Below are 519,572 nucleotides of genomic sequence, written 5' to 3' on the forward strand. Positions count from 1 at the left end.
TGCGCCAGTGACTCACTCGGAGAGTCACGGTCTGAGCTGGGTTGAATGCACTGAGTCGTTCTTTCATCCCTATGCGCATGCGTCGCTTCTTGTCTCTGATTGAATTACCTTATCTTGTCGTTCATTCGTCGGCTAAACACAGCTGAGAGGCCCTTGTCTCCCTCATTGCCATAGGCCATCTGGCCCGACACACCTTTGGATGCGTCATCTTACGTGTCTATATTAGGATCTCTTTTATTCCGCGCCGCCATTAGCCCCGTGTACCCCTGAGGACGCTACTTAGTAGCGAAACATGTCGGGGGGGGGGGCTGTTAGTATTTTAAACACTGCCGCTGACCGGACTTACTGTTGCCTATTAGTTATTTAAACAATCTTAACTGGATAGGGAAGATACATTCCTACGTTATATACTATATATGCCTGTTCAATCAGGTAACACATCTGTGTGTCCGATCTCGGCTGGTGATAATTTCTCACCCTAAAATCTCACCCTATCCTACACCATCCCTCCCTATCCTACACCATGTCACCCTATCCTACACCATGCCACCCTATCCTACACCATGCCACACTATCCTACCCAATCCCACCCTATCCTACACCATGCCACCCTATCCTACCCCATCCCACCCTATCCTACACTCTGCCACCCTATTCTACACCATGCCACCCTATCCTACCCCATCCCACCCTATCCTACACTCTGCCACCCTATTCTACACCATGCCACCCTATCCTACCCCATCCCACCCTATCCTACACTCTGCCACCCTATTCTACACCATGCCACCCTATCCTACCCCATCCCACCCTATCCTACACTCTGCCACCCTATTCTACACCATGCCACCCTAACCTACTCCATCCCACCCTATCCTACCCAATCTCACCCTATCCTACACCATCCCTCCCTATCCTACACCATGTCACCCTATCCTACCCTATCCCACCCTATCCTACACCATGCCACCCTATCCTACCCCATCCCACCCTATCCTACACTCTGCCACCCTATTCTACACCATGCCACCCTATCCTACCCCATCCCACCCTATCCTACACTCTGCCACCCTATTCTAGACCATGCCACCCTATCCTACCCCATCCCACCCTATCCTACACTCTGCCACCCTATTCTACACCATGCCACCCTAACCTACTCCATCCCACCCTAACCTACTCCATCCCACCCTATCCTACCCCATCCCACCCTATCCTAGCCAATCTCACCCTATCCTACACCATCCCTCCCTATCCTACACCATGTCACCCTATCCTACACCATGCCACCCTATCCTACACCATGCCACCCTATCCTGCCCCATCCCACCCTATCCTACACCATGCCACCCTATCCTACCCCATCCCACCCTATCCTACACTTTGCCACCCTATTCTACACCATGCCACCCTATCCTACCTCATCCCACCCTATCCTACACTCTGCCACCCTATCCTACACCATGCCACCCTATCCTACCCCATCCCACTCTATCCTACACTCTGCCACCCTATTCTTCACCATGCCACCCTATCCTACCCCATCCCACCCTATCCTACACTCTGCCACCATATCCTACACCATGCCACCCTATCCTACCCCATCCCACCCTATCCTACACTCTGCCACCCTATTCTACACCATGCCACCCTAACCTACTCCATCCCACCCTATCCTACCCCATCCCACACTATCCTACCCAATCTCACCCTATCCTACACCATCCCTCCCTATCCTACACCATGTCACCCTATCCTATACCATGCCACCCTATCCTACACCATGCCACCCTATCCTACCCCATCCCACCCTATCCTACACCATGCCACCCTATCCTACCCCATCCCACCCTATCCTAGCCAATCTCACCCTATCCTACACCATCCCTCCCTATCCTACACCATGTCACCCTATCCTACACCATGCCACCCTATCCTACACCATGCCACCCTATCCTGCCCCATCCCACCCTATCCTACACCATGCCACCCTATCCTACCCCATCCCACCCTATCCTACACTCTGCCACCCTATTCTTCACCATGCCACCCTATCCTACCCCATCCCACCCTATCCTACACTCTGCCACCATATCCTACACCATGCCACCCTATCCTACCCCATCCCACCCTATCCTACACTCTGCCACCCTATTCTACACCATGCCACCCTAACCTACTCCATCCCACCCTATCCTACCCCATCCCACACTATCCTACCCAATCTCACCCTATCCTACACCATCCCTCCCTATCCTACACCATGTCACCCTATCCTACACCATGCCACCCTATCCTACACCATGCCACCCTATCCTACCCCATCCCACCCTATCCTACACCATGCCACCCTATCCTACCCCATCCCACCCTATCCTACACTCTGCCACCCTATTCTACACCATGCCACCCTATCCTACCCCATCCCACCCTATCCTACACTCTGCCACCCTATCCTACCCCATCCCACCCTATCCTACCCCATCCTGTGCACCTTTATGTGAAAACATTAGCATACAAATCCAAAACACCACTTGCAATAAGACAATGATTCTGTCTTCTAGTACTAGTTCTATTCCCACGCAGTTCTTCCTTCATATACTGAGTACGTTGAGGCTACCTGCACACGTTGTGTATTTTGCAGCAGGAAAATACGCAGCAAAACTGCAGGAAACTGCAAGAAATTCGCAGGAAAAAAACGCACCTTTTTTTTATGCGTTTTTCGGTGCGGTTTTTACGTTTTGCTGCGTTTTCATGCTGCGGGCTTTGCTGTGTATTTCTCCAGAACTAGGGAGATAGCATTCGCAAGCGGAATTGTGGGATAGGAATATCATTATCTATGCTGGTACTGTATTACGCTGCGGCAAAACCGCACGTAATACGCATCGTATGTATTGACCCTCAAACTTCTCTGTCACTGCGGGTTTTACCGATGTCGGACGCGTGTCAATACATTTTCTCAAACAAAATCAGGGGAAGGAACATTGTTATGGAGGCATCTGTAGCTTTTTTATGGCGGCATTCACTGACTCACAAAGGGCCGGCCTTAGGGGTCTGCGACCTGTTCGGTCACATAGGGTGCATCAACTGCCCCTGCTGAAGGGGGCGCCACAGATGGTAGGGAACCCAAGACTTGCAACTACCATCACTGTTCATGTGAATTGTATATCAGTATTATTTATACATAGTGTAGCGGTATTAATAGATGACCTCATGGATGGGGCTGTGATTTGGTCATTGTATGGCAGCACTTGGGCACTGCATGGTGGTATTTACTCTGCATTGTGTGGCCCTGCTGCGTAGTCGCTGTATAGTACATTATTTTTGCAGTGTATGGTAGTGGCGGGGGAACTGTAAAACATTGTTATTTAGGCAACTGTATGGTACTGTTATTTGGGCATATATGACTGTTTTTTTTTGTACTTGGCATAACATTACACCATACAGGGAGGGTGCCAACAGATGGTACAGCACAGGGCACCATCAAACCTAAGGCTGGCCGTGCTGGCATGTTATGGGGGCACTCTTTAGTTGGTACTCTTCATGGGACACTATCTGGCTGGCACTATTCATGGGGGCACTCTCTAGCTGGCACTATTCATGGCGCACTCTTTGCCTGGCACTATTCATTGGAGCGCTCTCTTTCTGGCAATATTCATGGGACACTCTCTGTCTGACACTATTCATGTGGCACTCTCTAGCTGGTACTAATTATGGGACACTTTCTAGCTAGCATTATTCATGGGGGCACTCTGGCAGTGGCACTAGGAGCATTCTCTAGCTGGCACTATTCATGGGGGCACTCTGGCAGTGGCACTAGGAGCATTGTCTAGCTGGCACTATTCATGGGGGCACTCTAGCTGGCACTATTCATGGGGGCACTCTAGCTGGCACTATTCATGGGGCCACTCTAGCTGGCACTATTCATGGGGCATTCTCTATCTGGCACTATTCATAGGGCACTCTCTAACTGGCACAATTCATGGGGCACTCTCTATCTGGCACTATTCATGGCTCACTCTTTGCCTGGCACTATTCATAGGGCACTCTCTAGCTGGCACAATTCATAGGGCACTCTTTATCTGGCACTATTCATGATGCACTCTTTGCCTGGCACTATTCATGGGGCCATCTCTAGCTTGTACTATTCATGGGGGCTCTCTATCTGGCACTATTCATGTGGGCGCGCTCTAGCTGGTACTAATTATGGGGCACTTTCTAGCTGGCATTATTCATGGGGGCACTCTGGCAGTGGCACTAGGAGCATTCTCTAGCTGGCACTATTCATGGGGGCATTCTCTATCTGCCACTATTCATAGGGCACTCTCTAACTGGCACAATTCATGGGGCACTCTCTATCTGGCACTATTCATGGCTCACTCTTTGCCTGGCACTATTCATAGGGCACTCTCTAGCTGGCACAATTCATGGGGCACTCTTTATCTGGCACTATTCATGGTGCACTCTTTGCCTGGCACTATTCATGGGGCCATCTCTAGCTTGTACTATTCATGGGGGCTCTCTATCAGGCACTATTCATGTGGGCGCGCTCTAGCTGGTACTAATTATGGGGCACTTTCTAGCTGGCATTATTCATGGGGGCACTCTGGCAGTGGCACTAGGAGCATTGTCTAGCTGGCACTAATCATGGGGGCACTCTAGCTGGCACTATTCATGGGGGCACTCTCTGGCAGTGGCACTAGGAGAATTCTCTAGCTGGCACTATACATGGGGCACTAGGAGCATTCTCTAGCTTGTACTATTCATGGGGGCACTCTGGCAGTGGCACTAGGAGCATTCTCTAGCTGGCACTATTCATGGGGGCACTAGAAGCATTCTCTAGCTGGCACTATTCATGGGGGCACTAGGAGCATTCTCTAGCTGGCACTATTCATGGGGGCACTAGGAGCATTCTCTAGCTGGCACTATTCATGGGGGCACTAGGAGCATTCTCTAGCTTGTAGTATTCATGGGGGCACTAGGAGCATTCTCTAGCTGGCACTATTCATGGGGGCACTAGGAGCATTCTCTAGCTTGTACTATTCATGGGGGAACTAGGAGCATTCTCTAGCTTGTACTATTCATGGGGTCACTCTGGCAGTGGCACTAGGAGCATTCTCTAGCTGGCACTATTCATGGGGGCACTAGGAGCATTCTCTAGCTGGCACTATTCATGGGGGCACTAGGAGCATTCTCTAGCTTGTAGTATTCATGGGGGCACTAGGAGCATTCTCTAGCTGGCACTATTCATGGGGGCACTAGGAGCATTCTCTAGCTTGTACTATTCATGGGGGCACTAGGAGCATTCTCTAGCTGGCACTATTCATGGGGGCACTAGGAGCATTCTCTAGCTTGTACTATTCATGGGGGCACTAGGAGCATTCTCTAGCTGGCACTATTCATGGGGGCACTAGGAGCATTCTCTAGCTTGTAGTATTCATGGGGGCACTAGGAGCATTCTCTAGCTGGCACTATTCATGGGGGCACTAGGAGCATTCTCTAGCTTGTACTATTCATGGGGGCACTAGGAGCATTCTCTAGCTGGCACTATTCATGGGGGCACTAGGAGCATTCTCTAGCTTGTACTATTCATGGGGGCACTAGGAGCATTCTCTAGTTGGCACTATTCATGGGGGCACTAGGAGCATTCTCTAGCTGGCACTATTCATGGGGGCACTAGGAGCATTCTCTAGCTGGCACTATTCATGGGGGCACTAGGAGCATTCTCTAGCTGGCACTATTCATGGGGGCACTAGGAGCATTCTCTAGCTTGTACTATTCATGGGGGCACTAGGAGCATTCTCTAGCTGGCACTATTCATGGGGGCACTAGGAGCATTCTCTAGCTGGCACTATTTATGGGGGCACTAGGAGCATTCTCTAGCTGGCACTATTCATGGGGGCACTAGGAGCATTCTCTAGCTGGCACTATTCATGGGGGCACTAGGAGCATTCTCTAGCTTGTAGTATTCATGGGGGCACTAGGAGCATTCTCTAGCTGGCACTATTCATGGGGGCACTAGGAGCATTCTCTAGCTGGCACTATTCATGGGGGCACTAGGAGCATTCTCTAGCTGGCACTATTCATGGGGGCACTAGGAGCATTCTCTAGCTTGTACTATTCATGGGGGCACTAGGAGCATTCTCTAGCTTGTACTATTAATGGGGGCACTAGGAGCATTCTCTAGCTTGTACTATTAATGGGGGCACTAGGAGCATTCTCTAGCTTGTACTATTCATGGGGGCACTAGGAGCATTCTCTAGCTGGCACTATTTATGGGGGCACTAGGAGCATTCTCTAGCTTGTACTATTCATGGGGGCACTAGGAGCATTCTCTAGCTTGTACTATTCATGGGGGCACTAGGAGCATTCTCTAGCTGGCACTATTCATGGGGGCACTAGGAGCATTCTCTAGCTTTTACTATTAATGGGGGCACTAGGAGCATTCTCTAGCTTGTACTATTCATGGGGGCACTAGGAGCATTCTCTAGCTTGTACTATTCATGGGGGCACTCTGGCAGTGGCACTAGGAGCATTCTCTAGCTGGCACTATTCATGGGGGCACTCTGGCAGTGGCACTAGGAGCATTCTCTAGCTGGCACTATTCATGGGGGCACTCTCTGACTGGCAGTGGCACTAGGAGCATTCTCTAGCTGGCACTATTCATGGGGGCACTCTGGCAGTGGCACTAGGAGCATTCTCTAGCTGGCACTATTCATGGGGGCACTCTGGCAGTGGCACTAGGAGCATTCTCTAGCTGGCACTATTCATGGGGGCACTCTGGCAGTGGCACTAGGAGCATTCTCTAGCTGGCACTATTGATGGGGGCACTCTCTCACTGGCAGTGGCACTAGGAGCATTCTCTGGCTGGCACTGCTTATGAGGGGTCTCTTGCTGTCAATATGTACCTGTCTTTATATACTTGTCTTATGTGCAAACGATTTTCCATAGTTAGTGCCCCTCTAAATTCTTCCTGAAAGTAATTATTACAAGTTGTCCATCATTTACATACTGAGCCCGGCACACTCATGCACCTAGAGAAATGACACTACAATATACAGTAAAATGACAACATGTCAGTAAATCTCTGTGATTATAATGACGGCTATAGCAGGAGACGGCAATCCAACACGCATGCGCAGTCCTACACACCCCCCTGCGCGTCCCCGCTCCGTACACAGGGGCAGTGTCTACTCGGGTGCGCGCGGATGACGTCACTCTTAGCAACAGCCGGGAACACCCTGCGCGTCCTAGAGACATCCCTGAGGAATCCGGGTCCCGGGAGACGGTGAGAGGGTGAGAGTCCTGCACGGGGAGAAGGGGAGCAGATAGGAGACTTGTCCGGAGACTGAATATAACACAGGAAAGTCTTATATGTTACTATGGAGCATCCCTTTAAATTGAGTGCCGCACTGAAGTCCATGTAGCCGCTCCTGCTGCGCCTCAATACAATGTGATTGCCCTCAACGATGTCATGTGACAGCGCCAAATGTTCCGACTGGAAGACGATTTTTGCGATGTTTTTCCCGTAGACAATGCAGGTTTCTTTTTTTTTTTTTTAACCATTTTTATACACATCCTTTTTGCTATTTTAGAATTTGTATTCTTAACTCTTCTTAACTTTTATGGTTCGCCAATAAAGGTATCATACCTTCTATAGTTTTGTCTTTTTTGAGACAAAGGTATTTAAACCTTGTATATTCCTAAAGTTTGAAAATAATAGTAAAAAAAACAAGCTTTTTTTTACTTTTCAGCTATTTTTTTTTTGGTAATAACGTAGATTTAGCCTAAAATAGACCTTTTATTTGTGATCGTCATTGTCTAGCGGAAATATTAATATATTACGTGTCTATATTAGGGTAATTGGGTCCGGGCTAGCGTTACAACAATGATTGGCGGGGGGGGGGAACGTTTTTTTGGAGGGTGGGTATTTTATGTGTATTTATTATTAATTTTTTTTTGCACTTTATATCTTTTTGTTCTTTCTTTTACACCATGTTTTTCCACTGTAACTGGGGCTGCACAGCAGGAAAATCAGCCCTCTCATAGTGACGATAGCAAGCAGTCTGCCACTAACGGCACCCGGCGATCATGTGACCAGTCACATGATCACCGGGACCAATAGAGACAGCGGCGTTCATTGAGCGCTGTGTAAAAGAGATCGGAGAAGACAGAAGCTGCTTCTATCCTCTCCTCAGGGTCCCCGGCAGTCAGTGAGACCCGAATGTCAAGTTAAAGTTACTTGTCACTCTGTATTTAATGGGTTAAAAGTCAAAATAAAGACGTCTGTATCTGTCTCTCTTTGTCTAAATCTTCTATCTATCTATCTATCTATCTATCTATCTATCTATCTATCTATCTATCTATCTATCTATCTCATATCTATCTATCTATCTATCTATCTATCTATCTATCTATCTATCTATCTATCTATCTATCTATCTCATATCTATCTATCTATCTATCTATCTATCTATCTATCTATCTATCTATCTATCTATCTATCTATCTATCTATCTATCTATCTATCTCCTATCTATCTATCTATCTATCTATCTATCTATCATCTCTTCATGTATTTGAGGGTGTATTTTGTTTCACTGATTTTTCTCTTTTTCTCTTATTTCTTTTAGGTCTTGAAAATGTTGGATTTTCTGCAGGATACTGGAAGAAGTGGATTTCCGACACTCCCGAAACTCTCAGAGGACGGTAAATACATTATTAGGGAAAATAATATTATAAGGAAATCTCCACCGTCAGGGCACTTTATATAACAGAGAATTGCATGAATAACAATCCCCTAATGTTCTATTATTACTGGAATTGTGTCCTAGCCCAAGGATCTGTCAGCATTATATTCTGTTCTATTATATTATATATTATGTTCTATTATATTATGTTATATTATATTATTTTCTATTGTTCTATTATTACTGGAATTGTGTCCTATCCAAATGGATCTGTCAGCATTATGTTATATTCTATTATGTTCTATTATATTATATTATATATTATGTTCTATTATATTATATATTATGTTCTATTATATTATATATTATGTTCTGTTATGTTATATTATATTATTTTCTATTGTTCTATTATGTTCTATTATTACTGGAATTGTGTCCTATCCAAATGGATCTGTCAGCATTATGTTATATTCTATTATGTTCTATTATATTATATTATGTTCTCATATCTGTGCACTGCGGAGAAGCTGTGGGGGCAGGGAATAGCATTATATGAGATCATTTCTATGTTTGCAGTGTCTTGATTTTCCATGTAAAGTGTTTCCATAAGGAGTTTCTTTTTTCTTGCAGCGCCGGGACACTGGGCAGGTAATTCTCTACTACAATAGTTACCTGTGTAGTTACCAGTGTGTGTTGTGTACAAGTCTGCAGATCCCGCCAAATGTTCAGCTGTGTAAGCGGCGAGCGGCGTGCGGCCCGGAACGGATTTACAGAACCAAAGAGACTTATTTATACAGGGATTAAGCCCTAGCCCAGAACTAGACAGCTACATGCGCCGCTGCGCAACTTTCTCACATAACAGTCATGGAAATATTCCCTTTTGAAGAAGTCGTCTCATGAAGTCACACCCTTATTAAAAAGGAGCCGGCTGATTGCTGAGGGTCCGGCTTCTCTGCTCTCCCGCGGATGTGATCACAGTGGGAAGCTCCACAGGAGGTTTCTGTCCTCCCTGAGCTCGCCTTAGGACACCTGCGTTACGGCTTGACAGGTGCGCCGCCCCAATGCAATACATGGATGTGGCGAGCCCGCCAGGTCGGGAGCAGCTCTCCGTTCTGGGACATGGAGAATGGTTCCGAGCAGGGGATCCCCCACTAAGATAGCCCCCCAGCTGATATTACTGTGGAAAGTTTAGTCTGGTCACACATTTCTCTTTCAGCGGGGGCTTTAGTTGTATTACATGGGACCCAATCAAATGAATGAGCGACCGTGTAATATGTGGCCGAGACAAGTCCCCCGGTGTGCGGCCGATCTTACTAAGAGGACCGGTCATTTCTCATTACATCTATTAGATTTAGGACGAGGGCAGCAAATTATCCTCTGGGTGAAGGAAAGCCCAGCTACCACTCTACTTTCCGGCTAATACAGGGTGGTCTCGAGAGGGCCTATTGACAGGGGGTTTCTCCATAAGATGACCGGGTAATCATTGTATAGTAAAAAGTTCTGTAACTTTTCTCCACATTTGCTTCCAGAAATTCTATCTGCTGACACGCCACCAACACTCCGGGCAAAACTGATACAATTTTTTGAATCCCTTTGTCATGCTCCGCCCCCTCAGGCCCTGCACCAGGCATAATTATTAGTTTTGCCTGGAGTGTTCCTTTAAAACTTTGACCAGTGCCTCTTCCAGATCTTACATATGACCCCCCGGTCTCTCGCCCCTTTCCTGTGTCTTCTGATCATTCGCGATGTCCTTCTATACACTTACAGAGCTGTCGACTCGTTCCACTGGAGAATTGTTCCGCAGTATTGTGTTACCTGGTAATAAATCCGCCGCGTACCTGTAAAGGACTGAATAGAGGGAAATGTAATAGCCGCTAATTAAGTCCATTAGTCCACGAGCTCTCGGGCTGGTTCGTACTGTTCTTGGACTCGTGGAATCCGATGATAACAGTATTCCCTCTCCGCCAGCGCTCAATAGTAAAACACATTCCCCGAAGAAAGACATTTTTTCCCTTGCTCCCTTATAACTACATAACTAGGAAGATTTGCTTTTCTGGACTCTAGGAAAGCTGGATGACAACCCTTGTGGCACCCAGCTTTCCCAGGACCAGATATAAATAAAGGAACTGCTGACGTGTTAACTTGTCCGGGGAGGATGACGCAAAGAAGACAGGTGTTAGGCCTTATTCACACGGTGCTCAAATAAAACGACGTGTAAACATGTAAAAAATGCTATTGTGAAGCGCGTTTTTAAATACAGGTGTTTTTGACGCGTTTTCATTGTGTTTTTTTATGCGTTTTGTACTCTCTTTTAGGAATCCTATTGACTATGGGAATTAGGAGAGTATTCAGCACGTTTTATGTGCCAAAGATTTGCCCTGACGCTTCTTTTTTTAAGTGACGCGGTTTTTAAATACGCTCGCATAAAAAGAACTCGTCGAATGCACTAACTATGCGCTGGCCCATTGAAGTCAATGGGAAACTTAAATCATGCGTTATTGATGCGTTTTGCAACCATGTGAACAGGGCCTAGGTGATTTATATTTTGGCCCTGTTCACACGGGGGAATTTGCAGGCAGAAAAAAATCTCCCTCAAAATCCCTTCAGAAATTTTGAGGCAGATTTGGACCTGGCTGCACTCTCATGCCATGTTTTTCACCCGTGCAAAAAACGAACCAAAAAACTCTTTTTCTGCCTCCCATTGATTTCAATGGAAGGTCAGAGACGGTACAGCACCAAGAAAGAACATGTCGCTATTTTCCCACGAGAGTTTAAACGCTGCTTTAGAAAAGAACGCCTCCGTCTCCCATTGAAATCGATGGGTGGCAGTTTAGACCAGTTTCCGCGTCAAAGTCAGCGCCAATAAACTCTGTGTGAACTGGACCTTAGACATACTGATAATAACACAGGACCGTGGCATAAGAAAATTGTGTTTAATGTAGAGCGCTGTAATACAAACTCCTTCTTAAGGGGTAAATAAACTTTCAGAAAACTTCTGACATGTCATAGTGACGTGTCAGAAGTTTTGATCGGTGGGGGTCCGAGCACTGAGACCCCACCAATCGCTAAAACGAAGCGGCAGAAGCGCTCGCATAGACTTTCTATAGAGTTCGTACACATCGGCTTTCCGAGAATAACAGATCAGAAACAAAGAGGCTCAGCGCTTCTGCCGCTTCCTTTTAGCGATTGGTGGGGTCTCAGTTCTCGGGCCCCCACAGATCAGAATTTCTGACACGTCACTATGATATGTCAGAAGTTTTCTGAAAGTTTAGTTCCCCTTTAATAAATAGTATCTATGAACACAGGCGTTCCTTGAAGCCCCTGGCACCAATGCAAAATCTGTAACAGGGTCCCCACCTACGACGTGCCATTTCTAATACTGGTGTCTTCTTATCTGGCAGAGGGACCTTTGGGCCCGGGTTTGACTGCTACCTCTGCACCCCTTATAGCTACACCCCTGTATGAACATGTTACAATGTGTTTCTTGCAGATGTTGGTGCCATATGGGCTGCCGTCTCTGAATTTGTTGAGCACCAAATGTCTCTGCAGAAGGTAATGTGCCATTTAATATTATATTATTATTATTATTGTACGTCTTTATGGCGTTTCGGGTTCTTATATTCCCCATAGAAATACACAGATGTCTTTATATCTGATTCTCTTGTGGTATTTCATTTCTGCACAAAAACAGATGACAAAATCAGCAATGAGCCTTTGCTTTCAGTATACTCTCAGTGGTCGGGCATCATGTATTAATGGTATACCGTAGACCACTGTTGTGTACATACATTACATTACTTATCCTGTACTGATGCTGAGTTACATCCTGTATTATACTCTAGAGCTACACTCACTATTCTGCTGGTGGAGTCTCTGTGTACATACATTACTTATCCTGTACTGGTTCTGAGTTATATCCTGTATTATACTCCAGAGCTGCACTCACTATTCTGCTGGTGGAGTCTCTGTGTACATACATTACTTATCCTGTACTGGTTCTGAGTTATATCCTGTATTATACTCCAGAGCTGCACTCACTATTCTGCTGGTGGAGTTTCTGTGTACATACATTACTTATCCTGTACTGGTTCTGAGTTATATCCTGTATTATACTCCAGAGCTGCACTCACTATTCTGCTGGTGGAGTCTCTGTGTACATACATTACTTATCCTGTACTGGTTCTGAGTTATATCCTGTATTATACTCCAGAGCTGCACTCAGTATTCTGCTGGTGGAGTCACTGTGTACATACATTACATTACTGATCCTGTACTGATCCTGAGTTACATCCTGTATTATATTCCAGAGCTGCACTCACTATTCTGCTGGTGGAGTCACTGTGTACATACATAACATTACTTATCCTGTACTGATCCTGAGTTACATCCTGTATTATACTCCAGAGCTGCACTCACTATTCTGCTGGTGGAGTCACTGTGTACATACATTACATTACTGAACCTGTACTGATCCTGAGTTATATCCTGTATTATACTCCAGAGCTGCACTCACTATTCTGCTGGTGGAGTCACTGTGTACATACATTACATTACTTACCCTGCACTGATCCTGAGTTACATCCTGTATTATACTCCAGAGCTGCACTCACTATTCTGCTGGTGGAGTCACTGTGTACATACATAACATTACTTATCCTGTACTGATCCTGAGTTACATCCTGTATTATACTCCAGAGCTGCACTCACTATTCTGCTGGTGGAGTCACTGTGTACATACATTACATTACTGAACCTGTACTGATCCTGAGTTATATCCTGTATTATACTCCAGAGCTGCACTCACTATTCTGCTGGTGGAGTCACTGTGTACATACATTACATTACTTACCCTGCACTGATCCTGAGTTACATCCTGTATTATACTCCAGAGCTGCACTCACTATTCTGCTGGTGGAGTCACTGTGTACATACATTATATTACTGATCCTGAGTTACATCCTGTATTATACTCCAGAGCTGCACTCACTATTCTGCTGGTGGAGTCACTGTGTACATACATTACATTGCTTATCCTGTACTGATCCTGAGTTACATCCTGTATTATATTCCAGAGCTGCACTCACTATTCTGCTGGTGGAGTCACTGTGTACATACATAACATTACTTATCCTGTACTGATCCTGAGTTACATCCTGTATTATACTCCAGAGCTGCACTCACTATTCTGCTGGTGGAGTCACTGTGTACATACATTACATTACTGAACCTGTACTGATCCTGAGTTATATCCTGTATTATACTCCAGAGCTGCACTCACTATTCTGCTGGTGGAGTCACTGTGTACATACATTACATTACTTACCCTGCACTGATCCTGAGTTACATCCTGTATTATACTCCAGAGCTGCACTCACTATTCTGCTGGTGGAGTCACTGTGTACATACATTATATTACTGATCCTGAGTTACATCCTGTATTATACTCCAGAGCTGCACTCACTATTCTGCTGGTGGAGTCACTGTGTACATACATTACAATACTTACCCTGCACTGATCCTGAGTTATATCCTGTATTATACTCCAGAGCTGCACTCACTATTCTGCTGGTGGAGTCACTGTGTACATACATTACATTACTGATCCTGAGTTACATCCTGTATTATACTCCAGAGCTGCACTCACTATTCTGCTGGTGGAGTCACTGTGTACATACATTACAATACTTACCCTGCACTGATCCTGAGTTATATCCTGTATTATACTCCAGAGCTGCACTCACTATTCTGCTGGTGGAGTCACTGTGTACATACATTACATTACTTACCCTGCACTGATCCTGAGTTATATCCTGTATTATACTCCAGAGCTGCACTCACTATTCTGCTGGTGGAGTCACTGTGTACATACATTACATTACTTACCCTGCACTGATCCTGAGTTATAGCCTGTATTATACTCCAGAGCTGCACTCACTATTCTGCTGGTGGAGTCACTGTGTACATACATTACATTACTTACCCTGCACTGATCCTGAGTTATATCCTGTATTATACTCCAGAGCTGCACTCACTATTCTGCTGGTGGAGTCACTGTGTACATACATTACATTACTTATCCTGTACTGATGCTGAGTTATATCCTGTATTATACTCCAGAGCTGCACTCAGTATTCTGCTGGTGGAGTCACTGTGTACATACATTACATTACTGATCCTGTACTGATCCTGAGTTACATCCTGTATTATATTCCAGAGCTGCACTCACTATTCTGCTGGTGGAGTCACTGTGTACATACATAACATTACTTATCCTGTACTGATCCTGAGTTACATCCTGTATTATACTCAAGAGCTGCACTCACTATTCTGCTGGTGGAGTCACTGTGTACATACATTACATTACTGAACCTGTACTGATCCTGAGTTATATCCTGTATTATACTCCAGAGCTGCACTCACTATTCTGCTGGTGGAGTCACTGTGTACATACATTACATTACTTACCCTGCACTGATCCTGAGTTACATCCTGTATTATACTCCAGAGCTGCACTCACTATTCTGCTGGTGGAGTCACTGTGTACATACATTATATTACTTATCCTATACTGATCCTGAGTTACATCCTGTATTATACTCCAGAGCTGCACTCACTATTCTGCTGGTGGAGTCACTGTGTACATACATTACAATACTTACCCTGCACTGATCCTGAGTTATATCCTGTATTATACTCCAGAGCTGCACTCACTATTCTGCTGGTGGAGTCACTGTGTACATATATTACATTACTTATCCTGTACTGATCCTGAGTTACATCCTGTATTATACTTCAGAGCTGCACTCACTATTCTGCTGGTGGAGTCACTGTGTACATACATTACATTACTTATCCTGTACTGATCCTGAGTTACATCCTGTATTATACCCCAGAGCTGCACTCACTATTCTGCTGGTGGAGTCACTGTGTACATATATTTTTTATCCTGTACTGTTCCTTAGTTACATCCTGTATTATACTTCAGAGCTGTACTCACTATTCTGCTGGTAGAGTCGCTGTGTACATACTTTACATTACTTAAGGTCCTGTTCACATCAGCGTTGTCTTTCCGTTGAGGCGATCCGTTGGAGGTTTCCGTCGCGGGAACCCCTCAATGGAAAGGCAAGCGTAAACCTTATCTTCCGTTTGCATCTCCATTGATCTCAATGGTGACGGAAACTTTGCTAATGGTTTCCGTTTGTCACCGTTGTGACAGGGTTCCGTTGTTTTTGACGGAATCAATAGCGCAGTCGATTGATCCTGAGTTACAGCCTGTAATATACTGTATATATTGTTAGCCCACCAGGGTTTCTGCGATTTTCTTCACTACCCTAGACCACCTGGGAGGCTTGGATTAACCCCTGCGCTACAGTAGACCATCAGAGCTGCTGGCATCAACCAGTTCAGTAATCTAGGCCACCAGAGATGCTGACTTACATAACCTTTTCACTAACGTAGACCACCAATAATGGGAGACGTTCCAGTTAGGTCAAATTTATAGGTGTGCTCTTCACTGCTAATGGGAGGCCAAACCTTTTTTTTTTTTTGGAAAGCCCAGAAATGTTTAAGGGACCTTGCATAGAAATGTTAGCAGATTCCATTGTCTTTGTCTACCACACCACCTCCAGCACCCATTCTCTGGAGAAAATATAAGGAGCATTAGTTCTCCGGCAGCTGCTCCCCATTCCTCCTCCTAAACGTATCGCCCAAGATAAACCTAGTTATGCTGTGATCACAGGACATGCTGCTGCGGGGATCCTCATAAATCAGCTGTTACCTATGGAAGAATCAGTGAACAGATGTTTAATTACCCTGCAGCACCACTACAGGGGACATGAAGCATTACACTGGTAACATTAAAATCAATTGGCTGTCCATACAATGCACGTACACTCCCGGTCCTCCAGAGACACTCTTTGAAACTGCTTTCTGCTCTTAATAATAGAGGAGGGTCCTAAATGAGGAATCCCTTATAGTAACCCAGAATTCCCTAATAGGGTGTCACGTAACCTTCTGTCTCTGCTGTCAGCAGATAGAAAGAAGAAAACAGCAGTTTTGTGACCCAGTTGGTGTCTCCGGTTGTGAATGTCCAGCTCTGTTTCATTCAGAGGGACAGGAAAAGAGATTGCAGTGTGATAAAAAGGGGCTCTCCACTTAAAGGGAACGTCTCATGTATGTCATTTTAGGTCTGTAGAAGAGAAATAATGTGTTGTTTTTTATGTTGTAGCTGTTTTTTGTTTTTTTTAACTTCCCTGGGGCAGCCATATTCGAGACACAAACTTGCTTCCTGTATTATCTGCATAGACAGTACAGTAATGTATGTGCTTTATGGCAGTTGAAATGAATGAGAATCAATTGACAGAGAAATGTCCATAGGAAGTGATGGAGTATAGCTCCTCCCCTAGAGAGTGGCAGGAGAGCTGCATACAGAGCTTTATGTGTGTATAGTGTTACTGTCCTGCCTTATCTAGGCATCCAGCAGTACAATAGAGCGGTCATTAAATCCTCCATCCTCTAATGATAATGAGATGACTCGGCACATGGTCTCTCAGTCTACACAGCAAAGCTGACAAGTGATTTCTAGAAAGCTGGAAGTGTCAGCCTATAGTGAGCCATAGAGCTCTGGTAACGCAGCAATTACATACCTGTAACATTAGTAGACCATAAACCAAAGTAAGATGCAGCTGTACTATATGTGCTTACAATTCTTCTATCCTTCTGGTGTGTTTTAGGGAGTACAGATTCCAGGACTGGGAACATTTTCTCTGTCAAGACAGAAATTAGATGTCGGCAACAACAAGTTCATCATCATACAACGTCCAGTCTTCCTTCTGTCAGAAAAACTTGCTCAAGTTCATGGGTTGAAGTTCAACAAAGTATTTACGACAGGTAATAACTTTAAGGAAATTATGTTCTAGTAATATTAAAGCCTATGGTCGCACATACATATATCTTTAATCTCTGTAGCCTACAGAATTGTGAATGCAGCTCTGAAGTATAATACAGGCTGTAATTTAGAAATAGTCTCACGTTACTACAAATTGCTATTTATCTGTGTACCTATCTTGGATTGTTTCCTGGCCATGTCTCTGCCTAATGTAACCACCTATTGCCGTTAATCTGTGTACCGAACCCGTACTGTTACTTGATTACTTTTACTATTTGCACTCTCCTGCCTGATAGTTTCAGCTGTTGGACTGCTACAGTCCTTGACAAATGTATTTACAAAGTGCCTTAACTTTTTATGTAGATGAATTATATATGTAAACTGTTAAACAGGGTTCAAAAGTGAACAAGCCCTTTAATATTCCACATGCCGTTAGCCGCTGTAATATTAATGGTAATATTGCTGTCAAGGCCGTACAGGCAGACCATGTAGCTGCTATGAGGCCCTAGGAGAGAGGGTGGTCCCATCCCTTTTGCTATTAGGTTGCAAGAACCCATTATTTTCTGTACGCCACTAATTGCTATAACCCCCAAAACTGAACTAAAACTACCAGCGAATGTCTAATCATTTGCTTTCATAAACGCCTGTTTAGTTATCAAAATGTTCCTATTAGTGTGATTTTGTTTCAAGAGTTTGCATTTTTTTTATTTTTTGCATTTGAATGCAATATTGCAGGGAATACACAAGCTGTGTCTCTCCTGCCTTTCACAAAGTATACATTTTATTATATATAGGGAAGATACATTTCTGAAACTCTCCTACACCCCCTGTGTCTCCTCGGTTTGTGTATGGATGCCGCATCAGTGAACTTAGTGCTTCACCGGATCTCGAATGGAATTTCAGTATCCTGAACAATTATAAGGCACAGGCTGCCAACCGGTCATAGATGGATAATGTGGTGACGTAATGTAGATACATTATGAGGCATTTTTTACCAGCTTCATATTTTTCAGAAATGTCTGCCCCCCCCCCCCCCCCACAGACTAGCTTCACCGTAAAAACCAGAGCCTTCACTATACATGTTTTAGCCCCACCTTAAAGTGAACTTCCACCTTTTAACATCAGGTCCCACATTTTTATTTTATTTTTAAATATATTTTTATAGTACCCGGTGCTATACGATTCAGAGCCACAAATTCCCTGTGCAGCCAGAAAGTTAAATGATAAAACTCAGTCTTCCTACAGCCACCACTAGGGGGAGCTCACTGCATACTGTTATTGCATACAAACCTTATCACACCATGTTTTTTAAGTCCAGCATAATTTTATAATATATCTTTATAGTGGTTGGAGCTCTATTTTTCTGATACAGAACTCCAAATTCCCCATGTAGACATAAAGTTAACCCCTTAATGACGCAGCCTAGATTGGGCCTTAAAGAGACTCTGTCACCACATTATACGTGGCCTATCTTGTACATGATGTGATCAGCGCTGTAATGTAGATTACAGCAGTATTTTTTATTTAGAAAAACGATCATTTTTGACGGAGTTATGACCTATTTTAGCTTTATGCTAATGAGTTTCTCAATGGACAACTGGGCGTGTTTTACTTTTTGACCAAGTGGGCGTTGTGGAGAGAAGTGTATGATGCTGACCAATCAGTGACCAATCAGCGTCATACACTTCTCCCCATTCATTTACACTGCAGATAGTGATCTTATTACATCACTATGTGCAGCCACATAAACACACAGTAACGTTACTGAAGTGTCCTGACAGTGAATATACATTACCTCCTGCCAGGACGTGATGTGTATTCAGAATCCTGACACTTCTGTAGCGTCTGTGTGATATTTACAGTAAGGCAAGCTCGTTTTAAATGACAGGTTACATTGTAATCTCTGGATTTTTTTGCTGTAAATATCACACAGACGCTACAGAAATGTCAGGATTCTGAATAGACATCACGTCCCGGCTGGAGGTAATGTATATTCACTGTCAGGACACTTCAGTAACGTTACTGTGTGTTTATGTGGCAGCACATAGTGATGTAATAAGATCACTATATACTGTGTAAATGAATGGAGAGCAGTGTATGACGCTGATAGGTCACCTTAAGAATTGTAGTCTGCACACCTTGATTGTGTTTCAAAAATTATATTTATTTGTTCCTCAGGATAAATGCCAGAGGCTATATGTGCAACGTCAACGTTTCGGTCGTAAGACCTTCGTTGGGCACTGAGCCGTACTGGGGACTTGATCGATCTGTATCTATAATGCGTAGTAGCGCTGCTATGAATTGTATTCGGCGGCTTACCGCTCTTCATGGGCGCCCATGAATAGCGGTAAGCCGCCGAATACAACTCAGTGCCCGACGAAGGTGTTACGACCGAAACGTTGCCGTTGCACATATAGCCTCTGGCATTTATCCTGAGAAACAAATAAATATAATTTTTGAAACACAATCAAGGTGTGCAGACTACAATTCTTAACCTACATCCGGGTTGGGACCTTATCTCGAGCACCCAAAGATACTGGTGCTATCTGAACACAACCATAACTGATTGGTCAGCACTTCTCTCCACAATGCCCACTTGGTCAAAAAGTAAAACACGCCAAGTTGGGCATTAAGAAACTCATTAGCATAAAGCTAATATAGGTCATAACTCCGTCAAAAATGATCGTTTTTCGAAATAAAAAACACTGTATTCTACATTACATCGCCGATCACATCATGTACAATATAGGGCACTTATAATGTGGCGACAGAGCCTCTTTTTCAAATCTGACATATTTCACTTTATGTGGGAATAAAGGAGAAAAAGCCCCCCAACATTTGTAAAGCAATTTCTCCCGATTACGGCAATTCCCCATATGTGGTCATAAACTGCTGGTTGGACAAACAGCAGGCTCCATGTAGACTTTGCTGGATTGGTTTCAGAGCTTCTGAGGTACCAGTACAGGGGAAACCCCCCAAAAGTGACCCTATTTTGGAAACTAGACCCCTTGAGGAATTCATTGTAGTTTTCATGGGGTGCATGCGACTTTTTGATCAGTTTTTATTCTATTTTTAGGTGGCGTGGTGACTAAAAAACAGCAATTCTACTATTGTTTTTTATTCTATTTTTTTACGGCGTCCACCGTGCGCCATAAATGACATTCACTTTATTCTGCGGGGCGATACGATTACGGCGATACCAGATGTTTATATTTTTTTTTATGTCTTATGGCGTTTGCACAATAAAATACGTTTTGTAAACAATCATTTACTTTTTGTATTACCTTATTCTAAGCGCCAGAACGTTTTATTTTTCCATCAGGAAAGTCGTGCGAGGACTTATTTTTTGCGTAACGAACTGTAGTTTCCATCAATACCATTTTTCGGTTCAGGCGACTTTTTGATTTTTTTATTCTATCTTTTGAGAGGTGTGATTCTGGTACGGTTTATTATTATTTTCTTTTACGGCGTTCACCGCGCGGGATAGATAACAAAATAATTTTGTAGTTCAGGCCGTTACGGACGCGGCGATACCAATTATGTATAGTTAATTTGTTTATTTATCTATTTTTATTAATAATAAAGGACTGATCAGGGAAAAGGGGGGATTTTTACTTTTATTACTTTTAAAACTTTTATTTTCTTATTTTTACACAACTTTTTTTTGCTTTTTTACACTTTTTAACTTTGTCCCACTAGGGGACTTGAGGGCAGGAGGCCCTGATCGCTATTCTAATACACTGCACTACATGCATAGTGCAGTGTATTAGAACTGTCATCTACTCACTGACAGCAAGCATAGTGGGTCCTGACTTTATGAGGACCCACTAGGCTTACATAGATGGTATAGCCGGATGCCATTATTAGGCGTCCGGTTGCCATAGCCACGATCACCGGCCGCTATCATGTAGCGGACCGACTATGGTGGTTTAACCCCTAAGAAGCCGCGATTGCTATTGAACGCGGCTTCTAAAGGGTTAATCAGCGGGGACACCGCTATCCGTCCCCGTTGCAGGAGCTGCGGCAACTGCTGTACGAGACAGCAGCTGTCACAGCTCCTGTATGTGTCGGGAGGATGGCCGAAATGGCTGTTCCTCCCGTGACGTACTATTCCGTCATGGAGTGCGAATGCTGTGGTTACCATGACGTAATAGTATGTCACTGAGTGCGAAGGGGTTAAATCATAAAATTCTGACTACCTGCAATCACCACTAGGGGAAGCTTAGTGCATATAGTATTCAGTAAGCTCCCCCTAGTGGTGACTGTAGGATGACACAATTTTTTTTTGGCTGTGCAGGGGATTTGGAGATCTGTATACACAGTGTTCCAAATTATTATGCACATCGGATTTAAGTGTCATAAACATTGAATTATTAGTTTTCAATTAAACTCATGGACGGTATTGTGTCTTAGGGCTCTTTGGATCATTGTAATCAATCTCAGACACCTGTGATAATTAGTTTGCCAGGTGTGCCCAATCAAAGGAAAACTACTTAAGAAGGACGTTCCACATTATTAAGCAGACCACAGGTTTCAAGCAATATGGGAAAGAAAAAGGATCTGCTGCCGAAAAGCGTGAAATAGTGCAATGCCTTGGACAAGGTATGAAAACATTGGATATTTCAAGAAAACTTAGGCGTGATCATTGTACTGTGAAAAGATTTGTGGCTGATTCAGAGCACAGACTGGTTCGTTCAGATAAAGGCATAATGTGGAAGGTTTCTGCCAGACAAATTAATGGGATTAGGAGAGCAGCTGCTAAAATGCCATTGCAAAGCAGCAAACAGGTATTTGAAGCCGCTGGTGCCTCTGGTGTCCCGCGAACTTCAAGGTGTAGGATCCTCCAGAGGTTTGCAAGTGTGCATGAAGCTATTATTCGGCCACCCCTAAACAATGCTCACAAGCAGAAACGGTTGCAGTGGGCTCAGAAATACATGAAGACTAATATTCAAACCGTGTTGTTAACTGATGAGTGCCGTGCAACCCTGGGGGATGGTCCAGATGGATGGAGTAGTGGATGGTTGGTGAATGGCCACCACGTCCCAACAAGGCTGCGACGTCAGCAAGGAGGTGGCAGAGTCATGTTTTGGGCTGGAATCATGGGGAGAGAGCTGGTAGGCCCCTTTAGAGTCCCTGACGGTGTGAAAATGACCACTGCAAAGTACGTAGAGTTTATGACTGACCACTTTCTTCCGTGGCACAAAAAGAAGAACCGTGCCTACCGTAGCAAAATTATCTTCATGCATGACAATGCACCATCTCATGCTGCAAAGAATACCTCTGTGTCATTGGCTGCTATGGGCATAAAAGGAGAGAAACTCATGGTGTGGCCCCCATGTTCCCCTGACCTCAACCCTATTGAGAACCTTTGGAGCATCCTCAAGCAAAATATCTGAGGGTGGGAGGCAGTTCACATCAAAACAGAAGCTCTGGGAGGCTATTCTGACATCCTGCTAAGATATTCAAGCAGAAACTGTCCAAATACTCACAAATTCAATGGATGCAAGAATTGTGAAGGTGATATCAGAGAAGGGGTCCTATGTTAACATGTAACTTGGCCTGTTAAGTTTTTTTGATTGAAAGAGCTTTTGATTTCTGTAAATATGACCTCCTGATGCTGCAAATTCAACAAATTACCATTTTACTTCTCTTTACAACCTTTAAAATGTTTTGATCTCTGTTGTGCATAATAATGTGAAGCATTTTGAGTTTTTTACTTCTAAAAAAAAATCTGTTATCATTAGGAAATTTGTTCAATAAAATTTGCATTATACTCCAACGGTTGATGGCTTGTATAATAATTTGGAACGCAGTGTATGAAAAACAAAGCTCCGACTGCGATAAAGATATATAAAAAAATCATTGGCACAGAATTTTGGACCTATTTAGATTAAAAACTATTTAGATTAAAAAGACAAATAGTGTTCAAGGTAGGTTATTTACTGATGCAGATCTGTAGTGTTTCAAGTGACCCAAATCACTCGATGATGATTGTATGTGATCTACGTATTTGTTTTATTTTTGTAAGTGCCTTCTTATTCTTGAACCCCATATAAAAACTCTCTCAAAATGTACTACCCCTTCCTCTGATTTCAGGTGACATCCCGATCGTCCCTCTAAATGTCATCGCCCTGTCATTTGCGTGCCCCTATAACAGAGACACCATCGAAGCCTGTGTCAGGGAGACCCTCAGCGCTTTCTCCCGATCAATCACTACTAAACAATATGTTGAGTTCACCTTCAAAGCCATCGGATCTCTGATCATCAGGGACCTGAAAGTCAAGATGAAGTTTTATAAGGAGTTTGTGAATAGTATGGACGGATCAGGAACTCTAGTAAGATCCCTCTGTAATGTAAGTAAACAGCGTTCTATGTGAAACTGAACATAAATTTAAAAGATAACAGGTTGACTCTTTGCAAACCACCACTAGGGGGAGCTTACTGCATACTGTGTTATTATTGATTTCAATGTATAATCTGTATGGAATGAGCTCCCTCTAGTGGTGACTGCAGACACCTAGAATATTGTCATTTATGTCTATACAGGGGTTTTATGAAATCTTTTTCACACTATTTGGCTGAAACTGCAAAGTCTTCATGGTATACTGTAGTTTTGTTGCATTGACTTTAGTATGAAAAGTCTCAACATTAAAATTCCATATAATCACCCAACAGCATTAAAGGGGTTATGTGGGGATCGCAAAGTATTAGCAGGATTTGTTACTTACTACAGTATGTGAGTACACTGCTGATATACATTTCGCTGATTGAGATTTTTATGTGACCAACCCCATTGTAATCTATGTACTCTGCTGTACTACTGCTACTGCTTATACATAGAGTACACCGGGGCCGGTCACATGATGAAGAGTCGTATCGTCATCAAAGAAGAATGTGCAACTAGACTTAAAGAGGCTGTCACCACATTATAAGTGGCCTATCTTGTACATGATGTGATCGGTGCTGTAATGTAGATTACAGCAGTGTTTTTTTTATTTAGAAAAACTATCATATTTGACGGAGTTATGACCTATATTAGCTTTATGCTAATGCATTTCTCAATGGACAAGTGGGCGTGTTTTACTATATGGCCAAGTGGGCGTTGTGGAGAGAAGTGTCTGACGCTGACCAATCAGTGACCAATCAGCGTCATACACGTCTCTCCATTCATTTACACAGAACATAGCGATATAGCTATATCACTATGTGCAGCCACATACACACACTATAATATTACTGCAGTGTCCTGACAGTGAATATACATTACCTCCAGCCAGGACGTGATGTGTATTCAGAATCCTGTCACTTCTCTGTGATTTACAGCACAGCAGGCGTAGTCTCGCGAGATTACGCTGTAAACTGTCATTCACAGCGAGATCTCACTGTGCTGTGCTGTAAATCACAGAAAATTGCAGAGAAGTGACAGGATTCTGAATACACATCATGTCCTGGCTGGAGATAATGTCTATTCATTGTCAGGACACTGCAGTAATGTTATAGTGTGTTTATGTGGCTGCACATAGCGATATAGCTATATCGCTAGTGCTGTGTAAATGAATGGGGAGAAGTGTATGACGCTGATTGGTCACTGATTGGTCAGCGTCATACACTTCTCTCCACAACGCCCACTTGGCCATATAGTAAAAACACGCCCAGTTGTCCATTTAGAAACTCATTAGCATAAAGCTAAAATAGGTCATAACTCCGTCAAAAATGATAGTTTTTCTAAATAAAAAAAACACTGCTGTCATCTACATTACAGCGCCGATCACATCATGTACAATATAGGCCACTTATAATGTGGTGACAGAGTCTCTTTAAGGTCCCCCGGCAGCGCCATAATGATACATCAAAATCTCAGAATCAGCGCGACGGGGGACCGGAATGTATATTAGTGAGTGTACTCACATACTGCAGGGACTACACTGATAATAGTTTTTGGTCCGCACATAACCCCTTTAAAATTGCATGTAAACAACGCTCAAGTTTAAATGGGATAAAAAAGTTTCTTCCACTCTACTGTTATTTTCCAAAAACAGAACCACTCTGGTCGATGGGTTATGCCTGGAATTGCAACTCAGTTAATTGGGCCGAGCTGCAATACAACACTCAGCCCATGAACAAGAGTGGCGCTGTTTCTTTCCTTTTTTTTTTTCTCTTAGAAATCCTTTAATCCAAAAATTTCTTTTTTACATTATGAAAAGATAAAACATTCACCGGTATCGAATTAATAAAACATAATAGAGGAGGAAAAATAAATAATTAAACCAAAGGAAGGGAAAAAAGGAAAGTGGCACGATTTCATAAAAAAAAAAAAGAAAAAAAGCAGACTCCTTTGTTTGAGTTTAGACAATCTTTTGAAAAGGGATTACCACCCAAAACACAATTGTCCCTATATATATATAGTAATTCAGAAGTTAGAGCAGCAGTGACAACAGAAAGTGCAGCCATATTGGTTGTCGTCTTTTATACTGAAATTATTTTTAAAGGGAACTTGTGATATTCAAAATGAAGGCATCATGTTATAGAGCAGGAGGAGCTGAGAAGATTGATATATAGTTTTGTGGGAAAATATTTGGTATAACTTGGATTTTATTCATTCAATCCCCTGCTGTTTCTATGCTTAAGAGTCCAGTGGGCGGTCCTTAATGTCCTTACTGATATACAGTAGCTGTCATTCATTCACTAGGACTGCCCACTGGACTCCCAAAACCAGAATGAGCAGAGATTCAAATGCATATATTACAAGATATACTGAATCTTTTCCCACAAAACTATATATGAATCTGCTCAGCTCCTCGTGCTCTATAACATGCTGCAGTTTGGTCTACGTGACAGGTTCCCCTTTAGTTTTTATCTGTATAGGATGTGCCCGACTTCTCCTTGTCAACCCAAGTCCCTCAACCCGAGTCCTGCAGCTGTGATGCCTGCCTGTCACTTTCTTACAATGCCTATTGGGTCAAAGAGTCTTTCCTTATGCAGGAAGTCAACAAAGAAGAACAGACAACCAAGGAAGACCCTTCTCCAATCTCAATCTTAGGAAACCAAACAAAATTTCAGGGAATATGGGAGTATGTGTAGGGGATCACAAGGTTTGCTAGTCCTTGAGTTATTCTGTATCGATGAGAACCCCTGAATGTCGTAATGTTCTTCTTTATTAGAGGCCGGGGACAGCGGATTCTGTTATGTCCTCAGGAGAAGACCCTCCTCTGCGTCCTCGATCATGCAGTGCGCTACTATTCCCTAGGTAATTAAGAAAAACTGGAGGCGATATCTTCTAAGAAAATATTATTATTAGGTCTGGTCAAGTCTATTTCGACTCCTACTGTCCATATGAACAATGTGTCTACAGAACATCTCATCTTCTGTTTAGGTCTTCAGGCTTCTTCTTGGTACGTTGATGATGTCTCTGGTCACATCCATTCATCTTGTTGCTGGTTATTTTCTTCCTCTTTTCACTTCAACTCTTTCAAGTGTTATTGTCTTTTCTGATCTGAATGTGTCCAGAAGATCAGATAAAACTTAATTCTGCTCTTCATGCTTTAAGGATCCAACTATTTACCTTCTCAAAAGTCTTCGTCGACACTCTTCAACTCTTCTCAGCGTAACTATCTTCTCCAATGAGCTGGATCTTCTCATGATATGTCCATCAGTCTTGTCTTGTGTTGAACATTTGGCTTGAATTGCTCAAGGAACCACTTGTTTTTCTTGTTCTTCGGGGTTTCCTTAAAGGCGTCAATACTTTTCCTTTGCCACTTTCCCGTATTTTATGATTTGTTTGGTTGGTATTAAATTATTTAGTATTTAAAAGATACATTGAAAGGGTTGTCTCATCAAGAAGATCAGCGGTCATCACAGGTCCAGCTTCAGAAACCCCTGGTGATAACATCTGATTGCCAAGGGGAAACTGCGGGTGGCCATAACCAGGCCACTGCATGGGAAATGTAGTGGTATTACATGCTGGCCATTTAAAGGGAATGTGTCATGTATTTAATTTAATTTTGAGTTTCATTAATTAGATGTAAGTATTTAGACTACTTTTTTTTAAAGTTATGTCTGTTTTTATTTTATTTAAAAAGCATTCCCTGGGGCGGCCATATTGGATACATATACTCTCTTCCTGTATCTGTATAGACAGTTCAGCAGGTTGTGTGGGCTTTATGGCAGCTGCAATGAATAGGAATCAATTTACAGAAAAATTACATAAAATAATACAGTCTCCAGGAAGTGATGGAGTACAGCCCCTTCCCCAGAAACCATAAAGTCGCAGGGAAGCGGCCTACACAGCATTAATTGTGTGTATTATGTTACCATCTTGCCTTATCTATGTCTTCAGCAGTACAATAGAGCTGTCATTATATCCCCCGCCCTCAAATGATAATAAAATTACTCTGCTGATTCTATCCCAGTCTATACAGCAAAGGTGACAAGTGAGCTACAGAAGACAGGAAATGTCAGCCTATTCTGTGAAAACTGGAATATTTGAAGATAATTTTTTATGTGGCTAGTCAAAAATATTACCAAAAATAAAAACGAAATAAAAATTATTATAAATACCGGATTTAAATAGTATGTCATTCTCTGATGATACATTCCCTTTAACTGTATGGGTGTAATACATGAACATGTTGGGTCTGGCCGAGAGAATCTCTTTGTTATGCTGTGTTCACATCTGCGTTCCGAGTACTGCTGTTCCGCCATCAGAGCAGAACAAGAATACTCGAAGAGCCAGATCCGTCGCTTGGCGAAAACCAACGGCACTTGACGGAACCCCATTTCCTTTAATGGGTTCCGTCTGGTTTCCGTAATTTCGCCAGATAAAATAGCGCTGCGTGCTGCTTTATTTTGTCCAGCAAAAGTCCATAGCGGCTCATAGAGGGAGGTCCTGAGCAGTTGTCTTAAAGAGGCAACTCCTTTAAGACAATTATTTTTTTTTTCTCTTCAAGCCTTAGACGTGATGACAGGTTATTAGTTACAGCCTCGTTCTTCATCTCTCTTTACCTGATGCATTAGAATTGACATTAAAGGGACAGACAAATCAGCAGCGATGGAGACAATTCCAGAGGAAAATGGAGCGGCGGAGGGGCAAAAGTTTAACCAACAACCACACAGGGAAGAAGATCATGACGACGAGGAGCCGGTTCCTAGCAGAAGAGGTACAGTAAGAGACGAGTAAAAATAATCCGTTTGTCGTAATCAAATATCAGCATCGGACGAGACATTATCAAGTATCCGCCTCCGATATCATCATGTGTAATCAAACATGTTTATGATCTCAAGAATAATGAGTTATTATTAAGCCCCCTTAATACTGGCATAATGGCACCTGTCCCTAAAGGAGTCAATATGGAAATGACAAATCCATTTTATAATGGATCCTGATAGATCCCATTGACTCCTAATGGGTCCAGCAGATTCCGTTTTGCTCTGGCCGTTAAATAGTAATGCAGCCTTGACAGAAAAAAACAAGCAAAGTGTGAAGGGAACCTTAGGGACATGTTACGTTGGATGGGGGGTAAGCGGTCAGTGTTATGTGAGGTTTGAGATGCCAAGACGAAAAATAAACATTCAGATCTGATTCCAGGTTCTGCACTGCCAACCACCGTTTTTTTTTTCCTTCCGAACACGCAGTGCCGCTATTTTGTTAATCAGACTAGGGAAACCACAGGTCTCCAGACTCCGCAGCTGAGTATAGCACAACCATTGTGATGTAGTCATATATACATTTTTGTATAGAAATCTATTCATAAATCATATTTCAGAGCCAAAGTTTTTGGATTTTTGACGGTTTTGTTTACAGAGATATTGGCATTTTTCTGTTCAGTCGTGAAGCTGCAGCCGTATTAACTCTCAGAAGCTGACAACAAACACAAAGTGCAAAGTTGCTGAGATCAAAGGCAGCAACCAATATGGCCGCACTTCCTGTTCTCACTTTTGGGAAAAATTTCCTTCTCCGCCTATTTGATTTTAATGCCCTCCCTTCTGCATATGTGTCTGTGATATGTATGGACCTCATTGTGCTAAGTAATATTTATCTTATTTACAGACGACTCCGCAACTAAACGTTTGCTGAACAGACAATACATTGTACCTGCCAGAGTTACCGGCATCAGCCTGAGCGAAGACCTGGAGAAAGTCCCAAAACCAAAAACTGCACCAGAAAGGTGAGAGAAATAAGAGGGAGTGGAAGATAAAGCTTTATAACATTCTTGTACATAGGGGGCAGTATTATAATAGTTATATTCTTGTATATAGGGGGCAGTATTATAGTAGTTATATTCTTGTATATAGGGGGCAGTATTATAGTAGTTATATTCTTGTATACAGGGGCAGTATTATAGTAGTTATATTCTTGTATATAGGGGCAGTATTATAATAGTTATATTCTTGTACATGGGGGGCAGCATTATAGTAGTTATATTCTTGTATATAGGGGCAGTATTATCGTAGTTATATTCTTGTATATAGGAGCAGTATTATAGTAGTTGTATTCTTGTATATAGTGGGCAGTATTATAGTATTTATATTCTTGTACATAGGGAGCAGTATTATAGTAGTTATATTCTTGTATATAGGGGGCAGTATTATAGCAGTTATATTCTTGTACATAGGGGGCAGTATTATAGTAGTTATATTCTTATATTGGAGCAGTATTATAGTAGTTATATTCTTGTATATAGACGGCAGTATTATAGTAGTTATATTCTTATATTGGAGCAGTATTATAGTAGTTATATTCTTGTATATAGACGGCAGTATTATAGTAGTTATATTCTTGTATATAGGGGCAGTATTATAGTAGTTATATTCTTGTATATAGGAGCAGTGTTATAGTAGTTATATTCTTGTATATAGGAGCAGTATTATAGTAGTTATATTCTTGTATATAGGAGCAGTATTATAGTAGTTATATTCTTGTATATAGGGGGCAGTATTATAGTAGTTATATTCTTGTATACAGGGGCAGTATTATAGTAGTTATATTCTTGTATATAGGGGCAGTATTATAATAGTTATATTCTTGTATATGGGGGGCAGCATTATAGTAGTTATATTCTTGTATATAGGGGCAGTATTATCGTAGTTATATTCTTGTATATAGGAGCAGTATTATAGTAGTTGTATTCTTGTATATAGTGGGCAGTATTATAGTATTTATATTCTTGTACATAGGGAGCAGTATTATAGTAGTTCTATTCTTGTATATAGGGGGCAGTATTATAGCAGTTATATTCTTGTACATAGGGGGCAGTATTATAGTAGTTATATTCTTATATTGGAGCAGTATTATAGTAGTTATATTCTTGTATATAGACGGCAGTATTATAGTAGTTATATTCTTATATTGGAGCAGTATTATAGTAGTTATATTCTTGTATATAGACGGCAGTATTATAGTAGTTATATTCTTGTATATAGGGGCAGTATTATAGTAGTTATACTCTTGTATATAGGGGCAGTATTATAGTAGTTATATTCTTGTATATAGGAGCAGTGTTATAGTAGTTATATTCTTGTATATAGGAGCAGTATTATAGTAGTTATATTCTTGTATATAGGAGCAGTATTATAGTAGTTATATTCTTGTATATAGGAGCAGTATTATAGTAGTTATATTCTTGTATATAGGGAGCAGTATTATGGTAGTTATATTCTTGTATATAGGGGCAGTATTATAGTAGTTATATTCTTGTATATAGGAGCAGTATTATAGTAGTTATATTCTTGTATATAGGGGGCAGTATTATAATAGTTGTATTCTTGTATATAGGAGCAGTATTATAGTAGTTATATTCTTGTATATAGGAGCAGTATTATAGTAGTTATATTCTTGTATATAGAAGCAGTATTATAGTAGTTATATTCTTGTACATAGGGGCAGTATTATAGAAGTTACATTCTTGTATATAGGGGCAGTATTATAGTAGTTATATTCTTGTATATAGTAGTATTATAGTAGTTATATTCTTGTATATAGGAGTTAGTATTATAGTAGTTATATTCTTGTATATAGTAGTATTATAGTAGTTATATTCTTGTATATAGGAGACAGTATTATAGTAGTTATATTCTTCTACATAGGGGGCAGTATTATAGTAGTCATATTCTTGTATATAGGGGCAGTATTATAGTAGTTATATTCTTGTATATAGGAGGCAGTATTATAGTAGTTATATTCTTATACATAGGAGCAGTATTATAGTAGTCATATTCTTGTATATAGGGGCAGTATTATAGTAGTTATATTCTTGTATATAGGAGGCAGTATTATAGTAGTTATATTCTTATACATAGGAGCAGTATTATAGTAGTTATATTCTTGTATATAGGGGGCAGTATTATAGTAGTTATATTCTTGTATATAGGGGGCAGTATTATAGTAGTTATATTCTTGTCCATAGGAGAGGATAGACGTGTGCTTGTGAGCTCCCTGTTAGGACTATGCATGGCTTCTGACCCAGGTGGAGGGGAGGGGTCCTGGGCTGATGATCCTGGGAAAGCCCAGAGTCTGGAGTTTGACCAGCAGCATGGAGATGGTGGAGGTGATGATCTGGAAATGGTGGCTAGTGAGTCAACTGAATCTCATGATGTTGGTGAATTGTGCACAAAAATGACAAAGAAAAATATCTTTAAAATGGAAATGCAAGTTCGCAAATTGAGAACTGAAATTAACCAAGAGACTGATCCAAAGGCAAAGCTGATGAAATCTGAGTGTCTGGATGTTTGCACACGTGAGCTGGTGATATTGAAGGAGAGATTGCAGAAAGAATCATGCACAGTACCCAAAATAAAGAACTGGGCAATTGAGAACAAAAGGGAGACCAGAGCCCAAACTGTGAAGAGAAAAAATATCATTGCAAAAAAAGACACTGACTATAAGACTGTGTATAATATTGTGGAGCAGGGAAACCCTGGAAGATATGAGTGTGCAGTGGCTGGAGGTTCACAACTCCCATCATGTGTGGGGTCTGTGCAATCAGTCAACAAAAATGCTGCTGCTAAAGCTGCAGAGAAATGTGTGCGCCAGCTGACGAGGGGTTAACTGCAGTAGACTCTATGTGCAGTACTGATGAAGTGAATGCGAGTGGCACTCCTGGGAGTGAGCAAGAAAGTGCCTCATGTCCGGATATTATAAGTGAGACCTCGCTCAGCGCGGTGATTGACAGTCTGATATCTGATGAACCAGCGGCACAGGCTGAGGCGGACATTACAGACCCTGTTCTGGAGGTTCAGCCGTCCGCAGTGTCAGTGAATGGAGTTCAGGTTACACAGCGATCAGGAGCAGACACAGGAGGATCTGCAGTACAATCAGCTGAGGAGAGGTCCAGTCCTGACCCACCTGCTGACAGATCTCAGTACAGGAGACTGTTCTCCAGCGTCACAAGACCGACTAACCCCACACCTCAGAGGAGGAACGCGGTCAGAATCAGGTACTCGGGACCAGAGGAAAACCTCCCCTCCAGACTCTACATTGGGAAAGTTTTGTTGAAGGAGTTTATGAAGTTTAAAGCTTCTGAGGTGTTCGCTCTGATCCACGTTCCCTCCAGCAGGAATTATGACATCAGTTTCAAGCTGCAATATAGTCTAGACTTGTTCTGGAGTATTTATAACGATACAAAGGAGCATGCGATGTGGGAGCATCTACATGTCATCCAGCTGACTAAACCCCAGGTAGTCACTGCCACCGTCCTGTTCCAGTCTGAGGTGGTGGCTCTGGCAGATTTGCAGCACTGGTTGAGCAGATATTGTGAGGTGAAGAGACTGCCAACAAAGATCTATGATGAGGAGGAGATCTGGAATGGAGGATATTCTGTCAAGATCCAGCTGGTTCAGGAGAATGGAGTGACCAGACATCTTCCGCACTCCTACCTGGGCTCGGAGAGAGGCGTATGTTACTACCCTGGTCAACCGCGACTGTGCAATAGATGTGGGGGCAGACACCTGGCATTCAAATGTTCCCGTATTAAGTGCTCACTATGTGGTCAGTTTGGCCATGTGAAGGACGATTGTACAGGACCTGTCATCTGTAACCTGTGCTTAGGACCTGGACATACATTCCGGGAGTGTCCGCATGCAGAACATAATAAGGAGGAAACCTTTAAAGGAGGCATGGAGGAAGACCAGGAGGATGTCTCCATAGGTGTAGATACAACCCCAGAACCTGGAAGCCCCAGCGAGGATGTGAGCCAAAGTATCAGAGATCGTGCTCCAGAGACGAATGTCCCATCTGTGGATGCTGCACGAGTGTCACCAGCCACTGAAAATAGAGGTCATGCTAAAAGCGAAATATCCAGTCGCTCTGTCACCAAAACATCTGCCCAATACCAGTAAGGGACCAGCTGATCCAGTCACAGCGAACAGTAAAAAACCAGCTGATCTAGTCGCAGCGACCAGAAAAAAACCAGCTGATCCAGCCGCAGCGGCCAGTAAAGAACCAGCTGATCCAGCCGCAGCGACCAGTAAAGAACCAGCTGATCCAGCCGCAGTGACCAGTAAAGAACCAGCTGATCCAGCCGCAGCGACCAGTAAAGAACCAGCTGATCCAGCCGCAGCGACCAGTATCGATGAGGAGGGATTTCAGACGGTTAAAAGGAGAAGTAAAACAGATAATTCTTCTAGGAAAAAAATCACTGCTGCAAAGAAATCACCGGAGTCTCCAGTGCTGGCGATAACTGGGGGACGTTACTGTGCGCTGGGGGAAGATGACCAGGAAGAAGAAGCAGAGATGGAGCAAGTCTCCTCACACAACCCAGATGACGAACCTCAGGATGAAGACGCTGACCCCCCAATGTCCACCAAAAGATGGGGTGTTACAGGACATAGCAGTGGAAGAAGGAAAAAAAGTAGGAATGACATGTAACCCGGATGAGGCTGAAAATCACCTCCATCAATGTGAACAGTGTGAAGAATAGGAGCAGGCGGCAGGCGATATTCCAGCGTCTGTCTGATGACAAATCTGATATCATCTTTATACAAGAGACTTATCTACAGAGTAATGTCCCTGCTGTGTCCCTGCAGTCACCACATCTATTGGGACAGTGAAACTCGCAGCTGCTGTATGGAGACTTCTAGCCCGAACTCCGTTTATATCATAGAGGTTCACTATATGTCATAAATGTGGTGACCGTGTACCATCTGTGGTGTGCGCGATGCTGCCCGGTCACCAATAAAGAAGAACTCTCCTGTAATATTGTCTAGAATAATATCATGGAAAATAGTTGAAACAATCTATACTGGAGCAATATTCATATATTATGGTTTGTTTAATGATTGTGATATTATTAAGAGACATACGTTTATTTTCTTTATCTGTTATGAGTGTATTGCAAAGGTATTGTAATATTTAGTTGCAAGTTTTCAAATAAAAAAGATAATTATAGGAGCAGTATTATAGTAGTTATATTCTTGTATATAGGGAGCAGTATTATAGTAGTTATATTCTTGTATATAGGGGGCAGTATTATAGTAGTTATATTCTTGTATATAGGGGCAGTATTATAGCAGTTATATTCGTGTACATAGGAGGCAGTATTATAGTAGTTATATTCTTGTATATCGGGGGCAGTATTATAGTAGTTATATTCTTGTATATAGGGGGAAGTATTATAGTAGTTATATTCTTGTATATAGGAGCAGTATTATAGTAGTTATATTCTTGTATATAGGGGCAGTATTATAGTAGTTATATTCTTGTATGTAGGGGCAGTATTATAGTAGTTATATTCTTGTATATAGAAGCAGTATTATAGAAGTTACATTCTTGTATATAGGGGCAGTATTATAGTAGTTATATTCTTGTATATAGTAGTATTATAGTAGTTATATTCTTGTATATAGGAGGCAGTATTATAGTAGTTATATTCTTGTATATAGGGGGCAGTATTATAGTAGTTATATTCTTGTTTATAGTAGTATTATAGTAGTTATATTCTTGTATATAGGAGGCAGTATTATAGTAGTTATATTCTTGTATACAGGGGGCAGTATTATAGTAGTTATATTCTTGTATATTGGAGCAGTATTATAGTAGTTATATTCTTGTATATAGGGAGCAGTATTATAGTGGTTATATTCTTGTATATAGGGGGCTGTATTATAGCGGTTATATTCTTGTATATTGGAGCAGTATTATAGTAGTTATATTCTTGTATATAGGAGAAGTATTATAGCAGTTATATTCTTGTATATAGGAGCAGTATTATAGTAGTTATATTCTTGTATATAGGGGGAAGTATTATATTAGTTATATTCTTGTATATAGGGAGCAGTATTATAGTAGTTATTTTCTTGTATATAGAAGGCAGTATTATAGTAGTTATATTCTTGTATATAGAATGCAGTATTATAGTAGTTATATTCTTGTATATAGAGGGTAGTATTACAGTAGTTATATTCTTGTACATAGGGGCAGTATTATAGTAGTTATATTCTTGTATATAGGGGCAGTATTACAGTAGTTATATGCTTGTATATAGGGAGCAGTATTATAATAGTTATATTCTTGTATATAGGGGCAGTATCACAGTAGTTATATTATTGTATATAGGGCAGTATTATAGTAGTTATATTCTTATACATAGGGGGCATTATTATAGTAGTTATATTCTTGTATATAGGGGGCAGTATTATAGTAGTTATATTCTTGTACATAGGGGGCAGTATTATAGTAGTTATATTCTTGTACATAGGGGGCAGTATTATAGTAGTTATATTCTTGTATATAGGAGCAGTATTATAGTAGTTATATTCTTGTATATAGGGAGCAGTATTATAGCAGTTATATTCTTGTACATAGGGGGCAGTATTATAGTAGTTATATTCTTGTATATAGGAGCAGTATTATAGTAGTTATATTCTTGTATATAGGGAGCAGTATTATAGCGGTTATATTCTTGCATATAGGGGGCAGTATTATAGCGGTTATATTCTTGTATATTGGAGCAGTATTATAGTAGTTATATTCTTGTATATAGGAGAAGTATTATAGTAGTTATATTCTTGTATATAGGAGAAGTATTATAGTAGTTATATTCTTGTATATAGGAGCAGTATTATAGTAGTTATATACTTGTACTTAGGGGGCAGTATTATAGTAGTTATATTCTTGTATATAGGGGGCAGTATTATAGTAGTGATATTCTTGTTTATAGGAGCAGTATTATAGTAGTTATATTCTTGTATATAGGGGCAGTATTATAGTAGTTATATTCTTGTATATAGGGGGCAGTATTATAGTAGTTATATTCTTATACATAGGGGCAGTACTATAGTAGTTATATTCTTGTACATAGGGGCAGTATTATAGTAGTTACATTCTTGTATATAGGAGCAGTATTATAGTAGTTATATTCTTGTACATAGGGGCAGTACTATAGTAGTTATATTCTTGTATATAGGAGCAGTATTATAGTAGTTATATTCTTGTATATAGGGGCAGTATTATAGTAGTTATATTCTTGTATGTAGGGGCAGTATTATAGTAGTTATATTCTTGTATATAGAAGCAGTATTATAGAAGTTACATTCTTGTATATAGGGGCAGTATTATAGTAGTTATATTCTTGTATATAGTAGCATTATAGTAGTTATATTCTTGTATATAGGAGGCAGTATTATAGTAGTTATATTCTTGTATATAGGGGGCAGTATTATAGTAGTTATATTCTTGTTTTAAGTAGTATTATAGTAGTTATATTCTTGTATATAGGAGGCAGTATTATAGTAGTTATATTCTTGTATACAGGGGGCAGTATTATAGTAGTTATATTCTTGTATATAGGAGCAGTATTATAGTAGTTATATTCTTGTATATAGGGAGCAGTATTATAGTGGTTATATTCTTGTATATAGGGGGCTGTATTATAGCGGTTATATTCTTGTATATTGGAGCAGTATTATAGTAGTTATATTCTTGTATATAGGAGAAGTATTATAGTAGTTATATTCTTGTATATAGGGGGAAGTATTATATTAGTTATATTCTTGTATATAGGGAGCAGTATTATAGTAGTTATTTTCTTGTATATAGAAGGCAGTATTATAGTAGTTATATTCTTGTATATAGAATGCAGTATTATAGTAGTTATATTCTTGTATATAGAGGGTAGTATTACAGTAGTTATATTCTTGTACATAGGGGCAGTATTATAGTAGTTATATTCTTGTATATAGGGGCAGTATTAAAGTAGTTATATGCTTGTATATAGGGAGCAGTATTATAATAGTTATATTCTTGTATATAGGGGCAGTATCACAGTAGTTATATTATTGTATATAGGGCAGTATTATAGTAGTTATATTCTTATACATAGGGGACATTATTATAGTAGTTATATTCTTGTACATAGGGGCAGTATTATAGTAGTTATATTCTTGTATATAGGGGCAGTATTACAGTAGTTATATGCTTGTATATAGGGAGCAGTATTATAATAGTTATATTCTTGTATATAGGGGCAGTATCACAGTAGTTATATTATTGTATATAGGGCAGTATTATAGTAGTTATATTCTTATACATAGGGGACATTATTATAGTAGTTATATTCTTGTATATAGGGGGCAGTATTATAGTAGTTATATTCTTGTACATAGGGGGCAGTATTATAGTAGTTATATTCTTGTACATAGGGGGCAGTATTATAGTAGTTATATTCTTGTATATAGGAGCAGTATTATAGTAGTTATATTCTTGTATATAGGGAGCAGTATTATAGCAGTTATATTCTTGTACATAGGGGGCAGTATTATAGTAGTTATATTCTTGTATATAGGAGCAGTATTATAGTAGTTATATTCTTGTATATAGGGAGCAGTATTATAGCGGTTATATTCTTGTATATAGGGAGCAGTATTATAGCGGTTATATTCTTGTATATAGGGGGCAGTATTATAGTAGTTATATTCTTGTACATAGGGGGCAGTATTATAGTAGTTTTATTCTTGTATATAGGAGGTAGTATTATAGTAGTTATATTCTTGTACATAGGGGCAGTACTATAGTAGTTATATTCTTGTACATAGGGGCAGTATTATAGTAGTTATATTCTTGTACATAGGGGGCAGTATTATAGTAGTTATATTCTTGTATATAGAGGCAGTATTATAGTAGTGATATTCTTGTATATAGTGGGCAGTATTATAGTAGTTATATTCTTGTATATAGGGGCAGTATTATAGTAGTTATATTCTTGTACATAGGGGCAGTATTATAGTAGTTACATTCTTGCATATAGGTAGCAGTATTATAGTAGTTATATTCTTGTACATAGGGGCAGTACTATAGTAGTTATATTCTTGTATATAAGAGCAGTATTATAGTAGTTATATTCTTGTAAATAGGATCAGTATTATGGTAGTTATATTCTTGTACATAGGGGCAGTACTATAGAGGTTATATTCTTGTATATAGGGGCAGTATTATAGTAGTTATATTCTTGTATATAGGAGCAGTATTATAGTAGTTATATTCTTGTATATAGGAGGCAGTATTATAGTAGTTATATTCTTGTATATAGGATCAGTATTATGGTAGTTATATAGGGGGCAGTATTATAGTAGTTATATTCTTGTACATAGGGGCAGTATTATAGTAGTTATATTCTTGTACATAGGGGCAGTATTATAGTAGTTATATTCTTGTACATAGGGGCAGTATTATAGTAGTTATATTCTTGTATATAGGGGCAGTATTATAGTAGTTATATTCTTGTATATAGGAGGTAGTATTATAGTAGTTATATTCTTGTACATGGGGGCAGTACTATAGTAGTTATATTCTTGTACATAGGGGCAGTATTATAGTAGTTATATTCTTGTACATAGGAGCAGTATTATAGTAGTTATATTCTTGTATATAGGGGGCAGTATTATAGTAGTTATATTCTTGTATATAAGGGCAGTATTATAGTAGTTATATTCTTGTATATAGGAGGCAGTATTATAGTAGTTATGTTCTTGTACATAGGGGCAGTATTATAGTAGTTATATTCTTGTTCATAGGAGGAAGTATTATAGTAGTTATATTATTGTATATAGGGGCAGTATTATAGTAGTGTTATTCTTGTATATAGGGGCAGTATTATAGTAGTTATATTCTTGTATATACGAGCAGTATTATAGTAGTTATATTCTTGTATATAGGAGGTAGTATTATAGTTGTTATATTCTTGTATATAGGAGCAGTATTATAGTAGTTATATTCTTGTACATAGGGGCAGTATTATAGTAGTTATATTCTTGTATATAGGGGGCTGTATTATAGTAGTTATATTCTTGTATATAGGAGCAGTATTATAGTGGTTATATTCTTGTACATAGGGGCAGTATTATAGTTGTTATATTCTTGTATATAGGGGGCAGTATTATAGTAGTTATATTCTTATACATAGGGGCAGTACTATAGTAGTTATATTCTTGTACATAGGGGCAGTATTATAGTAGTTATATTCTTGTTCATAGGAGGAAGTATTATAGTAGTTATATTATTGTATATAGGGGCAGTATTATAGTAGTTATATTCTTGTATATAGGATCAGTATTATAGTAGTTATATGCTTGTACATAGGGGGCAGTATTATAGTAGTTATATTCTTGTATATAGGAGCAGTATTATAGTAGTTATATTCTTGTATATAGGAGGTAGTATTATAGTTGTTATATTCTTGTATATAGGAGCAGTATTATAGTAGTTATATTCTTGTACATAGGGGCAGTATTATAGTAGTTATATTCTTGTATATAGGGGGCTGTATTATAGTAGTTATATTCTTGTATATAGGGGCAGTATTATAGTAGTTATATTCTTGTATATAGGATGCAGTATTATAGTAGTTATATTCTTGTATATAGGGGCAGTATTGTAGTAGTTATATTCTTGTATATAGGGGGCTGTATTATAGTAGTTTTATATTCTTGTATATAGGGGCAGTATTATAGTAGTTATATTCTTGTATATAGGATGCAGTATTATAGTAGTTATATTCTTGTACATAGGGTGCAGTATTATAGTAGTTATATTCTTGTACATAGGGGCAGTATTATAGTAGTTATATTCTTGTATATAGGGGGCTGTATTATAGTAGTTATATTCCTGTATATAGGAGCAGTATTATAGTAGTTATATTCTTGTATATAGGAGCAGTATTATAGTAGTTATATTCTTGTATATAGGAGGCAGTATTATAGTAGTTATATTCTTGTATATAGGTGCAGTATTATAGTAGTTATATTTTTGTATATAGGGGCAGTATTATAGTAGTTATATTCTTGTATATAGGAGCAGTATTATAGTAGTTATATTCTTGTATATAGGAGCAGTATTATAGTAGTTATATTCTTGTATATAGGAGCAGTATTATAGTAGTTATATTCTTTTATATAGGAGACAGTATTATAGTAGTTATATTCTTGTATATAGGAGCAGTATTATAGTAGTTCTATTCTTGTATATAGGGGCAGTATTATAGTAGTTATATTCTTGTATATAGGAGCAGTATTATAGTAGTTATATTCTTGTATATAGGGGCAGTATTATAGTAGTTATATTCTTGTATATAGGGCCAGTATTATAGTAGTTATATTCTTGTATATAAGGGGCAGTATTATAGTAGTTATATTCTTGTATATAGGGGTATTATTATAGTATTTATACTCTTGTACATAGGGGCAGTATTATAGTAGTTATATTCTTGTATATAGGGGGCTGTATTATAGTAGTTATATTCCTGTATATAGGAGCAGTATTATAGTAGATATATTCTTGTACATAGGAGTCAGTATTATAGTAGTTATATTCTTGTATATAGGGGCAGTATTATAGTAGTTATATTCTTGTATATAGGGGGCAGTATTATAGTAGTTATATTCTTGTATATAGGGGGCAGTATTATAGTAGTTATATTCTTGTATATAGGGGCAGTATTATAGTAGTTATATTCTTGTATATAGGGGTATTATTATAGTATTTATACTCTTGTACATAGGGAGATTATAGTATTCGGTGCTAGTGTAACCTTAAATTGTCAGGCCAATGGCTGCATGAGCTTTAAATCCAGATGTTTACAGTAGATGGCACAGAGGCTGGAGGGCATGGGCTCTTTGTGCTGGGTGCCAGGGGAGTCACCAACAAGACATTCTGCCTTGACCAGAGTATTTAGATACAGGGCTATATCAGCAAACTAAATATTTTCCCCGGGTGAAGGAAAGCTTTGCTGTGACTCGTCTCTCTATATACACCATGGTCTCCACACTATCTGTACTAGATCCTGGCACATGTTAAGAGCAGGTTCTTGTCCTCATTCTTGTGAGATTCATAAACAATTCATTGCGTTGACAAAATGTTCCCTTAATGGTTATAAATGTTTTAGAAGACGACGTGAGTTTTATTCAAAAGTTTCAGCTGTCAGCGAGCTGTTGATAGGTGTATATAGAGACGGCAGCGGGGAGGGGGGGACTGGGGTGGCGGAGGTTTACGGGTCAGTGGTGGACTTCTCTTTACCTTGTGAAATGGACACCGAGTTGCGGTTGGATGCGCAATATCCTCAATAGACTCGTTACGTACAACTGCTTATAATAATGGCCTATTTCTTTGCATAAGATCATTCAGATCTCGATCACCTATATAGTTACCACCACTGTTACCACCGGTTATTTCATTTTAAGGGGCTGTTCACATGAAGTTTTCGTTTAGCGCCTATGTCGGGAAAGCTCCTGACCTACATGCTAAAGTGTCCATAAGGCTTTATTATCCTTTTGGTTTCGGTCTAGCTGGTATACATTAGCATGCCACCATTTTTTTTATGGAATAGCATTTTAGATACGCTATTCCATCCGGCAGAGCCCAGTAAAACAACATATACATTAAATGAATATGTTTTTTAACATGGTAGCTTACGGGTGATGTCTTCCACTGTATGGCATCCGTTAAACTGATACGTCATGAGGTTTTTAATAGCTTTTCATGACATATCTGCTAAATGGATGCTATTATAGCCTTTGGGTGACGGATGTGTTAAATTAATTCCTAACAGTGATATCTTTTTAACAGATACATCAGAAAAAGGGGTCAGGAGAGTTCTTGACCTATCCGTTAAACAGATACCATTATAGTCTATGGGTGACGGATGCCACTGTTAGGCATAGCCTCTGTTTAACGTATACATTAGTAGCTTTTCTAGGCATATACGTCATGTGAACAGCCCCTAAGATGTCATTTTGTATTAAAATTAAAGGGAAATAGAACAGTGCCCCTAGTGGTAAAACTTTAGTTTTTTTTTTTAAAGGATTTGAGAGGATGTACAGGTCCTTACCTAGCTAGCCTAAGTGTTCCTACAAAATCTTTGATGCTGCCAATGCAAATTCTGCTTGCAAGAGTCCCAGGCATGGGGCGGTCCCACTCTATTAGTCAATTTTGTAGCCAATGTGATGTGATTGGCTAAAACTTACCCTAGGACTGGGAGGTTGCATCTGGCGTCATGGGTGTAGCCACCCTTCCCTGTTCTCTCCACGCAGGCCCCTATGTGAGTTATTTTCTGTGACTACTACAGTTAGGTCTGTTAGGAGGCAAGATTGTGGTCACTCAGACAGGAAGTGATGTCACTTGATTGACAGGTGCAGATTATTTGGAACAGAAGGGGGCATCACACAGGACTGAATACATGGCAAGATGTATCGATTACTTGACTCATGTTGTTTGGTCACTAAATTTACTATTCAGATTCGGATCATCAACTTTTATGAATATTCCAAGAGCGGACACGGAAGTCAATGTGCTACAAATAAGAAGATCCCCTGCGTGTCAGGACCACTGTCGGGCAGGACAGGTACGGTACATGGATGCTAATATAATAATGTAAAGGCTTTTATAGCAAATCACTAAATTGGTCCGATGTGAAAACCATTTGTTGCTATCTTGCTTCTATGTTGAGATATACACGTTTAAAGTTACAGGCCCAAAGCCTGAGGCTGCACTACTGAGAGATTCTGATGACAACATGTTCCCTTCTGATTTCTTTCAGGTTCATTGTCGTCATGAAGACCTTGTTGGCTCTAAATCACCATCTACATCAATATCTACATCCTAACTGGCTGGAATAGTGTAATGTGTGTGAATATTTGAGGGCTTCCATAAGTTTGGTGATTCGGACTCACGCGTATATAAACCACACATAACTACCACGATTCAAGCCAATTAGGATGTAGATATTGATGTTCATAGTGATTTGGAGCCACACCAGGTCTTCATGATAACACTGAACCTGACAGAAGTCAGAAGAGGACATGTCTTCAGAATCTCTCAGTAGTGCAGCCTCAGGTCATGGGCCTGTATCTTCAAATGATCGGATCTTAGCATAGAAGTAAGATATTCAATATATACACACACTATATGATGAATAGTGTGTGGACGCCTGATCATCACACCTATGTGAGCGTGTTTATTTCTGTTACTTATACAGCAACATATAACCAACATATTCCGCAGCGCTGTACAGAAGTTGTTATCACAGATTATCCCCATTGGGGCTCACAATCTAAATTCCCTATCTGGATAGTGTGGGAGGAAAGCAAGACAAACTCCATGCAGATTTCGGCCTTGGTCGTATTCCTAGAATCCTAACGCTGCAAAGTGACAGTGCTGACCACCGAGCCACCATGCTGCCCACGTGTCGGACGTCCCACCACAAAGCCATGGGCATTAATACGGAGTTGGGCCCACTTTTCCAGCTGTAACAGCCTCCACTTTTCTGTGAAGTCTGTCCATAAGATTTCGGAGTGTCTTGGGGGAATTTGTGCCCATTATGTTGCCCTCCGTGGTCATGGGTGTCATTTCCATACAGGGAAGCTCTAATGGTGAGAGGAAAGGTATCTAATTAAGTCAGTGTTTCGGAGAAAGTCGGATAACAACCAATATGGCCACCATTTCCTAGACCAATTGATGGTTAATCTGCTCGTTATGCAGTGTTATAACCTGGTACTGGTGGCCACGTGCGGCCGAAAAGCACGCCCATGTGCGGTGACCGGGTTTTGAAATAGATAGCTGAGTGCAGCATGTAATGGGGAGGGCTGCACAAACCCTGGGGCACTTTTAATTTTTTCCCTACCCTCCTCCATTATTTAGATATCGGTGCCGTTATATTTGGCACCCGATATTTAAATAACCCTCTGAAATGTCAATGGGGCGTGTAATTGCAAAGGGGCGTGTAACATGGCTGTGACACTGTCCAATCAGATATGGACAGTGCCACAGCAAGAGCTGGAGAGCGGAGAGTGTGTGCGTGCGCACACTCCCCCTCACTCTTCAGCTGTGTGATCTTTCGGGAGTCTTTATTCTTTCGTGATAAGACAGTTGCTAACTGTATACATCAATGTGCCTGATACTTGATGCTTGTAATATTACATCTCACCAGCAGATGGTGCCATTTCTTCATATGAAAAAGCTGTGCATCAGTTTTTTTTCAATTTCTCACTATTTTCAAGATCTCTGTTTGCCGTCAGTGAAAGGAAATATTCCTGCTTAGGTCTCATACACTTGGTCGTAATAAAGCACTTTACTGTACCTCTGCATGCTTCTGATTTCTTTCGTGGCATGCTCCTTCACATGCCTTATTATGTAGGTATTCTCCCCTAGAAGATTTGATGTAGTACAGAGCCGTACGACCTGTAAGAGAAGAGCAGCGATACCTCAGCATAAATTAACATTATGCGGCTTCAAACACCAACACCACGCTGCAGGTCAATTTATGAAAGTTTTTTTTTTTTTGGCACATTTTTTCCGCTGTGTGTGGATGAGATTTGTTCAAATCTCACCCACTCGGCTGTCACTATTACGCTGCGGATTTTCCACAATGAAGTCCGTTCCTACCCTCAAAGAGGACCTGTCACTAGGTCATATAAGTTGAACTGGTTATGTGACCTGAATAGCGCCGTCGCTCTGGTTTCAGTGCTGTTTTTCTTTTTTCCATTCCCCCCCTCCCCCCGCTCTTTATTCCAGGGAGATGTCCCACTGTTGTTGGCTCCCTATATGCTAATTTGCTGTAGTTAGCCAACAGGGCTTGAACTACCCTCAGCGCTGATTGGTCAGCATCAGGGGCAGGGAAGCTAGCTCCACCCCGTTGGCTAACTACAGCAAATTAGTATATAGGGAGCTGGCACAACAGTGTCCAGTTCTACTCCTATGACCTAGTGACAGACCCTCTTCATGGTCATAAGGACTGAGACTGCACAATATGTAGTCCCAGGCTCTACCTTATGTTGTGACCTTGGGCTCTTGTCGTTGTGACTTTGTGTCTGTTTGGGAAATTGCTTTTGTGCGTTGGATTATCCCGCAGAGATTCCAGAGTGGATTCTGTCAAGGGAGTCTATAATTGGATGAAATGAATGTAATGTGTTAAGTGGCGAGGAGTGGATGACAGCGAGGGCCCGCGTGTGCGACTTCTTATCCAGAGATAAAGAAAACTGTAGAAGGGTAAGTTCACATTGGGCGGGTACGCGGTGTAAAGGTACACAGCGTAGCCTCCCTGGTGGCCACAGTGAATTTCTGGCGAAAAACCGCACCAGATTGTGGTGCAGTTTTTCGCCCTGAATGTTCACTGTGAAAAACGTCAGCATTAGCCGGCGTAATCGCTGCGATTCCGCCGCAAAACTTGACTATTTCTTGCGGGTTTTAGATCACCATTGAATTCAATAGGGAAAACCTGCAACAAATTACCGGCGATTCCTCCACCACAATTGACATGCTGCGGCTTAAAAAAACAACGTACCGCAGGTCAATTTTTGTGCTGAATCTCCGTACATCACGTACTCAGCATGTGGATGAGATTTCTTGAAATCTCATCCGCTCCTCTGCTACTGTATTATGCTGCAGATTTTCTGCAAGGAAATACGTTGTGGAAAATCCGCAGTATTTACGCCACGTGTGGACTATCTCGAACACTATATGGTATCAAGGACCGTAGACTTAGCGTTGAATCTGCCTGTCATGGGTGCGGTGCAATATCGTCCTCATAAATTATCAATGCAGGCCAAATGCAGCGATCCATAATATGCAGAGGAAAACATAGGATTTTTAAATGGGGCCTGCGATGGCAAAATGCCCCCCACCCTATTATATTCACTTTCTACATGTATCACATCAAAGGCTTTTACACAGGGTGGTATAGGGGTTAGTGATCGTATGTTATATCCCTGGTGGTCTGGAGTGGTTTAGAGGTTAATAACTCTGCTGGTCTCAGGTGATGAAGGGGTTAACAGTAATATACGTTTTACTCTTGGTGGTTATGAGTTAAAACCGAATATCTAATATTTCTGGTGGTCCAGGGTGCTGAAGGGTTAAACGATAATATCTGTGGTCATCTATGGGGGTAATGGGTTAATGCCTGATATCCCTGGAGGTTTAGGGGTCAATGTCTAATATCCCTGGTGGTCCAGGGTGGAACAGAGTGTGGCACCTGATATTCCTATGTTTAGGATGGTGTCATCTGCGGTGGTCCAGGGCAGTAATGGGATAAAGTTTAAATATAGTTTGATTTAATCTAAAAAAAATCCCACATTTTCTACTGATTACATTTCACAATAGATATTTATAGGGGTCGGAGCCATTTTCTGCTGATACGAAGCTCCAAATCCTCTGCTTCACTTCACACAGCCATAGACTTACATGTTAAAATTCTTTCTGCCAATCAATGGCCACTTAATTGTCACCATCTCTCCCTTTTCCTACAAAGCATATTATATTCACCATGGGCACCATATAGCATTCCCAATGCCCACACCCTCTGTATCTCTCTGTAGGAATTGTGCTACCTGTGCCTACAACGTGCCCAGAAAAACATCCCAGTGTACTTTACAGAGGAGAGGAAGCTGAAGGAGAAGGAAGAGCAGCGGGTACTACAGCAGTACCAGCACATGAAGGACCTGGAGGCCATACTCAAGTGCCAGGTATTTACTGTACCCACAGGTGCCCAGCCACAAGGAAGACCATCATCCAGGAAAAATTATTACCCTAAAGGGTTATTCCACCTGGACAACCGATAGAGGGTGACTTCTTACAGTAGGTGACTTCTTACAGTGGGTGACTTCTTACAGTGGGTGACTTCTTACAGAGGGTGACTTCTTACAGTGGGTGACTTCTTATAGAGGGTGACTTCTTACAGCGGGTATCTTCTTCCAGTGGGTGACTTCTTACAGTGGGTGATTTCTTACAGCGGGTGACTTCTTACAGCGGGTGACTTCTTACAGCGGGTGACTTATAGAGGGTGACTTCTTACAGCGGGTGACTTCTTATAGTGGGTGACTTCTTACAGTGGGTGACGTCTTACAGAGGGTGACATCTTACAGTGGGTGACATCTTACAGAGGGTGACGTCTTACAGAAGGTGACGTCTTACAGAGGGTGACGTCTTACAGAGGGTGACTTCTTACAGCGGGTGACTTCTTATAGAGGGTGACATCTTACAGTAGGTGACATCTTACAGAGGGTGACGTCTTACAGAGGGTGACGTCTTATAGAGGGTGACGTCTTATAGAGGGTGACTTCTTACAGCGGGTGACTTCTTACAGAGGGTGACTTCTTACAGTGGGTGACTTCTTATAGAGGGTGACTTCTTACAGCGGGTATCTTCTTACAGTGGGTGACTTCTTACAGTGGGTGACTTCTTACAGCGGGTGACTTCTTACAGTGGGTGACTTCTTACAGTGGGTGACTTCTTACAGAGGGTGACTTCTTACAGCGGGTGACTTCTTATAGAGGGTGACTTCTTATAGAGGGTATCTTCTTACAGTGGGTGACTTCTTACAGCGGGTGACTTCTTACAGCGGGTGACTTCTTACAGCGGGTGACTTCTTACAGCGGGTGACTTCTTACAGCGGGTGACTTCTTACAGCGGGTGACTTATAGAGGGTGACTTCTTACAGCGGGTGACTTCTTATAGTGGGTGACTTCTTACAGTGGGTGACGTCTTACAGAGGGTGACATCTTACAGTGGGTGACTTCTTACAGTGGGTGACTTCTTACAGAGGGTGACTTCTTACAGTGGGTGACTTCTTACAGTGGGTGACTTCTTACAGTGGGTGACTTCTTATAGAGGGTGACTTCTTACAGCGGGTATCTTCTTACAGTGGGTGACTTCTTACAGTGGGTGACTTCTTACAGCGGGTGACTTCTTACAGCGGGTATCTTCTTACAGTGGGTGACTTCTTATAGTGGGTGACTTCTTACAGTGGGTGACTTCTTACAGTGGGTGACTTCTTATAGAGGGTGACTTCTTATAGAGGGTGACTTCTTACAGAGGGTGACTTCTTACAGCGGGTGACTTCTTACAGCGGGTGACTTCTTATAGTGGGTGACGTCTTACAGTGGGTGACGTCTTACAGAGGGTGACGTCTTACAGAGGGTGACGTCTTACAGAGGGTGACGTCTTACAGAGGGTGACTTCTTACAGCGGGTGACTTCTTATAGAGGGTGACATCTTACAGTAGGTGACATCTTACAGAGGGTGACTTCTTACAGAGGGTGACTTCTTACAGAGGGTGACGTCTTATAGAGGGTGACTTCTTACAGCGGGTGACTTCTTATAGAGGGTGACTTCTTACAGCGGGTGACTTCTTACAGCGGGTGACTTCTTACAGCGGGTGACGTCTTACAGTGGGTGACGTCTTACAGAGGGTGACGTCTTACAGAGGGTGACGTCTTACAGAGGGTGACGTCTTACAGAGGGTGACGTCTTACAGAGGGTGACGTCTTACAGAGGGTGACATCTTACAGAGGGTGACTTCTTACAGAGGGTGACTTCTTACAGAGGGTGACTTCTTACAGCGGGTGACTTCTTATAGAGGGTGACTTCTTATAGTGGGTGAGTTCTTATATAGGGTGACTTCTTATAGAGGGTGACTTCTTATAGAGGGTGACTTCTTATAGTGGGTGACTTCTTACAGTGGGTGACTTCTTATAGGAGGGTGACTTCTTATAGTGGGTGACCTCTTATAGAGGGTGACTTCTTATAGGTGGGTGACTTCTTATAGGTGGGTGACTTCTTATAGGTGGGTGACTTCTTACAGCGGGTGACTTCTTACAGCTGGTGACTTCTTACAGAGGGTGACTTCTTACAGAGGGTGACTTCTTACAGTGGGTGACTTCTTATAGAGGGTGACTTCTTATAGAGGGTGACTTCTTACAGAGGGGAGACTTCTTACAGTGGGTGAGTTCTTACATTGGGTGAGTTCTTATAGAGGGTGACTTCTTACAGAGGGGAGACTTCTTACAGTGGGTGACATCTTACAGTGGGTGACATCTTACAGTGGGTGACTTCTTGTAGTGGGTGACTTCTTATAGGAGGGTGACTTCTTACAGCGGGTGACTTCTTACAGGAGGGTGACTTCTTATAGTGGGTGACTTCTTACAGCGGGTGACTTCTTATAGAGGGTGACTTCTTACAGTGGGTGACTTCTTACAGAGGGGTGACCTCTTACAGTGGGTGACATCTTACAGTGGGTGACTTCTTATAGAGGGTGACTTCTTATAGTGGGTGACTTCTTATAGGAGGGTGACTTCTTACAGAGGGGAGACTTCTTACAGTGGGTGACTTCTTATAGAGGGTGACTTCTTATAGGTGGGTGACTTCTTATAGGTGGGTGACTTCCTATAGTGGGTGACTTCTTATAGTGGGTGACTTCTTATAGTGGGTGACTTCTTATAGTGGGTGACTTCTTACAGTGGGTGACTTATAGTGGGTGACTTCTTACAGTGGGTGACTTATAGAGGGTGACTTCTTACAGCGGGTGACTTCTTATAGAGGGTGACTTACAGTGGGTGACTTCTTATAGAGGGTGACTTCTTACAGCGGGTGACTTCTTACAGCGGGTGACTTCTTACAGTGGGTGACTTCTTACAGTGGGTGACTTCTTACAGTGGGTGACTTCTTACAGTGGGTGACTTTTTATAGGAGGGTGACTTCTCATAGGAGGGTGACTTCTTACAGTGGGTGACTTCTTACAGTGGGTGACTTCTTATAGAGGGTGACTTCTTACAGTGGGTGACTTCTTACAGTGGGTGACTTCTTACAGTGGGTGACTTCTTACAGTGAGTGACTTCTTACAGCGGGTGACTTCTTACAGCGGGTGACTTCTTATAGAGGGTGACTTCTTACAGTGGGTGACTTCTTAGAGTGGGTGACTTCTTACAGTGGGTGACTTCTTATATAGGGTGACTTCTTATATAGGGTGACTTCTTACAGAGGGGAGACTTCTTACAGTGGGTGAGTTCTTATATAGGGTGAGTTCTTATATAGGGTGACTTCTTACAGAGGGGAGACTTCTTACAGTGGGTGAGTTCTTATATAGGGTGAGTTCTTATAGAGGGTGACTTCTTATAGAGGGTGACTTCTTATAGTGGGTGACTTCTTATAGTGGGTGACTTCTTACAGTGGGTGACTTCTTATAGTGGGTGACCTCTTATAGAGGGTGACTTCTTATAGGTGGGTGACTTCTTATAGGTGGGTGACTTCTTATAGGTGGGTGACTTCTTATAGGTGGGTGACTTCTTATAGGTGGGTGACTTCTTACAGCGGGTGACTTCTTACAGAGGGTGACTTACAGTGGGTGACTTCTTACAGTGGGTGACTTCTTATAGAGGGTGACTTCTTATAGAGGGTGACTTCTTACAGAGGGGAGACTTCTTACAGTGGGTGAGTTCTTACATTGGGTGACTTCTTACAGAGGGGAGACTTCTTACAGTGGGTGACATCTTACAGTGGGTGACATCTTACAGTGGGTGACATCTTACAGTGGGTGACTTCTTATAGTGGGTGACTTCTTATAGGAGGGTGACTTCTTACAGCGGGTGACTTCTTACAGGAGGGTGACATCTTATAGTGGGTGACTTACAGTGGGTGACTTATTATAGTGGGTGACTTCTTATAGTGGGTGACTTCTTATAGGTGGGTGACTTCTTATAGGTGGGTGACTTCTTACAGCGGGTGACTTCTTACAGAGGGTGACTTCTTACAGAGGGTGACTTCTTACAGAGGGTGACTTCTTACAGCGGGTGACTTCTTATAGGTGGGTGACTTCTTACAGCGGGTGACTTCTTATAGGTGGGTGACTTCTTACAGATGGTGAGTTCTTACATTGGGTGAGTTCTTACATTGGGTGAGTTCTTATAGAGGGTGACTTCTTACAGAGGGGAGACTTCTTACAGTGGGTGACATCTTACAGTGGGTGACATCTTACAGTGGGTGACTTCTTACAGTGGGTGACTTCTTATAGGAGGGTGACTTCTTACAGCGGGTGACTTCTTACAGGAGGGTGACTTCTTATAGTGGGTGACTTCTTACAGTGGGTGACTTATTACAGTGGGTGACTTATTATAGTGGGTGACTTCTTACAGTGGGTGACTTCTTACAGTGGGTGACTTCTTATAGTGGGTGACTTCTTATAGGTGGGTGACTTCTTACAGCGGGTGACTTCTTACAGAGGGTGACTTCTTACAGCGGGTGACTTCTTACAGCGGGTGACTTCTTACAGCGGGTGACTTCTTATAGTGGATGACTTCTTATAGTGGGTGACTTCTTATAGTGGGTGACTTCTTACAGTGGGTGACTTCTTATAGTGGGTGACTTATAGTGGGTGACTTATAGTGGGTGACTTCTTACAGTGGGTGACTTATAGAGGGTGACTTCTTACAGCGGGTGACTTCTTATAGAGGGTGACTTACAGTGGGTGACTTCTTATAGAGGGTGACTTCTTACAGCGGGTGACTTCTTACAGCGGGTGACTTCTTACAGCGGGTGACTTCTTACAGTGGGTGACTTTTTATAGGAGGGTGACTTCTCATAGGAGGGTGACTTCTTACAGTGGGTGACTTCTTACAGTGGGTGACTTCTTATAGGTGGGTGACTTCTTATAGGTGGGTGACTTCTTATAGGTGGGTGACTTCTTATAGGTGGGTGACTTCTTACAGCGGGTGACTTCTTACAGAGGGTGACTTCTTATAGTGGGTGACTTCTTACAGTGGGTGACTTCTTACAGTGGGTGACTTCTTATAGTGGGTGACCTCTTATAGAGGGTGACTTCTTATAGGTGGGTGACTTCTTATAGGTCGGTGACTTCTTATAGGTGGGTGACTTCTTACAGCGGGTGACTTCTTACAGAGGGTGACTTCTTATAGAGGGTGACTTCTTATAGAGGGTGACTTCTTATAGAGGGTGACTTCTTACAGAGGGGAGACTTCTTACATTGGGTGAGTTCTTACATTGGGTGAGTTCTTACATTGGGTGAGTTCTTACATTGGGTGAGTTCTTATAGAGGGTGACTTCTTACAGAGGGGAGACTTCTTACAGTGGGTGACTTCTTACAGAGGGGAGACTTCTTACAGAGGGGAGACTTCTTACAGTGGGTGACATCTTACAGTGGGTGACTTCTTACAGTGAGTGACTTCTTACAGTGGGTGACTTATAGAGGGTGACTTCTTACAGAGGGTGACTTCTTATAGGAGGGTGACATCTTAGAGTGGGTGACTTCTTACAGAGGTGTGACTTCTTACAGAGGGTGACTTCTTACAGAGGGTGACTTCTTACAGAGGGTGACTTCTTACAGAGGGTGACTTCTTACAGAGGGTGACTTCTTACAGAGGGGAGAGTTCTTATAGTGGGTGACTTCTTATAGGAGGGTGACTTCTTACAGTGGGTGAGTTCTTATAGAGGGTGACTTCTTATAGAGGGTGACTTCTTATAGAGGGTGACTTCTTACAGTGGGTGACATCTTACAGTGGGTGACTTCTTATAGAGGGTGACTTCTTATAGAGGGTGACTTCTTACAGTGGGTGACTTTTTATAGGAGGGTGACTTCTTACAGAGGGGAGACTTCTTACAGTGGGTGACTTCTTATAGAGGGTGACTTCTTATAGGTGGGTGACTACTTATAGGTGGGTGACTTCTTACAGTGGGTGACTTCTTAAAGGTGGGTGACTTCTTACAGCGGGTGGCGTCTTACAGAGGGTGACGTCTTATAGAGGGTGATGTCTTATAGAGGGTGACGTGTTTTAGAGGGTGACTTACAGTGGGTGAGTTCTTATAGAGGGTGACTTCTTATAGTGGGTGACTTCTTACAGTGGGTGACGTCTTACAGAGGGTGACTTCTTACAGTGGGTGACATCTTACAGAGGGTGACGTCTTACAGAGGGTGACATCTTACAGAGGGTGACTTCTTATTGCGGGTGACTTCTTACAGCGGGTGACTTCTTACAGCGGGTGACTTATAGAGGGTGACTTCTTACAGCGGGTGACTTCTTATAGTGGGTGACTTCTTACAGTGGGTGACGTCTTACAGAGGGTGACATCTTACAGTGGGTGACATCTTACAGAGGGTGACGTCTTACAGAGGGTGACGTCTTACAGAGGGTGACGTCTTACAGCGGGTGACATCTTACAGCGGGTGACTTCTTACAGCGGGTGACTTCTTACAGTGGGTGACTTCTTATAGTGGGTGACTTCTTATAGAGGGTGACTTCTTACAGAGGGGAGACTTCTTACAGTGGGTGACTTCTTACAGTGGGTGACTTCTTACAGTGGGTGACTTCTTATAGAGGGTGACTTCTTATAGTGGGTGACTTCTTACAGTGGGTGACTTCTTACAGTGGGTGACTTCTTATAGAGGGTGACTTCTTATAGTGGGTGACTTCTTACAGTGGGTGACTTCTTATAGTGGGTGACTTCTTATAGTGGGTGACTTCTTATAGAGGGTGACTTCTTACAGAGGGGAGACTTCTTACAGTGGGTGACTTCTTACAGTGGGTGACTTCTTACAGTGGGTGACTTCTTACAGTGGGTGACTTCTTACAGTGGGTGACTTCTTATAGAGGGTGACTTCTTACAGTGGGTGAGTTCTTATATAGGGTGACTTCTTATAGAGGGTGACTTCTTATAGAGGGTGACTTCTTATAGAGGGTGACTTCTTATAGAGGGTGACTTCTTATATTGGGTGACTTCTTATATTGGGTGACTTCTTACAGTGGGTGACCTCTTATAGAGGGTGACTTCTTATAGGTGGGTGACTTCTTATAGGTGGGTGACTTCTTATAGGTGGGTGACTTCTTATAGGTGGGTGACTTCTTATAGGTGGGTGACTTCTTATAGAGGGTGACTTCTTATAGAGGGTGACTTCTTACAGAGGGGAGACTTCTTACAGTGGGTGACATCTTACAGTGGGTGACTTCTTATAGAGGGTGACTTCTTATAGAGGGTGACTTCTTATAGAGGGTGACTTCTTATAGAGGGTGACTTCTTATAGAGGGTGACTTCTTATAGAGGGTGACTTCTTACAGAGGGGAGACTTCTTACAGTGGGTGAGTTCTTACATTGGGTGAGTTCTTATAGAGGGTGACTTCTTACAGAGGGGAGACTTCTTACAGTGGGTGACATCTTACAGTGGGTGACTTCTTATAGTGGGTGACTTCTTATAGGAGGGTGACTTCTTACAGGAGGGTGACTTCTTATAGTGGGTGACTTCTTACAGTGGGTGACTTCTTACAGTGGGTGACTTCTTACAGCGGGTGACTTCTTATAGAGGGTGACTTCTTATAGTGGGTGACTTCTTATAGTGGGTGACTTCTTATAGTGGGTGACTTCTTATAGTGGGTGACTTCTTATAGTGGGTGACTTCTTACAGTGGGTGACTTATAGTGGGTGACTTCTTACAGTGGGTGACTTATAGAGGGTGACTTCTTACAGAGGGTGACTTCTTATAGGAGGGTGACATCTTACAGCGGGTGAATTCTTACAGCGGGTGAATTCTTACAGCGGGTGAATTCTTATAGAGGGTGACTTCTTACAGCGGGTGACTTCTTATAGAGGGTGACTTCTTATAGAGGGTGACTTCTTACAGCGGGTGACTTCTTACAGCGGGTGACTTCTTACAGTGGGTGACTTCTTACAGTGGGTGACTTTTTATAGGAGGGTGACTTCTCATAGGAGGGTGACTTCTTACAGTGGGTGACTTCTTATAGGTGGGTGACTTCTTACAGTGGGTGACTTCTTACAGTGGGTAACTTCTTACAGTGAGTGACTTCTTACAGCGGGTGACTTCTTACAGTGGGTGACTTCTTATAGAGGGTGACTTCTTATAGAGGGTGACTTGTTACAGTGGGTGACTTCTTATAGGAGGGTGACTTCTTATAGTGGGTGACCTCTTATAGAGGGTGACTTCTTATAGGTGGGTGACTTCTTATAGGTGGGTGACTTCTTATAGGTGGGTGACTTCTTATAGGTGGGTGACTTCTTATAGGTGGGTGACTTCTTACAGCGGGTGACTTCTTACAGAGGGTGACTTCTTACAGTGGGTGACTTCTTACAGTGGGTGACTTCTTACAGTGGGTGACTTCTTACAGTGGGTGACTTCTTATAGAGGGTGACTTCTTACAGTGGGTGAGTTCTTATAGAGGGTGAGTTCTTATAGAGGGTGACTTCTTATAGTGGGTGACTTCTTACAGCGGGTGACTTCTTACAGAGGGTGACATCTTACAGTGGGTGACATCTTACAGTGGGTGACTTCTTATAGGAGGGTGACTTCTTACAGCGGGTGACTTCTTACAGGAGGGTGACTTCTTATAGTGGGTGACTTCTTACAGTGGGTGACTTCTTACAGTGGGTGACTTATTATAGTGGGTGACTTCTTACAGTGGGTGACTTCTTATAGGAGGGTGACTTCTTATAGTGGGTGACCTCTTATAGAGGGTGACTTCTTATAGGTGGGTGACTTCTTATAGGTGGGTGACTTCTTATAGGTGGGTGACTTCTTACAGCGGGTGACTTCTTACAGCGGGTGAATTCTTACAGAGGGTGACTTCTTACAGAGGGTGACTTCTTATAGTGGGTGACTTCTTATAGGTGGGTGACTTCTTACAGTGGGTGACTTCTTACAGTGGGTGACTTCTTACAGTGGGTGACTTCTTACAGTGGGTGACTTCTTATAGGTGGGTGACTTCTTATAGGTGGGTGACTTCTTACAGCGGGTGACTTCTTACAGCGGGTGACTTCTTACAGAGGGTGACTTCTTACAGAGGGTGACTTCTTACAGTGGGTGACTTCTTACAGTGGGTGACTTCTTACAGTGGGTGACTTCTTATAGAGGGTGACTTCTTACAGAGGGGAGACTTCTTACAGTGGGTGAGTTCTTACATTGGGTGAGTTCTTACATTGGGTGAGTTCTTATAGAGGGTGACTTCTTACAGAGGGGAGACTTCTTACAGTGGGTGACATCTTACAGTGGGTGACATCTTACAGTGGGTGACTTCTTATAGTGGGTGACTTCTTACAGGAGGGTGACTTCTTACAGTGGGTGACTTCTTACAGTGGGTGACTTCTTATAGTGGGTGACTTCTTATAGGTGGGTGACTTCTTACAGCGGGTGACTTCTTACAGAGGGTGACTTCTTACAGCGGGTGACTTCTTACAGCGGGTGACTTCTTATAGAGGGTGACTTCTTATAGAGGGTGACTTCTTATAGAGGGTGACTTCCTATAGTGGGTGACTTCCTATAGTGGGTGACTTCCTATAGTGGGTGACTTCTTATAGTGGGTGACTTCTTACAGTGGGTGACTTATAGAGGGTGACTTCTTACAGATGGTGACTTCTTATAGGAGGGTGACATCTTACAGCGGGTGAATTCTTACAGCGGGTGACTTCTTATAGTGGGTGACTTCTTATAGTGGGTGACTTCTTACAGCGGGTGATTTCTTATAGTGGGTGACTTCTTACAGTGGGTGACTTCTTATAGTGGGTGACTTCTTACAGCGGGTGATTTCTTACAGCGGGTGATTTCTTACAGCGGGTGACTTCTTATAGAGGGTGACTTCTTACAGCGGGTGACTTCTTACAGTGGGTGACGGTGGGTGACTTCTTATAGTGGGTGACTTCTTACAGTGGGTGACTTCTTACAGTGGGTGACTTCTTACAGCGGGTGACTTCTTACAGTGGGTGACTTCTTATAGTGGGTGACTTCTTATAGTGGCTGACTTCTTATAGAGGGTGACTTCTTATAGGTGGGTGAGTTCTTACAGCGGGTGACTTCTTACAGCGGGTGACTTCTTATAGAGGGTGACTTCCTATAGTGGGTGACTTCTTATAGTGGGTATCAAGCAGACAAAAAATGGACAGAGGCCGCACTTCCAAAAAGAGCAAGAGCTATTTATTCACCCATGCGTGAATAAATAGCTCTTGCTCTTTTTGGAAGTGCTGCCTCTGTCCATTTTTTGTCTGCTTGATATCCAGGACCGCGGACCAGGTCTATTTGAGGCGTGCACCCACTTGCAGTCCAGTGCTGTGGAATCTTTTCGTTTTGTGTTTTTTCTTATAGTGGGTGACTTCTTATAGTGGGTGACTTCTTATAGTGGGTGACTTCTTATAGTGGGTGACTTCTTACAGTGGGTGACTTATAGAGGGTGACTTCTTACAGTGGGTGACTTCTTATAGAGGGTGACTTCTTACAGTGGGTGACTTCTTATAGGAGGGTGACTTCTTACAGTGGGTGACTTCTTACAGTGGGTGACTTCTTATAGGTGGGTGACCTTACAGCGGGTGACTTCTTACAGCGGGTGACCTCTTACAGCGGGTGACTTCTTACAGTGGGTGACTTCTTACAGTGGGTGACTTCTTATAGGAGGGTGTCTTCTTACAGAGGGTGTCTTCTTACAGAGGGTGACTTCTTACAGTGGGTGACTTCTTACAGCGGGTGATTTGTTATAGCGGGTGACTTCTTACAGTGGGTGACTTCTGACAGTGGGTGACTTCTTACAGTGGGTGACTTATTACAGTGGGTGACTTATTATAGTGGGTGACTTATTACAGTGGGTGACTTATTACAGTGGGTGACTTCTTACAGTGGGTGACTTCTTACAGTGGGTGACTTCTTACAGTGGGTGACTTCTTACAGCGGGTGATTTCTTACAGCGGGTGATTTCTTACAGCGGGTGACTTCTTATAGAGGGTGACTTCTTACAGCGGGTGACTTCTTACATCGGATGACTTCTTACAGTGGGTGACTTCCTATAGTGGGTGACTTCTTACAGCGGGTGACTTCTTACAGCCGGTGACTTCTTACAGTCGGTGACTTCTTATAGTGGGTGACTTCTTATAGAGGGTGACTTCTTACAGCGGGTGACTTCTTACATCGGATGACTTCTTACAGTGGGTGACTTCCTATAGTGGGTGACTTCTTACAGCGGGTGACTTCTTACAGTCGGTGACTTCTTACAGTGGGTGACTTCTTATAGAGGGTGACTTCTTACAGTGGGTGACTTCTTACAGTGGGTGACTTCTTACAGTGGGTGACTTCTTATAGAGGGTGACTTCTTATAGAGGGTGACTTCTTACAGCGGGTGACTTCTTACAGCGGGTGACTTCTTACAGTGGGTGACTTCTTATAGGAGGGTGACTTCTTACAGTGGGTGACTTCTTACAATGAGTGACTTCTTACAGTGGGTGACTTCTTATAGTGGGTGACTTCTTATAGATGGTGACTTCTTATAGGTGGGTGACTTCTTATAGGTGGGTGACTTCTTACAGCGGGTGACTTCTTACAGCGGGTGACTTCTTATAGTGGGTGACTTCTTACAGTGGGTGACTTCTTACAGTGGGTGACTTCTTATAGGAGGGTGTCTTCTTACAGTGGGTGACTTCTTACAGTGGGTGACTTCTTACAGAGGGGAGACTTCTTACAGTGGGTGAGTTCTTATATAGGGTGACTTCTTATAGAGGGTGACTTCTTATAGAGGGTGACTTCTTATAGAGGGTGACTTCTTATAGAGGGTGACTTCTTATAGTGGGTGACTTGTTACAGTGGGTGACTTCTTATAGGAGGGTGACTTCTTATAGTGGGTGACCTCTTATAGAGGGTGACTTCTTACAGAGGGTGACTTCTTACAGCGGGTGACTTCTTATAGAGGGTGACTTCCTATAGTGGGTGACTTCTTATAGTGGGTGACTTCTTATAGTGGGTGACTTCTTACAGTGGGTGACTTATAGTGGGTGACTTCTTACAGTGGGTGACTTATAGAGGGTGACTTCTTACAGAGGGTGACTTCTTACAGAGGGTGACTTCTTACAGCGGGTGACTTCTTACAGCGGGTGACTTCTTACAGTGGGTGACTTCTTACAGCGGGTGACTTCTTACAGTGGGTGACTTCTTATAGAATGTGACTTCTTATAGCGGGTGACTTCTTACAGTGGGTGACTTCTTACAGTGGGTGACTTCTTATAGGTGGGTGACTTCTTATAGGTGGGTGACTTCTTATAGGTGGGTGACTTCTTACAGCGGGTGACTTCTTACAGAGGGTGACTTCTTACAGAGGGTGACTTCTTACAGTGGGTGACTTCTTACAGTGGGTGACTTCTTACAGTGGGTGACTTCTTATAGAGGGTGACTTCTTACAGAGGGGAGACTTCTTACAGTGGGTGAGTTCTTACATTGGGTGAGTTCTTACATTGGGTGAGTTCTTACATTGGGTGAGTTCTTATAGAGGGTGACTTCTTACAGAGGGGAGACTTCTTACAGTGGGTGACATCTTACAGTGGGTGACATCTTACAGTGGGTGACATCTTACAGTGGGTGACTTCTTATAGTGGGTGACTTCTTACAGGAGGGTGACTTCTTACAGTGGGTGACTTATTACAGTGGGTGACTTCTTATAGGTGGGTGACTTCTTATAGGTGGGTGACTTCTTACAGCGGGTGACTTCTTACAGCGGGTGAATTCTTACAGAGGGTGACTTCTTACAGAGGGTGACTTCTTATAGTGGGTGACTTCTTATAGGTGGGTGACTTCTTACAGTGGGTGACTTCTTACAGTGGGTGACTTCTTACAGTGGGTGACTTCTTACAGTGGGTGACTTATAGGTGGGTGACTTCTTATAGGTGGGTGACTTCTTACAGCGGGTGACTTCTTACAGCGGGTGACTTCTTACAGAGGGTGACTTCTTACAGAGGGTGACTTCTTACAGTGGGTGACTTCTTACAGTGGGTGACTTCTTACAGTGGGTGACTTCTTATAGAGGGTGACTTCTTACAGAGGGGAGACTTCTTACAGTGGGTGAGTTCTTACATTGGGTGAGTTCTTACATTGGGTGAGTTCTTATAGAGGGTGACTTCTTACAGAGGGGAGACTTCTTACAGTGGGTGACATCTTACAGTGGGTGACATCTTACAGTGGGTGACTTCTTATAGTGGGTGACTTCTTACAGGAGGGTGACTTCTTACAGTGGGTGACTTCTTACAGTGGGTGACTTCTTATAGTGGGTGACTTCTTATAGGTGGGTGACTTCTTACAGCGGGTGACTTCTTACAGAGGGTGACTTCTTACAGCGGGTGACTTCTTACAGCGGGTGACTTCTTATAGAGGGTGACTTCTTATAGAGGGTGACTTCCTATAGTGGGTGACTTCCTATAGTGGGTGACTTCTTATAGTGGGTGACTTCTTACAGTGGGTGACTTATAGAGGGTGACTTCTTACAGATGGTGACTTCTTATAGGAGGGTGACATCTTACAGCGGGTGAATTCTTACAGCGGGTGACTTCTTATAGTGGGTGACTTCTTATAGTGGGTGACTTCTTACAGCGGGTGATTTCTTATAGTGGGTGACTTCTTACAGTGGGTGACTTCTTATAGTGGGTGACTTCTTACAGCGGGTGATTTCTTACAGCGGGTGATTTCTTACAGCGGGTGACTTCTTATAGAGGGTGACTTCTTACAGCGGGTGACTTCTTACAGTGGGTGACGGTGGGTGACTTCTTATAGTGGGTGACTTCTTACAGTGGGTGACTTCTTACAGCGGGTGACTTCTTACAGCGGGTGACTTCTTACAGTGGGTGACTTCTTATAGTGGGTGACTTCTTATAGTGGCTGACTTCTTATAGAGGGTGACTTCTTATAGGTGGGTGAGTTCTTACAGCGGGTGACTTCTTACAGCGGGTGACTTCTTATAGAGGGTGACTTCCTATAGTGGGTGACTTCTTATAGTGGGTATCAAGCAGACAAAAAATGGACAGAGGCCGCACTTCCAAAAAGAGCAAGAGCTATTTATTCACCCATGCGTGAATAAATAGCTCTTGCTCTTTTTGGAAGTGCTGCCTCTGTCCATTTTTTGTCTGCTTGATATCCAGGACCGCGGACCAGGTCTATTTGAGGCGTGCACCCACTTGCAGTCCAGTGCTGTGGAATCTTTTCGTTTTGTGTTTTTTCTTATAGTGGGTGACTTCTTATAGTGGGTGACTTCTTATAGTGGGTGACTTCTTATAGTGGGTGACTTCTTACAGTGGGTGACTTATAGAGGGTGACTTCTTACAGTGGGTGACTTCTTATAGAGGGTGACTTCTTACAGTGGGTGACTTCTTATAGGAGGGTGACTTCTTACAGTGGGTGACTTCTTACAGTGGGTGACTTCTTATAGGTGGGTGACCTTACAGCGGGTGACTTCTTACAGCGGGTGACCTCTTACAGCGGGTGACTTCTTACAGTGGGTGACTTCTTACAGTGGGTGACTTCTTATAGGAGGGTGTCTTCTTACAGAGGGTGTCTTCTTACAGAGGGTGACTTCTTACAGTGGGTGACTTCTTACAGCGGGTGATTTGTTATAGCGGGTGACTTCTTACAGTGGGTGACTTCTGACAGTGGGTGACTTCTTACAGTGGGTGACTTATTACAGTGGGTGACTTATTATAGTGGGTGACTTATTACAGTGGGTGACTTATTACAGTGGGTGACTTCTTACAGTGGGTGACTTCTTACAGTGGGTGACTTCTTACAGTGGGTGACTTCTTACAGCGGGTGATTTCTTACAGCGGGTGATTTCTTACAGCGGGTGACTTCTTATAGAGGGTGACTTCTTACAGCGGGTGACTTCTTACATCGGATGACTTCTTACAGTGGGTGACTTCCTATAGTGGGTGACTTCTTACAGCGGGTGACTTCTTACAGTCGGTGACTTCTTACAGTCGGTGACTTCTTATAGTGGGTGACTTCTTATAGAGGGTGACTTCTTACAGCGGGTGACTTCTTACATCGGATGACTTCTTACAGTGGGTGACTTCCTATAGTGGGTGACTTCTTACAGCGGGTGACTTCTTACAGTCGGTGACTTCTTACAGTGGGTGACTTCTTATAGAGGGTGACTTCTTACAGTGGGTGACTTCTTACAGTGGGTGACTTCTTACAGTGGGTGACTTCTTATAGAGGGTGACTTCTTATAGAGGGTGACTTCTTACAGCGGGTGACTTCTTACAGCGGGTGACTTCTTACAGTGGGTGACTTCTTATAGGAGGGTGACTTCTTACAGTGGGTGACTTCTTACAATGAGTGACTTCTTACAGTGGGTGACTTCTTATAGTGGGTGACTTCTTATAGATGGTGACTTCTTATAGGTGGGTGACTTCTTATAGGTGGGTGACTTCTTACAGCGGGTGACTTCTTACAGCGGGTGACTTCTTATAGTGGGTGACTTCTTACAGTGGGTGACTTCTTACAGTGGGTGACTTCTTATAGGAGGGTGTCTTCTTACAGTGGGTGACTTCTTACAGTGGGTGACTTCTTACAGAGGGGAGACTTCTTACAGTGGGTGAGTTCTTATATAGGGTGACTTCTTATAGAGGGTGACTTCTTATAGAGGGTGACTTCTTATAGAGGGTGACTTCTTATAGAGGGTGACTTCTTATAGTGGGTGACTTGTTACAGTGGGTGACTTCTTATAGGAGGGTGACTTCTTATAGTGGGTGACCTCTTATAGAGGGTGACTTCTTACAGAGGGTGACTTCTTACAGCGGGTGACTTCTTATAGAGGGTGACTTCCTATAGTGGGTGACTTCTTATAGTGGGTGACTTCTTATAGTGGGTGACTTCTTACAGTGGGTGACTTATAGTGGGTGACTTCTTACAGTGGGTGACTTATAGAGGGTGACTTCTTACAGAGGGTGACTTCTTACAGAGGGTGACTTCTTACAGCGGGTGACTTCTTACAGCGGGTGACTTCTTACAGTGGGTGACTTCTTACAGCGGGTGACTTCTTACAGTGGGTGACTTCTTATAGAATGTGACTTCTTATAGCGGGTGACTTCTTACAGTGGGTGACTTCTTACAGTGGGTGACTTCTTATAGGTGGGTGACTTCTTATAGGTGGGTGACTTCTTATAGGTGGGTGACTTCTTACAGCGGGTGACTTCTTACAGAGGGTGACTTCTTACAGAGGGTGACTTCTTACAGTGGGTGACTTCTTACAGTGGGTGACTTCTTACAGTGGGTGACTTCTTACAGTGGGTGACTTCTTATAGAGGGTGACTTCTTACAGAGGGGAGACTTCTTACAGTGGGTGAGTTCTTACATTGGGTGAGTTCTTACATTGGGTGAGTTCTTACATTGGGTGAGTTCTTATAGAGGGTGACTTCTTACAGAGGGGAGACTTCTTACAGTGGGTGACATCTTACAGTGGGTGACATCTTACAGTGGGTGACATCTTACAGTGGGTGACTTCTTATAGTGGGTGACTTCTTACAGGAGGGTGACTTCTTACAGTGGGTGACTTATTACAGTGGGTGACTTCTTATAGTGGGTGACTTCTTATAGGTGGGTGACTTCTTATAGGTGGGTGACTTCTTACAGCGGGTGACTTCTTACAGAGGGTGACTTCTTACAGCGGGTGACTTCTTACAGTGGGTGACTTCTTATAGTGGGTGACTTCTTATAGTGGGTGACTTCTTACAGTGGGTGACTTATAGAGGGTGACTTCTTACAGATGGTGACTTCTTATAGGAGGGTGACATCTTACAGCGGGTGAATTCTTACAGCGGGTGACTTCTTACAGTGGGTGACTTCTTATAGTGGGTGACTTCTTACAGCGGGTGATTTCTTATAGTGGGTGACTTCTTACAGTGGGTGACTTCTTATAGTGGGTGACTTCTTACAGCGGGTGATTTCTTACAGCGGGTGATTTCTTACAGCGGGTGACTTCTTATAGAGGGTGACTTCTTACAGCGGGTGACTTCTTACAGTGGGTGACGGTGGGTGACTTCTTATAGTGGGTGACTTCTTACAGTGGGTGACTTCTTACAGTGGGTGACTTCTTACAGCGGGTGACTTCTTACAGCGGGTGACTTCTTACAGTGGGTGACTTCTTATAGAGGGTGACTTCTTATAGGTGGGTGAGTTCTTACAGCGGGTGACTTCTTATAGAGGGTGACTTCCTATAGTGGGTGACTTCTTATAGTGGGTATCAAGCAGACAAAAAATGGACAGAGGCAGCACTTCCAAAAAGAGCAAGAGCTATTTATTCACCCATGCGTGAATAAATAGCTCTTGCTCTTTTTGGAAGTGCTGCCTCTGTCCATTTTTTGTCTGCTTGATATCCAGGACCGCGGACCAGGTCTATTTGAGGCGTGCACCCACTTGCAGTCCAGTGCTGTGGAATCTTTTCGTTTTGTGTTTTTTCTTATAGTGGGTGACTTCTTATAGTGGGTGACTTCTTATAGTGGGTGACTTCTTATAGTGGGTGACTTCTTACAGTGGGTGACTTATAGAGGGTGACTTCTTACAGTGGGTGACTTCTTATAGAGGGTGACTTCTTACAGTGGGTGACTTCTTATAGGAGGGTGACTTCTTACAGTGGGTGACGTCTTACAGTGGGTGACTTCTTATAGTTGGTGACTTCTTATAGGTGGGTGACCTTACAGCGGGTGACTTCTTACAGCGGGTGACCTCTTACAGTGGGTGACTTCTTACAGTGGGTGACTTCTTATAGGAGGGTGTCTTCTTACAGAGGGTGACTTCTTACAGTGGGTGACTTCTTACAGCGGGTGATTTGTTATAGCGGGTGACTTCTTACAGTGGGTGACTTCTTACAGTGGGTGACTTATTACAGTGGGTGACTTATTACAGTGGGTGACTTATTACAGTGGGTGACTTATTACAGTGGGTGACTTCTTACAGTGGGTGACTTCTTACAGCGGGTGATTTCTTACAGCGGGTGATTTCTTACAGCGGGTGACTTCTTACAGCGGGTGACTTCTTACAGCGGGTGACTTCTTACAGCGGGTGACTTCCTATAGTGGGTGACTTCTTACAGCGGGTGACTTCTTACAGTCGGTGACTTCTTACAGTCGGTGACTTCTTATAGTGGGTGACTTCTTATAGAGGGTGACTTCTTACAGTGGGTGACTTCTTATAGTGGGTGACTTCTTACAGTGGGTGACTTCTTACATCGGATGACTTCTTACAGTGGGTGACTTCCTATAGTGGGTGACTTCTTACAGCGGGTGACTTCTTACAGTCGGTGACTTCTTACAGTCGGTGACTTCTTATAGAGGGTGACTTCTTACAGTGGGTGACTTCTTACAGTGGGTGACTTCTTATAGGTGGGTGACTTCTTATAGGTGGGTGACTTCTTATAGGTGGGTGACTTCTTATAGGTGGGTGACTTCTTACAGCGGGTGACTTCTTATAGTGGGTGACTTCTTACAGTGGGTGACTTCTTACAGTGGGTGACTTCTTATAGGAGGGTGTCTTCTTACAGTGGGTGACTTCTTACAGTGGGTGACTTCTTACAGTGGGTGACTTCTTACAGTGGGTGACTTCTTACAGTGGGTGACTTCTTATAGTGGGTGACTTCTTACAGAGGGTGACTTCTTACAGTGGGTGACTTCTTACAGCGGGTGACTTATTACAGTGGGTGACTTCTTACAGTGGGTGACTTCTTACAGCGGGTGACTTCTTACAGTGGGTGACTTCTTACAGTGGGTGACTTCTTACAGTGGGTGACTTCTTATAGTGGGTGACTTCTTACAGTGGGTGACTTATTACAGTGGGTGACTTATTACAGTGGGTGACTTCTTACAGTGGGTGACTTCTTACAGCGGGTGATTTCTTACAGCGGGTGATTTCTTACAGCGGGTGACTTCTTACAGTGGGTGACTTCTTACAGTGGGTGACTTCTTATAGGAGGGTGTCTTCTTACAGTGGGTGACTTCTTACAGTGGGTGACTTCTTACAGTGGGTGACTTCCTATAGTGGGTGACTTCTTACAGCGGGTGACTTCTTACAGCGGGTGACTTCTTACAGTCGGTGACTTCTTACAGTCGGTGACTTCTTATAGAGGGTGACTTCTTACAGTGGGTGACTTCTTACAGTGGGTGACTTCTTACAGCGGGTGACTTCTTACAGCGGGTGACTTCTTATAGTGGGTGACTTCTTACAGTGGGTGACTTCTTACAGTGGGTGACTTCTTATAGGAGGGTGTCTTCTTACAGTGGGTGACTTCTTACAGTGGGTGACTTCTTACAGTGGGTGACTTCCTATAGTGGGTGACTTCTTACAGCGGGTGACTTCTTACAGTGGGTGACTTCTTATAGAGGGTGACTTCTTACAGTGGGTGACTTCTTACAGTGGGTGACTTCTTATAGGTGGGTGACTTCTTATAGGTGGGTGACTTCTTATAGTGGGTGACTTCTTACAGTGGGTGACTTATTACAGTGGGTGACTTATTACAGTGGGTGACTTCTTACAGTGGGTGACTTCTTACAGCGGGTGATTTCTTACAGCGGGTGATTTCTTACAGCGGGTGACTTCTTACAGTGGGTGACTTCTTACAGTGGGTGACTTCTTATAGGAGGGTGTCTTCTTACAGTGGGTGACTTCTTACAGTGGGTGACTTCTTACAGTGGGTGACTTCCTATAGTGGGTGACTTCTTACAGCGGGTGACTTCTTACAGCGGGTGACTTCTTACAGTCGGTGACTTCTTACAGTCGGTGACTTCTTATAGAGGGTGACTTCTTACAGTGGGTGACTTCTTACAGTGGGTGACTTCTTACAGCGGGTGACTTCTTACAGCGGGTGACTTCTTATAGTGGGTGACTTCTTACAGTGGGTGACTTCTTACAGTGGGTGACTTCTTATAGGAGGGTGTCTTCTTACAGTGGGTGACTTCTTACAGTGGGTGACTTCTTACAGTGGGTGACTTCCTATAGTGGGTGACTTCTTACAGCGGGTGACTTCTTACAGTGGGTGACTTCTTATAGAGGGTGACTTCTTACAGTGGGTGACTTCTTACAGTGGGTGACTTCTTATAGGTGGGTGACTTCTTATAGGTGGGTGACTTCTTATAGGTGGGTGACTTCTTACAGCGGGTGACTTCTTACAGCGGGTGACTTCTTACAGCGGGTGACTTCTTATAGTGGGTGACTTCTTACAGTGGGTGACTTCTTACAGTGGGTGACTTCTTATAGGAGGGTGACTTCTTACAGTGGGTGACTTCTTACAGTGGGTGACTTCTTACAGTGGGTGACTTCTTACAGTGGGTGACTTCTTATAGGAGGGTGTCTTCTTACAGTGGGTGTCTTCTTACAGTGGGTGACTTCTTACAGTGGGTGACTTCTTACAGTGGGTGACTTCTTACAGTGGGTGACTTCTTATAGTGGGTGACTTCTTACAGTGGGTGACTTCTTACAGTGGGTGACTTCTTATAGAGGGTGACTTCTTATAGAGGGTGACTTCTTACAGAGGGTGACTTCTTACAGCGGGTGACTTCTTATAGTGGGTGACTTCTTACAGTGGGTGACTTCTTATAGTGGGTGACTTCTTATAGAGGGTGACTTCTTACAGCGGGTGATTTGTTATAGCGGGTGACTTCTTACAGTGGGTGACTTCTTACAGTGGGTGACTTCTTACAGTGGGTGACTTCTTACAGTGGGTGACTTATTACAGTGGGTGACTTATTACAGTGGGTGACTTATTACAGTGGGTGACTTCTTACAGTGGGTGACTTCTTACAGCGGGTGACTTCTTACAGCGGGTGATTTCTTACAGCGGGTGATTTCTTACAGCGGGTGACTTCTTACAGCGGGTGACTTCTTACAGCGGGTGACTTCTTACAGCGGGTGACTTCTTACAGCGGGTGACTTCTTACAGCGGGTGACTTCTTACAGCGGGTGACTTCTTACAGCGGGTGACTTCTTACAGCGGGTGACTTCTTACATCGGATGACTTCTTACAGTGGGTGACTTCCTATAGTGGGTGACTTCTTACAGCGGGTGACTTCTTACAGTCGGTGACTTCTTACAGTCGGTGACTTCTTATAGTGGGTGACTTCTTATAGAGGGTGACTTCTTACAGTGGGTGACTTCTTATAGTGGGTGACTTCTTACAGTGGGTGACTTCTTACAGTCGGTGACTTCTTACAGTCGGTGACTTCTTACAGTCGGTGACTTCTTATAGAGGGTGACTTCTTACAGTGGGTGACTTCTTACAGTGGGTGACTTCTTATAGTGGGTGACTTCTTATAGGTGGGTGACTTCTTATAGGTGGGTGACTTCTTATAGGTGGGTGACTTCTTACAGCGGGTGACTTCTTACAGCGGGTGACTTCTTATAGTGGGTGACTTCTTACAGTGGGTGACTTCTTACAGTGGGTGACTTCTTATAGGAGGGTGTCTTCTTACAGTGGGTGACTTCTTACAGTGGGTGACTTCTTACAGTGGGTGACTTCTTACAGTGGGTGACTTCTTATAGTGGGTGACTTCTTACAGTGGGTGACTTCTTACAGTGGGTGACTTCTTATAGAGGGTGACTTCTTATAGAGGGTGACTTCTTACAGAGGGTGACTTCTTACAGCGGGTGACTTCTTATAGTGGGTGACTTCTTACAGTGGGTGACTTCTTATAGTGGGTGACTTCTTATAGAGGGTGACTTCTTACAGCGGGTGACTTCTTACAGTGGGTGACTTCCTATAGTGGGTGACTTCTTACAGTGGGTGACTTCTTACAGTGGGTGACTTCTTACAGTGGGTGACTTCTTATAGAGGGTGACTTCTTACAGTGGGTGACTTCTTACAGTGGGTGACTTCTTATAGAGGGTGACTTCTTACACAGGGGAGACTTTTTACAGCGGGTGACTTCTTACAGCGGGTGACTTCTTACAGCGGGTGACTTCTTACAGCGGGTGACTTCTTACAGTGGGTGACTTCTTACAGTGGGTGACTTATAGAGGGTGACTTCTTACAGTGGGTGACTTCTTATAGCGGGTGACTTCTTATAGAGGGTGACTTCTTACAGCGGGTGACTTCTTACAGTGGGTGACTTCTTACAGTGGGTGACTTCTTACAGCGGGTGACTTCTTACAGCGGGTGACTTCTTACAGCGGGTGACTTCTTACAGCGGGTGACTTCTTACAGTGGGTGACTTCTTATAGCGGGTGACTTCTTACTGTCGGTGACTTCTTACAGTGGGTGACTTCTTACAGTGGGTGACATCTTACAGTGGGTGACTTCTTATAGAGGGTGACTTCTTACAGTGGGTGACTTCTTATAGGAGGGTAACTTCTTACAGTGGGTGACTTCTTATAGGAGGGTGACTTTGGAGTTGAGTAATACTACATTTCCATTGTGCGTATTATTTAGATTCCTTAGGGCCAGGATCACACACACACACACGCAGTTTTGATGCAGTTATTGGTGCAAGTTTTTTGTTTGTTTTTAGCCAAACACAGGAGAAAGTATCATCAGTCTTTTCTTTTATACCTTTCCTTTCCTTTTGGATCCACTTCTGGTGTTGGTTTAAAAAAAACTGAGCTAAGATCTTGACCAAAAATGCATCAAAGTTATGTGTGATCCTGGACTATTGCTTGGGTTCTTAAGTAGTAGCCACGTTGTGTTTCAATCTACATAACAGATGGTACACCTACCCCCTTATACCCTGATAACAGCTCCCAATATGAAATCGACAAGCTGTAACTCAGGATCAGTACAGGATAAGTAATGTAATGTATGTACACTGTGACTCCACCAGCAGAATAGTGAGTGCAGCTCTGGAGTATAATACAGGATGTAACTCAGGATCAGTATAAGAGAAGTAATATAATGTATGTACACAGTGACTGCCCGAGCAGAATAATGAGTGCAGCTCTGCAGTATAATACAGGCTGTAAGTCAGGATCAGTACAGGATAAGTAATGTAATGTATGTACACAGTGACTCCACCAGCAGAATAGTGAGTGCAGCTCTGAAGTATAATACAGGATGTAACTCAGGATCAGTACAGGATAAGAAATATAATGTATGTACACAGTGACTCCACCAGCAGAATAGTGAGTGCAGCTCTGGAGTATAATACAGGATGAAACTCAGGATCAGTATAAGAGAAGTAATGTATGTACACAGTGATTCAGCTTAATCCTATATGTAAACTGAAATGGGGCTATAAGTGGACATACGATTGATTGCTAGAATTCTTTTCAGAATTTCTACCATGCTGCTACGGTCTAAATACGAAGGTTTGTGTTATTCTTCTACTTTAATTTGTCCATAGTTGCAAGCTCAGGTGAATCGAGAAGAGAAAGAGAAAGGCGCAGCATACAACAGGGGCGTAGCTGAGGCCATCAGGAACGGGCGGAACGCTAGAAGCACTGAGTTCTATGTAAGAGCTATAATAATAATAATTGAAGATTATAAAGCCTGTGTCTGGGCCGGCACCTGTTGCTGTGGACTTTACTACAGGTCCTGTGTAGCATGGAGCCGGACCTGAACAGGTGTATGAATCAGTCATGTGATTTTTTTTTTTTAAAGTAGAGAAAAAAAATTCTTAAAAAGCTACGTCCACCTTCACAACACAATTTCTTTTATTGTTTTAATGCATCTGAAATAACAAAAATGAACTAGATAGTCCCCATTAAAAATCTCCTACCATTTTGTGTATACAGCTCCTATGCAGACCTATGTGTCTCCATAGTTCCAGACTACAACAAACCCCTTTGTAGTCAGTCTGATATTTCAGTCATACCTCCATCCATCTGTTCCCTACTTTACACCGCGTTCCAAATTATTATGCAAATGTTATTTTTTGCTGATTTTCCTAAATAGTCGATGCAAATGACAGTCTGTATAATCTTCAAGCCATCAACCGTTGGACTATAATGCGAATTTTATTGAACAAATCTCCTAATGAGAACAGATTTTTTTTTTTTAGAAGTAAAAAACTCAAAATGCTTCACATTATTATGCACAACAGAGATCAAAACATTTTAAAGGTTGTAAAGAGAAGTAAAATGGTAATTTGTTGAATTTGCAGCATCAGGAGGTCATATTTACAGAAATCAAAAGCTCTTTCAATCAAAAAAAACTTAGCAGGCCAAGTTACATGTTAACATAGGACCCCTTCTTTGATATCACCTTCACAATTCTTGCATCCATTGAATTTGTGAGTATTTGGACAGTTTCTGCTTGAATATCTTTGCAGGATGTCAGAATAGCCTCCCAGAGCTTCTGTTTTGATGTGAACTGCCTCCCACCCTCATAGATATTTTGCTTGAGGATGCTCCAAAGGTTCTCAATAGGGTTGAGGTCAGGGGAACATGGGGGCCACACCATGAGATTCTCTCCTTTTATGCCCATAGCAGCCAATGACACAGAGGTATTCTTTGCAGCATGAGATGGTGCATTGTCATGCATGGAGATAATTTTGCTACGGAAGGCACGGTTCTTCTTTTTGTACCACGGAATAAAGTGGTCAGTCATAAACTCTACGTACTTTGCAGAGGTCATTTTCACACAGTCAGGGACCCTAAAGGGGCCTACCAGCTCTCTCCCCATGATTACAGTCCAAAACATGACTCCGCCACCTCCTTGCTGACGTCGCAGCCTTGTTGGGATATGGTGGCCATTCACCAACCATCCACTACTCCATCCATCTGGACCATCCAGGGTTGCACGGCACTCATCAGTAAACAACACGGTTTGAAAATTAGTCTTCATGTATTTCTGAGCCCACTGCAACCGTTTCTGCTTGTGAGCATTGTTTAGGGGTGGCCGAATAATAGCTTTATGCACACTTGCAAACCTCTGGAGGATCCTACACCTTGAGGTTCGCGGGACTCCAGAGGCACCAGCGGCTTCAAATACCCGTTTGCTGCTTTGCAATGGCATTTTAGCAGCTGCTCTCCTAATCCTATTAATTTGTCTGGCAGAAACCTTCCTCATTATGCCTTTATCTGAACTAACCCGTCTGTGCTCTGAATCAGCCACAAATCTTTTCACAGTACGATGATCACGCTTAAGTTTTCTTGAAATATCCAATGTTTTCATACCTTGTCCAAGGCATTGCACTATTTCACACTTTTCGGCAGCAGAGAGATCCTTTTTCTTTCCCATATTGCTTGAAACCTGTGGCCTGCTTAATAATGTGGAACGTCCTTCTTAAGTAGTTTTCCTTTGATTGGGCACACCTGGCAAACTAATTATCACAGGTGTCTGAGATTGATTACAATGATCCAAAGAGCCCTAAGACACAATACCATCCATGAGTTTCATTGAAAAACTAATAATGAAATGTTTATGACACTTAAATCCAATGTGCATAATAATTTGGAACATGGTGTATAATAACATACATTTGGTAGGTTAGCAAAAAGTATGGCACCAATGGATGGCAATATGTCTGCCGGATCAGTCTACGCAGGGTTTGTTTGTAGTCTGTAACCATGGAAACACATAGGAGATTTTGAATACACATTCTTTGCAAAGTTGATAATTTTTTTTATTTTAGATGCATTGGAAAAATAAATGGAAGAATGTGTAAGTAGCGTTTAATAATACACATTTCCTTTGTGTCTTGCAGAGATCCTACATTTTCCAGAAAAGGCCGCTGACCCCTCCAGCTTTACTAAAACAAGAGCAGTATTACCAGTCGCTGACTAGGCAGATGGCAGACAGGAGAGGCAAAGTAGTGAAGGAGAAGCAGGACCAGGACTTACTGGCCAGGCTCGAACAAGTTCAGCTTGCTGAGGAGTAATGTCCATTTTGTACTTTCTACATCTTATTGACGTACAATGTAGCAGAGCTGCTTCTTCTGTACTCTGTGTCAACCCTCCGATAATCCAATAGATGTGACGCAAATCTAAAAAAATGGCATACATCACCCCGTGACATCACAGCACATGGGGGCAGATTTATTAAGACTGTCTAAGATTTACACAGCGTAACGTAGAAGCGGCGCAAAATCGATCAGAGTGACGCGTACTGTGTGATAAATTTGGCGCATCTTTCTAGACACTTATCTTTTGTTATTCCACCTCTTGGTTAGCTTAGTTTACGCCAAGATTATAGCGCACTTTAGTGCATTTAAAGCCACACCCCCTTTTATAGACTTTTTTTTTTTTTTTTAAACGCCAACGTCTGTTCTTTTTTTCCGTATTTTCTTCATAAATAGGTCTAAAACATGATGCAACATTGTGAGCCTGAAATGCGCCACATTTTGTCTAGGCGTATAAGGGCTAGGTACAATCACATTACTAAGACTACCCCATTGTGCCAAATGACTAACTCTGCTCTGCTGCTCCTATATATAGCATATATGAGTTACCACATTATTTCTCTCCTTCTGCGCCTCATCTCCTGCAGATTCATCCAGACCTGAAACGATCCAGATTCCTGCTGTGAGATATTTATCACCGACTCCTTCTAGAAATCACAAGTAGTCTTATAGTTACGGCAACTTCTTTTTATGCCTTTCTAAAATTATACAATGGACTGAAAAAACATTTTAAAGTGTAGGCCCAACATCATTTTACAGCTTAAAGCGCACCTGTCGTTACAATGTTTCTGCATAAATCAGTAGAACATGTGAATACCTCAAACTCTATCATATGTTACTAGGGCAAACTTGCATTTTCCTCATCTTCCATCCTCCTTTAGTTCCGTTTTCCTGCATGGTCTGTGTAAGGGCTCGTTCACACGTAACAGAATTGCTGCATATTTTCCGTCCGGAATTGCGGAATACAGTAGCGGCAAAGTGGGTGAGATATAACAAATTTTATCCACACGCTGCGTAAAAATTTTCGACCAGAAATTCACCTGCGGTGCATATTTTTCGTATTGTCATATTCCTGCTGTGGAAAGTGACTGAATTGCTGCGTTTTTCAGAGGAGATGTCACCGTCTACCAGCATTGAGAAAAACGCCGCAAAATCCGCATCATTTTCTGCAGTAAAAAACGCATGAAATGGTGCGGTTTTTACCGCAGTGAAATTTCCGCTAGTTTCTGTGGAATTGCTGCAGAGATTTTCTGCAGCAATTCCGTTAGATGTGGACAAGCCCTAAATGTTCCTCAGTTTCAAAAATCATCTGGTGTAACACAGTAAATATAAGACAGGGAGGAGGGGAGAGGAGGCCAATGCAGCTGCAGTTTCTCACTGCAGCCCAGGGAGACATCTTATTCGCACACCGGACAGCTCTGACATCACGCCGCCCCACCCAGGAAAGGTGGAGAGAAAATATGCAACTCAGAAAAAAAATAAAATCTTGTACTTACCTAGAATTCTGTGCTTCTTCATCCAGGCCGGCCTTCCGGGATGACGTTTCATCCCATGTGACCGCTGCAGCCAATCCCAGGATGCAGCAGCAGCCACATGGGATGAAACGTCATCCCAGGGGGCTGGCCTGCAGAGGGAGCGTCGCCATGGCTACGTAAGTATGGCATTTTTTTTTTCTTATGCGCAGATTTCCGCAGCGGACATTCCGGCAGAAAAATTTGGTGCAGTTTTTCGTCTGGAATTTTTACGCAGCGTAATTCGCCCTGTGTGAACATAGCATTAAGATGATCAAACATGATAGACAGAACATCAAGACTTTAGAGAAACCTGTCATGGCGCTACTCAAATCCACCACTAGATGGTAGTATAGTTTGCTCCGGGGATTCACATCCTCGGAGGGGGGCTAGGAAACAGGGACTGGGCAATTGCTTGGTTTGCCACTCCCTAAAACCATCCCTGAGTGCTTCAGAGCACTTATAACAAGCCCTGCATCTGTTTCTATTCACTGACAGCAGACAGAGATCTTGAGAATTATGAGGAAGTGGAAAATATAATAGAAAGTTGCAGAACATGCCCATGGTCAGTGACCTAGGACCAGTCATTCATATTAATATATGTTTTACCTTCTAGGTTGGCTGCTCAGAGGACTAAATATTTAAGAGAGAAAACTGCACAGATTCTGACCTACAAAAATGCCCTGGACACCCAGGTACGCCTGTAACTGAATATGGTTGGGCTTGCACCCCCATTGATGACCTCGGTCAGGGGACAGGGAGTGACCTGAGTACAGTTCTGTCTCACTTTCAATCCTTCCTGCTGTTACCTTAAAGGCTGCTTATTTTCAGAAACAGCGCCACTCTTGTCTATAGGCTATATTTGGTATTACAGCTCGGCCTCATTCACTTGAATTAAAGAGGCTCTGTCACCAGATTTTGCAGCCCCTATCTGCTATTGCAGCAGATAGGCGCTGCAATGTAGATTACAGTAACGTTTTTATTTTTAAAAAACGAGCCTTTTTGGCCAAGTTATGACCATTTTCGTATTTATGCAAATGAGGCTTGCAAAAGTCCAACTGGGCGTGTTGAAAAGTAAAAGTACAACTGGGCGTGTTGAAAAGTAAAAGTCCAACTGGGCGTGTATTATGTGCGTACATCGGGGCGTTTTTACTACTTTTACTAGCTGGGCGTTGTGTATAGAAGTGTCATCCACTTCTCTTCAGAACGCCCAGCTTCTGGCACTGCACAGACACAGCCGTGTTCTCCAGAGATCACACTGTGACGTCACTCACAGGTCCTGCATCGTGTCGGCACCAGAGGCTACAGTTGATTCTGCAGCAGCATCAGCATTTGTAGGTAAGTAGCTACATCGACTTACCTGCAAACGCCGATGCTGCTGCAGAATCATCTGTAGCCTCTGGTGCTGACACGATGCAGGACCTGTGAGTGACGTCACAGTGTGATCTCTGGAGAACACGGCTGTGTCTGCACTGCCAGAAGCTGGGCGTTGTGAAGAGAAGTGGATGATACTTCTATACACAACGCCCAGCTAGTAAAAGTAGTAAACACGCCCCGATGTACGCACATAATACACGCCCAGTTGGACTTTTACTTTTCAACACGCCCAGTTGTACTTTTGCAAGCCTCATTTGCATAAATACGAAAATGGTCATAACTTGGCCAAAAAGGCTCGTTTTTTAAAAATAAAAACGTTACTCTTCTCTACATTGCAGCGCCTATCTGCTGCAATAGCAGATAGGGGCTGCAAAATCTGGTGACAGAGCCTCTTTAAGCTGAGCTGCAATATCACAAGCAGCCCCTGGACAATTGTCGCACTGTTCCTGGAAGAAAGCAGCCAAGCTTTTCTAATCCCATACAACCCCTTTAATCCCGTTCTGTAATGGGACGTAATAGTAAGTCCAGGTGATTGTGCGATCTTGGGCTCCCGCTGTAATGGGTAAGGCAAGAGAATAATGATCCTGCTGTTTAACCCCTTAGATGTCACGGTTAATAGCGACTGCGACATCTGAGGCGTTTGGAATAAAGCTAGACGGTTACTCCCGGGATATGCCATAAATGTCTGATCGATGCGGGGCCTAGCTGTAAGACTCGCACCGATCTCCAGAATGGGGCTGCCAGGCGACTACAGGCGCAGAACGAATGGAGAATGTGCGGCTCCCTCCATTCTGTTCTATGGGAGTTACGGAAACAACTTGGCACGCTTGCTCTGCTATTTTCCTAACTCTGATAGGAATAAACCTTTAACATATTATTCACACAAAAAAAACTAAATGGTGCCAATAAAACTACAACTCAACCCACAAAAGAACAACCCCCCCATACAGCTATATCTCCGGCAGCCCCATAGAAAGTGAATGGAGCAGAGGCCGAGCATGCGCAGTACCGCTCCATTCATTTGGGGTTCAGAGGGACGGCCAGGTAAGCCCGTTCTCAGGATCGGCAGGGGACCCAGCAGTCGAACCCCCAACGATCAGATATTTATCACCTATCATGCGTGTCAATTTTTCTTGTGAAAACGCTGCAGAATTTCCACACGTAAAATCCAGTCGGAAATTCTGGAATTTGTAAGCATTTTACGCCTCGAATTACGCCTGAAAAAACGCCCCTAATACGCCTACAAACATCTGCCCATTGCTTTCAATGGGAATTACGATCTTCTGTTCTCACGAGCCTTTATTTTACGCGTCGCTGTCAAAATACGGCGCGTAAAATGACGGCTCGTCAAAAGAAGTGCAGGACACTTCTTGCGACATTTTTGGAGGCGTTTTTCATTGACTCCATTGAAATACAGCTCCAAACACGGCCAAAAAAAAGCAGCGAAAAACGCGAGGAGTTAAAAAAAACGTCTGACAATCAGGAGCTGTTTTCGCCTGAAAACAGCTCCGTATTTTTAGACGTTTCTGGTCACTGCGTGTGAACATACCCTAAAAGTGTGAGGGGGAGGAGTGGAGCACGGGTATCAATTATGTTGCGTGATCAGAAGCTTCTCACCGTTTTTGGTCGTGCAGCGTGAAGTTCTTGCTGGCGATACTTTGTTTTAGACCATAAATAATAAGCTGTATATAATACGTTGCGCCACTTGTCTTCATTCACTATTGATGCAGGTGAAAATAAAGCCCGGGTTTGCTCTCCCACCTGCATCGGAGGACTCGGAACCAGTATTTGGCCGCAACGATATGACCAATGAGAAACTGGTGGAGAAGAGGGGTCGGGCCCAGGAGGTGTACAAGCATCAGCTGCAAGCCGCAGCGGAACGTAAACGCCTGACTATACTAAATGACCTTGTGCAGCAGAGGAAGGAAGCGGATATGTTACAGCGATCAAAAGAGCTGTACGTTACATGGGCAGGGAGGGGTTAACATCGTCTGCAGTAAATGACATCAATAATATGTGCATAAATTATATTTATAAAAGCACTAAGCAAGAATTATAGAATGATTTATCTGCCCCAATTGTAAGCTGCTTAGAATACGGATGGGAGTAGGGTTCATCTATGGTAGTAAGGTATGAATCACTGATCTGTGTCTAAATCATTTCCACGGAACATACAGGGAGGCAGTACTATCTGTACCTATATTACGTACAGGAAAAGATATGGAGGCAGTAGTATCTGTACCTACAATACGTACGGGAAAAGATATGGAGGCAGCACTATCTGTACCTATAACACGTACAGGAAAAGATATGGAGGCAGTACTATCTCTACCTATAACACGTACAGGAAAAGATATGGAGGCAGTACTATCTCTACCTATAACACGTACAGGAAAAGATATGGAGGCAGTAGTATCTGTACCTACAATACGTACGGGAAAAGATATGGAGGCAGTAGTATCTGTACCTACAATACGTACGGGAAAAGATATGGAGGCAGTACTATCTGTTTGTGTTTATATCATTTACAAATGGAACCAATACTCTATTTTCCCCACATCATTTACAAAAAAGAGTCAGTCAGAAAGAAAGTATGGTCTGTACCTACATTATATACGGGGAGGTAATACTATCTGTACCTACATCATTTACAGGGAGAGACATGGAGGCAGTACTATCTGTACCTACATCATTTACAGGGAGAGACATGGAGGCAGTACTATCTATACTTACATCATTTACAGGGAGAGAGACAAGGAGGCAGTACTATCTGTACTTACATCATTTACAGGGAGAGAGACGGGGAGACCGTACTATCTGTACCTACATTATCTACAGGAAAGCAGTACTATCTACATTATGTACAGGTAGAGATATGGAGGCAGTACTATCTGTTTATGCTTTATTTACAGGAAGAGACAATAAAACAGTCCTATTTGTGTTTACATTATTTACAAACAGGGAACCAATACTATCTTTGCCTACACCATTTACAAGAAGAGACAGTATGACTTGTGCCTACATCATAAACATGGAGGAACAGGAAGGGACTAATAATATCTGTACATCCATTATATACAGGAAGGTAGTAATATATGTGGCTACAATATTTGCCAGGAGAAACAGGGAGGCAGTACTATCTGCGCCTACATCATTTACAGGAAGAGACAACGAGGCAGTACTATCTATACCTACATTATTTACGGGCAGAAACATGGAGGCAGTACTATCTGTACATATATCATTTGCAGGGAGAGACAGAAAGGCAGTACTATCTATACCTATATTGCTTACATGGCGATACAGGGAGGAAGTACTATCTGTACCTACATCATTTACAGGGAGAGACGATAAGGCAGTATGATTTGTTGTACTTACATCATTTAGAGACAAGGTGGCAGTACTATATGCGCCTACATCCTATACAGAGAGAGACAGGGAGGCAGTACTATCTGTACCTACATAATTTACAGGGAGGCAGTACTATCTGTACCTATATCTTTGACCGGGAAGATACAGGAAGGCAGTACTGTCTATACATACATCATTTACAGGGAGAGACAAGGAGGCAGTACGATCTGTGCCTACATCTTTTACAGGGAGAGATAGGAAGGCAGTAATATATGTGCCAAGAACATTGTGTAGGCAAAAGTATTTAATGATTCCCTGAACACGTTTACTCTGAAAGCGAAGCACGGAGATGGTGGTCACCGTACTGTCACATGAGCTCCGGCTCGCAACGATTTTAAATGCATATGAAAAATAAAAAGTTAATACTGCAGAGAAGGCGACACTAACCAGGTACATGTGGCGGATACATCTGTAGATTATATTGTAGAAGAACTATTTTGTCTGAGCGTTTCTTTAAATGGAGAATTCTATCTTTTTCTTACACATTTGTTGCAGGTCGTCGTCCGACAGAGCGGCGCAGTATGAGAAGATTCACAAATTACAAAAGGTGTTAGAGGAAGACTGGACAAGGAGCTCAGAAATAAAGAGACAGAAGGAGCACAAAGAGGAACGGTACATCGGGTGAGTCTGGTCACAGCCCCCGGACCCACGGTTCAGCACTCATTTTCTAAACGGCACTGGAACATTGAAGCGGAGCTCTGATTGTTTAGTAGGGGCAATATAGACCCCTTTATATCTGAGGCCATCTTAATATATGCGGCCAATTACAAGGGCTCTGGAATAATATTAATAGGGAAAATCCTCAACAAATCCTCGCTCTTTCCGCAGCAGAAATTGACCTTCTACAGCATGTGGATGAGATTTGTTTACATTTTTTAACTTTACTGCTACTGTAATCCGGACGCAAAATCTGCAGCAATTCCAGCTCCATGTGAACGTACCCTTATGAGCAGACGACTTTAGATTTAGTTGCCAATAACATTTTTGATGTTAGATAACCTATCATTAGGGGCGTAGCTATTGGACGGTGCACAGGTAGCACCCTCTACCCCAACCTGGGGCCTGCAGGAGTCCAATAATCCCTCTTCCACATAAGGGTATGTTCACACAGAGTTTTTTGCAGGCAGAAAATTCTGGCTGGAAAAATCTGCTCCGATTTTTTTTTTTTAAGTGGTTTTGCACCACACGCGTTTTTTTAGCTCTCTCTTCAACAGAAAGATAGAATAACCGCGAGCCTTTTTTGCCCAAAAATGTGTCAAAAAAACGCAGCAAAAAAACGTGTTTATTTCCGTCTCCCATTGATTTCAATGGGGTTTTTGAGGCCGAAAATGCTTTTTCCTACGAGCGTTTTTTTTTGCTCGCAGTAAAAAAAATGCCTCAACCTCCTATTGAAATTAATGGTAGTCAATTAAAAAAAAAATTTCGGCCGGTTTTTGCCACGGTTTCCGCAGCAAAAAAAACTCAGTGTGAACAGGGCCTTAGAAGACACCAGTATGGTAGGTGGGGGTCCTGTTCCACATTTTGCACTGGGGCCCAGGAGCTTCATGTTTCTCCTCCGCCTCTCATTGTCTCATTGCTGTGACTTGTTCTTTCTTTCCGTCCAGGGCTGGGAGCGAGCTCCTTCTAGATCAGTTTGAGAAATACCGCCGCTGCTTTCAGTGCAAGCGACGCACGTCGAACTGCGGAGAGACCAATGTGTGGTGTGAGTCCAGATATATCCCCGGATCCCGGCTCATGGTTTGAGATCATCTTCCTCTCTGGGCTCTCCCTTGAATCGTGATGGCGCCTTCTGCAGTAATAGTTGTTATTTACAATGATGAACGTCTAATATAACATACCAATTATAGCTAATTATAAAACTTGAAAAAACCCGTCCTACCTCTGTCTCTGCTCTGGTTGTACCAAAATAAATACAATTATTGGCTCTGGAGCGGCGGCCATGCCATTGCGGTTCTGAAGGCGGATTGGATTTTACATAATTTACATAATTTTTCCTCTAAATGGACCAATTCGCAGCCTGTGTCTCCTGAATGATTAGAATAAAGGATCGCTGATTACGCGCAGCGTTTGCATTCTGTGTCCGCTTCCTCATTACCACAGGATTAACCGGTTTTAATTCCACTTTTGTGTCGTGTTAACAGAAGTTTATTGAACTGAATTAGCGAATATTCTCTTAAAGGGTAACTAAACGTTCAACAAACTTCTGACTTGTCATAGTGACATGACAGAAGTTTTGATTGGTGGGGGTCCGAGCGCGGAGACCCCCACCAATCGCTAGAACAAAGCAGCAGAAGTGCTCGTGTGAGCGCTCAGCCGCTTAATTTCTGTTCGCCTTTTTCCGGAAATCAATGTAGCGGTGTACAGACTCAATAGGAAGTCTATGACCTGTATTCCGCCATATCGGCTTTCCGGAAAAAGCCGAACAGAAACGAAGCGTCTCCGTGCTCACACGAGCACTTCTGCTGCTTTGTTTTAGTGATTGGTGGGGGGTCTCAGTGCTCAGACCCCCCTGATCAAAACTTCTGACGTCACTATGACATGTCAGAAGTTTGTTGAACGTTTAGTTATCCTTTTTTTTAAAAATCAAACCAAATTTATTGATACGAACACAGAAATGAAATAACATAGTAACATTCACATTACAATTTTCCAACATCGTATACAATAGTGACAGCATATCAGGAAATCCCCAACTTCCCCCCTTTCCCCCCTCCCCGCACAGCCCCCCGCTATATCTCCGCCCTTTGTTTCTAGTACCATTCCTGGTCAGAGCACATTTCTCTTATCCAATTTCCCCACCACCCCTTTTTTGCTCCAGACTCTATCACCTCCAGTTCCTCAGACGACTCTCGTTCCTTAGGGCAGATACACACGAACGTTGCGTTTTTGCGCGCGCAAACAACGCTGCGTTTTGCGCGCGCAAAAACCATTTGACAGCTGTGTGTGTCATGCGTGTCTGATGCGCGGCTGCGTGATTTTAGCGCAGCCGGCATCATAGAGATGAGGCTTGTCGACGCCCGTCACTGTCCAAGGTGCTGAAAGAGCTAACTCTTTCAGCACCCTCGACAGTGAATGCCGAACACAATATCGAAAAACCTGTTGAAAAAAAAGAAAAAGTTCGTACTTACCAAGAACTTCCCGGCCGTTGCCTTGGTGACGCGTCCTTGGTGACGCGCCTCTCTTGACATCGGGCCCCACCTCCCTGGATGACGCGCCAGTCCATGTGACCGCTGCAGCCTGTGCTTGGCCTGTGATTGGCTGCAGCTGTCACTTGGACTTAATTGTCATCCCGGGAGGTCAGACTGGAGGAAGAAGCCGGGAGTTATCGGTAAGTCAGAACTTCGTTTTTTTTTCTACAGGTTCATGTTTATTGGGATCGGAAGTCACTGTCCAGGGTGCTGAAACAGTTTAACTCTTTCAGCACCATGGACAGTGACTATCTCCTGACATCGCATACCGATAATTTTTTTGCCGGGTTCGGCCAAAACGAGTTCGGCCGAACCCGGTGAAGTTCGGTTCGCTTGTCCGGCTTCGCTCATCGCAAAGACACTCCGTTTGGATGTTCGGAAACAGAAAAGCACGTGGTGCTTTTCTGTTTACATTCATCCTTTTGACAGCTGGTGCAATGTTTCAGTCGGTTCGCACGGAAGTGCTTCCGTGCAACCTGCGTGGTTTTCATGCACCCATCGACTTCAATGGGTGCGTGATGCGCGAAATACGCAGAGTTGTTGAACCTGTTGCGCTTTTTGCGCAGCAGACAAACGCTGCACAAAAAGCACGGACTGTCTGTACTGCCCCATAGACTTGTATTGGTCCATGCGTGCCGCGTGAAAACCACGCGGCCCGCACGGACCGAATACACGCTCGTGTGAATCCCCCCTTAGTCTGCTCAGTTCAGGTGACAGCACCTCGGGACAGGCCAACCATCTGCTCCATTGTTTCTCAATTTTTTTTTCCGTGCCCCTTTTAGAAAATATCTTATGCTCCATCAGGATATTATAGTTCAACATTCCTACAATTTCCCTCATCCCTGGTGGCTCCTCATCCAGCCAGTGTTTAGCAATGCATTTCCTCGTTTGATATAATATCTTGGCAATTGCCAGGCTTGCCATTCTGTCACTCTCCAATTCTCCCACCGCTCCCAACAACATAACTTTAGGGTCTGCCACCAATTCCCGACCATACACCTGCTTTATCAGATCCCATATTTCCCCCCATAGGGTCCTCAGAGCCTCACATGACCAAAACATATGCAGAATGTCCGCCTTCTCTTCCGTGCACCTAGGAAATTTAGCATCCGCTCTAATACCCATCTGTTTTAATACCCACGGGGTGCGATACACTCTATGTATCAGGAAGAGTTGTGATCTCCTCTGCGCCAGACTGAGCGATAAGTGACATGTGGATGCTAATATCTCCTCCCACTCCTCCTCAGTCAATGGACCAACATCCCGTTCCCATTTTGCTTTTACCAGCACCATCGGGTTTCCCAGGTGTTTGGACAGCAAGCTCCTGTACGCCATTGAGATCAGGCCTTTGGTCGTGTCAGCCCTTCCCACATACTCCAGGACCCCAAGAGCACAGACCGTCAGGTCCACCACATGCGCCTGCGCCTGTAGGGCATGACGGATCTGCAAATATTGATAAAACATATTGTGCTCTAGTGGAAATAGGTCTTTCAACTGCTGAAATGATCTCAACCGTTTAGTTATCCTTTAAAGTGAACCTGGCACGAGAATATTTTTAGCGAAGAAGTGGGCACTAAGGGTATCATAAAACCCATCAGTCTGCCAGTGCAGAAAACCAGCACTACATCATGTCACTACACAGAAACTTTGATGGTAATCGATACTTGTTTAGTACTGGCTATATACCTCCGTTTTATTAGTACAGTCTAGATTCTTCTCAGCATGGATTCAACAATGTGTCGGAAACATTTCTTCAAGAGGTTTTACGAGTTAAAGGGGTTGTCTGAGATTTAATGACTTTGTGTTAAGGCTTGTAATTTATAAATGTAAACACATTTGTAATATACTTTTTCCAAAGTGGCCCCGTTTCCTGATCCTGCCGTGGGGAACTTGACGGGTGACGTCACTCTCTCTGCTCCGGCTCTGCCGCTTTGTTGATCTTGAATTATTTTCCGGGTATACGACACTTGTGACGTGGTATATATCGGCTTGTTCTGTTGTAACGCGCATGCGCGGCCCCTGCTGTTATCTCGAGAACAGCGGGGACAGCGAGAACAGCGGGGACAGCGAGAACAGCAGTGACAGCGCATGCACGTTACGGGCTGTGAAGCAGAACAGCCCATACACAAGAGACGTGTCTTATACCCTGAAAATAATTCAAGATCAACAAAGCGGCCAGTGCCAGTGCAGGGAGTGACGTCACCCGTCAAGTACCCGACGGCAGGATCTGGAAACAGGGCCACTTTGGAAAATGAAAGTATATTACAAATGTATTTACATTTATAAATAACAAGCATTAACACAAAGTCATTGAATCCCGGACAACACCTTTAAGTTTAAAAAAACATGTCCGCTTTCTTCCAGAAACAGCGCCACCCTTGTCCATAGGCTGTGTCTGGTATTGCAGCTCAGTGGATTGGGCTGAACTGTGCTTACTAGGAGTCTCCCGTTTAACCACACCTGAAATCTAGGCAATGCTCTGTGAGCCGAACACAGCAGTAGCACACATCTCTGACTCCGTGCCGAGAGCTCCTACCTACACTGACACATTGTCACAAAGTACAACTGTACAAACTGGACAAAACGTGAGACAAATATCATAATCTCAATGTAAATGCTTCACGGACAGCACATGTCCCCCCCACACACACATTACGCCACTATCACTAGCCTTTACCATTTACTAAAAGCAGAATGGATCCATTGGGTTTACTCCAAATCCTAGTCCTACCATCTGCTTGGTGGTGCAATCTTCAGCTGGTAATTTTTGGTCAGCCTGTGCTTTGACACTCCAGATTCCTGTTCTCAGCTGACATGAGTAGAACTGCGGTCTTCTGCTGCTGGAGGCCATACAATCTGAACATTTAAAATGTTTGAAATTGCTAAAAATTTCGGGTCTTTAAAACCCGATACCAAACTTGACTGAAAAACTAGTTTGGCAGAGGTTTGGCTTTTGGGGCTGTGGACAACGTGTCCCAGGCGGGAAACTTTTTGATTTTGCTCTGGAGCTGTCCCACCTCGGTATTAGCCCCTGAATGTAGTTTCTAAACAGCTCTAGTTATACTTGTTTTTTACACAGTGCCCCTGCAGGAAAAAGAGAGCATGGCAGTATTTTCAGTCTCTAACAAAGGGTACTACCTAGTTTCATTTAAAAGAGGATTTCCCCAGGAAGTGCAGCCATATTACTGCCAAGCTGATGATGCACTGTCATTCTGTCAGCCGGTTATGTCAGAAATTAATAGCCAGTGTTAGGCTGTGTTCACACAGAGTTTTTTGCAGGAGGAAAATTCCTCCTGCAAAAACTGCTCCAGACGTTTTTTGCACAGTAGTTTGACAAAATCTCGTCAAAACACTCGTCGAGGCGTTTTTTTTCCCGTTTCTGACTGATTGAAATGGGGTTTTGGAGGCGGAAACCGCCTCAAGATGGGTCATGTTGCTTCTTTTTACCACGACGCGGTTTTTCCGCTCGCGGTAAAAAAAAATATCCGCCTCCCATTGAAATCAATGGGAGGCATTTTCGGGCGTTTTTTGACGAGTTTTGCGGAGTTGTTTCCTCGCCAAAAAACTCTGTGTGAACAGGGCCTTAGGGTATGTTCACACACAAAATAAAAAACGTCTGAAAATACGGAGGTGTTTTCAAGGGAAAACGGCACCCGATTTTCAGAAGTTTTTTTAAGTGGCATTTTTTTACGGCCGTTTTTGTATAGAGTCTATGAAAAAACGCTCCAAAAACGGCCGAAGAAGTGACATGCACTTCTCTTTCGCGGCCGTTTTTTTACGCAGCCGTTTTGAAAAACGGCCACGTAAAAAACACCCTGTCGGAACAGAACAACGCTTTTCCCATTGAAATCAATTGCCAGATGTTTGGAGGCGTTCTGCTTCCGAGTTTTCGGCCGCTTACGGGCAGAAAATAAGCAGTGTGAACATACCCTTACTGTTACTAAGGCTCTGTTCACATCTACGATGTGGCTTCTGATTATATCAGAAGCCTCGACGCAGTGCCAGATCCGTTGTCACACAATTGACATCATCAGGGCTCCGTTGTGGTGTCAAGTCATTTCGACAGCAAGAATAGTGTTGCTTGCATCACTATTCCTCCCGTTAAATCTGATGCCGTTTGCAATGGAAGCTCCAATGCAAATGTGAACAGAGACAGATGTGTGTGTGTGTGTGTGTGTGTGTGTGTGTGTGTGTGTGTGTCAGTGTCAGTGTCATTCAGGGCAGAAGCCCTGGATTTTTGATTTAGTGCCCCGGATCCACAATCGGCTGTCACGTTCAATTGTATCTGCTTCCTCAGATACAATTGAATACTATGTTGGAGTAGAGAGCTTTCAGCTCCCTGCTCCACCATTCATTGGGCCTGCACCCTATAAAACACTGCGACAGGATCCCTGCACAGGCCATGACATGACTGCATCGCGCCGGCCTACGCCAGGATCCTGTCTCGACAACTCATAGGCTGCTGGTCTAGCCCGGCTGTGGAACTCCATTCGTCGTGTGAACGGAACTAGGCGAGTACATGTTTTTTTTTTTTATTTGTTTGTGGGGCACTGTGGCACTATCTACAGGGGGGTTTGGCACTTTCTACAGAGGGCACTGTGTGGTAGTATCTATAGCAAGCCCACACCCACGTTGTCACTAAGCCATGCCCCTTCCAATCACTCCGAAATAACAGGTAACCTGCCCCCGCAGTTCCTGCCTAATTCTATTGTTACCTAGAGGGTCCCATCGGCAATGTACCCACCACTGAACAGACTTACCAATATATAGATTATTTTTACATTTTGGGTATAAATCCTTTTTAAAGGAGGCACTCACACAGCTGTATTTTCGTAGTGGATCCCTTAGGAAGCAGGAAAACAGGAATTTTATAGTTTTCCTTCTTCCCTTTGTTGTGCAAGAAATATATATGGACTGAAAATACAGCTGTGTGAATACACCCTTAGGCCTCATTCACCCGGCTGCATTAGGAATAATAGACCCCTAATGGGGCTATTCACACGACCGATTTTTTGACGGCCGAGAAAACCGGCTGTCAAAAAATAGGACATGCTCTATTTTCGGCCGGGTGCCCGGCCGCCCGGCTCCCATAGAAGTCTATGGGGCCGGGTAATACACGGCCATCACCGGGATGTGTCCCGAGTGATGGCCGGGTTTTCCGTGGCTTGCGCTCTGTCTCCTCCTCCTCACAGCGCAGAGTGCATGTGAGGAGGAGGAGTTGATGCCATTCTGACGAATGGCTACGCTGTACACTGTGTAGCAGGGCCGGGGTGTACAGCAGGTGGAAGGGAGCGCTGCGCTGGCTCCCTTCCCCTGCTTGTTTTAAAAGCGCCCTGGCCCGGCGACACCTTCGATGGCGCCGCTAGCAGCTGCTGCTGCGACTGCTACTACTGTAACGACGCCACTATAGCAGGGCGGGGAGGTATCTCCCCACTCTGCTATGTGCTAGCCGCACTTTAGCTCCTTGAAGGAGCGGAATCCCCGTGTTTTCGGGGATTCCGCTCCTGGACAGAGCGCTTGATGTCTCTGTCCATATCTGGGCAGTGACATCAGGGGAAACTCCTGAAGTGGAATCCCCGAACACATGGGGATTCCCCTTCAGGAGTTGCCGCTGATGTCACTGTCCAGATCTGCCCGGCCCGGAACGGATGCAAAACTTTATGCAAACCGGCCGGGCAAAATGGCCAATTTTACCGGCCGGCACTCGGGCTCGGGCGGGACCCGGTCGTGTGAATCCCGCCTTACTAATCGTGCCTCTGTTAAGCCCCTCCCCTCTGTTAGTTTAAAGGGTACTTAAGAGGACCTGTCACTAGTTTGGTAATGGCCAATCTCCTAGATAATCTAATAGGCGCGGTCACACTAATAATGCTAGTAAAAATTGTGTCCCAAAATGTTTATTGTTTTAGAAGTTATGAGCCTTTTTCTAAATATGCAAATGAGGCTATACTAGACAAGTGAGAGGTAACAGCAGCGATTCCCCAGAGGTGGAGCCTCCTCACAGCCTCTGACGCTGTCCTATCAGCATGAAGCTGCTTCACCCAGTGTGAGAGACTGAGGCTGGAGGGAAGGGGATCAGCTATATCTCCAGCTGTGGACCACCTCGGACAGCAGTTCTGGTGGCATATGGAAGATGAGATTCTAATCTTTAATATGGCACCAGATGGATCGCAGTTCTAGCTGTGACACAACCGTAGATATCGCCAGTTGAAAACACAGTTGGGAATGAAAGCTGTATACTATATGATCACGCTGTGTTGCTGGGCAGGGAAGAGGAGAACTGTATGATACTGACGGGACAGCGTCATACAGAACACATTACACCGCCATAGTGAAAAGAAAGTCACCTTCTATTTGGCAAGTGTAGCCAAATTCACATATTTAGAAAAAGGCACATAACTTTGCAAAAATAAAATAAATGACACTAGTTATCAGCATCGTAGCGCCTATTAGATTAGTTAGGAAATAGGGCTTTAATAAGCTCCTGACAGATCCTCTTTAATGGAAGGTGACCTGATAGCAGACAACACCATATGGGACATCCTAAAAGAGCCCCTCCACTCATCCGCCGCCTTTATCTCTATATGTTTAGATTTGCAGAAGAACAAAGTAGACTAAGGCTCAAAAGACCCCTGGGCATCATCCATTTGTGCGTCACATAGGACCCCTGTATATGTGTCCCATAAAACCATAATGCCTGAAGCATTAATCTGTAATAACAGATAGGCAAACGATAAGCGGAAAGTAATTTTTAGCATGAATTTCGAGTTTATATTAAAGCATTACACAGGAACGAGCTGCTGTAAAACACTACAAAGCGTCATCTAAAAGAAGCAGGTTTATTTTAAAAGGAGTTACAAGTATAAAAGTTTCCTGGTGGTCCGAGTATAATAGAAACATTCGGTCACATAGGAAGTCAGTGCATATACAGAGGAACCACCACAAGGGCGAAGAATCCGGACATTGGTTTAAGGAACGGATGAAGCCTAAGACTGGGGTTACACGCTACGCCAAGACCCGGTTATGAGCACAACTTTTTTTTTTTTACACCAATAGCCTATATAATTTACGGACGGCTTCCATCTTTCGCCAGTCAAGAATGTAATTTTTTGCGTACAGTCGAATGAGGACAACAGGGACACCCATTAATTTCAATGGTGAGGTGGTCACACATGTGTGGTCAGCTCTCCGTGAATATCCCAATTTGTTATCAATATCAGCAGGGTCTTAGTTACCGGACCCCACCGATGTGACATATGGTCCGAAAAACCCCTTTTGTCAGTCAACAAGTCCCCCCGACACCAATACACGAGGGAAAATTTTACAAACTGGAAAAGACTCGGCCTCTGATCCACAGTACAGAAAACGGTAAGTGATAAAATATCAGGTAAAAGTTGACCACAGACTTTTAGGCGACTTTCTGCTGGCAATTTAATGACTATGTTGCCTGACTAACAGTCCCCCAATGACGGTCATCAGGGACAACACCGATACCACAGGATGGGGCTTTGTTCGTCTCGGCCTTTGTTTGCCCTTTGTTTCTATACATGAGGCCTAGTCTTTTACCTTACACATATGTTTGTCCTTTGATTATATAATGGCCAAACTTACTGTACATTTGATATACATGTGGGCAAAATATTGTTGCAGACATCCATTTCAGTGGTTTTAAACTCTTTCTGGGTTCTTGACCCCCATGGACATATTATGAGCCATGTTAGCAATGTGTCTGCACAGCATGGGAGCGGCCATTTTGTTGGTGCAACGATGTACAAAAGAATGCAATAAATGCAATAAATTTGTAAAGTCATGAAGCACTGCGTTGGCAGCCATTTTCATCAGTCATTTGGAGTGTAACTTTCACTGTGAACTGGCAACAGATTATAGCGCCTTTTGCTTCACTATTTCCCGAAGAACACAGATTGAGGATGATGAAAGGACCCTAGACACCATAGAGGCTGCCCATGCAGTTACTTAAAGGCCAATGAGAAGGGGGATTTGTTTAGGTTAGCCTTGTCCCCATTTTGTGAACTTCCAGGGCCTGGGAGGTGGTGGTGGTGGTGGTAATGGTGGGGGGGAGGGGTACAACCAGCTTTGGACTGTCCTGCCCCAGGATGATGGGTGTGATGGTATGAACCAGTATTACCCATTTGGATTTTTTCCATCTATAAATTTGATGGCTCTGCAATCTAACCGTGCATTCAATATTTCTTTATGGGGAATATGAATAGAAATGGGGTGGCAATATTTAGGACAACTACGGTTTTCAAAGGGCATGTTCCCTACTGTATTGATGGCATATTGATAAGATGGGTCATCTATGTCTGATTAGTTGGGGTGCGACCACTGGGACCCCCCCTGATGCCTTGAATGAATGGGCTAAGACACTCGCTATGGCGGAGCAACCACTTTGGCTTATTTTCAAAACCGCGCCACTCATGTTCCATCATTATACGCTTTTGCAATACAGACCCATTCACTTGATTGGGATTATATTGCAATTTTCAACACTGTGCCAAGTTGTGAGTGGCGCTTTTTAATAGGCAGCATTAGGGGTTCCAGCAGTCAGTAATCAATAAACCATCATGGATAATATGAGGAACTGTAACTGAAGGAGAACTTAATTACTGGGGTATGACCAGCTGTGACTCCGGGGCTTCGTCTCGGTCCAAGGGTAGCAACCTTGGTCGGGTGAGGATATAGGGATCTTTACCCATGTCTTATGCAAATAGCTCCATCTGGGACAGGCTTGTAAGATGTCAATCATGAACTTCGGTGTCCCGATGCGCTAAAAATGTCCGACACCTTTCAATACGTCCATTTGCATACAACATGGGTAATGGTCCAGAGGTCCGAATCTCTAGATGAGAGCTGCTACCCATTAAGCCATGGCAGGATATATTAATTCATAAATGTGCTATCCACCATGACGGATTCTCGTTAAACCCACTGATCAGGTGATGACTTGTATTACAATCATTGATGGTTCCCCCATGCTGTATGGATTATGGGAAGCTTTAAAATGAGTTTGTTTCTTTGTTTCCTCTTGGATCGTTAAACAGTGCAACATGAAATGACCGTGGCAGGGTGCAGGCTACACGTCTTGCGTCTGCATTGCTTCTTCCGGCCAATGGTAATTGTCAATGGTGAAAGAGTCGTAGTCAGGACTGTAGACCAGGGACTTTACAAACGCCTCCTTGTCCTTGGGTTCTGGATACCAGGAAGCCAAATTATTCTTGTAAGCATAGTCGACAATCTAAGGAAGCGATAATAAGAACGATTCGTTATGAAGTACATGAGTATTATAGACTGCGGAGAACAATTATAGGAAGAATACATTGTGTATGGAGCCGAGGAAAACGACTCTGCAAATGTGTGCTGGAAGCGTCAGCCTCCAAATTACAGGAACATTGCGTTGTGTGGTTAATGTTCTCATCATTATACAAAATTATAGAATATGAGGCCGGCTCAACCAATGCAATCTCAGTCATAGCTGTATTTTAGGGCTCGGAGTTTTGGGTTTTATCTATTCTGTTTATTCATTAAAGGGGATTTACTATCATATCATTTATAACCCATGTGAAGGCCTCATGCACACGACCGTAATTATTATTCGCAATTACCTATCCGTAATTGCGGATTAAATACTGAACCATTCATTTCTATTGGCCACGGACACCATCCCGTATATTTACAGGTGTATGTCTGAGCTGTAGAAATGACCCGTGGAAAATAGAACATGTCCTATTTTTTCCATTTACGAACCGTGCGCCTATTTTTTTAATGTGAGGTCCGGGTGACAGTCCGTGGCCCGCCCATGGCCTGTCCGTGCAGTATTTATAGTCAATAAATACTGCATGGTTGTGTGAATAAGGCCTAAAGAACACAGGAAATAATATTTATGTGTGATGTACACTATTTCTACATTTTGCCCGGTATACGTACTATAAAATCGAGATATACCCCATACCTTACTCTTGTCTATTTTCTGTTGTTAGTAGTGATGTCCTCCTGTAGTTCACTTTTATTAAGGACGAGCACGCACAGTGTATATCTCAGTTTGTGATTCTCCCTTTGCTGTGTCTATGTAGAACAGTCAAATCCTGGATGTGCGGTGCTCTCGTCCTGGTATAAGCACTGTCTACAGCTAAGCTCCCGCAGCGCACCTCAGCGAAACATAGTTTTGGAAGGACAATGAGCGGTCATATGGCACCACAGAAAAGATCGCCCGTTATGAATGAGTAGTCGGAAACAACAGCAGAACCGCAGCGCCAGGGAGAGGGAGGTCAAGAAAATTGCTTTGTAACACACCGATGATGCGGTACGTCTATTTCGGGAAAGGGGAACACCGTGTAGGACTTTTTAGAAAATTTAATGCAGTGGTAAAACATCTTCAAGGGCCATTACATTTTTGCAGATCTATTGGAAGAGGGTAACATAGTTGACATGTTTCACATTGTGTTAAACTGGGGCAACATGGAGACTCTTTGCGTCGTGACTTTCCAATAAACATATTTTATTTAAGGTAGTGACATTTTAATACTTTTTTTTACTATTCGCAAAAAAAATAAATCTTAATGTAGTGAAGTTTTCACACTGGCCAGTAGATCATACCCAATTGGCTGATACGCCCTGTTTTCTGCAGGTCACTTGTTAGCTTTGCTGTATAGACTGGGAAAGAATAAGCAGTCATCTCAATATCATTAGAGGGCATGGGATTTAATGACAGCTCTATTGTATGGCTGGAGGCCTAGATAAGGTAGGATAGAAACACTATATACACAGATAAGGATCTGTATGCAGCTTCTCTGCCACTGCCTAGTCTCTAGGGGAGGGTCACCTATTAGTCAGATATTTTCTGACTTATTTCTGTATGAATTGACTCCCATTTCTTGCAGCTGCCACTAAGCGCACACACCCTGCTGCACTGTCTATATCGACAATGCAGAAAGGAATTGTACATGCAACTCAAAGTATTCCTGTGGACTGCAGCTGTAGCTGGATAGTTAAAATAGAAAAGTCAGGTTACAAAAAGTTTACATGTTGCCGATAGCCATAAAGAGAGTGTTATGTCCAGCCTTTTAACTACATGTCATTTTTATGTCCAACTTTTTGTGCTGATTTTTTATTTTTATTAAATCTGTATTGATCTGGTTGAGGTACTTTGATACAGAGCTCCAAATCCCAGGCATAGACAGAGTTAAATGATGTAATTCTGACTGCTGGCAGTCACCACTAGAGGGGGCTTATAAGCATACTGTGTTTTTATTATTGAGTTCAATGTATAAACAGTATGCAGTAAGCTCCAAAGGTCCCCCTAGTGGTGGCTTCAGGCAGACAGAATTTTATCATGTTTCTCAATGTCTATGTAAGGGATTTGGATCTCTGTTTTAGAAAAGGACATTTGCTATTCAGGAAGCTAGGAAAGCCCGGTCAGAGTTGCAATGGTGATCATATTGGTTATAACCCAGCTTTCCCAAAATAGAGATATAAATAAGAAGCAGCTTAAAGGGTAATTAGCTTTCAAAAACTTCTGGCATGTCATAGTGACATGTTAGAAGTTTTGGTCGGTGGGGGCCCGAGCACTGAGACCCTCACCAATCACTAAAACAAAGCGGCAGGAGCACTCGGGTGAGCGCTAAACAGCTTAGTTTCTGATCGGCTTTTCTCGAAACACTGAGCAATGAGTGTACGGGCTCAATCGAAGGTCTATTAGCCCGTACACCAACTGCTCTGCTTTCCGAGAAGAGGTGATCAGAAACAAATTGGTTCAGTTCTCACCCACCTTCTGCCGCTTCGTTTTAGTGATCGGTGGGGTCTCAGTGCTCAGATGCCCACCAATCAAAACTTCTGACATGTCACTATGACATCTCAGAAGTTTTTTGAATAGTTAACCTTTAATAGAGTATGAAAGAAGATGACTTAAGGACTTAAGTCAAAATCAAATGACTGAAGAACCATGGTAGGTAGGACTGGAGACACTTACCTTGATGGCAATTTTGAGGGAAACTTCCCTTATGGTACTTAGTGGTGGATACAACCTGCCCTCTGCTAGATTTTCTGCAGTCACATCTTCTGCAATAGCCTAAGAGGAGACAAGATTAACACTGGATTCAAATAAGATAAAAGAACATGTTGGAGGGACATATGTTCATCAGACTCTATGTTCATGTGTTAATAAGTTAAGCTGTGCTGGGTAGTGACGTCATCCATAATAAGATCTATCAACAACAGCTTGTTGACGGTTTCCAGGTAGCTACACCATAAAAATTAACTGGAAAAATAATTTTTTAAGAATTTTACACAGTAAGTAGATTTTTGCTGGCCAGCTATATAGCCAATGTTAATATTAGGTGGAACTTTACTTTAAATCAAGGCTAGAAATACGAACCTCTGCTGTGGTTAGGAAGATATCCTCAGAGATGTGTCGGACGCCACATGCGATGACCCCCAGAGCTATGCCGGGAAAGACATAAGCGTTATTTCCCTGACCTGGGTAAAAGGTCTGACCATTGGGAAGCGTCACCTTAGAGAATGGACTTCCACTGGCAAAAATGCCACGACCCTGGAGCATGGAAGACAAATGTTATGAAAATGATAATCCAGGGTAATATTTTATTAAAGAGCAACTCCACCCCAGAACCTTGTTAAAGAGGAATTCTACGGGATATGCTATAAATGTCTGGTAGATGCAAGTCCTAGCGCGGACACCTGAACCTATATCCAGAACGGGGGTCCCCCAACCCGCTCAAGTGAGCCACCACCGCTCCAATGATTCCCCGTCTGGATGAGGTGGCTGGTAGCAGCCTCACCAGACAGAGTGGGGGTCGGGTGACACTTTTTTGGGTATACAGTAAGTGCGGGTCACTTACTGTATTTAGACATTTATCGCATATGTCGTGGATATTGCATAAATGTCTTAGATGTCTTTAATCCTTTAACGTTCACCCTGACAAATTTGACCTACAATAGTTTGAAAGGGCAAATGTGAGTGTGGGATTGATGAATATCTCTTATAGACATATAGCGAATCTGCCCAAGATTGAGGGGTTTCCACGTGTGCCACAATGTTTGCAAACAAAGTGGAAAATGGGATAGGGACACCAGGCTATGAGGGTGGTGGTGTCAGTCAGCTCCCGGAAGGGGCCTTATTTTTATCTTTGCTTTGAGGCCCCTCGTCCTGTATGTACGTCGTTGCCAAAATGCTAATTATTCCTTGGGTGTTTATAAGTTGGTAGGTTCCATAAGTTCGAATAAGTGTAAGACTTGCTGCAAAATATTTCATGGTTGTTAGTGATTTCCGAGATGCAGAATTATTTATGTATTTTAATTGAGACCATTGATTCCAGCGCTGTACAGAGCTAGAGCCATTGGAAGATGTGGCCACTAAGTCACGTGAACTTGAACACTGGCTGGATCGGGGGAAAATCTTGCCATACCTCTGTCAGCTGGTAGCACTGCTCTGCCGTACACTCTGCCTTGCTGGTTGGATTACTTAGTGCAAATATAATTGGTCGTTCATTGAAAGCAGCCATGTTTTTCAATATCTTTTCTGTAAACGCACCTCCGATGGCAGCAACACCTGTTAAAAACAACCAAACATTTCACCACCAATGACTGCATATTAAAGGGGTTTTCCCATCTTGGACATGTATGGCATATCCACATATGGCACTTATCTCTAGAGCAGGGCCCCCTGACCCCTCGTCATACCTTCTCTTGCTCTCCGGCCAATGGCTGACAAGGTGGTCTGGAGTACGCAAACAGCCAAGCTCGCTGAGCTATGCTGTTTCCGTAACTCCCATAGAAGTTAATGAGGGTTATGGAAACAGCGAGTTGCTACGCTGTCTCTGTAACTCCCGTTCACTTCTATAGAAGAAACAGAATCAGCAAGCTCAACTGTTTCCGTACTTCCGACCACCTCGTCAGTCAGTTGTCGGAGAGCAAGAGAAGGTAGAACGTGGATCAAGAAGCCCCATTCCAGAGATAGGTGCTGGTCCCAGAGGTGGGACCCGCATCTATCGAACCTTTATGGCATATTCTGTGGATAAACCATAAATGTCCAAGATGAGAAAACCCCTTTAATTGTTCATCATCATTTGGCTTATGAATGCAATTACAACAGAAACATTTGTCCTTCTGTGATAAAGCCTGGACAACCCTGATTTTTTTTCTATAATGTGTCTGTACTAAATGATCCCCTACTTTATAAAGAATTTGTCAAGTTTTTAATGAACATGGATTAAAGCTTACTTTAATATATAGATAATCAAACATGGTGGAAGACATTAAACTCTAGTTTAGTAAATTTAAACAAGTGTGCTTGAAGTTATAGCCCGAATGTCTACAGCTAGTCTACTATGTCCTCATGACAACACTTCCTCAGTTCCCGACTGAACTCTATATACATTATCCGGTATTATGAGGATCCAAAAATCACTATCCACATCAATGTTTACCCATATAAACAAACCAGGTCAGATTGGCCCACCAGAGGATCTTCCGGTGCACCCAGGCTCTGAGACAATAACGGGCCACAAAGCTTCAACATCATTTGGAGGTGACTTTGGAGCCAATCACTAGTCATTAGGTTCTATTTCTTATGGGTTGATTCACAAATAACCTATTAGACCTTATCAATGATATGTCCTGCATAATAAGGATAAACCAACAAAACATGGGCAGGAAGTGTTGTGTTGCATTAGTAGAGGAGCTGTAGACATCGGACCAATAACCACAAACACTTATGTAACATGGGGCAAATGCTTCACATGGGGCGCGTGTGGTGGTGTGAACCGGATTCTATGTGGGCTCCATTGCGATGTTAGCTATGTGGCCCTCTTTTTTTTTATGTATGTCCCTAACGAATTCAATATGCTTTGTTTTTCTACTGACCGCCATTTTCAGTAAAGCGTAAATACATGGTAATTTGCAACCCACCTATAATGGCTGTAGGCTTTAATATCTCCACAGCTTCTTCTAAAGTCTTGACTGGAGGGTGATCCTGAGCAAACATCTCTTTTTCATGATTCAGATTTCCCCGTCCCTTTAACAAAATGGAAAAATGATTTAAAAAAAGTTTGGAGGCTATGACAACAGGACAGACGCTAAGCTTAGTGTAGATGGAGAGGACATAGGAGTTGTAGAAGCTATTGTCTACAGAAATCAATTATCAAAGTAATTCTGGAAGGGAGACAATGTCTAGCCAACTTCTCCCAACTCCTGTGTAAACCACCCAAATATTCACGCTGCTGTGTTGGGGGGGGGGGGGGGGGGCTGGTGGCCATCTTCCCCTATCTTAAGCTAATGGCACTTGTTGGCGGACTTGTTGCCAGATATCCATCCAAACTTGTTCTGATTCTGATGGGGAACTACAACCAGGCTTTCACTTTAGACTGCCACGTGGTAAAGCAAAGATGATTTTGGAAGGTATGGGTTCTCCTTGCGGGGATCCAGCTGGTAAGAAGTCTTATAGGCAAAAGCGCTCCTCAAGAAGGAAGAACACTGTCATTTTAGTGCCACCTATAGGTGACTACCATGTAAGAGAACCTGGAAACATGACCCATGTTAATAGCCAAACCAGTGACACTCATCTGTAGATAGCACTCATTTATCAGATGATGAAGAAAAGATCAACACGTGTAATGACGAGTCCGAGGATGAGGTTTATAGGGACTACAACATTTTCGGTGTTTCTTTATGGATGTAAAAGTTGGACAATAAAGAAGTGAGCAAGAAAAGTATTGACGTCTTTAAATATTGGTGAATACTTTTTGGCAGGAAAATAACTAGATCCTTTGACTAATCCCCTTGGAAACCTAATGACTATACCGAGGAACCATTAGACTGGGTTCACACGACCTATTTTCAGGCGTAAACGAGGCGTATTATGCCTCGTTTTACGCTTGAAAATAGGGCTACAATACGTCGGCAAACATCTGCCCATTCATTTGAATGGGTTTGCCGACGTATTGTGCAGACCTGTAATTTACGCGTCGTCGTTTGACAGCTGTCAAACGACGACGCGTAAATGGACTGCCTCGGCAAAGAAGTGCAGGGCAATTCTTTGCCACGTAATTTGAGCTGTTCTTCATTGAACTCAATGAAGCACAGCTCAAGATTTACGAGCGTCTCAGACGGCTCGTAAAATGTGAGGAGGAGCATTTACGTGTGAAACGAGGCAGCTGTTAACAGTCTGTCTTTTCACACGTAAATGCCTCTCATCGTGTGAACATACCCTTAGAGAAGAAAATAATGCTTGGAAAAGTTGAAAGGAGAAGAAAGAAAAGGATGAGCATCAAGAAGATGGATGGAGACAATCTTGAGAAATCATGAACAGAAGACAGGACTACCTGGAGTCCAAATCCATTCAATAGCTGAATATAGTAATAAAAAAGGAAGCGGTTTCAGTGGGACATTTGTCACCTGGAAGAGCGGTTTTTCCCATGGAGTGGGACAGGAATCCCCTTCATAATGGAAAGATGTGCGGCTATAGCTCATAAAAGACAACCCCTGTCCATATTTCCTATTTGGGCATATGGACATCATAGAGGAAGGGGGCCCCGCTCACGATCTCTTCTAGGAGCCAGAGCGAGGAGCAACTAAATAAGAGCAACTCCCACTCTCGCGGACCCTGTCCACCCATGTATTAAATCATCAGCTATTTACTTGAATGGCCGGCATGTAATACTAAATTGTCTTAGTAGTTGCCGCTGCAGGGGAAGTGTATGGCCGGCCCGGAGAATCCCACGATGATCTTCCCAGGAGCAGATGAGTCCCAGGAGCTGGCAATCTGCAGAGAAGGGGTTGTCATCTGAATCTTAACCAGAGCGGAGTTTAGAGGGCTTCATGCCGGTTTGTTAAAATGAAACTCTGGGAGAATTTCTCTGGGTCATGCAACATACCAGGGCTGCTAATTCTCCAAATGCAAGTTTCCAAGAAGCTTGGTAAATTATAGGTCCGTAACTCCACAGAAAAAAAAAAATGTCTGCATGTTATTTGACTTTAAAGGAGAAGTTATTACGCTCCCTTCTCATTTATCACTTCCTGCTATGCAGATATTGGCTGAAGCTGCACCTCTCAGACATCCTGCTTTGCATGCTGCACATAATACTGCTAATACGGAGAGCTCTCTGCTGCATTTTAGATGCTTCCTCCTGTATTTGAACCAGAAATCAGAGAGAATTAGCTTAAAGGAGCACAGATCAGTATTATGTGGAGAGTGAATGCGGCGGGTGGCAAAGCAGGAAGCCTGTGAGGTGAGGCTTCAATATCAGCTGCAGAGCAGGAAGTGAAGTGAGAGAAGCTATATCTCATTGACTAGAATATAGAGTAACCACACTTGCTCGGCCACCGTTCGTTGGATCGATAGGGATCTCAGTGGTCAGACTTCCATTAATCAGACATTAACATAACATACAATAGAAACGTAGTGATGGAAAATCCCCAAAGATCACATTCAGTGTGGATTTTAGGGCAGGCTGCTGATAAGACAAGCTGCGGATTTCAACCTTTGCATTGCAATCGTGAAGGAATCGCTCCAAATTTGCAGCAAAACGAATAGCAAAAAATTCTGCTACATCTGAACATAATCTAAATCCGTAAAATTGCTCTAGGTTGCAGGAGGACCTTAGTTTATAGTGCAGGACTATGTTTCCCATGTTTTCCAATCCGAGAAGGCACAGGCATTGGGAGCTACATACACAAAACTGCCAAGTATAGAGAATGGAGTGGCGAATGGAAGGAGAAATGAGCAGCAGGAAAAGTTTTTTTTATATTCATATAAACGTTGGGTGGCCGGGTGACCATAGAAAGTTCTCTGTATGATGCAAAATGGGTGACAATGGTTGAAACTTCCTAGAGAAAGAGCAGCTGTCGAGTACAAACTGCTGCTCTTACAGGTGAAATTCTATGTAGACTAAGAGAAGAGAAACAATTATGAGCACAAAGGAGTTTTATTATTTGGGTGGAGAGGCACTTTATAGGGATGTTCTCTCTAGACTGCTAACAGACTGTATAGTTTGATTCTGAAATCATTTTGCAATCCATCTGTCCCCCTAAAATAGCAAATATATCTTAGTACGAAGTAAAGGAAGGTGGAAGGGAATATGACTGCGGGATCAGACTACACAGGCTTTGTTTGCAGTCTGTTACCATAGAGACACATAGGACTGTATAGGAGCCTAATACTTAGTTTTTCATATTTATGACCTATCCTAAGGATGGGTCATCAGTATATGATTGGTGGGGGTCCGACACCTGCACCGATCAGCTGTTCCGGCTGCCTCCGTGCGCCGGAATCTATGCAGTGGCTGGTGCCGGAAGCAGATGGCTCCACCCATAGTATAGCAGCCTCTCTGCTCCAAGTTAATAGGAGCATGGTTGCAGTAAACCAGCACGGCTGCTATATAGTGGTCAGACCCAACTGCTTCCAGCACCGGAGCCGCCACCTATCATATACTGATGACCTATACTGTAGATGGGTCATCAGTATAAAAACAAAACAAAAAAACAGCCCACAACCTGGACAACCCCTTTAATAAAAAAAAAAGTACGAGATTTTTAATTAAGACTATTTGCAAAGTTGCTTTTATTTTCCCCTTTTAGATGCATTGGAGAGAAAAAAATGGTTGCGAAGGTGGAGAAGCCCTTTAAGGAAATGTTAGCAATGAGCCTCATAACTTCATGTAGTTGTTTTACCGTTTCTCTGGTGTAAGGCAATAGGATTAACTAGAGAGCAGGGCGCAGAGAACATGACCACAGATGGTTTCTCGTTTTCTTTTTGGTCTCAGAATTTTTGTACCGAACAACATTTACAACTTTAGAGAGTTTGTGGCCATCTGCAGTGTACAATTAGCGGCGCTAATGCCATTACGGCCCAGTGGCGAACTCAGCACGGATTATTTTATAGGAATTATTCACAGCACACAAAATTATAAAACCGCATTGTCCCAGACTATACTCTGGAAGGGAAATCTAAATATGTTTTTCTTTATTTCCTGGCAGAAAAGTTCATCTGTGAGGGCTGTCAAACAACCACTTCAGAAATGAGCAATTATCCTGAACCTCTAGCCGGGTCCCATGCCAAGCTGGGCAGTAAAATAAAACCGGGATTAGCGGAGCACTTGCCCATAGCAACCAATCAGATTTCAGCTCTCATTTTCCTTGCTATGGGCAACTACTCCACTAATCCCTTTTGGATTTTACTGCCCAGCTTGGCATGGTACCGGGCTGGAAATTAAGGGTAAGGACAATCATAGCGGCACTGACCTGGTCGCACCATGTTTGGCGGGGCTATCAAATAGCCTGTTAATACGAATATATAATTACCAAACTTCGGAAGCAACTCTAACTTCAGATTTACTAATATATGGACACATTTTTCATTTTGGGTGAAAGTGCCATAAAAACCCGAGAAGAACCTCAAAGGCTGTTCAATGCACGTTCTAACCAATGACACACTTCCTTCTATTCGGCCGACTCATATTAGTCATATAGATTAAATAGTTACGGATTTTGATTAGTCATTATTGGCTGGATCGTTAATAAAATTGTTAAGTCTATGCCCAGTTTTATCCTTTACAGGTTCCGTATGTTTAACCCTTTCAATCAGAGACCTAAATCTGTATTAGTGTCACTGTTAGGGCATGACCACACATGGCGGAATTCCTCCGCAACTGTCCGCATCAATGCCGCACCTAATCCGGGTTGCGGATTACGGCTGCGGATCTGCACAAAATGTGCAGAAAATTGATGCGGACTAGCTGCTGCGGACTGCGGGAAAAGTGCTTCCCTTCTCCCTATCAGTGCAGGATAGAGAGAAGGGACAGCACTTTCCCTAGTGAAAGTAAAAGAAATTCATACTTACCGCCCGTTGTCTTGGTGACGCGTCCCTCCTTCGGCATCCAGCCCGACCTCCCTGGATGACGCGCCAGTCCATGTGACCGCTGCAGCCTGTGCTTGGCCTGTGATTGGCTGCAGCCGTCACTTACACTGAAACGTCATCCTGGGAGGCCGGACTGGAGACAGAAACAGGGAGTTCTCGGTAAGTACGAACTTCTTTTTTTTTTACAGATACATGTATATTGGGATCGGTAGTCACTGTCCCGGGTGCAGAAACAGTTACTGCCGATCGCTTAACTCTTTCAGCACCCTGGACAGTGACTATTTACTGACGTCTCCTAGCAACGCTCCCGTCATTACGGGAGCCCCATTGACTTCCTCAGTCTGGCTGTAGACCTAGAAATACATAGGTCCAGCCAGAATGAAGAAATGTCAAGTTAAAAAAGCAAGACGCATCCGCAGCACACATAACATGTGCATGACAGCTGCGGACTTCATTGCGGAACTTAGAATCTCCATTGAAGTCAATGGAGAAATTCCGCCATGAGTTCGCAACCAGTCCGCCACTGCTCCGCAACAGACAGAGCATGCTGCGGACACCACATTCCGCTCCGCAGCCTATGCTCCGCAGCGGAATTGTACGCATCGTGTAAACGAACACTGCTAAATTAAAGTGAAAGTCAATGGAGAAACGGCTCCGCTGCGGATTAACGCTGCGGAGTGTCCGCAGCGGAATTTAAGTGAAAATCCGCCATGTGTGAACCCGCCCTTAGTCGTTGTGCTGAGAGCATCTACTTGGAAGGTTAAGTCTACACTAGATTACAATTTACCTTACGTCACACAGCTGGATGCTCGGCTGAACAAGCAATGTCCCTTGGCAAAGAGACATAAACTATTAAAACCGCTTGGTAATCTGTCTTTGAATCGAAGTCTTTTCAAGGCCAGGGTCCAATGGGGATTTTATGTACCAAAAATATATATCTAACTTCTTTCGGTAGATCAAAGTGCAAAATCGTGAACTAGCGCCCCCCAATCTATACAATGTTTGATTTTTTGCCACTCAAAATGAAGTTGTATGTTTACAGGCAAATTCATGCGGCAGCAATATGTCCACATAATAACGTGATCTCAAATGGTCATCTGTCGCAGTAACAATGTGTGATATCTGCAGCACGTAAAATAGTTATATTCTTGTACATAGGGGGCAGTATTATAGTAGTTATATTCTTGTATATAGGGGGCAGTATTATAGTAGTTATATTCTTGTATATAGGGGCAGTATTATATTAGTTATATTCTTGTATATAGGGGCAGTATTATAGTAGTTATATTCTTGTATATAGGGGGCAGTATTATAGTAGTTATATTCTTGTATATAGGAGGCAGTATTATAGTAGTTATATTCTTGTATATAGAGGGCAGTATTATAGTAGTTATATTCTTGTATATAGGGGGCATTTTATAGTAGTTATATTCTTGTATATAGGGAGCAGTATTATAGTAGTTATATTCTTGTATATAGGGGGCAGTATTATAGTAGTTATATTCTTGTATATAGGAGCAGTATTATAGTAGTTATATTCTTGTATATAGGAGGCAGTATTATAGTAGTTATATTCTTGTACATAGGGGGGCAGTATTATAGTATTTATATTCTTGTATATAGGGGGCATTTTATAGTAGTTATATTCTTGTATATAGGGAGCAGTATTATAGTAGTTATATTCTTGTATATAGAGAGCAGTATTATAGTAGTTATATTCTTGTATATAGAGAGCAGTATTATAGTAGTTATATTCTTGTATATAGGGGCAGTATTATATTAGTTATATTCTTGTATATAGGGGCAGTATTATAGTAGTTATATTCTTGTATATAGGAGCAGTATTAGGGCGGGTTCACACATAGCGGAATTTCACTTAAATTCCGCTGCGGACACTCCGCAGCGTTAATCCGCAGCGGAGCCGTTTCTCCATTGACTTTCACTTTAATTTAGCAGTGTTCGTTTACACGATGCGTACAATTCCGCTGCGGAGCATAGGCTGCGGAGCGGAATTTGGTGTCCGCAGCATGCTCTGTCTGTTGCGGAGCAGTGGCGGACTCATGGCGGAATTTCTCCATTGACTTCAATGGAGATTCTAATTTCCGCAATGAAGTCCGCAGCTGTCATGCACATGTTATGTGTGCTGCGGATGCGTCTTGCTTTTTTAACATGACATTTCTTCATTCTGGCTGGACCTATGTATTTCTAGGTCTACAGCCAGACTGAGGAAGTCAATGGGGCTCCCGTAATGACGGGAGCGTTGCTAGGAGACGTCTGTAAATAGTCACTGTCCAGGGTGCTGAAAGAGTTACGCGATCGGCAGTAACTGTTTCTGCACCCGGGACAGTGACTACCGATCTCAATATACATGTATCTGTAAAAAAATATATAAGTTCATACTTACCGAGAACTCCCTGCGTCTGTCTCCAGTCCAGCCTCCCAGGATGACGATTCAGTGTAAGTGACGGCTGCAGCCAATCACAGGCCAAGCACAGGCTGCAGCGGTCACATGGACTGGCGCGTCATCCAGGGAGGTCGGGCTGGATGCCGAAAGAGGGACGCGTCACCAAGACAACGGCCGGTAAGTATGAAAGTCGTTTACTTTCACTAGGGAAAGTGCTGTCCCTTCTCTCTATCCTGCACTGATAGGGAGAAGGGAAGCACTTTTCCCGCAGTCCGCAGCAGCTAGTCCGCATCAATTTACTGCACATTTTGTGCAGATCCGCAGCAGAATCTGCAACGCAGATTCTGTGCGGCATGGATGCGGACAGTTGCGGAGGAATTCCGCCATGTGTGGTCATGCCCTTATAGTAGTTATATTCTTGTATATAGGGGGCAGTATTATAGTAGTTATATTCTTGTATATAGGAGCAGTATTATAGTAGTTATATTCTTGTATATAGGGGGCAGTATTATAGTGGTTATATTCTTGTATATAGGGGCAGTATTATAGTAGTTATATTCTTGTATATAGGGGCAGTATTATAGTAGTTATATTTTTGTATATAGGGGCAGTATTATAGTAGTTATATTCTTGTATATAGGGAGCAGTATTATAGTAGTTATATTCTTGTATATAGGGGGCAGTATTATAGTAGTTATATCCTTGTACATAGGGGCAGTATGATAGTAGTTATATTCTTGTACATAGGGGGCAGTATTATAGTAGTTATATTCATGTACATAGGAGCAGTATTATAGTAGTTATATTCTTGTACATAGGGGGCAGTATTATAGTATTTATATTCTTGTATATAGGGGGCATTTTATAGTAGTTATATTCTTGTATATAGGGGGCAGTATTATAGAATTTATATTCTTGTATATAGGGGGCATTTTATAGTAGTTATATTCTTGTATATAGGGAGCAGTATTATAGTAGTTATATTCTTGTATATAGGGGGCAGTATTATAGTAGTTATATTCTTGTATATAGGAGCAGTATTATAGTAGTTATATTCTTGTATATAGGGGGCAGTATTATAGTATTTATATTCTTGTATATAGGGGGCATTTTATAGTAGTTATATTCTTGTATATAGGGAGCAGTATTATAGTAGTTATATTCTTGTATATAGGGGGCAGTATTATAGTAGTTATATTCTTGTATATAGGAGCAGTAATATAGTAGTTATATTCTTGTATATAGGGGCAGTATTATAGTAGTTATATTTTTGTATATAGGGGCAGTATTATAGTAGTTATATTCTTGTATATAGGGAGCAGTATTATAGTAGTTATATTCTTGTATATAGCAGCATTATTATAGTAGTTATATTCTTGTATATAGGAGCAGTATTATAGTAGTTATATTCTTGTATATAGGGGGCAGTATTATAGTAGTTATATTCATGTACATAGGAGCAGTATTATAGTAGTTATATTCTTGTATATAGGGGGCATTTTATAGTAGTTATAGTCTTGTATATAGGGAGCAGTATTATAGTAGTTATATTCTTGTATATAGGGGGCAGTATTATAGTAGTTATATTCTTGTATATAGGAGCAGTATTATAGTAGTTATATTCTTGTATATAGGGGGCAGTATTATAGTATTTATATTCTTGTATATAGGAGCAGTATTATAGTAGTTATATTCTTGTATATAGGGGGCAGTATTATAGTATTTATATTCTTGTATATAGGGGGCATTTTATAGTAGTTATATTCTTGTATATAGGGGGCAGTATTATAGTAGTTATATTCTTGTATATAGGAGCAGTATTATAGTAGTTATATTCTTGTATATAGGGGGCAGTATTATAGTGGTTATATTCTTGTATATAGGGGCAGTATTATAGTAGTTATATTCTTGTATATAGGGGCAGTATTATAGTAGTTATATTTTTGTATATAGGGGCAGTATTATAGTAGTTATGTTCTTGTATATAGGGAGCAGTATTATAGTAGTTATATTCTTGTATATAGGGGGCAGTATTATAGTAGTTATATCCTTGTACATAGGGGGCAGTATGATAGTAGTTATAGTCTTGTACATAGGGGGCAGTATTATAGTCGTTATATTCTTGTATATAGGGACAGTATTATAGTAGTTATATTCTTGTATATAGCAGCAGTATTATAGTAGTTATATTCTTGTATATAGGAGCAGTATTATAGTAGTTATATTCTTGTACATAGGGGGCAGTATTATAGTAGTTATATTCATGTACATAGGAGCAGTATTATAGTAGTTATATTCTTGTACATAGGGGGCAGTATTATAGTATTTATATTCTTGTACATAGGGGGCAGTATTATAGTATTTATATTCTTGTATATAGGGGGCATTTTATAGTAGTTATATTCTTGTATATAGGGGGCAGTATTATAGAATTTATATTCTTGTATATAGGGGGCATTTTATAGTAGTTATATTCTTGTATATAGGGAGCAGTATTATAGTAGTTATATTCTTGTATATAGGGGCAGTATTATAGTAGTTATATTCTTGTATATAGGAGCAGTATTATAGTAGTTATATTCTTGTATATAGGGGGCAGTATTATAGTATTTATATTCTTGTATATAGGGGGCATTTTATAGTAGTTATATTCTTGTATATAGGAGCAGTATTATAGTAGTTATATTCTTGTATATAGGGGCAGTATTATAGTAGTTATATTTTTGTATATAGGGGCAGTATTATAGTAGTTATATTCTTGTATATAGGGAGCAGTATTATAGTAGTTATATTCTTGTATATAGGGGCAGTATAATAGTAGTTATATTCTTGTATATAGGAGCAGTATTATAGTAGTTATAATCTAGTATATAGGGACAGTATTATAGTAGTTATATTCTTGTATATAGGGGGCAGTATTATAGTAGTTATATTCTTGTATATAGGGGCAGTATTATAGTAGTTATATTCTTGTATATAGGGGCAGTATTATAGTAGTTATATTCTTGTATATAGGGGTAGTATTATAGTAGTTATATTCTTGTATAAAGGGGGCAGTATTATAGTAGTTATATTCTTGTATATAGGGGCAGTATTATAGTAGTTATATTCTTGTATATAGGAGGCAGTATTATAGTAGTTATATTCTTGTATATAGGGGCAGTATTATAGTAGTTATATTCTTGTATATAGGGGACAGTATTATAGTAGTTATATTCTTGTATATAGAGGCAGTATTAGGGCGGGTTCACACGTGGCGGAATTTCACTGAAATTCCGCTGCGGGCACTCCGCAGCGTTAATCCGCAGCGGTGCCGTTTGTCCATTGACTTACACTTTAATTTAGCAGTGTTCGTTTAGACTAGGCGTAAAATTCCGCTGCGGAGCATAGGCTGCGGAGCGGAATTTGGTGTCCGCAGCATGCTCTGTCTGTTGCGGAGCAGTGGCGGACTGGTTGCGGACTCATGGCGGAATTTCTCCATTGACTTCAATGGAGAGTCAAAATTCCGCAATGAAGTCCGCAGATCTTATGTGTGCTGCGGAGCGTATTGTTTTTACTACCATGACATTTCTTCATTCTGGCTGGACCTATGTATTTCTAGGTCTACAGCCAGACTGAGGAAGTCAATGGGGCTCCCGTAATGACGGGAGCGTTGCTAGGAGACGTCTGTAAATAGTCACTGTCCAGGGTGCTGAAAGAGTTACGCGATCGGCAGTAACTGTTTCTGCACCCGGGACAGTGACTAGCGATCTCAATATACATGTATCTGTAAAAAAAAATATAAGTTCATACTTACCGAGAACTCCCTGCGTCTGTCTCCAGTCCGGCCTCCCAGGATGACGTTTCAGTCTAAGTGACGGCTGCAGCCAATCACAGGCCAAGCACAGGCTGCAGCGGTCACATGGACTGCCGCGTCATCCAGGGAGGTCGGGCTGGATGCCGAAAGAGGGACGCGTCACCAAGACAACGGGCGGTAAGTATGAATTTCTTTGACTTTCACTAGGGAAAGTGCTGTCCCTTCTCTCTATCCTGCACTGAATAGGGAGAAGGGAAGCACTTTTCCTGCAGTCCGCAGCGGCCAGTCCGCATCAATTTTCTGCACATTTTGTGCAGATCCGCAGCAGAATCTGCAACGCAGATTCTGTGCGGCATTGATGCGGACAGTTGCGGAGGAAATCCGCCACGTGTGGTCATGCCCTTATAGTAGTTCTATTATTGTACATAGGGGGAAGTATTATAGTAGTTATATTCTTGTATATAGGGGACAGTATTATTGTAGTTATATTCTTGTATATAGGGGGCAGTATTATAGTAGTTATATTCTTGTATATAGAGGCAGTATTATAGTAGTTATATTCTTGTACATAGGGAGCAGTCATATAGTAGTTATATTCTTGTATATAGGGGCAATATTATAGTAGTTATATTCTTGTATATAGGGGGCTGTATTATAGTAGTTATATTCTTGTATATAGGGGAAGTATTATAGTAGTTATATTCTTGTGATGTTGTTGTAAAGATATTCAGTATTTTGTAGGTTAACAACTGAATTAGCTTAAACTTTTTTCACCCAGAATAGCACTCGGAGCAATTGACCATTACCCTCCTTCACATTGGCAGGACATAAAAAAAAACGTTAATAAGGAGGAGGCCCTGTCATGTTTGATACTAATACGGGAAAGACATAACACAAAAGAAAAATGAATTTAGTAAACCTATTGTTGTAAAATATTTTTACCAAAGATGTAATGGATATTTACTCTACTTGGTATGTTAATATCAATAGTGACTGGAGTAATTTTAAATCCTTGAATAATTTTATTCAAGGATTTACAGTAATTGTTTTATTTACGGTGCCAGCAGATCGTTTTTTACAATTATGGTGCAATGTGTGATTGTGGTTCGAATACTATGTCTTGATGGGTATAGGCAGGCACATGGTTTGCTGAGTCTAATCGTCTATATACCCGAACTGTGAAATATCAGGATGTTTCTCCTTAATAAATGTTGCCAGTCCAAGTAGAGTTGTGTGAATGTATCCACTTACCTTTACTATAAGTCCCTTTGAATCGACCATCCAGATCTTTTTGATCGCATCTTCTCTAGAAATACCTTCTTTCTCCATAGCCATGATAATGAGAAGTGCTATTCCCATGGCAGCCTGAGGAATAAAGACCATGATAATATGTACACACACAATACATAAAAACATCTTCAATATGTGTATGGATATGATGTAAATAAATGAACAAGTTCCCAGTCCCGGTTTCGGTGGGACCAACTGATGATCTCGTGTATTATGGTGCCCCCCGACTGTCCCTCTTATTGGGGTAAAGAGTGCTCAGGCATGTTGGATTTTAACAAAACAGCATTCACCTAACAGCTATCTAAAGTATCTCCAACTTTAGCCACAGTGATTGTGGGCAGAAATGGAAAACAATGTATACTACAAAGTTCGAGAACTACACACACATTTATATGAGCCATTTACAACCCCATTTAAAGGGGTTGTCCAGTTTTATATAAATAAACATAAATGCTTTTTCCGGGACTGTAGAATTGATCGCCGATCCTCGGGATAGGCCATCCATATCGGATTGGTGGGGTTCCGACTCCCGGCACCCCAGCCAATCAGCATGTAGGGGCCATGGCATCCCCTTTTTTGTTTACCCAGGCCTAGCATCATATTTTTGGTTGTGGCTGTGTATGGTACTACAGTTCACAGCAGCTCAGTACCAGTCAAGTGACGGACAGCCACAACCAAATGTAAGGCGCTGTGAATGAGTAAATAATGAAGCTGATTGGAAGGTGCTGGGAGTCAGACGCCCAACTACAGATATTACAGTCACTGCAGACCCCAATAATTACTATATAAATAATTAGTTCCAAACTTTCTAATATTCTTTTGCTGCCTGTGAATGTAAATAAGAGTTGTCTCATTCATTGACAGCAATTTAATATTTTGAAAACTTTGAGGAATTTAGACCCAAAGTTTTGAAAATGTTAGAACTTTTAATTTTTACAGTGATTAAGCAATAAAACCAGAAAACCCCAAACACCTTTAGAAAATATTTTTTTCGTATTAAATAGATTTTGGAAACAGACAATTATTGCTGCTACAATTAATTGGTTCACATGGGGTAATTCAATACCAAAAGCAAAATCACAGAGGGGTTGAATGACATTGTAAGATGTTCTCTACAGATTGGTTGTGACAACTTGGCAGTAAATGATGTGATAACATGACGGTATTATATAATGATGTGTCTGCTCCATGTTTACTTTCTTATCTGGGCTCCATGCTTGAATAATTAAATTCATATTACAGTATGGTGACAAATCTTTATATGCTGCTGTGCTCATTTCTTAATATACTGTATATATAGGAGTCAGATCTCAGTTTTTCTGATACGGAGCTCCAAATCCTCTGCACAAACATAAATGCATAATAAAATTCTGTCTACCTACAGCCACCACTAGAGAGAGCTAACTCCATACTATTCAATGTTTATACAGTATGCAGTTAGCTCTTAGGCCCTGTTCACACAGAGTTTTTTTTGCAGGCAGATTTTAACTTGCCTGCACGCTTTGCCACGTTTTTTGTGGTGTTTTTCGGCCGTGGCCATTGAGCACTACGAGTAGAAACCGCAGCGAATGTCACTCTCTCTGCCTCCCATTGACATGTCAATGGGGGGTCAGAGACGGAAACATCTGAAGAAAGGGCATGACGCTTCTTTTTCCCGCGAGTGTTTTTTTCCGCTCCCGAGAAAAACGCCTCAGCCTCCCATTGAAATCAATCGGAAGAGATTTCGGCAGTTTTTTGGCACGCTTCCCGCTAAAAACCCGTAACAAAAACCTCTGTGTGAACTAGGCCTCAAGCTCCCTCTAGTGGTTACAGCAGAGAGAAAGAATTATATGTTTTGAAGAGTTATTCACCTGAGACATATATGGCAAATCCACGGCATGTGCCATTAATATGTGATAGTTTCAGGTCCTGCTTCTGGGACCCGCACCTATCTGGTGAGTGGGTCCCCGATTACCTGGTGAGATGGCCACCGCATCCAGGCGGAGAATGAATAAAAAGGTGGCAGCACATGTGTGCAGATCTCCCTTTATTCACTTCTATGGGAGTTACAGAAACAGCCGAACGCGGTTGGGTGGCCAGCTCTCAATTCATTCTCCACCTGGATGTGGCCCTTATAGTCTCCTCACCAGACTGGACGAGATATTGTTAGGTCCAGAATTATTTGGACAGTGACACAATCTTCATGATTTGGGCTCTGCTGCCACCACATTGGATTTGAAATGAAACAACTGAGATGCAATTGAAGTTTAGACTTTTAGGTTTAATTCAAGGGGTTGAACAAAAATATCCTGTGAAACGTTTAGGAATTGCAACCACTTTTCTACACAGCCGCCTCATTTCAGGGGCTCAAAAGTAATTGGACAAATTAAGATTACCATAAATATATTGTTTTTTTTTAATACTTTGTAGAGAACCCTTTGCTGGCAATGACGGCCTGAAGTCTGGAACCCATGGACATCACCACACGCTGGGTTTCCTCCTTTGTGATGATTTGCCCGGCCTTTACTGCAGCGTCTTCAGTTGTTGCTTGTTTGTGGATATTTCTGCCATAAGTTTTGTCTTAAGCAAGTGAAATGCAGCTCGATCGGGTTGAGATCTGGTGACTTGGCCATTGCAGAATATTCCACTTCTTTGCCTTATAAACTCCTGTATTGCTTTCGCAGTATGTTTTGGGTCATTGTCCATCTGTCCTGTGAAGTGACGGCCAATCAACCTTGCTGCATTTGGGTGAATCTGAGCAGAAAGTAAATCCCTGAACACTTCAGAATTCATCCGACTGCTTCTGTCTTCAGTCACATCAATAAACACTAGTGACCCAGTGCCAGGTAGCCATGCATGCCCATGCCACCAAACTGCCTCCACCATGCAGGGGTGTAGCTGGGGGGGCAGGCGGGGCTCATACTTAGAGGGGGGTGCCAGCACCAACCCCTCCTGCACTATAATTGTACCTGCGTCTATAGGACACAGGTACATTTAGAAGCAATGAACGGCCGGGTACGTTCCGTGCCCGGCCATTCAGCGCCTTTCTACGAGTGAAGCGGCGCGATACTTTGCGCCGCTTGCGTCATTGAAAGGTGCTGATTGACAGGTAAAGTCATTCCCAGTTCAACCCCAGGAGACCTGCGCAAAAGAGAGCAGGTCTCCATTGCTGCCGGACGGCGTGGGAACAGGATTAAGGTGAGTTTGAATCGTTTGTTATATTATCGTAATAAAAAAGTGTGGCATTATCTACGGGGGGTGGCTTTATCTACAGGGGGGGGCTTAATCTACGGGTGGGGGATTTTTCTATGGAGGGGGCTCTATCTACAGGGGGGCTATATACAGGGGTGGGCTATATGTGTAGCACTATATACAGGGGTGGGCTATATCTACAGGGGGGCTATATACAGGGATGGGCTATCTGTGGAGCACTTTATACAGGGGTGGGCTATATCTACAGGGGTCTATATGTGGAGCACTATATACAGGGGTGTGCTATATCTACAGGGGGGCTATATACAGGGTTGGGCTATATGTGGATCACTATAGGGGGAGCTATATGTGGCACACTATATACAGGGGTGGGCTATATGGGGGGCACTATCTACAGGGGGCGCTATGGGGGGCACTATATACAGGGGGCTCTATGGCAGCCACTATCTATAGGGGGCACGGTGTGTGTGGGACACAGTGTATGGTGCTATTATAATTAGAGGTGCAGTGTATGGCGCTATTATATTTAGGGGCGTAGTGTGAGGTATAATGAGAACTTTATCTTTGTTTATAGGAGTAGAAATGTTGGAAAAGTGAGAAGCTGAAGACATCTGAGAGGCAAACTGCAGAAATGCGCTGTGACCGGGACAAGTCATCATAGAGGTCTGGACCGGATGGAGAAAAGTAACTAGAATGATACGTCACCGGTGAGTCACTTAATGTAAATGTTTATTCTGCCTCTAATCAGTGTATAATCTGCAGCGAGGTGATGGGTGGTAGGATTATGATATGATTTATTTTTGGGGAAACAGCATCTCCCAGCATATCCTTACCATTGTTCAGGCCATGCTGGGAGCCGGAAACAATTTAGTGCAAACCTATACGGCAGGGGTTGCACTAAATTGAGCTGTATTTGTGCTGGTGCTGTATATATGTACTGAGCTTGGTTCTGGTGCTGTATATATATATATATATATATATATATATATCAGACATAGAATGGCGACAGCACACTGCGACACTAATGCCACCTAAACCACTAAATATAAATAAATATGCACTAAAGCTAAATCTACTTACAAATAGGGAGGTTCTTAGTGCACATTTTGATCAAAAAGTGTTAGCCCACCTGCCACGACAAGGCGACCTCTGTAAGGTGGGAACCTACGCTGCACATACACCCAGAACTGGGACTAAGCCTACATATATACCTGGGGATGGTAGGATCCAGCATGAATCAGCAGAACTGATTAAAATCACCCAGGGCAGAATGGGAGGAGTGCAAGAACAACAAGTGGAGGCAGTCTCTAACCCCACATATATGGATCCCATAAACACAACAAAAATTTGAACAGCACATTCCAACTAAATGATACAAAATGTATGCAGGTGCAAGAACACCTGTGACTGCAGATATACAGCAGACATAGAATGGCGACAGCACACTGCGACACTAATGCCACCTATGTGCAGCGTAGGTTCCCACCTTACAGAGGTCCCTTAAAGGGCCAGCGCGCACAATTAGGAAATCATCATCATCAACTGCCACGATTTCCCTGTCTATAAGAAGGCCCCTGGCCTTCTAATCCTTGCCTGAGCGTTGTTAGTCTTTCCCAGTCTGTCCCGCAAATGGTCCCTTAGTGTCTCCCGTTCCAGCTGTTACCCGTGACGGGACCCAGCCGGACGGAGCGGAAGTGAGCGCTGGCATCTCCTAGGAGGGAGACGGAGGCCAGCGCTCACAGATCCATGGCCGCGGGCGTCGGGAGGTGAGTAAACCCGACGGCCCGCGGCCATGGGCGCTACAGTATCCCCCCTCTTACGCCCCCTCTTCTTGGGGCCACAGTGAGAGAGGAACTTTTTAATAAGAGACGGGGCGCTGAGGTTCTCTTCTGGCTCCCAGGACCTCTCCTCAGGACCAAACCCTCTCCAGTCCACCAAATAGAAAGTCCTTCCTCCTACCCTCTTGCGGTCCAGGATCTCCTTTACTTCGAATACATCAGAAGGGCCGCTGGGAGCAACTGTGGAACTAGAGGTCTTGCTGTAGAGGTTCAGGACCACTGGTTTCAGGAGGGACACATGGAAGGAGTTAGGGATTCTGAGGGTAGGAGGCAGCCGCAGCTTATAGGAAACAGGGTTAATTTGTTGCAGGATCTCGAAAGGACCAAGGAACCTGGGAGCAAACTTGTATGAAGGCACCCTCAAGCGAATGTTCCGAGAGGACAGCCAGACTTTAGTCCCAGGAAGATACTGAGGCGGCTCTCTTCTCTTGGTATCTGCCTTACGCTTCATGCGATCTACCGCCAGCAAAATAGAGGACCGGGTCTGTTGCCAGATTTGCAGGAAGTCCCCATATGCAGAGTCAGCAGCGGGTACCTGAGATGAAGTAGACACTGGAAGAGGAACTCTGAGATGTTGACTGTACACGATGTGAAACGGAGTGGAGGTGGTGGACTCACTCGTGTGGTTATTATATGAAAACTCGGCCCATGGAAGAAGCTGTACCCAGTTATCGTGCTGTGAAGAGATGAAGTGGCGGAGATAATTTTCCATGATCTGGTTGATCCTCTCAACTTGCCCATTGGACTGGGGGTGATAGGCAGAGGAAAAGTCCAAACTCACATCCAGGAGTTTACAGAGGGCTCTCCAGAACTTGGAGGTAAACTGAACCCCCCGATAGGACACAATGTGAAGAGGCAAGCCATGCAAGCGGAAGATGTGCTGAATGAAGAAACTTGCCAGTCGAGGAGCAGAGGGTAGGCCGGTCAGCGGGATAAAATGTGCCATCTTAGAGAACCGGTCCACCACCACCCAGATGGTGTTGCATCCTGCTGAGAGAGGAAGGTCCGTGACGAAGTCCATAGCGATGTGCTGCCAGGGGGCACTGGGTACAGGCAGAGGTTGAAGCAGGCTGGCAGGCTTGCTGTGAGTCACTTTGTTAGAGGCACACACCGTGCAAGCAGAGACAAAGTCCAGAACATCCTAAGGTAGCGTGGGCCACCGGAAGTGACGAGCGATCAGGTCTTGGGTTTTACGAACACCGGCGTGCCCAGCTAGTTTAGAACTGTGTCCCCAGCGGAGAATTCTTTTTCTGTCTGCCAACCGAACAAAAGTTCTCCCCGGAGGGATATTTCTAAGCTGCAGAGGATTGGCGGTGACAATGCAGGATGGGTCTATGATCGTCTGAAGGGACTCCACCGTGTCTTCCGTTTCAAATGATCTGGACAGGGAATCGGCCCTCACGTTCTTGTCAGCGGGACGATAGTGGAGCAGAAATTGGAAACGGGTGAAGAACAGAGACCACCTGGCTTGATGAGGATTCAGTCTTTGAGCGGACTGAAGGTAAGTGAGATTCTTGTGGTCGGTGAAGATCAGGATGGGGTGAGCAGCGCCCTCCAGAAGATGTCTCCACTCCTCCAGAGCCAATTTGATAGCCAGTAGCTCCCGATCTCCAATGGAATAATTGCGCTCAGCAGAGGAAAACAGTCTTGAGTAGTAGCCACATACTACTGCCTTTCCTTTGGAGCTCCTCTGGAACAGAAGTGCGCCTGCACCAACAGAGGAAGCGTCCACTTCCAGTGAGAACTGCTGAGATACGTCAGGGTGATGGAGGATCGAAGCTGAAGTGAAGGCTTTCTTGAGGCTAATGAATGCGGACTCTGCCTCTGGAGTCCATACCTTGGCGTTCATGCCCTTCTTGGTAAGGGTAGAGATGGGGGCCGTCAGAGAAGAGTTCGGAATAAACTGGCGGTAGAAATTGGTGAAACCCAGGAACCACTGTATGGCTCTTAGGCCTTGAGGACGTGGCCATTCCAGGACAGACTTTAACTTCTCAGGGTCCATCTTAAGGCCTTGATCCGAGATGACATAGCCCAGGAAGGGCAAAGACCTCTTTTCAAAGGTGCATTTCTCTAACTTGGCATACAAGCGATTCTCTCTTAGTCGCAGAAGAACTTGACGAACATGCCTCCGATGGGTCATCAGATCTGGGGAGAAAATTAGAATATCATCGAGATAAACTACAACACACGTATAGAGGAGATCTCGGAAGAGGTCATTAACGAACTCCTGAAATACTGCGGGAGCGTTACACAGTCCGAAGGGCATCATTAGGTATTCGTAGTGCCCATCGCGGGTGTTAAATGCTGTCTTCCATTCGTCACCCCGGCGAATCCGGATTAGATTATAGGCCCCCCGCAGATCTAGCTTGGAAAAATTTTTGGCTCCTCGTATGCGATCAAACAGCTCGGAAATGAGTGACAACGGGTATTTGTTCTTGACCGTGATCTGATTGAGACCACGGTAGTTAATGCAGGGTCGGAGAGATCCATCTCTCTTTTTAACGAAGAAGAATCCTGCCCCGGCCGGGGAGGAAGATTTTTGAATAAAACCCCTCTCCAAGTTCTCCTTGATATAGGCTGACATCGATTAAGTCTCTGGCAAGGAGAGAGGATATACTCGTACACGGGGAAGAGAAGCATTGGGAACCGATGTGGAGGCAACGTCTCAGCCTCTCATTTGCAGAAGACATCCGCAAAACTGGCATACTGAGAAGGTAGATCGGAGAGTGACTGAGGCAGAGGGGGCACAACAGGACGGACTTGTGACAGGCAATGGCTATGGCATCTGGAACCCCATTGAAGAACTTCTCCAGAACTCCAGTCGAGTGTCGGGGCGTGTAGACGGAGCCATGGCAGACCCAGCAGGATAGGATTGATAGCCTTGGGTAGTACCAGGAAGGAGATCTGTTCTGAGTGAAGAGCTCCGACCCGTAATGTCAACAGCTCAGTGATGAGCATGATTGGATCAGGCAACGGTAGACAATTCACAGAGGCAACTGCCAGGGGTCTCTCCAGAAGGACTGTGGGTAGTTGAAACCGATCCACTAGATCTTGAAGGATAAAATTAGCAGCCGCTCCAGAGTCAAGATAGGCGGAGGAAGGATGTGATGCCTGTCCGGTGACGATGGCCACAGGTATCGATAATTTGGAAGAGGTTTTAACGTTTGGAGATGTTCCACCTAGAGTTGCCTCTCCGACCAACCCTAGGTACTGGAGTTTCCCGGTTTCTGTGGGCATTGGCGCACAAAATGACCCTTGAGGCCGCAATACATACAAAGTCCAGAGTAGCGTCTGCGCTGCTTCTCCTGTTCAGATAACCAGACTCTGTCTACCTGCATGGGTTCTTCAGGTAGCGCACTAGGAGTGGGCAATAGTGGTCTCTGGGCAGAGGATGCTGGTCTGTGGGCCCGGCTCTCCTGACGAACCTCTTGAGAGCGCTCCCGGATTCTCATATCAACCCGGGTGGCTAACAGGATGAGGGCATCCAAGGTAGAAGGAAGGTCGCGGGCTGCCAGTTCGTCCTTGATGTGAGAGGACAGTCCCTGCCAGAAGGTCGCCACCAGTGCCTCATTGTTCCATGCCAGCTCAGCTGCTAGGGTACGGAAGGAGATCGCATACTCCCCTACTGTGGAGCCGTCTTGCTTGAGGGTCAGCAGAGTGGCTGCGGCAGAGGATGTTCGACCCGGCTCCTCGAACACGGCACGAAAGGACTGCAGGAACAAGGCTAGGTCCGAGGATACAGGTCCTTGTTGCTCCAAGATTGGGTTCGCCCATGCGAGGGCCTTGCCAGCGAGGAGGGAGATAATGAACGCTACTTTGGCCTTCTCGGAGGGGAAGAGATGAGGCCGTAGCCTAAAATGCACCGTGCATTGATTGAGAAATCCTCTGCATGCTCTGGGGTCACCGTCGTAGCGAGGAGGAAGAGGCAGAGGAACTGAAGATCCGGAACAAACAGGGGGAGCAACAGGCAGTGGCACGGCAACAGCTTCAGGAGGAAGAACCGGGGGTGGAACTGTGAGTAGATCCAGGCGGACCAGAATAGAATTCACCGCCTCAAGGAGTTGATCCTGACGTGTGCGTAGGTCATGCATCTCTGTCTGAATCTTCTGTACTGGGGTCTTGGGCTGGCCAGCGGGTTCCATGGCCTGAGCGTACTGTCACGGACACTTGGTTTGTGGACCCACTAGGCCGCTCCGCCGTAGCGGGGAGGCAGCTGACCAGGTCGCAGTCTATGCGAAAGTAAAATGGCAGACAGTAATGCTTGGGTACCTGAAATAGTCCGGGCGGTGGCTGTGGCTTCAGCACGGTTGTAGGCAGGTGCGGCAAGTGGCGCCAGACGTGGCGGGCAGTATCCGATGAGCGGTAGACACTTGACGTGGCAGATGACACTTGACGTGGCAGATGGCACTTGACGTGGCAGAAGACACTTGACGTGGCAGAAGACACTTGACGTGGCAGAAGACACTTGACGTGGCAGATGGCACTTGAACGCGGGTAGGCACAGGAACAATACAGAATACAGGAACGGTAACAGGGCACGGGTAACAGCTGGAACGGGAGACACTAAGGGACCATTTGCGAGACAGACTGGGAAAGACTAACAACGCTCAGGCAAGGATTAGAAGGCCAGGGGCCTTCTTATAGACCAGGAAATCGTGGCAGTTGATGATGATGATTTCCTAATTGCGCGCGCTGGCCCTTTAAGGCCGGGCGCGAGCGTGCGCACGCACCCTACGGGACCCAGCCGGACGGAGCGGAAGTGAGCGCTGGCATCTCCTAGGAGGTAGACGGAGGCCAGCGCTCACAGATCCATGGCCGCGGGCGTCGGGAGGTGAGTAAACCCGATGGCCCGCGGCCATGGGCGCTATACAAGCCTTCTTCATACTTTTTTCCTCCCATCATTCTGGTACATGTTGATCTTAGTTTCATGCTGTTTCGGAACTGGGTGGCTTCTTTACATGTTGTTTGGCAAAGTCTAATCTGGCCTTTCTATTTTTGAGGCGGATTAATAGTTTGCACCTTGTGGTGAACCCTCTGTATTTGCTCTCATGAAGTCTTCTCTATGGTAGACTTAGATACTGATCCACCTACTTCGAGGAGAGTGTTCTTCACTTAGGTAGATGTGAAGGGGTTTTTCTTTACTATGGAAAGGATTCTGCGATCATCCACCACTGTTTTTCTTCCATAGACGTCCAGGACTTTTGGAGTTCACAAGATCACCAGTGCGCTCTTTTATTTCAAGAATGTACCAAACTGTTGATTGGCCACTCCTAACATTTGTGCTATCTCTCTGATGGGTTTCTTCATTTCTTTCAGCCTAGCGATGGTCTGTTCCACTTGCATTGAGAGCTCCCTTGACCTTATGTTGTGGGTTCACAGCAACAGCTTCCAAATGCAAATGCCACACCTGGAATCAACTCCAGACCATTTACCTGCTTAATTGATGAAGGATTAACGAGGGAAAAGCCCATTAAATAGCTTTTGAGATAATTGTCCAATTACCTTTGGTCCCTTGAAAAAGAGTCAGCTACATATTAAAGAGCTGTAATTCCTAAACACTTCCTCAAATTAGGATGTGAATACCCTCAAATTAAAGCGGAGAGTCTGCACTTTAAGCCCATATTGATTATATAACTGTATATTCAATATGTTTTGGTAAACAGCTAAAATGCCAAAATTTGTGTCACCATCCAAATAATTCTGGACCTAACTAGGTGCGGGCTCCTGAGATGGGACCCGAATCTATGAGACTTGTATGCCATATTCAGTGGATATGCTATAAATGTCTGAGATGGGAATACCCATTTAAATTTATATATATGCAGAGGATTTGGAGCGCTGTATCGGTGTTGACCGGTATAAAGGAATTGATCAGCACAGAATTATGTATCTAAAAATAAGATGGTGTTAAAAGATTGAAATTCACTTTAAAAGAGTTGGTGAGCTTTGTACAATTTATTTTTGTTAGAAGGGTCTCCAAAAGATAAGCTGATCACAGCGTATCCTGCTGCTCCGACCTCCAGTGATCAGCTGTAAGCAGGCAGGTGTTCAATTTACCTGCAGCGCCACCACAGGGGAAATGAAGCATTACACAGTGCCAACTGAAATCCACAGGCGGTCATGTTGTGATAGCTCCTCCAGAGCAAGATTTATGGTCACTCTACACTCTGGCCAATAGGATGAGGGTCATGGGGGACCCTCCCTATTAACTAATTAACAGAATTCTACACCAAACAACCCCTTTACATTTTTTTTCATCCAAGGATCAAAGTCAGCTGTAACACTGTGTGAGAAACGTATCATACCTCTTAAAGTTTGAGAAGAAGAACATCATAGAAACTATGGAAAATCCCACTGCATGGATATTTAAGTATTTAGAGGGGTTTTACAGGACTATTCATTTATGGCCTACCCTATTCTTGAGTGTGGCTGAGCTGCAGTATTTATGGTGTGTCTGCAACAACATTGAAGGGGCCACGTCGCTAGGTTTTGCTGATCACACATTGGTAGATAATAATATGGATAGGCCATCAATGGATATTCCTGTAAAACCCATTTAATCCTTAAAATTATTCAATTTTTAAAAATGTTTTCATCATTTACGTCTCTGTTCACATTGAGGGAAATAACTACATTCTGGTGTCTTTGACAGCAAAAATAGTGTAGGCTGCACATGAACCCATCAGAAACTGGCGGACCCCAATAAAAGTCAATGGGATCGTTCAGGGTTTATTGGGGTCCATTTGAAAAGGGATCTGTCATACCAGTCATAGCTCCGTTAAGAACGTAAGCGAGGCCAATAGTGTGAAAAAATACTAAATGGACATAAAACGTTGAGTATCTTTACAAATACTTTGCTTTACTGTGTTATTTTTTTTATAGCTTTTTCTTGTTGTTTTCTCCACTTATATACGTAACTGCTTTCAAAATTCTGCCGGTTGCCCTTGGAAACAGGCTGCAGTCTAGCTCCACTTCGCTGTCAGGCACGTGACCTCACAGCTAAGCTCTGTGTAACGGTCATCTGTGGTCCCACAATGCACTGCTCAGGGGTAACAGGAAACCAGCCCCAATCTCTGTTTCGCCAGGTGCGGCGGCCGCTGGCCTGTTGCGTAGAAGTTATGGAAACAACCAAGTAGCGCTTGATCGGCTGTTTCCATAACATCCATTGAATAGAATAGAGCGCCCTCTCTCCACTTAACCACTCCTGGAATCCGCGGCCACTGCCTCAGGCGAAAATCGAGGAGGAGCTGGGACCCGCATCAATCAGACATTAATGGAATATCCTGTGGATATAACATAAACATCTAAGCTGGGAATACCCCATTAAGATGTAAATGGAGAAATGAAATCAGAACAACATAGGTAAAGCTACATTTTTGAAAAAGTTACTCAAACTTTTATGTCGATTTTAAACATTGGTAAATATTTGCACACAGGATTTTTGCTGTAATATAAAGAAAATATCAGTTTCGCTTTAAGTAAATAGAAATGTTGTGGTGTATAAAATCCAGACGGTTCATAACAATATCAAGAAAATTTATTTTGGGACCTAGAAATCTCCTAATAAGACCAGAAAGCCTCCGTCTGACTCACGTCTCGCTGCAGAGGGAAGATATTTTTACATTCAGACCATTTTAGGCTCAATGAAAACTGTAAAAGAATTTTGGAACCTGGTTGATTGGTCTGATCTATTACTAAGTGTTTAGACAGAGGTCACGGCTGGGAAAAGTTTACCAAGATACTAAGCCCAAAATAATGCGGGACAGGGCCCGTATTTAGGTGGAACACTCGTTCAGAAACATCTAATTTTGCTAGTGGCCAGCCAGAATTTCCAGAAAGGAAAATGTAGTATTACATGGTGGCTATACTAATAAATGGCTGTCCGTGTAATACATAGATGGCCTGAGTGTGCCAGACCGGAAACTGCTCTTTTGGACTTGCTTTCAATTCTGGTCCCGAGCAGGGGGACCTCCCTCTATGATGTCCATATGCCGTCATAACAGTACATACAGTCCAACTCTCCATTCACAATCCTACGGACTTGAACAGAGGTATAGACCAGACACTTCACTAGTTGACATGGAAGACGGGGTGAAATATTAGAGAGGCAGGCTTACTAATCCTTGTAGCCCTGAAGCAACTGATGTTTTAGGGAGGACCCTAAATGGTTGAGGCCTCAGGGCTATTGCCCCTTTTACCGTCTCTATAATCGACTATGACAATTTCTTTCTTGCAGTGTTTTTTCTTACTCCGAGCATAGCTTCAACCAGAAAGGCAACCAAATGTTTCCCATATGGAAATCCATAGTGATCGGTGAGGTGCCCATTCCTGAGACCTTCTCTCTTGTCCAAATTCAAGAGGATCCTAGTACTCTCTAAAGCTCCAGTGGTGGTCGTCTTTCTGAGCTTGTGTAATGGACACAAACTGATCGTCTGAACGTACACTTCTGGCAATCAGCGCAGCTTTTTGATAAAGGCCCTGTTTGCTTTTGGGACTTTTAAAGAGCTGGCTAGACAAAAGTGTCCTGGACCTCCTGAGGACTTTAGAAACGATTTCAATTAGGATAGCAGTAAGGGTATGTTCACACAGAAACTCAAAAACATCTGAAAATACGGAGCTGTTTTCAAGGGAAAACAGCAACTGATTTTTAGAAGTTTTTTAAAGAGGCTCTGTCACCAGATTTTGCAACCCCGATCTGCTATTGCAGCAGATCGGCGCTGCAATGTAGATAAGAGTAACTTTTTATTTTTAAAACGAGCATTTTTGGCCAAGTTATGACCATTTTTATATTTATGCAAATGAGGCTTTCTAAAGTACAACTGGGCGTGTTTAAAGTAAAAGTACAACTGGGCGTGTATTGTGTGCGTACATCTGGGCGTTTTTACTTCTTTTACTAGCTGGGCGTTGTGAATAGAAGTGTATGATGCTGACGAATCAGCATCATCCACTTCTCTTTGTTACCACCCAGCTTCTGGCAGTGCACAGACACAGCGTGTTCTCGAGAGATCACGCTGTGACGTCACTCACAGGTCCTGCATCTTGTCGGACGAGCGAGGACACATCGGCACCAGAGGCTACATTTGATTCTGCAGCAGCATCGGCGTTTGCAGGTAAGTCGATGTAGCTACTTACCTGCAAACGCTGATGCTGCTGCAGAATCAACTGTAGCCTCTGGTGCCGATGTGTCCTCGCTCGTCTGACACGATGCAGGACCTGGGGCAGGAGGTGACGTCACAGCGTGATCTCTCGAGAACACGCTGTGTGTCTGCACTGCCAGAAGCTGGGTGGTAACGAAGAGAAGTGGATGATACTGATTCGTCAGCATCATACACTTCTATTCACAACGCCCAGCTAGTAAAAGTAAAAACGCCCAGATGTACGCACATAATACACGCCCAGTTGTACTTTAGAAAGCCTAATTTACATAAATATAAAAATGGTCATAACTTGGCCAAAAATGCTCGTTTTTAAAAAAAAAACAAAAAACGTTACTCTTATCTACATTGCAGCGCAGATCTGCTGCAATAGGAGATAGGGGCTGCAAAATCTGGTGACAGAGCCTCTTTAAGCCACTTGCATTTTTTGCAGTGTTTCATAGAGTCTATGAAAAACAGCTCCAAAAACGTCCCAAGAAGTAACATGCACTTCTTTTTCGCGGCCGTTTTTCTTAACAGCCACGTAAAAAAACGGACCAACGGAACGCCGTTTTTCCCATTGAAATCAATGGGCAGATGTTTGGAGGTGTTCTGCTTCCGATTTTTCGGCTGTTTTTCGGGCGTCTACGGCCCGAAAAACGGCTGAAAATAGGCCGTGTGAACATACCCTAAGGATATCAGGACCAAGACCCTCAATAGAAATGATCATCCTCATAGAAAATGTATTTCCATACTGTGATACGTATTCATAATTATTTTTTATTACACTTGGATAAATCATAGAGCGGTCATTGTCTGTGGGAATCTCTAGCTGCCAAACCCCATTGTAGCCAACATAGCCCCTACCCCAGTAGCTCCGCTACTATAATGTGTGGCTGAACCGGTGATCCCTGTGCTAAAACAAAATGGATGGATTGGTTCATCTTGGTTGTCGCTTTGCATGGTTGTACTGCTCTTACCTCGCCAGCTCCTTGAAAGACAAATTTATGGTTGGACAGCTTGGTATTTGTGATCCTGAGCGCAGCCAAAAGACCAGCCACGGCCACCGACGCCGTCCCTGGAACACAACACAGGGGACAAGATATCACTGGAATGTCATAAGTAATACCCTCCAAAATACATATATATATATATATATAGATATATATATATATATATATATATATATATATATATATATATATACCCTCTAAACATCCTGATCTCAGACCTATATTCTTCAGACTATGCAGAGAGCAAAGATGGATAATAAACTCTAAATAGGCAATCGTTTAATAATGAGGCCTTCATCCAAATCAATTATCTAATTAGATACTGGAAAATGACAAGGCAAGAAATGAGAATATTCTTTACATCTAGATTTTCATATAACCAATGATTTACTTATTTGGTGCGATCTTTAGTTATTTCATGACCTATGCTAATTCACTTAGGCATTAAAAATTTTGCTGGCTTCCTGTTAGCTCTCAGGCTGCATAACCGAATATCTCACTGTTGCCCCCTGCTGGGTCAGTGTATGTAAAGCAAATGCTCTGTTTGGGTGCTTTGCTGGGGCTGGGTGCTTTGTAGAGGTAAAACTGAACAGAAATTAGTAGCCTCATTAAGAAAATAAACAAAAAATATTCCTGGAATATATAAGACATGATGTCGCTTAGGATCACTGGAAGTAGAAAAGAAGCAGTCGCTGGAAGTGGAAGGTAAAATTAATAAAGTAAAATACAAGAAAATATCTGAGGAAAACCTGCTGCAGTCCGCAAGAGAACTAAACCGAACTTGGTGACGGGCGGCAAGCTGGGCAATTGCCAAAGACACCTACTTCCTAGCTAGACCCCGAACACAGGACCCCAAAAGCAACCTGAAGGTGGAGTGGGAAAAACAATCTGTAAAGCGATTGAAATGTCAAGTCTTCATAGACACAGGGGCAATGAGGAGGTGGTAGGTATGTGTGAGGGTTCAGGGAAAAAAAACAGTAGAAGTGAGGAGGAATGGTGGGCTCGGTATCTCTGTTCTCTAGATTGGTGGGGGTCATATCCTGTGGATAGGTGATAATTGTAGAATTGTTATTATTTCAAATGACATAATAACATGAAACAGAGACCTGCACCAGATGATGTCGTAATCATACAACCACTGGGTGGAGATCAGAAAATGCAGAGGCCTCAGCAACTCCACTAAGATTATTACCATATTATGTGACATTAACGTAAAAGGAATTTACACCTCGTGATTACAGCTGCTCTGGATCTAGAAGAACTAGAATGTCATTCTTAGATTTTAACTTTCTAATAAAGAAACCATTATAAAGAACTGTCCGGACGCCCATCGTGTCATAAAGGGTGACGTAAACTGGTTACAAAAAGGGAAAAACACAGTCATAGAGGACACTGAGGGGGATGGTATAAATCAAATGGCAACTCAAAAGAGGAGAGTTATTTATTAGCATTATTATTTACAAAGGATACTTGTCTATAAGAGGCAGTAATATAGTAGTTATATTTTTATACATAGGGGGCAGTATTATAGTAGTTATATTCTTGTATATAGAGAGCAGTATTATAGTAGTTATATTTTTATACATAGGGGGCAGTATTATAGTAGTTATATTCTTGGTCATTGGGGGCAGTATTATAGTAGTTATATTCTTGTATATAGGAGCAGTATTATAGTAGTTATATTCTTGTATATAGGAGCAGTATTATAGTAGTTATATTCTTGTATATAGGAGGCAGTATTATAGTAGTTATATTCTTGTATATAGGAAACAGTATTATAGTAGTTATATTCTTGTATATAGGAGCAGTATTATAGTAGTTATATTCTTGTATATAGGAGGCAGTATTATAGTAGTTATATTCTTGTATATAGGAGGCAGTATTATAGTAGTTATATTCTTGTATATAGGAGGCAGTATTAGGGCGGGTTCACACATGGCGGAATTTCACTTAAATTCCGCTGCGGACACTCCGCAGCGTTAATCCGCAGCGGAGCCGTTTCTCCATTGACTTTCACTTTAATTTAGCAGTGTTCGTTTACACGATGCGTACAATTCCGCTGCGGAGCATAGGCTGCGGAGCGGAATTTGGTGTCCGCAGCATGCTCTGTCTGTTGCGGAGCAGTGGCGGACTGGTTGCGGACTCATGGCGGAATTTCTCCATTGACTTCAATGGAGAGTCAAAATTCCGCAATGAAGTCCGCAGATCTTATGTGTGCTGCGGAGCGTATTGTTTTTACTACCATGACATTTCTTCATTCTGGCTGGACCTATGTATTTCTAGGTCTACAGCCAGACTGAGGAAGTCAATGGGGCTCCCGTAATGACGGGAGCGTTGCTAGGAGACGTCTGTAAATAGTCACTGTCCAGGGTGCTGAAAGAGTTACGCGATCGGCAGTAACTGTTTCTGCACCCGGGACAGTGACTACCGATCTCAATATACATGTATCTGTAAAAAACAATATAAGTTCATACTTACCGAGAACTCCCTGCGTCTGTCTCCAGTCCGGCCTCCCAGGATGACGTTTCAGTGTAAGTGACGGCTGCAGCCAATCACAGGCCAAGCACAGGCTGCAGCGGTCACATGGACTGGAGCGTCATCCAGGGAGGTCGGGCCGGATGCCGAAAGAGGGACGCGTCACCAAGACAACGGGCGGTAAGTATGAATTTCTTTGACTTTCACTAGGGAAAGTGCTGTCCCTTCTCTCTATCCTGCACTGAATAGGGAGAAGAGAAGCACTTTTCCTGCAGTCCGCAGCGGCCAGTCCGCATCAATTTTCTGCACATTTTGTGCAGATCCGCTGCAGAATCTGCAACGCAGATTCTGTGCGGCATTGATGCGGACAGTTGCGGAGGAATTCCGCCATGTGTGGTCATGCCCTTATAGTAGTTATATTCTTGTACATTGGGGCAGTATTATAGTAGTCATATTCTTGTACATAGGGGGCAGTATTATAGTAGTTATATTCTTGTATATAGGGGGCAGTATTATAGTAGTTATATTCTTGTACATAGGAGCAGTATTATAGTAGTTATATTCTTGTATATAGGGGCAGTATTATAGTATTTATATTCTTGTATATAGGAGCAGTATTATAGTAGTTATATTCTTGTATATAGGGGGCAGTATTATAGTAGTTATATTCTTGTACATAGGGAGCAGTATTATAGTAGTTATATTTTTATACATAGGGGGCAGTATTATAGTAGTTATATTCTTGGTCATTGGGGGCAGTATTATAGTAGTTATATTCTTGTATATAGGAGCAGTATTATAGTAGTTATATTCTTGTATATAGGAGGCAGTATTATAGTAGTTATATTCTTGTATATAGGGAGCAGTATTATAGTAGTTATATTCTTGTATATAGGAGCAGTATTATAGTAGTTATATTCTTGTATATAGGAGGCAGTATTATAGTAGTTATATTCTTGTATATAGGAGGCAGTATTATAGTAGTTATATTCTTGTATATAGGAGGCAGTATTATAGTAGTTATATTCTTGTACATTGGGGCAGTATTATAGTAGTCATATTCTTGTACATAGGGGGCACTATTATAGTAGTTATATTCTTGTATATAGGGGGCAGTATTATAGTAGTTATATTCTTGTACATAGGAGCAGTATTATAGTAGTTATATTCTTGTATATAGGGGCAGTATTATAGTATTTATATTCTTGTATATAGGAGCAGTATTATAGTAGTTATATTCTTGTATATAGGGGGCACTATTATAGTAGTTATATTCTTGTATATAGGAGCAGTATTATAGTAGTTATATTCTTGTACATAGGAGGCAGTATTATAGTAGTTATATTCTTGTATATAGGGGCAGTATTATAGCAGTTATATTCTTGTATATAACGGGCAGTATTATAGTAGTTATATTCTTGTATATAGGGGGCAGTATTATAGTAGTTATATTCTTGTATATAGGGGCAGTATTATAGTAGTTATATTCTTGTATATAGGAGCAGTATTATAGTAGTTATATTCTTGTATATAGGGGGCAGTATTATAGTAGTTATATTCTTGTATATAGGGACAGTATTATAGTAGATATATTCTTGTATATAGGGACAGTATTATAGTAGTTATATTCTTGTATATAGGGGCAGTATTATAGTAGTTATATTCTTGTATATAGGGAGCAGTATTATAGTAGTTATATTCTTGTATATAGGGGCAGTATTATAGTAGTTATATTCTTGTATATAGGGGGCAGTATTATAGTAGTTATATTCTTGTATATAGGAGCAGTATTATAGTAGTTATATTCTTGTATATAGGAGGCAGTATTATAGTAGTTATATTCTTGTATATAGGAGGCAGTATTATAGTAGTTATATTCTTGTATATAGGAGGCAGTATTAGGGCGGGTTCACACATGGCGGAATTTCACTTAAATTCCGCTGCGGACACTCCGCAGCGTTAATCCGCAGCGGAGCCGTTTCTCCATTGACTTTCACTTTAATTTAGCAGTGTTCGTTTACACGATGCGTACAATTCCGCTGCGGAGCATAGGCTGCGGAGCGGAATTTGGTGTCCGCAGCATGCTCTGTCTGTTGCGGAGCAGTGGCGGACTGGTTGCGGACTCATGGCGGAATTTCTCCATTGACTTCAATGGAGAGTCAAAATTCCGCAATGAAGTCCGCAGATCTTATGTGTGCTGCGGAGCGTATTGTTTTTACTACCATGACATTTCTTCATTCTGGCTGGACCTATGTATTTCTAGGTCTACAGCCAGACTGAGGAAGTCAATGGGGCTCCCGTAATGACGGGAGCGTTGCTAGGAGACGTCTGTAAATAGTCACTGTCCAGGGTGCTGAAAGAGTTACGCGATCGGCAGTAACTGTTTCTGCACCCGGGACAGTGACTACCGATCTCAATATACATGTATCTGTAAAAAACAATATAAGTTCATACTTACCGAGAACTCCCTGCGTCTGTCTCCAGTCCGGCCTCCCAGGATGACGTTTCAGTGTAAGTGACGGCTGCAGCCAATCACAGGCCAAGCACAGGCTGCAGCAGTCACATGGACTGGAGCGTCATCCAGGGAGGTCGGGCCGGATGCCGAAAGAGGGACGCGTCACCAAGACAACGGGCGGTAAGTATGAATTTCTTTGACTTTCACTAGGGAAAGTGCTGTCCCTTCTCTCTATCCTGCACTGAATAGGGAGAAGAGAAGCACTTTTCCTGCAGTCCGCAGCGGCCAGTCCGCATCAATTTTCTGCACATTTTGTGCAGATCCGCTGCAGAATCTGCAACGCAGATTCTGTGCGGCATTGATGCGGACAGTTGCGGAGGAATTCCGCCATGTGTGGTCATGCCCTTATAGTAGTTATATTCTTGTACATTGGGGCAGTATTATAGTAGTCATATTCTTGTACATAGGGGGCAGTATTATAGTAGTTATATTCTTGTATATAGGGGGCAGTATTATAGTAGTTATATTCTTGTACATAGGAGCAGTATTATAGTAGTTATATTCTTGTATATAGGGGCAGTATTATAGTATTTATATTCTTGTATATAGGAGCAGTATTATAGTAGTTATATTCTTGTATATAGGGGGCAGTATTATAGTAGTTATATTCTTGTACATAGGGAGCAGTATTATAGTAGTTATATTTTTATACATAGGGGGCAGTATTATAGTAGTTATATTCTTGGTCATTGGGGGCAGTATTATAGTAGTTATATTCTTGTATATAGGAGCAGTATTATAGTAGTTATATTCTTGTATATAGGAGGCAGTATTATAGTAGTTATATTCTTGTATATAGGGAGCAGTATTATAGTAGTTATATTCTTGTATATAGGAGCAGTATTATAGTAGTTATATTCTTGTATATAGGAGGCAGTATTATAGTAGTTATATTCTTGTATATAGGAGGCAGTATTATAGTAGTTATATTCTTGTATATAGGAGGCAGTATTATAGTAGTTATATTCTTGTACATTGGGGCAGTATTATAGTAGTCATATTCTTGTACATAGGGGGCACTATTATAGTAGTTATATTCTTGTATATAGGGGGCAGTATTATAGTAGTTATATTCTTGTACATAGGAGCAGTATTATAGTAGTTATATTCTTGTATATAGGGGCAGTATTATAGTATTTATATTCTTGTATATAGGAGCAGTATTATAGTAGTTATATTCTTGTATATAGGGGGCACTATTATAGTAGTTATATTCTTGTATATAGGAGCAGTATTATAGTAGTTATATTCTTGTACATAGGAGGCAGTATTATAGTAGTTATATTCTTGTATATAGGGGCAGTATTATAGCAGTTATATTCTTGTATATAACGGGCAGTATTATAGTAGTTATATTCTTGTATATAGGGGGCAGTATTATAGTAGTTATATTCTTGTATATAGGGGCAGTATTATAGTAGTTATATTCTTGTATATAGGAGCAGTATTATAGTAGTTATATTCTTGTATATAGGGGGCAGTATTATAGTAGTTATATTCTTGTATATAGGGACAGTATTATAGTAGATATATTCTTGTATATAGGGACAGTATTATAGTAGTTATATTCTTGTATATAGGGGCAGTATTATAGTAGTTATATTCTTGTATATAGGGAGCAGTATTATAGTAGTTATATTCTTGTATATAGGGGCAGTATTATAGTAGTTATATTCTTGTATATAGGGGGCAGTATTATAGTAGTTATATTCTTGTATATAGGAGCAGTATTATAGTAGTTATATTCTTGTATATAGGAGGCAGTATTATAGTAGTTATATTCTTGTATATAGGAGGCAGTATTATAGTAGTTATATTCTTGTATATAGGAGGCAGTATTAGGGCGGGTTCACACATGGCGGAATTTCACTTAAATTCCGCTGCGGACACTCCGCAGCGTTAATCCGCAGCGGAGCCGTTTCTCCATTGACTTTCACTTTAATTTAGCAGTGTTCGTTTACACGATGCGTACAATTCCGCTGCGGAGCATAGGCTGCGGAGCGGAATTTGGTGTCCGCAGCATGCTCTGTCTGTTGCGGAGCAGTGGCGGACTGGTTGCGGACTCATGGCGGAATTTCTCCATTGACTTCAATGGAGAGTCAAAATTCCGCAATGAAGTCCGCAGATCTTATGTGTGCTGCGGAGCGTATTGTTTTTACTACCATGACATTTCTTCATTCTGGCTGGACCTATGTATTTCTAGGTCTACAGCCAGACTGAGGAAGTCAATGGGGCTCCCGTAATGACGGGAGCGTTGCTAGGAGACGTCTGTAAATAGTCACTGTCCAGGGTGCTGAAAGAGTTACGCGATCGGCAGTAACTGTTTCTGCACCCGGGACAGTGACTACCGATCTCAATATACATGTATCTGTAAAAAAACATATAAGTTCATACTTACCGAGAACTCCCTGCGTCTGTCTCCAGTCCGGCCTCCCAGGATGACGTTTCAGTGTAAGTGACGGCTGCAGCCAATCACAGGCCAAGCACAGGCTGCAGCGGTCACATGGACTGGAGCGTCATCCAGGGAGGTCGGGCCGGATGCCGAAAGAGGGACGCGTCACCAAGACAACGGGCGGTAAGTATGAATTTCTTTGACTTTCACTAGGGAAAGTGCTGTCCCTTCTCTCTATCCTGCACTGAATAGGGAGAAGAGAAGCACTTTTCCTGCAGTCCGCAGCGGCCAGTCCGCATCAATTTTCTGCACATTTTGTGCAGATCCGCTGCAGAATCTGCAACGCAGATTCTGTGCGGCATTGATGCGGACAGTTGCGGAGGAATTCCGCCATGTGTGGTCATGCCCTTATAGTAGTTATATTCTTGTACATTGGGGCAGTATTATAGTAGTCATATTCTTGTACATAGGGGGCAGTATTATAGTAGTTATATTCTTGTATATAGGGGGCAGTATTATAGTAGTTATATTCTTGTATATAGGGAGCAGTATTATAGTAGTTATATTCTTGTATATAGGAGCAGTATTATAGTAGTTATATTCTTGTATATAGGAGGCAGTATTATAGTAGTTATATTCTTGTATATAGGAGGCAGTATTATAGTAGTTATATTCTTGTATATAGGAGGCAGTATTATAGTAGTTATATTCTTGTACATTGGGGCAGTATTATAGTAGTCATATTCTTGTACATAGGGGGCACTATTATAGTAGTTATATTCTTGTATATAGGGGGCAGTATTATAGTAGTTATATTCTTGTACATAGGAGCAGTATTATAGTAGTTATATTCTTGTATATAGGGGCAGTATTATAGTATTTATATTCTTGTATATAGGAGCAGTATTATAGTAGTTATATTCTTGTATATAGGGGGCACTATTATAGTAGTTATATTCTTGTATATAGGAGCAGTATTATAGTAGTTATATTCTTGTACATAGGAGGCAGTATTATAGTAGTTATATTCTTGTATATAGGGGCAGTATTATAGCAGTTATATTCTTGTATATAACGGGCAGTATTATAGTAGTTATATTCTTGTATATAGGGGGCAGTATTATAGTAGTTATATTCTTGTATATAGGGGCAGTATTATAGTAGTTATATTCTTGTATATAGGAGCAGTATTATAGTAGTTATATTCTTGTATATAGGGGGCAGTATTATAGTAGTTATATTCTTGTATATAGGGACAGTATTATAGTAGATATATTCTTGTATATAGGGACAGTATTATAGTAGTTATATTCTTGTATATAGGGGCAGTATTATAGTAGTTATATTCTTGTATATAGGGAGCAGTATTATAGTAGTTATATTCTTGTATATAGGGGCAGTATTATAGTAGTTATATTCTTGTATATAGGGGGCAGTATTATAGTAGTTATATTCTTGTATATAGGAGCAGTATTATAGTAGTTATATTCTTGTATATAGGAGGCAGTATTATAGTAGTTATATTCTTGTATATAGGAGGCAGTATTATAGTAGTTATATTCTTGTATATAGGAGGCAGTATTAGGGCGGGTTCACACATGGCGGAATTTCACTTAAATTCCGCTGCGGACACTCCGCAGCGTTAATCCGCAGCGGAGCCGTTTCTCCATTGACTTTCACTTTAATTTAGCAGTGTTCGTTTACACGATGCGTACAATTCCGCTGCGGAGCATAGGCTGCGGAGCGGAATTTGGTGTCCGCAGCATGCTCTGTCTGTTGCGGAGCAGTGGCGGACTGGTTGCGGACTCATGGCGGAATTTCTCCATTGACTTCAATGGAGAGTCAAAATTCCGCAATGAAGTCCGCAGATCTTATGTGTGCTGCGGAGCGTATTGTTTTTACTACCATGACATTTCTTCATTCTGGCTGGACCTATGTATTTCTAGGTCTACAGCCAGACTGAGGAAGTCAATGGGGCTCCCGTAATGACGGGAGCGTTGCTAGGAGACGTCTGTAAATAGTCACTGTCCAGGGTGCTGAAAGAGTTACGCGATCGGCAGTAACTGTTTCTGCACCCGGGACAGTGACTACCGATCTCAATATACATGTATCTGTAAAAAACAATATAAGTTCATACTTACCGAGAACTCCCTGCGTCTGTCTCCAGTCCGGCCTCCCAGGATGACGTTTCAGTGTAAGTGACGGCTGCAGCCAATCACAGGCCAAGCACAGGCTGCAGCGGTCACATGGACTGGAGCGTCATCCAGGGAGGTCGGGCCGGATGCCGAAAGAGGGACGCGTCACCAAGACAACGGGCGGTAAGTATGAATTTCTTTGACTTTCACTAGGGAAAGTGCTGTCCCTTCTCTCTATCCTGCACTGAATAGGGAGAAGAGAAGCACTTTTCCTGCAGTCCGCAGCGGCCAGTCCGCATCAATTTTCTGCACATTTTGTGCAGATCCGCTGCAGAATCTGCAACGCAGATTCTGTGCGGCATTGATGCGGACAGTTGCGGAGGAATTCCGCCATGTGTGGTCATGCCCTTATAGTAGTTATATTCTTGTACATTGGGGCAGTATTATAGTAGTCATATTCTTGTACATAGGGGGCAGTATTATAGTAGTTATATTCTTGTATATAGGGGGCAGTATTATAGTAGTTATATTCTTGTACATAGGAGCAGTATTATAGTAGTTATATTCTTGTATATAGGGGCAGTATTATAGTATTTATATTCTTGTATATAGGAGCAGTATTATAGTAGTTATATTCTTGTATATAGGGGGCAGTATTATAGTAGTTATATTCTTGTACATAGGGAGCAGTATTATAGTAGTTATATTTTTATACATAGGGGGCAGTATTATAGTAGTTATATTCTTGGTCATTGGGGGCAGTATTATAGTAGTTATATTCTTGTATATAGGAGCAGTATTATAGTAGTTATATTCTTGTATATAGGAGGCAGTATTATAGTAGTTATATTCTTGTATATAGGGAGCAGTATTATAGTAGTTATATTCTTGTATATAGGAGCAGTATTATAGTAGTTATATTCTTGTATATAGGAGGCAGTATTATAGTAGTTATATTCTTGTATATAGGAGGCAGTATTATAGTAGTTATATTCTTGTATATAGGAGGCAGTATTATAGTAGTTATATTCTTGTACATTGGGGCAGTATTATAGTAGTCATATTCTTGTACATAGGGGGCACTATTATAGTAGTTATATTCTTGTATATAGGGGGCAGTATTATAGTAGTTATATTCTTGTACATAGGAGCAGTATTATAGTAGTTATATTCTTGTATATAGGGGCAGTATTATAGTATTTATATTCTTGTATATAGGAGCAGTATTATAGTAGTTATATTCTTGTATATAGGGGGCACTATTATAGTAGTTATATTCTTGTATATAGGAGCAGTATTATAGTAGTTATATTCTTGTACATAGGAGGCAGTATTATAGTAGTTATATTCTTGTATATAGGGGCAGTATTATAGCAGTTATATTCTTGTATATAACGGGCAGTATTATAGTAGTTATATTCTTGTATATAGGGGGCAGTATTATAGTAGTTATATTCTTGTATATAGGGGCAGTATTATAGTAGTTATATTCTTGTATATAGGAGCAGTATTATAGTAGTTATATTCTTGTATATAGGGGGCAGTATTATAGTAGTTATATTCTTGTATATAGGGACAGTATTATAGTAGATATATTCTTGTATATAGGGACAGTATTATAGTAGTTATATTCTTGTATATAGGGGCAGTATTATAGTAGTTATATTCTTGTATATAGGGAGCAGTATTATAGTAGTTATATTCTTGTATATAGGGGCAGTATTATAGTAGTTATATTCTTGTATATAGGGGGCAGTATTATAGTAGTTATATTCTTGTATATAGGAGCAGTATTATAGTAGTTATATTCTTGTATATAGGAGGCAGTATTATAGTAGTTATATTCTTGTATATAGGAGGCAGTATTATAGTAGTTATATTCTTGTATATAGGAGGCAGTATTAGGGCGGGTTCACACATGGCGGAATTTCACTTAAATTCCGCTGCGGACACTCCGCAGCGTTAATCCGCAGCGGAGCCGTTTCTCCATTGACTTTCACTTTAATTTAGCAGTGTTCGTTTACACGATGCGTACAATTCCGCTGCGGAGCATAGGCTGCGGAGCGGAATTTGGTGTCCGCAGCATGCTCTGTCTGTTGCGGAGCAGTGGCGGACTGGTTGCGGACTCATGGCGGAATTTCTCCATTGACTTCAATGGAGAGTCAAAATTCCGCAATGAAGTCCGCAGATCTTATGTGTGCTGCGGAGCGTATTGTTTTTACTACCATGACATTTCTTCATTCTGGCTGGACCTATGTATTTCTAGGTCTACAGCCAGACTGAGGAAGTCAATGGGGCTCCCGTAATGACGGGAGCGTTGCTAGGAGACGTCTGTAAATAGTCACTGTCCAGGGTGCTGAAAGAGTTACGCGATCGGCAGTAACTGTTTCTGCACCCGGGACAGTGACTACCGATCTCAATATACATGTATCTGTAAAAAAACATATAAGTTCATACTTACCGAGAACTCCCTGCGTCTGTCTCCAGTCCGGCCTCCCAGGATGACGTTTCAGTGTAAGTGACGGCTGCAGCCAATCACAGGCCAAGCACAGGCTGCAGCGGTCACATGGACTGGAGCGTCATCCAGGGAGGTCGGGCCGGATGCCGAAAGAGGGACGCGTCACCAAGACAACGGGCGGTAAGTATGAATTTCTTTGACTTTCACTAGGGAAAGTGCTGTCCCTTCTCTCTATCCTGCACTGAATAGGGAGAAGAGAAGCACTTTTCCTGCAGTCCGCAGCGGCCAGTCCGCATCAATTTTCTGCACATTTTGTGCAGATCCGCTGCAGAATCTGCAACGCAGATTCTGTGCGGCATTGATGCGGACAGTTGCGGAGGAATTCCGCCATGTGTGGTCATGCCCTTATAGTAGTTATATTCTTGTACATTGGGGCAGTATTATAGTAGTCATATTCTTGTACATAGGGGGCAGTATTATAGTAGTTATATTCTTGTATATAGGGGGCAGTATTATAGTAGTTATATTCTTGTACATAGGAGCAGTATTATAGTAGTTATATTCTTGTATATAGGGGCAGTATTATAGTATTTATATTCTTGTATATAGGAGCAGTATTATAGTAGTTATATTCTTGTATATAGGGGGCAGTATTATAGTAGTTATATTCTTGTACATAGGGAGCAGTATTATAGTAGTTATATTTTTATACATAGGGGGCAGTATTATAGTAGTTATATTCTTGGTCATTGGGGGCAGTATTATAGTAGTTATATTCTTGTCCATAGGAGAGGATAGACGTGTGCTTGTGAGCTCCCTGTTAGGACTATGCATGGCTTCTGACCCAGGTGGAGGGGAGGGGTCCTGGGCTGATGATCCTGGGAAAGCCCAGAGTCTGGAGTTTGACCTGCAGCATGGAGATGGTGGAGGTGATGATCTGGAAATGGTGGCTGGTGAGTCAACTGAATCTCATGATGTTGGTGAATTGTGCACAAAAATGACAAAGAAAAATATCTTTAAAATGGAAATGCAAGTTCGCAAATTGAGAACTGAAATTAACCAAGAGACTGATCCAAAGGCAAAGCTGATGAAATGTGAGTGTCTGGATGTTTGCACACGTGAGCTGGTTATATTGAAGGAGAAATTGCAGAAAGAATCATGCACAGTACCCAAAATAAAGAACTGGGCAATTGAGAACAAAAGGGAGACTAGAGCCCAAACTGTGAAGAGAAAAAATATCATTGCAAAAAAAGACACTGACTATAAGACTGTGTATAATATTGTGGAGCAGGGAAACCCTGGAAGATATGAGTGTGCGGTGGCTGGAGGATCACATCTCTCATCATGTGTGGGGTCTGTGCAATCAGCCAACACAAATGCTGCTAAAGCTGCAGAGAAATGTGTGCCAGCTGACGAGGGGTTAACTGCAGTAGACTCTATGTGCAGTACTGATGAAGTGAATGCGAGTGGCACTCCTGGGAGTGAGCAAGAAAGTGCCTCATGTCCTGATATTATAAGTGAGACCTCGCTCAGCGCGGTGATTGACAGTCTGATATCGGATGAACCAGTGGCACAGGCTGAGGCGGACATTGCAGACCCTGTTCTGGAGGTTCAGCCGTCCGCAGTGTCAGTGAATGGAGTGCAGGTTACACAGCGATCAGGAGCAGACACAGGAGGATCTGCAGTACAATCAGCTGAGGAGAGGTCCAGTCCTGACCCACCTGCTGACAGACCTCAGTACAGGAGACTGTTCTCCAGCGTCACAAGACCGACTAACCCCACACCTCAGAGGAGGAACGCGGTCAGAATCAGGTACTCAGGACCAGAGGAAAACCTCCCCTCCAGACTCTACATTGGGAAAGTTTTGTTGAAAGAGTTTATGAAGTTTAAAGCTTCTGAGGTGTTCGCTCTGATCCACGTTCCCTCCAGCAGGAATTATGACATCAGTTTCAAGCTGCAATATAGTCTAGACTTATTCTGGAGTATTTATAACGATACAAAGGAGCACGCGATGTGGGAGCATCTACATGTCATCCAGCTGACTAAACCCCAGGTAGTCACCGCCACCGTCCTGTTCCAGTCTGAGGTGGTGGCCCTGGCAGATTTGCAGCACTGGTTGAGCAGATATTGTGAGGTGAAGAGACTGCCAACAAAGATCTATGATGAGGAGGAGATCTGGAATGGAGGATATTCTGTCAAGATCCAGCTGGTTCAGGAGAATGGAGTGACCAGACATCTGCCGCACTCCTTCTACCTGGGCTCGGAGAGAGGCGTATGTTACTACCCTGGTCAACCGCGACTGTGCCATAGATGTGGGGGCAGACACCTGGCATTCAACTGTTCCCGTATTAAGTGCTCACTATGTGGTCAGTTTGGGCATGTGAAGGATGATTGTACAGGACCTGTCATCTGTAACCTGTGCTTAGGACCTGGACATACATTCCGGGAGTGTCCGCATGCAGAACATAATAAGGAGGAGACCTTTAAAGAAGCCATGGAGGAAGAGCAGGAGGATGTCTCCATATGTGTAGATATGACCCCAGAACCTGGAAGTCCCAGCGAGGATGTGAGCCAAAGTACCAGAGATCGTGCTCCAGAGACGAATGTCCCATCTGTGGATGCTGCACAAGTGTCACCAGCCACTGAAAATAGAGGTCATGCTAAAAGTAAAATATCCAGTCACTCTGTCACCAAAACATCTAAACATCTGCCCAACACCAGTAAGGAACCAGCTGATCCAGCCGCAGCGACCAGTAAAAAACCAGCGGGGCCAGCCGCAGCGACCAGTAAGAAACCAGCTGATCCAGCCGCAGCGACTAGTAAAAAACCAGCTGATCCAGCCGCAGCGACCAGTATCGATGAGGAGGGATTTCAGACGGTTAAAAGGAGAAGTAAAATAGATGATTCTTCTAGGAAAAAAATCACTGCTGCAAAGAAATCACCGGAGTCTCCAGTGCTGGCGATAACTGGGGGACGTTACTGTGCGCTGGGAGAAGATGACCAGGAAGAAGAAGCAGAGATGGAGCAAGTCTCCTCACACATCCCAGATGACGAACCTCAGGATGAAGATGCTGACCCCCCAATGTCCACCAAAAGATGGGGTGTTACAGGACATAGCAGTGGAAGAAGAAAAAAAAGTAGGAAAGACATGTAACCAGGATGATGCTGAAAATCACCTCCATCAATGTGAACAGTGTGAAGAATAGGAGCAGGCGGCGGGCGATATTCCAGCGTCTGTCTGACGACAAAACCAATGTCCTCTTTATACAAGAGACTTATCTACAGAGTAATGTCCCTGCTGTGTCCCTGTCCCTGCAGTCACCACATCTATTGGGACAGTGAAAATCTCAGTTGCTGTATAGAGACTTCTAGCCCGAACTCCGTTTATATCATAGAGGTTCACTATATGCCAAAAATGTGGTGACCGTGTCCCATCTGTGGTGTGCGCGATGCTGCCCGGTCACCAATAAAGAAGAACTCTCCTGTAATACGGTCTAGAATAATATCATGAAAAATAGTTGAAACAATCTATACTGGCGCAATATTCATATATTATGGTTTGTTTAATGATTGTGATGTTATTGAGAGACATACGTTTAGTTTCTTTATCTGTTATGAGTGTATTGCAAAGGTATTGTAATAATTTGTTGCAAGTTTTCAAATAAAAAAGATAATTATAGTAGTTATATTCTTGTATATAGGAGCAGTATTATAGTAGTTATATTCTTGTATATAGGAGGCAGTATTATAGTAGTTATATTCTTGTATATAGGGAGCAGTATTATAGTAGTTATATTCTTGTATATAGGAGCAGTATTATAGTAGTTATATTCTTGTATATAGGAGGCAGTATTATAGTAGTTATATTCTTGTATATAGGAGGCAGTATTATAGTAGTTATATTCTTGTATATAGGAGGCAGTATTATAGTAGTTATATTCTTGTACATTGGGGCAGTATTATAGTAGTCATATTCTTGTACATAGGGGGCACTATTATAGTAGTTATATTCTTGTATATAGGGGGCAGTATTATAGTAGTTATATTCTTGTACATAGGAGCAGTATTATAGTAGTTATATTCTTGTATATAGGGGCAGTATTATAGTATTTATATTCTTGTATATAGGAGCAGTATTATAGTAGTTATATTCTTGTATATAGGGGGCACTATTATAGTAGTTATATTCTTGTATATAGGAGCAGTATTATAGTAGTTATATTCTTGTACATAGGAGGCAGTATTATAGTAGTTATATTCTTGTATATAGGGGCAGTATTATAGCAGTTATATTCTTGTATATAACGGGCAGTATTATAGTAGTTATATTCTTGTATATAGGGGGCAGTATTATAGTAGTTATATTCTTGTATATAGGGGCAGTATTATAGTAGTTATATTCTTGTATATAGGAGCAGTATTATAGTAGTTATATTCTTGTATATAGGGGGCAGTATTATAGTAGTTATATTCTTGTATATAGGGACAGTATTATAGTAGATATATTCTTGTATATAGGGACAGTATTATAGTAGTTATATTCTTGTATATAGGGGCAGTATTATAGTAGTTATATTCTTGTATATAGGGAGCAGTATTATAGTAGTTATATTCTTGTATATAGGGGCAGTATTATAGTAGTTATATTCTTGTATATAGGAGCAGTATTATAGTAGTTATATTCTTGTACATAGGGGGCAGTATTATAGTAGTTATATTCTTGTATATAGGGGCAGTATTATAGTAGTTATATTCTTGTACATAGGAGGCAGTATTATAGTAGTTATATTCTTGTACATAGGGGCAGTATTATAGTAGTTATATTCTTGTATATAAGAGCAGTATTATAGTAGTTATATTCTTGTATATAGGAGCAGTATTATAGTAGTTATATTCTTGTATATAGGGGGCAGTATTATAGTAGTTATATTCTTGTATATAGGAGCAGTATTATAGTAGTTATATTCTTGTATATAGGAGGCAGTATTATAGCAGTTATAGTCTTGTATATAACGGGCAGTATTATAGTAGTTATATTCTTGTACGGTACATAGGGGGCAGTATTATAGCAGTTATATTCTTGTATATAATGGGCAGTATTATAGTAGTTATATTCTTGTATATAGAGGCAGTATTATAGTACTTATATTCTTGTACATAGGAGGCAGTATTATAGCAGTTATATTCTTAGATATAACGGGCAGTATTATAGTAGTTAAGGCAAAGCCACACGTGGCGGAATTGCTCTTGGATTCCGCTGCGGACACTCCGCAGCGTTAATCCGCAGCGGAGCTGTTTCTCCATTGACTTCCACTTCTATTTAGTAGGGTTCGTTTAGGCGAGGCTGAAAATTCCGCTGCGGAGCATAGGCTGCGGTGCGGAATTTGGTGTCCGCAGCATGCAATGGATGTTGCGGAGTTGTGGCGGACTGGTTGCTGACTCATGGCGGAATTTCTCCATTGACTTCAATGGAGATTCTAATTTCCGCAATGAAGTCCGCAGCTGTCATGCACATGTTATGTGTGCTGCGGATGCGTCTTGCTTTTTTGACATGACATTTCTTCATTCTGGCTGGACCTATGTATTTCTAGGTCTACAGCCAGACTGAGGAAGTCAATGGGGCTCCCGTAATTACGGGAGCGTTGCTAGGAGACGTCAGTAAATAGTCACTGTCCAGGGTGCTGAAAGAGTTAGGGCGGGTTCACACGTGGCGGAATTTCACTTAAATTCCGCTGCGGACACTCCGCAGCGTTAATCCGCAGCGGTGCCGTTTGTCCATTGACTTACACTTTAATTTAGCAGTGTTCATTTAGACGAGGCGTAAAATTCCGCTGCGGAGCAAAGGCTGCGGAGCGGAATTTGGTGTCCGCAGCATGCTCTGTCTGTTGCGGAGCAGTGGCGGACTCATGGCGGAATTTCTCCATTGACTTCAATGGAGAGTCAAAATTCCGCAATGAAGTCCGCAGATCTTATGTGTGCTGCGGAGCGTATTGGTTTTACTACCATGACATTTCTTCATTCTGGCTGGACCTATGTATTTCTAGGTCTACAGCCAGACTGAAGAAGTCAATGGGGCTCCCGTAATGACGGGAGCGTTGCTAGGAGACGTCTGTAAATAGTCACTGTCCAGGGTGCTGAAAGAGTTAAGCGATCGGCAGTAACTGTTTCTGCACCCGGGACAGTGACTACCGATCTCAATATACATGTATCTGTAAAAAAACATATAAGTTCATACTTACCGAGAACTCCCTGTTTCTGTCTCCAGTCCGGCCTCCCAGGATGACGTTTCAGTGTAAGTGACGGCTGCAGCCAATCACAGGCTAATAACAGGCTGCAGCGGTCACATGGACTGCCGCGTCATCCAGGGAGGTCGGCCTGGATGCCGAAAGAGGGACGCGTCACCAAGACAACGGCCGGTAAGTATGAAAATCGTTTACTTTCACTAGGGAAAGTGCTGTCCCTTCTCTCTATCCTGCACTGATAGGGAGAAGGGAAGCACTTTTACCGCAGTCCGCAGCAGCTAGTCTGCATCAATGTACTGCACATTTTGTGCAGATCCGCAGCAGAATCTGCAACGCAGATTCTGTGCGGCATTGATGCGGACAGTTGCGGAGGAAATCCGCCACGTGTGGTCATGCCCTAAAGCGATCGGTAGTAACTGTTTCTGCATCCTGGACAGTGACTACCGATCCCAATATACAGCAACCTGTAAAAAAAATAGAAGTTCATACTTACCGAGAACTCCCTGCTTCTGTCTCCAGTCCGGCTTCCCAGGATGACGTTTCACTCTAAGTGACGGCTGCAGCCAATCACAGGCTGCAGCGGTCACATGGACTGCCGCATCATCCAGGGAGGTCGGGCTGGATGCCGAAAGAGGGACGCGTCACCAAGACAACGGCCGGTAAGTATGAAATTCGTTTACTTTCACTAGGGAAAGTGCTGTCCCTTCTCTCTATCCTGCACTGATAGAGAGAAGGGAAGCACTTTTACCACAGTCCGCAGCAGCTAGTCCGCATCAATTTACTGCACATTTTGGGCAGATCCGCCGCAGAATCTGCAACGCAGATTCTGTGCGGCATTGATGCGGACAGTTGTGGAGGAAATCCGCCACGTGTGGGCATGCCCTTATATTCTTGTACGGTACATAGGGGGCAGTATTATAGCAGTTATATTCTTGTATATAATGGGCAGTATTATAGTAGTTATATTCTTGTATATAATGGGCAGTATTATAGCGGTTATATTGTATATAGGGGGCAGTATTATAGTAGTTATATTCTTATATATAAGGGGCAGTATTATAGTAGTTATATTCTTGTATATAGGGGGCAGTATTATAGTAGTTATATTCTTGTATATAGAGGCAGTATTATAGTAGTTATATTCTTGTATAAAGGAGCAGTATTATAGTAGTTATATTCTTGTATATAGGGAGCAGTATTATAGTAGTTATATTCTTGTATATAGGGAGCAGTATTATAGTAGTTATATTGTATATAGGAGCAGTATTATAGTAGTTATATTCTTGTATATAGGGGCAGTATTATAGTAGTTATATTCTTGTATGTAGGAGGCAGTATTATAGTAGTTATATTGTATATAGGAGCAGTATTATAGTAGTTATATACTTGTATATAGGGAGCAGTATTATTGTAGTTATATTTTTGTATATAACGGGCAGTATTATAGTAGTTATATTCTTGTATATAGGGGCAGTATTATAGTAGTGATATTCTTGTATATAGGAGCAGTATTATAGTAGTTATATTCTTGTATATAGGTGCAGTATTATAGTAGTTATATTCTTGTATATAGGGGGCAGTATTATAGTAGTTATATTCTTGTATATAGGGGGCAGTATTATAGCAGTTATATTCTTGTATATAGGAGCAGTATTATAGTAGTTATATTCTTGTATATAACGGGCAGTATTATAGTAGTTATATTCTTGTATATAGGGGCAGTATTATAGTAGTTATATTCGTGTATATAGGGGCAGTATTATAGTAGTTACATTCTTGTATATAGGGAGCAGTATTATAGTAGTTATATTCTTGTATATAGGAGCAGTATTATAGTAGTTATATTCTTGTATATAACGGGCAGTATTATAGTAGTTATATTCTTGTATATAGGAGCAGTATTATAGCAGTTATATTCTTGTATATAGGTGCAGTATTATAGTAGTGATATTCTTGTATATAGGAGCAGTATTATAGTAGTTATATTCTTGTATATAGGTGCAGTATTATAGTAGTTATATTCTTGTATATAGGGGGCAGTATTATAGTAGTTATATTCTTGTATATAGGGGGCAGTATTATAGCAGTTATATTCTTGTATATAGGAGCAGTATTATAGTAGTTATATTTTTGTATATAACGGGCAGTATTATAGTAGTTATATTCTTGTATATAGGGGCAGTATTATAGCAGTTATATTCTTGTATATAGGGGCAGTATTATAGTAGTTACATTCTTGTATATAGGGAGCAGTATTATAGTAGTTATATTCTTGTATATAGGAGCAGTATTATAGTAGTTATATTCTTGTATATAACGGGCAGTATTATAGTAGTTATATTCTTGTATATAGGAGCAGTATTATAGCAGTTATATTCTTGTATATAGGAGCAGTATTATAGTAGTTATATTTTTGTATATAACGGGCAGTATTATAGTAGTTATATTCTTGTATATAGGGGCAGTATTATAGTAGTTATATTCTTGTATATAGGGGGCAGTATTATAGTAGATATATTCTTGTATATAGGAGCAGTGTTATAGTAGTTATATTCTTGTATATAGGGGCAGTATTATAGTAGTTATATTCTTGTAGATAGGAGACAGTATTATAGTAGTTATATTCTTGTATATAGGAGGCAGTATTATAGTAGTTATATTCTTGTATATAGGTAGCAGTATTAGGGCGGGTTCACACATGGCGGAATTTCACTTAAATTCCGCTGCGGACACTCCGCAGCGTTAATCCGCAGCGGAGCCGTTTCTCCATTGACTTTCACTTTAATTTAGCAGTGTTCGTTTACACGATGCGTACAATTCCGCTGCGGAGCATAGGCTGCGGAGCGGAATTTGGTGTCCGCAGCATGCTCTGTCTGTTGCGGAGCAGTGGCGGACTCATGGCGGAATTTCTCCATTGACTTCAATGGAGATTCAAAGTTCCGCAATGAAGTCCGCAGCTGTCATGCACATGTCATGTGTGCTGCGGATGCGTCTTGCTTTTTTAACTTGACATTTCTTCATTCTGGCTGGACCTATGTATTTCTAGGTCTACAGCCAGACTGAGGAAGTCAATGGGGCTCCCGTAATGACGGGAGCGTTGCTAGGAGACGTCAGTAAATAGTCACTGTCCAGGGTGCTGAAAGAGTTAAGCGATCGGCAGTAACTGTTTCTGCACCCGGGACAGTGACTACCGATCTCAATATACATGTATCTGTAAAAAAATATATAAGTTCATACTTACCGAGAACTCCCTGGGTCTGTCTCCAGTCCGGCCTCCCAGGATGACGATTCAGTGTAAGTGACGGCTGCAGCCAATCACAGGCCAAGCACAGGCTGCAGCGGTCACATGGACTGGCGCGTCATCCAGGGAGGTCGGGCTGGATGCCGAAAGAGGGACGCGTCACCAAGACAACGGCCGGTAAGTATGAAAGTCGTTTACTTTCACTAGGGAAAGTGCTGTCCCTTCTCTCTATCCTGCACTGATAGGGAGAAGGGAAGCACTTTTCCCGCAGTCCGCAGCAGCTAGTCCGCATCAATGTACTGCACATTTTGTGCAGATCCGCAGCAGAATCTGCAACGCAGATTCTGTGCGGCATGGATGCGGACAGTTGCGGAGGAATTCCGCCATGTGTGGTCATGCCCTTATAGTAGTTATATTCTTGTATATAGGGGCAGTATTATAGTAGTTATATTCTTGTATATAACGGGCAGTATTATAGTAGTTATATTCTTGTATATAGGAGCAGTATTATAGTAGTTATATTCTTGTATATAGGGGCAGTATTATAGTAGATATATTCTTGTATATAGAGGGCAGTATTATAGTAGTTATATTCTTGTACATAGTGGCAGTATTATAGCAGTTATATTCTTGTATATAGAGGGCAGTATTATAGTAGTTATATTCTTGTACATAGTGGCAGTATTATAGTAGTTATATTCTTGTACAGTACATAGGAGGCAGCATTAGTAAAGGAGCATGCTAGTTTTAGAAAAGAAAGCTAAATCATTGTATACTGAAAGGTTATGCAACATTTTAATATACTTTGTGTTTTATTTCCAGGTCGGTTTTCAAGGTTTATGCTAGCTGTATGTGAATGGAAATATTCTTGTTTAAATCTAGGAGGTTAAAAAGTTGTACTGACATTACAGCGGAGAGGTTTTTTTATTTTACAATGTAGCCGTGTTGGTCAGTAGTACCCATTTATGGCTTACCATAGAAGCGTTAAATAATGAGCATGTGCACTGGCTACAATACAATATCCACCATGACCATATCGTAGACATATCCTTATGCCAAAGCACCGCTAAAATGAACACTGAAATATTTATCGGCCATTGTTTGCATTTTCATGGTTTCTGGTTTCTCCACGTTTAAGGTCTCTCCTTCCTTTTTAAGTTGAATGTGGGTCCTGACGATCACTCTGTTTAATGCAAATCACAAGGCACAAAAGGGTGGAGACCCCTGGTTGTAGGTAGATATAGGAGTCTAGACTGTTTAGTTCACCAAGGATTATCTAGACTGGAAATAGTTGTAACAAACCCTCAGCTGTGAGAAGTATTAGGTCTGACTCTGTAGGGGGCTTTCAGTTGACTCTTTAGGCTGGGTTCACACGTGGCGGAATTTCACTTGAATTCCGCTGTGGACACTCCGCAGCGTTAATCCGCAGCGGAGCTGTTTCTCCATTGACTTCCACTTCTATTTAGAAGTGTTCGTTTAGACGATGCGTAAAATTCCGCTGCGGAGCATAGGCTGCAGTGCGGAATTTGGTGTCCGCAGCATGCAAGGGATGTTGCGGAGTTGTGGCGGACTGGTTGCGGACTCATGGCGGAATTTCTCCATTGACTTCAATGGAGATTCTAAGTTCCGCAATGAAGTCCGCAGCTGTCATGCACATGTTATGTGTGCTGCGGATGCGTCTTGCTTTTTTGACATGACATTTCTTCATTCTGGCTGGACCTATGTATTTCTAGGTCTACAGCCAGACTGAGGAAGTCAATGGGGCTCCCGTAATGACGGGAGCGTTGCTAGGAGACGTCTGTAAATAGTCACTGTCCAGGGTGCTGAAAGAGTTAAGCGATCGGCAGTAACTGCTTCTGCACCCTGGACAGTGACTACCGATCCCAATATACAGCAACCAGTAAAAAAATAGAAGTTCATACTTACCGAGAACTCCCTGCTTCTGTCTCCAGTCTGGCTTCCCAGGATGACGTTTCAGTCTAAGTGACGGCTGCAGCCAATCACAGGCTGCAGCGGTCACATGGACTGCTGCGTCATCCAGGGAGGTAGGGCTGGATGCCGAAAGAGGGACGCGTCACCAAGACAACGGCCGGTAAGTATGACATTTGTTTACTTTCACTAGGGAAAGTGCTGTCCCTTCTCTCTATCCTGCACTGATAGAGAGAAGGGAAGCACTTTTCCCGCAGTCCGCAGCAGCTAGTCCGCATTAATTTACTGCACATTTTGGGCAGATCCGCCGCAGAATCTGCAACGTAGATTCTGTGCGGCATTGATGCGGACAGTTGCGGAGGAAATCCGCCACGTGTGGCCATGCCCTTAGGGGTTTTCAGTTGTGGATGTAAATAAGAATGTTTTGTATTCACAGACAGCAAGCATATACCTTGAAAATGATGAAGAACTGAAACAAAAGTATTTTAGAAAGTTGCAGAACTTTTTACAAGATCTACATATAATTGGAAAATTCCTTTAAGACAATTTAGCGTCTTAACGTTATCAGTCACACTTATGCATATCTGAAGTCTGGAAAAAAATACATACATCATGTACTTAGTTCGATTTTTATGGAGGATATATATGTATTGCAGAGTCTTATCTAATACCAGGAATAATCAGTAAGCCATCATTACAATAAGTAGGGCAGGAACATCAGTTCAGAAGACGACCACTAGGTGTCAGTATTGACGTGCTTGATATCAGTGCTGTGTTGTGTGATAGGTGAACAGTTGCCACTTACATTCAATGAAGATTTATTTCATCTTTTATATACTCTTTTTTTTTACCTTCCCCATCAAATCCCAATGATATTTCAGTTAAAGGAACACTAACCCTAAAGATTATTTGATCGTTTACCAATATAGAGCTATTGCTCACTGTTATCAGCCATTTACAGCTGATTATAGTATTCTTCAATGGGAAGACTGACAGGACATCCAAAAAATTGTCAGCTCTTATGAGCAGTACTTTGTCTCATCTAGTGCCAAGAGCCTCCAATAATATTTACATACATAGGTGTACATTTCATTATCAAATAAGTCCAAAACTCTGTGCGGATAATTTTCTTTATATATTATTTTTAGTGGCTGGAGATCTGTACTTCTGATACAGATTTCCAGATCTCCTGCATAAACATAGAGTTAAATGATAAAATACTTGCTGCCTGCAGCCACCATTAGAGGGAGCTTGGGAGCTTACTGAATGGGGGCTTTATAAATCTGTGAGCTCCCCCTAGTGGTGGTTACAGGTAGCCTGAATTTTATCATTTCCTTTTATGTGTGACTTTCACACAACTCACATCAGTCCCACAGCTGGATATGTTGTCTAGCCGTGGCCTCAGCACGATCAGTCTAATTGTGAAATGACGATGACTATATTTTCCTTTGTATATCCGTTTCCTGATCACCAACTGCACTGGCTGGAAACGGAATAAAATAATGGAAACAATAAGTCTTCAGAAAATGACAAAACAAGTCTTCACAGAGCTGGCTGCACAGGAGGAATTTTGATACGATCCATTGGAAAACAATACGATAACTCAGTATATTATGTGTTGTATCCTCAGGAGAGCGCGTTCTATTAGTCATACACCTCTCCTCAAATAACCGCAGCTCAATAATGAACCGCGGCAAAGAACTGAGTCACGGCCATTAACAGCCGGGTCACTGCCATAAGCAAAACTTTCTAAAGACCATTGAGTAAGTAAAAGGGAGAGAAACTGCGAATTTAGCTGCTCGGTCAATAGAAAAGAAGTGTCACAAAAGGGGTAGCATTAAAATTCACTGTAGTAATGTACACAGCAACGTCAAAGGTATCCAAGAGCAATTCTTCAATTCTCCTACCAATTCACATCCATGTTCTAGTTATATTCTTGTATATAGTGGGCAGCATTATAGTAGTTATATTCTTGTATATAGGAGCAGTATTATAGTAGTTATATTCTTGTATATAGGGGGCAGTATTATAGTAGCTATATTCTTGTATATAGGGGCAGTGTTATAGTAGTTATATTCTTATATATAGGGGCAGTATTATAGTAGATATATTCTTGTATATAGGAGGCAGTATTATAGTAGTTATATTCTTGTATATATAGCAGTATTATAGTAGTTATATTCTTGTATATAGGAGCAGTATTATAGTAGTTATATTCTTGTATATAGGGGGCAGTATTATAGTAGTTATATTCTTGTATATAGGAGCAGTATTATAGTAGTTATATTCTTGTATATAGGGGCAGTATTATAGTAGTTATATTCTTGTATATAGAAGCAGTATTATAGTAGTTATATTCTTGTATAAAGGGGCAGTATTATAGTAGTTATATTCTTGTGTATAGGAGGCAGTATTATAGTAGTTATATTCTTGTACATAGGAGGCAGTATTATAGTAGTTATATTCTTGTATATAGGAGCAGTATTATAGTAGTTATATTCTTGTATATAGGAGAATTATTATAGTAGTTATATTCTTGTATATAGGAGAATTATTATAGTAGTTATATTCTTGTATATAGAGGCAGTATTTATAGTAGTTGTATTCTTGTATATAGGGGCAGTATTATAGTAGTTATATTCTTGTACATAGGGGGCAGTATTCTAGTTGTTATATTCTTGTATATAGAGGCAGTATTATAGTAGTTATATTCTTGTATATAGGAGCAGTATTATAGTAGTTATATTCCTGTATATAGGAGCAGTATTATAGTAGTTATATTCTTGTATATAGGGGCAGTATTATAGTAGTTATATTCTTGTATATAGGGGCTGTATTATAGTAGTTATATTCTTGTATATAGGGGGCAGTATTATAGTAGTTATATTCTTGTATATAGGGGGCAGTATTAGGGCGGGTTCACACATAGCGGAATTTCACTTAAATTCCGCTGCGGACACTCCGCAGCGTTAATCCGCAGCGGAGCCGTTTCTCCATTGACTTTCACTTTAATTTAGCAGTGTTCGTTTACACGATGCGTACAATTCCGCTGCGGAGCATAGGCTGCGGAGCGGAATTTGGTGTCCGCAGCATGCTCTGTCTGTTGCGGAGCAGTGGCGGACTGGTTGCGGACTCATGGCGGAATTTCTCCATTGACTTCAATGGAGAGTCAAAATTCCGCAATGAAGTCCGCAGATCTTATGTGTGCTGCGGAGCGTATTGTTTTTACTACCATGACATTTCTTCATTCTGGCTGGACCTATGTATTTCTAGGTCTACAGCCAGACTGAGGAAGTCAATGGGGCTCCCGTAATGACGGGAGCGTTGCTAGGAGACGTCTGTAAATAGTCACTGTCCAGGGTGCTGAAAGAGTTACGCGATCGGCAGTAACTGTTTCTGCACCCGGGACAGTGACTACCGATCTCAATATACATGTATCTGTAAAAAAAAATATAAGTTCATACTTACCGAGAACTCCCTGCGTCTGTCTCCAGTCCGGCCTCCCAGGATGACGTTTCAGTGTAAGTGACGGCTGCAGCCAATCACAGGCCAAGCACAGGCTGCAGCGGTCACATGGACTGGAGCGTCATCCAGGGAGGTCGGGCCGGATGCCGAAAGAGGGACGCGTCACCAAGACAACGGGCGGTAAGTATGAATTTCTTTGACTTTCACTAGGGAAAGTGCTGTCCCTTCTCTCTATCCTGCACTGAATAGGGAGAAGAGAAGCACTTTTCCTGCAGTCCGCAGCGGCCAGTCCGCATCAATTTTCTGCACATTTTGTGCAGATCCGCTGCAGAATCTGCAACGCAGATTCTGTGCGGCATTGATGCGGACAGTTGCGGAGGAATTCCGCCATGTGTGGTCATGCCCTTATAGTACTTATATTCTTGTACATTAAGGGCAGTATTATAGTAGATATATTTTTGCATATACAATAGGGGGAAGTATTATAGTAATTATATTCTTGTATATATGGGGCAGTATTATAGTAGTTATATTCTTGTATATAGGGGGCAGTATTATAGTAGTTATATTCTTGTACATTAAGGGCACTATTATTGTAGATATATTTTTGCATATACAGTAGGGGGAAGTATTATAGTAATTATATTCTTGTATATAGGGGGCAGTATTATAGTAGTTATATTCTTGTACATAGGGGGAAGTATTATAGTAGTTATATTCTTGTATATAGGAGCAGTATTATAGTAGTTATATTCTTGTATATAGGGGCAGTATTATAGTAGTTATATTCTTGTATATAGGGGGCAGTATTATAGTAGTTATATTCTTGTACATAGGGGGCAGTATTATAGTAGTTTATATTCTTGTATATAGGAGAAGTATTATAGTAGTTATATTCTTGTATATAGGGGGCAGTATTCTAGTAGTTATATTCTTGTACATAGGGGCAGTATTATAGTAGTTATATTCTTGTACATAGGGGTCAGTATTATAGTAGTTATATTCTTGTATATAGGGGGCAGTATTATAGTAGTTATATTCTTGTATATAGGGGCAGTATTATAGTAGTTATATTCTTGTACATAGGAGGCAGTATTATAGTAGTTATATTCTTGTGTATAGGAGGCAGTATTATAGCAGATATATTCTTGTATATAGGAGCAGTATTATAGTAGTTATATTCTTGTATATAGGGGCAGTATTAAAGTAGTTATATTCTTGTATATAGGGGCTGTATTATAGTAGTTATATTCTTGTATATAGGGGGCAGTATTCTAGTTGTTCTATTCTTGTATATAGAGGCAGTATTATAGTAGTTATATTCTTGTATATAGGAGCAGTATTATAGTAGTTATATTCCTGTATATAGGAGCAGTATTATAGTAGTTATATTCTTGTATATAGGGGCAGTATTAAAGTAGTTATATTCTTGTATATAGGGGCTGTATTATAGTAGTTATATTCTTGTATATTGGGGGCAGTATTATAGTAGTTATATTCTTGTATATAGGGGCAGTATTATAGTAGTTATATTCTTGTATATAGGGGGCAGTATTATAGTAGTTATATTCTTGTATATAGGGGCAGTATTATAGTAGTTATATTCTTGTATATAGGAGCAGTATTATAGTAGTTATATTCTTCTACATAGGGGGCAGTATTCTAGTTGTTATATTCTTGTATATAGAGGCAGTATTATAGTAGTTATATTCCTGTATATAGGAGCAGTATTATAGTAGTTATATTCTTATATATAGGGGCAGTATTAAAGTAGTTATATTCTTGTATATAGGGGGCAGTATTATAGTAGTTATATTCTTGTATATAGGGGGCAGTATTATAGTAGTTATATTCTTGTATATAGGGGGCAGTATTATAGTACTTATATTCTTGTACATTAAGGGCAGTATTATAGTAGATATATTTTTGCATATACAATAGGGGGAAGTATTATAGTAATTATATTCTTGTATATATGGGGCAGTATTATAGTAGTTATATTCTTGTATATAGGGGGCAGTATTATAGTAGTTATATTCTTGTACATTAAGGGCACTATTATTGTAGATATATTTTTGCATATACAATAGGGGGCAGTATTATAGTAGTTATATTCTTGTATATAGGGGGCAGTATTATAGTACTTATATTCTTGTACATTAAGGGCAGTATTATAGTAGATATATTTTTGCATATACAATAGGGGGCAGTATTATAGTAGTTATATTCTTGTATATAGGGGGAAGTATTATAGTAATTATATTCTTGTATATAGGGGGCAGTATTATAGTAGTTATATTCTTGTACATAGGGGGAAGTATTATAGTAGTTATATTCTTGTATATAGGAGCAGTATTATAGTAGTTATATTCTTGTATATAGGGGCAGTATTATAGTAGTTATATTCTTGTATATAGGGGGCAGTATTATAGTAGTTATATTCTTGTACATAGGGGGCAGTATTATAGTAGTTTATATTCTTGTATATAGGAGCAGTATTATAGTAGTTATATTCTTGTATATAGGGGGCAGTATTCTAGTAGTTATATTCCTGTATATAGGAGCAGTATTATAGTAGTTATATTCTTGTATATAGGGGCAGTATTAAAGTAGTTATATTCTTGTATATAGGGGCTGTATTATAGTAGTTATATTCTTGTATATAGGGGGCAGTATTATAGTAGTTATATTCTTGTATATAGGGAACAGTATTATAGTAGTTATATTCTTGTATATAAGGGGCAGTATTATAGTACTTATATTCTTGTATATTAAGGGCAGTATTATAGTAGATATATTTTTGCATATACAGTAGGGGGAAGTATTATAGTAATTATATTCTTGTATATAGGGGGCAGTATTATAGTAGTTATATTCTTGTACATAGGGGGCAGTATTATAGTAGTTATATTCTTGTACATAGGGGGCAGTATTATAGTAGTTATATTCTTGTACATAGGGGCAGTATTATAGTAGTTATATTCTTGTACATAGGGGTCAGTATTATAGTAGTTATATTCTTGTATATAGGGGGCAGTATTATAGTAGTTATATTCTTGTATATAGGGGCAGTATTATAGTAGTTATATTCTTGTACATAGGAGGCAGTATTATAGTAGTTATATTCTTGTGTATAGGAGGCAGTATTATAGCAGATATATTCTTGTATATAGGAGCAGTATTATAGTAGTTATATTCTTGTACATAGGGGGCAGTATTCTAGTTGTTCTATTCTTGTATATAGAGGCAGTATTATAGTAGTTATATTCTTCTATAGAGGAGCAGTATTATAGTAGTTATATTCCTGTATATAGGAGTATTATAGTAGTTATATTCTTGTATATAGGGGCAGTATTAAAGTAGTTATATTCTTGTATATAGGGGCTGTATTATAGTAGTTATATTCTTGTATATTGGGGGCAGTATTATAGTAGTTATATTCTTGTATATAGGGGCAGTATTATAGTAGTTATATTCTTGTATATAGGGGGCAGTATTATAGTAGTTATATTCTTGTATATAGGAGCAGTATTATAGTAGTTATATTCTTGTATATAGGGGCAGTATTAAAGTAGTTATATTCTTGTATATAGGGGCTGTATTATAGTAGTTATATTCTTGTATATAGGGGCTGTATTATAGTAGTTATATTCTTGTATATTGGGGGCAGTATTATAGTAGTTATATTCTTGTATATAGGGGCAGTATTATAGTAGTTATATTCTTGTATATAGGGGGCAGTATTATAGTAGTTATATTCCTGTATATAGGAGCAGTATTATAGTAGTTATATTCTTGTATATAGGGGCAGTATTAAAGTAGTTATATTCTTGTATATAGGGGCTGTATTATAGTAGTTATATTCTTGTATATAGGGGGCAGTATTATAGTAGTTATATTCTTGTATATAGGGGGCAGTATTATAGTACTTATATTCTTGTACATTAAGGGCACTATTATTGTAGATATATTTTTGCATATACAATAGGGGGAAGTATTATAGTAATTATATTCTTGTATATATGGGGCAGTATTATAGTAGTTATATTCTTGTATATAGGGGGCAGTATTATAGTAGTTATATTCTTGTACATTAAGGGCACTATTATTGTAGATATATTTTTGCATATACAGTAGGGGGAAGTATTATAGTAATTATATTCTTGTATATAGGGGGCAGTATTATAGTAGTTATATTCTTGTACATAGGGGGAAGTATTATAGTAGTTATATTCTTGTATATAGGAGCAGTATTATAGTAGTTATATTCTTGTATATAGGGGCAGTATTATAGTAGTTATATTCTTGTATATAGGGGGCAGTATTATAGTAGTTATATTCTTGTACATAGGGGGCAGTATTATAGTAGTTTATATTCTTGTATATAGGAGCAGTATTATAGTAGTTATATTCTTGTATATAGGGGGCAGTATTCTAGTAGTTATATTCCTGTATATAGGAGCAGTATTATAGTAGTTATATTCTTGTATATAGGGGCAGTATTAAAGTAGTTATATTCTTGTATATAGGGGCTGTATTATAGTAGTTATATTCTTGTATATAGGGGGCAGTATTATAGTAGTTATATTCTTGTATATAGGGAACAGTATTATAGTAGTTATATTCTTGTATATAAGGGGCAGTATTATAGTACTTATATTCTTGTATATTAAGGGCAGTATTATAGTAGATATATTTTTGCATATACAGTAGGGGGAAGTATTATAGTAATTATATTCTTGTATATAGGGGGCAGTATTATAGTAGTTATATTCTTGTACATAGGGGGCAGTATTATAGTAGTTATATTCTTGTACATAGGGGGCAGTATTATAGTAGTTATATTCTTGTACATAGGGGCAGTATTATAGTAGTTATATTCTTGTACATAGGGGTCAGTATTATAGTAGTTATATTCTTGTATATAGGGGGCAGTATTATAGTAGTTATATTCTTGTCCATAGGAGAGGATAGACGTGTGCTTGTGAGCTCCCTGTTAGGACTATGCATGGCTTCTGACCCAGGTGGAGGGGAGGGGTCCTGGGCTGATGATCCTGGGAAAGCCCAGAGTCTGGAGTTTGGCCTGCAGCATGGAGATGGTGGAGGTGATGATCTGGAAATGGTGGCTGGTGAGTCAACTGAATCTCATGATGTTGGTGAATTGTGCACAAAAATGACAAAGAAAAATATCTTTAAAATGGAAATGCAAGTTCGCAAATTGAGAACTGAAATTAACCAAGAGACTGATCCAAAGGCAAAGCTGATGAAATGTGAGTGTCTGGATGTTTGCACACGTGAGCTGGTGATATTGAAGGAGAGATTGCAGAAAGAATCATGCACAGTACCCAAAATAAAGAACCGGGCAATTGAGAACAAAAGGGAGACCAGAGCCCAAACTGTGAAGAGAAAAAATATCATTGCAAAAAAAGACACTGACTATAAGACTGTGTATAATATTGTGGAGCAGGGAAACCCTGGAAGATATGAGTGTGCAGTGGCTGGAGGATCACATCTCTCATCATGTGTGGGGTCTGTGCAATCAGCCAACACAAATGCTGCTAAAGCTGCAGAGAAATGTGTGCCAGCTGACGAGGGGTTAACTGCAGTAGGCTCTATGTGCAGTACTGATGAAGTAAATGCGAGTGGCACTCCTGGGAGTGAGCAAGAAAGTGCCTCATGTCCTGATATTATAAGTGAGACCTCGCTCAGCGCGGTGATTGACAGTCTGATATCTGATGAACCAGCGGCACAGGTTGAGGCGGACATTGCAGACCCTGTTCTGGAGGTTCAGCCGTCCGCAGTGTCAGTGAATGGAGTGCAGGTTACACAGCGATCAGGAGCAGACACAGGAGGATCTGCAGTACAATCAGCTGAGAGGTCCAGTCCTGACCCACCTGCTGACAGACCTCAGTACAGGAGACTGTTCTCCAGCGTCACAAGACCGACTAACCCCACACCTCAGAGGAGGAACGCGGTCAGAATCAGGTACTCAGGACCAGAGGAAAACCTCCCCTCCAGACTCTACATTGGGAAAGTTTTGTTGAAGGAGTTTATGAAGTTTAAAGCTTCTGAGGTGTTCGCTCTGATCCACGTTCCCTCCAGCAGGAATTATGACATCAGTTTCAAGCTGCAATATAGTCTAGACTTATTCTGGAGTATTTATAACGATACAAAGGAGCACGCGATGTGGGAGCATCTACATGTCATCCAGCTGACTAAACCCCAGGTAGTCACCGCCACCGTCCTGTTCCAGTCTGAGGTGGTGGCTCTGGCAGATTTGCAGCACTGGTTGAGCAGATATTGTGAGGTGAAGAGACTGCCAACAAAGATCTATGATGAGGAGGAGATCTGGAATGGAGGATATTCTGTCAAGGTCCAGCTGGTTCAGGAGAATGGAGTGACCAGACATCTGCCGCACTCCTTCTACCTGGGCTCGGAGAGAGGCGTATGTTACTACCCTGGTCAACCGCGACTGTGCCATAGATGTGGGGGCAGACACCTGGCATTCAACTGTTCCCGTATTAAGTGCTCACTATGTGGTCAGTTTGGGCATGTGAAGGATGATTGTACAGGACCTGTCATCTGTAACCTGTGCTTAGGACCTGGACATACATTCCGGGAGTGTCCGCATGCAGAACATAATAAGGAGGAGACCTTTAAAGAAGCCATGGAGGAAGAGCAGGAGGATGTCTCCATATGTGTAGATATGACCCCAGAACCTGGAAGTCCCAGCGAGGATGTGAGCCAAAGTACCAGAGATCGTGCTCCAGAGACGAATGTCCCATCTGTGGATGCTGCACAAGTGTCACCAGCCACTGAAAATAGAGGTCATGCTAAAAGTAAAATATCCAGTCACTCTGTCACCAAAACATCTAAACATCTGCCCAACACCAGTAAGGAACCAGCTGATCCAGCCGCAACGACCAGTAAAAAACCAGCGGGGCCAGCCGCAGCGACCAGTAAGAAACCAGCTGATCCAGCCGCAGCGACCAGTAAAAAACCAGCTGATCCAGCCGCAGCGACCAGTATCGATGAGGAGGGATTTCAGACGGTTAAAAGGAGAAGTAAAATAGATGATTCTTCTAGGAAAAAAATCACTGCTGCAAAGAAATCACCGGAGTCTCCAGTGCTGGCGATAACTGGGGGACGTTACTGTGCGCTGGGAGAAGATGACCAGGAAGAAGAAGCAGAGATGGAGCAAGTCTCCTCACACATCCCAGATGACGAACCTCAGGATGAAGATGCTGACCCCCCAATGTCCACCAAAAGATGGGGTGTTACAGGACATAGCAGTGGAAGAAGAAAAAAAAGTAGGAAAGACATGTAACCAGGATGATGCTGAAAATCACCTCCATCAATGTGAACAGTGTGAAGAATAGGAGCAGGCGGCGGGCGATATTCCAGCGTCTGTCTGACGACAAAACCAATGTCCTCTTTATACAAGAGACTTCTCTACAGAGTAATGTCCCTGCTGTGTCCCTGTCCCTGCAGTCACCACATCTATTGGGACAGTGAAACTCTCAGTTGCTGTATAGAGACTTCTAGCCCGAACTCCGTTTATATCATAGAGGTTCACTATATGCCAAAAATGTGGTGACCGTGTCCCATCTGTGGTGTGCGCGATGCTGCCCGGTCACCAATAAAGAAGAACTCTCCTGTAATACTGTCTAGAATAATATCATGAAAAATAGTTGAAACAATCTATACTGGCGCAATATTCATATATTATGGTTTGTTTAATGATTGTGATGTTATTAAGAGACACGTTTATTTTCTTTATCTGTTATGAGTGTATTGCAAAGGTATTGTAATATTTTGTTGCAAGTTTTCAAATAAAAAAGATAATTATAGTAGTTATATTCTTGTATATAGGGGCAGTATTATAGTAGTTATATTCTTGTACATAGGAGGCAGTATTATAGTAGTTATATTCTTGTGTATAGGAGGCAGTATTATAGCAGATATATTCTTGTATATAGGAGCAGTATTATAGTAGTTATATTCTTGTACATAGGGGGCAGTATTCTAGTTGTTCTATTCTTGTATATAGAGGCAGCATTATAGTAGTTATATTCTTGTATATAGGACCAGTATTATAGTAGTTATATTCCTGTATATAGGAGTATTATAGTAGTTATATTCTTGTATATAGGGGCAGTATTAAAGTAGTTATATTCTTGTATATAGGGGCTGTATTATAGTAGTTATATTCTTGTATATTGGGGGCAGTATTATAGTAGTTATATTCTTGTATATAGGGGCAGTATTATAGTAGTTATATTCTTGTATATAGGGGGCAGTATTATAGTAGTTATATTCTTGTATATAGGGGCAGTATTATAGTAGTTATATTCTTGTATATAGGAGCAGTATTATAGTAGTTATATTCTTGTACATAGGGGGCAGTATTCTAGTTGTTATATTCTTGTATATAGAGGCAGTATTATAGTAGTTATATTCTTGTATATAGGAGCAGTATTATAGTAGTTATATTCCTGTATATAGGAGCAGTATTATAGTAGTTATATTCTTGTATATAGGGGCAGTATTAAAGTAGTTATATTCTTGTATATAGGGGCTGTATTATAGTAGTTATATTCTTGTATATAGGGGGCAGTATTATAGTAGTTATATTCTTGTATATAGGGAGCAGTATTATAGTAGTTATATTCTTGTATATAGGGGGCAGTATTATAGTACTTATATTCTTGTACATTAAGGGCAGTATTATAGTAGATATATTTTTGCATATACAGTAGGGGGAAGTATTATAGTAATTATATTCTTGTATATAGGGGGCAGTATTATAGTAGTTATATTATTGTACATAGGGGGCAGTATTATAGTAGTTATATTCTTGTACATAGGGGGCAGTATTATAGTAGTTATATTCTTGTACATAGGGGCAGTATTATAGTAGTTATATTCTTGTACATAGGGGTCAGTATTATAGTAGTTATATTCTTGTATATAGGGGGCAGTATTATAGTAGTTATATTCTTGTATATAGGGGCAGTATTATAGAAGTTATATTGTTGTACATAGGGGGCAGTATTATAGTAGTTATATTCTTGTACATAGGGGGCAGTATTATAGTAGTTATATTCTTGTACATAGGGGGCAGTATTATAGTAGTTATATTCTTGTACATAGGGGCAGTATTATAGTAGTTATATTCTTGTACATAGGGGTCAGTATTATAGTAGTTATATTCTTGTATATAGGGGGCAGTATTATAGTAGTTATATTCTTGTATATAGGAGCAGTATTATAGTAGTTATATTCTTGTATATAGGGGCAGTATTATAGAAGTTATATTGTTGTACATAGGGGGCAGTATTATAGTAGTTATATTCTTGTACATAGGGGGCAGTATTATATTAGTTATATTCTTGTATATAGGGGCAGTATTCTAGTAGTTATATTCTTGTACATAGGGGGCAGTAGTATAGTAGTTATATTCTTGTATATAGGAGCAGTATTATAGTAGTTATATTCTTGTATATAGGATCAGTATTATAGTAGTTATATTCTTGTATATAGGGGGCAGTATTATAGTAGTTATATTCTTGAATATAGGGGCAGTATTATAGTAGTTATATTCTTGCATATAGGGGCAGTATTATAGTAGTTATATTCTTGTATATAGGAGCAGTATTATAGTAGTTATAGTCTTGTATACAGGGGGCAGTGTTATAGTAGTTATATTCTTGTATATAGGAGGCAGTATTATAGTAGTTATATTCTTGTATATAGAGGCGGTATTATAGTAGTTATATTCTTGTACATAGGGGCAGTATTATAGTAGTTATATTCTTGTACATAGGGGCAGTATTATAGTAGTTATAGTCTTGTACATAGGAGCAGTATTATAGTAGTTATATTCTTGTATATAGGGACAGTATTATAGTAGTTATATTCTTGTATATAGGGGCAGTATTATAGTAGTTATATTCTTGTATATAGGGACAGTATTATAGTAATTATATTCTTGTACATAGGAGCAGTATTATAGTAGTTATATTCTTATATATAGGGGGCAGTATTATAGTAGTTGTATTCTTGTACATAGGAGGTAGTATTATAGTAGTTATATTCTTGTATATAGGGGTAGTATTATAGTAGTTATATTCTTGTATATAGACGGCAGTATTATAGTAGTTATATTCTTGTATATAGACGGCAGTATTATAGTAGTTATATTCTTGTATATAGGAGCAGTATTATAGTAGTTATATTCTTGTATATAGGGACAGTATTATAGTAGTTATATTCTTGTATATAGGAGCAGTATTATAGTAGTTATATTCTTGTATATAGTGGCTGTATTATAGTAGTTATATTCTTGTATATAGACGGCAGTATTATAGTAGTTATATTCTTGTATATAGACGGCAGTATTATAGTAGTTATATTCTTGTATATAGGAGCAGTATTATAGTAGTTATATTCTTGTATATAGGGACAGTATTATAGTAGTTATATTCTTGTATATAGGAGCAGTATTATAGTAGTTATATTCTTGTATATAGTGGCTGTATTATAGTAGTTATATTCTTGTATATAGAGGGCAGTATTATAGTAGTTATATTCTTGTATATAGGGGGCAGTATTATAGTAGTTCTATTCTTGTATATAGGGGACAGTATTATAGTAGTTATATTCTTGTACATAGGGGGCAGTATTATAGTAGCTATATTCTTGTATATAGGGGCAGTATTATAGTAGTTATATTCTTGTATATAGGAGCAGTATTATAGTAGTTATATTCTTGTACATAGGGGGCAGTATTATAGTAGTTATATTCTTGTATATAGGGGGCAGTATTATAGTAGTTATATTCTTGTATTTAGGGACAGTATTATAGTAATTATATTCTTGCTTACTGCTCTTGGAATGCGGCGATGCAAAAACAAGTAATTTTTCTAAACGGGTTCTTATTGTGCAAACCTAGTAAAAACACGTATACATATTTAGCATCGCCGCATTCGTACTGACCCATAGAATAAAGGTAACATGTTATTTACACCGTATCGTGAACCGTGCAAATTTAAAACACGAAAAACAATGCTGAAATTGCTGCTTTTTTTCTATTTCCCTCCCCAAAAAAAGTTAATACGTGTTAATCAATATACTATATGCACCCAAAAATGGGGCAATTGAAAAAATACAACTCGTCCAGAAAATTAAGGGCGGGTTCACACATAGCGGAATTGCACTTAAATTCCGCTGCGGACACTCCGCAGCGTTAATCCGCAGCGGAGCCGTTTCTCCATTGACTTTCACTTTAATTTAGCAGTGTTCGTTTACACGATGCGTACAATTCCGCTGCGGAGCATAGGCTGCGGAGCGGAATTTGGTGTCCGCAGCATGCTCTGTCTGTTGCGGAGCAGTGGCGGACTGGTTGCGGACTCATGGCGGAATTTCTCCATTGACTTCAATGGAGAGTCAAAATTCCGCAATGAAGTCCGCAGATCTTATGTGTGCTGCGGAGCGTATTGTTTTTACTACCATGACATTTCTTCATTCTGGCTGGACCTATGTATTTCTAGGTCTACAGCCAGACTGAGGAAGTCAATGGGGCTCCCGTAATGACGGGAGCGTTGCTAGGAGACGTCTGTAAATAGTCACTGTCCAGGGTGCTGAAAGAGTTACGCGATCGGCAGTAACTGTTTCTGCACCCGGGACAGTGACTACCGATCTCAATATACATGTATCTGTAAAAAAACATATAAGTTCATACTTACCGAGAACTCCCTGCGTCTGTCTCCAGTCCGGCCTCCCAGGATGACGTTTCATGCTAAGTGACGGCTGCAGCCAATCACAGGCCAAGCACAGGCTGCAGCGGTCACATGGACTGGAGCGTCATCCAGGGAGGTCGGGCTGGATGCCGAAAGAGGGACGCGTCACCAAGACAACGGGCGGTAAGTATGAATTTCTTTGACTTTCACTAGGGAAAGTGCTGTCCCTTCTCTCTATCCTGCACTGAATAGGGAGAAGGGAAGCACTTTCCTGCAGTCCGCAGCGGCCAGTCCGCATCAATTTTCTGCACATTTTGTGCAGATCCGCTGCAGAATCTGCAACGCAGATTCTGTGCGGCATTGATGCGGACAGTTGCGGAGGAATTCCGCCATGTGTGGTCATGCCCTAACAAGTCTCATACTGCTATGTTTATGGAAAAATAAAAAAAGTATAAGACGGTGAAAAAACAAAAAATAGCGCTTGGTCATTAATGCCCAAAAAGGCCGGGTCATTAAGGGGTTAAGTAATGATTAGTGCATCCTTGATGTATTTATGAATAGTCACAGAATCTGTGGAATATCATGAAGCCATCCTTATGGATATACTGCTTACAAGTGGATCGAAGTCTGCAATGCAGATTTTAAAAATAACACTTTGAGCGATAGACATAGAAACCCTAATGATTCTGGTCATACCGAGGAACACAGATTATAATTATTGTTGGGAAAATTATTTATGAATGAAATTTGATCGTTTTAAAGTGACCTTTTCCCCTCTGATGTTATTACATCGAGCCTATCCATGTACACGCCTGGCCTATTAACATGCCTCTTCAGCAGGGGTCCTCCGTTCTCCCATTTTCCCATAGAAAAAGATTGCTACCACCCGCCTTGAGATATTTACACAGAGAGGTCTGCTTAACTTTCAGATACAGAACTCACTCTTTAAAGTGTCACAATTACTAAAATATTCTATTAGTAACAACTAAAGATTTCTCTAGAGCGGAATGTAATGGATACAGAAGACAGACACGATTTCGGGACAGCTATCGAAAGTAGGAAAAATGTTTTTGTGCAAAAAGGTTCCTCCTCAGGAAACTACTGAAAAAGTTATTGTGAATACAAGAAGGTAAAAGGGCGGCTGCTGGTTAGATGGTGAAAATTGGTCAGAATGGGGACTGGTGGCATATTCACAATTGGGTCCTGTTATAGAAAGGAAACTTGACGACGCTCGGTGCAGAGGATTCATTGCACCTTTTTTCAGGTCAAAGGGTGAAGGTGGTGGTGAAGAGGGGGAAAGCCCAGAGAGGCTAATCTGCACCCAGAGAGGCTAATATATGCACACAAAGAGGCTAATAAAGGCCCGAAATAATTGGATTCCTCATAAAATAACAATTCTAAAGAATCTTTTCTTAGAATTCTATGTTATGTTGTTCCTCTGTTATTCCTCCTAGAAATGTATTAATAAATTGACAACTGGAGGTGATCAGTTTAGGGTGTGTCCCTACACAGACTGACACTGTCCAATCAGTGCTGACAGAGTGAGACTGTAGGGACACGCCCCTTTGACAGGTAAAATGGAAACACCCAGTTGTCAATTTATTATTACATTTTTAAGAGGAATAACAGAGGAATGGCAGATTACAGATTCTAAGAAACTGTTTAAGAATTTTTATTTGATAGGGATCACAATTATTTACTAAAGCATACATGACAGGAGAGGTGACAGGTTCTCTAAGTTTTATTATTATTGGTGGTACGCTTCTGGGACTGTTTGGGAAGAGACTGGAGAGAACTGGGTGGTGGAAGCCCATTTGGCCTCCCCTTTAATCTGATCCTGTTGGTGCATTTTATCTTCTATGAACAAAATGGGTTTATACAGAGCACAGAAAATTCATATTTTCATCCCAATGGACTACATCCTAATTATATTACTTTCTGTTTACAAGCCCTTAGTCAGATATTCGCAATATTTGGCTCAAATATATGATAATAGTCCATGGTAATTTGGTCACATCTGGCCCCTGAAGCAGGGTCAGATTGTCACAACTGGAGGGTTCGCCACGGGCCCGGATGGCCTGGGCAACTGGAGCTCGCACACCTGATTGGTGCCCGAACCTATGGAAAGTCATAGTTTATTGATGGGTACTATATGGTACACCATAATGGGATAATGGGGAGGCATCAATAGAAGGTACTGCACAGGATACCATCCAACCTAGGGCTGTGAATTGAGAACCTAAGAAACAATGTGTTAAGTTCCTTACCACATGGGCCCTGAAAACGAGTTCCGATGGACGAGAAAGCTCGGCGATCACGGCTCGTTTGCTCCTTTCACAAGGAGCTTTGATCGGTAATGTATGGGTGCGAACGTTCGTCCCCATATATTTCCATCATGTTGGCAGCACATCTCTCTGCTTACAGAGGGAGATGTGCTGCCAACTAGGCACCATTTTATTGGTCGCATAAACGAGCCGATCAGTCGATGACATCAGCTGATCCCCGCCCTGTATAATTAGCATTCATACGTATAAACGCTCATTTGCGCGATCAATGGCCCGTGTAAAAGGGGCTTCACAGCTCACCACGCGAGATTCAGAATGTGCGTTTAATTTGATTTTCCATCACAATGCCGGAAGACATTGCGTGGAAGATTCATCTAATTCCTCAGATAATTAGTCCCAGCTTTGTTTCCTTATTGTGTGATCGTAGATCCTGTTATAATTATAATTACCCATTCCGGATTTTGGTTTTTTGCTCCAGCTGAGTCAACATTAAGATCCTTTGACATGGTATTAATATGCAGATGCAACAGTTCTGTCGGCGGTTGACAGCATAATATTCTCCTAGGTCATCCCTGTGAATTTGTTTGCATGCAGCGTGTTTGTAAGAACATCAGTTAATAGTGAATATGATGTGGGATTCATTAAAGAGGCTCTGTCACCAGATTTTGCAACCCCTATCTGCTATTGCAGCAGATCGGCGCTGCAATGTAGATTACAGTAACGTTTTTATTTTTAAAAAACGAGCATTTTTGGCCAAGTTATGACCATTTTCGGATTTATGCAAATGAGGCTTGCAAAAGTACAACTGGGCGTGTTTAAAAGTAAAAGTACAACTGGGCGTGTATTATGTGCGTACATCGGGGCGTGTTTACTACTTTTACTAGCTGGGCGTTGTGTATAGAAGTATCATCCACTTCTCTTCAGAACGCCCAGCTTCTGGCAGTGCAGACACAGCCGTGTTCTCGAGAGATCACGCTGTGACGTCACTCACAGGTCCTGCATCGTGTCAGACGAGCGAAGACACCGGCACCAGAGGCTACAGATGATTCTGCAGCAGCATCGGCGTTTGCAGGTAAGTCGATGTAGCTACTTACCTGCAAATGCTGATGCTGCTGCAGAATCAACTGTAGCCTCTGGTGCCGACACGATGCAGGACCTGTGAGTGACGTCACAGATCTGCACTGCCAGAAGCTGGGCGTTGTGAAGAGAAGTGGATGATACTTCTCATCAGAACGCCCAGCTAGTAAAAGTAGTAAACGCGCCCCGATGTACGCACATAATACACGCCCAGTTGTACTTTTACTTTTCAACACGCCCAGTTGTACTTTTGCAAGCCTCATTTGCATAAATACGAAAATGGTCATAACTTGGCCAAAAATGCTCGTTTTTAAAAAATAAAAACGTTACTGTAATCTACATTGCAGCGCCGATCACATGCAATAGCAGATAGGGGTTGCAAAATCTGGTGACAGAGCCTCTTTAACAACATAAATCATTTAGTGGCACCGTACAATTAAATTACATAGGGCTGGTGTTCCCTGCCAAACTGGAAAAGGAAATACAGAAAAGGTCATTGCAGGTGACTAATATAGACAAGATTTGTGTCCCTGTAGGGGGCAGCAGAGAGTAGCAGAAATTATTATCTTTACTATCCCGTTATCATGATTATAATTACTTGTAACATACACAGATTTTATGGAAAGGAGACCCATAATGAACAATAACAACCCCTTTAGAAAAAAAATAAAAATCCTCAAATGGCGTTCTCTTGTATAGAAAACCCATTTTTAAATACTCTATGAGGAAACTATGAGCTTAAATTTGGATCCCCCATTCAGGAACCTCATCTATTAGCCAGCCAGAGTGGAAAGCGGTTACAAAAAACGTTTCTCACTCTGGAGGACCCGGAAGAGCATTGTGTAATGCTTAATTTCCCCTGTGGTGGCGCTGCAGGGGAATTGAATACTTGCTGCTGCACATAAGAGCTGATTGAGGGGGATCTCAGCAGTGGGAGTAACTTTTTAATGAGAAAAATAAAAAACAAACAAAATTATTAAATCCCATACTAAATATAAGATTAAAAAAATATATTTACTGTACATTCAAAATACATGGGCTGTGGTAGCTTGTTCCAGTTCCCAAATTTTTTAACCTGTGGTAGGCGTAACCCAGGAGTACACACCAGGTCTCTAAGAGATATTTAAACTGTCCTCATTCTGTCTCACCACAGAAAACCACTTCAACATGAGAGAACTCACAGCAATCAGCCGATCACTGAAGGTCTGGGTCCAGAGACCCATGACAAAAATCAGATTTTTCCCGGTGAAGACATGGCCGACTGCTATTTCCCCTGGAGAGGTGCTGTAGGGGAAATGTAGTATTACATAGTGGGCCATTTGGATGCAAATGCCATCCATATAATAAATGTATGGCTCGTTAGTGGCTCTCTGCTCTGGTTTGTAGAGGAGGTTCCCAAACCCGGGACCATCCCTTTATGATGTCCATATGATGCTATAGGGGAGATCTACGGGGTTTGCAGTTCAGTGTATGATCAAAGACTTGTGTGTCTTTTGTGTAACTTTTTTAAGAGCGGGTACTTAGGGATGTTGATAAACACTGTAGTCCAGCTCCAAAACTTTACCTAGACACTTGCCCAGTCTTTTCCCATTGGATAAATAATTTTAAATGCTTTAGATGTGGCCTCAGGTCTAAATCAATTTGGAGACGTATATCCCTTTTCCAAAATGCTTGTTAAAACTTCTGTTTTACTTTTGAGCGGTCATTCATACTATGGCCAGGATAACCCTGAGGCCAGTTTTACCAAGAGGAAATTGTAGGTCAAAAATAGTCAATAACTTAAAATATTTTTTCAGAGACCCTGTGTTACCATTGAGTTGATCTAAATCTCAGTCAGTTGTGACTATCTTAGAGACCCGGGGTGGCTTTATAGAGAATGGTACTCTGGGGAAAATTAGAACCCCCTATTTTCCATTTTTAGACAGCTTTGCTAATAATTTCAGCCCATATAATAAATCCATACTGCTGCAAAGTGCCAATATAATTCTGCCATATATAACCCACATAATACCACCAAATAGTGGCCAAATAATGAGCAGTACAATAACAGTACACCCTTAAAGTGTAGCTAAACGTTTGACAAACTTCTGACATGTCATAGTGATATGTCAGAAGTTTGTATTGGTGGGGGTCCGAGCACTGAGACCCCCACCAATCGCTAGAACAAAGCAGCTGAAGCGCTCGTGTGAGCGCTCAGCCGCTTCGTGTCTGTTCGGCTTTTTCCGGAAAGCCGATGTATCGGAGTACGGGCTCATAGACTTTCTATTGAGTCCGTACACCGATACATTTATTTCCATTACAAGCCGAACAGACACGAAGCGGCTGAACGCTCACACAAGAGCTTCAGCTGCTTCGTTCTAGCGATTGGTGGGGGTCTCAGTGCTCGGACCCCCACCAATCCAAACTTCTGACATGTCACTATGACATGTCAGAAGTTTGGCAAACGTTTAGCTACACTTTGAAGATCCCACATAATACCGCCATATATGTTCCATGTAATGCTATAATTCAGTTTTCAAATAATACCACCATACACCCCTAAATAATACTGGGTGGCTTCAGTTAGCTATTGACATTTGTGCCCTCAGGTGTCACCTAAGAAATTGCAGCCCTGAGCAATAGTTCAGTTGGCCATCCCCTAAAACCGGCCCTGTCTAGAACAATGCAGGACAATAAACCCCACCAGAGAGCTACTTCCTGTTCTTATATTCGGTGCCCCCATAACGCTTTTCAAAACCGTATATATTACAGAAATTAGATTTCAAGAACTTTAAAGAATTATCTGTCAGGGATCACGGTGTAAATTCTTGTATATAAAAAAAATTCAGCAAAAACAAAAGATCTCTGTATGAATCAAAATCATCAAGTATGGTTTGTATTAGACCGGTCTGGGTTTATCTTGGCAAGAATTACGCATAAGAAACACTAAAAAGTTTATATTTAAGCTAAGAAAATGAAAAAAAGTTTTAAAAATAACAGTTTTTAGATAAAACGGTGATGTGAAAACACAACGTAGAATGTTTATTTCTAGTGAGCCGGGGTTAAAATATCTTCCCACAAAAATATTTTGCTGTCATATCATATTTGGTGTTGATTTAGGTTCTGGGCCAGGTCAACAGATCTGATCCTATGAGACTGGACAATGAGTCAAGTTTCCATAGTATTCCCAGTCCATCATCTTTCATACAAACAGCTCATTGACGCTTGTTGGGCATATTAGAGATAAGGAGACACAAAAATAAAAGGATCAAAACGAAGAATGAGAAGAGTGAATGACTGCAAGTAACGTACAAGGAGTAATGATGGACAATAAGTAAAGATTAGATGAAAAATGGGGATGGCTTAAAACAGGCCACGCAAAATGTGATTATTTTTTTTGGGGCCTGATGACATAATTTACCTAAAATATAGGCAATGTATGAACAGTAAAAACACTCAGATGTTTCTACACAAGAAGATCGTAAAACATGTTGAAAACCTCCTTGCAATTTTATGACCCATCTTTCAAGACAGTGGGTTCTGAGAATGGTAGATGTCTCCTGATCATACATGTATATAGAGTTTGGATGAAGGAGATAACGAAACTTGGCAAAGGACAAAGATGGTTTAGCAGGAGAGATGGATAAGAAGTGGATATTGTATGAAAGAAAGAGGGGATCAGGAACTGAATGAGGGAAAGGTCCTAAGAACAGTAGATGACTCAGGATCATAAGTGATTAGATATAGGATGGAGAAGAAAGAAGAAAAGAGATTGGATAAAAGGGATAGAGAAACTGAAGATGGCCATACACATACGATAAAAGTTGGTCGAACCTGCTTATTATGGTGGAATTGACCCACAAGCTAATGTGTATGAGGACCTCCCAACTCTATCCTGAAAGCAGTTGTCAGGAAAAAGAAAAAAAAAAAAGATTTCAACATGCCCAATCCTTTGTTCCCGCGGTAGAGGTGTCTGGCAGTGGCTTTTTCCTCAGTTCTCATCTTTAAAACAAATATGGCGCCGAGGGTGCATATTTATGGTGGAGCCAGGAGATATAGCTTTTAGAGGCAAGCTATTTCATGTGTTTCGACAGCTTTAACGAAACACAAATATGGGTCAGCAAGAGCAATTGGATGAACAAGAGAGATGTTTAAGATAATAGATGACTACATGAGGACTGTCCCTCCTTATCTGACATAGAACCTGGAGAGACGCTAGTGTATGCTGGACCTACAAATGGTGAGACAATCCTACAATGCGCAGAGAGTATCATGCATGGGTCCTATTAAAATAGAATAGAATCAAAACACGATACTCTCCAGGCGTCGTATGGTGCCTCAAAGTACCACCCAACGTGCGCCAGCGTCTCTCCACGCCCCATGTCAGATGCGGTTAAAGAGCGGAATTGGAGGGAAAGTTTTAAGAGGTTTGAAACTTGACTCAGGTTAAGCCAAACCAGATACCTATCTGTAGCCAGCACTGTTTTGGAGTTATAGCTCCTCATCAGTATAGAATATCTACCAGCTGGATCTCCGCAAGGAGCGTTGTTTGTCAGGAGTAAAAACTGGATTAAAGAGCGAGATGGAGACAAAATATTGATGAAGCATAGAGATGTAGGGGAGCAAAGACGGGATCAAGAGTAGACTTTAAAAAGGAGGCCATATCAACTTCAAAGAGATGAGTTGGGAGTAGATATTGGATCAAGGAGAAAGTGAATGGGAAGTTGAAAAGCCATGGGTCAGGAATAAAGATTGGATGATGAGGACATGATAGGGAGGGCATTGAAGTTCTGAGAAGGTACATTCGAGTGAAATGGTGGAGGAGCAGGAAGAAATATTGCATAATATGTAGGAAAGGGAATCGTGAGAAAAGAGGAGCGGGTTATACAAAGAATTTGAAACAAAAAAACAAACATGAAAATTATTTGATCAGCCCCATGAATATCACAATCTCTATACGTTTGCAAAAAATAATAACGACTAACAGCTGAAGCTTTCATTTTGAAAATATGCACATCATGGGACTCGAATATGATAAAACTGGCCCACATACAAATGCCGATATAGAAGAAAACCACTGAATTGACAGGGAGAAGGAACATAATCTATTCAGTGAATTTCCTTGGCTTGTGTTCTTCAGCCGGGATATTCTGACGTACAATCCTCTGGATGATGTGAAGACAGAACATCTGCAGTGATTATTTCTGTGATTTCTCTCCTTCCAGTTCACATCCTAAGTTCCCTTTGACATCTCTGGCTTTACGGGTCTCTTACTGGCATTGTTCTTAATAAAGAGGAATTTTATCTCTACAGAATTCGGTTTCCTTTCTATGTTAATGTATGAACAGATGTGTCAGGAAATTAAACTTAGTAACAAGAGTAGATAATAGAGGAGAGATGAGGTTTTTTCTTTTGGCATGGAAAACTGGCAAACTAATTTCATGCCGATCTCAATTTCGTTATTTCACTTCAATCTTAATTATTTGCATATTTTACCCATGGTTAACTTGGGTACAAATGTTTCACTAATGTTCCCCTTAGCAGATTACATTTGCCCTTATCAATGTCCCTACTGGGGTTCTGGGTGGTGGCCATCATATTCCTGACCCCAAGCAACTTGGATTTCGAGGTCCATGGGTTGCTTGGATGGGAGTTTAGGCAGGTCCCGGATCCCAGGCAGGTCTCCTGAAGCTTCAGCGGAGGCCATTTGTTCCTGATCATTACAGAGCCCTCTGGCTTGAGGGTTGGGGAATAAGTTGGGTGCCTGTCTCCTTTTGGAAAAGGCTTGCGATTTACCACATACTTGTGTACTTTCTAGTGCGGCACGCTGTACTTTTTTTGCACAATTGGGCTTTCATAAAAAAAAAAAGGGAACTCCAGACAGATGTCCCAGCCGGAAGAGAACTAGTTCTCGCTTTCATGTGCTGATCCACTGTTGGCATAATTTTGGCTCTAAAAGATTGCTGGTATATTTGTAATCATTGCTAGGAGTGACCAGTGTTGGGGTACATTACGCCCATTAGGCAACATTTCTCTGTTAATGGCCACTATTTTTTAGGTTGTAAACTTTTTTTACCAGCAAAAACGAATCGCTTATTTCGGAAAACAAAACAAAACAATAGTGATAGACCAGCAAGTGATTTGCCCTTGGGGTTGTCTAAATTGAACCTTTCATGCCTGGGCCTCATTATTGTGTCAGAACCTTAGCCCTATGCAGGATTCTGTGAGCCAGCCTGGCAGTATTGTATCACAACTGTTCTATGGCTCGTAGTTTTTATGGGTACTATCAGAACTGGTCATTTACATATGGGCACAATTGTATGTGCAGTTGTGAACAGACCCGGACATGTGGTGCGTTAAATGTATAGGCAATAAAAGATCTGGCACGACTGCATAGACAGAATTATTTCGATTTTACTCCGCTATAGGCACTTCTGCTTGATTGTCACCATATGTATAATATATGATATCGTTATAGTAGAAACTTCTTTGTGGACACAGATACAGTACGTGATTGGAGCCACTATATGGACACTGCAGTGTAACTGGACATATATATGGATATTTTTATATGGCAGGGACAATTGTATGGCCATTAGTGTGTAGCTTGCACCACATTGCAAGGGTAGAAGTTGAGGTAGGAGAATTTGAAGCGCATGGTGTATAACTGGGTTGTGGTGCCTTCTCAAAGACAAATAGAAGGTGCCCACATGTTGGCATACTGCAATGGTTCACCATGTTACCGGGCCTTTTCAGAGGCATGAAGTGGAGGTCAAAGTGGGTCTAAATGAGCACAAATCTCTCAGCAGCAAAGTTTGCACATGATGGAAAGTTGATCTGTTTTAAGTCTTTCCCATCTGGCATGTCAGGAGCAGAGCGAGACAGATTTCAATCATGCTTTTATCACCGTCCATATCCAATTACACCTGTATAAAGCCCAAGGCTAGTCATTCCCAATCCTATGTCTACAAGGGTGAAAGCACACCTCATCCTAATATTCATAGAACCTTTGTAAAAAAATAAAATAAAATGTTTCCTTTTTGAGTGCGACCATAATTTATCTGATCCCAGTACCTCCATTAGGGATCCAATCATCTTGCTCCAATAACATCACTCAGAGTACCCTCTTAACATTGTCAACCAGAGTACCCTCTTAACAGGATTAATCAAGGTACCCTCATAACATGGTCGGCCACAGAACCCTCATAAAATTGTCAGCCATTGCCCCCCTCAACATCTGTTTAACGAGATCTTTCTAGTGCTGGATAAAGGTCCTCTCATACGGTCCGACGTGGGCTGTGTAAACGAGCGCCGATCACAGAGACAGCTCATTGATCGGTACTCGCTTGCTCTTTTCACAAGGAGCTACGTCTGGGGACAAGCAATCGTTACCCCGATCATCCTCATACGTTTCTATCATGTCGGCAGAACGTCCCCCTGTTTACACCTGCGCTGCCGACAACGGTAATATTTTCGGATGTATAAATGATACAATCAGCTGATGAACAGGCGTTTGCTCGATCATCGGCTGATCAATGGCCCTGTTTACACAACGATGTTTGCCTGATAATTGACCTATGCAAAAGGGCCTTAAGGTCCTGCTCTGTGATTTGTCATGAGAAGTTCATTACTGTAGAGGCTAAGAACAGTCTCTAAAAAAACTAAACCCCAAAAAATGATTTTCTTACCTTGAATATCATCATTAAAGGTACAATATTTACTGCGGTATTTGTTGAGCAGTCGAAAGGCATTGGAATTAGCAAAATCTTCAAACTGGATCAAGCAATTCATTCCATATCTGTAAAAAGGAAAACATCTATTGTCACCTTTGTACATTACAAATTGTGTGTTTATTGTGCATTTTTTTCCCCCCAAAACAGCGCCACTTTCATCTATTGGCTGTGTCTGGTATTGCAGTCCAGTTACATACAAGAGAATGTGGCTGAGCTGCAAAACTAGACAGTTCATAGACAAGGTTGAATCTTTACGGTTAGAATTGATGGTGCTATTTATTTTATATTTGGACCATGTAGGTGGAGATAAAGTTGGTTACGACAATTAGAAGCACTCAATATTGTCAAAAAAATGCAAGAACAGTATATGGGACCCTTGCCCTCAAATCATAGAGCACCCCTTTATCATATAGAACCCCCCTATCAGGGAAACCGTCACCAAGTCTATCTATCCAGCAATCCCCCAGTAATTGGGAGATATGAAATTCATTATTTCAGACTCTTACATGCGATCTAATAGACAGTAGGATTCTGCTAGCGGCTTTTGTAGGTTCCAGAGGGGCCTCTTACTTTCTGGCCCCTGGGTTCAGCTGTAATCGGTCAGGGAAACCGGCAGCAAGTGTTCAATTAATCTGTAGCGCCCCCAAAGGGGAAATAAAGAATTGCATGGTGCCCATTGAAATCAATGGGCTGTCTGTGTAATGTATGGACTTGCCGGGTCCTCCAGAGAGAAAGACTCTTTACAGCGATTATTCTCCTATTCTGGATAATAGATAAGAATCTTAAACAGCTGCACAGGTTACACGTATGAAATAGGAAACAATAGGGAGGAATCCTCCAGCTCACCCACTGATTGTCTTAGTCCAGACTGCGCTCGGATCCTGCGTGACGGCACACGGCAAAGTAGCAAGAAAACGAGAAAATAAAAAAATGATCCAGCGCTTGTTGAGGATTATAAAAAGGAACCACGGTTCCAAGTTTAATTTAATGATTAAAAGTTCAAGTGCAAGGCAAGTGGTAGCAGTAGCCTACGCGTTTCGGACAACACTTCTGTCCTTATTTATGGCCCATGAATAAGGACAGAAGTGTTGTCCGAAACGCGTAGGCTACTGCTACCACTCCCCTTGCACTTAAACTTTTAATCATTGAATTAAACTTGGAACCGTGGTTCCTGTTTATAATCCTCAATAAGCGCTGGATCATTTTTTTATTTTCTCGTTTTCTTGCTACTTTGCCGTGTGCCGTCACGCAGGATCCGAGCGCAGTCTGCTCTGGCTCCACTTGGTCCTTTAGATTTGTCGCCTAGTCCTTGTAGTCCATTCTCCTGGCTTTGACCCTTGGCCCATCTCCTGACTACGTTTCCATCTCATCCTGTTTTGTCACATCCTGAGTGCGTTATCGGTGACGACACCTGGCTTCGCTTCTGCTCCACATATTTCTAGCAGCGTAACCCTCGGCAATCGATCACTACTTAGTCACTTAGCTCATCTCTGATATAAATGGATGTCTGACAAAAAAAAAGAAAGTATACAGAGCGGTATACTTTATTTTTTTCCTGGATGCTTCTGTATGGAATAGCACAGTCTACTACGTTATTCAATACAGTAAAATAAAAATCTAAAAAAAAAAAAGTCGTTGCATATCTACCTGACATGATAAAAGGACACTCTTTTAGCATACGCTGGGTCAATGGGAACCTATGGAGCTTTCCCAGCGCATACGCCAAATGTAGTCATCAAAGGTGAGGTCGACAGAGCCTTTTGTCGAATGTTTTCTATCTTTTGATTGTGTGCGAATCATTAGTTGTAAAGGACATTTTGGAACATTTGCCTATAATAAAAAAAAACATTTAGGCTAGGAGACTACATGGCGACTTTGGCAAGTCCCTGTCTGCATTGCACATAATGAAAGGCAATGTGGCCACGGCTTGCCGGGACTGCGGCAACAGTTGCAATAAAACCAGCAGGTTCGGATTCCTTGCAAGTAGTGATGCGGTTGTAGCCACCCACGGGTCACAACACAGCCACATTGACTTTCATTGCTTGCGAGACAGGCAGGGTGACACCATGATCTTTGGTCGCACGGTGTCATGGCCAAAGTGGCTGTGTAGCCCTAGCCTTACAACTTGACAATGTGCACTTTTTCTTTTTTGTAGTAATAAGACAAATGTTGCACATATTTGTACAAATTTAGCCTTTTTACCCTGTGAAATTTCCTCCCACACTAAATAATAAACGTTACCTAATGTTCTTCACAAGCGCTCAACATAAAAAAATAAAATAGGATAAAATGAGATTGTTTGTCGCTCTCAGACTATTCATAATGTCTAAACACATAAAACACATACAGTTAGAAAATAAGATATGGAACAAAATGTTTCTAATTTAGGCATATGAGGGGGGGGGGGGGGTGATAAATATTTAAAAAAGAAAACTACAAAAACTTAAAGGGATTTTCAAATTTTATGTAAATGCTTCAGTCTTCACCAGGAATCCTGGTTGACGCGTGAACACCTAGTCATTTTTCTGAACCTCAAGTGGATGAAGACTTTATTGGCAGCAGATTATCCAATAATGGCTTTCAGGGGAAAAAAAAAGACGAAATGCAAAAATAGCCGTGACACAATGACTCGGAGCACAAATGAGACATCTGACTGCTCCCATGACAAATGAGCTGAAAGGACTGATCCGGGGGATTCTCCTGTAGGCTGCGGGCAATGCCATAGACAGTGCTGTCATTCATCCTCTTCTTTTATGTCTACTGTAACGTGATGTGGACACATGGGAGACAGTCGGAGACTTAATAGCCGAAAACCGATACAGAACCTTCAGGGCTTATTTGAGATCGTGACCCTCCCCATGAAACGCTCCATTGACAGCACCTCTCCTTGTAGACAGGTGTCCTACATCTGTGTTTGAATCATTCTTCTGGTATTAATAGGGCCTTTTGTGGGGAGAAATTAGTTGTTCTGTCATTCCAACAAACATGGCGACAGCTTTTATTCCTAAGTGAAGATGAGGTCAGTTTCAACACCCGGTTTATTGTATGTATTTCCTCAGATGTTTTGTTCCATAAGAATAGGTGTCCGCACATTTTGAGAGACTGTCTTTGGTTACAGGTCTATCACTTGTGTAATAAATTATATAAGAGGCTGCAATGGATGGGTCTAGAGAAGTATCTTAGCTTTATCTATTTCCGAGAAGGCCGGGTAACACCGGTATGGCTACTATTACAATTCCCATAGGGGTTGTCATCCAGCTTTCCCTACAGTCCCAGAGTAAGTGAAACAGTAATGGGGTAGGCGTCATTGCATACCCAGGCAGCTTTTTCATGGAGGAGTCTAGGAAAGTTAGTCGAGAAACCCAACATTGCTTGAGATTTAATAGGAGTTGTCGGCACGCCATACAACTTTACTTTATTGGGTTAAACACAAACAAAAATCGAGGTTTTGGCTCCAAATAGAGACATTTTATTCCACGCGGACTTGAGTCAAGCTCACAGAAGTAATGTTCTTTCATTTCTCAATAACATGATAAATGGGTTCTCCACTTTCAACAATACCTTTTTGTTAGAAAGGTCACCGTAGGATAACTTGATTGTAGGGTATCCCACTGCTGGGACCCCCAGTGTTCAGCTGTAATCTATCAGGGAAATCGTTAGCAAGTGTTCAATTCACCTGCAGCACCACCAAAGGGTAAATAAAGCATTGCATGGTGTCCATTGAAAAAAAACAAAACACTGGGCTGTGTGTAATGCACTGATCTGCCAGGTCCTCCACACGAGAGAGATAGACTCTTTACAGCTTTTATTCTGGATAATAGATGGGGATGCTGAACAGGGGACCCCTTCTATTAACTCAGAATTGCACACTAGGTAATTTGTCAAATTATTATAATTTTTTTTAAAGGAGAAAATCCTGTCAAATTCATCCAGTCCTATAGTAGAGCATGTCGATATTCCTACTACCATTAGGGGGCGCTGAAGCAAATATGTTGATAGTCTTACTAGATCCAGATCCTCCTATTGGTTTTGGAACGTACCAATGTGCTATGATATTATGACATTTCCCCCATGTATTGGTCTTGTCTAGACCTGCAAGTAATTTAGAGGCTACAGCTTATGTTGCATCATTGACGTCACGGGTCATGAATGTTTAATCAAGTTATGTAGAAGACGGAGCTTTGGTGGTTAAAGTGTAATTGGTGTCAAGTCAATGAAATCCTAATAAAAAATGTTGATTATACTCTTAGAAGAATGCTATAATAGAGGTGATTTATGTAATAACAGCTCAGCCGAGGTCAACAGGTTTAACAGTGATCAAGCATCACCATCTTCACAGACACCTTGATGACAATTATATAAGCCTGAAGAGCAATTCAAGTCCCAATTGATATGGAGATAAAATGTGCATTAATCAATTGCAGGTTACAAAGTATCGTATATGTACTATTCATATTCCTCGAGGGACAATAGGATTGTGGTGAGTTCTTTCGTTTTTAATCTTTCAATACTATTACATCAGTACAAACTACTGAAGTGATAATGAGTAAAATATATAACTTTATTTCATAGCTATCTAAAAACAGGGGTACAATCACCACTGTGAAAAGCCCAACCGTGTATTTAAAAACGTATTAAACAAAATACACCAAGTCCTAGTTCGTTTGCGAACCCTTTATGACTGGGTATATAACAAAGATAACAAATTGTGGAATCAGCGTTTGAACATTGGTGTAGCAGTGGTTTAGACCCTCGTACACACAGGAGCCTGCATTAACCGCGCATGAATCTCCCAATGCACAGATGCACAACAATGCCACTGCCCCCTACGCAAAATTCCTTCACTTCACCCGACCCTACGCGTTTCTATACTTATCATCAGGGGTCTGTCAGTCTGGCCAGGATGCCAGCGATATTTCTTCCGCAGTAGATATTCTACTGCACAACACGGAAGCATGCACGCATAGATGTCAGCGGCATGCTTCACTACGGGACTCAGAGTAACTATAAACTAAATACTCCTCCCCCTGGCCTCGGCGGCATACTTCGAGCCAGCCAATCAAACCAGCCCACCACATCCGTGACGCTCACCCATGTGACTCCCGGCCGTCAGCTGACATACCCGGAAGCCACACTGTAAACACCACAGAGCGTGCAGACTGAATGGGAGGCTGTACAAGTATCTGCTTGCCGCACAGAGCCTCCTACTATTCAAGGATGGAGTATAACAATGTTAGGTTGGATACATATTGCGGATCAGCTCAGGACCGCAATTGGACTACCACGATAGAAACACCTACCCTGGAAATACATACTGTATGAATGGAAGACGATGTTAATGTCAACCACACTTAGGACATTTGAACCACTCCTGGACTATATTGCCATGCCCGTTACTTTTGAATGGTATATTGCAAGTAACTGTGCTTGGACTAGGATTAGATTGCCATACCCCCACCCATGGGACCGACAAAACCTTATAACTTGATATGAGTTGTACTTTAAATAAAACAGGTGTAATTTGTTTGCTCGTTTAAACCTTCAGGATGTACGCAGGCCAGTCTGTAAATCCATTGGGCCTCTTTGCGCAAAAGGAGGTTATCCCAATCTCCTCCCCGTTTAGGAGGACGTACCAACTCAATTGCCTGAAATTTCAAACATTCTACCCTGCCTTGATGTTTTGCATGTACATGTTTTGATATGGAAGTGTCTCATGAATTTGTAACGTCTCCCACATGTTCCCTAATCCGGCGCCGAAACTGCCGTATCGTTTTGCCCACATAGTTCAGTGGGAACGGACATGTAATTAAATAGACTACCCAAGCCGTTTTGCAGTTCACAAAATCTCAGATATCATACTCAAAAAAAAAAAAAAAAAAGATAAGACTTTGCAACAATCCTTAGAGAGGTTTACTAGTCATCTAAAAAAGCGCAAGCACTTCCAGTTCCAGAGAGATCTGCAGGAGTTCAGGGAGAAAAAAGCGTATGATTTTGTTAATCAGCAACAGCAACAGCATCAGCAGGGAAATAGAGGTCAAAGAGAATCTGACCCTTCTACATCAGAGAGTGAAACAACAGACTCTGAAAGAGTAGGCCCATTCTTTGGGACTGGTGGTGGTAGACAGAAATATAGGGGAGGTGCCAGAGGCAGGAATAGAGGCCGAGCCAGAGCTTCTTCCAATAGTGGCAGTAATTTTTTATCCAACAATCCCCCCATTTCCCGCTACATGCTGAGGGGACAAAAGGATTAGTAAAGGGAAGAGGAACGGATAAATTACAAATAATCAATTTATCGGAACATAATCTGAGATCATGCTTTTAGAGAAGGGACTTTCGTTTGTCCCCACAGTGAAATTTGATTCATTCACTTGGATCAAGGATTTGAACTTGTTTGCTCGAAAATTAAAATGGATTAAGTTTTTTAAACATCTCAACAGAAAAAAATGCTTGGAAATGGGTCTAGAGGAATCTGATTTAGAAGGCCTAGAAGCTCTGGAAGGGTTGCTTGAAGAATCGAGTAGAGCCCCAGGACTGGGTCCTTTTACTAATTTAAAAACCAGAAGTAGGAAGTTGCCGCCATTGGGAGATTTTACTAACGTAGATCTGTTCGTAGATTTGGTGGGTGAAGAGATCAAAGCTTTGAGTCAGGATATGAGGGGCATTGATAACAATCTGTCTTGGTCTGAACGTGTAGCTCTTACCACTTTGGAAAAAAGACGTAATATAATTTTAAAAGCATCCGATAAGGGTGGGAACATTGTGGTCATGAGTCGAGAAGACTGTTACACCATTCTAAAAGAGAACCCCACAGCAGTGTTCAAGAAGGAGCTTTTGGATATCCTACGGGATGCAAAGAGCAGGTCTTTGATCAGTGCTAGTGAATTCAACTTTTTATTTCCACAATTTCCTATCATGGCATGCTTCTATAGCCTGCCAAAAATCCACAAAGGCTATCCTCCCCTGCGTGGTAGACCCATTGTGTCAGGTATTAACAATCTAACCCAGAATGTGAGTACATACATAGACCAGGTGCTGCGTCCGTTTGTACTAGGTCTTTCATCATATGTACGTGATACTATGGATGTTTTAAAACAAATTGAGGGTATCACATTGGAACAAAATACATTTCTGGCGAGTTTAGATGTAGAGGCTTTGTATTCCTCCATTCCATATAGACTTGGCTGTGAAGCAGTGGAATATTTTCTAAAATCCAGGGGCACTCAATATGTGGCTCATAATCAGCTTGTTTTGCAATTGCTACATTTTGTGTTGGAAAGGAATATTTTTATCTTTGAAGACCGTATCTTTCACCAGCAACGTGGTACAGCAATGGGGAGTCCCACTGCTCCCACTTATGCAAACTTGTTTCTTGGCTGGTGGGAAGAGACAGTTGTCTTTGGGGATAAATTTTTCAAATGGACTTCATCAATAGGTATCTGGATTAGATATATTGATGACGTGTTGTTGCTCTGGAATTCCACAGTGGAGGAATTCAATAACTTTGTGGCAGCCCTCAATATTAACGATCTAGGGCTCAGGTTCACATGTGAAATCAGTGATCAGGAATTATCTTTTTTTAGACCTCAAGATAATTAAAACTAAGGAAGGCACAATACGTACTAAAGTACACCGCAAGGAGACAGCAACTAATAGTTTCCTTCAAACAGTTGTCACCCTTATCCCCTTAAACGAGGGATTCCCAGAGGCCAATTTATGAGAGTACGCCGGAATTGTAGTTCAATGGACGATTTTGAATCACAGGCACATGACCTCACAAACAGATTGAAGGAGAGAGGCTTCCCCAAGGGGGTAATTAGAAAGGCCTATGAGGGAGCGAGGGATGCAGATAGGCAGAGTCTTTTAGTCCCTAGACAACGTAAAGAAGAAAGGGTCACCAGGCTCATAGGTACTTTTGACTCCAAACAATCTGAGATCATGGAAATACTCAAGAGGTACTGGCGTATTCTAGGTGCCGATGCGGACCTGGCGGATCAGATAACACAATGGCCTTCAGTCACGTTCCGTAGAGGAAAAAACATTAGGGACAGGGTGATGCAGAGTTGTTTTGATCCTTTAATCCATAAGGGTACTTGGTTAGACAGGCAGATACCAGGCACACACAGATGTGGTAGTTGTAGAGCCTGTGATTTTATCCAAACTGGGAAAAAATTCAAAAGTGTTACCACCAATTTTGAGTATGACATCCGAGATTTTGTGAACTGCAAAACGGCTGGGGTAGTCTATTTAATTACATGTCCGTGCCCACTGAACTATGTGGGCAAAACGATACGGCAGTTTCGGCGCCGGATTAGGGAACATGTGGGAGACGTTACAAATTCAAGAGACACTTCCATATCAAAACATGTACATGCAAAACATCAGGCAATTGAGTTGGTACGTCCTCCTAAACGGGGAGGAGATTGGGATAACCTCATTTTGCGCAAAGAGGCCCAATGGATTTACAGACTGGCCTGCGTACATCCTGAAGGTCTAAACGAGCAAACAAATTACACCTGTTTTATTTAAAGTACAACTCATATCAAGTTATAAGGTTTTGTCGGTCCCATGGGTGGGGTATGGCAATCTAATCCTAGTCCAAGCACAGTTACTTGCAATATACCATTCAAAAGTAACGGGCATGGCAATATAGTCCAGGAGTGGTTCAAATGTCCTAAGTGTGGTTGACATTAACATCGTCTTTCCATTCATACAGTATGTATTTCCAGGGTAGGTGTTTCTATCGTGGTAGTCCAATTGCGGTCCTAAGCTGATCCGCAATATGTATCCAACCTAACATTGTTATACTCCATCCTTGAATAGTAGGAGGCTCTGTGCGGCAAGCAGATACTTGTACAGCCTCCCATTCAGTCTGCACGATCTGTGGTGTTTACACTGTGGCTTCCGGGTATGTCAGCTGACGGCCGGGAGTCACATGGGTGAGCGTCACGGATGTGGTGGGCTGGTTTGATTGGCTGGCTCGAAGTATGCCGCCGAGGCCAGGGGGAGGAGTATTTAGTTTATAGTTACTCTGAGTCCCGTAGTGAAGCATACCGCTAACATCTATGCGTGCATGCTTCCGTGTTGTGCAGTAGAATACCTGCTGCTGAGGAAAATATCGCTGGCATCCTGGCCAGACTGACAGACCCCTGATGATAAGTATAGAAACGCGTAGGGTCGGGTGAAGTGAAGAAATTTTGCGTAGGGGGCAGTGGCATTGTTGTGCATCTGTGCATTGGGAGATTCATGCGCGGTTAATGCAGGCTCCTGTGTGTACGAGGGTCTAAACCACTGCTACACCAATGTTCAAACGCTGATTCCACAATTTGTTATCTTTGTTATATACCCAGTCATAAAGGGTTCGCAAACGAACTAGGACTTGGAGTATTTTGTTTAATACGTTTTTAAATACACGGTTGGGCTTTTCACAGTGGTGATTGTACCCCTGTTTTTAGATAGCTATGAATTAAAGTTATATATTTTACTCATTATCACTTCAGTGAATTTCCAATTGTTCATATTTGTGGGAGCACAATAGATATCGTTAAAATTCAGTGAATTATCAGTTCAAACTACTATAATACTGCCCTCTATGTACAAGAATATAACGACTATAATACTGCTCCTATATACAAGAATATAACTACTATAATACTGCTCCCTATATACAGGAATATAACTACTATAATACTGCTCCCTATATACAGGAATATAACTACTATAATACTGCTCCCTATATACAGGAATATAAATACTATAATACTGCCCTCTATGTACAAGAATATAACTACTATAATACTGCTCCTATACACAAGAATATAACTACTATAATACTGCCCCTATATACAAGAATATAACTACTATAATACTGCTCCCTATATACAGGAATATAACTACTATAATACTGCCCTCTATGTACAAGAATATAACTACTATAATACTGCTCCTATACACAAGAATATAACTACTATAATACTGCCCCCTATATACAAGAATATAACTACTATAATACTGCCCCCTATATACAAGAATATAACTACTAGAATACTGCTCCTATATACAAGAATATAACTACTATTATACTACCTCCTATATACAAGAATATAACTACTATAATACTGCCCTCTATGTACAAGAATATAACTACTATAATACTGCCCCCTATATACAAGAATATAACTACTAGAATACTGCTCCTATATACAAGAATATAACTACTATAATACTGCTCCTATATACAAGAATATAACTACTATAATACTGCCCCCTATGTACAAGAATATAACTACTATAATACTGTCCCCTATATACAAGAATATAACTACTATAATACTGTCCCCTATATACAAGAATATAACTACTATAATACTGTCCCCTATATACAAGAATATAACTACTAGAATACTGCTCCTATATACAAGAATATAAGTACTATAATACTGCCCCTATATACAAGAATATAACTACTATAATACTGCCCCCTATGTACAAGAATATAACTACTATAATACTGCTCCCTATATACAAGAATATAACTACTATAATACTGCCCCCTATATACAAGAATATAACTACTATAATACTGCCCCTATATACAAGAATATAATTACTATAATACTGCCCTCTATATACAAGAATATAACTACTATTATACTGCCCTCCATATACAAGAATATAACTACTATAATACTGCCCCTATATACAAGAATATAACTACTATAATACTGCCCCTATATACAAGAATATAACTACTATAATACTGCCCTCTATATACAAGAATATAACTACTATTATACTGCCCTCTATGTACAAGAATATAACTACTATAATACTGCCCCCTATATACAAGAATATAACTACTATAATACTGCTCCTATATACAAGAATATAACTACTATAATACTGCTCCTATATACAAGAATATAACTACTATTATACTGCCCTCTATGTACAAGAATATAACTACTATAATACTGCCCCCTATATACAAGAATATAACTACTATAATACTGTGTCCTATATACAAGAATATAACTACTATAATGCTGCTCCTATATACAAGAATAGAACTACTATAGTACTGCCCCCTATGTACAAGAATATAACTACTATAATACTGCTCCCTATATACAAGAATATAACTACTATAATACTGCCCCCTATATACAAGAATATAACTACTATAATACTGCCCCTATATACAAGAATATAACTACTATAATACTGTCCCTATATACAAGAATATAACTACTATAATACTGCCCCCTATATATAAGAATATAACTACTATAATACTGCTCCTATATACAAGAATATAACTACTATAATACTGCCCCTATATACAAGAATATAACGACTATAATACTGCTCCTATATACAAGGATATAACTACTATAGTACTGCCCCCTATATACAAGAATATAACTACTATAATACTGCTCCTATATACAAGAATATAACTACTATAGTACTGCCCCCTATGTACAAGAATATAACTACTATAATACTGCCCCTATTTTATACGATTCATGCTTCGGACTTAAAAAATAAAAAATTATACTAAGCTCCATCAGATCGTATTACGAAGATATTTTTCCTTAGAAAAATACGGAGCTTTAGAAAGGCACCATATGGTGGGACATGGTGTGCTTACACCTTTATTGTACTTATGCCGACATAAGTCGGCCCGTTTCTTTGTCATATCCATTTTTTCCTTTCTATGCTGTGCCATTACATCTCCCACAATAGTTGTCACTGAATTCTCCTAGATGTTCAATTCCTAGGTGTAACAATCAGAGTTGGCTCTATAAGGCATTTCTATAAGGCATTTCTTTTTGCATAGATCATGAAGATATTTGCTGAGTGCTGTGAATTCTTATTTGATACAAGATTTATTGCTGGACTATATTTTAATTCCACTAAGCACAACTGTGGATTGGAGCTGATTCCAGCCAGATGTTCGGTTTGAGTGATGTGCGCTGGATGCCATAAGTGCCGATCTTTCTTCTTCTTCGGTATGTCAGGTTATGTACAGTGATGGAAATAAGTATTTGATCCCTTGCTGATTTTGTAAGTTTGCCCACTGTCAAAGTCATGAACAGTCTAGAATTTTTAGGCTAGGTTAATTTTACCAGTGAGAGATAGATTATATTAAAAAAAAAAACAGAAAATCACATTGTCAAAATTATATATATTTATTTGCATTGTGCACAGAGAAATAAGTATTTGATCCCCTACCAACCATTAAGAGTTCAGCCTCCTCCAGACCAGTTACACGCTCCAAATCAACTTGGTGCCTGCATTAAAGACAGCTCTTACATGGTCACCTGTATAAAAGACTCCTGTCCACAGACTCCATTAATCAGTCTGACTCTAACCTCTACAACATGGGCAGACCAAAGAGCTTTCTAAGGATGTCAGGGACAAGATCATAGACCTGCACAAGGCTGGAATGGGCTACAAAACCATAAGTAAGACGCTAGGGTGAGAAGGAGACAACTGTTGGTGCAATAGTAAGAAAATGGAAGACATACAAAATGACTGTCAATAGACATCGATCTGGGGCTCCATGCAAAATCTCACCTCGTGGGGTATCCTTGATCCTGAGGAAGGTGAGAGCTCAGCCGAAAACTACATGGGGGGAACTTGTTAATGATCTCAAGGGAGCTGGGACCACAGTCACCAAGAAAACCATTGGTAACACATTACGCCGTAATGGATTAAAATCCTGCAGTGCCCGCAAGGTCCCCCTGCTCAAGAAGGCACATGTACAGGCCCGTCTGAAGTTTGCAAATGAACATCTGTATGATTCTGAGAGTGATTGGGAGAAGGTGCTGTGGTCAGATGAGACTAAAATTGAGCTCTTTGGCATTAACTCAACTCGCCGTGTTTGGAGGAAGAGAAATGCTGCCTATGACCCAAAGAACACCGTCCCCACTGTCAAGCATGGAGGTGGAAACATTATGTTTTGGGGGTGTTTCTCTGCTAAGGGCACAGGACTACTTCACCGCATCAATGGGAGAATGGATGGAGCCATGTACCGTCAAATCCTGAGTGACAACCTCCTTCCCCCCACCAGGACATTAAAAATGGCTCGTGGCTGGGTCTTCCAGCACGACAATGACCTGAAACATACAGCCAAGGCAACAAAGGAGTGGCTCAAAAAGAAGCACATTAAGGTCATGGAGTGGCCTAGCCAGTCTCCAGACCTTATTTCCCATCGAAAACTTATGGAGGGAGCTGAAGATCCGAGTTGCCAAGCGACAGCCTCGAAATCTTAATGATTTACAGATGATCTGCAAAGAGGAGTGGGCCAAAATTCCATCTAATATGTGTGCAAACCTCATCATCAACTACAAAAAACATCTGACTGCTGTGCTTGCCAACAAGGGTTTTGCCACCAAGTATTAAGTCTTGTTTGCCAAAGGGATCAAATACTTATTTCTCTGTGCACAATGCAAATAAATATATATAATTTTGACTATGTGATTTTCAGTTTTTTTTTAAATATAATCTATCTCTCACTGGTAAAATTAACCTAGCCTAAAAATTCTAGACTGTTCATGTCTTTGACAGTGGGCAAACTTACAAAATCAGCAAGGGATCAAATACTTATTTCCTTCACTGTATATATAGTATGGCTCCCACATTTCAGCAGTGTAATGTTTCAATCGGCCAATATTGGGGGTATTATTTGAGTGGTATAAACAGCTTATCATTGGTGCCCCCCAGACACTTATTTGTATACTGTATGGTGGTATGATTTGTGCACTGTATTGCTGTATTACTTGAGTATTATATACAAGTAGTTGTATTATGTGGCACGGTGTGGTAGCATTATTTGCATATATTAATTGATGAAAAAAGCTAAAAGGTGAGGTCAGCGGATTGTTAAAAACAGGCGTACATGGTGAGATTTTTCACCTACACACATGGTCGGTGAGACATCGCCCCGTTTTCCCCCTTGCTGATTACAAAAATAATAATAGCATAACCCCAATGAGATTTTTTTTTTTTTGAAGGGACTTTAACCCCTTCCCGCTCCTGGACGTACTATTAGGTCATGGCAGCTGTATCGTTCGCGCTCCATGACCTAATAGTACGTCTCGGGAGTAACGGCCGTTTCGGCCGTCCTCCTGACACATACAGGAGCTGTGACAGCTGCTGTCTCGTACAGGAGCTGTCACAGCTCCTACAGCGGGGACCGATCGCTGTGTCCCCGCTGATTAACCCCTTAAAAGCCGCGTTCTATAGAGATCGCGGCTTTTTAGGGGTTAAGCTGACATCGCCGGCCTGCTACACGATAGCGGCCGGCGATGGTGACTATGGCAACCGGACACCAAACAATGGCGTCCGGCTATGTCATAGATGTCAGGACCCACTATGCTTGCTGTCAGTGAGTAGCTGACAGTTCTAATACACTGCACTACGCATGTAGTGCAGTGTATTAGATTAGCGATCAGGGCCTCCTGCCCTCAAGTCCCCTAGTGAGACAAAGTAATAAAGTAAAAAAAAAGATGTGTAAAAAGAAGAAAATAAAAGTTTTAAAAGTATTAAAAGTAAAAATCCCCCCTTTTCCCTTATCAGTCCTTTATTATTAATAAAAATATATAAACAAACAAATAAACTATACATAATTGGTATCGCCGCGTCCGTAACGGCCTGAACTACAAAATTATTTCGTTATTTATCCCGCACGGTGAACGCCGTAAAAGAAAATAATAATAAACCGAACCACAATCACAATTCTTTGGTCACTTCACCTCCCAAAAAATGGAATAAAAAGAGATCAAAAAGTCGCATGTACCTAAAAATGGTACTGATGGAAACTACAGTTCATTACGCAAAAAATAAGTCCTCGCACGGCTTTATTGATTGAAAAATAAAAACGTTATGGCTCTTAGAATATGGTAACACAAAAAGTGAATGATTGTTTACAAAACGGATTTTATTGTGCAAACGCCATAAGACATAAAAAAAACTATAAACATCTGGTATCGCCGTAATCGTATCGCCCCGCAGAATAAAGTGAATATGTCATTTATAGCGCACGGTGAACGCTGTAAATAAAAATAGAATAAAAAAACAATAGTAGAATTGCTGTTTTTTAGTCACCATGCCACCTAAAAATAGAATAAAAACTGATCAAAAAGCCGCATGCACCCCAAGAAAACTACAATGGATTCCTCAAGGGGTCTAGTTTCCAAATTGGGGTCACTTTTGGGGGGTTTCCAATGTTTTGGCACCACAAGACCTCTTCAAACCGGACATGGTGCCTAATAAAAAAGAGGCCTCAAAATCCACTAGGTGCTCCTTTGCTTCGGAGGCCGGTGCTTCAGTCCATTACCGCACTAGGGCCACATGTGGGATATTTCTCAAAACTGCAGAATCTGGGCAATAAGTATTAAGTTGCGTTTCTCTGATAAATCCTTTTGTGTTATAAAAAAAATGGTATAAACAGGATTTTCTGACAAAAAAAAAATGTAAATTTCACCTCTACTTTACTCTAAAGTACTGTGAAACACCTAAAGGGTTCATAAACTTTCTAAATGCTGTTGTGAATACTTTGAGGGGTCTAGTTTCTAAAATGGGGTGTTTGATAGGGGTTTCTAATATATGGGCCCCTCAAAGCAACTTCAGAACTGAAGTGGAACCTAAAAAAATAAATGAATGAGGCAATACTTCGCTTCTTACATTATACTGATAATGAGCCGTGCCCACCCCGAGATGGCTCCAGTTTTGACCGTTTGTATAAACGGAGACCCCTATTAGACCGTTTCAGTGCCCGGTTTTCCCAAGCATACACCCCCGAGAAGTGTATTTCTATTGATGAGTCCCTGGTACATTTTAAAGGGAGGGTTCAATTCCGCGAGTACCTGCCGGGTAAGAGGGCAAGGTATGGCGTGAAGATGTATAAGCTGCGAGAGTGCATCAGGGTATACCTACAGGTTTAGGATATATGAAGTAAAGGCCACCCCCAAACCAGACTGCATCCTGGACTACAATAGGTACATGGGAGGGATGGACTTGTCAGATCAAATCCTGAAGCCCTACAGCGCCATGCGGTGAGGTATAAGAAGCTGGCCGGGCACATCATACAGATGGCATTGTACAATGCGTACGTGCTACGTCGATGTGCAGGCCAGACGGGAACTTTCCTGGAATTTCAAGAGGTGATTATCAAGAACCTAATCTCTAGGGACCAAGAAGGGGGGACACCCAGTACTTCTGGAAGCGAGGCCACACACATCGTACCAGGGCGGCAACACTTTCCAGGAGAAGTTCCCCAAACTGGCAAGAAGGGAAAAAGTCAAAAGAGGTGCAAAGTCTGCTATAAGAGGGGGATAAGGGAGGACACAATATATCAATGTGACACGTGTCCCGAATAACCAGAGCTCTGTATGAAAGAGTGTTTTCAAATTTATCATACATCCCTTGGTTTATAATTTACCCCAATTTTACTTACCCTGATGCCCTCCGCACAGCTTATCCCCCCTCGTCTTTCCCCTCTGAGCCCTGCTGCGTGCCCAGACAGCTGATAACAGCCACATGTAGGGTATTGCCGTACCCGCGAGAACCCACATTACAGTTTATGGGGTGTAGGTCTCCGGTCAAAATGCTCACTACACCTCTAGATGAATGCCTTAAGGGTGTAGTTTTTAAAACGGGGTCACTTCTTGCGGGTTTCAACTGTACTGGTACCTCAGGGGCTTCTGCATACATGACTTCGCACTAGAAAATCCCCAGTAGGCCAAATGGTGGTCCTTTCCTTTTGAGCCCTCCCATGGGCCCAAACGGCAGTTTTTCACCACAAATGGGGTATTGCGGCACTCAGAACAAATTGCGCAACAGAATGGGGTATTTTGTTTCTTGTGGAAATAAGAAATTTTCAGCCAAACCGACATATTATTTGAAAGAAATAATTTTGTTTTAATCCCCAGCCCAATTCAAATAAGTTCTGTGAAAAAACTATGGGGTCAAAATGGTCACAACACCCATAAATGAATTCCTTGAGGGGTGTAGTTTCCAAAATGGGGTCATTTGTGGTGGGTTTCCATTGCTTTGATACCTCTGGGGCTCTGCAAATGCGACATGGCACCCGAAAACCAATCCAGCAAAATCTGGACTCCAAAGAACAAATAGCGCTCCTTTCCTTCTGAGGCCTCCCATGGGCCCAAACGGCAGTTTATCACCACAAATGGGGTATTGCCGCACTCAGGATAAATTGGGCAACAAAATGGAGTATTTTATTTCTTGTGAAAATAAGAATTTTTGAGCTAAAACGACATATTATTGGAAAAAATATATTTTTTTTTAATTCCCAGCCCAATTCAAATAAGTTCTGTGAAGAAACTATGGGGTCTAAATGGTCACATTACCCATAAATGAATTCCTTGAGGGGTCTAGTTTTTAAAATGGGGTGTTTTATCAGGGTTTCTGATACACAGGCCCCTCAAAGCCACTTCAGAACTCAAGAGGTACCTTAAAAAAAAAAGGCTTTTGAAATTTTCTTAAAAATATGAGAAATTGCTGTTTATGTTCTAAGCCTTAAAACGTCCAAGAAAAATAAAAGAATGTTCAAAAAACAATGCCAATCCAAAGTAGACATATGGGAAATGTGAACTAGTAACTATTTTGGGTGGTATAACCGTCTGTTTTACAAGCAGATGCATTGCAATTTTTCACCAATAAACACTGAATATATCGACCAAATTTTACCACGAACGTGAAGCCCAATGTGTCACGAGAAAAGAATCTCAGAATCGCTTGGGTAGGTTTAAGCTTTCCGAAGTTATTACCACATAAAGTGAAATATGTCAGATTTGAAAAATTGGCTCTGAGCCTTAAGGCCCAAACTAGGCTGCGTCCTTAAGGGGTTAATATTGATGGCCAATCCTTAGGCTAGGCCGTCATTTGCTTGGTGGAGGTCTGACTTCTGGCCCACTTGCCGATCAGCTGAGTGATGGGGCCAGGGCCGCCATCAGGAATTTCAGGGCCCCCTACAGCTAAATTTTCTGGGCCCCCCTACCGTGGCACCGCCTGTTAACGGTACTCCGTACAGAACTATATCATGCTACCCAGGGCCGCCATCAGGGGGGGTATTAGGGGTACTGATGTGAGAGGCCCGGCTAAACCTAATTGAAAGGGGGGCCCGGCAAACTGCCGCGACTTGCCTTTGGTAGAAAAAAAACAGGCCCCTGCAATGGGGCCCATTTTTTTCACCAAAAGAATGTCGTGAGCTGCGGGCCCCCCTTTCAATTAGGTTTGGCCGGGCCTCTCACATCAGTACCCCTAATACCCCCCCTGATGGCGGCCCTGGGTAGCATGGGGGTCGTCATGGGGGCCGTCAAAGACCGCCGCCCGTGCGACCAATCGCGCGCACCCGCAAACTCCCGCGCATGCGCACCCGCGACCGCCTGGAACCGCGCACCGAATTTTGAGGCAGATTTTGACCTGCCCACACTATCTTGCCGCGTTTTTTGCCCACGGCGATTGAGGACAGCAGACAAAAAACGCAGGGAAAAATGCATTTTCTGCCTCCCATTGATTTCGATGGGAGGTCAGAGGCGGAACCGCGACAAGAAAGGACGTGCTGCTTTTTCTTTTTTCTGCGACTGGCTCCCATTGATTTCAGATTAAATCAATGGGAGGCGGTTTTTGGAGTTTTTTGGTGCTGATTCTGACGCAGTGTCCGAGTCAATATCAAGGGCCAAAAACTCTGTGAACTGGGCCTTATTGTTAGGGCTTATTCAGACGAACGTGTAATACATCCGTGCAACGCGCGTGATTTTCACACGACTCGCACGGACCTATGTTACTCTATGGGGCCGTGCAGACTGTCAGTGATTTTCACGCGCCTCGCACGGACCTATGTTACTCTATGGGGTCGTGCAGACTGTCAGTGATTTTCATGCAGCGTGTGTCCGTGTGTCCGCTGCGTAAAACTCACGACATGTCCTATATTTGTGCATTGTTCGCGCATCACGCACACATTGAAGTCAATGGGTGCGTGAAAATCACGCCCAGCACTTCCGCAGCCGTATAAACTATGAATGAAAACAGAAATGCACCACGTGCTACAAACATACAAACAGAGTGTCATAATGATGGCGGCTGCGCGAAAATCACGCAGCCGCGCATCATACGCTGCTGACACACGGAGCTGTTATGGACCTTTTGCATGCGCAAAACGCCACGTTTTTGCGCGCGCAAATAGCACACGCTCGTGTAAATCCGGCCTTAGGGTAGGAACACACTAGGCATGAACGCTGCGGATTTTATGCAGCACATTTTATTGTGGAAAATCCGCAGCGTATCACAGTCGCAGCAGAGTGGATGAGATTAGAACAAATCTCATCCACACGCTGCAAAAAAAATGGACCTGCAGTGTGGTTTTTGGCTTTTTAAGCCGCAGCATGTCAATGTATTCTGTGGAATCGCCGCTCCTCTGTTGCGGAAATGCCGCGGTTCTGCCGCAAAAATCACAAATGAGAAAAAATAAAAAGGCACTTTTTTAAATTTATAAAAAAGTTTAGACTTGCCCCGGCCGTAGTCCTGGTGACGTGATCCTCTATTCTTAGCGCAGCCCGGCCTCCTGTCATGACGTTTCATCCCATGTGACCGCTGCAGCGGTCACATGGTCTACAGCGTCATCCCAGGAGGCGGGGCTACGTTCAGAAGAGAGAGATGCGTCACCAGGACTACGGCCGGGGCAAGTCTAAACTTTTTTTTCCCTGCAGGATTCCCGCAGCGGACATGCCTCCCGAAACCTTCGCCACTATTTGGTGCGGTTTTGCTGGCAGAATTCCCTGCGGCTACCGGGGCGGATAAGCTATGTAGTTTTACTCAGCATATCCGCCTAGTGTGTTCCTTATGTTTTCGCTCCTGGAGCTGCTGCCGGTCTCTAAATGTGTTGCATAAAATCCGCAGCGTTCATGCCTAGTGTGTTCCTACCCTAAGGCCGGATTCACACAAGCGTGTGCTTTTTGCGCGCGCAAAAAACGTGGCATTTTGCGCATGCAAAAGCTCCATAACAGCTCCGTGTGTCAGCAGCGTATGATGCGCGGCTGCGTGATTTTCGCGCAGCCGCCATCATTATGACACTCTGTTTGTATGTTTGTAGCACGTGGTGCTTTTCTGTTTTCATTCATAGTTTATATTGCTGCGGAAGTGCTGGGCGGGATTTTCACGCACCCATTGACTTCAAAGGGTGCGTGATGCGCGAAAAATGCACAAATATCGGACATGTCGTGAGTTTTACGCAGCGGACACACGGACACACGCTGCGTGAAAATCACTGACAGTCTGAACGGCCCCATAGAGTAACATAGGTCCGTGCAAGCCACGTGAAAATCACGCGCGTTGCACGGATGTATTACACGTTCGTCTGAATAAGCCCTAACAATAAGGCCCAGTTCACAGAGTTTTTGGGCCTTGATATTGACTCGGACACTGCGTCAGAATCAGCACCAAAAAACTTCCAAAACCGCCTCCCATTGATTTAATCTGAAATCAATGGGAGCCAGTCGCGGAAAAAAGAAATCAATGGGAGGCAGAAAATGCATTTTTCGCGGCGTTTTTTGCCTGCCGTCCTCAATCGCCGCGGGCAAAAAACGCAGCAAAAAAACGCGGCAAGATAGTGTGTGCAGGTCAAAATCTTTAAGGAATTTTGAGGCAGATTTTTTTTCTGCCTGCAAAATACTTTGTGTGAACAGGGCCATACATAAACAGCACTTTGACACACTTTACTCACCGTGTCAGAAGAGCTGCTGCTCCCACTCCAGTCCTCTTCAGGCGAGGTCCTTCAGGCGAGGTCTTCCAGGCGAGGTCTTCGGTCCAGACGTCCAGTCCTTCACCTCCAGCCAGGCTCCAGGTAAGTTGGGTCCATGTGTGTCCGCGGTTGCGCGCGCTTCGTTCGCGGGTGTGTGCGCGGCCGATCGCAAGTGCGCGCGCGGCCGATCGCAAGTGCGATCGCGGGTTCGCGCGTGCTGTCGAGGCTGCGAGCGTGCGTGCTGTTGCTTCTGCGAGCGCCCGTGCTGTCGCGGTTGCGCGCTTTTGCCGGGTGCGTGCTCGGACGGTCGCGAGTTTGCGGGTGCGCGTGATCGGTCGGCGGTGTTTGACAGCCCCCATGAGAGGGGGGGCCCGCAGCTCACGACATTCATTTGGTGAAAAAAACGGGCCCCTTTGCAGGGGCCCGTTTTTTTCTACCAAAGACAAGTCGCAGCAGTGGCCGGGCCCCCCTTTCAATTAGGTTTGGCCGGGCCCCTCACACCACTACCCCTAATACCCCCCTGATGGCGGCCCTGGATGGGGCAGTGAATCCACTCCACAGCGGTCACTGGAACGCAGCAGCCTCTTCACTCAGTTAATCGACCGGGGAGTCGGACTAAGTATAGAATGATGTCTAATCCTAAGGAAAGGCCATAAATATTCAGGTCCAGTGAAACGTCATTTTATTTTAGAAATAACCATTGGCCCCTATTCGGTCATATAAAGTATGGGCCCTTGTAAGTTCTAGTTACGCCCATGATCTGCCTTATTAACCAGCGATACTTTGTCCACACCTATACGGTTTGAGATATTGGAAAACCTAGGTAATAACTACTGTGGTAGAAAGGAAACATAATATGATATAAGAAAGAAATGTCTGCACAGAAATTTTTTGGTTTCTTCCCTAGGTGTTAAAAAAAAAAATAATTCCACCCACAGATAAATTTTATCTATAAAAGAGCAGTTCAATATTATAAAATAAAAAAAGTACAAGAAAATCCAAAATTCTCCTGTGTAATAAAGTTACAAGTTCTTATAATAACATTACTTGGGCCTGCAGAATATGGATGATCTTTTAGAAATTTCCTAGAGTGATGCCAATATTTTTGTTAACTTTTCCGTTCTAGCTGTGCTGCGGCCGGGATTGCGGCCCAGCCACGTGAATGGTATTCTGGATGGAAGACATCAGTCAGCACCTGGGATAGTATATTTTACTAATCAGAAGCGATTATGGTGAGCCCTCACTAATAAATCATACAAAGAAAAACAGCTAGACTTTATAAATGAGCCCTGGGGGGCTGTATAAAGAGTATAGACCCCCGCGGGCCGAGACATACCATTATGACAGGTCACTGATTATAATGTATGGAGGCAAAGAAAATCATTAAATAACAAAAAGATAATCCTATTGCTTTTATTTATAACCTCTGAACCGATCCTGGAAAATGAAGAATGAATGCAGGGAATACCCAGGGGCCGGCAATGACCCATCCATCATCACCGGATGTGAAATCCATTAAACCGTAATGATGCTGTAGAACGTAACCTCATCAATAGCAACAGTCAAAATCCAGTCAGGATGTTTTTTTTTAATTTTTCTTATTTCCATTTACACATTGAGATAAGATAAGCCGCTGATTTTGGAATAAGTTTGCCACATTTTTTTTATAACATTACTACATTAATTTGCCTCTCTTAGAAGCCAAAAAAAAAATAAAAGTTACCATTATATTTCTGATCAGGATTCTGCTTTCCTTGTAACCTCCCTTTCGTGTGGGGCCCTGGGAACAAAATGCGGACCTCCAGATGTTTTTGAAGACTGTATATAAATGATTGAAATCTAAAGTTGGTCATGTAAGCAGTCAGTCTTTTGATCCTGTCTGCAGGCCGATAAGATTTCCTGGGATTTAGACCAGTAGATAAGGTACGTAGGAACAGGAGCTGTTAGGGTTTTGTCAATTGATAGGAGAAGTATAATACAGGATATAACTCAGGATCAGTACAGGATAAGTAATGTAATGTATGTACACAGTGACTCCACCAGCAGAATAGAGAGTGCAGCTCTGGAGTATAATACAGTCTGTAACTAGGGATCAGTACAAGATAACTATTGTAATGTATATACAAAGTTACTCAACTTTATATTTTGATTATATTTAAACTGTATATTGGTGTTCATACGCTTTAAGGGCATCTCCAGTTCAATCCCGGGGCACTCTAATCATTATTTAAATGTTCATATTAAATTAGAAAATAGGATTGAAACTAGAATACGTTGGAACGTCAAGGTTCACATTATATAATATAGATGGCTGCCAGGTGCCATATAAATTATTTTGTTAGTTACCATGGCAACCTGATAGCTACAGGTTGATCCGGCCTCAAATAATAATGGACGCACAGTATGTTATAGTGAAGCCGTATATATTGTGTTGTGGATACTCTGGCGCACGGTACGGATCTTGGCCAGGGCAATGTGTGAGATAACAGATGGACGATGAAGTATCTGAAACGTCTGTCAGCGCTTACAATGTGATGACGCAGCAAATCTCTGTAAAGCGTCTCACATGTTTTCCATTCAGCTCTCATAATTGGAAACAGGAAAAAATAACAAGTCAGATTTCATCCAGGGCTGGGAAATCCCAAATTGAAAAAAAATAAAAAAAGATTCTCCCTAATGATTCTCCACTCAGTTGAGTTCCTGTTCACGCTTGTTACCTTTTTACAAACCAGCACCCACGCAGGAAAACAGAGCAGAATTTAGTGTAACAAATGTCCATGTGAAAAAGAGCCGATGCTAAAAACCTGTTGAAATTGAGATCATACCATGAAAAACTGTATTATAAAGCCTTGGGATTTGCCAAACAACTTAAGGCAATGTAGATATGCTATTTTCAAGAGCAGGGATTCTCTTTTTGTTCTGAGCCTCACCCGCCAAACCATAGTGCCATCATGGCCTATCATGCTCACAACATCTATGCCAATAAAGGTAGATTTAGATGGGGTGTTGATGGACCCCGATTACATTGCCAGGTTTGGTGGAAGTCACAGTGCCTCCACTCAATACGACATAGCCCCTTTTGCTTCAGTCATGACCTAGACTAATCTGCCGGATTTGGGGTGCTTAGGAGTCATGTCACCCCTCATCAAGAACTGTGAGGCACTTCACTAGTGAGGCCCCCCTCACCAGGGGCATAGCTACAGGGCACGCAGAAGTATAAGTCCCACCCAGGCCCCTCTTTCACATAACACACCAGTTCAAGAAATGGCACATAATAGATGAGGGGCCCTGTTACAAATTTTGCATTGGGGCCCAGGAATTTATTTCACAGTTTGACAAGCCATACTCTAGATTGGTGAACATGTGCGAAAACGAACTTGCAGAGCGAAAGAGTCAAGGCTTGATGGCACACAGCCCAGAAAGCACCAACTGCCCTAGTAGAATGGTCCATAATACGGACTGAGGGTTTCTTCCATTTTATCCAGTAGACCTTGTGAACAGTGAAATCGCCGCCATCAAGCGATTGTAGCCTTAGAGGCCGCTTTCCTCAGACCCTACGGGATCACCAACAAAGAGACAGAGTGACGACAGTAGGAAGTAACCAAGAGGTAAACTCGAAGGTGCAGACATCTAAATTGTGATAAGAAAGTTCCTTAGGGTGCACCGGAGACGGTGAAATGATATCCTCGTTAAGGTGGTAGTAGGAGACCACCTTGGGCAAAAACAGGGCACTGTGCGGAACACCGCCTTAAATTTGAGAATCATATATGTAGGATGACAAAATAGGGCTGTCCTCTCGGTGACCCTCTGGACGGAGGTAACCGCTGCAAGAAATACCACCTTCCAGGTGAGAATGCGCAATGAAATCTCATGAAGAAGTTAAAAAAAGCTGACTGAATTGCCGAGAGAACAAGGGTTAGATCCCAAGAAGGAGTCGGTGTCAGAACCCAAGATGGAGTCGGGGACCGATAAGAGGGCACTGCGTGTCAAACCCCCATGTTTTTAAAGCATCAAGCGTTTTTTACGGACATTTTGGTAGCTGTTTTCTAATTGAGACAATGAAAAATGGCTCCAAAAACGGTTCAAGTAGTGACAGGCACTTCTTTTTATGGGGCGTTTTTTTTTTGCGCAGCGTTTTTTCTAACAGCTGCTTAAAAAAACGCCTCGTTGGAACGAAACGCCGTTTTTCCCATTGAAATCAATGGGCAGATGTTTGGACGCATTCAGCGTCCGTATTTTCAGCCATTTTTCGGGGCGTTTACGGCCTGAAAAACATCCGAAAATAAGCCGTGTGAACATACCCTAAGAGAGCTGAGGGCAAGTCCACGTTCCAACCCCTCCTGAAGGAGAGCCAGGAGCCTGGGGAAGGGGAAACCAAGAGAGGAAGATACCGGCCTCCTACCACTGTAGGTATGTCTTCCAAGCGCGCTGATAAATGCGGGCCGAAGAAGGTGGCTGGGCACATGGTTTGAATCACCCGCTGAAATACGCCTCAAGCTTTCAGTACTGCGGCTTCAACAGTCACGCTGTTAAACGTAGGATCTGTAGCCTCCCGACCATCGACCGTTAACACCTCGGGATCCCGAGACCTGGACACAAAGAGGGGGAACTGGCAGTTGATGTTAGACTAAAGCATGTAACCTTCCAGCATGCCAGATGAGAGGATTTGTTTTAAAACCTCGGGATGAAGAGCCCACTTCCCTGGGTCGACCGTTCGCGAATCAGATAATCCGTGACCCAGTTGTTGACGCTGGGATTGTGGACTGCCGAGAGAGCAGAGAGGTAAACTCTGCTCAGTCCAAAATCTTGTATGCTTCCGCCATCACAGCCAAACTGTCCCGCCTTGGTGATTGATGTAGGCGACTGCCGTGACATCCTTACTCTGGACTGGGACCAGACTGCCGGCCAGAAGACTCATCCACTGACTAAGACAGAGAGAAATCACACTCAAATCACAAACCCAGAATGTTGAAGGGGAGAATGGCTTCCTGGGGGAACCAGAGGCCCTTGGTCGTGAGATTCCGGTACCCCACCACAACTCCAAAGGCTGGTGTTCGTGGCGAAGACCTCCCAGCGGAGCAGCCCTGAGGGATCGCTGGGAAGGAGAGCCACCAGAAAAAAAAGAGACTGGCGGACAGTCTAGGGAAGAGGGATTCAGCGGTCTAGGGAATCCAGAGAACAGTCCCACCTGGAGAGAATCACCCTCTGAAGTTTACACATGTTAAACTGGGCAAAAGGAATAGCTTTGATGGAAGCCCAGAATCTTCATACAAAAGCGGAGAGAGATGTGAGTGCCTTGACACAGAGCACGGGCTGCCTGCTGCAGGGTGGATAGTTTCTCTGGAGGAATGGACACCCGAACGGAGTTGGTTTCGAACACCAATCCCAGAAAAGTGAGTTTCTGACATGAAATCAGGCAGGATTTGGATTGGTTGACAGTACATACAAAACAGGTCAGGGTATGCAGAGTAATTTGTAGGCTAGTCAAGTTGTCCTCCCTGGACTTGATGAGGTTATCGTCCAGGCAGAGGATGACTGAAATCTCTCTGGAACAAAGAATCACCCCGATCATGAAAAAAACCTTTGTGAAAACACATAGGGGCTGTCAACAGTCCAAATGGAAGGTCCACAAACTTGTAGCGGTGGGGGAGGGTTGCAAATCGAAAAAAGCGCTGCGGATGGCAGGTACACGTCCTTGACGTCCACTGTAGAGAGAAATTTGCTATGTTCCATGGAGGCGATTAGCGATCGAAAGGGACTCCATGTGGAAATGATGGATCTAGACAGTCAGATGTTTTAGGTCCAGAATGGGACGAACTGAACCGTCCCTTTTGCAGAAACAAAAAGGTTTGAGTAAAACTTGAAAAAAATCCTGGCCTGGAGGAACAGGGGCAATGACGCCTTAACTCAAAAGGAGAGTCCTTTGCTTGAAAAAAGACAGCTGACTTGGAAGGAGACGTAGGGCGTGTACAATGGAAGAACCTTTTGGGTGAAACCCAATATTGTTCTCTGGGAGACTACTTACCTCACCTAAGCATCTGAGATGTGGGAGAGCCAGATGTCCATGAAGAGTAGAAGTTCTCCCCCACTTGATTGCCGAATGGGGGTGCACCTTCAAGCGAAACTGGTCTTACGTTGGGAGCACCAAGAGGAACGAGGCATGGAGACTGCTGCCTGGATGCTCCTGGACCAAGGAATCTACAAAGGGGACGAAAACATGGTCCCAGTTTTCTGAGGTTAGAAGAATGAGCCCTAGTTTGATACAGGTAAGTGCTTTTCGTACCTCTTGCATCCGAAATTATTTCATCCAAGCAGGCCCCGGAAAGACAAGAGCCAACGAAGGGAAGTGCCATCAAGGAGCGTTTAGAAGCTGATCGGCATACCAGCATTTGAGCCAGGCTGTGCAACGCACGGCGACCATGTAAGAGGAGGCGTGCACCACAAGGCGAGCCTCATCCAGCGAGGCTTCGCAGAGATCTTTAGGCCTCATTCACACGAGCGTATCCGATTCACACACATGAAAAACGCGCGTGAATCTGGTCCGTGTGTGGCGTTATGCATCAGTGTGCTGCTTTGCGAGTGGCATGCATTATTCACGCACTCGCAAAGCACATCTTTTTTATTATTATTATTTTCAACTGAAATGATGCGCAAATCACACACCGAACACGCATGTGCATGCGTGTGCAGTGCGTGGTTTTCACGCACACATTGACTTCAATGGGCGCGTAGGTGCGTGATAACGCACCAACATAGGACATGCAGTGAGTTTCACGCAGCAGACTCTTGCTGTAGGAAAAATCAAGCATGTGTGAATGGCCCCATTGAAATCAATGGGTTCGTGTGCTGTGCATTGTTTCAACCCACTGCACACGGACGTGATTCACGCTCGTGTGAATGGGGCCTTAGAAGCGTCTGACAGCTGGTGCTTGAGATCACCAGATCTTCCGTGGGCACCCCTGAAAGGAAATCATAACAGAATTGGCAGGCCCATTTGGCAGAGTTTTAGCTGACCCAGGCGGAAATGAAGATTGGCCAATTGACTGAGCCAGCGCCCTCAAAAGGCAGACCTAAAGAAAAGGAGTCAATACAGCAATCCAAGGGATCGTGAAATGAGGCAGAGTATGCCATAGGAAGAGTAGTGGTCTTGGCCAGACGGGAGACCGAAGGATTCAGAGCCGGAGACTTAACCTATTTTGAGGAAATATGTTATGGAGAAAGAGAATGAGTCATCACTAATCACAGGCATAGCTGGGGGTGGCTGAAGTGACTAGGCCACAGGGTGGGCATCCGCAGATTTATAGCCTGGAGGCCAGCATGCATCGCGCAGAGGAGTAGATTGACCATATGAGAAATTTTGGCCACACGTGGAACATGAAAAACGAACCATATAGGGTAGCGGTCTGGATAATTCCCCTTTGGCGTCCGACATGGCAATATAGGAGTCACCGCTTCCACAGGTACTTCTGGAAAAGCTAGTGACTATGAGGCCACTTTATACTGCAAAGCAAAACGGATAGTCCCTTTGAAGGGGGTAATGGCCGCCTAGGGTTACGTAGAGGGCTTTAGGAAAATGCTCCCCTGCTGTACTGGATTTTAGTTAGCTAAGTAGCGCCTATCAGAATGAAGAGTGTGCTATAGAGTGATCCTTCCTCTTTTTGAGAATGTAGGAAACCTGCTAACAGCGCCAACAACAGCAGCAGCAGTGCCAGAGAGGTCCTGTAAGGCTGCATTCCAACTTGTCTGTGAGAATCAGAGAGCGGGAGAAGAACCACACGCCCCCTGCCATGCGGAGTTTGGCCCACTGAGAGCCTGAAAATGGCGACAGATGCTGTTGTAAGGGGCAAGGACCCCAGAAGGGTATCCTCTGTGGAAAGCACCCAAAGCTCGCCTAAAGCAGTGCTGCAGGTGGCGTGACGACTGATAGTGTCCAAAAAGGTGCGCTCCACGCATGGCACCATAGAGAATTAAAGGGGGTTTTGGGGGGAGAAATATTCAAGTTTCCGGAAGTCCATCTGCAGAATGAGAAAAACAGCATATAAGAAACTAAAATAAAAAAGCAAAGACAGCCTGCTGTACCACCAGGGATGTCTGCCTCCTACGGAGACTAAGCTAAGACCGACTAGCTCAGTGCCAGAAGGAGGGGTATATACTGTAGAAGGAGCCAAGACCTTTTTATTCTTAGTATCACTCCACCTAGTGGCAACAGAATTTACCAGGTCTGTATCCCTCAATGAGACGAACGAGAAAATACGGCGCCACTTGGCGCAATTCTGTAGAATAGACATGTTCGTATAATACTGTATGAGGATTATGCAGATTTAATTTATAAAACAGTAATAAGATGACAAAACATTGTTAACACAGTAAAATTCCTTTAATCCGACATCATTAGAAAAAATGATCAATTATTCTGTATTATCGGATGGCCATAGAAAAGTATGTAAAACTCTGAAAAAAAATCACATGTAAAGCCCACTTAGGCAAAGGCAAAGGGCTGAGTCCAGCGCTGAAGAGGATAAAAAGGAAACTAGTTCCAAGTTTACTGAATTTTCAATTAAAAAGGTCCAATAGGTTGGAGTCCTGGTGTGCAGACAGGAGTAAGTAACGATCCAGTCCTGGAGCCAGGACTGGATCGTTACTTACTCCTGTCTGCACACCAGGACTCCAACCTATTGGACCTTTTTAATTGAAAATTCAGTAAACTTGGAACTAGTTTCCTTTTTATCCTCTTCAGCGCTGGACTCAGCCCTTTGCCTTTGCCTGCCTACACCCATCGTGTGCCGACACGAGAGCCCGTGCGATGACCGCGACACATACATCAAGTGTCAGGTGAGCTGGAGGACTTCTTCCATATACTTTCTGTCTAAAGCCCACTTACTTGTTGGTCACGGCCTGCATGAACTCATCAATCAATTCGTCGTATTGTTTCCCACGAACCCGTTTATGTTTCAGTCCAATGTATAAGGGGTCATTCAGGAGGGTCTGGAAAAAATTATAAAAAGGACTTAAATTTCCCTTGCCAGGATGCTTTAAGGAGAATATACTCCTGCACTTAGTGGCGTAGCTATAGGGGTCGCAACTGCGACCAGGCTCAGGCAGGCGCAATGTAGTGACGTCATCACGCCTGTCTGCACCGAGTCACTCACAGCACAGTGCAGAGGGAACGGGTATAGGCAAGTAATTAAGTTATTATTTTTCTATTAGGTACATACATATGGAGGCATTATACTGGGTATGGGAGGGGGGCTCATATGGTAACTGGCATTATACTGTATGGGACAGCTAAGGGGGGAATTATACTGTATGGGGGCATTATACTGTATGGGGCAGCTAATGGGGGGCATTCTACTGTATGTGGCAGCTATGGAGGACATTATACTTTATGGGGGGGCAGCTTTGGAGCGCATTATACTGTGTTGGGGGCATTAAACTGTATGGGGCAGCTATAGGGGCATTATACTGTATGGGGCATTATACTGTATGAGGGACATTAAACGGTATGGGGTAGCTATAGGGGCATTATACTGTATGGGGCATTATACTGTATGGGGCAGTTAGGGGGGGCATTAAACTGTATGGTGGCATTATACTGTATAAGGCAGATATGGGGTAACTATACTGTATGGGGGCATTATACTGTATGGGGCAGCTTTGGGGGGCATTATACTGTAGGGGGCATTATAGTGTATGTGGCAGCTATGGGTGTCAATATACTTGTGGGGGCATTATACTGTGGGGGCAACTATGGGGGCATTATACTCTGGGGGCAGCTCTGGGGCAGTATACTGTGTTGGTCAGCTATGGGGGGACATTATACTGTGTGGGGAGAGGTAAGAGGATCATTATTCTATGGTGGTCAGCTATGGGGGGCATTATACTGTGTGGAGGGAAGCTATGGGGGCATTATAATGTGTGTGGGTCAGCTATGGGGGGAATTATACTGTGGTGGCATTACACTGTGGGGACAGCTATGGAGGCATTCATGGGATCTGTAGGGCAAGGCAGCTGGGCATAGGCGTGCGCAGGGATCTGGTGGTGTTGAGGAGGGGTATGGGGGCCCAAGCTGAATTCTTGCACCAGGACATTAGCTACACCCTCTGCCTACACGGTCATACCGGGGACTGCAGCATCCATGTATGAACACGGCATTCAAGAAAAAATCTAGTTGTGGACTCAAAGTTCTATATAACTCACCACTTCTAGATAATGTTTAACTGCTATTTATTTGATCAGCAACTCTAGAATAGCTGCATTGTCAATTAAAGTCTAAGGCAGTCCAAAATGTACCTCCTGTCTCATCAGAAGCAAAGACTGCTGCTCCGCACATTCCGAAAGTTTTACACTGCAACTCTGCTCAGGAGGAAATCAGAGCATAATTTAATTTCTATTATTGCAAGGTTAGAATGATTATAAAGTACTAGACAATTATCGGGTAATTGCTGCACATACACGAGTAAAATAATAGTGCCCCATATGGATAAGAATACAGCTACTATACTACTAACCTATATAGATAAAAATATAACCACTATAATACTGCATCCTATGTACAAGAATATATCTACTATAATACTGCTCCTATGTACAAGAATATAACTACTATAATACTGCTCCTATATACAAGAATATAACTACTATAATACTGCCCCTATATACAAGAATATAACTACTAGAATACTGCCCCCTATGTACAAGAATATAAGTACTATAATACTGCATCCTATGTACAAGAATATAACTACAGTGAAGATAATAAGTATTTGATCCCTTGCTGATTTTGTAAGTTTGCCCACTGTCAAAGACATGAACAGTCTAGAATTTTTAGGCTAGGTTAATTTTACCAGTGAAAGATAGATTATATTAAAAAAAAAACAGAAAATCACATTGTCAAAATTCTATATATTTATTTGCATTGTGCACAGAGAAATAAGTATTTGATCCCCTACCAACCAGTAAGAGTTTAGCCTCCTCCAGACCAGTTACACGCTCCAAATCAACTTGGTGCCTGCATTAAAGACAGCTGTCTTAGATGGTCACCTGTATAAAAGACTCCTGTCCACAGACTCAATTAATCAGTCTGACTCTAACCTCTACAACATGGGCAAGACCAAAGAGCTTTCTAAGGATGTCAGGGACAAGATCATAGACCTGCACAAGGCTGGAATGGGCTACAAAACCATAAGTAAGACGCTGGGTGAGAAGGAGACAACTGTTGGTGCAATAGTAAGAAAATGGAAGACATACAAAATGACTGTCAATCGACATCGATCTGGGGATCCATGCAAAATCTCACCTCGTGGGGTATCCTTGATCCTGAGGAAGGTGAGAGCTCAGCCGAAAACTACACGGGGGGAACTTGTTAATGATCTCAAGGCAGCTGGGACCACAGTCACCAAGAAAACCATTGGTAACACATTACGCCGTAATGGATTAAAATCATGCAGTGCCCGCAAGGTCCCCCTGCTCAAGAAGACACATGTACAGGCCCGTCTGAAGTTTGCAAATGAACATCTGGATGATTCTGAGAATGATTGGGAGAAGGTTCTGTGGTCAGATGAGACTAAAATTGAGCTCTTTGGCATTAACTCAACTCGCCGTGTTTGGAGGAAGAGAAATGCTGCCTATGACCCAAAGAACACCGTCCCCACTGTCAAGCATGGAGGTGGAAACATTATGTTTTGGGGGTGTTTCTCTGCTAAGGGCACAGGACTACTTCACCGCATCAATGGGAGAATGGATGGAGCCATGTACCGTCAAATCCTGAGTGACAACCTCCTTCCCCCCACCAGGACATTAAAAATGGCTTGTGGCTGGGTCTTCCAGCACGACAATGACCCGAAACATACAGCCAAGGCAACAAAGGAGTGGCTCAAAAAGAAGCACATTAAGGTCATGGAGTGGCCTAGCCAGTCTCCAGACCTTAATCCCATCGAAAACTTATGGAGGGAGCTGAAGATCCGAGTTGCCAAGCGACAGCCTTGAAATCTTAATGATTTACAGATGATCTGCAAAGAGGAGTGGGCCAAAATTCCATCTAACATGTGTGCAAACCTCATCATCAACTACAAAAAACGTCTGACTGCTGTGCTTGCCAACAAGGGTTTTGCCACCAAGTATTAAGTCTTGTTTGCCAAAGGAATCAAGTACTTATTTCTCTGTGCACAATGCAAATAAATATATATAATTTTGACAATGTGATTATCAGTTTTTTTTTAAATATAATCTATCTCTCACTGGTAAAATTAACCTATCCTAAAAATTCTAGACTGTTCATGTCTTTGACAGTGGGCAAACTTACAAAATCAGCAAGGGATCAAATACTTATTTCCTTCACTGTACTATAATACTGCTCCTATGTACAAGAATATAACTACTATAATACTGCCCCCTATATACAAGAATATAACTACTATAATGCTGCCCCCTATGTACAAGAATATGACTACTATAATACTGCTCCTATATACAAGAATATAACTACTATAATACTACTCCTATGTACAAGAATATAACTACTATAATACTGCATCCTATATACAAGAATATAACTACTATAATACTGCCTCCTATATACAGGAATATAACTACTATAATACTGCTCCCTATATACAAGAATATAACTACTATAATACTGCATCCTATGTACAAGAATATAACTACAATAATACTGCCCCCTATGTACAAGAATATAACTACTATAATACTGCTCCTATATACAAGAATATAACTACTATAATACTGCCCCCTATATACAAGAATATAACTACTATAATACTGCATCCTATGTACAATAATATAACTACAATAATACTGCCCCCTATGTACAAGAATATAACTACTATAATACTGCTCTTATATACAAGAATATAACTACTCTAATACTGCCCCTATATACAAGAATATAACTACTATAATACAGCTCCTATAGACAAGAATATAACTACTATAATACTGCCCCCTATGCACAAGAATATAACTACTATAATACTGCTCTTATATACAAAAATATAACTACTATAATACTGCCTCTATATACAAGAATATAACTACTATAATACTGCTCCTATATACGAGAATATAACTACTATAATACTGCCCCTATATACAAGAATATAACTACTATAATACTGCTCCTATATACGAGAATATAACTACTATAATACTGCCCCTATATACAAGAATATAACTACTATAATACTGCTACTATATACGAGAATATAACTACTGTAATACTGCCCCCTATATACAAGAATATAACTACTATAATACTGCTCCTATATACAAGAATATAACTACTATAATTATCTTTTTTATTTAAAAACTTGCAACAAAATATTACAATACCTTTGCAATACACTCATAACAGATAAAGAAACTAAACGTATGTCTCTTAATAACATCACAATCATTAAACAAACCATAATATATGAATATTTCTTCAACTATTATTCTAGACAGTATTACAGGAGAGTTCTTCTTTATTGGTGACCGGGCAGCATCGCGCACACCACAGATGGTACACGGTCACCACATTTATGACATATAGTAAACCTCTATGATATAAACTGAGTTCGGGCTAGAAGTCTCCATACAGCAGCTGAGAGTTTCACTGTCCCACTAGATGTGGTGACTGCAGGGACATTACTCTGTAGATAAGTCTCTTGTATATCGATGACATTGGTTTTGTCATCAGACAGACACTGGAATATCGCCTGCCGCCTGCTCCTATTCTTCACGCGGTTCACATTAATAGAGGTGATTTTCAGCCTCATCCTGGTTACATGTCTTTCCTACTTTTTTTTTTTTTCTTCTTCCACTGCTATGTCCCGTTACACCCCATCTTTTGGTGGACATTGGGGGGTCAGCAGCTTCATCCTGAGGTTCGTTGTCTGGGATGTGTGAGGAGACTTGCTCCATCTCTGCTTCTTCTTCCTGGTCATCTTCCCCCAGCGCACAGTAACGTCCCCCAGTTATCGCCAGCACTGGAGACTCCGGTGATTTCTTTGCTACAGTGATTTTTTCCTAGGACAATCGACTAATTTACTTTCCCTTTTAACCATCTGAAATCCCTCCTCATCCATACTAGTCGCTGCGGCTGGATCAGCTCGTTCCTTACTGGTCGCTGCGGCTGGCCCAGCTGGTTTTTCACTGGTCGCTGCGGCTGGATCAGCTGGTTCCTTACTGGTGTTGGGCAGATATTTAGATGTTTTGGTGACAGAGTGACTGGATATTTTGCTTTTAGCATGACCTCTATTTTCAGTGGCTGGTGACACTTGTGCAGCATCCACAGGTGGTACATTAGTCTCTAGAGCAGGGTCTCTAGTACTTCGGCTCACATCATCGCTGGGGCTTCCAGATTCTGGGGTTGTAGCTACACATATGGAGACATCCTCCTGCTCTTCCTCCATGGCTCCTTTAAAGGTCTCCTCTTTATTATGTTCTGCATGTGGACACTCCCGGAATGTATGTCCAGGTCCTAAGCACAGGTTACAGATGACAGGTCCTGTACAATCATCCTTCACATGCCGAAACTGACCACATAGTTAGCACTTAATACGGGAACAGTTGAATGCCAGGTGTCTGCCCCCACATCTATGGCACAGTCGCGGTTGACCAGGGTAGTAACATATGCCTCTCTCCGAGCCCAGGTAGAAGGAGTGCGGCAGATGTCTGGTCACTCCATTCTCCTGAACCAGCTGGATCTTGACAGAATATCCTCCATTCCAGATCTCCTCCTCATCATAGATCTTTGTTGGCAGTCTCTTCACCTCACAATATCTGCTCAACCAGTGCTGCAAATCTGCCAGAGCCACCACCTCAGACTGGAACAGGACGGTGGCGGTGACTACCTGGGGTTTAGTCAGCTGGATGACATGTAGATGCTCCCACATCGCGTGCTCCTTTGTATCGTTATAAATACTCCAGAATAAGTCTAGACTATATTGCAGCTTGAAACTGATGTCATAATTCCTGCTGGAGGGAACGTGGATCAGAGCGAACACCTCAGAAGCTTTAAACTTCATAAACTCCTTCAACAAAACTTTCCCAATGTAGAGTCTGGAGGGGAGGTTTTCCTCTGGTCCTGAGTAACTGATTCTGACCGCGTTCCTCCTTTGAGGTGTGGGGTTAGTCGGTCTTGTGACGCTGGAGAACAGTCTCCTGTACTGAGGCCTGTCAGCAGGTGTGTCAGGACTGGGCCTCTCCTCAGCTGATTGTTCTGCAGATCCTCCTGATCGCTGTGTAACCTGCACTCCATTCACTGACACTGCGGACGGCTGAACCTCCAGAACAGGGTCTGCAATGTCCGGCTCAGCCTGTGCCGCTGGTTCATCAGATATCAGACTGTCAATCACTGCGCTGAGCGAGGTCTCACTTATAATATCAGGACATGAGGCACTTTCTTGCTCACTCCCAGGAGTGCCACTCGCATTCACTTCCTCCATACTGCACATTGAGTCTACTGCAGTTAACCCCTCGTCGGCTGGCACACATTTCTCTGCAGCTTTAGCAGCATTTTTGTTGACTGATTGCACAGACCTCACACATGATGGGAGTTGTGATCCTCCAGCCACCGCACACTCATATCTTCCAGGGTTTCCCTGCTCCACAATATTATACACAGCATTATAGTCAGTGTCTTTTTTTGCAATGATATTTTTTCTCTTCACAGTTTGGGCTCTGGTCTCCCTTTTGTTCTCAATTGCCCGGTTCTTTATTTTGGGTACTGTGCATGATTCTTTCTGCAATCTCTCCTTCAATATCACCAGCTCACGTGTGCAAACATCCAGACACTCACATTTCATCAGCTTTGCCTTTGGATCAGTCTCTTGGTTAATTTCAGTTCTCAATTTGCGAACTTGCATTTCCATTTTAAAGATATTTTTCTTTGTAATTTTTGTGCACAATTCACCAACATCATGAGATTCAGTTGACTCACCAGCCACCATTTCCAGATCATCACCTCCACCATCTCCATGCTGCAGGCCAAACTCCAGACTCTGGGCTTTCCCAGGATCATCAGCCCAGGACCCCTCCCCTCCACCTGGGTCAGAAGCCTTGCATAGTCCTAACAGGGAGCTCACAAGCACACGTCTATCCTCTCCTATGGACAAGCATATAACTACAATAATACTGCCCCCTATGTACAAGAATATAACTACTGTAATACTACATCCTATGTACAAGAATATAACTACTATAATACTGCCTCCTATATACAGGAATATATCTACTATAATGCTGCCTCCTATATACAGGAATATAACTACTATAATACTGCCTCCTATATACAAGAATATAACTACTATAATATGGCATTCTATGTACAATAATATAACTACAATAATACTGCCCCTATGTACAAGAATATAACTACTATAATACTGCTCCTATATACAAGAATATAACTACTATAATACTGCCCCTATATACAAGAATATAACTACTATAATACTGCCCCTATAAACAAGAATATAACTACTATAATACTGCCCTCTATATACAAGAATATAACTACTATAATACTGCCCCTATATACAAGAATATAACTACTATAATACTGCCCCTATATACAAGAATATAACTACTATAATACTGCCCTCTATATACAAGAATATAACTACTATAATACTGCCCCTATATACAAGAATATAACTACTATAATACTGCCCCCATATACAAGAATATAACTACTATAATACTGCCCCTATATACAAGAATATAACTACTATAATACTGCCCCCTATATACAAGATTATAACTACTATAATACTGCCTCCTATATACAAGAATATAACTACTATAATACTGCTCCTATATACAAGTATATAACTACTATAATACTGCTCCTATATACAAGAATATAAAAACTATAATACTGCCTCCTATATACAAGAATATAACTACTATAATACTGCCTCCTATGTACAAGAATATAACTACTATATTACTGCCCCTATATACAAGAATATAAAAACTATAATACTGCCTCCTATATACAAGAATATAACTACTATAATACTACCCCTATATACAAGAATATAACTACTATAATACTGCCCCTATATACAAGAATATAACTACTATAATACTGCCTCCTATATACAAGAATATAACTACTATAATGATCTTTTTTATTTGAAAACTTGCAACAAAATATTACAATGTATTTACAAGACAGTCATGACAAATATAGAACAAAACTTGTCTCTTAATAACATCACAAATATTAAACAAAGCATGATATATTAATATTCCTCCAGTATAAATTCAAATTATTTTCCATATCTTTCCTATACACAGTCTTAAGACTTTCCAAGATATTATGCCTGACAGTATTACAGGAGAGTTCTTCTTTATTGATGACCAGGCTGCATCGCGCACACCACAGATGATACAGGGTCACCACATTTATGACATATAATGAACTTCTATCATATACACTAAGTTCAGGCTGGAAGTCTCCATACAGTAGCTGAGAGTATGGCTGTCCCACTAGATGTGGTAACTGCAGGGACAGGGACACAGCTTCCCATAATTGTATACTGAAAGGACACTCTAGCAGTAGATGTTCCATGGTCTCTAGTATCCGGGGACACTCTTCTCTAGGACAGAATCTGTCCAACATGAATCTACACTTAAGGTTGACTCTAACATACATTTTGCCATGGAATCCTAACCATGCCACGTCCCTCATGTGCGGAGGAACTCTAGAGTCATCCAGGATTTTTGCAGCCTGTCTTATATCAAGGCTCGGGGCTTCCCTCAATTGTATATGGACAGTGAACTGACATCTAAGGAGCTTCTTGTACAACTCCTTCCTATGGAGTAACTTGACATCATCATATAAGATCTTCCATTTAATGATCTTCCTGATTATATTGACTCCATACCAAGACACGTTATTCTTAATGCGCCCTGAGATCCTCTTTATGGGGTCACCTATTGACCACACAGACACAAACTGCTGGATCTGACTTTTAAACAAACTGCCCCATGGCTTCACCTCAGCATTCTTACAAAATAAAAAATTCTTCATCAGAAACATAAGACTAAAGAAGAGCTCCGGGCAGGGCATGGAGAGACCACCTTCCTTATGAGGGAGATAGACAATGTTCCTCCTGACTACATTGACCCTGTTACCCCACAAGAAGCGGAAGAAAACGTTTGTCAGTCTGGGAAGTAAAGTATCCGGTACTGGAAACACCACACTGATATATAGGAAGAGCGGGAGGAGGAAGCTCTTCAACAGGCGGACCTTCTCCTGATACGTCAGCCGCCAGTGCTTCCAGCTCAGCACCTTCTGCTCACACAGCGCTAACTTCTCCTCCCAGTTCACCTTCCCTTCATCCACAGCTCCAAACACAACCCCCAAAATCTTTATCTTCTCCTGAACTGTTCTGAAGGGCACCGAGAAGACATCGCTGTCACTTCCCAACCACAAGGCCTCGCTCTTCTCCATATTCACAGCAGAATTAGACACCTGGGAAAACCTGGCTATCTCTTGCTGTAGAGCTGCACAGTCACCAGCAGAAGACAACATGACCGTCACGTCATCCGCATAGGCGCAGAACTTTATCTCCTCTACTTTATTCTGCAAATGACATTTCAACCCCATAAACTTTTTATTGTCCTGCAATTTCCTTAAAAATGGATCCAGACTAAACACATATAATAATGGGCTGAGAGGGCAGCCTTGCCGCACACCCGACTTTATACTGAAGGCGTCTGCCAAGTGACCATTAATCAGAGGCCGGCTAACTGCCTCCTTATACAGAACCTGCAGCCATTGTACAAACTGCGCAGGAAGGCCGTACTCCAACAACACCTGATACAGGTAGTCATGATGGACTCTATCAAAGGCCTTACTCTGGTCTAAGCCTACTATATATGTCCCCACCTCATGATGCTTAATATAAGTCATGGATTCTCTCATCAGCAGCAAGGAGTCCTCTATAGTCCGGCCTTTCACACCACACGTCTGATTAGGGATGATGAGATCATCCGCCACCTCACTCAGCCTGTAATACAAGATCTTGGCCAGGATTTTATAATCCGTGTTCAGCAGGGACAATGGACGCCAATTTTTTAAATCTTTCTGATTTCCCTTCTTTGCTAGGAGAACTAGAACAGATTTATACTGCGATTGTAAAAGTTTCCCAGCAGAGAGGCAATCATTATATACCTGCACCAGGTCAGGGGTCAATAAATCCCTGAACTCCTTATAAAACTCGCTGGTCAGGCCGTCCAGACCAGGACTCTTCTTGGTTTTTAAGGAGTCGATGCTCCTCTTTACCTCCTCCTCAGATATAGGGTCAGCCATGCCATCTGCCTGCGCTGGATCTAATTTTGGCAGGGTCACACTCTTCAGATAGGCCTTTATGTCGCCATCTCTAATCTGACTCCCTTCAAACAGTTTTCCATAATAATTTCCAATGATTTTATGAAGTTTTTTCTGTTCTGATTGCTCCATCCCGTTCTCATCTAATAGACTCACCAGACGTTTCTTACTAACCCGGTTCTTACAGGCAATAAAGGGATCTGGGGTATGAACCCCCCAACTATCAAACTGGCCTTCTGCCTTCAGGGACTTGAGGCGATCATACTGCAGCTGTCTCATCTTCTGCTTTATCTGGCGGACGCTCTCTCCGTCTACCTGCTCTCCACTATTCATCTTACTATATAGACGGCTCAGTAGCAGTCTCAGGGCAGAATACCTCATATACTCCATATTACTCCGTCTCTTTGCAGCTCTTATAATAAACTGCTTGATGTCTCTTTTCATGTCCTCCCACCACTCCGCTGTATCATCGCACATACACTGGGTAGTTCTCCGGTCGTTATAAAATGTGATAAAGGACTCTTTAAACTGTGGATCCTGGAGCGCAGAGCTATTTACCTTCCAGTAGCCCTTACCATAGACCACAGCATCGTCCAGATCCAGCGTTACACTCACCATACAATGGTCGGAGAACTCTATAGGACTTATCCTATACTGAGAACACTTCAATTCTTTCTTAATGTACACACGGTCTATTCTGCTTGCATGACCTCCCTTATGATAAGTGTAGGCTTTACGACTACAATGTAGACCATAGGGGTCCACTAAATGAGCCTGCTGGACTAGACTATTGAGAAAATTTTCATCATATCTCAATCTTTTGTGACTACTGGAACGATCCACATTACTGGAGACACTATTGAAGTCACCACTCAAAATAAAGACCTTAGAAGTAAAACAATAGGGCTTAATATTTTGGAATAATTCCCTCCTCTCTTTCCTGGTTTGCTGGGCATAGATATTAATGACTCTATAATGTACAGTGTCCAGGGTAAAGTCCAGCATCAGGCAGCGGCCGGAGCAGAGCTCCAGGACTTTCTCCACTTGTACATCCATATTATTAAATAGAATTACTACGCCATCATTTCGTTCCAGTCCAAAGGACCAGAATGATGGTCCGTGTCTCCAGTCTCTCTTGGCTGCGTACACCTGAGCATTGCTCTTCAGATAAGTCTCTTGTATAAAGATGATGTCAGATTTGTCGTCAGACAGACGCTGGAATATCGCCTGCCGCCTGCTCCTATTCTTCACACTGTTCACATTGATGGAGGTGATTTTCAGCATCATCCTGGTTACAGATCTTTCCTACTTTTTTTCCTTCTTCCACTGCTATGTCCCGTTACACCCCATCTTTTGGTGGACATTGGGGGGTCAGAGTCTTCATCCTGAGGTTCGTCGTCTGGGTTGCGTGAGGAGACTTGCTCCATCTCTGCTTCTTCTTCCTGGTCATCTTCTCCCAGCGCACAGTAACGTCCCCCCGTTATCGCCAGCACTGGAGACTCCGGTGATTTCTTTGCAGCAGTGATTTTTTTCCTCGAAGAATCATCTGTTTTACTTCTCCTTTTAACCGTCTGAAATCCCTCCTCATCCATACTAGTCGCTGCGGCTGGATCAGCTGGTTCTTTACTGGTCGCTGCGACTAGATCAGCTGGTTTTTTACTGGTCGCTGCGGCTGGATCAGCTGGTTCCTTACTGGTCGCTGCAGCTGGATCAGCTGGTTCCTTAATGGTGTTGGGCAGATTTTTAGATGTTTTGGTGACAGAGTGACTGGATATTTTACTTTTAGCATGACCTCTATTTTCAGTGGCTGGTGACACTTCTGCAGCATCCACAGATGGGACATTCGTCCCTGGAGCAGGGTCTCTGGTACTTCGGCTTACATCATCGCTGGGGCTTCCAGGTTCTGGGGTTGTATCTACACATATGGAGACATCCTCCTGCTCTTCCTCCATGGCTTCTTTAAAGGTCTCCTCTTTATTATGTTCTGCATGTGGACACTCCCGGAATGTATGTCCAGGTCCTAAGCACAGGTTACAGATGACAGGTCCTGTACACTCGTCCTTCACATGCCCAAACTGACCACATAGTGAGCACTTAATACGGGAACAGTTGAACGCCAGGTGTCTGCCCCCACATCTATGGCACCGTCGCGGTTGACCAGGGTAGTAACATATGCCTCTCTCCGAGCCCAGGTAGAAGGAGTGCGGCAGATGTCTGGTCACTCCATTCTCCTGAACCAGCTGGATCTTGACAGAATATCCTCCATTCCAGATCTCCTCCTCATCATAGATCTTTGTTGGCAGTCTCTTCACCTCACAATATCTGCTCAACCAGTGCTGCAAATCTGCCAGAGCCACCACCTCAGACTGGAACAGGACGGTGGCGGTGACTACCTGGGGTTTAGTCAGCTGGATGACATGTAGATGCTCCCACATCGCGTGCTCCTTTGTATCGTTATAAATACTCCAGAACAAGTCTAGACTATATTGCAGCTTGAAACTGATGTCATAATTCCTGCTGGAGGGAACGTGGATCAGAGCGAACACCTCAGAAGCTTTAAACTTCATAAACTCCTTCAACAAAACTTTCCCAATGTAGAGTCTGGAAGGGATGTTTTCCTCTGGTCCTGAGTACCTGATTCTGACCGCGTTCCTCCTCTGAGGTGCGGGGTTAGTCGGTCTTGTGACGCTGGAGAACAGTCTCCTGTACTGAGGTCTGTCAGCAGGTGGGTCAGGACTGGACCTCTCCTCACCTGATTGTACTGCAGATCCTCCTGTGTCTGCTCCTGATCGCTGTGTAACCTGCACTCCATTCACTGACACTGCGGACGGCTGAACCTCCAGCACAGGGTCTGCAATGTCCGCCTCAGCCTGTGCCGCTGGTTCATCAGATATCAGACTGTCAATCACCGCGGTGAGCGAGGTCTCACTTATAATGTCAGGACATGAGGCACTTTCTTGCTCACTCCCAGGAGTGCCACTCGCATTTACTTCATCAGTACTGCACATAGAGTCTACTGCAGTTAACCCCTCGTCAGCTGGCACACATTTCTCTGCAGCTTTAGCAGCATTTTTGTTCACTGATTGCACAGACCCCACACATGATGAGAGATGTGATCCTCCAGCCACTGCACACTCATATCTTCCAGGGTTTCCCTGCTCCACAATATTATACACAGTCTTATAGTCAGTGTCTTTTTTTGCAATGATATTTTTTCTCTTCACAGTTTGGGCTCTAGTCTCCCTTTTATTCTCCATTGCCCGGTTCTTTATTTTGGGCACTGTGCATGAGTCTTTCTGCAATCTCTCCTTCAATATCACCAGCTCACGTGTACAAACATCAAGACACTCACATTTCATCAGCTTTGCCTTTGGATCAGTCTCTTGGTTAATTTCAGTTCTCAATTTGCGAACTTGCATTTCCATTTTAAAGATATTTTTCTTTGTCATTTTTGTGCACAATTCACCAACATCATGAGATTCAGTTGACTCACCAGCCACCATTTCCAGATCTTCACCTCCACCATCTCCATGCTGCAGGTCAAACTCCAGACTCTGGGCTTTCCCAGGATCATCAGCCCAGGACCCCTCCCCTCCACCTGGGTCAGAAGCCTTGCATAGTCCTAACAGGGAGCTCACAAGCACACGTCTATCCTCTCCTATGGACAAGCATATAACTACAATAATACTGCCCCCTATGTACAAGAATATAACTACTGTAATACTACATCCTATGTACAAGAATATAACTACTATAATACTGCCTCCTATATACAGGAATATATCTACTATAATGCTGCCTCCTATATACAGGAATATAACTACTATAATACTGCCTCCTATATACAAGAATATAACTACTATAATATGGCATTCTATGTACAATAATATAACTACAATAATACTGCCCCTATGTACAAGAATATAACTACTATAATACTGCTCCTATATACAAGAATATAACTACTATAATACTGCCCCTATATACAAGAATATAACTACTATAATACTGCCCCTATAAACAAGAATATAACTACTATAATACTGCCCTCTATATACAAGAATATAACTACTATAATACTGCCCCTATATACAAGAATATAACTACTATAATACTGCCCCTATATACAAGAATATAACTACTATAATACTGCCCTCTATATACAAGAATATAACTACTATAATACTGCCCCTATATACAAGAATATAACTACTATAATACTGCCCCCATATACAAGAATATAACTACTATAATACTGCCCCTATATACAAGAATATAACTACTATAATACTGCCCCCTATATACAAGATTATAACTACTATAATACTGCCTCCTATATACAAGAATATAACTACTATAATACTGCTCCTATATACAAGTATATAACTACTATAATACTGCTCCTATATACAAGAATATAAAAACTATAATACTGCCTCCTATATACAAGAATATAACTACTATAATACTGCCTCCTATGTACAAGAATATAACTACTATATTACTGCCCCTATATACAAGAATATAAAAACTATAATACTGCCTCCTATATACAAGAATATAACTACTATAATACTACCCCTATATACAAGAATATAACTACTATAATACTGCCCCTATATACAAGAATATAACTACTATAATACTGCCTCCTATATACAAGAATATAACTACTATAATACTGCCCCCTATGTACAAGAATATAACTACTATAATACTGCCTCCTATATACAAGAATATAACTACTATAATACTGCCCCTATATACAAGAATATAACTACCATAATACTGCTCCTATATACAAGAATATAACTACTATAATACTGCCCACTATATACAAGAATATAACTACTATAATACTGCCCCCTATGTACAGGAATATAACTAATACTGCTCCTATATACAAGAATATAACTACTATAATACTGCCCCTATATACAAGAATATAACTACTATAATACTGCTCCTATATACAAGAATATAACTACTACAATACTGACCCCTATATACAAGAATATAACTACTATAATACTGCTCCTATATACAAGAATATAACTACTATAATACTGCCCACTATATACAAGAATATAACTACTATAATACTGCCCCCTATATACAAGAATAGAACTACTATAATACTGCCCCCTATGTACAGTAATATAACTACTATAATATGGCTTCTTATGGAGAAGCAATTGCCTTTCCCTTAAAACAAGTATAATGTAATTTCTGTGACCCTGAGTTGTATATAGCAGTTTACAGTAAACAAAACGTTTGCTTTACTTTGACACTATAATACATAAGTCCCATTCATTTAGTCTACGATCTCCATTTCTACATCTTCAATAATCACGCAGCAGTTCTCCAGGATGACCCTCTCATCGCTCCACTTCTCCGGCTGAGCGATGAGCTGCTGTAGGGAGTACTCAATCCAAAGCAATCTAACTTTTTCCATAAAGACTTGGAGCTTCCCAGTGTTTATATGGTAATGTTAGATGTTTCCTTACAAAACTTGGGTGTTAGGGATCTGCCAGGTACTTCATCTAGCTATACTCCTGGGATTAATCAATCCACACCTGAGGCCAGACCTGCTCGACTGACACCATCTCCCACCAACCAGGGTGGCAGGCTCAGGAGTGGGAGAGCCTATCGCGGCCTGGTCTCTCGGAGTTAGCTCCGCCCCCTGCCCTTTATTACCTGCCCTGTGCTCTCCCTCAGTGCTTGTAATTCTTTTGGATTCCTGGCCTCTGCTGCTTGCTCCAGCCTGCTTCTGCCGTGCTTCTGCCTTGCTGCAGTTCTGCTTGACCTGCTTGCTTGCCCTGGCTTGCTTCTGTCTCTGTGCCTGCTCGGGTGTACTCACTTCGTCCTGGTCCTGACTGTTCGTTCGCCGCCCCGTTTCCTCGTGGCGTTCCGTGGCTACTGCCCCTTCCCTTGCGTGTTCCCTGTTTGTCTTCCTGTGCACTTAGCCAGCGTAGGGACCGCCGCCCAGTTGTACCTCGTCGCCTAGGGCGGGTCGTTGCAAGTAGGCAGGGACAGGGCGGTGGGTAGATTAGGGCTCACTTTCCCTTCACCTCCTTCCTGCCATTACATTGGGCTTATGAAGAGCACATGAAGGATAAAAGCAGCTCAGAGTGAACTATAAGGGCCATGCGGAGTATCGTTTTGTAATTCAGCTAAACTTCCTTAACCTGAATCAGCTCCTCTTATTCCTGAAAATTTACTTCGAATTTGTAGACTAATGGTCTCCAACCTGTGTCTCTCCCGCTTCTGTTAAACTACAATTCCCAGAATGCCCCACAGGATATGATCTATGGAACATCTTGCTCTGGGTACATGTGAAAAATGAAAACGATCTATTCCAGTGTGAATGCATATTAAATGTCATTGATGTGTTTTAGCAAGATGTAGTGGGTGGTGGCGCTGTTGAATGTGAGTTTATGGAAAAGAAGTGAATGGTATTCATGGTGAAAATTGGTACTGCAACATAGGACTTCATACGGGGGTCCCCTCTATTTGCCAGAACACACTATAAGAGTGGCTCTCACTTTGGCGAACCCGGCGCCTCCAAGCATTACAAGTGTAGAGATGGCTTCTCAGCTGTTCGCCAAAGCGCCTTTTTTTTTCCAAAGGGGTCATCTTCGCGATACTACTACCGCTATAACAATGTGTTTCTTTATTTGGCGCAGAATATTGGTGTATATGTTTGGCAGAGAAATGTGTCTAACATGTCTAGCAAGTTGCGCCAAATTTATCCTGCCATGTATGATATATTTAGCACAATTTGCACTGAACGCTGGAGGAAAGGACACCCCCAATGACAGCTATAACCTATAACCTATTCTCTATTTGAGAACAACCTCTGCTTCTATCCCTTTTTCTCCACACTTGGCATTATATCCAAAATTACAGCAACTCACTAACCCACCCTTTACCAATGATTATGTACCTCAGTAAATGTGCGGCAGTTACTTAATAATTTGTTTCTTAATGGTTATCAATAACCTGTAAATTTTAGTCATTCTGCCATTGCTATATTAGAAACCAACTCCCTGTGCACCGATTTACTGGTGAGCCTGTGATAGACTTGTGTTTACTATACACAGCAGCCAATCAGAAGAGGCAGAGCTGCAGCGGGGAGGGAAAGAGTCGCAGCCTGAACCAATGATGAAGTAGTGGGTGTGTTTCGGACTACCTCAGAATCCCTGTAGACACTGTAGCTAAGCTGTAGTCACAGATCACAACTCGGCTATATTGGAGCGAAAATTAAAAGTAGGCAAGCAGCAAGCACGGAGGAAAATAAACAGCAGAACAGCAATTTTTCGCTTTCATAAAATAAAAAATAAAATAATCGATTAATGACATGCACAAATAAAACTTAAAGACTATGTACACCTTTAAAAACGTGTTTAAAAAAAAATTATATATATATGTCTTTCGTGTAGCTTTGTAACTACTTTGTTAAAAATGATTTTTAATTGTTGAGATACAGCTGCTTTGTATTCTGTATACAGAGCAGCTGTATCTAGCGCTGAAACCTGTATCCGTCAGGTCAGCGGCACAGACGGGTTCAGTGATAGCAGGTCCTGCGTGTCTCTGACAAGATCCACCTGTTATCGGCCACATCCAAGTTATGAACATTTAAGTGATCGGTAAGAGCTCGATCCTGTCCGCTACCCCTGTACCCATCAATTCCGCTGACCTGACGGACGAAGGTTTCAGCACTAGATACACCTGCTCTGTATACAGGATACAGAGCAGCTTTATCTCAAAAAGTTAAAATAATTTTTACTAAAAAGTAATTAGAAAGTTGCACCAATCACACTGATAGACATTTTTATTAAAAAAAACAAAAAAACAAAACACAACGTTTTCAAAAGTATATATAGCTTTTCAAATAAAACTCTACATGAATGAATATGGCTGTAACCAATCTCTTACCTCATTGTCAGTGCCGACATCTAGCAACACAGGCAGACATTGCTGAGGGTGTACTCCCCCACAGGCGGTATAGAGGGCCAGCTTTCCCACAGGAATCCCCATCCCATAACTGCCCAGGTCACCAAGTCCTAGAATACGCTCACCATCTGTCACCACAATTGCCTGCAAAAGACAACGTTTTCCAATAAGATAATAAAAAAACTACAATAGATAACAAAATGTCATTTACTTATATAACATTAAATTAGTAACTTAGGTTTGATTCCAGTATGTAGTAAAATTCCACTAGTTCAGCATTCAATACTCCAGAGCTCCTCCTGACCTAGTTTTTAGCAGGACACTTTAGTTATTGCAGATATGTAGCCAAGATATATATTTTTTATTTCCAGTAGATATTGGTCACTTATAGTAGCATTTTCTTTATAAACTTTACTTTCATAAAATGTGTAGTTTAGGTTAAGTTCTTCTTTATATCTTTTAGAGGTGTACAGTGTGGCGGCATCTTTTTAGGTGTATGGCTTTGAAATATATTCGCTCTTATATATGAGGGCACAGACTGTGTCTATCAAGTGCTTGTGCATCCATGTATATCTGTGTGAGCACCACATATGCACATCCATAGCCGCGAACCCGGTCCTAATAAAATGCAGTGTATACTGGAGTCAATTCGATTTTGTGCCATTATTATAGTGGGCATTGTAGACTAAATATGGTGCCAGTGTACATGGGAGACAATATATGGTGCCATTATTAGAGTGTACATGGTAGACAATATATGGTGCCAATATGAGTGTGTACATGGAATACTATACATGGTGCCATTATGAGAGTGTACATGGAATACTATACAAAGAGCCATTCTGAACATGTATATTTTCGATTATACATGGTGCCATTAGGAGTGTACATAGTAGACTACATATGGTGCCATTTTGAGAGTGTACATGGTAGGACTATACATGGTGCCATTTTGAACATGTACATTTTTGATTATACATGGTGCCATTATAAAAGTGTACATGGTAGATTATACATGGTGAAATTAGGAGAGAGTACATGGTAGCATTTATATGGGGCCAATTTCAAAGTGCACATTGTAGACTATATACTGTATGGTGCAGTTATCGGAATGTGCATGGTAAACTATATATGGTACAATTATGAGAATATATCTGGTAGAATATACATGGTGCTATTATAAGAATGTATATTTTCAACTATATATGGTACCATTATGAGAATGTATAATTTTGACTAAACATGGTCCAATTATAAAAGAGTCTACGTGGTAGACTATACATGGTGCCATTATTAGAGTGTACATTGTAGAAATCAATGTCTATAGAAAAAAGAAGCGGCACTCATAAAAATTTGTATAAAACCCTTTATTGTGATCCTATTCGGTATCACAACGGGGAAAAATGCAGGACTGCACACAAGGCAATGGCCATTTCACGTATATAGCATGCGTCTTCGGGCCTAGCAACGTCATGGCATAAGCACGTTATCTTTATTTCATGCTGAAAACGCTCGCTATGGTAACCAAATGCATCAAATATAACCACTGGGATTCAACTTTGAGGCCACTTTTGAGGACTTCGAACATCAACGTGTGTTAAGTTACTCACAGAACTGTCTTATTTCATGAATGAAAATTTATTTGTTGGGGTTCGTGAAATTACTGGTGGGATCAAATCTGAGTATTCCCCTCCTCTTCATTCAGGAGGTTCCCTTGATCTGTTTTCTGTTCAGGTTCAAACAGGGATGCAAAAAAAAAAATGTAATAAAAAATAAATAAAAAAAAAAGCCATTACTCACCTCACAGATCACAGGCCTCAGCAGTCCTGTGCCGTATATACCCACTGAGACCACTGATTGGCTGCAGCGCTCATGTGGGTATACAAGGACATCATCGCTGCAGCTATGTCAATATACAGTGACGGGGAGGACAGGGAGCGGCGACACTGGAACGATGAGGCTCTGTGAGGTGAACAATGGCCCTTTTTTTTTTTTCCCTCCTACCGTGGGCAATTTTTAAAATAACTCGGAAAACCCCTTTAAGGACGTAAAAGCACTTAAATGCCCAGTATTTGCTCCTAATTAGAGCCCTGGGGAATTTAAAGCAATAGAACTTAAATCTAATGAAAGCTTGGCAATTAAGCAAGCAGACAAGGGGGGACAATGTGCTGTTGATGACAAAAAATCATTCGGTCAAAAAGGCCGAAAGGCAGTTGAATGATTCCTCCATTTTTCAGATTCTTTCGAATGATCCCACCATTAAATTCCAAAGCCAGTTGTAGAGTTTACTTTAAATGCAGAACAGGGTTTGTTGTCCACTAGTATGGCTGAAAAGCTGTTTCCTGAATATCATCAGGAGCCTGTTTGGTATATTTTTAACGAAAGTCCATAAAACATTGGAGTTGCCCTATAGATACAGGCATTGGTTCAGTTATGAAAACTCTTTCTAAATGTATTGATTTGATGTTAGACCCCTTTATTGAAGGATATCCCTTCTTATCGGAAAGATACAAATTATTTTTTTACGGGCCTTAAGGGATATAGTAGGGCATAAGGATTATAAACCCACTTCCATTGACGTTTGTCACGATCCGTGGGTATGTGGACCCACTAGGCTGCTCCGCCATAGTGGAGTAGCAGCTGGCCAAACAACAGATTACCCGATCAATACAGAGTCCACAAGGGTACCTGAATAGTCCAGACATTCGCAGTGGCTAGGCACAGATGGAATTTTGACGGCAGAGGGTGCCATACGTAGTGGAGGATATTAGGCGTGGCAGATGACGCCAGACGTGGTGTATGACAGCAGGCGTGACCGAAGGCAGAACACGACTCCAACACGCGATAGGGCTCAGGAACCAACACAGCACAGGACAGGATACAGGAACAGGTAGTAGGGCACGGGAACACTTAGGAACAGGATAACACTAAAAGACCATTTGCTAAGACTAACATGGGAAAACACAACAACGCTCAGGCAAGGAGTAAAGGAGCAGAGCCCTATTATTAGTCCAGGGTGATCATGGGCTAATTATTGATAACTTACAGGTTTGCGCTGCTCCTTTAAGGCCTGGCACGAGCGTGTGCGCACACCCTACAGGACACAGCCGAGAGGAGCGGAAGAGAGTGCTAGCGTCTCCTAGGAAGGAGATGCCGGCCAGCACTCACAGATCCATGACTGCGGCCGCCGACTGGTGAGTAGGAACGGCCGTGGTCACTACGTTAAAAGCCTGTGTACACGTACCCCGCATGATATGGGTATACAGGTTATCCGTCAAGTGATAGACAACACTGATAAAAGTACTAGTTACACGAAAGGTTCTATTACATGACCCGATATGGGACGTGAAAATGAGCGCCGATCAACGATGCAGCTCGTTGACCGGCGCTTTATTGCTGCTTTACCAAAAAGCTATGTTTGGGGACACGTCGGCCGCACGTGTCCTTGTTTACACAGGGAGATGTGCTGCCAACAACGATAATATTTATTGCTGCATAAACTAGCAATTTAGCCGACAAAAGCGCAAGCGCTCGTTCATCGACTGATCATTGCCCTGTTTATACAGGGCAACGATCGGGAACGAGCGGTCATATGAATGCTCATTTGCCCAATTATTGACCCATGTAAATGGACCTTATCTTTATCTTTGTGTCACTCCATTTTATCTTGTAGCATAACGCATTTAAATTTACGGATAAGTGGTATCACTAAAAGGCTGTCACAGCTATGGGTACGCCCATCGCATGTACTTGGCAGCCTTCGGAAATATTTTTGTATTCACATTTGATATCCCTTAGGTTTCTTGTATTAAGCTATTCAGGAAATACATAGACGATGTGTTTATTATTTGGTTGGCTTCTGAAAGGCAATTCTCTGATTTTGTCTTGTACCTGAATAGTTCGAATACAATGAATATAAAACTCACTTCCAGTTTGGTGGTGATTGTCTAGAATTTCTTGATGTAATGGTTATGGTTGAAAACGGTGGCCTAGTTACCACTGGTTAAGGCAAACCTACCAGCACAAAATCCTTACTAAGTGATCAGAGTTCCCAAACGCAACATGTAAAAAGTGCAATCCCATATAGCCAATCCCTCCATCTGCGGAGAATCAATAGCGATAACAATAATTTCCTCCAACAAGCCACTGACCTTAAAAATTGGTTCTTTCAGGGAGGCTATCCCGCAGAGTTATGCTCTAGGAAAAGCCTGTAAGGCCCGTCGGTCAGAAATACTTGTTAAGCAGAACAAAAAAATTGCATGGAAACCCGGATTTAATGGAAATTGCCCAAAGGAAACCTTTGCCCATGTGGATTGTTTTACATGGGAAAATGATTTGTAGACTCTATAAAAGATTTAGAGAAAACGTCAAATCTATTACTATCAATTACATTAGAGAGGTACGAGATGGTAACCATGAGGTTTTCCGATTTGCAGGGATGGAATTAGTACAAACAACACAGGGAGATAGGAATCACTAAAAGGTCCTATTGCAGTGAGAAACTAGATGGATTTTGCGGACTAACGTCACTGGTGCACTTGGTTTTAATAATAGAAATGACTCTAGTGTCTTTTTGTAACTGGTTGTCCCTATATTATATGTTTATGTTTTTTATATTTGGTTACCATGACGAGAGTTTTTAACGCGCATAAAGATGATGTGCTTACACCATGACGTTACTAGACTCGAAGAGGGGTGCTGTATACTCGAAACGGCCGTTGCCTTGAGTGCAGTCCTGAATTTTTCCCGGCTGCGACACCTACTAGGATTACAAGAAAGGATTTTATATGTCTTTTGGCAAGTGCCGCTAGTTTTTTCTATGGACATTGATTGTATGGCATTGTATGTACCCTGCTGAGCACCACCTTGATTGTCTTTTGTGGTCCCATACCCCATCCCTTGGAATTTGGCAGATAGTGGATTACGGAGTGGTGCCAGCCGCCCATCTACTTTGTTTTACAGTGTACATAGCAGCCTTTATTTGGTTTCAATTTGAAAGTCTACAGGGTACATCTATATTGGCAGTACAATTCTACATGGTGGCCCTATCGGGATAATTGCGGCATGGTTACCTGTAAACTACTATAATACTTCCCCCGATGTACAAGAATATAACTACTATAATACTGCCCCCTATGTACAAGAATATAACTACTATAATACTGCACCTATATACAAGAATATAACTACTATAATACTGCCTCCTATGTACAAGAATATAACTACTATAATACTGCCCCCTATGTACAAAAATATAACTGCTATACAACTGCCTCCTATGTACAAGAATATAACTGCTATAATACTGCCCCTATATACAAGAATATAACTACTATAATACTGCCCCCTATATACAAGAATATAACTACTATAATACTGCTCCCTATATACAAGAATATAACTACTATAATACTGCCCCTATATACAAGAATATAACTACTATAATACTGCCTCCTATATACAAGAATATAACTACTATAATACTGCCCCTATATTCAAGAATATAACTACTATAATACTGCTCCTATATACAAGAATATAACTACTATAATACTGCCCCTATATACAAGAATATAACTACTATAATACTGCCCCTATATACAAGAATATAAATACTATAATACTGCCTCCTATGGACAAAAAATATGTGAAAAATAATCTGACAGGAGTTGCTCTATATAATATGTACTATACCTTTATATCTTCTTCTGGCCAAGAGTTCAGCATGGTTGCAATATGTCCTTTGTCGTGGATGGTTATAAACAGGCCACTGTAACAGAGAAAAACACAACATGGTTTATTGCATTGTATTTATTCATAATGTAGTGGGAATTCTATAAATTTGATGATGAAAAATATTTAAAACAAAAATATATAAAACGTACCAAAAACTTTAAAAAGAACTTGTTCCAGGCAGTATATGGGAGATGTGATCAGACACACTTCACACTGGGCTGATCCAATAACTGATACAAACATTTTGTATTTTCAGCCATGGAAGTGCAGAACTACAATTTGTATCAATACCTAACAATAGTTTCGAGGGATTTTGTTTTTCTAGGAATCTCCACCATATATCTTCATGTCATTTTTAGCTCTATAATTCTGTGCTGATTGATTTCTTCATATCTGTATGTAAGTCAGAACATTATTTTTCTGACAGAGCTCCAAATTCCCTTTAAATGGTAATATTCTACAACCACCTTTAGGATAAGTTCACACGTAGCTTAAATGCTGCAGATTTTCCCTCAATGGATTTAGTTGCGGAAAAATCAGCAGCATAATACAGGAGCAGCAGAGTGGATGAGATTTGTACAAAAATAGTAAGTAAATAATGAGCAGAAGAAACGCTCAGAAATTTACCCGCGGTAAAGTTATTTAATCCGCAGCATTCAATTGTATTTTCGGAAATCGGCTCTTTTTTTGTTGCAAGTTTTCCCTATTTAATTCGATGCGGAGGTAAAACCCGCAAGAAATCGCAGATGTTGCGATTTTTTTGCGGCGGAAAACCTGAAATTCCGCTGAAGAAACGACAAAATTATCTTATGCTTACCCAGAATTCTGTGCTTCTTGATCAAGGCTGGCCACAGGCTGCAGCGGTCACATGGGATGAAACATCATCCCAGGAGGCCGGCCTGCAGGACGGCAGAGGAACGTTTTGCGATGGCTACGTAAGTGTGAAACGCTTTTTTTCTTCTGCAGCGGACATTACGGACGAAAAACTGCACCACAATTTGGCGCGGTTTTTCGGCCGGAATTCCCTGCTGCCGCCAGGGTGGATACGCTGTGTACTTTGACGCAGCGGATCCACCTGCTATTAAAGCCTTAGAGGGAGCTTTCTGTATGCATTTCTATTATTAAGTTTAATGTATAAAGGGTATGCAGTAAGGTCCCCCAAGTGGTAACTGCAGCCAGACAGAATTTTATCATTGAATTATATGGGGGAGATGTATTGAGACTGCGCCGGTCTTAGTAAAAATCGAGATGGAGTAAGATGCTGCAACTTAGGGCACAGATACAAATGAATACTATGGCAGAACAGGGAGCGGTCAGCACCTTACTCCACCATTCACTAGACCACAGACCATGTTAGGCCTGCAGACTTTGAGATGATCAGGGTCCCTAAGCAGGCCGGAATGATGATGTCACTCCATTGACCGGCCTATGCAAGGGCCCCGTCTCTGAATCTCATAGGCTGCAGACCTAACGTGACTGAGGAGGCCTGCTGTGCAGCTCCTTTCGTCATGAGCACAGGTCTAGGTGAGTATTAGTTTTATTATTTTTGGGGGGGCACCATTACGGAATGGGGCATTATCTACTGGGGCACTATGTGTGGCACTCTCTACAGAGGGCACCATGAGTGGCACTCTCTACAGTCATCACTCTCTCCAGGGGGCACTGTGTGGCACTCTACAGGGGACACTGCGTGTGCAACTCTCTACAGGTGTTTGATTAGGGCCCCCAGACATAACTTTGCTTGGGGCTCCAGAAATACCAAATCTGCTCCTGTGTGTATGTAGGTGATTTTGAGATCTGTATCAGAAAAATCAAGCTTCAACTGCTACAAAGATATTTTAAGATATCAGCACAGCATTTTGATATTTTACTTGGATTAACCCCGTCCGATACTGCAGCATACATATATAACACTGGTGGGTAGTAGTTCCCAGACCTGAACTATTTAGGAGCTGTGTCCACACACGGCATATAATCTGGAGTGCCGTTTTGATGCAGTTGTGAAGCCACAACTAGGAGTAGATTACAAAATAGAGAAGTAAAATATTTTCTATATATTTCCCCTTTCTTTACGATCCACAACTGGCATAAAAAAACGGCATCAAAATGGCACATAAAAAAACGCATGTAGGGTCGATTCATGCGTTGCGGTCATATAGCGTTTTTTGTGATTTGACCGCTCCATGTGAATGGACTACTATTTTACGAGTTGCAAATATTTTGGAAAATATGCGGAGCAAAACGCTTTCCCGCTGCAGACAAACTCAGAGCAGAACATCAAAGAGATACAGGCTGGAATGCCGATTTTCTAGTTGATACACGTAACAATTTGCTTGTTTTGTACATGACAATAGAAGTCCCAGCGAGGACACATCACACACCGTCCCATTAAAGACTTTGAGTACTTTTTTGGCATCAACGAAGACATTTTATAGGCTCTGCATGAAAAAAAGGACACGATTTATACAAAGGCGTCCAGAGATAGAGCTAGACTGGAGATCAGGATGATGCTGCCCTCTGAGCAGACACTGCTGATCTGTCCGCGGATGGTGGAGAAGCAGAAGAAAGCGATTGTGTAATGGGAAGAGATCAGTTATTTCATAAAGAATTAAATAGTATTCCAATTCCCACAATTCATATCACAGCGGAGAGAGACGGAGCCAATAATTACTCCGAGCAATTAAAGGAAAACAAGGAGGTCACAAAGTTCTGCCAGTTTTTTTTCTTAGAAGCAGTGAAACTTCTCCCCCAGTAAATATCTCAGGAGATAAAACAGTTTCCAGCTGTGGTATAATAAAGCACTATTTCTTCATACGTACAATATATATATATATATATATATATATATATATATATATATATATATATATATATATATACGTATATAACAGAAGTCTAGCTGTGTAGTTTGGCCAGGGGGAGTAGCTTTAGGGGGTGCAGATGTAGCAGTCCTGGTGTGTGGGGCCTCTCTACCACATGGGAAGACGCAAGTATTATAAATGGTATACGGTAGGTAGAGGGCCCTACTACAAATTTTGCATTGGGGCCCAGAAGCTTCATGTAGTCTGGATGTGCAGTCTGGAGCACCAGCTATAACCACAGTCTGGAGGAGTAGTCTGGAACACCCGATATAACAGCAGTCTGGATGGGTGGTTTGGAGCACCCGCTAAAATAGCCATCTGGATGTGCAGTCTGGAGCACCAACTATAATCGCAGTCTGGAGGAGTAGTCTGGAACACCCGATATAACCACAGTCTGGATGGGTGGTTTGGAGCACCCGCTAAAATAGCCGTCTGAATGTGAAGTCTAGGGCATCTCCTTTAAAATAGGCACTCCAGAGAGTACAGCCTACTTTTAAGAAAGGGCTTTAGGAAGACATTGAAAAAATGTCCCCAATATAATGAATTTGAACCAGTAGTAGTGCACATGATACCAATCTAGCACCCAGACACACTACAGTCCCTATTGTCCAAGCACCGAATATTGCTTAGTCACCAAGCAGCACAGTAGAGGTCCTGATCTAACTCTGCTGTTCCATCGCTCTAACTATTTTGCACGTGCAATTTGTATCATGCAGCAAAGTGTAAACAAGTCCAAGAGAGATTATTTGGTTGTAATATTCTTTGAAGTCCTGTTCTTATGCCCGGGACGATGGGATCTTGGCACTCAGTAATTGGCTAAACCCCCTTCAGATATAGACACACTCTCACTTCAGTAGCCCCATAGGTCAGTATGGCAGAGGTGGGACACCCATTAATTTCAATACAGCAGAGGCCTCACAGACATGCAAGGCACTCTTGATGTATAAATTGTGTAGGTAGACCATAGGGAATGTTGACATGAAATATCCGCATATTTTTTCTAACTTAAAAAGCTTATCCTTCGGTCACGGGGCACAGAAAGTTCTGTAGTTTCTTCCTGTGCTGTGACCTATCGACACAGTGCCACGTGACTGAGGCTGCCTCCCCACCCCATTCGGGTCGGCTCATCATTGATCTAGTGACCACAAGGGGCTTGAATAGACACCTGGTCAGGCCTCGGCATAGTAGGTCTTGGCATTGCAGATTAGCGTATGTACAGTATGATAGGTTGCGTAATAAAAACTTCTACAAGTATTTTATTAGAACGGGGGAAAATGAGGTGCAGAGAAAAAAATGATGGTGCCAGGATTTGTAGTCTTTCAGCCCGAGTCCTGTCTTAAACAAGGAAGTAAATCAGCAGCATGGCCGTCAGAATGGGGATCGGTATGTAATGAAATATTAAATTTTTTCTCTCTGATTACACTATTTTTTTCTTTGGTGACTTGATAATCCCTTTGACGTCAGTAGTGTCTTACTTCTCATCGTTTTGCAAAAAAAAATAATAGGGTACAGTATAGAACAGACTTTCCTTGTGAATAAAACAAGAGGTGTGAGTCTCCTGCGGAGACACAATGGCGCTATACAAAGATATAAAATCAATGTAGCAGAAAAGTAATTACCGTCAAATTTTATTTTGGGAAAAAAAACAAAGTGACGTTTTTAGAAAAGCAAAAGGAAAACCAATTTTCGGAGTGTTTTCATACGTTTCCTGCACGAATGTGAAAATATAGCAGCGGCCAGGCAGTCAATGCCCATAAATTACTGCTTCAATAGTCATTTCTATTCACATCAAGGGACATCCATCATCTAAAGCCTCTATTACTGCAGCCGTAGGGAGCTGCTAGAATCTCATGTCTGGTTTTGGCAGCTATATTCCAGATTGTATTCCTTATTTGAATAAATTGTCATTAGCATCGTTAGAATTGTTTTTGCATTAATCAGTAGTATATGTGAATGCATACAACTTTGTATTATGTGTTACTAGGGAAAAGTGGCATCTTCCAGCATCCTGTAGTCCCTGCTTGAAACCTCCTTATTCACCAAAAAGTCCATTTGCAATGGTACAGTAAATAGAAGACAGGGAGGATGGGGATGCAGCTGCAGTTTCTGTGTCTGAGACTGCATGCTGTGAGAGGGGAATGAGGAGCAGGAGTGGACATCTAATTAGCTCAGAGCACACCTCTTACATTACACAAGGAAGAGCCTGCCTACTCAACAAGCATGGAGAGGGATAAATGTGCATCTAGAGAAACCAGTTTAGGATAAAGACCCAAAATAAGCACGTTACACACTTTTCTTTCTGAGCTAAATCTAAGAGAAAAGTACTGCTGCCTGTGAGTTCATTCACACTTAATAAGATTTCTGCATTCTAGCACAGGCCGGACTGACCCTGGCACAGTGGAGGGTAGGAGGGAGGGAGGATTATAGGCCCAGCATGAGGGGCAGGGTTAGTAAAGGGGTGGCTTCATGAGAAGGGAGGGATCTGGGGGTATTTGAGGCCGTGCTGCTGGTTTCCAAGTCTTTTGGATGGGATCAGCACACAATAGAGACATCCCCGCCCGCCCTATATAATGGAGCATTTGGACATGGGATTAGAAGGACAAGTGTGGATGCCAATTTTTGGCGTTTTGTCATGGCATCTTGCTGGGGAGTCCTTGGAGTTAGAGAAATAATTATGGGGGGACGACGACGCATCGTGGGTATGTATCCCCCCCCCGAGTTATAAAGATGAAAGGACACTGTCTGGCGGATGGATAGTGTGGATTCCTTAGGGTGTTATCCCTTAGGAGAGGTGGCAGTTACCTTACGGCATCAGCCAGGAATGTTGGTGCCTCTGAGCTGGGTTTTTTATGACTGGTGGTAAAATGGTGGGGCAGATAGCCTGTAACATCAACAAAGTATATATATATATATATATATATATAACTCCAAGGACTTCTCCTAGTCTATGTGTCAATGTTCGTCAGTGGTGTCTGACGTGTTGGGTTATAATTTATTATTTGTGTATTATCGGTTTACTATTGTTTAGTTAATAAATAATATGAGTATTATTTATTTATTTATGGTTAACTGAGTTAACAAACTTTTTTCCATTTATTTCTTAGGCCTCATGCACACGACCGTGTTTTTGCGGCCGCAATTCCCCCGAAAATCCACGGGAGAATTGCGGCCCCATTCTTTTCTATGGGGCCGTGCACACGACCGCAGAAAGAACGGGCATGTCTTATTACGGCCCGGTTCTGCGGTCCGGGCTCATTGAAAACAATGGCCGCGGCCATGTGCGTTTGCGGGCGGCCTGCGGCTGACAGTCCGCTGACAGTCCGCAGCCGGTCGACCCGAAAATCACGGCCGTGCACACGGCTACGGTCGTGTGCATGAGGCCTTAATAAAATGGCTGCTGTGGCCAATTTATCCAAAACCCTCGGTGTCGAGTCTTCTTGATAGAGAAGTGTGAATTATGACTGTGTAACAGATAGTAGGTAAGTGTAATTTGCATACACATACATCACTCGACTTAACCCAAGTCATGCTGCTGCAATATTCTACATCAGTGGCCAGATGTCATACATTAGTTAATAGAATTTAAAACAAAAATCCTGCGCACACACTGTGGCACAGAACGGCGCTTTTTCTAAGATATGTCGCGGTTTTAAAAAAAATCTATGCCAATTACTATATGACCAAAATTATTGCGTTCATGTGTTTCAGCCACACCCATTGCAATCAGTTTCATAAAATCAAGCACACAGTCATGCAATCTTCATAGACAAACATTGCTAGTAGTATGGGTCGTACCGAATAGCTCAGTGACTTTACACATGGCACGGTCATAGGATGCCCCATTTACCACAGAAAGTTCATCAAATTTCTGATCAGCTAGATCTGCCCCAGTCACCTGTAAGCGTTTTTAATATCTGCTAGATCTGCCCCGGTCACCTGTAAGTGTTATTATTATCTGCTAGATCTGTCCCAGTCACCTGTAAGTGTTATTATTATCTTTTGGATCGACCCCAGTTACCGGTAAGTGATGTTATAATCTGCTAGATCTGCCCCGGTCATCTGTAATTTTTATTATCTGCTAGATCTTCCTCGGTCACCTGTAAGTGCTATTATTGTAGAGTGAAAGTGTCTAGGTGCAACTACAGCTCAGCCACAAAGCGATAGACCAAGCAATCTCATAGAACAGGGCCACCAAATGATTAAGTGCATGGCACATAAAAATCACCTTTCCTCAGTTGTATCACTCACTACAGAGTTCCACACTGACCTTGGATGTGACATCAGCACCAGAACTGTGCATCCAGAGCTTCATGAAATGGGTTTCCATGGTCGCTGTTCACAAACCTACGATCACCATTCACAACGCCAAGCGTCGGCTGGAGTGGTGTAAAGCACGTCGCCACTGGACTCTGAAGCAGCGTGTTCTCTGGACTGATTAATCACGTCTCACTATCTGGCAGTCTGATGGAGGAATCTGGGTTTGGCAGATGCCAGGAGAACCCTACCTGCCAGAATGCAGAGTGACCTCTATACCATTTGGTGGAAGGGGGGGGGGGGGGGGTAATAGTCTGGGGCTGTTTTTCAAGGTTCAGCTTATTTACAGCGGAGGTTTAATGTTACAGCATACAAAGACATTTTACTCAACTTTTTGGTAACAGTTTGGGGTTTGGCCCTTTCCTGCTTTAGTGTGACCGTGCCCCTGTATGGACACCGAACTCCATAAAGACATGGGGTGAGGAGTCTGGTGTGGAGGAACTTGAATGGCTGCACAGAGCTCTGACCTTCACCCCATCCAACACCTTTGGGATAAATTGGAACTCTGATTGCGAGCCAGGCCTATGATTCCACAAATGCTCTTTTGGCTGATTGGGCACAAATTCCCGCAGACACACTCCATAATCTTGTGATCTTCACAGAAGAGTAGAGGTTGTGATAGCTACCGCAAAAGGGGCCCAACCCCATATTAATGCTTATGGTTTTGGAATAGGATGTCCAACAAACTCATAGGTGTGATGGTCAGGGATACACATACTTTTGACTATACAGGGTGGGCCATTTATATGGATGCCTAAATAAAATGGGAATGGTTGGTGATATTAACTTCCTGTTTGTGGCACATTAGTATATGGGAGGGGGGAAACTTTTCAAGCTGGGTGTTGACCATGGCGGCCATTTTGAAGTCGGCCATTTTGTATCCAACTTTAGTTTTTTCAATGGGAAGAGGGTCATGTGACACATCAAACTTATCGAGAATTTCACAAGAAAAACAATGGTGTGCTTGGTTTTAACGTTACTTTATTCTTTCATGAGTTATTTACAAGTTTCTGACCACTTATAAAATGTGTTCAAAGTGCTGCCCATTGTGTTGGATTGTCAATGCAACCCTCTTCTCCCACTCTTCACACACTGATAGCAACACCGTAGAAGAAATGCCTCCCGATCTGAACCCATTAGACTTTTATCTTTGGGGTCATCTGAAGGCAATTGTCTATGCTGTGAAGATACGAGATGTGCAGCAACTGAAACTCCGGATACTGGAAGCCTGTGCTAGCATTTCTTCTGCGGTGTTGCTATCAGTGTGTGAAGAGTGGGAGAAGAGGGTTGCATTGACAATCCAACACAATGGGCAGCACTTTGAACACATTTTATAAGTGGTCAGAAACTTGTAAATAACTCATGAAAGAATAAAGTAACGTTAAAACCAAGCACACCATTGTTTTTCTTGTGAAATTCTCGATAAGTTTGATGTGTCACATGACCCTCTTCCCATTGAAAAAACTAAAGTTGGATACAAAATGGCCGACTTCAAAATGGCCGCCATGGTCAACACCCAGCTTGAAAAGTTTCCCCCCTCCCATATACTAATGTGCCACAAACAGGAAGTTACCATCACCAACCATTCCCATTTTATTTAGGTGTATCCATATAAATGGCCCACCCTGTATATAGTGTAAGTGACTTCAATTAGAAAAAAATGGAGCAGGGATAATCTCAGTCAAATTGCAGTCAACCAGAGTCATCTAATTGTCTAGGCCCTAAATAGGCAAGTACTTTCACAGGACTAGACCCTCAGATCATTGTAGTGCCAGCGGCTGTGTACCGCTCCTACCAGCGGCCGCATGACTGTGTCTCTTCACCGGCATCCCCCTTCGCAGGGATGCCAGCACGTTGTGCTCCCTGCTTTCTCTCACCGGCTGTCTCATAGGGTAGGCATGCGCGCTCATACCAAGCCTTAATTTGCCAGCACGCGCACCAGTAAAATTATCTGCAACTTATCTCTGAGCATCCTGGCCCTTAAATGGAATCCTGCCCCTTTCCTAAGTCCTGGAGCAATGTTGTGACTTCTCAGTGTTTGTCATGCAAAGCTGGATCCTGTATCCCGTATCGGTGTCCGATGCCTACGTCAATTCAAATGTTCAAGATGAGTTCTGTGTTCAAGTCCAGTGTCCGTGTCAAGTCTATTGCCCGACACGACTTCTGTGTTTAAGTCCAGTTATTCAGCACAAGCCTGCTTCCGATAGTACGGCACGAGCCAGTACTCTCGTCCAAGTGTCTGTCATTGACTTTCCGTTTGACCAGCCATTATTCCGCTACGGCAGAGCGGCCCAGTGGGTCCACATACTCCATAGCCATGACAATTATTACATTGGTGATATCATTACTCGGTGAGTCAAAACAGAGTTAAGGCCAATCATAGCAATAAACCTTCAGTGTTGTGGACAAATTTGAACCCGATCTTAGTTTATAGCTCTAAATGAATCTGTTGCCATTGTTGCGATGGTCCTAGGGCTAGCCCAAAACGTAATGGAGCAGATTTATTAAGACTGGAGTTTCATAAGCCAGTCTTAGCTTTCTGCACCACTGGAGTAAGATGCGACAGATTTTTTAATAAATCTGTTGCTTCCTTCCGCTGATTGCATGCCACAATCGTGGCGTAATGACAGCGGCCGTGTGCCATTCATACCCCCGCTATTAGACATAAAATAAAAATGTATACTCACCTGACTACTCCGGCTCCCTTCAGCATGCTATGGCTTATACAAGGTCCTGACGCCGAGCAGCGTTAGGGCCTTATATGCGATACAAAACTCAATGTCCTGAGTACTGCGTCACATACAATGTTGTGAAGCTGACCGGTGTCGGTATCTTATGTGAGCTGTGACTTGATGAGGGGACCCGGAGGGGAGAACAGGAGTGCTCAGGTGCTCAGATTTCGGTTAAAAGTCACGCCAATTTCCTGGCGTAAATTATAATATATTTGTCAGGCCGTGGTGGTCCCGACCACTTTTGGTAAGCTATGCCCCTTTTTCCAACAGTCTCAATGCAAATTGTGACTTTTGGGCCTTTTGCAATTTTTCATACGACAGTAAACTGCCATATTTAACAGGTTGATAAATTCCCCCCAATTCGTTAAAAGCTTCAGAACATTAATTCTGCTAAAACAATGGGCAGCTGGCTAGACAATGACGGCCCGTTGGCACAATATAATAGTCGATAGGCTAGACTAAAGTAGGCCGAAGACGAATTCTGTTAAAATAAACTTTTTGGGTAGTCTTGGAAAAACTATTGGTTGAAAAACACCAAAAACACATCTGAGAATCAGTGAATGGGAACGGTTGGCTTTTGTTGGGTATTCATCAGTGATCATTGTTGGGCTTGTTGTCTAATATCAATTTACCAGTCATTATAACGGTCCATGAGATTTATTCATGTAAATTTATTTATATATGGCACCATAGGCAAACTTTAATGGATGATACAGCCAGAAGATATTTTTACAGTTATCAGTGTGATCAGTCATGTACAGGGCATCCATTTAGTATATGCATTGTCCCATATAGTAAAATGGTCAGGGCGCCTTAGACTTTTTTTTACTCTTTCTTCAATGCTCCATCTTGTACCCCACTATGTACATTTGAGGGGCACATGGAATAGGGAAATAGATTTTTGTAATATATTGGACCCTATGGAGGGGAATAATAATGTTCTTTATATACAATAAATTCGGATTTTCCTGTGCCCCTGATGGTGACCCTAATCATGCAGGAGTCAAATATCTTTGTTCTATTGAGTAGCCACGACGTAAACTCAACCAGAACCATTATTTCAAATATTTTGGCTTCCACAGACATAACAATTTCGGTTACTAATCTGACTGGAAAGTTTGACTATTAAAAGGGGTAGTTAGCTTTTTATCAGATTGTAAGAAGGGTCCCTTAAAAACAAGATGATAACAGGACGGAACCCCCAGCGATCATCTGTAATCTGTTGAGGAATCCGGTAGCAAGTGTTCAATTCTTCTGCAGCGCCACCACAGGTGAAGTGAAATATTACAAGGTGCTCATTAAAAAAAAAAAAAATTAACTGCTGTATTATGGCTACTGCTTGTACATAGAGTACAGCGGGACCGGTCACATGACGAAGAGTCGTGTCGTCATGAATTAAAACTGTGCAACTAGACTTCCGGTCCCCCGGCAGCAATGTAAAAATCTATTAAAATTTCATAATCAGCGTGACGGGCGAATGTATATTAGAGAGTGTACTCACATACTGCAGCGACTACACTGATAATAATTTTCAGTCCCAACATAAACCCTTTTAATGACAAAACTTTACTTTATGGGAGAACCATCAAGTTCCATTAACAACAGAATAATCCAGGAAAAACAGAATAATGGCCTTTTGGAAGAAGCGCGCAGCATTTGTGTGATTGAACTCCTTTCAGACATAAAGTTCATGTAGGTTAAAAAGAAAGAAGGGCTTTACGAGCTAAACATGACAATTCCGAAGGTCAATGGCAGTTCTCATACTTTTCTGGTTAGGAAATGTAGAGTTGAAAGACTCCTTCTTGCTTTATGATCATAAAGAACCTTTGTTGAACATGAGCTTGCCGTTCTGTACAATCTCATCTCTGATCTACTGCTAGAATATTTAAAGGGATTACTTTAACTCTGAACATCTCAGAGGGGGGTCGAGGCGCGATGAGAACCACCGTATACTTAGTCTTTAACCGATTGCTTGACTAAAGAGATGATTAAATCAAAGAAAAACATATTAAATCATAATGAAATATATTTATTTTTAAAAGAACATTGTGTTTCTTCTTAATGTAAATGTTAACCCTTTAATATCACTTTTTTGGGGAAAATATAAATAGGTCTAAAATTCTGTGATAAATTCCTAGTTTAAGTCCTGCCAAGCCTCCTTGACCCTTTTCTCTGTCCTCAATTTGGTGGCAATTCTGCCATGCACCAAAGACATAAGTAGGCTGACTGGTAGGAATCCACAACTTGACACTTAAAGGGGTAGTCCAGTTTAGAAAAGCCATTTTCATTCGCCGTATTAGGAAATTCTGAGTTAATAGAGCGGGGTCCTACGTTAAGGGTAGTCATCTCTTGACCAGACTGGAGAGTGGTTACAAAGAACGTCTCTCTCTCTCTCTGGAGGACCTGTCCCGTCCTACATTACGCAGGCAACCCATTGATATGAATAAGCACCGTGTAAAGCTTAAATTCCCCTGTGGTGGCGCTGTAGGGAAATTGAGCAATTACTGCTCGGTTCCCCACACATAACAGCTGGTCGCTGGGGGTGCTGGCTGGGGACACTGTGTGATCTGCTTATTGTCAATGGACCCCTGTAAAAAGTAGGGATTGTCTAAAGTGGAGAACCACTTTAAGGATGTCCTAATTTTGGCCCTCAGGACACAGTGAATTCTATTTTGGTTTTGCATTTCCACATTCTGAAAGATATGGCTGGCCTTGATTTTTTGCATTTTATGTCATTATTTTGCAATTATTTATATTAGTTTGACTAAATGCAAAAAAACTATTCCACCTTTTGTTTTTTTTTACGTTGTTTCGCCGAACAAAAAACATAACCCTGGAGTGTTATTTTTCATCTTCCATTCATTTGTGTGTTATAACTTCTTTTACTTTTTTCCCTTTGAAATCAGAACGTAGCACAGTCCGCAGTTGTCAGCAACATTAGATTTCCTCTGCTGTAAGGTAGCCTGATGTCGCACAGCTATAGAAATGTGCCGGCAGACATCAAGCAACATGTTAGCCACCAACAGGCTGGCAGATAACAGAGGGCTACAGCTCACAGCCAGAATGCAGAAGAGAAGTAAATTCAATTCCTTGTGAATCCCCCCCCCCCCCCCCACCAGATGATCACAAAGGAAAAACGAAAACTCTACCCTGGATCCCCTATTATGTCTTTCCTTTGTATTTCTAGATAAACAGGAGCAATAATACATCTCAAAATCACAAAAAAACCAAAAACGATCATCTAAAATAAAAACTTTACTAGTGTCACATTTCAGCTTCTTCAAACTATTAGGCTATGTTCACACGGAGTATTTTGGGGGAGGAATATCTGCCTCAAAGCTCCAAACGGAATTTTGAGGCAGATATTCCTCCCCCAAAATACTCCGTGTGAATAGCAATGATCGCGCCGTTTTTCGCCCGCGGCCATTGAGCGCCGCGGGCAGAAAACACGCTTTCTCCTGCCTCCCATTGAAGTCAATGGGAGGTCGGAGGCGGAAGCGCCCGAAGATAGGGCATGTCGCTTCTTTTTCCCGCGAGGCAGTTTTACTGCTCGCGGGAAAAAGACGCCGACGCCTCCCATTGAAATCAATGGGAGGCGTTCTCGGGCCGTTTCTGCCGAGTTTTGCGACGCGGTTTCCGCGTCAAAAAACTCGGCAAAAGACCCCGTGTGAACATAGCCTTAGTCTTTCCTCATCATATCCTGTTATGGGAAATGGAACACCTCCAAAATTGCATAGTCCCAGACTGCTGGCATGTTTGGCGTTACGTGTATTTTACACATTTATTGCTACTTCACTTTTTTAAAGTGTAACTCTGGGCAAAAAAATGAAAACTCAGCTCCGACCCAGACCTATGGAGTTATACAAGTCCCCAATGTTTTACATATCTGAACCCCACAGTTTCAGAGATCTCCCTCTGCCCTCTACTAGGCCGTGGCTGAAACTTGTGCCAGTCATAAAAACAACATGACAGCCCCGCATCACTGGCATGAGCATTGGAAATAAAATACTCCAGAGCACCCAGAAAAAACCCACACATTCATGGGGAGATCATACCAAATCCAGTTATGTGGCAACCCTGGTTGGATCCAAAACAAGAACCCCAGTGCTGCAAAGAACCAACACCAACTACTGAGGCACCCTGGGAGGAACTCGAAATATTGCTTGAAGAGATTCGGTCATCTATTCATAAAGAGCATCTATAACACGTCTCAAATTCGGCCGGGTAAGTGGTAAGTTGACGGGCCGCATTACTTTCAAATTTGATACAATACAAAATTATTGTTATTTAATTAGTTATTTGATATACAATAACACTACATTACTATAATAATAATACTACATTACTATAATAATACCGCTAGGTTTAACATTTGAGAGAATTCTGCACGTGCTTATTTCAACAATCCGGTTTTTCAGTTTAAGTGTTGCTAAATGCAGTCCGGCGGCTCAGTTGGCAGTGTTTGGCAGACACACGTCAAGATTGGGCAGCCCCTTTTTAGATAGCCCTCTGTGGATGCTGCCGCAGTGCCCTCTGCGGATGTTGCCGCAGTGCCCTCTGCGGATAATGCCGCAGTGCCCTCCGCGGATAATGCCGCAGTGCCCTCCGCGGATAATGCCGCAGTGCCCTCCGCGGATAATGCCGCAGTGCCCTCCGCGGATAATGCCGCAGTGCCCTCCGCGGATAATGCCGCAGTGCCCTCCGCGGATAATGCCGCAGTGCCCCCCGCGGATAATGCCGCAGTACCCTCCGCGGATAATGCCGCAGTGCCCTCCGCGGATAATGCCGCAGGGCCCTCCGCAGATGCTGCCACAGTGCCCTCCGCAGATAATGCCACACCCCCCCAAATAGCTCCAATTGGTTGGGACTTCCTCTAGGAGTTGAATCCCCAGCCAGAGCGTTGCCGACGCTTTGGCTGCGGATTCCTCTACTGTTGGAGCCACTGACGACACTGTCCATACACAGTGACGTCAGGGGATCCTCCTGGACTGGAATGTGATATCAGGGGCAACGCCAGAGCCGGTGTCACGGAGCAGAGCACTAGTATAGGCTCTGCGCCGGAACTCTGGGGAAGCCATTAACATCAGTGTCCATATATGGACAGTTATGTGAGGGGCTTGCCCAGAGCTGTAGTCCAGGAGCAGAGCCGCGTCTAGCACTCTGCCTGGGATTCCAGCTCTGCTCCTGACACCACTGTCCATATATGGACATGGATGTCAGGGGCAACCCCAGAGCTGGAGTCCAGGGCAGAGCGCTAGTAGGCTCTTCCTGGGACTCCAGCTGTGCTTCCTGGGACTCCTGCTCTGAGGAAGCCCCAGACATCACTGTCCATATGTGGACAGCGATGTCAGGGAATTCCACAGAGTCCCGGAGCAGAGCCGATGCTATCGCTCTGTCCGGGACCCCGCTCTGGGCAAGACCCTGACACACTGTCCATATATGAAGAGCGATATCAGGGAATTCCACAGAGTCCCGGAGCAGAGCCGATACTATCGCTCTGTCCGGGACCCCGCTCTGGGGAAGACCCTGGCACACTGTCCATATATGGACAACGATGTCAGGGAATTCCACAGAGTCCCAGAGCAGAGTCTGTACTAGCGGCTCTGTGTCCCACGGGCCGCAGATGACAGCCCCAGGGGCCGCATGCAGCCCACAGGGCCGTGTGCTTGAGACCCCTGATCTATAAGATATTCTTTACAGAGTGATTCAGCAGGTGCTATTGCACCTGCTGGATGGCACCCCGAATGAGGATTCGGGGTTTCATTCAAAGGACACAGTTTCGACCATGGCAGTGTGCTGAAGGAGTCGAAGCAGTGACCTCGTGGTTTCTCTCGGCCAGTCAGGTGCCATAATTGGCATGTTGCGTGTGAATAATGCCCTCAACTCCTGCTCAGGATCCCATATTAAAGGGAGTTTGTCACCAGAACTTCCGTTTTGAACTAGCAGTATGCTAATATAGTTCATGCTAACCTGATTTTAAATGTGTTTTCCTTGTTCCCCGGGATGCCTGCTTTGCATTAAAAACACGCTCATTAAGTTTATGAAAATTAGCGTTTCGGTGCAACTCTAGCATGTCCGTTGCACCAAAATGCTAGTGCGTCATCGCCCTGTTCAACCCCCCTCACTCCCTGCTGGCTGTGATTGACATGGGCCAGCCAGCGTACTCGGCGAGTTCACGCTGTGCCCCGTAGTGTAGTGAACTTGCACGCGTTCCTGCATCTTAGTCAGGGCATGCGCAGTATAAACAATATGTTCGTTGTTGTAATTGGCACTACTGCGCATGCGCTGATGACGTCATCAGGTCATGCGCAGTAGTTCCGATTACAACGGTGGACATATTGTTTATACTGCGCATGCGCCGCCTAGGATGCAGGAACGCGCGCGTGTTCACTACACTACGAAGACCCGGCGTGAACTCGTAGAGTACGCTGCCTGGCCCATGTCAATCACAACCAGCAAGGAGGGAGGGGGGTTGAACAGGGCGATGACGCACTAGCATTTTAGTTCAACGGACATGCCAGAGTTGCACCGAAATGCTAATTTGAACAATAATTGGAGTGGAACAGATCTCACAGCAATAAATATTATTCCTGACTGAACGTCTCTATTTTCTATACTTGCTTCCATTGTATGAGGTTTATTGAACGTGAAGACATAGCCGTGGGCGACGCTGAGTAGAGACAGGATATCAGAATGTGGGATTCTTCAGTGTGTCATCAGGACGTATTCAGCGCAGGATAAACAGTGCAGCGCCCACAGATTTTATTAATCAAAACATGACATATGAAATCATAAAGGACTTAACTGCCAGACATGAAAACATATGTAATCCCTCACAGAATAACGGGACATGACATCATAACATATAGGAAACAGAAGAGTTGTCAAGGAAATGACAATATTTCTATAGGATTGTTCATCTCATAAAAACATGATGAAATGGTGTGACCCATATGTTCTTACTGTAGCATACGGGACATCAGTTAACCCCTTTCTGCCCTGCAACATACTATTATTTTGCAAGAACTATGTAGTTAACGGACGTAATAGTAGGTCACGGTGATATGATATCATACAGCCGAAATACCGCTTTAATGACCGGGATCAGAGATCATTGCGATCCCAGCCATATACTCTTTGGAGGGCATGGTCAATAGCGACCATGGCACCTAAGTGGTTTTACAGAGGAAGGCGGCTCCCTCTGTAAGCCAATTGCTAGGTGCTGATGGGTTGCCATGGCAGGCAGGGGCCTAACAATGGCCCCCAGGTCAGCTATGTACAAGAGCCTATTAGGGCCAAAACTAATGCCAGAATTGCTGCTTTTTGTTCATCCCAAAATGGTAGCAATGAAAACGTCAATTCGTCCCGCAAAAAAAAAGCCCTCATAAAGTTAAGTTGACAGAAGACAAAAAATAAAAATTGGGGGTTTTAAAGTGTTTTGTGCATAAGTAGTAAAACCTAACAAAACTATATAAATTTGGTATTACCCAGCAGTATACCGTTATCATGTCATTTATACCGCACACAATTTACACCAATTTTTGACATAAATCATAGTAATTTTGTATGGCTGCGGAAGGCTATGCTCTCTTCCACTAAGCCGCACCCACTTTTTAGTACATGCGGTAAGGGGTACGTAAACCTCGAGTCAAATTTTTTGCACACATTGCGACCGTCGACAATTTTCAACTTTTCTACACCAGAAAACTGACAAAGAACAAATAATAAATTCCTCCCCATATATACCCCAAAATAGTGCCATTTAAAATTCAACCCATTCTGCAAAAATTATCTATCATATGGCTAGGTCATCGGGAAAACTAAAAGCTATGGTTTTCAGAATGCAGAAAAGATAAAACAAACAAAAAGCGGTCATTACGGCCCACTAGGTAGCATCCATAGAGGGTTAAAGGTGTTTTCCCACTTTGGACAGTCCCTTATTGTTAGAAGGGTCCACTTACGATAAGATGATCACAGGGTGCACTGATCCTGGGACCCTCAGTAACCAGCTGTAATCTGTGGAGGAATCCGGCATCAAGCGTTGAATTTCCCTGCAGCGCCACCACAGTAGAAATTAAGTATTGCACAGTTCTGATTGAAATCTTTGGGCGGTGTCTGAAATTCACGAACTATCAAGCTCTTTGGAGGTGCTCTCCACTATAATAGAGGGTCCTGAACGGGGGGGGGGGGGGGGAGGGATGCCCCTCTGTTAACTCAGACTTCCTGAATAGGATGATTGAAGATGGATTTTAACGGGATTGTCTCACCACGAAAAACATTTTAAAGCAAACCCTATGCAGATATCAGCCTTTTTTTAACTCATGACCCGCCAGGTCGGCCAGAGTGGCCTTCTGTTTATGCTCATGGAGGGGTGTCTTGAGCGGGAGACCCGCCTTCTATGACAAAAGGGGTTGTCTTAATGAGAAGATGTCCTGTCCTCCCCAAAAGCCAAGTCAACTCAAATTGAAGAGAACATACAAAAAGATTTTCTGTGGATTCACAATTGCCAATGCCAGATGGCAGGTTATAAAGCCAATGCAAGAACCTATCATTTTACATCACAGGTGAGACAATGTAACCGAGCTGCTCAGTATTGAGGTCTATTATGTACTCCTTTTGTTTATGCACATGTCCTACTTTTTCTATAACAGTAGCTATTCAGAATATTTAAATGATTAACACTTGAACAAATTAATATTGTGAAGAGAGCGTGCCTTGTGTCTGTGCAAGGGCGTCTGATGTGACGGTTGGCACAAAAGCAAAACGTTATAACCGGTGACAGATTTCCCTTCAAAAGAAATGAGGTGTTCATAAACCGAGAAGTGTGCCGAGCGGAGACGGCATGGAAGGGCATCGCACTTCAAACAGGGCTCTTATTCTTTATCACACACAATGATTAATTAGTACAGGAAATATGGGAAGTGTTGCGGAGCAATAATCTCTGCCAAATAGAACAGGAGCAGCGTGTCCGCAGTCACAGACCTCATTAGTGACAAATTGTAAGAAAAACATCGGTGAGACGGTAAGAGACGCTCACTGCTCAGATAAATCAGACTGTTCTGTGAAATGACCGCACGTAGAGCTGCATTTACCATAAAGGCAGGATTATAAAGACTTCTATTTCACTGTAGATATATTAGACCCTTGCCTTGTGCCAATCTGGCCTGTGTGGTGAATGCAGTCCTGTGCATTATTAAGCTCTGCTCAGCAGAGGGCGGCAATGAGCACAGTAGAAAGCTCCTCCCTGGGTACGGAAAACAGGAAATCTGTGCTCCGTCCTATGGCATGATAGGAGAGAAATGAAGAACAAAAATAATGTTAAGCAAAAAAATATATATAGATTTTTTTTATGTTTTTATCATTTGGAATGTTTGCTGTACAATTTAGGGTCCTATCCAGTAGTAATTGGAATTATCCTTTAATTCCTTCTAGTCCTATAGACAGTGCCAGACTACAGTAGCAGCCCTAATACTGTAGTACTAAAGTTTCACTCCAGGCAAAAACAAAAAAACAAAAAAAAATAAAAAATCAACTTTTGGGCAGTCAAGGAGCTTTACTTGCCACCAAAGTTTTATATACCCAAATGGTCCTATTACAGAGGTCCTTTGCAGTGCTCTACTAGGCCGCAGCTGAAGCAACAGAATGCTTTCATGAACCAATTTGAGGTCCACATAGGAAATATACTCCAACTGCACCACATCATTTTACAATGATGACTACTCCCTGCTGGATACTCATAGGACACCGATGATGATGATGGGGCTTGGGAAATGTTAAGTTGAGCTTATGATGCTTTGTTTCCAACTTCTATATATATATTTTTTTTTTTACCACAGTGGGGGTTGCTTTGTTGTATTCACCTGCTCAATCGCATGTAGGGAGTGGACATTAGCATTTTGCTGACAAATTTACTTATCTGGAAACATGTGTATCATGAAGACACCAGAATATGCAGTAATGAAAAATAACCGGAAGCGCTATGTATTAGGCTCCGCTCCCTGCCGCCATGTATTTACCTGTCCTACGCAGCCTCCCTGGCGCCTGGCTGCCGAAGAAGCGCTCGACTGGGTCATAGTGCATGGGCTGACCCTTGTATTCTCAAAGGTCCAGTGCGCGCCAATTTTCAAAATCCATCACCTGACCATATATAAAGCCCTGCTTGCTCTGATACACATTGCCAGAGCAATTTAGTTCCTAAGTGTTTCTAGTTCCTCCGCAGTCTCGTTTCTGAATTCCGGTGTACCGACCTTTTGCCTTTTATTGACCATCCATGCCTTCAGTCTGCCCAGACCTATTGCTACGTTTTCCATTATGAACCTCCGCAGCCTGCCCAGACCTTTAGCCCTCCTGACCACTCTGCCCCTACTAGCGGCAGCCGTCACCAAAGGAGACTACTCCGGGGGTAGCTACTTGGGATTCCCCCACAGCAAATTCCAGATCCCTGTACGGGGGTTAAAGGGTGAAGACCAGGGGTTCCCTTAGACTTCGCTCTCCGTTGGAGCCCCAAGTCAAATCCCTTGGTGACAAGGAGGGTTCACCCCACCACCTGCTATAGCCCTATTCTCAGGCTTCGTTTCACACGATTTTAATTTTTGACTGGAGTGTTCCTTTAAATGCCCAAATATGAACAAATCCACGACTCTAAAGACCAGAAGACATTCTGATCCAAAAGTCTTATTCAGCACAAGAAATGGTGATAATCGTGTGACCTTATCTGAACTCACTATACTGTGCTGAACACAAGATCAAGAGGAACGACACCTAAGGAAGTCCAGGCCCATTACCGTTTCCTTTCCTTCCTACTAGGACATAACATATCACGCCTTTACGTTTTTGTTTCTTATAGATGACTTGGCACAAACCCTCCTGATCGAATTCAGATAAGAGATTCTATGGAGTAGATGATGTGGAGTTCACCTGAACTTAATCTTCAAGTTCAACCAAAATAAGAATAAAAATTATTTGTAAAGTAGAAGTCCAGGATGAGGAGTGTAATAAGGAGAAGGAAATGACCTTGGGTGGGATTCCCTGTTTCTGTGGAGACCATAAAAACACGAGACTTTCCTTAAACTACAATCAAATACAATGACAATCCCACCAGGCCATTTCCTGAAAAGCAAATTCTTCTGTGATTTTTCATAAATTTCTGTAAATCGTTTTGTAGAATTTTCCATTTGCTGACCGAAAACTCTATCGTATAGTCAATTATGCGGATATACTGTCCTGACTTCATATGTGGTCCAAAAGCAATAATAAAGCTATAAAACATAATAAAAATAATAGTAAAATTTTGGGGAAAACCTTGATAAGTGATGACACCGGTATCGCATTCATGTGTGAGGCTATGACTTGTAACAAGTGTCCTTCTTCATGAGAGAGTAAGCTCATCAAAGAATACAAGACGACCAGTCACTGGGTTTTTATTATACCAGGTATAATAAATACATGCCTTTAAATGAAGGCTGAGCTCCCATTACATTTATAAACTAGGTTCAGCGACTGCACCAGGAAAGCCCACGGCACATACACCATAGTGCCCCACGCACCCATCATACGCCAAAAGAGTCAACCACAGTGCGTAGGACTGTTTCTTAGGAACCAATCAAAACAATTATGTGGGTACCTGTATGGCACTATTATATAAGCACTGTATGGGACAACTATGTAGACACTGTGTGGCGCTACTATACGAGTCCTGTATGGCTCGGTTATATAAAATCTGTATGGCACTTTTGTATGCGTCCTGTTATTTTCACTCTGTATGTCTTTATTGACGCTATTTGGCACTTTGCTTTGGGCGTCATATATTTGCACTCTATAGCAGTATTACTTTGTGAATTAATGGTATTATTGATTGGGCTGTCTGTGACTTTGTTAATATTGGACAGGAGTGGTTTGGCCAAGTAGCCATTTACAAGTGCGGCTGTGGTCATAACATCCCATCCAAGTAATATAAAAATGATGCAACCTTTGCCCACTGGAGAGTAATTTTCTCTTGGCTTTTCTAATTCTTTTATCTATGTAGATCGGTTCTGGTAACGGGTGAGCATGAATAAGGTAATGTCACAATTATTAAGCATAAGTTCTACATTCTCTATACGTACTATACTAATAATACAAATATTGTGTAAGTCCCCCTTGTACCACCAAAACAGCTCTGACCCATCAAATCAAGGACTCTCCAAGACCTCTGTAGGTGTCCAGTGGCATATGGCACCAAAACGTTTGCAGCAGATCCTTTATGTCCTACAAGTTGTGAGGTGGGACCTCCATAGATCAGTTTGTTTTTTCCAACACATCCCACAGATGATGAATCGGATTGAGATCTGGCGAATTTGGAGACAAGTCATCACCTTAAACTCTTTGTCACGTTCCTCAGACCACGCAATGTGGCAGTGGCCTTATCCTGCTAAAAGAGGGCACTGCCAGTAGGGAATACCCCGGCCATGAACGGGTGTGCTTGTCTGCAGAAATATTTAGGTAGGTGGTATGTGTCACATCCACATGAATACCGGGATTCAAAATTTTACACTGAGCATCACACTGTCTCCGCCAGCCTGTCTTCTTCCCATAGTGCATGCTGGTGCCATCTGTTCCCCAGGTAAGCAACACACAGGCACCCGACCATCCACATAATGTAAAAAAAAACAAAAAACATAATTCATCGGACCAGGCCTCCTTTTTCCATTGCTCCATTGTCCAGTTCTGATGCTCACGTGCCCATTGTAGGTGCGTTTGGTGGTGGACAGGGGTCAGACTGGGCTGCGATGCCAAGCGTGTTCTGCCAGCTTTCTATCATAGCTAGCAGTGCCATTTTCAGTGATTTGTGCTAAAGTAGTTCTTCTGTGAGATTAGGCCAGTAGACTGGCTAGCCTTTACTCTCCATGCGCATAAATGAGACCTGGCCGTCTGTGTACCTATAGTCGAGTCACGGGTTGACCACTTTTGGTAGGTACTAACCACTGCATACCGGGAACACCCCAGAAGACCGGCCGTTTTGGAGATGATCTGACCCAGTCATCAATCCATCACAATTTGGCCCTTGTCACAGTCGCTCAGATCCTTACACTTGCGCATTTTACCTGCTTCCAACACATACATTTTTGGGAACTGACTGATCACTTGCTCCCGAATATACCCCCGCCCCACTTGTCAGGTGCCATTATAACCAGATCACCAATGTTATTTACTTCACCTGTCACTGGTTCTATGTTATAGCTGGTTGGTGTATACCACAACAGTACAGACAGTTAAAACCACCATCTTCTGTGTATTAACCAGCAGGTTTTCACCAGGGCTTTGTAAATAAGATTTAATAATGATATATAGGTGTTTTCCCTGTGAGTCCATCCATAGCACGTCATCTTGGCCCGGTGCCTGTATAGACTGGTAGAACCATAACGGGCATTCATTCTCCAGCACGCTGCATGGAATGTAAACTATGTTGCTCAAATATTTTCTCACCTGCGTATTCTCGCAGGTGTCCGCAGCCTCTGAATGCTGGAACAGTGGGTGTACTGTCTGTACTGTATGTATAGGTTGGATGGGAATCAATTAAACATTACTCACCGTGGTCTACGGAAAGCCAGGCCATACTGCTGACATGCCAGGCCCACAGTGGGGGTGTATACTATGGGCATGAACCGCTCAATGTCTGAAGTCAGCACGCGATAGAAAAGCTTCTCATTCCTGTCTTGTAAGGTCATTAGGATGATATATCTAAAGCATAAAACAAAGGATAATCAAGACAATAGTAGCATAAAAAACACAGAGTGACATCATTTCATCCAGATAAAGTATCGGACCACACTTGTGGACAAGAAGGATTGTTGTTTGTTTTTTTCTGGTGGGGCAAAATGGCCCAGGAGGTTTTATTTGACATTTGTCTAGACCAGTGGTCTGTAACCTGGGGCTGTCCAACTATGGTGAAACTACAACTTCTAAGTTTTACCCCAGTTGGAGAGCCACTGGCCTAGACCAAGGTTGAATTTGATGGACGTTTCAACCTATCCAACATGTATGTATTCATGTTGCTCATATAGGGCCAACATATTCCACAGCATCTTACACAGATTATAAACATTCACATCAGTCCCAGAGGGGGTAACAACTTCCCTTACCCACACTAGGGCTAATATATCATAAGTCATTTAACTGATCAGTATATTTTTCCAAGGTCCCTCGAGGGAACCCATGAAGAACCTACCAACTCCATTCTCCATTCAGAAGTTGTCCATGGTCCGATTCGAACCCAGGAGCCCATTCCTGCAGTGCTAACCATACTAACCACGAAGGACCCAACAGATATAATGATACAGAATGGAAATATGGAACGTACTTGTCTAGATCGCTGGACTTGGTTTCATAACTCTTCATAACTCTGAGCACTTGCACGTCTTGACTCAAGAAACAGGGAGGGAGAAGGCCGTGAATACCAAGCTGCATCCTTTCTTCAAGAGTAAAAGCCATTCCCTGAAAAGGTAGAGAAAAGAAAAATTAACCATTAAAGAACCATGGAGGCTTATTGTAGAGCTTGATACCATCAATACGTGGCCACATTTCCATTCAGTCTCCGCTTGGGTGGGTTTATCAATTAAAGAATGAGAAACAGGGGACCACAGCTCTCCCGATATGTGGAGGTCCAATAAAGGGGTTGTTCAGAATAAAAAAAAAATGGTCTTGCTTTTTTTTCTAGAAACAGTGCCACTCTTGGCTGTAGGCTGTACTTGGTAATGCAGCTACGCCCCAGTCACTTGAATGGGGATGAGCTACAATACCAGACATAGCCTATATCCAATAGTGGCACTGTTTCTAGAAAAGAAGAACCTTTTTAATAATTCCGGACCATTCCCTTTAACAGAAGTTGAATAACCGTGTTCTTGAGTCCATCAATGACTGCATTTAATTTATGGCTTTTAGAACTCTATTTTTGCTATTCAGTTATTTTTACTGGTGATAAAATGAGGCCATGCAGCCTATTAACCCACATGAAAAGGCAGGACCCCATTTCTGCAATTGTGTACAGGACTCTTGAGATTTTACAGCCATTTCTGACAAAGTGCTTTCAGGCAACAGGTTTTAAAGAGCTCATAATTCAACATCCATTAGGTGTAAAATGCCATGGCCGATACATTTACTGCCCGGGCTGCTGCGTAGGGAGACGAGCAGAAGCCATTGAGTAGATTTTATCCATACACATTGGAGAAAATTTACGCCACTTTATTTGCATCTTTTTGCTGTTTTACGCTTCTCTCGCCCCTTTTCAAAAGTGGACCGACTGATTTAAATTAGGGCAGAAATTGCCTTGGATTGGATAGAAGTAGCAGTATCTTTCGCAAGACCTTGACATTTAATGTTCCTGGCAGTATTTTTCCTCAAAGTGGTATTATGGTTTATGCAAAAAAAAAAGAAAAAAAAGTATACAATTCTTTAATATGCTTTCTGTATCAATTCCTTGCAGTATCTCTGCTTGCGGTCATTCAATAGGAACCTTCATTGTTAGGCCTCATTTACATGAGCGTAATATACGCGCGTGCGACGCGCGTGCTTTTCACGCGTGTCGTACGCACCTATATTACTCTATGGGGCAGTGCAGACAATGCGTGAATTTTGCGCAGCGCGAATGTTCTATAATCGTGCGTTTTTCGCGCATCACGCACCCATTGAAGTCACCCATTGAATACCACGCATGCCGCACGGAAGCACTTACGTGCGAACTGCGTGATTCGCGCAAGAGCTGTCAAAAGGATGATTGTAAACAGAAAAGCACCACGTGCTTTTCTGTTTACAAACATCCAAACGGAGTGTCAAATTAGAGATGAGCGCACCGAACTTCACCGGGTTCGGCCGAACTCGTTTTGACCGAACCCGGCAAAAAATGTTCCGGTACGAGACAGTCACTGTCCACGGTGCTGAAAGAGTTAAACTGGTTCAGCACCCTGGACAGTGACTTCCGATCACAATATACACGAACGTGTAAAAAAAAAAGAAGAAGTTCTGACTTACCGATAACTCCCGGCTTCTTCCTCCAGTCTGACCTCCCGGGATGACGATTCAGTCCAAGTGACAGCTGCAGCCAATCACAGGCCAAGCACAGGCTGCAGCCAATCACAGGCTGCAGCGGTCACATGGACTGCCGCGTCATCCAGGGAGGTGGGGCCGGATGACAAGAGAGGGACGCTTCACCAAGGCAACGGCCGGGAAGTTCTTGGTAAGTATGAACGTCTTTTTTTTATTCACAGGTTGCTGTATATTGTGATCGGAATTCACTGTCGAGGGTGCTGAAAGAGTTACTGCCGATCAGTTAACTCTTTCAGCACCCTGGACATTGACTGACGTCGACTAGCCTCATCTCTATGATGGCGGCTGCGCGTAAATCACGCAGCCGCGCATCATACACTGATGACACACGGAGCTGTCAAGTGCCTTTTACGCACGCAAAACGCTGCGTTTTTTTGCCTGCGCAAAACGCACACGCTCGTGTAAATGAGGCCTTAAAGAGGCTCTGTCACCAGATTTTGCAGCCCCTATCTCCTATTGCAGCAGATCGGCGCTGCAATGTAGATTACAGTAACGTTTTTATTTTTAAAAAACGAGCATTTTTAGCCAAGTTATGACCATTTTCGTATTTATGCAAATGAGGCTTGCAAAAGTCCAAGTGGGCGTGTTGAAAAGTAAAAGTACAACTGGGCGTGTATTATGTGCGTACATCGGGGCGTTTTTACTACTTTTACTAGCTGGGCGTTCTGATGAGAAGTATCATCCACTTCTCTTCACAACGCCCAGCTTCTGGCAGTGCAGACACAGCCGTGTTCTCGAGAGATCACGCTGTGTCATCACTCACAGGTCCTGCATCGTGTCAGACGAGCGAGGACACATCGGCACCAGAGGCTACAGATGATTCTGCAGCAGCATCGGCGTTAGCAGGTAAGTCGATGTAGCTACTTACCTGCAAATGCTGATGCTGCTGCAGAATCAACTGTAGCCTCTGGTGCCGACACGATGCAGGACCTGTGAGTGACGTCACAGATCTGCACTGCCAGAAGCTGGGCGTTGTGAAGAGAAGTGGATGATACTTCTCATCAGAAAGCCCAGCTAGTAAAAGTAGTAAACACGCCCCGATGTACGCACATAATACACGCCCACTTGGACTTTTGCAAGCCTCATTTGCATAAATACGAAAATGGTCATAACTTGGCCAAAAATGCTCGTTTTTTTAAAATAAAAACGTTACTGTAATCTACATTGCAGCGCCGATCACATGCAATAGCAGATAGGGGTTGCAAAATCTGGTGACAGAGCCTCTTTAAAGAGAACCTTTCACCTCCCCATACAGGTGCAGCTGAGTGCAGCATGTAATGGGCAGGGCTGCACAAATCCTGGGGCACTTGACATTTTTTTTTCTACCCTCCTCCATTATTTAGATATCGGTGCCGTTATATTTGGCACCTGATGTTTAAATAACCCCCTGAACTGTCAATGGGGCTTGTAATGGCAATATCACTCTTCAGTTCTCGGTAGACAAGGACAATACTGGTCTCTCGCGAGAGCTCACACAGTCTTGTACTTGTCTGCCGAACTGGCAAGGGGGCGTCTCTGCTACGGACAGTGCAATAGCTGAAGAGGTCCGCAGCAGTGACACATCCCCTTGCCATTACACGCCACCTTGCCAGTTCGTTAGACAAGTACAAGTCCGTGTGATCTCTCGCGAGAGATCAGTCTTGTCCTTGTCTGCCGACAGCTGAAGAGTGAAAGCGTGCGCGCGCACACGCTCTCCTCTCCCCAGCTCTTGCTGTGATACTGTCCGTAGCTGATTGGACAGTGCCACAGCCAGTAACACGCCCCCTTGACAGTTCAGGGGGATAATTAAATATCGGGCGCCAAATATAACGGCACTGATATCTAAATAACGGAGGAGGGTAAAAAAAAAAAAAAGTAAAGTGCCCCAGGGTTTGTGCAGCCCTGCCCATTAAATGCTACACTCAACTGCACATGTATGGGGAGGTGAAAGGTTCTCTTTAACTTTGAGGGGATAAAAATCTGTGCTGGTCATGGCTCGTTACAGTTACAGGAAGTAAATAATGAAGGTTCCTATTGAATATACAGCAAGCAGAGATCTTGAAAGCAGTGAGGAATGGATACAGAAAGTATATTGTGAAATTGTATAACTTTTCATCAAACAATGAATACAATTCACTCGCTCAATTCGTTCATGATACCCCTTGTAAAAGCCGTACTGTTTGCTAAGAAGTAGTGTAAATAGTGTGACCTGCTTTTTGTCTTATATTCCATGCACTGACTGCTCCCGAATAGATTAAAACTAATTTACGTCTGCGGAACATGCGCCAAATTTATTAAGAGTTGCACACCTCTTAATAAATGCGGCGCATTGTTGGCTTTCCGTGCAACAGAAATGCAAATCCACACCGGCTATGAGTATATTTAGATTTGCGCTATAATTTACGCCAGTTTCAGGTGTAAATTATTGTAAATCTGTAGTACGGCCTAAGCCCCTAAACCCCACCCCATTTTCTCGCCGCTTTGGTAAAGCGTGGAGAGAAGTAAAAAGTCTCAAATTTCAGGGCAACTATGGCATGCGCAAAAATGTGCGAGTTTTTACTTATACACTAAATGTTTTAGTATACCCCCCCCCCCCCCGATCGGACAACCCGAAAACTCTTTTTTTTTTTTACTATTCAGTGCAACCACAGTTTGTATTGTTTCAAAGAATTTAGAAAAAAAATTGTCTTGATTACCAATAGAATACCATTTTGTGTATACAGCTCCTATGCAGACCTATGTATCTCCATGGTTAAAGACTACAAAAACGTATGTGGTTTCATGCTGCAGGTATGTATTACGCCTTTCCATTTGCCCCCTCTTCTAATGTCTGTAGCTCAGCAAGAAGATAAAAAGAAGAATGCACAGATAAAATCTTCATAAAACGTCACGCTAAGCTCCCCATCAATACGGCCCCGACAGAATCCAGTTCTAAACTCCTCATGAGATGGTATTTCACTCCTCAGAGGCTGGCAAGGATCTTTCGTCCACCCGTTGTTTCAGGAGTTGTGGAGGAGAGGGCTCACTATTACAGATCTGGTAGCCTTGCCACAGAGTATGCCGTTTCTGGATACGCTTCTATCATTTTTTTACAATCGGTGATACACATCTCCCTCAGTTAATCCCCCTGGAAAGCATTAATAAATAAACCTGTTTCCAATTCCCCCAAAAATTTGTCTTATTGATTTTTCTGGCTACTAGAATCACAATAGCGGGGGAATGGAAGACTCCTTCGATTAACCTGAATCATGTAAAACGAAAGTTCCCCTGGATCATGGTCATTGACAAACTTTCTAGCATTCTTCTGAATAGGTTTGAGAAGATCTGATCCTCCTGGATTCTATACTCTGTGGACATGAGCTTAAAGGGGTTGTACCAAAATAAAAAAGCAATCATTAAAACGGGGGTCCCGAACCCTCTGTTCCTGCTCACTGCTTGACCGCAGTGAGGAGGACATTGAATGGAGTGGCGGTCAAGAATGTTCGCTGCCTTTCCATTCAAAGTCTGTGGGAACGACCGAAACAGCCAAGTACTGTGCAGGGTGCAGTGAGGAGGAACGGGGCTTTCTCACACCGGTGGGGTCCCCAGCAATCAATCAGACAATTATCACCAATCCGCATAGGTGATACATTTTTGAATCTGGGAATACTTCTTTAACCTCTGCTCCTACTTGATTGTTTGCAGGCAAAAAAAAAATCTGCCCCAATTTTTTTCAGGAATTCTTAGTTAGAGTTTGAACTGCCTGCGCTTTTTTTCCCCACGTTTTCCGCTAAAGACAATACAAGGACCGCGTGAAAAAAAACGCCACTAAAAATGCTCAGGAACTAGCGCCACCGTGTTTTCTGCCTCCCCTTGATTTCAATGGGAGGTCAGAGGCGGAAAATGCGGCAAGAACGAACATTCAGCTTTTTGTTTTCCCACGAGCGGCCAAATACCGCCCGGGAAGAAAAACGCCTCTACCTCCCATTGAAATCAATGGGGGGGGGGGGGGGGCGCGATTTCAGCCTTTTTTCTGCACTTTTTCCGACGCAGAGTAAATATTGAGTAAACCTAAAAGTTGAGTAAATATATTACATTGCTTAATCTCTTATTGATCCGGGGTTACAGGGCTATATGCACGGTTCTGAACACATCAGAGCGGGTGTCCCAGCAGTCCCGGCTATCTGAATATCTGCACAGAGCTTGCTTTGTTGATTTACATTCTGCAGATCGTAGTCTTTACACCAGGCACTCTAAAGTCATTTAATGTAGAGAAAGCTACCTGTCCCACTGCATCATGGGAGCTAAGCTAAGATGTTAAGGGCATGTCTGACGACAAACTTACTGACTTATTACAGTGACGACTATCAGAATTGTGAATGCAGCTCTGGAGTGTAATTTAGGAACAGTACAGGATAAGTAATATGAAGTATGTACACAGTGACTCCACCAGCAGAATAGTGAGTGCAGCTCTGGAGTGTAATACTGGATATAACTCAGGATCAGTACAGGATAAGTAATGTAATGTATGTACACAGTGACTCCACCAGCAGAATAGTGAGTGCAGCTCTGGAGTATAATACAGGATGTAACTCAGGATCAGTACAGGATAAGTAATGTAATGTATGTACAAAGTGACTCCACCAGCAGAATAGTGAGTACAGCTCTGGAGTATAATACAGGATGTAACTCAGGATCAGCACAGGATAAGTAATGTAATGTATGTACGCAGTGACTCCACCAGCAGAATAGTAAATGCAGCTCTGGAGTATAATACAGGTTGTAACTCAGGATCAGTACAAGATAAGTAATGTCATGTATGTACACGATGACTCCACCAGCAGAATAGTGAGTGCAGCTCTGGAGTATAATACAGGTTGTAACTCAGGATCAGTACAATATAAGTAATGTAATGTATGTACACGATGACTCCACCAGCAGAATAGTGAGTGCAGCTCTGGAGTATAATACAGGTTGTAACTTAGGATCAGTACAGGATAAGTAATGTAATGTATGTACAAAGTGACTCCACCAGCAGAATAGTGAGTGCAGCTCTGGAGTATAATACAGGATGTAACTCAGGATCAGTACAAGATAAGTAATGTAATGTATGTACCCAGTGACTCCACCAGCAGAATAGTGAGTGCAGCTCTGGAGTATAATAGAGGATGTAACTCAGGATCAGTACAAGATAAGTAATGTAATGTATGTACACAGTGACTCCACCAGCAGAATAGTGAGTGCAGCTCTGGAGTATAATACAGGATGTAACTCAGGATCAGTACAGGATAAGTAATGTAATGTATGTACACAGTGACTCCACCAGCAGAATAGTGAGTGCAGCTCTGGAGTATAATACAGGATGTAACTCAGGATCAGTACAGGATAAGTAATGTAATGTATGTACAAAGTGACTCCACCAGCAGAATAGTGAGTACAGCTCTGGAGTATAATACAGGATGTAACTCAGGATCAGCACAGGATAAGTAATGTAATGTATGTACGCAGTGACTCCACCAGCAGAATAGTAAATGCAGCTCTGGAGTATAATACAGGTTGTAACTCAGGATCAGTACAAGATAAGTAATGTCATGTATGTACACGATGACTCCACCAGCAGAATAGTGAGTGCAGCTCTGGAGTATAATACAAGTTGTAACTCAGGATCAGTACAATATAAGTAATGTAATGTATGTACACGATGACTCCACCAGCAGAATAGTGAGTGCAGCTCTGGAGTATAATACAGGTTGTAACTTAGGATCAGTACAGGATAAGTAATGTAATGTATGTACAAAATGACTCCACCAGCAGAATAGTGAGTGCAGCTCTGGAGTATAATACAGGATGTAACTCAGGATCAGTACAAGATAAGTAATGTAATGTATGTACCCAGTGACTCCACCAGCAGAATAGTGAGTGCAGCTCTGGAGTATAATAGAGGATGTAACTCAGGATCAGTACAAGATAAGTAATATAATGTATGTACACAGTGGCTCCACCAGCAGAATAGTGAGTGCAGCTCTTGAGTATAATAGAGGATGTAACTCAGGATCAGTACAAGATAAGTAATGTAATGTACATACACAGTGACTCAACTTGATATGTAGATTATATAGGTATTCATTATTTTCTCATTTCTGTGCACGTTCCCCAATATTAATGGAACTTGTAATTGATCTTGAATTTTAATTTGAAAATCCACACAAGCTTTCGCAAAACACAATAAAGATCATTATAAGTTCTGCTGAGTTTGCCTTCCGCACATCTGAAGTGTTTCATTTTACATAGTGGCGACACCTTCTAAAACACAGGATATCACGCATTTCCTACCCTGCTAATGGTATGCTGCCTTCCTGAGGAAATATTAGGCCAGGGACTTGAACCTTGGAAATCCTGCCCTGTTGTGGATATACCGTCTGTGACCACTGGAGGTCAGTGCTGTGCATTTCTCTAGAGACACAGAGAACTCTAGTTGTCACTCTGTAGCGGCCGTTCAGGATGTTGGAAGATAACAACCAATCAGATACAGTTTCATCAGCCTAATAAAAACTAAAAGTTTCACTGGCTGATAACACCTCCAATTTCTACATTTAACTCCGTTGACTCATGTATACTAAAAAATAATTCCCCCTTGAAGGCTTTTATAAATGGATAGACGCAAGCAACCAACAATTATGGACATTGGTAGCCCTGAGTGTAAGACAATGTTTGAAGAGAAGGGTCAGGGGAAATGTTGTCTCCCTTCTAGAGTGCTGTAATTTCATTACTTCCCACTCAAAAGCAATTAAAGGGTTCCCCCACAATAGACAATGATGTCATATAGCTAGGAAATGCCATCAATGTCGGATTAGGGTTGGTGTGACCTCAAGGACCCTCACAGATCTCTAAAATGAAAGCGGTTGAGTACTACGTAATGCCCCATGGGCCAGAATTTTCCCTAGTCTGCACCATTTCTGACCTATGCTGTGTAGGAACACCAACATCGCCCCATTCACATCAGTAGGGCTATGGTGCACTACCACAGCGCCTAACGGAGAAAAGAGTATGAACGAAAACGGTTTCATTCTCAAGATCCAGTGGTAACCCCCCCCCCCCCCCCCCCACCCCCATCACACAATGATATCCTGGCAAATATATGCCATGATTGTCTATTGAGCAAAAATCCTTTAACCGCCCCATGTTCTGTCTTCAATGATGGAGCCGCTCATTAGTGCAGCGCCGGCTGCATCACCTCATGCTGACTGCGCAAAAACTTGTTGTCAGGAGCGGGGCAATGAGAAACATCTCATCTCCACCTCCATTCCCCAGAATGCTGCGATCAAAGCTGACCATAGCATTCAAGGGAAAGTGAGAAGGGGGAATGCCCCTTGGATCGCATCACAGGGAATCCCTGTGATGCGATTGAGGGACATACCATATATGGGCAGAGAGCCCAGGGTTCATATTTTCTGTTGTTAGGGCATACTTAGGTATGTCCTAACAACTGCCTGTGTATTGTCAGTATATAGATATATGCCAGGATATTAAAGTTTAAAAGTATAAAAGTAATGTTAAATAGAAAATACACATACACATTTTTTACAATAAATATTAAAATAAAAGTCTTAATACATAAAATATACACATTCGGTATTGGCGCGGCTGTAATAACTTGCACAACAAATTTTTTGCGTCGTTTATGATGTGTACACTGTAAAAACAAAAAACAAAACTGCTTTCTTTCACTAAATGTGAGGCACGAGGTGTTATGAATTTAGTACCTTCATGTGCCTCACATTAATAGTAATTATCCCCATCATGTACCTCACACATTAACCCAATGTTGTCCATTATGACTAGAAACATGATGGGGTTAATTAGTATTAATGTGAGTCACACATGGTGACTGATCATGGTGACTGGTCACATGATCGCCGGGATGTTGGTAGTAAGAGGCTGCTGCTGGGTATAACTAGAGCCTGCACAGCACGAACAGTAACAATAGGCACAATAAAAGGACTGATTTCCCCTATAAACGGGGTTGCTAATAATAAAGTCCCCAAAAGGTCTTTTCTGATCTTTAAGGGAGAGCCATTGAAAAAAACAAAAAACAAAACAATGAAATAAAAATTACACCTAAAATACCCCCTAAAAAAAACGCTCCTCCCGCTAATCATTGTCGTAATGCTAGCCCTGACCCAATTACGATAAAAAAAACCAAACACATGTAATATATCAAAATTTACGGTAGACAATAACGAAAAGGTTAACACTATATTATTACCAGAACAAATGAGTTAAAAAGTAAAAAAATATATATTTTTTCAAACTAGAAGCTTAAAAATGCTATGAAGCAAGAATTATGTGTATAAAAATGATAAGAAAAGCAGCTTGCATTGATCATGGAAAAAAAAAAATCCTGTCGCTAGCCCGATCGATAATAAGTTTGCTGTAAAGGATCTGCCAGGCACTGCTTCAGGGTTAACTCCCAGAATTAATCAGTCAACACCTGAGTGTACATCCCTGAGACAGACACCAGCTTCCTCCACTCAGGCTGGCAGGCTTAGGAGTGGGAGAGCCTATCGCAACCTGGCCAGACTCAGCTAGCTCCCGCCCTCGGTCTATTTAAGCCTGCTCTTCCTGTCCATCTGTGCTTGTGAATTCTTTCCTTGAGGTTTCCTGGCCCAGCTACAGCTCCTGCTACTTTTTGATCCTGCTCCATACAGACCCCGGCTTACCGACTACTCTTCTGCTTTTCGCTTTGTACCTCGCACTCTCCTGGCTTGACTCGGCTCGTTCACTACTCTGTTGCTCACGGTGTTTCCGCGAGCAACTGCCCATTTCCCTTGCTTGTATTCCCTTGTTTGTTTGTCGTGTTTGTCATGCACTTACTGAGCGCAGGGACCGCCGCCCAGTTGTACCCCGTCGTCTAGGGCGGGTCGTTGCAAGTAGGCAGGGACAGAGTGGCGGGTAGATTAGGGCTCACTTGTCCGTTTCCCTACCCCCCCCACCATTACAAATTCACAAGCCCTATACCTAGTCTACCCTGGTCCCTGACACCATTATGGAACCCCGTGAAACCCTGGCTCAGCAAATGCAGGGTCTCTCCCTACAGGTCCAGGCCCTGGCTCAGAGGGTCAACCAGCCTGATGCTACCTTGGTAGTTCCCCTCACCGCACCCCTTGAACCCCACCTCAAGTTGCCCGACCGGTTCTCAGGTGACCGGAGGGCTTTTCTCTCCTTTCGGGAGAGTTGTAAGCTTTACTTTCGCTTAAAGCCTCACTCCTCAGGTTCTGAGAGCCAGCGGGTGGGTATAATTATGTCCCGGCTCCAGGAAGGGCCCCAAGAGTGGGCCTTCTCCTTGGCTCCTGGCGCCCCTGAACTTTCCTCCGTTGATTGTTTCTTTTCTGCCCTCGGACTTATTTATGACGAGACTGACAGAACTGCCTTTGCCGAGAGTCAGCTGGTGACCTTACGTCAGGGTAAGAGACCTGTTGAGGAGTATTGCTCTGACTTTCGGAAGTGGTGCGTAGCTTCTCGGTGGAATGACCCTGCCTTAAGGTGCCAGTTTAGGTTGGGTCTGTCGAACGCCCTGAAAGACCTGCTAGTTAGTTATCCCTCTTCTGACTCCTTAGACCAGGTTATGGCTTTAGTGGTACGACTTGACCGACGTCTCAGGGAACGACAACGTGAACGTTTATGTGTTTTTTCCTCCGACTCCCCCATGATGCCTCCCGAAGTCCCGTTGCTTCGTTTCTCCCCTAAAGACTCAGAAATACCTATGCAACTCGGGGCCTCCGTGTCCCCTCAACAACGTAGAGAATTCCGCAGGAAGAATGGTCTCTGCTTCTACTGTGGGGATGTCAAGCATCAAGTAAACAACTGTCCCAAGCGTAAGAATGCTGCCAGAGAGCTCCCGCGTCTAAGTGATCATCGGGGAGGTCACTTGGGCGCACAGGTATTTCCCGTAAATATGAAACGTACTAAGATATTGCTTCCCTTTCAGGTCTCTTTTGGTGGTAGGTCTGCTACCGGCAGTGCCTTCGTGGATTCAGGGTCCTCTACTAATATCATGTCTGTGGAATTTGCTATGTCTCTCGCTATGCCTCTGATTGATTTGCCTAAACCTGTTCCGGTAGTGGGTATCGACTCCACTCCTCTTGCTAATGGTTATTTTACACAGCATACCCCTGTTTTTGAACTCCTTGTTGGCTCCATGCATTTGGAGCAATGCTCTGTACTATTGATGCAGGGATTATCGTACGATTTGGTTCTAGGTCTTCCCTGGTTGCAGTTGCATAATCCTACGTTTGACTGGAATACTGGGGAGCTAACCAAATGGGGTAATGAATGTTGTACGTCATGTTTTTCTGTTAATTCTATTTCTCCCCCTAAGGAGGTGAATACGCTACCCGAGTTTGTTCAGGACTTCGCTGATGTTTTCTCTAAAGAGGCCTCCGAAGTATTACCGCCTCATAGAGAATACGATTGCGCTATCGAATTGGTACCAGGAGCTAAGCTTCCTAAGGGTAGGATATTTAACCTTTCTTGTCCCGAACGTGAAGCCATGAGGGAGTATATCCAGGAATCCCTGGCCAAGGGTTACATTCGTCCCTCTTCTTCTCCGGTAGGTGCTGGCTTCTTCTTCGTAGGGAAGAAGGATGGGGGTCTTAGGCCATGCATTGACTACCGTGGCCTGAATAAGGTCACGGTAAGGAACCAGTATCCCCTTCCTTTGATTCCTGATCTCTTTAATCAGGTTCAGGGGGCCCAATGGTTCTCTAAATTGGATCTACGGGGGGCGTATAACCTTATTCGCATCAAAGAGGGGGATGAGTGGAAGACTGCGTTTAACACGCCCGAAGGCCATTTCGAATACCTCGTCATGCCCTTTGGGTTGTGCAATGCCCCTGCGGTCTTCCAGAACTTCATAAATGAGATTTTGAGAAATTACCTGGGGATATTTCTTGTAGTGTACCTTGATGACATATTGGTGTTTTCCAGGGACTGGTCCTCCCACATAGAGCATGTCAGGAAAGTGCTCCAGGTCCTTCGAGAAAACAAACTGTTTGCCAAAATCGAAAAATGTGTATTTGGGGTACAGGAGATACCATTTTTAGGTCAAATCCTCACTCCTCATGAATTCCGCATGGACCCTGCCAAGGTTCAGGCTGTGGCTGAATGGGTCCAACCTGCCTCCCTGAAAGCGCTACAGTGTTTTTTGGGGTTCGCTAACTATTACAGGAGATTTATTGCTAACTTCTCGGTCGTCGCTAAGCCTCTTACGGACCTCACTCGCAAGGGTGCTGATGTCCTCCATTGGCCCCCTGAGGCCGTCCAGGCTTTTGAGACCCTCAAGAAGTGCTTTATCTCGGCCCCCGTGCTGGTTCAGCCCAACCAAAGGGAGCCATTTATTGTGGAGGTTGACGCGTCCGAGGTGGGAGTGGGGGCCGTCTTGTCCCAGGGTACCAGCTCCCTCACCCATCTCCGCCCCTGTGCTTACTTTTCTAGGAAGTTTTCGCCCACGGAGTGTAACTATGATATTGGCAACCGCGAACTTTTAGCCATTAAATGGGCATTTGAAGAGTGGCGCCACTTCCTGGAGGGGGCTAGGCACCAGGTAACGGTCCTTACCGACCACAAGAATCTGGTTTTCCTAGAATCTGCCCGGAGGCTAAACCCGAGACAAGCTCGATGGGCGTTGTTTTTTACCAGATTCAATTTTTTGGTTACCTATAGGGCCGGGTCTAAAAATATTAAGGCGGATGCACTGTCGCGTAGCTTCATGGCCAGCCCTCCTTCGGAGGAAGATCCTGTTTGTATTTTGCCTCCAGGTATAGTCATTTCCTCTATCGAGTCCGATTTAGTCTCTGAAATTGCTGCTGATCAAGGTTCAGCTCCTGGGAACCTTCCTGAGAACAAGCTGTTTGTTCCCCTGCAATTCCGGCTAAGGGTACTTAGGGAAAATCACGACTCCGCACTATCTGGCCATCCAGGCATCCTGGGTACCAAACACCTCATTACCAGAAATTATTGGTGGCCTGGTTTGCCTAAAGACGTTAAGGCCTACGTCGCCGCCTGTGAGGTTTGTGCCAGGTCCAAGACTCCCAGGTCCCGACCAGCGGGCTTACTGCGTTCGTTGCCCATTCCCCAGAGACCTTGGACACATATCTCCATGGATTTTATCACCGATTTGCCTCCATCCCAAGGCAAGTCGGTGGTGTGGGTGGTGGTAGACCGCTTCAGTAAAATGTGCCACTTTGTGCCCCTCAAGAAACTACCCAACGCCAAGACGTTGGCTACCTTGTTTATCAAACACATCCTGCGTCTCCATGGGGTCCCCGTCAATATTGTTTCTGACAGAGGGGTACAATTTGTTTCATTGTTTTGGAGAGCCTTCTGTAATAAGTTGGGGATTGATCTGTCCTTCTCCTCTGCCTTCCATCCTGAAACCAATGGCCAAACGGAGAGGACTAATCAGTCTCTAGAACAATACTTAAGATGTTTTGTCTCTGACTGTCAATTTGATTGGGTTTCTTTCATTCCCCTCGCCGAATTTTCCCTTAATAACCGGGTCAGTAACTCGTCAGGGGTCTCTCCCTTTTTCTGTAATTCTGGGTTTAATCCACGGTTCTCCTCCGTTTCACCTGGTTGTTCCAACAATCCCGAGGTGGAGGTCGTTCATCGGGATCTGTGCACAGTCTGGGCCCAGGTTCAGAAGAACCTAGAGGCGTCCCAGAGCATACAGAAGGCTCAGGCCGATAGAAGACGTTCTGCTAACCCCCTGTTTGTGGTCGGGGATCTGGTGTGGTTGTCATCCAGGAACTTGCGTCTCAAGGTTCCGTCCAAAAAGTTTGCTCCCCGGTTTATTGGGCCGTATAAGGTCATTGAGGTCCTCAGTCCTGTCTCTTTCCGGCTGGAGTTACCCCCGTCTTTTCGTATACACAACGTGTTTCATGCCTCCCTCCTGAAACGCTGCTCCCCGTCCTTGGCCCCCTCGAGGAAACCTCCTGTTCCCGTCCTCACCCCTGAGGGGGTGGAATTTGAGGTGGCCAGGATCGTGGACAGCAAGATGGTCCAAGGCTCCCTCCAGTACCTGGTCCATTGGAGAGGATACGGGCCCGAGGAGAGGACTTGGGTACCCGCCCGGGATGTTCACGCTGGGGTATTGGTCAGGAGGTTCCACCTGCGTTTCCCCAGTAAGCCAGGTCCACTTAGAAAGGGTCCGGTGGCCCCTCATAAAAGGGGGGGTACTGTAAAGGATCTGCCAGGCACTGCTTCAGGGTTAACTCCCAGAATTAATCAGTCAACACCTGAGTGTACATCCCTGAGACAGACACCAGCTTCCTCCACTCAGGCTGGCAGGCTTAGGAGTGGGAGAGCCTATCGCAACCTGGCCAGACTCAGCTAGCTCCCGCCCTCGGTCTATTTAAGCCTGCTCTTCCTGTCCATCTGTGCTTGTGAATTCTTTCCTTGAGGTTTCCTGGCCCAGCTACAGCTCCTGCTACTTTTTGATCCTGCTCCATACAGACCCCGGCTTACCGACTACTCTTCTGCTTTTCGCTTTGTACCTCGCACTCTCCTGGCTTGACTCGGCTCGTTCACTACTCTGTTGCTCACGGTGTTTCCGCGAGCAACTGCCCATTTCCCTTGCTTGTATTCCCTTGTTTGTTTGTCGTGTTTGTCATGCACTTACTGAGCGCAGGGACCGCCGCCCAGTTGTACCCCGTCGTCTAGGGCGGGTCGTTGCAAGTAGGCAGGGACAGAGTGGCGGGTAGATTAGGGCTCACTTGTCCGTTTCCCTACCCCCCCCACCATTACATTTGCACTCTTTGAGACAGTGTTAAGGATCTGCCAGGCACAGCTTCTGTGCCTACGCCCATAGGTAATCAGTCTGCACCTGCTTCTATGTCTGTGAGACTGACTCCATCTTCCACCACTCAGGATGGCAGGCTTAGGAGTGGGAGAGCCTATCACAGCCTGGCCAGACGGAGCTAGCTCCCGCCCTCTGTCTATTTATACCTGCCTTTCCTGTTCCTCCTTGCTTGTGATTCTTCTCGTTTGGTTTCCTGGCCCTGCTGCAGCTTCTTGAACTATTTGACCCTGCTTCATATTGACCCCGGCTTACTGACTACTCTCCTGCTCTGCGTTTGGTACCTCGTACACTCCTGGTTTGACTCGGCTCGTTCACCACTCTTGTTGCTCACGGTGTTGCCGTGGGCAACTGGCCCTTTTCCCTTGCTTCTGTGTACCCTTGTCTGTTTGTCTGTCGTGCACTTATTGAGCGTAGGGACCGTCGCCCAGTTGTACCCTGTCGCCTAGGGCGGGTCGTTGCAAGTAGGCAGGGACTGAGTGGCGGGTAGATTAGGGCTCACTTGTCTGTTTCCCTACCCCCATCATTACAGACAGAGCCCGATATTTCGCAATAACCAGTGACGTCTTGTGCTCTGAGCTTAAATGCTGCAGTGGGGCATGCCGGAAGTTCGGAAGCCGGCTCCTGCACAAAATCTTCCATCTATCTGAAGTCTATTGATTTACAGGTGACTGATTTGTTACATGGGAGCAGCCATTTGGAAGTGGAGAGAGGCCAACTATGTCTCTCGACCATTGGCATATTTCAGCCCTAAGTTAAAAGTAGTCCGTCCTTAGACGTTTAAGGCATATCCTCTAATTGGTGAGGATCCCACCTCTGCTAGGCTGTTTCCGAAACTCCCATAGACTTAAAATAAGAAACCCATGCATTAATGGGTCTGTCTGCTTTGGACAATAACTACTTTTTTTTAGAAGGATCCCTTAACAATAAGCTGATCACAAAGTGTCTCTTTGCTGAAACCTCCGGCAATCAGCTGCAATCTGTGGGGAAAACAGTCAGTAAGTGATCAATTTCCCTGCAGCGTCACCACAGATGAAATGAGGAATTACACAGTGCCCATTCTGTTAAATGCAGGACAGGACAGGTCCTCCAGAACCAAAGACGCTTTTAGTAGCCACTCTCCAAGAGATGAAGATGCTGAACAAAAGGACCCCCCTCTATTAACTCACAATGATCTCATATGGAAATTTAAAATCGGTTTTCCAAACTGAACAACGCCTCCTAGATGTGGCCTCTTCCTCGTTTTGAAGAACAGGTGTAAAAGGTAAAACCTTCGCCCAATCAGATATTTATGGCATATCCTGTGGATAAGATGGGAAAATCCCTTTAAGATTATTCTGAAAATGTTCTGTGACCCTGATGTGTTGAATACATATGTAATGAGGTCAGAGAAATCCCCGGCATCTTTTTTTTTTTAATTTTATGATAAATAAAAAAGGAGCCAATATTTATTCCGTCAGCATACTGGCTCCACTCCAGAACCCTCTGTTTTTGTAAAACAATAAACGTCTTGTCAAGAGCAAAATCAAAATTTGTGTTACTGGCCGAATATCCTTGGAGACAAATGTGTTGAAGGAATGGAATTTGTACAAGAGTTTACTGGTCCCAACAAAACACAGCTTACGAGAGAGCCTCCTGTCCCCACGCCCTCTCTCTGCCCGTTACCACTCTACGCCGTGCTACAATAAACCTCTCAAGCTCAACACAATCACCTAGATCATCTCGAGTGCGGCTTAATGTTCAGTGCCTTGGCTTTGGTCCTCAAAGAGTGAAGAGTCAAGAATTCACGTTATATGGTCAGCAAGTCAATTCCGAAGTGTCCTGGTTTCCCACCTACGGATTTTCCAAGGAAATTATAGACTTAACAAATTATGATTTGCTACCGGAGTTCACTTTTCAGTGCAGCCCCTTCTGATTCTTTGTTTCTACACTGCCTGTTCACCTTTTTGACCATTGTGGGACCTGAAGTGGCAAACGTGGCAGAGCCAGAAATGTGCAGTAACAGGCTGTCAAGATGGAGAGGGGGAGGGGGAAGAGGCATCAGCTTTATTTGTAATTGGTCTAAGGTAACATTTATCCAGAAATGATGACTGTTTCCAAGATGCCCATCAAGGCACACAGTGAAGGCTACCATGTGCAGAGCGGAGAACGCAACCCATCTTTCCCCCTACAACGGGGATGGACAAAAACATATGGAATTTTTGATCTATTTAGACCATTCCAGAAGCCAACTCAATTATTTACACGTTCATGGTTACCTGGAGTTAAAAAAAGCTGCACTAAGTTTCAGGCTGAAATTTCTATTCTTTCTTTCTTTCATACCTTGATATGCAGTTTACAACCTGATCCTACTATCAGACTTTTCTCATGTGGACGTGTCCCAGTAATATATGCTGAATGTAAGTTTTGTGACTGCAGGATGCTGCTGCCTTTACTAGCTCTTATGTATCAGCACAGCTTCATCTCTGTACTGATTTCTTCTTATGCAATCCATGAGGAATGTCTTCTCGATTGTACTGAAAGATAGACACTGACTGATGCTGAGGAGTGTGTGATAACCCACACACTCCCCCTGCAGAGTATCCGTTGGTTCTCTCCTCTCACTCTATACTGATAGCCTGTGTGATTTCCCCCTCCCTCCCCCTCCGATTTCCACCCTATTTACACTCAGATGCTGACAGCCTGTGTGATGTGCCGTCCTTGAAAACTTGGATGCTTTCCTCCCTCTCCACACTCTGATCTGCCATGTACAACCTCCTCTCCCTCTGCTGCTATCTCTAAGGGCTCATTTACACGAGCGTGTTATAAGTCCGTGCAGCGTGCGTAATTTTCACGTGCGTCGCACAGACCTATAATAGTCTATGGGGCCGTGCAGAGAGGTGCGTGACATCTGGGGTTCCCTCTAGGTGCGAAAAACTCACGACCTGTTCTATATTTGTGCGCTGTTCGCGCATCACGCACCCATTGAATTTAATGGGTGCGTGAAAACCACGCATGTCACACGGAAGCACTTCCGTGCGAACAGCATGATTCGCGCAACAGCAGTGAAAATGATGAATGAAAACAGAAAAGCACCACATGCTTTTCTGTTTACAAACATCCAAACGGAGTGTCATAATGATGGCCGCTGCGCGAAAAGCACGCAGCCGCGCATCATATGCTGAGGCCGCACGGAGCTGTTAAGTGCCTTTTGCGCATGCAAAAAGCTGCGTTTTTTTGCGTGCGCAAAACGCACACGCTCGTGTAAACACGGCCTAACACTGAGATAAATGAAAGGGAGAGCAGCGAGAGCACATGACATCACCCCCGACAGGAGTAGTGTGCTGTCGGATTTATGTCAGAATTTGCAGGACATCATGCTAGGTGAAGGAATTACATAGATTCTACAGCAGCGGAATGGTAGGAATTTTTTAATGAAGACTATTTAGAAAGTTGCTTTAATTTGCATTTAGGAAGAAAATGAACAATACAAAAAATATTCAGTGCAAGGTGTACACAGCCATTTACACCACGGCTGTACATGGGATTTGGAGCACTCCAACAATAAAACAGAGCTTTAATCCTTCTAAATACAGATTATCAAATTAACCAGCACACAATTTTGGACCGATTTAAAGCAAAAAAAAAAAAGGCAAGACAGTGTCCAAATGTTGGACGTTCATTGTGAAGAGAACTGAGCTGAATATGAAAGGACGCCTGACGGTGTATAGGACGTCTCCTTCTCTGCAGCACTGCAACGTTAGCTAGTTAGTACTCAGCCCGTGTACTCTGCCAGTCCTGGCGCATCTGTATTATGATTTTTCGGAATATCATCTACACGAAGTGGATGATGGTATTGGAGACCACTCAGGGGATGTGACCTTAGGATTCCCTTTGCAAAGTCCATATTCTCATGGGGGTGTTTTAGGTTGAAGATCAAACAATCCTTTAGACTACTACCCGGTTTAGCCCTAAACTAAATCCAGTAGTGATGCAGTGGGTCCACTCTCTGACACTGAACAGCCATGGGGAAATCAAAGTCTTCACTTCTTCCACGTCAGCCCATTTCCAGACAACTTCTTACCACTCTACTGCCCTAAAGGAAGAAATTTGAGGGAAAGAGTATTTTAGGGAATTGCTGTATGTGCAAGTTCACCAAAGAGAACCTATGATGTACTATCTGGTGTTAATGGGGCCACTTTAAGGAAAGGTTCACTTATCCTTCAGCGAGTAACTGGTTCTACGAGCATTTAATAATTGGATATGGTTGAGAGTCATGAACAGGTGTTCCTGTTTTCCTTCCCTTACAGGTCAAACAGCTGCTGGAGAGAGCCACATTTCTCATTTATGAATCACAGAATGGAAAATCATTGTAAGTACAGTAATACTTTGTAACTTTCCTTTTTAATAATGCTATCAGTAGTTTTCAGATAATTGCCAGAGAGGAACAAAGCCGTCATGGTCTTATATGTCCAAAGCAAAGCAACATCAAAACAATGCAAAAGAGGGAAATAGCCGCATGTACTGGAAGGTGACCCCATTCAATCCTGATGGACTCCGGAAGTGTTGCTAGATGTATGTAGCCTGTAGCGGACCTACAGCCAAAATAGACCCTAAAAAGGGGTCAATAAAACATGTCATGAAAATAATATCAGTAAAGGGTCTCCACAGTGGCTGTATATGCGCTGTCAGCCTCCACGGAATTGAACGGGAACCACAAAATCAAGCCAATTTATTTTCTATAAAAGCCCTTTGAAATGCACCTGTCGGTTTAACCCTTTCACTGCAAAGAACGTATGTAATACATAGTGAATTTAAATCAGGGGTCTCAAACACATGCGGCCCCTGAGGCCGTCATCTGCAGCCCACGCAGCTCCCTTGGCAGAGGAGAGAGGAGGCCGAAGGAAGAATGTGCCGGCGCTCCTTCATGACGTCATTAAGGAGCGCAGTCCATTGGTGGTAGGTGAGCAATGGCCACACAGCCCCCTATAGATCGTGCAACTCCTTTGTAGATATTGCCCCCCATTTCCCCCCTGTAGATAGCGCTACATTCCATACCACCCAACCCTCCCTGATTTAGCAGGACTGTCCCGGATTCTGCCACCACTCTGTTCCAGGAGGCCGGAGGGTATGTCGGACTGTCAACTGTATCTGTATCCTCAGAATGCAGATAGAGTTAAACCCAATGCTGGAGCAAGGAACCGTCACCTCCCTGCTTCAGCATTAAATCCGCTCGCTGAGCACTTCCCGGGCACAGAGCTACTTTAAATGTTGTGCTGGGGAAGCCCTTCACGTCACTGTCCATATATGTACAGTGGCTACTCCTGGAGCGGAATCCCCGTTTCTGATGCTCTGGCAGGGGACATCTGGGGTTCCCTCTAGGAGCGGAATCCCCAGCCTATGCTCTGGCTGCGGATTCTACCCCTAGAGGCAGTCCCAATGGCGCTATCTACAGGGGGGGTGGTTAGTGTTGTCTACAGAGGACACTGTGGCAGTATCTGCAGAGGGCACGGTGGCAGTATCTGCAGAGGGCACGGTGGCAGTATCTGCAGAGGGCACTGTGGCAGTATCTGCAGAGGGCACTGTGGCACTAAGAAGAGCCTGCCCAATCCTGACATTCTTGTATCTGCCAAACGCTGCCAACTGAGCCACCAGACTACATTTAGCGACACTTAGGCTGGGTTCACACAGAGTTTTTTGCAGGCAGAAAATCTGCCTCAAAATTCAGTTTGGAATTTTGAGGCAGATTTTGCTCTGTCTGCCCGCCGGTATTATAGTAATGTAGTATTATAGTAATGCAGTATTATAGTAATGTAGTATTGTTATAGTAATGCAGTATTATAGTAATGCAGTTTTGTTATAGTAATGTAGTATTATAGTAATGTAGTATTGTTATAGTAATGTAGTATTATAGTAATGTAGTATTATAGTAATGCAGTATTATAGTAATGTAGTATTATAGTAATTCAGTATTATAGTAATGTAGTATTATAGTAATGTAGTATTATAGTAATGCAGTATTATAGTAATGTAGTATTATAGTAATGTAGTATTATAGTAATGTAGCATTGTTATAGTAATGTAGTAATGTAGTATTATTATAGTAATGCAGTATTATAGTAATGTAGTATTGTTATAGTAATGTAATGTAGTATTAGTATAGTAATGTAGTATTAGCATAGTAATGTAGTATTATTATAGTAATGTAGTATTATAGTAATGTAGTATTGTTATAGTAATGTAGTATTATAGTAATATATTGTTATAGTAATGTAGTATTGTTATAGTAATGTAGTATTATAGTAATGTAGTATTATAGTAATGTAGTATTATAGTAATATATTGTTATAGTAATGTAGTATTGTTATAGTAATGCAGTATTATAGTAATGTAGTATTGTTGTAGTAATGCAGTATTATAGTAATGTAGTATTATTATAGTAATGCAGTATTATAGTAATGTAGTATTATAGTAATGCAGTATTATTATAGTAGTGTAGTATTATTATAGTAATGTAGTATTATAGTAATGTAGTATTGTTATAGTAATGTATTATTATAGTAATGTAGTATTATAGTAATGTAGTATTATAGTAATGTAGTATTGTTATAGTAATGCAGTATTATAGTAATGTAGTATTATAGTAATGTAGTATTATAGTAATGCAGTATTGTTATAGTAATGTAGTATTGTTATAGTAATGTAGTATTGTTATAGTAATGTAGTATTATAGTAATGCAGCATTATAGTAATGCAGTATTATAGTAATGTAGTATTATTATAGTAATGCAGTATTATAGTAATGTAGTATTATAGTAATGTAGTATTATAGTAATGCAGTATTGTTATAGTAATGCAGTATTATTATAGTAGTGTAGTATTATTATAGTAATGTAGTATTATAGTAATGTAGTATTGTTATAGTAATGTATTATTATAGTAATGTAGTATTATAGTAATGTAGTATTATTATAGTAATGCAGTATTATAGTAATGTAGTATTAAAGTAATGTAGTATTATAGTAATGTAGTATTGTTATAGTAATGTAGTATTATAGTAATGCAGTATTATAGTAATGTAGTATTATAGTAATGTAGTATTATTATAGTAATGCAGTATTATAGTAATGTAGTATTAAAGTAATGTAGTATTATAGTAATGCAGTATTATTATAGTAATGCAGTATTATAGTAATGCAGTATTATAGTAATGTAGTATTATAGTAATGTAGTATTATTATAGTAATGCAGTATTATAGTAATGTAGTATTATAGTAATGCAGTATTATAGTAATGTAGCATTGTTATAGTAATGTAGCATTGTTATAGTAATGTAGTATTATAGTAATGCAGTATTATAGTAATGTAGTATTGTTATAGTAATGTAATGTAGTATTAGTATAGTAATGTAGTATTGTTATAGTAATGTAGTATTATTATAGTAATGTAGTATTATAGTAATGCAGTATTATAGTAATGTAGTATTATAGTAATGCAGTATTATAGTAATGTAGTATTGTTATAGTAATGCAGTATTATAGTAATGCAGTTTTGTTATAGTAATGTAGTATTATAGTAATGTAGTATTGTTATAGTAATGTAGTATTATAGTAATGTAGTATTATAGTAATGCAGTATTATAGTAATGTAGTATTATAGTAATTCAGTATTATAGTAATGTAGTATTATAGTAATGTAGTATTATAGTAATGCAGTATTATAGTAATGTAGTATTATAGTAATGTAGTATTATAGTAATGTAGTATTATAGTAATGTAGCATTGTTATAGTAATGTAGTAATGTAGTATTATTATAGTAATGCAGTATTATAGTAATGTAGTATTGTTATAGTAATGTAATGTAGTATTAGTATAGTAATGTAGTATTAGCATAGTAATGTAGTATTATTATAGTAATGTAGTATTATAGTAATGTAGTATTGTTATAGTAATGTAGTATTATAGTAATGTAGTATTGTTATAGTAATGTAGTATTATAGTAATGTAGTATTATAGTAATGTAGTATTATAGTAATATATTGTTATAGTAATGTAGTATTGTTATAGTAATGCAGTATTATAGTAATGTAGTATTGTTGTAGTAATGCAGTATTATAGTAATGTAGTATTATTATAGTAATGCAGTATTATAGTAATGTAGTATTATAGTAATGCAGTATTATTATAGTAGTGTAGTATTATTATAGTAATGTAGTATTATAGTAATGTAGTATTGTTATAGTAATGTATTATTATAGTAATGTAGTATTATAGTAATGTAGTATTATAGTAATGTAGTATTGTTATAGTAATGCAGTATTATAGTAATGTAGTATTATAGTAATGTAGTATTATAGTAATGCAGTATTGTTATAGTAATGTAGTATTGTTATAGTAATGTAGTATTGTTATAGTAATGTAGTATTATAGTAATGCAGCATTATAGTAATGCAGTATTATAGTAATGTAGTATTATTATAGTAATGCAGTATTATAGTAATGTAGTATTATAGTAATGTAGTATTATAGTAATGCAGTATTGTTATAGTAATGCAGTATTATTATAGTAGTGTAGTATTATTATAGTAATGTAGTATTATAGTAATGTAGTATTGTTATAGTAATGTATTATTATAGTAATGTAGTATTATAGTAATGTAGTATTATTATAGTAATGCAGTATTATAGTAATGTAGTATTAAAGTAATGTAGTATTATAGTAATGTAGTATTGTTATAGTAATGTAGTATTATAGTAATGCAGTATTATAGTAATGTAGTATTATAGTAATGTAGTATTATTATAGTAATGCAGTATTATAGTAATGTAGTATTAAAGTAATGTAGTATTATAGTAATGCAGTATTATTATAGTAATGCAGTATTATAGTAATGCAGTATTATAGTAATGTAGTATTATAGTAATGTAGTATTATTATAGTAATGCAGTATTATAGTAATGTAGTATTATAGTAATGCAGTATTATAGTAATGTAGCATTGTTATAGTAATGTAGCATTGTTATAGTAATGTAGTATTATAGTAATGCAGTATTATAGTAATGTAGTATTGTTATAGTAATGTAATGTAGTATTAGTATAGTAATGTAGTATTGTTATAGTAATGTAGTATTATTATAGTAATGTAGTATTATAGTAATGTAGTATTGTTATAGTAATGTAGTATTATAGTAATATTTTGTTATAGTAATGTAGCATTGTTATAGTAATGTAGTATTATAGTAATGTAGTATTGTTGTAGTAATGCAGTATTATAGTAATGTAGTATTATAGTAATATATTGTTATAGTAATGTAGTATTGTTATAGTAATGCAGTATTATAGTAATGTAGTATTGTTGTAGTAATGCAGTATTATAGTAATGTAGTATTATAGTAATGTAGTATTATAGTAATGCAGCATTATAGTAATGTAGTATTATAGTAATATATTGTTATAGTAATGTAGTATTGTTATAGTAATGTAGTATTATAGTAATGCAGTATTATATTAATGTAGTATTATAGTAATGTAGTATTGTTATAGTAATGCAGTATTATAGTAATGTAGTATTTTTATAGTAATGTAGTATTATAGTAATGCAGTATTATAGTAATGTAGTATTATAGTAATGTAGTATTATTATAGTAATGTAGTATTATAGTAATGTAGTATTATAGTAATGTAGTATTATTATAGCAATGCAGTATTATAGTAATGTAGTATTATAGTAATGTAGCATTGTTATAGTAATGTAGTATTATAGTAATGTAGTATTATTATAGTAATGCAGTATTATAGTAATGTAGTATTGTTATAGTAATGTAATGTAGTATTAGTATAGTAATGTAGTATTAGCATAGTAATGTAGTATTATTATAGTAATGTAGTATTATAGTAATGTAGTATTGTTATAGTAATGTAGTATTATAGTAATATATTGTTATAGTAATGTAGTATTGTTATAGTAATGTAGTATTGTTGTAGTAATGCAGTATCATAGTAATGTAGTATTGTTGTAGTAATGCAGTATTATAGTAATGTAGTATTATAGTAATGTAGTATTATAGTAATGTAGCATTATAGTAATGTAGTATTATAGTAATGTAGTATTGTTATAGTAATGTAGTATTGTTGTAGTAATGCAGTATTATAGTAATGTAGTATTATAGTAATGTAGTATTATAGTAATGTAGCATTATAGTAATGTAGTATTATAGTAATATATTGTTATAGTAATGTAGTATTGTTATAGTAATGCAGTATTATAGTAATGTAGTATTATAGTAATGTAGCATTATAGTAATGTAGTATTATAGTAATATATTGTTATAGTAATGTAGTATTGTTATAGTAATGTAGTATTGTTGTAGTAATGCAGTATTATAGTAATGTAGTATTATAGTAATGTAGTATTATAGTAATGTAGCATTATAGTAATGTAGTATTATAGTAATATATTGTTATAGTAATGTAGTATTGTTATAGTAATGCAGTATTATAGTAATGTAGTATTGTTGTAGTAATGCAGTATTATAGTAATGTAGTATTATAGTAATGTAGTATTATAGTAATGTAGCATTATAGTAATGTAGTATTATAGTAATATATTGTTATAGTAATGTAGTATTGTTATAGTAATGTAGTATTGTTGTAGTAATGCAGTATTATAGTAATGCAGTATTATAGTAATGTAGTATTATAGTAATATATTGTTATAGTAATGTAGTATTATTATAGTAATGCAGTATTATAGTAATGTAGTATTGTTGTAGTAATGCAGTATTATAGTAATGTAGTATTATTATAGTAATGCAGTATTATAGTAATGTAGTATTATAGTAATGTAGTATTATAGTAATGCAGTATTATAGTAATGTAGTATTATAGTAATATATTGTTATAGTAATGTAGTATTGTTATAGTAATGTAGTATTGTTATAGTAATGTAATATTATAGTAATGTAGTATTGTTATAGTAATGTAGTATTATAGTAATGTAGTATTATAGTAATATATTGTTATAGTAATGTAGTATTGTTATAGTAATGTAGTATTATAGTAATGTAGTATTATAGTAATATATTGTTATAGTAATGTAGTATTGTTATAGTAATGTAGTATTATAGTAATGTAGTATTATAGTAATATATTGTTATAGTAATGTAGTATTGTTATAGTAATGTAGTATTATAGTAATGTAGTATTATAGTAATGCAGTATTATAGTAATGTAGTATTATAGTAATGTAGTATTATAGTAATGCAGTATTATAGTAATATAGTATTATAGTAATGTAGTATTGTTATAGTAATGTAGTATTATAGTAATGTAGTATTATAGTAATGTAGTATTATAGTAATGCAGTATTATAGTAATGTAGTATTGTTATAGATCTGTAATATTATAGTAATGTAGTATTGTTATAGTAATGTAGTATTATAGTAATATATTGTTATAGTAATGTAGTATTATAGTAATGCAGTATTATAGTAATGTAGTATTATTATAGTAATGCAGTATTATAGTAATGTAATATTATAGTAATGTAGTATTATAGTAATGCAGTATTATAGTAATGTAGTATTATAGTAATATATTGTTATAGTAATGTAGTATAGTTATAGTAATGTAGTATTATAGTAATATATTGTTATAGTAATGTAGTATTGTTATAGTAATGTAGTATTAGTATAGTAATGTAGTATTATAGTAATGTAGTATAAGGGCATGACCACACATGGCGGAATTCCTCCGCAACTGTCCGCATCCATGCCGCACAGAATCTGCGTTGCAGATTCTGCTGCGGATCTGCACAAAATGTGCAGTAAATTGATGCGGACTAGCTGCTGCGGACTGCGGGAAAAGTGCTTCCCTTCTCCCTATCAGTGCAGGATAGAGAGAAGGGACAGCACTTTCCCTAGTGAAAGTAAACGACTTTCATACTTACCGGCCGTTGTCTTGGTGACGCGTCCCTCTTTCGGCATCCAGCCCGACCTCCCTGGATGACGCGCCAGTCCATGTGACCGCTGCAGCCTGCGCTTGGCCTGTGATTGGCTGCAGCCGTCACTTACACTGAATCGTCATCCTGGGAGGCTGGACTGGAGACAGACGCAGGGAGTTCTCGGTAAGTATGAACTTATATATTTTTTTACAGATACATGTATATTGAGATCGGTAGTCACTGTCCCGGGTGCAGAAACAGTTACTGCCGATCGCGTAACTCTTTCAGCACCCTGGACAGTGACTATTTACAGACGTCTCCTAGCAACGCTCCCGTCATAACGGGAGCCCCATTGACTTCCTCAGTCTGGCTGTAGACCTAGAAATACATAGGTCCAGCCAGAATGAAGAAATGTCAAGTTAAAAAAGCAAGACGCATCCGCAGCACACATAACATGTGCATGACAGCTGCGGACTTCATTGCGGAAATTAGAATCTCCATTGAAGTCAATGGAGAAATTCCGCCATGAGTCCGCCACTGCTCCGCAACAGACAGAGCATGCTGCGGACACCAAATTCCGCTCCGCAGCCTATGCTCCGCAGCGGAATTGTACGCATCGTGTAAACGAACACTGCTAAATTAAAGTGAAAGTCAATGGAGAAACGGCTCCGCTGCGGATTAACGCTGCGGAGTGTCCGCAGCGGAATTTAAGTGAAATTCCGCTATGTGTGAACCCGCCCTTATAGTAATGTAGTATTATAGTAATGTAGTATTATAGTAATATATTGTTATAGTAATGTAGTATTATAGTAATATATTGTTATAGTAATGTAGTATTATAGTAATGTAGTATTATAGTAATGTAGTATTATAGTAATATATTGTTATAGTAATGTAATGTAGTATTGTTATAGTAATGTAGTATTGTTATAGTAATGTAATATTATAGTAATGTAGTATTGTTGTAGTAATGCAGTATTATAGTAATGTAGTATTGTTATAGTAATGCAGTATTATAGTAATGCAGTATTATAGTAATGTAGTATTATTATAGTAATGCAGTATTATAGTAATGTAGTATTGTTATAGTAATGTAATGTAGTATTGTTATAGTAATGTAGTGTTATAGTATTGTTATAGTAATGTAGTATTATTATAGTAATGTAGTATTATAGTAATGTAGTATTATTATAGTAATGTAGTATTAGTATAGTAATGTAGTATTAGCATAGTAATGTAGTGTTATAGTAATGTAGTATTAGCATAGTAATGTAGTATTATAGTAATGCAGTATTATAGTAATGTAGTATTATTATAGTAATGTAGTATTAGTATAGTAATGTAGTATTGTTATAGTAATGTAATGTAGTATTGTTATAGTAATGTAGTGTTATAGTATTGTTATAGTAATGTAGTATTATTATAGTAATGTAGTATTATAGTAATGTAGTATTATTATAGTAATGTAGTATTAGTATAGTAATGTAGTATTAGCATAGTAATGTAGTGTTATAGTAATGTAGTATTAGCATAGTAATGTAGTATTATAGTAATGCAGTATTATAGTAATGTAGTATTATTATAGTAATGTAGTATTAGTATAGTAATGTAGTATTGTTGTAGTAATGCAGTATCATAGTAATGTAGTATTGTTGTAGTAATGCAGTATTATAGTAATGTAGTATTATAGTAATGTAGTATTATAGTAATGTAGCATTATAGTAATGTAGTATTATAGTAATATATTGTTATAGTAATGTAGTATTGTTATAGTAATGTAGTATTGTTGTAGTAATGCAGTATTATAGTAATGTAGTATTATAGTAATGTAGTATTATAGTAATGTAGCATTATAGTAATGTAGTATTATAGTAATATATTGTTATAGTAATGTAGTATTGTTATAGTAATGCAGTATTATAGTAATGTAGTATTATAGTAATGTAGCATTATAGTAATGTAGTATTATAGTAATATATTGTTATAGTAATGTAGTATTGTTATAGTAATGTAGTATTGTTGTAGTAATGCAGTATTATAGTAATGTAGTATTATAGTAATGTAGTATTATAGTAATGTAGCATTATAGTAATGTAGTATTATAGTAATATATTGTTATAGTAATGTAGTATTGTTATAGTAATGCAGTATTATAGTAATGTAGTATTGTTGTAGTAATGCAGTATTATAGTAATGTAGTATTATAGTAATGTAGTATTATAGTAATGTAGCATTATAGTAATGTAGTATTATAGTAATATATTGTTATAGTAATGTAGTATTGTTATAGTAATGTAGTATTGTTGTAGTAATGCAGTATTATAGTAATGCAGTATTATAGTAATGTAGTATTATAGTAATATATTGTTATAGTAATGTAGTATTATTATAGTAATGCAGTATTATAGTAATGTAGTATTGTTGTAGTAATGCAGTATTATAGTAATGTAGTATTATTATAGTAATGCAGTATTATAGTAATGTAGTATTATAGTAATGTAGTATTATAGTAATGCAGTATTATAGTAATGTAGTATTATAGTAATATATTGTTATAGTAATGTAGTATTGTTATAGTAATGTAGTATTGTTATAGTAATGTAGTATTGTTATAGTAATGTAATATTATAGTAATGTAGTATTGTTATAGTAATGTAGTATTATAGTAATGTAGTATTATAGTAATATATTGTTATAGTAATGTAGTATTGTTATAGTAATGTAGTATTATAGTAATGTAGTATTATAGTAATATATTGTTATAGTAATGTAGTATTGTTATAGTAATGTAGTATTATAGTAATGTAGTATTATAGTAATATATTGTTATAGTAATGTAGTATTGTTATAGTAATGTAGTATTATAGTAATGTAGTATTATAGTAATGCAGTATTATAGTAATGTAGTATTATAGTAATGTAGTATTATAGTAATGCAGTATTATAGTAATATAGTATTATAGTAATGTAGTATTGTTATAGTAATGTAGTATTATAGTAATGTAGTATTATAGTAATGCAGTATTATAGTAATGTAGTATTGTTATAGATCTGTAATATTATAGTAATGTAGTATTGTTATAGTAATGTAGTATTATAGTAATATATTGTTATAGTAATGTAGTATTATAGTAATGTAGTATTGTTGTAGTAATGCAGTATTATAGTAATGTAGTATTATTATAGTAATGCAGTATTATAGTAATGTAGTATTATAGTAATGTAGTATTATAGTAATGCAGTATTATAGTAATGTAGTATTATAGTAATATATTGTTATAGTAATGTAATATTGTTATAGTAATGTAGTATTATAGTAATGTAGTATTATAGTAATATATTGTTATAGTAATGTAGTATTGTTATAGTAATGTAGTATTATAGTAATATATTGTTATAGTAATGTAGTATTGTTATAGTAATGTAGTATTGTTATAGTAATGTAGTATTATAGTAATGTAGTATTATAGTAATATATTGTTATAGTAATGTAGTATAGTTATAGTAATGTAGTATTATAGTAATATATTATTATAGTAATGTAGTATTGTTATAGTAATGTATTATTATAGTAATGTAGTATTATAGTAATATATTGTTATAGTAATGTAGTATAGTTATAGTAATGTAGTATTATAGTAATATATTGTTATAGTAATGTAGTATTGTTATAGTAATGTAGTATTAGTATAGTAATGTAGTATTATAGTAATGTAGTATTAAAGTAATGTAGTATTATAGTAATGTAGTATTATAGTAATGTAGTATTATAGTAATATATTGTTATAGTAATGTAGTATTATAGTAATATATTGTTATAGTAATGTAGTATTATAGTAATGTAGTATTATAGTAATGTAGTATTATAGTAATATATTGTTATAGTAATGTAATGTAGTATTGTTATAGTAATGTAGTATTGTTATAGTAATGTAATATTATAGTAATGTAGTATTGTTGTAGTAATGCAGTATTATAGTAATGTAGTATTGTTATAGTAATGCAGTATTATAGTAATGTAGTATTATTATAGTAATGCAGTATTATAGTAATGTAGTATTATTATAGTAATGCAGTATTATAGTAATGTAGTATTGTTATAGTAATGTAATGTAGTATTGTTATAGTAATGTAGTGTTATAGTATTGTTATAGTAATGTAGTATTATAGTATTGTTATAGTAATGTAGTATTATTATAGTAATGTAGTATTATAGTAATGTAGTATTATTATACTAATGTAGTATTAGTATAGTAATGTAGTATTAGCATAGTAATGTAGTGTTATAGTAATGTAGTATTAGCATAGTAATGTAGTATTATAGTAATGCAGTATTATAGTAATGTAGTATTATAGTAATGCAGTATTATAGTAATGTAGTATTATTATAGTAATGTAGTATTAGTATAGTAATGTAGTATTAGCATAGTAATGTAGTGTTATAGTAATGTAGTATTAGCATAGTAATGTAGTATTATAGTAATGTAGTATTGTTATAGTAATGTATTATTCTTATAGTAGTTCAAATAGCTAATTAATTAATTAACAATTTTGTATTGTATCAAATTTGAAAGTAATGCTGCCCGTCAACTTCACATTTTTTTCTATGTGTGGCCCATTTACATGCCTGCGTTTGAGACCCCTGCTTTAAATGCTTTGGACAAATTCGCTTTCAAATTATACCAGGATGAAAACTCTAGCTGCAATATTCGGGGTGTAGCACTTATTTGAAGAAGCAGGTACAGTGACCCCATAAACAGACTAAGCAGAGTGTCCCCCAGAAACATTGCTAGCCGGGTGTCCTACATAAACATGCCAGCAGAGTGACCCCAGAAGCATTTGGTGGGAGATTTGTTTGCTCTGCCAGGAGTCGGGAGATCTCCCCAACTTCAGAAGACTCCACACAATCTGGGAGAGAGGACAAGTATGAGATACTGTACATCAAGTTGCATTTTTTATCTGTCAGGTCTACGTCATGGAGAATTAATCTAACTGATGGTTAACATGGTAAATGCTCGAAGACGACTTGTCATAACAATATGTCAATCCATCATTTTCTTAAAGCTTATCTGCCAAATTACTCAACACTACGCTACAGAAATATTGATGGCACATTTTCATGATCCACACATTTTTTGCTGGTGATGATGGCCTTTTGTTTTTTTTTTGGTTTTTCAGATTGTAGTGAGAATTGTGGAGTCGTATTTGAGCTTCTGAAGCAGGGCTCCTTAACTGGTGGACCGTGGTGCGAACACTGACGCCAGTTGGCTGGACCAGTGGCGTTGCCGGGCAGTTCCAGGTGTGACTGCCACATTCAGTTGTATCTGCGTCCACAGGACGCAGATATAATTGAGTATTATGGTGGAGCAGGGAGCTGTCAGCTCCCTGCTCTGCCATTCACTCAGCTACAGGCCACGTGAGCCCTGCGTCTAATAGGCCTACAGCCTATAAGATGATGGGACAGGATCCCTGTGCAGGCCGGCACCATTACGTCACTGCATTGTGCCAGCCTACGCAAGGGGGGATGAGGCACTATCTACTGGGGGTACTATAGGGCACCATCTAAAAGTGGCATTGTGTGGCATTGTCTACAAGGGAAACTTAGTGGCAAACATCTACAAAGGGCACTTTGTGTGGCACTATCTACAGGGGGAACTGTGTGGCATTCTCTAAAAGGAGCATTGTGGCAGATAGGCCTCTGATTCCTGCCGCAGATCCACAGGTCGGACTTGCCTATGGCAAATCCGACCCATATGAGTATAGCCTTACTGTTGGTGTTTAGCTCAGACCTTTACCTGACGGCAGACCCAGGTAAACGGACCGTCACTAAAAAAAAAAAAGTTGAATACCATTGTTCTAGAGCTTGAAACAACTTTGAAGGACTCCCTTTCAGCAACCACATATAAAACCTACAAGTTCTGATTGAGCATAAATACATCAGCATTTTACCCTAAAAAAAAAGCTTCACATTTCATTCACTTTTAAAGCGACCACATGCTTCCTGTATAGAATTAACTTGTCAACAATATAACAAGTGATAAACGGCCTAGAAAGTCATCTGCCACTTTAAATACCTTTTCTTTTCCTCCATCAAACACATAGAAAGTAATTTACAAGGTTAATTGGTCTCTTTTGTCCTGGGGTGAAAATAAGGTGAATGTTTTTGATTGTTTACAGTAATTACTGCATCAGTTGCAAACTAATCTACGCATTTCTTCAATTCATTGTAGTTGCTTAGGTCTTCCGGTACTTCATACGAATCGAAACACACCAGGCCAAGACAAGGGGTTGAAGAGAGATTCAGTCACCTAGAACGCAGATTTATTTTTTACTTCGGGGGATACGTCTGGAGTCGAGGAGTTAGGGACAGTGGTCAGGGTAGCCATCAGATAATCTGCAGAAAATGATCTGCGATGTTGGATTTTTTGGCTGGCACTTGGGCAATTTGTTACATAAATTTTAGATTATGACCATTGGATGGTTTCATTTTTGCATCCTATGACCAATCAGATTGCATCTAATGTCTATGGTCATCAAAAATCAGCCAAATAATGTAAGAAATAGTCTAATTCATACTTGTCAACTTTTGGCAAGGGACATCAGGGAAATTCCAAAAAGGGGAACAAAAGAAAAAAAAAAATGGAAAAAAACCCCATTCCTCACACATTTTTATATTTCTGTCCCTCAAGCTACGGCAGTTGAATGACAAATACTATATACAGTATGACCCACCTTCAGTAGGCCACAAAATGAATACAGACCATACACTAGAGCAATTAAATAAAAATATAGAGCCCAGGCCAAACCCCACTTTATACAACCTTCAGCACAGACCTGTTTACAGACTCCAGAGAAGAACCCCTCCTGTATACAGAACCCAGACCAGATTTCAAGCTATCCCTTTAGATACCCCAGAACAGAGCGCCGCAGCAGAGAGCATCCTGACGCCAGGACTTTATCTGCGGCAGCTCCCAGGAACAGTGGTGTAGCGCCGGAGACTGCTGACCGCCGACGTCCCCCCTCCTGCTGGAGTCCGTCAGCTGGACTGTGCTCACCGGTGTCCGCCTCCTCTGGGATGCCGGCGAGCTCTGAGCTCTATCAGGCAGTGAGCCAATCTGTGTAGAGTGAACGCGCTCGGACGGTCACTTAAAGGGCCAGCACGCACCAGTAAAAGTGTCCCCAGCCTATCCCTGGATATCCTGGACTATTAAAGGAACTCTGCCCAATATATCAGTGCCTGAGCAATGTTGTTACTAAGCGAGTGTTAGTCTGCGAAGGTTTCAGGTCCAGCCAGTATCCGGAGTCCTGTGTTCATGACCAGTCCAGTATCCGGAGTCCCGTGTGCGTGACCAGTCCGGTATCCCATATCCCGAGTCCTGTATCCGGCTTCCAGTAAACGGGCACCAGCTTGTATCCGCTACCTGCAAACTGACTGTGTCCTGCTGTCACCAAGGTCCCAGTTACAAGTTACTGTATTACAACTGTCCGGCCAGCATCTACTCCGCTGCGGCGGAGTAGCTCAGTGGATCCACAACCCCATTGGACGTGACAACGGGAATGGGGAGAGGCGAGTATGTGGGAGACCTGGCTTTTCCCGGAGGCTGGTAGATTTCCCTTTTTTTGGGGAGATGGCAAACATGATCTAACGCCAATGTTTGAAACTTTATAGATGTCAAGTTCAAATCAACTTATCAAGATCAAAGAGCGTTCTGGCCACTCACTGAGCTTCATCAGGCCGTTCCCATCACTTCTCAGATCTCCCACTGCACAGCTTCAAAATTATGGACTGGATAATTCGAAGTTAAAACCTTTGGAGTTATTTTTTACTGATGCTGGACCATCAGGTGCCAGATTAAAAAGTATTAAGTGTAATACTTGCCATCATCCACCTGCTGAGATGACATTGTCGGCCTGATCTTACAGGCACTGCTTACATTCTTCAATCACGCTAAAAAATATGCCTAGCAGTATCCTTCTACAATCATTTTTTTATTACTCCCCAATGGTATTCTGTAAATCTATGCAAAGGCAATCTTATTCTCTGCAGGGCACATGTCATTAAATTAGATTTCAAAGGACTTAAATAATGACATACCAACAACATAGTATCCCTGTATTATGCAGCGTTGAATGGTTCTGCTCACCTGAAATTTTAGTAAAAAAGATTAGACTAGATTGACTATAATAAAACTTTCTTTGAAAGCAGCCAGGATGGGCGATTCCTGCTTTGACTACTAAGAGAATGGGGCGGAGGTAGTAATGTCACTACTGGTGGAAAAGGAGAGCCCTGCTATGATCATTGGGGGAATGGTGATGAAGGCATATTTGGAACAAATTAACTGCTGTGACTACTGGGTTGTGGAAGGACTCTACTTCTGGTGTGCACTGCTGTTACTACTAAAAGAAAGAGTGTTATACAATTTAGAGGAAAGGGAAGATACTACTGTGATTACTGTTTGGGTGACTCTGCATTCTCTATCTCTCATGTATCAGCACAGCTTCATTCCTTTACTGTTTTCGCCTAATACAGCCCATGAGCGATCTCTTCTCCCTTGTGCTGACAGATACTGAGGAGTGTGTGGTTCCTGCAGAGTCTGCCATGGGTGTTCTCCTTTCTCTCTACACTCAAACAGCCTGTGTGATCTGCCCCTCTCCCTGCTTTGCTCCCTATCTACACTCTTGACAGCTTGTGTGATGTGCCCTCCCTGAACATTTGGATGCTTTCCCTCCCTTTCCACACACTGATCTGCCATGTACAACATCCTCCTCTCCCTGCTGCTATTTCATACACTGAGAGAAGGGAGGGCAGATGAGCCAGACATATTTAATGAACACTTTTTAGAAGTTGCTTAATTTTGCATTCAAGAAGTAAATGAACAGTAAAAAAGTGGTCAGCACAAAAGGTGTCCATGGCCTTTAACCCCTTAATGACCAGCCTATTTTAAACCTTAAAGACCAAGCCATTTTTTAAGTTTTTCCATCGTCGCATTCCAAGAGCTATAACTTTTTTATTTTTGTGTCGACATAGCTGTATAAGGTCTTGTTTTTCGTGGGACAAGTTGTATTTTTTAATAGCACCATTTTGAGGTACATATTATTTATTGATTAACTTTTATTAACTTTTTTTGGGGGGGGGGAATAGAAAAAAAACTGAAATTTCGCCACACTTTTTCGCGTCTTAAATCTACGCCATTTACTGTGTGATATAAATAACACAATAACTTTATTCAGCGGGTTGTTACGATTGCAGCGATACCAAATTTGTATAGTTTTTGTACGTTTTACTACTTTTATACAGTAAAAACGCTTTTTTTTCCAAAATGATTTGTTTTTGTGTCTCCATATTTGAAGAGCCGTAACGTTTTTATTTTTTCGCCGATGCGGTTGTATGAGGGCTTTTTTTTTGCAGGAAGACTTGTAGTTTTTATTGGTACCATTTTTGAGTAGATGCCACTTTTTGATCACTTTTTATCACATTATTTTTAAGTCAGGATTCACAGAAAACAGCAATTTTTCCATAATTTATTATTAAAATTTTTACGGCGTTCACCGTGTGGGTTAAATAATGTAATAGATTTATAGTCGGGGTCGTTACGGACGCGGCGATACCAAATATGTGTAACTTTTTTACTTTATTTTGTTTTTTTAATAGTAAAGCATTTTGTAAGGGGAAAAGGTGGGTTTTTCATTTTTAAAAAATTTTTTTTTAAATTAGCTTTATTAAACTTTTTTTTAAACTTTTTTACTAGTCCCACTAGGGGACTTTAATATGCGATTCTCCGATCGCTATTATAATACACTGTAATACTTTTGTATTGCAGTGTATTACTGCCTGTCCGTTTAAAACGGACAGGAATCTGCTAGGTCATGGCTCCGGCATGCTCTAGCAGGCATTCGTTCCAGGCAGACCTGGGGGCCTTTAATAGGCCCCCGGCTGCCATTGGAGACACAGACACTCGGCGATCTTATCGCCGGGTGTCGGTGGGAGAGAGAGGGAGCTCCCTCCCTCTCTCCAAAACCACTCAGATGCAGCGCACGCTATAGAGCACCGCATCTAAGGGGTTAAACGGGTGAGATCGATACTTATATCGACCTCACACGGCAGAGCAGGGACGCCCCCAGCCCTCAGCTACCTCTAGCAGCTGAGAGCAGGGAGATTTGACGGCTCCCTGCTCTGTTTACTTTATCCTGATGCAGCGCCGTAAAAAGGCACATGCATTAGAATAAAGCCCGTTAGTGGCCGCCGTTAAAAGGCGTATTGGCGGTCACTAACGGGTTAAAAGCAAAGGAGTTATCCAACTTCTAAAAAAATAAAAAACAAGCGCAAATGTTATAAAACTAAAGAAAAGACCCCCCCCCAAAAAAAAAAAACGACAGTATTCTCCTGTTCCTTACCCCAGCAATCACATGCCAAGAGCATTAGCGCTGGATCACCAGGGGAAATAAGGTAAACAAAGATATTTTTTTTTATTTTAGAGCATTTGCTGTTGTTTTTAGATTTTTTTAAAAGTTGGATAACCCCTTTAAGGCATCAAGCATTCTACGCCTATAGGCTACTGATGTGTAAATTTGGTTTCTTCTTTCTACCACTGAAACTGCCTGACGGTATCAAGCCACCAATTAATTAACGGATTGTCTTGGCCAATTCCATTGTGGATCATGAATAGAACAGGTTTTAATTTACCATGCACTAAATATAATCAGCAAAAGAAACAAAAACCCATGAACAAACATCTACACAAATTATAATAATTAGTATCGGATAATAAAACCCAGTACTCAGTGCTCTAGTGTGCTAATGGCATATGTTTTCATTGCCACTAATTTGAGATTTCACAAGCTGTCATTACCTCCTATCATTAACAAGATCTATTTCTGAAATAGTTTTTAGACGATCAGGAACATTATTGCAGGGTTTCAAAAAGTTAGATATCCATCTGTCCTGATGTCTACCCATTGAATGCAGCAATATTTTTAAATCTTGAGGATTATCCAAAAAATGCAGACTATGACAACGTTTTTGTCTATGCACATTCTCAGACAGAAACTTAAAGACCTCTCCTAAACGGTATAATGAATATGCTAGATATCCTCCATGTCTCTGGCTGGGAAGCAGCTTTCTGTAGTAGAAACCTTCAGAACAGAACTCACCTGCACGTAAGGTAAACCCCCCCTCATCTGCAGCCTATAAACTGGGAATGGGAGTGGGTGATGAGAGGAGACAAGGGAGAAAAGGTGAAAGAGAAAAAAAGAGAATGAGAGAAAAAGAGAGAAAAAAAGAAAACGAGAGAGAAAATAAAAAATAAATAAAAAAAGAGCAAAAAAAAGAGAGAAAAATAAAGGAGTCTTATTGCGAAAGGCAATAGATGTCTGGAGGATGTAGCTTTTGGGGGTTGATGTCAGAGGGTGACAGAGGCCTTGAATATTTATATAGTATGGAATGGAGGATATACAGCCTAGGTGTGTTCTCTGTGCAACTTCAGGGGTTGTAACCATTAATCCGGCATTTCATTGTGCAGAAAATTTGGACTAGCATACAAATTTAAATGACCTGAATTAGATTTTAATCCGGATTCAATATTATATTGTGTAATATAACCAGATTGGTGATGCAGAGTGAATGGAAGAGGTAAGTTCCATAAAGTAGAAGTGGAGGCAGAAAGAAGAATATGTGAATTGAAGCAATAGTTTTGACCTTTATCAAATAGTGTTGAAAAAGCCTTAATGGGACGGATGAAATGGTTATGGATTTTCAGCTGTTTTTTAAGCATCAAACACTTTTTTGCGGCCGTTTTGGAGCGTTTTTTTCTATTGACACAATGAAAAATGACTCAAGAATGACATGCACTTCATTTTACGGGAACGAAACGCCATTTTTCCATTGAAATCAATGGGCAGATGCTTGGAGGCGTTCAGCTACCATTTTTCCAGCCGTTTACGGACCGAAAAATGACTGAAAATAAGCCGTGTGAACATACTCTCAGGCGTCATTCACATATACGTCGGGACCCCGTTCATGGTTTCCGTCTGAGTTTTCCATCTGTGGACCCGAATAACGGAATCCAAACTGAACCAACGGAAACCACAGAATGTTGTCTTTTTGGTCTCCGTTTGGCTGGTATACCTTTTTTTTCTTTTTCTGGAGGACGGAATAACGTAGTAGACTACACTATTCCATCCTAAAGGACAAATGCCACTATATCGCATTTGCCAGAGGTATACGTTATAAGTTAATAAGTTAACCTCAGGGAGCTTCCCCATGTCCGGAGTCCACAGTAAGAGCATCGGGTTGCACTTGACCCAGAGATTCTGGCCCTGGGGTGGTCCCTGACATCTTCTTCCATATATAGACTATTGTCACAGCTATGGGACATGTGGATCCACTAGGCCGCTCCGCCATAGCGGAGTAGCAGCTGGCCAAACAATAGTCAATAACAGTCTTGAGGAAAAGAGTACCTGGATAGATGATTTGGCAGACACTCAGTGTGGCAGACACTGGGCACCGAGGAAAATGGGCACAGAGGACACTTGACTGCACACTGGAACAAACACAATTACTGTATACGGGATGCAGAGTACAGGAACACAGGATACAACTAAGGGACCATTTGCAATAACGAACATGGGCAGACACAACAATGCTCAGGCAAGGAGACGAAGGGCAGAGGTATTTTTAAAGTCCCGGGTGTATGGGGATTGGCTGGGGAACTTTGCACTGGTGAGTGCGCAGGCCCTTTAAAGCCGGGAACGAGTGCACACGCAACCTACAGGAATCAGAGGGGAGCTGCAGCCACGTGTGCCGGTGTCTCTGGGGAGGGAGACGCCGGAAAGAAGAGTGTCCTGTGGTCGCAGCTTCCGGTAAGTAGGATGTGCTGGTAGTCAGCAACCGCGAGCACAACAACTATGATATCAGGGGCTTTGAACTGCACAGAGTTCCCGGCCAGAGCATCAGAAGCACTCTGACCGAGGACTTCTGGACTGGAGAAGTCCCTGACATCAGGAGCTTCTCCACGAGCGGAATCCCGGTCAGAGCGTTCACGACAATCTGGCCAGGGATTCCAGGATCTAAAAGCTCTTAACGTCACTGTCCATATATGAACGAGTTCCCTCAAACAGGATTCTCCGTCCAGACCTTTGCAATGCTCTGACCCGGGGACTTCGGCATTGTAGCTCCTGACATCACTGTCTATAATTCGGACAAAGTATTCCACTATATGCCTATACAGTGGGATAAGTCCCTACCTTACGTCAATGGTATACATTGGGACTCCTCCGTACGTATACCTCTGACAGAAGGAAAAAAGCACAATGTGAACCAGGCCGAACAGATAGACTACTCATGTAGCCTTAATAAGATGGATAAAATATTCATGGCGCCTTGATGGGCTGACCAGACCACTAATTGTGCCTTGATGGGCTGACCAGACCACTGGTAGATCCTTGATGAGCCAGCCAGTCCGATGATAAAGTCTTGATGCACTAGCCAGACCAGTGATGGAGGTCTAGTGCAGATCATCTGGTATGCTGGAATAAAGCATGTCCAGCAGGTGATGTATTGATTTTGATAGCATCATAATTTGAATGTAAAATCAGCTGCTTTTTCTGCCAAACAATCCCCTCGACATAGCCTCTTTTCGGATTACAGCCTTCGTCAGAATTTTCTAAGAGCCATTAAATATCCTAGCCACAGACTCCATAATTGACTGTACTCTGCATGCATATTATGCAGACTTTGTGAAGATCTCTATTCTCCAGTCACAGCTAATAAGGATTACATGATATTCCTACAGGCGCAATTAAAATATTTTTCCGGATGGGTTAGTAGTGGCTATTCGTTGTTTTTACATTTAATACTCATTTTTGTAATTGAACAAGGATTTTATTTCCTGCTGTTGTATTGACTAAATGTGTTTGGATGCATTCACATCCTATATTTACAAGCCGATGAAAGAAAATCACACAAACAGGGATATTTGTATAGGTTAAAAGGGGGAACAAAACTGAACATTTTAATAAGCTCAATAGCTGAAACACGGTCTTTAGAAATGTGACTAAATACAGATGTAATATGAATAACGTTCGTGGATGACGGGGACACGGCCTTGTGCGTGTGAAGCCAGACAGTTTTTGAGATCTATATTTCCTTATATAGTAAAATTTTCTTTAGTCTACAATCCTACGATTAAAAAAAGCCAACGGTCTGCCATTAAAGTGAAATAGTCCAATGGTCAATGTTGGGAATTGGGGAAGGATATAAATTGTGAATCTATAACAAAAACTGGAAGACGTTTTCCATCTATGTCATGCAGGTCAAGACTGCAACGTCCATGGCCGCGGAACGTCGTTCTGACTTACCCCTCGACGGTCGCAGCCATGGACTTGCTGGCCGGCATATCCCTCCTAGGAGACGCCAGCATTCACTTCTGCTCCGCTCTGCTGTGTTCTACACAGCAGCGTGTGCGCACAAGTAAAAAAATCACCAATTAGCCCATGGTCACCCTGTACTATTTAAAAGGTACTCTTGTACTAGGACTGTTGTTTGGCCAGGTGCTACTCCGCTGTGGCCTAGTGGGTCCACATACCCACGGGATCATGACAATACGCTTAGGCCATGGACTCTGCTGGTCAACCCAAGACCATGACGACGTCACAAGCAATGCAGGCAGACATGCGAGACCTTCAGTCACGACAGGACCAACTCCTCCTGGCGGCGATCGCCATTGCACATCGACTGGATGCGCAAGCTGCAGTCATCACAGCACCTGTACCTGTTGCTCCTGCTGTTCCTCCTGCTACACCTCCTGTCAGTACCAGTGCCAACTCCTGATTCTCGCTGCCACTACCTCCTCGCTACGACGGAGACGTGAGAACCTACAGGGGATTTCTGAACCAGTGCCAGATCCACTTCAGTCTACATGCCAGAGCATTTCCTTCCGATGGTGCAACGATCGCATTCATAGTCGCTCTCCTTACTAGCAAGGCCCTACCATGGGTGAAGCCTATCTGGGAACGTCAGGGACCAGAGACTTCCAATGTTTCCTACAGACTTTGAGCATGGTATGAGGAACCTGGACGAGTCTCTTCAGCAGCTGCATCTCTGCTGACCCTTCGCCAGGGAGACACCTCCGTGGGCTAGTACGCCATTCAGTTACGCACCCTGGCGGCAGAACTGTCCTGGAACAACGAGGCCTTGGCGGCTACATTCTGACAGGGACTGTCTTCTAAAATTAAAAGACGAGCTTGCCTCTCGCGATCTGCCACCTACCCTGGATGACCTCATCCTTCTAGCCACCCGGATTGACATCCAGAAGCGATCCCAAGAGGTTCGTCGGGAAAGAAGATTTCCTAGGCTGGCTCCTACTTTCCAGCAATCCCTGTTGCCCTCACCAGTTGTTCCACAGAGGAGCATGGAGGTGGACCGGCTCAAATTGACAGCCCAGGTGAAACAACGCAGATGCACTTCGGTACATTGTATTGCAGCCTCGGAGGCCATGTTGTGCGTTTGTGTCCCCAGAAGCCAAAAAAATCCAGTGCCTAGGATTGGTTGGAGAGATAACCCTAGGTGGAATGGCACTAAATAAACAAATTCTCTTCTAAACTGTTCATTCCCGTGACCATAGTTTACGGCGAAAAGAGGCACCGAGTCTCTGCCTATCTGGATTCTGGGTCCGCGGCAAATTTCATCCAACAAGACCTAATGGATCATCTCCAGTTGCCCACAGTTCCTCTGGAGACGTCTTTGGCTGTTGACTCAGTAAATGGACTTCCTCTGCCCGATCCGATAGTTTCTGAGACCAAGCCACTGTAGCTTCGAGTTGGAGCCTTTCATTCTGAACGGATTTTATTTCTTGTTTTGACTAAAGCAGTCAATCCTGTTCTACTTAGTCTGCCTTGGCTCCAGTTACATGCCCCAGTCCTGGACTGGTATTCCGGAGAAGTTCTCCAATGGAGCTTCAAATGTCTCCAACGCTGTCTGTTACAGATTCATCCTGTCCAGCCTCCTCTGCCTCAGTCATTAGCAGGATTACCTTCCCATTTCTCTCAGTTTGCAAACGTCTTCCGCAAGAAAAAGGCAGAGATGCTTCCTCCACACCGGTTCTTCAACTGTCCAATTTAACTGGTTCCAAATGCTTCCCCTAACCGTGGACGGGTACATCCTCTCTCCTTGCCAGAGACTCAGTCCATGTCGGCCTATATCAAGGAGAATCTGGAGAGGGGTTTCATAAGAAAGTCCTCCTCCCTGGCTGGGGCCGGGTTCTTCTTTGTTACGAAAGAAGACGGATCTCTTCGACCTTGCATTGACTACCGTGGTCTCGACCAGATCACGGTCAAGAACAAATACCCGTTGCCACTAATTTCTGAACTATTTGACCATATAAGAGTAGCCAGGATTTTCTCTAAACTAGACTTGGGTGGGGCTTACAGTTTGATCTGGATCCGTCAGGGTGACAAAAGGAAGATGGCATTAAACACTTGAGACAAGTACTACGAATACCTGGTGATGTCCTTCGGTCTGTGTAACACCCATGGTCTTCCAGGAATTTGTCATTGATATCTTCAGAGATCTCTTCTATGTCTGTGTTGTGGTCTCTCTCGATGATATTTTGATTTTCTCTCCAGATCTGACGACTCATCGGAGCCATGTCCGTCAAGCTCTACTACGATTAAGGGAGAATTGTCTGTATGCCAAGCCGGAGAAGTGCATTTTTGAAAATAAGCCTCTGCCCTTCCTGGGCTACATCATCTCATATAAAGGCCTCAAGATGGACCCTGAGAAAGTAAAGTCTATCCTGGAATGGCCACGTCCTCAGGGTCTGCGGTCCATACAGTCTTTTTGGGATTTGCCAACTTCTACCGGCAGTTTATTCCAAACTTTGCATCGCTGACGGCTCCCATCTCTACCCTTACCAAGAAAGGTGTGAAAGCCAAGGTGTGGACTCCAGAGGCAGAATCCGCATTCAATAGCCTTGTGCCATTCCTTCAGCCTCAATCCCCCATCATCCTGACGTGTCACGACAGTTCTCGTTGGAGGTAGACGCCTCCTCTGTTTGATGCAGGTGCACTTCTGTTCCAGAGAGATTTCAAAGGAAAGACAGCAGTATGTGGCTATTACTCTAGACTTTTTCTCCCGCAGAGCGCAATTACTCTATTGGGAATCGGGAGTTACTGGCCATCAAATTGGCTCTGGAGGAGTGGAGACATCTACTAGAGGGGCAGCTCACCGCATCCCGATATACACCGACCACAAGAACCTCACCTATTTACAGTTGGCTCAATGGCTGAACCCCCGTCAAGCCAGTTGGTTGCTGTTCTTCACCCGGTTCCAATTTGTGCTCTACTACCATCCCACTGACAAAAAAGTGAGGGCCAAGGCCCTGTCCAGGTAATTTGAAACAGAGGACACTGTGGAGTCCCCTCGATGTATCATAGACCAGTCCTGCATTATTTGTGCTAATCCCCTGCAAACTTAGACATCCTTCCGGGGTGGACTTTTGTGCGGTTGGCAGACAGGAGAGAATCCTTCGCTGGGGACACAGCCCCAAACTGGCTGGGCACATGGGTGTTCGTAAGACTCGAGATCTGATGGCTCGTCATTTCTGGTGGCCCACGCTGCCCAAAGATATTGTTGACTTTGTTGGAAGCACAGGCAGTGCAGGAAGAGACAAAGTTGCTCACTCCCAATGGACTTTGTCACGGATCTTCCTTCCTCTGCAGGATGCAATACGGTCTGGGTGGTGGTGGATCGGTTCTCGAAGATGGCACATTTTATCCCGCTGACCGTTTCACCTGCTGCTCCTCGATTGGCTAACCTCTTCAACCAGCACATCTTCCGCTTGCATGGCTTGCCCCTTCATATAGTGTCTCATCACCTCAAGATTCTGGAGAGCGCTCTGTAAACTCCTAGATGTGAGATTGGACTTCTCCTCAGCCTACCATCCCCAGTCAAACGGCCAAGTCGAGAGGATTAACCAAATCATGAAGAATTATCTTCGCCACTTCATCTCCATGCAGCAGAACGTCTGGGTACAACTTCTTCCATGGGACGAGTTCTCATACAACAACCACACAAGTGAGTCCACTGCTTCCACACCGTTCTTCATGGTCTACGGCCAACATCCACAAATCCCTCTTTCTGTATCAGTTACAAGCCAGGTACCCACAGCTGACTCTGCATTTGGGGAATTTCTACAGATCTAGCAGCAAACCCGGTCCTCTATTCTGCTGGCAGTCGATCGAATGAAGCAAATAGCGGATACTAGAAGAGAGCCGCCTCAGTATCTTCCGGGTACCAAAGTCTGGCTGTCCTCAAGAAATATCCATCTGAAGGTGCCTTCATACAAATTTGCTCCCAGGTTCTTCAGACCTTTTGAGATCCTGCAACAAACTAACCCCGTCTCGTATTAACTTCGGCTGCCTCCTACCCTCAAAATCATGTGTCCCTCCGGAAGTCTGTGGTCCTGAACCGCTACTCTAAAACCCCTAGCCCTGCAGTTGCTCCCAGCGGTTCCTCCGATAAGTTCGAGTTTAAGGAGATCCTGAACTTCACCAAATAAAAAGTTCTTCCTCCTACTTTCTTGGATTGGAAGGGATTTGGTCCAGAGGAGAGGTCCTGGGAGCCAGAAGACAACCTCAATGCCCCTACCCTCATTAAGAAATTCCTCTCTCGCTCTGGTCCCAAGAAGAGGGGGATACTGGCCGCGGCCATGGACTTTCCAGTATCCCCCTCTTCTTGGGACCAGAGCGAGAGAGGAGGACTCCTAGGAGATGCCAGCACTCACTTCTGATCCACTCTGCTGTGTCCCGTGGGGTGCGCACGCACGCTCGCACCCGGTCTTAAAGGGCCAGCTCGCGCACATGTAAAAAAATCACCAATTAGCCCATGATCACCCTGGGCTATAAAAAGGGCTCTGCCCTTCTACGCTTTGCCTGAGCTTTGTTGTGTATACCCATTTTAGTCTTAGCAAATGCTCCCTTAGTGTTATCCTGTTCCCATGCCCTGCTACCTGTATCCTGTGTCCCGTGCGGTTTGTTCCTGAGCCTTAGGGAGTTGGAGTCGTGTTGTGCCATCTGTCCCGCCTACTATCATCCGCCACATTTCGCGTCATCTGCCTTCAATCGCATCTGTGAATAAGCCTCCGCTACTGTCTGAACTATCAAAGGTACTCTTGTACTAGGACTGTTGTTTGACCAGCTGCTACTCCGCTGCGGTGGTGCGGCATAGTGGGTCCACATAACCACGGATCGTGACAATAGGCAACCATACAATAGGCTGTCCAATAGTACGTACACTGAGTGGTTCATTTATATGGTAAATTTTGTCAACTATGCGTTACTGCAAATATCTAATCAACCAATCATGTGGCAACATGTAGTGACTATGAACAGGGGCGTAACTAGAGACGGAGCTGGGCCCCGTGCCACCATTTTGCATGGGGCTCATACGCCCCAATCAGACCCCTGACCCCTAAATCCGACCCAGATGAGACAAAAAAAAAAGGCAATTACTCACTGCTCCAGGCTTCTCTTGTATTCTGGGCCAGTCCCTACCAAGGGGACCTGACACTGGGAAGGTGACATTAGTGGCAGACACTTAGAGAATCAGAGGCAGGCATTTTATGGGGGCATCAGTGGCAGGTTTTTGGTGGCATCAGTGGAAGGAGGCCTTAGTAAGAATTAGTGTAAGGCACCTAGAGTAAGCACTTAAAGCTTGGAGGGCAATAACACAATGCCTATAGCCCAGCCTGCTCTGACGATACTATGCACCGGCTGTGAGGAGGGAACACTGGAGGGGACACCACACGGTGTTGTACGCACCTGACACAACAGTGGGGGAGAAGGCGGGCTGGCTAGCACTTGGCCCGACTGGCAGTGTGAAGTGCTGGGTCCGGGCCCCATAAAGTCACTAGCTTTAAACTGTGTACCGGCATCAGGACTTCCGGTCACTCATTGTTGGACCCTTCAGCTTTGGATGCAAGAAGGAAGACTTGTCAAGGCTCCCCACCCTCTTCCTCTCCTATGACGCCAAGTGCCTCAGATGAATCAGGGGCTTCAGGTGCCAATCCTGAAGCTAAATGTTGTACACTGCATCACAGACAACATCCTGGCACTGCCTGGTGTCAGGACACTGTATGCACCACCTGACACAGTCCGAAGCCTGATGTGGCAGCCTGTGGGGATCCGGGTAGGCCCCAGTGCAGGCCTCGCTCCCCCCGGGCCCGGTGGGGTAAAGCCACTAACTATGAACATGCCATTTATTGCGTCAAACAGGGTGGGTTAAGCATCTCAAAAACTACAGATCTAGATCTCTCAGGATTTACAAAAACATCCAGTGAGCGTCAGAACTGGGGCTAAAAATGCCCTGATACTAAGAGGTTTAAGCAGAATAATCAGACTGGTTGAAGCAGAAAGGAAGGATAATAACTTAAATAACCATGTGGTATAACAGTGGTCTACAGAGTAGCATCTCTGAACACACACCGCATATCCAAGTGGATTGGCTACAGCAGAAGAAGATCCCTGAACTACCATTAGACAAAAAAATAGGATTTTTTTTAATCCAAAATGGGCATAGGATCATCAAAACTAAGCTGTTGAAGATTAAAAGATGTTGTGTGAGGCATCATCATTCAGATGGTAAGGTCAGAACTTGGTATAAACCACCTGAATACATGGTTTATCTTGCCTTGTGTCACTGGATTAGGCTTCTGCTGGTGGTGTAACGGTGCGTGCGATGATTTTTTTGGCACATATTAGACCCCTTAATTCCCTATTTGAGGCAAGTTAAGGGCTACATGCTACCAGTTTTGCTGCTGACAAAGTACATCTTCACATAGCCATAGTCTACCCAACTTCTGAAGGCCACTTCCTGAAGAATTAGAGAGCACATTGTGGGGATTTTATCAAACTTTCTATGCCAGTTTTCAAATTGCGACTTTTGAGCATTTTACGGTACCCTCGTTACTTTTGGGAAAAAAAGAAACAGGGCTTACAAAATTGATTAGGATTTACGCCAGAAAATTGGCGTAAGTTATAACAAATGTACTCCAGCTCCTAGTTGATGTAGATTTCACTCTATGGGTCATAGCAAGATAGAGGCCCGTGTCATGCCCCATACCTTGTCCCCCCCCCATCGGACATATAAAAAAAATGTATGGTCACCTCACCTCTCTTTTTCAGTTTTCCCCTCACGATCCAGCATGTTGCTGCTTATAAAAGGTGTTGACGACAGTCAGCGTCAGGACATTGTAAGTGACGCAACACTCAGGACATTGACTGCTGTGTCGCAAATGAGCCCCTGACGTTGCTCGGCATCAGGACCTTGTATGGGCTGCAGCATGCTGAGGGAGCACCCAGGGGAGAAGCGAAAAGGAGCGGTGAAGGGAGCATACATATTTTAATTTTATGTTAGATGGGGGGAAAATGGATGGCGCATGGCCAGCCGAAAGATGGGTCTCATTTACTAAGAGGTGTTTGCCTATCAATAATGGTGTTGTATCTTACTCCAATTAATGGTTTATTGAGACTAGCGGATGAAACGCCAGTCTTAAATCTCCTCCATTATCTCAAGCTGGATCCACAAACATGACAATGAGGTTCGTGTACTCCAGTGGATGCACAGTCACCAGATTAGAATCCAGTTGAGCAGGGCTGTACAAAGCCCAGGAGCCAGATAGCCAATGCGCCTAGAAATTTGTAACTGGTGTCCAACTTTTTGGGCTTTGTACAATTTGAGCTCTATGGAGTGTCTTATTACTTGGCTAGTACAAAAAAAAAAATTTCTAAAAATTGTCTCTTACCTGGTCTACATGGTCCCCAAAGTACACAGTAACTTCGAGTACCCTTGGGATGTAATAAAAATGGGAAACTTTGTGCAGATTTGTAGCAAAAAGTTATCTTATCCACATGGACCAGAATCTTTAAAGAATGATTCCAGCACTTAGTTGAATCCATGCCTTTTAATAATTTGCTTTGTTTTGAGGGCAAGTAGAGGTCCTAACCCAGGACTAGAAAAGTGTACCTTTACCGAGTGTATGTTGTGTCTATGTTTACATGAGTTTCCTCTGATGCTACAGTTTTTGCCTACACTCCAAAAACATACGGTAAGGTGGTTTCCTATGAAATTGGCCCTAGAGTGTACGCGAGTGCCTAAAATAGGATTGTAACAACCTATTAGGGGTTTCCCACTTGAAACACCACTCTATAAGGCCCCATGCACAAGACTGTAAAAATCGTCCGTAATTGCGGACTGCAAATACTGACCCATTCACTTCTATCGTCCACGGACACCTGCCCGTTTATTTACGGGAAGGTGTCCGGACCGTAGGAGTGTACCGCAAAAGATAGGACATGTCAGATCTTTTGCTTTTTACGGGTCGTTCTCCAATACTTTATATGGGAGCACGGGCCGAAAATGCGGGTGGCTGTCAGCGGCCGCCTGCAATAGCGGCCTATGGTTACGGGCACGGCCATGTGCATGGGGCCTAACCAAGAGCATGGGGTGAATCGGTCCAGCCATTTTTTAAAAGGGCCATTGCAAGGGAAATACATAGTAGAACAAAACCAACCTTACCAAAAAGAGCTGTGTTTCTCAAGACTTAAAGAGAAAGACCCGCCACCATCAGCTGACTGTTTTCAACTTTGAGCAGTACTATTTTATATAGGATTCAAAAAATTTAGTCTTTAAAAGAACAAGGATGAGAGATTTGTAAGAACATCGAAACATTTTTTATTTTTTTATAAAGGTGAGGAACAACTGGCTGCTAGAACGTTGACTTTAGCTCTACGATCATTAAAACCCAAAGATGTTTCTTCACCATTAGTATAAATTGTTGGTAAATTATGGGTCATTTTGTGCAGCTTGGTATTCGAGGGCTGTGATCAAATACAGAGCAGGATCCATTAAAAAATTATTTGCAGCACACCAGAGCCTGCTATTAATAAAAGCGGTCATTATTCTCCACCGTCACCTCCAATATTCAATTTGGGCACAGCTGCAAATCGAGCTACTAACCTTATTAGTACTAATTATTCATCACATAAGTGAAGGTATTTTAGTTTAAATAGATCTGAAATGCGGTGGCGGAGAAGATTAAGAAAATTAAATATCCTATAGACCAACGTGGATACAAAAAAACGCTTTCATACACAACCCAACGCACATCACTGCTACACGCACAGAACAGGGTAATAATAGGGCTTTTTGGGAGCCTATATTTTAGCAACCTGTTCTATTTTTCACCGCCTCCGCTGGGCAACTTTTATAGGAGTTCTAGAAATTGTCCAATTGTAGACATGAATTGCACTCGCCTACATAGACTCTAATAAGATTAAAGCTGGTTTGGAGTGGCCATTTCTAAAGGTTAATGAAAAAGGTTTTAAAAAAGTCTGCACTAAAGAGTATTGAAAGAGATTTTAAGCTAAAAAGTTTTAAATTTTTCAAAAAGGAGTGGACGGATCTTTGTGTCCCTGTTATTTGAGGGAGGTGTGCTGCTTCTTTTCAGCTGCCCCACCTCTACGGTTGACTATAATACACAATCGTCACTGATTTTAGGCTTTCTTATTTCTTCAAACTCGCAAAAGTGTGGAATGCAGGTATTGTATAAATTATTAATTCGCATGTCACTTCCAAATTTAGCTTTAAACTGTTACTAAAAACTTTGGCATGTCAAAAGCTTTTTATAGTGACATGGCAGACTTTTCAATCGGTGGTAGTCTGATCACGGAGACCCCCACGATCACAAAAACGAAGCAGCAGAAGGACTTGGGTGTGCCCCGTGTCGCTTCGTTTCTGATTGGCTTACCCTGAAGCGGAGTATGTGCTCAAAAGAAAGTCTATGGGTCCATACACCGCTAGCTCAGTTTTCCTAGGAATGCCGATCATAAAATAAGTGGTACAGCGCTCACCCATGCGCTTGTGCCGCTTCGTTTTAGTGAGCGGTGGGGGTCATCAAAACTGGACATGTCAAAAGTTTTTGTTTTTTTTAAAAAGTTACCCTTCAAATCCGAGCACACTGGGAAAGCGAATTAGGGGTTGTTTATGCACAACATATATTACAGTCTATTCACATGTCCTCTCCTTGTGTTGACCAAAATGGTTCAATGTGAATACAGAGATTATTACTTTTTTCTCCTTTTTGTATAGAATTGGGCCGGCGTCAAACCTCTAGCTGCATGAGGAGTGGCACTTTGAATGGTGATTTAATGCATATGATTTGGTCATGCTCCAGAATTGAGATAAATTGGTCAAAGATTTTGGCATATATACAGCTTCAAATGAATACGATAGTGCCGTTTGACCCTTTTGTTGGTGTCTTATGCAATATGTTTATACTGGCCTTTAACTCTATACATGAAGAGAAATTAGCCATGACCTACTATTTAGATCAAGTTTTTATGCTTAACATATTTCTTAAGACATTTCAGTGAGGTTTTTATTTTTTTCAATTTCTTTATCTATACTTAAACAAAAATTCTGAAATCTTGCAGTCTTCTTTTTGGCCACTGAGCCTCATAATAGACTGCCTCTTCCTGTTCTGTAAAGATCACTTCTAGATATAGATAACACAGGATCCACCATTCATAATAGATCACTTCTCAGCATCATATCAATATCATCACAGGAAGGATTACACTGACAGGTAAAACCTCTATATAGATAAAACAGGATCCACCATTCATAATAGACTGACCCTTCCTGTTCTGTAGAGATCACTACTCAGCATCATCTCAAGATCATCACAGGCAGGATTACACTGACAGGTAACACCTATATACAGATAAAACAGGATCCACTATTGACAATGGATGATGGACACAGCTCGCCCCTCCACCCTCCTTGCACAGTTACCTCTGTACAGGTCACAGGTCATGCCTAGAAAACATTTCCTGTCTACAGGTTCCTATGGTCCAACTGGCTTCTGTGATGCAGATGTCTAAATGCTGTTAACAGGAGCTCAGGCATCATGCACAGAAACCATCCCCAGATATATGTAGGCTTAGTCCCAGTTCTGGGTGTATGGGCAGCGTAGGTTCCCACCTCATAGAGGTCACCTTGTCGTGGCAGGTGGGCTCACACAATTTGATCAAAATGTGCGTTAAGAACCTCCCTATTGTAAGTAGATTCAGCAGTAATGCATATTTATTTATTTATATTTAGTGGCTTAGGTGGCATTAGTGTTCGCAGTGTGCTGTCGTCATTTTCATTCTTGTGTGCTGTATATATATATATAAAAATGACACATTCCCTTTCACAACGGCTGTTAAAAAACACGTATGGGGACTCCGAGCTTGACCGGCAGGCAGGATTTGGAGATAATATGGACCGGAAGTACTGTATCTTCTCTGTGTATCAGAAACTGAAGGCAGCAGAAATCTGGAGCAAAAAACATCTGACCTTACAAGACAAAAAAAACAGGTACATTTTAGGAGTCAGTTATTAGGCTACATTCACACAACAGTAAAAAAAAATGTCCATTAAAAACTGAACAACTGTCAGTTTTCATGGCCATTTTGCATCAGTGTCTCCAAATTTTCATTAATTTCCAGTCCGTCTGTCCGTTTTTAATGGCCGTTTGACATCCGTTTTACATCAGTTTTTTATGGCCGTTAGAAAACCCCCCAAAAAAAACAAACAAAAAAACCACTGATGAATTTCATTGGTCAGGCTTTTTTTGTCCCAACCCCTTGAAGACACCCAAAAGAAGGTCACATGTTCACCGAGACACTATTTACAGCCTCCCTGTATATGATGCCACACACCTCCCTGTATATGATGCCACACAGACTCCCTGTATATGATGCCACGCAGCCTCCCTGTATATGATGCCACACAGCCTCCCTGTATATGATGCAACACACCTCCCTGTAGATGATGCCACACAGCCTCCCTGTAGATGATGCCACACAGCCTCCCTGTATATGATGCCACACACCTCCCTGTATATGATGCCACACACCTCCCAGTATATGATGCCACACACCTGCCTGTATATGATGCCACACAGCCTCCCTGTATAGGATGCCACACAGCCACCCTGTATATGATGTCACACAGCCTCCCTGTATGCCACACAGCCTCCCTGTATAGGATGCCATGCACTTCCCTGTATATGATGCCACACAGCCCGACATGAATGCCCTACATACTCACCGATGCAGCGCTGTCTTCTTCAGGTGTGGTCTCGTCTTCACGGGATCTGCGAATGAGACGCGATGATACTCACCGATGAACACTGTCTTCACGTGTGGTCTCTCATCTTCATGGGATCTGCGAAGGCGTCGACTTTGCAGAACCCGTGAAGACTAGCGACCATGCCAGAGGACGACAGCGCTGCATCGGTGAGTATGTCATCGAGCCACCGATAGCCAGCAAGGGAACTAGTAGTTCCCTTGTCCATCCCCATGTCACAGATCCATTTTTAACGGTTGTTACATGTATTGACCCCCGTTAAAAACGGATCCACTGACTTCTATGGGGGCAGTCAGGCCGTGAAAACGGCCAGACATAGGACGTGTCCTATTTTTTGATGCCCATTAAAAATAAAAAACGGCTGTGTGAATACACCCATAGAACATCATTGTTCTGAAAATGGCCGTGTGACGGCCGTTGAAAGAACGGCTGTCACACGGATGTTTTTCACGGTCGTGTGAATAAGGCCTTAAGGTTAGTGGGCTTGGTTTCGGATTGTTACACTGTAAGCGTTAATCACATTAGGTGATGAGAATAGGATGATCCTCTTCATCCAAGATAAGTCAGCCCAACTTGTTGGTGGGATCAGTCAACAATCTCATGCATGTTGGGGCCTCCTAACCGCAGAGGTCGGGGTGGGGAACATTGGATATCAACATGCCTGATCCTCACTGGGGACAAGTGCCTGAGAGACGTCTGGCAGCAGCTAATCCCCCCTCCCCCAATTGAAATAAATGTGCACACTCGACACCGGTTAAGCTTGCATGATCAGGAGAAAAAGCGGCCAGCTGAATGAGTAGAACCATATGCAGGTTCACAATACTCCCAGGGAAGAGGGGAGGTGGCCAACCTGAGCTTAAAGGGGTCGTACAGAATTAAAAAAAGATGGCTGCTTTCTTCCAAAATCACTGCCAAACTTCTCTATAGGTTGCATCTGGTATTGCAGTTCATCCTTATTCACTACAATGGAGCAGAGCTGCAATACCAGACACAACCCGTGGACAGGTGTGGCGCTGTTTCTAGACCAAAGCAGCAATGTTACTCTAATCCTGGACGACCCCATTAAACCCCCACTCTGCACAGGCCTCATAGCAGCTGTTAGGGCTGCCTCTATGGTAGTATGACCTTGATGTAGGCTCTACGAAGGGTCTCCAAATGTCTTCAGGTTCTAGACTAAAAAGCCTACAGATTATATTGCAGTAATAAAGCGTTTTTCTTACCAGGTAATTCCTAATTGTCTTTCTCCTGCAGTGTACATTGCACTGAACAGTTTATTCTTGGTCAAGATTTCTTCATGAGATTATTCCTGCGCTTTGGTCTTTAAAATTTGACTGCCTGCTTATTTTTCCGGTTAGCAATTCTTTACCGTTACAATACAAACAAGCAAATGTAAAATACTATTTTCCCCTTGACCAGCATGGCTTTTCTTCTAACAATGCTGTTGAGCCAATTAAAACCTAATTACTGATGCAAGGAGAATGTAAGGTTGTTATTACAGTCCCAGACCAGAAGCTTATCAGAACAGAGGTCACGTGGAGCCATGAAGTCCCCCGAGAGCGGGCAGTACAAGACTGTGAGAGTATTCACTGAGCTACAGAAGAAAATATATCCTATTAGAGGTTTCCTTTTCCATAAATATTTTTATAAAATCATGTGAAAAAGTCAAATTAAATTACGTTACATATTTATATTCCCCGAGTCCAAAATATTCCAACCCTTGAAGACCATTATTGTAATTCAACCAAGGCAAAAAAAAGTTTTGCTCTTCTTTTACTTTTGTCTATTACTTTTTAAGAATATAAAAAAATTGTTTGATTTATTTTTACATTATTTTATGTTTTTGTCTAGGTTTGGGTCTTCCAATGCAGATACATTCTTCTGGCTTGCTTGCCCCTCCACGTTCATGACATAAGCCCCAGTGAAATTGTGATCATGAAATAGACCAACTTGTGGGATCCTCATACTTCCAACATAGGTTGGGACAGATCACAACACCTGTCCTAGCAGATTATAAGGGCATCAGGATCCAGAGGGAGTAGGCAAGGACAACCCATGGAAAGCATGGCGGCTCAGTGGTTAGCACTGGTGAACCCAACCATGGTGAACATCTGCATGGAGATTGTATGGTCTTCCTGTACTTGGATGGATTTTGAAGTCAATTTGAAAAATGGTACATTTTTAATAAAGTTTTGAATGAGAATTTATTTCCACATCCATTTAAAGGAGATCTCTTTATATACAGAGAGAACAAACAAGGTTCCTATGTCGTCGCCCCCCCCCCCCCCCCCCCACCGGTAGGCAAATAAGCATTTAAAGAAGTGGCTTTTTGGGATGTAATGGTTGCTTAACTTCTGCCTTATATGTATACTGCCAGGCAGCTGCCCCATTGGGGCTCACAATCTAAATTCCCTATCGGTATGTTTTTGGGGTGTGGGAGGAAACCGGAATACATGTAGGAAACCCACGCAAACACAGGGAGAACATACATCTCCATGCAGATGTTGTCCTCTGGTTGCATTTGAAACCTGGACCCCAGCGCTGCAAGGCTAACCACTGAGCCACCATACTGCCTTGTTTTCTTACGCGGTTTTTGACTTGGAAGGCGTGGCAAAAACCATCCTGCAATCACCTCCCATTGATTTCAATGGGAGACAGGTTTTTTTTCTCGCAAACGCAATGAAATGCTTGCAAGAAAAATAAGCGTCATGCCCTTTCTGCAGGTGTTTCTGCCTCGGACCTTCCATTTACATCATAGGAGGCAGAGAAAGCGGTTATTGCTGCAGTTTTTTTTTTGCCCGCGGCCGAAAAACGCGAAGAAAAAAAAAAAAAAAGGACTCAGGTCAAAATCTGGCTCAAAATTCCAGACGGAATTTTGAGGCAGATTTTTCTGCCTGCAAAACACACTATGTAAACAGGGCCTAAAGCTCCACAAAGACAGGGTGTCACAGGAATCTCATCAGGGCAGGATTAAGGCTGTCCTCCTTGGTAAAAAGACTATTGTGAGTTGAACAGATCTATTGTATTATTGAGGCGGATTTCCACTGAGGTTACATTAAACATTGTAAAACTGGGGAGAAATTGTGGGCAGTGCCAACTTTTCAGACATATGCCCCACCCCTTAATTTACAGGCCATGCCCCCAAAATGCCCCTAACCTCCATTGAATCATGAGTAGTACCCATGATCTGTACCAAAAGACACAGACTATTATGTCTTTATGCCTGGTCCAAACCTAAGATACCAGACTCCAGACTTTACCAGCACCCAGCCAGTTCAGCAAATCCCATACGGTGACCCTGGCCACCCACTACCACTTAGCAGCAGAACCTCTCTGAGGTGGCCTTCTCCCATTGCCTCTGCTACAGACTCTTCCTCACAGAGGCTATAAAATGAGTCTACATGCAGTCAGAGGAAGCCCCCATACAGGAGAATAACCTACTCTTCCGGAAGATCGCAAGGTGTCCCATTTTTTTCCAGGAGTCTCCCGTACATTCAGGAAGAGTAGGCAACATTGACTACACCTTAGAGTATGTGCACACACAAAATAAAAAAACGTCTTAAAATACGGAGCAGTTTTCAAGAGAAAACAGCTCCTGATTTTCAGACGTTTTTTAATCAAAGTCGCGTTTTTCGCTGCGTTTTTTAACGGCCGATTTTGGAGCTGTTTTTCTATAGAGTCTATGAAAAACGGCTCAAGAAGTGACATGCACTTCTTTTTCATGGCCATTTTTTTACGTGGCCGTTTTGAAAAACGGCTGCGTAAAAAACGCCTTATCGGAACAGAACGCTGTTTTTCCCATTGATATCAATGGGCGGATGTTTGGAGGCGTTCTGCTGCCGATTTTTCAGCCGTTTGGAGGCGCGTTCACTGCCCGAAAACACTCCGTGTGAACATATCCTAAATGTGCTTCTGAAAACGTAATTTTCAAAGTGTTTTTAAATTTTGCAATAGCGATAAAATAGCTGCTCATATAATCCATCTCTGTCGTTTACAAACACAAGTGTTATTTTATAACAGATAAGGAAATGCTGATGCCGGTAATTAAATAATTGTATCTTCACCTTCTTCTCCTCACGTGTAGAAATGTTTTATACAGCGTTTACCATAGAGAATAATTAACTAATCTAGTTGTCAGTATAAGGCTGGATTCACACGTAATGGACGGAATGCATTTCGGCCGCAAGTCCCGGACCGAACTCAGTGCAGGGAGCCGGGCTCCTAGCATCATAGTTATATACGACTCTAGGAGTCCCTGCCTCGCTGCGGGACAACTGTCCCGTACTGTAATCATGTTTTCAGTACGGGACAGTAGTTCCACGGAGAGGCAGGGACTCCTAGCGTCGTACATATGTATGATGCTAGGAGCCCGGCTCCCTGCACTGAGTTCAGTCCGGGACTTCCGGCCGAAATACGTTCCGTCCTTTACGGACCGAACATGCTCGTGTGAATCCAGCCTTACTATGAGGAAAGATCGATAAACTGACGTAACAGGAGCTCCAGCACATTATTAAGGCCATCATGGAACATTTCATCACTTTATATTATGTCTCATTAGGACAATCCCCTCTCCATGTGCTCAATAGGACTTCATTAGGGCGGGGCCATGCTCAGGATCCCCCTCTATTAGCCAGAGCAGAGTGCAGCTCCGGAGGACCATGTATTAGATGGTCGCCCATTAATTTGAATGGGCATCATGTAATATCGCATTTCTCCTGTAGTGGTCACTGCAGAAAAAAAATTTGCAGCCATCTGTAGCTTTCCCCGGAAAGAACAGCTGATCTGCTGTTGGTCATCAGTTGATCGCCGGTCGGATCTCATTTGGAGAAGAGATTAACCAGATAGGACAATCCCATTATGGTATAGGTTCACCATGAACCACATATATAAGTAAACTGCATATATAACAACCCTCTTACATATTTCTAGGACCTGTATCGCTCCCATTATGAGCTAGAGCACTCTTATAGAAAAGCAGGGGAACAATGGAGACAACATATCTCTTCCGCTTCCCTGTCAGCAGCCTGTATACTTCCAATGGCCTTGCCGGGCAGTGGAGGGGAATTTGATTTACCTGCAGCTGCCATGTTGTATTATTGGACTGTTGCCATTCATACAGCAAACGATTTTGAAAATAGATACATATAAGGGAATCGTATACTGTATATAGCAATTCCCTAATACATATGTAAAGATTTACCTTAGGGACATCAATGATGAACGTACACCTATGTGGTGGCAGGGAGCAATATCCGAAATTCTCCAACAAGATGCACATTATATTTGCGAAATTAATGCATCAATATAAGTACGGTACATTAAAAACAAAAAACAAGACAATGGTCAGCAATACACTGGGCTAAGTAATGCCACGTACGCTATATAATATTATTTATATAAAATAACCCAACAGCCAAACGTAATTTAAATGGGGAATTTTAATAAAACGTTACATGTAAAAAATGTAAAGGAATAAACGTGTAATACATGGTTGCGGTAAGTATGGCAGAGCAGGAAGAAAATTGTACAGATAGGAAAACAATACATTTTAGGGATCTATTAGATGCCCTGAAACCCCTAAAACTAGAGGGTGCATTGGCGAGGACTGAAAGGACTCTCGAAGTCCTGATCAAGGCAACACTTTTCTAGAAGAACTGTGAAACCAGCCAGGTGGGCCAATACTCTGCCTGATCTCCATACAGAAATACACAAAGACCCCCCCCCCCCCAACCCGACGAGGGCACAGTCACGTGTATTTTTATGAAGTGCCGCTCAGCACTTTCCGGAATACAAACAAATACCTCTACGTTTACCAGGTCCTATGCTCGTTTTTGTCCTACAGATCTTCATAGGTTTTAAAGTTCAATTCCAGTTTCCATGAACTTCAGACCTGTGATAAGAGACCACGCAGGCGGAGAGCTCCACCGATCACTAGATCGAAAGGGCTGACGAGCACTGTGCCGCTTCAAGTCAATTCGACCACTCTTGCGGCCTTCATGGCGAGAGGCCTTATATGTATTCTAAATACCTACCTGTGTTTTTCCCGACTAAAGCCAGATGGATTTATCAATTGGATAGTATTTTTCCAGGAGGAATGTATTATACACTGGAACTACAAGAAATCGGGACATCTGGGATAACTTACCCTTTGGGGCTATTTGGGTTTTATTCGGAGTATTTTCGTCTATGTATTTCACATTGGAAATCGTACAGATCTATGGATATTCTCACAAAAACACAAGGCATTTCCACTCCCACGAGGTCCACATGGAATAATTCACTTTTATCTATTATTTTTGACCTCATTACACAGTAGTGGGTTATTTATATGGAATATGTTATTCATTAGCCCCATTTACACAGTGTCTAGCACAATTATTGTGTATACATAGAGAAGATTGTCTATTATAAATGAATGTTTTATTTAAAAAAAATATATAAATTGTAGTGGTTTTGAATTTTGAGAAGGGTAATTGATTAAAGAGGTACTAGGTTTTGTTCTGCTTTTTTATTACTTATTTTTCCCTTCTCCTCCCTTTCGGTTTTCTCCCCTTCTCCCCTGTTGGTATTCTGATAAACTAACCAAGCGACCATCTTTTCTCTATAATGATAGTTCTGGCATGCGGAATGTCCCAATTTAGGACATCTTTGGGATATGGCCACTGTAAGGATAAAAAGATTGAAGATGCCGGATCCATCACGCTAAGGGCAGATACAGACGGACGTTGCGTTTTTGCGCGTGCAAACAACGCAGCGTTTTGCGTGCGCAAAAAGCATTTGACAGCTGCGTGTGTCATCCGTGTATGATGCGCGGCTGCGTGATTTTCGCGCAGCCGCCATCATAGAGATGAGGCTAGTCGACGTCAGTCACTGTCCAGGGTGCTGAAAGAGTTAACTGATCGGCAGTAACTCTTTCAGCACCCTCGACAGTGAATGCCGAACACAATATACAGCAACCTGTTAAAAAAAAAGAAAAAGTTCGTACTTACCGAGTTTTTAGAACAGCATAAACATGAATGACGCTATAAATATGTTATTACGGTCGCGACGATACAGAACGTTTGTATTTTATGTATTGAGACATTTTAATGTATTTATTGGAAAAAATGTGTGTGTATATTTTTTTTTATTTAACATTACTTTATTTTTTTAAACTTTAATGTACTGGCATATATCTATATACTGATAGGACATTCCCAAGTATGCCCTAAAAACAGAAAATATGGTCAGACAGCCCTGGGGTCCTTCAATGGACCCTGGGCTGCCTGCCCATATATATGGTATTTTCCCAGATTGCGGAACAGTGATTCCAAAGAGCATCCCCCCTTCTCATTTACCCCTTGATTGCTGCGATCAGGTTTGATCGCATCATTCAGGGAAATAGCAGCGGAGATGAGAGGATTCTCTGATCTCCGCCGTTAGAGCGGGGCTGCGGCTGTGTAATACATCCATTGCCCTGATCAGGACAACAAGTGTGCGCGCGCAGTCAGCATGACGTGATGCGGCCGAAGCTGCACTAATGAGCGAAGACACTGCGAAGGCCCTGAAGACAGAACATGGGGGTGTTTTGCAGTGCGCCCGCCATGTTCTGTCTTCAGTACCGGCGCTCATTACTGCAGCGCTGGTCGCATCACATCATGCTGACGGCGCACGCAATTGTCAGGACTCAGGAGCGGGGCATTGGCTGTTTTACACGACCGCATCCCCGCTCTAACAACATTCATGTGTTACTATACTTAGTTGTGCGGCTGCCCAGCTTAGTATCGAAATACATGAAATAACGGTATTGAACCGTTTGAGGGTGCGCTGTATCGAAATTTCGATGCATCGTGCAACCCGAATGGTTAATATTTACATATTTTTTAAAAGCATTTTCTTTTTGATCCAGCGCTCTTTTTATATTGTGCGTGACTGTGTGGGATGATTGGTGTCGGCACAGGAATGAATGATATTGAGCGGGAAAGTTTTATACTATGCTTTATCTTTAAGTCCAGGGTGATTATAACTACTGAAGACATAACATAACTGTGTTATATCAAGTCCAGAGTCAGCGCAGCGTCTAGCAGGACATTTCCCGGCACTTCATGCTTCCCTCTGCTAACACGCTTTATGGAGATGCTGATTTCATTTTCCAGCAGGACTTGGCACCTGCCCACACTGCCAATAGTACCAACACCTGGTATAATAACCACAGAATCACGGTGCTTGATTGGCCAGCAAACTTACCTAAGCAGTGCCCCAGGCTGATCACCTCCATGCCACGCCGCATTGATAACACCTCAGCAGTGCCACATGCTGATCGCCTTCATGCCACGCCGCATTGATAACACCTCAGCAGTGCCACAGGCTGATCGCCTCCATGCCATGCCGCATTGATAACACCTCAGCAGTGTCACAGGCTGATCGCCTCCATGCCACGCCGCATTGATAACACCTCAGCAGTGCCACATGCTGATCGCCTCCATGCCACGCCGCATTGATAACCCCTCAGCAGTGCCACAGGCTGATCGCCTCCATGCCATGCCGCATTGATATCACCTTCGCAGTGCCACAGGCAGATCGCCTCCATGCCATGACGCATTGATAACCCCTCAGCAGTGCCACAGGCTGATCGCCTCCATGCCATGCCGCATTGATACCACCTCAGAAGTGCCACAGGCTAATCGCCTCCATGCCACACCGCATTGATGCAGTAATTCATGCAGAGTCTGTGCCCCGACCAAGTATTGAGGGCAGATACTGGACATACTTTTCAGCAGGCCAACATTTCGGTATTAAAAATCATTTTTGAAACTGGGCTTAGATAATATTCAAATTTTCTGAGACACAAAATTTTGGGTTTTCATTAACTGTTCCCATAATCATCAACATTAACACCTTAACGACGAAGGACGGATATATCCGTCCTATGCAGGAGCTAGTTCCCGCATAAGGACGGATATATCCGTCCACTAACCGCGCAGGTACTGCCACTGTACCCACACGATCTGCGGCAGGAGCACGGCTGTTCGGTAAAACGAAGTGGCAGAAACGCTCAGGTGAGCGCTGTGCCACTTTGTTTCTGATCGGCTCTGCTCAGATTTTCTCTGAAAAACGAGCGAGCGGTGTCCGAATGCACTTTTTTTATTGAGCTCGTACACCGCTCGCTCGGCTTTCAGAGTAAAGCAGAAACAAAAGCAGTACAGCGCTTCTGCAGCTTCGTTTTAGCGATCTTGTATACACGTCAGATAGGTCACGCGTTTAGGTTGTTGGCAAGTGACCGAATTGACATGAGGTTTAGTCCTTTCCTATGGGAGGTGCGCTTGATATCTGCACTTGTGCGATGCGGACATGCCGGGCTCTGCTGGAGAAGGGCTCCATGCTGGAACGCAGGTATGGAAACGTGAGATATATTTATTTGATTAGACGATTCATTAGGGACACATTTAAACTGGTAATATAAAAAGGGATACTGGTAAGATAGACAGTGTATTAACCCCTGAGGAAGCTGCGGGAGGTGGCCACACACATGGGGTGCCCTATGGACGTTCTTATTACATGGATGTACTGATACATATATAGTTTGCTATTTTCTATATGCCTGCGCTATATACAATGTCATACTGATACTCTACTTCATCTCGGGCAGAAAGTTTATTTTGCATTCACTAGTAACGTCCATACAGGATTTTTTTTCTTATTGAGGATTATTTTGTGTGGGGGAAGGTGTGTTTTTAAATGTTGTTAACGCTTTGTAGCTTACAGGTCTTTGTACTTATGGTAGAAATAAACTTTCTATACATTTTTTGAATTGAAATTAGAGAGCAAGTGCCTTTCATACACAGCCTTGTCCATCTCTTGTGTAGCTCTTGTATATGTCGTTCATAGGGCGTTACACTTATCACCGTACTCCGATTAAAGCATTGCCCGCCCTTGTCTATTCATAGAGAGAGGCGAAAGGGGCACCAAGCCCCGATGTCTTAGAAGTCAGTAGTAGTCACAGGATTTGGACCCCTGGCCCTACCAATGATAACAATTTCTCATAGCTGAAGATTTTTGGGTTCAGGGGCTACATAATAATTGACTTTGACATTTTAATTGACTTAAGGTATAGAGTTAATAGACGTATATTAAGACTTCAGATTAGAGAAAAGTATTATGCAAAGTCATGAAATATCAGTGAGAATTGCAGTATAAACTCTTATCAGAACTGCTGAAATAATCATATTTGTAGATAAAGAGGAACAACCCAGACCTCGCCAAAGCAGGAACAGGAAAGAGCCCAGCAGACTCAGCACAAAGATACGGCGCCCCGAGAAGAGCCAAAATCTCACGGACCTGGTATCACAACTTATGGAACATCAGCCACGTGGTCACCACAATAAACTTTAAAGATGACCAATCACCTCTCCTAAAATGTCTGTTTTAATAAATACTTGTACTCCCCATAAAATAACAATTCTGGAGCATCTTTTTTTAGAACTCTGCATTGTACCGTTCCTCTGTTATTCCTCTGAGTAATGTATGAATAAATTGATCACTGGGTGGTGCCGATTGGGGGTGTGTCCCTGAGCAGATTAACACCGTCCAATCAGTACTGACAAGAGGAATGGTAACACCCAGTTGTCAAATTATTCATACATTACTCAGAGGAATAACAGAGGAACAGCACAACGCAGAGTTGTAAGAAAATATGTTCCAGAATTGTTATTTCATGGGAAATACAATCATTTACCAAAATAGACATGTCAGGAGGGGTGACAGGTCCTCTATAATGATATAGCGTTGAGAGACGTTGTAGCGCCGGCTTCTCCTAGCAGCCGCCAGCATCTATTAACTTTGTGCCAGCGTCCTGCTCCTCCTTCCTGGGGATGCCAGCATGTACTGCTCCCGTAGGGTGCGCGCGCTGGTGACCTCTCAAAAGGACCAAGGCACAAACCACTATATCCCTCTGCACCCTGCCCTACATAAGTCCATCCTGCCCTCCTTCCTGAGCCGGAGTGTTGTTGTGTCTACCCAGGTTTGTCATTGCAAATGGTCCCTTAGTTGTATCCTATGTTCCCGTATACTGTATCCCGTATCCAGTAATTGTGTTTGTTCCTGAGCTAGTGTTGGAATAGAGTTCATCCTCTGTGCCAAGTGTCATCGGTGCCAAGGTGTCTGCCACGCCACGTGTCTGCCAGAACCTCTATACAGCTACTCTTGTTCTAAAGACTTTCATTGACTGTAGTTTGGCCAGCTGCTACTCCGCTACTGTAGAGTGGCCTAGTGGGTCCATCTACCCCATAGCCGTGACACGTCATAAGAGTCTAAACGATGAGGGCCCAGCAGATGAGATCCCCCCCACCTATCCCTAGAATGAACGGGTCTTGGTCCCATCTTAAGTGGAGTGGAACCGGGGGCAAGATTGACACTCTACCAAATTGAATGGAAGCTTACAAATGAGGCACGCAAAGTCCGCTGGCAGCAAGGGTGTACATACCATAGAGGCGGACCAGTCAACTGCTATGTGGCCATTTGGGAGATGAGGCCTAGTAGTAGTCGGCCTCATCTTCTTTGCTATTGAATGGTAAGAACCTGTGCAGGACTTCTCTCTGCAGAGGATGGAAATTGGCCCAAGGTTCATAGAAATGGAATGGATGGGAAAGAAACCCCAGGTACTTCTTTCCCGCGTGACAAAACCAGACACCATACTGGGGCCACCTCTCTTCTATGTATGCCACAGACTCCTACCGGTGGTGCATATAAATACCTGCATTTTCCCCCATAGGCATGGAAATGCTAGGTCACCACAAAAGTGTAGAAAAATCATCACTGTTAACCTCTGGAATATTCGGCATTAACAAACAGCACGGCTAATAAATTATCAATCAAAGTGGTTTTCCCACAAAACACATGTATCACCTATCCACAGGACAGGGGATACATGTGATTTCTGGGGGTCCGACCGCTGTGACCTCCAGCAAAGAGGAGAATGGAGGACAGAAAGTCCCTCAAAGTGCTCCATGAGAATGAAGCGCAGGTGCGCATGCTTGACCACCGCTCCGTTCATTACTATGGAGCTGCCGGAGACAGCGGTCCTGGAAGTCCCATAGAAATTAATGGAGCGCTGGCCGAGCAGGAGAACAAGCGCCCTGTTGTCATGGAGCACTTCGAAGAACTTTCGATCCCCTGTTTTATTCATCGCTGGGGATCCCATGGGTCATGTGGATAGGGATACATGTGTTTGTGGGAAAACCCCTTTAATTACTTACAGACCACCCAATGAATATTTACAATATAAACTCCAATTGTAACTGGAGTTTTCCTCCAACCCCCAACCCATCTCATTGGAGAGGGACTGTACACAGGACTGGGACCCATTCATTCGCACTTTAATAAGGTCCTAGTCGGTGGTGTAACTCCAGACATGGTGCGAAAGAGCATTTCTCTGCCAAATAAGGGGACACCAGTACTATAAATCTGTTACTCTGTTAAAAGTTACTATAGGTTTTGTATTAAGGCCCAGTAGCTTCTGGTTGCAGCGATTATCACAACCAGTGCTCGAGAGGTTATCTGGAATAATAAAAAATTATTTACTTTTGTGTCAGAAACAGCGCCTCTATAGGCTGTGTTTGGTATTGCAGCTCAGCTCCTTTCAAGTGAAGCTCGTGGAAAAGAGTGGCGCTGTTTTTGGGAAAAATACAACAATTCCTTTAATAGGAGTATATAAGGGTTATTTTATTTATACACTTCTCTAATGCAATTTATAATGTGACTCCAAACGTTCAGCTATAGGAATATTTTTCCGTATTTACATTCCTAGCATTACTATAATAACCGCTCACACTCCAGGCATGTGTAGACTGTAAACTATTTTTTTTTTCCCAAGGATACTTCTCCTCTCAAGGACATGGCATGAATGACACGGGGCTATGTACAAGGCTGGAGTAACCAACAGTGTGAGGAATAAGAGAATAGTTATACGGTGAGCAGAGGCCATGTATGAGCAGACTTTTTCGATGGCGTTCGATCTGGGCTCTATATTTAATAAGCTCCACTATGACTTTTACCATTTCAAAAACAATTTTGGCTATTTTTGTGCTGTCTGAAATATTTAACATAATTTTTTTACCCTCTTTATTGAAAGCTGGCACCAGAACTGGCCCATTCTTGTGGTAAGTAGAGGGTCCAAGAGGTTGGATCCCACCGATCACGTAAATAAGACGTGTTTTTTTTTTTAAAGGGGTATTAAGTTATGATCTATCACAAGGATATGCCATAACATTATGATCGGTGATGGGCCAATCTCTGGGATCCCCGGCGATCCGAACTATTCTTTGAATAATTGTGTCATGCTCCGCCCCCTTAGCCCTGCACTAGGCCTAATATACACTATATCAGTTTTGCATAGAGTGTGCCCTTAATCATTGCATAATGAATCTTTTTAAAATACATTACTATTCAATTCCTCACCATATTTTAAGATCTCTGCATGCTGGAAACATTGGAAATATTCTTGATTACATTCAGAGGCTAAAAATCTGACCTAGTCCTGCTCACAACCACCGGTATAACAAGTAACCATAGCAAAACTTGTAATGGGCCCCCACTCCGCCATAATCACCATCAAGTTCAGAACATGAAAAGCTTATAATTATTTTGGTCTTCTTAACCCCTTTGGGACAAAGCCATTTTTTCTTTTAGTTTTTCACTCCCCACCTTCCAAGAGCCATCACTTTGAAATGTTTTCCGTCAATGCAGTGGTGTGAGTGCTTATTTTATGCGGAAGGAGTTGTAGTTTCTAATGGCACCATTTAAGTACCGGAAAACTGAAATTGTGGGGTGAAATTGGGAAAAACGGATTCCACCATTGTTCTTAGGGTTTTCGTTCTTACGGCTTTCAATGCGGTAAAAATGACAACTTAACTTTACTCTGCTGGTCAATACGATAAACGGCAATACCAAATTTATATTGTTTTGTTTTTTTTAGGTTTTACTACTTTTACGAAGAAAAAACTAAAAAAAAATTGTTTTGGGTCGCTGTATTCGGGCTTATTTCTCGTGGGACGAGCTGTCGTTTTTATTGGTACATACGACTTTTTGAGAACTTAAATTTTAGCGCTAAAGTGACCAAGAAACCGCAATACCGGCGGTTTACTTTTTTTTTTTACAGCGTTCACCGTGCAAGTAAAATAATGTTATATATAGTTCGGACTTTAACGAACGCGGCGATACCAATTTTGTTTATTTTTTAAATTACTGTAGGAGGAAAAATGGGAAAAGGTATTTTTTTTAACTTTTAATCCTTTTTTTATTTTTTGTACACTACTAAAAACGTTATTTAACTATTTTTAACACTTTTTATTAGTTGCCCTAAGGGATTTGAACCAGCGATCGTAAAGTATTGCAGCGTATTGCAATTTTTACAGGCTCCTGTAAAGCCCTGCCAGAGGCAGCGCTTAACAGGAGCAGAAAGAAGGCAGACCTAGGGGCCTTTATTATGCGCTGACAACCATCGGCACTCTGCAATCACATCACGTACGATGGGCTGTTTGAAGGGGCGGCCCCCTCTTCTTAACAGCTTAGATGCTGCGGTCACTGTTGAACGCGGCATCTAAGTGGTTAAATGGCCAGGATCAGATTTATCACTGTTTCTGGCCTTTAGTCCGAGGTGTCAGCTGAAAAACACAGCTGACACCTGCAGCGTACAGAGCGGGCTCAGCCCGTAAGCCTGCTCCATAATTCAACCCTCGCACCAGGGCATAAGGGGACGTCCTGGTGCGTCGAGGGGAAAATAGACATAGATAGAGTATATAGTGAAGTCACAGTACAGGGATACTACACACAGTAAAGGCATAAACATGATGTCCTAACACAGGTATAGTGTACACAAAAAAGGTCTACATGAAAACTGTGACATCACAGCGTAGGGGAAAAAAACAACATATAATGATGTCACATGCAGATAAAATGCACATATGATGTCACAGTACAAGTATATATTCAGTGATGACATCACAGAAATAGTAATGCCGCAGAGAAGGGATAATCCGCACAGCAGAGGTGACCAGGAGGCTCCATAGTAAAACTTGGGACCGCATTCAATTTTCCGCATCCCCTTCCATCATCCATAATCATCACTAACTGCACCTTGTGTCTGAGTGGAAACGGGCCCCCTTAGTTGTTGGGCCCCATAAATCCTGCTATGCCTGCGAGTGCGACCCTGATAGTTACACTAAAGCTCACAACAACCCCTGCAGAACCCATCATGGTGGCGACACTGTATTATTGTAGAAAGATCATCAATAAGAAATTGACACAGCAGAACATACCTATAGACAATGACTTACCTTATTGAGTTGGGGGTTTCTGGTGATGTCATAGCCCCTCTTTTTGATGGCTGGGGTCTTTGTCGGATGCACAGCAGCAGGTCCCGAGTGGCATACCCTCACCAACTCCCATGTAGTTCTGTGAGGATGTCTGACAAGCGGCAGCCATGATCCCATTCTCAGGGCGCATTTGGAAACGCAGCTTCCGATGGACATTGTGTGTTTAACAATCAAGCTGTTCATATTTTACCTGAAACAGAAAGGAAATAAATATATTGCAGTCACCCCAAAATCTACTGGGTAAAAACAAGATTTTCTGCAACTACAACAGCAATGAAATGGTATTAGTCACTAGGGTGTGGATGTAGCAGAGCCCAAATTGTCAATTGGTACAACCGAATGGGAAAAGACAATGTAATAGAAATTCTGGTAAATCTAATGCATTCTGCAATCTCAAAGAAATAATAAATGTAGAACATACCCAAAAATTCCTTTGATCATATTCCGTCTCATATTGTAATAAAAAAAATGGGAGAAATACATAAAGAATTCCTCCTTATGTGTGCCAGGAGAGGAGTCATTTCCCCCTTCCTTTTCACATACTGCAGATCAGAATTGGCTAAAAGGCAACTGGCTGCAGCAGGAGCTCTCCCCCACTACTCTGCCTGCAAAAGGAGAGGACACATGAAGACCCGTCCTTTTAATGAAACCCACACCTCATCTGTCATCTGAAACCCCCACCTTTCTATCAAATAAGAATGGAATCAAGAGGAAATTAATGCCTGTGTCTTCTGAGGCCCTATACACACCACAGTATTTTTCATCAGTAATTACTCACAGTAATTACGGACCCATTCATTTCTATTGGCCACGGACGCCTTTCCGTATTTTTACGGATGGGTGTCCGTGCTGAAAAAAAATTATAGAACCTGTCCTATTCTTGTCCGTAATTACGGCAAGGAGTCTCCAATAGAAGCCTATGGGAGCTTCCTTAAATACAGACGGCTACTAATGTGCATCCGTAAACCGTCCGTATTTACGGAAGCATTGCTAGGCAACACGTTGATGACATCATTTGCAACCTCCCTCTTTTTGTATGGATCCGTATATACGGATCGTATTTACGGACACCCTTCCGTACATATGGATGAAATACGGATGCCTACTGATCCGTATTTACGGGCAGTTTATCAGGATAGATGAAAATACTGACGCGTGACGGAAATTATGGAGCATGTCCTATTTTTTGGGGATTTTACGGGCCGTGCTCCTATACTTTGTATGGGAGCATGGCCCGAAAATGCGGGCGGCCGTCATGGGCTGTGATTACGGGCACGGTCTTGTGCATAGGGCCTAAGACTGCTTGCAACAGGCGCTGTAAAAAAAAAAAAATATCCATCTGACTGACAGACACTGTGGGGAAGCAGCCAATTTTTTACAGATGGCAAGGACAGCCCCTGGAGCTGGGCCAAGACCCGTATAGGAGGTGCAGGAGGTGCCCCTATGGCACAGAAACCCTTGCAATTTACTAGAAAATGGATGCAAGCTCGCACGTTTTAGCTACAAGACAAGATATCACTATAAAACTGGGTGAGGATCAATACGGACACCATTACAGCTGCCATACGGGCCGTTACCCAACTTTCCCAGAGTAGTGAAAAGCAAATCGGTTTAATTAGGGAGCAATACAAGAGCAAAGCACGTACACACTGCCAACCTACACATACCTGCTATATAAGAGTCTAGAAAAGATGGGTGCAGCGGAAACGATGGCCAAATCAGTTGTCACCCAGCTTTCCTAGAGGCTGAGAGAACTAAAACAAGGACATTCTGGATTGTGCAAGATTAACCGTGTGACTTAATTCTTCCCTGAGGTTTTGTTTTCGTGAGTGACATTACAGAACAGCAATGACCTTGAGCATAGTTCTCCAGTCGGCTGCTTTTTAAACCTGCAAAAATTCCAAAACAGGCCTTGTATTCCCCAGCTACGGCCTACACTAGTTTTTTGTAAAAATACAATCAAAAAGCAAGAAAAGACCAGACAAAGTGGCCTGTTGTCTCCCCCACGACCCCAGCACCCAGGGCACATTCTCTGGTAGCCACCCCCTAGTGACGCCCCTGGCCAGGTCTCTGATTTCATGCAGAGACATATGGAGGTTTTTCTATTGGATTACATGTTCCATCTGTAAATATCTACAAAATGCGGCACCGTATAGCGGCACACGGAGTACCTATGTATGGCTCGGTAGTGTGGCACCTAAGGTACTCCATGTGCCGCCATACAGGATCGGCCATGTGCATTAGGCTTTCATATAGTTCATCAAAGGCTCTGGTTACACTAGCACTACAGGCCTCAATTGGGGGCTCTGTTAAAGGGGTTATATGGGGGGGGGGGGCAAAAGTTTATTATGCAGTATGTGAGTACAATCACGAATATATATTCCGGTCCCACGTCACGCTGATTCTGAGATTTTCATGGATTTTTACAGCGCTGCCGGGGGACCAGAAGTCTAGTTGCGCAGTCTTCTTTGATGACGATACGACTCTTTGTCAAGTGACCGGCCCCGCTGTACTCTATGTACTTTGCTGTACTACTGCAATGCAAAATACAAATCTGGATTTGTGTGATTTTCACTGCAGATTTAATTCTAAGGCTGAGTTCACACATGGCGGATACGCTACGTAGTTACACTGCATATCTGCCCACGGTGGTCAAAGGGAATTCCGGGTGAAAAACCTAACCAAACTGTGGTGTATTTTTCGTCCGCTGCGGAAGACTGCAGCATTTAGCCAGCCTGCTAGCAGGCCGGCCTCCTGGTATGACGTTTCATCTCAAGAGATCGCTGCAAGCTGTGATTGGCTGCAACGGCGGTCACATGGGATGAAACGTCATCCCAGGAGGAAGAAAAACAGACTTCTGGGTAAGTATGAGATTTATTTATTTACTATAAATAAATACTAATACTATCGAGTGCCACTCAGATGCCATAAAAAATGGCCCGAGGGGCACATGGCTCGTGTGCAACTAGCATAAAGGGCATACTTCTCTAGGACTGCCCTATAATCCAGAATATTTCATAATCCAGATCCCGAGTGCCAGACTACAGGAATTTTATTGTAAACAAAACGAAAACCCCTTCCCTCAATATTTTTACAGTATTACCCCTGGCTGCATCCGTAACGTCGATTTGATCCCAGTATGTGTGAAATCACCTTGAATTTTTTTTCCTCTAGTGTGTAAACAGTTTGCACAAACATTAGCTATGTAGTAATCCAGCAATGGAGCGGAGGAACGTTTCCATGACAACCAGAGACGCTACCCAGGCCTGGACAGCATCCCTCGTCCCACGCTGGATGACCAAGAGTTACAGAAATGTTTGTAATGAAATCATCAAGAGATAAACTCCCAAGTCCAAGATATGACAAAAGGGTTGTGGCCATTCTTCCGGGTGCTACCGCCCAGTCCTTATTATTGGGACCCTTTACGTCACAGTCTTTTTCCAACGTGTTTATATAGTATATGACAAGGTGAATTTAGGTGGAATTCCCCTTTAACAAACTACCATACTGGTCCCTATGGTGTATCCCAGTCTGTGGTCATGTGCGTGTAAACAAACATTGACGCACCCCCTCCCTGCAGACACAGCCCCCCCAATATCAGAATTTGGGGACTAAATTTTGCTACACCGTATATTACAAGGTTAGAGCATATCCTGTGCTAATTTGTCCATTATTACGATATCAATAGAGAACCCCTTTAAGGCAATTCTCAAAAATAAATCATTAATATTTAAAGGGCTTGTCTCATGATGAGATAGGGGGCAAAAGTACGTCATAGGGGGGTCCACTCTATTTGCCAGAACAGACAGCCCCCTCATGTATTACATGGCAAGCCATTCAATTAAATACATTTTATATACACACATATGTTAAAGTCATTTGGGAAGATTCATGGAAACAATCTAAGAGAAGGACTGTTTGCGTGGCCCCTAGCAACCAATCACAGCTCAGCTTTGATTTTTCAAAGGCACTATAAGAAATAAAAGCTGAGCTGTGATTGGTTGCTATGGGCAACAAAGAGCTTTACTGTTAGGGTATGTTCACACGTAGTCAACCAAAACGTCTGAAAATCCAGAGCTGTTTTCAAGGGAAAACAGACCCTGCTTTTCAGACGTATTTTTACCAACTCGTTTTTTTACCAACTCGTTTTTGGAGTTGTTTTCATTGGAGTCTATGAGAAAACAGCTCCAAAAACGTCCAAAGAAGTGTCCTGCACTTCTTTTGACGAGGCTGTATTTTTACGCGTCGTCGTTTGACAGCTGTCAAACGACGACGCGTAAATAACAGGTCGTCTGCACAGTACGTCGGCAAACCCATTCAAATGAATGGGCAGATGTTTGCCGACGTATTGGAGCCGTATTTTCAGACGTAAAACGAGGCATAATACGCCTCGTATACGTCTGAAATTTGGCCGTGTGAACATACCCTTAGGGTATGTTCACACGTAGTCAACCAAAACGTCTGAAAATCCAGAGCTGTTTTCAGGGGAAAACAGACCCTGCTTTTCAGACGTTTTTTACCAACTCGCATTTTTACCAACTCATTTTTTTACCAACTCGTTTTTGGAGCTGTTTTCATTGGAGTCTATGAGAAAACAGCTCCAAAAACGTCTGAAAGAAGTGTCCTGCACTTCTTTGCCGAGGCAGTGAATTTACGGGTCGTCGTTTGACAGCTGTCAAACGACGACTCGTAAATAACAGGTCGTCTGCACAGTACGTCGGCAAACCCATTCAAATGAATGGGCAGATGTTTGCCGACGTATTGCAGCCCTATTTTCAGACGTAAAACGAGGCATAATACGCCTCGTATACGTCTGAAATTTGGCCGTGTGAACATACCCTTAGGCAGAATCTGCTATTCAGCTTCTTATGGCTTTTTTTTATTTTTCATAAACTGGTCTGTTAGGCCTCATGCACACGACCGTAAGGGTTTTTACGATCTGCTAATACGGATGCACATTCGTAGCTGTCCGCAATAGTGGAACCTCCTATAGACTTCTATGGGCGAGTCCGTGCCGCAATCGTGGACAAGAATAGGAAATGTTCTATATTTTGCGGATCATTTCTACGGCCCGGACACACAGCTGTAAATATACGGAAAGGCGGCCTATAGAAATTAATGGGTCTGAAATTTCATCCGTTTTTACGGATCCTGTAATTACGGATGAAATCTACGGTCGTGTGCGTAGGGCCACAGTATTTGCGTTGTTACGTGCATTTTATTACGTGGCGTTTTCCAGATTGCCATCATGTGATTCTAAGATTCCTCATTGTAACGCATGATTCATTCTGAAAAATCGCCCAAAAAGAGACATAATAAAACAGACAAATTTAGGCTCGGTTCCCACATAGCATAAAAGCTGCGGAAATTCCGCAACATAAATCTGTGCGGGAAATCCGCAGCATTTACAGCAGCAAAGATTCAGCAAATCTCAGCCACACGCTGCAGAAAAAAGCCCAAAAACGCAGAATAGTCGTGCGGAAAGTGCACTGCGGTGCAACTTTAAATTCCGCAGTATGTCAATTTACGCTGCATATTCTGTGCGGAGATTCTGTGTGTTTCGCCTAGAAGACAAACGGGGAGCGTAAATTCTGTACGAAAATACGCAAGTTGAGTTTTGTACAGCGTTAACGCAGTAAAAACGGCTGTAAATCCTCAGGTGCACATATAACTTGCTATAATCGGTGCTTGAGACCGTATCCGCAGATTAAACCGCTGCGGAAAAACAGCAAAAACGCACTATTTGGTGTGGATTTCTGTGACAGATTTACTAGCATTTTTTTGAGATTTTGCGGCAGATTTTCTGTTGCACAAAATCTGCTGTGTATCCTGTGTGTGTGAACATACCCTTACACATGCCTTTTTTTTGGGGGGGTCAGGCAAAAAAAACAATGGAGAACTATGGGAGAAAATCGCCAAATAATGCAATGTTTGTAGTGCGTTTAATATTTCCCTATTGACTTCCCATTCAGGACTTTTATGAAAGCTGGGTGACAACCCCTACAAGATCTTTGACGGCCGCCCTAGTGGTAGTCACACCGCTTTCCCAGAAACAGATACAACTAGAATAAAACAGCTGAAAATACTTGTTGGCAACTTGTCCGAAGAGGACTCCTCTTCGGACTGTTGATTTCTAGACAACGCCTTTAACACGAGAGCCGCTTTATAATGCGTTGTCGAGAGGAGACGTCCCCTTTAAGTAGAATTCCCAAATCTAATGTCCCCAATACGGGAGAAATAAACCCGCGGGATCTTGCACTTTGGTTTACGACTATCCTGACGCAGCCGGAGACACATCCAAGATGATCTATAAAAAAAAATCTTCAAGGATCTGCTCTTAATTCTCTCCAGACCCCATGTAAACAAGACGTCTAAGCCCATGCCGGTAAGCCGGCGTTTCTGCAAATAACACGCACTCGTTTATCGTTGCGTAAGTCGTCATACCCCAAAGGCCTGCGCTAAATATAGCCCCATTGTAATTAGACAGCAGGAAATCATCGATGTAACGTGAAATCGTATCCATTATTCGGACATGCAAGGGTTAATTAAACATTCATTTCCGCAGTCCGCTGTCATCCGATAAAAACAATATATTACCCCCCTCCCCCCTTAACAAAACATTCATGTATCTATCTGCAGAGAGTTATATAGTAATAATGTATGGAGCAAGCCACAATGTATCCATCTAGTGCTAGGAAGTGCACAATGACACAATGTATCCCTGCGAGGAAATAAGAAGAAAGACAAAGGCCGGGCTGCAGACATGTCCGCCTTCTTGTATCATTTACCTCCAGGATCTCTGCAGGGACCAGCACACAGCACGGCAGGAGTTAAGTGCACTGCCCTGTATAAGGACACTGACAAGGCTGCTGCACTCTTTTTTTTTTTTTTTCCGTAACAACTTTATTGAGCGGAGCAGAGCGAGAACACTCTATTCTAATGCTAACGTAGAAACCAGAGTGCTGCAAGTCCACAAGTCTTCAACGGTAGTCAGTAGTCTGCGCAACTGATCGAAGCTGATTGACAAACCAATGACAAATCAAAATGGACCCCTGACCCAATAGGGCACTAATATTTGGGTATAATAATAATCTTTATTTCTATAGCACCAACATATTCTGTAGCACTAAATAACCCCTACCTGCACGAGTCAGTAACTAAACGTCGTCACGTGAGGTTACTTCCCGCACGAGGACGTATAGTTACTCAGTCGGTCGCCGACAGCTGACACTCCACTCTTGCCGGCCAGCGGTCCTTTGCCGCTGATTTTGGCAATTAACCCCTTAAATGTGGCGATTGGTTGCGATCGGCGCATTTTAGGGTTTTCTAGCATATCCCCAGACCCCGCTCTGAAATCGGGGGGTTTGCCGATAGTTAGCATGGCCCCCGTGTCTGTCATGGATGGAAGCCTATCAGGACCAACCTCCTGCTGGTTCTGATAGGCTTCCTGTCAGAGTAACAGGAAGTCACTGTCGGCGACAGTGTGCATCGGGTACCGGGAGGTCAGCTGTCCCCGACAGAGGACACTCCAGTGTTGCAGATCATCGGCTCATCGCCGCTGATTTAGGCAATTAACCCCTTAAATGTGGCGATCGATTGGGGTTTGTAGCACATTGGCAGCCCCCATGCATTCGTGGGGGTTGAAATGGCAACCGGAGGCCTCCGGGTCTGCCATGTATGGAAGCCTATGAGGACCAGCCTCTGGCTGGTCCTCGTAGACTTACTGTCAGAGTGACTGTGATGTCACACTGACAGTTGGAATACGTTACACTACCTAGATGGTGTAATGTATTATAGCAGCGATCAGAGCTGCAGATAAAAAAATAAAAAGTTAATAAAAATGTTTTACAAAAGTGTAAAAATAAAAGCTTTTTTTCCCCCTATAATAAGTCTTTTATTATAGGGAAAATAACGTTAAAAAAAAAGTAAACATATTTGGTGTTAAGGATCTGCCAGGCACAGCTTCTGTGTATACGCCCATAGGTAATCAGTCTGCACCTGCTTCTATGTCTGTGACACTGACTCCATCTTCCACCACTCAGGATGGCAGGCTTAGGAGTGGGAGAGCCTATCACAGCCTGGCCAGACGGAGCTAGCTCCCGCCCTCTGTCTATTTATACCTGCCTTTCCTGTTCCTCCTTGCTTGTGATTCTTCTCATCTGGTTTCCTGGCCCTGCTGCAGCTTCTTGAACTATTTGTCCCTGCTTCATACTGACCCTGGCTTACTGACTACTCTCCTGCTCTGCGTTTGGTACCTCGTACACTCCTGGTTTGACTCGGCTTGTTCACTACTCTCCTGCTCTGCGTTTGGTACCTCATACACTCCTGGTTTGACTCGGCTTGTTCACTACTCTTGTTGCTCATAGTGTTGCCGTGGGCAACTGCCCCTTTTCCCTTGCTGCTGTGTACCCTTGTCTGTTTGTCTGTCGTGCACTTATTGAGCGTAGGGACCGTCGCCCAGTTGTACCCCGTCGCCTAGGGCGGGTCGTTGCAAGTAGGCAGGGACTGAGTGGCGGGTAGATTAGGGCTCACTTCTCTGTTTCCTTAACCCCATCATTACATTTGGTATCACCGCGTTCATAACAGCCCACGCTATAAGTTATTTTTCCTGCACGGTGAACACTGCAAACAAAATAAATGAAAAACAATGGCAGCATCGCTATTTTTTGGTCACCACCCCACCCAAGATATAGAATAAAAAGTGATCAAAAAGTTGCATGTACCCCAAAATAGTACCAATAAAAACTACAACCATCCCACAAAAAACAAGCCCTTACACAACTATTTTGACTAAAAAATAAAAAAGTTATGGCTCTATTATTAAATAATTTTATAGAAAATTTAATTTATTGTGCAAACGCTGCAAAACATAAAAAAAACTATATGCATTTGGGATCGCCGTAATCGTACCGACCCGCAGAATAAAGTAAAATGTTATTTATTGCACACGGTGAATGCCACAAGAAGCAAAGAATTGAAAACGCCAAAATTTGTTTTTTGGTCACCTTAGCTCAAATTAATTTTTTTATAAAAAGTGATCAAGAAGTTGTGTGTACCATAAAATGGTGCCAATGAAAGCTACAGCTCGTCCTGCCAAAAATAAGCCCCCAGACCGCTCAATCAACCAAAGAATAAAAAAAGTTATGCCTCAGAATGTGATGATACAAAACATTTTTTTTTTAAGCAAATAGTCTTTTCTTTGTAAAAGTAGTACAATTTAAAAAACCTATATAAATGTGGTATCACCATAATCGTATTGAGATGCAGAATAAAATTAAGTTGTCGTTTTTATCGCATAGTGAAAGACGTAAAAACAAAACCCCAAAAAACAGTGGAGGAATCCGTTTTTTCCAATTTCAGCCTGCCATTAGTTTTTTTTTTTTCAGTTTCCCAGTACATTTTATGGTACTACTTTAAATGGTGTCAATAGAAACTACAGCTCCTCCCGCAAACAATAAGCCCTCACACCGCTCTATTGATGGAAAAATTCAAACGTTATGGCTCTTGGAAGGCGGGGAGTGAAAAACGAAAATGAAAAAGCAAAAAAGGATCAGTCCTGAAAGGGTTAATTAATTTCTCATTAAAAAAAAAACCATTTATGACCCCATATGGGGTATTACCGTAATCAATAGAAATTGCTTTTCAAATGTTGGGCGGCTTTTTCTCTTTTATCCCTTGTGAAAATTAAAAAAAAAACAACATTTTAGTGGACAAAAATGTTGGTATTCATTTTCATGGCCTAAATGCACTAAATTCTACAAAAAACCTGTGGGGTCAAAATGCTAACTATACCCCTAGAAAAATTCCTTGAGGGGTGTAGTTTGCAGAATGGGGTCACTTTTGGGGGCTTCCTACTGTTTTGGTCCCTCTGGGGCGTTGCAAAGCCGACATGGCACTGAAAACCAATCCAGCAAAATCTGCGCTCCAAAATCCAAACATCAGTTTACGACCACATATGGGGTATTGCCGTAATCGGGAGAAATTGCTTTACAAATGTTGAGGTGCTTTTTCTCCTTTATTCCTTGTAAAAATGTAAAAAAAATCTATGTTTTAGCAGAAAAAAAAAGGTGATTTTCATCTTCACAGACTAATTCCACTAAATTCTGCAAAAAAAAACTGGGGGTCAAAATGCTAACTATACCCCTAGAAAAATGCCTTGAGGGGCGTAGCTTCGAAAATGGGGTCACTTTTTTTTTGGGGGGGGGGTTTGACTGTTTAGGCACCATAGGACCACTTCAAACCTGACATGGTGCCTAAAATATATCCTAAAAAAAAGGAGACCCCAAAATCCACTAGGTGCTCCTTTGCTTCTGAGGCCTGTGCTTCAGTCCATTAGGACACTAGGGCCGCATGTTGGATATTTCTAAAAACTGAAGAACCTGGGCAATAAATATTGAGTTGCATTTCTCTGGTAAAATCTCCTGTGTTACAGAAAAAAAATGTATTACAAATGAAATTCAGCAAAAAAAAAAATGTAATTTGTAAATTTCACCTCTGCTTTGCTTTAAAGAGTCTCTGTCACCACATTATAAGTGTCCTATCTCCTACATAAGGAGATCGGCGCTGTAATGTAGGTGACAGTAATGCTTTTTATTTAGAAAAACAATCTATTTTTTACCACTTTATGAGCGATTTTTAGCTTTATGCTAATTTGTTTCTTAATGCCCAAGTGGGCGTGTTTTTACTTTAGACCGAGTGGGCGTTGTAGAGAGGAGTGTATGACGCTGACCAATCAGTGACCAATCAGCGTCATGCACTTCTCTCCATTCATTTACTCAGCGCATAGTGATACTGCGTTATTCACTATGTGCTGTCTTATACTGACATATTAACATTACTGAAGTGTTTAGACAGTGACTAGACATTCCTTCCAGCCAGGACGGGATGTCTATTCACAATCGCGACACTTCGTTAACGTTTGTTTGGTACTTACAGCAGAGCAAAGCGTAATCCTGCTGTAACCTGTCATTTACAGCGAGATCTCGCAAGATTACGCTTGCTCTGCTGTAAGTACCAAACGTTAACGAAGTGCAGAGATTGTGAATAGACATCCCGTCCTGGCTGGAAGGAATGTCTATTCACTGTCTAAACACTTCAGTAACGTTAATATGTCAGTATAAGACAGCACATAGTGAATAACGCAGTGTCACTATGCGCTGACTAAATGAATGGAGAGAAGTGCATGACACAGATTGGTCACTGATTGGTCAGCGTCATACACTCCTCTGTACAACGCCCACTCGGTCTAAAGTAAAAACACGCCCACTTGGGCATTAAGAAACTAATTAGCATAAAGCTAAAAATCGCTCATAAAGTGGTAAAAAAATAGATAGTTTTTCTAAATAAAAAGCACTGCTGTCACCTACATTATAGCGCCAATCTCCTTATGTAGGAGATAGGGCACTTATAATGTGGTGACAGAGCCTCTTTAATTCCTGTGAAACGCCTAAAGGGTTAAAATACGTTCTGAATGTTGTTTCGGATACTTTGAGGGGTGCAGTTTTCAAAATGGAGTGATTTATGTGGATTTGTAGGGAGAATTACCGCTCTCGGCGATGCAATGGAAGAGACACAACTTCTTTTGTTCAACTTCTTTAGGGTATGTTCACACGAGGGCGTCCGTAACGGCTGAAAACATCCCCGTAATTTCAGCCGTAACGGCATGTGCAGGCGCTTGAACGCCGCGTCCATTACGGACGTAATTGGCGCTGCTATTCATTGAAGTCAATGAATAACGGCTCCAATTACGGCCAAAGAAGTGACAGGTCACTTCTTTGACGCGAGCGTCTATTTACGCGCCGTCATTTGACAACGGCGCGTAAATTACGCCTCGTGTGAACAGACAAACGTCTGCCCATTGCTTTCAATGGGCAGATGTTTGTCAGCGCTATTGAGGCGCTATTTTGGGACGTAATTTGGGGCAAAAACGCCCGAATTACGTCCGTGAATAGGCCGTGTGAACATTCCCTAACTGTAATGAACAGGTGACAGGAAATTCTCTTCTATGGAGCAGACAGGAATCCTGAGGTTGGGGACTTCGATCCCGCTGGAAATCCCCCGGAGAGAGGTCGTGCCTGAACCCACGTTGCCAAGCTTGGCAGCGAACACGCCACTGTCAGTCACGGTGGGAGCTACCCACTACTGTCAGAATATCCTAGGGTAGTCCACGGTAAGTCATCTGTGGATTTCAGGACTAGTCTTCTATGCACACTGTGACCAGGATGAACGAGGGACGTCACTTCTCTTGGAGGGTCACTGGCTGTAAAAGGGTCCTCGTCAGGGAATTTACAGTCTATGACCGGTACCTGTAGCGGATGCTGATGGCACAATCCGCTCCTGCTTCGGTCAGTCCTCTGCGGCTGCAACAACCTCTGCTTTTGCCACTGCTGCAGAGAGGCACGTTCTGCTCATACGGTCCTCTGATGCTGCCACGATCCCTCCTCTGATGCTGCTACAGAAGGACACTTGTCCAGCAGTTCCCTGCCCTGCTGTATCAGGCAGCCAAGCTGTGGGCCTCCCCCTTGGTGTTCGTCCGGTCACCGGTCCGGTCCCCCTTGGTCTCTCTCTCCCTCCTGCACGTCACTCTCCTCCTTCCCTCTCCTCCTCACGTTCGCGCCGCTCTCCTGGACTTCCGCCCGCTCCACTCCTCCCCCGCACTTCCATTTTTTTCTTCCTCCTCCGTCCACGTGTCGGCATCCCCTCCTCCAACCTCGCATCGCGAGACTTCGCCCTGCTTCACCGCCGGAGCGCATGCGTCGTTGCTGTCGGCAGAGCGGCCGTTGCCATGACGCTCCTCCGCTCGAGAGCCGAACTCCCGAGCCACAGACCGGCCCGTGTCCCTGCGTTGACCCCCCCGCCACTACAGGTAAGTACACCACTTACAGACTTTCTAATATATAAGGCCCTCAAAGCCACTTCAGAACTGAACTGGTCCCTGAAAAAATAGCCTTTTTATATTTTCTTGAAAATATGAGAAATTGCTGCTAAAGTTCTAAGCCTTGTAACGTCCTAGAAAAATAAAAGGACCTGAAAAAAAACCTGATGCAAACATAAAGTAGACATGGGAAATGTTAACTAGTAACTATTTTGTGTGGTATTACTATCTGTTTTACAAGTAGATACATTTAAATTCAGAAAAATGCAAATTTTTGCTAATTTTCCCTTAAATTTGAAGATTTCACAAATAAATATTGAATTTATCGACCACATTTTTTCACTAACATAAAGTACAATATGTCACGATAAAACAATCTCAGAATCGCTTGGATAGGTAAAAGCATTCCGGAGTTATTACCACATAAAATGACACGTCAGATTTGAAAAAATCATCTGTGTCCACGAGGCCAAAACATGCTCAGTCCTGAAGGGGATAATTGTAGAAGTAACAAACAAAAGGAGAGAGGTCCCTGTCCATAAGAGCTTACACTCTACAGGAGAGGTCCCTGTCCATAAGAGCTTACACTCTATAGGAGAGGTCCCTGTCCATAAGAGCTTACACTCTATAGGAGAGGTCCCTGTCCATAAGAGCTTACACTCTATAGGAGAGGTCCCTGTCCATAAGAGCTTACACTCTACAGGAGAGGTCCCTTCCCATAAGAGCTTCCACTCTATAGTAGAGAGGTCCCTGCCCATAAGAGCTTACATTCTACAGGAGAGATCCCTTCCCATAAGAGCTTCCACTCTACAGGAGAGAGGTCCCTTCCCATAAGAGCTTACACTCTATAGGAGAGAGGTCCCTGTCCATAAGAGCTTACACTCTATAGGAGAGAGGTCCCTGTCCATAAGAGCTTACACTCTATAGGAGAGAGGTCCCTGTCCATAAGAGCTTACACTCTACAGGAAAGAGGACTGTGACCATAAGAGCTTACACTCTACAGGAGAGGTCCCTTCCAATAAGAGCTGACACTCTACAGGAGAGAGGTCCCTGCCCATAAGAGCTTACACTCTACAGGAAAGAGGACCGTGACCATAAGAGTTTACACTCTACAGGAGAGAGGTCCCTGCCCATAAGAGCTTACACTCTACAGGAGAGACGTCCTTGCCCATAAGAGCTTACACTCTACAGGAGACAGGTTTTTGCACATAAGAGCTTACACTCTACAGGAGAGAGGTCCCTGCCCATAAGAGCTTACACTCTACAGGAGAGAGGTCCCTGCCCATAAGAGCTGACACTCTACAGGAGAGAGGTCCCTGCCCATAAGAGCTGACACTCTACAGGAGAGCCGTCCCTGCCCATAAGATCTTACACTCTACAGGAGAGAGGACCCTGACCATAAGAGCTTGCACTCTACAGGAGAGCCGTCCCTGCCCATAAGAGTTTACACTCTACAGGAGAGAGGACCCTGACCATAAGAGCTTGCACTCTACAGGAGAGCCGTCCCTGCCCATAAGAGCTTACACTCTACAGGAGAGAGGACCCTGACCATAAGAGCTTGCACTCTACAGGAGAGCCGTCCCTGCCCATAAGAGTTTACACTCTACAGGAGAGAGGACCCTGCCCATAAGAGCTTGCACTCTACAGGAGAGCCGTCCCTGCCCATAAGAGCTTACACTCTACAGGAGAGAGGACCCTGCCCATAAGAGCTTGCACTCTACAGGAGAGCCGTCCCTGCCCATAAGAGCTTACACTCTACAGGAGAGAGGACCCTGACCATAAGAGCTTGCACTCTACAGGAGAGCCGTCACTGCCCATAAGAGCTTGCACTCTACAGGAGAGCCGTCCCTGCCCATAAGAGCTTGCACTCTACAGGAGAGCCGTCCCTGCCCATAAGAGCTTACACTCTACAGGAGAGCCGTCCCTGCCCATAAGAGCTGACACTCTACAGGAGAGAGGTCCTTGCTTGATGTCCGCCCTTCAAAATGTCACATGACATGGTTTACATAAAACCAGTACCGGATTAACATCTCAGGATCCTGCAGCTACAGATTGTCTGGTGCCTTATACTCCGCCCATCAAGTAGACCACACCTTAAAGGGGTTGTCTGGGATTAGGACGGGTTTGGGTTTGTTTCTGGAAGAAAGCAGCCGTGTTTATCTAATTCTGAACAATCCTTTTAAGTCATGCATGGTGTTAAAATGTTTGTCTGCTCTCACCCTTATCCCTCCCTGTATATCCCCCTCCTCTCTTTCCCACAATGCGACTGTCTAATTAACGTATATACACATATGTTATCAAATCTGCAGTAAAACTGTCATTGTTACCCATAGCAACCAATCACAGCTCAGCTTTCATTTCCTAACTTACCCTGGAAATATGTAAGCTGTGCTCTGATTGGTTGCTACGGGCAACAGAGACAGTTTTACTGTTAGACAGTTTTGATCAATCTTCCCCAGTATTTACATAAAGATACACACTGGGTCAGATTTCCTAAGACTGGCGTTTCATATGACAGTCCTACCTCTCTGCTCCGCTGGAGCAAGATGCGACAGATTTATTAAAAGGTGCACGCCTCTTAATAAATGTGTCGCACCTTCCCACTGGCCGTGTACCGCAACTGTGGCATAGCAATACAACTGCAACACCGCACATAAATAAAAAAAATTTACTCACCTGACCGCTCCGCCTCTCCCCTTCAGATCCCCTAATGCTCGTACATCAGACACTGACGCGTGGGGACATTATATGTTAATGTCCTATCATAGGGGGACGGGGGGACGGTACGGGGTCTGGCATCTATTAGACATTTATGACATAATATGCCATAGATGGAAATACCCCTTTAAGAGCTGCTTATCCAGTTGAGGTTGGTAAAAATTAGTCTAGTCATGCAGGGGTTAAAGAATGGCTGTCATCCACACGGCCGGTGGTTGCGCTTCATGTTCCTATATGCTTGCATTACCTTGACTGTCTCTGGCCAGAGGAGCACTGGACGGGATCTATCCTGGGCAAGGTCTCAGTGCTGCAAACGGGTCTGAGTGACAGGCCGGGCATGTGCTGATATAAGGCATTGAGATCTACAGTCCCATTCTGCGGCCAGCACTCCCCTCTACCCCTCCAATCCCAGCACAGAGTCAGGGGGGCTGCTGCCTTCAACAAGTGTTCCTAATTTACCTTCTGGTTCACATATTGTCCACTGCAAATACCTTATATACGAACATAACCCGCAACAGAGCACGGAAATCAACACCTTATAGTATATACAGCCGACTTTTACTCATTTAAGAGGTTACCCTATATCGCCGCCAGGGGTCGTTCACACATAATGGTACTGTATGGTATATGTTTAGTAAAAACTGCAGTAAAACCTCATATTAATAAGTGTTTTGTCGCATTTGTACCGCAAACAGCATTCATTTTTTCCCCCAGTTTTATGGCAATAAAGTTTTTTGCATTGTACTATGAAAACTTTCTCAAGTACTTTGTGTTTCAATTCCTCACCATTTCAAGATCTCTGTTTGCGGTCAGTGAACGAAAGCATTCTTGTTGACATCTAGAGGCTAAACATTTGTCCAGGCCTATTCCTGCTCTGTAAATAAACCATCCGACTATTGAGAAGTGATACCAATATTTTCAATGATCTATAAATAAGCATTTTGAGCACGTCTTGCTGTAAATAGAACCCCCCTTCCCACTGAACACGATCATATGTAAATATTGCAGCTGTGGTTTGGCCCCTACATCCATACCACCCAGAACAATTATTTATTTTGCAGCTTAAAAAAAACTTTTTTCCATTGGGTCATTAGACACAGAGCACCAAACCACTGGGTCACTAGGGGTGCAGAACTCCCACTGGGTGACTGGTACTTAAATGTTATGTCACTGGGTCATCAGGAGCAGAATATGATCTGACTGGAGCCAAGGAGTCATTACGTGGAGTAACTCGGGACATTGCACAGTAACGGGTAAACCTGTTACTCCCATTGCCCCAACCAGTGACTAAAACAAAACAAAATGTAATGACAAAAAATGATTGTGGCCTACACCATGATTTTATTAAACCATGAAAAATATCTGACTCAAATCCCAATACTTCACCCCATGGCCAGCTGGTCCACGCATGGCGCTCGGCTGTTGACCACGCACATATATCTGCCAGGACCCGCATGCACCTGGCTGACGCATAGGCCGTGACTGAGGACCGACCACACACTGACAGTTGCCCTGCCGTACCTCAGTACCCTGACTGCCGTGGGCCCTTAACATTACTATAACCTTAGGTGAAGTGTCTCTTTCAATTAAACTAAAATATTATATCAGAAATGTCCACTGGGACAACTCATGCCTCACAATACAGTTTGGGAGGCTGCTCTTTTAACCTCTCTTTGTATTATGCTCTACGGACACCAGGTGCTCTTTTCTGCACAGATGGCTGCTTCCTGCAGTGCAGCGATGCGGCTGCTGTTTTGCTGGAGACCTCACTCTTGCACTGACCCCCGCCCAGTCCCTCCAGCACCTTGTCTCCTCTGCTCCAGCTCTGGTTTATCTCACGGTACTCACTGGCCTGCTCCTCTGCACACTCCTTTGCATTCAGCTCCTCTGCAGAAAGCTCACACAAATCACATCTAGATCTCCCCACATGAGCACTGACTGGAAACACTTTACACACCCACTTCTTGTCCGGGCAGAATCTCCTATCTCAGAAACATCCTCTCCAATAACAGTGCCCACTTCTGCAGGTAAGAGATGAAAAGTTATTTGTCTCCCCCTTTGTAGTGACTGCCGGTTACAGGTGGAAAATGGCAGATTATATAGTTACATCGTTTGTACGGTTGAAAAAAGACACATGTCCATTAAGTTCAACCAAGGGATGGGAAAGGGGAAGTAAAAAATTTCTGGGAGGGAAATAGCAAGGAATTAGGGTAAGAGTTGAGACAATGTGCACTAGAAAGGCTATTGCACTCTGTACTTCTTCTTTATGGATTGCAGTCTAATCTAGAAGTGACCTATTTTCCTGCCAGATCTTTTCTTGTGTATCCCGGCCTTGACTTGACAAGAGCAGAGTCGTAGCTAGACTTTCATCCACCCGGGGTAAAGATTAAGTTTGCTGCCCTAGCTCTGTATTTAAATACCCTGACCAAGGCAGAATGACTTGTTGGTGCCCCTCTATGAGCCAATTCCCAAAGGAACATGCCTCTCCAGACTTACCCTACTACTCCCCTTGTGTAGAGTATGTTTACCCAGTTCTTCATGGGGCCCTCCAGCCCAGTGGGCCTTACCTATGACAGGATACTTACTATAGAGCAGTGGTCTTTACCCCGTAGCCAGTGGCGTAGCTATAGGGGTCGCAGCGGACGCAGTTGCGACCGGGCCCCTAAGCCTGGGGGGCCCACGGGCCCCCGTTACCATACAGCAAGCTTCCTAAATAAATCTTCTGTGCCGTGAAGCCGGCACTTCCTGGTTACTACGGTCACATGGTACACTTAGTGTACCATGTGACCGTGTTCTCACGTGACACGTCTTCCAGACAGTGGAGTGGAAGAGTCGGTTCGGAGGAATCCAGGTAAGCTGCAGTCTGTAATGTAATGTATTGTGTGGTGTTGTAATGTAATGTATTGTGTTGTGATGCCTTGTAATGTATTGTGCTTTTTGCGGTGGAGAGGGGGGGGGGCGTTAAATCACAGCCCCCCCTCCTCTCTCCACCGCAAACTGCACAATCCAACACAATACAGTATAGTAACACATGACTATGAGAGCAGGGCTGCGGCTGTGTAATACAGTTATTGCCCCGCTCCTGAGTCCTGACATGTGCGCGCCGTCAGGATGATTTGATTCGGCCGGCGCTGCACTAATGATCTGCGGCACTGAAGACAGAACATGGCGGGTTTCACTACAAAACACCCCCATGTTCTGTCCTCAATGCCTGAACCGCCGCTCATTAGTGCAGCGCCGGCCGCATCACCTCAGGCTGACCGCAAGCGCACTTACTGTCAGGAGCGGGGCAATGGCTGTATTACACAGCCGCAGCCCCGCTCTATAACGGCGGAGATCAGAGAAACCTCTACTCTCCGCCGCTATTCTCCTGAATGCTGCGATCAAAGCTGACTGCAGCATTCAGGGGAGAATGAGAAGGGGGATGCCCCTGGATCGCGTCACATGGAATTCCTGTGACGCGATTGAGGGACATACCATATATGGGCAGACAGCCCAGGGTCCATTGAAGGACCCCAGTGCTGTCTGACCATATTTCCTGTTAGGGCATACTGAGGTATGTCCTAACAACAGCCTATGTACTATCTGTACACAGGCTAATGTACTGTAATATAGATATATACCAGTGCATTACTATCAGCATATAGATATATGCCATGACCTGCCTAGGTAGAGTCGTGTGTTAACCTTAAACCATACTATCCCCCACCCCCATTTAGTAACGACACATGACACCGAGGTTGGATGTGAAATGGCCACAGCAGCCGTTTATTAATTTCACAGTTTTATAAAAACAATTTAAATCCGAAACATTCGGATAACTAGTTAGGAATCCACCAGAGAATTCCTCCTAATAATTCACATGACCCAACATGGGTCAGAATCATAAATAACAATTAAACGTTAACATTAACCCGAGCAGAGGAAGTCCTTGAAGCCCCTTCAGATGTTCCTTTCAAGAACACACCGAATTAGCCATCTGCAAACCACTAATTACCTCCAGCCGTAAACCAGCTCGGAAGCACCGTTCACCTCTGCAGATGGCTCCAACCACTAGAAGTCCACTTCAAGGGGATAACACCCGATGAAGCCCTCAAGTGATATACCGACCACTAGAAGTCCACTTCAAAGGGATAACACCCGATGAAGCCTTCAAGTGACATACCTTCTACCAGAAGACCACTTCAAAGGGATAACACCCGATGAAGTCTTCAACCATGTACCTTTTTTGGGGGACGCATACCCCCGATGCGACCCCCCCACCATTTTGTACTGACTGGCCTCAAGGACTCCCCCCGCCACCGCGAAACAGGCCTTGACCACCTTAAGCCTGTGAGTTCCTCCACACCACCACCGCCCTTTCTATGCCTTCTGCTATAGCCAAGCTCCAAATATCAATGCCAACCTCGGTCAGATGAACCCCGTCACTCCTCCAGAAATTCCCCAATCCTGACTCCAAATCCCTATGCCTCACGCAAATGCCCCCGTTCTTCGCCACAAAACGGGACACCGCCCGGTTAACCTTTATCCGAGCCTTATTTACTCTCTCCACCGATCTAGCTAACCGCCAATGCTTCCTTGGGACTATGTCCGACCACACTACCACCAACTTGGGATAAGATACCCACAAACACAACAAATCATGTTTGATATCCCGCACCAACTCACGAAAAGGGCGGACTCCTAAGTCATTCCCACCCACGTGCAACACTAAAACCTCCGGAACCCTATCAAGCCGCACATATGTCTGGAATTCCGCCAACACCCTGTTCCACGACATACCTCTAAACCCCAGCCAATGCACAACCGCATCCTGTCGCGGAATGCGCAACTGGCGACCATCCGGGCGGACGTCCGCCCTCAAAGCCCCCCAGTGCACGTACGAATGACCCATCAACCACACCAGACAAGGAGGCGAATCTGAAACGGAAAACACAGTTAAGCACCACCATATAACATTTGCAAGCATAAACAACAAAATTACAACATATGGGGGCGGACATAGGACTTAAACCTTTTAGACTCCCAACGACCAATACGCCTCACCCCCTCATCATCCAACCCCCAGCGCCCTGCTTCCGTTGCTGCGCCAATCCGGAAGGAATGAGATGAATATGAGCCTGCCGCAACCCCAACCGCCGTCAAACATTTTTTAAAAACAGCTCCAAACTGAAACCTGGACAAGAACGACCCGTCCACATGACGTAACAAAGGCAAATCTGGAGACCCCCTGTTTTTTGTAAAACCCCGCATGCACTCAACTGGGCACATGACCGACCCCGGGAGAGCGAACAAAACTATCAGTTTTCCCTTCCCTAATTGGTCAGTTTTTGATCTACGCAACCATACCTCCAACCGATCTGCAAAAAGGCTCACCTCCCCAGATCTCAGCCCCCCTGCCTGTTTAGTACTTGGCGACACCAACTCACCTATTCTAAATGCTCCGAAGAACGCCAACGAGAAAGCCAACCGAAACAAATCCACCCAGGCATCCCCTAACCAATACAAAAGTGCCACCAACCTGTCTCTATCCGTATTGACATCACCCAACTCTCTTACCCACTCCTCCCACTGCCTCCAACAAGCAGCATAAGCCCTCCACGTCGTGCGCGCCAAAGACCTTTGTAACAGCTGCTCTACGGGACCGATACCAGATCCCATAGATGATCCGGACAAGCCAAACCGAGACGTTCCGCTCCCGGGGCCAATTGCCGAAACCGGTCCCACTGCGAGCGAGAAAGAGCATCAGCAACACAATTCCGTACACCCGGGACATGCACCGCCACCACCCACGCGTTCAACGACAAACACACCAACACTAAATGTCGCAACAATTGAACTACCGGAGGAGAGGACGCCGTGATGTTATTAATGGCAAGCACCACCCCCATGTTGTCGCAGTAAAAACGGACCTTCTTATCCCTGAGCCTGTCCCCCCAAATGGTAGCCGCCACCACGATGGGAAACAGCTCGAGCAGGGCCAGATTCCGCGTCAATCCACTGGACACCCAACTAGCCGGCCATTGACCTGCGCACCACGGACCTCCCCCGTAAGCTCCAAAACCACCCGCCCCAGCCGCATCCGTGAAAATATTCAGATCACTCGTATCCTGCGCTGGGGCCATCCATAGCGAGCGACCATTGTACTGGCCCAAGAAGTCATCCCAAACCTGAAGATCAGCTCGGTGCTCCTCCTTGAGCCTCACAAAATGATGCGGCGCCCGCACTCCCGCCGTTGCCGCCGCCAACCTTCTACCAAACACCCTCCCCATCGGCATAATCCGGCAGGCGAAATTCAACTTCCCCAGCAGCGACTGAAGCTCCCTCAGCGACATTTTCTTCCTTCTACAAGCCCGTCGCACCTCCAGCCTCAAAGCACCCAACTTATCCGCCGGGAGCCGACACTCCATTGCCCCCGAGTCAATTTCGATTCCCAAGAAACAAATCGTCGCTACCGGGCCCTCCGTTTTTTCCGGCGCCAAAGGGATCCCAAAATCCCTCGCCACCTTCTGCAGGGCATGAAGCAAGTTACCGCAAACCGGCGAACCCCCCGGGCCAACGCACAAAAAATCATCTAAGTAATGGATCAACGAATCGACCCCGGATACTCCCCTCGTTACCCACTCCACGAAGCTACTAAACGCCTCGAAGTATGCACAAGAAAGAGAACACCCCATCGGAAGGCACCGATCCACGTAAAAGGCCCCATTCCAAAAACAACCCAACAGCCGTTGGCTTTCTGGATGCACCGGCAACAACCTGAACGCCGCCTCGATGTCGGTTTTTGCTAGCAGCGCCCCCGGACCCGCAGCCCGCACTAACCCCACCGCCTTATCTAATGAGGTATAAACTACGGAACACAACTCGTGATCAATCCCGTCATTTACCGACGAACCTTTGGGATACGATAAATGTTGAATCAAACGAAACTTTCCGGGCTCGCGTTTAGGGACAATACCCAGAGGGGACACAACTAAATCTTTCACCGGCGACTCCACAAATGGCCCCGACATGCGCCCCAACGAAACTTCTTTTAACAACTTTTCCGACACGACTTCCGCATGCAAGTAAGCCGATTTTAAATTTCTCCGCGTAACCGGAACCTCATAAGGAGGCGGAGGAATAACAAAACCAACACTAAACCCTTCATAAAGCAACTTAGCTGCCGCCCTATCCGGATACTCATTTAGATAAGGGGCCATCCTTTCCACCCTCACCGGCGACACCCCCTTGACCAGCCCCCTGCTGGTTCCCGGACCTCTTTTTCCGCAGACATTTTGCCGCCCCGTGTGATGCACCATTACACTCGGAGCACACGTGCTTGAACTTGCACGTGGCCCCAAACTTGCACTGGCCTTCATTGAATTGCCAGCAAAACCCCGCCTTTCCCCCGCCGCTTGGTCCACTCTGACTAGACTGGCCTCCCTGGCCACCGCTCCCGGGAAAGGGCTGCCTAACCGGAGCCGTAACCCGTAACCAGAGAGCAATATCCTTCTGGTCCCACCGAATCGCCGGCCGAACCGCCTTCCGCTGACGGAATTGCTCATCATATCGCAGCCACGCCTGACCCCCATACGCCCTATGAGCCTCCCCAATAGCATCAAAATAACAAAATAACGCCGAACAATTTTCCGGCGCCTTTTCCCCTATCACACTAGCCAATATGGCGAACGCCTGCGACCAATTAACGAACGTCTGCGGGATAAGCCTATACCGCCGCCGTTCCTCCTCGTCCTTTTTACTCTCATCCCGCTTGCTCTTATCCAAATTGAATTTAGCCAGCGGCAAGAGAGAAAAAATTTCAACATATTCATCTTTCCAGATCCGATCACGCACCTCCTGCTTTAAATGCGCCCCCAACGGACCCTCAAAACAAACATACACCTCCCCCCGAGCACGATCGTCCATGCGCACTCGATCGCCGTCCTTCTGTGCCTCAGTCTGCACCGACACCGCGACCGCCTCTCTAACCGCCACCACAGGACGCGCCTGCAACGATCCCACGTCCCTGGGGCCTTCCCAAACTACCGCAGGGGACACTTCCGTTACTACCGGCGCCGCGGCCCTATCCAGGCGCCCCACCAGCTCCCGTAAGCAACCCACTAACTCTGCCATACCCGCTCCGTCGCGCCCGCCCGCGCCACTACCGGCCCCCGATGCTATGCTAGCAGCCCCCCCGCCGACACCCGACATAAAAATCGCTGGATAAGACAATAATGGAGTTATACACTCACCGGGCTGCACAGGCGCTGTGTTCCCGTCAGCCGGACCATCCTGACCTCGACGATAGACGTCCAGTTCACCTTCCTCCAGTTCTTCTCTCGCCGACGACTGTCCCTCCCAACGACATCTTCGAAAAGGGGATGAGGACGCGCTGACCGATGGGCCGGCAACCTGCCGCCCGACCGCCGGGACCCAGACTTCCGACCGGACCTGTTGCCTCGACGTCGCTGCAGATCTAGTCGTCCGTCTAGACGATCCTGACGAAGCCTGCCCCCTGGCCGGAACATCACCATGCGGGGCGGCCGTACCTTGCTCTCGACATCTTCCATCTGATGGGGGAGGGGTGACAGGGAGCCCAGCCTGCGACTCCCTGCTTACCGCCGGACCCCGTCGCGGCCTGGGATTCCTGCCAGGACGCAGGGCCTGGGAAGGGGCGGTCCTCCCAGCTGCCTGGCCTGCAGCGTCCGGGATCGGGCTCCCTCTGCGACGCCGTGTCCGCGGGACTACCTCCGGACTAAGGCGCTCTGGAGGTCGGGACCGCCGAGAGGGACGGGTCGACACAGCCTGCATCGCCGTCACCCCTGCCACCGCTCTCTGCCTGCCCAGCGCAGGAGCGGTTGTTGCCGACTCCCCCCCCGCCGCCATAGCCATGCTCGTAGGGGGGCCGGGGGAGGGGAGCCTGTCCCTTGCAACGGACCCCGAACGCCGTGCCCGACGTGGCGAAACGGCGTCCGGGATCCGCGTTAATGCAGCCACGGTCTCCTCCAGCCATCCGGGACCGTGGTGCACAGCAGCGGCACGCAGCCGCTCTAAAATCAGGGCCTCTGCCATCACTAAAAACCGGGCAACGGGGAGCTTTGCTTACTGTGTGTTACTCCTCCCGCTGCTTCCGGCTCAATGCCGAGAAACAGCGGGAAGCGCAGTAACGGCCCCCCGTCCCCCTTAACTCCTCCCCGTCCCTCCTTCAGCTCCTTCAACTTTCCCTCACCTCGTAACATTAACCCTTTCCCTACCAGGACGGTCATGTCGGCTTCCCTTAAGCCTGCAGCTGCGTCCAGCCTCTTCTGTACATTAAAGTTTAAAAAATAAAGTAAAAACAAAGTAATGTTAAATTAAAAAAAAATCCACATACACCTTTTTTACAATAAGCATTCAAATAAGTCTCAATACATAAAATATACATATAATCGGTATTGGCGCGGCCGTAATAACCTACCCAACAATTTTTTTGCATCATTTATGATGTGTACGCTGTAAAAAATAAAATAAAAACTGCTTTCTATCACTTATTGTGGGGCACGAGGTGCGATGATGAATTTAACCTCCATGTGCCTCACATTAAGGGCTCATTTACACAAGCGTGTGCGTTTTGCGCACGCAAAAACCGCGGCGTTTTGCGTGCGCAAAAGGCACCTAACAGCTCCGTGTGTCAGCCCTGTATGAAGTGCAGCTGCGTGCTTTTCGCGCAGCCGCCATCATGATGACACTCCGGTGGAATGTTTGTCAACAGAAAAGCACTTTTGACTGCTGTTGCGCGAATCACGCGCGTCCCACGGAAGTGCTTCCGTGTGGTGCGCGTGATTTTCACGCAGCCATTGACTTCAATGGGTGCGTGATGCGCGTACAGCGCACAAAGATAGGACATGTCGTGAGTTTTTTTCAGCGGACTCACGCTGAGCAAAACTAACGGACTGTCTGCACGGCCCCACAGACTAATATAGGTGCGTACGACACGTGTGAAAAGCACGCGCGTCACACGCACGTATATCACTCTCGTGTAAACGAGCCCTAACAGTAATTAACCCCATGATGTACCTTACACATTAACCCATTATGACTGAGAAACATGATGGGGTTAATTACTATTAATGTGAGGCCCATTCAAAATTCATCATCACACCTCGCGCCTCACATCAGAAAACGAAAGAACTTTTTTTATTACTGTTGGCAAAGTAAACGAAGTATCGGTATCGTAGTGCAAATTTTGGTATCGTGACATCCCTACACTGTGGGTCGCGTCCCCCTGGGGGTTCGTGTGAAGACCTCCGGGGGGTCGCGAGTCACTCACCGAGGTCCCGGTTCCATTTAATGCTGGAGCAAGGAGCTGACATCTCCTTGATCCAGCATTCACTGTGCCCTGAGCGGCTCGACGCAGGCAGGCGGGATGTAGCAACATCATCCCGCCTGCCTGCGCTGAGTTACTCATAGCACACACCGGAGGAGGCGAAGGATCCCCCACCCAACGTGGGAGCGGGGATAGGCAAGTAATTATGCTATTTTTCTATTATGCACATATGGGAGCATTATACTGTATGGGGGCTGATATTGCGGGGGGGGGGGGGGGCATTATACTGCATTTGGAGCTGATAAGATAGGGGGCATTATACTGTATGGGGGCTGATATTGCGGGGGGGGGGCATTATACTGCATGGGGGCTGATAAGATAGGGGGCATTATACTGTATGGGGAGCATTATACGGTATGGGGCTGTTATGGGGGGACATTATAGTGTATGGGGGCGGATATTGCGGGTGGGGGGGCATTATACTGCATGGGGGCTGATAAGATGGGGGGCATTATACTGCATGGGGGCTGATATGGGGGAATTATACTGTATGGGGGGGCTGATATGGGGAGCATTATACGGTATGGGGCTGTTATGGGGGGGCATTATACGTTATGGGGCATTATACTATGTGGGGGCATTATACTATGGGGCTGTTGGGCAAGGCGTCTGGGCATAGGCGCGCGCAGGGGTCTGATGATGATGATGGTGGTGTTGGGGAGTGGTAGGGGGGCCCAAGCTGAATTCTTGCACCCGGGCCCATGAGCCTTTAGCTACGCCCCTGCCCGTAGCTCTACAGTTGTTGCAGGCTGTCTGGGTATGCTGGGAGTTGTAGTTTTGCGACATCTGGAGAACTACCGGATAGGGATCACTGTCAGAGAAGATGCAGAATTTTACTGATATGATTGGAAAAAACAACATTACACAGTAAGTGAAGTATTTAAAGGACATTTTTAGCAAATACAAGTCTCCACATGTTTGCGCACATCTTCAATGATACCATTTCTGTCTACACTTTAAATCCACAAATTTAGCTTTTCCATTTTAATCCTTGTAAACTAAGGATACATGCTCCCTACTATAGCTTGCAATGCTGTTTTATCTCTGCTGCCTCCTACTGGTGAATGTTCACATAACTTTAGACGAGCTGACAACTACCAAATAACACAAACTAAATAGGCCCCTTTAACTTTGGGGAGCCCTTTTAGCCAATCAGAAGTTGAAATAAGGCTTAAATGCTTCTGCTTACATTCATTTGAAGCATTCACTCGGTGGCGTACCTACTAGAGAGGCAGTATACAGATGTAGTCGTCTTTATCTTGACTTTTTCAATGACTTTTCAATGGCTTTGGTGTGATATGACGCTGCAGCAAGTTATTAAATTCAAGATAAAGATGGCTACATCTGTATGTCACTGGGGGCCCTTAATAAGAGCGGTCTGGCATTAAACTGCCCCTGCTGCTACCCTTCACACCATCATGGAGTTAAATGACAAAATTCTGTTCATCACAATGAACTGTTTTGCCAGATATGTCTGGTGTCCACAGACTGCTCCTCCCCTCTCACAGCATAATGCTAATACATAGACTAAAGGGGGATACTTCAGCTGCATCCCCCACCTACCCTACTCCCTGTTTTCGATTTACTATTTTACACTAGATGGATTCCTTTTTGACTGAGTAGATTTCTGAGCAATTACAGAGCCTGCAGACAGGGAAAGAGGAACTGCAAGCTGCTGGAAGTTGAGGAAAATGTTGCTTTCACCTTATAAGATACACTTGACCTGCCTAGGTAGAGTCGTGTGTTAACCTTAGACCATACTATCCCCCCCACCCCCACTTAGTAAAGACACATGACACCGAGGTTGGATGTGAAATGGCCACAGCAGCCGTTTATTAATTTCACAGTTTTATGAAAACAATTTAAATCCGAAACATTCGGATAACTAGTTAGGAATCCACCAGAGAATTCCTCCTAATAATTCACATGACCCAACATGGGTCAGAATCATAAATAACAATTAAACGTTAACATTAACCCGAGCAGAGGAAGTCCTTGAAGCCCCTTCAGATGTTCCTTATTAAGAACACACCGAATTAGCCATCTGCAAACCACCAATTACCTCCAGCCGTAAACCAGCTCGGAAGCACCGTTCACCTCTGCAGATGGCTCCAACCACTAGAAGTCCACTTCAAGGGGATAACACCCGATGAAGCCCTCAAGTGATATACCGACCACTAGAAGTCCACTTCAAAGGGATAACACCCGATGAAGCCTTCAAGTGATATACCTTCTACCAGAAGACCACTTCAAAGGGATAACACCCGATGAAGTCTTCAACCATGTACCTTTTTTGGGGGACGCATACCCCCGATGCGACCCCCCACCATTTTGTACTGACTGGCCTCAAGGACTCCCCCCGCCACAGCGAAACAGGCCTTGACCCCCTTAAGCCTGTGAGTTCCTCCACACCACCACCGCCCTTTCTATGCCTTCTGCTATCGCCAAGCTCCACAGATCAATGCCAACCTCGGTCAGATGAACCCCGTCACTTCTCCAGAAATTCCCCACTCCTGACTCCAAATCCCTATGCCTTACGCAAATGCCCCCGTTCTTTGCCACAAAACGGGACACCGCCCGGTTAACCTTTATGCGAGCCTTATTGACTCTCTCCACCGATCTAGCTAACCGCCAATGCTTTCTTGGGACTATGTCCGACCACACTACCACCAACTTGGGATAAGATACCCACAAACACAACATATCATGTTTGATATCCCGCACCAACTCACGAAAAGGGCGGACTCCTAAGTCATTCCCACCCACGTGCAACACTAAAACCTCCGGAACCCTATCAAGCCGCGCATATGTCTGGAATTCCGCCAACACCCTGTTCCACGACATACCTCTAAAACCCAGCCAATGCACAACCGCATCCTGTCGCGGAATGCGCAACTGGCGACCATCCGGGCGGACGTCCGCCCTCAAAGCCCCCCAGTGCACGTACGAATGACCCATCAACCACACCAGACAAGGAGGCGAATCTGAAACGGAAAAAACAATTAGGCACCACCAATATAACATTTGTAAAGCGTAAACAACCCCAATCATAACATATGGGGGCGGACATAGGACTTAAACCTTTTAGACTCCCAACGACCAATACGCCTCACCCCTTCATCATCCAACCCCCAGCGCCCCGCTTCCGTTGCTGCGCCAATCCTGAAGGAATGAGATGAATATGACCCTGCCGCAACACCAACTGCCGCCAAACATTTTTTAAATACAGCTCCAAACTGAAACCTGGACAAAAACGACCCGTCCACATGACGTAACAGAGGCAAATCTGGAGACCCTCCGTTTTGCGTAAAACCCCGCATGCACTCTACAGGGCACATGACCGACCCCGGGAGGGCGAACAAAACTATCAGCTTTCCCTTCCCTACTTGGTCAGTTTTTGATCGACGCAACCATACCTCTAGCCGATCTGCAAATAGGCTCACCTCCCCAGATCTCAGCCCCCCTGCCCGTTTTGTACTTGGCGACACCAACTCCCCTATTCTAAATGCTCCAAAAAACGCTAACGAAAAAGCCAATCGAAACAAAACCATTTCATCTGCAGAACGACATACCGATGCTAATGAACCGCCCAAAGAGTTAAGCAAAGCAAACGACACCGGCCTTCTACTATCCGCCTCCACCCTACCTCGACGCAACCCCTTCAAAGCCTGCGATACCAGAAATTCCTTCGATACATCCCGAAAACCCCGCAGCTTAAACCCAAACGCCACCGCAGATATGAACCGGTTCACCTTCGCTACTGAAAACCCCGACTCCCAGGCGTCCCCTAACCAGTACAAAAGTGCCACCAACCTGTCTCTATCCGTATTGACGTCACCCAACTCTCTTAACCACTCCTCCCACTGCCTCCAACAAGCAGCATACGCACTCCACGTCGCGCGCGCCAAAGACCTTTTTAACAGCTGCTCTACGGGACCGATACCAGATCCCACAGATGCTCCGGACACGCCAACCCGAGACGTTCCGCTCCCGGTGCCAATTGCCGAAACCGGTCCCACTGCGAGCGAGAAAGAGCATCAGCGATACAATTCTGAACACCCGGGACATGCACCGCCACCACCCACGCGTTCAATGACAAACACACCAACACTAAATGTCGCAACAATTGAACTACCGGAGGAGAGGACGCCGTGATGTTATTAATGGCCAGCACCACCCCCATGTTGTCGCAGTAAAAACGGACCTTCTTATCCCTGAGCCTGTCCCCCCAAATGGTAGCCGCCACCACGATGGGAAACAGCTCGAGCAGGGCCAGATTCCGCGTGAGTCCACTGGACACCCAGCTAGCCGGCCATTGACCCGCGCACCACGGACCTCCCCCATAAGCTCCAAAACCACCCACCCCAGCCGCATCCGTAAAAATATTCAAATCACTCGTATCCTGCGCAGGCGCCATCCATAGCGAGCGACCATTGTACTGGCCCAAGAAGTCATCCCAAACCTGAAGATCAGCTCGGTGCTCCTCCTTGAGCCGCACAAAATGATGCGGCGCGCGCACTCCCGCCGTTGCCGCCGCCAACCTCCTACCAAACACCCTCCCCATCGGCATAATCCGGCAGGCGAAATTCAACTTCCCCAGCAGCGACTGAAGCTCCCTCAGCGCCATTTTCTTCATTCTACAAGCCCGTCGAACCTCCAGCCTCAAAGCCCCCAACTTATCCGCCGGGAGCCGACACTCCATTGCCACCGAGTCAATTTCGATTCCCAAGAAACAAATCGTCGCTACCGGGCCCTCCGTTTTTTCCGGCGCCAAAGGGATCCCAAAATCCCTCGCCACCTTCTGTAGTGCATGAAGCAAATTACCGCAAACCGGCGAACCCCCCGGGCCAACGCACAAAAAATCATCTAAGTAATGGATCAACGAGTCGACCCCGGATACTCCCCTCGTTACCCACTCCACGAAGCTACTAAACGCCTCGAAGTATGCACAAGAAAGAGAACACCCCATCGGAAGGCACCGATCCACGTAAAAGGCCCCATTCCAAAAACAACCCAACAGCCGTTGGCTTTCTGGATGGACCGGCAACAACCTGAACGCCGCCTCGATGTCGGTTTTTGCTAGCAGCGCACCCGGACCCGCAGCCCGCACTAACCCCACCGCCTTATCGAATGAGGTATAAACTACGGAACACAACTCGTGATCAATCCCGTCATTTACCGACGAACCTTTGGGATACGATAAATGTTGAATCAAACGAAACTTTCCGGGCTCGCGTTTAGGGACAATACCCAAAGGGGACACAACTAAATCTTTTACCGGCGACTCAACAAATGGCCCCGACATGCGCCCCAACGAAACTTCTTTTAACAACTTTTCCGACACGACTTCCGCATGCAAGTAAGCCGATTTTAAATTCCTCCGCGTAACCGGAACCTCATAAGGAGGCGGAGGAATAACAAAACCAACACAAAACCCTTCATAAAGCAACTTAGCTGCCGCCCTATCCGGATACTCACTTAGATAAGGGGCCATCCTTTCCACCCTCACCGGCGACACCCCCTTGACGAGCCCCGTGCTGGTTCCCTGACCTCTTTTTTCGCATACATTTTGCCGCCCCGTGTGATGCACCATTACACTCGGAGCACACGTGCTTGAACTTGCACGTGGCCCCGAACTTGCACTGACCTTCATTGAATTGCCAGCAAAACCCCGCCTTTCCCCCGCCGCTTTGTCCACTCTGACTAAGCTGGCCTCCCTGGCCACCGCTCCCGGGAAAGGGCTGCCTAACCGGAGCCGTAACCCGTAACCAGAGAGCAATATCCTTCTGGTCCCACCGAATCGCCGGCCGAACCGCCTTCCGCTGACGGAATTGCTCGTCATATCGCAGCCACGCCTGACCCCCATACGCCCTATGAGCCTCCCCAATGGCATCAAAATAACAAAATAACGCCGAACAATTTTCCGGCGCCTTTTCCCCTATCACACTAGCCAATATGGCGAACGCCTGCGACCAATTAAGGAACGTCTGCGGGATAAGCCTATACCGCCGCCGTTCCTCCTCGTCCTTTTTACTCTCATCCCGCTTGCTCTTATCCAAATTAAATTTAGCCAGCGGCAAGAGAGAAAAAATTTCAACATATTCGTCTTTCCAGATCCGATCACGCACCTCCTGCTTTAAATGCGCCCCCAACGGACCCTCAAAACAAACATACACCTCCCCCCGAGCACGATCGTCCATACGCACTCGATCGCCGTCCTTCTGTGCCTCGGTCTGTACCGACACCGCGACCGCCTCTCTAACCGCCACCACAGGACGCGCCTGTAACGATCCCACGTCCCTGGGGCCTTCCCAAACTACCGCAGGAGACACTTCCGTTACTACCGGCGCCGCGGCCCTATCCAGGCGCCCCACCAGCTCCCGTAAGCAACCCACTAAGTCTGCCAAACCCGCTCCGTCGCGTCCGCCCGCGCCACTACCGGCCCCCGATGCAATGCTAGCCGCCCCCCCGCCGACACCTGACATAAAAATCGCTGGATAAGACAAAGATGGAGTTATACACTCACCGGGCTGCACAGGCGCTGTGTTCCCGTCAGCCGGACCATCCTGACCTCGACGATACACGTCCAGTTCACCTTCCTCCAGTTCTTCTCTCGCCGACGACTGTCCCTCCCAACGACATCTTCGGAACGGGGATGAGGACGCGCTGACCGATGGGCCGGCAACCTGCCGCCCGACCGCCGGGACCCAGACTTCCGACCGGACCTGTTGCCTTGACGTCGCTGCAGATCTAGGCGTCCGTCTAGATGATCCTGACGAAGCCTGCCCCCTGGCCGGAACATCACCATGCGGGGCGGCCGTACCTTGTTCTCCAACTCTTCCATCTGATGGGGGAGGGGTGACAGGGAGCCCAGCCTGCGACTCCCTGCTTACCGCCGGACCCCGTCGCGGCCTGGGATTCCTGCCAGGACGCAGGGCCTGGGAAGGGGCGGTCCTCCCAGCTGCCTGACCTGCAGCGTCCGGGATCGGGCTCCCTCTGCGACGCCGTGTCCGCGGGACTACCTCCGGACTGAGGCGCTCTGGAGGTCGGGACCGCCGAGAGGGACGGGTCGACCCAGCCTGCGTCGCCGTCACCCCTGGCACCGCTCTCTGCCTGCCCAGCGCAGGAGCGGTTGTTGCCGACTCCCCCCCCGCCGCCATAGCCATGCTCGTAAGGGGGCCGGGGGAGGGGAGCCTGTCCCTTTCAACAGACCCCGAACGCCGTGCCCGACGTGGCGAAACGGCGTCCGGGATCCTAGTTATTGCAGCCACGGTCTCCTCTAGCCATCCGGGACCGTGGTGCACAGCAGCGGCACGCAGCCGCTCTAACATAAGGGCTTCTGCCATTACTAAAAGCCGGGCAACGGGGAGCTTACTTGCTTCTTATGTTACTCCTCCCGCTGCTTCCGGCTCAATGCCGAGAAACAGCGGGAAGCGCAGTAACGGCCCCCCGTCCCCCTTAACTCCTCCCCGTCCCTCCTTCAGCTCCTACCAACTCTCCCTCACCTAATTAACCCTTTCCCTACCAGGACGGTCATGTCGGCCTCCCTTCACCCTGCTGCGTCCAGCCTCTTCTATACGGCTAAATTATGTGGCCACCCTCCTGTTATTATTGAGTTCAGGTGTTTCAGCCACACCCATTGTAAACAGTTGCATAAAACCAAGCACACAGCCATGTAATCTCCATAGACAACCATTGGTAGTAGTATGGGTCGCAATGAAGAGCTCAGTGACGTTACACATGGTACGGTCATAGGATGCCACCTTTACCACAAGTTAGTTTCTGAAATTTCTGATCTGCAAGATCTGCCTGGTCACCTGTAAGTGTTAATATTAAGTGTTATTATATAGATATGTCCTGATTACCTGTAAGTGTTAGTATTACCTGCTAGATCTACCCCAGTAATCTGTAAGTGCTATTATTAGCTTCTAGATCTGCCCAGTCACCTGTAAGGGTTTTTATTATCTACTAGATCTGCCCCGGTCACCTGTGTTATTATTATCTGCTAGATCTGCTCCGGTCATTGTAGGCAATGAACCGTGTAGCGAAAGTGCCAGGGACTGCAAGGGATGGAGGAGGAGAGGTAAAAAGTTCAAGGAATGCCCAGGGATCCCGGATTGGTTGCAGGATGGTGCGAGGGGTGTGGTAAAATCAATAAAGGAGAGGGTGCATTTTCCCCCCTCTTACCTTCTGCTCCAACGAGAAGTACACCCACCCTCCCTTCCCTTGGATTTATTGCGGTTTTGGATATTACGGAGTACGGTGGTATTTTTGGCATTTTTCTTCGGCTCTTTTTTCTTTTGCAGATGTCACAGTTGGCGGAGTTAGCTTGGAAGGCGGTTTAGCACCCTACATGCCCGCTGGAATAGTGGTTCGATGGTATCTCAGGCTTTGGAAATAACAACAAAAATGAGGATGAAGCCTTCAAGCTGAATTTAAGTGTTAAATTATTCGTTAAAAGTGTTTTGAAAATAAAACTGTGGCCACTCCACTTCCCAATAAAACGTGTCTTGGTCTTATTATAATGGAATAAGAGCAATGGACCCTGGGCGGTGATGGAATAATGGGGATATCCTTGCAGTCTCTGAAAATGTTAGTATTATCTGCTAGATCTGCTCCAGTCACCTGTGTTATTATTATCTGCTAGATCTGCCCCGGCCATCTATAAGTGTTATTAATATCTGTTAGATCTGCCCGGGTCTCCTGTAAGTGTTATTATCTGCTAGATGTGCCCCGGTCACCAGTAATGCTATTATTATCTGCTAGATGTGCCCCGGTCACCAGTAATGCTATTATTATCTGCAAGATCTGCCCCCGTCACCTGCAAATGTTATTATTATCTGCTAGATCTGCCCCGGTCACCTGTAAGTATTATTATTTACTGCTAGATCTGCCCCAGTCTCCTGTAAGTGTTATTATATGTTATATCTGTTCCGGTCACTTGTAAGTGTTATTATCTGCTAAATCTTCCCCGGTCACCTGTAAATTTTATTATTATCTGCTTCGTTTTCCCCTAATCACCAGTAAGTGTTATTATCTGCTAGATCTGCCCCGGTTACCTGGAAGTGTTATTAATATCTGCTAGATCTTCCCAGTAACCTGTAAGTGTTATTATCTGTTATATGTGTTCCGGTCACCCGTAATGTGTTATTATTATCCGCTAGATCTGCTCCGGTCACCTGCAAGTGCTATTATCGTGATGTGAAAGCGTCTAGGAGTAATAACAGCTCAGGGTTTTTCCTTCTTCTCTTTATAGGGATCAGGGTGATGCAGGCCATGACCGATATGGATTAACCATTAGCAATGGATTTGTTTTAGACCGTTTTGCTATATGCTCATGTACTATGCTAAACCACTGTACGAACCATCTATAAGAATTATCTGAAAGTACAGATGTCAAGACATCTCTTCATTATCCCTATTTAGATTTTTACCTATCTGCTGGAGGGACACAGGTCTGCCTTTTATTTGACATATTGGTGTTAAAAAGACAATCTGCTTCTGTGGGTCCTTGCTGCACTCCAGGATAGTGATTAGACATTCATAGAGACCATACCTCCCAACCGTCCTGGATTGAGCGGGACAGTACCAGATTCCGGGTGGTGTCCCGCTGTCCCAGGCAGCCGATATCAACAGTATCAGCTAAGGTGGCATTATAGTGTATTGGGGCAGCTATGGGGGCATTATACTGTATGGGGGAATCTATAGGGGCATTTTACTGTATGGGGCAGCTGTGGGGGCATTATACTGCATGGGGCAGCTATGGGGCGTTATACTGTATAAGGGCAGCTATGGGTCCATTATACTGTATGGGGCCATTATTCTGTGTGGGGCAGCTATGGAGCATTATACTGTATGGAGGCAGCTATGGGACATTATACCTTATGGGGGCATCTATGTGGGCATTGTACTGTATGGGGGCATTATACTGTATGAGGGCAGCTATGGGTCATTATGCTGAATGGGGGAATTTATTTGGGCATTATGCTGCATGGGGTCATCTTTGTTGACTTTATACTGTATGGGGGCATCTATTTGGGCATTATACTGTATTCTGGCAGCTATGGGGGCATTATATTGTATGCTGGCAGCTATGGGGTCATTATACTGTATGGTGGCAGCTATAGGGCATTATACTGTGTGAGGGCAGCTATTTGGCATTATACTATGTAGGAGGCACTATAGGAGCATGATACTGTGGGGCTGATCCGGGTGTGTATGGGCGGGGACTGGGTGAGATTAAAAGCGTGGCTTAAAATGAAAAAAAATTGTCCTTCTTTGCGATACGTGAAAGTTGGACGATGTGGTAGAGACTCTTTATATTCAATTAAATGATGGCATTGCTTTTTTCTTCCATAAACTCCTCCAAAAAATTTAATAAAAATTAATTTGTAAATTATAGGTACCCCAAAATGGTGCCAACAACAACTACAACTCATACCATGAAAAACAAGCCTTCATACGGCTGTGTGAATGAAAAAATAAAAAGTTAAAAAAACAGCTTGGTCCTCAAAAAGTACAAAATAGGTCGTTAATACAAAATACAGCAGTTCTTCTATATGTAAGTGCATACAGTGACCCTGCACTATACAATATAAGACATCTCTGAATACCAAAGTCACCGCAGAGAACAAAATCCTTCCTTTTTGCTTTTCCTTTTGTACTGAATACATTTCGAGGTCTATTCACATATCTTGAAGAAACTGTTGACTTGATATCATCTGTGTTGTGTACAGCAGTGGTTGAGAAATGTTCACATAATACAATACTATCCACTCCACCTGCAGAGATCACACTATTGTACCAGCGACATAGAAAACAAAGTCTTTTCATTACAAAAAGTCGGCATCAAGCGTGAAGCTCTCGGGGGTTGATTAAAATTTTACAAAAGTTGCAGAAAACTTAGCAGCATGTCAGCTAAGAGAGGGAGGGTTGCTGCAATGTGTCATATTCTCCCACAATAATGTAGTGTGAGTGTAACACAGCAGCAAAAGCAACAAAAACATCAAATTCCTGACGCCCCCTGTGTGATTTTACTGACCGCCCAGCAGCTGGCAAGAATGAGAGTCTGCCTGGTGGTGGATGCGGCTGCCAACAAGTGAATGAGAACTCGTGCCCAAGTCAAGGTTTCAGAATGGACCCAGATGTTCAGCTTTATAGCTGTTGGATAAACTATCATCAATAAATTGCCCCCATCCCCCTAATCCTTCAACACCAATCCCTGGCAACCCCCTTTTGCGCACGTGCATTTTTCGGCGCTGGACTGGCAGACAACCGCATTTTTTAACCATGGCATTATCAGCCGCTCAGACACAACGCCCAGTGGTTTATACAAACAAATGTAACGGAAGAGTGTATTTTTTTTAAAATCGATAATCTAAGCCCCCCTCTCCTCAATAGGGCCATTGGCGGCTGCCTAGTCTGCCTTCACTATTCCTTGGACCACCCAGGGGCTTTAAGATCATCTTTATTCTACTTACATGCATATAAAGCTCAACAAACAGCGTAATGGAATATAATCTTAACACATATTTTGTATTTCTAGTTTTGTGCAGGCCATAAAAGAAATGACAATAAAAAAGTGGGGATTTGAATAATTTTCATACTAACCTTGGGATGATGTATATGGGAAGTGGCGCTATGCAATTCTGAAGCCCTTAGTAGAGATCGACTTGTGTTGTCCTGCCGTTGAGAATGTCCTTGGTCATTAGATTATAATGCTCCAAAGACAGCCAAATAGTTAGAAATCAGGAGCTGTATTCACAATTCTGCTTGTTGTTATTGGAAACATATATTACAAGAATATACAGCCCTCAAATATATACATTGTGGTGCATGTTTAAACATCACAAACTGTTTATTTGAGTACTGGGGATTCTTATATTTATTAGGCTGGTTTCACACAGAGTTTTTTGCAGGAGGAAAATTTGCCTTAAAATTCCATTTGGAATTTTGAGGCAGATTTTGCTCTGCCTGCATGCTGATTTTCGCTGCGTTTTTCGCTCGCGGCCATTGAGCGTTGCGGGCAAAAAAACGCTGTGAAATACGCTTCTTCTGCTTCCAATTGATGTTAATGGGAGGTCAGAAGCGTAAACACCCAAAGATAGGGCATGTCCCTTCTTTTTCCCGCGAGCCGGTTTTTCCGCTTGCGGGAAAAAAATGCCTCCGTCTCCCATTGAAAACAATGGGAGGCATTTTCGGCCGTTTTTGGGCGCGTTTTCCGATGCGATTTCCGCGTCAAAAAACGTGGCAAAAAACTCAGTGTGAACTGGCCCTTAGAGTCTTTGACCCTTCTACCTAGCACCAACACCAATTATAAAGTAGTGCAGACTTCATAGAAATACTTTGCAATTAAAAACAGTCAGCAAGTTTGTCGCCTTGCACACCTCTAAAAGCTTAGCTAAACTCCTATAATACCATAGAAGAATTCAATTTCCCTGCATATTTTTACTGTGCAGCAATTGCAACAATAAAATTAACCAGATCAATCTTTGCACAGACACTGCGCCAGCAAGGTATGCTATGAGAGTTCAGCTCTGATGTCTGTAGAATTGGGAATGCAGCTCTGGAGTATAATACAGTATGTAACACTGGATTAGTACAGGAGAAGTAATGTAATGTATGTACACAGTGACTCCACCAGCAGAATAGTGAGTGCAGCTCTGGAGTATAATACAGGATGTAACTCAGGATCAGTACAGGATAAGTAATGTAATGTATGTACACAGTGACTCCACCAGCAGAATAGTGAGTGCAGCTCTGGAGTATAATACAGGCTGTAAGTCAGGATCAGTACAGGATAAGCAATGTAATGTATGTACACAGTGACTCCACCAGCAGAATAGTGAGTGCAGCTCTGGAGTATAATACAGGATGTAACTCAGAATCAGTACAGGATAAGTAATGTAATGTATGTACACAGCGACTCCACCAGCAGAATAGTGAGTGCAGCTCTGGAGTATAAGGGCATGACCACACATGGCGGAATTCCTCCGCAACTGTCCGCATCAATGCCGCACAGAATCTGCGTTGCAGATTCTGCAGCGGATCTGCACAAAATGTGCAGAAAATTGATGCGGACTGGCCGCTGCGGACTGCAGGAAAAGTGCTTCTCTTCTCCCTATTCAGTGCAGGATAGAGAGAAGGGACAGCACTTTCCCTAGTGAAAGTCAAAGAAATTCATACTTACCGCCCGTTGTCTTGGTGACGCGTCCCTCTTTCGGCATCCGGCCCGACCTCCCTGGATGACGCACCAGTCCATGTGACCGCTGCAGCCTGTGCTTGGCCTGTGATTGGCTGCAGCCGTCACTTACACTGAAACGTCATCCTGGGAGGCCGGACTGGAGACAGACGCAGGGAGTTCTCGGTAAGTATGAACTTATATTTTTTTTTACAGATACATGTATATTGAGATCGGTAGTCACTGTCCCGGGTGCAGAAACAGTTACTGCCGATCGCTTAACTCTTTCAGCACCCTGGACAGTGACTATTTACAGACGTCTCCTAGCAACGCTCCCGTCATTACGGGAGCCCCATTGACTTCCTCAGTCTGGCTGTAGACCTAGAAATACATAGGTCCAGCCAGAATGAAGAAATGTCATGGTAGTAAAAACAATACGCTCCGCAGCACACATAAGATCTGCGGACTTCATTGCGGAATTTTGACTCTCCATTGAAGTCAATGGAGAAATTCCGCCATGAGTCCGCAACCAGTCCGCCACTGCTCCGCAACAGACAGAGCATGCTGCGGACACCAAATTCCGCTCCGCAGCCTATGCTCCGCAGCGGAATTGTACGCATCGTGTAAACGAACACTGCTAAATTAAAGTGAAAGTCAATGGAGAAACGGCTCCGCTGCGGATTAACGCTGCGGAGTGTCCGCAGCGGAATTTAAGTGAAATTCCGCTATGTGTGAACCCGCCCTAATACAGCATGTAACTCAGGATCAGTACAGGATAAGTAATGTAATGTATGTACACAGTGACTCCACCAGCAGAATAGTGAGTGCAGCTCTGGAGTATAATACAGGCTGTAGGTCAGGATCAGTACAGGATAAGTAATGTAATGTGTGTACACAGTGACTCCACCAGCAGAATAGTGAGTGCAGCTCTGGAGTATAATACAGGCTGTAGGTCAGGATCAGTACAGGATAAGTAATGTAATGTGTGTACACAGTGACTCCACCAGCAGAATAGTGAGTGCAGCTCCGGAGTATAATACAGGGTGTAACTCAGGATCAGTACAGGATAAGTAATGTATGTACACAGTGACTCCACCAGCAGAATAGTGAGTGCAGCTCTGGAGTATAATACAGGCTGTAAGTCAGGATCAGTACAGGATAAGTAATGTAATATATGTACAAAGTTACTGAACAATCTATGTAGATTATTTCTATACATGAACCGTGAGATTTCCAGGATTAAAAAAACATGGTTGATTTTTTTCAAGAAACATCACCACACCTGTCCATGGTCTGCATCTGGTATTATGGCTCAGTTCCATAAAAATAAATGTAGCAGAGCTATAATACTAGACACTACCAGTGGACAGGTGTGATACTGTTTTTGAAAGAAATCAGCTCTGTTTTTCTAATCCTGTACTAGCCCTTTAAATACCTTGAATGCGCACTTGAATGGGACTGAGCTGCAATGCCAGACACAGCCTGTGGACAAGAATGGCGCTATTTCTGGAAAAAATACCCCTTTTTTTTTTTTTAAAGCCCCTATAACTGAGCCTAAATTGGTAGAAAGGCTACATTTTCAGTTTTCGGAAATCAAGAATGTTACTTTTAGGGCACCTTATAGGGCAGCGGGATTTTTTTTTTGTTTAGGTGAAATGTTGCTTTAAATAGATTTCCAATGTGCCTAATATTAAGCAAATCTGGTGTTTATCAATTGCAGTATCTGCCGCCTACTACTGTTCAGCTGCTTCGCTTAATATCATCAAAGTGCTAGAAACAAACAGTGTTTCTTTTAGATTACAACATCAAACTCTAGAAGAGGCTGGACGCAGCTGCAGGCTTGAGGGAAGCCGACATGACCGTCCTGGTAGGGAAAGGGTTAATGTTAAGAGGTGAGGGAAAGGTGAAGAAGCTGAAGGAGGGACGGGGAGGAGCTAGGGGGGACGGGGGGGCCGTTACTGCGCTTCCCGCTGTTTCTCGGCATTGAGCCGGAAGCAGCGGGAGGAGTAGTACACAAGAAGCAAAGCTCCCCGTTGCCCGGCTTTTTAGTATGGCAGAGGCCCTGATTTTAGAGCGGCTGCGTGCCGCTGCTGTGCACCACGGTCCCGGATGGCTGGAGGAGACCGTGGCTGCATTAACGCGGATCCCGGACGCCGTTTCGCCACGTCGGGCACGGCGTTCGGGGTCTGTTGTAAGGGACAGGCTCCCCTCCCCCGGCCCCCCTACGAGCATGGCTATGGCGGCGGGGGGGGAGTCGGCAACAACCGCTCCTGCGCTGGGCAGGCAGAGAGCGGTAGCAGGGGTGACGGCGATGCAGGCTGTGTCGACCCGTCCCTCTCGGCGGTCCCGACCTCCAGAGCGCCTGAGTCCGGAGGTAGTCCCGCGGACACGGCGTCGCAGAGGGAGCCCGATCCCGGACGCTGCAGGCCAGGCAGCTGGGAGGACCGCCCCTTCCCAGGCCCTGCGTCCTGGCAGGAATCCCAGGCCGCGACGGGGTCCGGCGGTAAGCAGGGAGTCGCAGGCCGGGCTCCCTGTCACCCCTCCCCCATCAGATGGAAGATGTCAAGAGCAAGGTACGGCCGCCCCGCATGGTGATGTTCCGGCCAGGGGGCAGGCTTCGTCAGGATCGTCTAGACGGACGACTAGATCTGCAGCGACGTCGAGGCAACAGGTCCGGTCGGAAGTCTGGGTCCCGGCGGTCGGGCGGCAGGTTGCCGGCCCATCGGTCAGCGCGTCCTCATCCCCTGTCCGAAGAGGTCGTTGGGAGGGACAGTCGTCGGCGAGAGAAGAACTGGAGGAAGGTGAACTGGACGTCTATCGTCGAGGTCAGGATGGTCCGGCTGACGGGAACACAGCGCCTGTGCAGCCCGGTGAGTGTATAACTCCTTTATTGTCTTATCCAGCGATTTTTATGTCGGGTGTCGGCGGGGGGGCTGCTAGCATAGCATCGGGGGCCGGTAGTGGCGCGGGCGGACGCGACGGAGCGGGTTTGGCAGATTTAGTGGGTTGCTTACGGGAGCTGGTGGGGCGCCTGGATAGGGCCGCGGCGCCGGTAGTAACGGAAGTGTCCCCTGCGGTAGTTTGGGAAGGCTCCAGGGAAGTGGGATCGTTGCAGGCGCGTCCTGTGGTGGCGGTTAGAGAGGCGGTCGCGGTGTCGGTGCAGACTGAGGCACAGAAGGACGGCGATCGAGTGCGCATGGACGATCGTGCTCGGGGGGAGGTGTATGTTTGTTTTGAGGGTCCGTTGGGGGCGCATTTAAAGCAGGAGGTGCGTGATCGGATCTGGAAAGATGAATATGTTGAAATTTTTTCTCTCTTGCCGCTGGCTAAATTCAATTTGGATAAGAGCAAGCGGGATGAGAGTAAAAAGGACGAGGAGGAACGGCGGCGGTATAGGCTTATCCCGCAGACGTTCGTTAATTGGTCGCAGGCGTTCGCCATATTGGCTAGTGTGATAGGGGAAAAGGCGCCGGAAAATTGTTCGGCGTTATTTTGTTATTTTGATGCTATTGGGGAGGCTCATAGGGCGTATGGGGGTCAGGCGTGGCTGCGATATGATGAGCAATTCCGTCAGCGGAAGGCGGTTCGGCCGGCGATTCGGTGGGACCAGAAGGATATTGCTCTCTGGTTACGGGTTACGGTTCCGGTTAGGCAGCCCTTTCCCGGGAGCGGTGGCCAGGGAGGCCAGACTAGTCAGAGTGGACCAAGCGGCGGGGGAAAGGCGGGGTTTTGCTGGCAATTCAATGAAGGCCAGTGTAAGTTCGGGGCCACGTGCAAGTTCAAGCACGTGTGCTCCGAGTGTAATGGTGCATCACACGGGGCGGCAAAATGTCTGCGTAAAAAGAGGTCCGGGAACCAGCACGGGGCTGGTCAAGGGGGTGTCGCCGGTGAGGGTGGAAAGGATGGCCCCTTATCTAAATGAGTATCCGGATAGGGCGGCGGCTAAGTTGCTTTATGAAGGGTTTAGTGTTGGTTTTGTTATTCCTCCGCCTCCTTATGAGGTTCCGGTTACGCGGAGAAATTTAAAATCGGCTTACGTGCATGCGGAAGTCGTGTCGGAAAAGTTGTTAAAAGAAGTTTCGTTGGGGCGCATGTCGGGGCCATTTGTGGAGTCGCCGGTGAAAGATTTAGTTGTGTCCCCTTTGGGTATTGTCCCTAAACGCGAGCCCGGAAAGTTTCGTTTGATTCAACATTTATCGTATCCCAAAGGTTCGTCGGTAAACGACGGGATTGATCACGAGTTGTGTTCCGTAGTTTATACCTCATTCGATAAGGCGGTGGGGTTAGTGCGGGCTGCGGGTCCGGGGGCGCTGCTAGCAAAAACCGACATCGAGGCGGCGTTCAGGTTGTTGCCGGTGCATCCAGAAAGCCAACGGCTGTTGGGCTGTTTTTGGAATGGGGCCTTTTACGTGGATCGGTGCCTTCCGATGGGGTGTTCTCTTTCTTGTGCATACTTCGAGGCGTTTAGTAGCTTCGTGGAGTGGGTAACGAGGGGAGTATCCGGGGTCGATTCGTTGATCCATTACTTAGATGATTTTTTGTGCGTTGGCCCGGGGGGTTCGCCGGTTTGCGGTAACTTGCTTCATGCCCTGCAGAAGGTGGCGAGGGATTTTGGGATCCCTTTGGCGCCGGAAAAAACGGAGGGCCCGGTAGCGACGATTTGTTTCTTGGGAATCGAAATTGACTCGGTGGCAATGGAGTGTCGGCTCCCGGCGGATAAGCTGGGTGCTTTGAGGCTGGAGGTGCGACGGGCTTGTAGAAGGAAGAAAATGTCGTTGAGGGAGCTTCAGTCGCTGCTGGGGAAGTTGAATTTCGCCTGCCGGATTATGCCGATGGGGAGGGTGTTTGGTAGAAGGTTGGCGGCGGCAACGGCGGGAGTGCGGGCGCCGCATCATTTTGTGAGGCTCAAGGAGGAGCACCGAGCTGATCTTCAGGTTTGGGATGACTTCTTGGGCCAGTACAATGGTCGCTCGCTATGGATGGCCCCAGCGCAGGATACGAGTGATCTGAATATTTTCACGGATGCGGCTGGGGCGGGTGGCTTTGGAGCTTACGGGGGAGGTCCGTGGTGCGCAGGTCAATGGCCGGCTAGCTGGGTGTCCAGTGGATTGACGCGGAATCTGGCCCTGCTCGAGCTGTTTCCCATCGTGGTGGCGGCTACCATTTGGGGGGACAGGCTCAGGGATAAGAAGGTCCGTTTTTACTGCGACAACATGGGTGTGGTGCTTGCCATTAATAACATCACGGCGTCCTCTCCTCCGGTAGTTCAATTGTTGCGACATTTAGTGTTGGTGTGTTTGTCGCTGAACGCGTGGGTGGTGGCGGTGCATGTCCCGGGTGTACGGAATTGTGTTGCTGATGCTCTTTCTCGCTCGCAGTGGGACCGGTTTCGGCAATTGGCTCCGGGAGCGGAACGTATTGGTTTGGCGTGTCCGGATCATCTATGGGATCTGGTATCGGTCCCGTAGAGCAGCTGTTACAAAGGTCTTTGGCGGGCACGACGTGGAGGGCTTATGCTGCTTGTTGGAGGCAGTGGGAGGAGTGGGTAAGAGAGTTGGGTGATGTCAATACGGATAGAGACAGGTTGGTGGCACTTTTGTATTGGTTAGGGGATGCCTGGGAGGCGGGGTTTTCAGTAGCGAAGGTGAACCGGTTTATATCCGCGGTGGCGTTTGGGCTTAAGTTGCGGGGCTTGCGGGATGTATCGAAGGAATTTCTGGTATCGCAGGCTTTGAAGGGGTTGCGCAGAGGTAGGGTGGAGGCGGATAGTAGAAGGCCGGTGTCGTTTGCTTTGCTGGGCTTGTTGGGTGGTTCATTGGCATCGGTATGTCGTTCTTCAGATGAAATGGATTTGTTTCGGTTGGCTTTCTCGTTGGCGTTCTTCGGAGCATTTAGAATAGGTGAGTTGGTGTCGCCAAGTACTAAACAGGCAGGGGGGCTGAGATCTGGGGAGGTGAGCCTTTTTGCAGATCGGTTGGAGGTATGGTTGCGTAGATCAAAAACTGACCAATTAGGGAAGGGAAAACTGATAGTTTTGTTCGCTCTCCCGGGGTCGGTCATGTGCCCAGTAGAGTGCATGCGTGGTTTTACAAAAAACAGGGGGTCTCCAGATTTGCCTTTGTTATGTCATGTGGACGGGTCGTTCTTGTCCAGGTTTCAGTTTGGAGCTGTTTTTAAAAAATGTTTGACGGCGGTTGGGGTTGCGGCAGGCTCATATTCATCTCATTCCTTCCGGATTGGCGCAGCAACGGAAGCAGGGCGCTGGGGGTTGGATGATGAGGGGGTGAGGCGTATTGGTCGTTGGGAGTCTAAAAGGTTTAAGTCCTATGTCCGCCCCCATATGTTGTAATTTTGTTGTTTATGCTTGCAAATGTATATGGTGGTGCCTAACTGTGTTTTCCGTTTCAGATTCGCCTCCTTGTCTGGTGTGGTTGATGGGTCATTTGTACGTGCACTGGGGGGCTTTGAGGGCGGACGTCCGCCCGGATGGTCGCCAGTTGCGCATTCCGCGACAGGATGCGGTTGTGCATTGGCTGGGGTTTAGAGGTATGTCGTGGAACAGGGTGTTGGCGGAATTCCAGACATATGTGCGGCTTGATAGGGTTCCGGAGGTTTTAGTGTTGCACGTGGGTGGGAATGACTTAGGAGTCCGCCCTTTTCGTGAGTTGGTGCGGGATATCAAACATGATTTGTTGTGTTTGTGGGTATCTTATCCCAAGTTGGTGGTAGTGTGGTCGGACATAGTCCCAAGGAAGCATTGGCGGTTAGCTAGATCGGTGGAGAGAGTCAATAAGGCTCGGATAAAAGTTAACCGGGCGGTGTCCCGTTTTGTGGCAAAGAACGGGGGCATTTGCGTGAGGCATAGGGATTTGGAGTCAGGATTGGGGAATTTCTGGAGGAGTGACGGGGTTCATCTGACCGAGGTTGGCATTGATATTTGGAGCTTGGCTATAGCAGAAGGCATAGAAAGGGCGGTGGTGGTGTGGAGGAACTCACAGGCTTAAGGTGGTCAAGGCCTGTTTCGCGGTGGCGGGGGGAGTCCTTGAGGCCAGTCAGTACAAAATGGTGGGGGGGTCGCATCGGGGGTATGCGTCCCCCAAAAAAGGTACATGGTTGAAGACTTCATCGGGTGTTATCCCTTTGAAGTGGTCTTCTGGTAGAAGGTATGTCACTTGAAGGCTTCATCGGGTGTTATCCCTTTGAAGTGGACTTCTAGTGGGCGGTATATCACTTGAGGGCTTCAACGGGTGTTATCCCCTTGAAGTGGACTTCTAGTGGGTGGAGCCATCTGCAGAGGTGAACGGTGCTTCCGAGCTGGTTTACGGCTGGAGGTAATTAGTGGTTTGCAGATGGCTAATTCGGTGTGTTCTTGAAAGGAACATCTGAAGGGGCTTCAAGGACTTCCTCTGCTCGGGTTAATGTTAACGTTTAATGGTTATTTATGATTCTGACCCATGTTGGGTCATGTGAATTATTAGGAGGAATTCTCCGGTGGATTCCTAACTAGTTATCCGAATGTTTCGGATTTAAATTGTTTTTATAAAACTGTGAAATTAATAAACGGCTGCTGTGGCCATTTCACATCCAACCTCGGTGTCATGTGTCGTTACTAAATGGGGGTGGGGGATAGTATGGTTTAAGGTTAACACACGACTCTACCTAGGCAGGTCAAGAAGAGGCTGGACGCAGCTGCAGGCTTGAGGGAAGCCGACATGACCGTCCTGGTAGGGAAAGGGTTAATGTTAAGAGGTGAGGGAAAGGTGAAGAAGCTGAAGGAGGGACGGGGAGGAGCTAGGGGGGACGGGGGGGCCGTTACTGCGCTTCCCGCTGTTTCTCGGCATTGAGCCGGAAGCAGCGGGAGGAGTAGTACACAAGAAGCAAAGCTCCCACCCTCCCACCCTTGTTTTGTTACTCCTTAGGTCTTCTGTACGTCCGTATATGAGCGTTGTGTTTTATTTTGTGTGTTTATTTAACATGTTTTTCTTTTTTCCGGAGTAGGTTCTGTTGTCATGGCAGCTGGCGGGGGGAGTCCTTGAGGCCAGTCAGTACAAAATGGTGGGGGGGTCGCATCGGGGGTATGCGTCCCCCAAAAAAGGTACATGGTTGAAGACTTCATCGGGTGTTATCCCTTTGAAGTGGTCTTCTGGTAGAAGGTATGTCACTTGAAGGCTTCATCGGGTGTTATCCCTTTGAAGTGGACTTCTAGTGGGCGGTATATCACTTGAGGGCTTCAACGGGTGTTATCCCCTTGAAGTGGACTTCTAGTGGGTGGAGCCATCTGCAGAGGTGAACGGTGCTTCCGAGCTGGTTTACGGCTGGAGGTAATTAGTGGTTTGCAGATGGCTAATTCGGTGTGTTCTTGAAAGGAACATCTGAAGGGGCTTCAAGGACTTCCTCTGCTCGGGTTAATGTTAACGTTTAATGGTTATTTATGATTCTGACCCATGTTGGGTCATGTGAATTATTAGGAGGAATTCTCCGGTGGATTCCTAACTAGTTATCCGAATGTTTCGGATTTAAATTGTTTTTATAAAACTGTGAAATTAATAAACGGCTGCTGTGGCCATTTCACATCCAACCTCGGTGTCATGTGTCGTTACTAAATGGGGGTGGGGGATAGTATGGTTTAAGGTTAACACACGACTCTACCTAGGCAGGTCATGTCTCGAATACACTGAGACGCAGGCAGCTGTCAAAAATACTATTTACACTGACTTGGAAAAAATCCAACTGTTGCAATAATTAACTTAAACAATTTCAACAATTTTAAGCTGGCGCAGAATACTTCATGCTATCAATATTTGTCTCTGGTGATTGAAGATGTTCTATGCCAAATCTCTCAGGGTCTCATGTCAAATGCAGATGGAAAATATATCACAATAGGACATGTAGACGGTAAGCAGAGTGACAATAGAGACTTCACCCATGATCTATGGCCCGTTCACATATGTCTGGCATCCACTTCAGTTTACCTCCGGCGTGTTGAAGAAAAGCCGGAGGCAAACTGATGCTAGAACGGATCCCATAGATTTCTATGGGATCTGTTCTGACACAGGGGACATCAGTTGTGGCGCCGTACAGCGACGGACCTCCCTGGGAGCCGGATCCAAAAACGTTACCTGCAGCGTTTTTAGTTTCGTCTCCCAGCGAGGTCCAGCGCCATATCCTATCTATTTTAAATGTGGCCGGATTAACGCCGGGTGCTGCCGCATCCACATGCCGGCAGCTCCCAACGGGAAGGTGGATGTGAGCTGGGAGCGAAATCCCTGGTCATAGCATTTCCAGGATTCCGGTCCAGGTGGAGCCCCTGACGACTACCCTCCCACCCGTCCCGGATTCAGTGGGTCAGTCCCAGAATCCGGGCGCTGTCCCGCTGCTACGTGCAGCCGGGGGTATGTCCCGCTATCAACTGTGTTTGCATCCTCAAGACGCAGACACAGTTGAACTTAATACTGAAGCAGGGAAAGATCAGGTCCCTGCTTCAGAATGAGTTCAGAGCGGAGGAGCAGAGGGAGCTCCTCAGCTCACCAATAATTCCCCGGGCACAGTGCTACTTTAAGCGCTGTGCTCGGGGAAGCCCTTGACATCACTGTCCATATATGGACAGTGACGTCAGTGGCTATTGATTGAGCTGAATCCCCGTTGCCGATGATCTGGCTGGGTATTCCGCTCCTAGCGGAGACTCCTAGGGGAATCCCCGGCTAGAATGGACAACGGGGATTCAGCTCAAGGAGTAGCCACTGACGTCACTGTCCATATATGGACAGTGGCGTCAGGAGTTCTCCATGAGGGAATCCCCGGACACAGCATCGGCAATGCTGTGGCTGGGGATTCCGTTCAGGGGGTAAACCCTAACATCACTGTCCATATATATGGACAGTGGCGTCAGGGGGTCCTCCGAGAGGGAACCCCTGGCCACAGCATCGGCAATGCTCTGGCAGGGGATTCCTCTGCTAGAGGGAGCCAAAGTGGCGCTATCTACAGGGGAAGGGGGGTAGCACTATATACAGTGGGGGTGGCGCTATCTACAGGTGGGCGCTATATGGCACAATCTACATGGGGCGCTGTGTGGCGCCATCTACAGGGGGCACTGTGTGACATTATCTACAGGGGGCACTGCAGCATTATCTACTGGGTCCTGTATGTGGTGCCATCTACAGGGGGCTCTGTCTGGCGCTATTTACAGGGGGACTGTGTGACATTATCTACAGGGGGTACTGCGGCATTATCTACACATGAAATTCATCTGTTTTTAAAAATGTGTCAAAAACTGAAAACACAGAACGGATACAAAACGGATGCACAACTGCCGTCAAAAACTGACCTAGATGGCTTTTTTTTTTAACAGCCGACACCTGAACCCTGTTGTGAGAATCCCTGCGTGGTTTGCAGTGAGTAGGAGATGCAGGGTGGTATTGGGTAGCTGTAAACGCGACAAAAACAATCTACAACCTGAAGCTGTGGCTAGTGTTTGGCGTCTTTACAGGCTCACATAGCTGCTTCGAAGATCTGATCTGAGGTCAGTGGACAGCAGCTGCCTTCTGGGCTCTCTCTTGGCGCCGGCCGTGGCGCTGCACTGAATTTGACACACGTGAGATTACAATGTGTGTGTCAGACTTCAGTGTAGCGCTGAGGCCGGAGCAGAGAAAGAGAACCCTGACATGGTACACAACAAGTATCTAATCTTTCATGTATCCAATCTATCACAGGCTATCCACCACTATGATAAAATTGGCACATTTTCATACCCTAGACAAACTTTTTGGTGGACCATTGTGGTAAAAACTGATGTTAAAAATGGATGGTAAAAACTGATGACCACTAACGACAACTGACGGTTTTGTAGTAAAAATTATGAAAAAGCCTGATGGCAAATTATACATTTTTGCATCAGTTTTTGCATCAGTTGTAATCACTTGAGAGACAAAAAAAAACTGATGCTGATACAACTGATATACGTGAACGCACCCTTAGAAAAGTTGTCACCTTTCAAGTTTATCCACTTGTTTTCTAGATAAACGAAAAGTTAATATATTTGAAGCAACATCAAAAACTTCTTTAATGCTGCACTCCACACTCAAGGGAATCACAGATATAGCACTTGCCTCCATGGACAAAAATATACCTATTAAAATACTGCCCCCTATGTACAAGAATATAACTACTATAATATTGCTCCTATATACAAGAATATAACTACTATAATACTGCCCCTATATACAAGAATATAACTACTATAATACTGCTCCTATATACAAGAATATAACTACTATAATACTGCCCCTATATACAAGAATATAACTACTATAATACTGCCCCCTATATACAAGAATATAACTACTATAATACTGCCCCCCATATACAAGAATATAACTACTATAATACTGCCCCCTATGTACAAGAATATAACTACTATAATACTGCCCCCCATATACAAGAATATAACTACTATAATACTGCCCCCTATGTACAAGAGAGAAGGAGAAAAAATGGATCTTATGGGGGCGCGGCTGCGTGGCGAGATTTGTAGAAATGAAGTCCAGAATATAATAAATAAGAATCTTTTATTTCAATGGGTGGCTACGCGTTTCAACGCTGAACAAGCGTCTTCCTCAGGCCATGTACACACTGTGCTTCCCACACTTTATATAATATAATGGGTTCAAATTTGCAAGAGTGAAAACCCGCCAAATCTGCCGAGGTCAGAGTGCGACCGTGATGTCACACCCGGTTTTTTTCAACAGCAGAACAATAAAAACAGAAATAAAACATTATAAAAATAAATACATTATTTTGTTTGCAAGACAAAGGCACTTAGTAATAGGGATACAATGGAATGATGTCTAAATTATATAATTTACAGAAATGACCTAAAACTAATGGTCTTTAAAAATCGGGGGTGTGTCGTTATCTGCAGTGCATTGCAGAAGGTATGTTAAAACCAATGAGACAAGCTCTAAGTTGACACTTTTATGTTATTATACCGAAGGTTAGTGGAACCTACAGTAGCGTTAGTAGTACTAACGCTACTGTAGGTTCCACTAACCTTCGGTATAATAACATAAAAGTGTCAACTTAGAGCTTGTCTTATTGGTTTTAACATACCTTCTGCAATGCACTGCAGATAACGACACACCCCCGATTTTTAAAGACCATTAGTTTTAGGTCATTTCTGTAAATTATATAATTTAGACATCATTCCATTGTATCCCTATTACTAAGTGCCTTTGTCTTGCAAACAAAAGAATGTATTTATTTTTATAATGTTTTATTTCTGTTTTTATTGTTCTGCTGTTGAAAAAAACCGGGTGTGACGTCACGGTCGCACTCTGACCTCGGCAGATTTGGCGGTTTTTCACTCTTGCAAATTTGAACCCATTATGCTATATAAAGTGTGGGAAGCACAGTGTGTACATGGCCTGAGGAAGACGCTTGTTCAGCGTTGAAACGCGTAGCCACCCATTGAAATAAAAGATTCTTATTTATTATATTCTGGACTTCATTTCTACAAATCTCGCCACGCAGCAGCGCCCCCATAAGATCCATTTTTTCTCCTTCTCTCTCCGACAACCAAGCGGTCCCTTCAGGGAACCGATCCGGATCTGGCAGCAGCACTGTGGATTTATCCTTACGCTTTAAACATCCTACCTAGGTGAGCATGGTATTTGCCCCCTTGCTTTTCCCACTCAAACATATTGACCTGCACAAGGTGGCGCCGTGTGTCTTTTTGCTCTCTCTTTTCCCTATGTACAAGAATATAACTACTATAATACTGCCCCCTATATACAAGAATATATCTACTATAATACTGCCTCCTATATACAAGGATATAACTACCATAATACTACCCCTATATATAGGGTGGGCCATTTATATGGATACACCTAAATAAAATGGGAATGGTTGGTGATATTAACTTCCTGTTTGTGGCACATTAGTATATGGGAGGGGGGAAACTTTTCAAGCTGGGTGTTGACCATGGCGGCCATTTTGAAGTCGGCCATTTTGTATCCAACTTTAGTTTTTTCAATGGGAAGAGGGTCATGTGACACATCAAACTTATCGAGAATTTCACAAGAAAAACAATGGTGTGCTTGGTTTTAACGTTACTTTATTCATTCATGAGTTATTTACAAGTTATGGATGACATTATGGGTGTCAGGTCCGAGCATTCCTAGATGAACAGTTTCCTGGAAAGTGCATTGGTCGTCGTGGGCCAGTTGAATGGCCCCCTAGGTCTCCCGATCTGACCCCCTTAGACTTTTATCTTTGGGGTCATTTGAAGGCAATTGTCTATGCTGTGAAGATACGAGATGAGCAGCAACTGAAACTACGGATACTGGAAGCCTGTGCTAGCATTTCTTCTGCGGTGTTGCTATCAGTGTGTGAAGAGTGGGAGAAGAGGGTTGCATTGACAATCCAACACAATGGGCAGCACTTTGAACACATTTTATAAGTGGTCAGAAACTTGTAAATAACTCATGAAAGAATAAAGTAACGTTAAAACCAAGTGCACCATTGTTTTTCTTGTGAAATTCTCGATAAGTTTGATGTGTCACATGACCCTCTTCCCATTGAAAAAACTAAAGTTGGATACAAAATGGCCGACTTCAAAATGGCCACCATGGTCAACACCCAGCTTGAAAAGTTTCCCCCCTCCCATATACTAATGTGCCACAAACAGGAAGTTAATATCACCAACCATTCCCATTTTATTTTGTTGTATCCATATAAATGGCCCACCCTGTATAAGAATATAACTACTATTCTACTGCCCCCTATATGCAAGAATATAACTATTATAATACTGCCCCTTATGTACAAGAATATAACTACTATAATACTGTCTCCTATATACAAGAATATAACTACTATAATACTGCCCCTATATACAAGAATATAACTACTATAATACTGCCCCCTATATACAAGAATATAACTACGATAATACTGCCCTCTATATACAAGAATATAACTACTATAATACTGCTCCCTATATACAAGAATATAACTACTATAATACTGCCTCCTATATAGAAGAATATAACTACTATAATACTGCCCCTATATACAAGAATATAACTACTATAATACTGCCCACTATATACAAGAATATAACTACTATAATACTGCTCCTATATACAATAATGTAACTACTATAATACTGCCCCCTATGTACAAGAATATAACTACTATAATACTGCCCCTATATACAAGAATATAACTACTATAATACTGCCTCCTATATACAAGATATAACTACTATAATACTGCTCCCTATATACAAGAATATAACTACTATAATACTGTCCCCTATGTACAAGAATATAACTACTATAATACTGCTCCCTATATACAAGAATATAACTACTATAATACTGCCTCCTATATAGAAGAATATAACTACTATAATACTGCTCCTATATACAAGAATACAACTACTATAATACTGCCCCCTATATACAAGAATATAACTACTATAATACTGCCCCCTATATACAAGAATATAACTACTATAATGATCTTTTTTATTTGAAAACTTGCAACAAAATATTACAATGTATTTACAAGACAGTCATGACAAATATAGAACAAAACTTGTCTCTTAATAACATCACAAATATTAAACAAAGCATGATATATTAATATTCCTCCAGTATAAATTCAAATTATTTTCCATATCTTTCCTATACACAGTCTTAAGACTTTCCAAGATATTCTGCCTGACAGTATTACAGGAGAGTTCTTCTTTATTGATGACCAGGCTGCATCGCGCACACCACAGATGATACAGGGTCACCACATTTATGACATATAATGAACTTCTATCATATACACTAAGTTCAGGCTGGAAGTCTCCATACAGCAGCTGAGAGTATGGCTGTCCCACTAGATGTGGTAACTGCAGGGACAGGGACACAGCTTCCCATAATTGTATACTGAAAGGACACTCTAACAGTAGATGTTCCATGGTCTCTAGTATCTGGGGACACTCTCCTCTAGGACAGAATCTGTCCAACACGTATCTACACTTAAGGTTGGTTCTAACATACATTTTGCCATGGAATCCTAACCATGCCACGTCCCTCATGTGCGGAGGAACTCTAGAGTCATCCAGGATTTTTGCAGCCTGTCTTATATCAAGGCTCGGGGCTTCCCTCAATTGTATATGGACAGTGAACTGACATCTAAGGAGCTTCTTGTACAACTCCTTCCTATGGAGTAACTTGACATCGTCATATAATATCTTCCATTTAATGATCTTCCTGATTATATTGACTCCATACCAAGACACGTTATTCTTAATGCGCCCTGAGATCCTCTTTATGGGGTCACCTATTGACCACACAGACACAAACTGCTGGATCTGACTTTTAAACAAACTGCCCCATGGCTTCACCTCAGCATTCTTACAAAATAAAAAATTCTTCATCAGAAACATAAGACTAAAGAAGAGCTCCGGGCAGGGCATGGAGAGACCACCTTCCTTATGAGGGAGATAGACAATGTTCCTCCGGACCACATTGACCCTGTTACCCCACAAGAAGCGGAAGAAAACGTTTGTCAGTCTGGGAAGTAAAGTATCCGGTACTGGAAACACCACACTGATATATAGAAAGAGCGGGAGGAGGAAGCTCTTCAACAGGCGGACCTTCTCCTGATACGTCAGCCGCCAGTGCTTCCAGCTCAGCACCTTCAGCTCACACAGCGCTAACTTCTCCTCCCAGTTCACCTTCCCTTCATCCACAGCTCCAAACACAACCCCCAAAATCTTTATCTTCTCCTGAACTGTTCTGAAGGGCACCGAGAAGACATCGCTGTCACTTCCCAACCACAAGGCCTCGCTCTTCTCCATATTCACAGCAGAATTAGACACCTGGGAAAACCTGGCTATCTCTTGCTGTAGAGCTGCACAGTCACCAGCAGAAGACAACATGACCGTCACGTCATCCGCATAGGCGCAGAACTTTATCTCCTCTACTTTATTCTGCAAATGACATTTCAACCCCATAAACTTTTTATTGTCCTGCAATTTCCTTAAAAATGGATCCAGACTAAACACATATAATAATGGGCTGAGAGGGCAGCCTTGCCGCACACCCGACTTTATACTGAAGGCGTCTGCCAAGTGACCATTAATCAGAGGCCGGCTAACTGCCTCCTTATACAGAACCTGCAGCCATTGTACAAACTGCGCGGGAAGGCCGTACTCCAACAACACCTGATACAGGTAGTCATGATGGACTCTATCAAAGGCCTTACTCTGGTCTAAGCCTACTATATATGTCCCCACCTCATGCTGCTTAATATAAGTCATGGATTCTCTCATCAGCAGCAAGGAGTCCTCTATAGTCCGGCCTTTCACACCACACGTCTGATTAGGGATGATGAGATCATCCGCCACCTCACTCAGCCTGTAATACAAGATCTTGGCCAGGATTTTATAATCTGTGTTCAGCAGGGACAATGGACGCCAATTTTTTAAATCTTTCAGATTTCCCTTCTTTGCTAGGAGAACTAGAACAGATTTATACTGCGATTGTAAAAGTTTCCCAGCAGAGAAACAATCATTATATACCTGCACCAGGTCAGGGGCCAATAAATCCCTGAACTCCTTATAAAACTCGCTGGTCAGGCCGTCCAGACCAGGACTCTTCTTGGTTTTTAAGGAGTCAATGCTCCTCTTTACCTCCTCCTCAGATATAGGTTCAGCCATGCTATCTGCCTGAGCTGGATCTAATTTTGGCAGGGTCACACTCTTCAGATAGGCTTTTATGTCGTCATCTCTAATCTGACTCCCTTCAAACAGTTTTCCATAATAATTTCCAATGATTTTATGAAGTTTTTTCTGTTCTGATTGCTCCATCCCGTTCTCATCTAATAGACTCACCAGACGTTTCTTACTAACCCGGTTCTTACAGGCAATAAAGGGATCTGGGGTATGAACCCCCCAACTATCAAACTGGCCTTCTGCCTTCAGGGACTTGAGGCGATCATACTGCAGCTGTCTCATCTTCTGCTTTATCTGGCGGACGCTCTCGCCGTCTACCTGCTCTCCACTATTCATCTTACTATATAGACGGCTCAGTAGCAGTCTCAGGGCAGAATACCTCATATACTCCATATTACTCCGTCTCTTTGCAGCTCTTATAATAAACTGCTTGATGTCTCTTTTCATGTCCTCCCACCACTCCGCTGTATCATCGCACATACACTGGGTAGTTCTCCGGTCGTTATAAAATGTGATAAAGGACTCTTTAAACTGTGGATCCTGGAGCGCAGAGCTATTTACCTTCCAGTAGCCCTTACCATAGACCACAGCATCGTCCAGATCCAGCGTTATACTCACCATACAATGGTCGGAGAACTCTATAGGACTTATCCTATACTGAGAACACTTCAATTCTTTCTTAATGTACACACGGTCTATTCTGCTTGCATGACCTCCCTTATGATAAGTGTAAGCTTTACGACTACAATGTAGACCATAGGGGTCCACTAAATGAGCCTGCTGGACTAGACTATTGAGAAAATTTTCATCATATCTCAATCTTTTGTGACTACTGGAACGATCCACATTACTGGAGACACTATTGAAGTCACCACTCAAAATAAAGACCTTAGAAGTAAAACAATAGGGCTTAATATTTTGGAATAATTCCCTCCTCTCTTTCCTGGTTTGCTGGGCATAGATATTAATGACTCTATAATGTACAGTGTCCAGGGTAAAGTCCAGCATCAGGCAGCGGCCGGAGCAGAGCTCCAGGACTTTCTCCACTTGTACGTCCATATTATTAAATAGAATTCCTACGCCATCATTTCGTTCCAGTCCAAAGGACCAGAATGATGGTCCGTGTCTCCAGTCTCTCTTGGCTGCGTACACCTGAGCATTGCTCTTCAGATAAGTCTCTTGTATAAAGATGATGTCAGATTTGTCGTCAGACAGACGCTGGAATATCGCCTGCCGCCTGCTCCTATTCTTCACACTGTTCACATTGATGGAGGTGATTTTCAGCATCATCCTGGTTACAGATCTTTCCTACTTTTTTTCCTTCTTCCACTGCTATGTCCCGTTACACCCCATCTTTTGGTGGACATTGGGGGGTCAGAGTCTTCATCCTGAGGTTCGTCGTCTGGGTTGCGTGAGGAGACTTGCTCCATCTCTGCTTCTTCTTCCTGGTCATCTTCTCCCAGCGCACAGTAACGTCCCCCCGTTATCGCCAGCACTGGAGACTCCGGTGATTTCTTTGCAGCAGTGATTTTTTTCCTTGAAGAATCATCTGTTTTACTTCTCCTTTTAACCGTCTGAAATCCCTCCTCATCCATACTAGTCGCTGCGGCTGGATCAGCTGGTTCTTTACTGGTCGCTGCGACTAGATCAGCTGGTTTTTTACTGGTCGCTGCGGCTGGATCAGCTGGTTCCTTACTGGTCGCTACAGCTGGATCAGCTGGTTCCTTACTGGTGTTGGGCAGATTTTTAGATGTTTTGGTGACAGAGTGACTGGATATTTTACTTTTAGCATGACCTCTATTTTCAGTGGCTGGTGACACTTCTGCAGCATCCACAGATGGGACATTCGTCCCTGGAGCAGGGTCTCTGGTACTTCGGCTCACATCCTCGCTGGGGCTTCCAGGTTCTGGGGTTGTATCTACACATATGGAGACATCCTCCTGCTCTTCCTCCATGGCTTCTTTAAAGGTCTCCTCTTTATTATGTTCTGCATGCGGACACTCCCGGAATGTATGTCCAGGTCCTAAGCACAGGTTACAGATGACAGGTCCTGTACACTCGTCCTTCACATGCCCAAACTGACCACATAGTGAGCACTTAATACGGGAACAGTTGAACGCCAGGTGTCTGCCCCCACATCTATGGCACCGTCGCGGTTGACCAGGGTAGTAACATATGCCTCTCTCCGAGCCCAGGTAGAAGGAGTGCGGCAGATGTCTGGTCACTCCATTCTCCTGAACCAGCTGGATCTTGACAGAATATCCTCCATTCCAGATCTCCTCCTCATCATAGATCTTTGTTGGCAGTCTCTTCACCTCACAATATCTGCTCAACCAGTGCTGCAAATCTGCCAGAGCCACCACCTCAGACTGGAACAGGACGGTGGCGGTGACTACCTGGGGTTTAGTCAGCTGGATGACATGTAGATGCTCCCACATCGCGTGCTCCTTTGTATCGTTATAAATACTCCAGAACAAGTCTAGACTATATTGCAGCTTGAAACTGATGTCATAATTCCTGCTGGAGGGAACGTGGATCAGAGCGAACACCTCAGAAGCTTTAAACTTCATAAACTCCTTCAACAAAACTTTCCCAATGTAGAGTCTGGAAGGGATGTTTTCCTCTGGTCCCGAGTACCTGATTCTGACCGCGTTCCTCCTCTGAGGTGTGGGGTTAGTCGGTCTTGTGACGCTGGAGAACAGTCTCCTGTACTGAGGTCTGTCAGCAGGTGGGTCAGGACTGGACCTCTCCTCAGCTGATTGTACTGCAGATCCTCCTGTGTCTGCTCCTGATCGCTGTGTAACCTGCACTCCATTCACTGACACTGCGGACGTCTGAACCTCCAGAACAGGGTCTGCAATGTCCGCCTCAGCCTGTGCCGCTGGTTCATCAGATATCAGACTGTCAATCACCGCGCTGAGCGAGGTCTCACTTATAATATCAGGACATGAGGCACTTTCTTGCTCACTCACAGGAGTGCCACTCGCATTCACTTCATCAGTACTGCACATAGAGTCTACTGCAGTTAACCCCTCGTCAGCTGGCACACATTTCTCTGCAGCTTTAGCAGCATTTTTGTTCACTGATTGCACAGACCCCACACATGATGAGAGATGTGATCCTCCAGCCACCGCACACTCATATCTTCCAGGGTTTCCCTGCGCCACAATATTATACACAGTCTTATAGTCAGTGTCTTTTTTTGCAATGATATTTTTTCTCTTCACAGTTTGGGCCCTGGTCTCCCTTTTATTCTCCATTGCCCGGTTCTTTATTTTGGGCACTGTGCATGAGTCTTTCTGCAATCTCTCCTTCAATATCACCAGCTCACGTGTACAAACATCAAGACACTCACATTTCATCAGCTTTGCCTTTGGATCAGTCTCTTGGTTAATTTCAGTTCTCAATTTGCGAACTTGCATTTCCATTTTAAAGATATTTTTCTTTGTCATTTTTGTGCACAATTCACCAACATCATGAGATTCAGTTGACTCACCAGCCACCATTTCCAGATCTTCACCTCCACCATCTCCATGCTGCAGGCCAAACTCCAGACTCTGGGCTTTCCCAGGATCATCAGCCCAGGACCCCTCCCCTCCACCTGGGTCAGAAGCCATGCATAGTCCTAACAGGGAGCTCACAAGCACACGTCTATCCTCTCCTATGGACAAGAATAGAACTACTATAATACTGCCCCTATATACAAGAATATAACTACTATAATACTGCTCCTATATACAAGAATATAACTACTATAATACTGCCCCCTATATACAAGAATATAACTACTATAATACTGCTCCCTATATACAAGAATATAACTACTATAATACTGCCCCTATATACAAGAATATACCTACTATAATACTGCCCCCTATGTACAAGAATATAACTACGATAATACTGCCCCCTATATACAAGAATATAACTACTATAATACTGCCCCCTATATACAAGAATATAACTACTATAATACTGCCCCCTATATACAAGAATGTAACTACTATAATACTTCCCCCTATATACAAGAATATAACTACTATAATACTGCCTCCTATATACAAGAATATAACTACTATAATACTGCCCCCTATATACAAGAATATAACTACTATAATACTGCTCCTATATACAAGAATATAACTACTATAATACTGCTCCTATATACAAGAATATAACTACTATAATACTGCCTCCTATATACAAGAATATAACTACTATAATACTGCCCCCTATATACAAGAATGTAACTACTATAATACTGCCTCCTATGTACAAGAATATTACTAGTATAATACAGCTCCCTATATACAAGAATATAACTACTATAATACTGACCTCTATATACAAAAATATAACTACTATAATACTGCCCCCTATATACAAGAATATAACTACTATAATACTGCCCTTATATACAAGAATATAACTACTCTAATACTGCCCCTATATACAAGAATATCAGTGCTATAATACTGCCCCTATGTACAAGAATATAACTACTATAATACTGCTCCTATATACAAGAATATAACTACTATAATACTGCTCCTACATACAAGAATATAACTACTATAATACTGCCCTCTATATACAAGAATATAACTACTATAATACTGCTCCCTATGTACAAGAATATAACTACTATAATACTGACCCTATATACAACAATATAACTACTATAATACTGCCTCCTATGTACAAGAATATAACTACTATAATACTGCCCCTATATACAAGAATATAACTACTATAATACTGCCCCCTATGTACAAGAATATAACTACTATAATACTGCCCCCTATATACAAGAATATAACTACTATAATACTGCCCCCTATATACAAGAATATAACTACTATAATACTGCCCCTATATACAAGAATATAACTACTATAATACTGCCCCCTATATACAAGAATGTAACTACTATAATACTGCCTCCTATGTACAAGAATATTACTAGTATAATACTGCTCCCTATGTACGACGGTGAGTCAAAAATTATCCGCACTCTGGCTGTAGAATTTATACAAGAATATGTATAATTAATCAAAGAATAATCAACTCTCAGGAAAGACAAATACATCATTTTTAGACATAATCTCCCTGCTTTTCAATACACTTTGTCCAGCTGTCAACAAGCTTTCTTATTCCCACATTAAAAATGTTTTAGGCTGAGCTGCGAGCCACGAATGCACCGCTGTTTTCACCTCTTCATTAGGCTAAGTGCACACTTCAGTCTTTTTCTTCATGGTGCTAGCCGTTTTTCTGACGGCTAGCACCCTGACCTATTCATTTCAATGAGGCCATGCACACTTCAGTTATTTTTGACGGTCCCGTTGCTCCATTCCGATCAACAGTAGAGCATGTCCTACTTTGGTCCGAGATTCCGTGACCGTGAGGCCCATGCAAGTCAATGGGGTCGTCAAAAAACTGAAGGCACACGGAAGGCATCCGTGTGCCATCCGTGTGTGACTTAGCCATTGCCTAGCAACCGCCGGGCGGGTAGAAATACATTACAGATATATTACACTAATCGGCAGCCACTTGTCTCTATCAATCACTGATAGGGAGAAGAGGCTGCTGATTAAAAGTAAAATAAAAAGCATTTCATACGTACCCGGTCGTTGTCTTGGTGAAGAGTCCCTCTTCTTCCTCCAGTCCGACCTTCCTGTATGATGAAGCAGTCTGTGATTGGCTGCAGAGGCCGCTGCAGCCTGTGATTGGCTTCAGAGGCGGTCACGTGGGATGAAGCGTCATCCCTGGAGGTCGGCCTTCTGACGTCATCCAGACTTGCGTGACTGCCACTACAGCCTGTGATTGGCTGCAGCGGTGACATGGGAAGAAATGTCATCCCTGGAGGCCGGACAGGAGGAAAACGCAGGGAGTTCTGGGTAAGTATGAACTGATTTTTTTTTAAATTTCATAAATTGTATTTTGCGAGCGCCGAGCATGGTCATTCTTCAGCGCTAGTCACTGTCCAGGGTGCTGAAAGAGTTACCGCCGATCAGTGCACCCCATTAACTCTTTCAGCACCCTGGACAATACCATGCTCGGCGCTCGGAAACGGAAACATGGAGTGAACACGGAAATCACACGGCCGCTAAAATGGGCTCACGGACCTGTCAAAAACGGCCGTGAAAACTGTGATGGAAGTGTGCAGGAGGCCCTCAGACGTGAATCTTCGTCCTCGTAGGGCTTTTTTCAGGCGACCAAACAGGTGATAGTCTATCCAATAGAATCAGTTCACGTGCATGCTCAATGTTGACATCAGACGTGGATGAGGACAGGTGTCCGGCTCCTTCTTGATGGCTGGCACTAGTGCGACCTTCCTTGAACTTCTCTATCCATTCATAGACACTACTTCGCGACAAAACACTTTCTCCACACTGTGCTCAAAGTCTTCGATAAATATCAGCACCAGATACCCCCTCAGACCACAAAAAACTGATCACTGCACGCTGCTCTTCTTTCGTGCAAATCACCAGTGGGTCAGCCATTGTTTCTCGCACCGCAGTCACGAATAATAAACAGATGTAACACGTTAAAACCTGCACAGCAGGGACTTGGGGTACAGCGACCTCGTAAAGCGCTGATAAGACCGTGTGGCCAACAGAGGTTTCAATATAACCGGAGTGCGGATAATTTTTGACTTGGCCTCGTACAAAATATAACTACTAGAATACTGCCCCCTATAGACAACAGTTTGAATGTGATTCGTTAGGAGAATATTATTATCTGACTAGAATCCCTCTTTACATGGTTGGTTACGTAGGAGAATAAGGCACAGTAGTAATTTACCTCCTCCAGAATATCCGGAATATGCAGCTTGAGGCCCTTAAAATAACATAATCCTGAGTACGTTGCCCACACAAGTATTTAGCCGGTCAATTACTGCCCTATATCTGAGATAATTATCAGCTGAATGCTCTTTCTATCAGCACAAGACAAATGTTTGTGTCATTAGATTTCTTATCTGAAATATGTGAAGTCCAAACGTTCAAAACAGACATTGACAGATGGGACTTCAGTAAAAATAACATCTATAAAATAATCCATTATGACTGAGGTAAGGGAAAGGGGCCATTTTATGGGTCCGGAAGAGGTGAACTGACACCAATGTGGTTTTTTATAGTAGTTCCTTAATGCCCCCAATAGGTAATTGTCACAGCGACGACCCAAGATGGGAAAATATTTTAGTCTACTGACGTTTTTCACAATAAAAGGAGTAAACTTTCCCGTAAAGATAATGCCTTGCAAAATGTAATATACCTAAAGTCTAAATTTTACGTCGTATCTGCGCCGTTAGTGCGATTTCCTTCCATCTCATCATGTTTACCTAGGAACCATAGAATATATATTTTTCTTTTCATTGGGGGCACATTATTTTTTGGAGGTCGGAAAACCCTATGGGGTAAAAGTCTCCCAGTTTGTGGCTCGTTCACATCTAATTGCCAATTTTGGGAAGTAATACGCACAACATTGCAAAAATATCTACATTTGTCTTTTCGAACCCTTGCTGATCTAGGCTGCCACCCATTTTCCCGACAGTCCATGTTTTTGTAGCGACTCTCCATTCTGACTCATACAGGGTGGACCTGAGTGGGGGATCCGTCTCTATGGCATCTGTATCTTCTAATAGGACATATAGTTAGGGGTGGCCTCAGTAGAATAATTTCTTTATTGGAGAACAAGGACCCTCCCGAAGTAGTAAGTGAAAAAGGAAAGACATTGAGGGGGGATTACTCCTAGCAGAGGCTTTACTTGTAGCTCCTAGAACCCAATGCAAAAATGTGTTGCAAGCCGCGACACCTACCATGGGTCATTACACTAGTGTCTACTTATCTGGCACAGGGACCTTTAGGCCCATTTAGGTGCCAGGGCCAAGATTTGACTTCTACCTCTACACCAGGGGTCTCAAACTCGGCCGGGTAAATGGGTCGCACATAGAAAAAATGTGAAGATGACGGGCCGCATTACTTTCAAATTTGATACGATACAAAATTATTGTTAATCAATTAGTTATTTGAACTACTATTACGGTATGTTCACACAACCTATTTTCAGCCGTTTTTTGGGCCATATACGGCCCGAAAAACGGCTGAAAAATCGGAGGCAGAATGCCTACAAACATCTGCTCATTGATTTGAATGGGAAATACAGCGTTTTTTTACACTTCATTTTCAAAAAACGGCGCATAAAAAGATGCCCCGTAAAAAGAAGTGCATGTCACTTCTTGAGCCGTTTTTGGACTCTATAGAAAAACAGCTCCAAAAATGGCCGTGAAAAAGCGAGTTGCTAAAAAATAACGGCTGAAAATCAGGAGCTGTTTTCTATTACTAGAACAATACTACATTACTATAACAATACTACATTACTATAACAATATATTACTATAATACTACATTACTATAAAACTACATTACTATAACAATACTACATTACTATAACAATACTACATTACTATAAAACTACATTACTATAACAATACTACATTACTATAATACTACATTACTATACTAATACTACATTACTATAAAACTACATTACTATAACAATACTACATTACTATAATACTACATTACTATACTAATACTACATTACTATAATGCTACATTACTATAATACTACATTACTATAATGCTACATTACGATATAATAGTACATTACTATACTAATACTACATTACTATAACAATACTACATTACTATAACAATACTACATTACTATAATGCTACATTACTATAATACTACATTACTATAATGCTACATTACGATATAATAGTACATTACTATACTAATACTACATTACTATAATAATAATACATTACTATAACAATACTACATTACTATAACAATACTACATTACTATAATGCTACATTACGATATAATACTACATTACTATACTAATACTACATTACTATAATACTACATTACTATACTAATACTACATTACTATAATACTACATTACTATACTAATACATTACTATAACAATACTACATTACTATAATTCTACATTACGATATAATACTACATTACTATACTAATACTACATTACTATAATACTACATTACTATACTAATACTACATTACTATAATACTACATTACTATAACAATACTACATTACTATAATACTACATTTCTATAATAATACTACACTACTAGAACAATACAACATTACTATAACAATACTACATTACTATAATACTACATTACTATAATAACACTACATTACTATAACAATACTACATTACTATAACAATATATTACTATAATACTACATTACTATAATACTACATTACTATAACAATACTACATTACTATAACAATACTACATTACTATAATAATATATTACTATAATACTACATTACTATAAAACTACATTACTATAACAATACTACATTACTATAACAATACTACATTACTATAATACTACATTACTATACTAATACTACATTACTATAATACTACATTACTATACTAATACTACATTACTATAATACTACATTACTATAACAATACTACATTACTATAATACTACATTACTATAACACTACATTACTATAACAATACTACATTACTATAACAATATATTACTATAATACTACATTACTATAATACTACATTACTATAACAATACTACATTACTATAACAATACTACATTACTATAATAATATATTACTATAATACTACATTACTATAAAACTACATTACTATAACAATACTACATTACTATAACAATACTACATTACTATAATACTACATTACTATACTAATACTACATTACTATAATACTACATTACTATACTAATACTACATTACTATAATACTACATTACTATAACAATACTACATTACTATAATACTACATTACTATACTAATACTACATTACTATAATACTACATTACTATACTAATACTACATTACTATAATACTACATTACTATACTAATACTACATTACTATAATACTACATTACTATACTAATACTACATTACTATAATACTACATTACTATAACAATACTACATTACTATAACAATACTACATTACTATAATAATATATTACTATAATACTACATTACTATAAAACTACATTACTATAACAATACTACATTACTATAACAATACTACATTACTATAATACTACATTACTATACTAATACTACATTACTATAATACTACATTACTATACTAATACTACATTACTATAATAATAATACATTACTATAACAATACTACATTACTATAACAATACTACATTACTATAACAATACTACATTACTATAATGCTACATTACGATATAATACTACATTACTATACTAATACTACATTACTATAATACTACATTACTATACTAATACATTACTATAACAATACTACATTACTATAATACTACATTACTATACTAATACTACATTACTATAATACTACATTACTATACTAATACTACATTACTATAATAATAATACATTACTATAACAATACTACATTACTATAACAATACTACATTACTATAACAATACTACATTACTATAATGCTACATTACGATATAATACTACATTACTATACTAATACTACATTACTATAATACTACATTACTATACTAATACATTACTATAACAATACTACATTACTATAATGCTACATTACGATATAATACTACATTACTATACTAATACTACATTACTATAATACTACATTACTAGAACAATACTACATTACTATAATACTACATTACTGTCATAATACTACATTACTATAATACTACATTTCTATAATAATACTACACTACTAGAACAATACAACATTACTATAACAATACTACATTACTATAATACTACATTACTATAATACAACATTACTTTAACAATACTACAATACTATAACAATATTACATTACTATAATACTACATTACTATAACAATATTACATTACTATAATACTGCTTCATTACTGTAACAATACTACATTACTATAATAGTACTACACTACTATAATAATACTACACTACTATAACAATACTACACTACTAGAACAATACAACATTACTATAACAATACTACATTACTATAATAGTACTACACTACTATAATAATACTACACTACTATAACAATATTACATTACTATAACAATACAAACATTACTTTAATAATACTACATTACTATAACAATACTACATTACTATAATACTACATCACAATAATACTACATTACTATAATAATACTACATTAATATAACAATACTACATTATTATAATACTGCATTACTATAACAATACTACATTACTATAACAATACTACATTACTATAATACTACATTACTATAATACTACATTACTATAATAATACTACATTACTATAACAATACTACATTACTATAATTCTACATTACGATATAATACTACATTACTATACTAATACTACATTACTATAATACTACATTACTATACTAATACTACATTACTATAATACTACATTACTATAACAATACTACATTACTATAATACTACATTTCTATAATAATACTACACTACTAGAACAATACAACATTACTATAACAATACTACATTACTATAATACTACATTACTATAATAACACTACATTACTATAACAATACTACATTACTATAACAATATATTACTATAATACTACATTACTATAATACTACATTACTATAACAATACTACATTACTATAACAATACTACATTACTATAATAATATATTACTATAATACTACATTACTATAAAACTACATTACTATAACAATACTACATTACTATAACAATACTACATTACTATAATACTACATTACTATACTAATACTACATTACTATAATACTACATTACTATACTAATACTACATTACTATAATACTACATTACTATAACAATACTACATTACTATAATACTACATTACTATAATAACACTACATTACTATAACAATACTACATTACTATAACAATATATTACTATAATACTACATTACTATAATACTACATTACTATAACAATACTACATTACTATAACAATACTACATTACTATAATAATATATTACTATAATACTACATTACTATAAAACTACATTACTATAACAATACTACATTACTATAACAATACTACATTACTATAATACTACATTACTATACTAATACTACATTACTATAAGGGCGGGTTCACACATGGCGGATTTTCACTTAAATTCCGCTGCGGACACTCCGCAGCGTTAATCAGCAGCGGAGCCGTTTCTCCATTGACTTTCACTTTAATTTAGCAGTGTTCGTTTACACGATGCGTACAATTCCGCTGCGGAGCATAGGCTGCGGAGCGGAATGTGGTGTCCGCAGCATGCTCTGTCTGTTGCGGAGCAGTGGCGGACTGGTTGCGGACTCATGGCGGAATTTCTCCATTGACTTCAATGGAGATTCTAAGTTCCGCAATGAAGTCCGCAGCTGTCATGCACATGTTATGTGTGCTGCGGATGCGTCTTGCTTTTTTAACTTGACATTTCTTCATTCTGGCTGGACCTATGTATTTCTAGGTCTACAGCCAGACTGAGGAAGTCAATGGGGCTCCCGTAATGACGGGAGCGTTGCTAGGAGACGTCAGTAAATAGTCACTGTCCAGGGTGCTGAAAGAGTTAAGCGATCGGCAGTAACTGTTTCTGCACCCGGGACAGTGACTACCGATCCCAATATACATGTATCTGTAAAAAAAAAAGAAGTTCGTACTTACCGAGAACTCCCTGTTTCTGTCTCCAGTCCGGCCTCCCAGGATGACGTTTCAGTGTAAGTGACGGCTGCAGCCAATCACAGGCCAAGCACAGGCTGCAGCGGTCACATGGACTGGCGCGTCATCCAGGGAGGTCGGGCTGGATGCCGAAGGAGGGACGCGTCATCAAGACAACGGGCGGTAAGTATGAATTTCTTTTACTTTCACTAGGGAAAGTGCTGTCCCTTCTCTCTATCCTGCACTGATAGGGAGAAGGGAAGCACTTTTCCCGCAGTCCGCAGCAGCTAGTCCGCATCAATTTTCTGCACATTTTGTGCAGATCCGCAGCCGTAATCCGCAACCCGGATTAGGTGCGGCATTGATGCGGACAGTTGCGGAGGAATTCCGCCATGTGTGGTCATGCCCTAATACTACATTACTATACTAATACTACATTACTATAATACTACATTACTATACTAATACTACATTACTATAATACTACATTACTATACTAATACTACATTACTATAATACTACATTACTATACTAATACTACATTACTATAATACTACATTACTATACTAATACTACATTACTATAATACTACATTACTATAACAATACTACATTACTATAACAATACTACATTACTATAATAATATATTACTATAATACTACATTACTATAAAACTACATTACTATAACAATACTACATTACTATAACAATACTACATTACTATAATACTACATTACTATACTAATACTACATTACTATAATACTACATTACTATACTAATACTACATTACTATAATAATAATACATTACTATAACAATACTACATTACTATAACAATACTACATTACTATAACAATACTACATTACTATAATGCTACATTACGATATAATACTACATTACTATACTAATACTACATTACTATAATACTACATTACTATACTAATACATTACTATAACAATACTACATTACTATAATACTACATTACTATACTAATACTACATTACTATAATACTACATTACTATACTAATACTACATTACTATAATAATAATACATTACTATAACAATACTACATTACTATAACAATACTACATTACTATAACAATACTACATTACTATAATGCTACATTACGATATAATACTACATTACTATACTAATACTACATTACTATAATACTACATTACTATACTAATACATTACTATAACAATACTACATTACTATAATGCTACATTACGATATAATACTACATTACTATACTAATACTACATTACTATAATACTACATTACTAGAACAATACTACATTACTATAATACTACATTACTGTCATAATACTACATTACTATAATACTACATTTCTATAATAATACTACACTACTAGAACAATACAACATTACTATAACAATACTACATTACTATAATACTACATTACTATAATACAACATTACTTTAACAATACTACAATACTATAACAATATTACATTACTATAATACTACATTACTATAACAATATTACATTACTATAATACTGCTTCATTACTGTAACAATACTACATTACTATAATAGTACTACACTACTATAATAATACTACACTACTATAACAATACTACACTACTAGAACAATACAACATTACTATAACAATACTACATTACTATAATAGTACTACACTACTATAATAATACTACACTACTATAACAATATTACATTACTATAACAATACAAACATTACTTTAATAATACTACATTACTATAACAATACTACATTACTATAATACTACATCACAATAATACTACATTACTATAATAATACTACATTAATATAACAATACTACATTATTATAATACTGCATTACTATAACAATACTACATTACTATAACAATACTACATTACTATAATACTACATCACAATAATACTACATTACTATAATAATACTACATTAATATAAAACTACATTACTATAAGGGCGGGTTCACACATGGCGGAATTCCACTTAAATTCCGCTGCGGACACTCCGCAGCGTTAATCCGCAGCGGAGCCGTTTCTCCATTGACTTTCACTTTAATTTAGCAGTGTTCGTTTACACGATGCGTACAATTCCGCTGCGGAGCATAGGCTGCGGAGCGGAATTTGGTGTCCGCAGCATGCTCTGTCTGTTGCGGAGCAGTGGCGGACTCATGGCGGAATTTCTCCATTGACTTCAATGGAGATTCTAAGTTCCGCAATGAAGTCCGCAGCTGTCATGCACATGTCATGTGTGCTGCGGATGCGTCTTGCTTTTTTTACTTGACATTTCTTCATTCTGGCTGGACCTAGGTATTTCTAGGTCTACAGCCAGACTGAGGAAGTCAATGGGGCTCCCGTAATGACGGGAGCGTTGCTAGGAGACGTCTGTAAATAGTCACTGTCCAGGGTGCTGAAAGAGTTAAGCGATCGGCAGTAACTGTTTCTGCACCCGGGACAGTGACTACCGATCTCAATATACATGTATCTGTAAAAAAACATATAAGTTCATACTTACCGAGAACTCCCTTCGTCTGTCTCCAGTCCGGCCTCCCAGGATGACGTTTCAGTGTAAGTGACGGCTGCAGCCAATCACAGGCCAAGCACAGGCTGCAGCGGTCACATGGACTGGCGCGTCATCCAGGGAGGTCGGGCTGGATGCCGAAAGAGGGACGCGTCACCAAGACAACGGCCGGTAAGTATGAAAATCGTTTACTTTCACTAGGGAAAGTGCTGTCCCTTCTCTCTATCCTGCACTGATAGGGAGAAGGGAAGCACTTTTCCCGCAGTCTGCAGCAGCTAGTCCGCATCAATGTACTGCACATTTTGTGCAGATCCGCTGCAGAATCTGCAACGCAGATTCTGTGCGGCATCGATGCGGACAGTTGCGGAGGAATTCCGCCATGTGTGGTCATGCCCTAACAATACTACATTACTATAATACTACATTACTATACTAATACTACATTACTATAACAATACTACATTACTATAATACTACATTACTATAATACTACATTACTATAACAATACTACATTACTATAATACTACATTACTATACTAATACTACATTACTATAATACTACATTACTATACTAATACTACATTACTATAATACTACATTACTATACTAATACTACATTACTATAATACTACATTACTATACTAATACTACATTACTATAATACTACATTACTATAACAATACTACATTACTATAATAATATATTACTATAATACTACATTACTATAAAACTACATTACTATAACAATACTACATTACTATAACAATACTACATTACTATAATACTACATTACTATACTAATACTACATTACTATAATACTACATTACTATACTAATACTACATTACTATAATAATAATACATTACTATAACAATACTACATTACTATAACAATACTACATTACTATAACAATACTACATTACTATAATGCTACATTACGATATAATACTACATTACTATACTAATACTACATTACTATAATACTACATTACTATACTAATACATTACTATAACAATACTACATTACTATAATACTACATTACTATACTAATACTACATTACTATAATACTACATTACTATACTAATACTACATTACTATAATAATAATACATTACTATAACAATACTACATTACTATAACAATACTACATTACTATAACAATACTACATTACTATAATGCTACATTACGATATAATACTACATTACTATACTAATACTACATTACTATAATACTACATTACTATACTAATACATTACTATAACAATACTACATTACTATAATGCTACATTACGATATAATACTACATTACTATACTAATACTACATTACTATAATACTACATTACTGTCATAATACTACATTACTATAATACTACATTTCTATAATAATACTACACTACTAGAACAATACAACATTACTATAACAATACTACATTACTATAATACTACATTACTATAATACAACATTACTTTAACAATACTACAATACTATAACAATATTACATTACTATAATACTACATTACTATAACAATATTACATTACTATAATACTGCTTCATTACTGTAACAATACTACATTACTATAATAGTACTACACTACTATAATAATACTACACTACTATAACAATACTACACTACTAGAACAATACAACATTACTATAACAATACTACATTACTATAATAGTACTACACTACTATAATAATACTACACTACTATAACAATATTACATTACTATAACAATACAAACATTACTTTAATAATACTACATTACTATAACAATACTACATTACTATAATACTACATCACAATAATACTACATTACTATAATAATACTACATTAATATAACAATACTACATTATTATAATACTGCATTACTATAACAATACTACATTACTATAACAATACTACATTACTATAATACTACATTACTATAATACTACATTACTATAATAATACTACATTACTATAACAATACTACATTACTATAATTCTACATTACGATATAATACTACATTACTATACTAATACTACATTACTATAATACTACATTACTATACTAATACTACATTACTATAATACTACATTACTATAACAATACTACATTACTATAATACTACATTTCTATAATAATACTACACTACTAGAACAATACAACATTACTATAACAATACTACATTACTATAATACTACATTACTATAATAACACTACATTACTATAACAATACTACATTACTATAACAATATATTACTATAATACTACATTACTATAATACTACATTACTATAACAATACTACATTACTATAACAATACTACATTACTATAATAATATATTACTATAATACTACATTACTATAAAACTACATTACTATAACAATACTACATTACTATAACAATACTACATTACTATAATACTACATTACTATACTAATACTACATTACTATAATACTACATTACTATACTAATACTACATTACTATAATACTACATTACTATAACAATACTACATTACTATAATACTACATTACTATAATAACACTACATTACTATAACAATACTACATTACTATAACAATATATTACTATAATACTACATTACTATAATACTACATTACTATAACAATACTACATTACTATAACAATACTACATTACTATAATAATATATTACTATAATACTACATTACTATAAAACTACATTACTATAACAATACTACATTACTATAACAATACTACATTACTATAATACTACATTACTATACTAATACTACATTACTATAATACTACATTACTATACTAATACTACATTACTATAATACTACATTACTATACTAATACTACATTACTATAATACTACATTACTATACTAATACTACATTACTATAATACTACATTACTATACTAATACTACATTACTATAATACTACATTACTATACTAATACTACATTACTATAATACTACATTACTATAACAATACTACATTACTATAATACTACATTTCTATAATAATACTACACTACTAGAACAATACAACATTACTATAACAATACTACATTACTATAATACTACATTACTATAACAATACTACATTACTATAACAATACTACATTACTATAATAATATATTACTATAATACTACTTTACTATAAAACTACATTACTATAACAATACTACATTACTATAACAATACTACATTACTATAATACTACATTACTATACTAATACTACATTACTATAATACTACATTACTATACTAATACTACATTACTATAATAATAATACATTACTATAACAATACTACATTACTATAACAATACTACATTACTATAACAATACTACATTACTATAATGCTACATTACGATATAATACTACATTACTATACTAATACTACATTACTATAATACTACATTACTATACTAATACATTACTATAACAATACTACATTACTATAATACTACATTACTATACTAATACTACATTACTATAATACTACATTACTATACTAATACTACATTACTATAATAATAATACATTACTATAACAATACTACATTACTATAACAATACTACATTACTATAATGCTACATTACGATATAATACTACATTACTATACTAATACTACATTACTATAATACTACATTACTATACTAATACATTACTATAACAATACTACATTACTATAATGCTACATTACGATATAATACTACATTACTATACTAATACTACATTACTATAATACTACATTACTAGAACAATACTACATTACTATAATACTACATTACTGTCATAATACTACATTACTATAATACTACATTTCTATAATAATACTACACTACTAGAACAATACAACATTACTATAACAATACTACATTACTATAATACTACATTACTATAATACAACATTACTTTAACAATACTACAATACTATAACAATATTACATTACTATAATACTACATTACTATAACAATATTACATTACTATAATACTGCTTCATTACTGTAACAATACTACATTACTATAATAGTACTACACTACTATAATAATACTACACTACTATAACAATACTACACTACTAGAACAATACAACATTACTATAACAATACTACATTACTATAATAGTACTACACTACTATAATAATACTACACTACTATAACAATATTACATTACTATAACAATACAAACATTACTTTAATAATACTACATTACTATAACAATACTACATTACTATAATACTACATCACAATAATACTACATTACTATAATAATACTACATTAATATAACAATACTACATTATTATAATACTGCATTACTATAACAATACTACATTACTATAACAATACTACATTACTATAATACTACATCACAATAATACTACATTACTATAATAATACTACATTAATATAAAACTACATTACTATAACAATACTACATTACTATAATACTACATTACTATACTAATACTACATTACTATAACAATACTACATTACTATAATACTACATTACTATAATACTACATTACTATAACAATACTACATTACTATAATACTACATTACTATAATACTACATTACTATAACAATACTACATTACTATAATACTACATTGCTATAATACTACATTACTATAATACTACATTACTATAAAACTACATTACTATAACAATACTACATTACTATAAAACTACATTACTATAACAATACTACATTACTATAATACTACATTACTATACTAATACTACATTACTATAACAATACTACATTACTATAATACTACATTACTATAATACTACATTACTATAAAACTACATTACTATAACAATACTACATTACTATAATAATACTACATAACTATAATACTACATTACAATAATAATACTTCATTACATTAATAATACTACATTATTATAATACTATTACTATAATACTACATTACTATAATACTACATTACTATAACAATACTACATTACTATAATACTACATTACTATACTAATACTACATTACTATAACACTACATTACTATAATACTGCATTACTATAATACTACATTACTATAATAATAATACTACATTACCATAATACTACATTACTATAAAACTACATTACTATAACAATACTACATTACTATAAAACTACATTACTATAACAATACTACATTACTATAATACTACATTACTATACTAATACTACATTACTATAACAATACTACATTACTATAATACTACATTACTATAATACTACATTACTATAAAACTACATTACTATAACAATACTACATTACTATAATAATACTACATAACTATAATACTACATTACAATAATAATACTTCATTACATTAATACTACTACATTACTATAATACATTACTATAATACTACATTACTATAATACTACATTACTATAACAATACTACATTACTATAATACATTACTATAATACTACATTACTATAATACTACATTACTATAACAATACCGCTAGGTTTAAACTTACCGGAACTCTGTGAGTTTACTCCACGTGCTTATTTTAACAATCCAGTTTTCCAGTTTAAGGGTATGTTCACACGAGGGCGTCCATTACGGCTGAAATTACGGGGATGTTTTCAGGCTGAAACATCCCCGTAATTTCAGCCGTACCGGCATGTGCAGGCGCTTGAACGGCGCGTCACTTACGGCCGTAATTAGCGCTGCTATTCATTGGAGTCAATGAATAGCGGCTCCAATTACGGCCAAAGAAGTGACAGGTCTCACTTCTTCTATGCGGGCGTCTATTTACGCGCCGTCATTTGACAGCGGCGCGTAAATATACGCCTCGTGTGAACAGACAAACCTCTGCCCATTGCTTTCAATGGGCAGATGTTTGTCAGCGCTATTGAGGCGCTATTTTCAGACGTAATTCGGGGCAAAAACGCCCGAATTACGTCCGTAAATAGGCCGTGTGAACATACCCTCAGGGTCGCTAAATGCAATCTGGCTGCTCAATTGGCAGCGTTTGGCAAACACAAGAATGTTAAGATTGGGAAGCGCCTTTTTAGATAGTGCCACAGAGCCCTCTGTAGATATTGACACAATGCCCCTGTAGACAATGCCAGAGTGCGCTCTGTAAATAGTGCCACATCCCCCCCCGTAGATAATGCCACAGTGCCCTCTCTGGATAATGCCACAGTGCCCTCTGTAGATAGTGCCACAGTGCCCTCTGTAGATAGTGCCACAGTACCCTCTGTAAATAGTGCCACAGTGCCCCCTGTAAATACTGCCACAGTGTCCTCTGTATATAATGACACCCCCCTAGATAATGCCGCAGTGCCCTCTGTAGATAATGCCACAGTGCCATCTGTAGATAGTGCCACACACCCCTTTGTAGTTAGTGCCACACACCCCTATAGATAGTGTCACATGTACACCCCCCATAGATTGCGCCACACATTCCTTCCCTGTAGATAGCGGCCCACACACCCCACCCGGTGGACAGCGCTACACCCCCCCTTCCCTGTGGATAGCTCCATTGGGGCTCCCTCTAGGAGCGTTTCCGACGCTCTGGCTGGGGATTCCTCTCCTGGAAGAGCCCCGGACGTCACTGTACCACACTCGTCGGCAACGCTCTGGCTTGGGATTCATCTCCTAGATTGAGCCCCAATGGAGCCATCTACTGGGAGGGTGGTGTAGCACTATTGATAGGGTGGGGTGTGTGGGGCGCTATATATAGGGAGGGTAGGCTCTATCTACAGGGGGCTGTGTGGTGCGCTATCTACAGGGAGTGTGGCACTTTCTACAGGGGGTGTGTGCGGCACTTTCCACAGGGGGTTTGTGTGTGACGCTCCTCCTTCGGTCTGCTGTCCCGATGATGTCTCGGAAGCTTCGTTGCCCTGCGGGCCGCAAATGACAACCTCAGGGGCCGCATGCAGCACGCGGGCCGCATGTTTGAGACCCCTGCTCTACACCCACTTTAACTTCGCCCCTGACTCCTAGGGCATCTGGTCAAGGGTTATCCAAATAAGACAACCCATTTTATAAAAGTGTTTTTACTGAAAACCTTTGGTGAGGGTCACCATTGATACAAAAACATAACAGCGTATTTGCTACTGGCTACGGTATATTTTATTATGCAATTATTTCAGGTTATTCTTTTTATTTCCTATCAAATTAAAAGCTAAATTTAAAAGGATGGTCTATTAAATAAAGCTTGGTCACTGGAACGTTATGCAATTTTTTTTTTATAGGCCACATTTTCACCAATCTAAGGTAAGTAAAGGAGGCAGTTAGAGTGACTTGTGGCAAATTTCATTAATTCAATAAGTTTTTACCCTTCTGACCGTGAAGAAATGAAATCTCATAGCAGGCGTAGGCACCAAAATTTGCACTATTTCCACCTTTTTTGCATAATAAATATTTTCAAATTTTTTCTTGCCGCTGATTCTGATGTGGTTTTGCGTAAAAAATTGCTCTGAAAAACTCAGGATAGTTTTTTTGCCTCGGAATCAAAGTAACAATGTTTCAAATCAATTTACCGCCTATAATAATATAGGGGGATTTTTATTTATGCCAAGGAAATGTCACATTTTTTAGCTAAACCTGGTGCACGCCAAGTGTGTGCCAAGCTAATTCGTCAGACCATTTAGTTGCCTGCAGTCATTTGGAATCATGCCAGCAAAACACTTGAATAGATGGAGTTTGATACTTAAAACAATGGCATCTTGTAGTGTGTACAACAGCGGTGTGTACCCATTCTTTATATAAACCTGGATTATAGGATTCATTTCTACCACCGAGGACTGGTGCCAGTTATAGGTGTAGTCCTGACATGTCCAGATAATTATCCAGGCTGGATGATATAAATACAAAGATGTATTATCTCAATTACACTACCTATGCTCCAGGTGATCAGCTCCAATCTGGGAACCGGACAGCAAGTGTTACATTTCACTGCAGAGCCACCACAGGTGAAATAAAGCATTGCATGGTACACATTGAAATAAATGGGTTATCCATGCAATAAAATGGATGTGCCAGGTCCTCCAGAAGAGAAACTCTTTGTAGCTTCTCTTTACCCTGGCTAAAAGTTTAGGGTCCCTATTATTAATGCAGAATTACCCTATAGGGTATTTGAAAGTTGATTTTCTAAACCAGACGCCCTCTTTAAGTAATTAGATTATTTGGCAAATGGGTCATGATGGAACTGATAAAGACTAATGCACTTTAGTCTTTGGAGTCCCATAGAAACAAACAGGACCCATTGATGCAAGTGTGAATTATACATTTGCCCCACGCCCACGGAGAGCTTGATTATAAAATTTTATAATTACAGTTAATTCAGACAAAGTGTTTAAAATTCCCTGCTTCCCTTCACAAAGTCCTAGAAATAAGTGACAATATTCTGTCTGCATGCAGACACCACTAGGGGGAGCTCACTGCCTATAGATTTATACTGCTAGTATTATACTCAAAAGGAGTGAGCTCCCCCTAGTGGTGGCTACAAGTAAACAATGAGAGTGTGACCTGAAGCAGTTCAGTGCTGGTCACCACTTACCTTGGGCGACAATAGTCTGCTTCTATAGAAGGTACACAACTGCAGATGCGACTCTAGTCTTAGAGATTTTTATTCTCGGCCCTGGAGCCAGACTTCAGCCTTATAACCGTCATTGTGTAAAACCTTTTTAATAATTTGTGTTTTGTTTTTTTAAAGAAAACATTACACAGGTTCTGCAGCTTAGCAGGATTTGAACCCTGGGCTCCAAGTGATCAATGTCAGCTATATTCTACTATAAGGCCTCATGCACATGACCGTAACGGTTTCACTGTCTGCAAATAAGGATCCGACGACTATGAATACACATCCGTAGCCGTCCGCAATTGCTGAAGCGCCCATAGACTTCTACGGCCCAGTTCGTACTGCAATTGCAGACAAGAGTAGGACATGTTCTATATTTCTCGGATCATTTCCACGGCACAGACACACATCCGTAAATATAAGGAGAGGTGTCCGTGGCCAATAGAAATGAACGGGTCCACAATTTCAAACATAATTATGGATCCGTAATTATGGTTGAAAACTACGGTCATGTGCATGGGGCCTAAACAAGACTTTGCTTAGTTTTCTTAGTCATTTGTGTGTGATTCCACTAAAACGCTACATAAATTGTGCCTATTTGAGGACATTGATTGACAGATTACGTTGTTTCCTTCTATATATAAGATGATTTCCAAGTATAGGGCCCGATATATTCTACACTAATCATCCATCTTATCAAGTGTTAAGTTGTCTTATCAAGAGACACCTGCTGAGGATGCTTCTTTTAGAAGCAATGGACGACAAATACTTGTGTGTAAAGTACTTGAATATTCTCCATTGTCAAGATGTGGACAAGTGAAGATGGAGCCGGCTATAATTAGAGAACAACCCCAGATAAACATATCACTGGTAAGAAACACTATGGTTATACCATGCAGGAAAGACATAGGATACGAGCAACAGGAATGAAGAGGAAGATGGGATGGAATATTCTATTATTGTAGAGGTGAAACTTAGGCCTTATTTAGTTCACGTACTTCACGTCCGTGATATGCCCGGACCTATGCAAGTCAATGGGGCCATTCAGACATTCCGTGTTTTTCATGCAGTGTGTGTCCGCTGCGTGAAATTCACTGCATGTCCTATACTTGAGCGGTTTTTGCGCATCACGCACCCATTGAAGTCAATGCGTGTGTGAAAATCACGGACAGCACACGGACGCACATCCGTGTGGTGTGCGTGATTCGCGCAACAGTTGCTCAAGAAATGATGGGAAAAATAAAAACGCCTCCTTCATTTCATTTTGCAAACGTCAAAACCGTGTGACATAAGGATGGCATAAGGAAAATAACGTTCGTGTGAATAAGGCCTTAGAAAAAACAATTTAGAGTGAAGGCAATAATGAGAAAAAAAATCTCCTTCCGTTTCATATTCTTGTATATAGGGGGCAGTATTATAGTAGTTATATTCTTGTATATAGGGGGCAGTATTATAAAGGTAACAGAGAAATGGGTCCAGCGCTGATTAGGATTAAAAGGAAGCTGTTTCCAAGTTTTAATAGTCTTCGATTAAAAGGAGTCCAAGATTGGAATCCTGGTGTGCAAGTAAGGGAATATCAATCCGGTGGTAGAGCCTACGCGTTTCGAACGACTCAGGCGTTCTTAGTCATGGCTGCAGTCTAAAATGACAGTATTATAGTAGTTATATTCTTGTATATAGGAGAAGTATTATAGTATTTTGGGCCGTTTTCCCGGCCGCACGTCTCCCATAGAAGTCTATGGGCCGTGTAAAGCACGGCTGTCACTCGGATGTTATCCGAGTGACGCAGTGCATTCTGCCGCTCTCTCGCTCTCTTATCCTCCTCACAGTGCGAAGTGCATGTGAGGAGGAGGGTATTTTGTTGCTCCCTGTAGGAGCGGAATCCCTAATCCCTGGCCACAGCTTCTGCCAAAGCTGTGGCCGGGGGATTCCGCTCCAGGAGAAGTCCCTAACTTCATTGTCTATACAGTGAAGGAAATAAGTATTTGATCCCTTGCTGATTTTGTAAGTTTGCCCACTGTCAAAGACATGAACAGTCTAGAATTTTTAGGCTAGGTTAATTTTACCAGTGAGAGATAGATTATATAAAAAAAAAAAAAAGAAAATCATATAGTCAAAATTATATATATTTATTTGCATTGTGCACAGAGAAATAAGTATTTGATCCCTTTGGCAAACAAGACTTAATACTTGGTGGCAAAACCCTTGTTGGCAAGCACAGCAGTCAGACGTTTTTTGTAGTTGATGATGAGGTTTGCACACATGTTAGATGGAATTTTGGCCCACTCCTCTTTGCAGATCATCTGTAAATCATTAAGATTTCGAGGCTGTCGCTTGGCAACTCGGATCTTCAGCTCCCTCCATAAGTTTTCGATGGGATTAAGGTCTGGAGACTGGCTAGGCCACTCCATGACCTTAATGTGCTTCTTTTTGAGCCACTCCTTTGTTGCATTGGCTGTATGTTTCGGGTCATTGTCGTGCTGGAAGACCCAGCCACGAGCCTTTTTTAATGTCCTGGTGGAGGGAATGAGGTTGTCACTCAGGATTTGACGGTACATGGCTCCATCCATTCTCCCATTGATGCGGTGAAGTAGTCCTGTGCCCTTAGCAGAGAAACACCCCCAAAACATAATGTTTCCACCTCCATGCTTGACAGTGGGGACGGTGTTCTTTGGGTCGTAGGCAGCATTTCTCTTCCTCCAAACACGGCGAGTTGAGTTAATGCCAAAGAGCTAAATTTTTGTCTCATCTGACCACAGCCCCTTCTCCCAATCACTCTCAGAATCATCCAGATGTTCATTTGCAAACTTCAGACGGGCCTGTACATGTGCCTTCTTGAGCAGGGGGACCTTGCGGGCACTGCAGGATTTTAATCCATTACGGCGTAATGTGTTACCAATGGTTTTCTTGGTGACTGTGGTCCCAGCTGCCTTGAGATCATTAACAAGTTCCCCCCGTGTAGTTTTCGGCTGAGCTCTCACCTTCCTCAGGATCAAGGATACCCCACGAGGTGAGATTTTGCATGGAGCCCCAGAGCGATGTCGATTGACAGTCATTTTGTATGTCTTCCATTTTCTTACTATTGCACCAACAGTTGTCTCCTTCTCACCCAGCGTCTTACTTATGATTTTGTAGCCCATTCCAGCCTTGTGCAGGTCTATGATCTTGTCCCTGACATCCTTAGAAAGCTCTTTGGTCTTGCCCATGTTGTAGAGGTTAGAGTCAGACTGATTAATTGAGTCTGTGGACAGGAGTCTTTTATACAGGTGACCATGTAAGAGCTGTCTTTAATGCAGGCACCAAGTTGATTTTACAGCGTGTAACTGGTCTGGAGGAGGCTGAACTCTTAATGGTTGGTAGGGGATCAAATACTTATTTCTCTGTGCACAATGCAAATAAATATATATCATTTTGACTATGTGATTTTCTGTTTTTTTTTTTTTTTTTTTATACAATCTATCTCTCACTGGTAAAATTAACCTAGCCTAAAAATTCTAGACTGTTCATGTCTTTGACAGTGGGCAAACGTACAAAATCAGCAAGGGATCAAATACTTATTTCCTTCACTGTATATGGACAGTGACGTCAGGGACTTCTCCTGGAGAGGTCCCCGACTCCTGAAGTGGAATTCCAGGCGCTGTGGCCGATGATTCCGCTCCAGGAGAAGTCCCTGACGTCACTGTCCATATACGGACATTGAAGTCAGGGACTTCTGAAGCGGAATCCCCCGCGCTGTGGCCGGTGATTCTGATCCAGAAGTCCCTGACGTCACTGTCCATATATGATAGACAAAATAGACGAGGAGACAGCACTTCCAAAATATGTCAGCTTTTTAATCACCCGTGCGACGTTTCAGTCCAGCAGGACTTTTCTCAGGCATTACCTACAGGGGGGCTTTGTGGCATTACCTACTGGGGGGCTGCGTGGCACTAGCTACAGGGGGATGTGTGGCATTACCTACAGGGGGCTGTGTGGCAATACCTACAGGAGGGCTGTGTAGCACTACCTACAAGGGGTCTGTGTGGCATTACCTACAGGGGGGCTGTGTGGCATTACCTATGGGGGGGCTGTGTGGCACTACCTATGGGGGGCTGTGTAGCACTACCTACAGGGGGGCTGTGTGGCATTACCTACAGGGGGGCTGTGTGGCACTAGCTACAGGAGGCTGTGTGGCATTTCCTACAGGGGGCTGTGTGGCATTACCTACAGGGGGGCTGTGTGGCACTAGCTACAGGGGGCTGTGTGGCACTAGCTACAGAGGGCTGTGTGGCACTAGCTACAGGGGGCTGTGTGGCACTAGCTACAGGGGGCTGTGTGGCACTAGCTACAGGGGGGCTGTGTGGCATTACCTACATGGGGCTGTGTGACATTACCTACAGGGGGCTGTGTGGCATTACCTACATGGGGCTGTGTGGCATTACCTACATGGGGCTGTGTGGCATTATCTACAGGAGGGCTGTGTAGCACTACCTACAAGGGGGTCTGTGTGGCATTACCTATGGGGGGGGCTGTGTGGCATTACCTACAGGGGGCTGTGTGGCATTACCTACAGGGGCTGTGTGGCTTTACCTAAGGGGGGCTGTGGCAATAGCTACAGGGGGCTGTGTGGCAATACCCACAGGGGGTTGTGTGGCATATCATAAGGGGGGCTGTGGCAATAGCTACAGCGGGCTGTGTGGCATTATCAACAGAGGGAAGTGTGTGGCAAAAAATTTACAAATGAAATTCATCAGTTTTTCAAACGGACAGGGAAAAAAACCAGATGCAAAACGGGTCAAAATCGGCCTTTAAAAACGGAAACACGGCCCAGAACGGAAACGGAACAGATGCAAAATGGAACAAAAACGGCTGTTTTTCGAACACTGTTGTGTGAATAGATCCTTACATAGGACTGCAGATAACACTACTACATTATCTGTACTCAGAAAGTTATTACTGTGTTACCTGTGGGGTTACATAGGACTGCAGGTATCATCTACTACATTATACTTTTACCCTGGGTGAATAATCTATTATTCAGCAAACGCTTCCGAATTTTTCTTAGGTTTCAAATTTTGGTAATTATGTTTTAAAATACACTTTTTTACAAATACTTATCATTCCTTTTGCTAGAAAACCCGTGTAACAGGTTTTCTATACTAGTAGTAGTTATATTCTTGTACACAAAAAAAAGATTACACTTACCCAGCACTCTCTACCTCCAGCCCGCCCTCCAAGGATGACTTTTGAGCTCATGTGACTGCTGCAGCCAATCACAGGCTGCGGTGGTCACATGGGATGAAACATCATCCCTTGGAGGCCGGGCTGCAGGACCCCAGAGGAATGCATCGGCATGGCCATGGGTAAATTTTTTTATTTTTTTTTACCTATTTTCCACAGCGAACATTCGGACCGAAAAACTGCACCACAATTTGGTGCGTTTTCTTGGCTGGAATTCCCTGCGGTGTCCAGGGCGAATATGATGTGTACTTTTACACAGTGTATCAACCCTATGTGAACATACCCTTATTGGTCGGTCTGTCAGCCCCATTATCTGAGACCCGGTGCTAGGTGATCCTGTTAAAAGTTGCTTGGGAAGGCAACCATAGCCCTTGTGTGGATCTCTAGCTGGTATACCAAACCAAACATTAGTCCGTTGAGACTCGTAATTCTACCTGTTGCATTTTTATGAGATATTACAATACAGGTTAGTGCTCAGTACAAATGAGACACAGTTTTATAGTCCGTGACTTTTCCTCCATGTTGTGATTGACTTTACCACAGCTGTCTTTCCTCACGACTGCTGATTATTGTGCCTGGTGTAATTTCCCATGTCTCCAAGAGAGCGTCCCTAATGGGTGGCACAAAATGTTAATCACCAGGATCATGTACTTAGGTCACCCTAGTCGTCCATTACAAATCTGTGAAATCGTTAATTACTTGATTCAGGATAGGGGTGTTGGCCGGGCCGGGTCCAGGGCCCACAATGTATATTTAATCTACATATGTAATGAATGGAAAGAGGAGATGAATCAGGTCTCTCGGGTAATAAAGAGCTGACGGAAACAAGAACAATAATCCCAAACAGCTTCACATTGGCTCAAAATACTGTGGAGATAATTCTCGCTTGTTTTAAGGTCTGTGTGGGAAATGTTGCATATTACGCCATGACTATTACACTATTATAACTCACAGATGGCAGTCAGTCATGAATTACGGCCCTGGATAGTAAGGACACAGAGAAAAAGCTAATAGGGCATTATATTGTATATAATATATAATGTTATATAATAGAATTATATATAATAGTGGCGTCACATAATACACCTGTCTGGTAGGGCTGTGGTGTATGCTATACGGTACATATTTAAGATTATATAGAATAAAAAAAGAGCCTTTTTCCTATGCTGTTTTTGCTAAAATCGAAACCAATATTGTTTGATTTTTTGGGTGGCCTTTATATTTGTCACCATTTGTAGGCACATACAAGTCAAAACGTTTATGCATTTTATAATTTATATATTTTATTAGGACTTACACCATTCATTGTACACTGATCAGCCATTACATTACAACTGCTGACCTGTGAAGTGAATAATATTGATGATCTGGTTACAATGGCGCCTGACAAGGGGAGGGAGGATATATTAGGCAGTTCTTGAAGTTGATTTTCTTAAAATGGGCAATTGTAAGGATCTGAGCGACTGTGACGAGGGCCAAAATTGTGATGTCTAGACGACTGGGTCAGATCATCTCCGAAATGGTTGGTCTTGTGGGGTGTTCCCGGTAAACAGTGGTTACCTACCGAAAGTGGTCCACAGAAGGACAACCGGTGACTGGCGACATGGTCATGGGCGCCCAAGTCTCATTGACACGCGTGGAGAGGGAAGGCTAGCCCGTCTGGTCCGATTCCACAGAAAAGTTACTGTAGCACAAATTGCTGAAAAAGATACTGCTGGCTATGATAGAAAGGGGTCAGAACATGCAGAGCATTGCAGCTTGCTATATTTGGGGCTGCTTAGCTGCAGAACGACCCTAGTGCCCATGCTGACCCCTGTTTACTATCAAAAGCGTCTGCAATGGGCACATGAGCATCAGAACTGGACCATGGAGCAATGGAAGAAGGCGGCCTGGACTGATGAATTACGTTTTCTTTTACATCATGTGGACGGCCGGGTGCGTGTGCGTCACTTACCTGGAGAAGAGATGTTACCAGGATGCATTATGGGAAGAAGACAAGCTGGCGAAGGCTGTGCTACTGGGAATCCTTGGGTCCTGGTATCCATGTGGATATGACATGTACCACCTACCTAAACATTATTGTAGACCAAGTACACTCCTTCATGGCGCCGGTGTTTCCTAATGGCAGTGCCCTTTTTTAGCAGAATTTTGCACCCGCCACACTGCTAAAATTGTTCAGGAATGGTTTGAGGAACATGACAAACCTTCAAGGTGTTGACTTGTCTCCGAATTTCTTAGTTCGCAATCCAATCGATCATCTGTGGGATGTGCTGCAAAAACAATTCCAATCCATGGAGGCCGCACCTCAAAATTTACAGGACTTATAATGTGGTGACAGAGCCTCTTTAAGTGCCCTATCTCCTACATAATGTAGGTGACAGTAATGTTTTTTATTTAATAAAACAATCTATTTTCACCACTTTATCAGCGATTTTAGATTTATGCTAATGAGTTGCTTAATGCCCAAGTGGGCGTGTTTTTACTTTAGACCAAGTGGGCGTTGTACAGAGGAGTGTATGATGCTGACCAATCAGTGACCAATCAGCGTCCTGCACTCCTCTCCATTCATTTAGGCAGCACATAGGGATCCTTTTAGATCTCTATGTGCAGTCTTATACTTACACATTAACAATACTGAAGTGTTTAGACAGTGAATAGACATTCCACGGGATGTCTATTCACAATCTCTGCACTTCGTTACTCTGTCTGTGGTAGTTACAGCAGAGGAAGCGTAATCTCGTTGTAACCTGTCATCTACAGCGTAATCTCGCAAGATTACGCTTCCTCTGCTGTAACTACCACAGAAACAGTAACGAAGTGCAGAGATTGTGAATAGACATCCCGTGGAATGCCTATTCACTGTCTAAACACTTCAGTATTGTTAATGTGTTCGTATAAGAGAGCACATAAGGATCTAGCAGGATCCCTATGCGCTGAGTAAATGAATTTGGAGAGAAGTGTATGACGCTGATTGGTCACTGATTGGTCAGCGTCATACACTCCTCTGTACAACGCCCACTTGGTCTAAAGTAAAAACACGCCCACTTGGGCATTAAGCAACTCATTAGCATAAATATAAAATCGCTAATAAAGTGGTGAAAATAGATCGTTTTTAAAAATATAAAAAGCATTACTGTCACCTACATTATAGCGCCCATCTCCTTATGTAGGAGATAGGGCACTTATAATGTGGTGACAGAGACTCTTTAAAGAATCTGCTGCTAATGTCTTGGTGCCAGATACCAAAGGAACCTACAGAGGTCTTGTGGAGTCCATGTCTTGACGGGTCAGAGGTGTTTTGATGACTCATTCGGTGGGATTTGTCCGTCAGCATATGCCCACTTCAACCAGCACCCACTACATGGCCAGGAAGAGGTGCTTTAAATAATAACAGGTTATACAACTGGTAAAATAAATCCTTTTTAAAAATGAATATTAAAAAAATTCCATTTAACCTTCTAAATATTTAAATAAACAGTAAGCTAATAAAATTCTTCCCCTTTCACATAGATATTTGTTTACTGCTCATTTGGGAGCTTGTTCTGTAGGACATAAAGAAATCCTTTGTTTAATGCAATCCGAAGGTCGAAGAATTGCAGAGTCTGCACCCATGCCAACCAAATATTATTTAGAAATTCCAAAGATGACATCATGTACCTCACACAATTCTGGCAGCGTGAAAAGAGCCTGCAGAACATTATCGACACATCAGTCCCTTGAGGTCAGAGATTCCGATTTTGTTATGGAGACAAGCCAATGCATATCTCATGGAAAGCCCCACAGAGTAACAGCAGCAACACCACGGAGCCCAGGGGCTGAAATCATAAAACGAGCACCCGGCCCACCTTTACAGAAGTGCCACATAAGATACTTGATCCAATATTTTAACATCTGCCCTCTGCAGTGAACACCCATATTGACTCACTCTGTAATTTCTTTCAGCTCTCCCAAAGCTCTGAAATAAAAGAAATTTATGGAATACCTCAGAGTTAATTATTGTTCCCTTGGATCGGGCGGAGACCTCAGATAAATGGCTCCAGGTTACACGAGAAATTCCATGTAATTTTCAAGGAGAATACAGAAAAGCCAAGCTAAAGGAGCCAAACTGTAAAAAGTTCATACAGAATACAAACAATACACGGCCAAACGTATTCTTATGTGCTTGGTGAACATCTCATTACCATATTATGTAGAGTTGGCCACCACTTGGCTCAGCCACAAGACCATTGGTGAGGTTAGACACTAGGTTGGCCTAGGCTCCAATTCATCGAGGTCAGGTTTCTATGCAGAAGACAAGGGAATATGTACGATAGAGGCAGCCCATGTGGCTATCGGAACCCTGGTGAGAAACCTAGTCTTGGTTTATCCCTTCCTCTTCGCCCTCTCCCTCTTCGCCCTGTGAAGCACTTCTTTCTCCATAGGCATTGCAATGTTAGAAAACTAGGGATAATCGGCACAAGGGTCATGGAAAGGGGATTGGGAGGACAAACAAGCACCTATTCTGGTTGACATTACCAATCACGATAAGAAGGGTCCTATTTTGATCCCTGCTATGGGGCCTCCTTTCTTCTATGTACGCCTCTGAACGGTCAAGTTCTACCAAATAAGACTCAGCAAACCATTTTTTTGATGCACCTCACTTTGTGAGATTGTAATACTGCAGCAGAAAGGGGTCTACACTAGTGTCACCACAAAGTTGGAAGCCTAGTTTTGTCATTGTATGTTGTAGTATTAAAGGGGCTTTCCACCTTCTGACTACTGATGACCTACTCACCGGATAGGCCATCAGTACATGATCTTTGGGGGGTCGACACCCGAACCCCGCAAAGATCAGCTAGTCCGGTGCCTCTGTGCACCGGACGTACATGCCGGAAGCAGTTGGCTCCGGCCTCGGAATAGCAACCGAACTGCAGTACTGTTCAAGTGAATAGGAGCGGATCTGCAGTTTTGCAGTACGGCTGCTATGCTATGTATGGAGTCAACTGCTTCCGGGCTCCGTACATAGCATTATGTGCCATAACATCCAGTGCCTGCAGGCAACCGGACGGCTTATCGGTGCCGGGTCCGGGTTTTCGGACCCGCACCGATGATATACTGATGACCTATCCAGCAGATAGGTCAGTTGTCAGAAGGTGGACAACCCCTTTAAGGTTTCTCTTTACTGGAACTAAGGTACCAAGGATAAGCCATTAACATCATCCCATAATCATTGCTTCTCCTCCACCACTTCTTACAGTTGGCTGAAAACCCTTCCATTATCTACCAAGCCCAGATTTGTCCAATGTCGGTGTGCTTTACAACACTCGAGATGGCACTTGGCAGTGTACTTGGTAATCTCAGCCTTGGTGTGGCTGCTCACCAATGGAAACCCAATCCATGAATCCCCTGACAACTAGTTCTTGTTTGTACGATGCTTTTACAAATTTTTTAGAATTCGGTAGTAAGTGTAAATTTTTAGTAGTCACCTAATTTTTACCAAAATGTTATTACTTCTTGACATTTTAGTGGTATTGATAGATCCACATTGAAAGATTATTACCATGTATTCCACCGTGAATATTTGTCTATAGAAATTGCATGACTGTATACTTGATTTGGTTAGTAGTGACGGGGGTTAAATGGCTAAACCCACAAATCAGAAAAAGGGGGTGCATACTTTTGGTCATGTGATGTAGTGAAGATATGAATAAATAAGAAACTAACTATTGGAACTGTTTTATTTTCAAAAACGTTAGCATTTTTTAACGCACGTATTAGAAACAGGAGACCCGATGTGGGCAGATTATGGGTTGTGCCAGATTTAACTAAATGAACAAATGTTTATAAAACTAAAGGAAAAATGTTCAGTATCTACAAGAACTACAGAGAAAAACGACTTTAAGATTTGAAGGTTTAGGAGTTATTTTCCGATGTTAGTCGATGCCCTGGCACAAGTCCCGGCAATAAAACATTATGCATATATAACGGTGTATCTGGGCATGGACATTATAAGCAGTAATTGCCGGTCAGGCGCTGCTCCTGCTGGTATAATTGTACTACACAGACAGATGATTGGCACAGTGGGAGCTGTAAAATGTCATAGGATTTGAAACTCATGGTAAATGGTTTAATAAGATCAGTCATTGCTTTGTTTTATATAGTGGCAGCACATTGCGTTACTTCTTCCAAGAGATACAGTATATGTTCCACTGTTCTCTAGACATGACATCATATCTTGACCCCTGTTATTGTTACACAGTTAATATTTTGCTCTTCGGAAAATTCTGCCACTTTCTGCTCATTGCTGGCGATATTCTCATACACTGACCTGAATGGTATGCCACCCAAATAAATAATAATCACAATTACATCCAGTCAGATGTGATGATTAATATAGTTGCCTGCAAGGAGCAGTTTTATAGCAGATATATTCTTGTATATAGGGGCAGTATTATAGTAGTTATATTCTTGTATATAGGAGCAGTATTATAGTAGTTATATTCTTGCATATAGGGGGCAGTATTATAGTAGTTATATTCTTGTATATAGGAGGCAGTATTATAGTAGTTATATTCTTGTATATAGGAGCAGTATTATAGTAGTTGTATTCTTGTATATAGGCGTAGTATTATAGTAGTTATATTCTTGTATATAGGGAGCAGTATTATAGTAGTAATATTCTTGTATATTGGAGGCAGTATTATAGTAGTTATATTCTTGTATATAGGGGCAGTATTATAGTAGTTATATTCTTGTATATAGGGGCAGTATTATAGTAGTTATATTCTTGTCCATAGGAGAGGATAGACGTGTGCTTGTGAGCTCCCTGTTAGGACTATGCATGGCTTCTGACCCAGGTGGAGGGGAGGGGTCCTGGGCTGATGATCCTGGGAAAGCCCAGAGTCTGGAGTTTGGCCTGCAGCATGGAGATGGTGGAGGTGATGATCTGGAAATGGTGGCTAGTGAGTCAACTGAATCTCATGATGTTGGTGAATTGTGCACAAAAATGACAAAGAAAAATATCTTTAAAATGGAAATGCAAGTTCGCAAGTTGAGAACTGAAATTAACCAGGAGACTGATCCAAAGGCAAAGCTGATGAAATGTGAGTGTCTGGATGTTTGCACACGTGAGCTGGTGATATTGAAGGAGAGATTGCAGAAAGAATCATGCACAGTACCCAAAATAAAGAACCGGGCAATGGAGAATAAAAGGGAGACCAGAGCCCAAACTGTGAAGAGAAAAAATATCATTGCAAAAAAAGACACTGACTATAATGCTGTGTATAATATTGTGGCGCAGGGAAACCCTGGAAGATATGAGTGTGCAGTGTTTGGAGGATCACATCTCTCATCATGTGTGAGGTCTGTGCAATCAGCCAACACAAATGCTGCTAAAGCTGCAGAGAAATGTGTGCCAGCTGACGAGGGGTTAACTGCAGTAGACTATGTGCAGTACTGATGAAGTGAATGCGAGTGGCACTCCTGGGAGTGAGCAAGAAAGTGCCGCATATACTGACATTGTAAGTGAGACCTCGCTCAGCGCGGTGATTGACAGTCTGATATCTGATGAACCAGCGGCACAGGCTGAGGCGGACATTGCAGACCCTGTTCTGGAGGTTCAGCTGTCCGCAGTGTCAGTGAATGGAGTGCAGGTTACACAGCGATCAGGAGCAGATACAGGATTATCTGCAGTACAATCAGCTGAGGAGAGGTCCAGTCCTGACCCACCTGCTGACAGACCTCAGTACAGGAGACTGTTCTCCAGCGTCACAAGACCGACTAACCCCACACCTCAGAGGAGGAACGCGGTCAGAATCAGGTACTCAGGACCAGAGGAAAACCTCCCCTCCAGACTCTACATTGGGAAAGTTTTGTTGAAGGATTTTATGAAGTTTAAAGCTTCTGAGGTGTTCGCTCTGATCCACGTTCCCTCCAGCAGGAATTATGACATCAGTTTCAAGATGCAATATAGTCTAGACTTATTCTGGAGTATTTATAACGATACAAAGGAGCACGCGATGTGGGAGCATCTACATGTCATCCAGCTGACTAAACCCCAGGTAGTCACCGCCACCGTCCTGTTCCAGTCTGAGGTGGTGGCTCTGGCAGATTTGCAGCACTGGTTGAGCAGATATTGTGAGGTGAAGAGACTGCCAACAAAGATCTATGATGAGGAGGAGATCTGGAATGGAGGATATTCTGTCAAGATCCAGCTGGTTCAGGAGAATGGAGTGACCAGATATCTGCCGCACTCCTTCTACCTGGGCTCGGAGAGAGGCATATGTTACTACCCTGGTCAACCGCGACGGTGCCATAGATGTGGGGGCAGACACCTGGCATTCAACTGTTCCCGTATTAAGTGCTCACTATGTGGTCAGTTTGGGCATGTGAAGGACGAGTGTACAGGACCTGTCATCTGTAACCTGTGCTTAGGACCTGGACATACATTCCGGGAGTGTCCACATGCAGAACATAATAAAGAGGAGACTTTTAAAGAAGCCATGGAGGAAGAGCAGGAGGATGCCTCCATATGTGTAGATACAACCCCAGAACCTGGAAGTCCCAGCGATGATGTGAGCCGAAGTACCAGAGACCCTGCTCCAGAGACAAATGTCCCATCTGTGGATGCTGCACAAGTGTCACCAGCCACTGAAAATAGAGGTCCTGCTAAAAGCAAAATATCCAGTCACTCTGTCACCAAAACATCTAAACATCTGCCCAATACCAGTAAGGAACCAGCTGATCCAGCCGCAGCAACCAGTAAGGAACCAGCTGATCCAGCCGCAGCAACCAGTAAGGAACCAGCTGATCCAGCCGCAGCGACCAGAAAAAAACCAGCTGATCTAGCCGCAGCGACCAGTAAAGAACCAGCTGATTCAGCCGCAAGGACTAGTATGGATGAGGAGGGATTTCAGACGGTTAAAAGGAGAAGTAAAACAGATGATTCTTCTAGGAAAAAAATCACTGCTGCAAAGAAATCACCGGAGTCTCCAGTGCTGGCGATAACTGGGGGACGTTACTGTGCGCTGGGAGAAGATGACCAGGAAGAAGAAGCAGAGATGGAGCAAGTCTCCTCACGCAACCCAGACGACGAACCTCAGGATGAAGACTCTGACCCCCCAATGTCCACGAAAAGATGGGGTGTTACAGGACATAGCAGTGGAAGAAGGAAAAAAAGTAGGAAAGATCTGTAACCAGGATGATGCTGAAAATCACCTCCATCAATGTGAACAGTGTGAAGAATAGGAGCAGGCGGCAGGCGATATTCCAGCGTCTGTCTGACGACAAATCTGACATCATCTTTATACAAGAGACTTATCTGAAGAGCAATGCTCAGGTGTATGCAGCCAAGAGAGACTGGAGACACGGACCATCATTCTGGTCCTTTGGACTGGAACAAAATGATGGCGTAGGAATTCTATTTAATAATATGGACGTACAAGTGGAGAAAGTCCTGGAGATCTGCTCCGGCCGCGGCCTGATGCTGGACTTTACCCTGGACACTGTACATTATAGAGTCATTAATATCTATGCCCAGCAAACCAGAAAAGAGAGGAGGGAATTATTCCAAAATATTAAGCCCTATTGTTTTACTTCTAAGGTCTTTATTTTGAGTGGTGACTTCAATAGTGTCTCCAGTAATGTGGATCGTTCCAGTAGTCACAAAAGATTGAGATATGATGAAAATTTTCTCAATAATCTAGCCCAGCAGGCTCATTTAGTGGACCCCTATGGTCTACATTGTAGTCGTAAAGCTTACACTTATCATAAGGGAGGTCATGCAAGCAGAATAGACCGTGTGTACATTAAGAAAGAATTGAAGTGTTCTCAGTATAGGATAAGTCCTATAGAGTTCTCCGACCATTGTATGGTGAGTGTAACGCTGGATCTGGACGATGCTGTGGTCTATGGTAAGGGTTACTGGAAGGTAAATAGCTCTGCGCTCCAGGATCCACAGTTTAAAGAGTCCTTTATCGCATTTTATAATGACCGGAGAACTACCCAGTGTATGTGCGATGATACAGCGGAGTGGTGGGAGGACATGAAAAGAGACATCAAGCAGTTTATTATAAGAGCCGCAAAGAGACGGAGTAATATGGAGTATATGAGGTATTCTGCACTGAGACTGCTACTGAGCCGTCTATATAGTAAGATGAATAGTGGAGAGCAGGTAGACGGCGAGAGCGTCCACCAGATAAAGCAGAAGATGAGACAGCTGCAGTATGATCGCCTCAAGTCTCTGAAGGCAGAAGGCCAGTTTGATAGTTGGGGGGTTCATACCCCAGATCCCTTTATTGCCTGTAAGAACCGGGTTAGTAAGAAACTTCTGGTGAGTCTATTAGATGAGAACGGGATGGAGCAATCAGAACAGAAAAAACTTCATAAAATCATTGGAAATTATTATGGAAAACTGTTTGAAGGGAGTCAGATTAGAGATGACGACATAAAAGCCTATCTGAAGAGTGTGACCCTGCCAAAATTAGATCCAGCGCAGGCAGATAGTATGGCTGACCCTATATCTGAGGAGGAGGTAAAGAGGAGCATCGACTCCTTAAAAACCAAGAAGAGTCCTGGTCTGGACGGCCTGACCGGCGAGTTTTATAAGGAGTTCAGGGATTTATTGGCCCCTGACCTGGTGCAGGTATATAATGATTGTCTCTCTGCTGGGAAACTTTTACAGTCACAGTATAAATCTGTTCTAGTTCTCCTAGCAAAGAAGGGAAATCTGAAAGATTTAAAAAATTGGCGTCCATTGTCTCTGCTGAACACGGATTATAAAATCCTGGCCAAGATCTTGTATTACAGGCTGAGTGAGGTGGCGGATGATCTCATCATCCCTAATCAGACGTGTGGTGTGAAAGGCCGGACTATAGAGGACTCCTTGCTGCTGGTGAGAGAATCCATGACTTATATTAAGCAGCATGAGGTGGGGACATATATAGTAGGCTTAGACCAGAGTAAGGCCTTTGATAGAGTCCATCATGACTACCTGTATCAGGTGTTGTTGGAGTACGGCCTTCCTGCGCAGTTTGTACAATGGCTGCAGGTTCTGTATAAGGAGGCAGTTAGCTGGCCTCTGATTAATGGTCACTTGGCAGACGCCTTCAGTATAAAGTCAGGTGTGCGGCAAGGCTGCCCGCTCAGCCCGTTATTATATGTGTTTAGTCTGGATCCATTTTTAAGGAAATTGCAGGACAATAAAAAGTTTATGGGGTTGAAATGTCATTTGCAGAATAAAGTAGAGGAGATAAAGTTCTGCGCCTATGCGGATGATGTGACAGTCATGTTGTCTTCTGCTGGTGACTGTGCAGCTCTATAGCAAGAGATAGCCAGGTTTTCCCAGGTGTCTAATTCTGCTGTGAATATGGAGAAGAGCGAGGCCTTGTGGTTGGGAAGTGACAGCGATGTCTTCTCGGTGCCCTTCAGAACAGTTCAGGAGAAGATAAAGATTTTGGGGGTTGTGTTTGGAGCTGTGGATGAAGGGAAGGTGAACTGGGAGGAGAAGTTAGCGCTGTGTGAGCAGAAGGTGCTGAGCTGGAAGCACTGGCGGCTGACGTATCAGGAGAAGGTCCGCCTGTTGAAGAGCTTCCTCCTCCCGCTCTTTCTATATATCAGTGTGGTGTTTCCAGTACCGGATACTTTACTTCCCAGACTGACAAACGTTTTCTTCCGCTTCTTGTGGGGTAACAGGGTCAATGTAGTCAGGAGGAACATTGTCTATCTCCCTCATAAGGAAGGTGGTCTCTCCATGCCCTGCCCGGAGCTCTTCTTTAGTCTGATGTTTCTGATGAAGAATTTTTTATTTTGTAAGAATGCTGAGGTCAAGCCATGGGGCAGTTTGTTTAAAAGTCAGATCCAGCAGTTTGTGTCTGTGTGGTCAATAGGTGACCCCATAAAGAGGATCTCAGGGCGCATTAAGAATAACGTGTCTTGGTATGGAGTCAATATAATCAGGAAGATCATTAAATGGAAGATCTTATATGACGATGTCAAGTTACTCCATAGGAAGGATTTGTACAAGAAGCTCCTTAGATGTCAGTTCACTGTCCATATACAATTGAGGGAAGCCCCGAGCCTTGATATAAGGCAGTCTGCAAAAATCCTGGATGACTCTAGAGTTCCTCCGCACATGAGGGACGTGGCATGGTTGGGATTCCATGGCAAAATGTATGTTAGAGCCAACCTTAAGTGTAGGTACGTGTTGGACAGATTCTGTCCTAGAGAAGAGTGTCCCCAGATACTAGAGACCATGGAACATCTACTGTTAGAGTGTCCTTTCAGTATACAATTATGGGAAGCTGTGTCCCTGTCCCTGCAGTTACCACATCTAGTGGGACAGCCATACTCTCAGCTGCTGTATGGAGACTTCCAGCCTGAACTTAGTGTATATGATAGAAGTTCATTATATGTCATAAATGTGGTGACCCTGTATCATCTGTGGTGTGCGCGATGCAGCCTGGTCATCAATAAAGAAGAACTCTCCTGTAATACTGTCAGGCATAATATCTTGGAAAGTCTTAAGACTGTGTATAGGAAAGATATAAAAAAAAATTTGAATTTATACTGGAGGAATATTAATATATCATGCTTTGTTTAATATTTGTGATGTTATTAAGAGACAAGGTTTGTTCTATATTTGTCATGACTGTCTTGTAAATACATTGTAATATTTTGTTGCAAGTTTTCAAATAAAAAAGATCATTATAGTAGTTATATTCTTGTACATAGAGGGCAGTATTATAGTAGTTATATTCTTGTATATAGGAGGCAGTATTATATTAGTTATATTCCTGTATATAGGGGGCAGTATTATAGTAGTCATATTCTTCTACATAGAGGGCAGTATTATAGTAGTTATATTCTTGTATATAGGAGGCAGTATTATAGTAGTTATATTCTTGTATATAGGGGGCAGTATTATAGTAGTCATATTCTTCTACATAGAGGGCAGTATTATAGTAGTTATATTCTTGTATATAGAGGGCAGTATAATAGTAGTTATATTCTTGTATATAGAGGGCAGTATTATAGTAGTTATATTCTTGTATATAGGAGGCAGTATTATAGTAGTTATATTCTTGTATATAGGAGGCAGTATTATAGCAGTTATATTCTTGTATATAGGGGTCAGTATTATAGTAGTTATATTCTTGTATATAGGGGCAGTATTATAGTAGTTATATTCTTGTATATAGGAGCAGTATTATAGTAGTTATATTCTTGTATATAGGAGCAGTATTATAGTAGTTATATTCTTGTATATAGGGGCAGTATTATAGTAGTTATATTCTTGTACATAGGGAGCAGTATTATAGTAGTTATATTCTTGTATATAGGGGGAAGTATTATAGTAGTTATATTCTTGTATATAGGGGGCAGTATTATAGTAGTTATATTCTTGTATATAGGGGGCAGTATTATAGTAGTTATATTCTTGTATATAGGGAGCAGTATTATAGTAGTTATATTCTTGTACATAGGGGGCAGTATTATAGTAGTCATATTCTTCTACATAGAGGGCAGTATTATAGTAGTTATATTCTTGTTTATAGGGGGCAGTATTATAGTAGTTATATTCTTGTATATAGGGGCAGTATTATAGTAGTTATATTCTTGTATATAGGAGCAGTATTATAGTAGTTATATTCTTGTATATAGGAGCAGTATTATAGTAGTTATATTCTTGTATATAGGGGCAGTATTATAGTAGTTATATTCTTGTACATAGGGAGCAGTATTATAGTAGTTATATTCTTGTATATAGGGGGAAGTATTATAGTAGTTATATTCTTGTATATAGGGGGCAGTATTATAGTAGTTATATTCTTGTACATAAGGACAGTATTATAGTAGTTATATTCTTGTATATAGGGTGCAGTATTATAGTAGTTATATTCTTGTACATAGGGGGCAGTAGTATAGTAGTTATATTCTTGTATAGAGTAGGCAGTATTACAGTAGTTATATTCTTGTACATAGGGGGCAGTATTATAGTAGTTATATTCTTCTACATAGGGGGCAGTATTCTGGTAGTTATATTCTTGTATATAGGGGGAAGTATTATAGTAGTTAATGTCTTGTATATACGGGCAGTATTATAGTAGTTATATTCTTGTATATAGGAGCAGTATTATAGTAGTTATATTCTTGTATATAGGGGCAGTATTATAGTAGTTATATTCTTGTACATAGGGGGCAGTATTATAGTAGTTATATTCTTGTATATACGGGCAGTATTATAGTAGTTATAGTCTTGTATATAGGGGCAGTATTATAGTAGTTATATTCTTGTATATAGGAGCAGTATTATAGTAGTTATATTCTTGTATATAGGGGGAAGTATTATAGTAGTTAATGTCCTGTACTTAGGGGGCGGTATTATAGTAGTTATATTCTTGTATATAGGGGGCAGTATTATAGTTGTTATATTCTTGTATATAGGGGCAGTATTATAGTAGTTATATTCTTGTATATAGGGGGCAGTATTATAGTAGTTATATTCTTGTACATAGGGGCAGTAGTATAGTAGTTATATTCTTGTATAGAGGAGGCAGTATTACAGTAGTTATATTCTTGTACATAGGGGGCAGTATTATAGTAGTTATATTCTTCTTCATAGGGGGCAGTATTCTGGTAGTTATATTCTTGTATATAGGGGGAAGTATTATAGTAGTTAATGTCTTGTACATAGGGGCAGTATTATAGTAGTTATATTCTTGTATATTGGGGCAGTATTATAGTAGTTATATTCTTGTACATAGGAGAAGTATTATAGTAGTTATATTCCTGTATATAGGGACAGTATTATAGTAGTTATATTCTTGTATATAGGGGCAGTATTATAGTAGTTATATTCTTATACATAGGAGGTAGTATAGTAGTTATATTCTTGTACATAGGGGGCAGTATTATTGTAGTTATATTCTTGTATATAGGAGGCAGTATTATAGTAGTTATATTCTTGTGTATAGGAGGCAGTATTATAGTAGTTATATTCTTGTATATAGGAGCAGTAATATATTAGTTATATTTTTGTATATAGGAGCAGTATTATAGTAGTTATATTCTTGTATATAGGGAGCAGTATTATAGTAGTTATATTCTTTTATATAGGAGCAGTATTATAGTAGTTATATTCTTGTACATATGGGCAGTATTATAGTAGTTATATTCTTGTATATAGGAGCAGTATTATAGTAGTTATATCCTTGTATATAGGAGCAGTATTATAGTAGTTATATTCTTGTATATAGGGGCAGTATTATAGTAGTTATATTCTTGTATATAGGAGCAGTAGTATAGTAGTTATATTCTTGTATATAGGGAGCAGTGTTATAGTAGTTATATTCTTGTATATAGGGGCAGTATTATAGTAGTTATATTCTTGTATATAGGAGGCAGTATTATAGTAGTTATATTCTTGTATATAGGGGGCAGTATTATAGTAGTTATATTCTTGTATATAGGAGCAGTATTATAGTAGTTATATTCTTGTATATAGGGGGCAGTATTATAGTAGTTATATTCTTGTATATAGGAGCAGTATTATAGTAGTTATATTCTTGTATATAGGGAGCAGTATTATAGTAGTTATAGTCTTGTATATAGGGAGCAGTATTATAGTAGTTATATTCTTGTACATAGGAGCAGTATTATAGTAGTTATATTCTTGTATATAGGGGGAAGTATTATAGTAGTTAATGTCCTGTACATAGGGGGCGGTATTATAGTATAGTCTCGTACATATTTTCATGTTCATAGGGAACATTTTTTATGGATTATTACAGACTCAATGTAGCACTATGTTATACATGTAAAACATAAGAATAACAATTGCTTTATCATCATAATAGTATTAATATAGCAGAGCTAAACTTGTTATTTAACTTCTGTGCAGTATGACATAATATTGTGATAGAAAGATGAGTTTTTTCAAATGACATACTCAGCTCTTCTATATCTATATTCAGCTCTGCTGTATCTTCATATTTGTTGCGTTATATCTTTATAGTTTTTGATCCATGAATCGCTGCTTTTATCCCTTGCTCATGATTGTAACAGAGACATTTGTGTTAACAATTACCCACACAAATTCCTATCTGTACTACAGATCAGTGCGCCCATGGGATCCGTAAAATACAAAATTCATGGAAACTCAAGACAATTGTTTGGAGTTTTTAATTTCTTCCTCTGAGTGAATTATAGTGTGTCCTTGAATATGGTGCCACGGTTGTCTGGCTGTCATAGCAACAAAACATGACCTGCAAAGCTAGCCAAACAATAAATAAATGCCCCCCTTTGTGTGACATAATGGAGATCTTCAACTATGTTCCCTGTTAGGAAGTGGCCAAGTTTTGTGAATTTTTGTGAAGTCATAGCCCACAATGGGTCTATATTGGGTCCCCAATGCACAGATGTAAAGGTTCTTCAGCTTCTCTCTTTGATGGTCATCTGAGAGGGTACACATACATTGCATAGGGGCAGCACATATAGGTGCTACATTTTTGTGGAGCGGGCACAACTCCGGTCGACCCCAACCCTATTACTCATGGGTGGTGTGATCCTTGCTCACCCTCTCCACAGGCTCTACAATACTAGGAAACGAAGGTGATGAGAAAAAGATTGTTGAAGGATTACAAACTTTTCTATGGAAGTTTTTGGCTCCATCCTGTCAAATGGCCCTGTTAACCCTGTGTCGCTCCTTGACATAATGGTATATCAAGCGTCTTTTCTAGTTACAGTGGTGGTTAAAGTGGCAGTGCAACAAAAATTGGTTATAAAGGACTTCTCGGTGGAGGCCTTTGGGTGAAAAATTATGTGGAAAAAAAGGAGATAAACAGGAAAACGATTGAAAGTTTACAGCTAAGTAATACTGCCATACAGTGCCCAAATTTGAATGCCATATAGTGCCTCAGTAATATAGTTACTTTAAAGTGATTTTCCAATGGTTAAATACAGAAAAGTACCTATATGTGTCTCACCAGGAAGGGCTACCATAGCTCAGGAGTAATTAATTTTTTTTTATTATCTTGCCTAACTCTGTACAGCACCTTTTTTTAAATGCTGTCAGAACTTTCTGTGGGCGGGATCACCATATGGAGGACTACAGTTCCCATGATTCCTCTTTCCTCTCACAGACGTCACCAAATATTTATAGATGTTCTGTACAACTCATATTGTTCTCCTGCTATACTATGCACTATCTGAAGCCCAGCATGTGAAACATGATCCCTCCAGAGACAGGGAGGGGGGAAATAAAGGAGCAGCAGACATAAGAGGCATGTGATGTGTGATGACCAGTACTACAGGAAGAGGGAAAGGGGAAATGACAACATGTTCAGTGTACGGGATATCACACAAGCAGGAGATAAACACCAGGAGAATGATCATTTCGCTGCGTATGAGACTTGCTTACAGAGGCATTTAAGCTACAGATAGCACATTAGGAAGTGACTAATCTTACTGCAGTTGCACCATTTATAAAGATCGGAAAACCCCTTTAAGGGTGCGAACCAGATTAGGAAGTCTGTTGTGTGGTTGGCTGTGTTTGACGGTGGAATGGGATATTTTCTTTTCTTTATTGCAGTCCATTACTTTGGTGGTGGATAGACATAGCTTGCTGGAAGCTCTGAACCAATTGCCCCAGTATGTGACATGACTACTGGGTTGTGTGAATCTATTCAGGCGTGAATGGTTGGAAAAGTGGTGGGGTTGTGTGACATACTTGTCTACTCTCCTTGACTGTTAATAGTCTTTCAAAATAGCGGCTATCTCCCACACTCTCAGCAGAACAGACAAGTGTGATGCAAAGGCTCCTGGCAGCTGCGACTAGGGGGAGCTCACTGCTATGTATTTGTATAGCTCCCCCAATGACTTCAATGAGAGTTGTTTAAATATGTATGCAGTTAGCTCCACCTAGTGGTGGCTACAGGCAGCATGGGTTTTCTATTTTTTTTTCTATTGCTCTGTAAAGGGATGCACTATACTGGAGCTATTGTTTATCAGTGGGCTATTTGCTAACATTGTAGGTCCACTAGCACTGTTTATTGGGGGCATTCTACGGGCATTGCTAATGGGGGGACTTTACCTGTCACCGACACACTAAACCTTAGGCTATATCCACATAGGACGGATACGCTTAGTAAGAGCACACAGCCTACCCGCCTTGTGCGCCGCATGGAATTCCGGATGAAAAACTGCACCAAATTGTGCTGCGGTAAACTGCACATAAGAAAAATGAAAGGTTTCATACTTACGTAGCTATGGCGACGCGTCCCTCCACCATCCTGAAGCCCGGCCTCCTGGGATGACGTTTCATTCTATGTGTCCGCTGCCTCCTGTGATTGGCTGCAGCGATCACATGGGATACTTTCTTGGAATAAGAAACACAGAATTTTGGGTAAGTATAAGATTTTTTTTCTATTTTAAGTTGCGTTTTTTGTGGTGGAATCGCTGCTTTTTCGCCGCAACAAAGGCAACATCTGCTATTTGTTGCGGCTTTTATCTCCCCATTGAATTCAATAGGGAAAAGCCACAACAAATAAGCAGCGATTACGCAAATACTATTGACACGCTGCAGATTAAAAAAAAAATGCACCGCAGGTCAATGTCTGAGCGATTTTTTTTTTTCCGATCATTATTTACACAGTGTGTGGATTGTTCAAATCTCATGCACTTTGCTGCTGCTCTATTATGCTGTGGATTTTCGTTGCGGAAAATCTGCAGTATTTACGCTACGTGTGAACTTACCCCTGCAGTAAAACTAATTTCTTTAATATTGCCCATGGTGTCTTCCCTATATAATGACATTTGTACGATATTTGACTTGTTCCACTGAGAATCCACAGCCTGACACTTTCCGCCCCTTCGTAAACCAACACCGTGCCAATCTAATGCTGGAAATGTGCTTTGCGTACTAATCCTCTGAGAATTAGTGTCAGTATCTGATAAATGCCGCTGTGAAGATTTGCAGATAAATGCTAATTAAGTGTGAATGGGAAGGCTGGGGGGTCACAAACGCTGCGCTGTCACTTTAAGGAACAGTGTTTGAAGATGAAAGCTTTGTAGTGAGACGTTTCATACTTCAGAAAAGTTTCGTAACTTTTGATGTATTCGTGCACATTTGGGGATGAACTGCAGGGCACCCGGTTACTGTTTGTTCTGTCCTGTCTGTCATTTTACTGGCAAGAACAGCACAATAGTCATTTAAAGGGGGATATAGGGTTGTAATTTTTTTTTTAAATCAGAACCATATTTCTGGCTCATTCGCACATGACCAGAAGTAATGTATATGATAGTGTCAGAAATTACTTGTCCAGGGCTGTACAGAAAAATAACAAAACTCAGAATGACCCCCAATGAGCGCTCCACCGATGTACTAAACCGTTCTAAAAATTAATGTCCACTCCTCTGATGCTAACATCATTTTATATCTGTATAGGGGAACTCTGCTTTTCTGACCAGATAAATTATTATAAATTCTCACTGCCTGTAGCCACCACTAGGGGGAGCTCACTGCATGTGGATTTATACCGCTAGTATTAAACTCAATGGGCGCTGTATAAATCTGTATGCAGTGAGCTCTCCCTAGTGGTGACTCCAGGTAGCAGCTACGACAGTGTCCCAGCAAGCAGGTGAAGCAGTCAACCACAGGCCCGATAAGTATTGCATGCTTTGCCTCTATGGTTGTTATGCCACTGACCATTAGGCCCCCCTGGCCCCCCAAAATTTTTAGAATACGGGTAATTATGCTGCTGCAATCAGGTTTTCCCACTCACATTTACCAACTATGCGAAGGATAGGTGCTAAATGTGAAAGCAGTGTGGCTTAAAACCTCGTTGCAAAACTGCGCGGTAGAAAACGATTTTGCCGCACATCACACTAACGGTGCCGTTTGGAATGTGCGAATGCAGCTCTAGGCTAATTTCAGTGGGACGTATTGCACCCATGATTTACAGTCCATATTAAGGACCCACACACATCCCCCAGAACTGAAACTTTGGTGAAGTAGAATGGAAGGGATTAATTCCAGACCATGCGTTGCGGCCATGGTGCTGACCTGCGGCCGTTTTACTCCCGTCTGAAACTATTCTAAGACTTACACTCAACTTTTCCATGTTCTACTTCTAAACACTATAAGGGCACGTTCAGACGTAGTGGAAATTTTTTTGCTGCAGATTTTGTTCTAAATTACGCAACGAATTTGCGGAAAAATTAGCATATTTGAGGGTTCATCAAGACATGGCGGATTTTGCAGCGGACTTGCCACAGATTTCAGCCATTGCATTGCAAAGGCTGAAATCTGCAGTGAAAATCCGCTGCTTCTCCGCAGCAGTAAATTCCGCACCGCAAGCTATTTTCTGCATCGTCGTTTTCCGCAAAATATCTACTATGTAAGCGAAAAACTTATAGAAATTACAGAAAGGTCTTCTGCAGATTTTCATTGCGGCCTGTCCGCAGCGGAATTTCGCAGCAAATCTGCCACGCCTGAACGTGCCCTTATGGTGCATTTAAATGGGACGTTTTTGGATGAGCGGTAAGAAATGCCTCAAAACTCGCAGCAAAAAATGCACATGGCTTTATTGCAAATTGCCACGGTTTTCAATGCGGTTTTCGTCTGTGCCTTTTTTACCGGTAAAACCCATTTGTTCACCAGTAAAATACACAGAGGCAAAAACCACTGCAATTTTGGCGCAATTTTTTCTTAGATTTTGTTTTTTATACGTTTTTTTACCGTGCGCCCATAAATGTCACATGTAAACGCACCCTACAGATATATTTTTTTCTGAGGTAATCACAAAAGCGCTGCAAAAAACACTGCGTTTTCTGCTGCGATTTTGATTTATAATGATCTGCAAATCAGACGTGGAGCACAATTATTTGCAATGTGTTGGCATTTTTTAAAATGGTGATGGGCCCAAACGTGAATTCTTATCAGGCAAGAGATTAAGAGCTAAAGATAAATCATCTGGAAAACAGAAGGTCCAGCTGTCTAGATAAATATGTGAGAAATGTCAAGATAAGTTATGGGAACGGAGGAGGAAAATACGTGAGTGCAAAGGATATAAAGCATGAGCTCAGTGTCGGGTTTTCTAATATATTTGATCTATCTATCTATCTATCTATCTATCTATCTATCTATCTATCTATCTATCTATCTATCTATCTATCTATCTATCTATCTATCTATCTATCTATCTATCTATCTATCTATCTATCTATCTATCTCATATCTATCTATCTCATATCTATCTATCTCATATCTATCTATCTATCTCATATCTATCTATCTATCTATCTATCTATCTATCTATCTATCTATCTATCTATCTATCTATCTATCTATCTATCTATCTATCTATCTATCTATCTATCTATCTATCTATCTCATATCTATCTATCTATCTATCTATCTATCTATCTATCTATCTATCTATCTATCTATCTATCTATCTATCTATCTATCTGTCTGTCTGTCTGTCTGTCTGTCTGTCTGTCTGTCTGTCTGTCTGTCTGTCTATCTATCTCATATCTGTCTATCTATCTCATATCTATCTATCTATCTATCTATCTATCTATCTATCTATCTATCTATCTATCTATCTATCTATCTATCTATCTATCTATCTATCTATCTATCTATCTATCTATCTATCTATCTCTCTATCTATCTATCTATCTATCTATCTATCTATCTAATCTATCATACTTTATGAATATTTACTGCACTATTGATGTCTATATAAAAGTCACAAATACTATAAAATCTGCTGGTTTAAGTAGATAAGAAGATGAATTAAAATAACGCTGGATGTGGGGGCATCGCCAGATATTCATATTTTGTGAATTCCAGAGATATGAAGCAATTAGACGAAAAGTTCTATGAAAGTTCGAGGTGACGGTGAATGGGACATGATGTGAAAGTAAGAAGATAAGAAGTGATGTGTTCTGTAAGGAGCGCAGGAATGTAAATCCAGAGCCACAAGAAGGAGAAGTTTATGTCTTATATCATTGTACAGGAGAGGAAAAGCCTTAACAAAACAGAGGGGAAGGAGTCCCGGGGGGGGGGGGGGGTGAGATAAGACAGAATTAGGGACAGGACTGAGGATTTAAGACATGAAGAATCTCAAGGTAAAAAGTTATTTTGAAAGTGGAAATAATTTTTTATTCACGTCTTTTCTACTTCAGACATTGCTCAAGTTTAGGTCTATTTTCGGGATCACAGTAATGTCTTGGCCTCATAGACACATCCTTCACCGTTTTCACGTCCATTTAAAACGGATCCATGTGGTTTCCGTTTTCCCTCCGTGTCCGTTCCGTCATTTCGTTTTAAACGGACGTTGTGCTTCCTTTTGTCTTCCGTTTTAAAGGGTCCGTTAAAATCCATCTTGTGTGTTGAATGCAGTGAATTTTGGCACGCCCTGCCGTTGCTTAGCAACGGATCCGTGAAAAACGGTCGGCACACGGATGCCCTCCGGTTACTGAACGACGGACAAAAGTAGGACATGCACTACTTTTGGACGAACGGAACCATCAAAACGACGGAAGTGTGCACGGCGCCATAGAAATGAATGTGTCAGGGTGCTATCCGTGAAAAAAAAAAAATGGCACCATGAAGAAAATAACTGAAGTGGGCATGAGGCCTTACTGGGGATTTTAGGGGCACTGAGGATTGTCTCTTTATAAAAAGGGAATACTTGAGGGCTCATCTCTAATATATTATCCTACCACATCCGAAATTGTTGGATTCCCACACTCTTCGTTGTATATCTTTCCTCCATGATGTTTAGAAGGAGTGGTTTGTTCTTTATAGAGATGTAAGTCCTCATTCACATCTGCGTTGGGGGCCTCCACCATAGATCCGCTGAAAATACTGTAAACAATAGCGCAGTAAAACCTCGGACACCCCGACAGAACTCATTAAAGACAATGGGTTCGGTCGGCCACCAGTGGTGTGCATTGTATAGTGGTGTCCACTGGTGTGTCATTTATTATGTCATTATGTTAATTATAGACACGTCTGTATGCAGCATTACTTTTGACAAAAAAAAATAATTAAAAAAAAATATATATAAAAAAAACAGACAGACGTAAGGCGACCACTGCACTAGTTATAGGCCATAGAGGGGAAAGCAGGACGTTAGTTGCAAAAATAGTTATAGCCTGTATCGAACTGGGGTTCCTTGAGTTCACCAGAGGACATGACTCTGAGGGTCCGTCCTCATCTATACAGAACACTTTTAGTTGCATTATAATCTTCGTTGTTCTCATTGACATCACTGGTTATTTGTGAATCATCCCAGAAGTAATAGACCCTAGTGGCAAGTGCTTGTCTACCAAGTCTCCTCCACATGTTATTGTCTTCTGCTCGATATTTGGTGCCCCATTATTGTATCGGAGCCTGGGCCCTCCCGAGGATACTCTAGCATCCTGGGCATAGGTAGCCCACAGTCAACCAGGGAGTTACAAACAGGGCCATCCTTAGGATAGATGGCGCCCCGTGCAAAATTTTCTTTTGCGCCCCACCCTATCATAAAAAAATTCCTCATAAAAAAAATATAATGCCCCAACAGTATAATGCCCATTTTAGTGCCCCCACACAGTATAATGCCCCTTTAGTGCCCCCACACAGTATACTGTCCCCTAAGTGCCACACACAGTATATTGCCCCATGTAGTGCCCCTACACAGTATAATGTACCCCCTCTCCTCCCCTGGGAGCTCCACACAGCCCCCCTTGTAGATCGTGCCTTCCTGTAGATTCTGCCATACAGCCCCCCTGTAGAATTTGCCATATAACCCCTCACCTCCCCCTTCCAGACAGTGCCCCCCACTTCCCCTTTGTAGATGGTGTCAAACAGCCCCCCACCTCCCCTTTGTAGATTGTGCCATAGAACCCCCATCTCCCCCTGTAGATTCTGCCATACAGCCCCCACGTCCCCCTTGTAGTCAGTGCCCCCACCTCCCCCTTGTAAACAGTGCCCCACACCACCCCTTTGTAGATAGTGCCATACAGCCCCCTCCTCCCCCTTGTAAACTGCGCCAAACAGCTCCCCACTTCCCCTTTGTAGATATTGCCATACAGCCCGCCACCTACCTCCCCCGTGTCAACAGTGCCATACAGCCCCCCACCTCCCCCTTGTAGACAGTAGCCCCCCACCCAGCCTTGTAAACAGTAGCCCCTCACCTCATCCTTGTACACAGTGCCCCCAAACAAATAAAACAAAACAAATTTACTCACCTAGGTCCCGTTCCCGTGACGAACAGAGCTGCTCCACAATGCTGACAGGTTTCTTGCATAGGCCGTCGTGATCCAGTGGCGTCATCAAGCTGGCCTGCGCAGGGATCCTGTCCCTGCACCTGTAGCCTATGGCAGAGCAGGGAGATACCTCCCTGAACTGTCATAGGATTCAATGGTATCTGCGTCCTAAGGACGCAGATACTATTGAATGTAGTGTCGCTTCCACTGTAGCAATCATAGCCGCTGCTAGCGGCGCCACCGGGCATGGGGGAGCCTGTCCCAGCGGGCAGCACGGGCGCCCTCATGCTCTGTGGTGCCACTAGCAAACGCTATGGCTGCTACAGTGGTAGTTACGTCACCCGGGCAGAAAGACAGCTGCAGAGTTGCCGGGCCTGGGCGCTTCAGAAGCAGGGGAAGGGAGAAAGCGCAGCGCCCCCTTCCACCTGCTGGAGTGATGTGCCCTGTGCGATGGCACAGGTTGCATACCCCAAAGGCCGGCCATGGTTACAAATAGGTACAAGTATTTTCTTTTTGTATTTCCATTCATAGTGTTTTGGAAATTAAGAATAAGGACTGGTTGGTCAGGTGCCCTAGACAGGAAAGACAATTTTGCTCCCATCTGACCTCATAGAAAAACATGGCTGCTTTCTTCCAGTAATATCGCCACGCCTGTCTATGGGTTGTGTCTGGTATTGCAGCTCCGCTTCATTGAAGTGAAAGAGTGAAGAAGATCCATTCATGCTAAAAATGAGCTATAAATATGGTAAGATTCGCGACATTTCAAACAAGCCCTTTCCACATTAGAACGTACATGTACTGTGCATCATCAGGGGCAGGTTTTTCCCAAATCCTGATGTACACCTATGTCCTGGTGATCACTCCGACTCAGCGTCCTCAGTCACTTTACTGTGAACACCAGCATTGCGATCTCCAGGATTTGCTTAAATATGGTGACAGTCCGCATGGCTGTCCTGTAGCAATGATGCCCTACCAGATGCCTGGGTGTAATAGTTCTGCACAAAAAAAATAAAAAAAGAATAAAATGACTAAAAAAAAGTGTTAAAGAAATTAAAAAAGTTACATAAAATAATAATTTAAAAAAAATTAGAAAAGAAAAGAATAAACATGATTTTGCAGCATCGCTTCACTCCAGCTAATAGAGGGGCGTCCTGAGATTGGGAGCCCCATGGTATCCATATGCATAATAGGGCACATGGGGTGGCTGTTCTGTTGGTATAACCGAGAGAACATGCAGGAACATTGACTATACTGCTGCCACCTTGTTCTGTGGTGTGTTCTGGTAACATACCTGGATGAGTGTCTATACCTTGGTGTTACATTCCCTGTAATCTTACCTGGCTCAGCTGCTGCAGAACCTCTTTTTGAAAGGAAGGCAGAACTGCATGTTTATTATTGATTGATTCATTGAAATGAAGCATCTTCAAAAGGAGGTTCTGCAGCAGCAGAGGCATAGTGCTGTATAAAACACACTGCAGCTGAAAGTTCGAGTGCTTCGTGTCAGTCACTCACTGATTGATATAAACCTCCTGTTACCCTTAAAGAGGTTCTGCAGCAGTGAGCAGACTTCATATTATACAGTACTGCTTTCTCAATTAGGGAAAGCTTTTAGGTGCTTAGTTACACTGTCGTCTTTTATGTTTAACTCAAATCTATATTTATTGCTGACCATTAAGTTGTGTGACCTAATTTATTAATTTTTTTACCTTTTTATTTGAAAATGAACAATTACAAAAAGGGAAAACAGCGCAAGGAAAACTCCAAAAACATACACATGCTGTAATATATCCCAAACCATCCACCCCCCCAGACCCCACCCACTCCAACATAATCCCATCCCATGCCCAACATGGGCTCTCACACCCAAGCAAAGTGACCCATTTGCCTTTTGCTCAAGAGAAAATGAGACAGGCAGTGACATCTTTATAATCCATACCCCTGCTCAGGTAAACACCAATCATACACTTCTATTTCTAGTAAGGAACCGCCCCTGCCTAAGCCCTCAGAATTAAATAGACAATAACTATAATAAGAGGTAAAGATACCCCGCTAAAGTCATATCCCCCTTTGCTTAGTACTCTAGAGGACTTTACCTCCTTATGCCCCTGAGTTCACATATTCTAGATGTGATGCGTATGGGGAAACCATATGGTGGCACATTGTGTGCCCATGGCCCTGTGCTACAGAGCTGGAGAGGCTCTGTGTGCCCCTGTAAGGCCCTGTGCACATGGCTCTGCCATGGGCAGGAGCCGTTATGCAGCAATATATCCAGCAATATATCCCGTCCTTCTGTAGCGCTGCATACGTAGGTCAATTTGCCATTCAGAGTTCAAGGAAAGCTGAATAACTCTAATCAGAGTTCTAATTAGGCATTACATCACCCAGTGCAAAAAATGAGGTTTGCTGTCCTAGCCCTATATATAAATTCCCTAGCAAGTCAGAGTGGTTTGTTGGTGCACCCACTGCCCCCCAGCGACACCCCTGGCTATATTGGCGGCCGTATTGATTTTCACCCATCTCTCCCAGAAATGGATAAATAAGCTGGACAGCCGAGGACAATGTCGTTTCCTGGCTGGTAACTAATCATTCAAAAAAACTTCTGACATGTCATAGAGAAGTTTTGATCGGTGGGGGTCTGAGCACTGAGACTCCCACCGATCACTAAAACGTAGCGGCAGAAGTGCTCGTGTTAGCGCTGTGCCGCTTAGTTTCTGATTGACTTTCCTCGGAAAGCCGAGGAGTTGGTGTACAGACTCATAGATTTTCTATTGAACAGCGATCAGTAAGCGTCTCAGTTCTCAGACCCCCATGATCAAAACTTCTGACATGTCAAGTTTAGTTAACAATGCGGTTATAGCAGAATTAATAGTGAGCAGTATATTCTGCCCGGCGTCATTTTATCATGGCGTTCATGCTTGGCGTGCATGAATCACAGATGAGTCACCGAAAGCAAGAATAATACCTCCGCCGTCTGTATGAAGGACGAAGTGACAGACCTGCTGAGTGTAAATGACGAGTAATCGCTGGAAATGACGTATCGCTAAACCAATTACACTTGTAATGTGCGACCGCTCATGGCTAAACAAGCTGACCCCATCTAATGTACTCAACGCTAATTATTATGTACACATTGATTTTACGCTCTTTGTAATTCTCTATGGGTAGAAAACTGTCATGGTGTATGTATAATAATTTGACCATTTGCTGTAGACAGCCTTCGAAGCTATGTAGATAATAAAGAATGACCATTTCTATGCATCGGAGACGTTCATGGGCGCTGACGATGACATAAGGATGTTGTTTTTTCGAAAAACCTATGAGTTAAGGGTGCGTTCACATATACAGTATCAGTTGCATCAGCGTCAGTTTTTTTGTCTCTCAAATTATTACAACTGATGCAAAGACTGATGCGAAAATGTATCAGTTGCCATCAGGCTTTTTCACAATTTTTACTACAAAATCATCAGTTGTCGTTAGTTGTCATCAGTTTTTACCATCCATTTTTAACATTTGTTTTTACCACAATGGTCCACCAAAAAAGGGTCGTCTAGGGTATGAAAATGTGCCAATTTTATCAGAGTGGTGCCTAGCTTGTGATAGATTGGATACATGATAGATTAGATACTTGTGTACCATGTCAGGGTTCTCCTTCTTTGCTCCGGCCTTGACGCTACAATAAAGTCTGACACACATTGTAATGTAACGTGTGTCATATTCAGTGCAGCGCCACGGCCGGCGCCGAGAGAGAGCCCAGAAGGCAGCTGCTGTCGGCTGACCACAGATCAGATCTTCGAAGCAGCCATGGGAGCCTGAAAAGACGCCAAACACTAGCCACAGCTTCAGGGAGTAGATAGTTTTTGGCGCCTTTACAGCTACCCAATCCCACCCGCATCTCCTACCCACACCACACCACGCTGGGATTTCTGTTGTTTCAATTCATACAACATGGTTTGGGTGTCGGCCGTTAAAAATAGTCGTCTAGGTCCGTTTTTGACAGCTGTTTTGCATATGCTTTATATCCGTTCCGTGATTTGCGGTTGTGAATTTTTTTAAAAACAGATGAATTTCATAGTGTAGATAATGAAACCCTGCCCTCTGTAGATAATGCCGCAATTCCCTCTGTATATAGTGCCACACCGCCTGTAGATAATGTCGCAGTTCCCTCTGTAGATAGTGCCACACACCCCCCTGTATATAGTGCCACACAGCCCCTGTAGCTAATGCCACAGTGCCCTCTATATAGAGTGCCACACCCCCCCCTAGATAATGCTGCAGTGCCCTCTTTAGATAGGGCCACCCACCTCCCTGTATATTGTGCCACACACCCCTGTAGATAATGCCGCAGTGCCCTCTGTATATAATGCCACAGAACTCCCTGTATATAATGCCACAGTACCCCCTGTAGATAATGCCACACAGCACCCCCTGTAGATAGCGCCACACAGCGCCCCCTGTGGATGGTGCCACAGCGCCCCCTGTAGATTGTACCACATAGCGCCCCTTGTAGATAGCGCCACCCCCACTGTATATAGTGCTACCCCCCTTCCCCTGTAGATAGCGCCAATGAAGCTCCCTCTACAAGCGGAATCCCTGGCCAGACCACTGCCGACGCGGTGGCCGGGGATTCCCTCCGTTAGGAACCCCTGACGCCACTGTACATATATGGACAATGACATCAGGGGTTACTCCCTGAACGGAATTCCCGGCCACAGCATGTCAATGTCCATACATGTACAGTAACCTCAGGGGTTTCATCTAGGAGCGGAATCCCGCGGCCAGATCCTCGGCAACGGGGATTCCGCTCAATCAGTAGCCACTGATGCCACTGCCCATATATGGAGAGTGATATCAAGGGCTTTCCCAAGCACAGCGCTTAAATAGCGCTGTTCCCCGGGAATCCCCGGTGAGCGAAGGAGCTCTCTGCTCCTCCGCTCTAAACTCATTCTGAAGCAGGGCCCTGATGGTTCCCTGCTTCAGTATTAAGTTCAACTGTGTCTGCATCCTGGGGACGCAGACATATTTGACAGCGGGACATACCCTCGGCCGCCCAGAGCAGAGAGACACCGCCCAGAATTCGGGACTATCCAGCTGAATCCGGGACTGTTGGGAGGTAGTCGTCAGGTGCTCCAACACGCCGGAGGGAAACTGACATGGGCATATATGTGAACAGCCCCTAACTGGCCTGGAAGGAAAGATTGATGCTGTAAAGGATCTGCCAGACACAGCCTCTGTGTCGATGCCCGTGGTTAGTCAGTCTGCACCTGCTCCTAAGTCTGATAGAGTGACACGATCTTCTACCAGTCAGGCTGGGAGGCTGAGGAGTGGGAGAGCCTATCACAGCCTGGCCAGACGGAGCTAGCTCCCGCCCTCTGTCTATTTATACCTTCATTTCCTGCTCCTCCTTTGCCTGTGATTCTATCTTGTTTCCTGGCTCTGCTGCTCCAGCTATTACTATTGACCTCTGCTTCATTTTGACCCTGGCTTTACTGACTACTCTCCTGCTCTGCGTTTGGTACCTCGTACACTCCTGGTTTGACTCGGCTCGTTCACTACTCTTGTTGCTCACGGGGTTGCTGTGGGCAACTGCCCCATTTTCCCTTTGCTTCTGTGTACCCTTGTCTGTTTGTCTGTCGTGCACATAGTGAGCGTAGGGACCGTCGCCCAGTTGTATGCTGTCGCCTAGGACAGGCCGTTGCAAGTAGGCAGGGACTGAGTGGCGGGTAGATTGGGGCTCACCTGTCTGTCTCCCTACCCCGTCATTACATAATCACAGGCCCATATACCTTTTCTACCCTGGTCCCTGACACAACTATGGACCCCCTTGAGACCCTGGCTCAGCAAATGCAGGGCCTCTCCCTACAGGTCCAAGCCCTGGCTCAGAGGGGCAACCAGCATGATGCTACCCTGGTAGTGCCCCCCACCTCACCTCTTGAACCCCACCTCAAGTTGCCTGACCGGTTCTCAGGGGACCGGAAGACTTTTTTCTCCTTTCGGGAGAGTTGTAGGCTCTATTTCCGTCTAAAGCCCCACTCCTCAGGTTCTGAGAGCCAGCGAGTGGGTATAATTATGTCCCGGCTCCAGGACGGGCCCCAAGAATGGGCATTCTCCTTGGCTCCCGACGCCCCTGAACTTTCCTCTGTTGACCTTTTTTTTTCTGCTCTCGGGCTCATATATGACGAGACTGACAAGACTGCCTTTGCCTAGAGTCAGCTGGTGACCTTACGTCAGGGTAAGAGATCCGTTGAGGAGTACTGTTCGGACTTTAGGAAGTGGTGTGTAGCTTCTCGGCGGAATGACCCTGCCTTGAGGTGCCAGTTTAGATTGGGTCTGTCGAACGCCCTGAAGGACCTGTTAGTAAGCTATCCCTCTTCTGACTCTCTAGATCAGGTTATGGCTTTAGCGGTACGTCTTGACCGACGTCTCAGGGAACGACGACTTGAACGTTTTTGTGCCTTCTTCTCTGGCTCCCCCATGATGGCTCCCGAGGTCCCGTTGCTTCGTTCTTCCACGGAAGACTCGGATGAACCTATGCAACTCGGGGCCTCCGTGTCTCCCCAACAACGTAGAGAGTTCCACAGGAAGAATGGTCTCTGCTTCTAGTGTGGGGATGACAAGCATCAAGTGAACAACTGTCCTAGGCGTAAGAATAAGCAGCCGGAAAACTTCCGCGCCTAAGTGACCATCGAGGAGGTCGCTTGGGCGCACAGGTATTTCCCGTAAATATGAAACCTAATAAGATCTTGCTTCCCTTTCAGGTCTCTTTTGGTGGTAGGTCTGCTACCGGCAGTGCCTTCGTGGATTCAGAGTCTTCTGCTAATATTATGTCTGTGGAATTTGCTATGTCTCTAGCTATGCCATTGATTGATTTGTCTAAACCTGTCCCGGTAGTGGGTATCGAATCCACTCCTCTTGCTAATGGTTATTTTACACAGCATACCCCTGTTTTTGAACTCCTTGTTGGCTCCATGCATTTGGAGCAGTGCTCTGTACTGTTGATGCAGGGATTATCGTCCGATTTGGTTTTAGGCCTTCCCTGGTTGCAGATGCATAATCCCACGTTTAACTGGAATACTGGGGAGCTTACCAAATGGGGTAATGAATGCTTGACGTTATGTTTTTCTGTTAATTTTATTTCTCTCCCTGAGGAGGTGAACACTCTACCTGAGTTTATTCAGGACTTCGCTGATGTTTTTTTCTAAAAAGGCCTCCGAAGTGTTACCTCCTCATAGAGAATATGATTGGGCAATCGATTTGGTACCAGGAGCTAAGCTCCCTAAGGGTAGGATATTTAATCTCTCTTGTCCCGAACGTGAAGCCATGAGAGAGTATATTCAGGAATGCCTGGCCAAGGGTTACATTCGCCCCTTTACTTCTCCGGTAGGTGCTGGCTTCTTCTTCATAGGGAAGAAGGATGGTGGTCTTAGGCCGTGCATCGATTACCGAAACTTGAATAAGGTCACTGTAAGGAACCAGTATCCCCTTCCTTTGATTCCTGATCTCTTCAATCAGGTTCAGGGGGCCCAATGGTTCTCTAAGTTTGATCTATGGGGGGTTTATAACCTTATCCGCATCAAAGAGGGGGATGAGTGGAAGACTGCGTTTAACACACCCGAAGGTCATTTCGAATACCTCGTCATGCCCTTTGGGTTGTGTAATGCTCCCGCGGTCTTCCAAAATTTCATAAATGAGATTTTAAGAGACTACCTGGGGGTATTTCTTGTAGTGTACCTTGATGACATACTTGTGTTTTCCAAGGACTGGTCCTCCCACATTGAGCATGTCAGGAAGGTGCTCCAGGCCCTTCGGGAAAACAAACTGTTTGCTAAAACCGAAAAATGTGTGTTTGGGGTGCAGGAGATACCATTTTTGGGTCAAATCCTCACTCCTCATAAATTCCGCATGGACCCTGCCAAGGTTCAGGCTGTGGCTGAATGGATCCAACCTGCCTCCCTGAAGGCATTACAGTGCTTCCTGGGGTTTGCTAATTATTACAGGAGATTTATTGCTAACTTCTCGGTCATCGCTAAGCCTCTTACGGATCTCACTCGCAAAGGTGCTGATCTCCTCCACTGGCCTCCAGAGGCGGTCCAGGCTTTTGAGGTCCTTAAGAAGTGCTTTATCTCGGCCCCAGTGCTGATTCAGCCTAACCAAATGGAGCCATTCATCGTCCGAGGTGGGAGTGGGTGCTGTCTTGTCCCAGGGTACCAAGTCCCTCACCCATCTCCGTCCCTATGCCTACTTCTCCAGGAAGTTCTCACGCACTGAGAGTAACTATGACATTGGCAACCGCGAACTCTTAGCCATTAAATGGGCATTTGAAGAGTGGTGCCACTTCCTGGAGGGGGCTAGGCACCAGGTTACGGTCCTTACCGACCACAAGAATCTGGTTTTCCTAGAATCTGCCCGGAGGCTAAACCCGAGACAAGCTCGATGGGCGTTATTTTTTACTAGATTCAACTTTTTGGTTACCTATAGGGCTGTGTCTAAAAATATTAAAACTGATGCACTGTCGCGTAGTTTCATGGCCAGCCCTCCTTCGGAGGAAGATCCCCATGTATAATAATTTCCTCTGTTGATTCTAACTTAGTGTAGCGCCCATGGCCGCGGGCCGTCGGGTTCACTCACCTCCCGACGCCCGCAGCCATGGATCTGTGAGCGCTGGCCTCCGTCTCCCTCCTAGGAGATGCCAGCGCTCACTTCCGCTCTGTCCGGCTGGGTCCCGTAGGGTGCGCGCGCACGCTCGCGCCCGCTCTTAAAGGGCCAGCGCGCGCACATGAAAACAATGTTCATTAACCCACATGATTTCCTGCCCTATAAGAATGCCCCAGCCCTTCTGATCTTTGCCTGAGCGTTGTTAGTCTTTCCCAGTCTGTCTCGCAAATGGTCCCTTAGTGTCTCCCGTTCCTGCTGTTACCCGTGCCCTGTTACCGTTCCTGTATTCCGCATTGTTCCTGTGCCTACCCGTGTTCAAGTGTCATCTGCCACGTCAAGTGCCATCTGCCACGTCAAGTGCCATCTGCCACGTCAAGTGTCTTCTGCCACATCAAGTGTCTTCTGCCACGTCAAGTGCCATCTGCTCATCGGATACTGCCCGCCACGTCTGGCGCCACTTTCCGCACCTGCCTCCATCCGTGCTGAAGCCACAGCCACCGCCCGGACTATTTCAGGTACCTAAGCATTACTGTCTGCCATCTTACTTTCACATAGACTGTGACCTGGTCAGCTGCCTCCCCGCTACGGCGGAGCGGCCTAGTGGGTCCACAAACCCAGTGTCCGTGACAGTACGCTCAGGCCATGGAACCCGCTGGCCAGCCCAAGACCCCAGTACAGAAGATTCAGACAGAGATGCATGACCTACGCACCGTGGGCAACTGCCCCATTTTCCCTTTGCTTCTGTGTACCCTTGTCTGTTTGTCTGTCGTACACATAGTGAGCGTAGGGACCGTCGCCCAGTTGTACGCCGTCGCCTAGGACGGGCCGTTGCAAGTAGGCAGGGACTGAGTGGCGGGTAGATTAGGGCTCATCTGTCTGTCTCCCTACCCCGTCATTACAGATGCCTATGAGTTATCAATAAGAATTGTTACATGCCTAATTTTGAAGCTATAGCAATAGTGGGGGCAGAGGTTGCTATGGAAACCAGGTGCTAGAAATTCCGGCCTTAGGGGTGTGCGATCTGTGCCGTCACAGAGGGACATCACCTGTCACTACTGAAGAGGGCACTACTAGCCGTGATAGCCTGTCCACATGGAGCTTGCCTCCCGAGCCCACACTTGGGGTAGTAGGTATTATTTGTGTACTATATAGTGTAGTACATCATAAGGGGGTCGTCAGTAGACGGTACTACACAAGGCACCATTTAACCTAGGACCTGCCCTGCCTACACGTAGCTTAAAGGGGTATTCTGGTTTCAGTAAATAAAGCTTAAGGGGGTTGTCCAGGAATAAATTTTATTTATATTTTAACTTAATTGGACATATATAAGTAACTTTCTAATATAATGTTAATGTATCTCTGGCTTCGTTACTCAGTTCTGATTTGCGTTCACGTGACTGCACCGAGAGTAATTTTTTTTTTTTTCAAATATATTTTTATTCAAAGTCAGAACACATACAGGTGCAAAATGTGTGCAACACATACATTAGAATGAATGTTAAATAACAGTGTGTTCCAACTCCAAAATAATTTTACTTGTAATCAGCAAGTCATAAGACAAAGAATAAATCAAGACAAAGCCCAACACCCCCCCCCCCCCAAACTCCTCCATCTCGGTAGTCATTCTCCTAACTAGCCTGTAGCGTGCCTAGAGTGCCCTGGACACTCTGCAGATTATACCATGATGTATATTGAAATGTACGCATGAAAACACCAATCTCAACTGTAGAATAATGCTTTTCAATAAATGTACGCCAAGTTTTAAAGAATTGCTCCGTAGACTTTTCTTTGTGTCGTTCTAGGTCCACTTTATCATATCCCAATAAAGTTTTGAGAGTAGTCGATACCTCCGCAATCTCCGAAACAGAGGCCTGTAACCAGTGGTGCAAGATGCACGTCTTAATAGCCAACAAAGCAATATGAATCACCTTCCTAGCTAATAAAGGCGCCCCCCCCATCAAGATCTAAAGGTATATAGTGAAACGGCACCGCCTGCGGACTTGCGGGCACCTCCTCATCCCAAGTATCTTTAATAATTTGTAGAGCAATGTCCCAAAAGGCCCTTATTTGTGGGCAAAGCCACATTCCATGATACAGATCAGCTTTGTAGAGGTCACATTTAGGACAATTACGCAGATAGTGTGCTGGAGTGTCCCTATAAGATAAATTAAAGGCGTATGTTGCTCTATGCATAAGTCGAAAGTGCATCTCCCGCCACTGCTCATTTACCATGACCTTCCTCACTTTCTCCCACCCCTCCAGAATTTTACTTGAGAGTTCAGGGCCATCGAGCTCCACCTCCCAGGTCCGAAAACAAGAAGTACTAAAGGAATTGAGATGAGCATTTCTGAGCTTGCCATATAGACTTGCTAGATTTCTTCCCATAGCGCTCTGTGGCACCGCCCCATCAAATGCTCCCCGTTTCTCCACCGCATCAATATTGCGGACTTTGGTTTTGCATAACTCTGTCACTTGAGCATACTGCAAATACTGGTTATCACCCAAATTATATTTACTCGTGAACTCCTGCCATGTAAGCCATCTCCCCTCCTCAACATTCATGAGTTGACCCAGAATAGTGATCCCCTCAGATCTCCACTGAGAAAATAATTTATTCTGACTCCCCTGTGGAAACATAGTATTATCCCACAGCGGCCAAAATTTAGAAAGACCATAAGGAAGACCATATAGCTTCCGTATCGCCTTCCAAGCACTTATTGTATCTCTTAAGCTATGTTCACATGGGGTATTTTGCAGAGTTTTTTGATGCGGAAACCGCGTCGCAAAACTCGGCAAAAACGGCCCGAGAACGCCTCCCATTGATTTCAATCGGAGGCGTCGGCGTCTTTTTCCCACGAGCAGTAAAACTCGGCGCTCAATTGCCGCGGGCGAAAAACGGCACGATAATTGACGCGAAAATCGGCGTGCAGGGAGAGGAATATCTGCCTCAAAGTTCCAAACGGAATTTTGAGGCAGATATTCCTCCCCCAAAATACTCTGTGTGAACATAGCCTAAGCAGTAAACTGGACTTAACAGTACTAGGAAGATGAGCATAGGACAGGTGCAGTAAGACTGACAAAGGGACCGATCCCGCCAGATTCTGTTCCAGCTGAACATTAGAGTACAAATTAGTATTATGCAGCCAATCTCCTATGTGTCTGCAGAGTGCTGCTAGGTTATAATACCGGATGAGTGGTAACTGTATACCACCGTCACACTTGGGCAGTGCCAATTTTTTATATGCAATCCTCGGTCTTTTCTTCTGCCACAAGAATTGTAAAAATGCAGACTGTAATCTAGATGTTTGATCAATATGGGTATAGTTTGCATGGGATAAAGAAGGCGAGCAAAACTTATCATTTTTAAAAGGGCAGCTCTCCCAAACAATGACAACGGCAGTGACGACCATCTGTGCAGCTCCTTATGAATTTTTTAAAACAAGGGTAAATAATTGAGTTTATACAATGAAGAGGGAAATTTGCCTATTTTAATCCCCAGGTATGTTATATAAGATCTGGCTATATCCACTGCCACGTGTAAGGGTGGTCTCGCTCTTGATTCCGTCAAGTAAAGTAGTTGACTCTTTAGTGCATTGACTTTATAACCTGAGAACGCCTCCTCTGGTCCCGCCGCCTGTAAACATAGTTGATGACGCGCCGTGTCTCTACACGGCAGGAAGTGCTGGCTGAGCAGAGACACGGAACGTCGTCTCTGCTTGTACACGCTCCCTCCTCCTCCTATCTCGGAGTACCCGCTTGGCCTGCCCATCTCCTCTCATAGCCCACGCCGCACCCATGGCCCTCACGCCCCCCGCTGCCCTCACCTGCGCCCCCCTCATGGAGCCGCCCCGGCGGCCGCACCCCCCTGTTGGTATATACAGTTCTTACAGGTTTTATATAAATACGGGGATGATGGGGGTTATATAAATACAGGGATGATGGGGGTTATATACAGGAATGATGGGGCCATCATCCCTGTGTATTACCCCCATCAACACTGTATATAACCCCCATCATCGCTGTGTATAACCGCTTTTCTCCCTGTTTAGGATGTTGGGGGTAATGCACAGGGATAATGGGGTATAATAAACAGGATGATGGGTGTTATATACAGGGATGGTGAGGTAATACACATATAATTGTGGTTATATAATGGGGTAATAGACAGGGATGATGGAGGTTATATACAGGGATGATGGGGTAATACACAGGGATGATGAGGTAATACATGGATGATGGGGTTATATACAGGGATGATGAGGTAATACACAGGGATGATGAGGGGTTATACACAGAGATGATGAGGTAATACACAGGGATGATGGGGGTTATATACATGGATGATGAGGTAATACACGGATGATGAGGTAATACATAGGGATGATGGGGGTTATATACAGGGATGATGAGGTAATACACAGGGATGATGGGGGTCACATATAGGTTGTATACAGGTATGATGAAGTTATATCATCCCTGTTTATAACCCCCCCCATCATCATGTCCATCAGACTAGATTTCAGCATTCAGCATTATGCATTGCAGTATATTGTGACTTTTACCGACTCCTATGAAGCCCTGCTTCTGGAAGGCCATAAAGGAAACAGAAAGATGGCAGTACTGGGGGCCTTCACTAGACCCCCAGGCTACCATACGACCATCGGCACCTCGTGGGGGTGGTTGGAGGAGACCGCCTCCTTCTTCCTTCTTCTTAGATGCCGCTATTCACTACATAATCTAAGGGGTTAAATGGCCAAGATCAGAGTTATCTTTGATCCTGGCCTGTAATACACAACTGACACCCGCAGCGTATGGAATAGCTCATACTTCAACCCCCGAACTATGACGTACAGTGTTGTCATGGTGCGTCAAGGGGTTATATTTTTTCCAATTTAATTCCGCTTAATAAAACGGGCAGTTAGGTGGCAGTAAAGGTTTTTTTTACAGGAACTTCAGAGTGTGATGTCAATACAGTACAGGCCGGACATAGGCCAAGGGACTTAAGGAAGGCCAGCATGACCAGGGGTGTAGGTAGGAAAAGGTTAAGAAAATATAGCGGAGGAGGAGGAGGCGGGAATGGGAGGGGTTTGACAGGGCGAGGCAGGGGGGATAAAAGGGGAGGCAGGGAGAGTCAGCGCCGTTAACGGCTGAAACATCGTAGGAAGCGCCCGCCCTCCCTTATTGTGGTAGTTGGGGGTGTTGTTTAGCTGTTTGTTGGTATTTTTCCTTTTTTCGCTGTGTTGCTCGTTCTTTCCTTTCTTTTTCCGCAGAGGCAGAGACCCTGAGGGGACGGTTGGAGCAGAGTCATGGCAGACTTTTGGCGGATTGGGGGTCTTTGGAGTTGGTGGTAAATTGTGTGTGGGGGGGGGGATTAATCGTGGGTATGGTCCCTCCCGAATTATAGCATTGGTCTGGCTCAATTTGGGCTCCTGCTGGGTGGTGTCCCGGGGAGTGGTGGCATTTAAGGACAGCCAACTGCAGTTATAACAGTGCCCCTGAACTGGTGGGAGATGGCTGGGGGCAAATATGCATATGGGCAAATGGTTGGGGGCCAGATTTTTGTAGCTCCAAAGACTTCCTTTCCATGTTCAATTGTATATGCTAATTTGTTTATTGTTATTTATGTTTGTTAATAAAATGGCTGCTGTGGCCAAGATTTATTCAATCTAACGTGTCTGTGTTTTATGGGATGGGTAAATTCTCGTGTGTGTGTGGGGGGGGGGGGTTTATAAGTGGCCATAAAGGAAGGGGGAGGTGATAAGATAAATGGGCCATGGGGTCTAGTCCTTAACTGAATGAACTCTACAATCCCAGGGTCATGGGACACTGGGGCAGTATCGTCAGGCCAGTAATATGTCAACAAGTAAGATGGGCTTCCTCTATGGTACGCTTGCTGTATTTTTTTTATATTTTATGTAGCTGTCTTTAATTGTATGTGTACATACAAAACCTGGTTTTGAACCAATATAACTGCTACTAGAGATCTTATATGGGCTTTTACCTGGATTTTCCGGACTCCTGAACGCCTTTTCTGTCTACTAATGTCGCAATATGGTAAAGGTACATCTGTTGCTGCCTAACTAGACCTATGTGCCATTCAGGAGTCTAAAAGAACTGGATTACAGCCAATGTTCCCTCTAAGTCTCGGCAGCTCCTGAGCGGGGCAGTTAGGGAACAGGGCAAGTCTCCATCAATGGTGGGCGATCTGATGACCAAAAGTACTAACCCCAGTAAATGCTAATATAGCAACTAAATAAGAGAAGAAAACTGATTTTAAATTAGTTTTAATTACTTTTTTAAGTCCAGCAGTAAAATAGATGACCGTTATAAACACCAATTATAGGCATCAATGAAAGAATCCTTCATTACACCACTGTCCCTATAGATAGCACCACACAGACCCCCTGTAGATAGCGCCACACAGACCCCCTGTAGAAAGTGCCACGCAGTCCCCCTGTAGATAGCGCAACACACCACCCCCTATAGATAGCGCCACACAGACCCCCTGTAGATAGCGCCACAAAGACCCCCTGTAGATAGCGCCACACAGACCCCCTGTAGATAGCGCCGCCACACGGATCCCCATAGATAGCGCCACATACATCCCCCATGTACATAGTACCCCACAAACCCCCCTGTAGATAGTGCCACACAGCCCCCCCTTGTAGATAGTGCCACACGGCTCCCCTTGTAGATAGTGCCACACAGCCCCCCTGTAGATATTGCTACACAGCCCCCTGTAGATAGTGCCACACACAGCTCCCCTGTAGATAGTGCCACACACTGCCCCCCCTGTAGATAGTGCCACACACTGCCCCCCCTGTAGATAGTGCCACACAGCCCCCTGTAGATAGTGCCACACAGACCCCCCCTGCATTAGCGCCACACAGCCCCCTTGTATATACTGCCACACAGCAATCCCCCTCCCCTTGTATATACTGCCACACAGCCCCCCTCCCCTTGTATATAGTGCTACACAGCCCCCCTCTCCCCTTGTATATACTGCTACAGAAGCCCCCTCTTCCATTTTTATATACTGCTACACTGCAATCCCCAATGCTGTATATTACCACACAGCGATCCCCACCCTGTATATTACCACACAGCCCCCTCAAAAAACAAAAGATTGTACTTAGCTTGCCCCAACGGACAGAGCGCTACACTGCCTTTCGGGTGGGACGCATGCGCAGACCAGCGTGATGTGACGTCTTCATGCCAACCTGCGCAGGGAGTCTTCCTAGCGCCTTATAGGCTGCAGGCCTAACGTGGCCTGCAGCCTATAGTATTCATTTGTATCTGCGTCCTGAGGACGCACATACAAGTGAATGTGGCAGTTGCTATCACAGGAGCCCACTCCGGTTCTAGCGACGCCACTGCTTCCGCCCGCCGCCCGTGACACTGTGCGGGAGTTTGAACTTTAGTGAGCGGGCGGACAGTGAAAGGTGCGCGGTCGCGCAGCCGCGCACCTTCTAGGAAACACTGATGATAGCCATTGTTGGAGCTGTAATGGAGACTGTATGCCTTGTCACCCAGCTGTCCCAGTTAACGATACACCTTAAAGGGGTTTTCTGGAACTATAATATTGATGTCATATCCTCAGGATAGGCCTTCAACACTAGATCAGATCGATCTGATTCTCGGCACCACTGCCGATCACCTGCATGAAGCGGTGATCTTCCCCGTCTTTGTTTAACAGGCACAGCGCCATAAATTTTTTAGTGGCCGTGCCTGGTTTTGCAACTCAATTTAATGGATCTGAGCTGCGAAATCAAGGATGCGGCACTTGTTAGAGCGCCATGGCCCCTTGAGTCCGCTGATCGACATAGGTGCCAGGAGTTGGACCCTATAAATCTGATAGTACAGGCCATCAATGAAAAAAGTCCTGGTAAACCCCTTTTAAGAATTTTAAATAGTCTGACAGAAGAGAGTAACCCAAAAACATATTTACAGTACTTTTATATTTTTTATTTGAGGGACAAATGGTCTTTCCCATCCCAAAGGGCAAATATTTCCGTACAGTCAGATAGGAAATTAGAATTATGCAGAAAAGGCATATGAGGCCGGGCAGCAGTCTGTGTACGACTGTAGAATATGTTTTTTCCAGAGTTACATGGATTTTATTTTCTTTATATTAGAGGTTGCAGGTTTTACATTGTAATTTAAACCTCAAATATTTGCAGAAATTCCCCTGTGCAGCCCACAACCCAGCGCCGCATATCAGAACGAAGCTGCAGTCTTTAACATCTGCATTATATTTACTCTCAAACGCTCAGAATTATAATTTAACTTGGGCCGGACAATAAAATTATCCAGTAAAATGACTTATCTGCAGCTTTCTGGACACAAGTCAGCTGGAACGACAAATATTTTGGCGAAATACTAAATTAAAAAAAAAAAAATCTTGGAATGTCTTTCTATTATCCAGCAGGATGTTTGATTCTTCCCAGATCCACTTTATCATTGTAGGCGTGGGAGTTATAAACATAGTAATTATAATGTACATAGGGTGGAAGAATGATATAATATATACAAGTCTATCATTGAGTTCCCCCATAATGGGCCCATCAAAGAGAAACCCACAGTGCCTTTATAATAAAGACAGCACATGGCCTCCATAAGATACAGTGCCCTATAAGTACCTACCAAAGAGTTCCCATAAGTGCCAGCCACTGTCCCCAGCCAGCTAAAGGGTCCCCACATCTGCCAAACACAGAACCCACATAAGAATGCAAGTCACATTGCCCCCATAAAGTCATTCCCCTATAAGTACAAGCTAAAGAGTTCCCATAACTGCAAGTCACAGTCTCAATGTGTTTCAGTCACTGCCTTCATAAGTGCCAGCCAAAGTACCCATATAAGAGAGAAAGCCACAGTGCCCTCATGAGAGGCAGCCATGCCCTTTGAGTGACAGCCTCTGTCCCTATAAGTGTCAACACAGGGCTCGTACACATGCGAGCCAAAAAGACCACCATAAGAGAGCAAGTCAAATTACAAGATTATAATATACAGTCAGTATAATATAAAATATAATATAAAGTCGTTCCCCTATTAGTGTCAGCCGAAGAGTACCCATGAGTGCCAGACAGGACGCCAAGGACTTTAATTCACTGTTCTCATAGGTGGCAGCCACTGTGCCCCTACAAATGGTACCCACATTGCCACCATAAGTTCCAACCACAGTACCAACAAGCAAATTCTTCATAAGAGACAGCCAGTGTCCCATAAGAGTGAGCCAAGAGTTTGCATCATTTTCATCCACTGTCTATAAGTGCCAGCCACTGTGCCCCACAAATGCTACCCACAGTGCCTCAATAAGAGCCAGCCAAAGTACCCACATACAAGAGCAAGTCACAGCCCCCTCATAAGAGAGAGTTAGTGCCACAAGTCCACAAAAGTGCTATCCACAGGACCCCATAAGTGCAAAGTGCATGTATAAAAGTCAGTGCTAGAGTCCCTTAACAGAAAGAAGGAACAAGTATTTTAAGATTTTGGTGTGTGACGTGCAGACATATGAAGGGCCCCCATAATAGACAGCCACAGAACCCCCATAATAAAGACAGCCACAGAGCTCCCATAATAAAGACAGCCACAGAGCCCCCATAATAAAGAAAGTCACAGAGCCCCTCATACTAAAGACAGCTACAAAGCACCCATAGTAAAAAAAGCTGCAGGTCCCCCATACTTAAGAGGACCACAAGGTCCCCATCCTAAAGACAGCTGCAGCTCCCCCATACTAAATACAGCCACAAAGTTTCCATACTAAAGACGGCCACAGAGCCCCCATATTAAAGACAGCTGTAAAGCACCTATAATAAAGACATCTTCAGGACCCCCATACTTGAGAGGACCACAGGGTCCCAATCCTAAAGACAGCTGCAGGTACTCCATACTAAGTACACCTACAAAATTTCCATACTAAAGACTGCTGGAGGACGCCCATCATAATTACAGATTCAGGACATCATAAAAGACAGCAAATGCCCTTTAAGTGCCGGCCACTCTCCCCATAGGTAATGACATCCCTTTACTGCCTATAGATCTACTGATCCTGTCCTATTAAACTTGACCATGAAACCAGCTATTTTTTCCTGCTTTTGTCATTTATTTTTGCTTTGCTCCTTGGATAGCATTTGGCTTGGCAGCAGATATTACTGATAATGTAGAATGTTTTAAACAAATCCCTGAGGGGGACAGAGAGAGACCCCGATACTAAAGTCTATGGAAGGACCTTGGGACTACAAAAACAACCCCACCTCCCCAATCAACCTGTATGTTAGGTGGGAGTCTGATTGGTTGCCAGTGTCCATATTGTCACTTTTTGCCCTCAATTACATATATAACCCAACAATATCTTCATTTTTCATGATCTGACCCTCTGGCGAGGATTTAGAGGTGTATGCGAGAGGCCAAAGAGCAACCCATTCCAATGGCCATGAATTCCAAAGCAAATTTTTGATAGATCTGCAGCAAATTTCTACAATAAAATCCATAATAAATTTGTTACTACGTTTTCCAGTGTAAATAATAGCAGCTGGCGACAGGGTGCAGGGCCTACATCAGAAATATCTGGGCCCTATAAGGGGAAATAGCTCGGGGCCCTAAAGATCCTATTATGTCCATCAACCTCGATCTTGCAAATTATTGCAAACATTTGGTGGGCACCTACACAGTGCAGCCCATCAGACCATATCATGTTGGAACCAGAACAGAATACTCATTTTACACTTATCAGTATGTGAAATTAAAGGTGCCACATTGGCACCAGGTTTGCACCTCATTGGCCATTAAATAGGGCCCATTTTATAAGTGAAGCATCATATCTCTCATGCGGCGGCTAGTATGTAACAGCTGGTGGCAACCCACTGGTGAGTTTGGACTGAATTGGCTTCCTACGGAATTGGCTCCATGAATACAGCGTCAGACTATGGTTCCTTGGTCCTCTCCATCTATACAGGACATGTGCACGTCTACTTTCAATGGCATCATAATCTTTCTTATTAATGATATATCTTGTGTGTGCAATGATAAGGTCTAATAGGTTATTTGTGAATCATCCCATAAGAAATATGAAAGAAAGATCCAAGTGGCAAGTGATTGGCTGAAAAGTCACCTCCACCTGACGGTCCACCTCGACCTTTGGCACTCTGTTTTAGTCTGTCCACATTATTGTGTTAGAACCAGGGTCTACCGAATCTTCTTGTGTGGGCCTGTCCAAGCTTGCTTCCTGGTAACTTGTCTTTCCTGCCCATTCGGGTGGGGTGGGAATGGTTGTAGAAGACTTTTCCTTAGAGCTTAGATACACATTATTGCACTTTGGATTGAACATTGGATTGGTAGGACTTTAAAGTGTAACTAAACTTTTGACATGTTATAGTGACGTCAGAAATTTTGATCGGTAGGGGTCCGAGCACTGAGACCCACACGATCGCTAAAAAGAAGAGGCAAATGCGCTTGGATTGGCGTTCTTTGGCTTTCCTCGGAGAGGTGAAAGGGCTCAATAGAAAGTTCATGAGTCCGTACACCGCTCTCTCAACTTTCCAAAGAAAGCCGATCAGACACGAAGTGGCTCAGCGCTCACCCAAGCACTTCTGCCGCTTCGTTATAGCGATCGGTGGGTGTCTCAGTCCTCGGACCCCCACTGATCAAAACTTATGACGTCACTATGGCATGTCAAAATAATTTAAAAAGTTTAGTTACCCTTTAACCATAACCTGAGATCCAGATTTATCAGGACTATATTACTCAGTGGAGTCTCGGAGATTATGAACTCTCACATTGGGTCAGAGCCTCTGATTTCTCGGAAGGGCTGAGGAGAGGTTTTCAGCTACACCACATTTTTAGACCTGACAGTCATCCAAGTTGGCTTTGCCTGAAATTCCACTTAGTGATTGGCTCTGACCCCATCAAAAACTCTTGTAACCTCTCAGTACATTGAATATGACAGCGAGAACATATCTTGTAGATACATTTGTATTTTATTTATACGACCCGTATCTCCTTTCCAGATACATTTTCTGATAAATCCATAATAATTTGCGTTAACTGATATGTTTTCACCGTACCAAAATGAATTGGAATGAACCATAAATGATTAGACTCAATGGCACCTATTCATTAATCAGTGTACGCCACTGTGTGCCACCTGTAAGTGGTAAAATGTGCAACTTTTTTCTTTGCTCAACAAATTTGGAGAGCAATGAGAAGTGTCTGTGATCTCCAAGGAGACTTAGTTAAGCCGCACTTATGTGGAATGGAAGGAATGGAAGTAATTTTTGCGCAAATCACTAAGATTCTGTGGTCTGCTTAATGAACTGATAATTTAACTGTACAGAGTCTACATATACGCTGTGGTTTCGTCAATTATTTTTTGTAAAAAATCATGGGATCTGTTACCTGGGCTGTGTATGGCGGTATTATGTGTGCTGCGTATGGTGGTATTATATGTGCAGTGTTTGACGATATTATGTGTGCTGCGTATGTTGGTATTATGTGTGCTGTGTATGGTGGTATTATGTGTGATGTGTATGGCGGTATTATGTGTGATGTGTATGGCGGTATTATGTGTGCTGTGTATGGCGGTATTATGTGTGATGTGTATGGCGGTATTATGTGTGCTGTGTATGGCGGTATTATGTGTGCTGCGTATGTTGGTATTATGTGTGCTGTGTAAGGTGGTATTATGTTTGCTGCGTATGGTGGTATTATGTGTGATGTGTATGGCGGTATTATGTGTGCTGTGTATGGTGGTATTATGTGTGCTGTGTATGGTGGTATTTATGTGTGCTGTGTATGACGATATTATGTGTGCTGCGTATGGCGGTATTATGTGTGCTGTGTATGGTGGTATTATGTGTGATGTGTATGGCGGTATTATGTGTGCTGTGTATGGTGGTATTATGTGTGCTGTGTATGGTGGTATTATGTGTGATGTGTATGGCGGTATTATGTGTGCTGTGTATGGTGGTATTATGTGTGCTGTGTATGGTGGTATTATGTGTGATGTGTATGGCGGTATTATGTGTGCTGTGTATGGTGGTATTATGTGTGCTGTGTATGATGGTATTATGTATGCTGTGTATGGTGGTATTATGTGTGATGTGTATGGCGGTATTATGTGTGCTGTGTATGTTGGTATTTATGTGTGATGTGTATGGCGGTATTATGTGTGCTGTGTATGGTGGTATTATGTGTGATGTGTATGGCGGTATTATGTGTGCTGTGTATGGTGGTATTATGTGTGCTGTGTATGGTGGTATTATGTGTGATGTGTATGGCGGTATTATGTGTGCTGTGTATGGTGGTATTATGTGTGCTGTGTATGGTGGTATTATGTGTGATGTGTATGGCGGTATTATGTGTGCTGTGTATGGTGGTATTATGTGTGCTGTGTATGATGGTATTATGTATGCTGTGTATGGTGGTATTATGTGTGATGTGTATGGCGGTATTATGTGTGCTGTGTATGTTGGTATTTATGTGTGATGTGTATGGCGGTATTATGTGTGATGTGTATGGCGGTATTATGTGTGATGTGTATGTTGGCATTATGTGTGCTGTGTATGTTGGTATTATGTGTGATGTGTATGGCGGTATTATGTGTGATGTGTATGGTGGTATTAGGTGTGTTGCGTATGGTGGTATTATGTGTGATGTGTATGGCGGTATTATGTGTGCTGCGTATGGCGGTATTATGTGTGCTGTGTATGGTGGTATTATGTGTGCTGCGTATGGTGGTATTATGTGTGCTGCGTATGGCGGTATTATGTGTGCTGCGTATGTTGGTATTATGTGTGCTGTGTATGGTGGTAATATGTGTTCTGTGTATGGTGGTATTATGTGTGCTGTGTATGGTGGTATTATGTGTGCTGTGTATGACGATATTATGTGTGGTGCGTATGGTGGTATTTATGTGTGCTGTGTAAGGTGGTATGTGTGCTGCGTATGGTGGTATGTGTGCTGTGTATGGTGGTATTATGTGTGCTGTGTATGGTGGTATTATGTGTGATGTGTATGGCGGTATTATGTGTGCTGTGTATGGCGGTATTATGTGTGCTGTGTATGATGGTATTATGTGTGCTGTGTATGACGATATTATGTGTGGTGTGTATGGTGGTATTTATGTGTGCTGTGTATGGTGGTATTATGTTTGCTGCGTATGGTGGTATTATGTGTGATGTGTATGGCGGTATTATGTGTGCTGCGTATGGTGGTATGTGTGCTGTGTATGGTGGTATTATGTGTGCTGTGTATGACGATATTATGTGTGGTGTGTATGGTGGTATTTATGTGTGCTGTGTAAGGTGGTATTATGTTTGCTGCGTATGGTGGTATTATGTGTGATGTGTATGGCGGTATTATGTGTGCTGCGTATGGTGGTATGTGTGCTGTGTATGGTGGTATTATGTGTGCTGTGTATGGTGGTATTAGGTGTGATGTGTATGGCGGTATTATGTGTGCTGTGTATGGCGGTATTATGTGTGCTGTGTATGATGGTATTATGTGTGATGTGTATGGCGGTATTATGTGTGCTGCGTATGTTGGTATTATGTATGCTGTGTATGGTGGTATTATGTGTGATGTGTATGGCGGTATTATGTGTGCTGTGTATGTTGGTATTTATGTGTGATGTGTATGACGATATTATGTGTGGTGCGTATGGTGGTATTTATGTGTGCTGTGTAAGGTGGTATGTGTGCTGCGTATGGTGGTATGTGTGCTGTGTATGGTGGTATTATGTGTGCTGTGTATGGTGGTATTATGTGTGCTGCGTATGGTGGTATTATGTGTGCTGCGTATGGCGGTATTATGTGTGCTGCGTATGTTGGTATTATGTGTGCTGTGTATGGTGGTAATATGTGTTCTGTGTATGGTGGTATTATGTGTGCTGTGTATGGTGGTATTATGTGTGCTGTGTATGACGATATTATGTGTGGTGCGTATGGTGGTATTTATGTGTGCTGTGTAAGGTGGTATGTGTGCTGCGTATGGTGGTATGTGTGCTGTGTATGGTGGTATTATGTGTGCTGTGTATGGTGGTATTATGTGTGCTGTGTATGGTGGTATTATGTGTGATGTGTATGGCGGTATTATGTGTGCTGTGTATGGCGGTATTATGTGTGCTGTGTATGATGGTATTATGTGTGCTGTGTATGACGATATTATGTGTGGTGTGTATGGTGGTATTTATGTGTGCTGTGTAAGGTGGTATTATGTTTGCTGCGTATGGTGGTATTATGTGTGATGTGTATGGCGGTATTATGTGTGCTGCGTATGGTGGTATGTGTGCTGTGTATGGTGGTATTATGTGTGCTGTGTATGACGATATTATGTGTGGTGTGTATGGTGGTATTTATGTGTGCTGTGTAAGGTGGTATTATGTTTGCTGCGTATGGTGGTATTATGTGTGATGTGTATGGCGGTATTATGTGTGCTGCGTATGGTGGTATGTGTGCTGTGTATGGTGGTATTATGTGTGCTGTGTATGGTGGTATTAGGTGTGATGTGTATGGCGGTATTATGTGTGCTGTGTATGGCGGTATTATGTGTGCTGTGTATGATGGTATTATGTGTGATGTGTATGGTGGTATTATGTGTGCTGTGTATGGTGGTATTATGTGTGATGTGTATGGTGGTATTATGTGTGCAGTGTATGGCGGTATTATGTGTGATGTGTATGGTGGTATTATGTGTGATGTGTATGGCGGTATTATGTATGCTGTGTATGGTGGTATTATGTGTGATGTGTATGGCGGTATTATGTATGCGGTGTATGGTGGTATTATGTGTGCTGTGTAAGGTGGTATTATGTGTGCTGTGTATGGTGGTATTATGTGTGCTGTGTAAGGTGGTATGTGTGCTGTGTATGGCGGTATTATGTGTGATGTGTATGGTGGTATTATGTGTGATGTGTATGGCGGTATTATGTGTGCTGTGTATGGTGGTATTATGTGTGCTGTGTATGGTGGTATTATGTGTGCTGTGTATGGCGGTATTATGTGTGATGTGTATGGTGGTATTATGTGTGCTGTGTATGGCGGTATTATGTGTGATGTGTATGGTGGTATTATGTGTGATGTTTATGGTGGTATTATGTGTGCTGTGTAAGGTGGTATTATGTGTGCTGTGTGGTGGTATTATGTGTGATGTGTATGGTGGTATTATGTGTGCTGCGTATGGTGGTATGTGTGCTGTGTATGGTGGTATTATGTGTGCTGTGTATGACGATATTATGTGTGGTGCGTTTGGTGGTATTTATGTGTGCTGTGTATGGTGGTATTATGTTTGCTGCGTATGGTGGTATTATGTGTGATGTGTATGGTGGTATTATGTGTGCTGCGTATGGTGGTATTATGTGTGCTGTGTATGGTGGTATTATGTGTGATGTGTATGGCGGTATTATGTGTGCTGTGTATGGCGGTATTATGTGTGCTGTGTATGGTGGTATTATGTGTGCTGTGTATGGCGGTATTATGTGTGCTGTGTATGGTGGTATTATGTGTGATGTGTATGGCGGTATTATGTGTGATGTGTATGGCGGTATTATGTGTGATGTGTATGGTGGTATTATGTGTGCTGTGTATGGTGCTATTATGTTTGATGTGTATGGTGGTATGTGTGCTGTGTATGGTGGTATTATGTGTGATGTGTATGGCGGTATTATGTATGCTGTGTATGGTGGTATTATGTGTGATGTGTATGGCGGTATTATGTGTGATGTGTATGGCGGTATTATGTGTGCTGTGTATGGCGATATTATGTGTGCTGTGTATGGCAGTATTATGTGTGCTGTGTATGGTGGTATTATGTGTGCTGTGTATGGTGGTATTATGTATGCTGTGTATGGTGGTATTATGTGTGCTGTGTATGGTGGTATTATGTGTGCTGTGTATGACGATATTATGTGTGCTGTGTATGGCAATATTATGTGTGCTGTGTATGGTGGTATTATGTGTGCAGTGTATGGCGGTATTATGTGTGATGTGTATGGCGGTATTATGTGTGCTGTGTATGGTGGTATTATGTGTGCTGTGTATGGTGGTATTATGTGTGATGTGTATGGCGGTATTATGTGTGCTGTGTATGGTGGTATTATGTGTGCTGTGTATGATGGTATTATGTATGCTGTGTATGGTGGTATTATGTGTGATGTGTATGGCGGCATTATGTGTGCTGTGTATGGTGGTATTATGTGTGCTGTGTAAGGTGGTATTATGTGTGCTGTGTATGGTGGTATTATGTGTGCTGTGTATGGTGATATTATGTGTGCTGTGTATGACGATATTATGTGTGCTGTGTATGGCAGTATTATGTGTGCTGTGTATGGTGGTATTATGTGTGCTGTGTATGACGATATTATGTGTGGTGCGTTTGGTGGTATTTATGTGTGCTGTGTATGGTGGTATTATGTTTGCTGCGTATGGTGGTATTATGTGTGATGTGTATGGTGGTATTATGTGTGCTGTGTATGGTGGTATTATGTGTGATGTGTATGGCGGTATTATGTGTGCTGTGTATGGCGGTATTATGTGTGCTGTGTATGGTGGTATTATGTGTGCTGTGTATGGCGGTATTATGTGTGCTGTGTATGGTGGTATTATGTGTGATGTGTATGGCGGTATTATGTGTGATGTGTATGGCGGTATTATGTGTGATGTGTACGGTGGTATTATGTGTGCTGTGTATGGTGCTATTATGTTTGATGTGTATGGTGGTATGTGTGCTGTGTATGGTGGTATTATGTGTGATGTGTATGGCGGTATTATGTATGCTGTGTATGGTGGTATTATGTGTGATGTGTATGGCGGTATTATGTGTGATGTGTATGGCGGTATTATGTGTGCTGTGTATGGTGGTATTATGTGTGCTGTGTATGGTGGTATTATGTGTGCAGTGTATGGCGGTATTATGTGTGATGTGTATGGCGGTATTATGTGTGCTGTGTATGGGGGTATTATGTGTGCTGTGTATGGTGGTATTATGTGTGCTGTGTATGGTGGTATGTGTGATGTGTATGGCGGTATTATGTGTGCTGTGTATGGTGGTATTATGTGTGCAGTGCATGGCGGTATTATGTGTGATGTGTATGGCGGTATTATGTGTGATGTGTATGGCGGTATTATGTGTGATGTGTATGGCGGTATTATGTGTGATGTGTATGGTGGTATTATGTGTGCTGTGTATGGTGGTATTATGTGTGATGTGTATGGTGGTATTATGTGTGCAGTGTATGGCGGTATTATGTGTGATGTGTATGGCGGTATTATGTGTGATGTGTATGGTGGTATTATGTGTGCTGTGTATGGTGGTATTATGTGTGATGTGTATGGCGGTATTATGTGTGATGTGTATGGCGGTATTATGTGTGATGTGTATGGTGGTATTATGTGTGCAGTGTATGGCGGTATTATGTGTGATGTGTATGGCGGTATTATGTGTGATGTGTATGGTGGTATTATGTGTGCTGTGTATGGTGGTTTTATGTGTGATGTGTATGGTGGTATTATGTGTGCTGTGTATGACGATATTATGTGTGCTGTTAATGGCAGTATTAACATGGCTAAGTTCTGCAGCTTTTTATGGAGGCATAAATAATGTGGGGTGTCCAGGTCACAAACCTACACTGGGGTTGACAGGACTTTAGTTTTGCTCCTGCCCTCTTGTCCTCTGTTCACACAGGTATATTGTGTCCTTACCACTGTAGACCCACATAGGTGTTCCCAAATTACCTATTACACACACTGATCACATGGGCACTGCAATTGTTCCTGCACGATCAGTATTTAGGGTTGTTTACCCCTGCATAACACAATCAAAGCAGATCATGGCGTACAACGGAAAAAACAAAACGGATTCCCCTGTTATTGGTAACATATGCATTCACTAACTTATGTGCACCCCAAAAAGACACTAAAAGAAGGAACAACTTGTCACGCAAAAACAAAAGCCCCACACAGCTACGACAGCACAAAAATAAAAATCAATAGCCCCACTGGAATGCCAGGTTCTTAAAGTGAATGAACACCATTTTGGTTTTTTACCTTATAAAAGGGATAACGCAAGCTGGGGATGCCGCGGCACTCTGCTGGGGAAATGTAGCATTACATGCCTGTCATCCAAATAATCCCAACTCAGCATAACAGGGAATGCAGGGACAACCCCTTTCATTTCTTAATATATCTTTATGGAGGTCGGAGCTCCAAGTCCCCTGCATAAAAAGAAAATTGTAATGAAAAAATTCTTGCTAGATGCAGCCACCACTAGAGGGAGCTTAAGAGCTTACTGCATACTGTCTATTATTGAGTTTAATGTAGCAAGCACAGACAAGCACCATGCAGTAAGTTCCTAAGCTCCCCCTAGTGGTGGCTAATGGCAGCCAGGATTGTATTACTTTATTCTATGCCTATGCTGGGAATTTGGAGCTCTGTATCAGAAAAACAGATCTCCAAACGATATAAAGATATATTAGGAAATTAATCAGCACAAAATATTGGATATTGGATTGAGAGGAAAGCTATCTCCAAAGAAATAAAAAAAAAAAGTTTGCAAAATACATCTCATCAATATTCTGCGCTGGAAAACTCATTGTGTCATTTATTCAATACATTTTTTCTCTTTTTTGCATTTTTGGAACATCTGGTATTATTTTTCTTTAGAAGCTGCTGTGTTTGCAGCTATATGCTTCCAAGTTTGTTACTTTTATAGTATCAAAAAGTTGAGAATCTTCTCAATAGTTTACTAGTTTACGATTGTTTTAATGGGTCTGTGTTTTTTTTTTGTATAATACTTTCTAAATTCTAACTCTGACTATAAAAAAAAAAAAAATTCTAAAGGGAAACCCAGAGCAGGAGATTTATTTAGAATGCTTAACATTTCAGAGAAGCAGCCAGGGTGGACTGTGAGTTATCTGGCCCGTGAGCCCCAAACGTTTTAAATTTGTTTATTGTTTTATTTTCATAAGTTGAGTTTTCGTTTCATTACAATTCACTTCTTCTTCCCCTACCATCTCGGTTCAGTTTGGTTCAAGGGTTCTAGACATTGTTTTGCTTACTAATACGTTGTACGGGGGCTCAGGGGTTAACACTGTTGTCTTGCACCGCTGGGGTCCTCAATTTGAATCTGACCAAAGACATCATTTGTATGGAGTTTGTATGACCTCCCCATGTTGGTGTGACTTTTCTTGCAAAAACATTCTAATTGGCTTCCAACGAAATTGGCCTGTCTGTCTAAGGCCAGATTTACACAGACGTAGAATACGCCCGTGTGGCGACCGTCACATGAGCGCATGTATTTCAATAGGGATATTCACATGGCCGTTGTTTAGCCACGCCCCTGATCAGTAATCTATGGGGATAAGCGATCGTTACTATGATCGCTCTTCCCCATGCATTACCATCATGTCGGCAGCACATCTCCCTGATTACACAGGGAGATGTGCTGCCGACATCGATAATATTTTCTGCTGCATAAACAATACCATCAGTTGATGAATAAGCGTTTGCTCGTTCATCGGCTGATCGTTGCCCTGTCTACACAGGGCAGTGATTAGGAAAGTGCGTACATATAAATGCTCGTTGCCTGATCATTGGCCCGTGTAAAAGGTCCTTAATGGGGGGGAAGTTCGATTATGAGCCCTATTGGGGATAAGGTAATCTTTTTGCAGCACTGCAGATGTGTTTTCCTGTTCCCAGTGTCCCTGTGCCCTGCTACCTGTATCCTGTATCCCGTGCTATACCTGGTTTCGTGTCCTTGAAGAGTTGGAGTCGTGTGCTGCTTGCGTCCACGCCTGCTGTGTTACACCGCGCCTGGTGTCTGCTGACAAGGTCCCATCTGAGCCTAGCCATTACTATTGTCTGAACTACCACAGGTACCCTTTTGCTCGGACTACAGACTTTGATGTGGTACCCTGTTTGGCTAGCTGCTATCCCGCTACGGCAGTACGGCCCAATCGGTCCACTAACCCACAGATCGTGACATCAGGTAGAGTCGGAGAAAATTGTGTGTAGGGCTTCCCGGCCCTTATGGCTGAATGGAGAACCTACTGGATGGCCAAGAAGTAAGAACGTAGTGTACGGATTTTAGCACCTGTGATGATCTCCCGGCCAGTTGTTTGGCCCTTTGGGCATCCTTCTAGTCAGTGTAATTCCCTAAAGCCGGTGATTGTGCCTAGAAATTAGAAGAGATGACAAATATGAATTGTGATTTTTTTATTCCCAGCCGCCATTTGCCCGGTCGTGTTACACACCTTATTAATGATCAATGGCCTTATAAGTGTTTTGCAGAGTTCTTGAACAGAACTGCAGACAAAAGGTAAGAGGCTTGGAGGAGAGTTAGCAACATGTTAAGTATGTGTGTCTGTCTCGTCTGTGGGGCGATGTTCTGCCCCTGCTTGTCTCGGCCGGGCTTTATTGACTCAGAAACGTAAATGCATCTGGAAGCTTTTCTGTCTAATTCTCCGAGAGCGTAGGAACAAAGACTTCTATAGAGTAAATTATTTTATTACAAGATAAAGAATGACTATACGGCTGCGCTCCAGTTGAGACAGACAGAGAGTTAACGCTCCACTTTGGTGCTACTGTGCCTTAGTAAATATTGTATCTCTTAAAGGAGAACGACCAGAGGATATATAGTATGTTAAAGCCTCCTTATTGTGTTTTATAAATGGGAAAAATCATTAAGCATCTTACTTCTGCTATGAACTTACAATTGAAGATACTGGGCTCCTGAGAGAAGAGTTACTACCGTATGCCTGTGTCCTCATGACAACACTTCTTGTGTTCTTGTACTGGCAGTTCCAAGAGGACATTGAACCTCATAGTAGTCAACTTCATCTCTACTGTCATGTTCTCAAAGGCACTAGTGGGCTTCAATGCAAAATCTGTAAGGGCCTGTTCACGTCACGTTTGTGCCCTTGTTTTAGTGTGCACATTGCAAAAGTTCCCTATGTATACGCTAAACGTTTCCATAGGGCTCCATTAGCCTGATGGAGTCCAAAAGAGTGTCCTTTTGGTCTCCATCGGGCTGGTATACTTCGGTATACCTTTTTTTGGAGGATGGAATAACAAAGTATACTATGCTATTCCATCCTGAGAGATCCCGCAAAAAAAAACGTAAACCGTTCGGTATATGTTTTATTTTACATGGGAGCCTATGTGTGATGGATTCCACTGTATGGCATTCATTACAGGTATACTGTACATTAAACATATACCTGGGGGAGATTTCCCAGGCCTGGAATCTCTGGGAAAGAGCATCAGGTAGCGCTCGGCCCGGGGATTCCCCCCCTGGAAAAGCCTCTGATGTCACTGTCCATGTATGGACAGGGATGTCAGGGGCTGTCAACTTAAGGAGCGCTCTGGTCCGGGACACCGGGACTGGAGAAGCTCCTGACTTTACTGTCCATATATGGACAGTGGCGTCAGGGGCTTCCCTGGTCTCAGCGCTTAAAATAGCGCTGTGCCCCGGGGGACTCAGGTGAGGTATCCCACTGTATGCCTATACAGTGGGATACGTCGGTGCCTTCTGTCGCAGGTATATGTTGGGACTCCTGACGTATACCTCTAACGGAAGTCAAAAAAATTATGTGAACAGACCCTACCTAACAGGGCCCCCTACCTAATATGTGGCATTTATAATACTAGTGTTTTCATATGTAGCAGAGGGGCCTATTGGCCTCCTCAGACGCCAGGGCCTGGGTGCGGCCTCTTCCATTTACCCCCTATTGCTAAGACCCTGCATGTTCCTAATTATCTTAGAAAAATAATAGCTGGGTTTTGATTGATTGCTATAAGGTTCAGTGTCACTATGATAACACTGCCAGCATTTCAAAGCATAGGAGCAGAAAATGTTGTCATGGGAGAACAGGCATGAACTCAACATGAGAAAAAGATAGTTAATGGGATTTTGTTTATAACGGAAACCACTACGCTATGCCGGATCTGTCATATCAGTGAGCGTTAGACTGTTAGAAGTCAATGGGTTCCATTGGACGCCATTGGGATCCATCATATGACAGATCCGGCGAGGGTTTGGATGTGCTGTCCGTCATTTTAACAGCAAGAATAGCGGGACATGCAGGGCTTTCTTGATGTCAAATATTGATAAAATTGCCATATTACGCCTCCAATACAAATGTGAACAGAGCCTTAGTATTATACACCTACACGGAATCTATTTCTCTTCATGCAGCTCACCTTAGCTACTCTGCAGTCTGTTTTTAGGTCAGATTACCCAGCAACTACTTGACTTCCTGTCTCGGTGACTACAACCTGCTTACCGTGTAGCTACATGAACTGATGTGGTCACAGGAAGTTCTGTCTACTAGGCAACGGATTTCTTTTCATAATACACAACAGCAACATGAAGTATAAGAAGACTGTGCGAGAAATCATAGACCTTCAGGAAATAGAATAATCATGGCAAAAGGAAAGGAGCAAGAAAGTTCATAAGTTATGTTCTTGTAAGAGGGACAGGTTTTAGTCTATGTAGCGCTTGACCATGAACAGGACTTTACCCGAGGATGGCGCAGTAATGGAGGCAGACACAACACAGTTCAACAAAAGAAATTTGTACTCCTTTAGAGGCACAAAATGTAATGGTTACAGATATTTAAACCTAGAGAGTTGGTTACAGGGCTGGCAATCAGCTTAGCGGTTTCAGTCTCAATGGGTAAAGAGCTTGGCGATTACAGTCGCTTAGAGGCCCTTAACTTGGCGGTTACAATGCTGGTGGGCACTTAGCCTGGCGGTTACAACTCTGGTGGGCACTTGTCTTGGCTGCAAAGTCTCTGGAGAGTAGGGAGAGCAATTGACAATAGCGGTGTGGTGTCGGATTTATGTCAGCAGTTACAGGACAATCACCTAGGTGAAGGAGTTACACAGACTTTACAGAAGCAAAACGGTAGGATATTTGTATTGAAGACTATTTAGAAAGTTGATTTATTTTGCATTTAGGACGCAAATATACAAAAAAAATAAAAAAAAATAATTACAGTACAAAAGTTGACATAGCCTTTAAATAGTTCTAAACTGGAACATCCCTTTAAACTTATGTAATCCTTTTTTTTCTCTTTTTAGATACTGTAAGCTAAGTCCTCATGATATAGCCCTAACCATACACTAAATTGGATCTCTGGATTGTGTCCGCACTATGAATTTTTTCTTTTCCTCACAAATCCTGATGGTCCTTTCATCACATTCCAGCATGACTTGGCCTCTCGTCCTTCCAACAGTCCTAAATCCCAGAATTCTTAGTAAAAGTCATTCTTTGCCATTCGATTTTGGCAGGACGATTTGTTTTTGTAGTTGTGAGATTAATAAGAGGATGTAAGAGCAGAGCTTCTGCACAATGCATGATGATGGACACCCAAGCATGCACAAGAAGGACGCAATTGCGTTAATCACCCTAATCTGTGTTTCAATAGACCCATGCCAGTTACAAATGCATTGGCGATGTTCATCCATCTCTGAGTAACACGTTTCTTGGTAAGTCAGAATTTGTTGACTTTATTGAATTTGTTTTGGGTAGTTGATCATAAGAATAGAAAATCTCTACTCTGCTAATACAGCTATGAGGATAATCACGTTTTTTCCTACAATTCACGTCACTTCTTCCCACAATTCAGAACTGTTTTTATACTCTTAAATGGGAGATTAAATGGCCCAGTTCATCCTGGTTCATGAATAGAATGCAATAACTGAAGTAAAGACTGACACCCAGGTATCACAGTAGGATAGGTATACAGGTAGTGAGAAATGCACAAGTATTAAAAATCATTTATAAATCAGGGTCTGGGTGAGAATAAAATATATTTAAAAAAAAACCTTCATAGACAGAGGTACAGTATGGTGGAGTCACTGTGTACATACATTACATTACTTATCATGTACTGATCCTGAGTTACATCCTGAATTATACTCCAGAGCTGCACTCACTAGTCTGCTGGTGGAGTCACTGTGTACATACATTATATTATTTATCTTGTACTGATTCTGAGTTACATCCAGTATTATACTCCAGAGCTGCACTCACTATTCTGCTGGTGGAGTCACTGTGTACATACATTACATTACTTATCTTGTACTGATCCTGACTTACATCCTGTATCTCTTTATTTTATATAAATTTACAAAACATAAACTGAAAAACAAATACATAACTAATTCCATATAACCAAAAAGTGACAACCAAATTCTTATAAACAAATTTTCTTATATACATCTCTGTATATGAGAAGAGAAAACTATACCAGACCCGGCCACATACACCCCACTCTTATATACTTACATCTACACTTCATCCGAAGCTAAACAATAACTAGAATATATACAAACATCATATAAACGTAATCCAAAGTACTAACAGAAAATCCCCCGACCCGCGTCAACCAAGGGCCTAAGGAAACAACATAATAATGATGATAATAATAATCAAACAACATAATAATAACAAATAAAATAATAATAATAATAATAATAACAAAAACAATCCAAAATATAATAATACTAATCCCAATTTATTTATTTTTTTTTAATTTTTTTTTTTTTTTTAAATCACACTATACACATCCTGACTTTCCCTAACCTTACCCTTCTTACCTAAACTCCACCACCCCAGCCAGCATCTCGCCTCATGTCCTCTCACGTCCGCATAGTCCAGATGCTGGCCCCCACCACCACACCCAACACCCCAGCCCAGCCCCCCGCCCCATGTCCTCCCATGTCCGCATAGTACGGGGCTGGGTCAGGCAAACCCCCCCCCCCCGACCCCTCCCAACCTATCTATTAACCCCCTTAAGTCTATCCCTATTCTAACAACATTTTTACAATATAATACAATACACGTCACCAACTTGTCCAAATACCAAACCATATACAAAATACACCGTACCCGAAAGCACCAAGTTCGGTCGCTTGTAAACCTTTTTCCTGCCATTTCAATCCTAAACAAAACAAAAATCTTCCTGTGCTTACCTAGCCCATCACCAGATAGAGAGAAGGGAAAGCCCCCCCCAGCTCCCCCCCAGAGGCCAAGGTACCACGTCCACCGCTGCACCCTCCCTATCGCTTGCCCTATCTCCTTACCCTATTACTAGCCCTTTCTTGACCCTATTGAAAGCTGACCCTATGCTGACCCTCACCTTTCCCTTATTCTGAGCCCTATCGCTATATTTTTTAGGGTGCCTCAGCGGAACGCAGACCCCCACCTCCAGTTGAGCACCGGTGACGACCCCCCCTCCCTCATGAAGGCAGACACATTAAGGCACCCAAAAGGAAAAGCCCCTCCAAAGACGAGAGGCTTTGGATGCTCCCAATCTGCCAACCTCCAAAGAATGCACCTTCACCAGGTCACCCATGATATTGCTAACAACCTCATCCACTAGGAGGATTTTCTTCTGGGTAGAAACTAGACATCGTGCATTCCACATAAAGTGCCTGACCACTATACTGACTAGAAACAAGGTGCAATGGTCCCTACCACCGAGGTCTCCGAACACTCCATAGGCCCACCCAGCATAGGAGAGGCTGGTTAGGCCTGGCCAACCAATGGAGGCTCCCACCCTTTTGTATACCTCTGTATTGAAAGGGCAATGAAGCAGGAAATGCTCCATGCTTTCCAGCACTCCGCCGCACTCCTCCCGGGGGCAATCCCGATCATCAGAGCTTCTGCACTTTAGATTGCCCCTCACATACAGTCTCCCATGGAAGCAACGCCAAGCCAGATCCCAAAACTTCTGGGGAATCCTCGCTGAATTTAAAAGTTTTAATCCCACCCCGAGGTCACTACTTGGGCAGTCTTTGAGCGCCAGGGGCTTCTGGAAGTGGGTCATCAGGACCCTCCTGTCAAGAAATTTTCTCGACATGGTCCTGATCTCCCACACCTCCAGACCCCACCGGCGAACAATCTTCAGCGCCAGGGTGGCATAAGCCGGGAGATGTCCGTGAGGTGTACGCAGGTCTTTCACTTGCCCTCCTCTCTCCCATTCCTGGAAGAAAGGCCGAAACCACCCCCTGCAGGAGGATATCCACCAAGGAGCCCTCTCTTGCCAGAGGTTTGCCAGGTTGATCTTAACAAAGGTGTTCACTAGGAAAACCACCGGGTTAACCATACCTAACCCGCCTAGTGTCCTTGGTAGGTAAGTAACCTCCCTCTTGATTAGGTTGAGCCTGTTCCCCCATAACAGCTGGAAGAACAGGCTATAGACCCGAGTCCAGAGAGGTTCTGGCAAGATGCACACACTGCCCAGGTAAAGCAACATGGGCACCAGGTAGGCCTTGGCCAAGTGAACCCTTTCCCTCAGGGTTAAGGACCAACCCTTCCATTGGTCGACCTTCTGGGCAACTAGATTCAGCCTATCCTCCCAGTTCTTCTTGGGGTAATCACCCGGGCCAAATTCGACTCCTAAGATCTTAGCAGACCCCTGAGGCTCTGGAAGGGTGTCCGGGAGATCAAAACCAGGATCTCCTCCTCCCAGCCAGAGACTTTTGCACTTATCCCGGTTGATCTTGGACCCAGATGCCAATGAGTAACGCTCCACTTCCGACATCACCCACTCTGCCTCCCCTCTCGAGGAGACAAAAATGGAGACGTCGTCTGCGTACGCAACCACCCTCTGAGTGGCCTCCGGCCCCTACAGGCCGGCCCCGACTCCCGCCAATGGCCCACGATCGATCCTTTTAAGAAAAGGATCAATTGCGAACGCATATAGCAAAGGGCTCAAGGGACAAGCCTGGCGGACACCAGACCCAACCTCAAAGGGGGTTCCAACCCAACCGTTCACCAGCGCAAAAGTCTCAGCCCCAGTGTATAAGGTCTGTAGCCAATTGACAAACCCCCCCGGTAGGCCGTACCTCAGAAGGACCGACCAGAGGTACTCGTGGTCCACCCGGTCAAAAGCCTTGGCCTGGTCCAAGGACAGGATGTACCCCTCCCACCGACCAGAATTTCCCTGCTCCACTGCCTCTCTGACACTGAGGACAGCAATAAATGTGCTGCGGCCTGGAACAGAGCAATGCTGGACCGGCGAAAAGAGCCGGGATGCAAACTTCACCAGCCGATTAAACAGCACCTTTGCGAGAACCTTTCTGTCCGTATTGAGCAGCGCTATGGGACGCCAATTCTCAATACGGGTCGAGTCTTTACCCTTCGATAAAACGATCAAGGCCGACCTCCTCATTGACATTGGCAAAGTACCCGAGGAAAGGCACTCATTAAACACCTCAGTCAAGAGGGGAACTAGGGTTCCTTTAAAAGTCTTATAAAACTCGGATGTTAAGCCATCCGGCCCTGGCGATTTTTTGAGGGCAAGCCCATCAATCGCCAATCCCACTTCCTCTTCCTTGATCGAGTCTATCAAAACACCGAGAGAGGGGTCTACCCCTGGCTCAGGGATAGTTTCAGCCAGGAAAGCCGACATCTCGTCTCGGTTTGGATCTTGCTTCCCCAAGAGGTGCGAGTAGAAGGATCTGACGACCTCCAAGATCCCTGATTTGGATCTCTTCAGAGATCCTGTACTATCAATCAGTCCTGTCACAACCTTACGACTCACTGACATCTTACAGTTCCTGTAGGGGTCGGGCGAGCGGTACTTCCAGAAATCCCTCTCAAGAACTAAAGATGTGTGCCTATCATACTGACACCTCCTGAGCAAAGCTTTCACCACGGAGATCTCCTCCCCACTACCCCCGGTTGAGACCAGATGTTCGAGTTTCCCCCTCAGTTCCTGATATAGGCGGTACCTACTCATGGACCTGAGGCTTGAGAGCCTGCGGAAAAATCCTGCCACCCGGACTTTAAACAACTCCCACCACTCAGACTTAGTACCACTGAGATCCAACAAAGGTACCTGGCTCTGAAGAAAATCCTCAAAGGCCTGTCTTATCTCCGCTTCTTCCAAGAGAGTAGAATTCAGCCTCCATATACCTCTTCCCATCTGGAGGGACTCTGCAATGTTCAAAGAGAAAATAATCATACAGTGATCGGAGAACTCCACCTCAACAACGGACACTGGTGAAGAGATGGCTTCCTCCTTCAAAAAAAACCTGTCTATCCTAGACCTACAACTACCTCTACGATAGGTGAAACCCGAGTGGCCTGGGGTATGCCTGATGTGGATATCCACCAGGCGAGCATCGCTAACTATATTTTTTAATGCTACACTATCATAGGTCAATTTTTTATCTCCGGAACCTCCTCTATCTCGGGGCCTCACGACAGTATTGAAGTCCCCTCCAAAGATAACTTGTCGACCTGAAAAAAGGAAAGGCTTAATCCTCATGAAGAGACTTTTACGGTCCCATTTGCTCTGGGGTTCGTATATATTGATTAGTCTTAATTCCTGTCCCCTCATGAGGACATCTAAGATCAAGCACCTCCCCATTTCTAACTCAATCATCCGTCGGCATGTTACCGGTGCAGTGAAAAGGACCGCCACTCCGCTATAGGGCTCAGCCGCAAGAGACCAGTAGGAGGGCCCGCGTCGCCACTCCCTCCTAGATTTAACGACGTCTGCCAAAAGTGACAGCCTGGTCTCCTGCAAAAACAAAATGTCGGCTTCAACTCGGCCAAGAAAATCAAAGGCTGCAAATCTCGCCCTATCTGACTTAATGCTGGCAACGTTAATTGATGCCAGCGTCAACGGAGTGGGTGCCGCCATCATGGATGTTTGAGTTAGACGGCTTTCTTCTTCCCACCCCCCCCTCTATCTGATGAGGACCCCCCTTCTTTGCCTCGCTTCTTGCAAACTGAGGAGTCCATACTCACCACCCTATTCCCATCTTCATCCCCAAGTTCCGGGTCAACCTCCCCCTCTGGGGGCAACGGCCCCTGCAGCAGGGGAGGCTCAACGACTCTAGGGTGCCCTACCATGCCCTCCCTCTTAGTATGAGAGTCTGGAATGTCCACGAGAGCATGGTATCGATCAGTAGAGCGCACCAGGGGGGTACAGGATTTACCTTCCTGGGCCAGGGCGGGGCCAGATGTATTTGGCCCTTGGGTTTTGCCCGGTGTCCCTTTTGCTGTAGGCTGAGTCCTCTCTTCCTCTCCCACACTTTCATAGTGGGAGGACTGAGAGTCCTCAGCCCTCTGCTCCCTTTGGATCCTCCTCATCTCCCCGTTCAATTCGGCCTCCCCAGGGGCATCAGCTTCAGGGGGGGCATCCAGATCCGAATCAGAGGTCGTCCCAGTTTCCTGGAGCGCCCTCCAAATCCTCTCCTTCCTTCGCTTCTCTGCCCTTCTCTGGCGAGAAGGGGGACCCTTCTTTGCATTCTTCCTTTGCCCCTGTGCCCCATCGTCCCTGCCCGCACCCTCACCCATGGAGGCCTCCCTCCTTTCATCCTCCGCAGGTTTGGAACAGGCATTGACAACAGAGCGAGGACACCGACTGAACGGGTGACCTAAGTCACCACACAGGTTGCAGCGAATACGGTCACACGATGCGGCTAGATGACCAATCCCCCCACAATGAGCACACTTCTGCACCTTGCAGCCTGCACTCAAATGTGAGGGGTCGCCACACCGGTGACACAACTTCGGCTGCCCCTGGTAGAAGACAAGGATCCGATCTCTTCCCAGGAAAGCAGACGATGGTATGTGGGACACCGTCTGTCCCAGACGCTTTAGTTTAACCATGAACGTCCAGGCCCCTGACCAGATGCCAAACTCATCCATGTTCTTCCGTGGCATCTCTACTACCTCTCCGTACCTTCCCAACCAGGTCATGATATCAATACAAGAGAGTGACTCGTTACGGGTAAGAACGGTCACTCTCTTGGGACCACTTTGGCGAGAAATTGCTTGTGCAGCAAAGTCTCGCCAGCCAGGCTCGTCCTTCACCAGCTCGTAGTTCCCCCAGAAGACCTCAAGGCCCCCTAGGTGAACAAAGCTGATGTCAAACTCGACCGAGCCATGAGGATGTATCAAGGCAAAGATGTCACTCGCCTTGAAGCCCATCCCCAGCAGCAGCTCCACCACCCTCTTTCTGGGAGGGCACGCATCATTGCCACGCCACCGGAGACGGACCACATTCCTCCTGGCTACAGCCTGCCCGGCTGTTGGGAGCGACCACTGATCTCCTCGTTGCTCTCGGAAGGCATTTAGACCATATCTGTCTATTCAGAAAGACAGATCCTTCTGCACTCCCCCTATGGTTAGGGTTTGCTTTCCCTCTCTTAAAGCGTCCAAGAGACGTTGTTGCAAGTTACCGTCCCCGGACCTTGAGGATGAAGATGGGTGGGCCCGCTGTCCCCCCACTGCCACACCAGCATAAGACCTGCCGGATGTCACAGCAAGAGGAGCGCCAGGCCCATTGCCCCTGGTTGATACCCCATCCCCAACACCCACCACCTCACCACCCACAGACACAGCACTCAACACCCCATTACCAGCAGACACTCCAGCAACTTTATTTACAGACACCTGCATACCCCCAGCAGTTCCCACATCAACAGCCGCAACTTTTTCATTTAACCCACCAGGTCCCCCTGCAGTCATCCTTCTGGCCAGGCCTGGTTCTATGTTATGTATTTTTGCTGTACATTTTGTGTGGGTAGACATTGCTTCAGTCTCCGCATCATCAGGCACCTTTGCAGGGACGCCACCAGATGTTATAAGCGGTGTCCCTGCTGTGCCCTCCGCCTCATTAACCTCCATCTGTTCTATGCACGGAACATTTTTGGGAAAGGGGCCACCGTCGCCCCCGACGCCAGCAGCCCCCTTCTCGCCTACACCACTTTTCAGCGATGCGGACGAAGGAGCCACTGACGTCACTGGAGCCGCCTCCGGACCACTCCCCCCTCCCACAGAGGAGTGGCCAACAGAGCCAGAGCCCCCTCTGTGACCGCCCTTGTCCGGAATGTCTGACGGCTTTACTGCGACACCGACAGACTTCAGGCTTTCAGACACCACATCCGGTTTCTGGTTTACCCGTTCTCCCGACCCCTGACTCGCATCAAAGACCAGTTTCCCGGGCTCGCCATTCACCGGACACGGGGACACACCCCCTGGCATCACCAGGCCACCAGTACTGCCCCCTTTGCAGGGGTTGGCGTCCGGCGCCATTTTGACCACCACGTGTTCTAATGCCGGACCCGTAACACTCTCCCCGCATTCCCGCTCCAGCCCCACTGCAGAGGTTGGAGTTGGGGGTCTTGCGGGACCTGCGCGCTGATCCTGACTTTCATCAGGCTCAGAGCACAGGAAGGATCTTGCTGTATACACAAGTTTAAATGAACCTTTAGCAGATTTTTTTTCCTTTTCCTTTTTTTCTTCTTAAATTTTTTTTTCTTTTCCTTTTCCTCCTCTGCGGGTAACTCCGCACCGAAACAATCCCTGGAAGGATACCGGTGACTCCACATTACGGATCTGAGTGAGTAATCCTGGAGGCCGCTCACTGTCAGTTTCAAAACACTCCTGATTATTCCCAGCTGTGTGTCCACCCTCCTCCTCCTCACTGCTCCTGGGTGCCTCAGAATCTGTGCCTTCTCTGGACTTTGCATTTTCATGCTCCATTGTCTCCACCACATTTTCCTTTGCTGTGTCTGGGGCTCTGCTGTCTTCCTCCATGCTTTCTATTTTTATAGGTGCTGCCATCTCGGCAAACCTCTCTTCGTTTTTTAACTTTTCTCCAAACACCCCTCCGCCTGCTAAAATCTCCTCACGTCTCTCTTCCACTTCTTTTATTTCCTCCAACAAGGATTTCACATTTAAACGGTATCGGGACCTCTTACCTCCTGTGGCTTTTGCAGCCCTTCCTCTGGCGACCGCCAAGTCCGCACGGAGGCGTTGCAGCGACTTCCTGAGGTCCCGATACTCCTCCAACCGCATAGCCAGACGGGAGCTGAAGTTCTCCACCGTCTCTCCGGTCCTCAGCTGTCCCCATTCCTCCACACGACCGTCATCCAAATGTCCGGACAGTGCTGGTCCTTCTCCAGACAACAACACCTCTATCACCATGCCGGACCGCGTCTCCATACCCTTATCCAGGGTTCCAGCCACGGTGGGAGCCAGGATAGCCTTGCCCCGAGATGATCTCCTCACCCCCGCGACCGTTTGCATATTCCCAGCCAGCTGGGATGACCCTCTACCCCCCGCTGGCATGCTCCGGGAGGTAGAGGTCTGAGGCTCCATCCTAGGATGGAACCCCCCTCAGGGTACTTTCCAAGCCCAGGCAGATGGTATGAGGCCTGGGCAGATAGGATAAGGAAAGTCCCTGGATCCAAGGCCTGCACGGAAGTCTCAGCAGCTCTCTCCACACGTCCTACTCCACCCACTCCAGAGCTGCACTGACTATTCTGCTGGTGGAGTCACTGTGTACATACATTATATTACTTATCTTGTACTGATCCTGAGTTATATCCTGTATCTCTTTATTTTATATAAATTTACAAAACATAAACTGAAAAACAAATACATAACTAATTCCATATAACCAAAAAGTCACAACCCAATTCTTATAAACAAATTTTCTTATATACATCTCTGTATATGAGAAGAGAAAACTATACCAGACCCGGCCACATACACCCCACTCTTATATACTTACATCTACACTTCATCCGAAACTAAACAATAACTAGAATATATACAAACATCATATAAACGTAATCAAAAGTACCAACAGAAAATCCCCCGACCCGCGTCAACCAAGGGCCTAAAGAAACAACATAATAATGATAATAATAATAAAACAACAACATAATAATAATAAAATAATAATAATAATAACCAAAAAAATCCATAATATAATAATACTAATCCCAATTTTTTTTTTTTTTTTTTTTTTTTTTAAACACAGTATACACATCCTGACTTTCCCTAACCTTACCCTTCTTACCTAAACTCCACCACCCCAGCCAGCATCTCGCCTCATGTCCTCTCACGTCCGCATAGTCCAGATGCTGGCCCCAACCACCACACCCAACACCCCAGCCCAGCCCCCCGCCCCATGTCCTCCCATGTCCGCATAGTCCGGGGCTGGGTCAGGCAAACCCCCCCCCCGACCCCCTCCCAACCTATCTATTAACCCCCTTAAGTCTATCCCTATTCTAACAACATTTCTACAATATAATACAATACACGTCACCAACTTGTCCAAATACCAAACCATATACAAAATACACCGTACCCGAAAGCACCAAGTTCGGTCCCTTGTAAACCTTTTTCCTGCCATTTCAATCCTAAACAAAACAAAAATCTTCCAGTGCTTACCTAGCCCATCACCAGATAGAGAGAAGGGAAAGCCCCCCCCAGCACCCCCCCAGAGGCCAAGGTACCACGTCCACCGCTGCACCCTCCCTATCGCTTGCCCTATCTCCTTACCCTATTACTAGCCCTTTCTTGACCCTATTGAAAGCTGACCCTATGCTGACCCTCACCTTTCCCTTATTCCGAGCCCTATCGCTATATTTTTTTTTTTGGTGCCTCAGCGGAACGCAGACCCCCACCTCCAGTTGAGCACCGGTGACGACCCCCCCCCTCCCTCATGAAGGCAGACACATTAAGGCACCCTAAAGGAAAAGCCCCTCCAAAGACGAGAGGCTTTGGATGCTCCCAATCTGCCAACCTCCAAAGAATGCACCTTCACCAGGTCACCCATGATATTGCTAACAACCTCATCCACTAGGAGGATTTTCTTCTGGGTAGAAACTAGACATCGTGCATTCCACATAAAGTGCCTGACCACTATACTGACTAGAAACAAGGTGCAATGGTCCCTACCACCGAGGTCTCCGAACACTCCATAGGCCCACCCAGCATAGGAGAGGCTGGTTAGGCCTGGCCAACCAATGGAGGCTCCCACCCTTTTGTATACCTCTGTATTGAAAGGGCAATGAAGCAGGAAATGCTCCATGCTTTCCAGCACTCCGCCACACTCCTCCCGGGGGCAATCCCGATCATCAGAGCTTCTGCACTTTAGATTGTCCCTCACATACAGTCTCCCATGGAAGCAACGCCAAGCCAGATCCCAAAACTTCTGGGGAATCCTCGCTGAATTTAAAAGTTTTAATCCCACCCCGAGGTCACTACTTGGGCAGTCTTTGAGCGCCAGGGGCTTCTGGAAGTGGGTCATCAGGACCCTCCTGTCAAGAAATTTTCTCGACATGGTCCTGATCTCCCACACCTCCAGACCCCACCGGCGAACAATCTTCAGCGCCAGGGTGGCATAAGCCGGGAGATGTCCGTGAGGTGTACGCAGGTCTTTCACTTGCCCTCCTCTCTCCCATTCCTGGAAGAAAGGCCGAAACCACCCCCTGCAGGAGGATATCCACCAAGGAGCCCTCTCTTGCCAGAGGTTTGCCAGGTTGATCTTAACAAAGGTGTTCACTAGGAACACCACCGGGTTAACCATACCTAACCCGCCTAGTGTCCTTGGTAAGTAAGTAACCTCCCTCTTGATTAGGTTGAGCCTGTTCCCCCATAACAGCTGGAAGAACAGGCTATAGACCCGAGTCCAGAGAGGTTCTGGCAAGATGCACACACTGCCCAGGTAAAGCAACATGGGCACCAGGTAGGCCTTGGCCAAGTGAACCCTTTCCCTCAGGGTTAAGGACCAACCCTTCCATTGGTCGACCTTCTGGGCAACTAGATTCAGCCTATCCTCCCAGTTCTTCTTGGGGTAATCACCCGGGCCAAATTCGACTCCTAAGATCTTAGCAGACCCCTGAGGCTCTGGAAGGGTGTCCGGGAGATCAAAACCAGGATCTCCTCCTCCCAGCCAGAGACTTTTGCACTTATCCCGGTTGATCTTGGACCCAGATGCCAATGAGTAACGCTCCACTTCCGACATCACCCACTCTGCCTCCCCTCTCGAGGAGACAAAAATGGAGACGTCGTCTGCGTACGCAACCACCCTCTGAGTGGCCTCCGGCCCCTCCAGGCCGGCCCGACTCCCGCCAATGGCCCACGATCGATCCTTTTAAGAAAAGGATCAATTGCGAACGCATATAGCAAAGGGCTCAAGGGACAACCCTGGCGGACACCAGACCCAACCTCAAAGGGGGTTCCAACCCAACCGTTCACCAGCGCAAAAGTCTCAGCCCCAGTGTATAAGGTCTGTAGCCAATTGACAAAACCCCCCGGTAGGCCGTACCTCAGAAGGACCGACCAGAGGTACTCGTGGTCCACCCGGTCAAAAGCCTTGGCCTGGTCCAAGGACAGGATGTACCCCTCCCACCGACCAGAATTTCCCTGCTCCACTGCCTCTCTGACACTGAGGACAGCACTAAATGTGCTGCGGCCTGGAACAGAGCAATGCTGGACCGGCGAAAGGAGCCGGGATGCAAACTTCACCAGCCGATTAAACAGCACCTTTGCGAGAACCTTTCTGTCCGTATTGAGCAGCGCTATGGGACGCCAATTCTCAATACGGGTCGAGTCTTTACCCTTCGATAAAACGATCAAGGCCGACCTCCTCATTGACATTGGCAAAGTACCCGAGGAAAGGCACTCATTAAACACCTCAGTCAAGAGGGGAACTAGGGTTCCTTTAAAAGTCTTATAAAACTCGGATGTTAAGCCATCCGGCCCTGGCGATTTTTTGAGGGCAAGCCCATCAATCGTCAATCCCACTTCCTCTTCCTTGATCGAGTCTATCAAAACACCGAGAGAGGGGTCTACCCCTGGCTCAGGGATGGTTTCAGCCAGGAAAGCCGACATCTCGTCTCGGTTTGGATCTTGCTTCCCCAAGAGGTGCGAGTAGAAGGATCTGACGACCTCCAAGATCCCTGATTTGGATATCTTCAGAGATCCTGTACTATCAATCAGTCCTGTCACAACCTTACGACTCACTGACATCTTACAGTTCCTGTAGGGGTCGGGCGAGCGGTACCTCCCGAAATCCCTTTCAAGAACTAAAGATGTGTGCCTATCATACTGACACCTCCTGAGCAAAGCTTTCACCACGGAGATCTCCTCCCCACTACCCCCGGTTGAGACCAGATGTTCGAGTTTCCTCCTCAGTTCCTGATATAGGCGGTACCTACTCATGGACCTGAGGCTCGAGAGCCTGCGGAAAAATCCTGCCACCCGGACTTTAAACAACTCCCACCACTCAGACTTAGTACCACTGAGATCCAACAAAGGTACCTGGCTCTGAAGAAAATCCTCAAAGGCCTGTCTTATCTCCGCTTCTTCCAAGAGAGTAGAATTCAGCCTCCATATACCTCTTCCCATCTGGAGGGACTCTGCAATGTTCAAAGAGAAAATAATCATACAGTGATCGGAGAACTCCACCTCAACAACGGACACTGGTGAAGAGATGGCTTCCTCCTTCAAAAAAAACCTGTCTATCCTAGACCTACAACTACCTCTACGATAGGTGAAACCCGAGTGGCCTGGGGTATGCCTGATGTGGATATCCACCAGGCGAGCATCGCTAACTATATTTTTTAATGCTACACTATCATAGGTCAATTTTTTATCTCCGGAACCTCCTCTATCTCGGGGCCTCACGACAGTATTGAAGTCCCCTCCAAAGATAACTTGTCGACCTGAAAAAAGGAAAGGCTTAATCCTCATGAAGAGACTTTTACGGTCCCATTTGCTCTGGGGTCCGTATATATTGATTAATCTTAATTCCTGTCCCCTCATGAGGACATCTAAGATCAAGCACCTCCCCATTTCTAACTCAATCATCCGTCGGCATGTTACCGGTGCGGTGAAAAGGACCGCCACTCCGCTATAGGGCTCAGCCGCAAGAGACCAGTAGGAGGGCCCGCGTCGCCACTCCCTCCTAGATTTAACGACGTCTGCCAAAAGTGACAGCCTGGTCTCCTGCAAAAACAAAATGTCGGCTTCAACTCGGCCAAGAAAATCAAAGGCTGCAAATCTCGCCCTATCTGACTTAATGCTGGCAACGTTAATTGATGCCAGCGTCAACGGAGTGGGTGCCGCCATCATGGATGTTTGAGTTAGACGGCTTTCTTCTTCCCACCCCCCCCCTCTATCTGATGAGGACCCCCCTTCTTTGCCTCGCTTCTTGCAAACTGAGGAGTCCATACTCACCACCCTATTCCCATCTTCATCCCCAAGTACCGGGTCAACCTCCCCCTCTGGGGGCAACGGCCCCTGAAGCAGGGGAGGCTCAACGACTCTAGGGTGCCCTACCATGCCCTCCCTCTTAGTATGAGAGGCTGGAATGTCCACGAGAGCATGGTATCGATCAGTAGAGCGCACCAGGGGGGTACAGGATTTACCTTCCTGGGCCAGGGCGGGGCCAGATGTATTTGGCCCTTGGGTTTTGCCCGGTGTCCCTTTTGCTGTAGGCTGAGTCCTCTCTTCCTCTCCCACACTTTCATAGTGGGAGGACTGAGAGTCTTCAGCCCTCTGCTCCCTTTGGATCCTCCTCATCTCCTCGTTCAATTCGACCTCCCCAGGGGCATCAGCTTCAAGGGGGGCATCCAGATCTGAATCAGAGGTCGTCCCAGTTTCCTGGAGCGCCCTCCGAATCCTCTCCTTCCTTCGCTTCTCCGCCCTTCTCTGGCGAGAAGGGGCACCCTTCTTTGCATTCTTCCCTTGCCCCTGTGCCCCATCATCCCTGCCCGCACCCTCACCCACGGAGGCCTCCCTCCTCTCATCCTCCGCAGGTTTGGAACAGGCATTGACAACAGAGCGAGGACACCGACTGAACGGGTGACCTAAGTCACCACACAGGTTGCAGCGAATACGGTCACACGATGCGGCTAGATGACCAATCCCCCCACAATGAGCACACTTCTGCACCTTGCAGCCTGCACTCAAATGTGAGGGGTCGCCACACCGGTGACACAACTTCGGCTGCCCCTGGTAGAAGACAAGGATCCGATCTCTTCCCAGGAAAGCAGACGATGGTATGTGGGACACCGTCTGTCCCAGACGCTTTAGTTTAACCATGAACGTCCAGGCCCCTGACCAGATGCCAAACTCATCCATGTTCTTCCGTGGCATCTCTACTACCTCTCCGTACCTTCCCAACCAGGTCATGATATCAATACAAGAGAGTGACTCGTTACGGGTAAGAACGGTCACTCTCTTGGGACCACTTTGGCGAGAAATTGCTTGTGCAGCAAAGTCTCGCCAGCCAGGCTCGTCCTTCACCAGCTCGTAGTTCCCCCAGAAGACCTCAAGGCCCCCTAGGTGAACAAAGCTGATGTCAAACTCGACCGAGCCATGAGGATGTATCAAGGCAAAGATGTCACTCACCTTGAAGCCCATCCCCAGCAGCAGCTCCACCACCCTCTTTCTGGGAGGGCACGCATCATTGCCACGCCACCGGAGACGGACCACATTCCTCCTGGCTACAGCCTGCCCGGCTGTTGGGAGCGACCACTGATCTCCTCGTTGCTCTCGGAAGGCATTTAGACCATATCTGTCTATTCAGAAAGACAGATCCTTCTGCACTCCCCCTATGGTTAGGGTTTGCTTTCCCTCTCTTAAAGCGTCCAAGAGACGTTGTTGCAAGTTACCGTCCCCGGACCTTGAGGATGAAGATGGGTGGGCCCGCTGTCCCCCCGCTGCCACACCAGCATAAGACCTGCCGGATGTCACAGCAAGAGGAGCGCCAGGCCCATTGCCCCTGGTTGATACCCCATCCCCAACACCCACCACCTCACCACCCACAGACACAGCACTCAACACCCCATTACCAGCAGACACTCCAGCAACTTTATTTACAGACACCTGCATACCCCCAGCAGTTCCCACATCAACAGCCGCAACTTTTTCATTTAACCCACCAGGTCCCCCTGCAGTCATCCTTCTGGCCAGGCCTGGTTCTATGTTATGTATTTTTGCTGTACATTTTGTGTGGGTAGACATTGCTTCAGTCTCCGCATCATCAGGCACCTTTGCAGGGACGCCACCAGATGTTATAAGCGGTGTCCCTGCTGTGCCCTCCGCCTCATTAACCTCCATCTGTTCTATGCACGGAACATTTTTGGGAAAGGGGCCACCGTCGCCCCCGACGCCAGCAGCCCCCTTCTCGCCTACACCACTTTTCAGCGATGCGGACGAAGGAGCCACTGACGTCACTGGAGCCGCCTCCGGACCACTCCCCCCTCCCACAGAGGAGTGGCCAACAGAGCCAGAGCCCCCTCTGTGACCGCCCTTGTCCGGAATGTCTGACGGCTTTACTGCGACACCGACAGACTTCAGGCTTTCAGACACCACATCCGGTTTCTGGTTTACCCGTTCTCCCGACCCCTGACTCGCATCAAAGACCAGTTTCCCGGGCTCGCCATTCACCGGACACGGGGACACACCCCCTGGCATCACCAGGCCACCAGTACCGCCCCCTTTGCAGGGGTTGGCGTCCGGCGCCATTTTGACCACCACGTGTTCTAATGCCGGACCCGTAACACTCTCCCCGCATTCCCGCTCCAGCCCCACTGCAGAGGTTGGAGTTGGGGGTCTTGCGGGACCTGCGCGCTGATCCTGACTTTCATCAGGCTCAGAGCACAGGAAGGATCTTGCTGTATACACAAGTTTAAATGAACCTTTAGCAGATTTTTTTTCCTTTTCCTTTTTTTTCTTCTTAAATTTTTTTTTCTTTTCCTTTTCCTCCTCTGCGGGTAACTCCGCACCGAAACAATCCCTGGAAGGATACCGGCGACTCCACATTACGGATCTGAGTGAGTAATCCTGGAGGCCGCTCACTGTCAGTTTCAAAACACTCCTGATTATTCCCAGCTGTGTGTCCACCCTCCTCCTCCTCACTGCTCCTGGGTGCCTCAGAATCTGTGCCTTCTCTGGACTTTGCATTTTCATGCTCCATTGTCTCCACCACATTTTCCTTTGCTGTGTCTGGGGCTCTGCTGTCTTCCTCCATGCTTTCTATTTTTATAGGTGCTGCCATCTCGGCAAACCTCTCTTCGTTTTTTAACTTTTCTCCAAACACCCCTCCGCCTGCTAAAATCTCCTCACGTCTCTCTTCCACTTCTTTTATTTCCTCCAACAAGGATTTCACATTTAAACGGTATCGGGACCTCTTACCTCCTGTGGCTTTTGCAGCCCTTCCTCTGGCGACCGCCAAGTCCGCACGGAGGCGTTGCAGCGACTTCCTGAGGTCCCGATACTCCTCCAACGGCATAGCCAGACGGGAGCTGAAGTTCTCCACCGTCTCTCCGGTCCTCAGCTGTCCCCATTCCTCCACACGACCGTCATCCAAATGTCCGGACAGTGCTGGTCCTTCTCCAGACAACAACACCTCTATCACCATGCCGGACCGCGTCTCCATACCCTTATCCAGGGTTCCAGCCACGGTGGGAGCCAGGATAGCCTTGCCCCGAGATGATCTCCTCACCCCCGCGACCGTTTGCATATTCCCAGCCAGCTGGGATGACCCTCTACCCCCCGCTGGCATGCTCCGGGAGGTAGAGGTCTGAGGCTCCATCCTAGGATGGAACCCCCCTCAGGGTACTTTCCAAGCCCAGGCAGATGGTATGAGGCCTGGGCAGATAGGATAAGGAAAGTCCCTGGATCCAAGGCCTGCACGGAAGTCTCAGCAGCTCTCTCCACACGTCCTACTCCACCCACTCCAGAGCTGCACTGACTATTCTGCTGGTGGAGTCACTGTGTACATACATTATATTACTTATCTTGTACTGATCCTGAGTTATATCCTGTATTATACTCCAGAGCTGCACTCAGTATTCTGCTGGTGGAGTCACTGTGTACATACATTATATTACTTATCTTGTACTGATCCTGAGTTACATCCTGTATTATACTCCAGAGCTGCATTCACTATTCTGCTGGTGGAGTTACTGTGTACATACATTACATTACTTATCCTGTACTGATCCTGAGTTACATCCTGTATTATACTCCGGAGCTGCACTCACTATTCTGCTAGTGGAGTCACAGTGTACATACATGACATTACTTATCCTGTACTGATCCTGAGTTACATCCTGTAATATACTCCGGAGCTGCACTCACTATTCTGCTGGTGGAGTCACTGTGTACATACATTACATTACTTATCCTGTACTGACACGTACAGACATTATCAGACATTACATAGTGACAAATCTAATTTACAATTCAAACAAGAGGAGGGAGGACCCTGCTCGCAAGAGTTTTCAATCCATGAGTCATTGTGTACATACATTACATTACTTATTGTGTACTGATACTGAGTTATATATCCTGTATTATAATCTAAAGCTGCATTCCCAATTTTGCTGTTTACTATTGGAAACAGTCAGCAAGCTTGTTGTCAGCTCCTATAATACAGGGGACAATTAGTTTGTCTTTATACATGGGATTACTGTACAGTGCCTGATGTAAAGAATGCAAATCCCCCAGAACAAGGCTCTGAGAAGACACTGAACAAGCAGGCAATGCTGGGAGATTTCAGCTCTGAAGCCTGCAGATTTTTGAATGTAGCTCTATATTATTATATATCCTGTAGCTCAGGATCAATACAAGATTAGTAATGCAATATATTTACAAAGTGACTCAACTTTTTATGTAGAATAATTCTTTATGGCAATTGTAAAGTGGTGCTCAGAGGTGGACATGCCCTTTAATATTTTAAGTAATTGCCTTAATACTTGCCCAGGGGTCCTGGATCTGCTTTTCATCCCTTATAGCCGGAGGTGATGATATAATCCCGGTACGAGACATTCCTAGACGTAAAAGTCACAGATTGAACCGTCCACCTAATATTAACAGTGTCCTAATCTGTGACACAAGTTTTCATTGCAGGAACCACAAGATGATGATGAAACGACTCGCTGACAGGCTGAGCGTGGAACTTGTCATGACAGGGAAAGTGACACGGATTAGTACGGCCCTTGTGGTGTTTACCTTTCATCGTCTTGAAGAGAAAAATGTTCTGTAAACTGTTCAATTCTATAACTACATGGACTCCGTCGCCTGATGTCCTCACCTCGTACGCGCGGAGTTATTTATATAGTGAGGTCTTCGTTCACACTGAGTTTTTTTGCAGGTAGAAAAAATCTGCCACAAAATTCCTTCAGGTATTGCTGCGGTTTTCGCTTTGTTTTTTCTCCGCGTTTTTAACCTGTGGCCATGAAGCTAATGCAAGGAACCGCTGCGAAAAACGCTCGGAAAGGAGCACCGCAGGTTTTCTTCTGCCTAGCATTGATTTCAATGGGAGGTCAGAAGTAGAACCGTAGCAAAGAAGGACACGCCGCTTTATTCCCCCGCGAGCGGCTAAATGTCACCCGGGGAAAAAAAACATCTCTGCCTCCCATTGAGGCCGTTTTTTTGGCACTGATTCCGATGCAGTTTCCGTGACAAAATCAGCGCCAAAGAACTCTGTGTGAACAGGGTCTTACTGCAAGCACATGTATACTATCATTATATTGTATTTTATTATTTTAATTATTGTTCTGTTATATATTTTTTATCCTTAAAGTGGTATTCCCGTATAAGGGTAAGTCCACACGTAGCGTAAATACTGCGGATTTTCCACAATTGATTTCATTGCAGAATATCAGCAGTATATTACAGTAGCAGCAGAGTGGATAGGATTTGAACAAATCTCATCCACACGCTGCGTAAAAAACTCATTTAAAAATTCTTCATAGATTGACCTGTTGTTTTATTCCGAGGCATGACAATTTATGTTGCGGATTCGCTGGTTTTCTGTTGTGGGTTTTCCCTATTGGATTCAATATAGAGGTAAAACCCGCAACAAATAGCAGATGTTGCGATTTTTGCAGCGGAAAAGCTGCGATTCCACTGCAAAAATCTAAACTGAAAAAATAAATAAAGCCTAAGATCTTTATTCTCCTTCGTCCAGCCCGGCCTCCGGGGATGACGTTTCATCCCATGTGACTGCTTCAGCCAATCACATTCTGCAGCGGTCACATGGGATGAAACATCATCCGAGGAGGCCGGGCTGCGAGATGTCTTCATGACTACGGGTACGTATAGATTTTCTTTTTTAGGCCTCATTTACACGAACGTGATATACGTCCGTGCGACTCGCGTGCTTTTCACGCGGGTCGCACGGACCTATACAAGTCTATGGGGGCACTCAGACAGTCCGTGAGTTTTGCTCAGCGTGAGTGCGCTGAAAAAAACTCACGACATGTTCTAAAATTCTGCGTTTTTCGCGCATCACGCACCCATTGAAGCCAATGGGTGCGTGAAAACCACGCAGGTCGCACGGAAGCACTTCCGTGCGAACTGCGTGATTCGCGCAAGAGCTGTCAAACTCTGAATGTAAACAGAAAAGCACCACGTGCTTTTCTGTTTCCTAACATCCAAACAGAGTTTCTTAGAGATGAGCGAACCGTCCGAACCGAACTTCACCGGGTTCGGCCGAACTCGTTTTGACCGAACCCGGGAAAAAATGTTCCGGTACGCGACGTCAGGAGACAGTCACTGTCCAGGGTGCTGTAAGAGTTAAACTGGTTCAGCACCCTGGACAGTGACTTCCGATCCCAATATACGTGAACGTGTAAAAAAAAAAAAAGTTCTGACTTACCGATAACTCCCGGCTTCTTCCTCCAGTCTGACCTCCCAGGATGACAATTCAGTCCAAGTGACAGCTGCAGCCAATCACAAGCCAAGCACAGGCTGCAGCGGTCACATGGACTGCCGCGTCATCCAGGGAGGTGGGGCCAGATGTCAAGAGAGGCGCGTCACCAAGGACGCGTCACCAAGGACGCGTCACCAAGGCAACGGCCGGGAAGTTCTCGGTAAGTACGAACCTCTTTTTTTTTAACAGGTTACTCGATATGGTGATCGGAATTCACTGTCGAGGGTGCTGAAAGAGTTACTGCCGATCAGTTAACTCTTTCAGCACCCTGGACAGTGACTGACGTCGACTAGCCTCATCTCTATCATGGCGGCTGCGCGAAAATCACGCAGCCGCGCATCATACACTGATGACACACGCAGCTGTCAAGTGCCTTTTGCGCACGCAAAACGCTGCGTTTTTTTGCGTGCGCAAAACGCACACGCTCGTGTAAATGAGGCCTTATATGCAGTTTTCCGCCGGTAACTTTCCGGACGAAACCTGCACTTGGTGCAGTTTTTTAGCCGGAACTCCCTGCGGGATCCAGTGCAGATACGCTGTGTACCTGTACGCAGCGTATCCGGCCTGTGTGAACATACCCTAAGAGTGTTGTGGCACATCGCTAGGTTATGCCGTAACATTCTGATCGCTGAGGATCATACCTCTAGGACCTTCATGACCCCTCAAACAAATGGAATAAAGGTTCCTTCGGCGGTTCTCCTGCACAGCGGCGCTGCCACCAACCCACTGTGCTGGGATCTGCAGCACAGCCACCTTCAAGTGAATGGGAATATGTTGGAGTTACCCACATAGCAGGTGGCCCAGAGAATCGCTGTGCAGGGAAGAACTGTGAAGGAGCTTCTTCATTCTGAGGATCGGTGGGGATCCCGCCAGTTAAACTCACACGATTAGGAAATGGCCTTTATGCCGTCACTTCCTACAGTGAGAAAACTCCTTTAGGCCAGGATCTCACACACAATTTTTATGCAGTTTTTGGTGCCGTTTTTTGAGCCCAAACCAGAAATTGATCCAAATTTAAGGAAAGGTATAAAGAAAAGACTGATGCATCTTCTTTCTTTTGTGTCCACTCCTGTGTTTGGCTCGAAAAAACGGATCCAAAAACTGCACCAAAACTGTGTGTATATCCTGGCCTTAAAGTGAATTTCCACCATAGAACACCAATTATTTTAAATAAATAGGTCCAAAATTCTGTTCTGAACAATTTCTTAATTTTTTTTTATCTATAGCGTTCGGAGCTCAATTTTTTTTTAGATACATAGCTCCTAATTTCCTGCATAGACATAGAGTTATAAACGTAGTGTTAAAGGGGAATTCCAACATTTTCAAAACCCCAGTATAAGCTGAATATGGCAAAAAATAGTCACTCACATATTATATGCCCTACCACGCCCACACTAATCATATATCAGCCCTAGCTAGTCTTACCAGTGATATGCCACTTATACCGACATCAGGGATGTAACTATAGGGGTGCAGAGGTAGCAGTAGGGGCCTAAAGACCCATCTGCCACATAAAAAGAAAAGCCACCAGTAGTATAAATAGCATATGGTAGGTGGGGGGGGGGGGGGGGGGGGGGTCCTGTTGCAGATTTGCAGATTTAGGCTCCACCTCTGACTGACGTCACCATTGTGGCCAGTGATTGCCTGCTGCAGTCGCGTGTCGAGTATGGCACGTTATCATTGCAGTCTGCCCCCAACCAGATAATTTACTCATATAGCTTAGAACTTAGAGGTTGATAATGAATACACTACATGGCAAAACTATGTGACACCGAAATATCTCATTCCAAAACCCTGGAAATTAACATGAAGTTGGTCTCCCCTTTGCTGCTAGTCATCACTCTACAACATTAGGTTTTCTAACATGGCTATAGGGATTCATGGTCATTCAGCATCAAAATCATTGTTGAGATTAGGCTGAGGATATTGGGCAATAAAGTGTGGCTCACTATCAGTATCCCAATTCGTTTCAAAGATATTGCATAGGGTTGAGGTGCTACAGATCCATTGGTGGTGTACGTGGCTGCTTGACCATGCTCCATAGTCCAATGGTAGTGTGCGTGTCTACTTGACCATGCTCCATAGTCCAATGGCAGTGTATGTGGCTGCTTGACCATGCTCCATAGTACAATGGTGGTGTACGTGTCTGCTTGACCATGCTCTATAGTCCAATGGCAGTGTACGTGGCTGCTTGACCATGTTCTATAGTCCAATGGCAGTGTACGTGGCTGCATGACCATGCTCTATAGTCCAATGGCAGTGTACGTGGCTGTTTGACCATGGAAACTCCTTTTAAGAAGCTCCAGATGAACAATTCCTGTGCTGTTGTTGTTTCCAGATCAACGTTAAGACGTTATAATGAGTACTTCAATCAAGGACAGGTCCACGAGCTTGTATGGTCATCTCTGCATCTAAGCCTGGTCTTAGACATTTCCATTACAGTGTCCATTATTATTTACCAATACTCACAATCCACCTCTAAGTGCTTTGCCTGATCTTTAAATGAGATAGATAGATAGATAGATAGATAGATAGATAGATAGATAGATAGATAGATAGATAGATAGATAGATAGATAGATAGATAGATATGAGATAGATAGATAGATAGATAGATAGATAGATAGATAGATAGATAGATAGATAGATAGATAGATAGATAGATAGATAGATATGAGATAGATAGATAGATAGATAGATAGATAGATAGATAGATATGAGACAGATAGATAGATAGATAGATATGAGACAGATAGATAGATAGATAGATAGATAGATAGATATGAGATAGATAGATAGATAGATATGAGATAGATAGATAGATAGATAGATAGATAGATAGATAGATAGATAGATAGATAGATAGATAGATAGATAGATAGATAGATAGATAGATAGATAGATAGATAGATAGATAGATAGATAGATGTGAGACAGATAGATAGATAGATAGATAGATAGATAGATAGATAGATAGATAGATAGATAGATAGATAGATAGATAGATAGATAGATAGATTTTCGATGTTCCTTCTGTATAAATTATTCTTTAGTTAATCCGGTTTTCACAAATATTTCACTATTGCTAGAAATATTTTCCCTACGTCTCATACGCTGATAGTGTGTTTAAACAACTGTGACCCCACTGTCGGGTGGGAAGCTCTGTGTCACGGAGAAATATCGCAGGCCTTGAAATGTCATCAGAAGGACGAGATTTTGGGTTTATGCCACCAGCTTTAATAAGCCACTTAACTCTATTAAAAGGGGTTTTATGTAAGCAAATCTTAAAGGGGTATTACCATCTCAGACATCAGGGTCCCACTTCTGGATAAGTACAAGTCCTAGAGCTGGGACTCAAACCTCTGAGACATTTATGACATATACTCTGGTGGTGGATATACCATAAATGTCTGAGATGGTAATACCCCTTTAATCATTGTATAGTGATGCTTCTTCCATGATGAGACATACTGTATTTTAAGACATTGTCTAGTTTTATACAACTAAAAAGTTTTACTGTTGTAAAATAAAAAGTTCTGTAACTTTCTAATAGACTTTTTGTCTCCTTTTCTCACTATTTTCACAGTCCTACGTGCACCTATTAAAATCCCTAGTAATCCTGTGCACTTATCCTTCTCTCCAAAGTTCCCAGCAGATGTGAATTACAAAAATGTTCTATGTCAATGTGTCTCCCAGACTTGCAGCTATCAGTATTTCCAAGTAGAGTCCAGAATGCGACCCGTGGCATTTGATTTCACTGCGCCTCATATTTTCCGAACCCCTAAAAATGGATATCAAATGTGAGTTCTAAGGGTTATGAGGCCACGTGCGGAAAATCTGTGTCTGAGTGAATGCCTATTGAGGTGTAACCTTGATAAATAGCCCACAACAGCCCTAGATGGAAATGTTAGACGCTGACAGTTGAATTTTTTTAGTTCCCACATTTTGCTGAACAAATAAGTAGGAAAAACAGATATGACTCAACGGCCTTTGATGGCAACTTAAAAATAGGGAAACCCCGGCGGGAGAGGGGGAGTAGAGATAGTTTCCTCTGAGTCACCTAGGAGGCTGCCGAATACTTTAGCAATAATCCATCGGTCTCGCATCTGATAAATCTATCAGTAGGTTCTCACGTTGTTTTGAGAACTCTCATTAGTCAGCACCAACAAAGGAGTTTAACTGTGGGATTTAACGAAATCATGTGCTGCTAGGACCCGTGCACGGCTGTAAGGCGATTTTCCTTGTTAAATCTAAATTTTAAAGGGACAGTAAACATAAAGTCGGCTGCTCATTAAAAATGCAGATTATAAACAGAGCTGTTGAGCATTTCACAGAAGAGAGGGGTCCTCATTGTGGGACAGAAGGGTCTAGTGTTTGTTTTCCCCTCCACCCACTTTGCATGTCCTCTTTGCCAATTCCCCAGCACTTTATTAGCTGTTGCTCTGAAGAGGGGAGTCCTATATAGGAACTTGACACAGAGCAGATGAGACTAACAAGGACTTGGTCCCTATCACTAAAAGCCCAATAGTAACAGCATGGTCTGGTAAATACGCCCTTGCTGCTGATATCAGTCAGTTCTATGTATAACTTCACAAAAGGTAGTGATTCTCCTTGTGGAGATCCAGCTAGTAGGAAGACTTTCATGCAATGCTCCCTGGGAAAAGTATGCAAAATAGCTCAAGGAAGAAAACTGTCTCTACAGTGCCACCTGTAGGTGGCTGCCTACAACCTCTTAAAGAGCCTTGAAACCTACAGTTAGGTCCGGAATTATTTGGACAGTGACACAAGTTTTGTCATTTTAGCTGTTTACCAAAACATATTGAATATACAGTTATATAATGAATATGGGCTTAAAGTGCGGACTCTCAGCTTTAATTTGAGGGTATTCACATCGTAATTTGAGGAAGGGTTTAGGAATTACAGCTCTTTACTACGTAGCTGCCTCTTTTTCAAGGGACCAAAAGTAATTGGACAATTATCTCAAAAGCTATTTAATAGGCTGCATTGGCTATTCCCTCATTAATCCATCATCAATTAAGCAGGTAAAAGATCTGGAGTTGATTCCAGGTGTGGCATTTGCATTTGGAAGCTGTTGCTGTGAACCCACAACATGAGGTCAAAGGAGCTATCAATGCAAGTGAAACAGACCATCGATAGGCTGAAAAAAATTAAGAAATCCATCAGAGAGATAGCACAAATGTTAGGAGTGGCCAAATCAACCAGAATATTGGGAGGAAGAAAGTATGGAGAAGGCTTGAAACGGCTCATGAACCTAAGCACACCACATCCTCTATAAAACATGGTGGAGGCAGTGTGATGGCATGGTGGAGGCAGTGTGATGGCATGGTGGAGGCAGTGTGATGGCATGGTGGGGGCAGTGTGATGGCATGGTGGAGGCAGTGTGATGGCATGGTGGAGGCAGTGTGATGGCATGGTGGAGGCGGTGTGATGGCTTGGTGGAGGCAGTGTGATGGCATAGGCGGAGGCAGTGTGATGGCATGGCGGAGGCAGTGGGATGGCATGGTGGAGGCAGTGTGATGGCATGGCGGAGGCAGTGTGATGGAATGGTGGAGGCAGTGTGATGGCATGGTGGGGGCAGTGGGATGGCATGGTGGAGGCAGTGTGGTGGCATTGTGGGGGCAGTGTGATGGCATGGTGGGGCAGTGTGATGGCATGATGGAGGCAGTGTGGGGGCATGGTGGGGGCAGTGTGATGGCATGGTGGGGGCAGTGTGATGGCATGGGCATGCATGGCTGCCAAAGGCACTGTGTCACTACTGTTTATTGATGATGTGACTGAAGACAGAAGCATCCGGATGAATTCTGAAGTGTTCAGGGATTTACTTTCTGCTCAGATTCATCCACATGCAGCGAGGTTGACTGGACGTAGCTTAACAGGACAGATGGACAATCACCCAAAACATAGAGGCGAAAGCAACGTAGGAGTTTATAAGGCAAAGAAGTGGAATATTCTGCAATGGCCGAGTCACCAGATCTCAACCCGATCGAGCTGCATTTCTCTTGCTTAAGACAAAACTTAAGGCAGAAAGACCCACAAACAAGCAACAACTTGTTTATGGTAATGTTAATTTGTCCAATTACTTTTGAGCCCCTGTAATGAGGCGGCTGTGTAGAAAAATGGTGGCAATTCCTAAACGTTTCACAGGATATTTTTGTTCAACCCCTAGAATTAATCCTGAAAGTCTAAACTTCAATGGCATCTCAGTCGTTTCATTTCAAATCCAATGCGGTGGCAGCAGAGCCCAAATCATGAAGGTTGTGTCACTGTCCAATAATTCTGGACCTAACTGTAACTCGGGTTATCAGCCAAACCAGAGACACCCATCTGATGCAGTAGACTGGAGTTCAAATTTAGACTTATACAAGTTTGTTGTCCCTTTAGGAATATGACTATGTTGGAATAGTTGGAGTTTTCCTAAAGAAGGAGAACAGAGATTTTTCTGATTCACATATGCAATCATAGAACTCCAAGAGGTGATAACGGCTTTTTTGAAGACGTCTGAAGATACTAATCTTTTTTGCAACAAAACAATGAGCGAAGGTAGAAAACTTCTCAGTTTAAGGGTCCTATTATACGGCCCTACATGGGCCGTAAAAATGAGCACCAGTCAATGAGACAGCTCGTTGATCGACGTTCCTTTCACAAGCAATTATCGCTTATGTATGGGGACGAGGGATTGTTACTGTGATCAGTCGTCTGTGTGATGCTGCTGACTAGCGACCATTTTATTGGTCGCGTAAACAAGCAGATCAACTGATGAACAAGCGTTTGCTCATTTATCGGCTGATCATTGCCCTGTTCACACGGCAATGATCGGGAATGAGCGTTTGTATGGTCGCTCGTTTGCTAGATTATTGGCCTGTGTAATAGGACCTTTAGATTGACTGGTTACGTTTTTCACACAGTGGTGGGATATGATATTTTGGTACCGAAATTAAAGAATATAATGTGCCACCTTCCTCTGTAGTTATGCCATTGTCCCAGATAGTGGTTTTGTGCTCCAGGCCCTGGTGTCCTGTGGTTTAGTATCCAGCTCCTGGTTTCATAATGGCTTAGTGCCAGTCTCTGGTGACTATTTCTGGTTGTTTCTTGTTTCAGTCTTTGATGTCCAGTTCCTGGTATCTAGATGTTTTGTACCGTGATCCTTGGCATGCAGTGGCTGAGGGCTCCAGTTCTTAGGGTCTAGTGGTCACTAACCAGCCTGTCCACTACCGGCCTGCTGCTTTCCCTCTTCTCCAGACTGGAACCTTTCCTATGACCTGAGAGTGGCTGGCATTTGTCAGCAGCTCCCTTTCGGGACGGGGCAGAGAATCCTATGGCCGACAGCCAAAACAGGACCAATGAGGTCCAGGAAAACACAACCCCATCTAGACCTGAGAGTTCACTCCTGATTTATCACAAAAAAAATTATTTAACATAAAAACTTATTATAGTTTGACTTCTTTACTTCCTGTGTATGCAAAATATAAGAGTTTATAATGATGCCCTTAAAAGTGCATAGGCACTTGTTCCATCAGTTGTAAGTTGGGCCCTCAGAATTGTTCCTCTGGTGTGCCAAAGGTGCATGCCGCTGATCCTACCTGCCCCATCTCCAAAAACGTCCCAAGAAGTGACCTGCACTTCTTTTTCGTGGCCGTTTTTTTACGCGCCCGTTTTTCCAAAACAGCCACGTAAAAAAACGGCCCGTCGGAACAGAACACCGTTTTTCCCATTGAAATCAATGGGCAGATGTTTGTAGGCGTTCTGCTTCCGATTTTTTGGCAGTTTTCCTGGCGTTTGTGGCCCGAAAACCGGCCAAAAATGGGCCGTGTGAACATACCCTTAGTGTGTAAGACCAGATTTTCCAGTATCAATGTAAAAATGACTACCATCTTCCCAAAGTATTGTCAAAACAAGTACAATCTTGTCAATATGAGTGTACGGAGTTAAACATTTTTAGTATTAAAACAGACATGTCAGAAGAGCTGACCGGTACTCTTCAAATGCACCCTCTAAACCCATGAAACCCATGAAAACAATGTTCCCTCAATTTTGGAAACAATTTTGTAAGGTTCATGTAAATATGATCTTCCTTACATACTATACCTATATGGAGAACAACCAAAATCCCCTTAACCCGTTAGTGACCGGCCCATAATGTTTTTACGTCGGTCACTAACGGGCCTTATTCCGATGCCATAGACTTTTTACGTCGCGGCATCGGAATAAGTAAACAGAGCAGGGAGCTGTCAAATCTCCCTGCTCTCAGCTGCCAGAGGCAGCTGAGGGCTGGGAGCGTCCCTGCTCTGCCGGGTGAGATCGATATAAGTATCGATCTAACCCGTTTAACCCCTCAGATGCGGTGCTCAATAGCAAGCGCCGCATCTGAGTGGTTTTAGAGAGAGGGAGGGACCTAGCAGATGCCTGTCCGTTTTAAACGGCCAGGCAGTAATACACTGCAATACAGAAGTATTGCAGTGTATTATAATAGCGATCGTAGAATCGCATATTAAAGTCCCCTAGTGGGACCAGTAAAAAAGTTTAAAAAAAACTTTAATAAAGTTAATAAAAAAAAAATGTGAAAAAAAAATTAAAAACTCACTTTTTCCCCTTACAAACTGCTTTAGTATTAAAAAACCAAAATAAAGTAAAAAAGTTACACATATTTGCTATCGCCGAGTCCGTAACGACCCCAACTATAAATCTATTACATTATTTAACCCGCACGATGAACGCCGTAAAAAATTAAATAAAGAAAGATGGAAAAATTGCTGTTTTCTGTGAATCCTGACTTTAAAAAAATGTGATTACAAAGTGATCAAAAAGTTGCATCTACTCCAAAATGGTTCCAATAAAAACTACAAGTCGTCCCGCAAAAAAAAAGCCCTCATACAACTGCATCGGCGAAAAAATAAAAACGTTACGGCTCTTCAAATATGGAGACACAAAAACAAATAATTTTGAAAAAAAAGCGTTTTTTGTAAAAGTAGTAAAACATACAAAAACTATACAAATTTGGTATCGTTGCAATCGTAACAACCCGCTGAATAAAGTTATTGTGTTATTTATGCACACGGTAAACGGCGTAGATTTAGGACGCAAAAAAGAGTGGCGAAATTTCAGATTTTTTTCTATTCCCCCCCCAAAAAAAGTTAATAAAAAGATATTGTTAAAAAGTTATACATTTTATTAATGACAATATAACAACAAACAAGATAAAAATAGAGATGACTACCACAGTACAGATGGACACCAAAAAGTGATACACGAAAGATGGGGCTGTATATTAGAGGGGGCAATGGATATAAAGTGGGTTACAACATGTTCACTATACATACAAATGTAAAGCCACATAGGGCAAAAAGGGAAACCATGCTCCCACTACTCCATAAAGCCATACAAGAGAGGTATAACAACAGCAACCAATTAATCCGAAAAACAAATAATATGGCCCAGTCCAATGGTATGGATGTAAAGTACCTAGTAAAGTCTTTGCATAATGCAATGGACTGACTCACCCATGTTGTAAACCACACTGTCTGGCCTCACACCCCGACGCGCGTTTCGGCAGGAAGCTTGTTGATGTATTTTCATAAATACAATTTAGAACTTTTTAACAATATCAGGTGTGTCCGACTCCGATTTTTAGGTTGTTTTTCTTCCTTACAGTATTACCTATAGTAGAAACTTCCAGGCCATACAATCAGTATAGCATTCTTCATGATGGTGTTCTCCACTAAAATTGATAAATTAAAACAATGTCGTCATGAGTTAAAATGGGTGCCAATTGCCAGGAAGTCAAGTATGGGGGCGAGACTGGGCAACTTAGCAGCCATTCATTGACCTTAATGACATTCTTGAGTAACTGTTGAGGTCATGGAAGACGTCCTTCAAGCACTGTAGTCCATTAATGAGTGAGCAGAACATAATTGTTCATGACAGAATTCTTCCATATAAATGTACAGGTTCTTTGGATTTTGAACACCCCTACCTATGGAGAGGAACCTCAAAGACAACTACTTCTTTTCTCAGACATATTAAGGTTCATTACGATTTTCTATGAAGGGTCAAGATCTCTGGTCACAGGCAACGAATGCTCATTACATAGGGACAATAATGTTTTCATTCAAGTTTGAAGGCTTGATGGAGTCCCAGAGCCTTACGCTTCATGCACATGGCAAAGGACCAGAACGATCAACCAAATGTTACATTCGCTTCTATTAGGGTGTGACCCATGGTCACACAACTCAAATCCTGAAGTTCTCTACACGAGATATGGGTCGCTCAACGGGCTTACACCCGAGGAACCAAGGACAAAGTTGTCTTACATTGGCCTTCATCCTGGCTTTGATTAAGGTCTCAGTTGTGTAATCCCAAGCTAAGGTCTCATGCACATGACTATATTATGAACCAGTTCTCTTTGGCCCGGATCCATAATACAGCGCTATTGTTATAATGTAGTAGGTTTCCTTACTTTTTTGTGGCACCAGATTTTTGTATGGAGGGTTATTTTTATTCACCATCCATGTGCCGCTGTATTGCTGCATGCTCTATGGGATGCTGTATGGTTGGCGTTCTTCCCCTATAGAAGTCAATAGAGACTGGAAATCGGATCTGTGAGAAACTTCTGTGCAGGTGCCATATGAGTACTGTTTTTTTGGGCCGAAACTTTTTAATCCCGCGCCATAGGACATATCATCCAAAGGCGTAACTTTGAGTACATGGTCACTGTGGTGTTACCTATAGGAGGCAGTGTGTGGCACTCTCTACATTGGCATTGTAACACTATCTATAGGAGGCTCTGTGGCACTATCTACATTGGCACGGTGGCATTATCCACTTATATAACTTCTGTTATTCCAGTGGGCCAGTTGGACCCTGTATATATGTTAACTTGCCAGCTGATCCCTTTCAAATCAGCAGGATCTACAAATGAACCTGCCAACCTTGTAAGACATGTAAAATGACTATAGTGAAAGTTCCATCTGACAGCCGCTCCATTGATCTGATCGGCAGTAGCTTCCTGTAACAGGATGGTGGTGTGACAATGGGACAATACATAGAATAAAGGACTGTCTCCAGCCCGGATATTGAGGATCTATTGTGTTGCCAAAATCATAGCCATAATACCAACCAGCTTTGCTTTTATGGCAGCGTAAAACTAAAAAGGGTAAACACTGCGCCGTGTGTAGATCTTATTAAATCCCTTATCTGACGAGCGACATCACGTTTAGCGCAATCTGCTTTCTATCTCACTAAAGTCAATGAGAGGAATCCAGCAGTGCCGAGGTCTCATTACTTACACATGCACTTAACCCATTATATGTCATGTAATTAGTCACAGATGTTCTGCTCGCAATTTAAGGCCGAAATGCAGTTGTGAAGTTGTTTATCGGATATTTACTTCTGTTTTTGCTGCTCTTTATCTCTGCTCCATTATGACACATCTATGGTCAGTACTTCAGTTTAGCTGCATTGTCTGTTGGAGTCTTAGGAAGTCAGAAATTCACCTCCTGTCCCATCAGCGGCTCAGTTTGCTGCTCTTTCCCCATGCTTTACACTGCAGCTGCTTATTCACATTTGCTGCTGAGATTTTCAGGACAACATCAGCTGCATGTTTATTAAGATTTGCGTTTCCTATGCCAGTTTATTAGGAACCAAGGTGGAGTTAGGTGCGACAAATTGATTAAGAGGCGCATGCTTTTAATTCAATTTATTGGATATTTGGCTTTTTGTGCCCCACTGAGGGAAATCTACTTAAGCCAGGAGCTAGCGTAGATATCATTTACGATCGCTTCAGGCGTAAATTAAAGTAAATGCTTTGTGGTGGTGGAAACGGCCCAAAAGTCAAATTTTGGGGACTTTTGAGCTGTTTGTGACTTTTCTAAGCCAGAAAACTGACAAAGAAAAATGAATAAATTCTCCTGGAAAAAAAATATCTAAAAGTTGCTCCATGTTGTAGGTGAGTCCAACTCAATGAGGCGATGAGGGAGGAGACGAGGAAGCCGGAAGGAGCAAGCGTTGACAACTGAGTGCCGTGACAGATCGGCGCTAGCAGGACATACACCGACCCTGAGAACCGGGACTGTCCCACTGGATCCGGGACCAGTGGGAGGTATGCCGTGGGTCACGGCCATTTTTAACATATTGGTGGGCCCAGTCCAAATGTTTTATAAGCGTCCCCTCTCCTGAAGATTTTAATTGTCTTACAATGCTATCTATTTAGGCTGTTACAATGCAGCCAAAGTGCGGCCGCAAGCACGCAGACTTGTATGTCCACAGGGTTGTGGCCACACTTTGGTGGCATTGCGGTTTTCAAATAAAGTGCAGAATAAAGCAGGTTGAATGTTAATGGACACACAAAATTGCAGCGGATACCCGCAATACTGGCCAGTAAAGGGATTTTCCCAAAATCATAAAAAAAATCACCTATCCGGACCCCCCACCGATCGTGACAAGGGGGGTCCTGAACCCACAGGTCCGCCTCTCTCCCTCCCCTGCATGTGCTCACTGCTGCATTCACTGTCTAAAAGACTGACAGAAAGAGCAGAGCGCTGTACTCGACTGTTTCCGTAATTTCCATGGACTTTGAATGGAGTGGTACGATCAGTGAGAAAGAGCAGGGGGTTTGGGACCCAGTGGTGGGGAAATATGACCTATTCTGTGGATGGGTGATAATAGATGATTTTGGAAAAAAAACATTTACCACCAAACTGGTTTTAGATAGACTGAATTTGAAAACCGCGCCGACATTCATTGCGGCTGCAACATGTGAACACAAATCTAAAAGGCAGATATTTCAGACACATTAATGGGAAAGAGTGTGACTTACAGGTGACGTCAGCTTTCCCTTTCCTTCACCATCCTGTCCAGACCGCCATGATGATTTCTTCCAGTATTGACTCGATAGTGCCCCTGAAAACAGAAGTGCCAGGTAGATAGTAACCCAAACAGTAATAGTTCTTCACACACAGAATTTTTCTGGCAATTCAAACCGCATCAAAAAACGCTTCTAGAAACGCTAGCCTTATTCAAATGTAACATGCGTTTTTTAAGGCGTTGTCATTTGGTGTCACTTAGTACATGTTTTTTCTCTGGCGTTTTGAAGTCCTATAGAGAAACCCATGGAAAAAACACCTGGAAAAACACCACAGCGCCAAAAGCCAAGTGCATGCTGCACTTTGAAAAAAAAACACCTACCAAAAAATTGCCTCAAAAATGGAACAAACCAAAGCACAGTTGTGTGCAGGGGAGTAGCTAAAGGCTCATGGGCCACGATGCAAAAGTTCTTCTTGGGCCCCCCAAACTTCTCATGGCCGACGGCCCACAGCTTTCAGCTGCATCGCTGGGTCTCCTAAGTGACCGAACGATGCAGCACTAGCAGCCAGGTGCGTCACTAAGGTCTTAAAACTTCAGGGGAAATATCCCCCATACATATACCCCCCCCCCCCCAAACTTCTCATGGCCGACGGCCCACAGCTTTCAGCTGCATCGCTGGGTCTCCTAAGTGACCGAACGATGCAGCTCTAGCAGCCAGGTGCGTCACTAAGGTCTTAAAACTACAGGGGAAATATCCCCCATACATATGCCCCCCCCCAAAAAAAAAGTGTGTGCGTGTATGTATATATGGTTGTGTGTGTGGGTGTATTTATGTGAGACAGCATATCTGTAGCACTCTGACCCTACCGCTATGGATAGGATTAGATACAGTAGCCCAGCAGACAGTATCACACAGGATAGGTGTAAAGGATCTGCCAGACACAGCTTCTGTGTCGACGCCCGTGGTTAATCAGTCTGCATCTGCTCCTAGGTCTGATAGAGTGACTCGATCTGCTACCACTCAGGCTGGTAGGCTGAGGAGTGGGAGAACCTATCACAGCCTTGCCAGACGGTTCTAGCTCCTGCCCTCGGTCTATGTATACCTTCATTTGCTTCTTGTCTTTGCCTGTGATTCTCTCTTGTTTCCTGGCTCTGCTGTTCCAGCTGTTACTATTGACCTCTGCTTCATATTGACCCTGGCTTTACTGACTACGCTCCTGCTCTGCATTTGGTACCTCTTACACTCCTGGTTTGACTCGGCTCGTTAACTACTCTTGTTGCTCTCTGTGTTGCCGTGGGCAACTGCCCCATTTCCCTTAGCTTCTGTGTACCCTTGTCTGTTTGTCTGTCGTGCACATATTGAGCGTAGGGACCGTCGCCCAGTTGTACGCCGTCGCCTAGGACGGGTCATGCAAGTAGGCAGGGACTGAGTGGCGGGTAGATTAGGGCTCGCCTGTCTGTCTCCCTACCCCGTCATTACAATAGGATTAGATACAGTGGCCCAACAGACAGTATCACACATTATAGGATTAGATACAGTGGCTCAGCAGGAAGTATCACATAGGATGGGATTAGATATAGGGCCCAGCTCACTGACATTGCGGCTCCAGTGCTGGACCGAGGAAAGGTAAGTATAAGAATTTTTCCTTTTTCATGTGTTACTAATTGTTGGACTACGTCGGATTCGGGGACTACTTCGATGACAGCGTTTTTTTTATTTTAAATAAAATGGTTAATGAGGGTTTTGTGGGGGGTTTTATTTCAATAAACCTGTTTTTTCTATGTCCTTTTATTTTTTTAAACTTTAATACTACCGCCTTACAAATAGCTGCTGGCTGATTGACAACGTCCATTACTAAGGCGGGGCTTAGTGTTAGCCGGTGCAGAGGCTAACAATAACCCCCATTATTAACCCGGTACCCACCGCCACCAGGGTTACTGGGAAGAGCCACAGGCAGGTATTATTAGGTTGGGAGAGGCCAGAAACCTTGGCCCTTCCCTCCCTGGTAATGCTAGGCTGATGCTGTGTTGTATCTGGCTGGTTATCAGTTTATTATTATTATTATTATTATTATTATTTTTTATTAAATGACGTGGGGGGTTCCCCATTTTTCATAACTAGCCAGATACAACACAACAGCAGCAGGCTAGCATTACAAGGGTGAGAAGAACCACTGTTTTGGGACTTTCCTAGCCTAATAATACAAGCCTGCGGTCGCCCCAGTGCCTGAGCAGCACTACAGATGTTCGGGTGCACTCCTGGTGGCGGTGGGTACCGGGGTAATAATGGGGCGTTAGTAAAAGATGCTGTCAATCAGCCATCGGCCTTCACTATGGAGCTAGTTATGAAGTAAAAAAAAAATACAGACATAGAAAAAATATTTAATTGAAATTAAAAAAAAAACACACAACCCTCGTTAAGCATTTTATTGATAATAAAAAAAGCCGTCATGGAAGTAGTCCTCGCATCCGACATAGTCCAAAGACCGAACCTGTAAAATAACACTAACACAAAAAAAAACACAACATTAATAACACATATGGTAGGCTTAGATACAGGGTCCATGTGCATGTGTGAGACTGTCTGCTGGACCCTGTATCTAAGCCTACCACATGGTAGGCTTAAAGGGGTTGTCCAGACACTAAAGATAGATGGCCTATATCCCCAATATAGACCATCAATAGCTGATGGGTCGGGGTCCGACTTCCGGGGTCCCCGCCAATCAGCTGTTTTGAAGGGGGTGCAGCGCTCGTACAGGCGCTGCTTCCCCTTCATTTCCCTTGCTTGCTTACACTGTGAATCATCGACACGTACGTGTCTGCGATTCACAGTGTGAGAAAATGACCGGAATGAAGGGGAGGTAGCGCTCGTACGAGCGCTGCACCCCCTGTGAAACAGCTGATCGGCGGGTCCCCGGGAGTCGGACCCCAACCCATCAGCTTCAGCAGACAGTAGTATTAAACTTACCCTCCTCTTTGGCCGCAGTGGAGGTCCTGACTCCATCCAGCGTCACGATGTTGTGCGCTGCGCACAGCGATGTGACGACAGGACCTCCACTGCACTCCCGAAAGAGGGATGGGGTAAGTACTGTCAGTTACTATAGTAACAGGGGCCTGTGTAGTTTATTACATAGGCCCCAGTTACTATTTAACTTTTTATAGATGTGCGGGGGGCCGCAGGTCCCCTGGCTTCGGGGCCCAATCGCAATTGCGACCGTTGCGACCCCTATAGCTATGCCACTGGTCGTGTGTAATGTATTTTATATTTTACTATAGACTTCAATGTAACATCTATCCACACAAAAAAAAAAACTTTAAAAACACAAAAAAAACGCAGCAAAATACTGTGTGTGTGTGTGTGTGTGTGTGTGTGTGTGTGAATCAAGCCTTACACTAGTGTCCCCTTTAGGTCCTACACAGTAACATTGCCCCCTTTGTGCTCCTCACAGAGCAATAATGCCCCTAAGAAAGGTGGGTGACAACTCATATTGGAGCAGTATTGGCATTAGAGTACTAGGGTATTAGGTTATTACTAGAGTATTAGATTATTACTAGGGTATTAGGTTATTACTAGAGTATTAGATTATTACTAGGGTATTAGATTATTACTAGAGTATTACATTATTACTAGAGTATTAGATTATTACTAGAGTATTACATTATTACTAGAGTATTAGATTATTACTATTATTACTAGAGTATTAGGTTATTACTAGAGTATTAGATTATTACTAGGGTATTAGATTATTACTAGAGTATTACATTATTACTAGAGTATTAGATTATTACTATTATTACTAGAGTATTAGATTATTACTAGAGTATTAGATTATTACTATTATTACTAGAGTATTACATTATTACTAGAGTATTACATTATTACTAGGGTATTAGATTATTACTAGGGTATTAGATTATTACTGGAGTATTACATTATTACTAGGGTATTAGATTATTACTAGAGTATTACATTATTATTAGAGTATTACATTATTACTAGGGTATTCGATTATTACTAGGGTATTAGATTATTACTAGAGTATTAGATTATTACTAGGGTATTAGATTATTACTAGAGTATTAGATTATTACTAGGGTATTAGATTATTACTAGAGTATTAAATTATTACTAGAGTATTACATTATTATTAGAGTATTACATTATTACTAGGGTATTCGATTATTACTAGGGTATTAGATTATTACTAGAGTATTAGATTATTACTAGGGTATTAGATTATTACTAGAGTATTAGTTTATTACTAGGGTATTAGATTATTACTAGAGTATTAGATTATTACAAGAGTATTAGATTATTACTAGGGTATTAGATTATTACTAGAGTATTACATTATTACTAGAGTATTAAATTATTACTAGAGTATTACATTATTACTAGGGTTTTACATTTCAATAGGTACTATAGACTTCAATGTAACATCTATCCACACTAAAAAAAAAACTTTAAAAACACAAAAAAAAACGCAGCAAAATACTGTGTGTGTGTGTGTGTGTGTGTGTGTGTGTGTGTGTGTGTGTGTGAATCAAGCCGTACACTAGTGTCCCCTTTAGGTCCTACACAGTAACATTGCCCCCTTTGTGCTCCCCACAGAGCAATAATGCCCCTAAGAAAGGTGGGTGACAACTCATATTGGAGCAGTATTGGCATTAGAGTACTAGGGTATTAGGTTATTACTAGAGTATTAGATTATTACTAGGGTATTAGATTATTACTAGAGTATTACATTATTACTAGAGTATTACATTATTACTAGGGTATTAGATTATTACTAGAGTATTAGATTATTACTAGAGTATTAGATTATTACTAGAGTATTACATTATTACTAGGGTATTAGATTATTACTAGAGTATTACATTATTACTAGAGTATTACATTATTACTAGAGTATTACATTATTACTAGGGTATTAGATTATTACTAGAGTATTAGTTTATTACTAGGGTATTAGATTATTACTAGAGTATTAGATTAATACTAGAGTATTACATTATTACTAGAGCATTACATTATTACTAGAGTATTACATTATTACTAGGGTATTAGATTATTACTAGAGTATTAGTTTATTACTAGGGTATTAGATTATTACTAGAGTATTAGATTATTACTAGGGTATTACATTATTACTAGAGTATTACATTATTACTAGAGCATTACATTATTACTAGAGTATTACATTATTACTAGGGTATTACATTTCAATAGGTTCTCAGTGTCTTGCTGATGATTTTTATCTTTATTTACGGGGTAAATGCTCTTTATAAACCTCCCAGGATCTTATTTCTTCCATTTTCTTGCATTCTTACAGCGTGGAGACAGTGTATGCGGGTGTCGTATAGGATGGAGCACACCTGCGTCCCCTCCATTATATGAATACAGATTGTGCTGCACCTGGATTTCTTCTACAATAACATAGAGGCCAAATATTAATGCCCCGGAACAGACGCTGTTAATGATTGTGAAATATGAGCCACCTTATTCTACCCATGGACAGAAATTTAAGAGAGAGAGTATAATTTATCTTAAATTAATGGGAATTAGAACTTTGAAGCAGCGAAATACAAATACTTACTCATATTATATCAATTCTACAGTGAAATTCCTCGAATCCAGCATCCTAATATTTTTTTCCTTCCTGAAGATTCTTTACCTATGTGAATTTTATATCATCCAGAATATTTTATAATCTACATTTGAAGTCATAAATTTACATACACCTTAAGGCCTAGTTCACACTGAGTTTTTTTTTGCAGGCAGAAAACGCGTGAAAAAATGCTGCAGCTGTTTGCATGTCATTTTTTTTTCCGCAAGCATTTTTTTCAGACTTTTTTTGGTGCGGTTTTTGACGCGGTTTCCCCGTCAAAAAACTTGCCGAAAAACTCTGTGTGAACAGGGCCTAACATTCATTAAAACTCAGTTTTTCCCAATTCCTGACATTTAATCCTTGTACACGTTCCCCCTCTCAGGACAGTTACAATTACTACTATATTCCCATGATTTTGTTTCTTTTATCATGGGAAAATCAAAAGAAATCAGCCAAGACATCAGAAAAAAGAATTGTGGACCTCCATAAATCTAGGACATGCTTGGGAGCAATTTCCAAACACCTGAAGGGCCCACTTTCATCTGTTCCAGCAATAATATGGGACCACACAGCCGTCATACCGCTCAGGAAGGAGACACATTTTGTCTCCTAGAGATGAACGTACTTTGGTGGAAAATATTAATCAATCCAAAAACAACAGAAAACGACCTTGTGAAGATGCTGGAGGACACAGGTACAAAAATATCTATATCAACAGTAAAAAGTGTCCTACTTGACCTGAAAGGCCGATCAGCAACGAAGAAGCCACTGCTGCAAAACTGCCGTAAAAAACAAAAAGGTTACTAACTGCACATGGGGCAAAGATCTTTTTGGAGAAATGTCCATTGGTCTGATGAAAGAAAAATGGAACGGTTTGGCCATAATGACCATCGTTATGTATGGAGGAAAATGGGGGAGGTTTGTAAGCCAAAAAATATACAGTAATCCCAACAAGAAGCACGCGGGTGGTAGCATCATGTTGTGGGCGTGCTTTGCTGCAAGAGGGACTGGCACTTTATGGGGAGATATTGAAGCAACATCTCAAGACCCCATGTGTACTTCCAAAGTTGTGGTAAAATGGCTTAAAGAGGTCTCCCCACAAACACAAGATAGGGGATACATGTGTGATCACTGGGTGTCTGACCGCTGGGACACCCAGCGATGAGGAGAGGGGGGACCGAAAGTCCTGTGGATAGAGGATACATGTGTTTTGTGGGAAAACCCCTTTATGGACAGCTAAGTGAAGGTAATGGAGTGGCCACCACAAAGCTCTGACCTCAATCCCATAGAAAATGTATGGACAGAACTAAAAAATTGTGTGCGAGCACGGAGGCAAGGTGCCAGTCTGTCCGGAGCAATGGGACAAAATTCCAGAAACTTATTGTAAGAAGCTTGTGGAGGGCGACCCAAAACGCGTGACCCAAGTTACACAATGTAAGGGCAATGCGACCAAATGTATGTAAACTTCTAAACCATTGGGAAAGTGGTGAAAGAAATAAAAGCTGAAATAAAACATTGTCTCTGTTATTATTCTGACATTTCACATTCTGGACATATAGTAGTGATCCAAACTGACCTGAGGGAGAGAAAGTGTCCTAGGATTTAAGGGCAGGAATTGTGAAAAAAAGAGTTTAAATCAATTTGGCTAAGATGTATGTGAACTTCCGACATCAACTTTAGTACCTGTCCGATCCCTCTGATGTCAGATTAAAGGAATTTCGCTGTATATAATGACCGGTGTCCTTTTATATATGTGTCACTCCCACATAGGATACATGTCGCACACACGCCACTCACACATAGGATACATGTCACACACACACGCCACTCAAACATAGGATACATGTCACACACACGCCACTCACACATAGCATACATGTCGCACACACGCCACTCACACATAGGATACAAGATGCATACACGCCACTCCCACATAGGGTTCATGTCGGACACACGCCACCCACACATAGGATACTTGTCGCACACACGCCACTCACACATAGGATACATGTCGCACACATGCCACTCACACATAGGATACATGTCGCACACATGCCACTCACACATAGGATACATGTCACACACATGCCACTCCCACATAGGGTTCATGTCGCACACACGCCACTCACACATAGGATACATGTCGCACACATGCCACTCACACATAGGATACATGTTGCACACACGCCACTCACACATAGGATACATGTCACACACACGCCACTCACACATAGCATACATGTTGCACACACGCCACTCCCACATAGGATACAAGTTGCATACACGCCACTCCCACATAGGGTTCATGTCGGACACACGCCACCCACACATAGGATACATGTCGCACACACGCCACTCACACATAGGATACATGTCGCACACATGCCACTCACACATAGGATACATGTCGCACACACGCCACTCACACATAGAATACATGTCGCACACACGCCACTCACACAAAGGATACATGTCACACATATGCCACTCCCACATAGGATACATGTCGCACACACGCCACTCACACAAAGGATACATGTCGCACATATGCCACTCCCACATAGGATACATGTCGCACACACGCCAGTCACACATAGGATACATGTCGCACACACCCCACTCACACATAGGATACATGTCGCATACACGCCACTCACACATAGGATACATGTCGCACACACGCCACTCACACAAAGGATACATGTCGCACATATGCCACTCCCACATAGGATACATGTCGCACACACGCCAGTCACACATAGGATACATGTCGCACACACCCCACTCACACATAGGATACATGTCACACACACGCCACTCACACATAGGATACATGTCGCACACACGCCACTCACACAAAGGATACATGTCGTACATATGCCACTCACACATAGGATACATGTCGCACACACGGCACTCACACATAGGATACATGTCGCACACACGCCTCTCACGCATAGGATACATGTCGCACACATGCCACCCACACATAGGATACATGTCGCATACACGCCACTCACACATAGGATACATGTCGCACACACCCCACTCACACATAGGACACATGTCGCACACACGCCACTTACACATAGGATACATGTCGCACACACGCCACTCACACAAAGGATACATGTCGTACATATGCCACTCACACATAGGATACATGTCGCACACACCCCACTCACACATAGGATACATGTCGCACACACGCCTCTCACACATAGGATACATGTCGCACACATGCCACCCACACATAGGATACATGTCGCACACACGCCACTCACACATAGGATACATGTCGCACACACGCCACTCACACAAAGGATACATGTCGTACATATGCCACTCACACATAGGATACATGTCGCACACACGGCACTCACACATAGGATACATGTCACACACACACGCCTCTCACACATAGGATACATGTTGCACACATGCCACCCACACATAGGATACATGTCGCACACACGCCACTACTACATAGGATACATGCTGCACACACGCCACTCACACATAGAATACATGTCGCACACACGCCACTCACACATAGGATACATGTCGCACACACGCCACTCACACAAAGGATACATGTCGTACATATGCCACTCACACATAGGATACATGTCGCACACACAACACTCACACATAGGATACATGTCGCACACACGCCTCTCACACATAGGATACATGTTGCACACATGCCACCCACACATAGGATACATGTCGCAAACACGCCACTACTACATAGGATACATGCCGTACACACGCCACTCACACATAGGATACATGTCGCACACACGCCTCTCACATATAGGATACATGCCGCACACATGCCTCTCACACATAGGATACATGTCACACACACCCCACTCCCATATGGGATACATGTCACACACACGCCACTCCCACATAGGATACATGTCGCGCACACGCCACTCCCACATGGGATACATGTCGCACACACGCCACTCCCACATAGGATACATGTCGCACACACGCCACTCCCACATAGGATACATGTCGCACACACGCCACTCCCGCATAGGATACATGTCGCACACACCCCACTCCCACATGGGATACATGTCGCACACACCCCACTCACACATAGGATACATGTCGTACACACGCCACTCACACATAGGATACATGTCGCACACACGCCACTCACACAAAGGATACATGTCGTACATATGCCACTCACACATAGGATACATGTCGCACACACGGCACTCACACATAGGATACATGTCACACACGCCTCTCACACATAGGATACATGTTGCACACATGCCACCCACACATAGGATACATGTCGCACACACGCCACTACTACATAGGATACATGCTGCACACACGCCACTCACGCATAGAATACATGTCGCACACACGCCACTCACACATAGGATACATGTCGCACACACGCCACTCACACAAAGGATACATGTCGTACATATGCCACTCACACATAGGATACATGTCGCACACACAACACTCACACATAGGATACATGTCGCACACAGGCCACCCACACATAGGATACATGTCGCACACACGCCACTCACACATAGGATACATGTCACACACACGCCTCTCACACATAGGATACATGTTGCAGACATGCCACCCACACATAGGATACATGTCGCAAACACGCCACTACTACATAGGATACATGCCGTACACACGCCACTCACACATAGGATACATGTCGCACACACGCCTCTCACATGTAGGATACATGCCGCACACATGCCTCTCACACATAGGATGCATGTCACACACACCCCACTCCCATATGGGATACATGTCACACACACGCCACTCCCACATAGGATACATGTCGCACACACGCCACTCCCACATGGGATACATGTCGCACACACGCCACTCCCACATAGGATACATGTCGCACACACGCCACTCCCACATAGGATACATGTCGCACACACGCCACTCCCGCATAGGATACATGTCGCACACACCCCACTCCCACATGGGATACATGTCGCACACATGCCACTCCCACATAGGATACATGTCACACATATGTCACTACCACATAGGATACGTGTTGCACACTAGCCACTCACACATAGGATACCTGCCGCACACATGCCTCTCACACATAGGATACATGTCGCACACACGCTGCTCCCACATAGGATACATGTCACACACATGCCACTCCCACATAGGATACATGTCGCACACACGCCACTCACACATAGGATACATGTCCCACACACGCCTCTCACACATAGGATACATGCCGCACACACCCCACTCACACATAGGATACATGTCGCACACACGCCACTCACACATAGGATACATGTCGCACACACGCCACTCACACAAAGGATACATGTCACACATATGCCACTCCCACATAGGATACATGTCGCACACACGCCACTCACACATAGGATACATGTCGCACACACCCCACTCACACATAGGATACATGTCGCACACACGCCACTCACACATAGGATACATGTCGCACACACGCCACTCACACAAAGGATACATGTCATACATATGCCACTCACACATAGGATACATGTCGCACACACGGCACTCACACATAGGATACATGTCGCACACACGCCTCTCACACATAGGATACATGTCGCACACATGCCACCCACACATAGGATACATGTCGCACACACGCCACTACTACATAGGATACATGCCGCACACACGCCACTCACACATAGAATACATGTCGCACACACGCCTCTCACATATAGGATACATGCCGCACACATGCCTCTCACACATAGGATACATGTCACACACACCCCACTCCCATATGGGATACATGTCGCACACACGCCACTCCCACATAGGATACATGTCGCACACACGCCACTCACACATAGGATACATGTCGCACACACGGCACTCACACATAGGATACATGTCGCACACACGCCTCTCACACATAGGATACATGTCGCACACATGCCACCCACACATAGGATACATGTCGCACACACGCCACTCACACATAGGATACATGTCGCACACACTCCACTCACACAAAGGATACATGTCGTACATATGCCACTCACACATAGGAGACATGTCGCACACACGCCACTCACACAAAGGATACATGTCGTACATATGCCACTCACACATAGGAGACATGTCGCACACACGGCACTCACACATAGGATACATGTCGCACACACGCCTCTCACACATAGGATACATGTCGCACACATGCCACCCACACATAGGATACATGTCGCACACACGCCACTACTACATAGGATACATGCCGCACACACGCCACTCACACATAGAATACAAGTCGCACACACGCCTCTCACATATAGGATACATGCCGCACACATGCCTCTCACACATAGGATACATGTCACACACACCCCACTCCCATATGGGATACATGTCGCACACACGCCACTCCCACATAGGATACATGTCGCACACACGCCACTCCCACATAGGATGCATGTCGCACACACGCCACTCACACATAGGATACATGTCGCTCACACACCACTCACACATAGGATACATGCCGTACACATGCCTCTCACACATAGGATACATGTCGCACACACCCCACTCCCACATGGGATACATGTCGCACACATGCCACTCCCACATAGGATACATGTCACACATATGTCACTACCACATAGGATACGTGTTGCACACACGCCACTCACACATAGGATACATGCCGCACACATGCCTCTCACACATAGGATACATGTCACACACATGCCACTCCCACATAGGATACATGTCGCACACACGCCACTCACACATAGGATACATGTCCCACACACGCCTCTCACACATAGGATACATGTCGCACACACGCCACTCACACATAGGATACATGTCGCACACACGCCTCTTACACATAGGATACATGTCGCACAGATGCCACTCCCACAAAGGATACATGTTGCACACATGCCACTCCCACATAGGATACATGTCACACATATGCCACTCCCACATAGGATACATGTCACACATATGCCACTCCCACATAGGATACATGTTGCACGCACGCCACTCACACATAGGATACATGTCGCGCACATGCCACTCCCACATAGGATACATGTCGCGCACATGCCACTCCCACATAGGACATCTAGTAATCTACTACCTCTAACTTGTATTATTACACTCAAGAAAGGCATCCAGGCCCCTTTTGAACTCTTTGGGTATGTTCACATGGGCTATTTTGGGCCGTTTTTCGGGCCGCAGACGGAACAAAAAACGGCTGAATGATCGGAAGGAGAACGCCTCCAAACATCTGCCCACTGATTTCAATGGGAAATACGTCATTTTGTTCTGACGAGGCGTTTTTTAAAAAACTTTTTTTTTTTGGACCTTTTTTTCATTGACTCTGTAGAAAGACAGCTTAAAAAACGTCCGTAAAAAACGAGTTGCTAAAAAAAACGGCTGAAAATCAGGAGTTTTCCCCTGAAAACAGCTCCGTATTTTCAGAAGTTTTTTTAGTAAGCATGTGAACATATCCTTTCAGTGAATTTACAATAACAACTTCCTGTGGTAGAGAGCTCCATAGTGTCACTGCTCTTACAGTAAAGAATCTCTGTCTTTATTTTTGTAGAAACCTTCTTTCCTCTATAAGAAAAGAATGCCCACCTGTTAAAGCTACAGTCTGTAGCGTCTACGGCCGCAGACCGTCGGGATTACTCACCCCCCCCCCCCCCCCGACGGCCGCAGCCATGGATCTGTGAGTGCTGGTCCGCATCTCCTCCCTAGGAGATGCCAGCGCTCACTTCCACTCCGTTCTGCAGGCAAAGCGCGCGCACATGAAACTAATCATTATTTACCCATGATCACCCTGAACTATAAGAAGGGCTCTGCCCCTTTACACCTTGTCTGAGCGTTGTTCTGTTTACCCGTGTTAGTCTTGAAAATGGTCCCTTAGTGTTATCCTGTTCCCAGCGTCCCCCGTACCTGTATCCCGTGCTTCCTTTGTTCCTGTGCCTTAGAAAGTTGGAGTCGTGTTGTGCCACCGGTCACGCCTGCTGTGTTATGCCAAGGTCCCATCTGAGCCTAGCCGTTACTACTGTCTGAAGTGCTACAGGTACCCTTGTGCTTGGACTATATATATATAAGTTGACTTGGTACACTGTTTGGGCAGCTGCTATCCCACTACGGTGGTACGGCCCAGTGGGTCCACATACCCACAGATCGTGACACAGTCCTGAGTATTAATCTTTGCGGCCATTCTTTTTTATTGCAATTGCTGTATTATTGGCTAAAAATCCTTGATACAAAAAAAACTTTGCTCCTTTGGCTTCTGCAGCCTGCACGTATTCTAATACATAGCAGGCTGCAGAATCCCATTCACAGACAAGTGATCTGCCGCTTCATTCTCCAGCTGTTCCTGTGTACAACTGAACGATCATCTATCATGACCAAATCTATGATCAAATCTACTTTGATTTGGTCATGATTGAGCTTAGATGATCATTCCGAAGCACACAGAAACAGCTGGGGAGCGAGCCAGCAGACCAACTCTAAGTGTATGTACACACGCTTATTAAAAACGTCTGAAAATACAGAGCTGTTTTCAAGGGAAAACAGCTCCTAATTTTCAGCCGTTTTTTGAGGAACTCGCGTTTTTCGCTGCGTTTTTTACAGCCGTTTTTGGAGCTGTTTTTCTATAGAGTCAATGAAAAACGGCTCCAACAGCATCCCTAGAAGTGACATGCACTTCTTTTTCACAGGCGTCTTTTTACGGTAAAAAAACGCCCCATCGGAACAGAACGCCGTATTTTCCATTGAAATCAATGGGCAGATGTTTGTAGGCGTTCTGCTTCCGATTTTTCAGCCATTTTTCGGGATGTTTACAGCCCAAAAAATGGCTGAAAATAGCCTGTGTGAACATACCTTAAATTGGATTTATCTGTGAATGGGATTCTGCAGCCTGCTATGTACTAGAAGACATGCAGGCTGCAGAAGCCAAATGGAGCAAAATTTTAATACCAACCGATTGAAACTGTCATTTTTAGCCCATAATAAAGCCAATACAATAATAATAAAAGAAAAATGGCCACAATGGTGTAGATAACTTTTAAGTCTAATAAGAATGTGAGCAGAGAATAGACGGAGGCGATAACATGTCAGTCCTAACCTACATTGTCAGACTTGGTTTTACTGAACTGACACTCTCTGGAGCCAGTAGATAAAGTGCTGCTATATGTGCCCAAAGGTTAACAGATAGTAATCACAAAAAAAATACCCTAATGGATCTAACAATAAGTAATTATATTAATTTTCACATACCTCCCAACTTTCAATCATTGCCAAGAGGGAAAGCCGATACACCCCACCAGGCACGCCACAACAAATTTTTCCCTGTTAAGCCACGCCTCTAACACTGCCCAATCCCCGCCCATACAAAACCAGTTCTGCCCACATAGTATATGGTGCCACAGTGCCTTCCCACAGTATAATGCCCCCATAGAACCCCTACACAGTATAATGCCCCATAGTGTCCCCCACAGTATAATGCCCCATAGTGTCCCCCACACAGTATTATGCTTCCATAGTGCCTCCCCAAATTATAATGCCCCCATAGAACCCTCCACACAGTATAATACCCTATAGTGCCTCCCACACATTATAATACCCCGATAGCTGCCCCATAAATTATAACGCCCCTATAGATGCATTTCTACAGTATAATGCCCACACAGATGCCCCCATACAGTATAATGCCTCATAGATACCCCATTCAGTATAATGTCCCCATTGCTGTCCCATACAGTTTAATGCCCTCATAGCGGCCCCAAACGGTATAATGCCCCTTAGCAGGTGCCCTCATACAGTATGATGCCCCCTTAGCTGCCCCCATACAGTATAAGGTCCCCATAGCTACCTACATACAGTATAATGTCCCCTTGGCTGCCCCCATACAGTATAATGCCCCTGTGCCTAATAAAAGAATAATAAAATAAATACTCACTTAGCCCCGTTCCCACGACGAGTGGAGGAGAACCCTCTGCTCCTCCGCTTTGTGCTATAAGTGGCTCAGCGCAGAGAGGCGCGATGACGTCACTGTATAGCACCTGTCTGTGCCAAGCCGCTCACGGCCGCGTCACACGGTGAATACTCGAGCAGGAAGCTGACGGTTCCCTGCTCCAGCATTGGGTTCAGCTGTATCTGCATGCTGAGGACGCAGATACAGTTAAAACTGGGACATACCACCGGCCACCCGGGATAGTGGGACACCATTCGGTATCCAGAACTGTCCCGCTGACTCCAGGACGGTTTGGAGGTATGACTTTCACCATATTTTTACAACTTTGGGTGCATACTAAAAAGTATAAAATGTATTTATCACTTAAAGGAACTGTCCTTATACTATTGGGGGAGGTCACCACTCATCGCCCCTCTTCTATGAGCCTGAGCAGAGAGTCGCTGTAAAGTTTGGCGACTCTGGAGGACTTGTTGCAACCGTTTATCACATGGTCACTGAATAATTTATAATGGGAGCCATGTAATACCACGTCTTTCCTGCAGTTGCCGCTACAGAGGAAACGATTCGCCACAAAACGCTTCTCCTGTTGACAACAGCTTGAAGGGGTTACCCAGTTGGGACAAACCCTTTAATTCTATAGTGGAAAGCGGATGTTGCTGTACACACATTGGAGCATCAACAAACGGAGTCTCCTGCCTTGGTCTGCACTGCAATTTATATTGATGGTAGTGCTGAAAGGTTCAAGTTGCCAGGATTGGATCCCTTACTTCTTGCTAATTTATCAAATGTAGTTTAGGAAGAAGTATGGGACAGATGGTAGAGAGTATAACTCCCGGATCTGACTACACAGGGTTTGTTTGTAGTCTGTAACCTTGGAGACGCGTGATTTTGCAAAAAAAAAAAAAAAAAAAGAAGTAACATATGAACACTGCCTAAAGGGGTTTTACACTAGGCGATTATCGGGCAGACGAGTGTTCATAGAACGCTCCTAGGCAGTGGCATAACTACCGCTATAGCAGTCGTAGCGGAGGCTCCGCTAGCAGCTGCTATGACTGCTACAGCGCAACGCCACTGAAGGGGTTGTTCTTACAAAAGACATGCATCGCCTATCCACAGGATAGGGGATACATGTGTGATGGCTGGCACGTCCAGCGATAAGGAGAACGGGGGACCGAAAGTCCCCCGAAGTTCTCCATGACAGACCTCGGACTTCCGGGGTCTGTCTGCAGCTCCATAGAAATGACTTGTGCACCGGTTGCGCTTGTGCGCATGCGTGACCAGCGCTCCTTTCATTTTTATTGAACTGCGCAGATGCCGGAAGTCAGAGGTTTGCCATGGAGAACTTCGGGGAACTTTCGGTCCCCCGTTCTCCTTATCGCTGCCAGCAATCACACATGTATCCTCTATCCTGTGGATATCCTGTGGATAGGGGATACATGTCTTTTGTAGGACAAACTATAGGCTGTTTTTTTTTTGGGGGGGGGGCTATATGGCGTTATCTACAGGGGGTGTCTGTATGGCGTTATCTACAGGGGGGACTGTGTATGGCGTTATCTACAGGGGGTGTATGTATGGTGTTATCTACAGGGGGGACTGTGTATGGCATTATCTACAGGGGGTGTCTGTATGGCGTTATCTACAGGGGGGACTGTGTATGGCATTATCTACACTGGGGACCGTATATGGCGTTATCTACAGGGGGTGTCTGTATGGCGTTATCTACAGGGGGTGTCTGTATGGCGTTATCTACAGGGGGTGTCTGTATGGCGTTATCTACAGGGGGTGTCTGTATGGCGTTATCTACAGGGGGGATTTGGGGCTGTAAGACGTTATCTACAGAGGGGCTGTAAGGCGTTATCTACAGGGGGCTGTGTATGGCGCTATCTACAGGGGGCTGTGTATGGCGCTATCTATATGCGGGCGCTGTGTGGTGGGATCTATAGGGAGGCACTATCTACAGGGGGGGTTGTGTGATACCCAGCGGAGGGGGGGGGGCCCAGTCAAAAGTTTGCTATGGGGCCCAGTCTTTCCTAGTTACACCCCTGCTCGTAGGGCCTTAAGGCTAGAGGTATATTACTTTACCGTTTGCACAGACCTTGTATATTGGCACATGGTGTCCCTATGGGTCCGTTTTATCCTCCTTATGGTCCCATAGCAGGCGTCATATTATACACCCATACAACACCGATCTGTAATAAGAGGCCCTAGATTGGAAGCTCTTATGGTCAGAATGGGATCTGTATTTTTCTGGGGTCTGTGTCTGGATTTGTTTAGGGGTCTGTATTTATATTGTGGTCTGGTCTGGGGTCTTTAATTATTCTTGGTTTTTAATTATTCTAGGGTTGGTCTGGAGTCTGTATTTTTTATGGGGTCTGGTCTGGGGGTCGGTATTACAGTAGTTTAGTTGGTCTAGTCTAGGGTGTGTTTTTATTCTGGGGTCTGTATTTATATTGGGATCTGGGGTCTTTCTTGTCTGGGGTCTGTATTTATTCTGGGGTCCGGTCTGGGGTCTGCATTTATTTTGGGGTTTTTATTTACTCTCGGGTCCTGTCTGGGGTCTGTGTTCATTCTGGGCCTTTATTTATTCTGGGGTTTATTTTTATTTTGGGGTCAGTACTCGGGACTGTATTTATTTTGGGGTCTTTATTTATTCTGAGGTCTTGCCTGGGGTCTATATTTATTTTGGGGTCTGGACTGGGGCAGTTTAGGTGCTCTAGTCTAGGGTGTGTTTTTATTCTGGGGCCTGTATTTATTTAGGGGTCTAGTCCGGGGTCTTTATTCTGGGGTCTGGGTCTGTATTTATTTTGGTGTCTGTTTTAGTTTAACAGGGTCTGGCCTGGGTCTGTATTTGTTTAGGGCGTCTGTATTTATCTAGGGGGTATGGGGTCTGTATTATTTAGTGGGTCTTGGGCCCATTTTGGGGTGTGGTGAAGGGGGTCATGAGCGCTACTTGAGATTCTAACGCCTTAGGTTGGGTATGTGCCCTATAAAATGGGTGGGACATATGTTAAAAAATATAACGCATCGCTTTTCGGATTCTCCCTGATGCCACCATTCCAAAGTTGTCAAGTATGATCATAGGCGAGTGATTATCAGGCCTAAAAACCCTGACTGGCCCCATGAACTTACAATCTAAGTTATAATATCCATAAACTAGTAGAATAATAGTCACATATGTCTCGTGTTAAGGTCTCTGACATGATATATGACCGTGATGCATGTGAGTTTACAACGTGCAAAAAAGGACCGCCGGTCACATGTCCATAGATTGCGTCCAGATTATCCTATAGCATCAAATATAATGTATTTTATAGCGCAGACCCCGTTATATCACCCCATGGGTTCACGCAGGAATCTACAACATTCAATACACTGAGAAATAAGTCATAGGGGACGATCCTCACAGCTAAGACGCTGCCGTCTTGTGAAGGACACGTCTCCGGCTGTAAACAATTCTCAGTAGTGGGGTATAAGGAGACCCCCCCGGAGCGTCTAAGTCAAATGCCTTCCATATACTGAATAAACACGTCCTATATGCCTCACTGGACTACTGTATACAAGGAAACATCAATGTATAGGATTACATTTAAAGGAGAACTCCGCCATGCAGGGATTTTATGCGTTCATACAATCTATATTATAACACTGGCTCTATAGTGTGCTGGATTATCGGATATTCTGGATTATTGGATGTCATAGGAAAGCATATAAAACTCATTTTAGGAACAAGATCTGCCGCTATCACTTTGTTTTTTTTAATCAGAGAAATTTACAAATGGGTCTTTTTGATTCTGATCTATATTGAATGACAGATTATGAGAATTACAGGATTATTTGATGCCAGATTAAAGGAACATACTTGTGTCTACATGATCTTTTATTACTCTTTTTACTTATTTTTCAGTTTGTTTTTATTCTTTGAGACTAAGAAAAAGAAAAAAAAAATTATCGTTGCTTCCTGGAAACCGTTAACAAGCTGCTGTTGACAGATCCCATTATGGCTTTTGGGAAAACCCATTAACACATGAAGATACAAATAATCTAATTAACATATGTATTCCCACAGCTAAGGATATACTGTGAATTTTCACACATACCCAAGTCACGTCACAGTGAAAGTGACTTTGGCGCAACTTTTTGTTTCTATGCCATAAATTACGCATCTTTGCCATGTAAAAGTTGCACATATTTCCCAATATTTTAAATGGGAACATCACGTGACTGATTGTGATCACAAGAAAGTACCAGTCAATTGACATTATGGCGTGATCAAAAGCTGCAGTAGCATTAAGAATATGGGACTGCAATGTCACATGACCAAAGTCACCTTGTACCCCTGTCTAATCATTTCACTCTGTATTCATGTGTTAATTAGCCAATCAGAAATACAGCCCATTCACAGCAGGTGACCATTATATACTTGATAAATAATAGCACAAGACAAGAATAACAGATCCGTCAACAGCAGCTTGTTAATGTTTTCCAGTAGTAAAAGGGGTATTTTTTTTTCCATTCTGCATAAAGTAAAAACAAACTAAAGACAATAATTGAGGCAATGAAGATATATTACAATATACTGGTACCGGATATGACATAGAAGATATATGAAGGACTAAATAGATAAAAGATGGGAATTAACAAAGCAACAACTGGAATATGAAATTGGGAAAGCACCAGTGACTAAAGGGAGGGTCTCCTGCCTAGTCATAGGGTTTAATGATAATAGTCTGGCGTTCTTTAGTCACCACTAGGGGGAGTTAAGTAGTCTACTGCATACAGATTTGTTATTAAGCTCAGTGCATACACAGTATGCAGTAAGCTCCCCCTAGTGGTGGCTGCAGGAAGGAAGACAGAATTTTATAACTTTACTCTGTACAAATATATTAAGAAATTAACGCAGAATTTCGGATTTATTTAGATTAAAAAAAAGATGTTCAAGGGCGGACATTCACGTTAAATGATTCTCTAGTCTATTCAGTAAAACAGCTACAAAGGGTCACACAGTCAACATGCCGTTCTTTTAGCGTATAATATAGCGCTGTTTGATAAATCGCGGTTAGATTGACTCAGAAGCACATGACACGGAATTGTCGTCTTTCCAGCAGACGCTTGCACGAGGTGAGGACGGCTTTGAGAAAACCTCTGTGTTTGTCTAGCATTCAATGGGAGCAGATTCTGCAAATATTGACTATGTCTGGAAAGTAACCTTGTTATAGAGGGCAAAAATAGAAAATTCAGTGAATAGAACCCTTAAAGCACGTTTACATTGTGGAGGTCTGTATACAGAATTTACAACCTTACTTAAAGGGGAAATCCAAAAGTGAAAACGTGACCCTCCCATGGTGTCCATAGCTCTGTCTGTATTCCCTGTTGCAGTAAAGTTTCCACAATGTAACAGTTTGTGGCTGTTATTTTCTTGACACATTTTTTCCCAGGTAACACGTCAGCCGCATATACCGGTATCAGTTGTCGGTCGCCCTACCCGGACTTAGGTACAACATTTTTAATGGCCGCTGTCAGTGATGCATGATGGGAACGTACATGACTGTTGTCAATGTCCCAATATGTTAAGACATAATAATCAATCAACGAGCCAGAATGAAACGATCATTTCTGACCAACATTTTTACAGGTCGTTCAACAACTTAAAGTTTAGGGTCACCTGTGGTGAATCTAAGATGAACCTATATTTATATACAGTTAAATCCCATTAACCAATAGTCCAGAAATTCCAATAGTGCAGCACTTATTTTTGGTTGGAATTAGATGAAAACCGCAGATCATTGTAATATCATATGTCAAACTAAGGTCTGCTCCATCTGTGTATGTACTGTGCAGTAAGTTTTGCTATGGGGCCACGTGCATACGTGTTACACCCCTGTTTCCTATATCTGTATGAGCGACGTCCTGAAGCAGCTGAATGAAATCTGGGCCATATGAAACAGAGGAACAAGGACATTTCATTGATTGGGATTGATTTGATCAGTACTCATGAGAGGTTTTGATCAGATCTGTAAATCCTCTGCGTGTTCTGCTCCTGGTCATATTGTGCGTGTAATAAAGCGATGCTGACAAGTGAACCTGTCACCTATAGATCTTATCCCGGCTCTGATATTACATAAGAGATCAGGATCTCCAGGAGATCAGGGTGTATACATTGTAACCAGGCTGCCACTCACAACAGCGCCCTCTTGTGTTCAAGAATCCAATCACAATCTCCTAGTTATGTCTAGAAGATCATTGACAGGAGTGCAATTATTTCTCAGACCTGAGCGATCATATCGATCATTGATCAATAAGCAAATGATCAACAATAAAAAATAGAATTAGTTTATGTCTCGTAACTTGAACAGGAGGCAGTTCTGTGCTGGAAAAATGTGCCAGATTAACAGACGTTCTGGATTATCCAATGGCAGAAGTTCTGCAGTTTTGTATTTACATTTTTTACAGTTTATTAATATTGCTGCTTGCGGTCAGTGAATAGGAACATTTTTGTCTACATTCATAGGCTGATAATCTGTATAGACTTAATATTTCTCACGACTAAGGGTTCGTTACAATCGTATCCAGTCTAGGCAACTACCCAGGCAGGACTCCTTGTATGATACATTGTAACAAACTATCAGCACAGGGGAAGGATTTGCTGCTGTCGTAAATAGTTCACAGGAGATAAAAATTCATGGAGGACCCAAAATTAAAA

General features: G+C 42.9%; 2 protein-coding genes across 10 annotated transcripts; one reads left to right on the forward strand and one right to left on the reverse strand.

Annotated features, from left to right (window-relative positions):
• The first annotated feature begins 7,202 nt into the window (after positions 1-7,202).
• On the forward strand, positions 7,203-81,767 carry CCDC81 (coiled-coil domain containing 81). Of its 6 annotated transcripts, none has more exons than XM_075851427.1 (17): positions 7,203-7,296; positions 8,634-8,709; positions 9,321-9,338; positions 12,181-12,242; positions 17,423-17,579; positions 23,674-23,930; positions 26,739-26,824; positions 28,591-28,733; positions 29,624-29,741; positions 43,295-43,400; positions 47,368-47,514; positions 70,898-71,005; positions 73,202-73,371; positions 75,524-75,602; positions 78,015-78,241; positions 80,191-80,316; positions 81,300-81,767. In XM_075851427.1, exons 2-17 carry the CDS (start codon positions 8,643-8,645, stop codon positions 81,436-81,438), a joined length of 2,010 nt encoding a protein of 669 aa, XP_075707542.1. In that variant the 5' UTR covers positions 7,203-7,296; positions 8,634-8,642; the 3' UTR covers positions 81,439-81,767. The 6 variants fall into 6 exon arrangements, with proteins under 6 accessions (XP_075707542.1, XP_075707544.1, XP_075707546.1 ...); XM_075851426.1 differs by lacking the exon at positions 7,203-7,296 and adding an exon at positions 7,321-7,541; XM_075851429.1 differs by lacking the exon at positions 9,321-9,338.
• A 7,938-nt stretch (positions 81,768-89,705) lies between these two features.
• ME3 (malic enzyme 3) lies at positions 89,706-425,349 on the reverse strand. 4 transcript variants are annotated; one of them, XM_075851433.1, is made up of 15 exons: positions 425,284-425,349; positions 322,118-322,346; positions 253,146-253,279; positions 252,377-252,526; positions 228,859-228,934; positions 223,147-223,308; positions 204,748-204,851; positions 175,055-175,164; positions 125,400-125,497; positions 110,217-110,330; positions 97,821-97,926; positions 96,320-96,462; positions 95,272-95,445; positions 94,867-94,965; positions 89,706-92,136 (listed from the first exon to the last, which is right to left on the reverse strand). In XM_075851433.1, the coding sequence occupies exons 2-15, from the start codon at positions 322,337-322,339 to the stop codon at positions 91,975-91,977; spliced, it is 1,854 nt and encodes a 617-aa protein (XP_075707548.1). In that variant the 5' UTR covers positions 322,340-322,346; positions 425,284-425,349; the 3' UTR covers positions 89,706-91,974. The 4 variants fall into 4 exon arrangements, with proteins under 4 accessions (XP_075707548.1, XP_075707549.1, XP_075707550.1 ...); XM_075851434.1 differs by lacking the exon at positions 425,284-425,349 and adding an exon at positions 337,996-338,081; XM_075851435.1 differs by lacking the exon at positions 425,284-425,349 and adding an exon at positions 337,707-337,728.
• Between the last annotated feature and the right edge of the window lie 94,223 nt (positions 425,350-519,572).

This window comes from Rhinoderma darwinii, chromosome 2, assembly GCF_050947455.1.
Source record: "Rhinoderma darwinii isolate aRhiDar2 chromosome 2, aRhiDar2.hap1, whole genome shotgun sequence".
Classification (NCBI taxonomy): Eukaryota; Metazoa; Chordata; class Amphibia; order Anura; family Rhinodermatidae; genus Rhinoderma; species Rhinoderma darwinii.

Bases quoted from the DNA above. Each gene is read 5' to 3' on its own strand.
- CCDC81 (XM_075851426.1), top strand. The intron at 12,243-17,422 runs GTAATGTGCCAT...GGTGTGTTTTAG, and splicing joins ACCAAATGTCTCTGCAGAAG to GGAGTACAGATTCCAGGACT. The intron at 23,931-26,738 runs GTAAGTAAACAG...CTTCTTTATTAG, and splicing joins TAGTAAGATCCCTCTGTAAT to AGGCCGGGGACAGCGGATTC.
- ME3 (XM_075851433.1), bottom strand. From the start codon at position 322,339: ATGAACAGCTTGATTGTTAAACACACAATGTCCATCGGAAGCTGCGTT. The intron at 223,309-228,858 runs GTATAGTACATA...TGTCTTTTGCAG, and splicing joins GGCCAGAAGAAGATATAAAG to GCAATTGTGGTGACAGATGG. The intron at 95,446-96,319 runs GTATGGCAAGAT...TCCATGCTCCAG, and splicing joins AGTGCTACCAGCTGACAGAG to GGTCGTGGCATTTTTGCCAG.